The sequence below is a fragment of the Camelus dromedarius genome, chromosome 30 (genome assembly GCF_036321535.1).
Source record: "Camelus dromedarius isolate mCamDro1 chromosome 30, mCamDro1.pat, whole genome shotgun sequence".
Lineage (NCBI taxonomy): Eukaryota > Metazoa > Chordata > Mammalia > Artiodactyla > Camelidae > Camelus > Camelus dromedarius.
Window position 1 is genome coordinate 22,565,109 of NC_087465.1, and position 576,716 is coordinate 23,141,824.

Here is a 576,716-nt window from a genome sequence, read left to right on the forward strand (position 1 = left end):
TTAATTAAAATGTACGGGTACTATTGAGGTTTTAGAATGTGCCAGCAGAGCTATAGAAAGAAGGGTAAAAACACATGCAGAAGGGTAAAAGCTTCTTTAAGGAAAGGCTATTTAAAAAAAAAAAATAGTGTAGTTGATTTACAATGTTACTTTCAGGTGTACAGCAAAGTGATTTTGTTATATATATACATACATATATTTTTTCAGATTATTTTGCATTATGTGTTATTATAAGAAATTGAATATAGTTCCCTGCGCTATACAGTAGGCCCTTGTTGCTTATTTATTTTATATATAGTAATGTGTGCCTGTTAATCCCTAACCCCTAATTTATCCCTCCTTGCCCTTTCTCCTTTGGTAACCATAGTTGGTTTTCTGTGTCTGAGTCTGTTTTTAGTTTGTAAATAGAATTTATATATATTTTTTTTAGATTCTAAATTTAAGTCTGTTTTTAGTTTGTAAATAGAATTTATATATATTTTTTTTAGATTCTAAATTTAAGTTTGTAAATAGAATTTATATATATTTTTTTTAGATTCTAAATTTAAGATGATATTTGTCTTTCTCTAGCTGATCTTTACTTCAGTAAATATGATAATCTCTAGATCCATTCATGTTACAGCAAATGGCATTATTTCGTTCTTTTTTATGGATGAGTAATATTACATTGTATATATACCACATCTTCTTTATCCAGTCATTTGTTGATGGACATTTAGGTTGTTTTCATGTCTTGATTATTGTAAATAGTGCTGCTATGAGCATTGGGGTGCATGTGTCTTTTTGAATTAGTTTTCCTTGGATATATGCTCAGGAGTGGAATTGCTGGATCATATGATGAGATTATTTTTAGTTTTTTACAGAACCTCCATAACTGTCCTCCAAAGTGGCTGCACTGACTTTAGACTACACTTCAAAACTGCAGTAATCAAAACAGTATGGTACTGGCATAAAAAGACACATTGATCAATGGAATAGGCTACAAAGTCCAGAAATAAACCCATGCACTTACAGTCAATTAATCTACAACAAAGGAGGAAAGAATATACAATGGAGGAAAGACACTTTCTTCAATATGTGGTGCTGGGAAAACTGGACAGCTACATGTAAAAGAATGAAATTAGAACATTCTCTAACACCATACACCAAATAAACTCAAAACGATTAAAGACCTAAATGTAAGATCAGATACTCTAAAATTTCTAGAAGAAAACATAGGCAGAACTCTGACATAAATTTCAGCAATTTTTTTGAAACAGCTCCTAGAGTAATGAAAATAAAAGCAAAAATAAACAAATAGGATCTAATTAAACTTACAAGCTTTTGCACAGCAAAGGAAATTCAAAACAAAAAGAAAAGACAACCTTCAGAATGGGAGAAAATATTTGCAAATGACATAACCCACAAGGGACTAATTTCCAAAATATACAAACAGCTCACACAACTTACTATCAAAAAAACAATCAAAAAATGAGTAGAAGACCTAAATAGACATTTCTCCAAAAAAGACATACAGATGGCCAACAGTCACATAAAAAGATGCTCAATATTGCTAATTATTAGAGGAATGCAAAATAAAACTACAATGAGGTGTCACCTCATACCAGTCAGAATGGCCATCATTAAAAAGTCTACAAATAATAAACACTGGAGAGGGTATTGAGAAAAAAGAACCCCCTACACTGTCAGTGGGAATGGAAAGGCTTTATGATCTAGCTGAGAATGTTAACATAACAGGTACAATTTAGGAATCTGGAGAAATTGTAATATTATGCCTTCTTGAGATAGAAAATAATGAAGTTGGATTTGATACATTGTATTTCAAATAATCAAGAATGTCAAGTAATAGCAGGACACGCATGGAAATACCAAGCAAAATTTAAAATATAAGAATATACAAAAAGAGAAATTATTAGTCTATTGGTAGGGATTTTTTTTTTTTTCTATAAGGTTTGGCCAAGAATACTTGAAATTGGAACAAAAAGGCTTATGAAAATTTGTGTTCTGTGTGAGTAGTTTTCTATTTCTTCTTGGATTAAATAATAGACAACTGTAATCACACATTGTGATGTATCAATAAAAGATATTTTCTCACACATTGCTTCTTAAGTTTCACATTAATTAAATAAAATAATAATAAAAATATTTGTTTAAAAATCATAATAGTATTGCTATACACCAGAAATTGACACAACATTATAAACTGTTAATAGTACTAACACATTATCACAGAAAAATCTATTCTAAGACAGTAAATGCTTGATACAGGTTTCAAGCAACATTCATTCAGCCATTTACTTTTTCTATTGTATTTAAGACATTTTGTTAGGCTTTGTTTTTGTGACATGAGACTTAATAAAACATAAATTCTCCTTACGTGGATTTTCAATGAATTAGCACAAAACTGAATCAGGAAAGGGAAATAAAACAAGAGGAGACAATAAAAAAATAATAATAATCTAAAGATGAAATTCACTTTTAGAATTGAAAAAAATTAATATTAAGTTAAAATATCTGAAAGTATCTAAGTTTAAATTAATGAAAGTGAAATGTCATTATCTCATGGAAGAGTTGTCTTTTCTATACAGGAAATAAGTTAGCAAACAAAATTCATTTAGTTGGTAAACTTATGAATATCTTTTCAGTTATGTGTCGTAAAACAGGGGTTTTGGACTTTTTTTATGACATAAACCCATATTTTCCTTTGGAGGATATAAATTTAGAACATTTACTTTAACATTTTCAATGTTTATAATAGAAACATGTATTTTTCTTTAGTCTGCCCACCTTACTAATTAAATACTTTTGTGCTGCTAATATCTATTGGGTGCAATGAAGTTGTACTTTAACAGTGATGTGAACTATTGTAGACTACAACCTCAGTACACTGAGCAGAAGCAGTCTGGCTGAAGAACCATGCTTTCATCAACCCAAGATAAGAACCGATGCTTAGGAAACTAAAAAAATTTTTCAAAAATTATGAATCAGTAACCTCATTGATTCATCTACCTGATGACCCATGAGAAACAGACACACAAAATACATAATTTGGTTCACTGAAAAGTGTCTTAACTAAAATTTGCCAGATGTTAGCAATCACTCATTCCCAGCCCACATCTTCTGTCACTGATGAAAGGAGAGAATCCCACAGCCCCTCAACTATTCATTAACTAGGCAAGCAGCTCTCCGTAGAGGCAAGCCCTTCCTGCTCTCCATTGCTTTTGCATTTTTGTAACATTTGCGCATTTTTTCCCAGTGGTTATGAGGATAAAAATTGGTCACAACCCTTCTTAACATTTTAGGTATTTATGACTTATCCAATGGGAACACATGGCTTTTATTTCTATGTCCTCTTTCCTTATTTCCATTGAGATGTTCACAACCCCTTTGCTACCCAGTGACAAAGTCACAGTTACATTTGATAAATTTCACTCCTTAGCTCCCTCCCTCCACCCACCCTACACAGATGCTCAGAGATTCTCCCTCTTTGCAATTTCTTATTACCTTTTACCTCAGCTACTAAGAGAACCATCCATAAATGTTCTACATAGACTAATCTCTTCTGCTGTCCTTTGATTTTCATTATTTAATAGCATTTTATGTGCCATCTGGAATTAATTTTTAAATAAAGGGTAAACTAGAAGTTGAAGATTACTATTTTCTGTGGGCCTATCAGTTGGTCAGCACAAATTATTGAAAAAACTTTCCTTTCCCAGCTGGATTGCTGTGTTATCATTGTGATGAAATGGAATAACATATATATATATATGCATGAATCTATTTCCAGGCACACTCTCTCCTATCCCATCAATTATTTAGTCTTTATTTTAATACCACAATATGGTGACAACTGAATTTTAAGTACTAAATTCTTATAGTCAGTCTTAAAGATAGAAATTCCACCAACTGTTATTTTTCAAAATTGTTTTAGCTATTTTAGGTCCTTGCCATGTCCATATAAAATCAGGATCAATTTGTCAATGTAACAGGTGTATATGTCAATAAAAACGTAGTAAGCTGTGTGCTTTAAATATGTGCAGCTAGTTGTACACAATGATGCGTTGAAAATATCACAGGCTTTGACTTCCAGGAAGAGGGAATAGATATACTTTCCAAATTCAACAGTAAAAGACAAAAAATCCAATTAGAAAGCCTGTAAAAGATGAAGCGATATTTCACCATAGAAAGGGATACGCAGATGGAAAATCTGCATATGAAAAATGTGCAGCATTGCTAGCTACTAGGGAAATACACAAAAACCCCACTATGAGCTGTGCACACCGATCAGACTGGCTGGAATCGAGACGAGTGACAAGCCCAAATGATGGCAAGGATGTGGGGAAATGGATCACTCATGTGTCGCTGGTGGGAAGGTTAAACTGCACATCCGGTCTGGAAATCAGTTTGGCAGTTCCTTTAAAAGCTGAACCTGTACATAGTATATAACTTCAAAACTGTACTCCTGGGTATATTTTTCTCTGAGAAATGGAGATTTACAATCACTCCAAACCAGTACCTGAGTGATCAGTCTAGCTTTATTTGTGATAGCCAACAACTGGAAACAAGCCAGATGTCCTGCAGCAAGTGAATGATTAAGTAAAACATGGTACATCCAGGCCATTGAATATTGTTCACCAATAAAAATGATCAAACTGGAGATGCACAAACACTTTGGATGAAACGCCGAAGAATACCGAGTGAAAAAAGCCAGTCCCAAAAGATTACGCACCACGTGATTTCATTTGTAACCATTCTTGACATGACACAATTCTAGAAATGGATAACAGATTAATGGTTGTCAGGAGTTAAAGTGGGGACAGAAGTGGGGAAATCAGTGTGGCTATAAAAGGACAACTAAGGAATCAACCTGCTCATGATAATCCATTGCATAAGTCAATAAAGTGTGCACCAGATCTCTCTGAATTATTTCTTACAACTGCCTATGAATCTACAAGTATCTCAAAATAAAAAGTTTAGTTATAAAAAGTTAGGAACATCACACACAAAATATTGTCTTTATACATAAGAAATTTAGAAATCCTGCTGCCATTTAAATCCTTTACTCTCTGTATTTGTCATACAAATCAGATCTATAGAGTTTACAAACCGCCCAATATGATATTACAGTTTTTGCTTTAAATCATCATATGTATTTTTAAAGAACTTAATAGGAAAACATTGACTTCCATATTTCCCCATATAGTCACCTTTCCCTGTGCTCTTCCCTTATTTCCTAAAGATCTGAACCTAACAGCAGAGAGTTACCCAATCTCTTACCTTTTTCTAAGTGTCAACATCTGTCCTTGCTTTGATTAATGCTGTATATTTGTCAGTTTGCTTTTCACAGGTTATTCTGGATTCATAATTGTTATCTGTGGAGCACTTGGTCTGATAGAAGGTCACCTGACCATTACCAGAAATAGAACCTAGCACTTACCATGTTTTCACCTACAGTAACTTAACCCTCAGTTTCCTCACCTGCAAAATGAAGAGCTGAGGTAATATACAAAACCTGGAAAATCAGGTGCTTGATAAATACTAGTTTTCATTTTTATTAGCATCCATAAAATCCCAGAAAAACTGGATGGACCACTGTTTCCCCAAATTCTTTGTTTATTCCCTGTTGCCTGTTTTATGCTGTTCCTTGTACCTACAGTCACCCCCTAATCGCTCCCGCCATTTTGGCCTGATGTTCTTTTACTTGAAAAAATTATGTTTTGAGCTCTTCCCTGTTCCAGGGACCTGTTCTCATTTGGGTTACAGCAGCAAGCAGGATGGATTCAGGTTCCACCCTCCACACCCTTTTCCTAAACATCACTTACCAAATGCAAATCTTACCCTTCCAGAAAGGCTTTCTTCAATCAGCTATCACTGGTTTCCTCCAAATTTCCTTAAAATGTGATTCCATCTTGCACTACAGTTATTTTTATACCCAAGTCACTCCCTTTATGTGCATGTCTGCATGCACACATGGGGAAAAAGACTAATCTTCTCGAAAAAAAGTGCAATGAGTTTATGATTGGACCTAGCCAAGGAGAGCAGTGTCTTACCTACAGTAGACACTATAAAATTAAGAAATTAAAAGAAAACTGATTGCCTCTTTTCATCTTTCTCCTTTCCAAATTAGACTTTCTATTTTTTTTTATTTTCCCAATACAATACTTTTAAAAAATTATCTCAGATACTCTCACTTCTTTTTCAAGATCAGAAACATATGAAGTCCATAATACAAATGAATACTCTGTTATAAAGTCCTGATCTGACCTGAAAAGGACAGTAGGAAGATGACTAAATTGCCATGCATTCTTGCTGCCGTGCAATACTTTTATTTTCAAGTGCTTAAATGTAAAAACAGCATCACAGTGTTATGTTTAGCTTCTGGTTTATTCTGATCCTCAGATATGTGAATCTTTGCATGGTTCGTTGGGTTGCCATGCATATAAGTAGCTAAAATATTGGAGTTGTTTAAGTGTATTTCTGTTCTATTCTTTGGACCTCCAAGGCAATGTCTGCTATCCAAATTTTAAACAGATTTTGGTAATGATTTTGCACTTCCAATTTATGTATAATTTGCTGCTACTATTTGAAAATGGCAGTGGATTTATAACTTTAGAATTAACACATGGCCGTATTCAGATAGTACCATCCTGAGGAACTGAGTTATAACTAAAGAAGATAGAAAGATAAGCCTTTTGCTGAGTGCACATATTTATACAAATAAAGTATGCAAAGGGATTCCTTTTCTGAATAGAAGGGCATGTATAATCATCATTAATGAAACATGGCCTTATTCTATGATTAAAATGATGTACACATCTGTGGTAGCAATATTAGGTAGCATTTTCCAGTCACCAGTGGACATGCACTCTATTTTAGTGGTGTGGAAAGGAAATTTATTTTCATGAAGAAAAGTGACATAAACACCTGTCTATATGTATATATATATAGCTCCATACTTTCTATCTTTTAAGATATCCTGAAATATTTAACTATGGATTTCTGTGGCCTCAGAGGTTAAAACTGAGTGAAAGAAAAAAAAATTTAATCCTTAGCCAATTACATTTTGCTTAATGGTGCCATCAGTAGCAATTATTCTCATTCTACAAAATATCTACCAAATAGAAGGATTAAAATGAAACAAAGAATTCAGTCATACATTTCTAACAGAAACAAGTTACTCAAGGGAGACTGTCTATATCTGTCCATTTGTCCCCACTCAATTCCATGACCAAAGATTTGGGCCTCAGGAAGAAATGTCCCAAAGAGGAAAACCAAATTATTATATTTAATAGGAACCAGCTGTAATAGTATGCAGTGGTGCACAGGCAACCTCAAAATATTTTTCTGCTAATAAAATGCAACCAAGTGAGTGGTGCGTAAGGACTCTGTTGTACTTGTCATCGTAATATTCCACTTCGCCACAAATCACCAGTGGATGATGCCCAAGTGTGTCTCCCTTCAATGCTTACTAGAACCAAGCAAGTCAGGTAAACTACTTCTCCAGTTGGATGACAAAGAAAATTAAATTTTTGGAGACTGTTGTGAAATTTTGCTGGCAAAGGGATGTCCCTGAAATGTCTGTGGAAACGTCTGCAAATTACATTTTAGAAAATAACTTCCAACTTTAAAGACTGGAGCAATCCAATATTTTAAATTGTTCTGAGCAAGTCAAATTTACAGTTTAAAAAATATGTCGGAAAGTGAATAAGCCCACAGTAATCTGTTTTCCAATGTCTGTTTTAATTACTGGATATGGTTTAAAACAGGGCACACCTCTGATGGAAATTCCAAAAGTGGGAACTAGAAACCTTGGCTCGTCATCTTCCTTTGTGATGTAGAAACTTACAATTAACTCTATAAGGTGCAAATAAAACTGCACACGATATAATATGCTGGGAAAAATTGCCTAAATCTTCAAGTTAAACAGTTATTTATACAAACACAAGCTTTTTTTTTATTGAGGTAAAATTCATGTGATGTAAAATTAACTATTAAAGGGCACAATTCAGTGACACTTAGTACATTCACAATGCTGGGCAACCGTAACCACTCTCTAGTCCCGAAGCGTTTCCATCATACCAGAATAAGTCTCCGTAGTTATTAAGTAGTTACTCTTCAGTTCTCTCTCTCCCATCAGCTCCTGCCAACCGCCTATCTGCTTTCTTACTCCTGGATCTACCTATCTGGATATTTCGCACAAATTGAATTATATGATATGGGACCTTTCATGTCTGTCTTCTTTCACCTAGAATAATGTTTTTGAAGTTCATCCATGCTACAGCGTGTCAGTATTCAGCCCTTTTACTACCGAGTAATATGCCATTGTACGGGTACATCAAAATTTGTTTATCCGTTCATCTGCCCATGGACACCTGGGCTTGCTTCTGCTTTCTGACTATCGTGAACAGTGCTGCTGTGAACGTGTGTGTACAAGTTTTTGTTACAATTAACAGTTCTTTTCAGTAGACACCTAAGGGTGAGATTGCTGGGTCCCTGAGTTTAACCTTTTGAGGAACTGCCAAACTACCTTCCATAATGGCTAAACAATCTTACCTTCTCACCAGCAGGGTACAAAGGGTCCAATTTCTCCCCATGGTCACCAACATTTGTTATCTGGTTTTTTTGTGGTTTTTTTTTTTTTTTTTTTAGTTATAAACACAAACTTTTGTCATTTGAATTCAACAATACGTACCGAAGAAATAAACTTATAAACAGTTGATTGTTGGTGGTTATGTCAAACAGCAGTCTAAAATACTCTAGGCTTAGGGATATTTGTTCTTCCTTAAAATATACATTAGAATTTAAACTTTATTTTATAAAAGAAATGATGTCATTTGAGAATCAACATGACAAAATTACACAGAGCTGATTTCCAACCTTCATGATTAACTACAGCATTTGTGAGAATTTCTCATATCCAGGCATAATGATGATACTAAAATGGTATTAATTAAAGAGAATGCTTCCATCTTAACAGTAGAGTGTAAAAATAAAATTAGTTTCCAGTGCTGGCTCTGCCTTTCAGAAGTACTCCTTGGAAAGGTTTTTAAATGAATCAGTATTATTGATCCTCAAGGTCTACAGCCATCTTTTCCTATATTCTCATTTCAAGGGCTTTTAAAACAAGTTGAGCACCATTATCCTCCATGCTTCTGCCATCACAGGAAAATACAAAAAATGAAATTATTCCAGCACAGATGATCATATCAACGAGGTAAAAGAATAAGAAATTCAGATTCAGAAATGCAAAGGGTGAGAAAGACAGAAGTGGAATGATTATCTTGCTTGAAACTGCCAAAGCGGATTTTTAGCAAGACACTTAGCATCCTGACCTGGGACAGATCCCCTTATTAGTATCCCACTTGCTGGACTCTTGAGCCACAAAAACAACGTTATAAATCTTACCAAAGAAAAAGAAGGAGGAGGAAGAGAAAAAGAAGTCAACTTCTGATCCTAAAGAACCACAGCTATACAGACACTCAGAGCTCACACATGGGCAAAACAACACCAAGGCACCCACATACCAACTCGATGTGTCATCGAGTTATTCTTTTAACAAATGAATAAATTATCTCCTGAGAGTGAATTCCCAAAAAGTCCTTGGAAGTTAAAGTACAGAGGTTTTAAACTTAACCAGCTCCCGAGATATTTCACTCTGAGATGTTGAACTATGAGATCTCAAAAGTTTCTAGGAACTTCAAGAGTCAGTGACTGTAGGAGTGCATTAAGATGAATGATTCAGGATGCTAGAAATACAATTTTTACTGTTTAATTTTTCATGACCTTTTTAATCATATGAAAGCTGGCTTTAATCCTCATAGGTGTACTGGAACTGCTCTCTTGGCTGACACCATTTATCTTGTTTAAAATTCAGTAGTGATTTCTCTACTTCATCCTCCTCGACCTTTCTGCTGCCTTGGTTACTACTGATAATCCATTCTTTTGAAATCCACTTCCTTAGACATTCCTATGAATACACACTCCTTGCTCTCCTTCAGTCTTGAACAGCTCCTTCCAAGTTTTTTTCATTGGTTCATTTTCTCGTGTTTTCCTCAGGTACGTTCAGCCTACCAACATGCTCACCTAATATTGCTCCTTTTCCTCACTCATTCACACAGCTCCCCCTCTGCTGATGCGCGATTGAGTTCTGGAACTTTACACCCTACCCTGAAGTGTCCTATGAATTCTAACAATGTATTTTGAGCTTCTTACTAAAAAAACTCCAGCAGGTTGCTCCTCCATGATCCCAAATTCTACCTCTCTCAATGAATTGATAGTCATGCCACTTCCTTTTTTTCAACTTCTTGTTCTAATAGTGGTACACCACTTATCCAGTGACCCTTGGAATGGTTTGTGTCTCAAGTTCCTCCATGCCTTTCTGTCATGATATTTTGTATTTAATCTCTCAAATATTTTTTCTCCCTTTCCATTTCACACTCCCACAATCTTAATCAGGCCATTGCTTTCCAGCAAAGCCTCTCTGTTTTCTGCCTACCCCATGGCTGAGAAAATTTGCTCCTTTTCTATAGGCCCAATTCTCTTCACTTTTTCTAGAACTAATCCTGGCCTGAGACAAGAGATATATGTTTCTGCAGAGATACTATATATTGCATCATCTTAGGATGTAACTGAGAACGGTTGATGACTGACCGCCATATTGGGGAAGATAATTCTAATTGAGAAGTTTCAATCTGGCAGTTGAGACAGAATTTAAAAGTATGTAACACTCTCCAGGATCCAACCAGGCAGTGGATAAGAAGCTGGGTATGAACAGTAGAAAAGGAAAATGTCAGGGATCAGATAAAATCTGTGGAGCTCAAAGACTTCAAATTAGTTACCATCAAGGTGGCTGAGCACCAGGTAACAACCACATCTTCATGACTGTGATTCAGAGCAGGGTTCCAAGGCGTTGGTGGAAGAATGATGAGCAAAAGTCCAACTCAGAGTCCTGGGAAAGGGTACCAGTGGACGTCTGGCTACCAAGAAATAAAAAAAAAAAAAGAAGAAAAACAACTCAAGACAAATGAGGGGCCCAGAAAAAGGACAAACTGAGACTGGAAAAGAAGCAGCAACCCGATTTTTAGGACTAAGGGTAAAGAGGCTGCTGCAGAGACTTGATGCTAAGCCTGTGGCAACTGGCTTGGAGATGACAATGATGCAGGAAAAGCAGATGTAGGAGATGAGGAGGGCTGTGTCCCAGGTCTTGGTGCGACCCTGGGACGTGCCCCACCAAGTGTGGGTCCTTGGCTTCATGCAGGAAAGAATTCAAGCACAAGCCACAGTTGAGTAAAGGTAGATTTATTTAGAGAGATACATACTGCATAGAGCGTAGGCTGTTTCAAAAAGCAAGAGAAAGGTAAGGAAAGAGGTGTGGAAGTTGGGTGTTCAGGTTAAAGTAAAGTAGGTACACACTCCATAGACAGAGTGCGGGCCGTCTCCGAAGAGAAAGGAGAAAAAAAGGGGTGGCCAGGCATGGTGTTGCCAGTTTTTGTGGGCTCGGTAGCTTCACACATCTACAAGTTGGGCCATTCCAGCTCCCCTGGGGAAGGGGCTGGGACTCCCAGGAATTGGGCCACAGCCCACTCTTTGGCCTTTTTCCTTGGGGCTGTCATGGCGCCTGCGGGCATGTTACTTATCACGCTAATATGTTACAATGAGCATATAATGAAGCTCAAGGTCTACTAGAAGTCAAACCTTCCACCATCTTAACCCTCAAGGCCAACTGGGGGTTGAATCTTCCACCACTTTGGTATTAATTGCTGTCATTCCTGAATGACTGTGCCCTGCTCCCTTCCACACTGTCTCAATAATAGCTAATATTTATTAATGCACCAAATATCTTATGTGCATTATCTCATTTTATGTGTAACCACAACCCCATGGGCTACACTTCTTACTATCCTCATTAACAGGTAAGGAAATGAGGCTTAGATTGTTTCACATAGTTAGTTCAGAGAGGCAGATGGTGAATGGGGACCATGGTCTTTCTGACTCCAAAGCCCAACCTCAGAAACACCATGTTGTGAATGTTAAGGAATCTTCTCCCGCAGAATGTATTTGTGGGGGTTCTGATGAATGGATGCGGGGAGGACACCATATCACCTCTCCTACTGGACAAAGGCAGAAGCCTGCATTCCAGAAGCAGCATGGCCTCACTGCTCATCTCTCATAAATTCGGAATTCTTAGCCTATGTTAGAGAAGAAATAAGCCACCGATCAGGGGAGAATGTGGTAAATTGTTAAGTCTTGTTAAGACAGTAGTTTAAGACAGTAGTGCTCAGAGCAGAACTGTGTTCAGTTTAATACTTAGATACATTTGCCTGACTCAAAGATTTTCTATTTAATTACTGTTGAAGTGAGAACTCAAAGCAGAATAATGCCATGCATGAGCTCATTAACTCAAAGGGTCTATGAGTCACAAATTTAAATCTTTCTGAAGTCATAACAGAAATGTACAGTTCATACATGAACTGAGTCTTTGAAGTTGTTAAGTGGAGTGACCAGTATTTAGGGTTGAAACTATTTGTAGTTATGTTGAATTTTTCATCAAACAGTAGCAGTATTTGAGCAACTACTTTCCACTAATAGACATCAGCATATATATTATATACATGCGACAGGTGTAAGCCTATAAATTGCAACACAGTAAAGTAAGCATAAAGAATGGGTTGCAAAATTAAATGTGAAGACTGAGAAGGGCATTATCTAACCAAGCCTGAGTTGGTATAAAAAAGTAAGTATTCGAGCTAATATTTTTGTGTAGCAAGCCACAAGTGGCTCAGTGGCATTACATTAGGTAACTACCATTGACTCATACTGACGGATTCTGCAGGCTAGGAATTTGGACAGAGCTTAGTGGGACGGCTTGCTGTCATTCCATGATCTCCTGAGTCTGGTCTAAGAAGACTTGAAATTCTGAGGATGAGAACCACCACAGATGGGATTAAAGGCTGAGGTCAGTTGTGCCTGTTGACTGGAGCACCTATTCTGGGCCTGGAGTTCCTACAGAATTGTTTCTGGGTTCTCAGGAGGTCTCAGCAGCTATCATTTTGAGAGAGAACATCCCAAGAGAACCAGGAGGAAGCTGTTTGGACCTTTCTGATCACACCTTAGAAGTCACGTGCTGTATCTTGCACCATTCTCCATTAGTTAACGCAGTCATAAACTCATATGAATTCAGTGAGGACACACACCCCATCTCTGAATATAAGAACTGTCAGAATCTGCTAAGACTGCCACAGCCTGCCCTTCTGCAATATATAAAGTCTGTCCCTTCCTTAAGGACCCCCCCTCAAAATCCTCATCCCATTAACAACATGCAGCTCAGGCTCAAGGTCTAGGACCTTGTCATCAGGTCCAGAAATGGATAAAGCTCTTTAGATGTGTTTCCATAAGTTCATTTCAGTATGAAGACTAGTGATATAAAAGGCAAGTTTTCTCCTCCACCCCACCTCTCCTACAAAATATACAACAGTGGGGGAGTCCTAGGGTACCTGTGTTGACTGAAATAAATGTGTGGCCTAAAAGTTGAGAGTTATGTTTTATTTGGTGGGAGGACTTGAGCTGGGATGACAGCCTCTCAGATCTCCCGGAGGGACTGCTCCCAAGAGGTAGGGGAGGAGCTAGGATATATAGGGGCTTTACAACAAAGACCAGGTAGTTGGAACATTAAAAGATTACTTGTTATCTAAAGAAAACCAGACTTGATGGCTTCAGCATTCTTTGTTTACTGGTGTGGTTTGCGGTATTTTTCCTTCACATGCCCTTAGCCGTGTGCAGTTCCCACACCACTGAGACATCCATTAGCCTTCATCTCATTCAAAAAGTGGGAAAAGGAAGAGGAAAAAACAGTAACTGGTCTATAGCAATTCTGACCTCTAACAGGGAGGGTCCACGTTGTTACTTCTTTATTCTGGGCTCAGAACAACAACTGTGGGCATTGTATTCCGTACTCTTAACTCTGCCCTTCAGTCTTCTAGTTCTGCTCTGAATCAGTCTTCCTTCTCCTTAAATGTAGCTCTTCTTCGAGCAGCTTTCAAAGTCTGATTACATTCTGAGATAGTTTCCTCAGTTTAACTCTTATCTGCAAAACAATGGGGTTTTCAAATCTCATTTCATTTTATACTGCTTCTGTACATTTTAGTCCAAGATAATAGAATTCTTTTAACATTCTGTTTTGCTTTGTCTATTGACATATGAAGTTATATTACATTTCATTGGGCAAAGGTCACACTTCTGAATGATTTTTAAAGTCAGCCTTTCTCTCCTTTGGGTTCTCCTGAGGCTGCTGTGAGACAACACCCTTAAGATTCTTAGAAGCTCATTACTTAGTAGAGAGGATTTGCAAGGCACATCCTTAACCTTTAGAATTCTGTTTTTTGTCTTTTTTTCTATCTCAAAGGGTCTATGAATCACCGATTTAAATCTTTCTGAAGTCATCACAGAAGATTTACAATCACACCCTTGACCTCAGGCGTGACCTGCCCAGAGGCCACATTTTCCAGACTGCAGTCTGGACTTGATCTTGGCCCTTAGGCCTTTTTTTAAGTGGAGTATATTTTGCTTGGGAGAAGGAGGATATGAAATAATTTTATTATCAAATTCAGCAAGTCTTAGATCCTTATATATTTTCTAATTTCTGCTTTAAAAACCTCCTTAGTTCATCTTTCTGTTAACTGTAGTTTATGAGATGCAGCTAAAAGAAACCAGTTGATACTGTGAAGGAAAAATACTGCAAACCATATCAGTAAACAAAGAATGCTGAAGCCATCAAGTTATCAGCGGCTGCCACCACCCCCCAGTGAGGACAGGCCTGCAGCCTGGCCTCTGCAGCCACTCACAATGGTGCACCCTGAGGGGCTCAGAATAAGAAAGGACAGGACACTGGCCCTGGATAGCTAGGGGCTTGTCAAAGGAATGAATTCAATGAGCCCAAATGTTTGCTTCCTCCCATACACAGAAAAGCACTAAATTCTTTAACTTGAGATGCCTGGTTTTCTTTAGATAACAAATAATCTTTTATTGTTCCAACTACCTGGTCTTTGCTGTAAAGCTCCTCTATATCCTAGCTCCTCCCCTACCTCTTGGGAGCAGTCCATCAGAGAGATCTGGGAGGCTACCATCCTGGTTTGAGCCCTCCCACCCGATAAAACATAACTCTTAATTTTTAGGCTGCTCATTTATTTCAGTTGACAACACTTCAAACATTCTGCAAAAAAATTCCCTTCATCAGCTCCATCAGCTTTTTAGGTATAGTTTCTATTTTCTATGTTATAACAGATAACAGTTCCACTAAATGCCACCCCCCCCAATATATAACAAAGTTCTCCTTTCCTCCAAGTCCCAGTAACACTTTTCTTCTTGCCTTTGAGCCTCACCAACAGTCTCCTGGATGCCCATCAGGCTTCCACTAACCATAGCCTCAGCGCCCTTCCAGGTATTTTTCTGTTGCCTAGTCTGAAAGCATATGTCATACATTTTATAGTTATGTTACAGTGACACCCCATTTCTGATAACAACTTCTGTATCACTCTGGTTTTAATCAGAATCACTGTGAGTGGCACTGAATGAGAGATCCAGGACAGGAATTAAAGTTTACACAAGTCTGGTTGCTGGTTGAAGTCTATGCAAGACTTTTACATCTGACTTTAGTGTCAAGTCTGAAATGGTGACAGTAGGTCAATTCAAGACAGAAAGATGGACGTAAGGTGGGGAGAGCAATGCCTAACTGGAATCCAGAGAGCAAAATAGAATTTATGAGAACAGACCAGACCCCATAGGAGAAACTGGAACTGTTTCCAACCTCAGTGATGCAAGAGATATGCAGAAGAAGCTAGCATCTCTTGCTACAGAAATACACATGCCCAGGACTCAGGGAAGCTGAAGGAGAGGCTGGTGGGAGCTGGTCCAGCTGCAGGCCCAGGTGCCACCCACCCTGACAGGCAAGCCAGAGGGTCATTGGCAGGTGTGGGGCTGCCACACTGCCCACTCTGACTTCAGAGCCTAAAAATGGCTCCTGCCTCATTTCCACCTTCCAAATCTCATACAAATTTCCCTGCTCTCAACCCTAACTTGGAACAGGACAGGGAAGGGGATTTTAGGATCTGTAGTCCAGCTCCGTTACATTGATAGAGCATAGGAGCAAGACCTCTTGGAAGATGTGTTGTGTGAGAAGGACTTGGCCAAGTGATGGTAGGAAAGACAAAGAAGTTACCAGGGATACCGATTCAGGGAATAAGAGGAGCTCAGAGAACAAAGGACCCTGAGATATGAGCTGGACAGGAACAGAGGGTGGGTCTGGTTAGCCAGGCACTCTAGAAATGTATGGTACACTAACTAGGTGCTCTGTATAAGTATTTGTTGATGGAACAAAATGCGTGATACAGTGAGTAGCAGAACTTAAAGTGATAACTTTGACATTGATTCAACCAGGTGGGATTTTGCATGTGACTCAAAAGAAAACCTTAGGCAAAGGCATGGTCTGCTCAGATCTGCACTGAGGGCCTCCTCTGGCAGGAGTGTGAATCATGGGCTGACCTCAGAGTGAGTTAAAGCACGAGATGCCTTTTTCAACGACCAGATAGGAAAAAAAAAAAAGCATTAAACTGAGACAACAGAGTGAGACTTTGATACTGGCTGGGAAAAGGGTGAGAAAGTTGTGGCTGAACTTTCCAAAGTGCATTTAATAAAGCGTTTTTCCTAGCAACTGTTCAAACACTTCTTGTTACATTTAATGGGAAAAAACAAATCATTTGGATCATTTATTTCTGAAAAAAATGGTTACATCCAATGCTGACCACCACCAGTTAATATTAAACTTTTTCATTGTACTTCCTATGGCTTATTTTTTTCTCCCAGTTCTCTTATTTGTAAAACAAAACAGATTCCTTTGTCAGCGAAGCATGGTGTATTATATAGGTAGAATTTTGTTCTTACACTTGAAATTTGTAATTCCTAATGGACAATCCAGCTGAATTATATTTCCATATGGTTAAAGGAAAAAAAAAAAAAGAAGACCAGTCATTGAGAAAGATAAAGCCATTTTCCAGTCAACCATTAACATCTGAACACATCTAGTTTGTTTTATTTGGCAATTGGTCTTTTGCTTTCCAAACTCCGAAGCGATCCTAATTTAATCATACAAAAGACAGTCCAATGACAAGAAAAGTATTCTGCCCTACCAGAGCCTCTGCATAATTTAAAATCTTTTCAATTCTCAGCCAAGAAAGCCAGAAATCCCTTTGGTCACAGGAGGAAATGGTTCCTGGATCCTCCCTGGCAAAATACAGGAATTAATCTTCCCATCATGTATTCATGGGAGCCCTGCTAAGCCCATTTAGCAGAGTGTGCCAAATTTTTCTGAGTACATCTGAGCAGTTTTCTCTGAGAACATCTACAGAGAAAGACTCTCTCTGCATACTCTCACGGTTTGGGGCAGAAAAAATAATTGTGATATGCAGTGAAGAGTGGGATCCTTCCTGGTTATCCTCAGTGTCTTTCCTCCTTCTATCTGACAAAAATCAAGGTTCACATTTTAGGGCTTCCTGCTTCTCCAAGCTAGAGCAAGCCAGCAGGTTTGGGCACGGGCTGATCGCAACCACAGCCTTTTAGAAAGTCCATGGCATTGAACGTGATATCAGATCACAGACATTTAATGAATCAATGAAGGCATCTTTATCAATGGATTGCTCTCTGGCACATTTACCTTATTTAATTCTTTCTTCAAAACTGTGCTCAAGACTTTCTTTCTCCATGAAGTTTGAATTCACGACTCATATCCAATTATCCAATAATTTCAGCTCTCTACCATTTCCATTCTTCCCCATTATAAAGTTTGTAGCTCTAAGAGTGATCTGTAACTCCTTTAAAAACATGTGTGTGTTCCTGCCATCCTTATTTGCAAATGTACACAACCACTGCTCAGCGATATTAACATATGTTTACGGATAATTTTTTAAAGCACAGATGAAAGCTCATGTTTACACAAACACATACATTTACCATCACTGGAAGCTGCCAAAGAAGGATTAGGAAGATTTGAGAGCAGACAGAACTCGTCGGTGACTTTTGCAGGTCAAAATAAAGTAGAACAGCCAGAAGGAAGAACAGCTCTGGATTACAGCTGTTGGGAAAATCCAAAATGTTTTTGCAATTGCCTTGTATCCTCACAGCTTCGTGCTCTGGGCAATGATTCATTCCCCAGCTGCTGTCCAGATTTGGGCAGGGTATCAGAATGACAGGATGCTGGGTACAGGTGCTTTTTCTCTAGTTCAAGAAAGCCCAGAGATGGGCTATACACTCATATCTGTGTGCCCCAGGAAAGCACGTGTGTCCAGGAGGTATTCTTGGAGAAAGTGAGAGAGCTTGGCTTCTTCAGGAAAACCTCTCAACAGTGAGAAAAGATTAAAAATCTCTATTATATTTTTTATTAGTTTTTATTCCATTTTCATGAGCTAGGCAAGAAGCAAAATTAGAAATTAATTCTAAGGATTTTTTTTTTCCCCAGCATTAGTCACCAAGGCTTTCAAGCATTTAGAACGTTCAGCAAGGCTACACAATATGTGTTTCCTGTCCTCAGGGAACTCCTAATGTGTAATCGGTTATACAGAGTAGAACGAAGAGTTCAATTAGAGGTGTGCGCTGCACTGTAGGAAGGGAGAAGAGGGAGAAATGGATTCTTGCTGAATTCTTCACTGAAAGAACAGTGAAGCCATCACGATGTGGTGGCATTTGAATTGAACAGTGAAGCGTGGGTAATTGCCTGACTCACAGAGAATGGGAGAAAGGGCACTGGAGACGAATCTGAGCAAAAGTAAATGGCACATAACCCTTTGTCTCCTCCATTAAATGCAATTATCCTCAAAGGTAAATGTCAGGTCTTCTAATTATTTTTAACTCTCCTAAATATCCTGTGTGGACACTCAGTATCTTAGATGAAGAAGCAGTTGGCAGAAACTCACAACAGCATCCCAGTGTGTCTCCGGAGCCTGGACTTTGTGATGGATCAGAGAAGGATCACACAAGACACGTAATTTCCTTGCAGGAACACCACCACACAAACTTAACACAATTGTATCTACAGAGAAAACATTGGTACTTTTAATGCTAGAACATTTGGCCTGGCAGACTTCCTATCAGGTCTGATGAATGTTGCTCAGAAAAGTCAAATCTTGCTAATGTAGAAAGAGGCCCCAGCAAGTTTTCATACAATATCCCAGGGTTTCTGAAAGGTAGATCCTTTTAAACATTGCAATCGAGATATGTGAGTTTTCCCTGGATTCCGAGTCGGACCCTGTTGGCATTCACCATCCCTCAGGCTGAACAGTTGGAGATGGATCTGTTCTTTCACTCCGTTCCTCAGTCATTATCATCATCACAGCATCTGGCTCATCAGATACACATCAGACACACATTCAGCTTAGGGAGCTGGACTCAATCAAAATAAGAAAACAGTAGGACAACAGCCAGATACTTATGTCCAAAGGTGCAAAATTTGAAGAGACCATGTTGTTTACTTTCTTGTAAAGGAAACTTAACGTTGTATTCCTTTATAAAACCTGGAAAGAATGACGTGGGGAAAACAAAACAAAGCAAAAAATTTTCTGTTCTGTTAATGTACAAAACTTTCCTTATAATTGTTATTTCTGAAAAGATGAAAAAGGGAAATTCAAGTATATTTGCAGAATTTTGCTGGTGTTCTTTGCCTCTTGAGGTTTTAGACAGACTTTTACCTTTGCTTGACTACAACAATGACCATAACTATTTTTTAAACTGCATATAAACTCACAGAAACCTGTTCTGTATTAAAATAGGGAACCGATCTAGGAAAGATGTTGAAAATCATTTCCACATTCCACTTAACTGTCCATTACCGTTGCTAGACAATTAATGAACTCTCCAAATAGAGATCTGAACTGCACTGGAAACAAAGAAGGAACTTGAAGCATTTGTTTTCATGCTTTAAAAAAACATATATTTTTTCAAGTTTGGTTTGGAGTATAAAACAGTCATGGAATACTGTTCATGTAGACAGATATCTTGAATCTCACAAAAAATGGGGCACCTCCCTAAGAATAATTTGAACTCCTTTCTTTGTTTTAAATACTGACACCAAGAAGCAAAATGATGACAAGAGATAATAATTATTACAATATCTATTTTTAAATAACTTTATACAAAGCAGTCATTTAAACCATGATCAGTTGCTATACTTCTGTTTATTCCTATAATATATATTATAAATTTATGGTAACTTGGGAAAAGCTTTTCTATCCAATGTGAGTAAACTAAGGCGTCCTCAGTGAGAATGTGCTGTCCTGTCACTTTGTACACCAGCAACCAGCTCCGTGTTTCTGATGAAATGTTCTGTTTGACTTTGTCTGTCTTTATCCAGGAAAAGAGTAATTTCTGTGAACCAAATTCACAAGACAGTCACCTGTTCTCTGCAGGGTCACTGCACAAAATTGTCATGTTGTGCCCTGGACAGTAGGCTCTGGTGACAGGACAATGTGGGAATGAAAATTTAATCTCCTCGGTGCTCACACACCTTGCATTCTGGCTCAGGGCTGATCCCCCAGTAGCAAAGGAAGTCATTCCTTAATGTACCACCTGCACTAGAAGCAGCTCTGAGAGCATAAACACTAATTCATGGGGATTTTGTTTGTGTGTGTTTTTCCTATTTACTTAAAAAAAAAAATCTCAAATCTAACCAGGCATAGAGACACAAACAGAAACAACCAAATGGGTCAATAAAGATTAGTACTGTTTTCTATAATTCCTTGAGCCATTTGGGCTTTCCCATCAGTCCAGTAAGTGGGATAATGCACATTTATATACAATAAGATATTCTACAGCATGTCACGGATACCCTAGAAACAATTCTCAGCTTTCTAATGTAGCCATTCTATTATTAGGGAAGCTAGAAATAACTGTACAGAGACGTGACAACAAACCAAACACATATCCTCCATTAAATCAAAACTAAATGTATCTCCAATGCAGTTGCCTTTAACAGATTCTGTCTCACTCTGCTGTTGAGACAGACAATAATCATCAATGATCCAGAGAATGCAGTAGAAAGGAAAAATACAACCAGTCTTATTCCAAGCCTGCCCTTCAACTCATCCTCTGACCATCGCATCCAGCCTTCCACCAATGAAGCTATTATTTCTGTCCTCCCCAGATCAGGAGGCCCTCTGGCTCCTCCCAAGAACTTCAGCCTTAAATTCTTCAGGACCCCATATTCCTCTTACTTCTAAGGCATCTCAGGGTTTGGATCAGTTCATGGTAATCTACCATCTTGTCACTAACTCTTTTTTTTTTTTTTTTATCCTTTAAGACCAAATGCAAATGTCACTGTTTCTGCATTTATTGCAAAATAATTTATTGTTTATTTTTATGATTGATTTTGTTCACATCATTTTTATTTCCATCACATCTTGAACTCCCCAGACCATTCTTGCTTTCCCTGTTCATGGGGAGACTGGGTTGCTGAGTCCCAAGCAGCAGCTGACTGAAGATACTCTCTTTTTGAATCTTAATAGTATTAAGTGTTGATCACAAACTCAGATGTCAATGTTAGCTTGACAAGTAACAAAATGAGTGAAGCAGAATCACTGTAGATGTCTAACTGACAGGCACTACACCTTTACTAAAGGAGACAACACTAAACCATGGTTTTCACATGGAAACACCATACTTGCCAGATTTTCCAATTTTTCAGAAGAATGTATAAATATGCATTTTAATGGGAAATATCCAGAAGCTTAAATAAAAATTTAAATATATACTGATAAAAACCAAACCTACAGGCTAATTGCAGCCCACAATCCACCTATGTCTATCATTTTCTGTAAAGGCCCAGTAGAAAATTTTGCTGGAAGGAATTGACCACTGTTAGTAGCAGTCATGGAGGAAAGAATTTTTCTAATCTCAGAAAGAAACATCGGTTGGTTACCCAAAAGCTGAGATCACCACTCTACTTTCTGGAGCAGGATGTGCCAGTGTCCCAAGCTTTCATATTCCCCACCTTAGCAAAACGTCCCAGAACCCAAGCTTGGATGAAAACATCTATTAGTTTCCTTTTGCTGCTGTAAAAATTTACCACAAACATGGTGGCTTGAAATAACACAACTTCTCATACAGTTCTGGAGGCTAAAAGTCTGAAATTAATTTCACTGAGTTAGAGCTAATGTGTTAGCAGGACTGGTTCTTTTTGGAGACTTTAGGAAAAATCCATTTCCTTGTGCATTTTCTAGCTTCTGGAAGCTACCTGCATATTCTTTGACTCATGACCTCTTCCTGAAATCATATCAAATTCTTGCTTTCATTGTCTCATCTGCTACTTCCTCCTCTGACCATCTTGCCACCCTCTCATTAGGATCCTTGTGATTACATTAGGACCCACCTGGATAAAAGAGGCCAATCTCTCCATCATAACTTAATCACATCTGCAAGTCCCCTTGGAAATATCAGGCAGTACTCACTGGTACCAGGGATTAGGATGTGGGTGTCTTTGGGGGACCATTATTCAGCCTACCACAAGGCATCCAATTGCCAAATATAGTATTATATGGGTTTGAACAATGATGGATAATATCTGTTCCATCTTCACACACAGCAAAAGAATTTATTGAAGTCTTCTGTAAAGACTAATGAAGCCACAGGCCACCTAATAATGACTAAAATAGGATTTTCCTTCAGTGCAGTGAGAAGGAGGCTTGAGAACATTTAACTTAATTTCAAGTGTGACATTCCCTTGCCTCTGTGAAGTAAGATTCATACCTACCACCTCAGTCCTGACTCACCTCACGTGGAGTTTTTCTTTCCTCTGTGTTCTTTTTAAACTCTCTCCATAAACTACATCCTCTAGAGTGGAGCTTACCATGTTTACAAAAATTTTGTGTTTATTTGTGTGTTCATGTTCTGGACTAACAGAGTTATTTATTTTTGTATTAACAACCCTTCCCCGGAGCCAAATGCATTAAATAAATATTGAACAGAGTGAATAAGTAATTAAATCAGATGCAAGATAATATTCCAGAAATGCTCTAGACATGTTTTTATTCTTTATTTTATTTTTTTGTAGTTCACTAAAGAAATAAGTGGGGAGAAAGATTGAAGGGAAGAAACCAGTCATTGAGGATTCACTTTCAAAACAATCTTCCAGAAGGGTTATTTGAATTTTTAATGATAAGAAAATTAAGGTTTAGAAATTATGTAATTTTTTATTTGGTGACCAATCAGTAAAGTTGCTTTCAGAGTAATATTGTCTGATTCTTGAGACTGTATTCCTTTGACGTTGCCTCCTTTCTTGGTTATTAAGAATATCATATTTATGTAGAATTTGTTCCTGAGATTTCTTTTTTTTCTAGATCACTATCACTTGGTCAAATCATGGCTGTTTGCTGAAAACAGTGCATGCTCCTTTTTCCCGTGTGTGTGTGTGTGTGTGTGTGTGTGTGTGTGTGTGTGTTTCTCTTTTTCCTTTCCCTCAACTCCCACCACCCTGAAAGCATAAAGCGCAGTTACTTCCTGGGGCTAAGCAGAATCCTGTGGTGCTTGAACACAGGAAAGAAGTTATGCTGCTTCCTCTCCCCACTCCCTCCCCTGCATAAATCCTGGCAGCGCCCAAGAGAGTGTTTATTCAGGCAAGCCTCTCCACCCCACAGGGAAGAAAACCAAGCTCATTAAATCCTGAATAGTACTTATTATTGCTTGGGTAAAATTTTTTAAAAGAGGATTTATTCTTGAATATTAGAGGAAAAAAAGAAAGATGTATGTACTGGCACATAAAATGATCTCCTAGGGAACTGTTGAAATCCCTATAATTTGAGTTACAAATTTTAGGAAATACACCAAACAAGTAGATACTGGCTGAAGACCGAAGTATACCTGTAAGTAAGGTCCATCCCCGTTTCTCATGGTTTTATAATCTAGCCCTAAAGTGTATATTCAACAGACTTCTCAACCAGACACTCTTGTTACAATTGTAAGTACATTCTTGAATTTCCAGCCTATTTGCCCATGTGAAGAGAGCAAGCTTCCTTTGTCATCACACAGAGATGAAACTGAACTCTCAGTGAGACGTTCAATGGGTACTGTTATAATTACTCCATTTCAAAATAATATGCTTTTTATTATCTTGTAAATAACCACCATGTCAAATGCAGCCTACTGGTTCTTATGGAGTTACAATGACAGAATAAATGGACAAGATCAGCCTGACAAATCTGGAAAATTCTTCACCTTTAAATACTGAAAAGAGTTGGCAGTCAGTAGCAACTATTTCAACAAGATTTTGTTTGGGTTGATAACATTTATAGTTTCAGATCTCTAAGAAAATTTCCTCTTGAAGCTTCCTTTAAAGTCCATAATTTCACAAGAGCAAATACATTTTGGGAGGAACATCTTTTTTCTTTAATATTTTCTTAATACTTCTATATATATCATCATATGTGAATTAAAGATGATTTATTGTAGGTGTAGTCACACATGTTTTTGGAGCTTTTCTCTTCACAAGAAGTGAAGAATTATCAAGCAGGACTTTTTACTGGAAAGCCTTAGAGCCTAAATGAAATTAAATAACTAAAAATCAAAAACTGTGCTTAAATTTTGTTTAATATCATGAATAACAGTTATTGGTTAAGGTTTAGTAGACATAGAGCTTATAAACAATACCATAAACATTAAAATTATAATCTTTTTTCTACCTTATTTTACCTCATTATTTTTAATATTTATAAACATGTGCTAACATTTTAGTTCAAAAATGTTCTTTATATAGTTATTGAGCTAATAGACCCTCTTATGGTAATTATATTAACTGAGAATGTTTTTCTGTCTTCCTTTTGAAATTTCTTCACCACTCTTTCTATACACACTGTTAAAAATTTTCACAATTTTACAATTTTAAATATAATTGATGGTCTATATGACTGATTGAATTTCACCATAAAAAGTACACTCAAAAAAAGATTTCACTCCATATTACATCTAAAATGCTAAGCAATATTTGAAAATGAGTATTCAGACATTAAAACTGAATGTAGGGAGAGGGGTGGGGAGGGATGAACTGGGAGTTCGAGAAGTGCAGATACCGACAGGTATATACAAAATAGGTAAACATGTTTATACCATAGAGCACAGGGAAATATATTCAATATCTTGTAGTAGCTCATGGTGAAAAAAATATGGAAATGAATATATGTATATTCATGTAATATATGTGTATGACTGAAGAATTGTGCTGTACACCAGAAATTGACACAATATTGTAAACTGACTGTAACTCAACAAAAAAGAAAAAAAATCAATGTAAATGACATATATTATTCTTAATGTTAATGGTGTTACGCTTCTAGATATGTTGTTATCCTATGCAATCACTTTATTAATGATAATGCACAAGTTCAAGGTTATAAGGAACATATCATCAAAGTAGGCATTTGGTTATTTGACCTTTCACATCTGAAATCGCCCTGGAAAAGTAGATTTTAGCCAGAGAGTAGACAGCAGAATATTGAGGTCCAATCAAAACTTTGGTAGATCCTAAGTAACTCTCTTTAGCCAATAAGATGGGGCAGTTAACAAAAGTGAAGTCCTTAAGTGTAAAACTATTGAAAAACTTTAAATATCTTTAGTGCTAAACCCAGATGTCCCCTCAGCATTCAGACAATATTGTTTTTTTTTTTTTTTCTTTCTTTCTACCTGCTGTGTTATTGAAGCTGGTTACCTCACCTTGATTCATCTCAGGTTCTCCCGGTATAAAGTGAAAAAAGTGATGACCCATGTTGCAGGCTTGCCATGAAGAGTTAAGGTAGGAAATTGCCTGACATCTTCCTCCTCCAAAAACAACAGAAGTGTGTCAGAGTCCAACGCTAGCAAATTTTGGCAATGAGCCAAAATTCATAGAGTGTTAATTATAGGCAGGCACTCTTTTAAACACTGGACGTGTGTCAAATAGTTCAATCCTAAAAATCATCTTGTAAATGACTTTCCATTATCATGATTTTTCAGATGAGGAAACTGAGGCAGAGACCTATTTAGTTGTCCGAGACCACTCAGCTAGTGAGTGGAAGGACTGGGTTTTGAATAAAGACAGTTTGGCTTCAGGGTTTGTGTTGTGTTAACTTCTAAGTTATATTATTTCACAAATGAAACAGGACCCCCTAATTCTAACCTCTGAGTTGATCATTTACCATCTTCCTGAATTTATTAAAGAATTAACATCAAGGCAAACAAAAGTACTTCATAATAATTTTTATATTTCATATAGTATAGATAAATTAGTGCCACTTAGGACCCAATGAAATATTTTAGTGTATCATTCTATTGGCTCAGCAGAGTGAAAATCCAGATTGCCAGGATGCTTTTTTTTAAAACAAGATAAAACCTCAATGTGGTAGTTAGCCTCTAAGATGACCCCAGTAATTCCCAACTTCCCATCCTCCCAGAGTACCATGTTCTCCTCTTACTGACATGTGTAACCGACCAGGATGTTGTGGAAATTGCAATGTTTGGATTCTGAATATAGGTCATCAAAACCACTGCTACTTCCCCTTGCTTTTTCTAGGACCACTTGCTCTAAAGGAAAGCTCCCATGGTGTGAGGACAGTGAAGCAGCCTTTCGAAGAGCTCCATGTGCAAGGGACTATTGTTTCTGCCAACCGCCAGCACCAAGTAGCCAGCCATGGTAGAGTCACAATGGAATCAGACCTTCAAAGACTGCAGCCTTGGAAGACACCTTGATTATAACTTCATGAAAGACCCCAAGCCAGAACCACCCTGCTAAGCCTCTCCCAAATTTGTGATCCATGGATCTGTGGGCAAATAAATGTTAATTACTATAGTAAGCTGCTAAATGTTGGTGTAATACGTTCTGTAACTAATATACTCCATTTGATAAAAATAAATAAATAACAAGGACCAAATAAATTCTTGGGCCACCAAGAGCTAGCTCCTCAAAAAATAAAATAAATGATCAGGTCGTCACAAAGTCCGTGTAAACTATACTGATAGCTAACCATTCACAATAACATTGTCTTGTTTTATAGAATATTTTTTGGACCTCTATAATAATATGGCCTTGCTGTAATAACAAAGTGTCTGGTTTAAATTGCAGAATAGTAAAATATTTTACTGGCCTTATTAAGAATATGTCAAAGGGTCAGAGATGTCACAAGTTCAAAAAAGCTAAGCTGAAATATAAATTGTGTATGTCAAGTGGTCCCTCTATGTTGCAGCTTTTTTTTAACAATATTCAAACTCCCTCCAAGCATTCCAGCATCCACATCCTAAAACAAACAAGAAAGGTTTATTAGAAGGATGCCAAGAGGAAGAACAATTGTGTAACCATATTACCTAAATGTGCATGCTGCCTATACAGCAAAGTTGCTAGCAATTAAAAATGGCTATTGGGGATGAAAGGTAAATTGAGACACCTATGTTTGTGTAGTAGAACAAACTGGACTTCATGGCAGCTATTATAAGAAAGAATTTTTGCTATTTCTATCATGGATACAGTGAGTGGTGTTCTGGAGTTGGCTCTTACTGACTCACAAGAACTAACTGATAAATTTCAGGAATTTTGTGAGAGGCTGTTGATCATCGCTAACTTCAAATTAGTCATGGTGGGAATAATTTATACCATGGAAACTGGCAAATACTACTACAAATTAGAGCTTGTTTTTTGTTGTGGTGGTGTTTTGTTTTGTTTTCTTCTTTTCCTTTCCAGAAAGCCATTTTACCGTCACATCATCTGAACATTGAATTCAAACATTTAAAAAACTAGACCGAAGTTTGATCTTGGATTCATATTTTCATAATTTTATAGAACTTACAGATGACAATTTAGATTCTATTTGTTCTTTATTTTTACGTTCATAATTTGTTTGGGTTTTTTTTTGACCATCATCTGAAAAAGTCAGTAGCTTCCCTGCTTTCAAGTATAATTTCATCCTGGTATAAGAAAAGTAAAAAGCAATTTTTGATTGGAAATCATTTTAATGCTCAATACAACAGATATTTTCAAAGACATCTTTTGAGCCAACATCAGTACCATCTGGATAACCTGTCACCATATGCAGACAGGAAATTGCCATTTAGTAGTTTCTCTGAGAGGGGCGGTATAAAATATTATTAGTATTTAAAATTAAGTGGCATTTGCATATTCAAACTAGATGTTATTTTCATATGTTCCTCAATTCACTGACTATCTATCTTTTCCAGGAATTGTCTGAAAGAAAATGAAAATAAACTATTTTCTACAAATTCCTAAGTTTGTTACTTAGTCACTGAGATTTGCTGAATAGTAACATACAAATTTATCTTTAAAAGAAAAATCTAAAATATGAATATATACTTCTAGAATAAGTAAAACAAAAAAGATCCCATCAGCACCTCTAAAAATATTCTGTTTATTTAAACTATCACATAGCTTTTATGAAAATTTTCTCCTGATCCAAGTTCTGAAATTGTGAAGAAAAGGATATTATTATTATTATTATTCACAGTGAAAAGAAGATTTCTGTTTCAATATTCAGTAGTCCATCTTGCCACTTTCTATTCCATATTTATTTTCCCTTTTACTGAGAATAAATTCCAAATGATGAGAGGGAAATTTTAAAAACTGGAACAGCAAAGTTTAACAGGGCATGCAGTGACAGATATAAATGGAGCTGTCATCTAGATAGATCTGTTTATGGTAACTAAATGTATCATTTCTTATGCAATGCCCATCATAAGATGAAGAACAATGAAAGAGTTTCAATCTTCATTGTTTTTACATGTGATTTATTATCATAAATAAAAGTTATTTACAGAAAGTAGTCAATTACTTTGTTAGGCACTTCCAAGTGATTCTGAGCTTTTAAAAACATCTAATCTCTGAATGTTTGTTTCTCTGTTCTATTAGCACACGAAATGAGGTATAAGGCAGTTTATAAGTGAATTTGGATACACTTTCCAATGTGTAATATGCAGTCAATATGTATGTGTAATATATGTGATATGCTGTCAGTATGCGTGCACATACATACGAAACAGCAAAACCACCGTGCTTAAAACTATAAGCATTTGAATGAAGATTCCATATTGAGTGTGCTCAAATTCCCTTCCCCACCCAGCCTCCCCAAACTTTGCACATAGGAGTCTTTCAATAATCATTTTATGAAAGAAGGAAGCAATGAATAAGCAGTGAATGAAAAGCTATTCAAGGTTTGATTTTTTTTTCCCGTTAAAACACACCCCCACACACAAACTATGTCTTACAAACTCTCCATAGTATTTTATGTTCTAAAATGCTTCTCTAACTCGAGGCTAGCATCAATGGCAGCATTCATAAAACTGAATAATCAAAAAGTAGTCTGTAGAAAAAAAAAATGATTCATCATGTTGTGCTTCCGTACTCTTATTTTGGACAGTATCTTACCAGAATCGGTTCTACTTACAAGCAAAGCATCTACGCTCCAGTCTCAGTGCCCTGGCTTCTAACTCTTGTGATAAGAGATGGGTAAACTTCTCTTTTGCTGTAAAGTTTTATCTTGTAGGGGATGAAAGAAACCTTAGTGCTGCAACTTGAACAGAGCTTTCTTGTAAAGCCTGTGAAAACACTTTGTGTCCTGTAGAAATGGAGGAAAAATATCCTTTGAGGCCACAGGATGTCATTTTAGTGAACTACAGTATCTCTTTCAGAGGATTATACACTATTTAACCATAGTCTTCAGATACACAAAGGAAGCTGTATGAACCAGAGAGTCCTTGTTTTCTTCGTGAACAGATCTAAAGGAGCTCTCCTCAGCTGAGGCCGGAAGCATTTAGCCTAATCAGGTAGTAGGCCAGTCTGTCAAAATATTTTTACCTTCTGTTTATAACTGGTGACTCTATTCAGATAAGAAACATTAATCAAAAGATACTGACTGAGTTAAGAAGATTAAATTTAACTTAGAATGACTGAATAATTGCGCTGTGCATGGGAAACTGACACAACATCATAAACAGACTATAACCCAATAAAAAAATTTTTTTAAAAATTTAATTTAGAGACTTACAAATTATATGAATACAAATACCAGGGGTACTAGTTTAGTTAAATTCTATTTCAGCAATACTGATCTGCCTATGCTATTGTTCTTCTAAGTTCATAATGCTTTTTCAAGTCTCTGAACACTGAGGTGGGCTGTCCCCTCTACCTGACATGTTTTCTTCTCTTTTGTCTCCCTAGCATTCCGTTTATTAAGGCTTTAAACCTCAGTTCAGATGTCATTTGCTCTGGTAAACCTCCCCTGATTAACTCATCCCTCTTAAGGCATGATGTTTATTTATTTATTTGCGATCAACTTTATTTTCTAGAGCAGTTTTAGGTTCACAACAAAGTTGAGTGGAAAGTACAGGGAGTTCCCATTAGCAACCTGTCCCCTCCAACACACCCCTTCTTCCTCTAACAGCATACTGCACCAGGGTGGCACATTGCTATGGCCAATAAACCTACATCTGTTACCCCAAAAGGGGAAGGGAAAGACCCCAGTTCTTGTCATACCTGAAAGATAAGAATTCAGGCGGGAGATGAAGTGTTGTGTAGGTAAAGATTTTAAAGGGTTTTTTAGCAAAGGGAAAGCACACCTCTAAGAAACAGAGGCGGGCTGATCTGCGGGCAGGTCACAGTACCAGCTTGTGTTTGGTCCCCTTTCTTATGCCTTCACTTAGAGGTGGTCTCTTGATTGATGGATGACTCTTGACTCTGGAGCGCTTAGTCATGTTTGTCTCCTTTGTGCATGTCCTTACCCACGATGCACACAGAAAAACCCAAGGTGGGAGGAAGGGCTAAATTGCAATGCTAATTATATTACAGTTAGCATTGATTGGGGCAAGTCCCGTTAGGTCCTTGTCGCTACTGCACAGTCACGGCTGTCGGGTCCTAACCGATTTCTTGCTGGAATTCATTTAGAGGAAGTAAAGCCCCTTTATGCTGAAGGTAGGCATAACATCATCTTCTGGACCATCCCCTCTCCTCCACTTACCTGCCTGGTACCCCCACTTATCTAACTACATTGCCTTACACATCTGTTAGAGCAGGCAGAGAGCTAGCTATGAGCAGAGAAAGGGGAATGCAGGCCAAATGGTAGGAATTGGGCAGAAAGGAGGTCAAATGCAGGAAACCATACATCATGTGAGGACCAGGAGTCCCTGGGCAGAGAAAGAAAAGCAGGAACCTCTGGGCTGATAAGTGGTCACAACTTTGGGGGTGATAAGTGGCCCAGAGGCCAACAAAGGAAGGTGGGAAAAGGCTGGAATTTCTTGTCCAAATGTAACCTTTTGCTCATTATGCCCACATTTCAAAAAAAATTAGCCTTGCAGATCAGAAGTACCCATCATGCACTGACATCATGACACTTCAGATACAGACTGAATAAGGACAAAAATCCCTCCTCCCTTTGGGAAAGTGGAGTTGATATGAGAATCAGGGAATATGACCCCAAACCCTTCCCTCCCCAATGAATATTCTGTCCCTTCATTTTTACACCCTATGTGACCAACTTGCCAAAGAAACTCAGGGCAGCTGCTCACCTGAGCCTGCCCGCTCTCCCCTGGATAGTGTACTATCCATCCTTTAATAAATCCTCACTTTACTTTTTTAACCACTACATCTTGTCTCTGAATTCTTTCTGGGACAGGACAAGAACCTGGAACACCAGTTACACCCACCAGCAACACATTGACACATTACAATCACCCGAAGTCCATAAGTTACATTAGTATTCACTCTTGATGTACATTCTACAGATTTTAACAAATGTAGCGTGGCATGTAACCACTACTGCAGTTATATGGAATAGTTTTGCTGCCCTAAAAATACTTTGTGTTTCTCCTATTCATCTGTCCCTCCTCCCTAGCCCCCAGCAACCACTGATTTTTATTTTTTTCACTGTCTCCACAGTTTTACCTCTTTTGGAAGGTCTTATAATTTGAATCACATGGTATGTCACCTTTTCAGATTGGTTTCTTTCACTTAGTAAGATGCATTTCAGGGTCCTTCCTGTCTTTTCACAGCTTGGTAGCACCTTTACTTTCAGCAGCAAATAATAGTCCACTGTCTGTATGAACCCGTTTATTAAACATTTAACCTATGGAAGTACATCTTGGTGGCTTTGAAATGTGGGCAGTTATGAATGAAACTGCTATAAACATAAGTGTGTAGGTGTTTGTTGAATATTTATGGAAACAGCACAAACAAATTGAGTGCCTACTCTCTGGCAAGCTCTGTGATAGGTAATAGTATACACCTGCTATGACAGAAGCAAGACTTATGGGAAAATTATAATGTCACCAAATGCAAGTTCATGTGCCTGATGCACTGTGAGACCAAACAAACCAAATTGCCACCGTTTGGAGCAGAGAAAGCTTTATTGCAGGGCCAAGCAAGGAGGGTGGGTCATGCCCAAAAAACTCCAAACTCCCCAAAGTGTTTCAGCAAAGCATATTTAAAGGCCAGGTAAGGGAGAGGATCACATGGTTCATGAGCATTCCATGCACAATTCTCTAATTGGTTGATGTTGAGGTAACCTGGTGATCAACACTATCAACCCCTCTTTGCCAGAAGGTCTGGGGGCCATGATCATCAAGTAGTTAATTTTTTCCCTTTGGTGGTGGCTTTTAGTATCTGAAAAACTCAGGAAATATACATGGGATACTATTATCTGGGTACTTCAGAGAGAAGCTGCTGCAGAGGATATGGGGAGGGCATCTGTCCTGGGAAGGGTCTTGCTGGGTTACAATGAGAAATATTATTGAGAATATAATGAGAAATATAGAACCTCTCTGTAAAAATAGATACCATAGTCATCATCACCAAAGTATAATTATAGCAACAGCATACAGCACGTCTGTAGACAGACACATTGCCAAGGGCTTCACATGTATTGTGGCATTCTTAAAACTCATCATATAGTCAATGATTTCTAAAGGAAAGAAAGTCACAAACAGAAGAAATAGATCAATGTCATAAATATTCCTGAGACACCAGCAAAAAAAAAAAAAAAGTTTCATCGGATTTTGTAATTGGAAGTTTATTGGTAAACTTTGGAAGAAAGTTTAAGTGGAGGGCTGGTAAGTAAAAGCTGGCTGCAGCAGGTTTAGGAGTGAAATGGAGATGAGAATATGGGAAGGTAACTGTCTTAAGAATCTTAAATAATGGCAATAAAAATAGTAAAAGCAGCAAACATTTTTCAAATGTTTACTATTTTCCAGGAACCATTTCTGTATTTCAGATATTATTTCAACCATTTACATTTAATAGGTGACTTAATCCACACAGTAAAACTGTAGGGAAGTAGTGTCAATGTCCACAATTTACAGATGAGAAAACAACACTGAAGCATATAGAGGTTGAGTAATCCACCCTACGAAACACGATCAGTCCTGGGTGAGCCCAGGCTACAGCCCCCGGCAGTCAGCCGGCTTCCACTTCGCTCTGCTGCCTCCTGGTCTATGGTCACATTCCTGGTTGAAAATTGCTTCTGTCACTTTCAGGGCATCCAAGACATCTGAGAGAGCCTTGATTTGAGCATAATCTTCCAGCCTGATTTGATGGTCATTCTTTTTCCCACCTTCTCAAGCAATCTCCGTCCCCACGCAACAATTTTCCAAAGCAATTCCATCCTAATTTATCTTAGGCCATTTCTCAGCACCATCTACAGATGATATAATCTGACCATACTCTTTCTACTAGGAAACGCCACTTCTAAAATAGTAACAGACCTACAGCATGGTCCATTTGGTGTTTTAAAAGCAAATATTTTATTGGTAGAATCTAAGCAGGTCTAATTCACAGTGAATGTCTCTCCATAAGAGCTTACTTTTATTTAAAACGTGCTTCACAAATATAAAATTGCATGATGTGGTGGCCAGCACAGCACAGATCAGCTCAGCTCCACCACTTCCTGGCCGTGAGATTTCAGGTAGATCTCACCCAGTTTGACAAGTCGTGTTTCAATTTTACAAAATAACCCATACGTACTTCCTGATGAGGGCTGTAAATATTATAAAATATAAGTCAAGGGCAGGATTTGCAGCTTTTGTACAGCATCCCATGGGTATTAAATTGAATTATATTACATGGAGTTCTGAGAGCATCCAGGCACATGGTCTCAGTTGATCAATACAACAGCCTGATAAGTTGAGTCCCATTGTACAGATGAAAATGTTGAAGCTCAGAGAAGTCAAGTGACTTAACTACAACTTCAAGAGCTAGTGAGTTGAAGGAGTTAGAATCTAGCCCTGAACGAGTCTCATAGTCAACAATGGCAGAGTGAGGTTCAAATGTATTGGAAGTTTCTGAAAAACAAAAGCAAAAACAAGCCATATATATATAATATTCAATTATATATATTATATATAATATTCAATTATATATAATATAATCATTATATAATATTATATATTTATTGTAATTATATAATATATTATAATTATATGTTATATATATTCAATTGTATTACTTTTGAGTTCATTATATTTATACAGATTTAATTTTTCTCTACAACTGCACTTTGTGTCAACTCTAAAAATCCATTTAAAAATATCTGAATTATTTAACATTTTTCTGTAAATTACACTTCTCTGAATTGTACTTATAAAATGTTTTGCAGAAGAAATAGCCCAATTAGTTTTTTATTTTCTTGAATATTTGCATCTTGTAGTGTTTCTTACAATGTGCTGGTCCTTCTATGTATTTTAAAATTAATATTAATAAGGCAGCCTCAAATGTAGTTGCAACTCCACACCCTTAATTGTCAATTTGTCTTCCCTTGAATAGTTGCAAAGGGTTTTTGTTTAGCTTTAATATTCACTACTGGCCACTGAAACAAAATAGATTTTCTTTATTTAAATGAAGAAGAATTCTGTATTTTGAGATTTTATATATTCATTTTATGATGCTCAAATGCTTTCTCTTAGTGGGTAGTCTGGTTTTTGTTGTTTCTCATTCCTTAAGGAAAGGACTTTCATTGCTAAGATAGTGAAAATGTTTATATATATAATAAAAATCATAATCATAAAGCTGCTTTAAAACAAAACAAATTCCACCCAAACATCTATAAATACTTCATTAATATTATAATTACATGCAGTTTTTATACCTAAAAACCATCTAGATAAAAATGCAGTCATCTTAATTAGCAACAGTATCAATTTGCATTAACCACATTAAATTTGCATAAAGGGGACAAAAAAATTGCCTCGTTTCTCATGTAAAAGGTTTAGCAATTACACTATGTTTGTAGGAAAATAATAAGCCCTGAAGAATTATCCCTAGATATTTTTTCACTCCATACCAACCTTATTTTTAAAGAGCTCTCATTTTTTAATTTATATGTCTGAGTATCTTGAATTATCCAAATCACAACTTTTCTGCATTCCTGTTTTTCTTCTGCACATTTGAAAACTGTTTCATGGTCACTTTTACCAAAAATGATAATTCAGCCACGCTCGTTTTCAGCAGAGTTCTCTTCAGGACGGTTGTGGGTGTTTATACACGCTTCTCAGCAGGACTTTGGGAGAGTACGTATCAGTTTCTCTTTAAAGGAGGGAACTGATTTAATTGGCAGAGTCATGATTAAACTTTAAAAACTCTGTTTAATTATTAAGATCAGTTTGACAATGTTTAGCTGACTTTCACATTGAGCCCTCTTCTATCACAGTAACATAGAGTTCTGCTTTCAAGAGAGAATTCTGCACCATGGAAAGAAGCACTGCTAGCCTTTGTAAAAGTAGAAAAAGGAACTCCCTCTGGGAGAAAAAGAGAGAGAGAGAGAAATGTGTCTCCCTTAGAGGAGAGAGAACAATTAAAAAATGGTACCCTCTAAAGCCAAGTCCTGGTGGATGAGTACAAGCTGGACCTCAGCTCTACCCTCCCCTCAGTGAGGTGCTTTCAGACAGCAATCAACCTGAACATGAACTTTCCAAATCATATTACTTTGGTGCAAATGCTTTTCTCAAAATCCAGAAAGTAATACACTTTGTTGTTCTAAAATCCATAATGTTGATTCAAAGTACTCTTTCTCCTTTCTAAAACAGCATCATTTCTGGTCATCCTCAATATGTGATTAGACTGTATTTTATTTATTTATTTATTTTTTTAGACTGTACTTTAAATTACATTTCTTTTCTTTCTGGGGGTGGGGGCAATTTATTTATTTTATTTATTTACTTTTAGAGGAGGTATCAGGGATTGAACCCAGGACCTTGTGTGTGCTAAGCATGCACTCTACATCTTAAGCTATACCCTCCCCACTGATCAGACCGTACTTTTGAATGTTATTTGTAAGGTCATATTTTCCTACATAAACAATGTTGTGCATCACCTAGATTAGGCTTAATTCCAGGGACAGTATTACTCATGTGTCACCCTGGACAATTTTCTGTACATCTGTGATCTTCTGTCTCCAGCAAGAATGAAATAATGTGAACTCCACAGGGTTATTTTGAAGGTTAAATCAACAAGGTTGGTAAATGACCTATCACAGTGTCTGATGTGTAGGGCAGAGACACAGTCAGGTTCTCATACCACATGGGTAGATGGAGTCTTGAACACACCTTTCCCCTCATACTCTGATGCTAATATATATATATTTTTTCTCACTGGTACCATAACCCTCACAGCAACTTAGCACAATTCATTTTAATACCCTGTTTTAGTACATATCTTCTGAAGCCAGACCCTCAACAAGTGGTCTTTCTTATTAACAAGGAGGGGGGCTTAGAAGGAAAATAGAAAAAAGAGAAGGCAAGAAAAAAGTGAGAAATATTCTTCTTCATTTCAGGTAATACTGCCAGTTGTAGACATTTTCAAACTATGTATCTCTGGAACCCCGATTTTTACATGCAAAAAAAAATTTTTTTTTAATAGCCTTTTTTCTCTGTTTATCTTTAAGACCCTTTCTAATCTGCTTTATGCTTTTTCCCCTAACTCTCAGATATTCAGAGTCCTGGTGTGACTTTAAGCCTCCCACTAAATCTTCCCAAAGAAGCCTCTCCTCAAAGTCTTACCTGTTCACCAATACTTCAGAATGATTTTGTCCTCATTCTTTCAAAGAGTTGGTTTCAACTCGGTATTACATAGAAATGAGTTTATTGAACTGATTTATGTGAATATATGGATGGCCCTTAGCTCCATCACCCTACTTGTGTTTACTCTAGATAGACAGGGAAGAGGTACACAAAAATGTTTTTAATTAATAGTCTTTCAGAGACTTATAACACAGCAAGGGGGAAGACACACACAATGTCAGAGAGAAATCTTGCCCAAGGGCCAGAAGAAGTGTCATCTTTAATCAAACCAAGAAATCCACCCCACGGCTCCAAGATCAGATCCTCCAATTCTTTCTCCTCTTCAAATGAAATCATCATCATCATCATCTACTTCCAAATCTTCAGCTTTTTTTTTAAAGCATCTTTGAATATTTGGTTGTTTTTTATACATTGACTCCCACTGAGAAGTCCCAGGAGGTTCCCAAGATGAAAGAAGCAAGTCTGAGCCATTTGTGTGACCATGTTGTCTGTAGAGTAGATGTTTATTAGCCAAGGAACTTTGCCCTGTTCCAAAGCTATGTTCAATAAGAGCACATTAAACCTCAGAATTGATTCTGCTGTTATGACACAAAGGCCTCATCTGATATCTCTTGGTCCACAGACCGTATGTAGTATTTCTTTAAGCTGCTCACTTACAAATTTCTGATTTCTGGAAAACTTCATGATGCACCTGTCATTATTCCTGGGCCCATGTAAATTGGCCCAGGGTTTTTGCTAGGAAAAAGATACAAAGCATCTTGCGTATGATGCTCCATGAGTAGAGATGATTCATGAATTTGGTAAAGATACAAAAAAGAATAATTGACACTATAAAAATATGGTCAGTGGATGTTTTTAGTAACACACACTCAGTTGGGTTAGTAAATTGGCTTTCAACAGGGATCTCAAACAAAAGGGAAGCTGACATGATTGAGTATCTACTCAGCAATTACTTTCTTAATTCCTTTTCCCTGAAGGACAACTATACCCAGTGAATTGTTGAAGCCCCATTAATTTGCTAGGCTACATTTGCATTCTCAACTGTCTAATACAAATACCGTCAGTTGAAAAAAATGAAATGACTTTTAACAGACTGGCATTTTGAGTCAGTGTACAAAGGTGGATAGATTACTGCCATTCATTTAAATTTCTTGGTTGTGTGTACTTGTTAATGTTGACTTGGAAGGACTCTCTGATACTCACAGTGTGTCAATCACACTAAGATTTATTCACTGAACTCCATGAGCAGGGCAGCTTTTCACTGCCAAGCCACTGAACAGGGGATGCTTTGTGAGTGCCTGGACTCCTCTGTTGCCACCTGCTCTTCCTCTCCTTTGGCTTCCACATAAGTTGCTTTGTTCCAGGGATGCTGGCACATGCTCAATACCATTTAGGGCAAGATTAATACTGTGAACTGACATGGCTTTCCTGGAAGTCTTTGTCTTGTTTCCTTAACACACTCCACTTACTCCCTTTAACATCTAATATCACCACTCATACAGCAGGGAAAATGTCTCATTTTCTGTCTTTATGCAACACTTCAGCTGAAAACTGCACAATTACTGAAAGGTTCCTCACTTTTGAGATACATATCATAATAAATAAACTACGAGAAGATAGACCTGAAAGGGAATTTAACAATAAGATGGAAAGAAAAAATCTGGATGCTCATAAGTCTATTTTTCCTGGCCCTGAATACTCACTCTATTTTATTGCTCTGTAAAATCCTAGGTTCTTAAATTTGGCAGACTGGCCTTTTAATAAGCTAAATATTTCATTGATGTTAACTTGTGGAAACTCAAGGTGAAATGTTATGCATAATGCAAGTGATTTGAGGGGCTTTGACTAGAAATTACTCCTAGTTAGAAGGAGCCTCTGTGGACTGCCCCATTCTCCGATGGCTTTCTACAAGTTCTCACTATCAGATGGCACAGTTAGATGTACAAATTTGAAAAACATCTTTTTAATGATTCTCTACTAAAAGGATATTTACAAATCAAAGAAACACAAATCTGGTACAAAGTTGACTGAAAAGAAGAAAGAAGGGCAAATTCTCTTAGTAATTGTGGCTTCAAATAGAGAAAGTGGCAGGCACTTATGCTGGGCTCATTCTGGATGCCGTGAACCCTAGTTCAGTTCAGAAGGCTGGGAAGGAAGGAAGGGCTGCTTCATTCACAAATAACAGTAATTCTCCCAGCAACCTTAGTTACTCATGGGGAGCCTTTAGAAAATCCCTATTTTGACCCCTCTCCTCCAAACTCAAATTTAATTGGAATAACCCCTCCTTTGGTGGGATCTGTGTATAAATAATTTTGAAACTGCCCCAAAGGATGCTAATCTGCACCTAAGGATGAGAATAAAGATCTAGCCCATTCTTTGGACCCAAGTAGGCACTATTGATGTAATTATTTCAATTTGTTAGATGCTCATTTGTACAAAATTTCCCAATCAAACATTGGTGACAAATATGTGTTGAAAAGTGAATGAATGAATGAATGAATGAAAAGGTGTTTGAAGGGAGTACTCGAGAAACTATTCTTTTGAGAAACACTTCACATGTGGCATCTTCCTTAAATTTGCTGCCTAGATAGGACAGTGTCCTCAGTGCAGATATAAGGTAGCCAAAAGTTTAGGTCATTTGAATTCTCAGAGATAGTCCTCTCAGTGTGTAAGTCAAAAACAGAAATGAATACAAGTCGTACCAACCAGAAAATTGTCTCCTCAATCCTGTAATCTTCTTTTTTGGTTAAAAAAAAAAAAAGGACAAAAAAAAAAAATACAAAAAACCTTGATTACATTATCCTTTCCAAAATACCAGTTTTCCACTGCAATACTTCTAGCAGAATTGCTATTTAGGACAGTAGATGTTCCATTCTTTTTCTCCCTCATGGTTGAAATCCACACATTTCACTTATACTACAAGTTTCCATACATCATTTTAACAGATTTGTCCATGGCACAAAAGTTTCTCCAGGAGCCAAGAACTAATCCCAAGAGGAAATATGTTCAGATTTGTGTGGTGAGTTCCTAACTGTCATTTGTATTTCTCTGCACATACATCATTCTCTGCTACTCTCCAAATTTTAAATCCATATATTCTTTATATGTTCTTTAAAACCATTCTTTTTCATAGGTGCTAGAGTGATATCTATGAAGAACATAGACAGAGGCCTTGCCATCAGGAAGCTTGCATACAACTGGGAGAGACAGATGATTTACAAGCTAACTACCAATAAATGTGTACAAATAATCTAAAAATCTTCTAATTTAAGACAGTGGTGTCCCTTTTTCCTTTGGAATGACAAATTATTGTACTTTCAATATATACAGTCTTTCCTTTTTCAAGGCTGTTAAATAGATTTACTTCACTGTGGTAACATATTACTTTAGTTAGAGTTTGATTTTCTGTCTGTTTAATTTCAAGGAGCATGTGTCATCTCTTATTACTCAAAGAGGCTTTTGTTTGTTTTTGCTGTCTTTCTTCTGAAAAGATACAAGATGAACAAAACTGAAACTTTTATAAATCACTGCAACTCTATAAACCAACTGCTTCATCCTTCTTAGGACTGATCAGTGTCTACCCAGCTATCTTTCTACCTTTCTGTCTCTCTTTCCTCCACATGTCTGCCTCCATTCAAGAAACCAGGTTCTCCACCTGTACTCTAAGTAACCCAGCACAGACACATTGGGTATATGACGTGCAAAGGGCTACACTAGGTGCTAAACTAAACAGATATGGCCCCTGTCCACAGGGACCTGACAGTTCACGGGGAGAGACAAGTAAACATCAAAATAAACACATGTGATCAATATTTGAAAAGTGCTATACAAGTTGCTAAAGAGAGTGTAACAGGGAAAGCTGCTTTAGATTGAGCAGTAAGGGAAGGACCATTTAAGGAAATGTCCTTCAGAAACAGAGGGTGGCTGAGTGGAAGGATGCTCTGGAAATGGCCTTGACATAGCATAAAGCTTAGGAAATCTGAAGAACTGAAAAGTAGGCAGCGAAAGGAAACCCACATGAGAGGGGGTGGTGGCACGAGGTGAGGTTCCAGGGGATAGGCAGGCAAGAGAGCAGGCATGCTTTATAGTCTGTGTCAAAGAGTTAAGATTTTTTTTTTCCAGGCAGAGTGGAAAACCCCTGAATCATTTAAAGCAAGCAAATGATTTAGGACAATTTACATTTATAAAGATCATTCAGTTAACTTTGTGGAAAATGGATAAAAAGGAGGTAAAAGTAGAATCAGAAACTGCTTAGACTGTGAGAGGATTTTGTTGTCCAGTCGAGAAAAGATGAGAACTTGGTTAACCTGCTGGGTTACTTAGAGTACAGGCAGATATGGAACAAAAATCATCAGATTTGAAACTTATTTTGGAATTAGGATTTATAGAGCTTGCTCATAGTTTAGACTCAGGAGTGAAGGAGACGGAGGACTTGTGAATGGCACCCAGGTTTGTCACCCAAGCACACACATATCTACAGCATGGAGAAAAAGACCTCAAACATGTCCTACTGATGACTGTAACAAGGGCAAGTTCATTATGCCCTAGGCAAGGAGACTTAATACAGTCTAAAGGTAAAGGGAGGCGTTCTGAGAAAGCCAAGCTTATGCTGAGATCTGCATGACAAGAAAGAGGTCATTGGCAAAGAAGTGGTCTCTTTATGCCAAGACTTTGATTCTTCATTTCTTGTTGTTAAATAGTTCATTTACTTCATATTTCTCCCTTCAGATTTTTAATTGACCCATCTTATCTTTTACAATCTAAACCATACACACGTATAGGTCAATGCCCGGCCTATGTTTGGTTTCTCTTACATAATATGCCTAGAGAGAGAGGCACAGTCAAGATGTCATTTAGAAGGGGACATATGTGTTGCTTAGGGTCAGATGGTCAATTCCAGAAAAGGAGCTTTCTGGTTCAATGTCCTATGACATTACTTAATGTCACAAGATGACATGTCTATAGTCTACTTCTCTGTTGTCCAGTTGGAAGAAACACCGATTATTTTTTCTCATAGTTAACAAGAGCCTGGAGGGAAGGTGTGGTCCTCTTCAAGTTGTTTCCCATCTCAGCTCCAGACAGAAAAGAAACCATTAGTCATAGATGCATAGTGACCTCTGAGACTCAGCAAGTCCAGGGTGGTCAGAAAGCATCACTTTGAGTTATCATTCCCTCCAGGAGATGACTGAATGGGTGGAGGCTTTTGGGCCTCATTATCCCATTTGCCAACCCATTTTTAGTATATTTCTTAACATCTGTGAATGGTTTAGTATTCCAAACAAGGGGTCATTAAATCAGCTTTGTTTATGACTGATTCCAAGAATCTCTGATCCTGCATAAATTCAAAAGGCAACCAAAAATCTTCTGATGCTCTTGGTCCAAGGAAATATATTAAATTGTTTTACAATAGATTCCTTATCTACAGTTCTCATTAATGTTAATGGCATGATCTACTTTGTCCTCTGTGCTTATTTTTACATTAAGCCATGTTATTCTGAAGAATAATTAAGATTTTAGGCCAGACCACCAGGCCAGTGTCCATGTTTAAGGACTGGCAGGAATTTGCTGGTATTACTTTCACATGAAGGATTTTTTGCTTGGGCTAGGAAGTTGGGATGACAACACTGGCAATGAAGCACATGTCATGGAGCCATCCAGACCCCCTGGTGCTTTGTTTCCTACTTAGGCACACTTCTGCTGGATCCTTTCCATAACCCAAAAGAAGCAAGGGGGACACCAGGTGAATGGTGGCTAGAGCTGCAAGCTGCCTATAAAGGCAACCTTCTCAGGCTGAGGACTTAGGGATGAGAGGCCACATCAGATTGAGACAGGAGGGAAGCAGGCAGGGCACAGTCCCTGAAGGAACGACATAGCAACTGTGGACAGGATGAACTGGTTAGAATCAAGATGGCGGACCCCACTCTGTCTATGGAGTGTGGATCTCTCTAAATAAACTTGCTTTCACCTTACTGTGCCTTGCTCTTGACTTCTTTCCTGTGTGAGGCAAGAATCTATCCTCCAGCAACAAGATTACTATGAAAGGATATTCTAAACTGCCACTGGGTGCATAGCCTCGTCACTTCTATGTTGTATTTTTTGAGGTTATATAGAGCATTCTTGAGGTTTCAGTGAAGCAAGCCACCCATGACCTAAAACAATAGGACTCTGTATTATTTAGGGCAGTACTTCCCAGTATTACTAATGTCATGACATACTTAGAAAAGGGTTAAACAAAATAAAACTCTTTGGAAAGAGGATGACTGGCCTAAGAGTTTGAGCAGCTTCAAGTCAGGTTCTACCCAGCCACCCCAAGGGCCAAGGAGATCAATATCTTGGCACACTTGAAACCTATTTGTGGGATGCCAGTATTTTGTGGTGCACTGCCAAATTAAGATCATTTAACAAGATAGCAATTTATTTTCCTTAGGAGATAAAATGATGGCCTGAGTCTTATATGGCAGCCAGGAGGTCAGACCAGCTCCAGCTTGTAGCTTCAGTATCCCCAAAGTAATTTCTTTGTCTACATGAATCAAGATAGTTCATCATCAACTTCTTGTTTCAGGAAGCTGGATAAAGGAATGGGGGAAGGAGGGCATGCCCCTGCCTTTTAAAGGTATAACCTAAAAGGGACACACATCTCTTCTTCACACACCATTACTAAACTTAGTGAAACAGATGGGCATAATTGTGAGAGAACTTGGAGAATGCAGTCTTTGAGAAAATAAATTGATTTTTTTTTAAGTGATGTTATGGAGGAGTAATTGGGTATTGGGAAACTAGTAGTTTTTCTACTGTTTGCCTTTTTGGTAACTAAATATCTCTATGTGCCTTTCTTTGTACAGATAGACGATATTCATCTCTTCTCTAGAAGATAGAATTCTGTATGTCCAGTAAATGAATGCACTCACAAACTAGGGGATCTTGAACACACATACACACACAAATGATTTCCATAAAACTGGGACATCAGAACAAGATAACATCCCTAAAAATATATATATTCAGAGAAAAGGGAAAATGGGAAAAATACAGCAGCCCCGTGTCAAGTATCAAATCCCACTGGATGGAAACTGCAAATATGTCTCTGCTTTGGCAGTGAAGTAAGTTCCTTGTTTATCCCATCCCACAGCTCCTGGTTCTGATCTGTTGGAGGAACAGCCTTTCACATCATCCTCCGTTCACCCCAGAATCTTCCCCTGGAAGGTTCTTCCCATCCATCACCTTCAATGACTGTATCCAAAGTGGACATTATAGAACTGGCCTTTCTTGGCAGCTGCATAGCTTTAACTGCACTGTTCCTGCCACACTTTTGAAAGCATAGGCATTACTTAGGTCACATGCCCCTTGGCAGGTAGGTTAGACATTTCTTTATCAGTACAGCCCTCTAGAAACTTAATGGATTTCTAGTATATTTGCTTCCAATAAATTCCAAGTGCATGTAACCACTGCCAAAGATCCCATTTATTTGTATTTTTTTGTAAGCCAGAAGACTTTATTGTCTTTATTCACTAGTCTCTCTGCTCATCCCTCCTTCTTAACCTAATAGACATGCCCTTAAAGCAATCTAGGTAATAGGTTTAGGTCAGGAAGACAAGCCCCTTAATAGGATTTCTGACCCCAGGATGGCTTCCTTTCTCCAGCCTACACATCTCACATGAGAAGTGTTTGAGAAATACCTGGGGGCCTATCCCTATCTTCAGAGCCACCTCATATAAGTGTTTTAGTTTAAGCTACAAAAGCAGATTTTGTATTTTGTTTTAACACCCAAGGCTCCTGGTTACCAACCACTCAGCCAACCTGGATTGTTGAATGCAGGCAGAGTGCCCCTAATCCTCAATGCATAGATTTAAATTTCTCCTTGTAAAGTGATTAGCAATAGCCTGAGTTCTCTTTTTTTTCTTTGCAGAATTTGTTAAAGGCATACAAATGTATCTTGTCATGCAGGAATATTTTGTAAACTATCTTTTTTAGCGTTATAGTACTGGCCAGCATATGGTCTGATTTTCAAGATAGTATATGCAACAATTTTACCAAATGCTTTTAAACAACATCCCAGCTTTTCATCCAGAAATATTTGTGTCTTTGCTACCTACCTCCCAACAATGTAGCCAATAAATATTACATATTTCAAGATGTGCTATGTCAAGACATCACTTTCAGATGCCAAATTTTATGGTATTTAGGACATGTTTTAGCTGTTTAGCAGAGACTCAAAAGTACTTATATGAGGCAGAATTTTATTTCTTTCTTAAGAGCAATCTGGATATGGGCTGTCAGGGCTACTAAAGCAGATCTACTTTACAAGAGTACCCAGAGACCCAGGATCTTTCTAGATTGTTCCACCTTTCCTAGAGGATTGTCCTTGCCCATGTGATATAAGCTGTTCAACACTGCATCCACACTTCAGAAAACAGCATGGAGAAAGATGAAAAAAGGAAGATATGATCCTTTAAGATCATGACTGAGAGGATATTATTTCCTCTTTTTACAGGCATCATTAGCCAAAACTTAGCAACAGTGCCAGGACTACCTGCAAAGGATGCTGGGAAATGTAGTTTTTGGCTAGGAGGTTTTTTATTTACAGTGGAACTCTATCACTATGGAAGAAGAGGAGAATCTAATTTGGATGGAAAGTGTGAGTCTCTTGCACAAGTTCCTTTGTTTTTCAAGAATCCCTTGCCACTGAACAGTTTTGTTTCCTCTAGTTAAACAGTACACATACTTAGAGAATCCATGACCTTTAAAAATGAAATTTCTGAAAATAGAAAAAAAGATTTGAGAGAAGTTTCAGATTATGTCTTCACTGTTTTGCCAATGACTGTTAGCTGGTACTTGCTAGAAGCTTGAGTTATATGAACCATCCTCTAAAAGGTTGTCTTTTATATCTCTTTTTAATAGGGATTTATTTTTAATTCTTGCTACCAAATATTTATTTGATCTCTTAGCTTAATGGAAGTTGAAGGTTTGCTATGTTTCTAAGACACAAAAACATTTATGTTGAGATTTTCCAAAAATTTCCTAAAATTGCTCAGAACATGAATTATATCAACTATGTTGGAAGCAGCAATGAATGGGTTTTCCCCAAATATATGACATAATTACTGATTTGAGCTCTGAAAAATTTTGTTATTACTCAGCACATAGTAACGAACAGACTATTCAACAAGAAAAAAAAAGTAGTTCATTGTACTGCTTTCTAAAACATCATGCCATACTATTAATTACTCCAGTTAATATCATGTTGCCAACAATGTTTATCAGCAAGCTAGGATTTAAGCAAATGACCTTTTCCCCAAACCAGGTATGTCTCTTACACATCATCCAAGGTCTTGCTGAAACAACATTTTTAACATGGAAGGTATAACATTTCTACAATGGAAGGTATGTTGAGTTTAGACTCTCAGTTAAACCACTTACAATGGCACAACCTGGGAAAATAATTTGCAACTCTAAGGCTTGGTGTTCATATCAGTAAAGTTCAGGTAATAAAACTACCTACTTTTTGGATTAATGTTATGGTTAAATGAGATTATGCATAAAGTGCATTTATACAGCACCTAGCATATGGTAAATATGCAATGCTTAGCTGTAACCCCAGTGGGAAGTCCCATATATATTTGTGTGGAAAATAATTCAAACAAAATACTTCATGAAATGAGCTAGATGCAAAAGAATACATACTGAATGACTATTTGTAGTTTAAAAAAAAATAAAATAAAATTAATCAATCAGCAGTGTTAGAAGTTAAGATAGAGATTATGTTTGTGGTGAGTAGTGACCGGCAGAGAGCATAGGGTAGGTTTCTTAACTTTCTGGTAATATGCTGATTTTGGATATGTATGCTGATTAAAATAGTGTGATAAATTTGTAACCATTTGTGACTTTTGTACTTTGTCTTCTGATCTGTTTACTTTTGTATGTCTATGCTTATGTCAATCAAAAAAAAAAGTTTAAAACCTTTTCATACAAGAGGGTGACCTCTGAATAGAAACCCTTTCAGTCTGTTATGAAAACAAGCAACCCAACTTTCTAGAAGAAACAACAGTAAAGCAAAAAGATTTTTAAGTAAAGCAGGTATTTTTGAAGCCTTTGCATTATTCAAAACTCACCTAATCCAGGATGAATTATTTCATAACAATAAATGCAAATAGGCATTTGCATTATTTTTGAAAATTTGGTTCATGAAATGAAGTCTCATTAATAATTTATATGGCACTATTTTAAACCAGCAAAATCTGAATTAACATAAAATGCACAGCATTTATAATTATTCACATTTCTCAGTATTAGCTAGAAAAGATTTCATCTTACCCTTGCTTCAGGACTCTAGACAACCCTGGTGTCTAGCAGAATATTTGGTAAGTGCTTGATAGATATATACAGAAAGGCTGCTTTTTGAAAGTTGGTTGCTTTCTAATATTAATAAGGAGGTTGTTCCTCATCATATTGTGTCATGAAGATAGAAAAGGGAACTCAAGAGGATGCTAAACACAATTGGTGTTAATCTCTTAATAAGAACCAATACAAATAATAGCTAAATATTACTGAGTATTGATCATGTGCTCTATCTCTGGTCTAAGGAGTTTACACATGTTTAGTTCTCACATTGAATGGACACGAGGTATTAATTTTCTCAGTTTTGAGATAATGAAATTGAGGTGTGTGGATGCTAAGGGAATCATCCAAGAACACCAGCAAGAGGAGAAGCAGGCTTTGAACCTAAGCACCCTACATCCAGAGAGAGTGAGCATGATTAATACTGCTTTACACTGGCTAGGAAATTCTACATTCCCTCACCCCAGTCCCCCTCCCCGCCCCCTAGCAAACTGTTTCTTTCAGACAAACATGAGTTCCAACAGAGCAGAATGCAAAGTTTGCATGATTTTGTAAGGTAAAACACATAACCACTCAGAATTTTTTAAGTCTTCCAAGTGGTTTCTTTTTGATGTCTCCAGATTTCCACTGCTATTTCCAAGGAAAATTTTAAGGAGTTCTACATGAAGGTATTCTTTCCAATGAAGCAGCTGAGTGGGGGCAGCAACACATGAAAAGTCACTAGATTTGTTTTTGATTTGCAGAGAAATGCAAATCAAAACTACAATGAGGTTTCACCTCATACCAGTCAGAATGGCCATCATTCAAAAGTCCACAAATGACAAATGCTGGAGAGGCTGTGGAGAAAAGCAAACCCTCCTACACTGCTGGTGGGAATGCAGTTTGGTGCAGCCACTATGGAAAACAGTATGGAGATTCCTCAAAAGACTAGGATAGACTTACCATATGACCCAGGAATCCCACTCCTGGGCATATATCCAGAAGGAACCCTACTTCAGGATGACACCTGCACCCCAATGTTCATAGCAGCACTATTTTCAATAGCCAAGACATGGAAACAGCCTAAATGTCTATCAACAGATGACTGGATAAAGAAGAGGTGGTATATTTATACAATGGAATACTACTCAGCCATAAAAATTGACAACATAACGCCATTTGCAGCAACATGGATGCTCCTGGAGAATGTCATTCTAAGTGAAGTAAGCCAGAAAGAGAAAGAAAAATACCATATGAGATCACTCATATGTGGAATCTAAAAAACCAAACCAAAACAAAACAAAAACAAAGCATAAATACAAAACAGAAATAGACTCACAGACATAGAATACAAACTTGTGGTTGCCAAGGGGGCGGGGGGTGGGAAGAGATAGACTGGGATTTCAAAATTATAGAATAGATAAACAAGATTATACTGTATAGCACAGGGAAATATATACAAGATCTTATGGTAGCTCACGGAGAAATAAATGTGACAATGAATATATATGTTCATGTATAACTGAAAAATCGTGCTCTACACTGGAATCTGACACAACATTGTGAAATGATCCTAAATCAATTAGAAAAAAGAAACAAAAAGAAAAGTCACTGGAGTTGAAAAGGAGGTAGTAAATAAATGAAGAGGTTATCTACCAAGTATAGAATATTTCCCTTCCCTTTTATGGAATCATTGAAAAGAAACTTTGTTTTACTTATGAATTCAGTTTACATCTTCTAATTTAACTTTGGTATTTTAAATTCTATGGAATGTAGAAAGCAGTAAGAAGTGCTTGCTTTAAAAATTGATAAACTCAAGTTAAGAATACCTTTCAAAGAAGTCTTTCTTATTTGGTTGTAAAAATATTTCTCCTGAGACTGCCTATTGTTAAGTCAGTTAAACCATCAGCAACAATCTTAGTGAACTTTCATGCAGTTGCCCATTTGAAATTGCTGTAGAGAGTTTCTAGTTCCGTGATCCATGGAACAAAATATCTAATGAATGTAATATTTAATCAACGGGCACTGCAAAAAAAAAAAAAAAAATTCAACCCATCTTTTTTTTTTCCTATAATGTAGACAAAAAGACTGGTTGGCGGACCCACAATGGTCTTTCACTTTCCCGCTGTTTGCTGCAGCCATGCATAGACAGTGTCTATAACGAATTACGTTACTGCTTGATATCCCCTTGGCTTCTTAGACCTAGAGCTGCACCTTCCCCTGAAAGGCTTGTTTGTCTACTCCAAATGAATGTGGTCATTTTCAGTTTAAATGTTCTTCCCTCTGCCACTGTTAATTACCATTCTCTCTTCTTAAATCTACCAGATGCTGCCACTACAAGGAACAAAAAAAGTCTACCTTGTAAGATACTTTCGAGAGTCTTTTTGTTGTTGTTTTGTTTTGGGTTTGGTTTTTTTTTTTTTTAGCAAGATAGCCCCAGGATGCAGAGGCAGCAAACTGAACAAAGATATCTTCTTGCCTAATACAAATATCTGGCTCAAATTTTTAGAGACAAAATTAGAAGTGTTAAAATAATTACACAAGCAGGCCATCAGACTGTGGTGGCTCTCATGCCTTGGTATCCTATGTAAACAAATCAAAACCTAAGCCAGACTCAATGCACTGGAACCTGAGACAATCAAACTTAAGAATGACCGATCAAAAACAGCCCACCAGGCTTTCCCAAGTAAGGCAAACACTTAACAGCAGAGTCAATCAAAGAATCCCCTGTTTTGCATCCCATCATCCCTGTGGAACTTTCTCCCCTTGCTCCAGGCAGTGGCGCTCTCCTGAGCACTTTGCATTTGGCACTGCCTGATTCCAGCTGCCGTTTGCTCAGATAGGTTCTTGTAAATGTCAGTGTGCCTCAGTTTCTCTTTCAACAGGGGAAAATGAGTAATATTCACTGAGGCATATCAGCTAATGAATTAATTGGGTCATTTTAAAATCTGAAGAGAAGAACTGATTTTTTTTAGTTCTGAACACTGCTGAAACCATATTTATAATAATGAAAACAGTACTTAAAATGAGAGGAATCATAAATTACTACTCATCATGTTGTGAAATAATTTGTCTGAAAATATTCACTGTTACTTCACTTTATAACCTATGCACATGTTTAGCAGTGCACTTAGGGTATTACATACAGTAACAAATATTAGTAAAAAGGATGCATTTACATTTAATTATGTGATCTTAAGTGTTTTCCGTACTTCATAAATCTAATGGCACCTAAATTAAGTTCCTGGTTGAGTTGAAATATTAGGGACATTATAATGAAATATATGTTAATTTGCCCAGTTTTAGGCAGATTCTGTGTGCTTAAGATATTTTAAAGTGATAATAATTTGATTTATGTGTGTGCCTAATTATTAGGAAGAACTTTGTTCTGTACCAAGAGTGATAGACAAAAAAGTTATACTTGGCCTCTGTTTTAAAAGCCTTCTCAAAATAAAACTCAAATAATCGATAAACTCTTCTTCAAAATAAGTCAGGGATCTTTACGCCCTTGCCCTCCTCTACTTTTCAGAGTAAAACTGAGCTGCTTTAAGCCTTCCCCTTTGTCACTGATGAGAAAACTGTGAAAATGGAGTCAGGAGTCCCTGAAGGGGGTGCTGTCATGCCTGCAGTCTACTTCACCAGCAGGAAAAAAGAAGAGAACTACTCTGATGAGGGAGGCCACTTTCCACCTGGGAATTGAATCTCCTGCTTTTAAGAAAAAGGAGATCTCCCCCTACCACAGCGACAATGCTCTAACCACCCCGTGCAGCCAATGAGGAACCGCCACATCCTGGAACTCTTATCTCTTCCCCAAAAACTTCTGTTCATAATGATGCTCCCCAATTTCCTCCTAAGACCTAATCAAAGCTGACCTTTCCTGTGTTTCTTCGGACTTGCCTATGGTTCTGCATAGCCTGCTTGTCCTGGGTTGCCATTCTTCTGCCATTCTTAAATAAACTCAATTTTGCTTTCATAATTTGTCAAAAAAATTTATTTTTAAGGTTGAGAAAACTAACACTGAAAGGCTAAGTAAGCAGCCCAGGAGCTAGAAGTGTAAAAGGAGAGCACCGTGGTTGGAATCCAGGGGCTTTTTATCTGCACAGCCCAGGCGGCAGCTGCTGGTCTGTGCCTTTTCCTGAGCACACAGCAAATCAATTTCAATACTCCTGTGCGCCTCGCTTCCATGTTGTCCCAGAACCCCTTTCCACCCAGCACATCAAGAAGGCATTACCAATCAATTGGCCTTGGGTACAACTTAAAGCCTGTTTTCTTTCTCTGGTCCTTGCGTTGTCCACTAGAGCAGGCTGCCTCTTGAGAAATGATTACATAGTGGCTACTTCCCAGATGCTCTGAGGTTTAAAATACCAAAACTCAGATCATCATGTGGCTGATTAATGTTTTCAAAGGCTTCAGTGAGTGAATATTAAATAGATTCTGTTCAGGGCATCGGCCACTCAATAGAAGTATATTTTCCTCTTTGGAAAGCGGCTTTGGGACAGCTCATTAACATGACACGATAAATTAGTAATTTTGCAAACTAAAGAGTACTTTAGTATATTGAAGGGCTCTGAAATAATGCAGTCTCTTGAAGGGCTATCAGGGAGCTGCTTAGGCAAAAAGGATATATGCAAAAAAGGAATTGAAAAAAGATGGAGGAGCAGGATTGTTAATTTATGTTAAGGCTTCAAAGCAGGATGAAATGAGAACACAAACAGAGCCTCTCAGTTTGAGTGGGTTGGTGGGGGTGGGTAAAGTGCTGATCATTTTCTGGCATCCGCAATTGTGCTGCAATTCTCTGGTCCTTAAATGGTGCTGGCAACAGTGGAATTGATTGGGGAGGAGAGATCAGATACAAGTGGTACCTAGTGAAACACTCCATGATAAGGGGGAGGATGTGATTGAAGTATCTGAATGCTTTCTTGCTTTCACTGAAACATAGTTTACTTTATAGGGAACAACTGTGTTTCCATTAGAGCTGATTTGTGAATTGTTTTCATATTTTTTTTCTAGGCTCCAAAAGTACACTCTTCCTGCTTTAATCATGTTAATAGTAAGAGAGAGGCTAAAAGATGTTCTCAAATAAATGACTGTGCATACCACAAGATCCAGGTACATTTTTAGACATATCTATAGGGAGAAATTGGCCTAAAGAAGTGTGAAGAATGCCAAGATCTCTGTTTAGATTGAGGCAGAAGTAAGCATCCTTTTCTTATTCTTATCCAGTGAGGGTGACCAGAGATTCTAGGAAGTTCAAGTACAAAATTTAAAAATTTAAAAAAGAAATCTGGGTAATAGAAAAACTTAAAATTTTGATTTCCATCCATCTAACTTTTGTTTCTTTGCATTCTTCCAGTTTTCTCTTTATGCCCTGAGAAATTTTGCAGGAGCCTCCCCCAACCCCTGCCCAGTTGTCCAAATGAACAGTCAGGTGTGCTAATCTTTGACAAAATATGACTTGAAGTTTATGGGATTTGTCTCTCCTTTTAAAAATTCATAATACAATGATATAGCAAAAAATGCAAAAGCAGTGCGGAGAAAGGAGATGAGCACAATTGGAGAGCAATGGTAATGAGGCATGGAATGTTTAGAATTTCTCACCATTGTCTTTGTGACTATCAGCAAAATGCAGCCAGACAGTTTCGTAAGTACATAGGGCCCGCTATTGCTTTAATAAAAATTTAAATCATTTTCAAATGATGATTTTCATGCAAGACGAGCATAAATGATCTCTTTTAACTGCTCATGATGTTGTAACCTTAGACTTCCCTTCCAACCTTTGGGAAATGAACTGGGGATAAGATGACAGCATTCCATCAAGGAGAGACTAGTTCTTAACGAGTTATTTTGAGCTTAGGAAAAACTGTATATGACTAAGTACAAACGTTTGCCTTTTTTTGATGTCTTATATTATATCCTTTCCTTTATTAGTTTTCTCTTTCTTATGGGCTTGTCTCTCTATCTACAGATGTGTTCTCTTCTTAGGCAAATCATACAAGTTCTTTATAACTGTGGCCTTACCTCAGTGTCAGTCTTTGCTTTTCTACATTCAAATAACCACCAGCTAGCACCCTCCAGCCTAAAAGCAGAATACTATTCAAACTGGAAAATATTTCTGGCTTCTTTTGTCAAACATGGGACTGCAAATATTTGGAGCTCTCCTTTTCTTTAATTTGATCAGTAAAATGGCTTTGTTCTTTTGTCCAGGCAATGAGCATAGTTTGAAAGGCATACACATGTTTACAAAAACCTGGATAAGGATGCTATAAAGAAGCAGTATGATCAAACTCGCACCCACCCCCATTCGTTTGTAAGTGCACACATTTTCTCATCTCTGCTACAAAAGTCTAGGAGTTGATAATGGGACTTGAGACAATCACAGAAATGCTATTCTTCTCATTTGAATACACTTGTTATCTATGAAGTAAGGGACAGCTAAGCACTTTCTAGTCCCAGAAATCAACTAATACTGAATTTGATAGGCCCCAGGTGACTTTCCATCATCTCTAGAAAGAGCAAAAAGAGTCTTTGGCTTATTAAGCCCCTGCACTGCATCAGGCAATGGCCTCAGTAGTTTTTTGTTGGTTTTTTTTTTTTTCCCTCATTTCATTTGATTCTATCAGCAACCAGAGGAAACATGTATTACTATCCTTCCTCAAAAATACTTAGGCACATCTGGATTTGAAGCCTTCTTTGTTTAATTCCAAAGCATACACTTGACCATGGCACGGGGTATGGAGGGTGAGGGGTGTTGCTCTAATTTACCTAATCTTTCAAATTTCAGAAATATAGATCCTGGGAACCTAGGCAGTTCCTTAAATTCTTATAACAGCTTCCAGAAACTATTTTGGGTATTTTTTTTTTTTCCCTACTGTGGGCTATCGACACCTCCTATGAATTTGATATTTGGGGAGAAGTCTTCAATCTATATTTTTTCAGGGATGTTCTAAAATCAAAGAGCCTAATATTTGAGAGAAACTCTCTGGAGAGAATATGTATTTCCACAGCCTGCTTAAAATGGACCACTGAACCTTAGAGCCAAAGCTTCACAGCCTAACAACTCAGACACTGGCCTGGGATCCCCCAGTGGTAGCCTTCTTCTTAATTCCCCATGTTTCCTCATCCATTCACCCTGCCTCAGCATACTTAAGAAGTTACCTCCTGCATCGCCAGGGCTACTCCTTTGCATCTTCCATGGTTCCGCTAAATAAAACCACATATTCCCATTCAGTAAAGTTTGGTGACAGGGATTCAGAAATATCTCTGATTACCACCCCAACTCTCATGCATTAGACAGTGTGTGAGTTCAAGAACCCAAGGAAACATCAATATATGGTTTCCTATCTAAAATATACTAACTAATATGTATTACTCCTGTTTATAACTACCTGAGTTTATGGCCTTACAATGTATGGAAAACCATGATCACATTTTAAATGAGTCCCTATTTGAGCCATTGAGTTCTCCCCAGCGGACCACTCAGAGCCGGGTTTTGCAAATATTGTTAATTAAAATTTATTGATGAAAGAGTATAAGTAAAGCAGTGAAACCCCAATTTAATACTGATATTGAGAAAAAATTAAAAACTATCATTATTCATTAATGTGGACTTTTTCTTTCTATGGTTACATGTTCCCTAAAAATAGAAAACATGCATTCTTGTTTAGTCTCTTGGATCATAGTATAGTATCACTCTTTTCTAAAAAGTGGAGCAAATATGGACATGAATTGACTAGAAAATGTAAATATATGTGCATGGCATGGACCATGCGTTTACTTGTGCTTTCTTATGTATCCTTAAGACACCATCAAGATTGTAATATACAGAAATATTGGTAATATGTACACAAAGAAAATAGGAAATAGCTCTTGTGCAATTAAAAAATGAAAAAAGAAATACCCAGTGTATGTATATCCAGTATATATAGTTGATCCTCATGATTCACATATTCTGGATTTGTGAATTTACCTCTGCACTAAAATTTTCTTGTAGCCCAGCCCTAAAGTCAATAATTGTGATACTTTTTCAGTCTTTCATGGACATGCACAGAGCGGTGCAAAATTGGATTTGCCCAGAGCACATGTTCCCAGCTGAGATCAAACGTGGCGACACTTTGCCCCCTTGTTTCAGCTCTTATACTATAAACAAGTGTTTTTTTGCAGCCACGTTTTTAATATTTATGCTTTTTGTTGAAGATTTTGCTATTTAAGGTGGCCCCCAAGTGTGGTGGTAAAGTGCTGTCTAGTGTTCCTAAGTGCAGAGGGCTGTGATGTGCCTTACGGAGGAAGTAAGTGTGTTAAGGAAATTATGTTGAGGCATGAGTTACAGTGCCGATGACCATGAGTTCAGTGTTAAGGAATCAACATATTCAGTAAGGAATTTTTAAACAGAAATATACGTAAAATAAGGTTGTGTATCGATCAGTTGACAAAAATGTGACCAGTGGCTCCCAGGAACCTAACGCTACATTTTCTCTTATGTGCAATGATTCGATATCTACTAATTTAATCTTTTGGTAACTTTATAGAACATAATTACCAATAGTAATGAAAATTGACTGTATATGCATTTAAATGTATATAAACACAGATTTCCATGTTGATATGAATGTAAACTACATTTGTTTATATCTTTATCTCATATGTATTAATCTATTCACTCTTCAAATCCACTTTTTTTCCCTCAAATTACAGAATTTCAGGTGTCTCTATACACTGTTTCTTGCTATATTATTATACTACACTAAAATCTTATTGGTTTGACACTAAAGACTGCTACTATGTGCTACCTTATCTTGTTTTTCTTAAATATTCTGAGCCTTGATTTTCCCAACTCTAATATTGTGCAAGAATAGCTTGTTTGTGATAATTAAATAAATAAGTACGTGAAAATACCTGGAAATAGTAAACCCAAACACTCAGTGATTAAACCTCCTGCTTCTCAATATCCAACCCAGTGATTTGTTCTTGTTGTTGTTAAACAGAGTGTATCATTTGGGCTTCAGGTTTCTTTCAAGTTAATTAGCATATAATGACAGCAGGTTTTATCTGTTGACAATGTATTGCTTCACGACTCTTCTACCTTATCCCATTTCTTAGGGCACACAAAACTAGTTTAAAACAGCTTCTTTTTTTTTTTTTAAAGAAAATGAGATCATTTGAACTACTTAGAAAGCAAGGAAACAGTCTGCTTCTGTAAAGTGGGCAAATTGGAGTTCAAGGGAATAACAGTTTCTTGAACAAAACGTGAACAGTAACTAATGGGACCTGATTTGTCCACCTTATTTTGTGTCCTGAAATTGTAATTTGGAATTTTTAGTCGGAATTCTCTAACTGATAAAAGCTGGGAAATTAGAGCATATGAATCTTGTGACAAGAAATCCCTAAATGACTAGACTCCGTAATCACACTCCTCAGTGGTACCCAACTCGGACTTGCTCTTCTCCAGGTGCTTCTCTGGATGATGAAGCAGGGGCTGATGGAGAGGCAGTAAGGCTCAATGGCTTCATGCGCAATGGGCTGGTGGTGAGGGGAGGGGAGGAGCGATGGGCTGGTGGTGGGTGTGAGGGGAGGAGCACTGCCCTGGGCATGACTACAGTGGTGCAGTGCAAGGCATGTAACATCTCCCGACAAAATAATATGTGGAAAAGTTGTAAAGTGCCATTCAGCTGAGAGTCATCATGGTTAACGCTAGTCTAATTCTATTCCTTCTGCTCTAACGTGAAGAGTAGGATTGGGAAGGACTTTGTAAATAAAGTGACTTATGAATATATAATTATGAAGTAATGAATCCTGCATTTTAAAATTTCATTTCATAAATGCATTCAGCAAACATTTATTGACTGCCTGAATGTTTTATGGCATGAATATATTTCATTTGCATGTCAAATTAAACATTTCAGAGAGAACAGAAATCACTGAGTATTTATCCAATGTTTCCCAATGCTGGAATTATTGTCTTAATCTCTGCCATGGCCTCATGCCCCAATTTCTCAATTCTCCCTTCAGATTCTCGGAAAGCAAAGAGTTATTGCTGCACATATAGCCTCATACTGTGTTCTGTTCTGCCAATTGTTTCTCACAAACCTGTATTTGATTCATATTTAGAAATGGGTGACTAGATAGAGTTGGGGAAAGTATTTTTTAAATTACTCTCGATGAGATTAAAATATCACAACCATCCAAATAGAACAGATTTTTAAATAAGTTTTCTGAGCTAGTTAGGACCTTCCATGATAAGGATCTGAGAATGTAAAGACAAGAGAGGGAAGTCTTCTGGCCTGCCCTGAATCTCATCCTGTTGCTCTCATGAGTCAAAACAAAAAATTTCAGGAGAGTCCTTTGACCATTCATTTTTTTTTTTTTTAAGTAGACTATCAAATTTTCCTGAACTTTTTTTTTTAAGTTTAGCACTAATCTCAGATACTCACAGTCCTTCCTTTTAGAATTTTCTTCTCATTGCCAGCCTTGAAAAGAAGTAAAGCTTTGTTTCACTGCTTTGTGAAGTTATTATTAGCACAGCCCATTACAGCCTGGTGTTTACCTTCTTGGAGAGACAAGCAAAGGGGTTGAAGTGTTCATTTGATTTCACTTGAAAGATTGCACGGCAATTACGACATAGTGTATTGAGTTGGAGTCTGAAGCATCTGTCTGAGAGTTCATTCTATAGCATGTCAGTCATAATTGAAATTAGAACCATTTAGCTGTAATGCTTTTTTAAGGTCCCATTACTGAAATGGTAACACTAATGTCAATTCGTGAATAAGGTTTTGAAATACAGGAGAATCCGCTTCCTAACTGGCAAAGTTTCTTAGAGGAAGGACACTGACACATTCATATCAAGAGACAAAAATGCAACTGATTTGTAATTTAGCATTTTGCCATCCAAGAGACTCATGTTAGCTGACAATGGACTCATTAGAACCTTGCTCCTACTGCCAACAGGCACAGGGGAAAAAAACAGAAAATGTCCTGGCAGTTTCCAGTGTTGATGGAAGAATCAAAGTGGCCTTCAATGGGCCTATGGTAAAGGAGAGCTTTGTTTTGTGTTCCAATAGGCCTAAAAATGGTCATTTTGTAACTCAATAAAAGTGTGTGTTCTAGAAAGTCAGAGGGGTTGTTTGTTAATGCACTAAGACTCCAACAGAGGAAGCTGGGTTAAATATGTCACTAGAAAATTTATGAAGCATGGAGGAGGCTTCCTGGCTTTAGGTCCCTGAAAGAATTAGTATTAATAGAGAAAAATCAGAGGGAAAAGCTTTTAGTGGGAGCCACAAAATAGGATAACTCCATGAGCTTTAGAATTAATTTGGGGTGAAATTTCTCCAAATGAAATTTACCGTTTCTTTTTGAGAATGCTGCAATCATTGTTAGTAACTTACTGTTACCAGTAGATCCCAGAAACTAGGCGTGTGTGTATTTGTAACCAATCTCCATCATTAATCCTTTTTGTTAATTGAACTTGACTGGGACCCTCTGCATTGGAGGAAGCTATACATACATCTTCAGTACTGCAGTATATGTTTCTTCCATGGTGTCACAAAATATTACCCTGCAGGGTTTTCCCACACCCATCACTCTATGTTTCAGTTCTGATGGTTCAAGAAACCTGGAGAAAAATGTCTAACATCATAACATAGATGCCTATGATTGCTGAGACATAAGAACGTTCCCTCTGGGTAATCATCCCCACATCTAAATTAATACAAGAAAGCACTGAAGGTTGTTTTGAATATTTTGAGGAATAGTTAGAAATTTAGTTCTTAAGGATTAAATTTATTAGTAGAATGCAAAGTGCAATGACTGTAAAGTCTGAAGATATTCATACACTCAATTTCAACTGTCTGCACTAATTTATAAGAATTAAAATTATTCATGTATAAATTTCCAGCACTGAAAAACTGTATGATTGGTATTTTCAAGCACTTACCAGTATGTGAATAAGAGATAAAATCAGATTAACAGTAATAACCCAGACATTGTCTTACCTAGGCTCACAAAGGACACTCTTGGCAGGTGTTGTCAATGTTCAACTGGGTATCTTCAAGGTACCAACATGTTTATCAGGCATCTTTGCCATATTTTTAGCCCTAGGGCCATCAGGGCGCCAAAGCCTCCATGTTCTACTGCAAAGGAGAGATTGACCCCTCTCCTTTATATGTTGCTAAATTCAAAGGCACCAAATGCATGGCTGCTTCTGACTCTGAATTTTAGTGCAACATCTTTTTGTAAAGATACATGTCTACAAAACTCAAAATAAACTTATTTTCTTTTTCACTCTAATCCACCTTCATTTCTAAAGTGGAGGAGTTCAGGTGGTTTGTTTAAAACATTGTCAATAAATTGAATATTGCTTTTCTCTTCACAGAGTTGTTAAAACCCATTGAAATAGCTAAAATATGAAATATCTAAAATCAGGATCCTAGTTTTCCATTTAAAAAATGATTCTTTTCAAAACTTTTCCCCAGTAAAAGATAACTATATCTTTCTAGTTGCTTGGGCCAGAATCCTTGGAGTTACCTTGACTTAAGGTTTTTCTCTCACACCCCATCCTAAACACCACCAATTACTGTTGACTCTATCCTTAAACGATACTCAGAACTTAACATTTTTCTGTCTCCACTGTGAATGCTCTGTTCTAAGCCATCTTCATCACAGTGTGGATGGTTGCATCAGTGTCCTTTATGTGTTACTCTGGCTTCCAGTCTCTGCCCTAGAGTCGGGAGGAAGGAGTGATCCTTTTCATATGTGAGTTGGACCTTGTCACTCCTCTGTGTAAAACACTTCAAGATTGGTTCTCACTCAGACTCAATGCTAGAGAAGTTATGTACACAGTCCCACCCCTCACTTCCTCCCCAACAACGCACCTTCTACTCCCTATTTCCACAGCACCCCCACTGGGACTGTAACTAAGTCCAAACCCTTTCAGCCAATAAATTGGGAGATGAGGTGTTGGGGTAACAAACAGCGACTTTATTTGGAAAGCTGGCAGACTGAGAGGATGGCAGACTAATGTCTTAGAGAACAATCCTGCTCTAGTCAGAATACAGGCTCATTTTATACTAAAAGGGGAGGGGTGTGGTTGGTTGTTGCAAACTTTTTGGTGTGGGAATCCTTTGTTCTTACAGCTGTCCACATGGGTCAGATCATGGTGTCCCTGTAAACCTCCAACAAAACAAATGTTATTTTCCATTCTGCAACTTGTTATCTTTATATAAGTGCAAAAGTGTTAATATCCTTAAAGGTCAAAGCCTTGAGAATATGCTCTCCTGTATATTTCAGGCTCAAGGCACCATTCTTTTGCAAAAGGTGAAGAGCTAGCAGGTGTAAGCCTAGAAAACAGGGCACAGGGTTAAAGCCAAAGAAACAGATCTAATATGGAGTCAGATTTGTTCTTTTCTGTTACAGGACCTCCGTCTAGTTCTTGCAGGAGCCGCAGTGTCTGCTCAGATCATATTGGCACTGAGCCGCTCCGTAACCACGCTATGTTAAGCAGCACACACGCCCCCATCAAACATCCTCTACCCCATTAACCTGTTTCATTTATTTATTTGTTGATTATGTCATCCACCAAACACTCATCGTGTACCTATCTTGTTCCAGGCATGACTGTAGTTTCTAAGGACACAGCAGTCAACAAAAATAGTCAAAAAGGCTGTTCTCATGGGGTCTATGTGCTGGAGGCACACACATTTTCCCTAACAGTTACCAAAATGTGATACACTACATATTTACTTATTGGGAATTCAGGGTTTTTTTGCATGTGTGTCTGTTTCTCCTCCATTAGAATAAAGTTCTATGAGAGCAAGGTGCTTGCTTTGTTCAGTGCTAAGTCCTTTGAGCTTAGATACTGCTTGTCACATGATAAGGGCTAAATAAATATTTTATGACTGCATAATAAATGAATGAGTGGGTGGATTTAGGCCAAAAAACTAATTCTGCCCTCACTTTTTCTACAGATCATGGTTGGAAAGTGACCCCTCCACCAAACTGCTTTCCAGATAACAGACAAGCTAGCATTCTCAATAATCACTTTATGTTTAGCATTCTGAATTTAGAAGGTGTTCTTTAATAAAAGATCAATATCCAAAATATTAATTATAACAATGCTATTTTTCATTTATAAAGTCAGCTGATATACATATTAAATGACAATCTTAATTAGAAAGCATTGCCATAAATTGGCACTCATGAAAGGTTGTTGGAAGATTGATTTGATATGAACTTTCCGGAAAGCAAATTTGGCTTGCATTTGTTTCCCCAGAAATCCAGCACCTAAGAATTTGTCCTAAGTATATAATAAGAGAAGCCTGCAAGTTATGCACAAAAGTCATTATCCAGGTGTTATTTGTAGTAGTGGGAACTTTGAAGTAATATGCACATCCAACAGAAAGGATAAATACAACAAGAAGGTTAAATAAACTGTGGTTCATTCATGTTGAATACCATGCTTGTGTTAAACTCCTATGTTCCAAGAATATTTAGTGATATTGAAAAATATTCATCATCTAAAATAAGAGAAAAAGCACTATATAGAATTGTATGAACAACACAATCTCAATGTTCTAATCATTTCATAGGACAAACACCGAAGAATCCTAGGATAGAAGTTACATACAGATGATGGAATGATGGATACTTTTGATTTGGGATTTTTTTGATGGATTACTTTTTATTTATTTTTGTATTTCTAAATATTCCTCAGTGAGTACACATTATTTTTGTAAGAAAAAATGTTATAAAATTGCTGAATGTTTGAACTAACTGAAAAGAGAGTTTAAATACCACCTCTTCAGATAGGGCATCGCTATGAAAAAGCATGACACCCTATAAAAAAAGGGCTGACTATCCATCGACCATTATACCTCTCACCTTATCCTATTTCAATCTTTTTTGCAACATTTTTTTGCCTCCTGGCATATTATAACACTGTGAACTTGTGTTTTGTTTGCCTCTCAACCCATTTCTATTAAAATGTAAGCTTCATCCGTAGAGTAAGGATTCTGAATAGTACGCCCACTGCTCTCCTTCACTTGCACCCAGAACAGTATTTGACACATAACAAATACATAGTAAATATTTGTTGATTGGATAAATAAATGAATGAATGAATTGCATAATGAATGAATCACTTCCGGTCATGTAATGTTGGACAAATTCCTTAAATCTGGGTCTCAGTTTCCTTATACATAAAACAAGGGTAATAATATTTTCTATCCCTGAAATAATAAATACATACGTTGGTCTCTGCCACTAGTTCCTGGCACAGAGCTCTTAATAAATTCCTAAGTGATGGCAGCACCTTTCTTTCTACTGAGGTGACTCCAGGTGGGCTCTTGGATGGCTCCTGGATACGCTGGTCACCAGAAAGACCAAGCAATGATTGGAAGCTTAGAATTTTCAACCCCATCCCTCTTCCTCCAGAGAAAGAAGAGATGCTGGAAATGGAGTTAATAATTATTCACACCTACATGAGGAAGCCTCCATAAAACCCCACCAGCACAGGTGTCAGAGAACTTCCAGGTGGGTGAGTACATCCACACCTGGTGGGTGACACACCCCAACTTCACAGGGACAGAAACTCCTGCGCTAGTGAACAGTAAGTAAGTGTTTCCCTGAGTTCTGGAAGCTGCTCTAGCAAATGAATCAAACCCGAGGAGGGGGTCGTTGGAACCTCTGCTCAGAAGCACAGGTGAAAACCAGGCTTTGAGACAGGCACCCTAAGGCAGGGGGAGGGGAGGGCAGCTGCGGGTCTGAGCCCTTAACCGGTGGGACAGTGTCAGGATTGCGCTGAATTGCAGGACACTCAGCTGTTGTCACAGAGAATTGCTTGGGATGGAGAAAAGGTCTCCACACCTTTGGTGACCAGAGTGTCCTGTGTGAGTGTGGTAGTTGCATGAAAGTAAAGGAGACGCACAGGAAAGAAAGACCCAGGAAGTAAAAAACTGGGTAGTTTTTCTTTTTCTTTTTTTTTTAATTCTCTCTTCTTTATATTATATTTTAAATTCATAAAAGTAGCATATGAATACATATCAGTCAAAAAGAAATTCAAACAATAAAATAACATATAAAACAGCGATGAAAGTCTCTACTAAAAACTGGGTCATTTTCCTGCACTATCTCATAAAACTATGAAAAAAATGAGAAAATGAACGTAAAGTATATAATATCATGCCCAGCACACAGTAACTGCTGTTTATCATCTATAGCTCATTCATTATTATTTGCATGACCGTCTCCTGCTCCCCCTCCAAACCTTTGCTGGATTATGAGTATCTTCATGGTTGGATGCCCCCGTTAGCTTCATGTTTCCCATTGCCTTTTACAGAGCTCTGTGCATGGTAGCTGTTGTGGGTCTATTTATTACTATAAATATAAAATACATCAATTGTCTAAATACTTAATTTCCTAAAATGCTTTAGAATCTTTCTGGACAATTTCCTCAATTACCAAATACCCTTCAGTGCTGATAGCCTTTACAACACACACACACACACACACACACACACACACACACACACACTATGCAGACTATATTAAATGGCCAACTACTACTGTGGAGAAACAGCGAAAGTCTTCTTTTGCAGGTTATCTGAGGGTGTCTAACCATGATTCACTGCCTAGTAACCTTCCTACCCCAGGACATTTATATCTGGAACAGATATTTTGGCAACTTTCAGCAGGCGGAATGAAGAGGTGAGAAATACACAAGATGTGAAATTAAACATGCCAGGAAAAATAATGAAATTTTTAGAACTTAAAAGCACAGCCTGATAAATTTATTTCAAGCCTATGAACTAACTGAACGCATGCCTACCTTGGAAAGCTGGTTGCCTGACTTCTGGAAAGTCAATGGCCTTGCCTGGCTGAGCTAACAAGAATCCCCAATTCCACACTTTTCAATTCTGGGGATCTGATTGTACACCATTTCCCTTCCTTAATGGCAGGGCGCTTGGTTGTATGACCTTTGTGAAGGATGGTTCAACCTGCTGTTACAATAAAAAGTAAAGGGCTTTAATGCCTCTTCTTGCATATAGCATGTAAGCCATGGTCTAGTTTACAAAGGAAGTGTCAAGAATTAGATGTTTGTTTTACCATCAGCAACAATTTGCTGATTCCGTGGTTAGTCGGTTGCCTCCTCCTTTGGAATTCAGTGAACCTGTGCAAAACCTCTCAGTTTCTGTCTCTTGAAGTCAGGAATGCTGATCAGCATGGCTGGGTTTTTTTTTTTTGGTTTTTGTTTTTCCTTTGTTTTCATTCTGAGAGACAGCCACAGTGAAGGAGACAAGGAGAGAGCACAAATATTACATTTCACATTGTTGTGATTTTTCTTTCAAACAGCTGTTTTATTTTGGATAATAAATAGCTCTGCTGACAAAACCAATTTTTGCTATGTTCCTTTACACTTTTGGCAAAACTCACAAAAACACCAGGCTATATTCTCTAGATTTCATTCAAATAATGTGCTTTTGACAGTTCTGTTTTATTTCTTCCACTTTTTCAACTTTGTCGACCAAGTCCATCCCATCAAAACAGAAATACGCCCTTCAGCACCTGGGTCTCTTATCTGTTCCTAGCATTATGAGAGAAATTTTAAACTAAATAACACGAAATAGAATTTTACTATGAGGCCAGCTGTCAAACGAAACTTCGTACCTTCTACTGATGAAGAGTGATTTTTTTTTTTTAAAATCCAAAGCAAGAGCAGCTGGAGCTGGTGCTATGTTCTTCCTAATAAAAATAAATCCTATTGTAAACAACCCTGGAGGACACCTGAGTTGTTCTGTTACAGCGGAGTTTTACTAAAAGTCACACGAGTCTGTAAAACACATCTGCCTTGATAGAGCGTGAAAGCCACACACACAACTATGCTTCCAACCCATTAAGGAAGAAACGGGTCCGCGCATGCCCACTCCACTCTTTTCCCCCTCTGCTTTCAAGATATGTTTGTGTGTGTGTTGGTGGGGTGGTGGTTTGGGAACTCTTTACATGTTAGATTGCTGGGATAACTGAATGAGGACAAGGTGGGTGGAGACATTTGATAGTTGATAACAGAGGAAACGAAAAACAAAAGGCTTGACCACGAGAGACAGGCTCCCTGTCCTGCCCACTGCTGAATGGAGCAATTTGGTTAAAACAGGGATTATCATTTAGAGAGGAAATCAGATAAAGTTCAGACAATTCTTTGCAAGGAAACAATGTAATTAGTTTAACAAAATACTGCTGTTTTCGTGGGCAGGCAGCCAGGACATGGGTCTATTTCGGCTTTGAATAAAAGGATTTTGTGCTGGGACTGCGGGACTGCTAATTTATCTGTAGTTTCTTTGGTCTTGCCTGAAAAGAAACACTTTCTTATCTCTCGTGGGCTGTAAAAACAAAGAATGCAAGTCCTCTGTCAAGTACTCTTACTTACTCAGGAATTGGTATTACGTGTGCTGATGCTCAATGTGTTTTTACCACCTTATTCCACAGATGTCAAGGAAAGAGGAAAGTAAATGCCTGCTGCCCTATGTTCTTGAAACCAATTTTTTCATCTCTTTATCACTGCACTCTTCAAGTTGTGTGTAACGATTTGTCTTCTCTGAAAGCGTACACCTGCAGAGCTGTGTTTAGCATATTGCCAGTGGAATCTCACTATGTATTTATTTATTAAGGGAGAAGCTTTTGTATCTGCTTATCTGTTGTCCTGTTGTCGTATGTTCCTCACATTGTTAGGCTGAATAGTCCAAATGTGTTCACTTAAAATGATATTTGAGGAGTGAGTTTCTTGAGAGGAACATATCCCAAGGTTTGGGGACTTATTTTATTCTATTTTATTTTACCTACCATTTAATACGTACTAGATGGTCTTCATGCATGATCTCACTTAAAGCCCTCAAAACTCTATTGACGTAAGAAGTATTGTGCCCATTTCAGAAATAGGAATATCGAGGCTCAGAGAATTACATGGCTTGCCTAAAGTCTCTTTGGTTAAGTGGCCAAGTCAGGCCAATAGTAGAAGCCTCGGTTGAAAGGAGGGGGTAAGGAGAGATAAGGGTGTGTTTTCTTTTCGTGGGTGACTTTTGAGTATGTTTCAGGTAGTATGTCAACAAGAAGTTTCTTGGGCCTGAGGAAAAGGTATATTAGAAAGGAGTATGAGGTAAACTCTTCAAGAATTAGGTGCAGGAGATTTGGAGAATTGATATAAGATGGAGCCTTTTTGTTATCTTGTTTTAATTTGCCTGCTCATTCACCAACTAGAAACTCGACTTGCTTGCTCATCTAGTAACATATTGGATTAGGATCCAACTATTTCAGTTCCAAAGCCCCTCTGCTCTGATTGACTGCACTATATATTTTCCTAGGTCTCCATTTCAAAAGAGATGTGTCTTTGGGGGTTACTTTTTGTGGCGGTAGCTACTTGTGACCGTAGGGAGTCTAAGCTGAAGAATGTAAAGGGAAGACAGGGTGGTTATCAGTCATTTTCCTCATAAGTACTTCTGGGGAGGTTCAGTAGGCTGAAAATGGCCACCAACGGGGGCCCACCACCTGGTCCTTGGGGCTGAGAACGTCTCACTTGATTTATCAAAAAGATATTTACAAACATGATCAAGTTAAGGATCTTCAGATGAGGGAGAAGACCGTCACTTATCTCAGGGGACCAGTCACAAGAGTTCTTATAAGAGGGAGGCAGTAGATTTAGAGTCAGTGAAAGAGATCTGACCATGTTAAGATGCTGGCTTTGAAGATGAAGGAAAGAGGCATGAGCCAAAAAATGCAAGTGGCTTCCAGAAGCAAATAAATCAGTTCTGACTTTGAACCTCTGAAAGGAACCAGCCCTGTCTGACACCTGGATTTTAGGACTTTGGACTTCCAGACCTGGAAAAAAAAAAATCTGTGGTTTAGGCTTAATCTCTTCACAAGTGTGATCTGAAGTTCCTTGTGATCGATGGATGGAACATACTAGAAATGGTTCAAGGACCTGGGTAGAAGTTAAGATGTATGACATTCTGGTTTTCCCTGCTATTGTGATACTTGAGAACTTGGGTTGTCTGTTTCTCTCTCTGTAAGGAAGGGTGAAGCAGTGGACTTGCCCATCTCATAGACTGGCTGTTTAGCTTCATTTGTCAAAGCTTGTAAAATGCTGTGAAGATAATAATGCTAATCTTTAATCAACTAGGCAAGAAGACAACTAAATGAAAGACTCAGAGAGTGCCTTGCAACACAGTATCTGATAGCGTTCTTGTTGCTCAAACCAACGGAGAACTGTATTTAAAATACAATTTCCATAATCTGCCCTACCAAAGTGATGAATTAAGGTTTAGTGTTTCCATTTCCCTGTTTATCTTGACTGCTTAAATTCAATTGCTTTAATTAAAATTGTACTGAGAAAGCATTTTCCAATTCAGACTTTCAAAGGCCATTGGGAGTTATGTTCTATCATGTCCTTTTCACATTATAATATTTTAAGACTCATCACTTACCTTCCTCAAAAGCAAAAATAAATGTTCCTCCTTAAATTAATAGTTACTGTTTCAACTAGCAAGTCACAGAGCAGGTCACAAAATGCAGTTTCTAGGTTAGTGGTGGGGAGAGAGATTTTCTAACCATTTTCGCTCTGAAATCTGTTTACCTTGTTGTTGAAACACACAGAGACATATTGCAACAAAACGAGACACTCCAATTCAATGAATAGAGTAGCAAATAGTAAGTACACACCAACCAGGTCAATTTAGCATTTCTTTGGTGAGTCAACAGTCAACCATACTTTATTGTACTTTGAGGGTCATGCGTTAGGAATTGAACAGTAGCAGAGTACCACCAGATCTGGTAACTACCCCCACAGGGATAAATTTGGATGGTTGGTCATATAAAAGTCCCACCCATTCATTGCTTACCCCGTCATTCTACATATTATAAACCACCAAGCCAGAGGAAACCCATTCTACCTCAAGGTCATGGCCAACCTCCCTCCTTCCTGCCTTCCTTCTTTCATTTCCCTTCCCCCCTCCCTCCTTTCCTTCCCTCCTTCCTTCCCTTTATATTTTAATGTAATTCTAGAATTACAGAAACATTTCAAGAATAATGTAAGGAATTCTTATATACCGTTTATCAAGATTCACAAATGTTTACATTTTGCTCCATTTGCTTTACCATCCATTCTTTCCCTGTTTTGCTTCCCTCCCTCCCTCTCTCTCTCTCTGACCCTTTGAAAGTTAGGTGAGAGCATCACACCCTTTTACATCTAAGTGCTTCACTATGTATTTCCTGAGTACAACTATATTCTCCTGGACAAATTATTAAAACCAAGAAATTATATATATAGCAAAGTGTTTTTCTAATCCATGTCTCATACTCAGATTTTGTCAAGCACCCCAGTGAAATACTTTATGGCTGTTATTTTTGTAGTCCAGGATCAAACAATGCAATCAGTGGTCATGTCTATTTACTCTCCTTTAATTCGAAGGGGTTCCTCAGATTTTCTTTGTTTTTCTTGACCTTGACATTGTTGAAGATTAGTTGCCAATTACTTTTTATAGAATTTTTTTTTTTTTTTTTGGTGTTTCCTCATCATTGGTTTCAGGTTATGTATTTTGGAGAGGAATAGCATGATATTCTTCTTCCTTTGCGCTTCCTATAAGAAGACATGCTGTATTTTGCTGGTGTTGTTAATGTTAACTCTATCACTTTGTTATTGTTGTATCTACTGAGTTTCTTCACTAAAAAATTACTTTTTCCATTTGTAATTAATAAGCAATTTGTGGGGTGATAATTTGAGAGTATATAAATATTCTATACATCATTAAAATTTAATTCACCAATTTGTGTTCCATTGATGATTTTCTAACTTCATCATTCTTTCTATATTTATTGGCTAGCTTCCCACTATAATGAAGAATTTTCCCTTCTCTTCCATTTATATTCATTTATATATTTGTATAAGTAGTGACCCATGGAGTTTTCTTTTAGTCACTGTGTTATAACCTGTCACTATTTTTTTTTTATACTAAAATTGTTCCAGATTTGGCTACTTTGATGACTTGATGCCCCTTCAGGAGGATTCCTGTGTTTTTTGAATGACCTTATCCATCTTGGAACACTTTCTTACTTTCTGGCACAGAAGATATTCCAGGTACTTCTTATAGTTTCCCTGTTTCAGCCCTGGAATCAGCCTTCTGCCTAAGGAATCATTTTAAGGTTCATTTTAATGGATCATGGAATTTAGAAACCAAGGTTTGAGTGCTTTTTTTTTTTCATTGCTGCTAGAAGGTCATTTGTTATAGGTCCTCTTAGTTAACAGAGTCAGGATATATGTATCTGTATATACATACACAAACCCATATCTAAATGTATTTTCATATCTGCCTATCACAAGATATATTTTCAATGGATTTTAATCTATGAATTTATAATGATAACTTTATCTAACTAACTGCACTACATTCTTCTCTTTCCAAAGTTGCCCAGCTATTAAGTAAAAGAACTTAAACTTGATCTTAGATTTCTCTGATTCTAAAAGTCCATATTCAAAATCACTGATGTTAAAACTTATTGTTCAAGTCCAGTCCACCCTACAGGTACACCCTCTATTCACCAGTCTGCAATCAATTATGCTAATTCAATGCCCCCTATTACTATTCATTCTCTCTGAAGTTAAACAAATTATCAAGACAAAAGTTACTTTATGTGCTCAGATCTGACAAAATATTGCAGCTCACATTTTTTTCTTCTAGGTCTAAAAACATGACAGGCAGTACTTTTTTTTTTTTTTTTTAATTTGTTTCTTGGCCTTGATGAGAGGCACAGTGAATAGGTTCAGAACTGACATGTAGTCTATTTCTAGTAACTCTGAAGTGATCATGTTCCAGAGCATCCCTTTCACGTATTAATTTGAAAACTCCCCCCACTTTCTATAGAGCAAATACAGTCTGTTCTAAAAAGTGAACTATATAACTCAAATAATACACATCATAGTTTCTCTCGCTTTCATTTCATGTACAACACACCACAATTTTTTTCATACTTGTTTCAGTAAACTTGCACTGAGCCAGCTGAGTGAAGCAGCATCTGCAGATTTCTGTTTCTTTACATCCTGGAAAGCCTGAAAATCAGGAATCAGCATAGAACAATATTCATCATATTTTTTCTCCAACACATGCAAATTATTTTTAGCCACCAGTGATTTTTCTAAGTTTCCTGGAATCCTCCCCTTGACATTGCCCTAACCATTCAAATTAGCAATACAATTCAGCATGAACATTTTAGATTTCATAAGCTCTCTGTGACTATTAGCCTTTTTGCTTAGGAGCCAGTTACAAGAGCGTATTTGATTCCAACACTAGAAAAACCTTCCACTGGAGTTCTGGAGAGATAAGGACTATGAGAAAATTCAAGTGGAAATTGTTTAATCAATTTGTTAAAGGAAGGAACCCACAGGTTTGTTCTCTTCCAGCCCAGAAACTAGAGCACTGTATGATAAACCCTTCCCACCACCACAGTGAGCAACAGAGACACCAATTGTTCTGCTATTTCTGATATCAGATATCAAAAGTATGGATTCTCCTTATTTTTAGCAAAGTCCATGGGACTGAAATATTAATAGCTCTTATTATTAACATTAACTATGATACTGTATCATAATGACATTGTGGAAATGTAAGCCAAAATAGTTTCTCCTTTCTGTAATTAAAAGTCTACAAAATAAGCCCCCCTTTAAAATAAAATATGCTTCTTTTTTTCACCTTTAATGGATATTTTAAAATAATTTTAAAGAAATTTAATTTAAAAAATAAAAACTGTTTCTGGCCATGAGTGAGAATTAGAGATCAGTATATTTTTTTTCTTTAATTAGATGCTAGAAATACTCTGTTTTATAGAAAGTATTAATTATTTTTCTTTAAAAAGAGTATTTCTGCCCCAGGTAGATGATGTGATCAGAGTTGATAGAGCCTTGAAAATTTTTATTAACATGGAATTAACAGTAGCATTTAATTTATAAATGTAATTCACGTAAGTAGCCTTGGAAGGGTTAAATTGCAAAACTCTGAAAGAAAAACAGGGAAAAAGCATCTGATTGTTAGACACAAGATGTAGCAAACAATGATTTTGGCGTGGAGAAGAATTTTAGTTGACAGACAACATAGGCATTGCTTTTTTCCAGTCTTAAAGCACTCTTGCATAAACCGTTCCTATCCCCACAGTGAGCGGAACAGAGGAAAATTACTCTGACAGCTGACTTGCAGCAGGCATTTTGGAGAGGTTCTGAGCCTGTATCTCAAGCCTTCCAGGCAACTGTAGCATAGAAAACCGGAAAAGCTATAAACACGTAGGGGAGTTATGATTAAACTATGAACATGTACAAAGAGAAAGAGAGAGAGATGAAAAGTTCTAAGACAAGAAAAAGACCATTCAGTTGCATCCATCTTGGCTATGGAAAGAACCAGAAAATGGATCAGCTGGCAACATAGAAACATAATAACAAAAGCGGAAGAGCATTGGAGTAGGGATGGAGCAAACAGTCCTTTAGCCACACCCAGTCTGACTCCCAGACCTGAGACATGAAGTCTCTCTCTTAGGCTCCTGCTTTAGAGCTCTTCTGATGGTGCCCCTCCTCACAAGGTGTGGAATGGACAAGACTGGGTGGTTGTGCCCACCTGGAGGTGACACACACACGCACACACACTCTGGCACCTGGGGCCCTGGAATTCTCTACCCAAATAACTCTGATCCTGCTCCCAGAGCCTGTGTGGGTTTGTCCGTGTGAGAGTAGACTGTACCATCGAGGCTCGCAGGGAGTAGCCATCAGTTGGTGAGCTGGTGGAAGGAGTTTGGATGTGTGGCTGCTTGAGATGCAGGATCAAGTTAGGGATGGAAAGAGAAATGCGGCGGTCATGGGCCTGGCCTGCATTCATGCACTGTGTCTCCTCTACCCCAACCTGGGGCAGAAGTCTGAGAATTCTAAAGGTCTGTTTATCAAGGGAAAAGAGTCAAATGCATTTAATCTTGGCTTGACTTATCATGATTAATATTTAGCTGTTTGGTATGTGGGCCTGCCTTTGTATTTTTGGCCCACGCCCTGTAAATGTTATGGGTGGGGCATGACTAGCAAAACCTGATTTTTAGTTTTATTCATTCACTACAGAGAAGAGATTTTAGTTAATACAAGAAACAAACTAAAAATCATATAAATCTGGTGTGTATACATATATGGCTATCTTTTTGTTTTGGTTTCAAGTGTATATTTGATTTGTATATTGTTTAAGTTAACTTTCCATGAACACTACTTGCTTTCTAGCAGAAAGGGCTTCATTCGCTCTTACCTAATTGTTTTTGTTGTCATTATAAAGTCCTTTACATATAATTGAATATGGATGCTAGAACCAAAGAAATTTAAATGTCAAATGTTATCAAGATTCTGGTGCCCAGATTGTCTTAACCAGTCCCCTCTTATAAACTAGAGATGACTAAGACCTAATCTTGCATACCATGTCCCGCATGAGCCCCGAGAAATCAACTTACCTTCTTAAGACCTTGAAATCTGGGGGCTGGAAGTAGCTTTGAATAATCTAGTTCAAGAATTTCATTTTACAAGTTAGGGAACTGAGGCCCAGAAAGACATCATTTCACACTAACTGCTAACCTGTCATACACCAAAAGTAATTTACTTGGTCTAAAAGGTAGAAATCTCTCAGTGATTTTTAAACATTTTTAACTCCATGAATGTGACCCAGTCTTGAGGTTGAATGTGTATTGATTTTCAAGATTGCTATCAAAATGCAGATACCTCTAGGGGACGTACAGGTATCTGCATTTTAAGCTAAACTAATCAATAGCTCAGATCTTCGAAACTGAACACAGTCTAGAAGCCAACAGTTTGAAGGGCAGGAAACAGGCAGGATAAGGAGGTGTGCTGACAAGTGAGCTGGAAGGGAGCAGCAAAAGCACAGTTGTGCTTGGGGCCAATACTATGTGTAGGAAGATGCTGACTTAAGAAAAAGTGGCCCAGTTATGGAAGCCGCAACACAGAACATGCTTTATGGCAAACAGGAAGTGACAAAAATAACTACCTTTTCAACACAAGCAGCAGATTTAAATGGTGTGCAATGAATTTTTTTATCTATCAATTAGATTGCAAACGAGAAACTCATGGATAATAAGGCTGCCTCAGTATGTCACTTCAGGGGACTGTTTAAAAATAGAATGCTGCTGGAAAACAGGAGAAGCGTAATCAATACTGTGATTAATGACAGTAATTTCACACAAACATCTGGGCAATTAAATATGCTCTTTATAAGGTGTTTCACCTCGTGACTAAGGGAAGAATGAATGAGTTTCAACTCCAACATCACTGTCAGTATATTGAATAATTCACAGCCACAAACAAATTCAAACTGGAACATTTCCAGCTGTCAAATATATAGAAAGTCTTTTATTTAGAAGGAAATATACTCTGGATTGCCTCTTCATTCTGCAATCTTTGCTCATTAGATTAATCATATGCATACACACACTGTCTATTGTATCGTCAAACTTAGGCTAGGCATTATGGGAAATGATAGGAATGTCTCATGTGGCCCCTATTCCCAGGAAAGGAAAGATTTCTGTTGGCTAAGCAAAGAATATTCTCAGTAAAGAATTAGCTAGAAATGGCAAATGGCTGTGCTTCCAAACCATGGCCAAGCATCAAAAATATTTGAAGTGTTTGTTAAATTTAATTCAGCAAGTCTGAAGTGGAACTCAGGGATCTGTATGGCCATGCAGTGACTTAAATGTCCATGACAATCAGCCATCTTTGAGAAACACTGCAATATTATAGTAAAGGACGTATGATATAAAATCCATTTCTAAAATACACAATCAAGAGATGAAACTCTTTTACCTCCAAAATAGCTCCAAATGAACTGCTAACTTTTTTTAACGAAACCTTGTCATCTTTAGAGTCCTGGAATAGAAAAAGACTAGTAAAAACAATGATTTTTATAGCCAGAGGACAGAAGGGTCAGGGAGATGATCTGCTTGGTTCCCAAAATTTAGCCAGTGATTCACTGGGCTGCTGTCCAGCTCTACTCACCACGTCGTACCACCCTTCTTAGTGTAAGTGATACTATTCACTAAAATATTTTAGTAGCTTTGCTTCTAGTTTAAATACTTGGATACCTAATAGTAAGACAGCTGACAATGTTACATCTCTTATACCTTTCAGGGAAAAAAAAGTTCTTATGGCTAAATTGTCATAATATTTTACAGCCAGAAAATTCAGGCCATGCGCAATGCCTTCAGTTAAGTTGATAATGATGTTAGTCACGAGAAAGCATTGCTGTAAAAAAAGACTACTCTGTTTGTAAAAAGTGAGACAGGGAAGAATATCCACTGGCAAATTGGTTACTGTGATTCCAAGCTTGTCCCCTTCAACTCCCAGGTCATTCAGTGAAACTATTAGTCACCATCTCTGCATCAGGGTAGACACTTCAGTGTTTCTCCTTCCAGGCAAAGTGAAGCTTCATCACTTCAAGAATTTCTTTTCCCTGCTTTCCTACAAGGCCACTCCTGAGTTGGACCTTGCAGCAGGTCTAGGTAAATCGAGGATTTGCATTACTTTTTCATGCAACTTGTGTATCAGGACTTGCGTCGACCTCATCCGGAATATACCATTTACACCTGATAATGGAGACCTACTGGCATGCTTAACTTTGATTCAGTTCATAGAAATGTGTGGTTGGTGATTCAGTATCTAATAGGGTACAGGAGCAAGTCAAGAGTCAGGTTTCAAAATAAGAATAGTTACTTGATGTTAAGTGCATGATTCTGTTCCAGAGCTCTAAAGATTTCTCTTAGGATGGACTGTTTTGTGTTGAATCCACCACACTTAAAACATAAGTAGATACACTGGCTAATGACAGCCAGACAAATTGTTCACACTATGGACAAATACCTCTTTCTGTGAGCCCCACTCAAATCTAGCCGCCTTAGACCACTGAGTAACGTGGAGGGCATTTCCAAAACAGTTCATGGGATGCTTTCTTGATGGCAGTGTCTGCAGGGTACAACAACTCACTAATAATTTGTTACTGTTAATTTATGTTACTAATTTGCAGGAAATATTCTGGCTTGTCCCAAATAATTAGACACCCAGATATTTCTTTGGATTGACTAAACCTCTTTGTGACATTCCTTTCCCGTATGCTGGCATGCGTGCCTGTGCGTCTCCCAGCTCGTCCTATCCAGATTCTATCAGCGCGCTGTCATCAGCGTAGGTGGCAGACAAGAATTCTATGTAAGGGTAAGAATGATTTATTTCCCTTCAAACTAATTATAACACAGATTTGACATAGCATGGTGCAATATGGCAAAGGTGTACTGCTATCTTTGCCAAGTAAAAAAACTGAAGAAGACACTCTGTGCTAATTGGGATAATTTTTTTTTTTAAATCATCTGTCAGATGAGTAGCTGCAAGTCAAGTGACAGAGCCTGTACAATGTATTCCAGTAAAGAGATCGCATCTGAAATACCCATGACAATTTAAATCACCATCTGACTATCATTACGATAATCCATCATCATTCTCTGGAACCCATTCATATTCTTTACTGGATGAATTGAGGAATTAAATGGTTATGTAGTAGCAATAACAATCTTTGAATTTTTCAAATCTTTGATGATGGCCCTAACTTTTTTTTGCATTATCCAAGGGAAGTAGTTTTAATTTTCTTACGAGGAAGGAGTCCTGGGGGCTTCCATTTGTCCTAGTTACTATAATCACTCTTTATTTAAATGAATACTGAAGATAAAGACTCTAACAGAGGCTAAATGTAATATTCCCAATTGATTAGGGAAATGACCATAGCATATATTAGGATTCTACTGGGGCTACATTGAATCAAAAACTCCTTCCATAAGACACCTGCCTAGAAGACCAGAGTTGCTATTCAGGTCTTTAGGAATTAGAGTTAGTGCAAAGTCAGTGTTAAAATATCTCTAAAAAGTCTAGCTAATTATCTCACTGTGGAACATAATTACCCTGGCAATGGCCACAGATCCTTTTAGGAAAGATTAGGGGAAAAATTTGCTGTCACAACTGTGATAATATTAAAAGGTTCCTCCTCTAAAATGACTAAGTGTTTCTTTTTTATTTCAATAGATGCTGAGTCCATGAACTGATTCAAGTCTGAGAACTGACTTAGGTCCACTGAGAAGGCTCTAACTGTTTTCAGGTGGTTGGAGTCAGGCCTCTGTTCATTAAATTTATTATTTTTATCAGTTCTGCAATTCAGATGAAACTTTGTGGGATGCTCTTCTGTGTTGGTTAGATCCACTAACCATGTGTAATGGTAAACACACATCCCTTGCCTCTAGTGGTCAATTATTGTTACTTGGGCTTTTCCATTCTTGGAATCTAACACTGAAATATTAATGTAATTCTCACTGAAATAGTAAGCCCTCTTGTCTGCAATTTCTCCCAGTAGCATCCCTGCCTAGCAGAGAACAACCAGTAAAGGATTTTTTCAAAGTGAATAATGTTCCTCTCCCCATCACAGGGACTGCCTTCTGGGGCCTCATCTGGGAATATGACTGGATGTAGCCGAGTGAGTTACATGTGGTATATTCACCCCATTTCATCTCACTAAGTCTTTGGAGCCTTCTTCTTTATTTTATCAAGGAACTTTTAGTATCTCATCTGCAATTTATGGGAACCAATGCTGATTCTAGCTTTACAATATTCCCTGCTTCTTCACCTAGCTCATTTGCTATGGAATTAAACCCATACTGATAAATTTAGCCAATTAAGAAATATATTATTTTTTTGTTGTTGAGCACCTTCAGAATCCTTCCCTATACAAATTCCCAGAACATAGATGACACAAACTAGCTAAATTTTGGTATTTAAGTTGTTTCCTCCAATATTTGACATTATAATTAATTAATTCCTCCTCAGGGCATGTTGGAATATGACTCTTAACTTTTAGATCTGGAGATAATTAAATGAGTTAAGAATGAGGCAATTATTTTATTAACTTCTCTTTTGCAAGATAACTCCATTGAGGAAGTTACCACAGGGTCTTTAAACAAGGCAGAAACAGCCTCATTTTTTGGGGACAATACTTAAGCTCACGGTGAACTGGAAATTTTAAAGTACTTTGAATCCCATAAATTCTCTCACTTCAATAACTGTTGTTCTATTCTTTCCCAACACAAACCCTAGATTTTATGTAAAAGACCTAATGAGGCTGTGCATTGAAATTTGGCAACACATTGGTTAAATGAGGGTTTTGTTTCAAGCTTGCTCAAACCTGTGGCTGCAAAAGTTAAGACATTCTTAGAAAGTCTTTAATTTTCAGTAAATGCCTAAGCAAATAAAATATTAATTTGCCTTATAAATTTACTTCTTTAAACTTTCATGTGTTATTAAAATTAATGACTTCAGCCCATGGTCTTTGATATTCCAATGTCTTTCTTAAAGATATGTAGTAGCAGCTACTGGTCCTTTAAAGCCTTCCTTCAATTCTACTTTATTCCAAGCAATGTAGGTGATAATTTAATTGTATTTTTTTGCCCCTGTGTGCCATTAGCTATCAAATATGTAGCTCCTTTAAGACAGACATTTTCACCATTCACTGTCTAATTAGGACAGATATGTCATTTCCTGTTCCTAATCCTCCTATTCAAAACTATTGCCAACAACCACTTCAGTCTGTAGTCTTAATTGCACGTCCAAGGAAACAATTCTAAAGAAATAGACAGCAATACGATAATAGTAACGGATTTTAATACCCCACTTACATCAATACATAACTCATCCAGACAAGAAAATCGAACAGGAAACATCACCCTTAAACAACATGTTAGACCAGATGAACTTAACAAATATATAACATTCCACCCAAAGGCAACAGAATACACATTCTTCTCAAGTGCACATGGAACATTTTCCAAGATAGATCATATGTTAGGCTATGAAACAAATCTTAATAAATCTAAGAGAATTGAAATCATATCAGGCATCTTTTGTGACCTCAATGGTATGAAATTAGAAGTTAATTACACTAAGAAAATTGAAAAGTTCATAAATATGTGGATATTAAACAACATGATAAGGAATAATCAATGCATCAAAGAAGAATTTAAACAGGTCAAAAATACCTTGAGACAAATGAAAATGTAAATGTAACATACCAAAATTTGTAGAATGCAGCAAAAGCAGTTCTAGGAGGGAAGTTCATACTGATAAATGTCTACCTCAAGAAACAAGAAGTCTCAAATAAACAAAGAGAGCACAAAGTTAAAGAAGAAAGGGGATAACAAATACTAGGGCAGAAAGTGAATAAAATAGAGATTAAAAAGACAATGGAAAAGATCAGTGAGAATAAGAGCTGTTTCTTTGAAAAAATAAATGAAATTGGCAAACCTTTAGTTAGATTCACCAAGAAAAAAAGAGGACAAAATTAATAAAATCAGAAATGAAAGAGGAGATATTCTAACTGATTACAAACAAGAATATTGAATCAGTAATTTAAAATATCCCAACAAAGAAAAGTCCAGGACCAGACAGCTTCACTGGTAAATTCTGCTAAACATTCAAAGAAGAATTAATTCCAATTTTCAAACTCTTCCAAAAGAAAACCCCCCAAAACAGGAGAGGGTAGTAACCCTTCCAAACACATTTTATGAGGCCAGTATTACCCTGATACCACAACCAGAAAAGGATGCCACTAAAAAGAAAGCTGTAGGCATTTATCTCAGATGAATGTAGATGTACAAATCTTCAACAAAATATTAGCAAATTGAACTCAGCAATATATTAAACAGATCACACACCATGATGAAGTGGGATTTATTCCAGGGATGCAAAGATGGTTCAACATCTACAATTCATTCACTGTGATTTACCACATTAAGAAAATGAAGGGAAAAAATCATAAGATGACCTCAACAGGTGCAGAAAAAAGGATCTGACGGAAGTTCAACAGCTGTCTATAACAAAAAATCTCAACAAAGCAGGTATAGAGGGAATATACCTCAACATAATAAAATGGAAGGATGGAAGGGCAGAAGGAAGGGAGAAAGGAAGGAAGGAAAAAAAAAGAAAGAAAAGACATCCAAATCAGAAAAGAAGCAAATTGTCACTATTTGCAGATGGCATGATATTATGTATAGAAAATCCTAGAGAAACCATCAAAAAACTTAGAACTAATAAACAAATTCAGTAAAGTTGCATGAGACAAAATTAATATGTAGAAATATGTTGTGTTTCTTTACACTAATAATGAACTATCAAAAAGAATTTGAGAAAACAATCCTAGTTACAAATGCATCAAAAAGAATTCAATACTTTGGTATAAATTTAACCAAGGAGATGAAAAATTTGCACACTAAAAACTATAAGACATTGTTGAAAGAAATTGAAGATGGCACAAATAAATAGATATGCTGTGCTCATGGATTAGAAAACTTAATGTTGTTAAACAGACTATACTACCTAAAGCAATATCCAAATTCAATGCAATCTTACCAAAACCTTTTTCTATCCTCATATCTGCTACTCTCAGAACCACAGACACTTCCCAGAGCTTAGGGTGGTTGTTTGTTTTTAGAGATTTTTATGTTGGAAAGTGAAAGACATGAGTGAAGTCAAATGTGTGGTATATTTTGTGGTGTGCCTGAGATGGAATTCTAAAGTTTGGGGGTAGAACATTAGGAAAAAGCCAAATCCATGTTCCCTGCTTTCAGAAAAGAGGTATTTGGTTTAATTCATTTGTCAGATATTCTTCGAGCATCTGCTACCTGCCACATGTGATGAATGCTAAACTCTTAGGGTTAAATAAGACACTGATCATGCTTTTGCAAATTTATGCAGATGTGAATGAATTGACAGGTGCAGAGACAATCATAATACAAGGAAGAACATGGAAATTCCATGAGAGAGAAGGGAGTCCTGGGGACATTCACAGCAGGGAGCTCAGCTGAATGAAGGTATGAGGCGGTCCCTTCACAAAGGGACATTCAGAGATGGACAAGGGGCACCAAGTGGAATTTTGATAGACTTTGCAGAGAGATGTTACATAGAGGGAGAGAAAGTTCTAAAGCCACTTCCTGGGAAAGACAATGGGGGCATGTTCAGGAGATGGTGAATGATCTGATTTTATTTCAAGTGAAGGTCTGTCCTAGGATATCCTGAGGGGGAACCTAGGAGGATCAGCTGACAACTTGGGGACCACATCAGAAATAGAATGAACAATCCTACAATTAGTATGAAACTACAAAGGACCTAAATAGCCAAAGCAATTTTGGGCAAAAAGAACAAAGTTGGCATCATTATGCTTCCTGATTTCAAACTATGCATTCAAAGCTATAATAATCAAAACAGTATGGTATTACTTTTTTTAAAAAGACACGAAAGTCAATGGAACAGAATAGAGAACCCAGAAATAAACCCATGGGTATATTGTGAATTAATATGACAAAGAATATACGATGGGGAAAAGACAGTCTTTTCAATAAATGGTGCTGGGAAAACTGGATAGCTATATGCAAAAGAATGAAACTTTAGCAATATCTTACACTGTGTGCAAAAATTAACAAAATGAGCTAAAGACTTGAATGTAAGATCTGAAGCCATAAAATTTCTAGTAGAAAACATAAGTGGTCAACTTCTTGACATAGGTCTTGGTGATACATTTTGGAATCTGACACCAAAAGGACAAGCAACAAAAGCAAAAATAAACAAGTAGGATTACATTAAACTAAAAAGCTTCTGCACAAAAAAAGGAAACCATCAAAAAGATGAAAAGGCAACCTACTGAATGAGAGAAAATGATTGAAAATCATGTATTTGATAACAGGCTAATATCCAAAATATAGAAAGAACTCAAATGATTCAACAGCAGAAAAACAATTTAATTTAAAAATGGGCAAAAGATGCACGTAAATCAATGAAACTAGAACCCTCTCTCACACCCTACACAAAAATAAACTTGAAACAGCTTAAAGAGTTAAACATAAGATAAGACACCGTAACACCATAGAAGAGAACATAGGCAAAGCATTCTTTGATATAGCAATGTCCTCCTAGGGCAGTCTACCCTGGCAATGGGAATAAGAGCAAAAATAAACAAATAGGACCTAATTAAACTTACAGACTTTTGCAGCAAAGGAAACCATGAATAAAATAAAGAGACAACCTGTGGAAAGGAAGAAAATATTTGCAACCTATGTGACTGACAAAGGTTTAATTTCCAGAATATATAAACTGCTCCTACAACTCAATAACCAAAACCAAACCAACCAATCCAAAAATGGGAAGAAGACCTAAGCAAATATTTCTCCAATGAAGATATACAAGTGTCCAACAGGCACATGAAAAAATGTTCAATATCACTAATTATCAGAGAAATGGAAATCAAAATGGCAATGGCATCACCTCACACCAGTCAGAATGGCCATCATTAAAAATCCACAAATGATAAATGCTGGAGAGGGTGTGGAGAAAAGAAACGTTCCTACACTGCTGGTGGGAATGTAGTTTGGTGCAGCTATTTTGGGAAACAGTATGGAGATTCCTTAAAAAACTGAAAATAGACTTATACTGTGATCCTGCAATCTCACTCTTGGGCATAAATCTGGAGGAAACTCTAATTTGAAAAGACACATGTACCCCAATGTTCATAGCAGCACTATTTACAATAGCCAAGACATGGAAGCAACATAAATGTCCATCAGCAAATGACTGGATAAAGGAATTGTGGCATATTTATACAATGGAATACTACTCAGCCATAAAAAAGGAATAAATAATGCCATTTGCAGCAACATGGATGGACCTGGAGTTTGTCATACTAAGTGAAATAAGCTGGAAAGAGAAAGAAAAATACCATATGATATCACTTATATGTGGAATCTAAAAAGAAGGAGGAAAAAAAGGACACCAATGAACTTATTTACAAAACAAATACAGACTCAAAGACATAGAAAACAAACTTATCGTTACCAGAGGGAAAAGGGGGTGGGGAGGATTAGATTGAAAGCTTGAGATTCGTAGATACTAATTATTATATATAAAATAGGTAAACAACAAGGTCTTACTGTATAGCACTGGGAACTATATTCAATATCTTGTAATGGCCTATAAAGAAAAAGAATATGAAAAGGAATATATGTATATATTTATATATATAATATATGAATCACTATGCTGCACACCAGAAATGAACACATTGTAAACTGACTATACTTCAATTAAGAAAAAATGGGCAAAAGATCTGAATAGACATTTTTCTAAAGAAGACATAAAAGATGGCCAATAGACACATGAAAAGATCATTAATATTAGGGAAATACAAATCAAAACCACAGTGAGAGATCACCTCACAACTGTTAGAATGGCTACTATCAAAAAGACAAGAAATAAGAAGTGTTGGTGAGGATGTAGAGAAGAGACGACTTTTCTCACGCATTGTTGGTTGCAATGCAAGTTGGTACAGCTACTATGGAAAGCAGGATGAAAGTTCCTCAACGAATTAAAAATAGAACAACTGTATGACCCAGGAATTCCACTTCTGGGCATTTATTTGAAGAAAATGAAAAGACTAATTCTACACGACATATGCATTTTCATGTTCATTGCAGCGGTATTTACAAGATATGGATACAACCTAGGTGTCGATCGATGGGAAAATGGATGAAGAAATATTATTTGACTGTAAAACAAGAAAGAAATCTTGCCATTTGCGACAACATGGACAGAGCTTGAGGGCTTTATGCTAAAGGAAATTAGTCAAACAGAGAAAGATTAGTATTGTGTGATCTTTCTTATATTATGTGGAACCTATAAAAAAACAAATGAAAACAAAAAACTAAACACAGAAAACAAATTCATAGATATAAGAGAGAAGAGATTGATGGTTGCAAGAGACTGGGAGTCAGGGTGTGGAAGAAATGGGAGAACTTTTTTGTTTTGTTCTAGTTTAAATAAATGAAATAAAAAAAATAAAAAAAAAACTCCAATTGACTTTAGCCAAAAACAAATGCCTGAAAGTGGTGGCGAGTAGCTTACGGAATGACCAGGTAGGCGGGCAAAACAGATTCAGAGGCATCAAATCCCTTCGTGATTCTAGCCCTTGTCTATATCTTTGAACTGGTCTCAAATAGCTCTTCTTCCTGTACATTGGGCTCTGGTTCTAGAAAACTTCATCTCCATATCCTTTCTCACACTTACGTATTTTTCTATAAGCTGTATGTACCTTTGCCTCAAATGTGACTTTCCTTCTGTTTACCAGCTAACCTTCCACGTTTTTTTTTTTAATGCATTACCTTCTTTATAAAGTTTTCCTTGAAAATCCCAAGTAGAGTTAGCATCTGGATTCTCTCAAGGTCTGGTTGCACCTATAATATTACAATATACTATTTCTCATATTTATATCTTTACTTCATGGTATGTTGCACTGTGCTATCCATCTTATGTTATATAATGTAACTTACTAATTACAATAAGATAAAAAACGTAAACAAATTTGACTCCCCTACTTTAGTTCACACATCCTATCCCCCATTAATATTAATATTAAGTATTATTAAATTTAATGTTGAAATATTAAAATTTTAAACATTATAATGTAGCAAAGATTCAATTAATATCAAATGAACCAATTAACCAATAATATATTTCTGAAAAGAATAATTTGTAATTTCACTGTAACACCATTAAATTGGCAATATAACAAGTTAAAGTTACAAGTATTTCTTTAAACTGTATAAAAAGTTCTCTATCAGTTCTTAAATCTAAGCAATTTCTTAAGGATTCTCACCTTCTGGTAGGGCAGATGCCCTAGAGCTGGTTAACATCCTGTTCCAATTTAATTTTACTGTCTGTTGCTGATCGCAGTGACCCTTCCTCTGAAGAATATTTTTCACACTAAATAAAACTGAGAGACCTATCTTTCCTAGGCTGTCATCATCCAAAAACATTTGACCAAATGTCTCTCTAAGGGAAGTGTCAAATGCCCTTGAAAAGCAAGTTTTCAAGCTTTTCATGACTCCCCTTTCTCTCTGCCCAGTGAGGGATCACAGATGCTGTAAATAAGGGTGGAGAGTGTAAGGAGGATCAAAGATAAAGGAGGGATATGCTGGGAACTGGGTGAAAAGAAAATCCCTGACCAAAGGAACATGATTACTGCCCAGTGGCAGAGACAAAGCACCTGGAGTTACGGTCAGAGCATCCTTATGTCCAAGAAAATTGTGGACATGTTGACCATAGATTGTTTTTTGTGCTTCAATTTAAATTTTCTATTATCAAATTAATACAGTTACATCATTTAAAACAGAAAATGCTAGAATGACACTATAACACAAAGTAACTATCCCAAGACGTGTCCCCCATTCCCATAGTCCTCCTCCCCGAAATGTCTTGGTATTTGGGGCTGCTGCCTTTTATTCCTGGAATTGAATACCTCAGTGTTCCTCAGTAATGTAAGTACACTTTTATCTTCAAATCAATCCATTTTATACATCATCTTTTGAGTTCCTGCAATGTTAGATAAAGATTAAGCTGTATTCCTGTGTCATTTCCTCTGCTGCCCATCCCCCACCCTCTAAATATATTTTATTACAAATTTTGGTTAAAGAAAAAAAATCAATTTTTACATTATTAGGCTCAGAGCTCTTCAGAACTGAGCACTGAATTGGACCTTTTTAATTATTAAAAAAAGGTTGTTTCTTAAATTAATTGCCTTGTTTTTACACTTGCTCAATGTTTATTCGATCTATTGCTAATTCTCCCTACACCTTCCAAAAACCTTTAGCTACAATTATCTACAAGGTCAGTCCCATCATGTAATCTATTGGTTTCACTTTGTGTTTATGTGTGAATTTAACTATATATACATATATACATGTGTGTGTTTCGTGTATACGTATAGTTCTACCCCTGCCAAATACATATACCTACGAGAGTCATCCATTCCCTTTCAGTTTGGATCATCTGCTTTCTAGGCCCATTATATTAGGATTTATCATTGCTGTTATTGTAGGAAATTTCTTTGAATTTCTCAAGAGTTAGAGAAATCCAAATTCTGTTCCTCAGATCCTATGGCCTCGTATTTTCTTCATTTATGTTCTTGTTTTGATGGAGCACATCCTGCAGTAGCATCATAGGTTTAAAAAGTTGGCACAACAACAAAAATCATGAGCATGAAAGTCTTCAACGTGTTGGTCTCCTGGTCTCGCTGCTCCAGTCTGAACTGCTCGTCTTTTACTCCCGGTGCACCTTTGTAATCTTGAAAGTGCCAGTCACCACTCTTTTGGATAAACTCTTCACTTCTTTCTTCCTCTAGTTAGAACTCCTGTTTTTTCTGAATTCAGCATCTCTTTCTTGGATTTCTCACCATGTAGTGAAGCATATCCTCCAGCTGAGAAGTGGAACGTGCAAAGACGTTTTTTTGAGACATTTCCTAACTTTAGTCTATCCAGCATTTAACGACTATCTGTTTGTATATAAAATGCTATATTGAAACATTTTATTCAGAGTTTTGAAGACGTTACTCTATGATCTTCAAGTTTTCTGTGTTCCTTGAGAAAAATCTGAGGCCATCCTAATTCTTTGCGCTTTGTAGGTGAATTTCCCACCCAGTCTCTGAAAGCTTGTACAGTCTTCTTTGTCTCTCAGGCTCTGAATTTTCACAGTGATACACCCTTTTCTATGTCTGTTTTCATCCACGACACTGGACATCTTTAGGCTCTTTAAGTCTGGAAACTCTTGTGTTTTAAATTCGTAATTTACCGAATTTTATGATGATCATTTCTCTCCTGTTTCTCTCTTTTTTTTCCCTGGAACTCCAGTTTTATGAATATTGGAGTTTCTGGACTTGGGGTTCTGTTCTTTAATTTTGTGATCTTTTGCGTCAGTGATTTTTTTTGTATCTTTTTCATTTTGTTTTATTCTTTAAGAGATTTAACTTTGTCTTCTAGCCTATTGAGTTTTTAATTCCTGTCACATTTTTAATTCCCCAGCAAAAGATTAAAATTTTTTTTTCTTTTGAGGGCTAGAAAAGATCATTTTTAAAGGTTTCATTTTCCTCCCTGCATAATCTGTTTCCTTCCTGATTTTTAATTTTGTTTGTTTGTTTGTTTATTTTGGTCACTAGCTTTCTGCTTCAACTTTTTGTTCGATGCCTAGACATCTTTGGTTTTCTGATCCTGTTTAACAGGGGAAAACAAAAGCTGATAGGAAACACTGACTGCACCAGTGGGACCTGTCAGCATGAGATTTATTAGAAGAAACCTTGATTACAGATTTTATTGGCTTTCCTCTTGGGCTGGTCAGATTCACCAGAGAAGAGTGTTCCATGTTCTTACCTAAAGAAAACAAGAACAGTATCGTCTCCCTAAACCAGCTGCTGACATTCCGGTGGTGAAACCGATCAAGCCTGGGAGATCTCCACGTTAATATTCAAAATGGAGACAGTCACTTAACCCCCTGATTTTGGTACCAAAAAATGCCATTCCCCAGTTCAAACACCGTCTTCCGTTACCCTCTCCGCAGAATAAACCTTGAGTTTTGGGCTAGGGAAAGAAAGAGCAGTTGTCCAAAGTTGGGGGGGCCTGGACAGCACTTAAAGTATGTATCTGATTCCTGTGAACGATTTTTAGTCCTTCTTAATTTTGTCAACTCCACGCACGCCGTTTTCACAGGTACTTGTTGCTTTCACTCCCCGAGACTTCGGCACACTATGTGATGTATTTGGGCTTGTTCTCTGATTGCCCCTGCCAGTTTATAATTTGACTTCCTTGGGTCTGCTAGGTCAGCGACCAGATGTCCACTTGCTTCCAGCTTCCCAAGTGCTGCTAATGTCTTCTCTTTTGTATTCCCTTTTCCTAAATCTTTGAAAAGAAATTAAAAGAAAAAATCAGTTTTCTATAGTCTTGGTAGGACTTTGGAGGGAATGAAATTTTATGCCATCACTGGACCTGAAAGTGCCGAGGTGGCTTTGAGACACACGTCACACGCCAGGTAAAACCTTTAAAGAGTTCTATTGCAAATGTAGAGGCCCAATAGTAACTGTTCTAAGCAACAAATACGTTTGAAAAAGAACTGTGTCTTTCCCTGTCTTTGAACTATTTATGTCTGTCCTCTTTTCTGTCCTTGACTGATCTCTTTCCTTTCTGAATCTGTGTCACCAATCTCTTACCTCTCAGATTGAACACTCTGTTGACATCCTTCCTGCAAACCTAGCAATAGCCCAGCGAGAATCTGGACTGCATTTCCCTCTGAAGAGGCAAAATGGCTCTTCTTTACAAGTCCTTTTCTGATTTCTCATCACGAAGGGAGTGTGCCCTACCACTTCATAGTAAGAAAGCAAATAATTGTATCTTTCAAGTCTATGCCCACATTTGAGAAAGTAGGATTTTATTTTTTGAATATTTTAAATCCTGGTAACGGCTGCACACTGGTGCCTCTGAAAAACAGGCATTCTGACTTAGCTCAGCTACTTTTGCTGAAGAATTCTTTCTGGCTTAAAAGATGATTGTTAAAAGTAAAAGATGGACATGCTAGAAAAAAAAAAGATGAGCCTAAACTTGAGGCATTTGTATGATTTAATGAGAAATATTTAAAAAGCTTTGAAACAAAGTAAGTCTTGGAGAGCATCAGGGTTTACTGCTAAAATTATTATATCTTAGAAACAAAGGCTTTTAAATATCTTTATTCATAAGACTCCTAGAATATGGGTTTGAGAACACATAACAAAGTGAAATAAAACTTCTGTAATGTCAATTACAGTGAAAAAATACAATTTGATTTAGTGCAACAAACATTTCTGGAGCTCCTTAACTCAAAGAGCTCCATCCAATGCTGCAGGAGGGGAAAAAAAACACACCACCACCACCAAGAAAACAGTCTTCAGGAGCTTAGACAATGACAAGAAATAATAAAAACAAGTTCACAAAAAATTATAGGTATGTCTAGAAAGTTTTACAGGAGTATGACCTTATAACATTATTAAAACTGGGAGACCTTTGAAAAGAAAGTGGGTGGGGAAGGGACAGTCACGATCTCAATGGGATCATCCTAAACCAAACCAGATGCAAAGAGATAATACGAGGTTTTAGGGCTGGGGAGTTTTATCTCTTCTGTGAGGTCAGGAAAGATAAAGAAGGGAAAGGTGGAATTCGAAGTGGAGAGAACAGCATGAGTCAAACGATGGCTGAGGGATGGCAAGTCTTTGGGTGGTTTCAGGTCTAAAAATACACACTGGTGAAACAACTTGAAAGTCAAGTTAAATATAGATGTTAGAGGGTCTGCATCTAAAATCTTTGTTTCTAATAGAGGAATGACACAATTTTATTTTTGTTTTTGTTTTTGTTTTTGTGTTTTGTTTGATAAGATAAAACCTCTAATTTGAGAAGATGGTTCTGCCGAGAATGTGTAGATAAGCTGGAAAAGAGAAAGTGAATTAGGCCAGGAGTTTGAGAAAGGAAGAACTAATGGACCCCGAATAGGACAAGAATGTCAAGGAGAAATCAGATGCCGAATAATACTGCAGAAGTCGGTGTGATAGACACAACCAGTGTCTAACGTTGGGGGTGGGGCTTGGGAATCAAGGGGATAAGGAGAAGGCCAGAATACCTGATGAGTTCATGGACAGGTAATCAAGAAAGTTTAGTACCATTGAGAAATTAGATAATTCAGGATGAAGCAGGTGTATTTTGATGGGAGAAAAAGAATGGTGATGAGTTTTACAAGTTAGTAGTTTGACTGGGAAACTAAAGAAAAAGCCAGATTAATTTGTCCAGCAAGTGAGTGGAAATTATGAATCTGGATTTCATGAGATATCACACTTACAAATCTAAAGCCACACTTGTGAATAAGGGACCAGGATAGAATGTAGAATAAAGGAGATTAGGAATATATAGGAGAACTTATGTAAACTCACAAGAATTAGTTTAAAAAATTAGATATGGTCAGGGAAGAAACCCTCTAAACTCTAATGTCTGGAAGCCAACATTTTACTGAGGGCTGACTATGACCTGGGTGCTGTATCAGGCTCTGGGTATGGAAGACGAATGAGAAATAAATAGGTCCTTCCCTCAAGGAGGAGGAATTAGCAAAGGAATTAATGGCAGAGGAAGTATTGGTATTAAACACTGTTAAGAAGCCAAGTAAGACAGAAAATTTAAAAGACCAGATAAAGTATAAATATATCATCTACACAGAAGAAATAAGTTGTGGCGTGGTGAGCAGTGCAACCACAGTATCAGGAATAAGGAGCTGTGAGTTAGGAAGATGTGGAAAAAGTGAATTATAAATTTTTCTTTCAAGGAATAGAGCAATTAAGGGGGAGAGAGAGGGAGAGAGTGAGAGAGAGAGAGAGAAGGCAGAGGAGAGGAGGAGGTGGAGGAGAAAGGGAGACCTAGTGACACACTCATGGGGTAACTAACTTGAAAGCGTGACAGTGTGTCAAACTCGGTTGAAGTTATGCCCATTCAATACATTTTAGAAAAGAATTAAAATATGCAAACATTATCGCTCACCTCAATAAATGATATTCATGTTTCTAGAGTGTGCTAAGTGTGTTAATAGGTCCTCAGTGCCCCATCTGGATTTTCCTTTTTCCACGATGTGTTATTTTGGTCCTTGATTGGAAGATAAGTGATGTAATAGTATATTTTAATGTTAAATAAACAAATAATTCATACATATATTTTAAAAAACAATTCTACTGGGTTAATGTTTCTAGCTTTTTTTTTTTCCCTCTGATAGTAAAAACAAGGGAGATTAATTCCTAGATTTAGCCTGATATTTATGTTACACATCCATAACAGCCTTAGAAAAATAAAGGTTATCCTTTGCTTAAAAGCCTTCTACAAGTAAAAATAAACTATAGTGTTAGTTGGCTCAATCTTGTAGGTTTTTATATGCTGACATGTTCCAAAAGTACAACTCTTTTATCTGTGAATATTCCTTTAAACTTTTTGAGAAAGATTTCCAAATTTCCAGGGATTTCAAAGACTTAACACAAACAGTTCTCTGTCCCTCTAGTCTACTGTTTATTGCTTCAGACAATTAAACCCCTGTAATTGTCTGTTACTCTGTTTCAGAGATCCTCTGTTGTCTGTGGATTAAAATTTATACCTTTAATTTCTTGGTGCACAGATGCATCTTGATTTTTGCACAAGAGAACACATTTTACTTTATTCTCAATGTGCTTTCTTAATACTTCTGAAAATTCAGATGACTTTTTGGGTCTATTGATACGTATTAGATGTGCTTTTTCAGGAAATACTTGTTCAGAACTTGATTACATGCAGCTACTTGATATTCTAAGAAAAAATAATTTATTAAAATATTAAATATGATAATGCTCATCTTTACTCTTGTTTTCACTCTGTGAGTCAGTTCTCTATTCGTGGCCTCACTTTACTATAGTCCAATCATTAAAAGAAAAAGAAGGAGGAAAAAAATCCTTAAATGGGGTTCTGCCAAAAAACTTTTGATATCAAAATTAACTCCTTTGATTACATTTACCTAGACAGTCATGATGAATGACTTTAATCAATAAAATTAATTTCCAAAAAATTTTCCAAAAAATAATTTTGATTTTTGTCAAGTGGTGATGAAATCAAGTGGTAACGTATCTTATGTTCATGGGTACTTGCCTGAAACCCATTTGAGGTGGTAACACTTCCTGTTTCTGTCCTTGGTCACAGCCATATGCATCTAGTCATTAGTTAAACAGTTCTCCAGTTGACATGGCCAGTTAAATATATTTACTATTTCAGGCAAATAGACAGGAGATTTGGCCTAAATTCCTTTAGGGTTTTCACTTTCTGTTTTATATTGATTAGGAAGACAGAGACAGTAAAAGCTATCTACTCCTGTAGATCACAGCCTAACTACCCATCATATATGTATGTATATCATTCATTGAGTAAAAGCACAATGTCTATGAACAATTTTTCTGTTCTCTTATTTATTGACAGTTTTTTTTTAATTACAACACAATGGATTGATGGTAAATACAGAAGATGGCAATAGTATAAAAAGCCATTTAACCCTTCCCTAGGTTAAGACACTTACAGCAGACAAAAACTGCCCCACCCAAAAATCCCCTCCTTGAATGGAAACAAAATAAATATAAATTAATAAATACAAAACAAATCACTGCACAGCCCTTAACGCTATGATTGCCATGGCAAGAACCATGCTGATGATTCTAGCTTGTGACATTTTTGTGGTTAAAGGTTGCCGCAGCAGTCAAAGGGTTATAGCATTGTAAACATAAGTACTTGGTGGAAAAATCTAGTCATGTTAATGGTCTACAGCAATGAGATTAATATCATGACCCCTCGACCTTTAATTACGCAACATTATAAGGAATTAAAGAGCTAGTAGCTTGGTGAGCTGTTACATAGACTAGTCAACCATTGTATTTAACATGTGCTATGAGGCCTTGATTCACTGATAAAAGACAACTGGTGAATAATAAACACTATTCAATGCATTGATCAATAAATCAATGAAAAAATTAATTTAAGCACCACAAAATTTTGCCTGATTATATCTGACAGTCATAATACACTTTAGCACCATTTATGTAGCCTTATATTTGCACACAAACAAGCTTTGTGTTTGTCAGTAGAAGCTATCTGAAAAAAGAAATATATATAGATATGCCGGATTTAAGATGGTATAAATGTATAGAACCCCATGTGGGCAAAAAAAACAAAAAACAAAAAAAAAACCCACTAACAACTTGCAAACCTTAAAACTCATTCAGCAAATAAATGTGTTATTTGTTTCTTTCCTTGCACACAGAAGACTCCATATTATCAAACACTTAATGAAACAGCGTTGAGTGTAATGTGAGCAACCCAGACATTTCAAGTTAGATTTTAATACTCTCTCCATACCAAAAACATCATGGGGAATTAATAAAAGTATTGTCAAAAACCAAAAGATAACAGCCTAAGTATTTAATTTCCTAGTGTTTCTCTCTGCTTCACAGTTTAATGTTATTTAAATAAAGTCTGCATTAAATTCCTTCAATTTCCCATAACCGCAATATAGAAAAAGATGATTTTCATAAGAAGCTATAAAATGTGTATTCTTCACCCAGGAGTTAACTTTCCTTTGCAATTGCTTGCATCTAATTCTGTGCAACTTTTTAAAATATATATGGCATTTATTTGACCAACTAAATTTATGGGAGCTTGCCCCCCTTAATCTATCTAGTAAATATATGTATATATTTACTAAATATACTATATATTTCCAAATCTATATTACCAGATAGCTCATATGGATGGCATAAATTGCATTCATTATCGTATCGATCCACTATTAGAATCAAGATAATGTTAATATAGGTTACAAGTTTTAAAACATCTTGAAGATATGTTTCTATACTGACAAAGCAGACAATTCTCTCTATGTCAATAATTGATTCTTTTAAAAAACCATCAATAGACTATGGACTAATTAGATTTTATGTTTTATTAAAAAATTAAGTTTATTAAAAGTTATATAAGCACAAAATTGAACTAGTAAACGCCATTTACTTCCCTCCTATAATATAAAAACAAACTATATTGGTTTAAAATTATGTACCTAAACAAAAAAAATCTTTCAAGACTTCTAAGCCTGAAGCAAATTTTTATGGGTGAATCTCTAAAACCCCTGAAAATAGAGGTTCACAATGGAAACGCTGATGCAGTCAAAACCAATGCAGCAAAAAGCTGCCACTATAATACCCCCAATTCTCTTATTCTCACTCTTTTGAACATATACGTAATTTACACATAAAGGGAAATAGGCCAAAGAACTGAGGTTTTAGGCTTTTATGTACCCGTGATGCGCCTTAAATGGAACACTGTATTCTGGTATCTTCTTTCCTATGTAGTTACTCAAGATACATTCACCAAAAGCAAACTCCCTTAGCTGTCCTATCAACAGACAACTGCCTTCACCCTCAGCATTTCACTTTTCTCAGGGGAATAGCTCCAGCAAAGTTAGAATCCAACGCAAGAGATTGGGAGGTCTGTGAAATTTATAGGGCCAAAGTCTTTGCATGAAACTTGTGAAGGAAAAATAAACAGACAAACAAAAAAAACCAGCTGAGGAGCAAACACATAATTTCAGGGCACCACATCTGATGCTGTTCAATTCTGGTTCACACAAAAGGAAAGGAAAATCAATTCTGTTTAAAAAAAGAGAGAGAGAGGGCAAGGTATAAATATACAGAAATCTACAGGAAAGCAAATATAAGCACGGACTGCATAAAGAACACAAAATAATACACCCCTCCCAACCACCTGTAGTTTGGGGTGACAAACAGAAAGCAAACAAGTAATTTCAGAACTTGAGGGATAGAAAAAACACAAAAAAAAAACAGAAAAACAGGCACACACATGCTCGTTTGGAAATCATGTTTGTTTGGAAGTAACTAAATTGTGAAATAGTGTATTTTTTAATATATAAAGGAATAATGGACTCCATGTCAGAGACAAAAGGAGTAAGTGACAAAAAGAACTAAAAACCTAATTTTATCCAGGCAATGTTACATACTGAAGAGCTGTGAGAAGAAGACAGCTAATAACGTGGCCTCTGTGGCGTTATTTCAGTGGTAGCAAAAACTATGACATTAATTTAAGGACTGAATCCGTCATTCAAGGAAAGTATGTTTTGCCTTCGCAACGGGGTTGTCGAGGAAGAGAGAGGGGACAAGTTCAAACTGGCATTACATACGAGCAAATGAACCATGCATTCTGGTGACCTTTCAGATGGACAGCTCATACCAAGCTTTATTCATCTACGTCTTGGCAAGAGAGGCCAATGTAGAAACATACATTCGTATGAAAGGTGGCAAGTTACAAGCAGGACCAGATCCTGTCCTAGGAAGTAGCATCCTGCTGTGCAGTCACTTCTCACAGAAGCATCACCGTCTATGAGGCATGTATAGAAAAGGCCTGTGTCAAAGAGTATTTAATCTGGGAGCCAACCTAGCTACAGACCAAGTGCGACAGAAATGTCTGGGTTGTGAGTGACATCTGTTCACGGATAAAAAACAAGTGGATAAGATACTCAAGAAACATCTCTAAGTCAAAAAGTTAGTCATTTTTTGCATGTTTACTAGTCTCTCCTGGTTTTTCTATACGAAATAAGGGTTAATGACCTCTTGCTCTGAAGCTCAGTGGCCTAACATGATATGATTATCATATTTTCATATTTATATTTAATTGATTTTCTTCTCCCTTCTTAAAGGGCATTATAAATAGCTCTGTAGCAGAGCATGTGGCAAAGTGATGGGAATCAGCACAACATTCTAGTTTATGACGTCTTTGTCCTGCTCTGTCCAGTGGGCTATTGAAAGTAAGGACTTGAGTGCAAACTTGAACGTTATTCCCAGTCCAATGTTAAGAAGATACCTTTTAAGACACGCTGCTCCTTGAAGAGAAAAGGCATAGAATTTTCAGAAATCTTCAGAACTAGCTTCCACACATAACTTTTTATACTTATTATGCGCTGGCCATGAATTACTGGTTATGTCCTCATTTTCCATAAAGAGCTTTAGTTACGAGTACCTGTGACGTGCTGAATTACAGCACTCAGGATCTTACACCCTTACTTAGCATAAAGAATTAGCATTGGTGTAAAACATGATACATGTTATCCAGTTATAAGCTCACAACTGTGTTTAAAAATTGAAGGCTGATGCTTCAGTATTCTACCAGAAAATTGACAGAAATTTTACAATTCACAGCTGCTTTTCACTCAATTTCTGTGAATTTGTCAGATCAGTGTTCATTCTTAGGCTTTATATACTATTGGTTTAAATGTCAAAGTAGATACATATATGAAATGTTGAAAGAGATATTTGCAATTGGATGTTACTAATCTTACTTGAACTGTATCATAATCATTTCAAAAATTACACCAAAGGAAACAAATGAAAAATGATTTGAGTACTAATCGAAGACAAAGGTTACGACCACATGAGACCAGAACGCTAAGGCAACTTCTTTGCTATTCTGTCAAGTGTTTTGTGTTATATGATTATTGAGGTAAATTTCTATCCTAGGGAAATGGCTTTTCTCAGGAGATTCTAACATTATATCTATATATATATCATATATATATATAAAATGTTATATATGATATATATATCTTTCCAGTTGAGGTTACTGAGCATCTAACTTTGACACTTTCGGCCTAGAAGGCAGTGCATGAATATCAGATGTGTTTGCGCAGGGTAACAGCTAATGACCACTAATTATATACAATGATGCATCACATACTCATCACTAGCATGAAGAGTTTGAAGTTGAATTTTTTCTACAATTTTCATACTTGCTAAAGGAAAATTTCCAGTTGTATTAAGGAATGCTATAGTATGTTTTTCTATTTTACAAAAGACTCATTTTTCCTTTTCCTTCATTTCCATAACAAGAAATAGAACATTTAGTTTTCCTCCTTATGGTGTGGTGCTACGCCTGCTGCTGCATTCTTTATTATATGAAGTGTTAATTTTTAAATATGACTTTTATGGTGTCATTATGGTACCCTACTAGGCAACACAGAATCTATAACATAGATACCTATGCCCTGGCAGTCATAACCTGCAGTCACAGTAAATCAGCCAGGAAGGTACCTGAGATGCAACAGAATGGTTAGATTCTCTACTATTATGGACATGAAATCTTTTGTGATAGCGTAAGACTGTACGCACAGCTATTTGTAATAGCTCATCTGAATTTAACATTTTTGGTTTAGATGGCACCTTCTGGTTGACATCTGTGATATTTTGGAATGTGTTCTTGAGAGCATCAAAAATTAAATGAACTCTCTGCTCTACTTGCTGAAAAAGATGTTACCACCATCCACAAGGCTGTTTCGGTTTATGCTACAATCTCACAGACTCAATGCTATCAGTCAATCACTGCCTTTATTAGTTCCTGGAAATAATTCCAAAACTTAAAAAAACAAAAATTTTTTTCATGACTCTTGGGTTAATTCAGTCTGTTTGATCATAACATCTATTCCTTTTCAGGTAGCACATTGAATTTAGTCAATCTGGACACATTGGTTATTCTGCTGTAAGAGCCACAAAGGGTGGGTGTGCATTTGTAGCATCCTAGAGATACCAGCCTAAGACATAACACTTGGAAGTATTATATTACAATCCCTAGGATCCAGTATATATGCTTCATCCGTGTAGTGGAATTACCAGTGAAACTGGGCAGTGTTCTTGTCTACCACATTGTGTTTCTTTAATTACCCACAGAAAGTGAATAAAAACAAGTATATAGTATATGAAACAGACAAATTATGTGTCAATAGAAAAAGATTACAAGCAACCTGAATAGTAAAAGTAACATTTGCTTGTTTCAGTAAATCAGTCTCTATCCTTTATTACTTAGTAATTATTTTTGTAAATTATTACTTAGTAATTTATTACATCTGACTCAGAAAAGCCTTGTCCTCTGATTTATAACAGAAGTTTTCTTTGCTAGTATCATATAATGTTTCTCTAATTTATCCATGTTACCTTTGCAGTTGTAAAGAGCGTCTGCATTTAACCTGTTTCAAATGTCATGTTGCAGACACTTTGTTCTGAAACAGGTCAATGGTTAAGTTCACAACCTCCTCTACCGGCCTAATGTGGATTTATAGAGAATACAGACTGATGGGCTATTTTAATACTTCATTCAGTCTAGTTAATAATATATATAGAACAGTAATATTTGGGTAATATTATAAACTATATAGTTAATTTATGTTAAAAACATTACCTTGTTTACATTTGGTTGTATATTAAAGTAATGAGAAATAATGAAACACAAGGAGAATTATTTTTTGTGATTGTGAATGTGTTTTCATTTCAATTTCTGAAACTCTAGGTCTGAATTTTCCATGCTGTCAGTGATGGGATGATGAAAAATATTTGATAGGTTGTGTGATATTGATACTGAACTGGTGCATTATATTATTTTATTTATTATTCACATTGTTTTTGAATCGTTATTCTTACGCGCCAGGCCAATTAGTCACTCTCCCTTTCACTATTCCATTAGGATTGACATATTTTCCCCCAATTCCAAGTGGAAGAAAAGTCAGCAACCATACTTACAAAGTGCCTGGTGTACAATACGCAAATAGAATCCCAATATTTGTACTTAATGTCTCCTTACCTTGCGTCTCACAACCTGAAATTTTAAATGTTCTAGTAAAGAGAGAAGCCATACACATGCCTTTTCTTATCACATAAATCTCATCTCATATTCAAGTAAATATAGCCCAACACTCATCCATGACACTTTCAGAGTTCAAGCATAATGACAGAGTCTTTCCTTTCTTAATGCATATGGTTATTTCCTAGCCCTTATGTACCCATAGTCTTATGATGAATCAGGATATTGTGACAAATGAGTTAAGAGGCAAAAGATTGCTTCTTTAGTTTCTTTCTCACTTTAGAGGGAAAAAAATCAATTTTCAATGCAGGTGGATAGAATTCTGCCATGATTTGCACGTGTCCCAAAAAAGGCATATTTCCTCATTTCAATATTTAGCAGAATACGATTCCCATTTTCCACCCCCCTTGGCATCAAGGTCCTAAAAAGATTAAAACTTCCCACAAGCAAACATTGTTTAAATGATCTTAATTATGTGGTCCTCCATGCTCAGTAGAAGTGACTAAGTCTTTATAACACTAGCATCGTCTCGAATGGAAGCACTGAAGTAAAGCTACAGGGCTGATCCTCGTCCTCACCCCTTGCTTTCTTGGCCCTCTCTTACATCGTCTCCATCATCCTGTCAAAATACAGTCTGCATTGCGTAACAGTTTGTTGTAAAGTCATTCCTGTTTTTTAACTGTTCTTTCTTAGCCTTACATTATATATGTTCTGGTTATAAGAAATAACAATCTGAAAGGCTTTGCAACATGCCATCCATGATTACAAAATATTTTCCCCAACCAAATCACAAACATGTAGTTTTACCGAAAGGCATTCTAATTTTCATGCTTTGTTGAGTATAAATACAAATTCAAGGCAGCCAGACTATCCATTTCCAAATAAGAATGTACACCTACACTCATTAAAAATCATCTGGAAATGTGTATTATTAGCAAATGAGTAAGAAATTTTCACTAGTATAAAATTCCATCTTTATATAAAAGCCACACTGGCCATTCAAGTATTTTGAGGTTTTCTTTTTTTTTCCCCTATAGTTTTATATTTGTACTAAAATGATGAATTTAGACTTGAAATTATATTAAAGGGGAATTAAAAGTCAGTTCTAACAAGAGGGCATTTTTAAAGTGTGCATGAGAAGAGCAAAGTGTTCATCTGCGGATCCACCAGCAACACCCTTTCCTCCTCCACTCTAAGGAAACAGCTCATGCTTACTAGGTTTTCAGAGAACAATTAACATTCCAATGGAGAAGTAACACAAGATTTCCTTCAGTTTGTGCCAGTTTGCAAGTTAAAGGTCAAAGGGCAAAGACATAGAACAGGACTCTTCAAGGAAAATTTTCACAGAAGACAATGTTTAAGTTGTTGTTAATGACAGCCAACAGATCAATAATCAAGTTCAAGGCAAGCTGTTCATTGTTTCAAAAGCTAATACCCTCAAAAGCTGGCTTTCACACAAAGCCAATGTCTGACTCCTGGGGTGCATTCGTCCTGACCATCTCTAATAAGTTCACAGCCCAGTGGCTGCAAAGCCTTTCACTGCAAGAAGCAGCTCCTAAAAACCAATAAAGAGGTCTGTCAGTTGCTGACTTTTCTCTAGGAAAAAAATATTGATCCAAACCTGCTTTGCAGGTCACATGAAAATGACAATACTGCTGTTAGGACAAATCACACTCAACAATGAAATGCTTTGGTGGTCTCTCGGCTCTGTAAGCGATCAAATGGATGGCTAAATGCCAGAAGCCACACTAACCCTTTGAGAACTATGGTATGACAGTAATAGCTCATACACTGGAAGACACCCACTCAGAGCCATCGTCGGAATTCATTTTCTTAAGATGGCAGTGCTAAATGCATGTACCACGGCGGACTGAATTTTCATGCAATGGATTTTAAAACAGAAATTCAATGTCTCCAACAACAACAACAACAACAACAACAACAACAACAAAAAGGACAGGCTGTTATCATCAGTTGTTCAAAGAAAATTTCACTCTTACAAGATATTTAATAAAATACCTTTTTATTTGCCAGAAAATTTTTGGCAAGTAACATCATTTCTGTTTGTTATAAATGCATTTATGTCGTCCTGTAAATCACTTAAAAAGTACATGGGGTTATGGGATATCTGTTTTAAAAACCTGGACTTCTTGGACCTGTGTCTGATTTCACCAGTGCCCAGTTCTGTAATTTCCCAGATTAGCAAGACTGAGGATCCTAAGACTCTGAAAGCTGGTTTGATAGTTCTCAAAGGGTTACACCAATGTATTGCTAGTGCCACATATCCTGATAAAGTAACTGCACTTTAAACCACTTTCAAGACACACTGCTTCCTGCTCCGCTTACGACGGGTATCCCTGACCGACCCAGGGAAGACCTGGGGCAATGGTCTCATGCGATCTGGGGAGGTCATCACAATGACGCAGGGGAAAGTGGCCAGAAGGGGTTTAGAAACACTTCAAAACAATTCAAAGGTCCTGCCTGAATACGGCTGTGAATATAAATGTGATGAAACATTCAGGACATAGCTGAGAACCAGCTGTATAAAACGAAAATTTGATGTGTTATTAAGGCTGTTACTATATTGCAGATATTTTGGCCCCTTGTTGGTTGGAAATGGCTGTGCCGACAGTCTGAAGTCCTACATGTGTATTCCAGGTCTCCCACCTGACAGAAGCGAAGCGTAGGAGGCCATCCATAGCCGTCAGAGAGCTATCTTCTTTGGAGACAAAGCTGTTTTGGGTCTTCACACTTTCCTGAAAGTTCAATTGTGGGTGTTTTGTTTAACCTCTTTTTTTTTTTTTTTTTTTAATTTTCTTTGCTTTAAAGCAAAAATTCGTGGGTTTTTCCATTTTGTTTTTTTCCCCTCAGAAATGGGCTCAGATTTCAGAAAAAAATAAAAAAAAAACATAGTGTTAGAAACCTTTAAGAAGAACCTTTTCTTCATTTTTCCTCTTCTTTAGTTAATCCTGACATTTACTGGGCATTGAGCGTGCAGAGGAAAGGCCTAGAACTGAATGACAAAGAAAGACAAAGGACTGAGGGACAGCAGACTGTGCATCATGGAAGCTTCCCACGAGTGCATTTCCACTCATGTGCAGGACCAGCGACCCTCTGGGTTTGAAAGGGCAGCCCCAAAACAGGCTGCCCCAAGCCTGCTCCTAGCAAGGAAACAGCATAACAGCTCTTGTCTTGAATCTCAAGTTACCACAAACTCCTGGAAAAGAAAGAAAGGGAAAGAAACCCCTACATCACACCCACTCTTGCATAGAGCGTTTACAGTACAGTATGTGGCGGGGCGTTCCTTTCCTCTTGAACTGGAACACAGTGTAAACCAAGACCAGGAGGCATAAGGCCAGGATGCAGGGGATGACGATGGCTATGGCTTTCACAGTGCTGGCTGTGTTGTCCAGTTTGATGACAATGTCTACATCGTCTGGTGGGCTGTGTCCTTCTTTGTCTCTGTCTGTTGGTCCATCACAGCCCATAAAATCCTTGAGGATGGATCTGGGATATCCAGGCTCTACCTTGAGTATCTGGTTGTTGAATTTCCAATACTCCTTTCCTTTGTAGAAATACGTAAAGCCTGGGAGGGGAGGAAACACACACACACATACATAGGAACCACTTATTTGTGAAAGTGTATATGTATCAAAATTTAAGGAAAGAGGCTACTTAAAAGATGTAATTTCAGGTCACTCAATTTTTGGAGGAAGAAAAACACTCTTTCCAGCTCAGCTGTCTGTTGTCATGGATCTGACTGTTGGGCTCCAGGAACTGTGCCCTCAAATGCCTAGGAAAAGCTCAGCCCAGAGAGGGAAATGTGATTTGCACACGGTTGTTGAAAGACTATGCTGGACACCTCTGCTCCTCTAGACTGTAAACAGAACTTTATCTTATCGCTTGCTTATAGGATTGCTGGCACAGAATTTATACATTAGTGTGAGAATATCAACTTATATTGAGAGATGCTGCAACGGAAGCCCTGTTTGCCCTCAGATGGCCACCGAGGAAACCCCACAATATGTAATAAGGTGGCTTCTCTGTGGAACCCCTCAAGGGAAACTTCTAATCATCTTAGTATCAGGAATTGTATCCTTCCCAAAAAACACGTTTGCTTTTCCCATTTGGAACAGAAATCATCACACGTCATAAATCATGACACTAGAGATGATTTCCTTTGTCTTCTAGGAATTTTAATAGGTAAACAGGAATTTTGCTGATTTTGTGCAGTTTTCATACTCAGCCCTGGCTCATGTCCTCACTCTTCAACTTTCTGGTTTACTCAGCTTATGGTAAATTTTTATCACCTAGTCATATTTTATAGAACTTCTAAAGCCACTATCAATTCTTTCACAGTAAAGGATTAATAACATAAATAAGTCTATAATTCTGTCTTAATATTTCCAACCAACATATATTCCTTGGGGGAGGAGTTGGTATATGGAAGGCTCAAATAGCCAGCAACACATACAGTTTATGTCCCACAACATTATGGATGCAGATAATAACTTTGCAACGTTATGACAATTAAACTACAAATAAGTGTGTTTTTCATAGGACTATTCTCTAACTTTATATCACTTTGGTTGGGTACAAATTCAGTTTTTTTCTTTCTGTCTATAGCTCCTTCATTCATGTCAAGTTTCTTTGTGATTTCATTTTAATTCTTGCTTTCAGATAAAATTCAAGAAACTAAGGAGAAAGGTGGTACTGTTATAATCACTTAAAAACTATATTTTGGGAGCTATCAAATTTTGAATAGTATGCCTACTTTTGAGATAATAATTATTAATTAGGTTTTCCCCCCTATATTAGTGACCCCTTATTATGAAAGAATCATGGTGTTAAAATCTTAGTAAATTGCATCTTTTAATCCTCATAAACACGCTGTCAGGTAGAATGAACTACCTGTACTTTTCAGGCAGGGATACTGAGGCTCAGAGATAAAACGACAAGCCCCAGTCCTGGTGAAGGCAGGATTTAAATTTTGGTCTAGCTTTAGAGCTTAGTGATTTTTCTAAGACTGGATCCTCTAAAGAGTTTCGTCTTTTAACAAATACTCCTTGGTTAAACATCACACCTTGTGAGTATCACTCCTGAAATCAACAACAACAAAAAACTCTGACATCTCTCTAAAGATTCCAGCCAGGATAGACCATCACTTCAGGTCACTTCATTCTGTTCAATCACATAAAAATCTGCTGTTGCTTTTAGTTCTGAAGGGCAGTTCTGCAATCAGAGCAACCTGCCAAGTGAAAACAGGTGTATGTAGATTCAAATTTTTCTGCAGGGAGCTGGTACTTGATCAGGCTAATGAAATCCAATGCAATTACTCAACAAGTTGGATGAAGAAATGTTGAGGACCTGCCAAATAACAGTGCATTAGATGATCATAGCTGAATAATGGCATTGATCTAGAATTAAACAGACCTTCAAAACAGGGGAACACACTTCTTATATTTATAAACCGGGAACCAACACCTGGAAGTGTCCTCATCTTTAATTTTTAGTCAAAGCTAATGACTATGAAGCTACTGGGTATCATATAAAAGTTCAGAAGCTTCCGTTTTCATATTTATCAGGTCTGCAGGCCAAATTTTATAGTAATACACTCCACATACAGAAGTACAATTGAAGTTTACTGAATACATTTGTCAGAGGTAAGACGTCTCACCAGCAGAAGTTAAGAGAATGAGAGTATTTGAAAAGAAGTAGCCTGGAATCTTGGTGATAAATCTGTCAAACTTTGATCCTGCAAATTCATCTTACTCAATAATTTAAGGTTTTTTTTTTGCCATTTATGAAATGTCAGTTGGTTGGAGAAACATTTGTGTACTTTTATTTTCTTTTATGAGTAGTTTTGATGTTACAACCTTGTAGTTGCTATGCTTACTGAGAGTTCTCATCTAAATTACCATTTTTTTTGAGACATTCTGATAAAGGAATCAGGGAGCTGGAATGTATTACTTGATTGTTTTTTTCTCTTGTAGTAGATTGGGAGTTTAATAAATGTGAATGAATACACTGACTCTAGTAGAAGTATTTGTTTGAATGGCAGTTGTAGATTTCAACAGCCAGCAAGAGTGGGTGTAGAGAATTAATACACCAACAGAATTGAGTCAAAACCATTTTAACGGGCTAGAAGTGGAGCTGTATGCAATCAGTAAAATAAAACGCAACAGTGTTAAAAGTAGAATCTTACATCAACCTTAAAACTGCATTTTCTAAGAAGAGAATAAAGAGTACCTAGGAGGTGGGACTTGACAACAACTAACGTAGAATCAGTTTGAAGGAAGGTGAATGCAGTGATTCTTTACTGTAATTTTACTATATGTTAAAAACGCGTGCCATTGCTTAAAATGCTACCAAAAGCAAGAAGAAATCATTTCACTAAATTTTGCATGGACCAAATATCAGTCAGATTATTATCATTATTTTCAGGGGCTAAAAAAAAAGAGAGGAAAATAAGAAAATTATTGAATTAAGAGGGTTACAAGTGAAAATTGGGAGGATGATGGCTTAGGAAGCTACATTCTGAGGAAGTCTAAGGTTTACCTAGAAGGACAAAATGAAAAATTTAGCCTTGCATGACAGATTGTCAGTTACCCTAATGATACAATGTAGGAAAAACTGTATCAATTCTTCCTCTTTGGAGGAGAGTGGAGAAGTGTGTATCAGAGCACATTCAGTGATGCAAGAATGTCCTAGTTTTAAACTTTAGATATGATATATAATATTACCACTTTTATGACATGAGTAAGTTTACCTAAATTAGCTGATGTTGGTTTCCTCACATATAAATAATAATAAATGAGGCAAAGAGGTATTTGTTTTGGACAATTAAATTAATGAATTTACAGAGCACAACTGACATATGGTAGGCACCAAGTATCCATATTTCCCTGGTCACAGCGGCAGAATTAGTGTCAACAGGTATTACAGGAAGGCATAGTCAACCTTAAAAATGGGGGAAAAAAATCCTTTAGGGAATTACTTTGAGTCTAAATACAAATAAAAATGTATTTACTTAATAATTTGAGCTTGGTCTCTTTTATAACAACCATAAGGGAAGAAGTTGTGCAAAATTTGAGTTCAAGGTAAGAAGCCATGAGCATGAGATCTGAATAGAGAATGAAAAGTGGAGAATGTGCTAGTTAGACTGAGACCTTCTGGACTGATTAATATTGCTATCCTATTGAGTAATATTGAAACCCTATTAAACAAAGGTTTCAAATACATAGATCTCCACCCCTTTAGCTCTTCAGGGAGTGAATGTTTAGAGTAGTGGAAAGGATAAAATTAATTTCAACAACTAATATTTATTGAATGTTTATTACTATGTACTTGTATCTTAAGAGTTTGCACTAGAGGGGATAATAGGCATACATGTTGATAGTAGTAATATGAGATTTTGAGTGTAAGGGACAGGGTACCAAAAAAAGAATGTTCAAGGATTCCTGAAAGATCAAAAGTGAGCTCAGTGTTGAAAGATATCAAAGAGGGGGGGTCAGACCAAGTTAAGGTGCAGAAGACATAGATATACTGAGGTTTCACCTGCAGTTTTTGTCATTAGTAAGCAATAATTCTTCCAATGTGCTTCATTTCTCTGCCAGGATTTTACAGGTATCCTTTGCTATATAAAAAGGAAATATTACATTCTGAATATAAGAAAACAATTTACACTAAACTAATATGATTTTCAGGTGGACAAGAATATGAAAAATCATGGGGCAAGATGCAGCAAGATGTTTTTATTATTTTCATATAATTATGAATTATTTCCAGAGAAACTGAATCAACTGTAGGTATTAGTGGCTTTGTGAATAGAAAAAGGGGAAATGAAACCAGTTAATATGCTAAAGAATTAAGATTATGTATATTTTTTCAGTCTTTTGAAATAATTGTTAGTTATTTTAAAAGTTATTTTTATTATAAAAGTTTATACTTCTTTTAGAATATTAATGGCAATAAAATAAAAACAACTATTATCAAATTTGCTAGACTTAATCACTAGTAAGATCTTGGCTTAATTTTCTTTGCACATAATTTTGTCTAGTGTGTGATAACTCTGAGTGAAGGCAATCTAAAACAGTGGTAGAAATTCTGTAAATGCTAGCTAGAGCTGGATTTATCTGGGCTGAAACAATCCCTTTTAGATTCACCTCAAGAAATCTCTCCCCACTGGTTGCTTCCTTAGAGACAGCTACAATTTTTAGGGTATGATTTCGGTTTTCTGCCTTCCATGTAATTTATCTTTCATATTTTTTTTCACTTCTTTGTCCCTTGCACCTGCATCTGCATAGTTGCTCAAGATTTTTTTCGTTATATTTTACTGCCTTCAGTGTGACTGCATTGTGATTTCCTTCGCTTTCTTATTGATTTCCTTTTTATTTCAAACAGATAGGTTTCATCTTAACTATCCTTTTCTGTGTATTTCTGCTTTTTGTCACATAGAGGCCATATCTTGGTCCTTTAATTCTCTGAACCAACAGAATAAACACAAAAATCTATAATTCTCAGCCAGTGCTATAATCAGGGCTTGAAGGTTCATTTTGATTTAATCTCTGCCTACAGTGTTTTACCTTGGGACACTATACAGAGAATGTCGTGTAACACGGCCTGTAACAGTGGTCAAATCACAGTTTGTGTTTGACTTTTCTGATTGGTATCATTCATATTGGGTCTCAGTTCCTTCAAGTTTGCACTCAGTGGAAAGTTTTCTTAAACTCCGGCATAATGCCGTTGGTTGGTCATTGTTTTCAGTGGTAGTGTTTATTTTTCATTTCCCCCTGTTTCTTCATTGAATCTTTTTGTTCTTTCCTCTCTCTAGATGCATTTAATTTTGCTCTTGTATGCGATGTATTTGTTCTTGTTGTATATATACAGACTTTTCATGCTATGGAGAACTGACATAATGTATTATTTTCTTGTGGCTCCTGTTAGAACTAATTTGAGAGGGTAAGTTTTGTCTCTGTATTTCAGTTTGATGCCACTTCCCTTTCCTCTGTTCTAGAATATTGTGTATACATTTTATTTTGAATTATGATTATTATGGTTTATTCCTACTTACTCATCCCTGAGTGAGGAGAGAGATGTTCAGACTTTACATCTGCCAGCAGATACAGGAGTATTGGTTATCCATTGTTGGGCTAACTTTCCACTCAGGATCTGGCTGAATTCTGAACCCTGAGGTGGAGAGCAAGGGAAGTGGGCAGGTCTTTGATCTGTTTCTTGTTACTAAGCAATCATACATCCGCTCCAGCCTGACTGTATTGAGCTGGGATCTTCCTTGTTTGCTGAAACTCAAGGCCAAAGGCATACATGAAAAATTGTAATTCTCAACATGCAGTATTACCAATGTCTTTGTGCCTCAGCCCACACTTACAACGTATCTTCTTAGTCACTAGCTCCTATCCCATGCATGTTTGTTATTATTATCTTTATAATAATTATCCTTATAGGAATTTTAATGGAAAACAGGTGAGGTTACTTCAAAGGTATTTACACCCTTGATTAAAAAAAAAAATTTCCTTTACCTTTACTTTTTTCTTATAAACTAAAATAGATTGAGGTTAAAAAGTATCTGGAGCAAATCTAGGAAGGAAAATTAAAATAAACATGACAGCCCTAGTATGGCAGCTTCTAATCACTTGGCATAGGGAGAAAGTAGAATAGATTGTTGAGATACTTAGTAGACTCATGACATACATCATGCATATGTTGCATACCATTTTCTTTGTGCACAAAGGCTCCCTGGGGAGATTCAGGGATACCTTTCCAGACTGTGATTGGTTTGGGATAGCCAGGGTCCATGGTTTTCATTTCTTCACTGTATCTCCAATACCTACAAAGGATAAATAAACAAAAACAACAACACACGCATAGGAAAGACAATTATGTAGATAAACTCTAACCGCTAACATTCATTAAATCCTTGCTGTAACGCTATCTGTTAATGATTTACAGAACTGATACAAATCATGCAAAGATGGTGGACACAAATAATGTATTCTGTTTCCTTTTCTGTATATGCTAAAAAAAAATGATGGGTAGGTTATTGTGTATTTAGCAAGTCTGCTAAAGTTAATTAAAAAATAATGCTAGCTAAGCATAGCTACAATTCAAAAGGGTGTTACCAATCTGTGTAGAAATCAGAGGTTGTCAGGATTTTTAAAAAATCTTACTTAGGCAGCCGGATCTTCTTTTGAAATAAGCATAATCTTGATTCATTTTTTCATTCATTTATTTAACAAATCTTTATTGAGTACCTCCTATGTTCCAAGCATTAATGTAGGGGCTGGAGATACAACCTTGAACAAAACAGACATGCCCTAGCTCTCACCAGTCTTACCTTTTAGGATATACAGGGGTTATGGGCAAAAAACAATTTATCAGTACATACACTTAGAGGTGCTAAGATCTATAAAGAAAACAAAGCAGAAAAAGGTATCCAGGACCATGGGTCAGCCATACAAAATCAGTGGTTAGAGAGGTCACCTGTGATAAAGTGACATTTGAGCAGAGGGAGGAAAGAAGTGAGGAGTGACATACGTAGTTTCAGAGAGAATAACATTCCAGGTAGAGAAACTCGTTACCGAAAGTTTCCGTGGCAGGTGCAAACTTAAGCATCCACAGTGAGGCCAGTGTGACTAGAGCTGCACTAGCAAAGGGCAGACAAGGGCAACGTGGGAGCTGAGACCCATGACTGGATAGACCCTCACACCATGGCAAAGCCTTCAGTTTTCCTCTAAGAGAGAAGTGAAGCCAATGCTGACTTTGCGCAGAGGACCTTCAAGACATGGCTTAGTTTTGAGAGGAACCCACTGCTGCTGTGAGTGAAATAGACAGAAGGGGGTAAAGCAGAAGCAGGGATGATAGCAGTTAGGATGGCATTTCAGTCATCCTCGGGCTGGAGTGTTCGCCATAGAGCTGATGATAATTCAAGGCACTGGGGTATTATTTTGAAGGAAAAGCCCGAAGAGCTTACTAATGGATTGAATGCAGGAAATGAGAGAATGAGGCTGAGCATAACTCAAGAATTTGGAGGCTGAACATCGGAAGAATAATGCTGCCATTCAGTGAGATAAGGAAGCAAGGAATGGTTAAGTTGGGGTGGTTTGAGGAATCATGAGTTTGGTTTTAGGTATGTTAAATTCAGATGCCTGCTAGACATCAAAGTGGAGTTGTTGACGAGGCTACTGGGGACCTCGTCGAGTGTGGACCTTAGGGCAGGTCTTGACTACAGTCCTTGGTGTATAGACAGATAAACAGATGAAAGCAAAACTTACTAAGAGTCAGAACTCTCAGAGCTTCATCCCTTCACAGGGCGGCCACTGGGCCACTTTCACAGAACCGCTAGCCAGCTGAGGAACGAACTGTGAACGTCCTTACTTTGGATCACTCACTATGGTTTGTATGTTCTAACAGTCAAACAAATGTAGGCCTGAATTCTCAAAAGGATGGACAAAACCGGAGTGACACCACTGGGAGTCCACAGTGATACTGCTTATTTTAAGGCAGGCATAATGCACTACGTATTGTATTATTTAATCACAACAAACCCATGAGAGGGTCATCACTGTCCCCCTTTGAGGGAGGAGAATTCTTGGAGGACAATGAATGATAGGTAGATTTATAACCAGTTCTGTCTGATTTCAAAAGTTGCTATTCTTTTCTCTACACATACCAAAAATGTTTGACAACCTTCCCCCTCCCCCACCCCACTAGACATCTCTTAACATCTGCCAAAAGTCGTGTTTCAGCAACACAGGTTTGTGAAGTAACACACAATGCATTATCTTGGGGTTAGGCGTTTGGCTCAAATCAGAAAAAGGAAAAAAAATTCTGGTCTTTTCTGACTATTTTCCTATTTCGGGTCTATGGAGAATGCTTTATCTACAGAGTTATGGGATCTTGTAAAGAAGGTTTTGCTATAGATTCCTAGAAACCTCACGAAAGTAACATCCAGAGTATTAGCACTTGCTCCATTCTCAGTGTTCATGTGGAAAGAAGAAAAAGATTGTTTCAGGATGCATCCCAATAAATAAGCCACAAGGCAGGTTTTATGCAGAAGGCAAACACCCGGCAGAGGTGCCCATCATAGGTTGTTGATACACAGAAGATGAGGGTAGATCTGATAAAGACACCAGGAGAAGCTGCATGCAGAAGCACTGAGCTGAAATAATGGAGCTCAGTATTTTTTGAAGAAGACAGGTAGGGAATGAACTGCTCTGCCAACACAAAAGTGCATTTTCTTTCACAGTTTTTCATGGAAACATCTGCTTTTAAGTTATTTTTGAATATTCCTTTATCACAGAACATTCTGTGACACACATATCCTGGTTAACAGGGTTGAGATTACACTCAAAATCTCCAGATCTCTTCTCCCAAGTAAATATTTCAGTGGGATTTATGATTGTCATATATGTTAACTGGTTCCTGCACTTGACCATGAAGAAAACCTCTCTCAGAGAAATCATCAGATACCTGATTTCATGGATGCTAAGATACATATTTTCTCACACTTTACATCTCTAACATTGGGGTGCAGTTTACAATCAATACTATGTCAAAGTTTACTGGGCAGGGTTTTTCTCTCAATGATAGATTAAATAATGATGCATTTTATGAAAAATGGCATTTTTAGATGGTATAAACCGTAACTTAAAGCTAGTTTTAAAATTCTATTAACTTAGGAATAATTTAAAATTCTGGGGACAATGGGATCCTACTCTGCATGTGATTCAAGGACAATAAGTTCATACTCAGAGCCAGGTTCGTTCTCTAAGGGGAGGTTATAACAAAATTCATGTAACAATACCTATTCTTTATGGAGTGTTTTGTAGCTGTAAAGTAAATTTATATACATACGTTATATTTAATCTTATTTCACTAAAATCCTTCAACAGTCCTTCATACTGCATATTATAATGTACTCTGTGATGATGTCCTAACAATGGATTCAGTACATTATGGTCACTCAGTTCAGTCAGTGACAAAGCATTGGGCATCATATTATTCAAAAGTAATGTCTTAGTCACATTTGCCCTTTTGAATGTTAGAGTTGAAACTCAAACTAAGGCTCTTTGTTCCCTAGTTGAGTAGTTTTCTACCACGTTACTGCCAGTACTTCCCTTGATAGAACATTCCAACATTAATCCCCCTGTCATTTGTACCCTCTCGGAACCCTCACTCAAATTCTTCATGTTCATTGTGTGAGTATAATTTTCCTTCATCCCTTGTTCTATTCATTCATAGATCCATTCACCTGCCAAACTTTTTGTGCACATATATGCCAGACACGTAAGATTCATTGAGATCACATTTCAAGAAAATATTAATGGAATGTGCATTTTATTATACTCTCTTACAGGAACATAATTTTGGTATGAATCTGTCAGAATAAAAGCAAATTTCCCCTCTCTATGCTAGCAGATAATGCAAACCTATAATTTGGGGTCATTTCACAATCTTCAAAAAGTTCAAAACAGGCTTGGACTCTCAGGATATCTGCTGTGTCAGCTTTGATACAAATCCAGTAACTTAAATGTGATTAGAATCATCTAACGATATTCAGCCATAATATTATTCAGTCCATTATATTATTAGATATAAACATTATATTCAGCTGCCTTATAAAAGATACTGAGGCTTTTCTTTATATAAATATAGGTTTGCACTTTAATTTCTAACATATTTGAACGTATTTCAACATGAACAAAAAAAGCTCACCCCACTGAGTTTTTGCCTCCGTGGTATTTCACGGGTTCATTGAGAAGTATATTAACATATTCAGATGGAACATTGTGCAAATAAACCATTGGGGAGTTCAAATTTAGATATTATAAAGAAAAAAATTGGAATTTTGTGTACAAGGGTCAGCAAATGATAAAGGTTATTATAACTCAATCTTACAGTTTTTTCTTCTGGTATATCAGTAATCTCTGCAGTAGAATTGACTTTAAATTGCTGATTCTTTGAGAAAACCATTGTAAATCAATGTTTTAAAATAAATTACGAATTGAAATGGGATTTACTCATCATTTTTTTAGACCTGGTCATGAGTCACATTCATAAGAGACAGAAGTTGCCCATGTGGTAGAATACAATGTTATCTTACATTCCTTCTGTGTGAACAAACAAGAGGTAAAGACAATTCTGGAATGACATATTCTACTGTTACTGGATACTGAACTCAAACTGAACAAAAAATGGCTCCAAGACGGAGTCCATGGGACCCAAGCATTTCTTCATCCTACTTTGTCTGTTTTACTCCCGAGTCAACACTACTTGCCTCTCTCTGTTAAGTTACCACAGAACAGAGTCACTTTTTCTCACATCTAGATAATCATACGAAATCTCCATTTTTGTACTCTGATAATTTTAAAAACATGTAAAAACTTCATAAACACACAACTTGAGCTACAGGAAATCAATGTATTTTTCGGATTGACTATTAGTGGAAATAATAATAAGACAAACCAAAATGGGGGACCTAAATTTTTGTCCTTTTTCTTTGAAAAGGTCTTAAAATTCTCAAAGGTTCAGCTTAGAATGAAGTATGACAAAAGAGTCTTGAATATACTTGTGAGAAGATGCTGAGAGATGATTTAGAAACATAGCATTTTAGAACTAAATGTTATGAAAATCAAAATGTATCCAAGCATCAAATTATAGCATATTAGGAAAAGGGCAAGTGGGAGGCTGGGGGACTGAGCTCCAGGCCGTATGTGGAAAAAGTCAAACTGGAAATTCTCATCTGAATTTACAGATCTGTTTAAAGAACCATCATTGCATCTACTCTTCTTCAGCTGTCTCTGCACTTGGGAGATTTCATGCAGGTCCCTGCTTTCAGTACAATTTATATGTTCAGTTACTTCTCAGATCTGTGCCTCCAACCAACCTTTCCACTAAGATGTGAACTCAATTGTCCAACTACCTATTTGATTTCTCCAGTTGGTGTGAAAACAGGTAACTCAATCTGGATATAAATATTTCAAACTTTTAATTCCCTTTCCTTAATATCTCTTCCCCTATTTGCCCTGTCTGCAGAAATGGCACCATCTAACTCAGTCATTTTTGGTGAAAACCTAGAAGTGTCTGATTTGCTTTTTCTCACCCCTAAAATTCAAGCCACTAAGAAAACTCGTTATGATCATATTTGAAATGTACACCATGCCGACCCCCTTTGCTCTGTCTCCACTGCTACCATCGTGTCCCCTTGTACTGGAGGACACCCCCCAATTTATCTCCTTGCTTCCAGTTTTGAAGCCCATTCTTCACGCAGATGCCCAAATGATGTTCGTGAGCACACAGCAGAACATGCATTCCCCACTGAAAAACCTCCAACGCCTTTCCATGGTACTCAGAATCCAGTCTTTGCCATGGTGTGCAGGGCCCCATAATCTGGTCCCTGCTTACCTGTGTGACTTCCTCGGCCACTCACTATGCTCAAGCCACCATGTTTTTTTCTGATTTGAGCATTCCAACATTACTGCTTTTCTGCTGCTGTTGCACGTGCCTATGAGGCACCGTTTTGAATAGTTTCATGTGGCTGAAACCTCTCCCCACTCAAGTCCCTGCATAAGTGTCCCTTTCACAACTTAGGCCTTTCTTGACTTCCACACTGCTTTCCCAACCGCTCCTTACCACCCATGAACCTCTGTCACAATGTCACCTATTTTATGTCTTTGGAGCATTCCTCAATGTCAAAATGTCAGGGTCATTTATCTCTTCTCTGTTTACTACTATCTCCCCTGACAGAACCTAAGAACCACGGGAGCTGAAGCCTTGTGGCTGTTTCTACTGCTATATCTATCACCTGGCACCTGTCACACAATGTGTGTCCAAACTATTTTTTAAATAAATGAGTGAGGGCTAGGGCAAGACCAGTAGAGGAATCTTAAGGAAGCAGGAGTTAGAGCTGTTGAGAAGGGAATGGGCTGTCTCATATTTACACTGTCGCCACAGGGAGTCAGATACAGAAGGATGAACACCTCTGGGGTGTAACTGAGGCTGCCTAGAATTTGGTAGGAAGTGAATAAGATGCAGGGCTGACATATGGCAGCACTTAAACTGAATCTAATTTAAAGATGTGCTTTGTTTGTCTAGCAAATTATATATATATGTTTTTGATATTTACTGTTTTTCTAGAGTATTCGCACTTTCCAGCTCCTCACAGTACCCATCACTCCTATGGCCATAAATACTACTGCTGTACACAGCACTATCCACATTATTTGACCTGACACCTTAAGGCAATTTGGTGTTTTTATACCTAGAATAGATTATCTCTAAGATCCTTTTCTGACCAGAGCCTTTGAGACATAGAAACCTGTTAATACATTTTTTAGGCAGAAAAATGACAGTGGAATAAGAGGAAGAAATAAGTAAGGATTAATAATTTTCAATATGTTTTCTTTCAAAAATATACATGGAAGATATATGCAATGTTAAAACTGATAAGTATTGTAAATATATAATGCCTCTAATGAAGAAAGACTCACTGAATTCTTACACAAAAGTGACAATCAAATTGTTGTTTATCTGTTTGGGTTAGACAGTTTAATGTCTTTTCCACCTACTTTTAATCTAGAATGAATGTATTGATAAATGTTGTGACTTTGGAATTATGTAAGTATGCAAATATGAAGTAATCTGTTTACAAACATCTATGACTCACGAATTCTTACATAAGATCACAAACGTGGAAATTAATTGGGACCCTGCTTTATATATTTTTAAAACCTGTAAGACTAATTATTTAAGGAGAACTTAGAAGCAGAATATTTCTATATATGTGTTATATTTTGCATGCAGCTTCTCAAGTAGGAAATAAATGAACTAAAACTCCTTTTCTCATTTACTATAGTCTTTATTCTGTTATAAATTTGGTATCTATCCTTCATTGATTTCACTGATTTGAGGCAGCCCACGTTTAATTTCTAAACTTCAGTTCTTTCAAGAAGTGCTAAGTTTTTAGAATGGAAACATTTTTAAAAAGTATGACTATCTGATAATAAAATGGCAGTTTTTCTGATCGTCTATGAAACCCTCATTAAAACGGTCACATGAAAAGCTTTCATGTTCTGTCCTGTAGAAGTTAACATATTCAGTGTGTCTTCTCAGCCTTTTGATTCTACCCCTTTCTGGGAAAAAACAAACAAACAAACAGAAAAACCAAAACAAACAAAAGAAAATAAAACTAAAAACAAACAGCCTACACAACGTTGTATCGAACCTAGTCCCGAAAGAGTACTTTCAAGCAATTAAAACCAGCTGAGGAATTAACTCTAACAACCTCGAGGGTTGTTATTTTAAAGAATATAAGTCCACAGATTTATTTTTATTAGTGGTCACCATGCTGTGGCAGTCACCACCTTCCTTCTTTCCTTTCCATACTCTACTATGCTTTCATCTTGCTGAGAGTCGTATACTTTTTTGTGGTAAGTAGTGTCTTCTTCTCTAATAAAACTTTTGTTGGATGAATCTTTTTTATTTTGTGATTTAGTAAGAAATGTTTAGCAAAACTTTAGTTTCATGGTAGTGAATTAAAATCTATGCACATTTTGCCATAGAAATATATACAAATCTGATGTGTAGAAAGTTAATAACAGAATAAATGCAAAAGTATACATTTGTATCCATGGAGGCAAATTATAGGATCTTTTTGTTCATAGGTAAAGTTCAACATTTGAAATCATCTGCTAAGTGCAAAATACACAAGGATTATATTCTTACTTTTCTCCTGAAGCTTGAGACATTTTATAGGATTATGTTATGCTAAGATTTTATGGCAAACTCAATACTAGTTTGCTGGTCATTAAAGCCTGTTGTTTATATGTGTGTGCGTGTGGGTGTGTGCTGTAAATTTACTTGTAAAATGGCATAAAGTTCTTTGACATACCAGTGACAGTTACTTATAGGTGTCACATTTTGACCCGGCTAGTAATAGTATAATTAAAATTTAATTTTTCTTTTTTATTACTTTTTTAACCTAATATTAATTTAAATGAATAAAAATGTAGCCTTCAACATTATATTTTATATGTAATATCTGTCAAAAAGTGGGCAAGGGTAGAACTATGTACACCTAGTGATCACTGTAAAGTCGTAAGACTAACAATTCACTTAAGCTTTACAAACTCTGGTAGGAATGCCATAAAAGGAAAAGAAATGAGAGAAAATAGCGAAGGATATTATACTTTCAGCCAAAAGTATTTAGCCCAGCGATGGCCAGTTAGTTCACAGCACCTATCTGCCAGTACCTAAGTAAATAGTGTCCTGAAAAATAGAACTCATGACTAAACTGAAGATATTTGAAAATATTCAAAATTAACTGTGTGCAGACTGCAAAATTTTAACTTAAAATATAAAAGCAAGAAAAAAAAAATCCTGTGTTAAAAAGTAAGTTAAATTACAAGGAAATGTATTGTAATGATAAATATACACTGCTACATAGTTTTATAGGCATGTTAAGATTACGAAGAAGAGAAAGAATATATACTACATATATACATTCATAAGAAAGTCATATTATTTGGGTATATTAGAGAGAGATTTATCTTGAATATTATTCTAAAATATGTTTAGAAATAGTTTCAATTCTATTAATTCTTGTGTTTATATACACACAGTCAGATTCTTCCATCAAATGTACATGCCTATGATAGACTAGAAATATTGACTTCTCTAAACATTAGTTAACTGTTTTCCTCATGTGAAGTGTGTACTGACCTGTCCCCCTTGAAGAAATAGGTTTTCCCAACGTCCTCCCACCAAATGGCTGAATCAATACCATGCGGGGGAATTCCGCTTCCAAGAGAAATCAAGTCATGAGGGTAACCAGGCTGAAGAGTCGTGTCCTTGAACACCCAATATTTGTTACCTGTATGAAATAAGTGCAAATGCAGAATACACTAATTTAATGTCAGAAATAAGAATATATCTTCTCACATAATGCAGTTAAAATTCTTTAACATGAAATCCATGAAATAACTCAGTTAGTGGTCACATCTGGAATACTGACGTTACTTCTGAAACACCGATGCTACTTTCAAAAGTGGTTATAACGAAAACCTATTTAATAATCTAGTCAAAGTTTGTGAATTAATTTAAGAAATTAAAAAAAAAAAAAGATCTACAACTTGCCATATGGAAACAGTTCTGAATCAGGGATCAAGGATTCTTCCTCTAGGAATTAGACACCTGACTTTGTTCAAGGCTACATCATTCCTGTGTTTTGTGCATTCCGTATACCCTCAGATTCTGTACTGGATACAATTGCTGCTCTGGTAAAACACTGCCTCTAGACAGACCCTTTCTTTCTATTATATAAACATTAACAAGTCCCCTCTAGTCTTATAAAGTCATCTTCCTTTGACCTGATGACCGCTTTCAGCTGTATCCTTCTCTTTAAGAGTGGCAAGTAAAGGGAGCAAAAATTTAACCCTAACCTTGTTGGGAACTGCCAGAGTATGGCCATATTAAAAAGAAGATAAACTTCAGTCAGATTTTTGTTGCTCTGAAATTATCTACAGACAACACACTTCCTCATGCCCTACACCCTTGGTGGACCACGTGGACCACTCCCCTCTCTGGTACGCCTCTCAAGTCATCTGCAACCATTCCTCATTCCACTGAAAGTTGATTTAATACCTATTGTCTACTGAAAACTTTTGTCCTGGAGTCACCAATGCCTACAATTTTTCCACCCTTATCTACTGACACAGTTGACCACTTAAAGTACGTTTCTCCCTGAGCTGCTAGAAAACCATCTACTTGCGGTTCTTTTTCTTTCTTCCTTCCTTCCTTCCTTCCTTCCTTCCTTCCTTCCTTCCTTCCTTCCTTCCTTTCTTTCTCTCTCTCTTTCTCTCTCTCTCTCTTTCCTTTCTTTCTTTCACTGCTCCTCTCTGGGCTTCATTTATTTCACTCAGTTGACATTCCCAGGGCTCTGTTCTCTGCCTTCTTCTCTTCTTATTCTAAACAGGGGAGGGGCAGAGTGGAACCACAAACTCAAATACTTAAAAGGGCCAGGCTAGAGAAGGCAGGACTGGAATGGCAGGGGTATTATTCAAACATTGAGAGACATCCACAAAAGTCAGTAAATATGCCTTCAAGGCCTATTTGTGTCCCCACCCCTCTGCCCTGGCCAAGTCTTCTTCCCCTGGTTCCTCTGGATCTTTCTATGATCAGGCAACTTCTTAAATCACTCCCTCCTCTTGGGGTTAATATCTGACAGAGTAGAACAGTTAGTATCTTATTAATATCTGACAAAAATATCCTATGTCCTTTCTAATAGATGTAAGTTCCTTGTTGTTACAATTTTTCAATACCACCCCTAGGTGAGGACTATGGTAAAGTGTAGCATTCACATTACATCAAAAGGAATTTTAAAAAATAAAATAAAATAAAACCACATATTGGCCTGAGAGAACCTAACACAAACAAACCAAAAAAAAAAAAAAAAAAAAAAAACAAACAAAAAACCAAAAAACCAAACTTCAAGCTAGATTTGGTTAGGAGTTTCCAGTTTGTAACTAGGAGTTATCGAATCATTCTAAGGGCTTCTTACTACCAGTTGCTATCATTTTAATATAAAACAATGTTTACTGAGTACCTTCAGTGTCCCAAGTGTCATGTTGGGTACAAAGAACACTAAAGACAGACCTGATCACTACCCTGATCACCCTACATTCAAGTGAATCAGCAGATGAAAACCAAGAACACAAAAACATCATTGTAGTAATTGGAAAACTAATGAATTCTATGAAGGAAACACATCAGGGGTTGAGAACAAGAAAACATAAGGGGAACTTACTTCAGGTAGGGAGATCAGGAAAGCCTCTCTGAAGAAATACCACTTCAGCCAACATTTAAAGAAAGAGAAGATGATATCTATGCAAAAAAAAAAAAATGTTGGGAGGAACAGCCCAAGAAAAGAAGAGTTTTGTATGAACAAAAAATTGAAGGGAGATCCAGGGAGTGTGAGAAGCAAGAAGGGAGTAGCACTGGAAACCTACACGCTGGGCCTGGATCGCAGTTTGAGGCGCTGGGAAGCCACCAAAGAGGTTCAATTAGTGGAATTTATGAGTGGGATGTGCGGAGGGATATGATCTCTTTCATATTTTCAAAAGATGGTATTTGGCCTTTCGTGGAAAACGGATCATACAGAGAATAATGAAAATGAGATCTACCAAGGGTCTTTTGCTAAAATTAATTAGTTATTGGAGTCATTCATCAACAACATACTTTGTACACATTACACACTGCTTTATGCACTGGAGATATGAGAGTGAACAGAAGGCAAAATCTGCACTCATGGAGCTTAGATCACAGTGAATGGGTGTGGGGAAACTGCCCTTAAACAAGCAAATGAATAAAGATATTTTCAGAGAGAAAAGTGTACAAAAATACAAAAGAATATATTAATATAACAGTGATGGGGTGGCTGGATCCCTTTATTCAGATAGCAGTGCAAATTGTGTATTCAATGTGAATTGTGACTCATGTAACACCAAAGAGTCAAACCAGTGAAGATGGTTTTAGGCGGAGGAAATGCCGAGACCAAATGCTCCAATGGAAAGAACCTCATTAGCTAGAACATCATGTTGCAGGAGAGTGTAGTAAGGATAGAGGTGACATGGCCTTTGTCACAATTTGAATTTTATTCTAAGTGAAATAGGAAACCACTGAATAATTCAATGAAAAAGTTTTTATTAGTTGTCTGAATAAGATGGCAGCAATAGAGATGGAAAGGAATCGTGACATATGTTGGAGATGGAATATAATAAGGAAAAGATTGTATCAAGAAAAATCCTGAAGTTCTGACTTTTGTTAAGTGAGAGACTTTATAGTGTTATACAAACAGACAAAGACGACATGGGTGGGTGGGCTGTTGGGGGTTCAAATCAAAATCTGAGAGGTCATTTAGATATCTAAGAAGTCAAGTAGGTAACAGGATGTGTATTTGAAGATATTAAGTCTTTTAAGTCACAAGCATAAATATGTCATTTACTAATTCAAGATTTCATGAGACAATCCAGAGAGAATGAAGAGTAACCAGGACTGGGTTTCTAGAAACATGTGACCCACTCCCCACCCCCTCATCTCAAAGAGATCACATAAGGGAAGAGGAAAGAAAAGGCAAATGGGAAGGAGGTAGAGAAGGCAAGGGAGAAACACAAAGTAAAAGAAAACCCAAGAAGCCAAAAAGGGAGTGGTCCTAAATGACTACCTCTAGTCCAAATATCTCTTGAAAACCAAAAATGATGTATGGTTACCTGCTGGGATTTTCTACAAAGTTGACCCACAGGTTCAAATTTGAACTCATCAAAGGACCTTCTTGTTTTCTCTATTTGGATGGATGGCATGCTAGCTACTCAGTGGCTCACATCGGAAACCTCCCTCTTTGTTTTTCCTATTTAATGAGTCCTTACATTCAGCTGGTTTGATTTCGTTAACTCTTCCTTGAACCTGTCTCCTGCAGATCATTCTTTTTGCCGCTGGTTCTAGGTATTCTTTCCCATCGTCCTTTCCAAAGTTAGCTGCCTGTTGTCCACAAGTTCTAACGTAGGTCCCACTGCTCTCCTTAGCCTCCTTCAGTATTACCACTCCACACCCAGAGCCAGTCAAAATTCTGCAGGGTGAAAGAGACGAGCAGAGCCATCCATGTCTCTTTCTTGCCAATGCGACTCAAGGAATATTAAGAGACTTTTCTCAGCAGGGGAAATTGACTACTCATTAGGGGGCCTGCGAAGTCGTGACGTCCATTGGTAAGGAGACATTACGAGGAAGCAGAAGTTGAGTCATCAGAGAGGTGGATTGAAAGAGAAAACAGAGTAGGGCAGATGCAAAGAGGAAACAGACAGGAGAGACACAAGGAGACCTGTTGGAGAGATGGCAGGTGTAGCCAGTTCCTGAGCTGAGTTCCTGTCACATTCATTCCTAAGCTCGATTAACCTGGTTGGGTTTCTTTTTCTTTTTTTTACTGAGTAATACTGTTCAATATAATTTTTGACCATCTAAATATCACACAGATATTAGATCTATAAGCCCAAGTCTACTGGCCAAAGCCCTGGCTTTTAGCCACTGTACTGTGCAGCCTTCCAGCCACGTGCCTCCACAGCAACCCTTTTATTTTATAGCTTCCTTGCCTCCAGTCTGTCTCTCTTATCTATCTTCCACAGGGTAATTAAAGAGATCTCCCTGAAATGTACACCTGATTTTTATCTCTTTTGTTTACAGTTTTCAGTGGTTTCCCATTGCATTTGGGATAATACCCAAACCTACCTAAGGTAAGTCATTTTCAGGTTCTTTTCAATATGAGGCTCTTATTTTATCCATATTCTGTTTCATTCTTTTTTCTTTTTCTTAAAACCTGGTATGATTCTTTCAAAACTTAGCATGGCATCACTTCTCTGGAAAGCAGTTTCTATCTCAGTAAGAGGGGCCTCTTATTTTGCCAGAATTCTCAGTCTTCAAAGTTATCATCTCACTCAGCACCCTGAACTTCATGAATCACAAGCCTGCCACCCACTCAAGGCTGTGAACAGCCAGAGGGCAAACATATCTGATACCATTTACCTGTGGCACCTTGCATATGATGCCTGGAAAGTAGCAGGTGCTTAATAAATGGTTACTGATTCAAAGAACCATGTTTACTATTAGACAGATAATCAAATAAAAAATCCGAAATCTAACATAAAGGGACAATAAAGACTACATTTATAATATTGTGTCTTGAATCTTGCTGAAAGAAAAGTTAATGTTATAATTATCAGCAAGTCTGAGAATATTTAAAGGCATGCCCCAGTATTGTGTTGGAGGGCCATTAAAATGATTATATTTAACTGTGTGTTGGAAAATGCTATTGTGAAAATACACACCTATCCTGAGCCATTATTAAATGTGAATACTTTTTGAAGAAGAAAAACCCCACAATTCGAAGTCCCAGGTCACTTCCTTGCCAGGGTTAGTGAGATGGAAAGTCCAGAGAGCTGTTTTCCAGCTTGCTCTATATTTCAGTCATATCTCTGTGGCATTTAAAATAGAAAGCCTTACAACAATAGGAGAAAGAGTGAGAAAGTCTTGTCCTGTTAGCTGATACCGCAATCCTTACTGCGTTCATTCCTTTCATCACAGCTTTAATTAGGAAAGGGTGTACAGTTTCAATGCCTCTGACGCTAGCTGTGTAGACTAAACTTCACCAGCTCAGCGCGGTTGGCTGTCTTTCCTTTCCAGCAGAAGCATTCTACTCTGCCTTAGAAGGCTTCCATTTGTAGTTCCTATACCCTATTCTTTCCATGAAAATTTCTTCGCTCTCTTTCCAGGCCTTTTAGTGATACTGCCAGGTTCGTGGACACCCTGGACGTCCTGGTGCATGTAACATGAGACAGTGTTCATAGAAACTTAGGTTATGTGCTGTCCAGGGTGTCTCAGGAGAGGATAATGTGTGAAAAAAAAATTTACATTTCTTCCAAGAAATTAGTGTTATTATATAAAAGCTGTTTTGGCAGAGGAAAGGGGGTTGTCAAGCGTTATGGAAATATTTCCCAATATTGCTGGTCAAATGTTTTCCATCAGTAAAAGGAAGGAACAATAAGCCCTTCACTGTTAATGATCAAGGCCTTTGTATACAGGATCTCAATTAGGTTTTTTTTTTTTATTCTATTAGGAGCAAATATCAGGGAATTTTTTTAATGCATTTATATTCCCCTTAAAAAACAAAGCAAAAGAGACTTATCAGTAAACATTTGCTGTAAGTTGGCATGATGAGATCCTAGCAGTTACGTATAGAAAAAGTTAAAAAAACAAACCACCTTGCTTGCTGAGTATTTGTGGCACAGAATTCAAGAAAATAACGCAACAATGATTATGAGTTACACGTTTAATTCTCCAAGTGCCTATTAAGGGAATACAATTGCACAATCCCTTTTGTATCTTAATGAGGCAAGATTTTCACATGACAAAGTTGAAACAATTTCGTTTCTATTTTTTTAGAATTTGAGTAAGTATGTGAGATTCATATTTAACTATTTTTTATAGGAGAAGGAGATTTTTAACTACCTTACCATCAGACAGTCTGGTTCTCTAGGAAAATATTGCCTCTTTGGCAGAAGGAGAGCACTTACTGGATTTCATATGGGGTTGATTTCTGGAGCAAGTGGAAAAAACTGGTCCTTACTGACATTGTACTTGGCAGAATGCGGGGGAAAATAATCAACAAGTCTGAGTTAAAGACAGAAAAGCTTTATAAATAAAATGAATAACCTCGAAGAATGTTTGGAGTTGGAGGCGGCTTTATAGATCATCTATTCCAATCATTTTTCAAGGATTGATTCAGCCAGCCAGCCAGCCATTCAATGTCTGTTTGCTAAGGGTCTGTTATAGCCAGTCACTGAACTAGGAGCAGCAGATACAAAAATCAGGGAAACACTGGGTTTTTGCTCTTGTGGAGCTGAGGGACCAGCACAGGAAATACGCTAAGTAAATAAACCCATGAAGAGTTTTTAAATTACAAGCTTATTCCTACAAGAAAAAGTATAGTGTCTAATGACTTAATTTTTTTTTTTTTAATCTAGAGGACAGTGCCTTAAAACTACCACATACTTCCCTAACACCCTTGAACCCAGCCACTGTTACAGATAGGAGCACATTTGATTTTACTGTACCCTGGATCAAAAAAATGGTTGAGAATCCAGCCTAACACATTTATTTTCCAGGTCAAAAAAGTGATGCGTTTAAAATGACACAACCAATTGCTAATAGATTTGTATTACAGCCCAGGGCTTTTTAATGCAGCGCTAAACTTACTATTCCAAACTGACTTTCAAAACAGAGCATGTTTACACTCTGTCTGGCTTTCAGAATTGCTGATAATTCCTGCTTCCTTCCCCCTTATCAACTGATCACTCCACATTTATTGTTGGAAGTATTTATTAATTAATCCACTATATTAGGTTCGTGCCTTGCTCATTGTATCCTCAGTAATTAGATACCCTTTATAACTTTTATTTTTTTTTAAAGATCAGCTGCATTTTCATCTCCTCAGAGTCCACAGAACTCTACTTGTACATTTATATTTTGCATCTTCTATTACAAAAGCAGTCAGTAAACTAGGGCCACCAGCTGCTGCCTTTTTTTGCAAATGAAGTTTTACCCAAACACAGCCATACCAATTCATTGCCATATTGTCTAACGTGCTTTCTAACTTTACAACGACAGAGTTTTGTAATTATGATAGAGACCATATGATCCGCAAAGCCGAAAGCATTTACTATGCGCCCTTCTACAGAAAAAATTAGGACACAAATTCCATAATGGCTGACTTTTCTTCATACAAAATAAGCCTGCACTTGGATTACTCAATAATGATGTTTATTTGGTCGATTACTGTTCCAACACTGATACATTCTTTCAAAACACTACAAAGATTTAAAAAAATTATCATAAAGAATTGATACTGGCAGCCCTAGCAAACAGACTGGCTATGATCCTAGTTAAAATTCTTCAACCATGAGAGTCTGAATAAAATAGAGATGCCACTTCTAAAAAGAAAAAAAAAATTCTTTATTGGATTAGTGGCTTAGTGGGATAGTCAATAGCTTTGAAATCAGATAGAACTAGGGGGTTATTGCTCTACTGAGATCTTGGACAAGTCACTAAATCCAAGGCTTTCTTTTCTAATTTATATGTAGAATACTAACACCTCTCATTCAGAGCTCTGGAAATAATGCCCAAATGTATAATATACCCACACTGTACTTGACTCATGGCACCCAATAAATGGTACTCATTATTACAGAAGATGACATTTTATGGATCGAATTTGTCTAGTGTCTACTCAAATAAATAATGCCAGCAATAAATGATTAAGAACACTGATTGATGGCAGCACCCGTCACTTGGATTAAGTTTTAATTTTTATATTGTTTATAGGTAGGCAACACAAGAAATTTGAATAAATGCCCAGTTCTGGAGGTCACATGACTTTCTGTTACCAGAATTTATTTTTCCTGGTCCTGCAATATTATCAAGTAAGTAGAGAATTTTGAACACATGTGCAAATGTTGCAGACACTGAGGTGGGTAGCTTAGATCTCCCTTGAAGAAAGAACTGGCCATTCAGTTGAATGCCTTTGGATCTGATAGTTGGCCAAGGAGTCAACTGAGTGCCTTTGGTCAGGTCATGCGCTTTTGGGGCAGCTTCCAGGCAGTGACTGAGCACAGCACATACTAGATTCTGGCCACTTCTGCACTATTCGGGACTCCTCTGACAGGCAACCTTTGCTCAGGAGTTCCTCACTGGGTTTGCCAAGACTCTGCACCAGTCCTGCCTCCTCCCCTTTTATCTTTCAAAGATTTACCTTCCTACCCATAACTTTATCTTACTGTTTGCTTCCCAGAGTACTCAAATACAATAAATAAAAGGATGTGATACAAGTTGTTGATAATGAGGAAAAATCAGATGCACAATATTACTGATAGGAAAATATTGCAGTAGAAATTAAAAACAGCCATCATAAAAACATACCATAGGCTTTTTGAATAATCATAAATAAGTAGAGCTAAAATACAAGGGAGATTTTCAAATATTAAATGTTTGACCATTTGGTTTAGACGGTCATTTCATGTCAATATAAAATACAGACAGTAATATTAAAATTCTCTGAATGTATTTAATTCAAGCAAGTAACCTGTGTACATGTTATATAACTATTAATGTGTGTACTGAGGCCACTGAATGTAAATTTCTTAATCTAGTGTAACATTTTAGGCATCAATTTTCCATTACCTTCTACAGAGATGTAAGTAATCATTCCATTATCTATTTAAAATAAAAGATCTCGTTTAGGTTATCCATTTTACTATGTAAGAAACAATGTATTTCTACTTCAAATGAACTTCATTAGCACTTCCTTAACCTTTCAAGAGTGGTGATTTGTAAACATCATAAAGAAATTGCTGATTTATGAGCATTTGAAATGAAGAAATAATGCAAGTCACATAAACCATTTCTCAAGCAAACAGTTCTTTTCTTTGCCATCTTCCAGTGCCACGTATTTAAGACAGTTCTCTTTTGATACACGTCTTTTATATGCCTTTCTTACTCCCACACCTTACTAGCCTCCTCATTTCTGCCTCAGGTACTTTAGTTTCTTTTCTATATGACTTTTGCCTCTTGGAACAAAGCTGTCAAATAGAATGATAAGTACTGCTTGAAGTTATTAAACGATAGCAACAATATGAATTTGGAGACAACCTGTCAACTACTTGATCTTGACTGTTACTGATTTGGACAACACTGGGAGATGGCTTTTAAATTGTTGTCCCGTACTTGAAGGAGATTGCACCAGCTCAATTTCTAACATAGAATTTTTTATGTTATTGGCTCATAATCATTCAATCCGGACATGACTAGTAACTGAGAATATAAACATCTGGCTTGATCGGGCTTACAAAACATTGCTCTGTTAAACGGGATTTCTCTGAATGACGTGAGGACAGCTGACTAGCACAAAGGGTGTAGTACATTCAGTTGCTGGAGAAAAGCATATTACTTCCCTGGGGTGTGATATGTTTCCTATTTCTGGGGCTTTCCCAGTAAAATAAACCAACTTTTGGGCATCAATAAAAGAGTGACTCAGTTCACTGCCAAATGTTGAGTAGAAGGATAAGGGAGTCTGTTTAGACACCACAGGTCTAACCAGCAGCAGGTGTACCAGGTGACAGTCACGTATACCAAACCATGATGCCAGCTAGCATTGAGTGACAAAGGCCTGAGGTCTGTGCATCCAGCTTTATGCTCAGACATAAGCACCTACACTGAGTAACGTCTTGACCAGGGAAAGGATATACTAAGAACTGGCTTCGTAAGGGAAAACAAAACCAAACAAACAGAAATCCTACATATGTGAGGTTGAAAAAAATTCCTTAAAATATTTATCTACTTACTTATACTTTGCTTCTTTATGCCAAAATATGTGATAAAAATAGTAAAGCATAAATAGAAAGTAAACAAAAATATGACCAGGGAACTTAGAATGGAGAGCAAAAATAGAACACAATAAGCAATATAAAATAATAAAGATCTAATTATTCAAAATGTGGACATCAAAATATTGTACATAGTCATTTTCAATATAAACATTTATTAGAAAATACAATATAATCATTGTAAGCAGTAACATTATATAATGTTTTAAGTATGATAGCTACAGTACATGGGTTCATTCTACATTAAGACTTAGTTAATTTCTCATGTTACTGTTCTCAATAGCAGTGGAATCTCAATCAAGAAGAGAGGATGCTGGGGAATGAGGCATTTTTGGTATTAGGGGACACCCTGCTTCATTATCCCTGGGTTTAAGTAAGGGATTGAAACCAGAATAGTATTAATTTGGATGCTCATAATTAACACACTGTGGAAAAATGAAGGAATAAAATTTTACTACCCATGGTCACCAATATACTTAAATTTGTAAAATATTTATTTAAACTATTCCAACATAAACTGATGTGCTTAGCAAAGCTTTTTTTTTTTTAAGCCTTATTATGGTATAATTAACACACAATAAATAGCACATATCTAAAATATATAATTTAAGTTTCCACACATGTATAGATCTGTCAACATATCTGTATAATCAAGATAATGAACATGTTTATCATCCTGAACTGTTTTTTCATGCCCCTCTGTATTCCCTCCTGCCCAATCTCACTGGTCCTCAGGCAAACACTGAGACACCTCTTGGCACTGTAGATTAATTTGCACATTTTAGAAATTTTATATGGATATAACAATACAGCAATACTCTTTTTTGTCTGAATTCTTTTACTCATCATAATTATTTTAAGCCTCATCCATTTGTAGGATGAATCAGTAGTTCATCCTTTTTTTTTACTGCTGAGTAGTATTCCATTATGTGGACATACCATAGCTCATTTATCCTATTCACCTATTGAGGATATATGAATTGTTTTTAGTTTTTCATTGTCACAAATATGTCTGCTTTGAGTACTTGTGTAGATGTCTTTGTATAAATGTTTTCATTTGTCTTGGGAAAATACCTGAGTGCAATGGTATTACACTGAATAAAACCTTCAGTAAAATGTTGATTAGAATTGATAAGTGTGGACACCCTTGTCTTGTTTCTGGTCTTATGGGGAAAGTCAGATATTGTGAATTTTACCTGGTTGGGTGAATAATTTTGTATTCCTATAAATATTCCTGAGCTTTGTTCCAGGACTGTTACATAGAAACAATCTGAGTACTTCGAGTGTTGTAAGATTGGTTAGGAAGGATGGAATGAGTACTCATTCTAGGATCATTATTCCCAACTGCTGAGGCAAAACTCTTCTCAGTAGCCTGTCCAGGGACCGTGGACAGCCCGTGGCTGCTGGGAACAAGTACTGCCAGCCCTATGTCAGTGTCAGGCATTGCCCCTTTTGTGTCTATTGCATGAGTCTTTCTCCAGACTTCGTTTCCTTACACACATCAGCTGACCAGCTCTGTCTCCCATATTGTTGGGGGTTCCTCTGCTAACCTCTGGGTGCTCACGCAGTGCAGCTCCTTCCTCTGCACTCCTTTGTCTCATGAACTGTGGCCACCTTCTTCTCCCATGGCTCTCAGCTCTGTCTTCTTGACTGAGAGAATCTTCCAAACTCCACCTGCATTCCCATACCACGGGCCACAGCCTGGAAATTCTTATAAGAGCAGAAACTGAGGCACTTTCTGGGCTTACTTCTCTTTGTTTCTTAACTCTCAGGATTCACTGCCTTTGTTTCTTGATGTCCAGTATCATGAAAATCATTGTTTCATATGCTTTGTCCAATTTTTGGTGCTTTTAGGTGGGAGGATAAATCTGACTCCTATTACTACATCTTGGCTAGAAACAGAAGCCACCCTTGGTGTATTTTTGATATACTTCACTTTTATATATAAAAAGCAATAAAATTCTATTAAGAATATAAAACTGATCACATCTACGGAGGACAATCTATATCCATTTTTATGATTATGTGCTGACAATTTCACGCATATGACATACACATGCATAATTTTGCTCAAAGTTTAAAAATTATGTAAATTATACAAAAATATGAAGTTTTTATTGTCTCCAGCAGTTTCTAATTCTTCTTAAGGTATTTATTAAAGCTCACCTGAATATGACATGTTACGTTGATTTTTACATTACTAAGATGGTATTTATACTTAATAGCTAAACATTCATTTGTACTTATATTTATATCCACATCTTCAAATTCTCATGCAAGAAGAAAGCAAGGCTAACACTAAAGTACTTTTGGGAAATACATGATTAAGTAAGTTTGTGTACCAACATGGACTTTAGTTTGGTAGAAGGAATAAAAGACAAAGCTAGTTTAGTACAAGTACCCTTGTATAGACTGGATTAGAAGAAGAGAAAAACATAAAGGAAAAACAAGGAGAGAGAAAACAAAAGGAAAGAGAGCCAAAAAAAGTACAACTTGAAGAGGAATAACACTTAAATCCATTGGTAACAGCTGTCCAATACGGCTGGTATGGGCTAGACCAAGTTGAATAGAGCTGTGAACACAGACACAGATGAGGACTTGAACGGAATTCTTCATTCATTCAACAATTACTAGTTTAGTGTTTACTGCAGTCCTGTCATTGTTTAATACAGAGGTCAGCAAACTAGGACAAACTGCCTGCTTTCGTAGGGCCCATGATCTAAGAAGAGGTTTTACATTTTCGAAGGTTGAAAAAAATTAAAGGAAATGTAATACAGACGGTATGGGCTTCAAAGGCAAACATATTTGCTATTTGGTCATTACAGAAAAAGTTTCTCAACTCTTGGTTTAAGAGATTGGGGATACAATGTTATGTTTTAAAAAAACAAGGGGGAGATGATCTTGCCCTCAGGAGCTGACATTCTAGTGAGAAGGATACAGATGAGCAACAAGTAAGTGAAACATACAGTTTGCCAGATGGTATGCAGAAAATTAAACAGAGTAAGGGAAACAGAGTGCTAGAAATGAGGTGTTGACTGTCTCCTCATCCACAGAGCAAGATGGGGATGATGGTCTTGGGATGAGAGATGATCTGATCATCTAGACTTTGAGGTGATAAAGGCCATAAGGAGATCAAGGCAAAGCTGAGACAGTCATCCTGATTGTGATTGTTGTGATAAAGGTAGGAACATGGTGGTGTCATCCAAAGCCCAGGGTTCTGGAATTCTTAATTCTCCTGCCAATAGTGAGATTAAAGATCAGAGAAGGGGGTAGTCTTGTTGGAAATAGCCAGCGCTTCTGGCTCCCTCTGAATAAGCAATGATGTTTGGAATAAGGGAGCTACCTGTTTATAACGTGTTCGGGGAGGTTTATCTGAAGGTAATGCGGGGAGTAAACTGGAGGAAGGAAGCACCACAGCTGGGCCCTTGGAGTGGCAAAGTTCTAAGATTAGACATTTCCTGATACTGACAGTAGGTCAGAAGAGACCGCTGACAAGTTAAATTCTAAAAGTTTAGTAACTATGTGACAAGAGACAAAGTTGTTCCTGTTGTTACCATCGTAAGAAATACCCTTTTGAGTCCAATCAGAATGCAACTATCTTACTTTTATTAAAACGTTTGTTTAGCACCTACTATGCACTGAACACTGTCTCTGGGAACTGGAAATACAGTGGTGTGTGAGAGAATATAAACAAGATCCAGATTGCATGAAATTTACATCAGAATGCAGTCAATTTCAAATGTTACAAGTGCTGCGTGCGAGGTGGAGGGTGTCAGTGGTGTGGACAGGGAGGACACCCTGGGGAGGTCCCTTTCATGCTGGCAGTTGGAAGATGAAAAGCAGCGAGCCCTTCCAGAGTGAGGGAGGGAGGGGAGGCACACTGAATAAAAGTGCGAAGGCCCCGAGGCAATAAAGAATCGTGGGAACACTGATTTGTGACTGCGCCAGTTTCTCCTCGGGCAGTTTCATCAGAGGGCACGATTGATGCTGTGATGAGACGGGGTCCCCTGGGACAGCCCTCTAGCTGTAGGCTACCTAGGGCTTATTCTTTCATTTGCTGTTGTCGTTGTTGTTGTTGTTGCTACTGCACATGGGACCAAAGAAGAGTATAGGGGAGGGTAATTTCCCTCCAAATATCATGCCGCTAGGATTTAGAACCTTTAGGCATCCTTCCTTTGTCCACGGTGGGACAGGACATGTCACTCATTATAAAGAGCAGGGGGGCAGTAATATTGATAATAATAATAATGACAGTGATCACACCAGCAGGAGCAATGGCTGATGTTTACTGAGGGCTTGTAGGTGCCAACCCCTTCACACTTGGTCATTAATTTACTCCTCAAACTGATCCTGAGGTGGGGACTAATAGTAACCTCATTCTCCAGATGGAGAGACTGAGGCAAAGAGAATTGAGCAACTGTCCAGTTCGAGCAGCTAGTAAGTGCTCAAAATTGGCAGTGTGACCGCAGGACTATTGTGTTCCTTTAACCTCTCTTTTCCCAAGTTACGATCTGTTAAGATAAATTCTAAGTATATACTTCCATTTCACATGGGTAGTTCGGACCTCACTTAAAGTATCCCAAGTGTCCTTAAGCCTTATGTTTGCATTACCTTCATCGCTACTGCAGACACCTGTAGCCTGATCCTGAGAATAACTGCTTTTTTTTGTTTGTTTGTTTGTTTCATCCTCTTTCTTCTCCCTCAGCTTCAGTCCTTGTCTAAGCTTATTCTCAGTCCTGGAGGTGCTTGGGTAATCCATTCAATCATGTTCATTCTACAGCCCAGTTCTCCTCAGATCAGCTCATTCTCCCCCTCACCATGATATCAATCCTCCAGCTCAACCAGTGTCTTTTCCCTGTGCCCCCAACACAGACTTCAGATTCATTGTTTTGAATGATAGTGAGTTCTGAAGACGGAGTACCAGTCACTTGACTTAAGTTCACTTTACCAGGTAGTCTCACCTTTGCATGCCAGGCATTAATCCTTGTGCAATTAAAATCTGTCACTCAGATGATAAGACTTAGTCAAAACATAAACTGACTGACTCAAGTTTAAGAAATTACATATGAAAATAAGATGTGAAATAGATTTCATTGCATAAAAACCACAAGCAATTCCACATACTCTTTAAAAAGCCCCCAAACCCTTAATTAATAGAAAAATGACTTTTAATTAATTAATTAATTAACTAATTAGTTTATTTATTTTCTGGTGCTTTTAGGCCAAATCTAAAAATACTAAGAGATCACAATGCTCCTAAATTTGACTTATAAATCAGAATACCATAAGAGGAAACATAAATTTGAGAATTAAAAAATTATCTTTGATTTTATTTCATTTATATTGGTAGTGAACATATGTAGTTCATTTTACAAAATGAATTAGCTACCTAACCTCACTCACCAGGTTTTACTTATTCATTTTTATGTGTTCAACAAGGTCTTGGGAAAAAAATGACCAAAATACAATGGAGCAAGACATGGGGAACATTCCTTACCTTTAAAGAAGACAAAATTCCCATCACTGTTTTCATAAACTGCATCAATACTAGGAGGCAAGCCCCGCCAGAAGTAAGTGATCTGCATGGGGTACCCATCCATCACCCTGTTGTTTCTCACTCGCCAAAACCACTGGTCCTGCAAAGCAAACAGAAGCATCTCTCAGCAAACGTGAGGCCTCCCACGAATCTCCCTGTGTGAAGGTTTAAGGCTTTCAAAGCTAAGCCAGCACCTTTACTGCTGTCCTACATCAAAACAGTCCAGTCTGTATTCTACATCTGTGAGTCTGTTTCTGTTTTATATATAAGTTCATTTGTCTTTTTTTTTTTAAAGATTCCATATATGAGTGATGTCATATGGTATTTTTCTTTCTCTTTCTGGCTTATTTCACTTAGAATGATAATCCCCAGGTCCACCCATGTTGCTGCAAATGGCATTATTTTGCCATTTTTTATGGCTGAGTAGTATTACAGAAACAGAATCACAGACATAGAATACAGATCTGTGGTTGCTGGGGGAGGGGGTGGGAAGGGGTAAACTGGGAGTTCAAGATTTGCAGATACTGACTGGTGTATATAAAATAGATAAACAAGTTTATGCTGTATAGTACAGGGAAATATACTCAATATCTTGTAGTAGCTCACAGTGAAAAAATATGAAAATGAATATATGTATATTCATGTATGACTGAAGAATTGTGCTGTACACCAGAAATTGACACAACATAGTAAATTGACTATAACTCCATAAAAAAAAAGTCAAAGAAACTTACCCACAATGATCATGAAGGCTCTTGTAGTAAACTACCCGAAGTCTAATCCATACATTGTGGTTAAAAAGGTAACGTAACAATGCTTAATCTTAGCACTTTACGTTATCTCCAGGGCTTTGTAGATGGAAGAACAGAGATCGCACAGATAATTCCATGCCAGATTTGTGAATTAAGTGAGCTTTCCATTTGCCAGGAGCAGCATACGGACACATAAGCACCTTTGTATTTATAGACATATGCAAGCTCTCCTTATGTAAAATGTTGGAATGAATTAGTGACGCCATGCCTCCTGGTATGCCCATGTTACACCCACGATCTTGTGTAATTATCACCAGAATCCTCTTTCACCTTCAAATGTGTCCTGGTTTAGACCATAAATTATACGGTCACTTTATGTGAACAAAGTCATCCTGAAGGAAAATCAACTCAGTGGATTCCAATCTGGGTCAATTGCTCTCCTTCCTATTCGCTCCCACAATAGCCTCTACTTCACTCGATTATAGCACAGGCTATTTTATATTTGATATGTTTTCTCTTATCTCTAGTGAATAATGTATATGATTTGCATCATAACAGGTGTTTATAAACATTGTTGAGTTAATAATTAGCCTAACACAATAGTTTTCACCATCAGTTCTCACTAAGGGGCAACGCATCTTCCCCCAAAGGTGTATCTGTTGATGTCAAATCATTTTCTATTAAAAATTTTACAATAATTTAGAGACTATCCAAAGTGCTTTAATATTAGAGAAACTAGGTATGTTTAAAAGTTAGTTTCCAATAAATGTACTATTTTACTTCATTTCAAATTTCAGTATTTACAAGCATTGCTTCACTTGTAAGTTATATATCTGTACTATTTAGATAAGTGTATATCACAAAAATACTTCCATTTCAACTCTTCTCTGCTCTCCTCCCTGAGCTGAGATATTAATAAGTCATTTATTATACAGCTTTCCCAGGGTTTTGACTAAGAACAGGTTAGCCCGAACTGATTCCCTAGGGTTTGTCAGTTATCCACATTTTAATTCACACACACATACATAATCTACTAAGGACTCTTGGACTGCAGGCAATATGATAAAAATGAGCCTTTTCCCCAACTAAACTAATTTAAAATATTAAAATTTTTTGAGTAACCTCTGAATAATTGTACTTTATTCTCCTTATAATCAACTGTCTTCTCTATCAACTTTGCTGTTTATAAATAAAGGGAATAGCTTAATTAATGACTTGGAGTTCACATTCTATTCTTATTCTGTCCCTTAAAAACTGTGTCACCTTGGTTGAGATACTACTCGCTGAGTTATTACCAATACCTGACATATAGTATGATTACTGATTACTGATTAATTCAAAGAACTTTCTGAGGACCTGGCATTTAGTAGCATTAAAATTGTTGGTTGTTACTGCTAAAATTATATTGAAAGTTGTTATCATATTTTTCTGGTTTATAATCCTGTTTACAGTTTGCCTTGTTCCTTATCTCATTCAAATTTTAGTCATATTTTGGTTCTCTTTCCCTCTAACATCTCATATTATTAACTTGATGTTGATAATCTTCATTGTAGCAGGTAGCCTGAATTAATAAATGTTTTGAGCCACATGCATGAGATACAATAAGCTGATTTTAAAATATAAAGTTATTTCATGAAAAGATTGAGCTAAGAAAATATGTATGAAAATCCAGGATTTGCTGGGAATAGTATGTGATCAGGTGATATTCTGTTGATTTCAAAGAAAAACAGCATTTTGGTCTATCTGTAACAAGGGTTTTTGCCTGGGTATTAAAATCAGGCCAATCACCACATAAAATATTCTTAAATTATCATAATATATATCCTAAACTAATAAATATAAATGGCGAAAAAAACTACTGGATTCCGACAAAGAAAGCTGACCGTGATTATTTATGGAACAATGAAACAGAACGTTCTCTAAGCCAAAGAACAGGAAGGAATTGAATGGAAAACCCTGGATTATATTCCATTTTTTCTCAGAGAAGCACTCCACATTGCTAGCATCTCACTGAGACAGGGCCAATGGGTTTTTGGGCCAAACAGGCTGCATTCTGGAGATAGGAACCCAACCTCAACATGCCACTAAGGAAGGAAGAAATGAAGTTCTTCCTCAAGATAAGCAGTCAATTGGCAAAATTTCTCAAGGCAATGGGGAAGCACAGGCGAATCCATGACTGTTTCTCGTGGACAGGAGCCCTGGCAGAGAGTCATATAAATTGTGGATGTTCAGATTTTGACTCCATTCAATTTATCCACAACTTCTCTGTTGAGCAGGATGCAATGGTACAAATAATTCAGCAAGTGTTGTTACAGAGGATGTAAATGCAGACTACAGTCATCATAGATTGCCAATTCAGAAAAAGTGCCTGTGACTCATTTGCAGAGAGAAGATATTTTAAATGATATTGAAGTCTTGGTACCAATTTTCCTTCCAAAAGAAACCTTCTCTGACCAAGCTATCTAAGATTGAAGCCCCTCACTCCATCCATACCTGCTTTCACTATCCCCCCAACCCCTGCTTTTTCTTCACTGATGCATTTATCACTGTCTTACATGTTTTCCTTATTTATTGTTCATTCTCTCTGCTGGAATATAATCCCAATGACGGCAAACAGGTCTGTCTCTTGTTTACTTATGGCTCCCTATTTCCAGAAAAATGCCTTGCACATAGTACAAGCTCAATAAACATTTCTTGAAAGAAAATAAAAGTTAAGAAGGAAAGGGCAAAGTAAAGGTAAGTGATTCTTTTTAGAAGCCAAAAGGTATGTGGGAGTCACAAGAACACAAAAGCCTACTTGAAAAGACAAATGATTAGTACACATTTCGTCTTCTAGAGGGATGTAATGTATAAAGGACTTTGAACCATGGATTGGAAAAAAAAAACATTTTCACCTTTCCAAACAATGTCGGTTTTGTTTTGGCCTTTGATGTAAAGGGGAAGAATGAGGAGGCACCTCTACAGAGCCCTAAATTTATTGTTTGTATCTTGTCTCTGGCTTCTGGCTACAGTCCTTATAGAAAGGGTGGGAGGGGAGAGGATACACTAAAAATAATCACAGCTAGCACACTGGCCAAGTCACCTTAGGAAAACACACCATGCTTAAAAATTAAAAATAGATTCCTACCCAAACACCAATATTTCACTTCAGATACAAATATTTTGGGGTTTAAAAAACAGATAATTTCTTTCCATGCAGTACGGGACCCAGACAGACCATTTTTTTCATGAAAACAACAAGTTCACAAAGCATCACACGGTACGCAGCATGGCGCAGTCACATACAAGAGAAATTCAGTTTGCTTTTCTTCTAGTGTCTTTAAAATTCTGGCTTATAATCTGCGTGTTGTTTGCTGAAAACTGTACAGAAAAACTATACTATCTCCTGCCATCTGTGAAGATGATGATGTTTTTGATCTATTTTCAGGCCTTCAAAAAAAAATTAGTAGAACTGACCTCCTTGTACTTCTCTTCTAACATATAAGATTTGTTTATCGAACCAACAACTTGATGTAAATCTGTGAACGTCTCACGTGTCTCAGCGTGAACACCTCCAGAAGGCATCCTCTGTGGTCCCAGCCCTCTCCGGCTTCCTCTAGTCCTCCCCACTTCTCAAATGGCATCACACATCTCTTGATTTCTTGCCATCACCACTGTCACCATCCTACTCCAGCTGCCGCTGAATTTCACTGAGATGGCTGTGATGCCAACTCAAAGCCATGGTTTGCCTCCTATTGCATCTGAAGAAATTCACACTCAGCCCAGCCTCCAGCCCCTGCCCAGCTCCCGGGCAGGCTCCCCTGTGCTCACGGTGCTCCAGTTACATGGGCTTCCTTCCAGTTTCTTGATAGAGACAAGCTCTCTCCTTCCTCAAGACTTCTCTGACGCAGTTTGCTCCATTTGGAATGTTCTTTCTCTTCCTCTTATTTTTCCCTGTTGACTATAATACTAATTTTTAAAACTGGCAAATTAATAATTATTCATACACAATAGAATAACAGAAATATTTGCATTTTATTTTGTTTATATACGAGGTGCTGCTCTACTAATTGTGGTTAAGCCCTACTAGACAGAGAGATCTGAGCAAGTAAAAGTTGCATATGTGTCAGCACTGTTTTCTTTCTGGGTCTTTATATCCTTTTTTTCCCGTTTCCTTTTTCATCTACTCTTGTTCAGGGACCATTTCGCAATGGTTACAAAGAAGAAAAGAGCAGTTAGTCAAAAATGATTCATCAATACACTGCCTTCAGGGAAGGTAGCCTCAAACTGGATGATTGTAACACACAGGACTGTGACATTTCGGTTTTTTCCCCCTCCTTTGGGATCTGAAGATCATGACTATTGGCAGAGTGACCTAAATTTCAATACCCATATTGAGTGTTGAAAAAATTTAGAAGATTTCACTCCTCGCATTGAACTGGATTCCAAAAACATGAACTCTTTAAGAATGTGCATTCATTCCAGAGAGAAGCAGAGGCAAACAGCTAATTTCAAAAGGCAGTGCCTCCATAAACTGGTAACAACCGTCTAGTTACTATAATGGGCTGGGAAACAGCTGTGCCATTAGCACACTTATTAAGAATTACCATCCCTTTATTTCTGACCTGAAGAAAGACGTCTCATCTACAATAAAAAAACAAAAAAAAACCTATGTTCCTGGTGAATAAAATAGGCTATTTTTTTACTCACGGTACAGAGATAGGGCAGTGTATTCAATTGAGTTTTTTAACCACCTGATCTAAATTTGTCTCAGTGTTTTTCTATCAACTCATCATGTTTCATTTTCTTCACAGCACCTATTGTTCTCTGAAATGGTCTTGTTTCTCTGCTCACCTGTCTCTCATCATAGCCTGCACCTCATCTAATTCAAACTCTGTACTCCTCAGTGCTGGAATAATGCCCGGCACTATGTGTTAAATAAGTGTACAAAGATAGAGAAAACTGGAGTGAGAGAGAGACACATGAGCAAATCTCTTCCTTGGCCTGGATGTAGGGGGCCTGGCTGGCTTGTGTCCCCACAGAAAGTCTTGCCTAGCTCCTTTTTACGGCCCTTACAGCATCCAATATCCACCAAAGTACTTAGACCACTATATGGAAATCCCCCACTTGCCAGCCTGTTTCTACATGATCCACATGAGCATCCTTATCATTTGCTTTCTCTCTCCCTTCCTTCCTTCCCTCCCTCCACACCTCCCTCCCTCCCTCCCTTCTTTCTACCCTTCCTTCCTTCTTTTTTTAAGACTCAGTTCAGGCTTCAACACCTCCTGAGACATTCACTTAAAAGATGCCTCTATCCCCCAAGGGTTCTTCCTGCTCTGTAGGTGACCCTTCTCTTTTTCCCGCTGCATCCTGTACTGTGGTACTGACTGATGTGCCACAACGCGGTCATGATGTAAAGAAGGGGAAAGAGATGCTTCACGACATGACACAAGAAGAACCAAGGGCTGAGCTAGAGCTGTGGAGTATTAATTCCTTGACTTCCTCTTCAGTTAGTCATGTTCTTTCCCCCAGACCTCACCATGCTACATGGAGGAAACTTGTTGAGCTGAAAGAATGTGGAAAGTAGAGCAATCAGCCCTAGGAATAATACACTAGTAAGTCAGAAAGAGAAAGAAAAATACTATATGATATCACTTATATGTGGAATCTTAAAAAAAAGGGGGGGGAGGGGAACACTAATGAACTTATGAACTCAACTCCAAAACAGAAACAGACTCACAGACATAGAAAACAATCTTATGATTACCAGGGAAAGGGGGTGGGAAGGGATAAATTTGGGGTTTGAGATTTGCAAATGTTAACCACTATTTATAAGAATAGATTAAAAAAACAAGTTTCTTCTGTATAGCACAGGGAACTATATTCAATATCTTGCATAACTTTTAATGAAAAAGAATATGAAAATGAATACATGTACGTATATATGTGACTGGGACATTGTGCTGCACACCAGAAGTTGACACATTGTAACTGACTATACTTCAAAAAAATATATATATATACTGAACAAATATAAAATCATCAACAGACTCCATGCAAAAGTTCTGAGCAGGTGCAAAAGCCTAACGGGGGAGGGAGGAAGGAAGGCAGGCAGGATGCCCAGGAGGCAAAGTGCTAAAGGGAAACTTTTTTTTTCTTTCAAAGGGACACAAAGTTACTTGTCAACAAATTAGGTGTAAAAGCCCTTTGCTGAATCAGAGGTTTGCTCCTACTAGATAAGGTTAGATTGAGTGGAGAATTCTCAAGAAACTGCAAAGCAAAAAACCCTGAAAGATTCCTAAGTGACTTTGTTTCAGAGTTCAGAGCAGTTGTTGCCATAACAGGAGAGACTAGTCCCCATTAGCATCACCTAATTGCTTTATGCTAATATGCTCTTGAAAACATCCCTGCTGCCTCCACTGCTTTGCTGTGGTTTATTTACTTAAACAGGGAGTTCAAAAGGTAACTGTCTTTCCTTAAACTCAAAGAAAGTCCTCAACAAACAGCTTGATATGCAAGAAAATAGTGATCGAGTTCTAAAGCAGTCCTAGGGAAGTCAGAATATCACACTCACTAGCAAATGGAAAGCATTTGGGCTACTGGTTCATTTCTGTCAATATTTGCTTACTGTTGAAGAAAAAAAAATAAAAAAGAGAAGCTTTTCCAAAATAAATACAAGTAAATAAGTTTCCTAATCACTCAACCAAATAATGGAGCTAGACAACTATTGATGTGGTTTAGTAAGTTTTGAAAATTATTCTAAGCAATAAGGAATCTAGTGACAGAAGATTAAATAAAAACTGATGTATGTAAGTGTTGGTTTGTGAAAGTATAGGAGCTTAACATAGTAATATTTTTGTGTAAAAGAGATGGTGTATCTTCACTTGGCTGGAAGATTCATGAATTAAGAGGAATTTCAGCAGCCTCTGAAGGTAAGGAAGGCCTGTGTTGAACAGGCTTTCATAGGTAAACCTTAAGGGCACTATAGAAAAGGAAATTAACACATCATACCAAAGGAAGGTACAAAATAATTTACACTCCATTGGGATGAGGGTAATGGTGGGCAAGAGAAGACATCTTTTTTGGAGAAAGGGGAAGTAAGATTTGGTGACTAGGAGGAGCTTCAGTGGTATGTGGCAGGGATGGGTGCTCTAGGAGGGCGAGGTGCTAACACAAGGAAAGTGACAATCCTCGAAGCAACTGCACACAAATGCCATACAAAATAGAAAGATAGCATTTTGATGAGACATCCAACGCCAGGTCAATAAAATAGGATATATAAGGAAACAAGTATAGAGATGAAGGACTAAAATCAGGAGGAAATTAAATAAAAATAAATGTAGAATTGGAAGGGTCTGGCGTTAAGCTGTACAGCGTTGTGACCCAGCTGTTGGGCAGATGTTAGAAAAGAAAGCACCGGGGATTTTGGGAGACGAGCACGTTAGCTCAGTGACTGGAGAGAAGAAAGCATTTGTCTCAGGTAAAGCAGTAAATTCTAAGTAATGAAACACACACATCCCAGAGTGAGGATGCCAAGTGAGCAAAACAGTATCGCAAATAATATAAAGAGTAACCGAAATTTGTCTCCTAGTAGTAAAAAAGAAAAGTGAGTTCATGTAAAGCACTTAAATAAGAGGGAAAATTACTCCTTGCTCAACCACACGTATTTCAAACATGTGATTTATGCTGTCTGTATTTACAACTTACATGTTTGTGGGTATAGTTGAAAACTCAGGAATAGTTGAGAATATGTTACCCTGCCTGCGTTTCTTTTTTTCTTTTAATTTTATTTTATTGAGTTATAGTCAGTTTACAATGTTGTGTCAAATTCCAGTGTAGAACACAATTTTTCAGTTTTACATAAACAAACTTATATTCATTGTCGCATACTTTTTCACTGTGAGCTACTACAAGATCTTGCATGTATTTCCCTGTGCTATACAGTATAATCTTGTTTATCTATTCTACATATGCCTGTCAGTATCTACAGATTTCGAACTCCCAGTCTGTCCTTTCCCACCCCCCTCCCCCCGGCAACCACAAGTTTGTATTCTATGTCTATGAGTCTGTTTCTGTTTTGTGTTTTCTTCATTTGTCTTTTTCTTTTCTTTCTTTCTTTTTTCTTTTTTTTTTAGATTCCACATATGAGAGATCTCACATGGTATTTTTCTTTCTCTCTCTGGCTTACTTCACTTAGAATGACATTCTCCAGGGACATTCATGTTGCTGCAAATGGCGTTATGTTGTCTTTTTTATGGCTGACTAGTATTCCATTGTATAAATACACCACATCTTCTTTATCCAGTCATCTGTCGATGGACATTTAGGCTGTTTCCATGTCTTGGCTCTTGTAAATAGTGCTGCTATGAACATTGGGGTGCAGGTGTCATCCTGAAGTAGGGTTCCTTCTGGATATAAGCCCAGGAGTGGGATTCCTGGGTCATATGGTAAGTCTATTCCTAGCCTTTTGAGGAATCTCCAGACTGTTTTCCGCAGTGGCTGCACCAAACTGCATTCCCACCAGCAGTGAAGGAGGACTCCCTTTTCTCCACAGTCTCTCCAGCATTTGTCATTTGTACCCTGCCTGCATTTCTTCATGAGGATTCAAATTCACATAGAAGTGAAGAAAGAAAACCAGTTCACTTAGTTGAACAATTTAATTTTTTCTCTGTCTTCTGCTACTATCTGAAGATAGAAATAAATCTTCATTTATTTATTTATTTTTTTTTTTTTGCAAGATTTCAGTTCTTTTCAATCTTCTTTGATTTCTATGGTGTGGTTAAAAAAAGAGTTTGCAAATGTAATTCATTTAATAGACATTATGAATACAGATGAATCTCACTTGATACCATAATCCATTCCTAAAAAGCTGGCTATTGATTATTGTGTGATGCAAATACTACTTTAACTGAATGAAAATGAATTAACATTTAAAGGGATAATGTTAAAGAAAATAATCATTTTACTTACTGGTGCCTGTAAGCTTTTGTGTGAGAGTTAACAACAATCCTCCTGAAACTATTCCAAAAAATTGCAGAGGAGAAAACACTTCCAAACTCATTCTATGAGGCCACCATCACTCTGGTACCAAAACCAGACAGATATCACAACCAAAGAAAATTACAGGCCAGTATCTCTGATGCAAAAATCCTCAACAAAATACTAGCACACCAGGTCTGACAAAACATTGAGAAGATCATATACCATGATCAAGTGGGATTTATCCCAGGGATGCAAAATATTTCAAGATCTGCAAATCAGTCAATGTGATATCACATTAAAAATCTGAAGAACAAAATCACGATCACCTCAATAGATACAGGAGAAGCTTTTGATAAAATTCAACATGCATTTATGACAAAAACTCTCCAGAAAGCCGGCATAGAGGGGTCATACTTCAAAATAATGAAGGCCATATGGGACAAAACCACAGCTAACATCATACTCAATGGTGAAAAGCTGAAGAAAGCATGTCCTCTAAGATCAGGAACAAAACAAAGATGGTCACTCTTGCCACTTTTATTCAACACAGTTTTGGAAGTCTTAGCCATAGCAATCAGAGAAGAAAAACAAATAAAAGGAGTGCAAATCAGAAAGGAAGAAGTACAACTGTCAATGTTTGCAGATGATATGATACTAAACATAGAAAACCTTAGAGATGCCACCACAAAAAAACAGAGCTCATCAATGAATTTGGTAAAGTTGCAGGATACAAAATTAATGTACAGAAATCTGCTGCATTTCTATACATTAACAATGAAGTAGCAGAAAGAGAAATTAAGGAAATTTCCTTAGTTTCCTGGACAGTTACATGTAAAAGAATGAAATTAGAGCATTCCCCAACACCATATACAAGAATACAGTCAAAATGGATTCATGATCCAAATGTAGAACTGGATACTATAAAACCCCTAAGGAAAACTTTAGCAGAACACTCTTTGACATAAATAGCAGCAAATTTCCCTGGATCCATCTCCTAAAACAAAGGAAACAAAAGCAAAAAAATGAACAAATGGGATCTAATTGAACTTAATAGCCTTTGCACAGCAAAGTAAACCATGAACAAAAGGAAAGGACAATCTAATGAACAGGAGAAAATATTTTCGAATGATATGACCAATATGGGATTAATATCCAACATATACAAACAGCTCATACAGCACAACATCAAAAATAAATAAATAAATAAATAAAACCTGATTAAAGAATGAGCAGAAGACCTGAACAGACTTTGTTTTTTTTCCCAAAGGAGAAATATAGATGGCCAAGAGCCACATGAAACGATGCTCAAAATCACTAATCACCAGGGAAACATAAATCAAACCCACAATGAGATATCACCTCACGCTGGTCAGAATGGCCATAATCAAAAACAACAAAATTAAAAATGTTGGTGAGGATGCGGATAAAAGGGAACCCTTGTACACTGTTGGTGGGAATGTAAACTGGTGCAGCCACTATGTTAAACAGCATGGAGGTTTCTCAAAAAACTAAAAATAGAACTACAATATGACTCAGCATTTCCACTCCTGGCCATATATCTGAAAAAAAAAAAAAAACAAAACAGTAACACTAATTTGAAAAGATATATGCACCCCAATGTTCATAGCAGCATTATTTATAATTACCAAGATATGAAAGCAACCTAAAGGTCCACCAGCAGACAAATGGATAAAGAAAATATCACAGTGGAATACTACTCAGCCATAAAAAGAATGCAATTTTGCCATTTGCAGCAACATAGATGCTTGGATGGCATTATGCAAAGTGAAATAAGTTGGACAGGGAAAGGCAAATATGGTATCATATCAGTTATATGTGGAATAAAAATAACACAACAAACTAGTGAATATAACAAAAAAGAAGCAGACTCACAGATATAGAGAACACAGATACAGAGATATGGTGATTACCAATAGGGGAGGAGGGGTAGTGTAGGGGTGAGGGAATGGGATACAAAAGCTATTGGGTGTAAGATGAGCACAAGGATGTAATACACAACATGGAGACTATGGTCAATATTTTGTAATTACTGTAAATGTAAAGTAACCTTTAAAATTGTGTTAAAAAAAGATGACCTTGGATACTATTGAAATAATTTTTGTGGTTTGACTATGTCTCATGTGATCCAGTTTATATAAAACATTGCTGCCAAATATTTTTTTCAAGTGTATATATTTTATTTCATCTTCCAAGTTAGACTTATGAAAGATATCAATATTTTCTGGAAAATCTTATTAATTGGAAAGGTTTTTCTTCCTCTTTCCTGTTAACCTTTCAAACTTCACTTTTTAGAAAAATCTACAGTAACTTCATTTGGGGGCTCAGTGAACATAATATACGTTCATAGCTGATTTCAACAGGGCATTTTTTTAAGGTTAACAGCAAGCAGTTATCATAATTAAACAAAATAGCCATTTGTATGATAAAAAAAATCAGATTTTTTTCTACTATTAATGACCAATAAAAATATAGATAAACTTTACTTTGCAATATTTCTATGCTATGATTCACTCTTGTTAAACTATTTATTTTCTTTTCTTTTTTAGGAGGAGAGAGACACCACCAATAGTACCTATGTTTTCCCCAGAAGATCATTATAGATGTTTTCTTCCTTACTCAGATTCTGTCACTACTGTTTCTCACTGGTTAGAAATAGTGAAATTTATGAGTGTGAACACAAAACACATCAAGGGAATAGAGGCTAATTCTCTTTGATGTAATAGCTTTGTGCATAGCGTTCAGGTTCAGGTCTTCCTTGTGTTGGGTGTGGCACCATTACCTTCAAAACCACTGAGAGGAGAGAACTATATTTCAGCCTGTGCCCACAGAAAAACAACCGAGAAGGTGGAGGAGCAGCAACATGACTAATTTGTTATACATACACTGTGTTTAAGATACTCTTTTAACCTGTGTATTCCAAATGAAGATATAAAAATTCCATTTTGCTTCTCATTCATGCTCCAAAGATGTGGGTTCAGAATTTAAAAAAAAATGAATTTATATGGTCCGAGACACAGATAAATTATTTACAATTAATTCTCTAGATCTGCTCTGTCCAAATGATAGCCATCAGCCCTATGAGACTATTGATATTAAGTTAATTAAACATAACTTTAGAAACCAGCTCCTCAGTTGCACTGGCCACATTTCAAGTGGCTGCCATGCTGGACCGCTCATGTACATAGAGCATTTGCATCAACATCAACTGCATTGCAAGTACTGCTTTAGTCCTTGATGGCTGTTGTGATTTTTTCCCCACATCCTGATTTGTTTCAAGACTGCCATATTGCCAATAAAATAAAGTCCTAAATGCAGTAGTGGCTCAAGACGATGGGAGGATGTTGACTGAGATAGTCCTGCAGCGCTAGTGTATCTCGAGCCAGACTTCAGCAGAAACACATAACTACTGATCAGAACGTGGAGTGTTTCCCCAATTACGCTGGTGATGTCAGTGGAAATGCTACTTGTGGTGGTACAGGCAGACGCACCATGGCTGTAACTTTCAGAATTTTGTTGTTGTTGTTGTTGTTGTTTAGAATCTTAGCAAAAACTTAACATTATTTAGCTGTAGCCCTAACTGGAAAGTTCTTCCCTTGTATCTTTGCCTTGTTGGTTCCTTTTGCCCTTTCAACCTCATCTAAAATGTCACTTCTTCAGAAAGACCCTTCTTGACCGTGCAAATCACAGTAGCCCTCTTCCCACCTGTCTCAACCCCTCAACTTCTATCTATTACGATTTCATTTTAAGCATTGTGTGTATTCATGCCTTATACACTTAGGTGTATTCATTTGATTTTTGACTCTTTCTTCCTCTACTCAAAATAAAGCTCGTTGTAAGAGAAGAATTTGGGGGACGTTCACTGCAATATCCCCAGCTCCTAGACAGCTGTCAGGCAAAGGCAGGCTCCTTATAAATATTTATCATATGAATAAATCAATAAATGCATTGGGTAAGAAATGGTGATTAGTATTTCATGGTGGAATTATTCCTTTTTGAAATATAAAAGCATTTCTTCAAAGAAAAATATATTTACTTTTTTTCTCCCAATTTGATCTTTGCCATTAATATTTTCCAAACTTTATGTTGGAAATGTAGTAACTTCTAAGTTAATTGTACACATTATATACTTTTGTGAAAGTTAAATAAGAAGTTAGCCTATAATAGATCAATTGTATGTAGCAGTAACTCACTCAAAAGATGGCGAAGTACCTCTTGGGGAGGCTGAGGATGTATCTAAATCTATTGAAGAATGTCAAAGGTACGTTAAGTCTCAGGTCCTAAATATTCTAACGAAATTCTGTATAAGTGGAAGTTTTGAAAATGGACAATTTAGACTGCACATTGTCTAGAAAAGGGGGTACAAATAGGCAGATTTTGGTCTGGAGGACGTCAGTACTACACAAAGGAGTGTATGTCTTGAAAGCTTAACACATAACCACGCACAATTTCAACCACGTGCTAGCAATAACAGTGACAGTATCAAGCTATCAAAAAATGATGGCCCCAGGAACACCATTGAGATTGTCCAACTGCTTCCCAAGCAGCTTTCTGATTAGAATATGGCTTACAATGCAGATTTTTTTTTTTTTTGAGAATACGTAATTCACACTCTCATTGTGATAATGGGTAAGTTGTCTTTTAGCTCATGCATCAGCTAGTCTTTCGTGACTTTAGTTTGTTAATTGAGTCGCTTAGAGCTTGAGACACGGAGGCAGCCTGCCCCATAAACCCAAGGACTAGACACGGAAACAGTGCACCTTTCACCACTGATGACAGCTGGCCTCCTTCCGGGACATTTTCAACATCTCAGAGTCAAGCAATTCTGATTTACACAAACTTCAGTTTCCTCTGCATCCAGATTTTGGTTGCTCTTTGCATTTCTCACAAATGAAGTTTAAAACAAAGAGTTTAAAAAAGTTAAGATAATCATAAAAATAATTGATGATATTTTAAATAATGTCCAAATGGCATTTTGAATAGCAGAGGAGACATCATTTTCGGCTTTACCCGAATAAGCAGATTACAAATAATGAAGTGTTATAAATTCTTTCATGAGTGTCTCAGTTATAGCTGAACACAAAACACAAACTTAAATGGTGATTTTCCCTTTTATTCTCATGTATATACTAGCAATTTCAACGATGCTATAAATGTTTCATGTTGGAAATACAGAATTACGACCTTTAAGGAAACAGTCTCTACATGCTATGTCAGAGTTTGCTCAAAACCCACATTGAATTCTCACTTTAATATGAACTACCATAACATTTTTTTTTTCATATAAGGTGTGTCTGTCTTGGGCTTAGGTCAAGGTGGAGTGTATTACTGGAAATAACAGAAAGAACTCTTTATTTCACACATAACATACCCGTACATTGTGGGTTTGGGGGGCATCAGGGTAGTATATTTTTAATGTAGCATAATTATGTTTATTTCTTTGCCACCAGCATGCTTTAGCTGTAAAATAACTATTCTATGGTGGTTTCTTTTATTTGATGCAACAGAATCCTTGCAAGGAACAGATACACGCTAGATACCCACTGATTCGATTGACAAATATAATTACTACCACAATCGTTTATTATTTTAAAACTATTATTAATTTGTAGACTAATGTATTAAAAAAATCCAAAATGATTGATAGTAATTAGAAGGGTGAAAAAACACTATTAACTAATGATATTGTTAACTTCTCTCCTAATTAATATTATTTTTTAATGCCAAATAAGATGGGCTATGGCATTATTTTCAGAGTTGTTCATCGACAAAAATTGTAAAACATGAGGTTCACTGAAAGAAAAAAAAATACATTTTTCCCTCTTCCTATGTTCTAGCTGTTCTTTAGTTTATGTAGCACAGATCCAGGGTTTAAAAAAGTTACTTTACTTTTGTAATTTATAAAATATCTTACAAAATATTTATGACACTGCAATATACAGCTCCCAAGGAAACAACACAGGTAGACACTGACCAGCAATACATCCCCGACGAGGTTATGTCTTTGTTTCCCTTAACCAACACTTGAAAAACATTATTTCAAACTGAAATGTCAGCAGTAGGAAAGTTTGTCCATTTTCTTTCCAGGTCTCATGAAAAACTGTTGGTGCCTTGTACTGCAGCGGCAGTAAGAGGTTTTATTTGGTGTGTTATGCAAAGCCTCTCTGTGAGCCAACATGAAAAAGGCCCTTAAAGCTTCAGAAACTGCTTGTCAAAAGCTTCAGAAACTGCTTGTCAAAAGGATTTCAGTTTTCCTCCTTTGGCCTTCCTAACCACTTTCAAAAGGCTTATTTCATTCGTGGTATTTTCCATATTATGAATGCATATAACTTGCAACTGTAATTCAGGGTGGGCCGCATGGTTACAAAATTATAACACAGAGTTGATTAGGTACAAAAATAAAAGGCAGAGCTCTGCAGATTTCACAGTACATTAATATTTCACTACCAGCGATGGTTAGTGGTATGGTGGAAAAGAAGGCAACAGTTTGCTGAAAGGCATTGAAAGGAAAAAGCTCTATTAATTTTGCCTTGAAAATTGCCTTAAATTTTTTGTAAGTTTATTGTAATTATTATAATTATAGGTAGACTGAAATGTCCAGAGGATTTTTTTTGTTTTTAATTTCTTTCCGCCACTAGCAACATAGGACAAAATTGCATGCTAGGGAGTAATGACTAACTAAGAGCCTTGGGTTCTGGCTTTGACTGTTGCCTCTGGCTTTGGTTTCCGGTGTGTCAGGGCAAGTCATTTATGTCTACGGCCTTAGTTCCCCATCCATACCATGGGGAAAGATCACTTGGCACCTCTTTCAGTTTAAGCATCAAGTTGTAGTTAAAATGGGGGGAGATGACAAGTTTCCAATTCTGCTAAAATTTACAAGATAATTCATGGGAACAGCTAACCTATTTACAAACATTTGAAAGATGAACAAACAACAACAAAAATTCTCTTGATGAATTAGTATTGTTTGTAAGGGGATTTTCTGCTGTCTTAAAGTACACTTCAAAACTGAGTATATCTCTTAAACATGCATCTATTGTTGATTATCTTATGATTCTATGAAAAGTGTGTCCCTGACAGTATCGTCTTGAATAATATTGTCAAGTTAGTAGTTGAGCATTCAGTAGACGTCCTGAATCACTGATTATCAAGAATTCATTTAATAGTAATGAATTTTTTTCATTTCCAAAAGCTGAGTGCTGTGCTAGGCACTGGAAACAGAGCTGTAAATAAGAGAGAGGTATAAAAGAGCCAACTGCAGCTTGTTAAACTTCAAGTGCACAACTTTTTACTATTTCCAGCTCACAGGAATTTGAAACAATAAATAATGCTGCTCTTGAAATATTGCTGACGTTAAAAAAGAAAAAGCCAAAATTTGTTTATTTACATTGTTGGACAATATTTATTGTAACAGGTCTCTAATCTCTTATCCAAAATTTGAAAATTCAGTTTAAAAAAAGTTGTCTCTGAGTTTGATACAAACTCATTTAGCATTGAGTCTGATCTGAACTGACATGAGGACTTTTAGAGACATTTTACCATGGCTATTGGGATAATTTATAAGTTTCAATAAACAAATGTTAATGGGTTTGACTGTAGGTTGCTTCTTAGGAATGACAAAAGGATCTTAGGATCCTTTTGGGGTATTATGGAAGAAATGTACCATTCATGGAATTAGTAATAAAAATAACTTAAAAAAAAAAGCCATACTTGGCTGCATTGTATTAAAATGAACTAAACACTCTGGGATCCTTATTTCCAATTCAAACGCCATTGGCAATTTGGAACAAAATTGAGAATTTAATTTTCTGCTTTCTTCTTTCTTCAAAGGATCACTGCCCATTTTTGTGTTTTGGTGTTTTAAAAATAAGCAAAACTAGTATGAAAAAACAAGCAATTTAAATTCTTGGTCTTTTGTCTCAGGCCTTAGATATATAATTTACTGTCAGATCACTGTTATACCCAGAGACAGCCCTGGTCCAAAAGATGATTAGAAGCCTTCCCAGCAGGCAACATGGAGGCTGATAGGATCCCCCAAATTTGCAACCCTCATATGAAAGGCACATCATCTTCTAACAAGCACCATCCAAAATGGAGCTTTGTGGGAGGATGGCCAATGTGGCGGAACAGGAAGACCCAGAACTCACCTCTTCCCACAGGCACAGCCAAATTACAACTATTTACAGAGCAACCACTAATGAGAGCAACCTGAAGATTACCACAAGACTTTCCACACCTAAAGTGATAAAGAAGGAACCACAGCAAGGTGGGTAGGAGGCGGAGAGATGTGGTATAGTCAAGAACCAGATACCCAGGTAGGTGACACACAAAAAGATTAATCACAATTGCAGAGGTCTCCCCAAGGAGCGAGGAATCCAAGCCCCACACCAGGCTCCCCAGTTCAGGGGTTCGGCAGAAGGAAGATGATCCCCTAGAACGTCTGCCTTTGAAGGCCAGTGAGGCTTTGGAGACAGAGACCACTGGAAGCAGCCATTTTGGGGAGTTCCACCATAAGGATGCTAGTGCTAGCAAGTGCAGTTCTGGAGTCCTTCCATAAGGCTATTAGACCCAGGGGCTTACCTCACCACCAGCTGGTCAGCATCAGTTCTAAACCTTCCAGGGTGTGTAGCCAGCTGCACAAGGACCCAGGCCTACCTATCAGCCAGGTGGAACCAGCTTTAGGAAACCACACGTCCCACAGCCAGCTGCCCCAGAATCCGGCCTCCCCATCAGCAGGCCAACAGTCTTTACATGAAGCAAGGCCTGGCAGACAACTGAGACATGGGGCAATCTTTTATTTTACTTTATTTTTCATTTTTTTTTAAACTTTATTTCTGCAAAGCCAATCAAGAAATGCTGGAGGGAAAAAGTGTAAAACTTCTTTTTGCGTATTTGGGAACCCGTGAGCCCACAGTAGTCATCCCTGCACAACACAAGGGCTCATGCAGCCCACACAGAAGCCACTCGCAGAGCACGTAGCTGTGGTGAACTGAAAGGTGTGTGCTGCTGGTCCCCACAGGACGTCTCCTACATATGGCCAATTCTTCAAGATGAAGAAACATAACCAAATTACTTAACACATAGAAATAAACACAGAAATTCAGACAAAATGAGGCAACAGAGTAACATATTCCAAATGAAGGAACCAAATGAAATTCAGATAAGCAATCAACAAAATAAAGACTTCAAGGTAGTAATCATTAAGATGCTCAAGAAACTGGGGAGAAGAGTGGATGAACACAGAGAAATTTAGCTGAGTTAGAAAATACAAAGAAGAACAAAATAGAGCTGAAGAATATAATAATTGAAATAAAAAAATAGACTTGAAGGAAACAACAGTAGACAGATGATACAAAAGAATGAATCGGCAAGCTAGAAGACAGAGTAGTGGAAGTCACTGCAGCTAAACAGAGAAAAATAAAAATGATTTTAAAAAGTGAAGCTAGGTTGAGAGACCTCTGAGACAACATCAAGCATACTGACATTTGTATTAAACAGGTCCCAGGACAAGAGAGATAAAGGATCAGAGAAATTCACTGTAGAAATAATAGCTGAAAACATCCCTAATCTGGGAAAGGAAACAGACATCCAGGTCCAGGATAGAAAATCAAAAAAAAAAAAAAAAAAGATTAATGCAAGAGACAAGACACACTGTAATTAAAATGCCAAAAAAAAAAAAAAAAGATAAGTAAAGAATAATAGAAACAGCAAGGAAAAGCAACTAGAGTTGAACCTTGAACAACATGGGATTGAACTGCAAGGGTCAAGACAAACATGGATTTTTTTTCAATAGTAAATACTACAGTACTACACAAACCCCAGACAGTAGAATTGGCCGATGCAGACGCATAGATATTGAAGAACTGTGGTTTCAGAAGAACTGTGGATGTGAACAGCCAACTATAAGGTTCACACAGAGTTTTGACTGCACAAAAGGTTGGTAACCATAGCTATGTACAAGAAAACTACCATAAAACTATCAGAAACTGCAGCCAAAAGAAAGAGTGGTATAAAAGTTTCAAAATATTGAAAGGCAGAGACCAACAAACAAGAATACTCTACCAGGTAGGGCTGCAGTTCAGGTTTGAAGGTGAGATCAAGAGTTTTACACACAGGCATAAACCACAGCAATGTGTTTTTTTGAACCAGCTCCTGGAGTAATGGAAATAAAAGCAAAAGTAAACAAATGGGATCTAATTAAACTTAAAAGCTTTTGCACAGCTAAGGATACCATCAACAAAATGAAAAGACAACCTACAGAATGGAAGAAAATATTTGCAAATGAGGTGACTGAGAAGGGACTAATATCCAAAATATACAAACAGCTCGTACATCTTAATATCAAAATAAACAAGCAACCCAATTAAAAAATGTGCAGAAGACCTAAATAGACATCTCTCCAAGGAAGACAGACAGACGGCGAACAAGTACATGAAAAAGTGCTCAATATTGCTAATTACCAGAGAAATGCAAATCAGAACTACCATGAGATATCACCTCACACCAGTCAGAATGGCTATCATTAAAAAGTCTACAAATGATAAATGCTGGAGAGGGTGTGGGAAAAAGAGAACCCTCCTTCACTGTTGGTGGGAATGTAAATTAATGCAGCCACTATGGAGGACAGTATGGAGGTTCCTTAAAAAATTAAAAATAGACTTACCATATGATCCAGCAATCCCACTCTTGGGCATATATCCAGAGAAAAAACATAATTCAAAAGATACATGTACCCCAATGTTCATAGCATCACTATTTACAATAGCCAAGACATGGAAACAACCCAAATGGCCATCAACAGTTGAGTGGATAAAGAAGATGTGGTATTTATATACAATGGAATACTACTCAGCCATTAAAAAGAATGAAACCTTGTTCTTTGTGACATGGGTGGACCTCGAGGGTATTATAATAAGTGAAATATGTCTTACAAAGAAAGAAAATACCATATGATTTTGCTTATATATGGAATCTAAGAAGCAAAACAAATGAACATTACATAACAAAATAGAAACAGAGTCATAGATACAGAGAACAAACAGGTGGTTGCCAGAAGGAGGGGTGTGGGAGGGCAAATGAAGTAGGTAAGGAAGATCAAGTGGTGCAGACTTCCAGTTGCAAAGTAAATGAATCACGGGAATGAAATGTACAGCATGGGAATATAGTCAATAATTCTGCAATATCTTTGTATAGTGACAGCTTGTAACAAACTTATAGAAGGGATTGTATTGTACTGCACAGAAATATCAAATCACTATGTTATGCATCTGACAGAGTGTTGCACATCAATTATACTTCATTTAAAAAAGGAAAAGGAAGACTGTATGTTTTACTTTTGAGGACTTTGAAAACACTAGCGAGCACAGATCCAACACACACATGTACATACACATAAACACAGACACACACAAACTTAAGTACAAGCAGAGATAAGAGGCTTCAAGGACATAGTTGGTCACTGAGGATTTGGTGCAGTTATAATACAAATGCCAGAGAATCAGTAAGGCAGAGATGAAAGAGTTTGGCTCAATTAATTAAAAACAGATGCATAAGGGACATTGGGCATCAGGTATTACAAAGTGTCAATGTAGGGTTATCAGCTGCCAACAAACGTACCACCCTGTTGGTGGTTGTTGATAACGAGAAAGGTCATGCATGTGTGGGAGCAGGATACAGCGGAATAATGCTCTGTGCCTTACCCTCAATTTTGCTGTAAGCATAAAACTTCTCTAAAGAAATAAAGTTTTAATCATTTTGTTTTAATAAAAAGGTAAAAAAATAAGTAATACATACATAAATTGCTGTGTGGGTGTATATAGTTAGTGTTTTAATTTCCTAGCAGGTTCATTTATCACCAGACATATGAGATAAGATCGAAGACACTGAAAATGATCATATTTATTGAATTCAGTAGAGCAATCGTACCTCGACCTCTGAATTTTGAGCACATGTCTCTGCATGAAAATTTCAGTGTGAGGGGAGAAATCACGGAGGCAAAATCTGCCTTCCTAGTGTTGGATCTAGTTTTTTACCCCTGCACATTTCACATCGTGGTGTTTTAAATATTTGAGGTCACCTGCCATAACCCTTTTAGAGCTCTCTATTGGAAAGTCAGCTTTTCTAACTTTTCCTAAGATGATTTTTGATGTACTGAATCAGGGAAAATGTCTTATGATTTTAGTTTAAATTTTTACTATTTGAAAGGAAAAAATAACTTTTTAAAGTTAAATCACAATGTGATCTATATTGATCCTCAGTGAGTAAGCTGCCAAGTATTGTTTCTATATATGATAAGTGCTACTCAAACTTTATATTTAAACTATAGGAACAGAAAGACTAGGACTTGGGACACGGGAAGGCCCCACCCCCTCCGTCCTGAAAGGGAGAATTATAAGGAAATCTACAAATTAGTTTGTTACATCATTACAAACTGTGTGCTGATTCAAGGAGACATTACTAAAAGGTGATACGCTACAAGCTATTTACTTTCTTAAAATTAGTTTTGACTGAAGAATGTGGAGATCTCACTGAGCTTAAGGAATTTGGGAAATTTGTCAAACTCCTGGAGTTAGCCAAACTGCGAAATTAAGAGCATAAATCATCCAGATTGCCAAGTCTGCCCAAGGCTTCTCACCCAAACTGCAAGGATAGAGGGTCCAACGACAAAGTTAGAGGGAAGAGTCCACACAAGGCCACGCTCCCTTCCAACACCAACCATAAGTTCAGGGGGCCCCCTAAACCACTCTCATATTCAAAGGACTCAAAGTATTCCACTGAAGACCATCATACTTAATGGTTATGTTTTACTACTGGAAACGAATACAGATCAAAAATGAGCCAAAGGAATACATTCAGAGGAGAAGGTTCCACTGTCCTCAGAATATATTCCCACCCTGGTAGCAAAGTATGACAATCCCCATGGGGTACCTGCCAAGCAGGGAGGCACACCTGAGCTTCAGTGTTCAGAGTTTTTATTACAGCTTCATTCGGAAGGTATGCTTGTTTGCTTGTTTGCTTGCTTGCTTTCTTGATTGCCCACAGGATTGGACTCCGTATCTTGGTCAGTTGATACTACATAACCCAAAGCCCCTACCCTAAATTATATGCTTTGATTTTCTCTTGTATCCAGTCCCCATCCTAATCATGACATGGATTACTTCCACAAAGCCAAGGGCAAAGTTCAGACCTCCTTTTGACCTAGGCAAACACAGTCACTATTTAAGGACCAAGTATGTGATTGCATATTAAAAAAAATAATAATAACAAACTGAACACCTAGCTGGAAACACTGAACACTCATTGACTTTTAAGAATAGGAATGCAAAGTAAAGGACAACTTTAGTGCTGCTCAGTATTAACATGACCGAGTTCTAGTCTGACACATTTCAAAGCAAATCCAAGGACAGTGCTACGAAAATTAATTAATCAATATACACAGGTACACCAAAATACATAAGCGAGTATATAAATTGCTAAAGAAAATTATAGCTAAACTTTTGAAGAATTTTAGATGTTGATGTAATTATATGACCATTATTTTGCTCTTATTCTATGAGACCTAACGTGGATTAAATCAATATTAAATATGTAGATTCTTTATAATAAATTATTAACTTAATCTCTACAGCAAAATAATTTTTCTTATAATCTGTTTTCATAGAAATGTTAAAATAAGGGATTTATCCATAATAAACTATTTTCACAAAATTTATCTTGTGGAATGGTTCACAGTGTCCAATCTCTATATACATATCCTACAGAGAATACAAGAAACTATTTATTTACTATGCGAAAACAGAATTCTTTAAAGGAAAGCCAAAGAGGGTAAGGAAAATGGGCAGTATTTAACTAAAACTTTATTTCCCAATCTTGATTCAAATTTGTCATATTTTTCAGGTTTCATGTTTCTTCTGATGTCTATTATTTGGCAACTGTACTCTGTAGAGAATTCTAGTTTTTAAGACACCTGAAGCTTCCAGTATAACATACACTGACAATAAAATTTAATACTGTGGAGCTGACATATTGGTATCATACATTAAGGAGAAAAATCCACCCTCAATTTTGTGCCAACAATGGCAATGTCTCACAATAGCGCAGCTCTTTTAAACATTCAGAAGCATTTCTTACATCTAATCTCACTGTGAGACACGTTTTTCAGCCACTGTTACTTTCTTTATTCACATGTATGAAATGTGTTGTCCAAAAATGGAAATTCTCATCATGTCTATAATAGCCTGACACTAAAACCCATGTCTTATGACATTTAGTCCAAATTTCTTTCCAGCAGAATATGTTGTTTTTCTTACCAAAAGCAGGGCATAGTTCTTTTTCAGTTGAAGTATCTCTTCCTTAGAAAAGACTTCCCTGATATCAGTGATCAGGCTTTAAAAACTAAAACAAAACAACTATGTCTATGTTTTTGTTGCACCATATGCCTTCTTTTCTTTGCACTTACTACAGGTATAATTTTACTTGTCTTCTGCTGATTTGGTGATTAATGTTTATTTCCCACCGAGAATTGTGGGTTCTTTAAAGGCAGTGGCACTGAGATATTTACAAAGATTCTTACAGAAGAAGAAACTTATGCTCAGTGCTAGAATCCTGGTCATACAGGTGTCCAAAGCCTGGCTTTTCCATTTTTTACCATAACCAAGTATATTTTCTTAAATATAACAGGGATTCAACACAGATCCATCAATTAAGTTATTTAATTAAAATATTACTATATATCAGTAACCATCTCCCCTAATTTTCCTACATAAACTATTTCCCATATTTATTTATGTAAGGAAAAAGAACTCCCATATACATTTAAAAGGGGTATAGGGGAATTTTCCTTACATATATATTTAGTGAACTGTGTGATTTTGTTCAACAGTCTTCAGAATTCTAATCATGTAAGTTATTTTTTATTGAACTGTGGTTGATTTACTATGTTGCATTAATTTCAAGTGCATTGCAAAGTGATTCAGTCATGTAACATTTTTGATCCCCTCCTGACCTTTTGTTTATGTGAACAATAGGGAAAAACTAGGCTGATATACATGACAAAGATATTTTAACAAACATGAAGAATTTCAGCAATCACCAAGCTTCAGCATTTCTCCTTCTGACGATGGTAACTGCAAATGCAGTGGACAACCTGGAACGTGCTGCCTGTGTTCCAAGGGACTTAAGGATTATGAACATGGAGGTTTCTGTGTCAGTGGCACACAGACAGCAGGCTCTCACATCAGCTCCTTGGAGCTTCAGTTCAAGGATATAAACAGTCTTTGCTTCACGTTCTGACCAGTAGCTGCTACAAATAACTGTGCTTTACAAGAGAAGAAGCGGTGCAGACCAGTGAATGTAGAGACACGGCGACCGCTCTAGGTGAGATGCAAAAACAGTGGTTTAACCATAGACACACTCAGTGCTCGATGAAAATGCTTCTTGTCCTTCGATAGGACGTATTAAGAACATGATGCATTTTTCTTTTGAACAAAATTTCAGTAAATAATATTTATAACAGAGAGAGAGAAGTATCGTAAATTCTTTATCCAGAAGTCTCAATGTTCTGGTACTTGAAAGACTTGGGACTTCTCATCCATTTCCAAGTAGGAATCTTCCCGTTGTCTGGCCCTTTCTGATTCTCTTCAGAGTGCCAGCTCCCTATGACAGTCAAAGGCAAGCCCTATTTTTATTTTTTATTTATTTATTTATTTTGAGTGACCAGCCACCTATTTCTAGTGTTGCAGTTCTTAGAGCTGCTCTTTTGTCCTGGTCATCAAACCCTTGTTTTGTTAGTTCTCTTCAATTTACCCCCCCTTATAGGCATGGGGCTCTGTCTTTCTCCCACTGGATCTTCTAGGAACCAACACAGGGTCAACATTTCTCATCAGCTCTGCTCCCTGCATTCTTTTCCTGCCTCGCCTCTCTTAGTCAATTCTGTTGGGCAGTTAACCTGGCCTGCGGAACAAAGCCTCAAGTTCCCGACATGGCATATGAGATCCTTGCGGAAGGAGTCTCACCTGTATCTCTTCTGTCTCATTTCTCGATGTCCCTGCCTTGCCCTACGTGCTCCCGCAGTACTTTGTGCGTTAGCCGATTACAGCACATCGCAACGCACTGTGATCATCCAGTGACTGACGTTTCCTTGCTAGACTATTATCTTCCTGAGGGGAAGAACAGAGAGTGACTCGGACATCACTTCATTTCCAATGCCCAGCCATTATTTGGTAGCCATTCAAAACCTCATTAAATTAAATGATAAAAAATGAATGAATAAAAGACAACAGTAGTTAGATTCTTAAGGGCAAAGAATGCAGTCACAGACTCCCATGCAATCTCTTTAAGGTCAACCACAGCGCTCTGAACAACAGTAAAAGTATTAGTGGTAATAATAACAACAACTACACGTTCAACAACTATTGCAACATTAAAACCAGTTGCTGAAATTACTCGAGCATTTGCAATGCACCTGTCTCTGTGCTAAGTGCCTTAAACACAGCTTATAATTCAATTTGTCAGTGTTTGTTGAACTGACAAACTTTGCTATATGACAGCTCTCACATTGCATAAATTAACGACACTCTTTGGACTAATTGCCAAATACCTTGTCACTTTGCATGATTTTAAAGCATTTCTGTAGTAAACTGAATAAATTCTCACCACAGTGCACACAAAGTGGCAAAACTGTAAACAAAATATTTAGTAAGCTTGATTCACTAGAGACTATTCTTACTCCAGATTAATGCATAGCGGGCAAGATTTTCGTCTAATTGTACACCTTTGCTAGCCAGGTTAAATCACATTATTAAAACGTGTCACTGTAATTTTGAACACGGTCATTTTCAGTCCCAGTCTAAGGAAAATTCCAATGAATATTTAATTTTTATTTTTTTAAAATTTAAATAAAACATACAAGGTTTCTAGATATTCTTTCCTAAGTACCCACTTAAATCAATTTTTAAAAACTCCCTGATAACACTGTTAGCTCCAAGTACAGCACAGTGATTCAATGTTTCTATGCATTACACAGTGATCTCCATAATAAGTCTAGTTACCATCGTCACCATATAAATACATTACTATGTTATTGACTATATTCCCCACGCATTTCATCACTGTGACTCATTTATTTTGTAACTAGAGGTTGGTACCTTTTAATCTCCCTCACCTATTTCACTCATCCTCCCAACCTCAGCCCATCTGGCAACAGCCTGTCTGCTCTCTGTACCAATGACTCTGTTTACGTTTTGTTATTTGTTTTGTTTTTTAGGTTTCATATAAAAGTGAAGCATATGGTATTTGTCTTTCTCTGTCTGACTTATTTCACTTAGCAAATTAACCACTAGGTCCACCCATGATCCCAAATGGCAAGATTTCATTCTTTTTAATGGCTGAGTAACATTATGTCATCTATTATATATATGTGTACACACACACATAAATATATATCACATCTTCCTTATCCATTCATACATTGATAAGAACTTAGGTTGCTTCCATATCTTGGCTATTGTTAATGATGTTGCAATGAACATAGAGGTGCATATATCATTTTAAATTAGTGTTTTTGTTTTCTTCAGATAAATACGAAAGAGTGGAATTGTTGGATCATACAGTAGTTCTATTTTTCATTTTTTAAAGAACCTCAAACTATTTCCCATAGTAGTTGCACCAATTTACATTCCTACCAACACTGTGTGAGGAGTCTCTTTTCCTCTCATCCTTATCAACACTTATTTGTTGTTTTTTTGATAACTGACCATTCTCATAGGTGTGAGTTGATGCCTCACTGAAATTTTGATTTGCATTCCTCTGATGAGTAACGATATTGAGCATCTTTTCATGTGTCTGTTAGTCACCTGTCTTTCTTCTTTGGAAAAATGTGTATTCAGTTCCTCTGCCCATTTTTAATCAGGTTGTTTGTTTTTTGATGTTGAGTTGTATGAGTTCACTGATTTTTGGATAATAACCATTTATCAGATATAACATTTGCAAGTATCTTCTCCCATTCAGTAGGCTGCCTTTTCTTTTTGTTTATAATTTCCCTTGCTGTGCAAAAGCTTTTCATTTTGATGTAGTCCTAATCATTCATTTGTGCTTTTGTTGCCCGTGTGTGAGGACATATACCAAAAAATAAAATAAAATAAAATATCACTAAGACCAATGTCAAAGAACACACTGCTTATGTTTCCCTCTAGGAGTGTTATAGTTTCAGGTCTTACCTTTAAGTCTTTAATCCATTTTGAGTTTATTTTTGTATACAATGAGAAAGCAGTCCAGTTTGATTCTTTTGCATACAGTTGTCCAGTTTTCCCAACACCATTTATTGAAGAGCTGTTTTTCTCATTGTGTATTCTTATATTTTTGATCATAGATTAATTGATCATGTAAGTGTGGGCTCGTTTCTGGATTTCTATTCTTTTCCATTGAGCTATGTGTCTGTTTTTGTGCCAGTACCATGCTGTTTTGATTACTGTAGCTTTGTAGTACAGTTTGAAATCAGGGAACATACTTCCAGCTTTGTTTTGTTTTGTTTTGTTTTAAAAGGCTGTTTTGGCTATTCAAGATCTGTAGTGATTCTGTACAAATTTTAGAATTATTATTCTAGTTCTGTGAAAAATGTCATTGGTATTTTGATAGAGGTTTTGTTAAATCTGTAGATTGCCTTGGATAATAAGGTCATTTTAACAGCATTAATTCTTACAATACATGAGCGGAGTATATCTTTCCATTTGTTTCTGCTCAAATCAATTTCTTTCAACAATGTCTTATACTTTTCTGAGGTAGCCCTTGGTTAGATTTATTCTGTGGTATGTTATTCTTTTTGATGCAATTGTAAAGGTAAATTGTTTTCTTAAATTCTCTTCCTAGTAGTTTGTTGTTAGTGTATAGAAATGCAGTGGATTTGCATATATTAATTTTCTTCCTGCAACTTTGCTGAATTCATTTATGAGTTCTAATAGTTTTTGGTGGCTTCTTTAGAAATATATATATATATATTCCTCTGTCATCTCATTTTGCTTAATTCTCTGCTTTTATTTCTATCTACTAGGTAGTTTGCTAACATTTTCTGATCTTGGCAAAGTGGCCGGATGTGGGAGATGTCCTCTGTGGCTCAACAGCACACTCCTCCCTGGTCACCAGAGCTGTGTGTTCCAGGGATGCCCCTTGTGTGGGCTGCATGGGCCTCCCTGTTGTGGTGGGACAACTGCTGTGGCACATTAGTAGGTGGAGCTACCTCTCAGCTCAGTTGGCTGCTGGGCTCTGCTTCATATAGAAGCTGTCAGCCACCGGGGGGTAGGGCTGGGCTTCAATTCAGCTGGTTTCCTAGTCTGGGGACCCTTGAGGCTGGTGCCTGCCCACTGGTACGTCACTTTGGGTCCTGGCATGACTGTCAGTGGGGCCCCGGAGCTAGCAAGCTGGTTGGTGGGGCTGTCCTGGGCGCAGTAGTGTAGGCAGTTGCTCAGCCCAGGGGGTCCTAGGACTGGTGCCAACTGACGTGGGCATGGGTGAGCCCCTCAATGCTTATAGGTCAGAGGGAGGACTCCTAAATTGCTCCTGTCAGCACTAGAGGTAGAAAGGGCTCTCCAAATGCATGTAGCCTGCGTCTGTGTCCCCAGAGGACGTCTTGGTTTTCTCCTGCCCCTATGGGACACTCTCCAAGACCTGCACGTGCATCCAACCCAGGCCCTTGTCAACATACTGCCTCTGCCCTGGGTACCAGTGCGTGTGAGGTTTTGTGCGTGCCTTTTAAGAGCAGGGTCTCTGTTTCCTCCAGCTGTCTACCTCTCTCCTACACAAGCCACACTAACTTTTAAAATCAGATATTCTGGGTGCTTGTCTTTTAAGGACCCACAGGCTGGGAAGCCCAGTGTGGGGCTCAGACACTTTGTTCCATCATGTGATCATCCTGCCATTTGGAGGTTGCCTAACTGGAGGTGTAGGTCTTAGTCTTGACTCTAGCGTGTCTCCAACCGTTCTACTCATCTTGTGGTTTCTTTCCTATTTCTTCAGTTGTTGAAAATCTTTTCTTCATGTTGTTCTCATTGATAGCTGCTCTGCAAACAGTTGTAATTTTGGTGTGCTCATGGGGGAAGGCGAGCTCAGAGCCTTCACACTCCACCATCCGAGCCACATCTCACCAGTGAATAATTGAATAGATTTTGCCTAACTATATTTAAAAAAATAGTATGGCTTCACCATTGCTAAATTTACTACAATCTTCACAGCTATCCAGCTTCTGTTAGGCAACCATATTTTGAACTATTAAATGTGTATACAACATTATCAGAATAGTACACATTTAAAAACCCACTCACAATCCCATCATTCTAAAATTTGTCTAACGTCATTTTTCTATAATTTCTATGCCTTATCAACACACATATTTCAAATATTGTAGTTAATGATACATAAAATTTTATGTTTTACTATTTTATTGTATACATTATAATCATATCTTATTGTTTTATATATTCTTAATTGACCTTTGAAATGATTGCATTATATTCCATTCAGGTAATGCACTGTTATTTGCTACACCACTACCGTATTACTGAATAATCTGGGTTGCCAGCAACATTTTATTCATACTGGCAAGAAAGCTGTAATAGATATTATTGTTCATTTTATATTTACTTCATCATTTCAGGATGAATTGCCATGCATGGGATTACTAATTTGGAAACTATGCACATTTTCCTGTTTGTTGTAAGAAATACTAATGTTGTGGTTTAAACCTGGAATCTTTACTTCAACCTTATTCATAATTATGTAAATAAACACAATATAGTGTTCTGAAGCTTTAAAGTATCATAAGAAGCACAAATAGAAGAATGAACAAACTTGTCAAGAACCTCCCTCATGAAAGTAAAATGCAGAGAAGACAGAGTTAGAAGTAAAAGCATTCATTTAAAAATATGTATTGAATGCTGCCTATGGGCCAGGTACTACTAATTAAATGTAATCCTATGAATTACTTTTTTATGTCAAGAAAATTATTTTTCAATTATATTCTAAGTGCTTATTAGAAAGGTTATATTTTTACTATGATTCAGAACATCTTTCTTAATATTTTTAATAGTTGTCATTTTTTCCTGTTGATTTTCATGGAATTTTTCAAGTAGATTGTCACATAATTTGCAAATAATGATAGCTTTGGTCTCTACCATGTTTTAAATATTTACACATGTTAAGGCTCTCTTGCAAAAGACAAAATGAACAGGTGTTTCTAAGAAATTCTGAAGTGCTGGCTCAACGTGTAAATACCGTCACATAATCCGCAAAGGGGAAGGGCAATCACAACGCTTCTAACTGAAAGTTTACAAAGGGAACATAAAGAACGAAGTTGCATTTTTGCTTTACAGAAATATAAGAGGCCAAAAGTGCTACAGTCACAAATGCCAAATATGAAGGAAGAAATTAGAAAAAAAATGCTATTTTCGTAAAATTAAGAATAAACTAATTTTATGTGCAGTATAAATCTTGAACTAAGCTTATATTGAGGTTAAAGTGATGTGGACCATCTATGGTGAATATGAGCACTTTCTATGTAAAAATCTATATAAAGGTATATATTATGACACACATGGAGCAAGAAAACATATCTTTGACACTGAAAAATTTAGATTATTAATAATTATAACAGGAAGATTCATATTGCTATAGAATGAAAATGTTTTTCAAATTAGCTCAAAATTAATATGCTTTCAGAAAATATTTTGCATGGCTATATAGAATTTCCCTATTTGTACTACAAATTAATACCAAAAGAAAATGTACATGATAAAACATGTTGTAGCCTCCAAAATATGCACTGTAGACAAATATTAAATGTTCTGTTTTACATTAACTAAATAGTTTTACTAAATCTAAAATAAGTGTCTAACTATATGCTTAAAATATTCAAGGTCACCCAAAAATAAAATGACTAGGAAGGAAATTGGAAAGTCAGGTGATTGTGAATCCATTTTACTGAATTATTTTATACTCACCCCAAAAGTTTACAGAGTCAGGAAATGTCAAAAGAATTTCAACGTGTTTGGGAGTAAATCTTAAATCATAATTGAATACAAATATTTTGCAAATCAATTCATATTGACAATAAAGTGCAGTATTACACATAATTCCCCCTGCTGCCTAAAATGTTTACCTAAAATATTTGAAAGACTATGTTTTTCTGCTACAAGGAAATTTTAATTAATTCTCTGCTTACATTGTCTTGGCGATTGCTTCCTTTGTTCTTAAGTGAATCTAGCCCAATTACAGGGTACTATTAATATTATCAGGTAATACTTCTTGGCAGCACAGAATTAAGCTGCGACTCAGAGTAGTTTTAGATTACCCTGTTCTGCGCAATTTCTCCAAGTATTTTTTGTCTGTAAAATACTTTTTGGGTTCTCTGCCAACAGAATATTTTTTAATCATTTTATGGGGTAATATGATAGAAGCAGTAACAATAAATGCTTTTATTTCTTTCCCTTATATATTAAAATTTAGAGCAGTTTTCTGTGATCTTTACTCTGCCAAAAGTTTGTTTTTAAAATAATTTCAAGTACTGACTATAATAAGTAATTCAAAACGTCAAGTCTGTTTTAATGCATAACGGCCACCATTTCCTGAACTTACTATATATACCTATCATGGAATTTATCAGCCACCAAGGAAGATAAGTTCAGAGATATTTAATAACTATTTACTGTCTACTGTGTCCAGGGCACTGCATGATTCGGCAGCAAATGGAGGAGTGGACACAGTCCTTGCCTGAAGCCGATGACAAGAGATCTGACTCTGAGTTCATCTCCAGGTCTAAGAGTTTGTTTTCCCATGCCGATGTAAACAATGACACACAGCCGTGCAATATGAATGAGTGACATCATTAGTGGAGAGCTGAGAGAATTCCTCCAACTGTAAAAGACAAATCTAGTCTTTGAGGGTCACAAAAATGGCACAGAACTTACAAAATTCATCATAAACTGTTCTGAATTTCTATAAATGCTGTTCCCTTTCATGTATCTAGCCCCGTGTGGACCTGTGTAACAGCAGACAGTTTGGACAAGACTAGAGATTGGAGACATTCTGCTTCTTTACCAATATCAGCAGAAATCAGAAAGATAATGTGAATATTTGGTATTTGATAGGGAGAGACCTACAAAGTCAGGAAGGCCTGGCAAGTTCGAGGAACAGCAGGGAGATATGTGTGGCTGGAATTGAGGGAGTAAAAGTTAGAAAGGGCAGGTGAGATCAGAGTGAAATGGGCTGATCCTGCAGCCTTCTGGGCAACAGAATTAACTTTGGCTTTTCTTCCCAACTTTATTGAGGTACTATTGACACAAATTGTATATTTTTAAGGTGTACAGCTTGATGATTGGATGTAAGTATACATTGTGAAATGATTACCTACAGTCAAACTAATAAACATATCCATCACCTCACATAGTTACCAGTTCATGTGTGTGTGTGTGCGCGTGGTCAGAACACTTCAGGTCTACTCTATTAGCTAATTTCTAGTAAATGATACAATATTAACTATAGTCACCAGGCTTTAAATTAGGTTTCCAAGACTAATACATCATATAACTGAAAGTTTAACCCTTTGACAAACAGCTCCCCATTTCTCTACCACCCCCGCCCTCCCAGTTCCTGGTAACCAGCATTCTGCTCTCTGTTACTATGAGTTTAAGGTTTTTGGATTCTATGTATAAGTGAGCTCAGGCAATATTTGTCTTTCTGTGTCTGGGTTCTTTCATTCAACATAATGTTCCCCAGATTTACCTATGGTGTCATAAAGGCAGGCTTTCCTTATTTTAAGGGCTGAATAGTATTCCATTGTGTATGTGTATATATATATATATACACACACACACATACATATATATATATATATATTCTTTATCCATTCATCTGTCTATGGACACTTTGCTTGTTTCACATCTTAGCTACTGTGAATAATGCTGCAGTGAACTTGGGAATGCAAAGATCCTTTTGAGATAGTGGTTCCCCCCATCTTTGGATGTACACCCAGAAGTGGGACTGTCTGATAAGAACCTTGACAAACATTGAAGGGTTTGACACCAAGTAGTGGTCTGATCTGATGCATATTTTTACAGCATCATTCTGCAGGTGGAACTGGCAACAGGCTGGAGGGTTGGGGCAAGGGAGGAAGCAGGGAGAGGAGTGCGGAGGTTATTGCTGTATGAAGGTGAGATGTGGTAGTACCTCTGACTAGGACTGTAGCAGTGGATGGGGACAGAAGTGGGTGGATTCTTAATGTATTCTGAAGGTAAAGCTGACAGAGCTCGGCTCTCAACCTTTTAGGTTTTATTTATTAAATCAATGGGAAGATGGGGTTGCCTTTATTTTGGACGGTAAGAGAGCAGCAGAGGAGTCGGCTCACGAAGGAAGGTCAGTGGCTCAGTTTTAAGCACGCTGACTTTGGCATCTGAGTGGAGAGGTCAAGTGGGAACTTGAATAGGCAAGTCTCAAATGCTTCCCACTTCACTTCTCTGAGCCTACAGGGCTGTATCTTGGCGCTTTCAATGATGACCAAACATACTCACTCTGGTGATTTTAACATCTGGGTTTTCTTCTTATTCTGGACCACACTGCTTGTTGGGAAGTGGCCACCTGGACTCCACTGTTGTTTTTACTATTTTATTATTCCCACGCTTAACCCAATAGTCTCTCACATGTAAAGAGCCATCATTCTCTATTTTATGGGCTTCATCTTAAAGGAGCCATTTCTGATTGACAAATACATGATGCCCTTTCCCTGATAAGAGCTAAGCATTTTAAGGGAAAAACATATTTTCAACTTCTTTTAATTCCAAAAGTTCAGCATCATACATACAGAAAAGACAATAGATACACTTGAAAAGCTGTGAGTAAATATTCTATGTGCGTAATGGGATATAGTTGTACAAGTGATGTGAGAAAGGCACGGTTCCAGATTTCCAGGACAATAAAGTTGAAACAGACCAATATGAAACAAAAAAGGAAACATTTAAAAACAAAATAAAATGAATAAGAGGAGTAAATCCTGGCCCATGGGGAAAAGTTAAGCATAGAATGAAAAACAGATTGACATTAAGTACTGAGAGTTAATGAGCTACTGACTGAAGACTCAAAGAGTTGAACTTTGATCCATTGTAAAGAGTTTAGCCACAAATCAATATTATAGAGATATAATTTAGAACAAAATCTTATACCTCTAAACTCTCTCTTTCAATAAGCATCTCTGTTCTCTCTCTCTTATATAAAATGTCTTCTTTTATTAAACAAAACTGTCTTGCAAATAAAATTGGATCATATCCTGTACTTGCTGGCTTGGCTAAATAGGACATTGTACTTTCAATGAAAGTGAAGCTAGTGTTAACAAATCTGGTTTTTACAAAAGTAACAGGAACTTTGATTCTTCAGTAAAATTCAATAGGTGGTCATAAGAGAAGAGAAGGTCATATTTAAGAACAAATTATCTTGTAATACATGAACAGAAGAACTTGACAAAGTCAAAGAAACCGAGTTTTAATTTTTTTTTTTTGTAAACGATGAAATGCTTTGCTTATTCAGAGCCATGAGCTTTGCTCTTCTATATTAATTGGGAAGACATTTTACTGTACCTCCTTGAATGCTCGTCCATGACAGCTTTCAGCTTTGCCTCAGCACTAATCTTTCTAGCTCTACTGTAAAGCACTGACCATTGCTTGTTCCCTTGATATAAAGAACTGGTCAGAAGTCCAATAGAACCATTCTTTTTTCTTTCTTTTTTTTTTTTAAATTTTGCGCTAAAAGAATTTGAGGTGCTGGATACAGTATTCCTCAAACTGTCCTCAGCTTTAGGAATAATATAGTTACCCTGCATTATTCCATATGTAAAATTGGAAAATATTGTGTCCTGCAACATATCCTGGACAAGCTTGGCTGATTCTGCTTTCCCTTTCCTTTCACACCACTGCATCACTAAATAGTCAATGTCTCTATCTTGTCCAAAGGAACTCTGAGAGTATTCGTTTGAACAATCAGATCTCGCTGCTGTTGTCAGTTCAGTCACAGGGGTGGCGCCAGGTAAGACACACAGCTTACATTCCTCAGGGAACATTCTTAAAAATCGCCTTCTATATAATAAGGACAAAACTTCTCTTCTTATTGCTATTTTGTTTCTCTGTTCCTTGACATTTTGTTTTGATTTTCATTTCCTTGCTTTAGGTGGTTTACATTCCCCAAAGATTATGAAGCTGCGTGGAAGGCTCAATTTTCTCATGCATACGAACAGAATATATAAATGTGCCCTTATATAAATAAATAATAATCAACAAAATAATGTTTATAATAATATATTATATTTAAAATATTTATTTTATAAATATAAATATGTTTTATATATAATTTTATATTTATAATATATATTAATATATATATATTATTTATTTATATTCCCATATAGAAAGCATATCCAGGTGAATTCACGTTAAATAAATGAATGCCTAGGAAGCTAAATGTATATCAAATATCTCCTAAGAGGAAGTTTGCTACCAAAAGAATTATGCTGAAACTCCTATTATAGAGAAAGGCTCCTTTCTAATAAGAAAATAAAATTACCTGATGCTATTATCTTTTACTTATATCTAGATTTTCCTATTTTTGACTTAAAAATCATACATACAAAATTTAAGCAAATATTACTCATGGAGATCTTGGGCAAGGGATAACAAGGTACCAGAATGAAATACTTTCAGTAATGTCATATTGGTTGATTACTATTGTATAAATATGACACTGGCTGTAGTTTAATTACATAATTATTATACTGAGATCTCTATCCATTAGCCTCAGCACAATGAAGCCCACATGAACCATCCCCTGCTTGGAAGAAGTTTATAATCTAGTTAAGAAGCACAGTACAATGAGAAATAATTAGAGAATATAGAGACCAAAAAAATGTCAACTGGATGTAGAGAATAAATCTAAGTATCACTGGGAAGAGATTTGGGATCGATGAATAGAGAGGCTGGGACATGTGGAGGATGCTGAGGATGGAAGTTTTGGAAAAGCAGAAGCTTGCAGAGAAGCCCCAGATATTAAAAATAAAATGAAATGAGTGTTAGTGGGTAAGGGTTGAGGAGATAAAGAGGTTTCCAATTTGCATACATTAGTAATGAAGAAAAGTAGAAAATTAAGTTACGTTAGTACGAGTGAGATCAAATAGTGGGTGATCCTAACACGTCCTTGAAGGAATAGCCCCTAAGGAGCAAACTGTGAAAACCAATGATGAGCAAGTTAAAGGCAAATGTAAAAAGGTGTGCACAAGAGAGAATGGCAGAGAGTAACTTCAGACAGGAGATCAAGTGTGGGGAAATGACATTAATTCAGACGTGAAAGTCATCTAGACCTCATGGGTACAGAGGAAGAAGTTAGAAGACCAAGAGTCACTAACAATGACAGACAGAACCTGCGGGCTCAGTCAGTGTGGATCCCTTCCCCCAGCCTTCCGTGACAGGAGCAGGACCTGTGTGTGAAGCACTCTCCCCCACACGTCCACTTTGAAAACTAGAACGCAGGCTCCACGAAACCAAGGTCCGGCTTGTTTTGTCTCCTGCTCCATTGCCAGTGCCTAAAACAGAGTCTCACTTCAGGAGCTTAAGGAACATTACTTGAATATTTACTATTTTAAAATATAGCTTAAAATCCACCTGTCTTTGAACCTTTCCCTAACTCTTTCAGTGAGCATAGTTTAGGGTAAAAAACATAGATTTTGGGAATCAAGAAGACATGTGTTCAACTAGTGACTACTGCTCGAAAACCTCATAACTAGGACTCACTACTTACGCTGATTCTCAGTTTTCTCATTTGTAAAACAGAAAATACCATCCACCTTGCAGTATTATTATAAGATCTAGAGATTATCGACGTAAAGTGCCTCGCTTACATTCAGGCACATTATTAGTTACCCGATTCACGTAGCTGCTACCTAAGAGCGGGTATCAATCAGATCACCCACTATTTGATCTCCTTTGATCAAATCTTGTGTATTTCTGATTTATATCATTTATCACTTTGCACTAGAGTTAATATGTCTACCTTCTCTCCCTCAATACATCAACTTTTTAGTATGCCAAATGCCAATCTCTTTTATGCACCTAGGAAAAGTCTCTTTCAAAATTCAGCCTTTTCTCGGTCCAATTTTTTTTTTTTTTGATCTATTCAACTAGATTTCAGTACATTATTTTTATGTCTCCTTTTCCTTCTGTATCTTAAAAGTACATAGGTTCCTGTCTGTCTTCACTCCTGGAGTATGAGCTCCATAAAGACAGGGTGGTACCTTCTATTAATATATCCTGGGTACCTCATAAACTACCCTGGGCATAACACTCATCAGATGCAAAAGGAGATGAATATAAAAAATTGTAAAGAAGATATCTTCAATAGAATTTATTCTTAGGGGAAAAAAAAGCAGGCAGTGAAACAAAGAAATCAAATTCAGAGTAGTAACTCTGTCCTGAAGAGAGTTTTGATTAAGTAATCGAAGGTAACAGGAAAGCTCAGAGAAAGAGGGCTTCCTGTTTTTTTTTTTTAACACACCTGTTAAGACATTGAAAATAGCGGCTACTGAATTTCATTTGAGAGTCGGTCTATGTGCTTTTTATTCATTTCTGATTCCAGGAACCAGTGATCACAGGATCTCATTTTGTCAGTCAAGAGCACTCACTAAGCTCCCTCAATGCGCAGAGCAAAAAGGTTGATGAAAATGATCACTAGGCATAAAGATACTGGTCTCTTCTGAGGCTGGTAACTTAATTAGACAGGCAGGAAGAATGAAATGAGTGTAACCACAGCCAATTTCCTATCATAGTCTGAGATAGGGTTGACACTTTGGTGACAGCACCATAGTATCAAGGTATAAAGCTTGGATGTTGAAATTCATCCAGAACAGTGAAAACAAAATCTTTCAGTTGTCATTTGCTATCTTGCAGGATAAACAAATTCTTGCATTTTGTTTTCATTTCAACTAGTTGCTGTGGGCTTAGCTGCAATGAGTAATATATATATATATATATATGTATACATAGAGAGTAAGTGTTTTTTCACTCCTTGAATCTAAATTAATTAATCTACTTAAGCAAGATATAGCTAATTAAGTATTGAAGAACATTTATAAAATTAAAAAACCTATTCATGTGTTTGAACAAAAGCATTGATTTTTCCTGGAAAGTATGATGCTTTTGTGCATATTATATTAAATCCAAATTTTAGCTTCCAATACAGGAAACAGAATACTTTATCTATTAAAAATTGCATGAAAGCTGTATTTTCAAAGTATAGCTTCTAGTAGATAGAAAATTCTGTATACGTGGGACAATATTTCATTATTTATTGATTCACATCCACTAAAAAGAGAGCACACTCTTTTATTTTTAAATGGATGGTATGGGTAAAAATGTGGCTATTTTAATGCACAAATGCCAACATAAAACATTTTTCATTAACCTTTAAGACTGGTTTACAAATACTGAGAGAATTATATTTTTTAGTATTACACTTATATTCACTTTTTAATATTAGGTACCTTACTTTTATACACTGACTTTTTAGTGTTATTGTCGGAGAACGTAATGTCATTGAAAAGAACGTTTAGCAAAATGTAAAATTAGTTTTAGCTTGTAACCTTTTAAAAAATAATGTGAATTACATATAAATGCTTGACTAAAGAAAATAGCACATATATATAAAATCAAAATGATGGTCTTGTAGAGGAAATTTAACTCAAATGGCTACTGGTAGACCTCAAAAAAAAATGATCAATGCTCCTCTTCAACAGCAACGCTTTAATTGTCAAAGGAAATTATAAGGATCTCAAAAAGACGTGCAAACCAAAGATAGAGGAGCTGCAGTGCGCCTGGAAGTGGCTAAGCTCCCAAGCAAATCATCTCTATTAGTTCCTATTCATGATTTAAATTATGCTTTTTTATCTGTTCATAACATGCAGCGTTTTTTTCACCCTCACATTTCTAGGCATTTCAGTTTCTGCTGACATCAATGCATTCCCCAAATAGAACGTTAGTTACCACAATCTTCTGCTAGACATTTAAGTCCATTTGTGTGTTTATTTTTTAAGATGCTTTTTTTTTTTTTTTTGAACCTCCTAACTGCAAGAGGTTTGGGAAGGTAGTGTTAGAATGAATGAGAACTTGTTTTCATGTAGACACTTGATCAACCGTTCCAAAAAAAAAAAAAAAAAAAATCACAGCTTCCTACCTTGAAAACAAACATCTCACGGCGAAGAATGGCTAGGGTGTTAAAGTTCCCATCGCAGATGTTGGGTTTGGCTCCAGGATAGGACGGTCTGCCAGTGGGAGGCCGGGGAGGTTTGGGCCTGTCGTTCTTCCTGGGGTCAGCCGGCGGGATGGAGCGGTGCGGGGGCACCGTTGGCAGAGGTCTTGTTGGTGGAGGAATCTTGTCAGGTGGACCTTTTGAAAACAGAGGACAACATTTGGCTCACTTAAAACTGCCCTAGTGCTGGAAAATATGCTACAGAGGACAATCACACATCAGTGGAGGGTGCAGACTAAGTGAGCTAAGAGGTCTTTAAGATTGTATATTTTCTGAGAAAACAAACCATCTTACCCAACAAACCACTGCCAAGTCTATCAGAAGCTGTCCTCATCATGCTCAATTCTGGATCCGTTACTAGGCTTTCTCTGTTAATTTTTAATGACTTTTTAAATCGCTTCCCCACAATCCTTATTGGAAAAGCTGCTTTCAGAACTTTTTTGGAAGAAGGTGGTATATAAATAATAAATACATTACAACGAATACTGGAACCATGAATGCATGCTTTACCAAAGTTAATCTTAGATTTTGATAGACGATTCTACGCAAATATTTCTAACAGATAAACATTAACAAATCAAAGTTTATTCTATCCTATGTCTCTGACTGTATTTGGTAAACTCTTCCTGACTTTCATTATTTTCTTCTAATGAAATGTTTTGACAACTTGCTGGAAGAATGTTTCATTTGAATACTGAATCTAAAAGACCTATTGATTAAAAGACCACTAGTAAAATATCGATGTGAAGAAGTATTTCTAAAACGAGGTTTCTAAATCACGCCAAAGTTTACATATGTAATTTGGTACAGATGTAAAAGCATCATTTCTCAAAGGATTTATGTTTTTAAAAAGAAATACAGAGCTGTTCACACTTAATATTTAGATATGGCAAGAACACTCTTGCAGACCCTCAGTCTAGACGACTAATTCATGAGGTCATGAGAAAGAGCTTCTTTTCAGTTAACTACTCAGGCAGAATTTCTGATGACACACACACAGCATACGCTGCTCATTCAACATAGGAGCTATTTGGGTTTGAGACCCAGACATGTCTCTTTTCTCAGCAGTAGCACAAAAGTTGACCTTTCTTTCAAAACTTATTTTAACCCTGAGAGAATGTTCACCGCTGAGACACTGAAATTGAAAAACTAATGAATGCAAAACAAATTAGTGAACTTCAACTACATTATTTAAAAATGCAAATGACATCTTCTGGATATTGGATATTAACATACAGCCAGCACACATTTGTCTTCGTGTTGTAACATGAGCGTCACTTCATTACTTTTGTAAAGCATATACTCTAAATGTAAATTATAAATGTCAAGTTCTTAACAACTTTGTGTTAAATAAATGTCTTTATAAAGGTCAGTGGTTCTATTGAGGGAGTTAGGATTACAGTAAACATGGGTAATATTCTTTCTCCTTTTCCTCTTAATTTGCATTCATTGACTGGCGCCCATAAATTGAAATGGTTTGACCCTACTAGAAATTTAGTTCGAATTATGTATTAGTAAACTTAGCCATTTGTTACCTTTTGCTCTTAGACAATAACTACATGCTTTTGAGGTCATTTTATTACATCCGTCTCACATGAGTATTTTCACACCTCTAAATTGATTTGTCTAGGAACCATCTAACATCAACTATCATAAACTGAGAGTTAATTTGTCAGCTTTCACCAAAGTCTTAGTATCTTCTATGAAAGTCTCCTATATCTCATTGATTTTATTGTTTATATTCACTTATTACATTTTTACCTGAATTTTAAATACTAAAGTTTATCAGATCTTTATTATAACTTCAGGTTTCATTTAAACTCAATAAGAAAACTTTATCAGTGCATGGACTTTCCCATAATTTGCATACTCTGACATCTGGGCTGTTGCCAACCAAACCTGATTGACAGAAGACTTTTGCCAATAAACCAGATTCTTTTTTTTCAATATTTGTCTCTCTAATATATGTGGAGCATCTATCTCAAAAAAAAAAAAAAAAAAAAAAACCCACAGCAGAAATTCTGGACTTCACTGCAAGGTTAACCAAACGAATTAGTGATATCCTACCATATATCTTCTGGATGCCCTGCAAATCATCATTAGGTAGTTTGAAGTTGTCAGTTTCCATGTACTGGTAAAACGGAGCCATGATGGCAGTCGGGTCATTGGAATGCTCCAATCCCAAAGCATGTCCCAGTTCATGAACTGCTACGAGAAATAAGTCATTTCCTGTGAAAATGAGAAGAAAAGACACTATGGTAACTAACATCCAAGGACAGAGTTGAAAAGGGCAGTTTGATATTATCAACGTTTTACCCAAGAAAAATAAGAGGAGCACTTTACTCCAACTATCAATGTGGTTTTATCGGCTTACCTACTGGCAAAATCCAATATGCTATTTTAAAAAGGGAGAGGGGTTGGTGTGGAGGTGATGATAATGAAGTTACAGAAATTAGAAACTGAAAGAGAAGAACAAAGAATAAAAGTTGAAGAAGGAGCAGGAGCATCAGAAATTGTTGAAATGTCCTTCCAATGAGAAAGCAAGCACGTAGCACACAGCTCACGCACATAACTTTCATGTTGAACATTATTATAACACGAACTCAGCAACAAACACAGGGCATGTACCATCCCTCCTTTTACACAGATAAGTAAATTAAGGCATAGAAGTGGCAAGTCTCGTCAAGAACAGTACATCTTTGTATTTACAGAGCTGCGGCTAGAACTCAGATTATTAAAACTCCCAAACTAAGGCTTCTCTTTCTTACCAGCCTAGAATATAGGAATATAGTGGGGTAAAATATAAGCCGTAGCCTAGCAGTCATGAAGCCTAAGATTCTAGACTTGACTCTGTAAATACAAAATCTGATCAATTTATAATCTGAACAAAAACATAATTATCTTAGAGGGTCTGTTTCTCATTAAAAAAAAAAAAAATCTCCCCTACTAGTGGTGAATGTGCACAATGAAGTCTCTTTGGTGCAAACTCTCAGAGACACTTGGTCTGACTTTCTGCAGTCAAACCCCTGCTGATGGCCCCTCCGTGTTGTTCACTCCTGGATCATCACAATAACTCCTGAGACAAAGAGCCAGTCCTACGTATATATTTGTTAACTCCAAAAATTTAGTTGAACTCCATGAGCATCAAAGAGTTCGGGCTGTTATACTTCCAAGGGTTATGTTCCTAAGTGAAAAACTTAACAGGACTGAATGTGAAATGTAAAGTTTTATGTGGATGACTTGTTACAGATGCAAATAATTTCACTAAACTTCCTGAGTGTCATTTTTAGGAAAACTCTTTCCCAACAACTTCTACGATCCCTATAACCAACACTTTTTCCATTCTGGAGTTTCTGTCCGAGGGAAATGGATGAAACCCTAGGGCCGATCACCTGTCTGATATTAACACACTGAAATGAGCCATTCAGACGTCCAGGGTCCACCTGACTCTCAAAGAATAACTGACTACCAGTGTGAAACAAATTAGAGGGTTTGAAAATAAACAGAAGTTAAAAGAAAAATAATATAATATGTGTCAGCTTTAATACAAGTATTAGCTCTCTTTATTAAAAGTTTACTAACGGTGCTTTGGATATTTTGAACATTTTACCTGTATTTTCTCATTTAATTCTTACAATTCTCCAATGAGTCAGTCACTATTATTATGTCCATTTAAAAATGACAAAACAAGGCTTGGAGACGTCACACACAACTTGCAAGATCACATAGTAAGATACTGATAGATTTCAAATTTCTCTCAGTGTGATTTCAGAGATCATCCTTTTAATTACTGCAGTAAATCACACAGCTATAAAAAATTAGCATGCATAACTGATTCTATGATGTAGCCATGTGAAAACACTTTCATTCATCAAATCATCCATTCATTTTATTGTACGCCTACCATGAGTTAGGTACTAATCTAGGCTCTGATGATACAGTAGTAAACAAAACATACCACCCCAAACCTCTGCCCTCCTAGCATTTACATTATAATGGGGGAGACTAGAGAAAAATGCAACAGAAAAGTAAGATGCTTAGGATGGTTACATAGTGAAAAAAGATAAGGAGAAATGATAAGGCAGAGAAAGGATGAGGTCAGAGAGGAAATGGCGTCTAGAGCGCATATGGGATTTGAGATAACAGTAATGGTTTTGGTTTCTAGTCTGACAGCAGCGGGGATTACTGAAAGTTTCTGAGTAGAGGAGAGACATTATCTGATTTAACATTTTGACAGGATCACTCTGGTGATTACTCTCGATAATCAAGTGCAGTGGGCAAGGGAAGCAGTACGATTGAATCTCTGAAGTTAGTGCAATAATTCGGGCAAAGATGCTCACGACCTGGACCAAAGTGGGAGTAATGGAGGGAGGCAGAAACAGTAAAATTCTTGATGCTTTTTGCAAGGAGAACCATATGGTTTCTTAAAGATGGAAGATGTGAGAAAAAAAAAAGTTCAAAGAAAAAACACAATGGTTTTTAATACCAGCCACTAGAAGAATGAAAATGCCAGTTACTTGAGATGGAGCCAACCCTAGGAAAATCTGTTTTTCTTGCCTTTATTTTTTTCCCCCGGTTGAGGTGAGAGATGGGTAGCACTACCAGGAGCTCATTCTTTGAGTGTTAAGTTAGAGATGCCTCTTAAATATTAACTGGAGATTCAAATACATATATGAATTCCCACATAGGCATACGGAACTCAGAGGCAGGTTCAAGCTAAAAGCATAGACTTGGGATAGGTGAGTGCACGAAGGAGGAGCATGGACTGTCAAATTACAGTAACAGAAATGAGGGTGAAATATAAGAGCACAGAGTCTGGTAGGTGGGCAGAAGTGGTGGTGGAAGATTAAAAAAGATCTCTTCTTAATGCTTAGTGAAACCAGAAGATTTATCAACTGAGATAAAAATATGGAGGAAAATAGAGAGAGAAGAAAGTCTGAAATATTTGAACAGGGTAGCTATAAAAAATGAACTTGGAAAATACGAAATTGCCAGACAGCGTTCATGATCATGAATTTCAGGTGGGATTGGTTTCACTGTGCATGTCTTTGTCCCCCAGTCTTACTCAGCTTGTGTGTATGCAGATAATCGGGTGGCAGTACTAATTTCACCAAAGTTTTGGCATCACTAAGTGAATACAAAAAGCAGAGGATAAAACCAAGGATCTGTGGGTATATGTAAGGGAGTGACTTTTTCCTCACCATGGTATTTATGTCATGTAAGGAAAGAAGCAATTACATTATGGAATAAAGAAGGACTGTGGCAAGATAAGGTGATATGATCAATTTAAGATCAACTCTTGAAGTTTAGAGTTGTCAAAGGATACTTGGAGTCATGATGTAGCAGGAGTGAGCTGGAAAATGGTAGCTTTTACTGAGTAATGGAGCTACTCAGGGGTAGTCAGAGCAGGCATCTGACATTGAGGTTTGTGAGAGTTAGGCCAAGGGGATATCTGTGGCAGTGACTCTCTGAGTTAGGGTGGATACAAACTCGCTGGAGAGGGGAGGCCAGTAACTCAGAGGGCTGAACACTGGAAAAAGTATCTGTATGACTGTTGAGCCAAGGATGAAAATAAGGGAAGTGTTGAAGGGGGAGGGATCAAACCAGGAGATGAAATGACCAACGGGTAGGGAGAATGACATGAGGGTTAGAAACTAGGACGACAGCAAGGAGAAACAGTGGATGGAATAGTCAACACTTGAAGTTTCTGTGGAGAAGGGGGAGGAATATGATTATGAAGAAGCATTGAAAATGAAAAAAGGAAAAATGGAGGACATGTACCATGACCCCAGTCCTGCCGCAGAAGGAATACTGGGGAGAAAACAGGCGCCATTTTGAAGGAATGTAAGAAAAGGAGTATAATCAATGGAGAGACCAATTTTATTACAAAAAAGAACCTATAGGGAACATTCTAAAAAAATAATTTGATTATTATTAATGAGATTTTGTTAATGATTGACTTGTAATTTCTTTGGATTGAACAGTTTCAGAAGATAGAGAAGGAAGGAAACTGGAGGCAGGAATGGCCATGTACAAGTCATGTGGGAATCAGAGACCAAGGGGTGAGGGGTGCCCTGAGCGTCCTGCGCTGCCTCAGATGAACAGAGGAAAGGACCTAAAAGTGAGCCTCGTGAGCCCAAGATATTAAATGTAAGAGATTATCAATACCTTAAGAATACATTTAAAGGAGTTAAAGAATATGACTTAAGGAGAAAACAAGGAGTGAAATTACAGAAGGGACACAGGGGAAAAATATATAGTGGTGGAAAGGACAACTTCTGGTAACTGCCTTTGCTTAAATGTTTGTTATTTCTCTACTGCCTTCAAGATACTTTCACATTCTTTAGCAAGGTAACTAAGACCCATCATCCATAAGCCCTTGCCTCTCCTGTCCAACACTATCTCCCATTTCTTTTCCTCGTGTGACCCACCTTCTAATCATGGAAATATATGCTTGTTCAGTCTTTAAGGTGCCTCCATTAACTGCCTTCTTTCTGGAATTGAAACACAGCCTCCCTTTCCTAATGTGTTGGATTCATTATCCAGCTGACTTGACGTAACTCAACGGTTACCTTCTCTATGACATCCTTCCCCCAAGGGGTGCTGTCACCATGTGCTCTCATTAGGTTCCCACAGTCCTTTGTGCATCACCTTATCATAAAAATTAGTAGTATTTTCTTGGCATCATCTTAGGGCAAATCTTCCCCATATATTTAGAATACTTTTAAAGTCTGAAATTGTGCATCCTTTATCTTGGAGTCCTCAATTCAAAGGCATTGCCTGACGTATAGTGGGTGATTAACCTTTAAATGAGCTGAATGAATGAATTGGTTTTCAGGGAGTAAAGGACTAATTAGAATTTGTGCAGTAAAGAATACAATGAAGTTTCCACCTAAATATGGTTCAGATTTTTTCTTTCTCCCCCGTTTTACTGACATATAATTGACAAATAAAATTGTAAGATATTTAAAGCATACATCGTGATGATTCGATATACGTATACATGTTGAAAGAATTTCTCTCACTGAGTTAGTTAACCCATCCATTATCTATCTTTCTTTCTTTGCTTTCTTTGCTTTCTTTCCTTTGCTTTCTTTTCTTTCTTTCTTTCTTTCTTTCTTTCTTTCTTTCTTTCTTTCTTTCTTTCTTTCTTTCTTTCTTTCTTTCTTTCTTTCTCTTTTTCTCTCTTTCTCTCTTTTCTTCTTTCCTTCCTTCTTTCCTTTTTTCTTCCTTCCTTCCTTTCTTCCTCTCTATCCCTTTTTCCCTCTTTCTTTTTCTTTCTTTCCTGAGAATTCTCTTATCAAATTTCAGTTATACAATGCAGTTTATCAACTATAGTCACCATATTACACATTAGATTGTTAGACCTTATTCATCTTATAAATGAAACTTTGTACTCCTTTACCAACTATACCCCTCCACCCCTAAAATTATTTTCTGACTATCATGGAGTGGTAAGAAAATGAGATGAGATGAGATGAGAGAAGACTGAGGAGGTCACCACCCTCATATGGCTTCAGACAATGGAACTAAACAATCAAAACTCATTAAATGTCAATAAATGGCTCAATAAATGTCAACAGATACTTGGCATTTGATGGTAATGAAAGAGGCAAGAAGACATCTGGATTGTGTCTCAGAGGAAACTCACAGGCCAGAGGAAGACAGGGAAGAAAAGGAGTCATAGGCATTTTTACATGTTAAACATGTATCACCAACTGTACAAAGAACATCTTTGTGATATCAAATCAGAAGCACCAATGTTAAGATATAAATCTGATTTCGACAAGACTTAGTGCAAATGCATATAACATGCAAAGTAGTAGGACAGGTGTACATTTAGCTTCTGGGCATGCCCACCTCCCAGTCCACGTGGAAAGATGCCCAGAATGTGCCATCAGTGAGCTAAAAGTGAAAGAGATGTTTTGTCAAGAACAGACCTCATGAAAAAACAAAGATCTATCAAGCAGCCAAAGGACCAACAAAAACACAAGGCAGTGGAACCCAGAGCAGAAGACTCAAGAGTTGGCATTCAGGGTTCCCAGGAAGCTATGGTGACAACTGAGGTCAGGAAGATGATAGCACTGGTTCAGAAAATCCCTCCAGACTCTCCTGGCGTTCTTTCATCAAAACAGATACAACTTCTTTGTCAGACAGTCCCAAGGTAGCCTTAGAGGAATTATATCTTATTTTTATTCTTCAAAAGAAGAAAAAAATACCCAACCTTCATAACCTTCCTTCTTGTATATTACGTCCTCTTCTCTAGGGAAAAAGTATCCTGAACTTTGTTCTTGGATAAACACATAGGAGCTCATTCTGTCACTCTGGGTCAGATAAATACTGCTTTTAGTCATCCATCAACACTTTGAACCTTGTTGAATTAACAAGCACCTCAAATCTCTCCCAGGAAAATAGCCTCTTAATCACAAATAATTTTTTTGATTAGTAAGAAAAATGCAAAACCAAAAAGTAAAGTGATAATAGCAAATATCATTACATTTCATGTATCTGTTCTCTTCAGGTCAATCAAGTTTTTCCAAGCACCATTTTTAAGGGTGGAGTTATTCCTTATCTGAAGAATAAGTAAGGCTTTAGAAGAAAATTAATAGGCTCACAATATGAACCTATGACCTCTTGAGTTTGCCACAGTGCTTTTTAATCAGAAATACTGGCCAATACCTCCAAGTAATTACCATTCTTCAGATGATTGGCAATTACATAATTAAACCTTACTTTCAGCTTCACAATGGTTTTAAAGGGTAAGCTGTTAAATGAAGTACCACCCTGTGATTTGAATTCCACTTGGAATGAAAGTTGTTGGCACGTAAAGAGGTTTTAGACAATTAAAATGCACCAGACCTCTTTCCTAATGATGAAAATAATAATTGTTCCTGTAACTTATCATGAATTCACACGATTCAAGATTCTCAATTGCAATATGCCTTGATCTTATCACTATGCAGGCAACAAAGGAGAAATTAGCTTCCTGGTTCTTAATACAGAAATAGTACTTGCCTCTTTTGTAAGATTTCGAGTTTTGAGCTTGTTGCTTTCAATTGAATCTCTAATCTTCCTTCCTTTGTATTCTCCAATATAATTTCAGAACCCTGAACTGTATGCTATGACATATAATGCATTATTAATCATTTCCTTGTCATAATTATGTCTTTGTATTTTACTCTAAGGTCTTTCACCCCCTCCATGCATTTTCATATGCTGTTCCCTCTGCCGACAACATAGCCTGAATGTCAAAAATGACTATACAATATTTCATACATAAAATTGTTATAAATAATTCTAACATTTATAATCCTATAAACCTATTCAAACACTAGCACCATTGAATCCACCTCTGGTTTCTCTCTTATCTCACACCTTTGGCTGTTCCAGTCTCTCCAGGGGCAATCACTGGCCTGAGCTTTCAATTTCTCAATCCCTTGCTTATATTTAATCAAATATCTATATTTGATTTAGATAAATTATAGCTTTATAAAGATGGTATCATTCTATACGTCATCTTCTGAAACTTGCAAAATCTCAGCATTTTTTTCTAATACATATCTTCTGCTTACCTCTTTGTCAGTCTTACAAAATCTTATTAATCTTTTAAAACAAAACTCAGAATCACCCCTTCTGTGAAGCCTTCTCCAATTCTCCAAGTAAATTTAGTTCCTCTGTCTCTGTGTATCCTTGGTCTTTTGTACATAACTTGATTGTAACACATATCACACTTGCATAGATCACAATAACAGCTTCTGATGCATAGAAACTCTTACTATTTACTTGGAGGTTAAATGAGAACAAACTTGAGCAAATTCATAATTTTAAATATTTAAATATGTGAATTAAAAATACTGAAATCCAGGTCTAGAAATACAACTCAGAAATCATCATCAAATTTTTGATTAGTGGAAATTACGCCAGTGTGTGATAGATAGGGAGGCAGGGTCTTCTTAAACCTCGGTCCACTCAGACTATTCGCACATTGGTTTTGCCAGTTGAGAAGCTAAAGAAATACATGGGCATTCTGACTGGTGTGAGGTGATACCTTATTGTAGTTTTGATTTGCATTTCTCTGATAATTAGTGATATTGAGCATTTTTTCATGTGCCTGTTGATCATTTGTATTTCTTTCTTAGAGAATTGCTTGTTAGGTCTTCTGCCCATTTTTGGATTGGGTTGTTTGATTTTTTTCTTATTAAGTCGTATGAGCTGCTTATATATTCTGGAGATCAAGCCTTTGTCAGTTTCATTTCCAAAATTTTCTCCCATTCCATAGGTTGTCTTTTTGTTTTACTTATGGTTTCCTTTGCTGTGCAGAAGCTTGTAAGTTTAATTAGGTCCCATTTGTTTATTCTTGCTTTTATTTCTATTGCTTGGGTAGATTGCCCTAGGAGAACATTTTTGAGATGTATGTCAGATAATGTTTTGCCGCTCCTGGGGCATATATCCAGAAGGAATCCTACTTCAAAATGACACCTGCACCCCAGTATTCATAGAAGCACTATTTACAATAGCCAAGACATGGAAACAGCCTAAATGTCCATCAACAGATGGCTGGATAAAGAAGATGTGGTGTATTTATATAATACTATTCAGCCATAAAAATGACAACATAACGCCATTTGCAGCAACATGGATGCTCCTGGAGAATGTCATTCTAAGTGAAGTAAGCCAGAAAGAGAAAGAAAAATACCATATGAGATCGCTCATTTGTGGAATCTAAAAAAAAAAAAAAATATGAAACAGAAAGATTCATAAGACATAGAATACAAACTTGTGGTTGCCAAGGTGGAGAGGGGGTGGGAAGGGATAGACTGGGATTTCAAAATGTAGAATAGATAAACAAGCTTATACTCTACAGCACAGGGGAATATATACAAGATCTTACAGCAGCTCACAGTGAAAAAAATGTGACAAAGAATATATGTATGTTCAGGTATAACTGAAAAATTGTGCTCTACACTGGAATTTGACACAACATTGTAAAATGACTATGACCCAATTAAAAAAATGTTAAAAAAAAAAAAAAGAAATACATGGGAGTCAAACTCTAAGACGGCTCAAGTAATTGCCGCCTCCTGGTATTGCATTGTCTCTGATTGCTCTGGTGGAAGTGATAGCATCTGATTTCCACAGTTAGGTCCCAATACATAACACAACTTCCTCCTTGGTTCTTTCTCTCTCTCCCTCACTACTCACTCTGGAGAATCCAGCTCCCATGTTGTGTGAACAGCTCTACACAGAAGGGAGAGGACCACATGGAGGACCGAGGCCTCCTGCCAACAGCCACATGACTGAGCTTAGAAGTAGATTCTCCAGTCCCTTCAAATAACTGTAACCCCAGCCAATAATTTCACTGTATGTTCATGATGAATCTTGAATCAGAACCACCCAGCCAAGCTGCTTCTGGATTCCTGACCCTCAGAACTACATGAGATAAAAATGTTTATTGTTTTAAGTTGCTAAGTTTGGGGGAATATATTACGCAGCAGTAGATAAGAAATGTGGGACATTTGAGCACCCTACCTTCTTACCATTTGGTTAGGATTAGGAGATAGGCAAGAAAAACTGAAAAACAAAAACAAACAAACAAACAAAAACAACTGAGCAGAAAAGGAAGCTACTGTGAAGAATCTTAGTATTTGTACAGTACTCCTGAGATGAAAAAGGGCCTTAAACATTGTCTAGTCCAATTACCTCTACATAAACTGAAAACTTTGGCAGAGACCCAAAGTCTGAGGGAAAGTGGGTGGCTGAACATTTCTAAAGATGAAAATCTAAAGATCAGCTATTTTCCTGTCTCTTTTTTATTATTATTATTGAGTTATAGTCAGTTTACAATGCTGTGTCAATTTCCAGTGTAGAGCACAATTTTTCAGTTATATATGAACATGCATACATTCATTGTTGCATTCTTTTTCACTGTGAGCTACCACAAGATCTTGTATATATTTCTGTGTGCTATACAGTATACTCTTGTTTATCTATTCTACATATGCCTGTGAGTATCTAAAAGTTTCAAACTCCCAGTCTGTCCCTTCCCACTCCCCTTCCCGGCAACCACAAGTTTGTATTCTATGTCTATGAATCTGTTTCTGTTTTGTATTTATGTTCCTTTTTTTTTTTTTTTTTTTTTAGATTCCTCATATGAGTGATCTCATATGGTATTTTTCTTTATCTTTCTGGCTTACTTCATTTAGAATGACATTCTCCAGGGAAATCCACATTGCTGCAAATGGCATTATGTTGTCATTTTTATGGCTGAATAGTATTCCATTGTATAAATATAGCACATTTTGTTTTCTTTCCAATGTGGAAAACCTGAAACCTTGGTTTCACCTTTAGTACTCTCTTTGCAATTCACTGAAGACAGGGCTACTCTCTTGGTGACTAACAAAATCTGTGGTCCCTGAAGAAGAGCCAGAAAAGTCTGATTGGCATGTGAAAAAAAGACCAAGAAGGAAATACTATCTACTAAGCATTTATTATGAACCAGAAGGATATCATTGGATTTGTCATTGAAACTTCATGACCTGCATTTTCTCACTTCCTCCTACCAATAACATGTTCAGGGGCTACAGAGCTTGCTCAGTCAGGCTGGCCTTACAAGGTAGAGTTGGGCTCTACCCTGTATTCCAGCCGTCTAGTTCCAGACAAGAGTTGGGTCACAGCTGGGCTCTGCCAGGTAGGAGGGGTGGAAACCAATCTTGTGTAAGATTTTCTCACATTTCTTTCATCTACTTCCAGTCTTCCATCAAGCTTCTAGTTCCTCAAGAGCCTGGTGCCCTTCTCTTGCCTTCATTCTGTTCACTGTCCCTCAGCACCTTACCTGGGCTGGGCTGTACCCCCAGGGGTCACAAGCTCCAGAATAATTCTTTGGCTCCTCCTCTGCATGCTTTCTCCCAGTTAAGTCAGACATAGTTTGAAAATAAAAAGCCTTATTATTGCAATTATTTATTAGTTGCTTAACATAAGCAAATATAATGCACTGAAGTTACAATTATGAACAGCACTGATATGTGTGTCAGATAAATTAGACTGAGTTTTATTTAATGACAAATCTAATTTTCATTCATATACTCTCAAACCTTTAAAGGGTTTGGTTGTATATAGTACCATTAATAATGTCCCAAGGCTATAAGAATTTTGAAAAGTCTTTATAAAGTGTTATAAAAGCAACAGGAAGAATATCAGTTAATATTCACATGTACTAAGTCTCATCATATTAGTTTTGTTATTATCATATATTAAGAAATGAAGACTTTCATAGAGTGTGTGATTTTGCCAAAATCACCCAGTAAGTAGTAGGAACTGATTTAAGCCCCTTCTAGTCTAGGCTGATAACCCAGAACTTAGTCTGCTGAAGAAATGGATTTCTCTACTTTTTTTCTCAGCCTTAAACATCTCCTCAAGTCTTCTGTGTGTGCACATAAGAGATGAGGGCCACCCCGCCAAGCCACCTGCATCAGAGCTCTTTCTAAACATCTGTAATAATAATCTCTATTTCTTGTCTCCACTAAATTAATGCTAAACTTAATATTTTAAAATGTACTTCCTCAGTATACTTCTGGCTGCTCAAAATGTTTTAATCATTTCCATTGCCTCTAATTTTTAATTAAATCTAAAAGCCTCATAGCAAAGAAAATATTTTCAAAAGAAAAGGAAATAGAACTGCTACAACTAGGAGAAAGGTCAGAGTACACGGACTTTCATTTTCAAATTCTATTTCAAAGCAATTCTGCGTCAGTTGAAGAGGGTTTGCTGGGGATATTACAGAGTTTGCCTGTTTGGATGCAGGTAGGTTTGAAGCATGCCTCTTGTCTACTTTAATAAGGCATTAATTAAACATCAGGCACTTAAAATATAAGGAAAGCAAACAGCTTTTTAATAGGTCTTCCAAAAACCAGTAAGGGTGTTTTCAAAGATACGCGACTACCAAACATTCATCGTTCATAATTTAATACACACTTTAGAATAAATCAATATATTTAAAACAACTCAGGTCCACGTTAGCCAGGTAAGGCGGACACCTAGGAAAATATTTGGGTAATCAAGGCCGAGGTAAATGTTTTCCTCCTTTAGGCTGTAGTTTGGATGGAAAGCCTGCTTTTAGTGGATTAGACGTGTCTTCACTAAATTCAAAAAAAATCCTAAAAAACTCAAGGTTGGCTGTGGCTAGTGGCACCACGATATTGACAAGAATTGTTTCCCGTCTCCTGCTGAGCCTAGCTAGGAGTCTAAGGACGTTCTCATTACGTCCCACGTCATTTAGTCACGTGTGGTTTATCTGTGCTGCGCTCTCCCCGCTGGCTGCTCAGTGTAATGGTCAGGATGATTCTGGAAGCTCACTTTCCTCTCTGTGGCTAGAGCAAAAGAGATCAATTTTACTGTCTGCTTAAACAAAAAGTCATCATAAAATAAATTGCAAAGTCACTTGTCAGGAGCTGATTTTAATTACATGCCCTTTTACTGTATATGAACCATAAGTACCGTTTATCCAGTCATAATTCTAAGTATGACTAGTGTAATAATCTGGGTATTATGTGCTGCAATTTCCAGATCACCCCAACTATGTGACATATGTTATTTTAGTAATTACTAATTGTCTTCTATGTGTAAGGAACTATTTATAGAATCATTGATAAACAATTTATCTTAACAGGTAATTGATTTTCCCACTGTGTGCCAGACAATATGAAGTGCCAGGGTCTCAAAAGATAAATTTCCCCAAGTCCTTTGTTCTTAATTACGAAACTGAGTGTTTAGCTCAGTGATTCTGAGCCCTTCTGGGCTCACAAGCTCCTCAGAGAATCTGAGAAACGATGGAACTTCTCCCCCCCAAAAGTGAATGCATTAGTAATGTGGTGCATGGAATTTTGAAGTTAATTTTAACTCTTCCTTAAGTCTTTTTGGACAGACCAGATTAAAAATCCTAACTCAGCTATTGCCTGTAGAAAAATCAGTAAATTACTAACCTCTGTGTGGTTCAGTTTATTTGTAAAGTGGGTCTAACATAACCTACTTACAAAGCTGTTGGTGGATCAACCAACATGTATATAAAATATTTTGCACAATACCTAAAAATATATTAGTGTTTAAAGACTGGGAGTTAACTGGTACTATTACACTACACCAACACGAATACTAACATTACTTACTAGCACTACCACTGCTGCTCCTATTAACATTACCCTATTTCTATAATGAACAGACTTACAAACTTAAGAGTCAAACGCTAAATTCCTATTTTACATGACAATCTCCAGTACATTGGATTATCCAAGGTCAGCAATCTGTTAAGTATCAGAACAGGAATTTAGACATCAGTTTTTGACTTTAGCAAACCTAGTGCCCCAAATGGTCAACTATGGCCTTGATGCAAACATATGTTAACAGCAATGTTGGGAAGTCTGTTAAGATCAAGTGTTGAACGCTAGGTTTAAGGGACTGGTCATTATGTAGAAGGCTAAAGAATATCATGAAAGTTTAGTATAGAAATGATATTGCCGAGGGCTGACTTGGCATCAGTGTGAAGGTATGATTGGGGTGGGGAAATGGCTGAAGGCAAAGAAAACAGACGAATGCTTTAATAGTAAAAATAATTAGATGATGAGGACCTAAACTAAGGCAGTGATGAAGGGAACAGAAAACTAGAAAGGAAAACACTTGAGTGACAGAATGATTGTAATAATTTCTTGAGTTATACTGTTTCCCATTAGTAAGTTACAGTTGATCGTAATCCCTTAAACATAAAAATCCACATAAAGTGGCCTCATATTTCACTATCATTTTTGCTAAAGATAGAAAAGTTGAACCTAGAATTGGATTTTAACTTTCAAAGTATACCATTTAGTCTACTAAATGGCTATCATCTTAAAAGCTGTTCATTTAAGACCTTTATATAAATATTTCACATTATTTTCACATAGCATCTAACGCTGACTTTTTGCTGCAATCTTTGAGCTTAACTGGATAATGAATAATCAGCAAGAAATAGTAAAACAAAACTGTAAAAGGTTTCATTCACTTGCTTGTACCAGTATATCTAGACTGTTAATTCCTGTATGCATTTGACTAAATAGATAGTCATATATACATATGCATATATATAAAAATATGTATCTGTCAAGTATTTCTTTACTGCCTTGATCTCATCCCATAACAGAAGCGCTTGAAAGGTTTATTGTAACACCATTAATATGATTCTGCTAATACACAGGGCTTGCTCACAACAAGGAGACAGGTTGGCTGTTTTTGAGTAAAGGCATCGGGCTTGCTGGGATGCGGAGGGGCAGAAGTGGAAGAAGCATGCCCTCTGTAAGCAAGCTCAAGGTCAGTCTTCACGGGCCTGCAGCACGCCTCTGTCTCCTACTAGCCTCTCTACCAAAACCTTCATGAAGCTGGGATCCAAGTCATGCTTGAGTAAGAGGATAATATTGTAGAAAATAGTCAATAACTTTCATGCATAAAAGTCCTGTTCTTTCAGCCTAAATATTTGGGCATCAGAAACTTTTTTTTTTTTAATTTTACACTGGAGAACATCCTTCAACACTTATTAAAGCCAATCATGAGTATGTATCCCCAAGAAAATGCTGGGGAAGTCTTTTTAGGGTGCGGACAGAAGAAGCCTAAGGAGTTAGGCTGGGGGTGGGGCTCAGCTGGGCACCTGGATAGACTTGGTGGTTACCTGGTTCTTTCCCACCTCCTAAAGGAAAAAAACAAAACCAAAAAAAAAAAAAAAAAAAAAAACCCAGAATGGTAAGGCTAAAATTACCAGCTCTAGAGGCCTTTAATATAGTTGTTTTCTGAATTTTGCTTTTTTAGTTCATTGCCACCTGATAATTAATTTCTAGTGATGTTATAGACATGACTGTTTAGGTATAAATAATTTTTGTTTTCAGGGAGAAGAAAGCAAAAGCAAGCAAATTGCAATCTTCTACACTGAAGTACTTGTGCAGAGATTATTAACAATTTATAAACCAGTTTGTTTTTGTAACACGGTAATATATAAATCAAACAACAGTGAAGATAGTAAACAAGCCATAATAACTTATTGACTCACTCAGAACTACTGATATGTGCCCTTTTTTCCTTAACTGCTGTATTTTCCCAGGAGAATCTATTTTGACTCAGAGGGTGGTATTTTTTTAATATTGATTTTTTTAAAGGATTTTTTTTTGCTTTTCTCTAAAACAATTCCCTTTTTTATTCTCCCCAGCCTGCCTTTTTTAACACAACCAAATGTGCAAAATGTAAAAGCAATTATAAGCTTAACACTTTGATCATGTATTTTTTACAAAAGATTTCATACACACACACACAAACACACACACACATATACATACATATAGATGAAAATAATCAATAAACAATTAATAATAAGCATAGGAAAGAGTTTTATTTGAGCTAAACTGAGGACTATAGCATGAAAGCCAGCTTCCCAGATCACTGAGTAACTACCCCAAAGACACGTGGTTTTCAGCAGTTTTATATCTTGTCGGGACAAAGAACATGAAACAAGCCAAGGGTACATTTCTTCAAGATTTAAAAAAAACAAAACAGATGCACACATGCACAGAAGATGGTATGGCTTTGGCACCTGGGAAGGGAGTCATTATCAAAGGAGCACCAGCATTGGCGTCCCAAGGAAGAGAAGTAATTAATCTTTATTTTTAACATGGGCATTCTTTACTTCTGGTCAGTGTGCTCTTTTCTTTGATAATTAAAGCAGATGTACAGGGTATGTTTGATAGGCCACAAATAGGCTATTTTACTTAGCATAAAACTCAGCTCATGTAAAAAGCCAGAATGACTTCCCTATAACTCAATATGTGAAAAATTTTTTTCTCATGTATAATTTATTTATAGCCATTTACAGCTATTGATGCTAATGATGAAAGATAAACGTATTTGATTTTCTTCAATTCTCATTTTAGAACAGTGATCTGAGTTCATATTTGTGTTCCAAGAGTGATAAGTGTATACTTTTATTTGAGCAATAAATCATCCTTCATATGCGAAGAAAAAAGTTAAAATGCATGATCACAAATTTAATAATTATTTGTGTAGACAACATAGTAAGGTTTAGGTGAACTGGTCCTTCAAAAACATTTCAGTCAAGTAGTGAACTTAAAGATATACGTTTATATGGCACATATGAACAAAATCATGGGGTCCATGCTTGGCCCGGTGCTTACAGGAAATTTTGAAAAATATTTCTGAATCTTGCAAAAGATTGTGATGTCACCTAAGTGTCCCCCTTACCTACTTTCTTTTAGTTTGCTTTTAGAAAACAGAGGATACAAATAAAAGCAAAAATAAAAAGACATGTCTTTTTTTTTTAATAACAGACATTCTTTTTATATGGCTGTGATTTATTCAACATATTGTATAATTAAAACTCACATTTTAATTATTTCAGCAGAGGTGTAGCAGAATAGCTTGTCTCCTTTTTTATTTAGCAAACAAATATTTGAAAGCCTGGGGTTTTAGCTTAGGAATTGGCAGAATATTCTGCTGGCCATGTGCTTATGAATTTCAAATGTTCTGAAGAATGTTTTCTTTCTGGGATACATGGGTTGGAAGGAAACTATAACCTAAATGTCTTGACAAATTTGTGAATGTGTGTGTGTATTTTTTTGTAAGTAAAGCAATGAATAAAGCACCTATATTTTATGACTTTACAGACCCTATGAAAATAAATTCATATAATAACTTCAATGTAGTCTTGGAATTTTATTCAGCAGACAGGAAGACTTAAACACGTATTACAAATATTGACTTTAAAAAAAGGCAAGGCATGCAAATTCCTGATTTTGAGATTTCTTTTGCTACTAATTATCTTTCAATTGCAAGAGGCTTAATTAACTGGGAAGTTATTGCCTTATTTACCAAAGGGGAATGAAAATTAACATCCACGGCGTACTCACAGTGGTCCAGAAAGCTAATCTTCACAACAACCCCTTGAGGTGGGCATCATTACCCCAAAATAACAGTTGAAGAAACAAAGATTTGGAGTAAATAACTTAAAAGCTGGTAGGTGGCACAGGCAAGTCTGTCCTTGGGTCTGTTTGAACATCTTTTCCCTGTGCTGAATATGACTCTCAGTTGCACACTCACACACACTTGCCTTGAATAAACTCCATCACCTAATCCAACATGAAAGACACTTACGTAACTTTGTGACACAAACGAAAAAGAAGAGAAACAATGCTGACACCAAAAGGAGTATCATTTCCTTTAATGCTTGCTCATGAACTGTTACGTTTCCACGAGTTTTAATAACATACAGTAAGAATTTACTGCCCACTGCATGTATAACCAGTAACAGATGCTAACTACGAGAGAGAGGAAAGTCTGAGGAATCTACCTATACTGTACAAGAGAACACCTGCCATCTTGTTCCATGGGAGAGGGTGCCAGTAAAACATCACTATCCTCACATGACTCCATTGCTCAAAATCCTAAACTGGTTTCTTAGTAACTACAGTTCAAGTAACCCATTAAATCCTACCCTCCATAATTCCGTCCAACCTTTCTTATCTAACCCATCTGCCGCTGTTCACCAACCCACCTGTTAATTCTTAACGGTCCCCTTTTTTCACTTTCTTCATGCTGAGATCCTCTGTATAAATTCTATAAAGCATTTACTCCTCTCGTTTAAAGTTTTAGCACCTGCTTTATTGTGACCAGACAACCTTAGACAATGTTAAGAAATGAGAATTTAACTATATATGAATGGTTCTGTGTATTCCATCACATCACTAATGGCTGCAAGGGACACATCTTCAGAGGTAGAATTTCCCTTTGAAGCTACCTTGAATATTTTCATATACTCCCTCTGGCCTTGTTCTGCTGTTCCATTAGTTATCCTAACAACAAAGTAATATTTACCAAAAGCTTTTTTTTTTAGCTATGGAGAAACAGATTTTGTGTGTCCCACTAAATTAATATATCCTTAGTTAAAAAGTACAAAAACTAAAGATTTTATATGTAAGTAGGAGTAAGTTTTAACACGTGAAAAGTCTTGGGGAAAAAAATCCTTAAAATATGATTTTGCAGTCGTTCTTTGTAAATGACTTCAATAATAATATTGTTTTGGTTATCCATGGCTACATAACAAATGAGAAGTTTAAAACAGAAGTCATTTATTATCTCATAATCCCCGTGGATCAGGAAACTGAGAGTGGTTTAACTGGGTTGTTCTGGCTCGAGATCTCTCATGAGGGTTTTAGGAAAGCTGTTGCCTGGGCTGTCGAAGTTATGACTAGGGGTGGATGTGCTTCAAAGCTTCACAGCAGTGCTTGTGCTTGTGGGTATGCCATGGCTCCTACTAGCTCTTGGATAGAGATGTGGCTCTCAGCACATGGGCTTTTCATATGTTGCTTAAGTGTCCCCATGATATGTTACCTGGCTCACTTCTCATTGACTGATACGAGAGAGACAGAAGGAACTGTCTGACTTGGAACCTGCAAGTCATTTACAACCTAATCTTGGAAGTGATTTACCATAATATCTTCCATTTCTGTTCATTAAATGTGAGTCACATTGTCCAGCTCACATCGCTGGATGAGGGGGAGGGGATTACACAGAGTATAATTACCAAAAAGGGAATTATTGGCTGCCATCTTGGAGGCTGGCTGCTCCAACATCAATAATAATAGTGAATGTTACCATTTTGGAGCAATTTCTAGGTTTCAGATATTGTACTAGGTGTCTGCACTCATTACAATAACTATGCAGTGGAGATTCTTCCATCTCTCTTTTCCTTATGAGAAAACTAGATAGCTAGGATTATTAATAAATAACAAAGAATATTACTAGCAACTGGCAGAATCGGGATTCAAATTCAGGTCTATTTGTCTTCAAAGTCAGCAATTTTTCTCCCCTTCAATACTTTGCCTTCTTTATTTTCTGCAATATCAGTGAAAATGTTTGAAATGTTCCACATGCCGTTTTGGGAATTCACATTGCTTAAGCATAGAGGAAATAAGAGCCTTATCAAATTATCTCCTGCTGTTAACTTTAATAAATTGGTTCTAGGAGGAAATTACAACCTTCAAAATCTGTCACTTTTCAATATGACTTTTAAATAGATATCGAAAAATGATAAAACAGATCCAGCTTGCTAAATTCTGATATGAAATGTCTGTGCTCAGAACTATTCTCCCAGGAACTATGCAGAAATATGGGGGCTTCTACATCTTTAGCTGCACACTGGAAGTATGCATGAGCCCCCCTCAGTCACTGTTCAACACAGGCTGGAGAGTCAGGGAGTAAGTGATAACAAGGAGCTGGTGGTGGCTAAACTGAACTTTACTGAATGAGTTATGATATTTGTTGATTTATGAAAAATATACTTTCCATTTAATTTTGCCAAGGTGTCCCATCTCCACATGTTATAATAATGAGTGATCTAGGACTTCCTTCTGTGTCTTTGCCAAAGAGATTATGTAAATATATTTTCAGATTAGTAACTCTTAAGGTTCAGTAGCCAAATTTTTGGACCAACAACATTAGAGCTGAATTTTTTGCTGCAGAATTAAATGCTACACTTGGAACTGGAGTTAACGACGTGACAAATAACATCACAAAATTTAATATGAAAATCTTGGTACGTTTTTCTCTCATCATCATAGTTCCTATCATGACAACCATCTACCATGTTAATTATATTCACTTTTTGTCATTTGTATCATTCTGACCTCCATCTTATGATACATTCAAGTCAATTTTGTAAAAATAAAGAGAGAAGTCGATTGTAATGCATCACCAGCATGCAGACCATTAAGCACAGTTGTCTGCTACACAGAAAATGGAAACAAAGAAAAGACAATCAGAGCCTTCTGAGGATCAAAAACTTGAAAAGGCAAGACACAACTGAATAGAGATGTAAAACACCTGCGGCAAAATGTCCATATAAATATGTAAATTTAAATCATTTTATAACATATGCTTCTTGCTCAGCTAATTAGGAAATTCCAACAATATGCTACCAATTCTAACAAAAGTACTAGCCATACACAGTTGCTTTCAAACTCAAGTAATCGTGGGGCCACCAAATTATTAAAGACACAGAGCTCCTACGTTAGTAAAAACATCCTTCATCACACTAACACAAATGAAGAGATTTGGTTTTATTCTTTTATACTTGAATATTCGATATCCAAACTTCTTACTTAGGGATCTTCCCAAGAAACGTGAAGTGTGTTTTACGTACGTCTCATTTCCTGTTTCTAAGACAATTTCCTTTTCAGGATAAAGTGGGTCTATCTACTGTCTTAATCTGATAGCAGTTACTTGTTTTATAGTCTTTGGTGTTGGTCACTGTCAAAGATTTTTGAAAATCTAGATAATTTTAATCCACATTTCTCTTCTATCTAGTTTCTTAAGTAACTTCTCAACACATTGCAATTAATTAGTAGCTACTGTCCTTTTTAGAGAGAATATTGCTGTTCCTCTAATAACTTATGTAACACAAATGTTCTTTGTACTCATCCTTTATTATTTTCACCTTTATTATTTTCTATGAAATTTCCTGGCTATACATGTGACCTGCGAATCTATTTTGCTGACCACCCAGTTAAGCTCCTAGATGTGATGTCACTGATACATGTAGGCTTACTTGGTGAATTGCCCTAAAATATCGATCTGTTCATTTCTGGAAAATTATACGAATAGAATTTTCCCCAATAAGCTTTTCTATCATAAAAAAGATAACAGTAACTTTTTTCCTTTTTCCGTAATAAATTCACTATTTATCTCACAATTATTCCACTGATTTTTTATGCATTCTCTTCCTTTCAATTATTGTAAAGCTTTGTTATTGGTCTTTTAGTCCCTTACAAGTCTCTAATCAAAGTTCATTTCAGCCAAACTTAATTCCACTACATGCATTTATTCATTAAGCAAACACTTACTGAGTGTCAGATCAAACACACAGACCTGACTCTCAATCAGCTTAGTCTGATAGGGGAAACTGATAAATAAACAGAAAAATACAAACGGCGAAAACCGCAGAGATATCAATTTATTCAATAAACATATGCTTAGCGTCTGAAATGTTGCCAGCATAGTGGCAGCAGAGACCGATAAGATGAAGTCCCAGTCTCAGTCTAAGACTGTCAGATGGATGTGTAAACAAGGACAAGGAAGTTTTACAAGAGTCGCAGGAGCCAAAATGAAAGTATGTACGGACCACTGACGTCTCAGCTGAGGAAACGAACAGATCTACTCTGATTTCGTTTGGGGACTGAACCTTGAGGTTGGAAACTGGAGATAGGGCGACCAGCAACATGCTAATCAGAATGCACGTATGAGAAACAGCGAGAATCTGCAGCAAGGAAACAGTGCCAAGGATGGCCAGCGTAATGTGGCCTACCAGAGTTTAAGTAATAGAATCAACGTGACCAGGTCAGTGTGGAGAATACCCAAGATAACGTGCAAACAAGCACAAACAAAACAATCCAGGATGACACCACATCCCTGCTTTAGACAATTAGATGGGTGTTGATACATCAACAAAGGTATAGAATATAAAAAGTCAACATATCTGAGGACATAATAAGGTAACTTTTGAATATATTCATCTGAGATTCCTACGGGGCAGTGAAATTTGACTTTAGACCTCAGAAGAAAAAGTGGCTTGATATTATGCTTTTCCAAGTCCTTATTATGTGTAGTTTAATCCATCGTAGTGAATGAGAGGAACAGAAAGGGCATAGAAAGAAAACAAAGTAGACCCATAGAATAAAATCCCTAGTTAATATTTAGAGGATAGGAGGGAAGGAAACCATGAAGAATAGGTTGTGGTGGTTCAAATGCTACAACATAGCATTCATAGCAACTTCATAAGATCTGGAAGTTTTAGGAGAGCAGAGATTAAATAAAGGTAGATGTCAAGAGAGAGATGGCCTAAAGACTCATGGGTTTGGCAGCTAAGAAGCAATAATGATTTCTGAAAGGTGGAAGGTGGATTTGAATTGAAAAAGTGAAGAAGTAAAGTAGGAGAGATATTATGCAGTCTAGAAGGTTGGCTGTAATGTGCAGAGCATCACCATATTTTGTGGGTTCCCATGTCTTCCTCAGTTAGGTTACATTGATTTTTTTAAAGTAAATGTTTTCATAAATGTAAAATACACATATTATAAAAGTGCACAAGTGCTAGATGTACAGCTCAATTGATCTTCACAAACTGAAAACCCATGTGATCAATGTTTAGATCAAGCACTAGAACGGTACTAGCCACCATCTCTTTGTGAGCCCCTGCCTGGTCACTGCATCTCCAAAGTAACCTTTATCAGATCCCTAAAACCAAAGATTACTCTGCGTGTTTTGGAATCCTACATTAAAGGATTCAAATTGTATATTCTATTCTGTAAAAGCCTATGTTTTTTTTAGGAAGCACATACTGAGATTCACCCATGGTTTTGCATATTGTTCTTTCTCAATACTATATCTCATTCTGTTGAATAAATAACACCATGCGTTATCTGTTATGTTATTGACATATATTGGAGTCGTTCAAGTTTGGGTCTATTGCTGCTTTGAACATTCTACTTCAAGTCTTTTTGAAAACACTGCCCTACACCACGCATACACACACACACACACACACACACACACGATGAAATGCCCATTCACTAGGCATGCATGTATTCAGCTTAAATAGTGACAAATTGTTTTACAGAATTACATATCAATTTTTCATCTCCTTCAGCACTGATTGAGGCTCCAATAGTTTCACATTCTCATGGACAATTGTTATAGTCAACCTTTCAATTAGCTATTCTGCAGGATCAGTGGTATCTCATTGTGGTTTTAATTTATATTTCCCAGAACCCTAACGATGTTGAGCAATTTTCACATGCTTATTCACAGATCCCTTTTTGTAAACTGCTTCTTCAAATCTTTTGCCCATCTTTATATTAGGTTATCTATTTTTGATTTGTTGGTCTTCTTTATATGCATCAAGGGCTGTGAACAATTTGAGGATTTGTCCCATTTGAGAGGTAAGAAGTTACCTTGTCACCATTTTGGGCTGGAAGAAGACACAAGAAACTTGGATCAGAGACAGAGGATCTTATTATTCACGGCACATCAAGCATCATGTTGTTAGTTTCCTTTTACCCCAAGTCCTATGAGGGTGAGGTGCATGGGTCTACGTAGATTTCTGCCCATTCTTTGTGATGTATTAAAGAGGAAGAACTCTGAGCTAGGGTACCAAAGTCTTCTATAATGGGCACTAAGCATGACTGCTCTTTGCTCTAGAGAGATCCTCTACCTGTATCTTTAAAGGTCGTTTGCTATACAGACACAGTGGACAGAAAGGCCAGAAAAAAATGTGTAGTTAGTACATTACTTGTAAGATGGATAGAGAAATGCAAGAAACCTATGAAGAATTATATTCCAACAACAGATTCTGCATACAATTCCTTTACATATATGTGTCACAAATATTTATTCCAAACAAACAACCGTCTTTTCACACTCTTAGTGATGCTTTTCTCTTAAATGAGCACATATTCTCAATTATAATGAAGTCCACTTTATGGCCAGTGCTTTTTAAATGTGTCTTGTATAACATTTTTTCCAGATATAGGCATGGAAATTTCCTATGTTGTTTTAGAAACAAGGTAGTTTTGCCTTTCACATTAAAGTGTGTGGTGTGAGGTTAGCTGGCCATGTTCCTCTTATTCTGTCCATGTGGATATCCAGTCAAACTAGAACCATATGAAGGCCACCCTTTCCCTACTATATTGCTGTATAATGACTGTCATTAAACAGTGGACTATGGATGTGTGGATTTATTTCTTTATTCTATTCTGTTTCATTAACAAAGTTCTCTTTTCTAGCCTTACACCAGTATATCATGTGGTTAATATGACAGCTTTACTCAAAGTCTTGCTGTCTGGTAGTGTAAGTCCTCCACTGGGGCTCTTCCTTCTGTAGGGCTGTTCTGAAACGTTTGTAGGGGAGGACAGCGCTCAAATGGTAGAGCGTGTGCTTAGCATTCATGAGGTCCTGGGTTCAATCCTCTAAAAATAAATAAATAAACCTAATTACCCCCCTCAAAAATAACAACAATAACAAAAAAAAAAAAAACTAAAAAAATTAGTCGGAGAAAAATTAAAAGAAAAAACCTTTTGCATATCCATTTGCCTCAAACCATTTAAGGACTTACTCTAGTGTGGTTCTGTCTTATCTTGGATTTTCATCTGAAAATTTAGTTTGCATTTATTTTTGAAAGATATTTTTGCAGGAACAGAGTTTTAGGTCAGTTATTATTTTCTTTGCCTGTGTTAAAGATCCCATTGTCATCCTATTGTCTTTGACTCTCACGTTAATATTGAGAAGTCCAATGTCAGTGCTACTGTCTTCCTCTTAAGTAAATTGGACTGTCCCCTCTTTGGCCCATTCTTGCTGCTTTAAGATGTCCTCCTTAGATTCTAGTAGTTTCACTATGATGTGCCTTTGAGTAATTTTTTCTTTTTGTTTAATCTTATTGGTGGTGTGATTTTTAAAATTTGTTTTGGACACTTTTCTGCCATTTTCTCTCCAAATATTGGCTTTATTCTTTTTCTTTATTTTCTCCCTTTCTGGTGTTTGAATTTCCATATGGTATATGTTTTTCACTGTGTCCACTTTGCATATGTCTGCTATTTTCTCTCTTTTTTAAATTCTTGGTTTATCTATGCTTCAGCCTGGATATTTTCATTGATCCATCTTTACATTAACACATTATCTTTTCTGCAGTGCCCACTCTTCTACTAAATGTACCTGCTCAGTTATTAATTTTTTTTCCAGTTCAAGTGTTTCCCTTTGATCTTTTGTAGTAGATTCAATTTAACTACTGAAATCTCCTCATCTTCTCATCTATTTATTGGACACATTCGTCAGTTATTTTAAAGTCTATGAATGATGATTCCAATATCTGGATCATATGCATTTGGGGGGTGTGGGTGTGGGTGTGTTCAAGGTTTTCTCTGGTTCTAGCCTAGTAATTTTTTACTGAATGCCAGACATTGTTAATTAAAAAAACAAATAAAAGATTCTAGATGATATATTTTTTTTAATCCAGACAATATACATCCTATCTTCTGGTAGGTAGCTCAAACTGGGACAGGTCACCCAAATCTCGTCAGAGACTGAGTGGTGTCTGGTTTACATTCCTGTTAAGATCCTGCTCCTAAGGGGTCACTCTCTAGATGTCCCAGTTGGAAGATGTGGTGTTTACCAGAGTCCCCCATCATCCCCCAGGCCTTATAATTTTTGCATTGTCTCTGCCATAATTCAACTAAAAGTTATTCTCTATACTTCAGTGGCTTTTGTTTTGGCTCCTAAGTGTTCATCTTGTTCGGTTTATAAATTTGGCAAGAGCCTGAAGGGCACAACAAAAGACTGTGGTTTTCTTCTTGATGTTTCCCTGATCTCAGGCATCTTAATCTTGGCCCTACAGTCTTGGCTTCCTTCATAGACGTGGCTTTTTTTTTTTTTTTTTTTTTTGTCTAGTTATCTCTGTAAGATTTATAAAATTTCTTATGCTTCTCTTGAATCCTAAAAACAACTCTCTACCTGTAGTTTCAGAATTTTCAAAATGCCTCAGTATTACCTAATATCTAGGCTCTTCTTTTTTGGTTTTGGTTCTTTTGTTTGTTTGATCTTCATATCTTAAGTCCTGGATCTCCTGACAGCAATGTGGTATCTTTAAACATGTTATTTCATCTTTTTTTTTTTTTTTTTAATCTCAATGAGAATATTAGTCTGCCATAAGATTTACCATTTACCAAGGCATTTATGTTTATGACCAGTCTTTGGACTCTGTCAGTGAGAACAAAGACACTTTAAAATACATCCGATAATTTAAATTTTAGGCATCCTTTTTTGACTTAATTTTTTTCCTTAAATTATCCGTATGCTATTTTTGACACCAAATGATAAGTTCTTCACTTATAGCTGATTGTGCAGATTCTGACACTTTGTACATATCATTTGAATTATCTTTTTCTAGATAAATTCTTATAAATTCTCATAATAAGCAAGTCTTCCAATTTTATGCCCAGTCATACCTCTGAGTCCTTTCATAGCCCTTCAGACTTACCTCAGCATTGCTCTTCTTGATGGGGGTTAAGGGTCCTTAAAAAGTCAAGTGCTTCTCAATGCATTTTCTTCTTCAAATAACTTATGAAATCAGGGGTGATAGGACTTATTCTAGGGCATCACATTATTAAAATTTCCTTTGTCAGATGTGTAGCTATTTCTATATACTCTCCATATCTTCTGCAGGTCATTCTAATTAAACACAGAGTAGTTCACACACATGTATTACACAAGCTTTGGTTTAAGACTCTAAATAAAAACTTTTTTGGGGAAAAAGATGCATCTTTGTATATTTAGGCATTTTTTTTTCTATTTTTTTGTCCACATACTTATTTACTTTCCTTCCCCTACATATGAGAATAGCAGGGAATATGGCCAATTTTCTACCCTCTTCCTTATTTTTTGATTTATGCAGAAGAATCAAAGTCATCAGCATTGCATTGTTTTATATACTCATCAATTAATGACTGAAGTTAGGTTAAGATGATTAGGAAACTAGCCATATTTCAGTTAGTAATTTGTATTTATTTCCATATAAGTGAATCATATAACATGTAGTCTTTTGTGACTGACTGTGATTTTCACTTAACATAGTGTTTTCAGGCTTCATCTGTGTTATAGCATGTATCAATACTTCATTCCTTTTTATTTCTGAATATTCAGCTGTATGAATACACTATATTTTGTTTTTATCCATTCATCAATTGGTGGACATATGAGTCATTTCCACCTTTTGGCTACTATGAATACGGTTCATATAAACATTCCTCTACAAGGTTTTGTGTGGATGTAAGTTTTCATTTCTCTTGATATATACATAGAAGCAAAACTGTTGGGTCAACTGGTAACTCTTATGTTTTAACTTCTGAGGAATTACCAAACTATGAGTTTTTAAGAAGCTTGGCTGGGGAGTTGTGACTTGGTGTCTCCTATGAGGTTGCAATTTGATATAGGCTGGGTCCACGTTCTTTTGGAAACAACTGGGACTGGAGTGCCCACTTCGGCAGTGGCACACCCACATAACTTCATCTGGGTGTTGGTTACTGGTGGGAGTCCATCTGCTCCTGAGTCTCTCCATGTGACCTGGGTTTCTGTAAAACATGGTGACTGGGACCTAACAGCAAATATCTTGAGAAAGAATGAGAGAAGAAAGAGAAAGAATAAGATACCTCAGTAGCTCCAAGCAAAAGCTATATATCCTTTCCATGACCTAGTCTCAGAAGTCACATAAGCAACACTTTCACCACATTCTGTGCATCAGAACTGATTCACTAAAGGGCCCATCTCCACTGGGAGAGAAATTAGATGTGATGTTTCAAAAGGACAAGTGGCACATGAGCTACAGTCAAAATGTAATTTCTTCAATTACGGAAACTTGAAAGATAAAAATTAATCTGGTTTCTATTGTCGCTATGAATTCAATTCTATGGAATTAATTTTTGTAAGATCCTGAGTATATAACTAAGTTCTTTATAATATTTTTATATATTTTTCAAAAGTCTTAATAACCTCATTGTGTAAATCTCATAACATTTTGATTAGAAAGCACTGCTGCCTACAAGAACTCAGAAAACCAATTATTTAACATCAAATTTAAAAAAATAGATAAAATACTGCCTGCTCAACCACATTCCATGTTTGAAGAAATCAGGAGATATATTTTGTATATTATAATACAGGAAATTTTTAAATAATAAAATCACAAAAGAATGTACCATTTGAAAAATCATTAAAGTTAAAATATCATTGAGATCAAATAGTAACACTAGCCTTTCCCAACATATCAATATAATATTTGGATGAAACAGAAAAACTGTAATACAACATTGGGGAAATAACTTATGACTGTCAATCTGGTACCCAATAAAGGAAAAATACTCCCCATAGGCAAGCCAAATGCAGGGAGCCTCCAAATTCTTACGCATGAAAGAAGGTAGCATTGCTCTCTCCCACTTTCTGAAAATGAAGAAGTGGGAGAAAATCAGATAAACAGCCAATATCCTTCCTATTTAACGGCCTTTTACAAATTAATGAAAACAACTCAGTAGCATGGTCCAGATGGAACCAAGGTAAGACACAGCTAATGAACATTCACAAAACACATACAGATAAATAAATATAAAAAATATGCACTATTCAGTATCAATAAAATTTCTAAATGGGTGAAATTAAACTTTTATCTATTCAAATTGGTCAAGGTGAGAAATTAGGTATTACTAGAGTTAAACTCAGGTGGATAGCTTTGGGTGGTTGAAATTGCGTGCTGTGCAACCATCCCATATGGGTAAGATATACACACACACACACACACACACACACACACACACACACACACAATACAGCTGCAGTCAGAATTAAATGAAAATTCATCTATGGCACCTAAAAGTGCTTAACAGAAAGTACACACTATTGTTATTGTTTTATTATTATTATCATTAATCTTTACCATTATATCATATTTATTGTTATGCTAATGGCCAGTGGATGGTACACTTTTATATACTGCTGGTAGGAATGTAAAGTCATTCTTCATTTTTGAAAAAAATAACTTAATAACATATCAAGCTCTCTTAAAAAGTTTATGTTCCTTAGCTAAATAATTATGTGACTCTACTCTTCAGAAATAACTTGAATGTCAACCAAAATATATATACAAATTTGCTCAATACAATATAACTAATAGCTAAAACTGGAAATAAACTAAATTTTGGCCATAGTATAGTAATAAATTATATTCAATCATATGGCAAAATATGAATCACTGAACTGTATTTCAGCTATTTTAGTGAATTAGAAAAATTATGGATAAATAATGTGCAGTGAAATGGTAAATATTTTTAAATTATATACAACATAATAACAATTATAGATATATAAAACTGTCTATATCTGAGTATAAACTCCTGGTGTCCTGAATAGAGATGGACAGACATTCAAGTTGAGGGAAGGGTGTGATGACAACAATCTCTTTCCTCCTGTCATTGCAAACCCTCCATCTTGAACTGAAGAGATAATGTTCAGAAAAGAATACACTCAGGGTCATATGGTGAGTGGGCTAGTCTGACTGAAATCATATGAGCTGGTAATAAACCCAGGTAAAGGGAACTAGTACCCAGTGCTTCCTCAATGATTCTCTTATTTCCTCCTGGCGACTTGGGCCAGCTGACCTTGGGCTAAAGCATGAAGGGTTCTCCTTGAAGTCCTTATGTGACTAAAATGATTGTTCTAAATATACTGAGATTTTAAAAAAGTTATGGTCTATTCTGTCTGCAAATCTATTTTGCAAGATACTTCACCTCTGGTTTGGTTTCATTTGTTACATAAGAATTCATTATGGTTTTAAGATAGTACAGGAAATGTGTGTATTTGTGGACCAGAAAGTTACAAATGAAAGAGGTAACGGTTAGGATAAAGAAGGCTGCTTAGACAGATGCACGGTCCTGAGGGCTGATAGAACCTTATGACGGAAGGAGTAGCGGGCATAAAATGCATCCATTTTTGCCAAAGGCAGTAATTCACAAGGAAACAATGAACTGAAGTCAAAGAAGCGGGAGAAAGGAGAGCTGTGAATATAATTTCATAAACTGATTTCAATTTAAGATTCACAGTTGTCTGCTAAGGCCAGGGAATTACATTGAAAGTCTGAGGTAAATTTAAAGGTTTAAATTACAGCTAATTTAATTTTCTGGATCACATTGCTGAGAAGTAAACTGCAAAACAGAAATGAACACTTCCCCAGCATGTTTCTATTAAGTAAAAAAACCTAAATACCACTCATCTAGCTAAATTTTTTTTGATAAAGTCACTCCCTCAAAAAGAGCTCTAAAAGAAAAGCTTAATTAGGTTAAAAACTTTTAATTAAACTAGTTTTTTTTTTTTTTTGCCACTGGTTTAGTATGGAATCAGAAAAATGTGTTAGATATACCATAACAATATGTATTTTCTTGCTAGTATGTCCTCCTTTGGCACTGTTCTAGAATGAGTAAATCTGCTAGAACTAAATGAATGTCAGTTTTCTTGATCTTATTTTCTATCCGATATGCATAATTTAATAATAAAATTAAAAGATCACGTGGCTATAAAAAAAGCATATCTTGGCAAATGAAAAGAAAGTTCTAACAAAGTGCCAATTTTGCTCTAAGGAAACCTGATTTACTCTACACACAGTCACAAAGGTACACACATACGCACATTTGGAAAACTTACACTATGAAACAGAAAAAAAATGGGAAAGTTTGGTTTAAAAAATTAAGATAAAAAATCAAAGAAATGAGAATTAAGATTGGATAATCTGTATATATTACAGGTTAATATAATATAGAATAATCTTAGAGTGAAATTCCATTTCATATATGTAAAGTAAATTTAAGTAAATAGGACATAAGTTGTTATTCTGAGAAGCCTTGTATACTACTTGAGACAATTTTTCCAATTCTAAAATTGAAACCTTGGTGTGTAATCAGAAACAAGTATTTAATGCATGAGCAAATGTAGAATTAAATATATCCAAGACACAGTTCGAGACTGTGATCAGAATTTAAAAAAACACACTGTAAGTAATGAGTTTAATAAATTTAAACTAGAATTGCCAAGACAAATATTCAAAGGTTTCTACTTTTTGGGTAGGTAGGATGGAGTCACCAGAATTTTCACATCTGAAAAATTGAAGTCTAACAGTTAAAATTAAATTCTTACATACTCTTATATGTCTTATTTTGTGCAGTAATCTCTTTTTAATGAAATCCACTATTGCTTGTAGGTTGTTTTCAGACTCTATTCCATTTTCAGTACTCTGTAATTCTCTAGTACATATTTTAAGTAACATGGTGGTATAGGAGATAATATTGACCAGGGGCCACAGAACAATTTCAACAGAGAAATCAACTCTTCCTAGTTTCCTCCTTCTGAGATAAGTTTATATGCTGCATACCGAGTAAAAATCCTAAATTACAGGTGTGTTCATTTTATTTCCTTATTAAACTAGTTTGGTGGATTTCAATGGGCCACCAGAGAAACAGACGTCATCAACCTGTCACTAAATGATTTCAACAAATTGGATAAAACCAAGCTTCACAGTTTTAGCTGTTGCTACTGGTCACGTTTAATTATGCCATCCTCTAGATCAGCGGTGGTCTCACCTGAGTTTGTGATCCACACCTCCCCACCTCACCCAGTGGACTGTTGGCAAAGACTGGAGAGAGTTTTGGTTGGAAGACACTTTTGATTATTTCTAATTGAGGTTACTGCTGGCATCTATGGATAGAGGCCAGGGATGGTGTCATTAATGGAAATTCCTCAACACCCAACAAAATGATCTGTCCCAAAATGTCAACAGTGCTGAAGTTGAGAAATCCTGTTCTAGACAAAGATGTTCTAATTATTTTACACTCTATGATTTTTTTCCATATAGTTCCTTTGCTTGATATTTCTTTCTTCCCATCTCTCTCTGTCAAAATTATACTTTTTCTTTAATTCTCAATTCAAATGCTTTCTTTCGCGTGAAAAGTTTGTTTCAATGTGATTGGGAAATTCAATTAAGATAAAACAACATTTTGGGTTCTGTACTCTTAGCAAGACCCTTTTAAATAATGTAATATTTCGTATAGGTCAAACAACCTACTTAACATATATGTAAATTATGAAGCATAGCATAAGCATAATGTGAACCTGGACACCTATCCTCCCAACTTGAAAATGAAGTGTTGCCAACTCCTTTACATGGACTTACATGCTTTGTCCATATTTCATTCCTCTGCTTCCCTCAGAGCTAATTCTATTCTTAAAATTGTAATACCTTTCCCTTGTTTGAAAAGCTCATTTATATGCCTGTACTTTATTATTTTGGGATTTTTTTTTAATCTTAGAACAAATGATATCATATTGTATCTAGACTTTTGCAATTTGCCCTGTTCACTTATTATTGTGTTAAGAATCAATATTGTTGCGAATAGTGGTGGTAACAATTCCCTACCACTTCATAGCCCATTTTGTAAGCAAATAAATAATATCATATATTCATTCTGATACACAGACTTTTAGTTCTTCTTTTTTGCTGTTATAAACGATGCTGGTATGAAGCCATTCTTGTGCATGTTAACTAGTAAACAAGGGCAAGTCTTTGTTTAGACTGTCACTAAATCTAGATATAAAATTGTTGTATCAGAGTACATGTAAATGTTCACTTTAACTAGATTTTGGCCAAACCCTTTGCCAGTAGCTTGAACAGTTTATACTCATGTCCAACATGTATAAGTGTTCTTTCTGATGTATATCCTTACTGACACTTGCTGCAACACTTTGGGTATATAAATTGTACCTAGCAGAATTTTGTTTTTATTTACTTTAAAAACTTTGATTTTTAACTGGAAGTTTAGTCTATTTACACTCATTGCAGTTACTGATACGTTTAGAATTTTAAAGTAATTATATTAATATTTTAAAATTTATTCTTTTTATGCCATTAGTGTTCCTTCCTTATTTTTTAAAAAATGTAGGTTCTTCTTTTGCAACTTTAAAATTTATTTTTGTTTTCTTCTACTGTTTTTCCTTCTACTATTTTAGAAATTATACTCTGCTTAGTTTTTTGTATTAATTACCCTTGAAAATTTACCTTGTCTGTTTACCAGGATATAAGATTAATTCCTTAAACTTATTCTTAAAATATATAAGAATCTTAGAGTATTTTAATATTGACTCTCTCCCTGGTTTTCATGCAATTATCATTTAATAAGGTTCTTTTGTCTCTTTTAAGTTGTATAGAGTATATAATAGTGTAATTTCATACTTGGCATTATTCATTTCTTTGATCAAAATTATTTCTTTTATCTAAGATTCTTTTACAATTAATTTCTTTTAAGTCTTAGGAAGTCTTTTAGAATTATTAAATAAATGGACAACTTTCTCATTTTTTATCCTTTTTAAATTTGCTATGTTATCCTAACTTTTGAAACACAGTGTTATTGGATAATTCTAGCCTGATGGTTATTTTTTTCTTAGCATTTCAAAATATTCCATTGTCTGCTGGATTTCCTTATTGACTGGGGAGTTTCCTGTCTAGTTGCAGGGTTGTAGATGAAGTGTCTTTTCCATCCATCTCTATGTCTGCTTTGAAAGTCTATTCTTTGTCTTTGGTGCCCTGCAGTTACTCTAAAGTGTGTCTGTGTGTGTGCAATTATGCTGCTTTGAATAAATCGTGATTCTTCTACGGGTGGAGTTATTCTTTTATTTCTAGGTAATTATCAGTTAGTATGCCTTCAGGCATTGCTTCTTTTCCTTTCTTTTTTTTTCCACTTCTCTCTTTCTGGTACTCTGACTGTATTTATATTAGATCTTTAGTTCTATTTTCCTTATCTCAATCTTTCTTTCATATGTTTCATCCATTTTGCTCTCCACACTGTAATTTGTGGATTTATTTAGATCTTTTTATTCACTAGTTCTTTAGCTAATTTCAGCCTGCTGTTTAATCTACCCATTATTATTATATTTTATTCTTACTATTACCCTTTTAGGTTTTATTTTTCAGCTCTTCTTGGTCTTTTGTAATAGTATCTTGTTGCTTGTTTCTTTCCATAATTCCATCTTCCCTTTTCAGAGATACCATCATCTTGAAATTATATATTTCTTAAATTTATAATTTCAATAACTTAAATTCCTGGAGAACAGTCTCTTTTTTTTAGAGCTGATTCTTATTCATGATGCTTGGTTTTCTTTTCTGTTTAGTGATCTTTAATTGTAAACTTACATTTACATTATACCCATCTGTGAAAAAAATCTGACAGCCTAAATCCAGTATGCTTGTCTCTAGAGAGAATATGAATTTGCTTATACTGGGAGCCAAGTGTGTGAGTAGGCTGGGTGGTACAATGAATCTGAGATCATGTCGTCTAAATCCAAGTGCTGGCATTTTAATACAGGATTTCCAGATTCAACTTCCTCACTGTGCCTCTGAACTAAGGTAAGGCTTCATCTCTGCTTTTCACATGTGTGGATTATGCAAAACTCTAGTTTCAGTTCACTGTTTTCTTGATATTTTGGAGATATTACTCCCTAAATGTGATGCCATATAGTCAAAAAAGGCATGCTTCATTGATTATCTAGTTATTCAGTAGTAAGAAGAATCTTTAAAACATTTAGTCCTCCAGAAGTAGGAATTTCAAGAGTGTCCTTTTAAAATCTCTATTATGGTACTTCTCATAATCAATATTACAAATAATTGTATTGTATCTCTATCCTAGATTGCAAGAAAAAAATCTTTTAAAACAGTATGCAATATTAATATTTTTATTGGAATTTTATATAATGTTTAGTCTTTCCCTTCAGTTCCTACCATATAATGCAGATTTCCACCATATTACTAACACCAGAATTGTCAATGAAATGTTTATTGAAGGGAAAGTGTATGAAAAGTCAGTAATATCAGACCTCTATGTTAACATCATATTTTATATCAAAGCTGTATATTTACATCACAATTTGCTTCTGTCTTTATATTATTGCCAAATCACGAGGAACTATCCCTCAGGTCAGATAGGATTTCTAAAACAAGTATCATTTATAGACACATATTTTAAAATCACAGATATAGTTTAATACTAAAAAGTAAGTCATTAGTATACAAAATAGTATTATGAATCATTTCTTCCATTTTTTTAGCACTTTGCATACCAGAGGCTAAAACAAACAAACAAACAAGCAAAACAATGATTCGCTTTGTTTTTCAGTCCTCTGAGAAGAATTTTTTTTTTTTCTGCTTATTGGTGAAAGGGATTTTTTTCTTTACTTGTAGGATGTATTTACATATGGATCCAATTGAGTTAATTTTGCGATGAACACAATGACTCCTTCTGAATTGCACACTGCTGTCGTAATTTAGCATAAGACATTTTTGCTACTATGTATTTGCTTATTTCTTTTGCTTTAATTTTTCCACTCTTCTTTCCTTTGGGAGAATCTATACTTCTTACACTGAAGCTATCTACTAGGTATTCTAATATCTAGCCTCGAATTTCACATCATTTCCTCCTACCATGTTTTTCTGAAAATGCTTACCAAGATTTTCTTGCACATGACAGACTCAGTTGTTACAGCAGTAACGGGTTTCCTGTTTCCTTTACGGGTATTTTGAGTTGTTTCCAATATTGCTTTTCTGGTTCACTTGATAAAATATTTTCAGCAATAGGCTTTTCTCCTGAATCTTCAAGTAGATTCTTTAGCATCCTTTTCGTTGTATCATGTTGCTGTTCCTAACTAGCTAACCTGGAGCAAGTTACCAGACTTTCTGTGCCTCAATTTCCTTGCAAAATTACACTGTCTACTTTATAAGTTTGTTGTGAGGAACAAATGAGTTAAAAATGTAAGATGAATTTAAGAGAGTGTCAAATAAATTTTGTTCCTATTATTTAATGAGACTGATGCTAAGCCACAGAATGAGTTTTTAAACTAATTCTTTATTTCCCTACTTTTCTTTTCAGATACTAGTCAAATAACCACTTTAATTGAAACCTGGAGAGCAGGCTGATATTCCAGGATCTTAGGTCAATTTCCACTGCTCAGCACACATGTATCTAGTAGAGCCTTGCCTAACAGACGTGAAACGTCATCTCAGCCCACTGACTTGTTCTCTGATGCATCCAATCAGCGACAGAGTACAACTTCCACCGTGGATTGTAACAAGGGCTGTTTCTGCTGCTGCCCTCATATGTTATCAACAGACTGAGGAAGAAGCGAGTTGTGGCAACATCTGATTTCAAATGAAGAAATTAGTTATAAATTAAAAGTGAGAATAATTAGTGGATAATTCTGTTGTGTTTAAACTGTCAGGCAATTACTAAATGGTAGTATTGTAATGGGATGGTTGTAATTTTGCAGGAAAATAATTGCACAAAACTCAGGTAGAGATTCCTTAATAGTCTTGAAAATGTAGGCAATAAAAATATAAAATTATTAATTCCAAACAACTGGATTTTTTAAAAAAACACAAACACAGTAATTTTCTATATTGATAAACTAGTGGCTAAATTTGAAACTCCCATTTAATTTTGCTTTGTTATCTATCTAGATTTAAGGATAAGTAACCTATATGAAGATAAATTGAGGAGAGGAGTAACAGATACTAAATAATGGTCAACAGGTCATAATCTGTATTAAGACAAATTATGCTTAAGCCACTTACCCACAGATACAGAACAGGATATCTAATATCAAATGATCATTCTTCGATATTAGACAGTGGCAGACACTGACTCATCAAACCCAACAACTTTCTCCAGGCTTCCCTGTGATTAGGTGTGGCCGTAGGATTGAATTCTAGTTAGTGGAGCTTGGTCAGGAATGCTATTTACCACTTGCAGTCTGGCACATAACACCCTTCCATGAGCAAACCTACCTCGGTTCACTCAGCTGCTCTTTAGATGTTGATGCCTGAAGCAACACTGGAAATCCCGTATTTATGGTGGCCGAGCCTCCAGGATTCTGGGTCTCTGACTGAGTGACTGGACAGTCCCACTGTCCCAACACATGAGTAAGAAATAGTTTTCTATTCTGTTAAGCCATTGAAATTTCTGGCTTTATCTTTCAATTTAGTAAGAGCTCTATATTATATGCATTTTAATATTCATGATCCATCTATATAATTCAGTAAAACTGAGATAACAAAAGACCATCTTGCGTGTGACGACACCAATTCACCTGCTACTCTCTAGATGCACACAAAGATCTAAAAATAAATAACCAAGTAGAAGCTGCACATTAATCACAAGAAGCAATGTAATTGAGAGGGTTTGAAAACCTCAAGCATATCAAGCTTTAGGTCACCAGTCTAGTGAAATGAAATAAGCTTAATAAAATAAAGTTTACTCCAGGAAGTAAATCAGATTTTGAAAAACAATAAAAAAAAAAAAACACCTCTATCATAGTTTTGAAAGCCAAGTTCCTTTGAGAGAGAGCTCCCAAGTTTTAGTAAAACATGGTAAGGTAAGAACTATGGGTTAGAGTGCTAATATTTTTAGAATTTACAAGTTCAATAAGCACTCTGGTCATAAAGGGTGGGTTAAGGTACTTGGCTGTCCAATCATATCAGCTCCTTCCCATATCTTCAAAAAGCACAGGGCTGGTACATCTAGACAATATTCCCCCAGACTGTGGCACTTCTAGGCGTCTTGGTAATATCTGTTTGGCATCTAACCCTTCCTGTTCTCAAAGATCAAAAGTCCAAATCCTGTAGGCATCTGAGAAACATTATACAGCAGTTGTAGCTGCAGAATGAGCAGAAAAGGTTGGCAAGTGGCAGACAGCTGGCCTTAGCCTAGGTTCACCTCTTGGTAACCTGTATTCACACACCAATAACAAACTCTCTCCTAGAGAAGGTTAACTCTCCCTGGCCTACACAAATTGTGACCATTGACTCAAGCATCGTATCATGAAGATATTTAACTTATACTTGGTCTAGTCAAAGAATGAGTGGGCTTGGATGTAAAATTTCATATTTAATAATAATATTCATCAAGGATTCCAGAGAAACAGAACCAATAGGATATATATGGCTAAATAAGACTAGATTTATTATAGGAATTAACTCATGAGATTATGGCAGCCGAGAAGCCCCATGATCTACTGTCCACAAATTAGAAAACCAGGAAAATTGATGGTATCATTCAGTCTGAATTCACATGCTTAAGAACCAGGAGTTGTGATGTACAAAGGCAGGAAAAAATGTCCTTCTCAGCTCCAGAAGGGAGAGAATTCACCCTTCCTCTTTTGTCCTATTCTGGCCCCCAAGGGATTGGCTCATACCCGCTCACGTCGGTGAAGAAGGATCTTCTTTACTCAGCCTGTTGAATCAGATAATCTCTTCCAGAAGCACCCTCAGACACGTCCAGAACTAATATTTTACCAGCTATCTGGGCATCTCTTAACGCAATCAACTTGACACATAAAATTAACCTTTGCAATGATGCAACAGATTTAAGGATTTTGATGTCTCAGATGAAATTTTCATCATCCTTCATCTCTCCTTAGTTTTTAGATAGACTGCTACAACAGCACCTCCTGATCACCTTCTGACTTTAGGCAGTGACCTTTTTGACAATAAACAGAGCCAATGCAATGCATTCTTTTTGTTAGTAGAATTGCAGCTGCACGGTAAAATAAGATATACATCTAGTTTCTCTGTCATAGTTTTATATATCATTTTAATAGATAAGCATTTTGTTTGGAGATTATCAATTTGAAATCCTGACTGTGGTAGATTACTTGTCTGATTAGAAATAATCTTTGTGGTAGGTTTGTGTTTGCAATTGACAGTACCATTTAAACGTTATACGATAGCCAAGGAAACAATATGATAATGACGCTCAAAATGAATCTCAACATTTTGCTAGATTTAAATTTTCCAACTCACATTCAGGCAATGTACTCTTTTCAAAAACCATATCACAGTAGCATTTTCTATTTAGAATTAGTATGCACATGTTCTGCTTATCCACTCCATGAACAAAAACAAAATGTCTTGGAAAAGAAAGGCATTATTTTATTAGGGCTGTGTGTATGGGGTGTGTGTGTGTGTGTGTGTGTGTGTTTATTTATTTTAATGTAACTAGTGGGTAACCTGCTTAATGGACATTACCTTAAGTTTCAAAAGCTATCATGACTATAAGCAAATTGATAGGAAAGTGGATAACGATGAATTAAGGTTTACTGGCAGCCAAAGATACTGTTTATCTCATTTGAGGTAGACAGAATTCAAATTGCCTTCATTAGCTGAGCAATGTGCTGTGGAAAATGAGCTGGGTACTTATCAAGAGGTTCTTTCATTTGCATTTTTGCTAAATTGTCAAGCTTCTCTATTTTCTAGGTGCTTAAGAGCTATGAATAGGAGAGAAAGAAAAATTTTCAGGTAAGTAAGCTGGGGGCATTGGAGGACTGGAGTAAAGAAAAGAAAGTTTATTAATGAAAATGTCAGAATTGTGCATGTATATTTGTGATACAAAAAGACAATCTTACAGATAGCATCTGGGATGTACACATGGATTAATTCTCCACACATTCACCAGTACCACAACAAAGCTAGAGGCTTTTCTTTTGATAAATGATCAGTACTTCACATGACATTACCCGAGCTGCCCTGCTGTTGCTAGTTAAAAGTTTGAATTTCAATTAAGCAGTCAATCCTTATGGTGTTACATCTTGAACAGTCAGTCAACTTTTCCCTTTTCTCCTATAATTCTGAAACATTATTATTTTGCAGAATCATTTCCTTTCAGCTCACTCAAAAGAAAAAAAATATTCCCATTGGACCAGTAAAGAAATATCTTCCTCCAAATGGAACACTAAATATTATATAACTGTTTTGTTTAGGATTTTAATAGTATGTGTGTGTACAAAAATATTTTTATGTTTCTACAGTATAAGTTAAAAGGCAATCAAAGGCAATAAAATCAAATATATAATATAATATAATCTGAGTCAAAAGTCCTTTGACTGGATTGTACACATTTACCTCCTATGTTTTATTTCACAATTCTTTCCAACATATATATCCCTTGAAAAAAGTCTTAAATTACACAAAACACACAAGCATTTGTAATATCAATCATACTCAAATCAGTGGAAAAATTCTTATTTCCTATGTCACTTCAAATGCCCCTATAGATTTTTTTAAAATTTCTTATTTTTAAAAGCATTGGTTGATGCCTAAAATAATCCAGCTATTGTATCCAGAGGATACATTCTAAAGGATTTGTGCAGCTTTCTTGATGATTTCAATATTTTGAGAGAAAATACAGGTCATTTAATAGGCACCGTCTCCTTCACATATAATTTTAAAACAATTTTAAATTCATGAGGTCACATGCCAAATTAACACAATTTCAAAGCTACAGATTTAAAGTATCTTAACAATTAGATTCATTATCAAAATAAAATATAATTTTCTCTGTTTAGAAGTTTAGAAGAAAATCTTTCCCCTGGAATCAAATACAGATTTCCCTGTGTCAGCAAAATTCTACCATTATAAGTGCTATTTTTTCTCAATTATTTACAATGAAAATTTTCTTCAATTATTCAAAACAATGTTAACAAGTGACTTAAAGAATTCTGGACTACTTCATTAGAATGCCTGTGTGATTTTGATAAAATAAACACATTTAATTTTAAATAAATTATGCATCAACCAGTATGGGTCAACTGTTATGTTGCAGGCATTTTATAATAAGATACTCAGGTATAGAGTAAGTTAAATATGTCTGAATAGAAACCAATTTACTTACAATGTTTCCAGCCCTGCAATATAAGATAAAGAATGAAATCAACTACGCAGTATGTTAGAGGTGTCTTGAGCTAATGAGCAATTAGCCAGGAACGCAGATCTGTTTGATTCCAAAGTATTTGGCTTTTAATTCCATGATAATGAAATCTCCCAACATATTTTGCCATAAGTCTCCAAACTAGTTCTTAAAATAAAATAATAATTTTATATTATAATAAATACACTTATTAATGACAATTCAAAAGATCATTTTATTTAATACCAGAAATTTTATCTTATTTTGGAAAACATGAACAGTTATTTATTATATTTCCTTTCTTTGAAAATTAATGTTATTTTAAGTTTAACTCAACCTAATTCATTCTGTTCTTAATGTGATTGAACTCTGCATACTCTAAAATTGCAAGGCTATTACACTAATCCAGCTAATTAACTCTTCTAATGAACTAACAAAACTTAATTTGATGGCTGGGCTTAACTTATAAAGGACTCATTAAGAGTTTTATTAGCTGATTAGTTGTCATTAAACAATGCACGCTTACATATTCAACATTCTACTGTGGTGTGAAAGAAAAATATTTAAGTCTTGATTACAAGAACTATGAAGATGGCTACTTATACTTCTCAAATCCTATAATTTTGTGAATATTTTTAAACATAAAAGTAAAGTATGGATTTTTGCCTAGGAAGAAACACACGTTTCTTATATCAAGTAACTATTCTTTTAGTTGTTGAGATTTCGTCTTTACATTATTTTTGGATATCAGAATAATCATAAAGTTTAGAACATTGATATGTTAGATATGCAAGAAACTAAAGTTGATAAAAAATAAAGAATAATAAAAAATAACTTATGTAGTTGTATCAGATTGGGAGACCAAGAAAATTATAAAGACAAAAGACAGGGGGCAAAATGTTACAGATTAGAAACAACATGGTACTAAAAAAAACAATGGATCAATGATGAAATCAAAGAAGACATTTAAAAACACCTAGAGACAAACAACAATGAAAACACAACCACATAATATCTATGTGATGCAGCAAAAGCAGTCCTAGGAGGGAATTTCATAGTGATACAGGCCTTCCTCAAAAAAGAACAATCTCAAATAAACGAACTAACTTACCACCTAAAATAATTAGAAAAAAAAGAGCAAACAAAACCAAAAGTCAACAGAAGGAAGAAAATAATAAAGATCAGGGAGGAAAAAAATAAAATAGAGATTTAAAAAAATAGAAACAATCAATCAAACCAAGAGCTAGTTTTTTGAAGGAGTAAACAAAATTGACAAACCTCTGGCCAGGCTCACCAAGAAGAAAAGACAGAGAAAACAAATAAATAAAATAAGAAAAGAAAATGGAGAAATTACAACCAATACCACAGAAATACAAAATATCATAAGAGAATACTATGAATAACTCTATGGAAACAAACTGGACAACCTAGAAGAAACAGATAACTTTCTAGAAACATACAGTCCACCAAGACTGAATCAAGAAGAAATACACCACTTGAACAGACCAATCACTAGAAATGAAATATAATTAGCAATAGAAAATGCCCCCACAAACAAAAGTCCAGGACCAGATGGCTTCACTGGGGAATTCTACCAAACATACAAAGAAGAACTCACACTAGTCCTTCTCAAACTCTTCCAAAAGACTGAAAAGGAGGGAGTACTCCCAAACTCCTTCTATGAAGCCACCATCACCCTGATACCAAAACCAGACAAAGACACAACCAAAAAAGAAAATTACAGGTCAAAATCGCTGATGAACATAGATACAAAAATCCTCAACAAAATATTAGCAAACAGAATCCAAAAGCACATAGAAAAGATCATACACCATGATCAAGTTGGATTCATCCCAGGAACACAAGGCTGGTTCAACATATGCAAAGCAATCAATGTGATACACCACATCAACAAAAGAAAGGACAAAAATCACATGATGATCTCAATAGATACAGAAAAAGCATTTGATAAAATTCAACACTCATTTATGATAAAAAAAAATCTCACCAAAGTGGGTATAGAGGGAATATATCTCAACAAAATAAAAGCTATTTATGACAGATCTACAGTCAGCATAGTACTCAGTGGTGAAAAATTGAACAGCTTCCACTAAAATCTGGAACAAGACAAGGATGCCCACTCTCACCACTTCAATTCAACATAGTCTTGGAAGTCCTAGCCACAGCAATCAGGCAAGAAAAAGAAATAAAATGATCCAAATTGGAAGAGAAGAGGTAAAATTGTTACTATATGTGGATGACATGATACTATACATAGAAAACCCTAAAAGCTCCACACACACACACAAACTACTAGTGCTAATAAAAGAATTCTGCAAGGGAGCAGGATACAAGATTAACATACAAAAATCAGTTGCATTTCTTTATGATAACAATGAATTAGCAGGAAAAGAAAGTAAAGAAATTTTAAAACTGCATCCAAAACAATAAAATACTTAGGAATAAATCTGACCAAGGAGGTGAAAAACTTAAACACAGAGACCTACAAAACACTGATTAAGGAAATTAAAGAAGACTTAAAGAAATGGAAAGATATCCCATGCTCTTGGATTGGAAGAAGCAATATCATTAAAATGGTCATACTCACCAAGGTGATCTACAGATTTAACATGATCTCTATCAAACTACCCAGGACATTTTTCACTAGAACAAACAATCCTAAAATTTATATGGAATCACAAAAGACCCAGAATTGCCAGAACAATATTGAAGAGAAAGAATGAAGCTGGAGGAATAACCCTCCCAGTCTTTATAAAATACTATGAAGGTCCTGTAATCAAAACAGCATGGTATTGGCATAAAAACAGATATATATGGATCAATGGAACAGAATAGAGAACCCAAAAATAAATCCATAGACCTATGGTCAATTAATCTTGACAAAGGAGGCAAAAATATACAATGGAGAACAGACAGTCTCTTCAGCAAATTGTGCTGGGAAGACTGGATAGCAGCATGTAAATCAATAAAGTTAGAACACTCCTTCACTCCATACATGAAAATAAACTGAAAATGGCTTAAAGACTTAATTATAAGACAAGACACAATAAATCTCTTAGAAGAAAACATAGGAGAAACATTATCTGACATAAATCTTAGCAATGTTCTCCTAGTGCAAACTGCTCAGGCAATACAAATAAGAGCAAAAATAAACAAATGGGACCTAATTAAATTTATAAGCTTTTGCACAGCAAAGGAAACCAAAAGGAAAACAGAATGGTAACCTACGGAATGGGAGAAAATATTTGCAAATGATGTGACTGACAAAGGCTTAATTTCAAGAATATATTAACGGGTCATACAACTTAATAAAAAAAACAAACCACCCAATCCAAAAATGGGCAGAGGACTTAAACTAGGAATTATCCAGTGAAGGCATACAAATGGCCAATAGGCACATGAAAAAATGCTCAATATCACTAATTATCAGAGAAATGCAAATCAAACCTACAGTGAGTTATCACCTCACACCATTCAGAAAGGCCATCATTCAAAATTCGATGAATGATAAATGCTGGAGACAGTGTGGAGTAAAGGGAGCCCTCCTACACTGTTGGTGCAGCCATTATGGAAAACAGTATAGAGATTCCCCAAAAAACTAAAAACAGACCTACTATATGACCCAGCAATTCCACTTCTGGGTATATATCTGAAGAGAACCCTAATTCAAAAAGATACATGCACCTCAATGTTCCCAGCAGCACTATATACAATATCCAAGACATGGAGGTAACCTAAATGTCCATCAACAGAGGACTGGATAAAGAATTTGTAGTATATTTATACAATGGAATACTACTCAGCCATAAAAAAGAATAAAACAATGCCAATTGCAGCAACATGGATGGAACTAGAAATCATCGTTCTAAGTGAAGTAAGTCAGAAAGAGAAAGAAAAATACCATATGATATCACTCATATGGGGATCTAAAAAAAAAAAGGACACCATGAACTCATCTACAAAACAGAAACAGACTGGCAGACTTAGTAAACAGTCTTACGGTTACTGGGGAAAGGGGGTGGGAAGGGATAAATATGGGAGTTTGAGATTTACAAATGTTACCCACTATATATTAAAAATAGATTTAAAAAAATTTCCTCTATATTAGCTCAGAGAATTATTTCAATGTCTTGTAATAATCTTTAATGAAAAAAATATGAAAATGAATATATGTATATATATACATGACTAGGACATTGTGCTGTACACTAGAAATTGACACATTATGATTCACTGTACTTCAATCTAAAAAAAAAAAAAAAGAAAGGTGGTAATGGGGGGGAAAAAAAAAAGATACAGAAGCCACACCACAAATGTTAATCAGGGTTAAATTTCAAGTGGGAACTCTGGAATAAAGAGTAAAAAAAAAAAAATCACAGAATTTGTTTAATGCATGTCCTATGATTTGAAAACTATGGAATCTTTTAAATGACATTTTATAGAAAACAAAATTCACTTTAGAGTATTTAGAACAGTGTAAAGTTCTATTCTTTAATCAAAAGCCACATGAAAAATTATTAGTCTAGTGACCCATAGAAACTCTTGTTCTAAAATGTTACAAAAAGCCTCAGTATTTGTTTGATAATTTTAAAGACAAATTTAGTTTGTTTAGATTCAGTTTGCATATTAGTAAATCACTTGGAAATTCCAAAAATATAAATAAAAGGAGAAAAAATTACAATGAATAAAACTATGCACTTACCATCATGATTAGGATTTCCTAGAGTCCATGGTTCATCTGAGTCAAAATGAGTATCTCCCCCAATTCCTGGTCCAGGGAAATAGGCATGTGCCAAAAACCCTCCCTCTCCATCAAAGGGAGAACTGTCTCCATGAAAGCCGGATGCAAAAATGATGGTGATATCCACATCACGTTTGCCATTTTCTAATTCACTGTAGGGAACTTCTTCAAACGTCAGAGGAGTTACATTCTGCCATACGTCAAAGGCACGGCGAATAGCTTTACGGGTTTCAGGGTCTCCTACTTTGGGAGTTACGTTCTTTATACTGAAATTTAGAAAAAAAAGAATAATCAGCATGGATTTAGCATATATAATCTGACTTATTACAGATTGACTTATTACAGGTCTTCATCTATTCAGTTGAGTAAAATATTAGAAAAACAGTCATATTCAAGAGGAAAGAAATTAATTAATTCCTCATGTCTCTATCACTAGATTTCACTACCCTGGGTCATTTAATTCTCAGCAGTACAGAATTCAGCTACCAAGGCTATAAATGAGAACTTCTCTGCAGAATTGTTACCAGTGGGGCAATTAGACCAACCACTTTGTTTTCTAAACAACAATAGAAGGGCAGCTTTGCCAAATGATCAAACAGGTGCATCAGCTTCAAGATGGAACTTTTAAAAAAATGTCATTCTATCCGGTTATTATTACTTTTAGGGGCACACTGTTGCGTGCACACCTTACTTTCAAACAATGTCTTTACGTTCTTAACCATGACCACCAACTCAGTGGACTCAAAGTTATTTCTAAGTTTTTAAAGGTCAATTAATGACAATTTCTGATGATCTATTTTTTCTTATATACTTATTTCTAGTTAAAATAAAGCAATATGAGTGAATAGCTTTTTAATGCAAATATTTAACAATTATACACATTTAAAGAACTTGGACATTCTTTAATTAGCTTATTTGTCTTGAGGCTAATAATAAAATAAAAATGATTTTAAATTTATTTAGCACTAATCAGATATTTCTCTTTCCTCACTTCTTTTTCTATTTTTTCTAAATAGAACAAAATGAAATAAATGTATATATGTGTAAGTATTTTATATTGTGGTAGTATACATTCATACCATCTTGTGAAAAGTAATGAGCAAATTTCACAGGACTCATAAATAAGTTTCAGACGACTTCAACCAACAGACGTAGACCCATGAATCCATGAATTTCACTAAGGGGCTATCTCAATATGTAAAAGGGTATAATAGCCAGGTGAATATTTATTGCAGTGCAATAATAAAAGCAAATTGTTAGCTAAAAGGTATAAACATTATGATGTCTCCATTACATGCCATAATACACATAGGGCTCAAAATTATTTTACCATTTTAAAGCTATTTAGCAGTATGGAAAAATATTTAAGATATACTTTCTGGTAAAAAAAATAATATGCAGATTATATTTTTAACCCAATTGTAACTATATCAATTTAGTTACCAATGTTAGGCAGGAATCATACCGACATAATAATGACATTAATTAAGCATATACTATGAGCCACGCAAGCATTTCACAATATCTTATTTAGCCCCCTGAGAAGCCCAATGAGACTGACATATATACCTATCATACAAAGAAACAGTTTGAGATTTAGAGGAATGTAGAAAACAATTAGAATGGCAGAACTAGTTTCTCAACCCAAACATTTTGACTCAAGAATCAACCATCTTATATTCTAAGCTAGACCGTACATCTACAACAAGGTTTTCACTATTTTCTAATACACGCTGCAGACCATGTTTACAATGATTATTTGATGATAAATATCAGTCATTATATACAAAGAAAATAAGAAAGCAAACCAAGTGAAAATGGAGGTGGGGCAGGAAGTATTCCAGGAAGAAGAAATGGCAGGTGAAAGGGCCAGATGGGGAGACACGCTTGGCAAGTCCAAGGAACAGCAAGGTGGCTGGTATAGTCTGAGCAGAGACAGAGGGCAAGCATCAAGAGGTGTGGTCAGAAAGGCAGCAGAGTATCACATTAGACAGGGCCTTGTTGGCCACTGCAAGGAGTGTGGCTTTTACTCCAGGTGAGAGAGGGAAAAACTGGAGCTTCATGAACATCCTTACTTCTGCTTTAAGTGGTGTCTGACTTATGCTTTAAAGAAATGATTGAGCTTTGATGTGGAAAATATTGAAGTAGAGCAAGAATTGAAGCAAGGAGATCTATTGGGAACTCTTGCAAATATTCAGGTGAGAAATGACAGTGCTTCAGACAAGAGGAGTACCAGTGGAGATATTGAGAAATACTCAGATTTGGTTTATATTTTGAGTATACACCTGCCAATATGTACCGATGGTTGGACATGAGCCATTTATTACATAAATTATGACTTAGGAACTTACATTTTGTAGAGAAAAGGAATTTAGGCTAAATCTATTTTATTTAATATTTGGTAAATCTGGGAAATAAAGATCTATTTGATAAAAAAAAATCATATTACCCATTAAGTAGTAAACTCTAATTCAAAGAGATACATGCACCCCAGTGTTCACAGAGCACTGCTTACAATAGCCAAGACATGGAAACAACCTAAATGTCCATCGACAAATGACTGGATAAAGAAGAAATACAGTGTCTCTGCACACATACGCTCATACATGTGAACAATGCAGTACTACTCAGCCATAAAAATGCATGAAATAATGCCATTTGCAGCAACATGGATGGACCTGAAGGTTATCATACTCAGTGAAGTAAGTCAGACAGAGCAAGACAAATATCATGTCTTTCATATCACTTATATATGGAATCTCAAAAAAAAATGGCACAAGTGAACATATTTACAAAACAGAGACAGACTCACAGACATAGAAAACAAACTTATGGTTACAAAGGGGAAAGGGGGAAGGGACAAATTAGGAGTCTGGGATTTGCAGATACTAACTAGTATATATAAAATAGATAAATAACATGGTCCTAATGTTCAGCACAGGGAACTATATTCAATATCTTGCAATAATGTACAATGAAAAAGAATATGAAAAGGAATATATATATATAGGTATACTTCCCTAAGTGTGTGTGTATATATATATATATATATATATATATATATATATATATATATATATATATGTAACTGAATCACTACGCTATACACCAGAAACTAACACAGCATTGTTAAATCAATTACAGTTCAAAAAAAATTATGCTACTCATTAAGGTCCAGTTATTGTTTTGAATAAAGCTTAAACAGAGCATACTAAGAATTCATCAGTTTATTCAACAACTATTTATTGAAGGCCTAATACACAGCAGGAACTCTACTAGGTTCTAGAGAGTATAAAATGGATATGCTCTCTGATGTAATGAAGCTCCTGTATGGTCTCGAAGTAATACACAATGTACTATCTTATAATTGTTCACCTATACACTTGACCCCCATGCTAGACTACCTTCTCCATCAGAGCACAAGCCTTGCCTAACTCATCAGTTGCCGGTTATGCCATATAATATTTTCAGCAATCATTTATTGAATGAACAACACCTAATTATCCAAGAAGCAAAATTTGCCAAAAGAAAATTGATCATAAAGATTCAAGTTAAATAAGAGATGAATGGCCACCAGTATTTGTATTATAATTATAACCAGTATGTAAATTATACATCAGTCAAGTTACACATACCCCCCTAAGAATACATACACGGTATAAACTCAGAAGTTCCCATTTCCAGACATCAAGCACTGGGGTCATTAAAGGGGAAGGTGTAGGAGACTGGACATTACCTTTAAATGGACTGATTTTAGAAAAGTTCCTTCCAATTCCACATATTAAAGATAGGAAAGATCATAAATTTATGTAATCTAACTTTTCAACCATTTCCACAAATATTCTCTAATTTCCCTGACAAGTGAATATATTTCTTGGTTTCTATGCATCCAATGATGAAGAAGACTTGTAAGGTGGATAATTTAATTTTTTCAATAGCTCAAAATATTGTATTTTTTTCTGAAAGCCTTTAAGTATTTGAGAATAACTCAAAATTTCTTCCTTAAATATTCCTTCCATCATGTTGAGACTCTTCGGCTGTAATCCTGAGCCCTTCCCCATGCAGGCTGCTTTCAAGATCTCTTAGCATCTTGATTTCTTCTTAGAGGCATACGTTAAGTTGCCAAGAAGCAGCTGAATGTGTGGTGGCCCAAAGAGAAAAGGATACATCAGCTAAGGTGTGGCCAGGGAAGCAAAGAGGAAAATTAGCATCTCCACTGCTCTGAACACTTTACTTTGTATCAATCTAATTCTATTCATCCTAGCTTTGTTTGAGCCACATTATACTGTTGGCTTATAATGAGTTTGCAATAAAATGAAACCTATATTCAACCACCTCCACACCAACTCTTATCTGTATCCTGTAACGTCACAGTCAGCTATCCTTTCCACGAATAATTATCTTGTAAGCTTCAGTGTCATATTTTGTATTTACTTCCCTAAGTATAGTAAATCGAAAGTAGTAGCAAATACTTGTACAGTACTTACTATACACAAAGAAACTTCTTAGCATCCTACGTATATTATCCTTAAAATGTACTCACAACAATTTCTGGGATTTTTCTGATATATTAGAAGAAGTTAAGGTGATAGTCAACAAGGGTTAAGTATTAATTATGTATCAAACACTGTGCTGTTTGCTTGTTTGTTTTATGCTATCTGACTTAATTTTATCCCAAGCCTTACAAGGTAGGAATTGTTACAATACTCACATTGTACACAGAGGAAATGAGACTTAGAATATTAAGTCAATTGAGCCTGGCTTTACAGGTAGCAGGAATCAGAGTCAGGATTCAAATCCAGATCCTTCCCACTCCAAAATTCTTAACCACATGTTGTGCTTATCAATAACCTGGAATTTTACAGGGATAAACAACTAATTCTTTGAAAATTCAAAACTGGCTGAGACAATTGTCCGTAGAGGGACACTGCATAAGTGGAATTATGATCTGAACATAATGGCTCTTAACAGTTTCTTTCTTTCTTTTTGAAATGAACGAGGTGGTTGAATACCTAAGGATACAAAGACACCAATCACTGTCAGCAGCCAGCACTGTCAAGAGTTTAGAAATCAGGTCAGAAAAAGAATACTATTTGAAATGAAAACAATACATGTCAATATGCAGATTTGTGTAAGTTTTATACTTCTGAAGTTGATTTTTGTACTTTAATCCAATTAGTATTTATTGATTTTTTTATGTGGTATAGGGTAAAAAATCTAATTTTATTGTTTTCCATATAGATAATCAATTATTACAGAATAACTTCAATAAAATAGCCCATCCTTTCCCCAGTGATCTACAAGGCCTGGTCTGGCATAAATCTTTTTTTCTTACGTATACGTATAGGCCTATTTCTGTGATCTCTTTTTGACAATGCTGGATTATTTTTCTATCTCTGTGCTAACACTACATATTGCCTTAATAAGTGCTGATTTAAAGTAAATCTTCATATCTGGTAGGTGGAAATATTTTGATTAATATTGGGACTTCAGTAATCCTCAGAGATTTTTGAGTCAGTTTGTTAAATTATACAAGAAATATTATCGGGATTTTTATTAGAATTACATTGAATTTGTAGAAGATTTGAACTTCATTATATTAACTCTGTCTTATATTAAGAAAAAATATATCTCTACATTTATTTTTGGTCTTTTTTCTTGTCTTTCAGTAAAGGTTCCTAATTTTCACTTTATAGAGCTTATACATCTTTTGCAGATCTGTTCTTCACTCATATTTTTGTATCTATTCTAAATAGGATTTTTGTAAAGATTACTGTGTTTGTATCTGTGTGTCCTTGTGTGTGTACTTTGTCTATGAATCCTGGAAAAAGCTTCCAGTTTCTGTTCTGACATGTAAAAAGCTTGGAAGTTGTCACTCCAAACCTCACAACAAGAAAAAATGCCGAGCAAACCAAAAAAATGAACAATTCTTCTTGGTTCCACTAGAGATTGCAGTCACAGGGCAAACGGCCACCCCCAAAACTGGGGAGAAAGTTGAATACAAAGAATCACAGCTTGCCAGAAGCAAAAGCCCCTGAATCATTGCCGTCTCATGAAAGAGAAGACAAAACGTAAAAGGCTTACATTAGACTGCCAACTCACTAGGGTGTCAGTTTGGACAAATAATATTGGCATGCTTATCATCTTCCAGTTTGTAAACTAATATTTTTTATAAACATGTCACACTTTTGAGAAATAGAAAAATCATATGGTAAAAAGTTACTTTTATTAGTGGTTATTGCAAAGTGGATGAAGGGAGATAGAAGCCAGGAAACAGGTTAGTCATGGGTATTTGCTTGTAGGTTTGTAGGTTTGCCACTGGGCCAGATCCTTCTGAGATCATTGGCTCTAGAACTACTTTTATCATGAGTGTAGGTTTCAAAAAATGAACTTACTTAAAGTCTATTTGGTGTTTTCTGTTTACTGGGAATGAACCAAGAAGTAGCAATGAAAATAATGACTTACATGCCCAGAACCTCGTATCATAAAGGGGAAAATGGGGAGAAATGCTCAGTGAGCGAACGCTCGAGCTCTCTGCCAACCCTTCAACAGCGGTACTTAGACCATTATGAAAACCTGTGCATTGGACTATGAATAACTTGTATCATTATCTTTATAAATTTTATTGAAAGTAACTCAGAAATAAAGTCCATCATAATTAAGAAGCAAAAAAAAAAAAAAAAAAGGTAAAAGGCTAAGTTACTATTCGGAGGGTAACAGCCCCAAAAGTTAAGTCCACTTGAAAAATTGATATTTCAATTACAAGACTATAGACTGCCTCCTCTCCACAATACCTTATACCACAGCAACAGGGCTTAATAAAATAACACTGGATTACAAATGAGAGAGCTGCAAGACACAGAACCTATTTGAGAAAGAGTTTCTACGGATATTCAGTGATAACAGGGAGACAAAAACTAGGACACTAGGAGAAACTGAAGCTTCCAACACCTTCAGCTACAAGAAACATTAGACAGCCAAACTCCTAACCAGATAAATGTAAAACCTCACTCTAAAGTTGTATTACCTCAGTTTGTGTGAACCAACACATTATGCCTGGCTTTCAACAAAAATTGATAGCATGTTAAAAAACAAGAAAAAACATAGGCTGAAGAGACACAGGAAACATTAGAACCAGACTATATGGCAGAGACTTTGGAATTAAAAGACCAGAAAGTTAAATTAAACATGATCAATACTTTAAAGATTCTAACGGAAAAAGTGGACAATATGAAAAAAAAAGGGGTAATATAAGCAGAGATACTGAGACTACAAGAAGGAATCAAAAGGAAATGCTAGAAACAAAAAAATATTAACAGAAATGAAGAATGTCTCTGATGGGCTCATCATGAGACTGAACATAACCAAGGGAAGAATCAGTGACCTTGAAGATAACGCAACAGAAATTTCCCAAATTGAAAAAAGCAAAGGGAAAAAAGGATGGAAAGCAGAACAGAGCATCCAAGAACTGTGGGGCACTTAAAAGCTGTGATATAACATAATGGGAATGCTAGAAGGCAAAGAGATAGGAATGGAAGAGATATTTAAAATAGTATCCAAGAATGTTCCAAAATAATGACAGACAGCAAACCACAAATCCAGGACTTTCAGAGGACAAAATCTGCATGTGGGAATATTCTATACAAACTACAGAAAACCAAAGGCAAAGAGAAAACCTTGAAAGAAGCCAGGAGGGGGAAAAAGCATCTTTATCTACAGAGGAACAAAGATACTCTGAAAGCACAACATAACACTGAGAAGAAGAATAAACGCAGAAAACTGACACTATCAGATATCAAGATTTACTGTAAAACTATAGTAATCAAGAAAGTGTGACACTGGTTTATGAACAGACACATAGAGCAATGAAGTAAAATAAAGAGCCCAGACGTTTACCCCCACACACAGTCAACTGATCTTTAAGTAAAGATCAAAGGCAATGGAGAAAGGGCGGGCTTTCCAACAAATAGTGCTGGAACAACTGACCATCCACATGCAAAAACATTGAATCTAGACACTGACTTTACACCTTTCACAAAAAGGGACTTAGAATGTAACACAGACCTAAAGGTAAAAGCAAGACTATTAACATTTTTGTAAGATAACATAGGAGAAATTCTAAGCAACCTTAGGTTTGGCAATGATTTTTTTTGATACAACACCAAAAGCACAATACAGAAGAGAAAACAGAGAAGCTGGACTTCATTAAAATTAAAACTTCTGTTCTGCAAAAGACACTGAAAAGAGAATGAAATGTCAAGACACACACTGGGAGAACATATTTGAAAACATATATGATAAGAGACTTGTAATCCAAGACAGAACAAATAACACCTAATATAGCAACTCAATTAAAAGTAGGTCAAAAGATCTAAACAGACATTTCACAAAAGAAGATATACAGATGGCAAATTAAGCACATGAAAGTATGCTCAGCTTCATCTGTCATTAGGGAATTGCGAATTATAACAACAATGAGACACCACCTATTAGAATGGTACATCCAGAACACTGACAACACCAAATCCTGACAAGGTTGTAGAGCAACAGGAACTTTCATTCACCATTGGTGGTAATGCAAAATGGTATAGTGACTTGGAAGATATGTTGGTAGTTTCTTAAAAAGCTAACCATAGTCTTACCATGTGATCAGCAAAATTGTACTCCTAGGTATTTGTTCAAATAAGTCGAAAATTAAAAACCCACACAAAAACCCACACACACATATTTATAATAGTCTTATTCACAGTTGCCAAAAACTGGAAGCAACCAGGAAGTCTTTAGTAGGTAAATGGGTAAACAGACTGTGGCACATCCATTCAATGAATAATATTCAGTAATAAAAAGAAATGAGCTATCAAGTCATGAAAAGATGTGAAGGAAATTTAGGCACATATTATTAAGTGAAGGAAGGCAGTCTGAAATGACTACAAACTGTATGTTTCCAACTATATGACATTCTGAAAAAGGCAAAACTATAAAGACATTAAAACAGTCAGTAGTTTCCAGGAGTCTAGGGGGAGAAGAGGGATAAATATATGCAACAAATCATTTTCAGGGCAGTGAAGCTATTCTATATGACCCTGTAATGCTATATGATACTAAGCATTTGTCAAAATCCTACAACACAAAGAGTAAACTCTAGGGTAAACCATAGAATTTAGTCAGTAATATAGCAATGCTGGCTCAACAATGGTAACAGATATTTACACTAATTAAGATCCTGACTATGGGAGAAACTATGTGAGTGTGTATATGGTGGGGGGAGTGAGAACTACTGGTATTATCTGTTCAACATTTTTGTAAATTTAAAATTGCCCAGAAAATAAAATCCGTTAATTTTTTAAAGCTGGCTATATTCTTTTATTATTTCTAAAAACAAATACCTAGAGTTTATTCTGGGTGTTCTGTATAGAAAGTGATACAAACTGTGATTAAAGATAGTTTCATTTCTTTTTTTTTTTCTTTCTTTATATATTTTCATTGAAGTATAGTCAGTTTACAAATGCTGTGTCAATTTCTGGTGTACAGCATATAGCTTCAGTCATACATATACATACATATATTTGTTTTCATATTATTTTTCACCATAAGTTACTATAAGATATTGAATATAGTTCCCTGCGCTATACAGTATAAACTTGTTTATCTATTTTATATATAATAGCTAGTATCTGCAAATCTCAAACTCCCAGTCTATCCCTTCCCACCTTCTTCCACCCTGGTAACCATAAGTTTGTTCTCTGTGTCTGTGAACCTGTTTCTGTTTCATAAATAAGTTAGTTTTCCTTTTTTTTTTTTTTTAGATTCCGCATATAAGTGATATCATATGGTATTTTCCTTTTTCTTTCTGGCTTACTTCACTTAGAATGACAATCTCTAAGTCCATCTCTGTTGCTGCAAATGGCATTATTTTATCATTTTTGTGGCTGAGTAGTATTCCACTGTATAAATACACCACATCTTCTTTATCCAGTCATCTGTTGATGGACATTTAGTTTGTTTCCATGTCTTGGCTATTGTAAATAGTGCTGCTGTGAACAGTGGGGACATGTATCTTTTTGAATTAAGGTTCTCTCTGGATTTATGCCCAGGAATGGGATTGCTGGATCATATGATAAGTCTATTTTTAATCTTTTGAGAAACCTCCATACTATTTTCCACAATAGCTGCACCAAACTACATTCCCATCACCTACACAAAGACATATTATAATTAAGATGGCCAAAGTTAAAGACAAAGAAGTGATTATAAAGGCAACAAGAGAAAAATAAAGAGTTAGTTATGAGGGAACCCCCATAAGGCTTTCAGCTGATTTCTCTACACAAATATTGCTGGCCAGAACACAGTGTCAAGATATATTCAAAGTCCTGAATGAGAAAAAGCTGCAACCTAGGATAGTATTATTTCTTTATAAATCCTTATATATTTTATTTTCTTTTATTCTCTTATAAGTAGTTACACAATGTTGTTGAATGGAAGTAGAGGTGGCAAGTATTTTTTGTTGTTGTTTTCCTCAATATTTTTCCCCAACATTTTACATTATATTGTTCACATTATATGTGAAATATATAATGAAGCTGTAGTTTTGATTTTTGTAGATGCCATTTTTTGATTAAGTAAGTAATCAAAAGTAATCAAAATCTTTGCTTTGATTCCTAGTTATCATAAATGGAGGCTAAATGTTCTTGAACACATATATGAATTTCCTTTAATACAACTTTTTGCTTTCAAGACAGAAGGGAGACCATTCCTGGTTTTCTAAAGTGGGTTGAATGACCACTGTCTACATTTCTGTTGCATCCTGTTCCTTTATAACATGCATCACATTTATATCATTGTTCAATTTTTCCACATGACTGTAGATTCCATGGGGACAGATGGAATTCCTATGTTTTATTTAGTGCTATATCCCCAATACCTAGCTTTTTCCTTCATTGAAACTGGGACTCAATATAAACAGTTGTTCAATTAATGAATAAATAAATATGAACATCTCCATTAGCAGCAACTGCCACTCCAGACTGGAAGGCACTCACATCCCTTAGGCATCCTTCATTGAAGACAAGAAAGGATGATCCATTTGCATTGTTGCTAAAAAGATAGAAAGTAAAATGGTTGAACTGATACTAAAGGCTAATAATTTAAAGACATTTTGTTTAAATTGCAGTTATTTGTATAATTTGATTTTTTTTTCTAGAGTGTAAGTACTTGCTAAAGAATGTTATGTGTTAAGTACTCATCTGAAAGTCACTCTGAATCTTAGCATTCATTCAAGAAGCTGGAAGATCTAGTTTACAAAAGAGACCAAGAGTTTCAAGGAAATCTACAAGGCAGATGGACAATTTACTCTCTTCTGAATTGCAATTTTTTGCTTCCTTATGTTAACATTTCATCATTGTATGTTACCATGCAGTCAATGTGCATAAGATCTCAAACAAAATGTCAAAATAAATAGTGAAAAAATGGAAAAAAACCCCAATAATCCATCATTCATTTTTATACCTGTAAGTGATGTGTTTGTGCTGCCACTTCTGTCCCGTTAATGCGTATCGCTTTCGACGAATATTAAATTTGGAGCTACCTCTTGTCTGGTCAGGTACGCCACACCGAGGCTTCTTCATCCAGCTGAAAAAGCAGTTATTTTCCAGTTATTTACCGACAACCTTAAACACTGATTTGAAATAGAAGTCAATTGAGAAGTCATGACAGTGATAATGAAAACAGGAAAATATAAAGGAAAAATTTGTCAGTTTTCTTGCAACTTCAATCTAAGTAGAAAGTATATTTTTCACTAAATGATCATGAATCACTAGTTTATAACTCAGATCCTTTAGATAATTTTTTCTCTCTTTAATTCATTTTGAGCTAACTGTAGACTGAGGTGTTCTGAAGCTTCTAACTAGAATCTGCTGTTGACAAGATATGTGACCTTGGGCAGGTCATTCACCCCTTGTCTCATTCCTAAAATGAGACTTTTAAAAATAAATTATCACTAAAGTCTCTTCCAGCTTTAACGTTCAAAAAATTTTTTAAATCTATTACATGACCTGAAAGTCCAGGAGTCAAGAAAATAAATGCTACTTTCTTCTGGTTTACACAAAAGAAAATTGTTTGTTCAAATAACATTTGCATTCCTCCGATTTTGTCTTCTTTTCACTTTAAGAATTACCTCAGTTTCCAAGGAACAGTCATTCACTTTGAATCTTTGATAATAAACAAATTTGATGCTTAAGAAAAATTTTTCTTAATATGAGGTTTAACATCACACAAATAAAATTTAAATATTAGCATTAGGAAAATAAAATACTGTACTGATTTATTAATTTTTAATACAATTATCTAACTTCTTTTCTAGAGTCTGATTTGACCATTGCCCTGTTTTCTTTGTAGTCTTTTTTCTTGTTCAGCGAGAAACATTTTCATGCTTTTGAGCAGTTTTCCTTTAGTGATTCAGAAAATGGCTTTACTGTTCATTAGCCCATTTAACTGAACAATTACACAACTAAAGCAGAATCTTCATGGTGTCACATGCTTCAGAAAGTAGAAATGAGAAAAGAATCAATTTTTGCTGTATTTCATCAAATACTTAATTTCTATACTCTTTACATGGAAAATAATTGGCTGCAGAAATGACTGTCTAGAGATGTCCATTTCGTGAAAATGACTGAAATAGTTTACATGTTACATGGATAAATCAGCTAATCAGCTTTTATGAACATAAGAATAACGTTATGCCACAATGAAAGCATGACTTTTGCTTTTTAAGAAAGACAACACTTTTCTGATAAGGATTATAAATTTCTCCTTTTTTATTCTGCTGCCAGTAATAACATAGACATTGCCGTTACCAGACTTAACAAACTCCATCCTAGTTTATAATGCATTGTAGGGTTACTTCAGAAAATCATTCTTTCCCTTTATTAAAGTCTCAAAACCAAATGAGATGTCTTGTCAATGTGAACACCTCGGAAGCTATCCAGCCCTACAGAACCAAAGTTCTGAAAAGGGAAACCTCTTACTTTCGACTAGCACTCGCAGGGCACACAAAATCACAGACTTTGAGACATTTCACTAGACTGTAAAACACTCAAGGGCGGTGGATCTAACATACCCCTGTTACCTGTACAACACCAAACATGTAAAAGATGTTTAATAAATAGGTAGATAGGGACTTCAAATGAAAAAAATATTTATTATACTCTGTAAGATCTAGATATATATTTAACTAACAAATATTAAGCATTAATGGTGGGCTTATGACAATTTAAATGACTTTTATATATGGGTATTTCATTAATCATATTCTCAATAAAAAGTATAACATTTCTTAGCAAGTACTTATTCTGATTTATCTCACTGAAAGTACTGGGAGAATAAACTATATATAATTTAAATGTGAATAAATTTACTTAATGTGGGTTGTGATTACACTTACATCCAGTGAAAGAAAATATTTAAATAAACACTCCTGGAAGAGAAATAATTTTGAAAAAGATAGTGGGATAAAACCTGATAAAATATAATTAGTTGTTATCCAAATAAAATGTATTTTCAATGAGGATATGTTCCCTAAAAGTACTGTCATGATACATAAAGTTAAAAGATGAAGACAGTGATTGAAAAAAATTAAATTTATTAAAATAAATTTCCATCTTAAGTCATGCATTATGTTGGATCCAGCAAAATTTTCTCAGTGAAGCACTGTGTCTTTTGAAGGACAGGGGTTTCAGGGATGAGTATGAGATTCCTGTGCTGAAAGATATTTCTGCTAAATTCCTTACATGTTTCTTCGGTTTTTGCTCCTTTCATAGTTTTTTGTTATGTTCCAACTATTTGTTCATTTATTTACTCATTCCATCCCGATCCTTTCATCCTACAATATTTTTAAGCCTTTATAATACTCTAAGAGATAAAAAACTGAATAAAAAGATAAGAGCTCTTGTTTAGCACAGTCTATAGGAAGACATGCGAGATAAAAAAAATACAATATATGGGTTAAGTGTTCTCCCATCTCCATTTAGCTACCCTGTCGTCATTTCTAATTTTACATGTAATTTACAAATTGTGAGTTTCCTCTCAAACTTACACCATTTCCTCAGCCAGAGGTCTTTCCAATGCCTAAGACAGATAGCTAGGTTACATCCTCCAATCAGTCATGGTGTAGTGTCTTCTGCCTTCAGAATTCCTCTGTATCTCTCACTCCCACCAATGCCTTCTTCTCACTCCTAATGACAAATCATTTCAAAGCACAGATGTGTTCCTACATGTTCTGGGCACGAAATGCATTTATAGCAAGACTCTTATTCAGGCCTACCTACCAAGTATGCTCCCTGTCTCCCTACTTCCCAAAATCCACTCAAGTTCCTACAGAACCAGCCTCTTTCTGCCTTTGTATAGAGTGACCTCCTTCTGACATACGTTTCCCTCCTTGTTTACAGTGACAGTCCTAGTCCCCCTTGATTACTCAACTCGCACAGTTAACCGTCTCAACACAGCATGCGCTATAATTGTGTGTTCCAACTTGTACGTGCCTCGTTCTATCTTCCAACAGCCTGTGAGTCAGGACAGGGAGCCTAGTGCGGGGCCAGCGTCCAGTGAAGTTTCCAGTAAGGAACAGGAGGTGGGTGAACTAAATCATGTGGGTTTTTTTGATATTCTTGTTGCACATACTGATCTCCCTGACTACCTATATGTTTCTTAAGGACTTTGTAACTCTTAGCAACTCTGTGCCTAGAACAAATGCTTATTGAGTAGCTGGACATTGTGTGGAAACTTTTATATAAAACTAAATCATAAAGTAGGTAACTTTAGTGTAAAAAACAAGAACAGGCATGATATAATATAAACTAGTAATTTAACTCAAAGAATCCTGAATGAGGGTTGGTCAAGTAGAGAGCACTCTATGTTAACTTCATCTGTATATGTATCCAAATATATATATCTATATCTAACACATAGATATTAGCAGGTATTAATTATCAAAATATGTAAAATTCTGAAATATGTTCAAAGCACATCATGACACTGAATACACAGTATCTGCGCTAAATCACTCTTCAGTATTTTTATGTGATTCCAAATGCTTAAATTATTATTTAATTTCATAAGCATTCAGTCTCTTTCTCTTATAATTTTTAAAGTTCTCAGTAGATATAAAGAATGGTCAGTGTCTACTAGAACTCATCAATGAATTAAATGCCGTCTAATAGTAAATGTAAAACTGGCATGTTATTGCTGTTTTTCAGGTAGAGTCTGGGGATTCACTTCTAGTTAGCATGCACCAAAATGGTAGTTGCATTCACGTATCAATTTGACAAATCCCATATTTACCTATACACAGGTGTGCAAAATTGCATACACATGTACAAATGATTATCTGACCTAAGTAATAACTATAGAAAAGAAAAGGTGTTGAAATACACATGTATATTATTTTCAAGTAGTGCTTTTTTTGTGCAAGTATCTTTGCTAAAACACTAATTTTTTTCAGCATGTCAACACACAGCCCATACACCTATGTTAGTTTACTGACTCATTTGCTAAGAATTTTAAGTTGACATTCCAATGCAAGCAAGCACTTGGGGAATGAGCACTGGGGGAGGAGTGAGCTACAAGAGAGACATTTTGTAATTTCAAAGTGCAAATAATGGCACCACCTCAATTTTCATAAATATAATGTGGATGGTCAGTATTGATTTAACGTTTTAGAACCCAGAGCATTTTAAAACTAGTTGGGCAGATGATGAATTTCATTTAAATTAACTCAACTTAAAAATGAAAAACTATCTAAAACCAGTCCTCTTGTGAGGAGGTATATTATAAAAGTTGGAAGCAGGAATCCCAGGGCCAAACTGCCAGGGTTCCCATCCAGCTCCCCTGACTCACAAGCCCTGTGCTATTAGTCATGCCACTGTTCCTATTTCTTGATTTCCTCTTCTGCAAAAATAAGTGATTATACGATTATTGAGTTTTGGTCAGGATTACACTTGCTAAATCACGTGAAACACTTAGAATGGTTCCTGGCAAATAGTAGCTGTTATTATTACTAACTTATAATTACAACAGTATTATTTTATGAATGTCAGGAAGCAGTGGTACTCATAATAGCAGAAGCAGCAGCAGTAACAGCGCAACAGTGTAGACACATTTACCTACCAACATGCTTCAGTTCACTCTGTGTGTTGACCTAAAGCACTCTATAATTCAAAACAGGGCTATTCCTAGTATTTTGATACCAAGGATACCAACAGATATACCATCCTGCGTTCTATGTAAATAAAGTAGCCACAAGCTTCTAAACAAATTTGCAATGATGCTAAGAGCCACAATATACGAAATAGTATTCATTCTAAAGAGAAAATGAATGATTTAGGCATTCATGTCAAACATTTAGGGCGACCCACGGCACGACACGAGAGGTGCCCTCAAGCAGTAGTCCATGCCCTGGTGCCCTGTGGTGGGGCTGCAGAAAGGCAGCTCTTCAAAAGAAGAGGGGAATGAGACCCTTTGGGGTTGGGGTTGTGCCACATGGTGGCCCCGTGTACATACATCTTCCTTTACCAGGAGAAAAAATACTCAAAAATGTATATTTTGTGCCTTATGAATTAGTAATCTTAGAAAAATATTCATCAGCATAATATATTAAACAAGATTCCAGACTTTTCCAAGCTCTAATGGTTAAGAGTACTACTATTATATTTGTCACAAGGAATCTTTGTAGATATTTTAAAATATGCTTATTTTTATTACCTTAAAAATCCTTAGGTTTTGTTTGTATTCATAATGCCAAGTTCAACAATCATGAAGAAGATTTTTTTTTTAAGTAAATTAACATAGGGCTCCAAATGTAGATAGGCTGATAGCTCACTCTGGTCCAGAATTTCCTTTTTCTGTCAACTCATTAGCTACCCACATAGGCACACATGTTATTCACAAAGCTGAAAATGCAGTGTTAAAGTACTTAAAAACCCAAGCACAGAGAATAAATATATTATGCCTCCATGACCTGCAATGCCAAGAAGAGCTCAGTGTCAGCTCTTATTTAAGCTTTCACCTTTCACCTTTCAGAATGGGGACCTAAGACCCCGCTCATTTAGCTATCAACCATCCCTCTGTAGCCACCGTAGCATGGACTGACCCATCCTACAATGTTACAGTTATGAATACTCAAAGAAAAAATATTACCAATGAATCATTTATATATAAATAAAAAAGGGAGAGAGTCTTAACTTGATAATTTGGACAAAAGAATAAAAATTATGAAACATATTGATCAGTAAGTCAGAAAAGCTTGTGGTTCTTGATATATTTAAATCAGTATTTCAATTCTAAAATCAGGAGTTCAAATATCACTAGTTTCATAATAATTCTTTGAATAAAGCTACTTATTCAGTCTTAAATTAGTTTTTAATTAAGACACATTTCTGGGCATGGCGTAAATAAATTAAACAGAATTACCGGGATCATCCAGTACTTCTGTACAAATGGGTGTGTTTATAGAGAGAGAGAGAGATCAAAAAGAAAACAGAACTATCACCTTACAAATCTCATCAAATACGCTTCCGTGCGTAACTTGTACACACATGAAAAGATAAACTGAAATTTTAAAATACTTACTAGCAACATTATAAAACGTTAGACTCATTTCAATTATTGCCTTGCTATCTGTTTCTGTCCTGGCTAACTTTATCATTTTTATGCAAAACATAGATTACGCCTCACTTATTAAGGAATTAAGCGAGGCTGATTATTAAAATTAGCTAAGCAACTCATAATCTAAAAGACCCACAGCAATGTATGGTAATGAGCTCCTTTGGGGTGGGGGCAGGATGAGTATTTATTTCTCACTCTCCATTACTAATGCTAATTAATGCAAAAACTATGTAATATGCCATTTAAGGTAATACCTAAATTTGCTGCTTGAAAATGGTTAATTTTTTCAACATGATATAGGGATTACCACAAATGGTATCATTACTTTTAATTACCCAATAATTATAGATTGAATCCACCAAATGTCTGTCTGCCACAAGATAATACAATTACTTAATTTAAAAACAAATGATTTTGACAAGAGTCTAAAATTAGATAAAAGTTTATGGCATCTGAAAATGAATCCTAAGACATTATTTTAATACTGATGAATAATTTTCAGTCTACAATTATGCTACATATTTTATGTCATAAGACCTAGATGAAAAAAATCCTACCTTATAATTTGAGTACGTAAAATAATAGCATGCAATTTTAGCATGGATTGTTACCACGCATTCATTTGATATCACAGAAGCACAGAGAATTGCTTAAGTAGCATGATTATAGGGATGATACTTACAAAAATGGTACACAATTTGTGCCAAGTACGCTGAGTAACAGTACCTCAAGACTGGGGATACGTCAGCGGAGGAAACAGACAGAAGGCAATGAAGCCACAGGGTTTCTGGTATGAGTGACAATGAAAATGACATAGAGGACAGAGGAGGCATCGCAGCCTTGGAAGGGAAGATGATGAGAGTTTAACGAGACTTTAATGGGTTCACCTAGAAATAACTACCAGATATAACACTCTATGTAAAGGGAAAGATGTATTTTCAATTCCAAAAAACAAACAAACAAACAAACAAAAAAACTGAGCTAGAACAAAGTACAGTTAAAGAAAAACAAAACAAAACAACAAACAAACACCAAAATTTTTTTAAAAAGCAGAAAAATTGCTTGTTTTTAAATTAAAAGCTGCCCACTTCATTGATCTTTTTCTTTATAAAGCTATAACTCACAGAAATGTTCCTGTAACTCCTACACACTGACATCATAATTTCTGCTGGTCTGAAATCTGAGCCACTGTCCAGCAGAAAAAGACCCGTGTCCTTTCCCACACCTCTGCATTTTTCACATCACCCTGCCAGAGAACAGCTACAAACTGCTCTGACCCCTTTCCACATGAAGGGTGCAGATAAATCCTGCCCACATTCCTCTTCCATTATCTCCTGACAAAGACCTTTTTCCAGCTATTTTAGGAAATCAAACCTGTCCATCTTGAGTTCTTTCAGTGACCAGCAGGAGCTCTCAAAGTAGAGGGAAACACAGACATCTTTTATAGGACTCCACTCTCTTAATATCTAGTAATAAGCAGATTTAAAATAATTTGTTTTCCCAGTCACAATGTATTCTATTTTTAAAAGCTGTGCCATATTTTCCAATAAAGTGAATTAGAAGATACCAGCTGTGCACTAGGAACAAGAAAGCTGTCCGGAGCACTTTTTAAATTGTTGGGATGAAGACTGTAATTTAAATGGAGTTCTGTATTATACACAGCAATAAGACACAGGACTTGCTGAAGGTTTTGCTTATTAATTTAAAGCTATATTTATTTTGGACAAGAGCTATGTTGTGACCTAAAATGAAAGTTTGATAGTACACTATTAAGAGAGAATTGCAATGATTATGGGGCAGCAGTTCCAAAATATCAAAATTCTGCTTCAAATATTGATAACAAGTTTCTCATTCTCACAGTGTTCATTATATACTTGCTTCCACTTTCACAGATGAAAATCAAAGTTAATTTTTATGAATCTCCTAAAAGTGCCAGAAGAGGCAATATATTTAATTTTTCAAACTGCTTTTGAATGGTTTAATCTTCAAGCATTTATTATACATTTTCCTGTCTTGGTGAAACAGAAATATAGTATGACTAACATCATGTTTTAATTATTAGAGGGCAAAATAGAATTATAAAGTTATATATTAAATTAGTTTAATATGTAAGAATTAATTATATATGTCTGAGCCCAGATATTTCAGATATTTAAGAAAAATGGGTCATTTCTCAAAGTCTACAGCATGGTATAGTGCAGGGTTCCCCAAGTAAATGTCAAAATTCTAGATTCTGGAATTAACCTGGGCTTCACTTAGCCTTTGACTTTCAGTTTCTTTATTTGAAAGAGTGGAGAGAAAAATGTATTCCCGTCTTCCCTATCATGTAGGGTTGATGTATGATGATCATATTAAATGCAGAAGCAGGTTTACTATGCGAGTATTAATCATTTTTTTCAAGCTTACAGTGCATAAAGCACTATAGTAAATACTGGATAAAACTACAAATAAGATTATCGCTGCCCTCTAAGAACTCAGTGTACACAAATGATTCCTCCCTGCATGGAAAGAATTAAACATTACCTCCTTTGCTCTCCAGAAACAATTATTCTGTTTCATAATGTTACAGAGCTTACCTGTGGTAAAATAATCTTGACTATATCTAGCTGTACTGTTAACTTGAGGTTCCTTTGAAGAAGAGACTGTCTTTTGAATCTGCATGTGCCTCTTCCACAGATAAAATGCCCAGCTAAAATATACTGGTGAAATAAGTAAATGAACAAATGATTGATAAAACAATAAAGAGTAGAAATAAACCCTTTGTTATTAAAAACTAAAAGCACAGACTTTTCAGTGAAAACTTCCCTTGATTTAACTAGTGTGAGAATTGTTACCAGTGGAAAGCTAGTCAACTATTAACTAGCTCTCTGATTCCCTTCCTCCTCTTCCCTCCAAAGTGAGTCTTGATTTGCATTGTTTCCCATTTTCCGTGGTGTCGATATTTCTACTTTGGTCAGTTCAAGCTAATGATGTGACGTCATGTAGGGAAACAAATGTGCATACCGTGCCCTCCCTGGCCACACAAGCCGACTCCAGCACACCACTCACTCATCACCACTCAACTCTGCCTCTACTTTGACTCCCATTGTTCAAATTGTCTTTCCTATTTTTAAAATGTGTTGCTGAAGTTCAGGTGAGTAAACTTGATTTTGTGTTTTAACTTTTTTATGAAACTCAGGGGAGTGAAGCTAAAAACAGGTTAAGTTCCAAGGAAATGTTCATGAGACAAATTATGCCATTTATGGTTGTTGGAGTTCACTTAAAGGTTTTCAGACCACTTGGTTTGGCTCAAGGACCAGGGAAGAAAGAGAGCGTGGGTACCAGTACTTACTCAATTGTGTTTCGGTCCACTTTCCCTGTCATGTTAATGCCATAAAACTGCTGCATGGCAGCTAAGGCTGACTGCATGGTTTCCGCAGAGCGCAGCACGGACATCCTGGGGTCAGTCGGTGGAAGGTAGCCGTACTTCTGCAACCAGACCTACAATCACAAGCACAGTTTCTTTTAGATCAACTGCACAATTGAACAACTTGATGGTCATTAGTTTATGTCTATCACTGACTCTTAAACTTTATTTCCTCTACAAGGAAAAATATTTCTTAACTGTTTTATTTCTTTTTAACATATATTATGTAATTTGGGTTATCTCAGCATAATTTCAGTGGTTGTTATAGATCTTTCCTACATACTAACGAACTCTAATTGTAAAGAAAAAGATTAATCATTTTTTTGCAAGCTGACAGTGCATAAGGCACTATAGTAAATCCTGGATAAAATTACAAATAAGATCATCGTTGCCCTCTAAAAACTCAACTTCCCAAACTGAAGAATGGTATTTTTTTCAACAATATGACCCTATTGAGATATCTATGCTAGAAGGGAAAATTAATGTGCATATGCCATGTCTAAAGTGTCATTTTCCTGAACAATTAACCACTAGCTACAGCTGTGACTAGTAGCATCGTCACATGTCTACCAATTATTCTGTAATGACATTTGGGGTCTGAACTTCATGCAAATTGTCTTATCCAATTGTAGCTAGATATTGTCAAGGGTGAGGAAATGTTTCTCCTATAAAAAATATTCTTTCATTTACTTAAGGTTATTCACTTCAAACCACATCATGTAAGTAAGTTAACTTTTCACGTATAGATAAAATCAGACTATTTTGTTAAGAATATTTGGCCCTCTCCTTAGGGATTTGATGATTTTAATTCTTTTCTTCTCAGAGAGGGGAGAGAGATTTGGGAGGATAGTCAGAGGAAGATGTTGACACTGAGCTCACATCCCAATCACAATTACAGCAGAAGTTTAGAGTCATTTAAGGTTACATTTTAAAAATAACCCAAAACTTGGGGTGTTGGGGGGGTACTTCCACCAGAGGCAGGTGCTTTTTAGTTTTACAATTCTATTCATTCATTTTAAATGCACAATCATATGTTCAGCTCCTGTCCCATCCTGCTGTCCCTTAACTCTGCCTTTGGCACAAAAATAAAAGCTGTGGTACTTAATGCAAGGTGAGCACTAGTATACATTTCCCCTCCCACCTGGGTCTATTCATCATATAACCAATGATCCCATGAAGTCGCAGCTTTCCCCCAATACCTGATACACTTCCATTATGACCTTACAACTGAAACACAGGAGAGTTATTTTCTCCTTGAAAATAAACAGCAATTATAGAAGTTATATTTCACAAAAGAAGCAGACATTAAATATATCAAAGCCTTAATATGTGCAACAAAAGATGGAATCCTTTGTGGTATTTCCACCAAATGGATCCCCCAAAACTGCAGTGAGTACAACCCTTTGAAAATAAAACATTTATTCTAAAACTAGGTAAGAGGTTAGCAAATGCATTGTTGTCAGGAAGGTTTATTTGTTGAAACTCCATCTAGTAAACTCATCTACCACTTAGTGAAAACATGCCAAGATAATCTTCTCATCTAATCTGCAATGAATAGGCTGCCAGGGAAGACATATATTCAGTTACGCAGTCAACAGTGGTGCAGTCTGAAATAGACTCTACTTTTTTTTTTCTGAATGAAGGAGACAATATTTCACCGGCAATGTATTATTTACTAGGAAACTCAATACTTACTGTCCTGCAATTTCACCCAAATTAGAAGAATTCATCTTGATTTTTAATAGCATACATACACTAATATTCTGAAATTGAACTCTTTTTTCCCATAACACTTTGTTTGCATTCATTTCTTACTTGCTATAGAGCTGACTTGTTGCTACGTTAGTCATGAGTGCTAAGCTACTGGCAATCATGTTTATGAGGACAGCAAAGAGAAAACTGTTAATAATAAACCCTCTGATTTATATATAAATGGGAAAACTATAAAATTTTAAACTTTAAGTGCACAATGAAAAAATAGCAAGTTCTAAAAAATACAGATTTGATTTATGCCATAGTCTTTCGAACAAATGAGTTTAGAATTATATGAAAAATGAATTGCGATTTTTCTCTAAGTTCTTTTACATTATGTCATTCATCACGAAAGGCTGTTTTTCCAAATGAATGAGAAGTGAGTAATTATTTTTAATCATAAAGAATCAGGAAGGCTAGGGGATCTGCCATTTTATGGTCAAAGTTTGTTTCTTGGCTGCCAAATCAATGTCATTAAGATTATGGGTCACCCTGAGCTGATCATTCTTAATATCACTATTTGTTAATCAAGAACTCTTCTGTGACATCATCAATAATTGACCAGGAATAATTTTCAGTTGAAACTTGTAATACATCTTTCAACAAAACAGTGGAAAATCAAGCATAAATATACTGGTGTCAAAGTACAAAACCAGCAAGCTCTCAATAACATTCCTTATTGAAGCACAAATTGCTGTGGACGACCTTACTCTGGGTCAGGGTGAGAAGCCAGAGAGTATACCTACAATGGCTCTAAGTATTAATTTGATCCTTGGTGCTTCTTTACATACATAACTATTCCATATGGAAGCTACAGAAGAAAACAAATACATGCTCAAATACTTTTCATCACCAAGGGAGTACCCTCTCTTGAGTTTGCTTTTGTTTTCATTATTTCATTCAAGCTGTTTGAGACCACAGAATTCTGAGAGTCTAGTCATTTTTAGTATGATAGGGAAAAGATGTACCAATAGTAAGAAGCTAAGGCTCCTCGGATGAGACTAAATTGGTCTACATGGTGATGGAAAACCGGCTAAATATGCGCTAAACTGAACACACAGCATCAATGGCAGGAAACAACTCTGGCCACAATGTACAGTGCTGTGTAATACTGACTCTTGAATTACCAGTGAATGAAGATCAGGTTCAAACAGCGAAGATCAGGAATAAACACTGGTCCGTAATCATCAACGTATGGGAGTCTCTGATATAATTACCCTTGTTCTATCCCTATAGAATAAAACAGATTTGTTGTACAAATAGACCAAGACAGGTGGCTTATTCTACAGAAATGGACAATAAGAAGTTTGGGAAATTGGGTGTGACATACAGACAACTGCTATTTATAACTCTCTTTTTTTTTTTTTTTTTTGGTTTTCTACTAAATTATAATATTTTTTGTGATAAAAATTAAATTAAATCTACAAAATAATATTTGAAGGTATTACTTAAAGACTATTCCATTGATATCCATCCTCAAACATTGTTATTTGAAACATATTTTTCTTTTCAATAGTGTTTAAAAATATTGCTTCTCCTGATGATTGGAAATAAATTTGATCTGAGATTGTTTGTCCCTTTATATTTTTACAATGCTCTCAATTGCACGTAATGGATAATTAAGGAATAATTTCCTCATGTGTGCATTTAGGGGAAATTATATTGAATTTGTCGGGTCAATGTGAGGATTGAGAATATATAAAACCGCCAGCATAATTCTTGCTCAGTAAGTCACATTATTATTTTATGCTTATTAATTGTTCTGAGTTCTTGACATTGTTCCCACCAAAGTTAAGATTTGTCCTTGGAATGGGCAAGACTGAAAGTGTAGGTGAGACTTAAGCAGACAGATTTGTGAGCAGAGACCAGCTACACAGGGTACAGAATCACGCATTGCTTGAAAAGTCCCCGAATCCCAAGACAAAGAGGGGAAGTATAAAAAGTCTCACACTTTAGTTTTTATTTTGCTTTGTTTTATTTTGCTCACTGGATTGGCATGTATATTTGAGAGTACTGGAAAAATATCGAGACAAACAGATTTCTTCAAGAGAAAACTTTATTCTTTTCACTGTCTGGACTCAGCCCATCTCGTTATCACTAGAACAACCAACTACAGAACCTCAAGTGGTGCAGCAAAATCTAACCTTGAATTACATTCCGTATTACTAATATATTCAAAAATCTTCCTATCTTTTGAGACAAAAACAATTTCCTGCACTTAGCGATTATCCAAATGGAGGGACAACCAGAAGAGTTCTGTTCTCTGTGGCACAAGAAGATATATCAAGCAATAAAAGGCAAACACTTAAATATTAAATTCTCTGCCAATAGATTCTGTCTTTACTAGATTCTAGTATAAATAGGGAGTAGCAGGCACACAAGTTTGAGTAAACTCATTAAGAATGTCTGTCAGCTATATTTCATGCAACTGTACAGTGAAAATCTATATTAATTGACTCAGCTGTCCACACCCGTATATCAGGGCAATATCCTGAAAGAAGACTTTCAACAAACACAACAACAAAAAGAAGCCATCAGTACTTCTTATAACTAACGGCAAACATAAGCAGAGAACTTTTAGAATATATATTCTTATTTAATCCCTCTGGCCAGTACAAAATCTAGAGAAGTGAATTCTCCTCCAGCTGGTAGAAGCTAAAAAGTTTATTAATGCCTTAATATAAAATCAAGATACCACTATTTGTTTACTCAAGTGAATCGCAAAGCCCAGAATCATATTAAAGCTCCGTCATAGACAGGACCCAACATTAAAGAGACAGCATATTGAAATGATGCTCAGACATCTTTCCCCCTCAAAAATTAAATGATTAAGCTTATGAATTTATTAGATGTATTTAGAAATTATAGACATCATTGAAGAGCAAGAAAGGGGAGAGGTAGGGTATGGTATTTTATTTAATCTGAAAATTCACTTTGCCAGACCGTATTCCTATTTGTGACTCAGCCAGTTATTTCAGGCAGAGTTCACAGATGCAAGTCTCATATACCCATGATCCTATGATCCAAATTATAGTACTCAGTATGAAAGAACGAAGACAAAGGTGATAAATATATTTTTAAGGTAAAAATCACTTCTATTTACATACAGTGTAAATGCTTTTTTATTATTTGGGGTCATTTTTTAAAAAAATTATTGACTTCATGTTAAATTTAACATATTTACTAACAAAATATATAAATCTCTAATAGTATTATACTCTGATATAATTAACTGACTTTCCTAATAAAATGCAAGTGAAAGAATGCATTTTAATGGCTCTCGATGGTATAAAGTTATTTTCCATTTTCAGTCGGAGAATTCCAAATGTATTTGTTAAATTCTGTTATCAAATTTAACAAACAACTGAAAAATGATCACTCTTTATTTTGTGCTATCATCAGCAAAGTTAGCAAAGATCTAAGGGCATTTTTCTCTGATATATCATATATTCACTGGTTATAAAGAGTGGCAGAATTTAGAACCTAAATTTTCTAGTTTGAAAAGCGGCTATAAGTATGAATTATAACTACCTATTAACCAAAAAAGTTAAACTACCGTGGGAGTAGTTATTCAGAAATGGTCAAACTAAAAATTCATAGGATAAGTTATCAAGGCTGAGATTAGCCTTTCTGTTCATTCAAAAATCCAAAGGAGCTCTAAATCACCGTCTCATCTCCACCATGAACGAATCATGAAATTCCATATTTAGTAAGAAATTCCTTTAGAATTTTACTGTCACTTAAATGGCTTCTTAAATGAAAATGAAGTAGCAGAAGGATCAAAAGTTACTCCACTGAACATCTTAGCAATCAAGAGACACTGCATGTGGACAAAGAGATGCGAAACATCTGGGGCCATTAGTAAAAGTCGTAATGATCACCATGATCAAAGTTTTCACCTTAACACGAAATTCTCCAATTTATGACAGAAACTAAAAACTTAGGAGGTAAAGGGTAGGGAGAGTTTTTCCATTCTGCATAAAAGTGAACTGTATTTTGCATTTAACAATTGTGGGAGCAAAACCCCTCAAACAGTAATGGCTGAACTCTGGTGATAAAAACAAACTAACAGAAAGACAGCAGCCCTTAATGGGATTCCATTATATGCCAGTCATTGTGCTGGAATGTTGGGGTGCTATGATATACTGTCTCTTTATCTGTCTTTACTGTGAATTTTTTAAAAGACGATGAACTTCAGCCTAAGACATGTGGATGATGGACTTAACTAGCTTTCATTTTGGGGGGCAGATTCAGTCTCACCAGCACCAAAAAATGATGAAGAAATTAATCTCATTTAGGCTCTTCAAGGTAGACGTGCAAAATGTCTTTGAGGTATAGACACAAAACACCAGAGAACTGTGTATCATGCACATATCCACACTTTCATGCATGAACTTTCCTATGTATAAAATAAGAAAAAATAAACTACACTTTTACTTAATGCACAGATTGATCTGGGTGCCCTCACTTGGACAGACTCCATCCATTCATCAAGCTTGATTCCAGCCCACTGCAACATACAGCTACTTTTCTGTGACAGATAAAATGGATTTATGGATGTCATTTTAAAAACCAGAAATTTTATAACACTTTGCAATGTGATAGGGAATGACAAAGAAAATATTTTGCACCATAACGATGTTTCCTGGTTATAAAGTACTTAAACAGTTGTCAAACAAATAAATTATGAATTTCTTCTACAAAAAGACCAAAGTGTTCTCCTTTTCTGTAAAGACAAGTAGCTACACATACAGCTGACTCTTAAACAACATGGGATTAGGGGTGCTGATCCCCTCACACAGCCAAAAATCTGAGTACAACTTTTAACTCCCCCCAAACTTAACTCTTAATAGCCTGATGTTGACCAGAAGCCTTACCGACAACATAAACATTCGATTAACACATATTTTGTATGTTATATGCTATTTTACATATATTTTATACTTTCATGACATACCATTTTCTTAATTTGGGGAGTGGTTCTGTTTGTCTGCAAAAGTGTTTTCAAATTGCTGCAAATCTCAAAAAATTTTCCAACATATTTATTGAAAAAATTTGCATGCAAGCAGACCTGTACTGCTTGCATGTTCAAAACATGTGTCAAACATGTGTCACAGTTCAAACACAGTTCAAACATGTGTCACTCAAGAATCAACTGCAGCATGTTACTCAAAACCTATTTTTGGAGTGTGAAAAAAAGAACATTTAATCTGTTTCATCAAGATAAAAGTGATGTTTTGGCAAGGCAGGAGGGAAAAACTGCTTTTGAAAAGTGTCCCATGTACAGAGTAACTGAAAGATGCATGTTTGGAAGTGTTTCCACTATCACATGACTTAGTACTCAAAAGATATAAATACATCAACTATTAAAACTGTCTCAGAATTTGCTTCTTTAAAATTCCAGGAATAGAATTTCCCACCTGTAAAATAATCTGCAAAAAGAATAATTTCAGTAGGTTTTAAGTCCATTTGTTTAAAATATGAAAATGCTACGCCTTCTGATTTGTTTTTAGGAACAACTGAAAGACATCAGGGAAGATAAGAATTTACATCTGAATTTTACCAAAAAACCTTTTTAATTGATGGATAAGAAGACAGAATATGGCTAATGATTTGTAATCAGCTAATGACAGCTTTTCCTGTTGTATTTATATATATCCTTATGTGGTATCTTCGTTTTTTTTTTGGCCATGACAGTTTTTAAGAAGATTAGAAATAAAGAGATCTTATGCTTGGTGAAATAAGTCAAAGACAAATACTGTTCATTTTCACTTATAGGCGGGATCTAAAAAAATAAAACAAATGAATATAATAAAACAGAAACAGACTCATAGATATTGAGAACAGACTAGTGGTTACCAGAGGGGAGAGGATTATGAGGAGAAGCAAGATAGGTGAAGGGGATGAAGAGGTACCGAGTACACGTGTAAAATAAATGAGTTGCAGGGATGTAATGTGTAGTGCAGGGAATATAGTCAATGTTTTATACTAACCTTCTATAGAGTTGTAACCTATAAAAACATTGAATCATGTACAGCTGAAACTAATGTATTGTAAGCCAACTACATTTCAATAAAAAAGAGAAATGGGTCTTGAAGTTGCTGTATTTCAAAGTGTTAAAATCAATATTTTCAAAATAATGAAGCAGAACTCTCAAAGATAATGATTAATGATAGTTCTAATAAGAACACAACAATATAAATGCAAATAAGTAAAATACAAAAATTATTGCTTAACATTATGTCATCCTGAACTGATTTTAATATTTCTATTTTGAGTCTGTTTTGTAACATACAGAATGCTTAGTCCATCAGTTCAAAAACATAATTGTAAATAAAATAGTTATGAATGTTAGAAAAATTGATTGAGGGAGGCAAGCAATAAAAGCGCAGAGAACACTGATCATCAGAAAGAAATCAGTCTGGTTTTAAAAATGAAGCTACTCCTTAAATGCTCTCAGATGTGACACGCCTGTTCTCCTGAAGGGGTGAGACCAGAGTTTATCAGTATCTCTGTGTTATATTCTGACTGTGATAATTCCCAAGCTTTTCCTTTCTGTCAGGCACCACTGAAGTTACTGAAGTCCTGCTTAATAAAGTCCTTAGAATAACTTCCATGACATCGTTCGTAATGTGGTCTCAAACCTTGCCCTTGTTACTGTGTTGCATGAAATTTCAGTCCCACCCGGAACAGACATTGCGAATAACAGCAACAGCTACCGATCCGTAACTGCCCACTGTGTGCGTACTAGGCAGTTCACGTACATCATCTTTAATCCTTGTAACAATTCTGCACGCATGGAAGGGACCCAGCTGCCCATCGATCACCTGGGAAATCCTAGAAGACCCAATGCGCATTTCAAAACGAGAAGGCAGATCGTTTGAAAACATATCTATAATAACTGTGAGTTTTTGTAGTTTTCAGGCAAGCAAAATGTCCCATTTAACATCATGAAAGGAGTGGTGATCGTCTATGTTCTGGGTATAACACTACTACTTCTGAGGGCTTCTCTAATGGCCAATGCAAAGCAGCCCTGCTCGGCCCAATGTGCCCTGCCCAATTAATATTCTTGTTTCCATGCTAGAATATTTCACTGTGGTCGTTCCTGTTTTGTAGCTTTAAAAAATGCAGTGACCATCTTTGCCAGAGAATTATCCTTTCTTCTCATGTCATGAATTCTTTTGTAGCACTGTCTACAATAGTAAGACTAAATACGTCTCAGTGCTGCCAGTCCACTGTATCTACTCCTTTCCTTTATCTTTTCTAAAATTAACCCCTCGATTACCATCTATGTGTTGATGGCACACCAATTTAACCCTTTAACCTTGAACTCACCCTAATGCCCAGACTCTGCTAGCAAAGTGCTGTTTAAAACCAAAAATACAGAAATCATCCTTAATTTTCCTTTTTCCTCATCATTCAGCCTCAATCCATCAGCATGCCTGAGCTCCAATTTTATATTGAATGGAAACTCTTGTGTCTGTGGCCACCTCTTTGTCCAGGGCACCATCTTCCCCCACCAGAAATTACAAGATTCTCCAACTGGGCCCTCTGCTTTTATATTGCTCCCATTCCCTCTCCTTGCCCAACTAATGTGAAATGTCTTTTTTTTTTACTATAAAAAATATGTAATTTAAAAGTTACCATTTTAACCAATTTTAACTGTAAAATTTGGGGACGTTACGTTTTTTCACATTGTTATGCATCCATCACCACCATCCATCTCCAGAACTTTGTAATAATTAAAAATTGTAATTCGACACCCAGTAAATAGTAACTCCACATTTCCTTCTTCTCCTAGCCCTTGGTAACCAGTATTCTACTTTCTGTCTATGAATTTGACCACTCTAGGTGCCTTGTATAAATGGAATCATATAGTATTTATCCTTCTGTGTCTGGCTTATTTCATTTAGGATGTTTTCAGGTTCATCCATGTGACAGCATGCAGTACGTAATATTTTTAAAGCTGAATACTACCCCCTTGTATGGATACACTACATTTTGTTTATCCATTGATACACTGATGAACACTCGGGTTGTGTCCATTTTTTGGATATTGTAAATAATACTGTTATAAACATTGGTGTACAAATATCTGTTTGAATCCGAGCTTTCAGTCCTTTGGGGTTGTATTTAGGTGTCAAATTGCTGGATTATATGGCAATTCTATGTTTAACTTTTTGAGGAACTGTCATACTGCTTTCCTAAGGCCTCACCATTTTACATTCCCACCGGTAACACACAAGGGGTCTAATATCCTCCACATCCTCTCCAACACTTGTTATTTTCTGTTTATTTTTGTTTTTATAAATAGCGATCCTAAGGGGTGTGAGGTGGCATGAGCTGTCATTTTAAAACGTAAATCAAACTGCATCATTCATCTGTTATAACCCTTTAGCAGTTTCCCACCGACTTAATATAAAATCCAAACTCCTTACTGTGGCCTACAAGTCCATGCAAAGTCATGGTTAACCCCTTAAAGTCTTTTCATAGTACCATCTCTTGACATTCTGGGCATTTGGTCTTTTTGGGTTTTTTTTTCTGTTCATGGAACAAGTTAAATTCTTTCCTGCCTTGAGGCACTGCATTTACTTTTCCTATGTATTTACTACAAAAAGACATTTCTTTGAACCTTTTTAAATTTAGTTCAAATTAGACTTGTTCACAGAACACTTCCCTGACTCCACTTTGCCACTGCCACCAACACCACGTAGCGTCCTAAGTCCCTCGCTGCATTTATTGTAACCACTACATGGGAGCTTTGTTGATTTATGCATTTATTTTTTATATTTATATTCCCATTTAACAGGATAGGTGCAACACCTGAAACAGTTTCTGGCACATCTTCTGAGTGTGAGCAATAAAATTATAAAGATAGCAAAGTGAGGAACCCTTATATTAATGCCCATTTGATATCACAATGGAAACCATACAAATGGTCTTTTGCTGTTTTCTGCCCACTGGGTTTACTACCCAATGATTCACACCCCTCCCTGTCCCCCAACACACACAACCGGTTCCCAAATGAGGAGTCCAGTGCCTCAAATGTGAATAACAAAGCTTAGTTTATCACATATGTAGCAAAAATTAGTAACTTCCAGTCACCTCTGGGTGAGATCTAGGAAATATAGAACAAGGTAAAATTGAGTGACAACTCGGGTCACTGTTGGGGAAGAATTGAGCAGTTTTTAGGTTTTTGTCTTTGCCTAGTCAGATTCTACCTTCCATCCCCACACCTGGAGATAAACATCAATGTAGACTTGTTTTTACCACTTGAAAACTGCGTTTAGGAAAACACTGACATTCAGGGCAAACAACAAACTGAGCGCACTAACATTTACTGAGCCAGGCACTGAGCTAATCTCTTTAATACATTAGATCCTGCAATGATCACAAGCTGCGAGGCTGGTATCATTAACTTCATTTTACAGGTGAGCAAATAGAATGAGAAGGGTTTTTCAACTTGCTCAGGGGGCCACAGAGCAAGTAGGTGATTTCCAGGGATACAAGTCTCAGTGTGAATCTAAAATGGCTCTAAATAAATAAATAAATAAAATAAAATGGATCTTGATCTTAACAATGGCCAAAAAGACAAGAGGAGTGACTCCTGACCAAACCCAGCCTTTATTGTGTAAGATTAAGGATGATCTACACAGGCTATTCGAGGTCAGAAATGGGCGGTCTTGTTTCACGCAGCTGAATCCCATCAGTGGGAAGGCGGGCTATTTCACTGTGGAAAAAACAAGGCAGACAAAAAAAAAAATGATAAGCACATAATAATAAGGATTACCTGTCTGCCCAGCAGAACCCATATGCTACCAGTTACCAAAGGCAAAGTGCAAGCTGTTCTCAAAAGGCTAAAAATCATTATACTTCACTAAAAGTTTGAAAGTAAAAGTAAATTCTCTAAAAGAAACAGTTTGAAGTTTTCCTTCGAAACAGCATAGTCCTCTGAAGGCAAAGGAGAGGTATCTCCCATCTCTTTCTAATCTCTGCCAAATGGTAAGAAAAGAGGTTTGTTTTGCCAATCCATTGCTATAATGTGATTTTTGGAAGCACTAAACTTTAAAGTGCTTTAATTTGGATGTAGGAGAGGCGAGTTACTGGGGATAGATTCTCCTGCTATAACTCCAGAAGATAGAGCGAATAGTGGAATAATACTTAAAAACAACAAAAACACACGCATTCCACTTTCAGTACTGGGTGCTCTCTCAAAATAGCTTTCTCTCTCAAGGGAAAATCTTGTGCTTCAAAATCTTGAAAACATCCTTTGCCCCTGAGGGTTTATAGTTTTGGAAATGTGAAACTAGTTTTTGTTTGTTTGTTTGTCTGTTTTAAAGGGAAAAAATCATAGAATGATGGCTGAGTTTATTTATTTAATTATTATAATTAAGACAATTAAGAGGTTAACTGCTTTGTGACATTAAAGGCTTCTTTTTCAAAATAAGGTCATGTGTGTTTTAAAAATACATGTGCTTTAGGGCTAATGAGTATGAATTCGTTAAAGTTTCTCAAGGGTAAGAAGCAATATTCCAGGTTCCTCTAAAGAAGGGTCTTAAAAAACAAATAAAACCTCTTCCATGGTGCATTAATTCAACAAGCATTTGTTGAAAATCTATTATGTACAGCTTCTTGACTAGGCTTTGGGGTTATTAACAGTGAGTGATACAGAAGTAGTCTTTGGTCTTATGGAGCTGACAGATTGATGGCTGGGAAGACAAGCATTAAACAAATATGTCATTTCAAATTTTAACAAGTGCTTTAAAAGAACATGGAGTGTTGTGAAGATCTAAGCAAAGGACCTAATTTAGATGCAGAGGATAAGAAGGTATGTGTAATGAACTGATAGCTCAAATGAAACTTGAAGTGTGAGTAAAAGTTAGCAAAGAAAAGGAAGGGAAGCTTACAGGAAAGAGAGCTAGCCAGGTACAAATGCCCAGAGGCAAGGGTGTTGATTTTAAAACATATCAAATTTTTGGAAATTGGTCTCCTCAAAAGGAGGAGTCTGATTTCCCCTTCATTTGGCTAAGAGCTAGTCTTGGTACTTGGTTTTGATTAACAGAATATGGTGGAAGTGATGCTGCCCGACTTTTGAGGCTACGTTAGAAAAGGTAACACAGCTTCTGCCTGGTTCCGTCTCTCCCGGGAGACTCACCCTGGGAAACCAGCCACCATATTGTGAGGAAGCACAGGCTACCTGTGGAAGCCACATACAGGTGTTCTTACAGACAGCCTCATCCATAGCCTCAGCCAATGAGCCAGCATCAGCTGCCAGACAGGTGAGTAACATGCTTTCAGGTGATGCTCGCTGTTAGCCTATGGGTAATACATTCAGAGACAAGCCCCCCTTGCTGAGCTTTATGCAAATAACAGCTTTGTGAGCAAAATAATGGTGGTGTTTTAACACACTAAGTTTTGGGGCAGACTGTTTCACTGCAATACATAACTGGTGCAGCATTAAAGAGCTCTGACTTTTCTTGGAAAGAAAGCTACTCTGGCTGAGAGGGAGTAAATCTAGAAGAGAGAGTGACATGATCAGATTATGCAACAACTGGTAGGGCTTTATAGGTGCAAGTATAATTTAAAGCCTTTAAGTGATATAATCAAATGTGTCCTAGAAGAGTATCATTCTGGCTGCTGTATGGGCAATGAATTGAAGGAAATATGAGAGCAAGTGGAGCAGTTAGAAAGTAAATGCAATTCTGGCCGTAGCTAGGGTGATGGATAAGTAGATTGAATTCATGATACACTTGAGGAGTAGACACAACTCTGCAAGCTGTAAAGTACCCTACAGGTATTGTATTATTAGTATTATTCTCATCATCATCATCATCCTATTTAAGCTTGGCACATACTGGGCTTTTTTTTTTTTTTTTTTTTTTGGACAGCATGCTAGGCACTAGGATACAAAGGGTGCTAGGCACATACAAAGAAACAGCAAAATATTTGCCATCAAGGAGTCCGTAGTTGAATCATCAGAGAAACAACAGATATTCTGATAAAAACTTGTATGGACATTATAGGTGCACCTGGATAGGGCACCCAAACCTCACAGTGTAATGGCAATAGAATTTAAATACACCTTTAAAAACATTTCAAACTTTTAAATCCTCTGAGTTTATAAAAAGGCTCCTCTGTTCCCCTTCCATCTTCAAGGTCACCTCCCTAGGCCAGGCTCTCTTTACTTGTACTTGAATATTGCAACACTTTCCTAATTGCCTATTTCATTTCCCAGCTCCGTATTCTCTCCATTTTGATCTATCCTACTTAGTTCTGAAAGATTAATCATCTTAAAATATCATTTCCTTTTTTAAACTTTCCTGCTCAAGACACTATGATTGCTATCATTGACTTCCTGGACTGGTGTAAAATCCGTTATCCTTGCATTTATTAACTCTGAAAGTTCATACATATCTACTTCTGCAAACTCAACTCTGCCTAAAAACTTATATACTCCCTGGATATTATCCAAACTGGTCTATTTGTGGGCCATAGAACATGTTTCCCAGGCATCGCCTAAGTTCAACTACCCCCTACCACTACTGTCCTGAATATACCAGTGTCTTGGCTCATTAAGTCCCAGTCTTCCTTGAAGTCCTTATCATTTCATAGCTCCCTCTGTGGCCTCTCATAGCATTCAGTGTGTAGGCAGGTAGTCACTGAGCACTGAAGCCATCACTGACAGCTGATGCTACATAGTAAGCATGGGTATCGCCTTTGAGTCTTGAGGACACGGGTTCAAGGTGGGATCAGAAACCTACAAGTTATGATCTAGAGGACAGTAAATGGCCTTTGTAAGCCTTAGTTTGTACATCTGTGAAATGAATATAACACTATCAATAAATCATAGGATTGTGGTGAGAGTTCCATTAAAAAAATCCCTGCTAGAGTGTTTATCACAGGATATAGCACAAAATAATTCAACAGCAGATAAAAGAAATGCATTTGTATATGTTACAATTATTTATACTACAATTATATTTCCAAAATATCTGAAGAATATGTGACAATTTTAGGTAACAGATGTGTTATCTTTCCTGACAAATATATCTGTGGTCTCTACACTAAGAAGACACTTCAAAATAAATAAAAACTATTTCTCTGCTACCACATGCCATTACTGATGGACATCTCATGAGCCTCTCTGGGATCTCCTCCTCTTAAGCATATGTCCTTTGCGCTGTATCCATTTTCTATCAAGAAAATTCTAGAATTTCTGTAAATTCTGTTTTCTACTTGCTGGATTCCTCTCAGCCTCCTGTCACGTCTTGTCATTTATGTTAACAAGATAATACTTTTATTTATTTTTTATTGAGGTATATTCAGTTTACATTGTTGTGTCAATTTCTAGTGTAGAGCACAATTCTTCAGTCATACATGGATACACATATATTCATTTTCATATTCTTTTTCACTGTAAGCTACTACAAGATATTGAATATATCTCCCTGTGCTATGCAGTATAAACTTGTTTATCTATTTTGTATACACCAGTCAGTATCTGCAAATTTCAAGCTCCCAGTTTATGCCTTCCCACCCCTCCTCCTCACTGGCAACCACAAGTCTCTATTCTATGTCTGTGAGTCTATTTCTGTTTTATATATAATTCATTTGTCTTTTTTTTTTTTTAGATTCCACATATGAGTGATATCATCTGGTATTTTTCTTTCTTCTTCTGGCTTACTTCTCTTAGAATGTCATTCTCCAGGGCCATCCATGTTGCTGCAAATGGCATTATTTTATCATTTTTTATGGCTGAGTAGTATTCCATTGTATAAATATACCACAACTTCTTTACCCAATCAACAAGATAATACTTTTAAAACACTGGCTCAAAATCTGACACAGGCATCAGTGTTAGTTTTTCATTTTTCCTTCTGAGAACATGTCCCTAATTGCATTTGTTTTTTCTATACACATTGCTAACTTTCCTTCATTTTACAGATCCATGCATTAGTTCTCCTAATGGATCAAGTGTTACTTATACACATCAACTGAGTCCACATTCCTTCACCCTTCAATGATTTCTCTATGGTAACATGGCAGGTAAGCTACATCTTTGTCATCTTATACTTCCTGGCAATATGAACATAGACATAACAAGATTAACAAAATTAAAGGGCTGTGCTTTTTGAGGGCAATAATGAGACAGAGAGAGGGAAATGAGAAGTAGGACAGACAGAGTGAGAGAGAGCACAAACACAGAAGAGAAGGATGAAAAACCAACACTTAAGGGACATCAAAGGAAAGATGCCAACAAAAGAGGCAATGGAGATCCTGGAAAGCAGCAGAAAAATCAGAGGTGTCCTGGAAGTTGAGGGAGAATTATTCCAGGTCATATCCTTCGAGATTGATAAAACTTAGGGGGGAAATAGCATTATAAATTATTGGCAGAGCCACAGTAGAACAACAGGCTTTCTTCCACCCCGCTCATGGGAATGCAAATATACACAATATGTTGGGAAACAATTTGGAATATATTAAAGTAGACATAGATATCCTATGACTCTGTAGATTTATTTGTGGGTATAGCCCTTCAAGAAATTATTGTGCAGGTGTTCCAGGAAAATTTTGCACACATGTTTATAACACTATTTTTCTAGTAGGAAAAAAAATAAAAAAATTCTACCTAGAGAATGGAATTGGCAAGTAAATTGTGGTATAATACATCAGTGGAATACTGTGTAACAGTGTGGAAAAGAGACTGACCTTTTCTTGGTGTCTGGTTGCTTCTGGTCAATATTCCAGGTCTCCACTCAAATGGCACCTCCTCACAGAGAAGCCTTTCCAAACCATCCTAAATAAATATATCTTTCCTATTATTTTATATTTGCATAGCCTATTTGATTCCTCTAAAGTGACTTCCAAAATAGGTATTTAATTGACTTAAGGTGCTTGTCTTTCACCTTCTGGACTGTAGGCTTCATGAGGGCAGGGACTATGAGAGTCCTATTAAACTGCTAATAGAACAGTTCCTGGCATGGAGTAGGTACTCAATATATATTGAATGAGTGACTATAATGGAATATTATATACTCATAAAGAAGGATCAAATGGACCTATATGAACAGATAGGAAGAGGTGAATGCAAACTATTAGTAAGTGAAAATAAACACATACATATACCTGTATGTTATGCTTGCAAGTCCATATAAAATTTCTACATTTGCACAAAAAAATCATCAAACATTTTTACCTCTTATGAATGGAATTGGTGTGTAAAGAGTAGAAGCAGAAAACACCACTTCTGTACTGTTTAATTTTTCTATGACTATGATTTTAAAATACCTAGTAAATATGTGAAAATTCAGAGGTAAGCCCTGGTTAAAAGCAGTTCTTTTGTGTATAGCACATGATATCCCACATAATTTTCAAAGATTGCTTAAAACAATATACTTCAAATGAGTTTTAGGGGTGGTACTTGTGCTGATTAAACATAATGAGTTCTGTATTTCTGTGGCAATATCATTAGAGCACTAATCCAGTTAACATTATGTTAAGATCTTCAGCACCGACTCATCACTCATTTGTGTTAAATTTAAAACCTTACTTTGACTTGATAAATACTGCAAATTAAAATCTGAAGTGGGTCAACTCAGCAATCCAAAATTGTTTGAGAATGAAGAAAACTGCACTGTGAAACAGAATTACATTTTTACATTTGTATTCATTTAAAAAATCTTCCACGGCATTCAATATTCAATGTCGCTCACAGAAATATATTGAATAGGAATAAAATAGAAAACATTAACATTTAGCAGTAAAAGTGTGGATAATAAGATAATGCTGGTGGCAGAATTCACACAGATTATATATACTCTAATATCTTGCATAGGTGCCATATACCCGGCTCATCTGAATTTCCTAAAATTCAGAGCAAAGACAGAAAAATGTTCAATTATAAGATCAATTTTGACAGTTGCAGGATTGCTTTAGAAGGAACATACTTTTTTTTTCCTAGTCCTAATCCCAAGTGCAGTTTCTCTCCTGAGCTTTGTGACCCGATGACCCAGAGGATTTGTACTTAGCCTCGCAATTCTGGACCAAAGACAAGCAGTTCAGAAAAAAAGAAGTCATCACTTCAAAAAGTTAATATCAACAATATTTATCAAATTGGAAAATAAATCAGATTGTTCTTTCTCTTTCTATTTGCTGATGCTTCCTTGCCACTAACCACCCCTACCCTTGAAAACCTGCCCATTTCAATTTCACTGCACTTAGAGAATTCATCTTCTCCAGGGGAAACAAGTTGCTGAAGCTCTCTGATTCTACAGGTGCCTGGCACATTGTGGCTTTCCCATATATGAAGGATGCTCACCAATAACAACAACGACATGAACAATCCTGATGTCTTAAGCCAACACCTAGATGCTGCTGCCTCCTCTGTCTAACTTCAGATGAGGTCTCCCTCCAGAGCTCCAGCAACGTGTATCACATTTCCTCCCAAACATCTGCATTTAGATGTTTCCATAGCACATCAGTCACCGTGTCTAAAACTGAATCTTTCATCACTGCTCATCCGGCTCCCAGTGCAGGGAAAACATTGTCCAGCTTTATGTTGTTTATATAGGTAAATGATCCATCTGATCAACCAAGCTCCAAAACTGGAAGTTACCTCAATACATTCTTTTTTCCGTATCTCTTTCAAGCAATCAATCAGTCTACACATCTGACTGACTGCATCAGACCCATTTTCATCACTCCATCCTTAGCCTTAGATTAGGACCTCAAACTTTTAAAATTGAATAATGGTCATTATCTCTTAACGTGACTCCCTGACTTGTAATTGATTCAATCCCCTTATCTACTGCTAGTGTGATAGTCTTTAGTCAGAATCTCCCAAACACTTGAAGAAGAGAGCATAGAATAAGTGGGCAGAATTCATCTGGACTCATTCAATGAATGAACTATCATTCTAATCCTGCAATCTGAAGAGAAACACACAGATAATAAATTATAGACAATCTCATGACTGAACAGATAGAAAACTTTAAAAGTAAGTAACAGCAACTGATTCTAAAATCGTTTCTTAAAAATGCTACGTGGTTTAGTTTCCATTTGCCTTTCCATGGTTGTTTTTCTATCCCGCTCTGCCACATGCCCTGGGAGGCTGACCTCTGTGGACCACACCATGGAGTCTCCCTTGCCAGGTGATTTCCAGTTGGATTGTGCTAATAGGGAACTCTGACAGTGGAGCACAGAAGACTGATGAAAGGGGAAGCTGAGATATCCATGCCCCCTCCCCTACCCTCGCTGTGTTTCTTTATGGCCACACATCTGTTGGACAGTTATTCTTTCATGACTCCAGATCTCACCAGGTCCTGAAAACTGAAATGCTTCCCTTTACCCAACTTCCTGCTGTTGCTAATCTCAGGGTCCCTCACTATCCCCTGTAGATTCCCTTAACCCTCCCTACATCTTGGAAAATAGTCCGCTTATGAAATTCTTCGGGGTTAAACACTTTGGAGTGTGCCACTTTTTTCCTGTCAGGATCCTGACTGACATGTATGACTAATGCATATACCAAGTTGAGTGTATTCCGTGAATAGAAAAAAGCAGCAGTGTAAAATCATCAATACATCCCTTCTTGACTGCTTTTAAAGAAATGGTACTTAATGCCTACGCATGTTCAGAAGCATTTGTTATATCACACACATCTGTCCTTCCTGAAAGCCAGTTTCATAAAACAATGAGCACTTATTTAATCACAAAAGACCATACATAACCTAGAGCAATGCTCTTCAAGTGTGGTCCACAGACTGGTACACATCGAAGCCATGACAGTTTCTGACTGATCTGTGACAAGGTGAAGTACAGAAGAAAAGAGTAAACTTCTATAAACTACTTTTGCACTTTGACATTACATAATATTTTTTATACATTTCATAAAAAATATTAACCCATTATGGATTAAAAATTGAAAAACTGATTCACCACCACAGGTAGTTTTTTTTTTAATTTTTAAATAATCATAGATTGTAAAACATTTCAGATAATACAGAACTTTAAACTTTTATGAAACATTGAGAATAAGTTGCCAATGACATGATGCTCCATTAGCCTGAATACTGTATTTATTATAAACACGAACATTTTCCTATGTAGCTAAATATAACCATCAATGTCAAGAGACTAACACTGATATTTAATATGATAAATAACGTATTACCATTTAATCATCAGACTCCATTCAAAGTTATTCCAGTTGCCTCAATGTTTTTGTTTTTATTGAAGTACAGTTGATTTACAATATTACGTTACATTCAAGTGTAGAGCATAGTGATTCATTGTTTTTATAGTTCATACTCCATAGTTTATACTCCATTAAAGGTTATTACAAGATAATGGCTAAAATCTCTTGCAGTTTATTTTATACATAGTACTTTGTATCTCTTATTCCCATACCCCTAATGGGCCCCACTCACCATCTCTCTCCCCACTGGAAACCACTAGTTTGTTTCTACTTTGCTGTACGTATTTGTTTATATTATTTTTTAGATTCCACATATAAGTGGTATCATACAGTATTTGTCTTTGTCTGACTTATTTCACTAAACACAATACCCTGTAGGCCTTGGTTATTGTAAACAGTGCTGCTATTAACTCTGGGGTGCATGTATATTTTCAAGTTAGTGTTTTTGTTTTTCTGGATGTACGCTGAAGATCGGAATTGCTGGATCATATGATAATTCTGTTTTTAGTGTGTTTCCAACAATGTTTTTAATAGCAAAAGGATTCAGTTCAAAAGCATGGGCTGCCTGTTGATGTCACCCTGGTCTCCTTTCTTCACTTTCATGATCTTGATATTTTGGGAGATTACCAGCCAATTTTGGAAAATATCCATTAACTTTGGTTTGCCTAATACTGTCTCATAACTAGATTTGTCTATACATCTTTGGCAGGAATATGTCAAAGTGATGCTGTGTGCATCCTTCAGGTGGTACATTATTTAAATTTGTCCCATTCACGATGATGTTTACTCGGATAATTTGTTTAGGACATGTCTGTGAGGTTTCTGCAATATAATGTTAGGGGATATTCTGAAACTATATAAATATCCAGTTCCTCATGAAATTTCAAATTGTTTACTTATGAATTTATATCTGTAGGGCTTTGTGATTTACATAATTCAATGGATAATAATCTGTTATATCATTACTCACTTTGATGTTGGACTAGTAGGAGGGCCTTCAAGCTCTTATTTGTGTCCTTTTGACATGTTCCCACAATTCGTTAAGTACTTTCCCTCACTCTAGCAAAATAAGATGCTCAGTGGTCACCTTATCCCTTCCCAGCATCAGCCCTGGAATCAGTCATTTATCTAAGGAACTGCAGTTGCTTTTAGTAGGGAATGGTATTTAGAAGGCAGTATCTGAGATTTGTCAGTGATCTCAGTTCTGCCAATGTATAAAGCCAGGAATATGCATGTTTGTACACACGTGTATGTGTGCATGCCCATTCACATACACACATATATTTACATTCATATTTATGTCTATGTTTCTGTCACATACATATATTTAAATCAGTGTGCCTCTCCCTATACAGCTACATATATATTTAAAAACATTCCTTAACTCAATTATCAGTAACATTAATCCACCACAGCATTTGTTTTTCTTTCTGCCTTTGTAGTAGCATCCTTCATTGCCAACATGAAAACTAGATTCCATTATCTTTAACATATTCAGTTGTCTGATCAATCCCTCTCCATATAACCAATCTCTTATCTGTAACAGCACCATGATCACACCTAAAACATTCACCATAATAGGCTGATATTTTCAAATATCCAGTCAGTTTCCATATTTCTTCAATTATTTTGCAATTTATTTTTATAGTTTGCTTTTACCAGAATCTAGATAGGTTCTGTATACTGTGATTACTAATTCTTTTAGGTTATTTTAATTTATCAGTTCCCTAAGTTCATCTTTCTTTTTATTTTCTTCCAATTTTGGGGGGCAAAAAAACACATTATTCTGTAGAAATTTTCTCAAACTGTGTGCCTAGATTTCCACGGATTGCATGTTAATGATGTCATTTATCACAGTCATTAGTCATTCCCTGTGTATCCTGTAAGTTGCTGGTTAGAGCTGCACATTCAGACTGTATATATGTATATTTTTTCAGCCAGAATCAGCTTAGGCATATTTATTTGTTAGGAGGTGCAAGATCTTTACTTCCTAGAGGCATAATTATCTAGATTGTGAGAATCAAAGAAAAGTGGTATCAGCAAAGGGAAGAAAATCATTTCAGTGAGATCAATACGAGGTGGATGCTATGCACCAATTTGCTTTGAGTGCTCTGTCATATCGAAATTACATATAATAACAAAACATTAACATTTTACATATGAACAAAGGGCATATTTAAGGTTTCTGGAAGATTGAGTTACAATGCATTTACATTGCACCTTCCTGAAACTCTGCTAAATCAGAAAACAAATAACCCCACAAAGGATTGTCTAAACATTGTGTAAGGGTCAGTCAGATTCTCAAGAACCCAGCCTGGGTCATCTGTGCACTCAGGTGACTATCTTGCAACCAGATGAGAACTAGTTTTGGGGGACTTTTAACCAAAAAGCCTCAGAACTGAGGGAGGGGAGCCACGGCAGAAGCTGGAGGTGAAGCACAGGGATTAGGGACTGGAAGGACACCTGGGGGGCAGGTTGCCTGGTTGACAGGCTGCTCACTAAATGGTGAGACTTCCTGTCCTTTCCCCACCTGGGTCCTAGCTTAGCAGGCAGGTTTATTTTTCTCAAGCAGAAACAATTCTTTAGAGAAATAAAATGCCAAAAGAAAACTCTCTGCTATACATAGATTTGGGGGGGTAATTTTTCCCCATCAATAATTACCTTCCTCTAATATACATGTTTTTTGCAAGCGAGAAGGTTTTTACTAGGCAGTTTATAAAAATGATCAAGTCTGGCATTTGTACAAATGCTTAGAAATAACTTTTTATAACTTTATCTCAAACTACTATTTTCTGCCTTATTTTGTCTTTGTTTTGTGGATGAGATGAATGAATTAGCCATGCAAAACTATTGGAAAAAACTATTTTCACCTGAAAATAAATCTGCTACTGTGCTTGAACTGAAGAATTTAGCGTGCAATTTCTCAAATTACAGAACACTATTTTCATGACATGTTAATGGCAATCCATGAAAAAAATAATACCATAGACAAATTTATATAGTAATAGTTGAATTAAACCAAGCTAAATAGGTTTCTTTCTGATGGGTATCAGAGAGCTAATATGAGCTGAAAATGAATAGGAGAAGATTAGAGCAGACTGCATTCCCCAACCTTATTTGACCACATAGCCTTTAATTTATGTATTTTTTTTTCCAGAATACCCATTAACATCTCCGAACACAATCTGAGAGAGTCTCTGGCCTAAAAGATTAGATTAACCTCTGATCTCTGCTACGTTTCCTGAATGAGGTGTTAAATAAATCCTAACACTTCAAGTCATTTATGAACAAGCACCACCTGTTTAAATATTTCAAATACTAACTTTCATATTACATTGATTTGAGTCATAAAGGATCTCTTTCAAATCAAAAATACATTCTGAAACCATACAATTTACAATTTAACTAGCTTTAATGTGAAACATCCATAAGATATTTTTATGTTTTAAAATGGATAAAAATGCACTGAGAGAAAACAGAATAGCTCACACTAAAATTATTTAGTTCAAATTAAAACTTCACACTTCATATGAAGTGTTTCCACAGCACAGTAAAAATGTGTACAAATTGTTGCGTGTCCACTTTTTTGCTCTTAAAATTCATCCCACTTATCATTTTATCCAAATTAAGTAGAAGTTATTACCATGTTTATTAGACTTTGGCAGTTATTTATAATCCTTAGAGATACTTCTTTATAATTACTAAAAATATTTTTATTTTATTTGTAATAAGCTTTCTCTAAGTAGAAAGGGATACATGAATTCACACAAATACATGGAAACAAATTTACTGGAGAAAAAATATAATTAAGAAAATTAATCCTGCCTATCCAATTATAGCCATGATGATCACTTCAGTGTATTGGCTTTGAATGTTTTCATCTTTGAGTATGTGTTCACACATGCACACAACCATAAATACAGACACATAATCCATAAATCCATACACACACCCCAAACACACAAATACATCTCCATATACCCACAATCACCAAACTCACAAAAATACCACTAACATATATACTAAACCTAATACCCTCTATCACATACTCCCACACTTCTAATACACAAACAAAAAACCCCACCCCTCCAAACACATACAAACGTGCACACATACTTAAACATTGGGCTCTGCTGAATACAGATTTGTTTTTAGCCTTCCAATCTATCTCATGAACATTTTTCTATGTCATTAATACTTTAAAACATGAAGTGTAACGGATGCATTGGATTATGTATACATTTGCTATCAATTAAATCACCCCTACTTCCATACTGCTGGAAGTTGAGGTTGTTTCAAGTTAGTCATTATTATGAATAATACTTTTTAAAAAGCTTCTTCGGTAATTCTGATTTTCCTCATTTGAAAATTACTGGAAGTGTCAAAGTATAGTCAACATGAATAAACATTTTAAAGCTTCATACTGTCAATATTGCCGTTTCTTCATAACCCATGTCTGATACCACCCACCCACTCTGGTGATAACACTCTGAATTATAATTGTTTTTGTCAGTTTCATAGGAAAAAATGGTATCTTATTCTTTCCATTTATATTTATTAGATTATTAGAAAGATTGGACTCGTGTGTGTGTGCGCACGTGTGTGCGTGTGCGCGTATGTGTGTGCGTGTGTGTGTGCGTGTGTGTGTGTGTGAATTGTAGATCCATACTCTGTCCATTTTTCTATGTGTGTGTCTCCCACTTTCTTGTATAATTTTATGTTGAAGTTTGAAAACTTTTTATGAAAATTAAAACTATTTCTCTAGTTAGATATCTGCCTTTCAATTGTGTTCATGGCAACTCACAAATAGAAGCTTTAAAAAACCCAGTCCCTGTATATAAAATATGCAGGGGCAATTTGTTTCCTGAAACAGATTAAAGCAAGAGACATTCAAGGGACGACTATTTTTCCTTCTCAGAAATAAGTAGACAAAAACACTTAAGAATGGTAAAACAGAGATTCAATACCCAGTTTGCCTTGCTCTGTTCCCACTTCTTCCTACTTACATACAAATATAATCTAGAGATAATAAACAAATTAGTCAACTATATTTTATAAGGAAAACTTCCTATAAAATCGATGGACAAGAAGACTAAAATGAATAATTTGGAGCAGTCAGATCACAATTTATCTTACAAAGGCAGTTAAGGCATCTCTGCTTTCAGACAACTGATAACTGTTGAGGGAAAAATAAAACCATTTAAATTCTTACAATACACATATCGCATAATTACTCCCAAGAGATTTTAAAGCAGAAAATTACACTTTTGCAAAGCAGTGGTAAATGCTTATTTAGGAACTCATCAGGGAGGGAATTTCCATGATTAAAAGGTATGGAAATTTACCACAGAAATGATATTTTTCTAACATCAAATTTATAACTACCAAACCTAAAAAAGGTACAGAAAATTACAAATATAAAAAAGTTTATAAAGCAAAAACAATCCTGTCATAAAAACTTGACAAAAATGTGTCAGTCTTAGCTGGGAATATTTCTTGATTCTACTCATTTCCCCCTTTCCTAAGGTCAGATGATGGAAATCTCACCATCATTATATTTCAGCTTCCTAAGTGACCAACTCCTTTTTCAGTCTTGCTCCAACTCTAGTCTACTTTTCCCAGGCTCTGTGTTTGTTGTTTCTGATATATAAATATGATTGTGTTTCCTACTCTTGCTCAAAGGAATTAAAAGACTCCAATATCTATAGAATAAATATCTATAGAATATCTATAGAATAAGTATCTATAGAATAAAAAATGATTTCTGCTACACAGTCCTCAATTGCCTTATAAGCAGACTTCATTTCTGAAATAATCATGCTAAGTTAACTTTGAAAATTCCCTAAAATATGTAGGAATTTAAAAGGTAATAAGGTAATTGCCATACTACTTAATGAAATCATATCAATTGACAAATGTTTAATACTTTTAACAGCATGTGGAAAACCATACAACTATATTTAGAAATTGCTAATCACTATGTATAGAAAAGTCCTAGCAGAAATACAAATGACTAATGAACATGAAAATATTCAAACATCATTAATCAAAGAAATGCAAATTGAAATAAAATACAGTTTTCCCTTATAAACTTCACAATGATTAAGACAGTATTATCTTCAGTGCTAAAAAGGGAGCACTGAATTAAGAAATCTCATACTTTGCTAATAGTATTAACTGGCAAACCATTCTGGAAACAATTTTTAGAAGATGTTATAAGAGCTTTAATTTATGATGATACACTTTAGGAAATTATTATAAGAAAATGAGAGAACTAGAAAGATACATTTGTACAAAAATTTTCCTGAAGAATTATTTTAATAGACATGTCAAAATAAGCATAAGTGATTAAAATGACTAAATACTGATACTTTTAAAGTGGAATATTACACAGCCATTAAAATATTTTTTATAAACTCTAATCACATGATAAAATGCTCATGTTAAATGTTAATTTAAAAATATCAAGTAAAATATGTATGGCACCAAATAAACATAAAAAATTAATGCCAAAGAAAGGACTGGAAGTATACTTATTAAAATATAATGTGTACTTCCTCCTAAGTGACACATTATAAGTGATTTTCATTTACATATTTATAACATTAAACAGAAAACTTCATTTCTGATAATCTATCTTAATATCAAAGATATAGGTAAATTGGAGGTATACAAAGATGTTCTTTAGACCAATATGTATAAACATATATATATAATCTCCCCATGGCATATATATATCTCCATGGATGTGGCCTGAAGTAGTCTACGTGTTCAATCAGAAGGTAACTATTATATAACTATGGAACATTTTTGCTAAGCTATTATGGAGTTAATGAAATTATTTTTAAAAGCAACATTTTAATAGCCTAAAAATTTTTATGAAAAGTACTACACAGAACTGAACACTTCAGGACAGTGAGAAGACAAGCCACAGACTGGGAGAAAATATTTGAAAAGAACATATTTGAAACAGGACTTTGATCCAAAATATACAAAGAACTCTTAAAACAACAACAAAAAAAGAAAAACAGCTCTATAAAAATATGGGCCAAAGAACTCAACAGATACTTCACCAGAGAAGATCCACAGATAGCAAATAAGCATATGAAAAAATGTTTCACTTTATATGTCTTTAGGAAAATGCAAATGAAAACAGTGAGATATCACTACATGCCTATTAGTATGGTTACAATCCAGAACACTGACAACATCAAATGTTAATAAGGATGTAGAGCAACAGGAATTCTCATTCACTGCTAGTGGGAATGCAAAATGTACAGCCACTTTGGAAAACATTTTAGCAGCTTCTTATAAAATCAAACACAGTCTTATCATATCATCCAGCAATCACACTCTTTGGTATTTGCCCAAAGGAGCTGAAAACTTAGGTCCACACAAAAAACTATAGATGTGTGTTTCTAGCACCTTTATTCATAACTGCTAAAATTTGGAAGCTACCGATATGCCCTTCAGTAAGTGAACTGATAAATATACTGTGGTACATCCAGACAATGAAATGTTACTCAGCACTAAAAAGAAATGATCTAGTCAGCCAAAAAAAGACATAGAGGAAATTTAAATGCATATTACTAAGTAAAAGAAGCAATTTGTAAAGGCTAAATACTGTATGATTCCAACTATATGACATTCTAGAAAATACAGATCTGTGGAGAAAGTAAAAAGAACAGTTGTTGCAAGGTCTGGGGGTGAGGAGGGAGAAGTTAGTGGATCATGGAGGATTTTTAAGGTGGTAAAAATATTCTGTATAATATTATAATGAGGGATACATGTCACTCTATATTTATCTAAACACACAGCATGTATAATACCAAGAGTGAACCCTAATGTAAGATATGGACTTTGGGTAATTATGATGTAGATTCATCGAGTGCAATGAAGGTGCCACTCTGGTGGGGGATGTTGATAACAAGGAAACTAGGCATGTGCAGGGACAGGGAATATACAGAAAATCTCTGTAACTTCCCATCAAATTTGCTGTGAACCTAAAAATGCTCTTAAAGAATTGTTTACAAAAATGAATACACAATAATATTACAACAGTGAAAAAACACAAAAGAAGAGGATAAATAATAGACTCATTAAAATAGAAGTGATAAGAATGAAATAATATGAGACAGTATTTTTTTTCCTGTACATTTTGTGTATGTTCTGAGTTTTCCACAATACACATGTATAACTCTTCATATTTAAAAAAGGGGGGAGATGATGGTCAAAGGATGCAAACTTTCAGTTGTAAGATGAATAAATTCTGGGAATCTAATATACAGTATGGTTTCAAATATAGTACAACATAGTACACAAATCAAAAATCCATAATAATAATAATAGATAAACACAAAAAAGGAATCTAAACATAACTCTAAAGACAATCATTACATCACAAGAGAAGAGAGCAAAATGAGAAAGGAACAAAAGAAAACTACAAAAACAACCAGAAAACAAGTAACAAAATAGCTATAAGTACATGCCTACCAATAATTACATTAAATATAAATGGAATAATATTCTGATCAAAAGATATAGAGTAGATGAATGGATACACAAACAAGCCCAATGTATGTTTCCTACAACAGACTCACTGCAGATATAAAGACACACACCAATTAAAAGTGAGGGGATGGAGAAAGGTATTCTAGGCAAATGGAAACAACAAGAAAGCCAGGATAGCAATGCTTGTATCAGACAAAATAGACTTTAAAACTAATACTGTAAGAAGAAACAAAGAAGGACATTATAAGATGATAAAAGATCAAAGAATAAGATATAACAACTGTAAATATATATGAACCCAACATAGGATAATCTATACACATAAAGCATATATTAATAGACATAAAAGGCAACATTTATAGTAAAACAATAATAGTACAGGACTTTAATACCTCACTTACATCAATAAGGAAAAATTGGCCTTAAATGACACATTAGAGCAGATGGACTTCAAAGATATCTAAAGCACATTCCATCCGAAAACAGCAGAATATACAAGCTTTCCAAGTGCAGATGGAACATTCTTCAGGATGGATCACATGCTAGGTCACAAATCTTGGTAAATTTAAGAAGACTGAAATCATTTCAAGCATCTTTTCTGACCATAAAGCTATGAGCCTGGAAATCAATCAAAAGAAAACAAAAAACTGCAAAAATCACAAACACATGCAGGCTAAACAATATACTAATAAACAATGAATGGGACACTGAAGAAATCAAAGAAGAAATTAAAAAATGCCTGGAGACACATGAAAACCAAACATTACAATCCAAAATCTATGGTATACAGCAAAAGTAGTTTTAAGAGAGACGTTTATAGCAATACAAGCCTACGTCAGGAAACAAGAAAAATCTCAAATAAACAACCTAACCTTATACCTAAAGGAGCTAGAAAAAGAACAAACAAAACCCAAAGTTACTATAAGGAAAGAAATCATACAGATCAGATCAGAAATAAATAAAATAGAGACTAAAAACAGAAAAATGGATCAATGAAAATAAAAACTGTTTTTTGGGGAAAGATAAAATTGATTAACCTTTAGCCACACTCATCAGGAAAGAAAGGGAGAGGGTTCTAACAAACAAAGTCGGAAGTGAAAAAGCAGAAGTTACAACTGACACCACAGAAATACAAAGATCGTAAGAGATTAATACAATTATACACCCAATAAAACGGACAATGTAGAAGAAATGGGCAAATACCTAGAAATACACAATCTTCCAAGACTAAATCAGGAAAAACTGAAAATATAAACAGAGCAAATACCAGGAATTAAATTGAATCACTAATTAAAAAAAAAAAAAAATCCCAACCAAAAAAGTCCAGGACCAGAGGGCTTCATAGGTAAATTCCACCAAACATTTAGAGATGAGTCAACACTTATCCTTCTCAAATTATTCCAGAAAACTCAAAGAAAGGAACACTTCCCAATTCATTCTGTGAGGCCAGCATTACCCTGGGACTAAACCCACAGGAAGATATCACAAGAAAAGAAAATTACAGGCCCATATCATTGATGAACATAGGTGCAGACATTCTCAACAAAAATTCACAAATTGAATTTAACAATACATTAAAAGAATCATACACCATGTTCAAGTGGGATCTATCTCAGGGAGGCAAGGATTGTTCAATACTCACAAATCAATCAATGTGATACACAACACTAACAAACTGAAGAATAAAAATCATATGATCATCTCAATAGATGTAGTAAAAGCTTCTGACAAAATTCAACATCCATTTATCATAAAAAACTCTCAACAAAGTGGGTACTGAGGAAACATACCCCAACAGAATAACAACCATATATGACAACCCTACAGCTGGTATCATATACAGTGGTAAAAAGCGGAAAGCAATAAATCTCTCACCACCTTCATCCTACCTAGTATTGAAAGTTCTAGCCACAGATGTCAGACAAGATAAATAAATAAAAGGCATCCACATTGGAAAGGAAAAAGTAAAAATATCACTGTTTGCAGATGACATGATACTATACACAGAAAATCCTAAAGATGCCACTGGAAAGCCTACTAGGAGTCATCAATGATTTTGGTAAATTTGCAGGTTACAAAAATTAATATACAGAAACCCATTGCACTTCTATACACTAATGATAAATTATCAGAAAGAGACATGGAGGAAACAATCCTATTTGCAATCACATGCCAAAGAATAATATACCTGGGAATGAATCTAACGAAGGAGGTGAAAAAACATGTTCTTGGAAAACTATAAAGCACTGATGAAAGCAGCTGAAAAGGACCCAAACCAGTGGAAAGAGATGCTGTGCTCATGGACTGGAAGAATTAATATTGTTAAAACCACCATACTGCCCAAGGCAACCTACAGATTCAATGTGATCCCTATCAAAATACCAATGGCCTTTTTCACAGAACTAGAACAGATAATTATAAAATTTATAGACAAACATAAAAGACCCTTAGAAGCCACAACAAGCCTAAGAAATAAGAACAAAACTGGAGGTTTTATGGTCCAATATTTCAAACTATACCACAAAGCTTCTGTAATCAAAGGAGTATGGTACTGGCATAAAAACATACACATAGACCAACAGAAGAGAGAGATTCTAATGAGCCCACACTGATGTCAGTGATTAATATACATATGGTCAATTAATTTGTGACAAAGGAGGCAAGAATGTACAATGGAGAGAAGACAGCCTCTTCAATAAATGGTGTTGGGAAAACTGGACAGCTGCATGCAAAAGAACCAACTTGACCACTTTCTTATTCCATATACAAAAAATAAAGGCAAAATGGATTAAAGATTTAAATGGAAGATCTGAAACCTTACAATTCCTAGAAGAAATTATAGGCCACATACACTCTTTGACCCCAGTCATAGGAATATTTTTTGGATGTGTCTCCTCAGGCAAAGGAAGAAAAAATTAAAATAAACAAATGGCAAAAATAAAAACCAAACATCAAACTAAAAGCTTTTGCACAATGAAGAAAACTATCCACAAAATGAAAAGTTTGCATTCGAAATGGGGGAAGATATTTGTAAATGATGTGTGTGACAAAGGTTATCATCCAAAATATACAAAGAGTTTATACAGCTCAATGCTATAAAGCAAACAACCCAGTTAAAAAAATGGGCACTGAACCTGAAAAGATATTTTTCCAAAAAAGACATACAGATGGCCACCAGGTACCTGAAAAAATGCTCAACATCACTAATTATCGGGGAAATGAGAATCAAAACCACAAGGCAATAACACCTCACACCTGTCAGAATGGTTATTAACAAAAAGACAACAAGGAGCAAGAGTTGGATGTGGAGAACTTAGCAGTATTAAGCTAAATGCAATAGACGAACAGAGAAAGACCAATACTGCATGATTTCACTTAAATCTGGAATCTAAAAATCAAAACAAATGAACAAACAAAGCTAAACAGAAACAGAGCCATAGTTACAAAGAACAAACAGGTAGTGGCCAGAGGGGAGTGGGATGCAGGGAGGAGAGAAACAGATGAGGAAGATTAAGAGGTACACACTTCCAGTTATAAAATATTTGATTCACAGGCATGAAATGTACAGTGTGGGGGATCCAGTCCATAACTATGTAATATCTTTGAGTGATGACAACTAGACTTAACATGGTGATCATTTTGAAATGTATAGAAACTTCACATTACTTTGTTGTATACCAGGAAGTAAAATCTTGTAGGTCAACTGTAGTTCAAAAACTAACAAACTCATAGGAAAATACATTAGCTTCGTGGCTGTCAGAGATAAGGGGTGGGTGCAGGGGGAACTGGATGAAGGTAGTCAAAAGGTACAAACAGCCGTTATAAGATAAATTAAGTTCTAGGGATGTAATGTGCAACACGGTAAATATAATTAGCACTGCTGTACACTATATGGAAATTGTTAAAAGAGAAACTCTAAGAGTCCTCATCACAAAGAAAAAATATTTTTGTTTCTGTTTTTTATTGTTGTATCTATATGAGATAATGGATGTTCACTGAACTTACTGTGGTAATCATTTCATGATATATGTAAATCAAATCTTTATGCTGTAAACCTTCAACTTATTCAGTGCTCTATGTGAATTATATCTCAATAAAACTGGAGAAAATAACAAAGAAAAAACCCAAAACTAAAGCAAACAAACAAAAAAGAATTTAGGAACATGGGGTAGAAAAACGGTAAATTGAAGAGTTGGTTAGAATATTCAAAATATTTTAACTTTTTGTCTTATATATCCCCCTTTGACAAAGCAGTCATGTCTTTTCATCCTTGTATAAAATTATCCTGGCAAAATATACATCCCTCTCTCAATAGAAGTAAATAAATACACATATCTCCCACTGTTCTCAAGTTCACTTAAGCCACTTTGCTTTTATGAAAGACCTACATGAGTATGTGATTTTGCTAACTAAAAAATCCAAAGGGGATTTTTCACTTTTATGGGAAAAGGCAAGAAGCAAAAACAGCATTCAGCATTTGTTTTGAAATGAGGCAGCAGTGTGAGAGCAGCCAGCCGAGCTCCTGCCGAGGGACAGGGCATCGAGCCGCCAGGGCTGTCTGTGTGCTGGGTCTTGTGAGCGCACATGCTTTATTGCCATTTATTTTGTGCATCGTCAGCAAGGTGAGTCCTAAGGTAACTGCTTCTTTGCTTTATACCATTTCAGCTTATGAGAGATTTCAGAGGAACGCTCTCCTTTCCAATAGCAGGGAAAACCTATATTCAGAAACAAAATGTAATCAACAACCTGACAATTTACATGGAAACTAAGGGTCACAAGCCACAGGAATACCTACTTGTCATATTTATCACCGTTCTGTCATATCCCTAATGTAACCGAGCAGGACCCTTCCAGGGCCTTCCAGGTCAGACCTCTTCTCCATATCCTCTGCTGTAGCTTTTTCAGATGCTGAAAACCACCACCAAAGGGAAGAAAACAACTTCTCAATGATCAAGATCACATGGCCCCAGACCCTCTGGTGCCTAGGGGTTGGTAGTGCTGACCGCCCTGTCACTTCAACATCAACCACTCAGAGATGTGCACGAGCTGATCACATGCCCTCCGACCCCCTCCCTTACCTGGCCTTTAATATGCTGTGCTGAAACCCTTCGGGGAGCTCAGAGTTTTCTTGGGCATGAGCCACTCCATCCTCCTTGCTCAGCCCTGCAATAAACCTTTCTCTGCTCCGTACTCATGGTTCAGTTTGTTTGGTCTCACAGTGCATTGGGCACAAAAACTTGCCTTCAGTAACACTAAGACAAGGCTTCTCAAACTTCAGAGTGCCTTAGAATGATACAGAGGGCTATTTGAAAACACAGATCACTGGGCTCTCCTCTCAAGTTCTGGTTTAGGAAGTTGGGGTGGGGCCAGGAATGTGCACTTCTAACAAGGTTCCAGATGACGCTGATGGTGTTGGTCTAGGGACCGCAGCTGGAGAACCACTGCCCTGGAACCACACGACCTCAGGACCAGTAAAGATAAACTATTTTAAGTAACTGAGGGTAAATGAAATAGAGTCAAGGGCTAACATCTCAAAACATAACTGGAGCTGGCTGCACACACACATTTAACAGGAAGAAAAAGAAATGGCAATTTGAATTTGTGATGTTTCATTGTTTACTGATCAAAAATGGAGGTCCAGAGAACCTAGAGTTTTATTTCACACTGAACCTAAATACTTAACACTAGATAGGCACTAGATAAAAAAAAAAAAAAATTAGTGAGAGACAGAAATGAAGGCAATAGAAAATTACTAATAATTAAAATTTCCCTTTGCTATATTCTTGATACATAATAAGTTAGTTTATGGGATGAAGGCTAGAAAGTTAGAACATATATGAGGTACTTAAAGTCTGTATTTTTCAGTAATAATGTCAATAATAAAAAGCAACATTAATATCTCTTAAGAAATATGATCATGCTTTATAAGATTACTATGCAGTTTTTATAAACACTAGATAAACAAGCTACACAGATTTTCTTACTCTCAAATTTACCACCTGCATATCAATTATTCGTGATTACTCTGGGAGTGTAAAGTTGCATAAATTACATAAACTGCATAAGTTACAAAATCCTAGAACTCAGAAATCAAGTTGTTAGGTCGTTAGTTAAGAGGGGTACAGGGCAGATGAGGTGGGGGAGAGGGAGGGCAGTCTGGAAGACGGTGGGATGTTCACTTTCCATATAAAAGAACTGTACTTCCTCTAAGTGAGTGCCAGTGAGAAACTAGTTAGAGCTAGATGGCCGTGACTGCGTGGTAGTGACAAGGACCTCACTGGGCATGACCCAGTGCTCACTGTAATATAATTAGCATGTGGTTTAGCACCCCCCACACACCACCATGGGTTTTTCTGTGTGCATCATGGGCAAGGACATGCACAAAGGGGATGAGCATGACTAAGCACTGCAGGGGCAAGAGCTGTCAATTAATCAAGGACCTCCTCTAAGCAAGGGTGTAAGAGAAGGGGACAAACAGGGCCCATTGCCATCTGCCCTTGGATCAGCCTACCTCCTACCCTTGCAGGTGTACTTTTCCTTTGTTAATAAAAATTTTAAATCTTTCCCTACACAATGCTTTCCTCTCCCATGTGAATTCTTTTCTTTTGGGCAAAGACAAGAACTGAGGCTTTTTCCCTTCCCTTTTTGGGATGACAAAGTCACTCCACATCATCCAGGGAGACCTCTGGTACTTACTACCTGTACAGATAGAGGAGGCCAGGTAGCCTTTCCAGTCTACTTGTTGCTAAAATGAGAATTAAAATTAAAACCCCCATCTTCCAAATTTTGCTGAATTGAATTAGGTGATACATGTCAGTACCTAACATCATGAAGCACCTCAAAGAACATCACTCAGATATTTCACTTGAAATATCTATGACACCATCTCAAAAAAAGGTATAAAATTTCCTTTTTTGATCCCTTTTTGTATCCATGATAGATTTGAGACAAGAAAGTGGAATCAATAAACCAGGAGGAGTGAATAGACTCTATAATGATTTACTGAAATGAGAGGGGTAATCAACTCAAAACTGAGCCATTACTTAACCCAGTAGAGGCATAAAATCATCAATTTCCTAGTCAACATGAGACTTCCAGTGTGTGCTGCAGGTCATTTGGTAAAGTGGAATCTAAAATCATCCAGCTTCTCTTTACCTAAAAGCCTTCAGCATCTGCTAGCTCAGGAAAGGGCTTAAAGAGCACACATTCCCCCAACTCTAGAAATAAAAGTCCAGCAGCAGCAGAAAGTAAAACAATCATTACACATGTCACATTTAAACCATGCAGCTCTTTTCTCCCTCTAAAACTTATGAAAGCCACAGAAGGTCACCCAGGTGACTAATTTGTAAATATTAAAGGTTCCCAAGTCTTATACAGCTTAAATAATGCATGTAAAAATAACTGGCAGTTCTCTTTTCTGTATCTAAAAATATCAGCTGTCAACTTCACAAAGATGATTCTAACCTCCATATTTTACAATATGTTAAAGTTGAAACAAGTTATGTATTAGGACGTGGACACTTAAAAAAAAACTTTTTTTTCCCCAAACTATTTTAATGTGATAAACATATGTGTGTATTTTTAGATTATAACCTTGAAAATGTCATATTCTGATTCAACTTATCTAAGACTATTAAAACATTCAAGATTCTAACATGAAACAATGCTAAGGATACTTTCTGGGACAAGATATTTTAAAATCTTGGGTTTATTTTGCCACACAGATATCAAACCATAATATGAGGGATTGGGGCAGGGAGAAAACCTGGAGGTTATCATTCACTTACTCCTCCAGACTTTCTTCTATGAGGATCAGATTTCACACAAGGGCAAGTAACGAAGTGGTGCCCATCCTCAACTTAATCCTTGATGGCTATTTAGTGCCAGTGTGAACTTCTGAAATAGCTTTCATCTCATATTTCAAAGTGCTTGTGTAAGAAACTGTGCTGTATTTCTTTAATTGCATTGACAACCATACACTGCATAGAAAACCGTTCTCAGATGAGAACACTGAAGCAACCTTCCAATGAATCAGGGACCTAGAAAAGAGACACTTCTTAGTGTGTAAAACTAGACAAATATTTCCCAAATCCCACAGAACTGCATATACTACATACTAAACGGACTGTATGTTTGTGAGTTCTATCATATATATCAGATCATTTCTCATAATCATTCTCAACAGAAATGCCATAGTGCCACTTAAAAAACAGGGTTACCTACTGAGTGATCCCCACATTGTCCTGTATTGTGAGCCTCTTCACAGACATCCAAAGCCACTGTATATTCTGAAGTTTTCTAACTATTTTTGGCCCTACGAGGAAGCACTCAAGTCCTCTACACACCTAATACTGATGTTGGGGAAAGTCATCAAGAAAAGATCTCTAGCTGAAACTCTGAGCTGGACCTGGGCAATTGGAGCCTCCCTCATCCTCTCAATCTGTCCTTTGTATGTGGCTTGAGCTTGCCTTCCCCATTCCCAGAAATTGCCCCAAGGACACAGCCTTGAGATAGAATTGTGGTGTTGGGATGATCTGGACTGCATACATGATTAAATCCAGTTAAGGGCTCCATACAAACTTTTAAGATTCTGATGGACAGGTGATGAGATGTACAGTCTTGTGGCCACCAATGTCAAGCCTCTTAAGTAAGTTCCCTTGCTTATTAAACCTGCCACCTACCAGTCTGGAGTGATCTGCCTCTTTCTTTGGTTTCTCCCTGCCTTCTGCATGTGGGGGCTGATTTAATAAACTAACAGTTAAATATATGATTACTGTGCAAGCATACTTACCCTGGCAACTGAGCCAGTGCAAGTCAGCGATACCTAACTCACACAGTGAAATTAATCAAATGCTGTCAAATATACAGCAGAAAGACTTTCTGGATAAACAGACAATTTCTTTTTGTGCAGCAACTATATTTAGCATCCAGTTAAGGCTGTGGAATAGGCTGTCTCACTGGAGAGGGAATTCTTGCTTTCAGGGAATTTAGGATCTACCTAAAGGAAGCATTCATACATGCAAGACAACTTGAGAAAAAACAGTGACAGGCCAGTAATATATAGCATGTAAATACTGAAGATCATCTAAGTGTACTCTACTTAAATAGGAGGATCTTCTTCAAGAAGCAGGAACACCTGGGCCAGGTTCCCTGATTTGACCTGGGTACTGCTGCTAATCCCCATTCCATGCACTCCTACTAGTAGTATATTTTTTTTCATGTCTTATCACTTTTTCACAATTCCTATTTTCTTTTCTCAATGACCTAAGCTTTACAGTATTTCTAGAATTATCCCCCAAAGGTCTAAGTCAGACCATGTTATATTCAATAAGAGAGTGAGACCCTGGAGTCAAGGGGATCCAGCCTGAACCCTGGCTCTGCCAATTATTATATTACCTAAGTGACTTTGTGGGTAATCTACTCAATGTCTCTAAGCCACAGATTATTCATCTGTTAAACAGGGATACTAATATACCTACTTTTAAACTTTCCATGAAGACTGAATAAATATAAGAATTCCTAGCAGAATACTCAGCACAGAGTAAATGTTAAATAACTGTGAGACATTGTTTTAATTGTTTTAATTATACCCCTCCCCCTTAGCTCTAAAGTAGCCTATCAAGATGAATTAAGAGCTTCTAAGCCAGAAGTTCAAGCCCTTTCACTTTATGGCACAGCATGCTATCCTATATTTCTATCATAACACTTCCTTCTGGGCTATCCATGTTGCAGCCAAACCAGATGGTGTGCCCTTCTCTGTGCTGTCCCCATAAAACCCTATCTCTCTGCCTTTGTGTAGTTCCTTTGATCTGCCCCAAATGCCCTTCCCATCCCACATTCCCCTTATCAAGTTCAGTTCCTTGATGGTCAAATCCGAGTACTGACTCTTACATGATATAAGTCTGAGTCTTTTCAACTCCAGGAGCACATTCCCCCTGGGCAGATGAGTACCTTCCACTGCCAAGGCTGAGCTCTTCAGAGTCAGAGACCGGACTTTTCTCTCCTTTTAATGACCAAAGAAGCCAGCTTATTGTCTGCACAAGGCAATATTGAAATAAATGCTGAATAATGATGAATGCACAGACTTAACAAAAGAAATGTGAGGACACAACTTGGCCCCTACCGTGGGAACTTCTCATGCGGGAAAGTTTATTCACATTGAACAAATATTTAATATACAGTATTCAAGAGCACTGGGCTTTCCAAAATTATTCAATTATTTTATTTAAAAGGTCCCCAAAGTGGGTGTCAAATCCAGTTCTTTCACAGTAATGATTCTATTTTATGGTCAAACATGCAAAGTGACATATATTATGCACAATTTCAAGGAGTTCAGTCTAGCCTCTTGAGAATGGTATTATTCAATTAAAGTTTTTTTTTAAGAAAAAAAATGGCAATGAATGATTAAATCAGTGTTTCTCTGAGTGCATGCTTTAATAAATAAAATAGACTTATGCTCATTTTTTGAGAAATGGAAAAAAAAATCCTTTAAATCATTTATCCCTAATAAAACAAGATAAACAGGAGTTGTGCTCATATTACCAAATAGCAGATGGATAACTTAAAAACTCATTTAATTAAGCAAATATGTTTATTCACGGCAGTCTGTCATCTTGAAGCCCTAATTTCATCTGACATACAAACCAGAATTTTAGATATGCCACAGATCTAAAATGTGGTATTCATGTTTTCCTGAGTTTAATAAGAGTTAAAGTATTCTGGCAAGGGTATGCTATAATCCAAATGAAGTGAACACAATTACTTTTCTTACCCACCCATTCCAAGAACAGTTTTGGCCTTGGACCGATATATGGGAGCTCTTTCCAATTTAATGGCTCAAGGTTCCATGGGTCTCACCAGCAATTGTTTTTAAATTAATGACTGCCTTCTGATTTAATCATTTAACTTTTTCTTCCTTGACCCTTCTTTAACTGCAGCTGATCTCTTGTTTCTTTCAAGAACTATTAGGACAAATATAGAAAATTCAGGGTTAGGCTCTGACCTTTACTAACAGACACAATTAGAGTTGGGCCTTTTAACTCTGGTGACTCAGTAAAGCAGACCTGCTGTAAAGAAGGGCAGGAAAGAAAGGTCAGAGACTAATGGAGGAAAGGTGCTAGGTGGCCTTTCAAAACGCCAAAGTAACCCTTTTATTCCATTTACTTATTCATTGTTCAAATGTCTTTCAGAAGGTAATAAGTTTACAGCATTACTTAAGTTACTGTGTGTGGATAAATAAAGCTTCAACCATGGGTCAGGTGTTCTTAACCCTCAGTCCTAAGAAAGGCCTCAGGCAGTCGCAACTTCCTTGAAGTGTATGAAAATTTTGTGTTAATATACATTTCTTTCTTCCTTTCTTTCTGCATAGAGATTTTGTTAAGTCTCAAGTTCTTGAAGGATTCCGTATCCCAAGTTTAAGAATCATTGACAAAGAATAATAGCATATATGTTGAAATATAGATTGGGTTACATCCAAATGACTATTTATAAAAGTTGTATGTATGTTATTTTCGAACCCATAACATCCAAGCAAGCAAGTCAGGCCAGGTTATAAGTATCTACATTTTTAGAGATGAAAAATTTATTTCAAGGACTGCTCAAAGTCTTATATGAATTAATTTTAAATGAGGATATAAGCATCAGATTGGTAATGAATATCTTCCTAAATTTTGGCATCTCCATTTTATTGACAAAACCACCTTCCACAACATTTTCCATAGAACTTATGAGTTTTAGAGATGGTGATCATGCAGCCCCCTCTGTTCACCAACCCTTTCCCATAAAAGACCTCAGCAACTGACCCTCAGTGCTCACACAGGCTCCTCCCATTTGTGTGGCCCGCTGTTGCCTATAGCAAAGTGTCTATTAAACTTTTTCCTAGTCTCTTAAACTTTTCTTTGTCTCTGGTAAATTCTTTTCCCACTCACAACACTGGCCCACCATGTCCCCCAACAGTGAGACCTTCAACTCTTTTAGCCCAAAATCTTATTTTATGGATGAAGAAACAAAAGCATGAGCACCATGCACTTCTGGTCAAAGACACACATCTAGCTAGTGACCAGGCCGATTCAGATTCACATTCCTGGATTCAGCTTTCCTTAACTGCGTCTCGGCTACTGCATGTACATGGAACAAAGTGTTCGCTAAAAATGATAAAACTGTTATTGATAATCTCTGTTTGCATGTGCATTTGTTTATTCTCAAAGGCAAAGTAAATTCCTTGGTACTGTAGGCATATTAATCTATTATTATGATCAATCTTATGTCTTGGAAATATTTAATATACTTTGCGTACATATCAGTTACTATAAGTAACATACACATAAAACACTCTCTCTTCATGCTCTCACAGAAAATTGAGGCAGAAGTTAACCTGAAGTTGGCAGGAAGAACTTCTAAGTAACATGCACTCCCCCCAGCCTTGTGAACAAAAATAAATTACAATGTGATGAATTGTTTCAGAGTTGGGAAATGGTGAGCCCATCAAAGAGTGGCCACTCTTCCTGTCTCCTCACCATACTCTGGATTAGACAGACAATGATCTGGATTATCAGTGAAACTTGCAAAGGGAAAACCCATATATCAAAGGAGGTCATGTACAAGGTTTTCATTTTTTGTCTTCTATTCATCAGTATTTTTCATACCATATACATCTATTACTTCTATTATAGTTTTGAACTATGTTTAAAATGTTATATTTCTTTAACCAGTGAGAAAATATTGTAATAGAAGAAATACATATTTCAAAAAATGATTAAAATGCTTATTTTTTAAATTGGTTTATTTACTTTTTTAAGAAAGGCCAGCATCAAATTCTTATTTTTAACATTGTTGTATTTCTACTAAAATAAATATTAATTATGTTTAGCCCACTTCATTGTAAAAACTATTTGAGGTACACCGATAAAAAGGCAAACCATTATCTCAGTATCTAGCAAATACAGTTCTTTGAAAGCAGTAGAGTGTTTAAAAAAAAGAAAGAAAGAGAAAGGAAGAAAGAAATGGAGGAGAGAAGGAAGAAATGAAAGGGAGGGAGGGATGGAAGAAAGAAGGAAGGAAGGAAAGATAAAGTAGGTAGATCACCAAAGAGAAAAATATCATTATTTCCACAGGTGTAAACAACACCTTCATACAATTGCTAAAATACTAAGAATTCCCTCTAAATGTCTGTTGTATTTCAAATACAGTCTTTTTCAAGAAGAGGACAAATCAGATCAAGATATATCATGACTCATTAATTAAAGGTATTATTATTAACTGTAAAAACTGATACCACTGTTGAATACATTTTTGGGTTTTTGTTGCATTTTCTTTTAAAGCATGCATAAAAAGTTATTGGGGATTTATTTTTAAAATTCCTTATTTTGCAAAGTTTACTTAGGTGATCTCCATCTTTCCATACTGCATGCCTAGAAACTGCATTCACAGAATTGCACAAGGCCTCCTTCACACAGTGCCAAAAGCAGCTATTGAAAGCTGTCCATTATGCCACCCTGCATGAGGAGTATGGGAAATGGCAGACGTGACCCTAAACCTCTATCTTGAGGACCTAAAGGTCAACTTGTCACTAAACAACAGTGAGGGTTAAATTTATGTGTCAATTTGACAAGGCCACAGCATCCAGGTATTTGGTCAAACACTAATCTAGATGAGTCAGTGAAGACATTTTTTAAATGAAGTTAACATTTAAATCAGTAGACTAACTTAAAGCAGATTACATTATTTGTAATGTAGGTGGGTCTTGTCCAATCAGTTGAAGGTCTTAACAGAAAAAGGGTAGTCCTGCCTTAAGGAAAAGTCTGCTTCTCAGACTGTCTCAGACTCTAGCTGCCACATCATCTCTTCCCTGGTCAGTGTCTCCTGCAGGTTCTGAACCTGCCAGCCTCTCTTTAAACTGACTCCTGCTCTGTCTCTTTCCCCCATCCCTCTCTTTGTGGAGGCTCAGTTTGCTACTCTGTAAAGTGGATTAATAATATGTAATTCCACAGTTTTTAAATAATCAAAAGATATAATGCATTTATACTGCTTTGTAAACTATATAAATATTAGTTATTGATAAAGCTTAACTGAGAAGATAAAGAAAGCTTTTCTTTATCTTCACATTAGTAACTTCAATACAGGGCTGGTGTCTAAGAAAGAGTGAATAACAGGGGAAAAGCCATTGAAGAGACTATCAAAGCTTATAAATATGGGTGCCACCACTTACCTTCACTAACTGAGCACATACTTTGCTCTGGGCATTATAATTGTGTATTAATACGTGTTTCTCATTCAATATCTCAACAATCATAGAAATTTTGATAAAATTACAGTTTCTCATTTTTAGATGAGTTCACTGGGTCTTGAAGAAAAGGCATTAAATAATTCAACCAGGATCCTAAAAATAAGAGTATGAGAAAGAAGAATTTCAAACCCACACTTTTCTGACTATATTTTTAATCACTGCACCATGCTACAGTCCAGGAATAAAATAGTTTAAATCTAAATGATGGGAGATAATAAACACATCAAAACAATCCAGTTAAATCAGTGAGAATTACAGCTCAAGTGGCTTCCATGATGGGAAGACGAAGGAATCAACTTGTCAGTTACTAAGACTTGTCAGTTACCCACAGTCATGGCAATATTGTTACATTTCCCTCTTTTCCTGGATTGCTTTTAAATTTCTCCTACATGCTTGTTATATTTTTAACATTTTGGATTCTTCCTGTTTAAAGCTGTAACACAGAGGCCTGAACCTGCCCTCCTCGCAGGGAAAATAAGCTGACATCTTAGAGACAAGGTGCCCTCTCCAGAGTCTCTCCCCCAAGTCCCCATGCCTGAAATTGAAATATTTTTTTCTTTGCAATTTAAGTAAGTTTTTACAAGTCTGAATGTCTATTGTAAAAAAGATTACATCTATATAAAAATTCTAACACCTTTGTGAACGTTTTTTTTTTTTAATTTATGAGACTTTCTCTCCTTCCTCAGTCCAGTAAAAAACACGGACAGAGGGGCATTTCCTACAAGAAGGCATCGGCAGGGAAAGAACAGTGCAGAACTTCTCCTTCTCTTCCCACTTATTCCTTGGACTAACACTGCTCTAAAAAATAGATGTTGATAGCTAGAGAGAAAAATGTATCCTACATAGATAAACACATTTTAAGCCAATTAAACCCAAAACTAAGAAAAACAAGATGCAGTATGTCCTTGTTTAAGGTCACTTAATTTATGGTTAAGACCTGACATCAGGAAAGAGCGGAGACAGAAAAATAATACATAAACAAAAGAATAATAGGGTTACTTTTTTTCATATCCCCTTAATCTAAGAGTCATCATAAGGAAAGGACAAATCCATCTAAAAGGAATCTGTTTTTATGCAAAGAAAAAGTGATTATATTCAATTTTCTTCCTCAAGTCACTATATTTTTTAGGTTTTTCACTATAGTTTTAGAAGATTTCCAATGTAAAAGTTAAACATACAGTTTAATATTAACTATAATTTAAAAAATAGACATAGCAAATAGTGATTCTACTAATATTCAAGCATCTCTTCAGTCTTCCTTGTAGCCAAAAATCATGCCAAGGATTACAGACAATTTTCAGATCTCTATGTGATAATACACAAATATTTATTAATTTGAAAATATCAGGAATAAATAGTCTTACACTTGTTTCTCTATTTTCAATCTTACAATTTGGTATTCCCTTACCCCCAATCGGAGCAGACTTTATTACCATTAATATTTCTATGAAGGGATATGTGACAGTCGAATGGTTAAGATCCTGTGTAAATCCAACAAAAAGGAAAACATAAATTCCATTACATTTACATCCATGTGATAGAATACTGCTCAGCAATAAAAGATAGTGAACAACTGATAAACATAACATGGATAAATCTCAAAATAGTGTGGTGAATGAAAGAAGCCAGACACAAAAGAGTTTATACAAGATGACTTTTTTATATAAAACTCAATCAAATGAGAACTAATCTATAGTGACAGAAAGCATGCCAATGGTTGCTTTGGAAATAGGGGGCAGGCAGGAAGAAGAGCTTACAAAATGGGTGTAAACATAACAACAAAACTTGTCAAATTGCACTTTATATATATATATATATATATATATATATAGTTCATTGTATGTATTTATACCTCAATAAAGACATTTTTAAAAGCTCTGTGTAAAACAAATATATTGCAATCTACCTTTAAACATCTTCATTTGTTCAAGTATTCTTTAATTTGTCCTGAAGTCCTAACCAGACTAGACAGGCATGATGTGAATTAAAAGGTAAAAGCTACTGTCACCTTAAGGCTCCCACAATCAAAGCTGGGTAAGAGACATGAAATAAAGCAACACATTTTAATGAAGTTGTTTTGTTTGGTATCCACCCATCCCCCATACACATACCTAAAATTAAACTCCACCAGGGCAACAATTTTTTCTGTTGTGTTCGTTACTGAGTTGCCATAACTTCTAGGAGAACCAAGTCCATAAAAATGGTGCAATAAACACTTTTCTCCTGAATGAATGAGTAGGCTGAACAGTGACCAGGGGGCAGATCCTGGGCTGGCTGGGGATTAAAGCACTCCATTCAACAGACATGATTCCTGCTGTTATGAAATGTGTATGTGCATGTACTGGACAGTAAAAAGCAAATAAAATATAATCACACCTAAATGGGATTGAACTTGTCAAAGAAAAGCACAGAATAATGGGAAAGGTTGTACCAGGGCAAACTAATCTGGGAGTCAGGAATCTGGGAAACTCTCATGGAGGAAGTAACGTTTAGCTGAGTGCTGAAAGTTAAGTAAGAATTATCCAAGAGAATGTGGCAAAGAAATGTGCCACTGTGGAGGAAACAGCATGGGTGCAGGGCTTGAGGCAGAAAGGAACTCAGCACATTTTAGGAACAGAAGGAAAGGAAAACACAATCATAGGGGAGCGGCAAGCGAGGACAGAGTAGAGACAGTTGAAAATGGAGAGGTGGGAACAGGGTAATGTCTTTTGCAGGGAACACCGAGGATTTTATACTTGCTCCTTAGACTAGCAGGAGGTCATTTATGGCTCATATTTAAAGCAGAAGAGCAACATGATTAGATTTGCTTTGCAAACTGATCTTTTTACTGCGTGGATAATGAACTGAGGGGATGTAATCACCAAATCTAGGAGACCGGTCATGAGACCACTGCACTGATCTAGAAATTGTTCCAGTCCACTTAAGTTTTCAGAGTTTATTGGCATAAATTTGTTCGTAATATTCTTGCTAGTGGCCCAATCTCTGTAGTATCAAAAGTTACATCTCCATTTCCAGGGTATTTGTGCCTTCTCTTTTTAAGTTATGAATCTTAACAGAGATTTGTCTATTTTTATTAGCATTTCAAAACAATGAATGAGGCTTTGTGGACGCTTTTTATTATACAGTATTTATATCATAGGCTTATTTTTCTACTTCAATAGTTTATGAAATATCTTCATTATTTTCTTCTTCCTACAATCTTTGGATATATTTGGCTGTTCTTCTCTAACTTCTAAGTTGAATGTTTAGCTAATAATGAATTTTGAACTTTTATTCCTTCTAATGTAGCATTTGGGCAATAAATTGGTTTTGCCAAAGCATTGATTCAAGCTATAAACCACACGGACAGACATATAGTAATTGTTTTCAATCAGTTTATATTTCATCATTTTCATCATGATTTCTCTTCTAATTTCTAAGTTGTTTAGAAGCATGCATTTAAATTTTCAAACATGTTTTTTCTTACTTTATATATTTTTTTACTTCTAATTTACTGCATGGTCAGGAAGTGGGTTCTGCATGAAACATCATTTAATATGTTGAAGCTAATTTATGGTCCACCAATAGTCATTTTTAAATAGTGTTTCATAAGGCAACCCTCCTACATTGTTGGTGGCAATGCAGCTTGTTGCGGCCACTGTGGAAGACAGTATGGAGATTCCTCAAAAGACTAAAAATAGACTTACCATATGACCCAGCAATCCTACTCCTGGGCATATATCCAGAGGGAACCCTAATTCAAAAAGACACCTGCACCCCAATGTCCACAGCAGCACTATATACAATAGCCAAGACATGGAAACAACCTAAATGTCTATCAACAGGTGACTGGATAAAGAAGTTGTGGTATATTTATACAATGGAATAATATTCAACCATAAAAATGATAAAAAAATAATGCCATTTGCAGCAACATGGGTGGCCCTGGAGAATGTCATTCTAAGTGAAGTAAGCCAGAAAGAGAAAGAAAAATACCATATGCAGTCACTCATATGTGGAATCTAAAAAAAAAAAAAGACAAATGAACTTATATATAAAACAGAAACAGACTCAAAGGCACAGAATGCAGACTTGTGGTTGCCGGGGGGAGGGGGGTGGGAAGGGATAAACTGGGAATCTGAGATTTGCAGATACTGACTGGTATATACAAAATAGATAAACAAGTTTATACTGTATAGCACAGGGAAATATATTCACTATCTTATAGTAGCTCACAGTGAAAAAGAATATGAAAATGAATATATGTATATTCACGTACAACTGAAGAATTGTGCTGTACACCAGAAATTGACACAAAATTGTAAACTGATTAATTACAATAAAAAATACATAGTGTTTAATATATTCTTGATAAATATATGCGTTTCCCTTGCAAGTGAATGAAATTACCCAGGTGGAGAATTTAATGTGATAAAAGGAAGAAAAGCCATTTTGCCCTCTCTCCCACACAAATGTCTGCTGTAAGTTAGGGAGCTCCTCACTTACATGCACTGCTATCAGCCATGTACAACTATTGGCTATGCCTTTTTTACTTCTCCATTCTTTCATAGATCCTCTTTTCTGTTTTCACACGCCTGCCACCACTGTTTCAGAGCAACTACGTTTTCATATACTGAGCATGGAGTTGCCTCTTAGGAGAATCAGCTAACTCATCAACTCCTACAGAAAAGCTCTAGGATTTCCTGGTTTGGCTTTGACGCTTCACCTGTGTGTTCCCACAGTGCTATGTGCCTGAGCTCTTAAGTCACTAACCACAGTTATCCCTCCCCGACTAGACTTTGTATGTCTGCGGACAGAAACATCTGAGACATTACATTTCTTGGTCTCAGTATAATGACTCAACCATGGTGGGTGTTCAACAAATGTCTCAATTCATAAATGGAATAAATGAGTCAATGAGTTTTGTTTAAACCCCAAATGAAAACACATTGAGGAAAGACTGATTCTACAACTTGATTCTATTATGAGAAACATGGTAGGATGACTTAAAATTAATTTTGTCATAAGAAGAAAAATGTTTATATCATCAAGTGGATTATAAGATTAATAATTTTTAATGCACTGAGAATCCCTGTACAAACAAGTTCAATTAAACAGTGATTGTATCAAATAAAGACATTTTCCAGTGCCACAAAAGAATGCTTTTTTAAAACCACGAAGGGACAGTTTACAGACTTTTCTATGTTCTCCATTATAGGTGGAAGCAGTGAGATACCCCTTAACTTGAAATAAGGAAGAACATGACTGCCTTCAGCATAGAAAAATTATCCACATCTCTACTGTGGAGAGACAATGCTTAGCTTGGATTAATTATATGCATTCATTCAGTCAGGCTGGCATCCATTCATATATACTTACTGGGGATCTACTATGTGTCAGTCACCATTGACCATTCACTATTCTGAGTCTCATAAGTGAAGAAATTACACAAAAATCCTTGCTGGTGTGGAGGGTATATTTAATTACTAGCATATTAACAAACCTGAAGTAAAAACTTATTAACATTAGGATTTGCCCAGCAAGGAAATTGTCAATGTGTCTAAATGACAGTTACAAGAGGAGAAGATACAAGATTGTGGGTTACAATCTTATCGTCAGAGAAGTATACTGTGCTATGTTGAAAGATGTTTCATCAGGAGTCATTTTAACCTAGAAGAAATATGCCTAAGGAAAAGTTACCTTTCTTTATGACATTTCTATGCTCATGAAACAATGTATGAGAACTAATGCTGTTTCTCAATTCCCAACCAGGCAATTTTTTTCTTCTTCATAGAGAGAACTGATGATAAAGAAATATGTTAAAAATTATATTGCTCTTCAGAAAATGGAAATGTAATCAAGTCCAGTGAATTAGAAGACCCTCTATCAAGCTAATGACCAACCAAGAGGCATGGTAAGGTTCCTGTTTGGTATACAGACAACACCCTTTTTCAATGCCACTGTAAAGTACCAGATACCTCCTTCAAAACATCAACATACTAAAAAATAAAACTTGAGAAAAATACTTTGTATTTCATATATGTATGATATCAGAAAACTTAAACTGTAAACAAAATGTAGTTGAATATCACCCCACAGGTTTAATACTCAACTTATTTTCAGGAAAAAAATGCTTACTGAAAGTTAACAACAGGCATGGTTATCCTTAATTTTAAGTTATTTTGCAATTCAAGGAGATAATTTTAAATGTACAGAGAAAAGTTTGTTACTAAGTACACTTTCTAGCTAAGATGGATATGCAAAGATACCAAGGGCAATATGATTTATATATTATAGGTGATTATCTCAAAAATGATATTTTAGAATGCCTAAAATGTGGTAAAACGTAAGAAATGAAGAATAAACCTAAATTTTACTTGAGCAACTAGAAGTATATAAACTTTTCAGTTTAAATGAGGTCTTAGCAGGCAGGACCAAGAAAAGGACATAGGAGGCTCCTGAATTTCCCTCCTCTCACATATGCACAAAAGGTACACAGCTTTTAGTGGAGTAATTCCCTCTGAGAAATCCAGAAACCAGCTGACTGACTCCTTCACATTGAGTGAATAAGGACTACACACTGAAATGTGTAAGGAAAGCTGAGACACACTCTCACTATAGACCCACCCCTAGCACAGTGCCATAAGACCAGGAGGGAACCCCCAGATCCCAGCTTCTCTCTGAGAGTGAAAGGTTTGGACCAAACACCTGGTGCTCTAACTTTTCAAGCTTCCAACTGAGGGATGGACCCCCAAAACACTCAGCTCTGCAAGTCAACAGGGCTTGTATTCATGAGTATTATAGAAAACAAAAAAGCAGTTCTTCAAAGGAACACAAGCACTTGCCTCAGCTCTCCCCGCAAGGCCCAGCACAGAGGACTTGGCAAAAACTACCATCGCCCAGTCTTTCCCTGGAAGGAGCTTGATTGCAACTTTACAAACTGCTGCCTGAGGGTCTAATTTTTAATAAACATGCATCTCTGTACTGTACTGTCTGTGATCCTCCTCAGAGACCAGAGGAGTTGGTGGGGGCTTTTTCCAGCAATAAAACCAAGTTGACAGCATCTCAGAAAAATATCTCAGTTTATCAGGAAAGAAACTGGATACATCCAATGCCTCAACTTCTAGAGCCACCATTCAAGGATCATTTAGCTCTGATGGCCAGTGGGGCTTGCATTCACAGTCACATAAAACTGTGACAAGGAAGCAGCTGTTAATTAGCACCCAAGCACTTGCCACAGCTATACCACAAAGACTCAGTGCAGAGGGAGCATGCAAAAATGTCCATGTCCCAGGCTCTTCCTGGAAGGGGTGTGTGGTCACCTGCTGCCTGAGGGTCTGGTTTCTAATCAGCCTGCATCTAGGTGCTGATTGCAATCCTCCCCTTCGGGACACTGAATGGTCTTGGCACACCCTCAACTACTGGCATCCACTAAGAACAAAGACACTGCCTTGGACAATTATAAAGGTCTGAGCACCAGCTAGGAGCCTGGGCCAGCCACACTGACAAGTTTCATCTCCTATATGAGATTAGTCTGTAAAGACTGGCAGAAATGGCTGTTTTAGTCATTGTACAGAAACTAACATAGAGAGTTAAGGAAAATCAGGGAACAGAGGAATATATTTCAAACAAAAGAGCAAGATAAATATCCAGAAACCAATCTTAATAAAAAGAGATAAGTAGTTTACCAAATAGAGAGTTCAATACAACAGTCATAAAGATGCTTACCAAGTTCAGGGGTGCAATGCATGAATGCGAGAATTTCAATAGAAAGAAAACTTTAAGAAATAATAAACAGAAATCATAGAGCTGAAGAATACAATAACTGAACTGAAAAGTTCAATAAAGGCACAGCTAGAGCAAGCAGAAGAAAGGATTAGAAAACTCAAAGACAGTGTGATGGAATTCATCCAGTCTAAGGAGGAAAAAAAAAAAAAAGAAATGAAAAACAGTGAAGATAGCTTAAGAAGCTTATGGGATACTATCAAGCAGAACATATATGTATTACAGGAGTCTCAGAAGGAGAAGAGAGAAAGGGGCAGAAAGCTTACACAAAGAAATAACGGCTGAAAAATTTTCTAACCTGGGGAAAGAAACAGACACTCAGGCCCAGGAAAATTAAATAATGGCAAATAGGATAAACCCGAAGAGACCCACAACAAGATACATTATAATTAAACTGGCAAAAGTTAAAGTCAAAGAGGAAGTCTTAAAAGCAGGGAAAAAAAAAGAGAAAAAAATTGTTATATAGAAGGAAACAGCTGTAAGACTATGAGCAGATTTTTCAGCAGAACCCTTGTAGGCCCAAGGGCAGTGGGGTGATATATTCAAAGTGCTGGGGGGAAAAAAAAATTAGTCAACCAAGAATATTAAAGGAAAGCTGTCCTTCAGAATTGAAGGAGAGAGAAAGAATTTTCCAGACAAACAAACGCTGAAGCTTAGTAAACTGACCTTACAAGAAATGTTAAAGGGAGTTCTTCAAGTCAAAATAAAAGAATGCTAATTAATAATAAGAAAACAAAAAAGTATGAAATTCACTGGTAAAGTAATATATAGTTTAATTCAGAATACTCTAATATCACAATGGTGGTGAGTAAATAACTCATAATGCTGATGTGAAGGTTGAAAGACAAAAGTACTCAAAATAACCATAACAAAATAATTTGTTAATGGATATACAGTATAACATGTGTAAATCATGACATCACAAAACATAAAATTTGAGGTGGTGTGCAAAAATGTAGCACATTTTTATGCATTTGGAAGATATTAGCTTAAAGTAGACTGTTACAACTGTAAGCTGTTTTATGTAGGTATCATGGAAACCACAGAGCAACAACTTTCAGTAGATACACAAAAAATACAGAGAAAAGAATCAAAGCATGCCACCACAATAAAGTCATCAAATCATAAAGGAAGCGAGCAAGAGAAGAAGAGAATAAAGGAACTGCAAAAGAGCCAGAAGACAATTAACAAGATGAATGTAGTAAGTCCAAACCTACTTTAAATGTAAATAGATTAAATTCTCTAATCAAAAGACATAGAATGGTTGAATGGGTTATAAAACAATACCCAACTACATGCTGCATACAAGAGACTCACTTCTGCTTTACAGGCACATATAAGCTCAAAGTGAAGGAATGGGAAATGATATTGCAGGCAAAAGGAAACCAAAAAAGGCAGAGATAGCTATATTTGTATCAGACAAAATAGAATTTAAGATAATAACTATAACGAGAAAAAAGAAATGATATAATTATAAAGGAGTCAATTAATCAAGAGCATATAACCAAATATAAATATATATGCACCCAACATCAGAGCACCTGAATATGTAAAGTAAATACTAACAGACATGGAGGGAGAAATAGACAGCAATACAATCATTCTATGAGCCTTTATTAACCAAGTTCAACAATAGATAAATCATCCAAAGAGCAAATCAATTGGCCTTAAAATACATGTTAGACTAAACAAATCTAACAAATGCATACAAAACATTCCATCCGACAGGGGCAAAATTCGTATTCTTCTAAAGAATACATGGAACATTCTCCAGGATAAATCATATGTTAGGTCCCAAAACAAGTCTTAACAAAGTTAAGAAGACTGAAATAATATCAAGGGTCTCTTCAAGCATAATGCTATGAAACTAAGGGTCAATTACTAGAAGAAAACTGCAAAGTTACAAATATGTGAAGATTAAACCATATACTATTTAACAACCAATGGTGAAGGAGAAATCAAAAAATATCTTGAGACAAAAATGGAAATACAACATACTAAAAATTATGGAAAACAGAAAAAGCAGTTCTAAGAGCAAAGTCATAGTAATAAATGCCTAATGAAGGAAAAAGAGAGATCTCAAATAAATAACTAAACTTTGAACCTCAAGGAATTAAAAAAGAAAAAAATTAACCCCAAAGTTCATAGAAGAAAGGAGATAACAAAGATCATAGTGGAAATAAATGAAATAGAGACTAAAAAGACAATAGAAAAGATTAATAAGACTAAAAGTTATTTTTGAGGGCTAAGCAAAACTGAGAAATCTTTACCAAGACTAACTCATGAAAAAGCAGAGAGCAGACTTAAATAAAGTGAGAAAGGAAAGAGGAGACATTAAAACTAATAACATAAAATACTAACAATGACTAGAAATTGCTATGAACAATGATATACCAACAAATTAGATAACTTAGAAGAAATGGATAAATTCCTAGAAATCCTACCAATACTGTGGAATCACGTGGAAACAGAAAATCTGAACAAATCAATTACTAGCAAGAAGACTGAATCAGTAATCAAAACTCCCAACAAAGAAGAGTCCAAGGCCAGTGCCGGGCTTTACTGGTGAATCATACCAACCATTTAAAGAACTAATACCATTCTTTCTCAGACTCTTTCAAAAAATTAGAAGAGGAGGAAACACTTCCAAAGTCATTTTATGCTGCTGCATTACCTTGATATCAAAGCCAGACAAAGACATTGTAAGAAAAATAAATTACAGATTGATTGCTCTGAAAAATACAGATGCAAAATCCTCAACAAAATAAAGTGAACCAAATTCAAAAGCACAATAAAAAGATCATACACCATGATAAACTGGAATTTGTTCCAGGAATGCAAAGATAGTTCAACATATGCAAATCAATAAATGTGACACACCACATCATCTTACGTGGTGATCATTATATGATCATTTCAAGAGATGCAGAAAAGTCATTTGACAAAGTCTAACATTCTTTCAAGATAAAAACACTCAACAAATTGAGTATAGAAGAAATGAGCCTCAATATAATACAGGCCATATATGAAAAGTTCACTGTTGACATCAAACTTATCAGTGGAAAGCTGCAAGCTTTTCTTCTAAGATCAAGAATATGACATGGATATGCAGTATGAAAACTTTTATGCACTATTGTATGGAAAGTTTTAGCCTGAGCAATTAGGCAAGGAAAAGAAATACAAGACATCCAAATCAGACAGAAAGAAGTAAAACTGCCTGTATTTGCAGATGTCACGATATTATATGTAGAAAATCCTAAAGATGCCACCAAAATACTGTTGTAACTAATAAATGACTTCAGAAAGTTTACAGGATAAAAAATCAACTTACAAAACTCAGTTACGTTTCTATATATCAGGAACAAACTGTCCAAAAGAGAAATTAAGGAAACAATCCCATTTACAGTAGCATCAAAAAGATTAAAGTACTTAGGAATAAACCCCCTAACCAAGGAGGTAAAATATCTGTCCACTAAAATGTATCAAATGTTAATGAAGGAAATTTAAGAAGATACAAATAGGTAGGAAGATAATCTGTGTTCCAGGGTTGGAAGAATTAACATTGCTAAAATGCCCAAACTCCTCCAAGCCAGCTACAGATTCAGTGCAACACTTATCAAAATTCCAAAGGCACTGTTCACAGAAAAAATTTTTAAATCCTAAAATTTATGTGAAATCACAGAAGAGCCCAGATGGTCAAAACAATCTGGAGAAAGAAGAACTAGCTGGAGGCATCATGTTCCCTCATTTCAAACTATATGATAAGGAAGACATATAAATGGTCGACATGTACATGAAAAGGTGCTTAATATTACTAATAATTAGGGAAATGCAAATCAAAACCACAATGAGATATCAATCAAGCTTGTGTGTGTGTGTGTGTGTGTATATATATATATATGATTATATATATAAGATTATATATATATAATCAAAAAGACTAGAGATAAAAAATGCTGAAGAGGTTTTAGAGAAAACCCGGTATATTGTGGTGAGAATGCAAGCTCGTAGAGCCATTGAGGAAAACATTAGGGAGATTCCTCATGAAACTAAAAATAGAACCACCATATGATCCAGCAACCCCACTTCTGGGTATATACACAAAGGAAATGAAATCATAATCTCAAAAAGATATCTGTACTTCCATATTTATTGCAGCATTATTTACAATAGCCAAGGTATGGAATCAATCTAAGTGCGTGAGAATGAAAAAATAAAGTGTGATATATGATGGTTTATTATTCAGCCTTAAAAAAGAATGCAATCCTGCCACTTTGAATCTGAATGGAACTGGAGGGCACTATGCTATATGAAACAAGTCAATCAGAGAAAGACAAATATTACATGGCATCACCTGTATGTAGAATACTGAAAAAAAAGGTCAGACTCATAGAAACAGTTCGAATGCTGGTTGCCAGTAGTGAAGGGGTAGGAGAAATTCAGAAAGGTCGGTAAAAGAGTACAAATTTCCAGTCATAAGATGAATTTTGTTATTTTGTTCTCATGAATAACATGGTGACTATAGTCGATAATTCTGTGTTGTATAACTGAAATTTACTAGGAGTCGAACTTAAGTTTTCTCATCAAAAAAAGGAAATATCTGATGTGGTAGATATGTTAATTACTTCAACTGTGGGAATATTTTCACAGTGTGCACATACATCGAATCATCACATTGTACATTTAAGTATTTATATATACAGTCATTTATATATATATAAAGGTGAAACAAATGAGGTATTAAAAATACACGATATTTATTTAAGCTGCAGAGTAACATATATAATAAAACTTTAGACATGGATAGAAAATAAAAAAGAAAGATTTGGAAACAAGTCATATTAAGATTTTGAGATAAGATAATAAAACGGCTATATTTTTCTTTCCTAACGGTGACAGGAATAGAGCACACAGTTATAGCAGTGGTATTTAAACGTGAGAAAACTATATTTATCATTTGTTTCTATTTTGCTTTTGTTCCTAACATTTGTGTCTTGCCTTTTGTAGTAAAAATGCTAGGCAAGATTTCTAGGTGAGCTGTCACATGGCTAGACATTTACCCTGCCTTATCAACCATGTCCTTTCTGGATTGGTCCAGACAAAGATTAGAGAGAAGAGGAGATATTTTAAGCCAAATGATACCATAACAATAAAGTTAAGTATATTTCTCTTGTGTGGACAGAGCAATACAAAGAACTGTGCCCCCAGAGAAGACTCAAAATCAGACTCTCTGAAATTGTGGAGGGGATGGAACCACAGACGGGCACTGTTATTCAGTTGTCCACGTCACTTCCACTCTGGCATGGCGAAGTCCCGATCTGAATGCCACGTGCACTCTGAAACTGCTGGTTTGAGTCCATTCGAAAGTAAAAACAATACTCTGAAATTGTAAATACAGACTGACTCTATGAGGGGCAGTACAAGTCACAAGAACAAAAGCCTTGAAAAGTCACAGTTTAAATACTGGACAGTTCTGACCTCTAGCCTTCCTAGGGTTAGCAAGCAGACAGAAGTTAATCCTCATATCCCTACATCACTGGAAAAACATGAGCTAGAGAAGTGTGCTATTTGTTGACATATATTACCCATGTATCCTTTTTTAATGACCTCAGGTTGACTAGATAGTCGTTTGCTTGGATCGTGATGGCAAACCCATACGTCTTGGACATATCTGAAAGCAAATGCCTTGTGATCTCATAAACCAAAGTTAAATGCATCTGCAAGTGTATTTTCCTGGATCCTACATTCTCAAGAATGTGAGTTCTCAGTCCTTTCAGTGAGCTATCATCCTCCTCCCAACCTTAAATTCAGGCTTAAAGAATGGTGCCCCGGAATGAAAGTTACAATTGTCAATAAGTTTTAGAATAGAAAGATACAAATAGTCCCAGAGTCATATACATTTGTTGAGGGTTAGTTTTTGTACTAAATGCCATTAAAACTCATTCTCTGTGGCATGATTTAGGAGGACATAAGTATTTTGCTTTTGGTTCCACCTACACCAGCTATAGGAAAGCTGGATGAAAAGACTCATCAGAGTGCCGACAGGCTAGGCAAAGGCCAACACCTGTGTCTCACTTCCCAGCATCCAGGACGCCACTTGTAATTATGGGTGACAGCAGCCCTGGTCTTTCTTGAGACGAAGACATTTAATTCCTGTCTTCCTAGTTTTATTTCTAGTCAGCATGATTTCACTCGAGAAATGCAGCAGTAGAATCTGGAGGAAGATAGAATAAGATCGTAGAAGCTTCAAAAGCTGTATTTAGGGCAAGGATCCTCAAATTTATTACAGAGTTGCATTAAATATTTGCTTTCTGCTGAGGTAGGGGAGTTTATTTATTTATTTATTTATTTTGCATTAATAGTTGGAAGAAAGCCTAACCCTTTTCTGTGCTCAGAACTGTTTAGCAAGCAGGGATTTTTCTGTGCTGCATGTTAATATAATGTATGACACCATTGTTTCATTTGGGCAACTGCTCAAAAGAGATGAATAATGAGCTGCTTTCTAGGTAATAGTCCTTGGGTTGCCTGTTGAAGATAATGTAAAGCTCAGGTTGCCAGAATTTACTCTTAAAGGCATTCATCTGAGCCAAAGTATTAACAAACAGGGATGTACAAAAGCAAAAGACAGCTGTAATTTAGTATTTTATGAAAGCAAATTAGTTACCAGAATTTTTTTAAGGTCAAAATACTTAGTTTTTGTTTTTATAATTTATCCAGTGAGAAATCCTAATAAAGAAACTTTAAAATTAAGTTTATGACATTCCTTACTCAAGGCAACAGCTGATTGCCACTCTAAATATAAGTGTTTCTTTGGCCTTGTGCCTGCACTGTATTCTATCAAATCACAGGTTCATAAATGCAAATTTTTAGGCAGATTCACTTTTCTCATGTGTAGGGTACACTTGCCTTACCTACTTCAAAAAAAAAAAAAAACTGTTTTAAATTGGGAGACACCAAAGTGTAAGATATCACTCTTATTTTCTGAATTTACAAAAATATACTGTGATATTTGTAGAATCTTAAATGCGACTGAAAAACATTTATGGACCTGACAATAAAAAGTCTCATCAAATTCTCCAAGTGAGGTTCTGAAAACCTCTTGGGGATGAGCTACCCAAGGCCAAATGGCAAAAACAGGTCAAATTCCCCTTGGGGCATATCATTCCTCTCCTTTATAGCATCACAGTTTTATAATATCATAGCTACTCTAATAATATATGTATTTTTCAGCTAGTATGTATTATCTATTTTTATGAACCAGACACTCTTGTAAGTACTTGATATTTGTTAATTTAACTGATCCTAACCATAGCCCTGCGCTGTACATTCTGAGAAAAGCAAGATGCAGAGAAGTTAAATCACCTGCCCAAAGTCACACAGATCCAGAGTTTGAACACAAGCAGTGCTAATCAGAGTCTTGACTCTTAACTACTCTCTTATAACATCTCGTTTCCCTTCATGACTTTCACAGACATGAACAAAATTATGTGTCATAAAGGTTTTGAGGATTCTTGCGCTATTACTCAATTGTTAGCTTTTCCAGTCTCAGTAGATATTACTAAGATGTTTCCCTGAGAACACAGGCATTTATGTTCCGGTAAACCTCAGGCCAAACACCTGTCCTCAGCTCTAGTAAAGGATCCCTTAGCTCCTTTCTATCCACACCAATACACCGGAATATGGAGCTCAAGGCCCAGGCTGATTTAATTTCCCTTGGCCTTTAATGCAAAATCTTTATTCTTTTCTTTGCCATTTGTTTTACATGACCTTTCTTCCCCTCAATGCTGAAGTTTCCTCTTTTGCCAATTACACCTAACAGGTGTGGCTCTCAATACACAGGTATTAGAATGGGAATTCTTCTGGTCAAATACATCCATAGACCTATGTCCCCATCTCAGTTTTTATCATACAAGGTCCTCCCCATTTGGGAACCAATAACTACACAAGCTATTCTTCACAATAAGAATCTAAGGATCTTATAACTGGATGACTTAGGAGTTCCTAAGACATCAGACACCCTGAGTTTGGGAGTATTAGGAATGTGACCTCTGGCAAGGATGGAAATCAACAGGTATAGCATTTTGACAGGTGAGCGCGTCTCTCCCAGGCAGACCCCATGTCGGGGCAGAGAGAAATGCTTTGCTACTGAACGGCCTCAGAGGAGGAAAGGACAACTGAAATATAATGAGTTTACCCTGAACAGATTACAAGAGGAACGCAGGAGAAAGAGCTACGATGGTCTCAGCAGAGTCCGCTGAAACAAGGGCAAGGACACAGCAAGACTGGGAATAGGTTTTTCCTCGGAAAGCGACCACAGAGTTCGGATTTGTTTGGCGTACTCTGAAGGTGGCCTCTTTATCACTTTCATTTAACGGGACACCTCTTTTTGGATGAGAAAAATTCAGTCAATTTTGGTCAAAAATAGAGTGACCACATCCAGGTTTTAAAACATTCCAGAGCTAATAGGAAAGACAAAAACACAATCTAACTTTTCTAAGTAGAAAAAGTCCACAGTGACAATATAGCCACCTAAAACTACATCTTTTGTAGCAAGTTAATTATCAAAAAAAAAAAAAAAACCAAAAATAAAAACAGTGATTTGATAAAATAATATTGGTTAGACTTTGTTTAAAAGATGGCCTATCCTGAGTACTAAACCTGTTTGACAATAAGTAACCCGGTATTTCAAGTCAGTGTGATAAGCAATGTCTGCATGGTCTATGAAACATACGTGCCGAGATGCTATGGTGTGGATTACTTTATGCGGCTACCCTCAGCCTACTATGTCTCTGCCTCTAACAAAACAGAGGAAGCAAGGACTTCAAAGTCACTTTACATTTTAAAAATCTTTTTTGATAAGCACTGCATAAAGCAATCGATTCTCTGAGTAAAACAGTGCTTATATTTGCTCTGCTAAAATTTTGAGTAATCAGAGGGTAAGCTGGCTATTTTCAGAGAGAATACATTTTACATTTAATGATACATTTTATTTTCTTCATGATCATTATCCTGTTGGAAGGTATGACTGTAAAAATTACATTTTATAATGTGGATAAATTTTCCTGTGCAAGCCATGCATTACAGAAAACATTACAGGGTGTTTGAACGACCTATTTTAAGTATATAGGTGAAGTGGTCCTGCTTTATTTCAGTATATTAACAGTGCACTGATTTTTAAAAAGTGAGGAATTATAAAGATACTTAGATTATGATCTGGAGGTCATATTTATAAGAATGTATTTTGATATTCTAATATATTTTCCATTCAGATGGCTTGTTAAATTGTGCACCAAACGTTTTTATGAACCAGTTGTTATATCTAGAAAGGGGAATCCATCCAACAATTCGGTCATTTCCAATTCAGTAACATGCACCTATGTATTTTTTCTTTTCTATAGCACCCCTGAGAAATAGACTAAGAGAGTGTAGGAGTGACACTGGGTGACAGACAAAATGATGAGCAGAGTGGCCAGTCAGGACTGATCATCTAGCACCCTCACGTCAACTCTCAGGATGGCTGAAAAGAAAATTTCAGTTCAGTGACATATCATCTGTTATAAATATGATTCCTATAAAGATCTACTGAATGGTGAGCTCTCTCCAGCCCAGCTTTCACCTTAAAAGATAATAGATGCTCATGAAAATGTTTGATGGAACCATAATAGTATCTTTAAGGAACTGGACATGTGCTCCAGATTTAAAAGTAAAAAGTATGCTTATATGCTAATGAGTGGGGGGAGGATCTCAAGTCTGTTATTAAGGAAAATATCATATCAGGACACAAGTGATATTATTTAATTAGAATAACCACCTGTTTCATCCAGTGGTTATTTAAATCCAACAAATTCAACTATCTGGACATAGCTTCAAAACAAGAAATATGTCAAACGTTGTTTCCCAGAATTAAAGTTTTTTTTCTTTTTTGCGTGTGTTGACTTGTTAATAAAATTATCTCACTCTGAATGTATTACTTTTTTCATATGACTCTAATAGAGTGACTATCCCTTTATTTAAACAGAACTACAGGACAAAATAGAGAATCAGAGAAAACAGTTCTTTGAAGGCCATAGGGAATAGTAATAATAATAATAAATGAAGAATACAATTATTAAACAGTTCTAAGAGCTGCAAAGGCATAATGGGGCACAGCCAATAACAGTCATTATGATTATCTTAAGTCTCCACAAAATGTTTAAAATACACCCAGAAGACAATGTTTAAACAGTAGGAAATTTTTAAATAATGTTTTAGGAGTCTCAGCAAAATTATACGGGAATATTTCAAGTATTAATATTCCACAGGTATATTTCCTATTATGAAGCATGTTTAATCTTGTCATTTTCAGAATGGTATGGCTTTTTCAATAACATAAATTGTCATCATTACATTCATTTTCTGAAACAGATGATGAGGTACCCAGGGGGTATAAAGAAGTGACAGCCCTCAGGGAACCCATGACACACAGTCTGTCCTTGTGCAGCACCACCGCTCCTGTGCATTCTCTGCCACTGTTCACAGGCTAGAGAACTCAGCCTCGTGGTTCCTCCCGTCAATGTGGGAGGGGGAGATGGGTAAGAAAAGGTGAGAAATCCCCAGGGTAACTCTGGGTGGAGCAGCCCAGAGAAGAGGTGAGTCCTGGGTCATGGATGTGGGCTGGGTGTGGGTACTGTGGTTCTTCCTTCTCCCCACATTGCTCACTAATCACCTCTTTGCCATTCCCAGCTGCAGTAATAATGTCCGGAGAACTCAGGAAGAGTAGGTGTGCTCAGCTGCCCCCAGGCACTTCCTCTCACTATCCTTTCCCACCACAATGGTCAGGCCTCTGAGCTTCTTAAACATGGCTGCACATCGACTTCAGCAAGGCAGCTCTGAAGACATTGAAGCTTGGACCCCATGCCAGACCAAATGAGCTAAATTTCAATGGGGAGGGGCAGAGGAACATTAAGGCATGGATATTATGAACTCCCCCCAGATTGTAACACTCACTACCCTAAGACAGCACCTCCCACCAGACAGACAGACAGACAGACAGACAGACACACACACACACACACACACACACTTCCTGAAGACTGGGAGGCATAAACTGAGGCTGGGGTTTTATTAGCTAATAATTGCTAGGGATCCCGCCCACCTATAGCACAATCTCTGTAAAAGAAAGACAACGTACAAAACCCTCTACACTGCATGAATCAGAATTAATGGATCCAGGCAGAAAAAATATTTTAAATGAGTATATTTAAACTCATTTTAAATATACTCATCATCAAACTCACGAGAGAATTTTTAATATTTGAGCAGGCATAAAACAATATAACAAGAAAACAACATGGAGATATTGGGTACACAAAATATAACTGTGGAAATCTCGAACTCCCAATTCGAGATTTGCAGATACTAAATACTATATGAAAAATAGATAAACAAGTTTATACTGTATAGCACAGGGAAATATATTCAATATCTTACAGCAACTTGTAATAAAGAAGAATATGAAAGGAAATATATGTATGTTCACGTGTGCCTGAAGCATTATGCTGTACACCAGAAATTTGACACAACATTGTAAACTGACTACACTTAAATAAAATTTAGTTAAAAAATATAATTGTGGATATAATAAACTCAACATTTTGGTTGAAGAGTGGAATGGTTCTGGGTGAAGAATGAATCAGTGAGCTGGCAATATGGATTAAGGAGTGTCCCCAGAAAACATCCGGAAAGAATAAATGGATACAAAATGCAAAGAAAAATTTCAGAGATGGAGAAGACAGGCAGACATGAAAAAAGCTAAGGACATGAACAAAGGCACAGGTTCCCACGAGTGCCTCCTTTTCCTTCTTTCCTGGAGAACCATCATTCCCAGAAACTCGTGGATTAAGGCCCATGTCTTCCAACGCTCCCAGTGTTTCTATTCTGGGTCTCTGAGGATAATACTTTCTCACACATATGCACATCACACTATATGCAGAAGGACTTGACTATTGTGGGAACAGGAGAAAGGAATTATGCTCTAGGCAGAAGTAGGTGAGAAGAATTCTATTGCTGGGGCTGTGTTGGGTGTGGCTAAAATGAACTTTTAGTGTGTTTTCCAATCACAATATAGTTAAAATTACTATGGTCAATATCCAGGATTTAAAAGAGAATTTTTATAAAATTTACTTTGAAATTCTGCTTGTTAGGATTTTTAGGAAGTCCCATTTTTTTGATCTCCTGTTTGAAAAAAAAAAAAATCTCTCAACAACACCTCTTTAAATTAGCTGGCTGGGATGGGATGGGTCAAAGCAGAGTTCCTCAATGATCCCTGGAACAGCAACCCACATCCCAGAGGCAACAGTGGACCACAGGCTGTAAAAGCAGATAAAACCGCATGATATGTAGACGAGTCAAGTTCAAAATGTCATTTGACATTTGTGGGGTGGGGGGAGGGTAGACAGAAAAGAATCATATCTGATGGGGAAAGAGGCTGATTTAGGGGAAAAGTCAAATTTGAAAGCCAGAAAGGCCAGAATGAACAGCCTACATCCTCACCCCCCAGGTGCGGAGTGACTGCCTAGAGCACGAACTCATCTTTGGAACTTCCCTTTAGGTCCACCAGAGGCCTGATGAATGGTGACCAGAAACAGAGCAAAGATGCAGTGAAGTAGTGAGTAGTGAAGACCATTCAGGTACTACAGTTACACTCGCGTCATAGCCCCATCCTTAAGAAGACGTGCATCTCCTAATCTTTAACAAGAACACCTACCCTTCCTGACTCCTGGGTATTCTCCCCACTTCATCATCCTTACGTCATAAGGAACTTTGGACTTGACTGATTCAGGAATAGAAGCCACATTATATTGACTGGCACCTGAGACCGTCCTTCCCCCCCAAGCCAGACAAATAATCCTCTGGAGTATCACACCCTCTTCTCAGCCAAGACCTCCTCCAGACCATGGCTTTGAGAAAGAGCAACAGAACTCCTGCTTGTAGGTGTGCAATCCCACAAGTCTGAGTCGGGGCCATGAGGGTAGGGGAAAGAAAAATCTATGAGAAAAAGGAGTAAGAGGGTTGGCATAAAGAGGGAAGAGTGTTTCTGTCCAAAAAGGGGATGTTTCTAATATTCCAAAGCAAGTGAGCTCAGCTAGGAAGTAGATTGTAAGGTTTTTGTCTGCTTTTCAACAGTCAGTTAAGTGCTTAAATAAATTAGATATAATGTTCCTAAAATTCATTTCTTTCATTTTGGCTGTTTGCACACATTAATCATCCAGTTATATAAGGAAACATTCTTGTCTGTAACCATCTTACCTTCCCTTCTATCAGCCGCTTCAACTTCCCCACCTTTCAAAAAATGCTCTCGCCATAGAGAACACCTGTTCCATGCCCCAATTATTCATCTCTCAATATCTTGGCTAAACACACATTTTCAGTGCCCAAAAGCTCCATTCCCACCTTATAAATTTTTATTGTATTTTAATGATCCAGCATCAGAAATCATTAATACTTAGTAGTTCCATAATGGGAAAGTTTGTAAAACTTTGTATAAAGCTCTGCTTTATGGAACACATTGCACGAGATTATAATATTTTTGTTTTAATACACTAAGCACAGGTATCATGTCTTTCTTAGTTTTCAATTCCAAGCACCAAATACGATGCCAGCATACTAAATAGACACTAAGTAATTTTTCTACTGAAGTGCTAATGTGAAAAAGGTAAAAAGTTCTAAACTTTTCACATCTTTAAATAAAAACCCATGAAAGTTTAAATGTGATACTACTATTAATTTCATTTTTAAACCACTTCATCAAATATGAACAATTTCATTTGTTTCCTTAGTATCCACTTACTTTTCCTTGGGAAAGCCTAAAGGGAGCTCAACTATTAATCAGATCATTTCTGTAAAACTAATAATCAGATTATCAATCAATTTAATATAAAATATGCAAAAGGCCAGTTGGTAAATAATGGAGATATTTCTTCTCTTAAAATTCGTATTTAACATGTACAAGACTATCATTCAGAAGCCCCTGAAATTTACTAAAGCAACCCTCAGTGTCTGGAGTTCTTTGCTGTCATTTTATACGCCTCTAGTTTTTATGACCCTCTGAGAGTTGCAGTTTTTCCTGTGGTGCTTGGTACCAGACCCTCTGTCACACATGCTGTTTCCAGGCCATGATGCTCATTATCTTAATGGACAATTACAGCTCTCCGACTGATTTCTCAATCACTGCAGTTAAGAGGAAGATTTTCATCACTGCCTACACTTTCAGCTTTTGAATAGCAAATGCCATTTACTTATTTTTTCCCTTTGAACCATTTTCTCAGTTTTGTAAAAACAAACCATTACCCTGTCAAACATTAAGAAAGAATAAAGTTCTAAAATCTGATATTAAGATCTAGCTAAAAATGAAGTTAAATGTCCTTTTTAATGAGAAAATTTTAGGGGGAAAAGTGTTTTTCTGCTTCATAACAGAGGAAAGGTGTTCATACTACCTCTTGCTTCCTCTCAATTGGAAGGATTGCACAGGGATTGCACAATACCCTTATTTTGGATTTTAAGGAATTCTCCATTACTTTCAGTACAACTGGCCTTGAAATTCCAAATCAATCATGACTCTACTGCAAAATTCTAATTCCTAGGCTCTAAGTTAGTTGCTGGGAGTCTCTGAACTAAAATATTTGAAAAACAGTATGCACCATTGATTTTTATTGGCAATTCAATACATACATTTCCATGGAAAATAATAAACAACTGAAAATACAGGCTTTCTTTTTCACATTTCATGTAACTATCTTTAAGTGTATTAAGTGTCTAGTTTAGCCAATTTCCATTTCTAAGTATTGACAACTAAATTTTTGACTTGTGTTTTTCATTCATCACATTCTTTTCCCCTTTAAAGATATTGCCAGTACTTTTCTGGCAAAATGAATTACAAATGTGACTTTTCTTATAATATTTTTTGTAGCTTTTGTTGAGTCAACATTGAGTATGCTTGTATACTGAAAAGCAATTTTCTACGAATATTTACCTAAGAGTGAAGTTTCAGTATATATATATATATGTGCAGTCACTCAGTTTTGCTGTATATGAGTAGTTTTCAATTCCTGTTCTGTCTTCCAGCTCCAATGGGCATATCTAAAAAGATACATCATATTTGGGTTGCATTTTTCCATATTTCTTTATCACTGTAGCTCACACTGAAAAACTGACTGATTGTAAATGGAGAGTCTATAAAAAATTTGGTATGTAAAAAGATAATGCAAATTAGGTAACTTAATTTATCTCACTCAACCCAAACAGATTTGAAAAAAACATATGCTAACTAAGTAGTAGATTTGGAAACTAAATGAGCGAGTACATCTCTGTGAACTAGTTCAGAACACTTGATAAACAGTAGAAATGAAAATTCTGATAGGATAATTCTTTAGGATGACTGCTGCTTCCTTAATTAAAAATTTGTTTTCTTTCTCTCCATACATTCCCTCAATTTTAATATAACTGTCAGTTATCTGCAGAGATGCTGGTTAAAAGCAGACTGGAATGTATTTGATGCTCTTACTATTATGATTATCATTAATAGCATGTATTTAAACAATACTGTACATTTTCCAAGCCTTTATACACATGTAGTTTTATATACATTTATTTCTCACAATGTCTCTCAGAAAACTGGTATTCTCCTGGAAGTAGAACATAACTCCCCTCTCCTTAAATGTGGGTTATACATAGTGACTTCCTCCCAAAGAGAACAATATGGGGGGGGAGTAATACAGAACCCAGAAAAGCACTACCTCAGTCAAATGATCAAAATTAACAGTAGTGAAAAGTCATGTCTATCAACTTTTCATATGTTGACATGATGTGATGAACATGGTAATTTTCCACTGCAGTCTTCCCCCTAAATCGCATAATCCTAACCTAACCATGAGGAAGTCATTAGACAAATATCAATTAAGAGACATTCCACAAACACACCTGACTGCTACTCCTCAAAGCTGTCAAGGTCATCAGAAACAAGGAAAATCTAAGAACCTGTCATTATAGCAGAGAGGAGCCTCAGGAGATATGGCAACTAAATGTAATGTGGTGTCGTGAATGGGATCTTGGAACAAAAAACAGATAAGATATAAACTAAGTAAATCTGAATAAAGTGTGGACTTTAGTTTATAATCGTGTATAGATCTTGGACCATTAATTGTGACAAATGTACCATACTAACATAAGATGTTAATAATAGGGTAAGCTTGTTCTGGAGGATGAGGGAACTGTCTGTATTACTGCCACAACCTTTCAGTAAATCTAATTCTATCCTAAAATAAATGAACTAAAATAAAAACAGGGAAATAATTCACACACACAAGTGCACACACAAACACACACACACAACAAACACACACACACATCCTAAGTTAAAGTTAGAAAAACAGAGTTTCTCTGAGATCCAATGATCTATCTGGATCACTAGTAGAGGCTGAATTTGAACGAATAAAGTATTTTTAAACCTAAAAGCAAAGCTTTCCTCTAATATAACAGAGTCGTTTCTTGAACAGCAATCTTTGTAGACTTGACACATTCACTTAAGTTAAAAATAGCAGGTTATTTGCCAGAAGATGAGCAGAAAGAGAAGGGTTAATTAAAAAAAATATATATATATGCATCAAGTATGGAAAACTACCACACTTATACACACTGACGAATAGTTGAGCAAGAGTTTAATTTTTCCACCAGTAAAGCATACAGGATGGGCAGTTCTTTTTTGGAAACAGTGCAATCCAATCATTTAGATCCCCATTTCCGTAGTCACAGCTTTAAGGAAGTTTTCTGCAGATGCTAGTTTTATTTGCTCTGCTCTATCTTTTCATTTATCCAGAGGTCATTCTTATCTCTCCACTTGGCTGAACTTCAAGGTTGCCCCAGCTTATCTTCGTGATGTCTCTGCACCTGACGTCCCCGATCTTATTAAAACAGCTCACCTCTGTTTTCAGCTTGTGATTTTTCTAGGCAGTATTTTTAACCCATTCGTTCTTCCTTCACCAATTTTATCGTATACAGTTGAATATTTTCTAAGCCAAGCTTATAATCAATCATGTCCTAAATACTTTTTTAAGAAGAAAATAAATGCTTCAATCATTTTCTTCCTCAAAGATAGGACCTAACAAAACAACTAAGTTTCTATTTGTAAACACAATTTTTATCAATTTACCATTAGCTTGTGTCTAGTAAAAAGCAATCTTTTTGGCTAAATAAATGGGCTAATGTTCTTTCTTTCCCAAATCAAAAATTGGTCAAAAGATTTTCCATAACAATCTCCAATGTTACATACTCTATGTATGTGGTCGTGTACCTAGTACTTTTTTTTTTTTTTTTTTTTTTTTTTTTTGCTTTTAAGTAAAGCTTTACCTGGGGTAGGATTCTGACCTCTTTCCCACCCTAGGAAGAGAAGTCCCAAGACATGTGGAATACAATAAACTTGCTCCTGAATCTAACGCACACTCATGATGCTAACTGTTGGCCACTAAACCACACAACAATAGGAGAAGCCGAAATCTGTAGCTGCTGGTACTAGAAGGTGGGAAGGAGAGAGATCGCTTTCAGATGCATCAACCCAGGAATCTGGCTCCTTGATTTCTGAGTTTTGTATCCCAGCCCTACATTTACTGTCTCACTTCCCTCAAAGAAGAACCAGATTAGGACAGTGTTTAAAGCAGTTAAAACAAAATTTTTTTTTCAGGATTGTTACATCAGAGAAAAAGAGACCTCAGTAGAGAACTGGACTCAATTCCAAGAGCAGCAGAGGTTAAGTGGGAGAAGGGTGGGGGCCTGGAAGTAAAAAAATCACTAAGAGGAAAGATCGGGGTAGGGGGGTTTCTGGCTAAACCAACCTAATAGGATCCTTGCTGAAGACAGGCCAGGGTTCTCAGACATCACCTGGGGGATGAGGATGAAAAGTCTGATCAGATATTGAGGGTGATCATACTTTGTTAGTTCTACTACTTGTCAAAGCTTTGTTGAGAGGGAGGAGGGTTCCAGTTAAACTGAACTAGCAGGGTTCTTACTAAAACTTGATTTTATAAGAAAGTGCACTGATGGGTCTAGGAAAAGGTTCAAGAGACTGGCTAGAGTCTGATCAAGCAAAGACTCTGTCAGTCCCACTTCTTGTTCAAGTGAGAGGAATCAAGGAAAGAAGAGGCATTCTTTTCTCCTTTGAACAACATAAGTCCATTTCTCATCAGGTTGTCTCTAATTCACTGAGGACCAGTGGAATCATCTGTTGGAAGCAGAATATTTGTTATATAGTGCCAGCAGTCAGGCATTTAATAAGGGGAGTTTCTATGAAAATAAAAGAAAAGCAAAGATTCATAGTTAAAAATCCGGTTACTGAATTCAGTGGGCAGCCAGTCAAGAAGATTTCTAGATGATGGACTCAAAACATCGTTACGTGGTAGAGTGAGGGCACCACTGGCAAGAGACTTTCTGGTTTGCAATCTGAATATCTCTGATGTTGGTATAGGGTGTTCCCATGAACCTTCTGAGTGGCTCACATACTAGGAATGAAGGTTGCCCACCCATGACCTGTCATGGTGATTTCTTTGAAAATTATATTAAGTCATCCAACTTCAGTGTGCAGGGCTTTGGGAAAAGATAATTTTAATTCTTAATGGTTTCATGTCAAAAGGGAGAAAAATTAGAAACATTAATTTGGAGAGTTGTAGCCAGATAAAGGAGGAAAAGCAGAAGAATTTGAGATCCAGCCCAGTTTGTAGGTAGATCACAAACCTTTAAAGACAATGAACAGGACGAGAATTTAATATCCACAAGAGTGTGCTACAGTTTTCCATGGAAATAATTTTTCTATCTGCAATCACCCCCATTTCTATTAAAGATAGTCAAAGTAAGATAAATTTGTTTGCAAAATGAATCTATTCTCATTAAACTTAATCTGATTATTTACATAAGTGCAGCAAAAACAGTGATTGGCCACATAGGTGTTTTGAATTTGTTCTGCTGGAAATTTTCATAACAATCTCCGATTGGACTGACTTTTAAAAGCCTCTTGAGGCTAGAAAGCCAAGTCAAGGACTCGCCATCAGGCATTGCAGACACCTGCAATTCCTATAGGTTTGAGTGAATTCCCTCCTTCTCACGGTCCCCAAAGTATCTTGAGGTTCCTGGGCCTGCAAGAAATTGACCTTCCTTACTAAGCTATAAAGCCAGGAACCCTACCAGCAAAAGACCAAATCATTTTTTGAAGGGGGGGCACTGTTGACTACATAAAGTCAAACATAGTTCCTTAAAGCTGTCTGGTCACCCTTGATTATAAGCACATCTTTCTCATATGTAACATTCCAGTCAAAGCCTTGGCAACACAGTCAATGTTTCAAATTCTGTCCTTTTACAAAGAGAATAGATTCTTACTGAACTTACGCAAATAACTGTATTTCCATGGAAATAAGAATAGTCATTAAAATTTCTAAATTCTGGAGGGATCAGATAAGGAGAAAAAGATAAATGTTTAAATCCTGTTTACAAAGATATGATTTACCAAATTGCTATAAGTTATATATAGCTTAAGAGGTGAGAGTTAAAGATTTTCTTAAATCTGGAAAAAAATTAAAGAACCAGCAATGTTTCAAACAAAGAATCATAAAAATTATAATCATCCTCATCAGTTTATTTAGTTCCATGTTGATTTAATTTAATTCCTGGTTTGCTTGATCTTGGGATGGCAGTTTTATGAATCCAGTTTTCCCTTTAGAGCTCTGGAAATTTTTACTCAGTTTAACAGAATTATTAGAAATCTACACTTCTCAGAGTCCTTTGCATGTATCTCTTTTTAGGTGAAGCACTTTACAAAAGCATCAGAGTAAAACAGAAACTCTTACACAACTCCTGAGAAACCTAGAATCTAACCCAGTCTCTGTCTTTCTGGGATTCTAACCCAGATTTTAGAGTATGTTCAGAATCTTAAAAATCAAAATCTGTCCCTACCAGCTCGAACAGACATTTGTCTGGAGCAATGGTTTAGGAGTCAGACTCACCAAAGGATCCCCAATCAATTGGTCAGCAGTGAAAACAAAGGTTTCAAAGGTACACATTTAGGCTCCTGGGTGAGTGCTCTAGGGGTCCAGTGATGAATCTGAACCTATCCAAGTCACAGCACCATAACTGTCAAAGAAAAATTAGAGCTGGACAGTAGTTAAAGCAGGAAAAGTCAATTTTATTCAGGACGATTGCAACAGGAGATAAAAGACCTTAGTATGGAACTCAGATCAATTCCAAGTACACCATGGGCAAGTGGCAAGTGCCAAAAACCAGAGTGGGGGGCAGTGGCTGGAAAATTAATAAGAGGAACCACTAAGGGTTAAGACATGTTCTCGCTAAACCAATCTAAGAGGATTCTTCCTAAAGACAAGCCAGAGCGATCAGACATCATTTGCAAGATGGTGAAGGAAAAGGGACCTGATCAGATTTTGGGGGTGGGGGGGATATTCTAGTTAAATGACTTAGCAAAGTTCATGGATTTTGTAAAGAAGTAACAGATGGGTCTAGGAGAATATTCAGGAGTCTGACTCACTTGGTCAAACAAAGAATGTCATTTATTTCATCATTTTAAAATAACTCCTTTTGTGAAAAACCCCCCAGGTACTCAAATATTCCCCTAGGGTGGGGAATATTTATGCTTATCCACAGGGCCTAACAGAGCTCTGGCAAGAAGTAAAACTTCCATAAATGTTTATTGAATTCCTGACCTCGTTTAGGACAGGAACTAAAACTGACATGTGAAGACCATCCCAGAAAGTGAGTATAGAAAAGAACTGCATTTTAGTTTAGTTTCCATTTGTGTCATTGCTTTTAACAACAGGAAAATGACCTGTGGGATTCAAGAACAGAATAAAACTTAAAGAAGATAGCCATAAGAAGCTGGTTCTAAAGATTTTTTTTTCTCTTGAATAATGTTAGGTTGTTAAAAAATTACAGAAGGCTAGAGTTATTGAGTATGGCTAAGTCTAAAGGTAAAAGCTGAAGAACATTCAATTCAACCATAAAAAGGGCCTTTGAAATAAAGCTGATGATCCTTGGGGACAGCCGGATTTAACTATCATCGCTGTGGTTCCAGTGGGATTGTTTAAATCAGCTACATAAACAGAGCTTTTCCATTCTTTTTAACAAATCTTGAATCAGTATCCTTTCTGATGTCAAGCCTGCCTCTAAAGTGACTGAGATGCTAGTGCCCATTTCCCTTCAAATAGTACCATTTTCATGAATGAAGGCAAGAAGTGAGATGGAATAACTTGCCTAATGAAACCACATCTTCCGATTTTTTTTCTAATTTCAGGCCCCCCTCTGCTCCCACACTGCTGCTTCCCTGAGGTTCCTATATAGCAAGGAAACAAAGGTTTATTGTCGGGGAACAGCAGTCCTGACTCATGCTGTGTCCTTAAATGTCTGCCAAAACTATTGGAGTCAATTCTATCGTTCAGTGATTCAGAGTAACTCTGAGACAGCAAAAAGACCCTAGAAGAGTCCACCCATTCACTGAACAAGTTCGGGAGTTCTAGGCTGTAGAAATTGGATCCGTTTCTTCTGTTTGGCCAAATCTTAGTTCTATTTTCAGAAAAAAAAATCCCTTGCAAAAATTCCTGCCAACACTATTAATATTTATTTAATATTCTCAAAAGACTTGTTTATAGTTACTCTAATAAAACTACTGTTTCAGAGCTGAAAGGACCTAGATGTCAACTATTCCAGCTCAAAAAAAAAAAAAAAATCTCATTTTATAGACAAGGAAACTCGGGTGTGTCCAGTATTACACAGCTAAAGAATATAAGTTAGGAACACAGGTCTCCTGATTGTACTATTTGTAGACATGTACTATTTTTACCATATTCTTCTTCTGTTCAATAAACATTTCTGTGTAGAATAACACACACACACACACAAATGTTTAAAGGAAGGAAAAGCCTTGAAACATAATTTGGTTTCCTCCTTAACTTGAAGGGGTCAAAGTATTTGTGATTAATGAGGATCAACCTTACTTTTAAAATACACCCAAAGAACTTGGCAAGTCTTTTTCCAAAATTAACAGTGATTGATCTATGGAAAACCTTCCTCCAAGGATATGAATTCCTTTTCTGTGGAAACACATTTAATCCATCAATTGCGAAAGCCTTCTATTTGTAGGAAAATGCCCCAGATGCCAATCATAACATGACAGACTTGGGAAGCAACCACATTTTGAACATGCACTTTCTGGTATATGTGTATTAAAACAACCACACATTGTCAACTAAAGAAAATACTACTTTTTTAACTTTAGTATAATGTGACATATGAGATAAGATCTAGGTAAATACTAATAGTTTGAATAGCCAGTACTCTCAAACCTGCCCTGGGCTGCTTTCTTTTACATTCTTGAGGCCGCTGGACCCTTTCCTGGCTTCTCCCAGACCATTGGGAAACCGCAGCTACTGAAACCAGAGCTGGGTCCTTCCTGCACAAGGTCATGCCACGCGGTTCTGCTCAGTCCCCCTTCTCATCTTCCCTGTACTTATATCTCAGGGCTTGGTTTCCTGTCTGGGACGAAGCACCAACTTACAATCGGAAAAGGAACAGGCAAAGTTTCTTTTATAACCAACTCTTAAGGCTTTTTTTTTTTTTCTGAGAAGAAAGACCAACTATTAAAGTAAGCATGTGTATATCACACTGTCATCATCTTGCTTCCTTCCCTTCTCCTTTCTCACTCCGTCCTTCGACAATCACCCCAACACACACACACACACACACGTGAACACACAATCTCTTCCCCGACAGAAAAGCAGCAACACACACACTGAGATGGGTTCACAGGCATATAACCTCCTTAGTAGAAATTTTAAATGTCCAAGTTTTATGACCTGCTTTTCTTGCAAAAGTTTTCGTTAAGTGACCATAGCCAAGTGTGTTTCCCTTCCTTTGTTTCAGAACCTATTTAAGCAATTCTAAATGTAATAATATGAAAGTGGTAAAAATAATAACCATAGGTTTATTACAATTCTGTTGAATTTCTCTTGTTTTACTCCCAGTAAAAATGATCACTGCTTTCTGTACAGTATCTTTTCTCTTTTACTTCAAATTAAATAAGTTAATTTTTTTTAACTTTATAACTAGTTAACACTTTGCATACTTTTTAAAGGCTCTTTTTGAAACACTTAATAAGGCTGAATTTGATTTTATTTCACTTGATCCAATTAATCTACTTTTAGAAAAATTGGTTTCATTTAAACTTAAGGACCTACATTCATTCAACAAACACACAGATAGTCCATGCTTTTAAATAGTCCACAAAGACACCCATGTATACATGATACTAAATACGTGTGGACAATCCTCTCTAGAAACCTGTAATAAGAAGAGAATGAAGAAAGGAGCCAGCTCCTAGCAGTCAAGAAGATTTACTAGAGGGCACGAATATGTAGAATTTAGAAATATGTGCAAAAGTGTAGCTAATATAGGGAAACAGAAATACAAGCAAATAAAAAAATATATTTTATAATTGCTTTTGACTGGCACTGGCATATTACATGCATCTAGTAAATATTAAGCCTTTCTAGATGGATTAAAGTCCTCAATGGAATCTACCATTTATGGAGCTTAATATCTCTTACAGTAAAGCTTGTTCTAATTTTATTTGTAATTTATGCCACGAATTCCACTAGAATATAAACTTCATGTACACAGGAGTTGTTTGTTTCTTTCCATTGCATGATAAGCATTAAGAACAATGTTTGACTCATGATATGCATTGAATAAATATTTGTTAAACTGACTAAATGAATAAATATCCTGACATTTCATTTTTATAAATGTTTACAGAGTTCCCTATGGGAACACGGGATCTCTCTCTCTTATTAAAGATGATACCAAAAGAAATAACACTTGTAATCTATCCTAACAAAGTTTACAAAGAATATGACATTAGGGTCAGTGAAGGTACTTCTCAACTCTCTGAAAAAAAGATATTTGGCAGGAATGGAAGGGTGGGCTGATGGTGGGGAAGAGTCAAGCACATTGGAAGGACACCCAACTTTGCTGCCTGAATGTAGGTGAGTTTCAGTTCAACGATGTTTCTCTTGCTCAGGACTTCCTTCACATCTTCTTCCCCACTGCTTTGCCCAAGCTGCCTGTGTAAACATCTCTGCTAGGCTAATATATAATTTTTTTTTTTTTTTGCCTGCCTGTAAGAATGATTAAAATGAACCCAGCTCATAGTCAAAAGCCTATACTTAAGATCAGTAGCTAAAACAGGTTTTCAATTTCAAAATACGATGACTAGCTTACCAAAGTGAGTTTCCAGTGAGTCCACAGTAAGGCATACTAATTCCTGTCTGACACCACATCTGGTCTCTCTCCAGCTTGAAAGATCATTCTGTGCCTAAGCCCTCATTCTCTTCCTAAATCTCCCCTTCCTTAGTAGCCTTTTGGTCTAAAATAAAGGAAATTGCTGGGGGAAAAAAAAGCAAGACTAAATAAAACCTTATTTGTAAAAAGTATGCCTTCTGAGCAAAATTTTATCTTGTGAGTTCCACACCGCCTAATGCACAGTAAGTGTTAAATGTTTACAACAAGAGAAAAAGACTTCTAACTCAAAAAATATTTTCATTTCTGACCTGAGCAAAAATGAATCAGGTTACCAATGTTCTCCTCTCTCAACAAGTTAGAAATCTGTCATTCCTTTTTATAGAGAAGTATAGTATAAAAGTTGTGATACTGCAGAAAAAAGAAAAAAATATATAAAACTATCACCCATAGAAAGTAACTTAAGCTTAAAATACCTGATTGAGTTCTAACATATAAATTGCATAGCCATGATTCAGAGATTTTATCTCCCATTTAGAACACCATGAGAATTTTAGAACCAGCTCAAAAGTCCAAAGTGCTTCATCTGGTGGCTGCATGAGAAAGCATGCTTTCTGCCTTCCACCCTTCCTTTCCTCCTTTCACCAGTCATATGAGATGATTATAGATAAAGAAACCGGAGGCTGTGACACAGAGACATGCCTTGTCTTGTAGCTGAGTTGGCATTTCATCCCGCAGCTATCTGGCTACAGAGCCAGGATCTTTAGGGAGTCAGAGATGGGTGCTACCTACTCTACAGCATCTCTATAACTATCTGGGTACATGATGCCAAACCCAAGTTATAGCTTTAGGAAAAAATAAGTTAGGAAAGTGGATGACTCTCAACAGAAATATCTTAAAGAGAATATAGTATATTAGATCAAAAATTAATGGGAATATTATATTAGAAGAGCAAAAATGAAAATGATAACATTCATATACTGATATGGATGCAGTCTGTATAAACTTAAGGCATTTTATATTGCCACATGCCTCTCCCTAAATTGCTACACCCCTACTGACAGCAAAAGCTACCACAATCTAAAATAATAGTACTTTGCAGAATTAATCCTCCAAAGCCTAAATAAATAATTTTAGGTTGCAGAAAAAATAAAATATACAGAGATCCACTTTATCATTATTTATAATAGAAAAAAAAGAAATTCCCAGCAATTAGAATGATAGCTGTGTTAACCACGTAACGTTGACCCCATTAAGTACTACTCAAGTAAGAAAAACACTGACTATTCTGAAGATTATTTTAGGAAGAGATATAAAAGCTCACGGTCCATGTTGGTTCTGTCCATTTGCTCCAGCTGCTAACGGACATCCTATCTTCTCCATCCATAATTCTCAGTGAGACCAGAAACAGTCTAATTTGAAGATGTCCTCAAGAATTCAGTCACTTTGGGAAACTGATGTGAACAAGTTATAATCTAACAAGTAGCTGAATTGTTGGCTGCTTGCTCTGTATCCAAAAACTCTTACTTATTGCTACTACTAAAGGTAGAAAGCATGAGTTTAACCTAGTTGACCAAGTGAAGTGAAAAGCTACGTATGGAAAAAAATGTATATTATGAGGGAGTAGGAAAAACAGGCCCACAATGATGTCATTGAAAAAAAAAAGACCATTAAGACTACTTGAGATGAGAAAAATATTTCATTTTTTAACCTGCTTTCTACTTTTCTATGTTTCTAAAATGTTGTTCTATTGCTTTGCAAAAAAAAGTACAATTTCTCATCTATATAGTCATTCATATGAGACATTGCTCTCAGAAAATAATGGGTGTATGTTTGTTTTTGCAAAATAAAGTCACAAATTGAAACATAATTAAGTTAAAGACCTATTTTCCTTGGCTCTTAAGACATCATCAATTCATCTTACTTTTTCACCAAAAGGTTTATATATTTTTTCTGATTCCTAGAGTCGTTTATTGAAAGTTTCTGAATAGGCTGCTAAAATATATATTTATATATTTTTCTACTGTTTATAGCTCTGGGTATTCATGTTACCATAAAAATGAGATATCATCTCTCCATAGTCCAACACCTTAAATGACTTAATTCATTTACAATAATATCCAAAAGACAGATCTCTTCTACTTCTGCCAAGAAGGAAAGCCAATTAAACAAGATCAAACTATTAAGAGAAAAATCAACATTTCAACTACTGATGGTCAGATGAAATTGAGCAACTATAGTAGAGATTAAAAATTGGGGAAAAGCATATATAAAATATTAATACAACTATAAGACTGAAGAATCCTCATGTTTTGTTAATGAATTCTATCATGTTCCTCAGTTAACAGGTACTTTAACAATTGGCTATCACTATTTCAGTGCCTTAAGAGTAAATTATTCCCATTTGAAGGGCATTATTTATTGTTTTGAGTCACATATAGCTTCCAATATACTAAATGGCTAATTTTTACATTAGTGATCTCAGATAATTAATGCATTTCAAGAAGTACCTTGTATTCAAGCACCCTGACAGCTCATTTCAGTCCAGCCTATCATCGGAAAATGCTGACAGTATTTCATACATTTTGTTGAACTATGACTCAAGCACAGGATAAACTTCCCTGCTTTAATAAGCAGAACATACTGACCCTAATTTAAACATTCCCCTAGATCTCAAGGGCATCACACATTACAAACAACTGTGTTACCATGATAATCACTCACTACAAACAATTGTGTTCCCATGATATAGTGTTAGGTACACACACCCCACGATGGGCTGGACCTTTTCTAATTTTGGTTACTTAGTTTATTCAGATTACAAAACATTTAGGAGACAAATATGTCATCTCCGATTCAAATATTGTGTCACATGGACAGTCATAATACCCATCCCAGAAAAAAAAAAGTTATTAATATCCAACACTCCAGTTTTATGAAGAGAAAACCCCACTACAATTTAAAACTGTACTTTATCTTTAAACTACAGTCCCCTGAACTCGTGTCCTGCCATTCATTTTTCACTACCATACTTGATCACATAATCAATACTTCTTGCTCTGCATCACTACTCAGAGGTTATGTTTCCCACCCAGCCACTCAATTAAAACTCCTCTGATGCAGACTCTCTAGCAACCACTGGGCAAAAGAGATATCAGGCAAAGGAGCTCATGACTCACCATCCATCTCTAATATTAGAGAAGTACCTCAAAGCACTTCCCACTAGATACAGACAGACAGATCCCATAGACGCCATACATAGCTACATACACATATATGTGTATATATGCTGTACAACCATCCACAGGTAGAAAAAGAAGATAACAATATTTCCTGAGTCTATCCTAGGCACTGAGCATTACACCTAGCATGAAACACACTTTATATTATTTAATCCCCAGAGCAAACCTGTCAGCTTATAAATTGAAGGGGCAAAACCCACAAAGGGACCAGCCAGACCTCCCAGGCAGGGCCATTGCTTTTCCTGCTTTTGCGTTTCTGTAAAATGGCTTGCTTCTAGGAAAACGAAGCTTACTCCTAAAATTCCATTGGTTCCTGAAATCTCACTCCTGATTGGTCCATTTCTAGCACCTCATTTGCATATAGTGCAAACTTAATCGAAAACTAAAACCCTATAAAAGCCTGTGTAAACCTACAGATGAAGTCCAGAGCTTGGAGTGTTAACTCCCCTGGGCCGGCTGGGGTAATAAACCTGAGTTCTCCAACCCTCTGAGTGTCGCTTGGTCTCTAGACGGGATTCAGGTTGCTGTAACAAAATAACTTAAGATTCAGAGAGTAATGTGATTAAGATTCCTTAGGTAGTAACTCTAAAGACTGAGTTCCTTAAGACACTAGGTCTCCTGTCTGTGTATCCCAGTGCCTAGCACAGGGACAAAACAAGGCTGTTTCAATGTTGGGGAATAAAGTAACATTTGAACTCTGATCAGTTCAAGCCAAACCTCCATTCTCACCAAAAAGAAGAAACAATTGAAATTATAAAACATAAAACATTCATATGATGTGCAGCAGTGAGATAAATTGTCAAGAGAAAAAGGTAGACCTAGGAAACACAAAAGCTGTAAACTTCTTAATAAATAATAAAATGTACTTGAATTTAGCTCTACAGAAGATGGCCAGACAGTTTTTACATGACAGGCTTGACTAAAGAAACAAAACTAAGTCCACATATATTAAAGCCAAAAAAGATAAGTATTTTTTTAATCTCCTTTTTGCAGTTTGTGTTTGAATTTTATTTAATTCTCAAGGCTTTCCATGAGCTTAGCATGGTAACATGGTCTGTCAACCAATATTACACTTTATAAAATTCTAAAGCATCTTTCTGGAACTTCTGCAGAAAACAGAGGTTGATCCACCTACTTTTGTTTTACTGCCTCTGCATCCATTAGGCAGAAAGTACACATCTTAAGACTCCCTGCTGTTAGAAGAATTGCTCAGTACTCAGCACAATTTGAATGTTCAGGTTTGCTGGCTTCTATCAACACAGCAGAAGTAACACAGGCTGTTGGCTGCTTCCTTTGTAGATTTCTGAGTTTCTTTGGGTTTTGCAAGCATTTTAAACTCCTTGTTTTTAAAACCTTCTTTTCAGATAATTGGCAATTTTGGAGTAAGTTAAAGTGTTTGAATTCTGGAGGAGTGCTTATCCACCGCTGTCTTTGCTACCACAGTTCTTATGTAAATTACAAATATAGGAAATCAATTGTGAGACTCAACACCCTCTGCTCTATGCATTATAACAATGTCATTTTCCACTGTCCTGAGAAATAGGCTCAAAAGCAAACAGAGCATCAAGAAAGATGCAATTGCCTAAATAAAAAAAAGAAAAAAAGCAATTCAACTGTTCTTTCCTTTTTAGATATCTCACTGTGCTGACTTCAGTGTTCCAAAGGCATTTACCCTTTCAGATGCATCACAGTATATACAAACTGTTCTGGCGTATTACTTAAAGCAAGCCCTAAATTACAGGGTGGCCGTGGCAGAGAGGGGCTCTGGAAGGACACAAGGACACATTCCCATCTCCTCTGCTTACTAGTGTGCTAGGGCTGAAGTCAATGAGGTACCACAAATTGGTGGCTTAAACAGCAAAGATGCATCATCTTATAGTTCTGGAGGCTAGACATCCGAAACCCAGGCGTTGGTGCGGCTGTTTCCTTCTGGGGGTGGAGGACAGAGTCGGTTGCTGACCTCTCTCCTTGGACTGTATGCAGCCAGCTTCTCTGTATGCCTCTTTCTGTCACTTTTCCCTGGATGCACAACCCCATGTCCATATTTCCCCTATTTATAAGGACACCAGTCATATTGTAAATCTAATGATTTCACTTCATCTTAATTTCCTCTGGAAAAACTATCGCCATTTGAGGTCACATTCTGAAGAATCGGGCGTTAGGACTTCAAAATATAAATTTTGCAGGAACACAATCCAACCCACAACATCACCTAATCAGGGATTGGCATTTACAAATCCTCTACAAAAATGTGTAACGTGCAAAAGTATTGGTATACTTTTCCGCTACAAACTCCCTACAAAAGTATACAGTTCTACATACTTGTATATTTGTGTATATGTACATATACATGGATATATCAGTTTAGGTCAGGGCTAGACACAGGAAAGCAGCCAAGAAATACTTAGCAGAAATAAGTCCATATTTTTGATTATGCACAAATGCTTTGCATGTTTTAAATATTAGCAAGCTAGAGCAGACATTGGAAGAGTATCGTGAACTGAGCAGCTCAGTGTCAGGCACACGTAGGTGATTACCTCAGTTCTCAGAACAACCCTTTGGGACATGATTCAGGCCATGGCCAGGCCCGCCATGCTCAGCGTCTCCTGGGCCCTGGACACAGCAGGCACATAACTGCCATTCCACCGATCAATCACTGTTACACAGCGATGGTTATGTGGCTTTTGTGTGATGGCTAAGCATATTCTATAACATGGGGCTGTTCCAGCATGGTGTATTGCAAAAAATATTGCCTTAAACCAAATCTTAGATAGTTTACACAAACATATAAAGAAAATCATGCTACAATTTCAGATAGCAGGGAGAGAAATCCCTGAGAGCTCTCAATAACTTGGCAGGATGTCACCTCATGTCACCCCTCCCCAAGTATGTCCACCACGATGGAGTTGGAGACCTGCAAGAATCATCATATGTCCCATTTGATGCTATCTAGGTCACTGTCTTCAAGTTCACTGCAGAAAAGTTTAATTTGAATATAATCAATGTTCCTGAGCATTAACTCAGTTCTCAGGTAGACAAAGTCATGGTAGAAATTATCATTTTCATTTTTCAGAAAAAGACACTAAGCAGTGGAGGTCAAGCAGCTATGCAAGCTCATAGACAAGTAACTTAGCTAGGACATGGTGTGCACTATGGTCCCAGCCCCAGGTCCATTCTGCATTGTAACTCAGTAACAAAAACAAGCAAACAAAAAAAACAATCCAATCAAAAAAATGGTCAGAAGACCTAATTCTCCAATGAAGACATAAAAATGGCTGATAGAGGCACAGGAAACAATGCTCAATATGGCTAATTATCAGAGAAATGCAAATCAAAGCTACAGTGAAGTATCACCTCACACCAGTCAGCATGGCCATCATTCAAAAGTCCACAAATGACAAATGCTAGAGAGGCTGTGGAGAAAGGGAGCCCTCCTACACCGTTGATGGGACTATAGTTTGGCACAGCCATTATGGAAAACAGTATGAGATTCCTTAAGGAATTGAAAACAGACTTACCCTATGATCTAGCAGTTCCACTCCTGGGCATATATCCAGAGGAAACTCTAATTCAAAAAGATACATGCAGCACTATTTACAATAGCCAAGTCATGGAAATAACCTAAATGTCCATAGACAGATGATTGGATAAAGAAGCTGTGATATATTTATACAATGGAATACTAATCAGTCACAAAAAAGTACTAAAATAATTACCATTTGTAGCAACATGGATGGACCTGAAGATGGTTATACTAAGTAAAGTAAGCCAGAAAAAGAAAGAAAAATACCATATCACCTATATGTGGAATCTTTTTAAAAAACAAGAAAACAAATGAACTTATTTACAAAACAGGGACAGACTCACAGACATAGAAAACAAACTTTTGGTTACCAGTAGGGAAAGAGGGTAGGGAGCATTAAATTGGGAGTTCAAGATTTGCAGATACTAACTACTATATATAAAACAGATAAACAAGGTCCTAATGTACAGCACAGGGAACTAGCTACATGCAATACCTTGTAATGGCCTATAATGAAAAAGAATATGCAAAGGAATATATGTATATATAACGGAATCACTATGCTGTACTCCAGAAATTGACAACATTGTAAACTGACTATACTTCAACGAAAAAGAGACACTCTGAAAGCCAGAGACTGCCTGAGTCACTGATAATTCAATTGTGAATAAGGCATCTCATCTCATCTTTGTTCTGAGAATGTAATTTTTAGCTAATCCAACACTGCAGGGAGATTTATGCTTTGGAAGAAAGTCATATTATCAGAACAAAAAGCTGAAAAGTAACATTACATTTTAGACAATCTTTGTGCAATCCAAAAAAGTTTGGCAGTAGAATTTTCCAAAGCATGTGAAAGCAAATACATGCTGACAACTGGGGCTTTACGAAAACAAACAAACAAACAAAAAACAGAGTTGGATAACCTGGTTATCAGAGTAATCTTGAATCTGTCACAAATGTGCTCAGTGTTCAGGACCATTATCTTTAACTTCCAGAATTGCTTTCTCACTTATACAATCAGAGTTTGCTTTATTAGTATTTCTCCATAGGGCATAATTGGTAGTCTGTAAAAGGTAATTCTTCATGCAGAACAATTCCAAACACTGTAAGACCTTTAAAATCTCTGTCCTCCCAAAATGCTAAAAGTGTCCCCATTACTATGACAAACAAAAATGCCCCTACCTTCTTCCAAATTCCCTCTCCAACCCTCTGGCTAGGAACCAGTAGACTAGATTAAAGTCTTAATTTCCCTCCAGCCTCTGATTCTGTCATATATAGATGTGTTTATGTCTATTGGACTAACAATATCTAGTTATTACTGTATATGCTATTCTTTGACAAAACATTCTTCAGTTGAAAAAAGGCGACAAGCAAGTTGGGATTGAATAACTTTTTAAAAATCACAGTGTTTTTAGCAGTTTGGGAGATCAGGTAGCATAAATTTAACATTTTATAGATCAGACAACATGGTGAAATTGTCACATAAGAAATAGGTTTCCTACCACCTCATCCAGGGTTCTTTTTGTGGCATCATATTTCCACCCATCTGACACCCAATTTTCCCAAGTTCCCTCCTACTATGGAAAAAATGGGCATTTTCACAACTTGGGAAATTTTTCATAGCAGTATAGTTGCACTTAAAATGCTCTCTAAAAGAACATCTACTTAGTAGTTTGTAGAAACATAAAAAGAAATGTACCAAAATGTGCCTACCCGAAGTGAGCAACTGTTTGGTTGTTTAATGGGAAGCCCCAGAGCATGAAAAAGGGAACATACTGCCATCTTTTTCTAACCAATTTTATCATTTGGATGTCAATCATGCTGAATCAGTGGCAATTACCTTCAAACAGCTATTTCATGACTCCTGAAAACCTTTGCTTTCTACACCTCCTCACAGAAACTGGCCACACTAGTGGAGAATCTAACTATTCTAAAAATAGGCCCAGAAGCAAGAACACAGGAAATGAATATGCACACAGAAAGGAGATGCTTCCATGGTGGGTGCTAATTTATATGGCACCCTGTGGGAAACTGAGATTTCATTCTTAGTCATTCTGCATTTTGCTGCCTCTCACCTGCCCACAAATATTATGAATTTCCATTTGATTTTAGATAGGAAGATATACATATATAAATATATGTGAGAGAGTGCCCTAATATTTTTATAGAATTTTATAAACCACAAAACACTAGAAAGCATGACCATTTAAGTCTTAGAAAATTCTGGGGGGTGATCTATTGACAGTGTACAGCTGAGAAAATGAGGAAGAGTCCAAAACCTTAAGTAATTTGCCCCAAACATTACTGATAGTAGTGGCCAAGTCTTAAATCTAAATCTTTTCACTTCAGATTTCAAGCACTTCCCTTTAACCAAGACTCTACCATTCACGTGATTTCTCTGCTGACATAAAACCTTTGCGCTTACGAAGTTGCCACCTCCCTACAGCAGATTGTGAGCTGCTGTAGACTAAGAACCACACCTGCCCTGCTTTTATAAAGCCAACACAACATCTGTGCAAAGTGGCACTGAACAAATACTCATTCAATGCATCAAAAAGAAAGCCATCTCAGGGTTAGTTGTGAATATTCCTCTCTACGTTAAAAATCAAGGGTTGCAGAATTATCAGATACAGCACGTGGTGGAATGACGTAATACCTAAATACTGAAAGAAAATTTCATGAGGAAATTTAGACTGTATTATATTCAGCACTGTCAAATTTGTGTAAACTCATCATCGTTTATTAACAAATAAATAAAAGGCTGAAAATATAGAAATTAATGGGAAAATATTTTTTTAAAGTTTATAACGGTTTCTAAAATTCTCACCACACTGGGATTCAATGACATTGAAAACTACATTATCATTGTATACTAGTGTGAATGAAGAAGTCAAAGGAAAGACATTGTGGCCCTTAAAATGGTGTACGTAGAAAAAATGTAGATTTAAATAAGCCATTTTCTTATGAGACAGAAAGATTTTGCCAAATATACTAGCATCTCCAACAGACAACAGATTTTCCAGCAAAAATTCACTCATTCATCTATTCAACAAATAGGCCTGCAAACATAAGGGAGAACTTTAAAGAGTGTGTAGTGTAATTCCATTATTTGCATACATTTTTTCAGACAATTCTTTTTCCCCTTCAAAATCTTACTAGGCAGTCTTAAACATAAAAGAGAGAAAACAGAAGCTGCTCTGGTTTAAAGGCATAGGGCAGGGGCCAGAATCATAAAAACTCAACTTCCCTTTTTCTTTGGAAGCCAATTTCTTTCCAGAAGTCAGTTAGAAAATCATTGGTCTAGTCTCTCAAACACCTGGATTTTAAGCAAAGTTTCTGATTTTCCTTCTTGTGCATGTGATGGACATTGATGCAAATGCATTGTTTGTGTTCATTCTTACGCTATTTTTCTCTCAATTTCTTCCCAAATTCCTTACTTTTTTATTTTATTGTTCTTTGTGTCTTAATATTGACACCTCCCATGCTGATAACGTTGAGCACTCTGCCATGGTTCTCAGCTTCACCCCTGTGCAATGTCAGGCTGAGTTTCTCACGGGACCTTGGGATGGAGAACCTGTGCAGAGCTCCTCATGCCTGGGAAGCTAAAGCACTGGGTCGTAAATAACAGAGAGCCAGAAACCACTGTGCTTGCCAGTAAAGGAGAGATGCTTACAGAGGTTTCAAAACAGACCACAGAAGAGTATTGGTAATGTCCCGAGGGGTTCCTACATTAGCATTCCACTGTCTTAATACTTTTGAAACTTTCTTTTTCATGGAAAATAATAATAATCTGTTGTTAGTACATTGTGATAAAGTTTAAAGTCACTCAGGTGTTCCTGTCAGGGCCCTGAGAAGATGTGACCAATACTTGATGTGAAGTGTAACTTGCTGACAGAGAGACATTCAGGCTTCATCTGAAGCTGCCAAAGGGGCTTGATCCAGGCATTTAAACCCAAGCAGCAATGACCCTGTTACGAACATCACTGCCTGTCTTTCACTGTGACTGCCCCGCCCCCATAAGGAAACACTATCACAGGGCAACCAGGATGAGCCATGGCAACAGTAGACAAGGACCCTGCACTGATCTTGGGGATGAAAGAGGGAAACACAGAGAGAAGAGAGGACGTATCTACTCAGAAACACACAAAAAGCCTAACGTTATTTTGTGCCTTCAAAATCTGCTGGCATCTCTTCTAAAGCTCATCAAACCTTACTGGTCTTACATAATTAGCTGTTTTCCCAGTGGAGCTCCTAGGGGGACTTGGCTTACTTGAATCAGAACCCAAACAAATTCCAGACATTCAGGCAATCATTTAAAAGATGGACAAGTAAGCACACCACCCTTGTCTACCGTTCTGTATTCACAGGATCTGGTAGAGTACCTGGCACTTGCTAGATGTATAGACACAAAATAAATGAGACTAAATTAAAGTAGGCACACTTGCTTTGGACCTAGAATATCACTTAAGTCCCAAGAGAGCTTAGTATAAGATGAAGGAGGAAAAACATAGTACTCTTTGGGGGAATGCGCCAAAACTATCAAAGCAGATGAAAGAAGTGACAATTTATGGATTACAAAACTGACATAAAAGTGACTGTACTTATGAGAAACTTCAACTATTTATGATCTACTAGAATTCTAGTTCACTGTGGGAGAACGCTGAGGGAAACTTGGCCCTTGACATACGTTGCACCATTCTTCCATCACTTGGATTACAGAAGCAAATAAAGGAACTTCTTCTCTAGATGTGACTCTGACCAAAAAGTAAATAAGTAAATAAAACGTTTCAATGAACTGCATACAGGAGGAATCTTGATACAAAGTCATTTATATATGAGCTAATGGATGGCCCTTTGGCATTGAACTTACAGACAACATGTAAGCTCACTTGAAAACAGATTTGGGCAGATAAACTGCCCAAATGTAAAAGATTCAACCTCTAGTCATGGATTCAGATTTAGGAATAGTGGATTCCAAATTTCCAGATAAAATTTTTAGGAAGACCCTGTGTGTGTGTATATATATATATATATATATGGCTAAAATGGAAAATGTCTCAAAATTGAGTCCCAAATAAACAAAAAAAATGTTGAAAGGTAAAGAGATGATAACAGCAGCCACAAAACAAATAAAGGACCTTGCTAGATAATAGAAAGCTTAAGTATGCACAATTTGTATCTCTATATATATTGCATTATATATTGCATATATATTATATATATATGGCTTTGGGTCCTCAGAAGGCTGGTTCTGAACACTAGGTCAGCAACTTAAGAGGTATTTAAGTTCTCAACTTGTCCATCTAAAAATGGAGACAATACCTACCTCATAAAGCTTTTATGGAAGCTAAATGAGAGAATGTATACAAGGTGGTTAGCACAGTTCATGGCGTATGTAACACACACAGTTACACACACGTGCGTGCTTGTGTGTGTACATATGTGAGTGTGTATGAGTGTCGTGGTCAGTGTCAGATTAACAGTAGTGTTGTCATTGTCATCAGGCCATCACAATAGGAACACCATTATCATTATTATTTATAGCACCACAGCAGCATCATCAAGATCTTCACCATTATCCCCAATAATCTTCATTTAAAAAAAAATTTATCTTTTTATTTATTTATTTTGTTGGGGAGGAGGTAATCAGACTCATGTACTTATTTATTTTTTAATGGAGGTAGTGGGGAATGAACCTAGGACCTCTTTCTTGCATGCTAGGCATGCACGCTACCACTGCCCTGTGCCCCAATAATCTTCTGAACCTTACACAAGGGGAACACATAGTGCTCGTTGGGGGAATGTGCCAAAGTCGTGCTGGAATAACAGCACAGAAAATATGAAGGTTAGTGCTTGAAACATATGTGTAAGAGCAAAATGAATTAAATCCTATTTTTTTCTACTTCTCTATGAAGAAAAACCACTGTAAACAGTGAAAGGACAAACAAGACTAAGGGACAAAGGAAGCCCTAAAATAGAAAAGGTGAGACTGAAAACTCACTATAGTTATCTTTGCACCCATTCAAATGATATTCTGGGGAACAGAACTGTGATTAGTATCATATAATATATATCTACAATTCTAAGTCTATGTCCATATCCAATAAATGGAGTAACTTGCAGGTAAATGAGATCACATAACCAAGGCGGGTATCTGTGTTGCAACAAAAAACAGGAAAGCAGCCAGAACGTACAGGCATACAATTGTGAGACCTATGTAAACAGGGTTGGCAGGAGAGGAATTTTCAAAATTGTAAATCAGTGAGCATTGATTGCTAGGGAAATTCTAGCAGAGATTGTAAGTATGCAGGGAGGGGAGCAGTGATTACCAAAAGTGAACAAGTCAGGGACATTAAATGGAAGCCTGGACCATTTGACCTCAAGATTTCTGCCCTGGAGACTAAGGATCAAAGACCTATGAGTCCATGATTTCAGACAAATTGAATGAAATAGGACTGTAACGCAACGCCAGAGCTCAGTCTGGGTTGGCTTCAAATAAAGCACTACAGAAGAAAGGTGTCTCTCCTGCTTTGAATAGCTAAATAGTTAAGAACCTGGCTTTGATGAGAGACTGGTCCAGAATCCTCTGAGCCCCCCAAGAACCCAGAGCTCAGCACTACGCTAACCAAACTATAAGTATGAATCTGCACCTGCTTTTACAAGAAGGGGATAACTCCTTGCAGAAGGGTCTGTCTTATTTAGATTTATATCTCGAGTATCCAGTACTGTTCTTGGCACAAAGTCAGTGTTAAAAGAAATGCAATGAATAAACGTGTAAGAATGAAACAATGGACAACATGTAAATTCACCTGGAAACAGATGCCAGCAGATGAACTGCCCACATGTAAAAGATTCAATCTGTCATCATTTAATTCTAACTCTATGAAAGGTATATGAGTCTGACCAGACAGCTGCCTCTGTGCTCCTTAAGAAATGAAGGGAATTAATATTTGCTGTATCCCTGGGTGCTACACGCAAAGAATCACACCAGAGAAAGAGATGAGATAGGCATGCTCACAAAGGCATTATCTCTTCATCATTTCCCAGTTCTCTGATCTATCTTTAAAAAAAAAAATTATCATCTTCTAGAGAGAGAATCACGCTAAGAAGTAAACAATAAAAGTCACTATAATTAAAGCGGTGGTTATCCAGGCAAGATACTGGAGGGGAATTTCAACATCTAAAAATAGACAGCAGTATATATAATTTTGCTTTACAGTACCAGTTCTGAAAAGGAACTATGAGAATCAAAATTGTGGGTCACTCGTCCCATTATTTTGTGACTCTAAATAAAGGCCAAAAGGAACAATAGCTAATAATTAAAAATAGTAAAAAGTAGTCATGATGGATGTGCTAAATAAATGTGAGGTTATTTGAAATAAAATATTATGTATTAATTAAGAAATGTAGAATATGGCTAAGCCTTTATGCAATGCCCAACCTTAATATCTGTAAGACAAAGACGGATTACCCCTGGTTATTGAAAAAGGTTTTGAATAATGATTTTAGTTCCAATATAGATTGGCCATTTTTTTTTCCAGAACTCCTCTCATCCTATTCGGCCCTTGCCATATATTACTTAATATCAAAATATCAGAATTGAGTCTGTTATCGTGAGGACTTTTTTATTAATACTCATAGTTACAAGAACACAACCAGAGAACAATGCTTGCTAACATCATAAATAATGCCATTGTGAACATTTAAAAAATACATAGCAGTGTTTATTTTCTTCCTGGGCAAGATAGGAATCTATCCCCATATCCCTATGGGCTATGAATCTAATGTCCTCATGCCTGACCTTCATACAATCAACTAACAGCATTATCCATCCTTTTGCAAACAGTAGGACTGTAATGTCCCACAGATAATCCCATTTTCTGGTTGTTGCTTTCAAATCATGTTTTTGAAATCCATGCACACAACGTTCTAAAGGCTAGTATTAACTCAGATCTTGTCACATTTCAAGTAAACAGTTTAAAAAATTAAAACTTTAAGCAAATAAATTTCAAAATTTTCAGGAGTACAGAGAATCAAACCACGAAGATTATTTTAAGAAATTATGGCAACAATGAGGTACCCGCATCTGACACACACACAACAAAAACATAGCTTATACCGCAAGAGGTTTTGTAGTTTCTTGTATCTCTAAAAGGGTAACTGAGTGCGTCTGTATGTGTCCAAGCATGTGATAAATGTGTGTGTGTGTGTGTGTGTGTGTTTTAATATTCAGCCAATATTCTGTGGTCTCCAGTGTTACTCAATTCCCTTGAGGATAATTCAGCTGTCTCTACAGAAGCTTAAGTAAGATATGAAAGTAATTCTCTGCTTCCTGCGTTCAAATGCATTGCTTTGTATTTATGCAAATGTTCAGTTCAGCCTCTTGAAAAATTCCAGAGAAGAGCTACCCTAAATAACAGTGGGGAAAAAAATTTAGTTACTCGTGATTTCAAAGAAAATATTTTTAAAATTTCCTTTAAAGATGCAAGGGTTTACAATACTAAAATCCCTTGCTACATCAGCCCATTTCCTGTGCCATGAAGGGAAGTGTGTGAGATAGTCATTTTGATTCATGATTTACCCGGTACCACTTAGGGGTTGGTAATTACCAGTCACTGAAGAGAGGTTACCACTCCCCATCTCTAAATTATAAATATGACAACCCTTGTAAGATTCTTAATCACTCTGCATTGGTTCAATGAATTAAATGTTAATCAGGTCAAGTTTCATTCTTTCTGCTTCCATGTTTAAGAAAAAGAATATTAAATAATGATTCAGTTGAATGTACAAATCACAGATATTCAATAGCAATACACTAAAACAGTGATCTTTATTGTTGGCTAGACGTTTTCTTCATTTTATAAGATGTTAACTGTAATAATTTTATTTTTTCTGTTTATTGAATATTAGTAAAGTTAGAACATCTTAATTATGCAGTTTAAAAATGGAGGGAAATAAATCTGTTTTAGACAAAAAGAAACATGCACTACATATTAAACTAACTGTTCTTAAGCCACCAAAATAAAACTAAAGATGTTCAACTTTTACATTTTAATTTCTTATTCCCATTTCAAAACATTTGGAGTTTTGAATATGAGCAAAAGCGGTACAAAGCTGAGCAGCTCAACACATATTACTTTTGCTGTATCTCTGCTACATATTTAATTTGTCATTATGATTAAGAGTACTTTCTTCAAATCCCTTTCATTATGCATATTCCATTCAGGGTATTCAGACAAAGTCCTAAAGCCTTCAGATCTCCGTCTACACCCAGATGTGCTATTGGGGTGAAGTTCATCTAACAGAGTCACAGATGTCTTGCAGAGAGAAGACTGGAAACAAACGTATATCATCCTTCTCTCTTTCCTGACCCACCACGGCTGACACTGTGCTTCGGGCAGATGGATCGGTTACTTGAAAACTAATATTTATCCAGGCTTGAAAGCACCTTTGTGAACCATAAGGGTGATTATGTTTACTTAACTATTACTAAGGAATATGCTATTAAATTGGCTACTCTTTGGACAGTAGATTTGACATGGAATGAATGTACGATCTACCGTAAAGCCTGAACTATGTGTGTGACTAGCAACGCACAGAGTAATCTTCATCACATTTACTTTTCAGCTATAAAGATAGATCTATATCATCAATCAGGTCCAGTGCAGTCTCAGAATGATACTTCCGTTTTCATTTTGAGGAACTACATTAGACAGTTCTGTCCTTCCTCTCTGGTAGGCGGTCACTCAGGCAGTGATATTTGATGTGGTGGTACCTGAAGGGTATTTATAACATGTTCACCAGCACTACTGATTGCACTGAATTCCACTCCCCCCCTCCAAATTTTTGAGCACCTTCACTACGATGCTAACGCTGGTTACATGTACCTGGTATCATGTACATGGCAGCTAAAATCATTAAAAATATAAGAAAGAAAAGCCCAGAAAGGACAAATACAAATAGTTATCACTGATCTCTTAAATCTGCTCCTCCTCCTGGTCTCATATTTTCTTAAGCCATCACCACTCAAAATAAAATCTTGAAGCCTATATTTTTGGCTGTTCTGATATCCAGTTTATCCTGGTCCCCCAGGTAACACTAAGTCCCACAACGTGGGTCTGAAATATTAGATTTGTAATGGATTCTGAGAACACATCCATTGTGTAGAAAATGCCACTGTACACTGCACAGTGATGGAGTCTTAAACTGCTGCAGCAAACATGTTTGGTCCTGAGTCCTGAGGATGCTGCAGTATTGGTGCTGCAATGTCTTCGTGTAGGTTGCTAATTGCCCAGGACTCTGATGTGATGGGAGGTATAAGGCACAGAAGGTTGAGGGTATCCCATCTTAGAAGCACTGCAGAAATTCTATTACTGTGGAACGTATGCCAAGGTTATAGCTGAAGAAATGACTCAAGCCCCAAAAGGTACCTAAGGAAGCTCTTCTAGATGGCTCAGAATCTTTTTTTTAATGAGAGCATGAAGAGACTTAGTATATAATTTTGAAATTCCAATGTTCTGACCTGAAATGGAAGAATGACGGGAGAATCATGTTTTAATTTGGTACAAACAGAGGACTGCCTTGGAATGGGGAGGTTTTCACGTTGCAGAAAGCAATTTGAGAAGCTTTTGCAAGTTTCTGCTTGGAATACCATGACTTTATTATCTGGGAGACATATATTCTGAACTGGTGTATTTGCATGGATAACACAGCTACATACAATAGAAGAAGGCAGATATATACAGGATAAGTTACTGGTCCAATGCTGCACTGTTCCTTACATGTGACACATGTAATAAGACATGTGGCTGTTGAAAATTTGCAGTGTGGTTAGTGCCACATTTTAAAATTGAAAAACAGAAGCAATGTACAAAAAAAAAACTACCTTATCAATAATATTTTATTGGTTATATGTTGAAGTGATACTATTTTGGATATATTTCATTAAAGAAAACATTTATTTTTACTTTTTTTAACATGGCTACTAGAATCTTTAAAATTACCTATGTAGCTTGCATTATATTTCTGTTGGGGAGAACTGGTCCAGTATTGAGTAAGGACAGTATTGCATGGCATGGTAATATCCTTCTGAAAATATTTCATAGGCTTTTAGGACAATATCAAAGGACAAAGGTTCTGAGAGACTGAATTACCCACCTCATTGTTCTCATGTAGGAGTAGGTTTGTAAAAACAACCTCACTAAGTTGTAGGCAGGAGTTCTCTGGGACTTCATTAATTACCACCCCCAAAGGGGCAAGCCCTATGGCACCACAAAGGAGCCCACTGCATTTGGGGATCAAGAGATAAAAAACAGAAAATGGAGGACTGTTTGCTACGCATGCTTACTATTAGAAGGGAGCATCTAAAAAGAACTCTAATATGCAACAGTCTTCCGTGAAACACAGTGAGACCTCAGGGAGCTGTGGTACCTGTAGGTAAGAATCATAAAGCTATGCCTGGACTGAAGTGTTAAATAGAGACATGCCCAGAACAGAGAAAGTCAGTGGCAGCAGAAATTAACAGGAGGTCCCTAACAGGCAGATGAACCCCAGTGATTCAGAAGTTAGAGGTCTCCCCAACATTCTCCACACCTCTCCTACATCTCTCATGACCAAGCAGAGCCTCCATCCATGGATAACCTGGAAGAATCTGCCTGTGATTTCACAAAACCATCATCATTAACAAGAAAGCCAAACTGCATCTGTTTTAAGCTACACGACTTGTACACATGTCTATATTTTCTTTTTACTTGTCTCATAATTTAACAAAGGTATCCTGAAATTAGTCTATAATATGGCAGAGTTCATGCAATTCATGCATTTTTTTGCTCCACATAGAGAATAGATATGTTTCTGAAAAGTATTCTAAAGCTGAAATTATATCAGCAAAACTTATTTTTCTGTGTATTGATGTGAAAAAAGGAAAAGTATACATCTGTAGAATATATACATTTATATATATTCCTACCCATGCATGCTGCTATAATCAAGTAAAAAAGTGGCAAAAGATTAAAAATACCACTTCTATATGTTTTTTGTTTTTTAATGATTCAGGTGTATGTCTTTAAGATGTGAGTTCAGTGGACAAGGGAATGTTCCATTAAGTTAGACACACAGAGAGAAGACAGATAGAGTAATATAAAATACTTTTGTTTTTATGTTGTTAGGAGAAAAAAGAATCTACTGAAATTTAGACTTAAAATGGAAATTGGGGATTTGATGCAATAGGATATTGGTCTACAATATGAACTTTATTCATCACAGGAAATGTGGAAGATAATCTACAGGGGAGATGAAATAAAATATTAGAACTTCTTTCTGTATTGACTTATTAAATCTCATTCTTTTTTATTTCTGTTTTCAGTATGCTTTAGTCAATGTATATAATTTATCAATAACCAAATATAATATATTGAGGGATGCTCAAAAAATTAATCCTGAAGTACCAGGTCAAAATTTTGGGGGATCACTGTTAATAATTAACTGGAAAGTAAATATGAATACACTATTTAATAATAAACAGACATTTCAATCTGCACTAAACCACTTTTGTTTATTTATTGAATGAGAGATTCTTTAAATTGTATAGTGCTTTACACTCTTCAAAAGTTTCACACACATGATTTCATATAATCCCATAATGATCCTTTTGTCATTCTTTCCTTCTCTCCACTGGTAAACACTACTTTGTTCTCTATATCTGTAAGTTTGCTTCTTACTTGTTTTATTCACTTGTTTGTTGCATTTTTTAGATTCAACATATGATATCACACAATATTTGTATTTCTGCCTGACTAATTTCACTTAGCATAATGGTCTTCAAGTCTGTCCATGTTGCTGCAGATGGCAAAATTGTATTATTGTTTATGGATGAGTACTATTCCATTTTGTGTGTGTGTGTGTGTGTGTGTGTGTGTGTGTGTGTGTGTATACATCTTCTTTATCCATACATCTGTTGATGGACACTTAGGTTGCTTCCATACCTTAGAATTATAAATAAGGCTACTATGAACATTGAGGTATATATGTCTTTTTGAATTAGTGTTTTTGTTTTTTATGGATATTTATCCAGGATTAGAATTGCTGGGTCATATGGTAAATTAATTAAAATTTATATACAGAACTCTGTTTTATTTCTATACACTAACAAAGACCTATCAGAAAGAGAAATTAAGGAAATAATTCTATTTACCATTGCATCAAGGAATAAAATACCTAGGGCTAAACTTACCTAAGTAGATAAAAGACCTATAATCAGAAAACTATAAGATACTGATGAAAGAAATTGAAGATGACACAAACAGATGGAAAGATATACCATGTTCTTGGATTGGGAGAATTAATGTTAAAATGACCATCCCACTCAAGGCAGTCTACAGATTCAATGCAATCCCTATCAAAATACCAATGACATTTTTCATAGAACTATAACAAATAATTTCAAAATTTGTATGGAAGCACAAAAGACCCTGAATAATCAAAAAAATCTTGAGAAAGAAAAACAAAGCTGGAAATCTCAAGTGCCACGACTTTAGGTTATACTACAAAGCTCCAGTAATCAAAACAGTATGGTACTGGTGCAAAACAAACACATAGATCAATGGAACAGAATAGAAAGCCCAGAAATAAACTCACACACTTATGGTCAATTAATCTATGACAAAGGAGACAAGAATATACAATAGAGAAAAGATAGTCTCTTCAATAAGTGGGGCTGGGAAAACTGGACAGCTGCATGTAAAAGAATGAAATTAGAAACATTCTCTAACACCATATACAAAAAAATGAACTCAAAATGGATTAAAGACCTAAATGTAAGACCTGATACTATAAAACTCCTAGAGGAAAACATAGGCAGAACATTCTTTGACATAAATCATAACAATGCTTTTTTGCATGTCTCCTAAAGCAAAGGAAACAAAAGCAAAAATAAACAAATGGAACTAAATAAAACTTAAAAGCTTTTGCACAGCAAAGAAAACCATGGACAAAACAAAAAGAATCTATTGAATGGGAGAAGATATTTGTAAAAGATATGACCAGTAAGGGGTTAATATCCAATATATATGAACAACTCATAAAACTCATCAAAAAAAAAAAAAACTGATTGAAAAATGGACAGAAGAACTGAATAGACATTTTTTTCCAAAGAGGAAATTCAGGTGGTCAACAGGCACATGGAAAGATGCTCAACATCACTAGTCATCAGGTAAATGCAAATCAGAACCACAATGAGACATCACCTCATACTGATCAGAACAGTTATCATCAAAAATAACACAAATAACAAACGTTGGCCAGGATGTGGAGAAAAGGGAAGCTTCACCTCATACACTGTTGGTAGGAATGTAAATTGGTGCAGCCACTATGGAAAACAGTGGAGATTTCTCAAAAATCTAAAAATAAAACTATCAGTTTTTTAAAAAAAATTACTCAAATCTGTACATTTATAATTAAAAAATGAACATTTAAATTAAATTATGGAGATCATTACATTTTCTTAAAATGCACTCTCTCCTTTTCTGAATCCTGATAGCCTTATGGTATCTTGCTGAGCATTCTAACATATCAGCACATCACTGTTCTCTTTAACCAACTTTTACATACTACACATGAAATCAGAAAAACACAAAGTAATAAAGACAAAAAAATTTCACTCCAAAGCAAGAGTCGAAAGACATAAACACAGCACAGACAAAAAGAGTGCAAACCTTGGATCAAAGGACACATTTTATAATTCAAAAATTTAGCTTAATTCCTCTGGTTATCTATTCAGACAGAATTATATTCTTTCAATATCCTTTAAGAACGTTTGAAGGGAAAAGCAAGACAAATTATACAGATAAGGCTGTTTGAACTTATGTTCGGACCCATCTTAAACTCATCTGAAGAGTCAAAAAGGAATATAAAAATAACTTAGTGGCCCACAGAGAAGAGGAGATGATCAGCAGAAAACCTAAGAGAGAGCATCCCAATGTACTTCTTTGACAAAACATCTGTGGGAGGATCAGGAGGAGGTAGAGATCATTTACAAAATTATCCTAAAGCAAAATTGATGCAACAAAGGAATAACAATGGCTTTGGCTGCCTTGAGAAGGATACTGAGGCCTCTGAAATTGTTAATATCAGAATCAAATTAGAATCTAGCCTACTGACCCCCAGGCTGGGGACCCTTCCAGCGAATAGCTCTTCACCAGGAAGCCTGGAACAGCCACCTACGGGCCTTTAATCAACACATTTACCCAGGCCCAGACCCCAGAGATCAGTCCTGCATCTTATAAGCACTAAGGATGCTCATCATAGGATAGACAACCAGCACTTTTCCAGACTTGTTTCCACAAATCGATCCACACTACACTCTCAGCCTAGGAAATCTCTGTCTCAAAAATTCTACTCATTCATCTGGAAATTTCTAATAGCATCTCCTGACCATTCCCCTGTCCTGACCACCCCACATCCACAAGCTGGCTGATGTCCCACAGAAGAGTTTCTGCACGAAACATTCTTGCCTGTTCTTTGCCAACTAAAATTCTACACATTTTGTTTTAAAGAAATATTAACAGACATCAGTAAGGAATTAATATTAAAACATTGAGAATTCTTCCATATGCAAACAGTGATTTAAAAAATACAACAAAGAGAAAATGATATATATTAATTCAATGGACTCTTTTGGGTTTCCCAGAGATATAGTCACATGGACAATGTTGAATATGTCATATTTCTTCTAATATGCATGTGCTTTTTTCTTCCTCTTTCCTAATTACACAGACTGGGGCTTCTAAAACAGTATTAACCATAGTGAACATGATCACTTTTTGGTTATTTTCCCCCAAATTAACTAAAAATGTTTCTATTGAAACATTCTTCTTCTTGAGGCTGATAAATTGGTAAATAAGTGGGTTATTAAGGAAGTAGTCATGTAATTAAATTCTACAAGGGTGTTTTGTTTTGATTATTTGTTTAAATAAATAGTTGTGGAAGTTAATTTGCCAAAACCTTTTTGGCATTCTTTGAAAAGAACATATGTTTTTTACTCTGTAATCTATTAATACAGTGTATGATATTAATAAATGTCTTAATTTTAAAACATCCTTTACATTTCTGGATTGAATTTCATGTGGTTCCTTAAATTATTCTTTTAATGTACTGTTTAATTCAAGATCCTTATAGTGAAATTTGTGTTGGTAATAGTCAATGAATTTATTTTTACATATATAAAACATTTAAAGTTATGTGGCATCCATATAGAATTCTGATATAAAGGCATTTATTCCTCATGTTTAATTACTAAGCATCTCTTATGCATGGTACTCGGGCCCTGGCTCAGCTGGGATAGATTTGGGGTTTATGGAGGTACATCAATTAATAAATAGTATGAATCCTCCCCTTCAATGGAGTTCCATTGGTTCCATTTAACGGTGGGATTTGAAAGATAACAGGGGTTAAGATAAGCTTGGATTTGATAATATTTTGATTATAATTGTGGCTAAATTATTATATACAAACCCACCATACTCATATTCCTCCTTTGCTTGTGTCTCCTTCTTTATTATTTCTTTTTCTTACATTAACACTACCAAAGCAGAGCGTTATAAATATTTTTCAAAGCACGAAATGGTAGCTAACAATTTTGTTCTTGAGCACTGAATAAATATTGGAATAATCAGTGATCATTATTAACAGTGAATGCATGGATTTTAATAAATCATCTGCCCCAAAGCATCTTACCCTCTTGATCACAATCATTACTTTGTCAGAAAATTTACTTGATGGCACCATTAAGATAATACTTTCTTCAACTGTTTTAGAGAAAGCAACTTGAAATGACAACCAGGCCCTGTCCCTGCGTTATCCAGGGCAGCCCAGTGTTGCTAACCCTCAAAAGACACAAAGCAACGCTTTATCAGACCAATCTAACAGCTTTTCGAAATGACGCTGCTCATGTATCACAGACATACAGTCATAGGTAAACAGCTCTTGGATAATTTCTGTCAAAATTTGGGGGTTTTTTTGCACTATCAATATGGTGCATACTGCATGTGTGTATATCCAGCATGTAATAACAATAACAATAATAATAATAAACCATTTAGTTAGAAGTATCTGAAGGATCATCTTACTCAATCCCTTCCATTTGCAATGATGATATTGGCTTTAAGACAGAAGTTAAATAACTTGCCCAAGGCCTCATAAACAACAAGTGATGGAGATGATACTAGATGTGGGTCTAAATCAGGAGTCCTGATTCAGCGCTCTCTTCAACACAATCTGTTGTCTCCTCAGAGTCAAGTGAACCCAAGCTCAGTGGTCTAGAAACACTGGGAAGTACTTCTGAGAAGCAGGTGACAGACAGTGGATGGACATGGCCAGAAGAATGCTCCTAGGTGCCATTCCTCACCATGTGCACACTTAGCCTCTCTCTACAGCCCAAGGCTGTATCAAGGCTTCCTAAAGTAATTCCATGGCAGCCAAGTACGAACTGCTTTAATTCTTTTCTCAAATGCTTCAAACCCCCACTTCTTAAGGATACTTCGTTTTTTTCTACTTTTTAAAAAACTTTTCTGTGCCAGAAACACGTATCCCCCTCCTTATCTGCCCCTAATTTCTACCTGGCCATGAGGCGGAAACTGAAGCGGCATTTGCTGCAGGTAAGCTCTGCGCGTTCCTGCTAGTCTCCGCTTCACTCTTGTTAATAGGCTCCATAACTGCTTTGTTTCCCCTACAACAGCATTTAGCATATGTTATTCTGATTTCTTTTTTAATTGTCTGTCTCCCTGACAAACTGTAACTTCCAGGAAGGACACGAAACGTTTTTCATCTTTCTCACCATTTTACTTTATCCCCAAGGCCTCTTAGACAAAAATATCCAAAGAAGCTACCCCACAAAAAGCCCCCCATTTTCTCACTTTCTTATGAAAGATGAACTATTTCTTCTTCCTAAGGCAAATCCCTCTGACCGTGTTAATCCCATCTCCTGCTGCCTTATGTGGAGATAAAAACTTTTGATTATCTCTTCTTTTTATTGTATATTTCACCTCTGCTTCGCAATGGGATCTCTCCAATGTTTTTTTTCTTTTCAAAAAATTTTATTATTGTAGTAAAATATCCATAATATACAATTTACTATTTTAACTATTTTTAGTGTTCAATTCAGCGGCTTTTACATTGTCATGCAACCATCACTGCTATCCATGTCCAGAACTTTTTTCCAATGGCTTTTAAACATACTCAAGCATCTGCCACTTAAAAACCAAATGTAGAACTATCGGTCATCCATCTCACCCTCCTCCAGTGATACCCTTTCCCTTTCTCTTCAAAGCCAATGTCCTATCTCCATGGTATCTATCTTCTCAGCAACTGCTTACTCCTAACTCATCCATTTAGGACTAGAGCACCGTCATTCTTCCAAGAGTCCAATTAGATTTCAATTAGTGAACCACAGTGGTCCATACTGATGAATTCAAGGAGCTCCTTTCACTTCTCAACAGCAAGCCAAAACATGACCCCCTTCCTCCTCGGTACACTCCTTCCCTTACTTCCCCAGCCTAGTACACTCCTTGTTTCCTTCTTAGCCCTCCATCTGCTTCTTTTCTATATCCTTTGTGGACTCTTGTTTACACAAAGCCATTCACTATAAGGGCCCCCAAAGGCTCCCCTGTAGGTCCTCCCCTGTCTTCAGAATATCTGTTTCCCCTTCCCTTGTAGGTAACCTTCTCCACACCCTTGACTTTGGTAACTACCTGTGCATTTCAAATTAACCTATTATATGTGACAGTCTAGCCAAAATTTTTCAAGTTTAAATAGGAATTCAAAGTTGCTTTCTTAGCATTCTCTACAAATGGCCCAAACTCCACATTCCAAATGAAACTCTTAATTTTCCTCTCTAGTTTTCTGGAAGAATTGTTCTCTTCCAGGGTCCTCCACCTCGGTGAATTTCACTCTCATTCAGCCTGTTCCATGAGGGCAAGACCTACGACTCCACTTGGATCCATCCCATGCCTCACGCTTTTGATCACCAGTGTTGTTTGTTGAACAAAATAATAGACATATGAATGGATAAATGAATTGTAGGCCCTAAAATATTCGTTGAAAAAGCACATTCTTTTAACAAAATACTTACTGATTCTATTTCCTAAATTTCCCTCTTAAGTCCTCTTCTTTTTCCCAGCTTCAGTGCCACCACCTTAAATCCAACATCACCTCTCCCACCTAGAATCCTGCAATGGCCACCTACCCGGTTTATCTATATCTACTCTGACTCCAATTGCAATCCTTTCTCCATATTGCAGTACAAACCCCAGTCCTCTGCCCACTTAGCCCACAAGGGCTTCCATCACCCCAAGAACGAAGTTCTGCCGCTTCACAAGCTCTGCATGGTCTGATCCTCCACCTCCATCTCAGCCCAAAGTTACGCCCAGGTACCGTCTCTCTCTGAGCTCCAGCCACACTGCCTTTCTCCCGGCTCTTTGTTCTCAGCACCGCTCCCAACGTCGTCTGGTGTGTGGCCTCGAGAAGGGCCAGCTGGGAAGCTCCCTCACCCTCTTCCAATTTTAAATAGATGATTCCCGCCCATTCTCTAGAAAACATGTCAGATGCCGCTGGCTCAGAGAAGCCTGACACAGCTAGCTCAAACCCCGTTATCAGTTTCCATGTCATCAAGTGTGTCTTCCTCATGGCACGTCCCATGTTATTAAATTTCTTCTTGTTCAATTTACTTAAAGCCCTTTGACTTCACGCAGAGACCACATCTCTTTTGATCACCATCACAGTTCCGTCAACCTAACAGAACCTGCAACGCAGTAGGCACTCAAGGGATAGTTGTTGCACAAAGCAAGGGATACATGGATGGATGAGTGAGATGTAGGGCCCTAAAGTAATTGTTGAAAAAGCATATATTTCAACAAATAATTTACTGAGCACCTATTATGTCTAGAGACTATCGAAGGCACCGTCAATAGCTTATGTTTATTGATCTCTTCCTATGTGTCAAATAAGGTGCCTGCCCGAAGCTTTGACTGAACAGGTGTGTTTTGTGTTGCCATCACACAAAGGCTGTGAGACAGGTGCCAGGATTAGTCTCACTTCACAGATAAACTCTGGCTCAAAGAAATTCCATCATTTCCTTAAGGTCACTTGAACAATAAGACACAGAGTCAGAATAACGTCCAAGTTGGTTAAATTCCAGAGTCTGACTGAGCTCCTTGAATGAGCGGTGACATATTTGTCATTTCAAACATAACAAGTTAAATAAACAAATGCAGCTTTGATTTCATGAACAAATTATAGTTCTAAAGTTGCCTAAAAGAGAAAGTTAGGAACAGCACTTTGCCAGCACTAACTCAAAGCCTCATCTGCTTCTGAGTAACAAAAATGCTGAGTATGGCACAGGGTGATCTTGTACCAGTTATCAACAGACATGATGTATTTCAGTGGTTAAAACAACCAGTGCAACCATTTCAGTAGTCCCGACAGTTCCCTTTAAGCTCGGGCAACTGTACGATGAATATCTCTCTGAAATTCCATGAAACACAGCCCTTCCAAATGCATTTAAGGTGACTGCAGCCAGTAACACACACCTTGCAGGATACCACATTTTTTTTTATCCAAAGGCCATACACCAGGTGCTATACCAGATGACAGCAGGTTGCTGGCACAAAGTATTTCACATAATGTTGGGAACATCCTGAGATCTGCTTAACCTCATACAGAAGGCTGGGTAAGCATGCCACTGAGGCATACAGTCCATCATCCCATAATTGCTGAATACCCACCAACCTATGGTCCACATCCTTAGAGGGTGATGATGCTGCAAGTTAAAGCAAGAAAGAGTCCATTTTTCCTGCACCAAAAATAGGCAGAAATTATTAATATAAAATTGATGATGAGGATGCAAAAGATAGGAATTCCCATACACTCTAGTTGGGAGTATAAATTGATACAACCTTTCAGGAAAGCGATGTTTGTTTTTTAATTAAAGCATCATTGATTTATAATATTGTATCAGTTTCAGGTATACACCATAATGATTCAATAGTTTTGAGATTATACTCCATTTAAAGTTATTACAAAATAATGACAATATTTCCCCTTGCTGTCCAATATATATATATATATATATATATATATATATATATATATCTCCTTGTGGTTTATTTATTTGATACACAGTAGTTTGTGTCTTTTAATCCCATACCTGTATCTCACCCTTCCCCCTCTTCCTTCTCCCCACTGGTAACCACTTGTTTGTTCTCTATATCTGTGAGTCTGTTTTTCTGTTTTTCTATATACATTTGTTTGTTTTCTTTTTTAGAATCCACATACAAGTAATAACAGAGTATTTGTCTTTCTCTGTCTGATTTATTTCATTAAACATAATACTCTCTAGGTTTATCCATGCTTTTGCAAAAGGTAACATTCTTTTTTGCAGCTGAGCATTATTCTGTATTCTATATATACATATATAGATATCTTATCATGTATCCAGTCATCTGTTGATGGGCACTTAGGTTGCTTGCATATCTCAGCAACAAAAAATGTTGCTATGAACATTGGGGTGCATGTATCTTTTCCAATTACTGTTTTCATTTTCTTCAGATATATACCCAGCAGCAGCATTGTTCGATCACATGGTAGTTCTATTTTTAGCTTTATGAGGAACCTCCATACTGTTTTCCTAGTGACTGTACCAATATACATTCCCACCAAGAGTGTACTAGGGTTCCCTTTTCTCCACATCCTCACCAATACTTCTTATTTGTAGACTTTCTGATAATAGTCATTTTAACAGGAAATCAAGGTTCTTTATGTGGTAAAAACTTTGAAATTCTCACAGACTTTGACTTAGTCTTTCCCTATTTCAGTGTTTTAGCTCAAGGAAATAATCAGAGATGTGAAAGAAGGTGCATTTATTCATTCACTCTTCTCTAATTCATTTATTCACACTCATTTATCCTTTCATTCAACAAATAGTTACTGGACATCTTCTAGGGGGGGAAAAATAGGACATTAAAAATTTTTTCCTCACAGGTCTAAGAGAGAGTAGCACAAGAAACCAGATAATTTTAACTCATAGGTAAAAAAAGCATAGGGCCCTTCTTGCAGACAGTGGGGACAGAGAGGTTCAAGCTGATACCTGACAAGTAAGGGTGAGTCACACAACTGGGAGACAGGCACAGAGGAGAACACTCCAATCAGATGGTACAGCTTGGAAGGAGAAGCACGTGGAGATACGAAAAAGAGAGATAAGGGACCACAGAGAAAAAAGAATATGAGGAAAGTATCATAGATGGTAGGAACGTGGGTCATGTCTATTTTCTTTACACGTCTCCACAAATCTAAAGTGTATACACTGTCCATCCAGGAAAGTATGTTTAAAAGCTGTTATAAAAGCTAACAAAACAGAAAATTATTGTAACAGCACACACAGCTGACCCACAAAGCACATCAAAGAGCTCTCCCATCAGAGGAGCACTGTCAGGAAGAGAATAAAAGACCAGCAGATTTCAAAAGCTTGAAGAAATAAAATACATATACATCACACACACAAACATACATGTACACATACACACACACACAGGAAGCATTTCACACTAAACATTTTCTTTTAGATCGTACATAAAAATAGTCATTTCTCATTATTTACAATAGTTTATGTGCTGTAAAGCCACCGTCGATACCAGCAAATGCTAAATTATGGCTCCAAGAGGAAATAAACACACACATATATGGTTCACATAGATCATAATCTTAAATTCTAATAACAACACAGATTAATTCTATCTTCTTTATTTTACAAAAGAGAAAATAAGGTTCGGAAGTGTGAAGTGACTTGCCTGAGGCCACTGCACGAACAGGTGTCAGTGTTGGGATTCGAACCCTGTCCAGCTCAGCCAGAGCTTCCTGCCCTGTGCTAGGGTACCCCCTACCACCTCCATCCTTGCTTGGCCTCTGCTGGGGATGTGCCTGTCTGTGAATGACCAGGGAAATGCCACTGATTGATTTTGAGGTTAACAATGAATCATAACAAGTCGGTAAATTCACAGTTATGGAATCCACAAATCAGGAGGACCAAGCACACAGCGGAAACAGCCGCATTGCACAGCATATCATCCTAAGATACACATCGAGAAACGCTGCTGTGTGCCGGCGTCTTGTGTGTATGGTGGAGAGAGAGCCCTGTCAGCTCGGGGCCTTCCATTTTACAGACATGCTACGGGGAAGATCTATAATCTTTCTGAAGTAAAACTTCCTCTTCTGTACATTAATTTTTAAAAAATGGGCTCTGTTATTTCAGAATTTTCTTCTGACTGCAAATCTATGGGTCTCTAGAGTTCTTCCATCTCTAACTGTTTTCTACTTCAAGGGTTTTGTGACCTTATAGACATGCATTTAATTTAGTTATTTAACAATAGTTCACTAAGTCCCACCTCACTTGTGACGAACAATTTGAGTCTACAACATTCTAAGGCAGGAAACAGGGAGAGAGGAATGAGAATTTTTATTCACGCCACACGGAATCTAAACACCAACCCCAAACTGAGACAGTAAGAATAGCGTTCACCAAATGACATCTTACATGCCCACAACCTTCTGGACACAGAAGAAGTAATCATAAGCTAAGCTGAATATACTTTTGTTTATGTTTTGCCTGCACAATGCCCTGCAGTAGGGCAAACTCCCCCAAATATTCAAGAACTAAAGAGATTATCCAATGCCAACATGTAAAACCTTGTTTAACTTGACATTTGAAGTCAATTCAAAAGTAAGGTCAATTTTTAAGGAAAACAGGGATATAAGAATGTATTCTATTATGGGTCTGGCTAAAGCATTCTAGCAGTACTCTTGTACACCAAAACCAGTGATTACTGGAAGCTTCAAGGAGCCACAACGAGAGAAGTAAACCAGAAAGACCCCGCTTTCTGTAGGAAGACTTTATACCTCGGACAGCCACTTCAGGGCTTTAGGGTAAGGGTCTCTGTTCACTCCCTGCTTTCCCACTAGAAGCCAGAAATTAAACTCAGGGTCTTAGAGGGAGGAGACAGAACAGGACATACTTTTCCAGACTGGGGTAGAGGCAAAAGAAAGATCTCTCTCTCAGGTAGAAAAATATACTTGGAGTGAACAAATTAATAAAAGCTGCAGGCAAGAAGAAAAAGTCCAGTGGAAGGCAAAGCCTAGGTTTTTTTTTTAAAGAGAATAATCATTAGTAACATCTTTTTTTTTATTTCAAGTTAATATTTAGAATAAGTTTAGCAATAGAAACATGAGAGAATATTAGAAACATATAAAATCATATTTTCAATAGATAACAATTTTTAAATGTGAATAACAATTATCATTTTTTGAGAACTGTATGTTTACCATATGCGTTATGAATATTATCTTGAATCATCCTAATAACAGTACTCGGTAAACATTATTGTTTTATTTTTTGCACGGGGATGCTGAGACTCACAAATTCCAAACAATTTCCCAAAGCTACACACAGTTAGTATTTTGAGGAGGTGTTATTTTTAACTTAGATCTGCCTTGATAGGAAGTCCATTCTCATTCCATGACACAAGGATCCTTTCTCCTGAAAACAGTACCTTGAAAGCCAAAATCAATAGATTTTGAGTAAAAATTATTCTAAAATAATTACCTGCTTTGTTGAAAAGATTAACATTTAATAAGAAATTACATTTGTAAATTAGAAATTAGAAAATCTTTGAACCTCTTTTAGTTTGTCACTAATTTTTTTTTTCATATTAGTTCACAGTGTCAGTAGTTTTAACTCTTAGTTGTTGGGGGGATTATGGAGTCCTTTGGGAATCTGAAGAAAAGATCCTAAGAAAATACTCATTTACAAATACTGCATTTGACTTCAGAGAGTTCACAGTGCCCCGATATCTACCTCTCTAGGATGCTGTGAACACCAGGGAGGAACCACCAGTATTGGGAGCAGTACTATCCTGGCTCAAGCAGTCCTGAAATCATACTGGTTATTATGTACTTAAACTGCCAGTAAGTAAAGGGTTTTAAACAATCAATAAATATTAGAAAGTTAAATGTGTAACAGAAATCATATGATTGAAAAAAATAAATCTAGAAGTCATACAGAGGGCTTAATGAAATAGGCTGCATTTGTCACCCACATAACTAAGCAGTTTTTCCTTCACTGTGTAGTCATAAAAGCCCGAATATGAAAATCCATCAACATCATTTGATTAAATCACTGCCATCAAATATGCATAGCAACACTTTCTGGAAAAGATTAACATTTAATCAGAAGTTATGTTTATATATTAAAAATTAACAAAAACCTATAAACCTCTTTTAGTTTAATCTAAATGTTAATACACAGGGACAATAGTTTTAACTCTTAGTTCATGGTGCTTTTGTATTTCTTCGAGACCCTGAAGAAAGAACCACTGACATATACACATTTATAAACACCACGCATGACCTCAGAGAGCTCACCGTACCCTGATGTCTCTCTGCTTAACTCTCTCAAGTTCCATGAACACCAGGGAATGAACACCAAGCTATGGAAACTACAAGTGTAAGACTTTAAAAGTAATCTAAATACCGCAGTTGTGACTTTGAATATATCATTATCAATTCTGAATACAACATAGATGATTTTAAGAAAATAAAAAAAGAGAATGAGTTAAAACAACTAACACTAAACAAAGTATTCTAGGTTCTGAGAACTTGTTTTTAGGTCTTTTTTTCTCTTCACAGTGTCACTGCATGACTTACTTAGCTGATGTTGAGCTAAGCTTTTCTCCCAAAATGACCTACTTTTTTTAAATGACAACTCTAGAAGTTGATGCTCGATGAAATTTTCAAGCAGCTTTGAACTGGGTGTGAGTTTCTATCCAATTAAACACATGAGTAACAAAATTCAATTTAATTAGCTATTCTTTCTTTCAAATGTCATTATAATTTAAATGACAATAAGAATAAACACTTTTTAAAAAGTTAAGCCATTCCTTTTAAAAGTGAGCATTACCTACTTTCTTTTAACTCAAAGAACATATAGCAAAGGTGTGTTGGACATATTTTTAAGTGTACACTATACATTTTTAAACCTCACTTAATCCTCAGAACTTTATGAGAGGCAGTATTATCATATTATCTAGAGAAAAGGTAACTTTTTTACTTTACAGAAAAGCAAAATAAATTTCATGGTGTGTAAGCAATTTATCCAAAACCACATAGTATAAGTTAGGATTTAAATTCAGGCCAGTGAACGCCCCCTCTTCATCTCGGCTCTTTATATAAAGCGTTCCTAGTTATTTCATGACCTATTAGCCAGTATTTGACGAGCAACAACTGTGTCAGACACTTTTCTAGGCATTCTCTAGTTTGATAAGGGAAAGGAAAGGAAACATAAATAGAATTGTGAAGACCATGCTGACACACTTCAAATCTAGAGCAAGCGTCAAGAGCTGTAACGAATCATTCAAGCCAGCATCCATGGGAAGTTACTGAAACTTGATATACCAAGACATTTGTGTTTTTTAATTGGCTTTTCGTAAAGAAGTTTTATAAATCCTAACATTCCATTAACTAAGGAAACCTTACAGTCATATCTACATACACATGTGCATGCATACACACACAATAAGCTTTCTTGACAACCCATCTGGGCTTGAGTTACAGTTCCCTAAGGCAACATCTGGAATTTAAATCCATCCGAACTCAGAGGCTGCATGAATTGATTATTAAGCTGTATGTGTGTGCGTGTGTTGATTTGTGTTTCTTTTTGTTGGACCTAACATTTCACTCTTAACAATGAAATGCAGGTGTGAAACATCAACTTAGGCTTCAATTCCCACTTTCAAGGGATTAGCGTTGTAAGTATCTCTCTCATCTTACAAAATAGTGTGAATCCTTTGGGATGTGGCACAAAAGATACAGGAATTAAATCTCATCCTCATTCACAGATGTGACTGGTAATTAGCAAGGGCTCACACTGCTTCCACCTTGCCTCCTGGATTTAAAATTAGTCTCCTCTTATTAGGAAGTTATGCACCACAGTGAGTTCCAGTTTCCCATCAATAACCGAGTACTTGATTGCTTAACCCTGGAATCTAAAATGGAGAAGAAATGTTGAAGAAAACAAGATGGAACAGGAGAGAAGGATGATATATACTTTTAGACTGCACAGTGCCCAGTCAACTCTATCCGTAGACTCTCTCAGAGGAAACGTAACACAATAGAGAACAATTTACATTAAATGTTTTCAGTGATGGTCTCAGTTTTCCAAAGTGGCTGAGTCTGTCAAAGAAAGCTATTTTCAAATGCCTTTTGTTTTTATTACTGCTCAAATCTAATAAACATGGTGGTTTCTGGAAAGAATTCAGAAATGTTTTCCAGCCCTTAGTCTGTTTTCATAAAACACATGTTGGTTAAAGAAGTAAGGTAATTCTGGAAATTGTGTAGTAATTTCTTTGGAAATTATAAGTGAAGCACAGATGGTAATACATTGCTTTTACAAGATATATTTTCATATACAGATGATATTATCCTGAACCCTGTACTGTCCCATTTTTCTCTAACAAGACATAAAACAGCACCATAAAAGGTGCATGAGTGAAAAAAAAAAAAAAAACCAGAAAAATCAAAACCTCAGATATGACATTTTGCTTGACTGCATTAAAAAGTTTCATAATGGAAATACATATATAAATATATAATATATATAAACATGTATATTAATTGTACATTATTCTTAATCACTAAGTGACATTAGTCTGAATAAAATACCAAGACTATGTTTATAACCCAATATTTTATCCCACCTCAAAGTTTCTCACTCTCTATTGTTCAGCAATCACTGATTTACCTTTTATTGATTGCCAGGCATGATGCTGGGAAAAAACGGTGAATATAACTCTACATTTAAGAATTCTAAAAGACACATGAAGTGAAGGAAATACTGATTTAAAGTAGTGGCTTCAACCACATTTACTCCCAACAAGACAGCTGGTATCATTTTTCTTTTAAAATAGAGGAAGTTCAGAATAAGTCACTGTGACTAGGGACCCTAAAACAATTATTTTGAAATTAAAAATAAATTCTCAGTATGGTTATTATAAGTAATTGGTCCATTTATGTTATTCAAACTTGGAATTTCAATAGCTATAATCTTTAATAGTTATATTTTAACAGATTGGCTAAGATGTCCTTTGTTCAAAGGATTAGGATTTGTGGAAACAAAGCTAGACACATGTGCCAGACACTTGGCATGCACACTCAGGCCTGAACCAGCAACCTCCCAAGAGCAATCGGGCAGGGAAGCCTGTGCAAGGCAACAGCGCAGGTCCGGACGGGCATCGTGGCCACCAGCGCTATTCCCAGGAGCAGGACTGCAGGCGGCTCTTGAGGAGGAAGGTCCCACATCTGGAAAAGAAGCTTTGTGGAAGTGTGTCTCCCTAACTTGCACATCTTCTCTGTAATAACCAAGAAGGTCTCTGAGACCTGAGACCAGTCCCTTGTGGGTGCTGCAGAGAATAAAGCTGTAATGAGTCATCCTGATTCACTGCAGAGATGACCTCTCTGAATATGGCCCACTCCAAAGCTCAGGGCGAGTCACGGAAGGTTTAGGGAATTACCTGTTAGAGAAAAGAAATGATGGCATGACTTCCTTAAGGACTTCCTCACGCTCAGCTGACAAGGGACCTGGAGCAGTCAGGACGGAGCTGTCTGCCCCAGGGCATGTGCTGTAAGTGCCCTGAAGTGGCTGCCTGAGTGTGCTCTAGACTTACTGTCAGAGCCGGCTCCCAGGTCTCACGCTTATTAGTTGGAAGGCTTTTAGTTAGGCCAGTTTCTCAACTTCTCTGTGACCTCAGGTTTTTTGTTTGTAAAATGAATATGGTAATAATATTTTCACACATAACATTTAGCACATCTGGTACATTTGCAAAATGCTCAGTAAATACTGCCTCAATCCAAAAATGGGCAGGAGACCTAAACAAGCAATTCTCCAATGAAGACATACAAATAGCCAATAGGCATATGAAAAAAATGCTCAATATCACTTGTTATCAGAGAAATGCAAATCAAAACTACAATGAGGTATCACCTCACACCAATCATAATGGTCATTATTCAGAAGTCCACAAATGATAAAGGCTGGAGAGGGTGTGGAGAAAAGGGAACCCTCCTACACTGTTGATGGGAATGCAGTTTGGTGCAGCCATTGTGGGCAACAATGTGGAGATTCCACAAAAGACTAAAAACAGACTTACCATTGACCCAGCAATCCCACTCCTAGGCATATATCCAGAGGGAACCTTAATTCAAAAAGACACCTGCACCCCAATGTTCAAAGCAGCACTACTTACAATAGCCAAGACATGGAAACAGCCTAAATGTCCATCAATAGATGATTGGGTAAAGAAGTTGTGATATATTTATACAATGGAATACTACTCAGCCATAAAAAAATGATAAAACAATGCCTTTTGCAGCAACATGGATGGCCCTGGAGAATGTCATTCTAAGTGAAAGTAAGCCAGAAAGAGAAAGAAAAATACCATATGAGGTCGCTTATATGTGGAATCTAAAAAAAATTATAAATGACAGATAAACATAAATATAAAACAGAAACAGACTCACAGACTTATAATACAGACTTGCAGTTGCCAGGGGGGAGCAGGGTGGGAAGGGATAAACTGGGAGTTCGAAATCTGCAGATACTGATTGGTATATATATAAAATAGATAAACAAGATTATACTGTATAGCACAGGGAAATATATTCAATATCTTGTAGTAGCTTACAGTGAAAAAGAATGTGAAAATAAATATATGTATGTTCATGTATGACTGGGGCATTGTGCTGTACACCAGAAACTGACACAACATTGTAAACTGTGCCTCAATAAAAGAGAATAATAATAAAAATTTGAATGAAGCAATGTGAGCTGGAATCCCTTGTATTAAGGTGATTAAATGAATCATGTTTCATGTATTTGATCAAACAATATCATTAGTAGAGTAAAGGGCATTATTTTGAAAAATATAAAAAAAAAATACTGGCTATTTTTCAAGACAAAGAAGCCAAGTCTATGAAGATGACAATTGGAGGAGAGACACTCAACACAACCAAACTTACAATTCTACGATGTGCAAGGGAATTCAGTAAGTTCAGTTGTTCAAAAAACAAAGATCTACACTTCTCAAAATGTGTACAGGAAAGAAAAAAAGTAAATAAAGTAAACTACCTAGCTAAATTATACCTGTGCCTGTTTAAAGTAATTAGAAGGTTAAGAGGGAAGGGGAGGAAGAGGTCACCATTAGGAAAATGGAAGAGAAAATGCAGCGATAACTTTTTGAGTACAATCAGTTAAAACTCATAATAGCCTTAAGACATTTCAACCTCCCTTCCCTGCACACCCCACATTAGGAAGAGTGGAAGAGAGCAGATGCATCTAAGCATCAAAGGGCAGACAGGGAGGCAGAAAAAGCACTGCTTGTAATTGCCAAATTTACGTGTGGAACAAGAGATGAACCAGGGAATTACAGGCCAATAAACCTGAATTCAATTTAGAGAAAGAAATGGAAAACACGTGGAACTGCTTAGGTACCAAGCCCTTGAGGAATTTCTATAACTATGCTTCCCAAAAGCCAGATCAATAGTTTGGCAACATTAAAATCCCCTCAGGGGTGGGGAGACATTTTTCAAAATGTAAAAATATAAAGTTCTCTGTCAGACATCTTGAAATAGACCTTCTGGAGGAACCAAGAAAGCATCACTTGAGACCAGCTCCTCCAGAGGACTCATTTGCACATTCACGTGTGAGCCCCACAGCTCCAGGGCACGAGACAAAGTGACAACAAGAGATGATGGATCAAAAAATTTTAAATACTGATGGCATCTTTTCAAATTAGTGCTACTCACTCAATACATGTGTTACACGTTAAAAGTACGCAGTTTATAAAAGCAAATTGAATTTCAACCATGATTATAATTAATTTTAAATAGATGCCCCAATTTTTTAATCCTGGACAAGCTATAAGTAAAGTTGTCTTAGCTCAAATATTCTAGCATTATATTTGTAGGATTTAACTTGCTTAGTAAAAATCCTTTTTTTTTAAATTTTTTTAAGATTGACTTTTAAAAATCACACCATATGGGGGAAATGGGGTGGAAGATAACCTTCCATGAGAGAAAAGGTACAGTGGACAGAGGAATAAAGTGGAGCTTATTGGTGAAAAGCTCAGTCCCGTTTACCTGCAGTCCGTGGCTACACGTGCACCTATTGCCAATTTCAAAAGAATATATTACAAACAGATCAGTTCATTTTTTTCATGGCTGATCTCTTCTGTTCAGAAGGTAAATGTATAAACTCCTGCTTCATGCTTTTGTTTATCCATCTGAATCAATATGATGTTTAAATAAAAAGGCAAAAAAAAAAAAAAAAAAGTCCTCCAAACTCCGAATTCTTCAATTAATGCTAACACCATGTCTCTTGATTCTCTCTCTGGATCCCACCTGACAGTCGTTAAGCCAAAAAGGGAAGGATCCTGGAGTTGAAGTCCCACTTTCCATCATCTGCTTCTTCCCCATCCTCAGAGAATACTTTGACAAAAGCACCATCATAGACATTTGTGTAACATAAACATAAGGGTGAGTGAGTCTTCTCCTCAATCTTGAGACTATCCAGATATTTACCAAAGCTTCTTGCCACCTAAGAACTGAACTGTCATCATTTCATCAACTGAGTCACTTTGAGGTGATTTACAAAGATACTGTTATACCGTTTGGAATGTATCCTGCCATAATAAGAAAGACTTGGAAAGAAAAATTTGTCAGTTGTATCTCCAAAAACAGATCAAAGCCCTTCTTAGTCACAAAGTCATTCCCCTCTAAGCTTGTATAAAGGAGTCTATAAAGAAGTCAGTCACTGACAGCTCACATTACACACACTGAAAGTTGGAAACACATGGTCTGCACTAGTTTCCTGCCTGCATCCTGGACTCTCCAGAATGTATGCACAGCAAAGGCTTTGACATCTACTTTTTTGTGTGTGTGAGATACTAGACACAAACTGTAATGCATATTGTCACTTAAGTTTATAATTACTTCCTAGTGAAATGAACATGAATGTCTGCCATGCTGGGAAATGCCAAAAACGTTCACACGAGGTGTGACCACAGGCGAGTGGTCTCTCTGGAAAAGGGTGGCCAGTATCTTCATTGTATCAACCACTGTGCTTTGAGATGGAAAATGAAAAGCGAATCCTATCAGGGAAGACTGTGATGGAAATTCTGCTGTACTCTGCTCTTCCAGCTCTTAAACTGTGTGTCCTCAAGTGTTCCATCTCTTGAATTTTGAAATTCAAGCTTTCTATGTTAAAATATTATCCAGTAATTATTAGACCTAAATAGAGCCCTCACTGGAGTAAGAGCATGGGAAAATGCGTAAGTCTTAGAATCCTCTAAGACTGAAAAAAAGGTTGTACATTGAAGGATTTGTTCTTTAAGAGCCTGGAACTGGAGGCACTCTTCTACCATCTAATGAAATACCATCAGTCATGGGCACAAAAATGACTGAAACAATGGTAGATGGAAAAAACAAGAATCACAAAGTTCACCATTTTCTCTGCATGTGTTTAAAGGTGGAGAGAGAGAGGAAGTAAAGGATCAGCATGAGAGGAGGCGTCACAAACCCTTCTCACATTAACACACTAAAGTTTTCTCGGTCACTTAGCTTCCCATAAAATGTCATCCTTTTTGTTAAATCCACCAATAAAAGACTAGGATTACGTCTCATAGGGCTCCATTCAATCATTCTAGAACAAAGGACAAATATTCTTCTTTTTTTCTGTAAAGCTGATTTTTCGTAGGATACTGTGCAGTGGGGGAAAGTCCTTTTCCAAACTTCTCTTACCCTCCCCAGCCCCCCACCCCCCCAATATGTTCTCCTTCTCGGCTTCTCTCCATTTTATATCTGCAATGTCTTACATGTGAGACCTAAAAAAAGAACTCCTAGAGCTGAAGTGACTGAGCCTCTTCTTTGCATTTTCCTGGAAGCAGGAAAACAGTTATCCCCTTTTAATATCACTCTGACTCATTTGCTACAAGTTTTAAAAAAAGATGAAAATCCCTAGATGTATGTAAAACAGCTCTTTTCCCAAATCACTCAGACAGCGCTTTCAATATATGCATGCGTACATATGCTGTATTCTATACATTTCCTTTAAGAATACACATAGATCTGCAGGAATATGACATTGTGTATCTATAGTTAGAAATGTGTTTAACTGTAACATTACAGATAAGTTTAAACAAAGGTGAAACAAAGACACTCTTAGTTAATGGTGCCTAGAACAGTGATGATGGATTCATAGCTACAGTATGAATACCTTTGCTACTGAGGAAGAAAGCGTATCTCAGATGAAATTGAGACAAAGTCAGTTTGTCAAAGTCTGAATTTGGAAGATGTTTGGTAATGCCTTAATATTTTCTCTCCATCCTTTGGCCCCCATGAAATCAACATTCAAATGGCTAAAACATTTTATTGTTTCTCTAGGTATTTTTGTCAACAGAGGGTCGGAATCTAAATAATAATAAAATAACATTTATGGAATCCATATTACAATAGTAATTTCTGTAATTTGGTCATTGACACCAGAGCAGAATGCCCGTTTTTTCAACAACAGCACAATCCCTCATAAGCCCTCGCAGTGACACTGGAGTCCAAAGCCCTGGTTTTCTACTCTGGTTTCTACCAAGAGCTTCCTGTGAAGGCTGAGGGGACGTCATGCCCACAACCAGGTCTACAGACTCCTCATCTAATAAAGCTTTGATTTAGATTATGGTGAGAGCCCCAGCATGAAAAACAGAATTAGGGGGGCAAAGAGCCACAATCTCAGCACTTTGTTGTTACGTCTCAAATAAAATTAGTCAAAGAAATTTCTGGAGGAAAAATAAAAAGTTATTTGTCAACTCTTGAGAACAAATATTGAATGTAAGTCCAAAACTTATTGCTTAAACCCAACCTTAAGCTTTTTAGCTTTGTTTTTTTTTCTCAGTCACACTAGCTCAAAACTCTGCCTCATTTATTCGAATTCATGTTTTTCTTATAGAGTAATCTGTGTGTGATGCATTCTTACTCCTTCTCCACTGAAGCTCCACTCATGGTAATATTCTCCAAACAGGTAACAAGCCCAGAGCAGGGAGCACCTCTTAATCCTAACTTGTCCAGGAGAATGGAGGGGAAATGACTGAGAAAAGGAAAGAAAACAGGAAGGCAACCGTGCATGTGTGGGGGGGTGGGAGGGAGAGGGGCACGGCGGGGAATGTGGAAGGGGAGGGGGAAATAGATAAAATGGGACAGGAGAAAGAAACTAAAAAAAAAAAAAAAGGAGAAACCAATTCACCTGCTTTAGATGTCTGTTGTTGAAGCTTTGTCCACCATGTCTTCCCAGTTTCCTGAGGAAAGTCCTGTTCCTCCACCATCCAGCTGCACTACAAGCTGCCATGCGTGGACCCCACGAACTGCCTCCAGCTACAGGAAGAGGCACAGGACTCAAGCTGGGCTAATCAGAAACTTTAAGGTTTTCATAGCAGAGCTGGGAGTGTATGCATATGGACAGAGGGGAGTTATTTTCTCCCAGAAAGGTGATGAGAAATGGTTGCTAGCTCATAGAAAATCCCACACCACATGGAAAAAATTAATCTGCAGCAGGAGAGACTGAGGCCAACCAGGAAAGAGAAGCAGAGATGTGTGTGAGAGAGAAAACTCTACAGAGATCTCAGCTTGAAGATATTCGCAACTGCCCCAGGCTTGTTTGCTCAGCCCTTCCCCACAATCTGAGCGACAGGAGTGCCTTCCAGTAAACCTCCCATATCACTCAGGGTAGTTCACACTGGTTTTCTTTGGAATGAAATCTGAAGTCTAGAATGAAAGTCTAGAATAAAATGCCTAAATTCCATCACAAAAATTAATCAATCAATCCATTTGTTGTTTCATTCAGAAAACAATTTTTTTCTACCCATATACCTGGAAATACCACAATAAGTAAGTCAGAGATTCAGACTTTCAAGGAAACTACTTGGAAATGTTAAAAGACAAAGCATATTAAAATCAAGGAAAAAGTGGAGAATGTTGACAATATAAGACTGAATTTCAGTTTCTTGTCATGTTGAACATGTTGTGCATTCACCATCAATCCTAATTTGAAGGCAATATAGAGATTCCAGAAGTAATTATCCTGGATAAAGTGACTAGGAGTATAATTATTTTTAAGGTTAACGAAGACAATTGAAAACAAATGGGCCTTCATTTTCCCTAAAGTCAGAATAAAGACAATGTGTCTAGTATCACAATAATTACTTACTACTACTTTGGAAGAACTAATCAGTACAATTATCCAGAAGAATGAATCACAGAAAAACACTCAGGAGGTGAGATTATCTTTATACGTAACTGATATGACCATGTACCCAGACTACTCCAGAGAATTTACAGAAGGATGGTATAATACAATATGATGATTTAACAAGACAGTTATTTGAAATTAATATATATATATATATATAAATAAATAGCTTTTCTTTAAATAAAAGTTGCTTGGTAAATATAGTTGAAATTCCTAAATAGCAATGAAAAAGGAAAAAAACATTAAAGTGGGCTGCAAGACACTACTGAAGGGAATAAGCAAACCAGCTTGGTGTCTTCCCAGGAAAATTGAATTAAATCAGTGGACAAAACTGAACTCAGAAACAGACTGAAATATATGGAAAAACTAATATACAGCAAAGACAGCATTTAAATCAGTGAGAATGCCATAGATTAAATTACTGGTCCCAATGCTTCACTCCTCCTACATCCACACCCTTGCCCTGGCCCCATCAGAAGCCGAGTGTACATCTGAGCTCCATGACGTTGGGCCTTGTCAGGTAACCAGGTGGCTTTCGGCAGAAGAATGTGGCCAGGAGACCACGTCCTAGTTACGAGGCTAAGAACTGATGCGTTACGTGGGGCTGCTCGTCCTCCGACGCTTTTGTCCTCCGCCATGGAGCATCTTCCAGTTTGCCTCTGCTTCCAGGAGCACGGGAAATCCACACAGCAGGGCCGCCCCCGCAAAGTACATGCACTGAGGTGTCCTGGACCTGTAGACCCGTCAGACCAAGTGGAATTTGTCTTAAATCACTGTCTTTTATAGTTCTCAACAGAATCTAAGGGATACAGAGGAAAAGATGTGCCACTCCATAGAGTGCTGAATTACCTGCTCATCAACTTGGGGGAAATCCTGAATTATAGTCCAATTTTAGCAGCTGTACCAGAAGTGTTTTATGTAAACCAAAGATTTAAACAGGAAAAAAAAAAAAAAAGAGAAGAAACAACTATTTTTAAAAAGTTTTGAAATGCTGGAAACTTTTCAAGGCATGTCAAAAAGCTAAAAGCTATCATATAAATATGTTTGGCTTTTAAAAATATATATAAATGTAATATAATTAATCTGAAAAAAAAATTAACAAAACCAAAAATGTATCAACAAATTCACTTTATTATGCATGACAGAGAATGGGTCGGTTTTCTTAATAAATATGTATAAAGCTGTTGTAAATCAATAAGAAAAGAAGACAAAATAAGGAATGGCAGGAAAAGGAAGATCTTGCAATAAAAAATAGTTTAAAATATTTTAAGATGCCAAATATCTATGTTAATTTAAATTTGCATAAAAATTGATTTCTCACTCATCAGATTTGGAAACAAATGAAAAGTACTGGCAGGTATGTATAGAATCAACCATGTTCAAGCACTGTTGATAAATATTAAATTAATGTACGTCATGGACAGCCAGTTGGCAGAATACACCAAAATTCTAAGTGAATGTAGCCATTAATGCAGCAATTCCACCTCTAGAAATTTTATGTTTGATAAACACACATGCTTAAGATTAAGTATACTGCATTGTTGTTTATAATAGACACAACCTGAACGTGAACTATTTGTCCAGCAATAAGGCCATAGTTAAATCAAGTACCACATAGGGATGTTATAAGTTACCATAAAAATATAAGATCGTTCTATATGTTCTGATAAGAAAAATCCTCCAAAGTGTATCTTTATGTTAAAAATGGGTCGCGTATTTTAAATAATGTTATTCACTTGAGGGGAAAGGAAAAAAGGGACACAGGAAGGAAGGAATTGTGTATGTGTCTAGAAGTTTCTGGAAGTTATGCAAGTAACATGGAGAAAAGAAAATCAGGTTTTTGAAAAAAATAAACAGAACCGAAAACCCTCAGGCAGATGGCTGCCCTCAATACAGACTCAGGAGGTCTGCCATTTTTAATATGACTCTATGATAGAAGACTCATTTTTCTTGTTAAATGCAAAAGTGAATAATGGACTAATTCATATTCAGAAGACTACATTTCTCTCCTACTGAAGGAAGAGGTACTCGAGACAGACAGTACACGTGTCAATGAAAGACTGAAAGTCTTGTGTTTTCACGTTCTTATCCTGCCAATCAACAATATGCAGGTGTTCGGCAAAAGAAAATTCATCAAATTTTAATATCTCTCGATTCAGTTCTTCGTGGGTCTTCAGTATTGTGCTTGTTAGAACACTAAAGATGATCTAAACTTAAAGTAAGTTTTTTAAAAGAAATTCAAATTATTATGTGATTATCCACTCATAGGGTTTTACACGTTAATGGATGCACAAGTTGACAGCAAACCGACTTATTTCTCAGCCACGCAGCTAAAAGAGGGATCGGAATGACTTAAGATGTCCAGTGAGGTAAGAGTAAAATTGTTTTGCTCTTTCCTAAAAATTGTTTCGAGGAAGTTGCTATTTATTAATGGTAACAACTACAATTGAAGTCACTGAACTAGAGCAAGGTTATTATATGCTCCTTTTATATTTTCCCTAGGTGTTCCGATACACACCTCTGAAAATAGTGACTAATTTTACGTTTTTTAAATGCAAAAGCCAATAGGTATTTATATGAATGTTCAGTGGGGAAGACAGAAAAATATTTATTTATACCAGAAATGCTGATGTAACATAATGGAGATGACTGGGGAAAAAATCCAGGAGTCTACACTACTCACTAGTTAATCAATCACTAAGATAAACATGGCCTTTTATTATTAAAAGTTAAATATTTTTAAGAAAGTAACTAAAGTAAATGTAAGGTAATAGACACCATACTTTCACCCAGTATGCGCTAAAGGAGTTAAGGAATGATGTAACTATTGAAATGGATCAGAAAGTATCAAACTACAGACTAACACCTACGAATAGGGATGACGTATCCGTTCATTCCTCCAGCACACATCTCCTAAGCTCTGGACCTTTTGCACGGCAGCATCAGGCTCGTGGAATACAGTGGTGGTGACCAAGGCAGTTAGAATCTGTCTCTTAAAGTTATAATTGACCATAAGAGACAGACAGTAATTTATTACACAAAAACCTTTTACAACAGATGATTTGCACATGCATTTAATTTACTCTAATATATAAAATTTAACCATATGTTCCAGGCAAAGAGAGAGAAAAACTATTTCATTCAAGTCTCCTTAAATTTCTCCCCCAGCAAACATGAGTTGGCCTATATGGCTCCAAAGACAGGAAAAGCAAAACTCAAAGTCACAGAGAAACAAAACAAATTGATACCTGGCTTCTGAGTGTCCACATGCCAAGTCTTAGCAATTAATAAGTGTATTAACAGATTTCTAGCAGTAATTTTAAGAGTGAGCTTTTGGGCTTACGTACATATGTCAGTATCTAGCTTTGAGGTAAAATAAAACACTCTGCGATCCTAATTATGAAAAGAACTTTGAATCATCAGTAGAGAAGGTTATTATAAATGTATCATGGGTTCATTTTCTGGTGATGGAGGTGGGGGGCAGACTGGGGATTAGCAAGGCTAGATAATGTTTGCTGGGCACTAAAGAGTATGTAGAAGGGTGGGGAAGAAGTGAAGGAGTTAAGCATTTTGATGACGACCCCAAGGTAGGTGGATCTCGGTACATCCAGGGGGGAAAAGAGGAAACAGTATAGCTGCTAATACACTGGTTCTCAAAGTGTGGTCCAGGGACCTCTGTGGGTCCTAAAACTCTGCTCGGTCAAAACTATTTTAATATGATGTTATTTACCTTTTTTATTCTCATTTGCTTGCAATTGACAGTGGAGTTTACCAGAGGCTACATGATTTATAATATTGCAAGTGTGAATGCAGAAGCAAATATAACAATTCGGCCAACTTTTGTTAAACCAGCTTTTGGAAAAAAGTAACACAATGTCTTTGTTTTAACACTAATTTTTGTAAATTTTTTTCACAGAAATATGTTAACATAGTAACTTTATTATTGTTAATTTTAAATGAATTTTTAAATAAATATTTTAAAACTTTCTCAGGTCTAACTGTCTAGTACTATAAACCTAGGTAGATATAAATCACACTAAAAACTTTGGGGGGCTTCCAATAATTTTAGACCTGTAAAGGGGTTTTTAGTTTGAGAGTCAGAGGCTCAAAGTAGGGCTGTAGGCAAGTATATATGAGAAATGGGCAGGCAGACAGGCGAGACTACAGACTGGAGCTGAGAAAACCTCTAAACCAGAGATGAAAACTAGCAGTTGTCACCATGAAGGTATTTTAAGTCACCGGAATCCACAGCACTGCCCACATAAACATAGAGTAAGACATGGTCCAACATCAAGTCCTGAGCAACCTAAGATTTAACAGTGAGGCAGCTCTAATCTGCAGGGTAGCGTCATGAAGAGGATTACAACTTCTTTTCGATCTCAAACTACTGTCTACATGTAATTAGCAGCAGTTTTTACTCAGCAGGCTGGTTACTGTGTATTAACTGGATTACACCCTCAGTATACTATTTTTATAGCTCTGTTGAGGTATGATTGATACACAGTGAGCTGCACATATTTGCAATGCACAGTTCGAGAAGTTCTGACTTCCAGTGTGAAATTATCATCACAATCAGGGAAATGAATGTACTCAATCACCATAGAGTCTTCTCTGGCTCCTTTACAATCCTCCCCCAACTGTCCCACCCTCCTCTCCAGTTTCCAGACTTGCTCTAGACTTGTGTACATTTTCTCCAGTTTTACATGAATGGGATCCCACAATACGTGTCCTTTTTGTCTGGCTTCATTCACTCATGATTATTTTGAGATTCATTCATGTGGTTTCATGTATCAACAATTCACTCCCTTTTTACTAGGAAGTGGCATTCCACTGCAGGGATGTACCAGCGTTTGCTCACGGACACACTGATGGACTCTCGGACTGCCTCCCATTCGGGACTCCCTGCAACATTTCATGCAGCGTTGGTGTACTGGTGATGAGGACTTTCAGCTTCTGTATGCCTGAAAAACATCTTTGCTTCATTTTTAAAAGGTATTTTCACTGAGAATAACATTCCAAGTTGACAGTTATTTTCCTTTCTTTTAGCATTTTCAAGATTTTTCTTCCCCAATATCTTCTTGCTTGCATTATTTCTGACAAGAAATATGTTAGCCTTTCTTGTTCCTTCCTCTGTGTGTAACGTGTCTTTTCTTCTTCTGTCTGCTTTTAAGATTTTCCCCTAATCACTCATTTGAACAATTTGATGACCATGTGCCTTGGCGTGGTTTTTTTCATGTTTCTTGTGCTTGGGATTTATTTAGCTCCTTGGATCATGAGTTTATATACTTTCCACCAAATTAGGAAACCCTTTAGTCATATCTTCAGCTATTCTTTTTGCTCTCTCCCCTTTCAGGGACTCAAAATATACACATATATTCGGCCACTTTTTTCGATTCGTTCTCTTGCTGACTGCAAGTTTACTATTTTTTCCTCCATTAATATCAAATTTGCTATAAATTCCAGATATACCTTTAATTTTATATATTATACTTTCTACCTCTCAAAGTTCAATTTGAGTACTTTTCGGTATATTCCACATCTCAATTTTTGAACAAAGAATACAGTTATACTGTTTTGATATTCTTGTCTGCTAATTCTAACATCTGTGTCATCTCTGGATTAGTTCAGATAGACTGACATGTCTTCTCATTATGTGTTGTGTCTTCTTGCTTCTTTGCAGGTTTGGTAACTTCTATTATTGCATGTCAGACATTGTGAGTTTTAACTTGTTGGGTGCTGGATATTTTTGTATTCCTGTATACCTTGTAAAGCTGTGTGGTGGAAAGCAGTTTAGTCACTTACAAAAGTCTTGCTTTTAAGACTTTTTAAGCAGAACTAGAGCAATTTTCAGTCCAAGGTGTTTTTTGTTTTTTGTTTGTTTCTTTTTTCCCACTACTAGGGCAAGATGCATCTGAGTATTCTACCAAACACCCTGTAAGGGATGAAATCGTCCAGTCTGGCTGGTGGGAACAGGCCCTGTTCCCATCTCTGTGATCGCCAGGCATTGCCCCCTCTGATCACTTTGGCTGATTCTTTCCCCTGCACAGTTATGTGCAGATCAGTTCTCAGCTGCACACCCAAGGGGGACTCTCCGCACTCTCCAGTGCTTTCCTTCTGTGCAGAATTCTCCCCTGTGGTATTCTGACTTGTGAATTCTAGCTGCCCTAGTTTCTCTGTACTCCCAGCTTCATCTCATTAACTCAGGGAGTCTGTCTACCTCAAACTGGCCCTGTCTTCCCTGCACTGTTAACCTGGAAACTCTCTCAAGGAAGTAAACAGAGATCACCACAGGGCTAACCTCATTTGTTTCCCATCTTTCAGAGAAGACTACCCTTCATGACCTGATGTGCAGTGACTTATAAACATTGTTTCATATGTTTTGTCCATATTTTACTTGTGGAGAGGGGTGATAATTCAGGAGCCTGTTACTTATCTTGATCAATTACCCTTTACCTCTTTAATCTTAGAACAACCCTTGAGTTGAGTATTACTATCTCTAGTTTAGGAAGGAAACTGGGGACATAGTCAATAGCTTGGCTCACTCAAGTTCAGCTAAGATGGTACAGCATTCCTTCCAAAGCTCTCGCACGTAGCCATCATGACATACCACCTACAGAGGAACTGAGAGAGCGCTGAATGCATCGTTAACACTGGGATTATTATTATTTTTTTATAATAACAGCTAGATTCTCACCTTTGTAAACTGGGTTAGAAACAGTCTTTCCTTAAAAGGCTTAATAAATGAACTAAATGAGCCTTGAATGCTACAGACAGCAACAAGGACTGAAGGTCCTTTAAGGACTAATGATGTTTTTCACATCCTCTGCTCAGCCACCAAGGTGAAGCTTCCACTCCCTCCACAACAGCAATTATCAGACATCAGGCATCTCAAACAGCAAGGAGGCAGGCACCAACTCCTGAGGCACCGGATCCTTCTCTGGATTGATCTATCTCTGAGTTCTCTTTTACATTACGATAAAGAAATATATTAGAAATGATAAAACAAATCTGTTGCCTTGCAGCTTCTACCCAATCATGGCAGTTTATAGAAACAACCAACTCCAGAGCTCACGCTAGTGAGCACTCATATACACAAACATTCTTTCCTGGCAGGGCACCACAACACAGATCTGACATAGGTTTTCCTTCACATTTTCTACAATGTTCTATTCTTTTCATCTTGGGATATAATCAAATCTTCCTAAAATCTGTGACAATCACATTGAATGGTAAACCGCAACCTGACAAAGAGATGAGGAATGAGCCAGTATGATTAATTTAATATTACATACAATTTAAGATTACGCCACATTTAGTATTATACGCAATTGAACAAAGGCTGCCAATTTTCTAACGAGGAAGAAATCATAAAGGGTACTCAACAGTAAAATTACACTGAGCACTCGATAGTCAATCTTGAATCAGCAAATCAAATCAACAGCAGTATTCAGTTTTTACTCCAGGTAAGATGCTATACTGGGATAGAGTTAGCATTTTCTTTACATGTGTTAATGATTTCTTCTCAGTTTGGAATATAAAAGACGTGAGCGATGGAACTGGATGACCCTGTCCTTACTGAGAACCTCAGAGTTAATTCTCGCCTGTATTCACTTGCTTAGGACCCTGGGATCCATGGCCAACTTTGATTCTGGGCTACTCCACACCAGGAGAATTCAGAGCTTTGTGGCCTTGGCAAGTCCCTCAACCTCTCTGTGCCTCCAATTCCTCATCTGTGAAAGAGAAACAGTACTGCTAACTCACAGGATTGTAATAAACTTCAAATGAGTTAAAATATGTGAAACATTTAGAACACTGGCACACACCAAATGCTCAGCCAGGGTTAACGCTTTATTATCATTAAAATAAGGTGTTCAATGAAATCAATTCCATTTTACTGGTCGTTTGGATTTTGTCTAATTAGAATGTAAAGCCAGCACATAATCGTTTCTACATTCCCGGATACCAGCAAGAATGAAGAAACTGAGAGACACCCTATTGGTACTTAAGAAGGTGATTGCTTGGGACTGTCTGAATGCTGTCATTATAAAACTTGTGCTACAGACAAGCAATAAGGATCACAAATCCGTCTTATGAATGGTCAAAATAAGGCAAAGATTACTTTTGTAATTTGCTTGAGTCACCCATGGAACAAACAATTGCATTTAATCTACATATAGAAGCAAGTCAGTAAGTTACATGAATAGAGCTGCTGTGATATTAAAACACCCAGATGTCCAAAAAAGCGTTGTCTGTAACTGTGAGTGAGCTTTTGTTAAGCCGGTTCTCAATTTCATACAAATCGCTGAGTACACATTTGATTCTGGAAGTTATTTCACTCTATTCTGCCTTATTCACAAAGAAAGAGGAGACGGGAGGGAATGTAGCTTCTTGTAAAATGGTGGCCAATTTCCAAGCCTGGTGCCCCATAATATCTCTAAAATAAGACATCCCTCAAGACTCCCAACTAGAAGAAACAAGCAGGACCATGAGAAGGAACTGCCTCACGAGTGTTTAAAGAGGGAATGAATGCACAGACGTCTGAAACCTAAAACAAATTCAAATTTCAAATTGCTATAAACAGTGAGAAACTATGAGCACACGGTATGAGTTTGACAGTGAAAAATTCCCATGGAAAAAATGTCTTCGCTGACATCACTCAGGGTCTGACTCCATCAGCCACCTGCAGAGGCACGTGCCTGCGCGCCACTGACATCACCTCAGGTGCATGCAATTTGGGGACATGAAATAAAGTTCATAAAAGTATCCAGCTTCCTCGAAAAGCAGCGGTCGATTCCCTCTTAGCTTGAACGTGACTAAAACAAATACTGTAAAATTCCATTCCAGTGAGCAGCTTCTTTGGGTTTACTTGGTCATTTGAATGCATTTCTCTAAGGACCATCTCTCCTGAGACTGTACGTCTGTGAAGCCATGACTTACTTCGTTTATCCATATTTCACTTAAATTGACTAGATTAAAAACTTTCAAAATCCTGAATAATGCTTGTGAGCAGATTATATCTTAATTAAATGCTGGCATTCCCCAAGGCATTAGTGATTGCCCCTTTTTAACCTCTCTCCCCCTTATACAATAATCTTTTCAATTGAGAGACTATATCCAGGGTTCCTATTTAAAGGAAAAACACTGTTTCACAGTCTTGTGGCTCATTTCTTACATATTTTTGAAAAAGATGGACAGGGTAAAAGCTATATTTTAAAATATGCTTTCATAGAAAAAAACAGCTATTCAATACACTCCCATGGTAAACATGAAAAAATAAAATAGTCTTAGTCTGACAAGCTCATAAAAGTGGATTTTTGCTACATGTAATCTAAAAGGCATAATCAAATTGGATTTATCTCACCTCTTATCTGGAAGACTATTTCATTCTAGTTAAAATGAAAATACCAAAAACACCCACAGTCATTTATAGTTTCTGACCTGTTCCACACCTCAAAACAAGGGACTTTAAAAGCAGTCCTGCATTATAACAATCTTTGTCATACTGTCATGTCCAGAACTCCCCCAAGCCCCTCCAAACTGTTAATTTCCTTCTTAGTTCATCAAATATTTAATCCCCAGTACCAAGTGGCTATCAGTAAACCCAACTCGCATATTAAATTGTGAACCACGTGTGTTCATTGATTTCCCTGAGCTCCTTGTGACTGGTTAGGATTCACTTTAAGACATCTAATTTCACCTACTGTCCTTGACTTTAAACCAATTTCTACTCTATTGGAATCTTTAAACAGCTCAATAGCTCCCTCTAGCCTCCGTTTATATACTACACCCACAGGTCACAGTCAAAGGTTAGGGGACTCCAGTCGGATTATCCTCACTCTCTTGGCCAAGCTTCTTATGTGGCTCATAGAGACACTCCTCTGATCCAAAAACCCAAGGCTACCCAGTGCCAAATGGTCGTGGTGAGACACTGAGACAAAGCACAGCCATTCAGGATGCCAAACGACAGGAAGCAACAATCAAACATGATTTCATGAATAACCTCAAAATCTATAAATAGCTTTCCCAAGGAAAGAAAGCAAAGGGAAAGTTGTCACACGTATTATTACTTAGTAGCTTATCCTTTTAACATGAACTGCTTTTTCTGTTTGCATAAGCTGCGTATTTTATAAAACAAATGCAACCTGATGTTTCACATTGAAAATCAAATGTGTTGTGAAGAATAAAAATAACCCTCAAAGAGACAAGTGCCAAAATTATTTTCCACAGTGGGCAAAAGGGACGTACAGTAAGTATAAGCATTTCACTTCACTATAAAACGTGTATTTTTTATATATAGGCAGATAAATGGATTTGAATTTTAAGACCGCCCCACAGCAAAAAAAAGAAAAAAACAACACAATTTTGAGATTTTGATCTTAATCCAACATGCCTTTTTATGATTGAGGGACCACTCATAGATGACATATATTTTTCAAAATAACATCAAGCCATGTTTTTAATGTTAAATTTTTAAAGTTTGCTACCTTGGCCAAAAATTGATTTTAAAATTACATGTAATTTTCTACCAGTGTTTCTACTGCTCAGCAGAAGGCCAGGATCATTTCCAAAATGGAACGCCCTGTGTCACTACAGATGATAACAAATGTTGGATTTACGTTGCACATTCTGTATTTCTTTATGATACGGAGTTCAGAAAAAAAATCTGAAAACTCTACCTTTGTAATCTAGTTGTCCAAAAACATTACAGGGGTAAATACATGCATTTCCTCCCTTTTGGCTACATAAGTTAAAGCTGGGAGGCTAAATACAATGCAACTTCAAATTTGGAAATGGCCTTAGTGACAGTTAGTTCCATTCCCATGTTTGCAGATGAAGACATTAAAGAAAGGACTTGTCTAAGATCAAAGCCATGTCAGTACAAGAACCAAAGTTAAAGCCCGTGTCCCTTGACCTCGGTCCCAGGGCTCATTACACTATATTACTATCTTCCATTGCCTATGTTATATGAACAAGATTTTTTTTTTTAACTTCTTTGTCATGGAATAATACACTTTAATATTTTTTTCTGCTAATCCTCCTCCTTCTCTGATTAATTAAAGAAAAAAAAACTTTCACATTCTGGATTTGCAGTACAACACAGAGCTGGCCTACGTAATATATCAAATCTTTCTCCTACTGTGACGAAGGAGCACTTGGGCCTGGAGCCAATTAAAATAAACAGGCCCATTGAATCATAAAGGCCTATTTCTTTTCCATGGTATTTGAAAAGAAGAACAGACTTCAGCAAACTGAGTCTCACAAGAGAAGGTGTGAGCTGAACTTGACATTCTATGATAGTAACAGATGACAAGACAAAATGTAAAAATTGTATTCCTGAGTTAAACTGTCTAAGAAAAAAACCCACGGGAAGAAAATGTACTGATGTCAGTTGGGTTGATTTTCAGTAATATTACAATACTTTTTAAAAATTAAAAAAGTATTAAAATGAAATCTTTCTAGACCAGCTGGTATCTCCTAACCTGACAGACTTTTATGTAATTAGATGCGATCATGCCAATTGCCTCTGAATCAGTGTTTATTTTTCACGAGTAATAATGACATCTAAAAAGTATGGAGTGGGAAGGCATGTTCCTATGTAGCTACCTGTCTACCATCCATCTCTCTAATATCTAACATACGATATCCATATATTCACTTAATCATCGGAACAACCAACGTGACAGGTCTGATTAGTACCTCCATTTGTAAGGTATGTACATTGAGGCTCACAGAGATTAATTATCTTGTCTGTTATTGACTTAATGATTAACTTGCAAGTAATAAAGGTTGGGATTAGAACCCAGGCAATCTGATGCTGGAGTATGTGCCCTTAATCACTATACGACACCACAATAAAAAAAAAAAAAAAGACTATTTGATGAATATAAGCACATTCACAGATATTTAAAGTGAATTGTGATAGAAAGTAACATAAAAAATGACTTTCTCAACTTGAAATATATGTGCTGAAGGGTCAGAAAATTCCTGAAGGAATATAAAGAGATAAATCTCAGGTTCTGACACTGCACAAATTTAACTTAATTAATTTGAATGTTCAATGGCTCCTTTTGGGAGGAATCCAGAAATAATTCCAATTGGCCATTTACCAAATATTCTGAACAGTTACATTTTGGGTAGTTGGGGTAGGTCAGGTAGTGAAATGAATTTACATAAAATCATTCATGAATCCAACTGAAGACAAAAGAATTATACCACTGAACAAGCTCATTAAAATTTTCTTATGTTAATAACCTGACATAGCATGGACAAGAAAAAATAGAAACTTCAGCTCTGTTGCTTTTAACCTGACTTTAGAAATAAAAAAGCTGTTATTGAACTCAAACTCTATTCTTACTTGATAGGGAAGAAAAGCCTGAAAGAGAATGTCCAGATGTACAGGGGGACAGACGGGGACAGACGTGGACAGCTGGTCTCTGAGGATTTCTTGGCTGCAGTAGGAGGCAAACAACCTCACAGGCATCTGCTCACCTGTGAGCAATCATGTCACCCTAGATCCAGACAATCTGACCAAGCAACTCTGAACAGAGAAAGGCACAGTGAAGGTGGGGCACACAGGAGAAGCTAGAGAACCTGAGGGCTGTTGAGTCTTCTGGTCTCTTGGTCATAGTTCTTGGCCCTCATGGCCTTCTCAATGGCCAGCATACTTGGGATTCCAAAGCCTGGAATCCTGCTGCAGGTAAAAAAAACCCATGAATCAGCTACACAGCACCTGCTGTTCACCAGTAAAAACTGCTATGGTGGAGCATTATGGGGTGTAATCAGAGTCCCCTACTCAAGGAAGCTGACTACATCATGGTGTCACCATCCTTCTATGAGCAAATGACATAATGCATGTTGACTATTCAAGCAAGTAAAAGACAAGAGATATGAGAAAAGGCCCCACCATATGACATTTTAAAATCTGGAAAATATAAATTTGTTTAGCTCTAAAACGTCTCACCACTAATTGCCACTGAGATTATATGTGATACAAAACTACTCCCAGCAAACTCTAACCTTTCAGGTAGATTCAGATTAAATCTGACAAAGCTGAATAAAGACTAAGTTAAAGAAACATTTTGCAAGAAAAATGTAGGAAATGGTCACATTCATAGTACTTGTCATAAAGTAGCCTTTTGAAATCTACAATCTCTCTTCTTTCTTTAATTAGGAAAAGCAAAATCTTTTAATTTTTGCTTTATCAAGATTTTTTGTCACCAAAAAGTCATCATCTTCTTAAGCTTTGATATGTGTATCAGAGTGTCACATCTTTTTATTTTACCATTAAATTGGCTTAAAATAATTTTTCCTCATTATGTGTGCTGTTGTTTAAAAAGTAAAGAATATGCCATTCACATATTTAACATTCGAAAAACTATCAAAGTTGATGAAAATTATTACTACTATCTTAAACTTCATGACAAAAATGCTTATAGTGTTAAGAAAAAAAAAGAAAAAAAAAAGAGCCCCAGGATCATGAGAATCTCCACTACAACAATAACAGTATTTTAGAGACAAAATGACTTTTTAAAGAGTGTAGAGATTAAACCATGGGTCTCTGCGAACAACTCAGCTGCTTCTGACCAGTGAACGCCTGTGATTCAGACTGCTGTCCAATGACAGCAGCTTTTGACTTTCAGTTACTACTCGCAATGTTCCTCCTTTGCATCACATTAATGGTTATCACTGAAAGGCCCACTCCCCCAAAATGGATCTGATGATATACAAAAATCTTTAAACAAATGGATACTGAAAATTTAGCATTAGAAAGTGTTCTACCTGCAATCTATTAGGAGGGGAATTTATTGACTCTTCCATAGTACTACTTCTGGTAGTGTCTCACCCTTCTTCTCAGCTGTAAGAGATTCTCCTTTTTGCTTCTTAAAAACAAAAACAAACAAACAAACAAAATGTACTCTTTCTCTGTAACAGGCTTTTTCAGCATGTTAACAAATATCTCCTGCTCTAACAGTTAAAATTCCAAATGTTTAGACCCTTAAAAATCAGATAGGAAAAAGTTAACATGAATATCTCCACCCAACCCCCTCCCACCTCCAGGGGAAAACAATATAGGTTTTTAAACCTTAAATTATTGATATGAAAAGTATGGGGGGGGGTCCCATCGATTGTAAGTTCAGTGAGGGATAAAGCATTGTACTCTCAGTTGTCAGCATAAAAGAAGCATCTTTTAAAAGCTTCGTTCCAACTATAACTCGGTGTGCTTGCTAGAAAAAAAATTGATGATCATATGAGCTTCATGCATGATTGATACCATTACTGTTTATTTTAAGACTGTCCTTGAGAATCAATCAAATAAAGCATTCCCACTGTATGTTGTGCAAAGCAAGAATGGGGAACACAATATAAATGCCTTTTCTGAAGAAGATGTGATGGACTACTCTTCCCATTAGTGCTTCCTATCAAAGAGAAGCAGCCAATAAAAGTGAATCAGGCAGAAATTCATGTCAGAAAACATCCCCTGTTCTTTATAGTATGTTGAATTAACTAGCAGCTACTCTTAAGATTAAAAAAAAAAAAATTGGAGGTATTATTACACATAAAGAAGTAACTAAATCCAACTAAGGATATGTTCGAATGCTTAAAAAACTATTTGGAAATAGTACAAACTCTGAAAGACAATCTATTCTAAATCACTAGAAAATCTCCTTTGTATAAAATATTCTTTTTTAAGGTCTCAGATGGCACATGCCTCTTATCTTTCATAATTAAATCTTTGTAATAAATATGGATGGAATAACTCAAATACTCTAAAACTGAGAACATAACTCTTTTTCCATGAACCATTTTTAACATATACCTTGAAGAAAGAGAAAACAGCAATGCAAAGTAAAATCTTTTTTTAAGCAAAATCATAACTTTTTCTTGGATAATACCTTATTAAACTGATTGAGGGACTCAAATTATGAAGGAATACAATCACATTGATCTTCAGGCTGAAAAGGGAAACCTGATAATCATCAAAACACTGATGCTATCCCCAAAATCTCTGAAAGCAAATCTGACTTTCCCAAAGCAGGTAGCCATGAGTCCAGGCTCTCCCTCCCTCTTCATGGTGAGCAAGATAAAACCTAGCACCTACTTTTAACCACCTACCCCATGCCCCACCCCACCACCATCACCACCATCACCACCAAACTGAAGCAATAGGCCCTTCTGTTTACAACATGATAAATAACAGCTTGCCACTTTCATTCCTCTAGTCTATGAACTAATTACTTCTCTATTTCCACCTTAGATTATCTCTTGATTTAAATGCTAAAAACAAAAATCCATGGGTGGCAAGTAGTTTCCAAAGTTCACATTTGCCATCCAGAAAAGTCTAGACTTTCAGCCCCTTTCCATCTCTCTTTTATTCAGAAAAACAAAGTTGTATTTTTCAAAAGGTTAAGCAGTTTTGGTTTGAATTGGGCTTTTGTGTAAAATAATCACACTTAACATCTGTAAACTCAACTCTCCATAATGGTTCTCACTTTTTCAAACACTTTGTTTCTCTACCAACCATCACTTATTACATGGAGTCCTAAGAACAGTTTATATAAACAGAGAGTTTATTCAGAATATACCCTCCCATATAGCATTTCTTATGGACACTTTGTATATAAATCTGTTACATGAACCATGTTCAGATACTGTGCAACAGGTCCCGCTGTTGTGTAAACACACACTCCCAACAAAATGACAGAAAGCTTTCAACAATCAACAACATAGGGAAAAATCACATTATTCTTCAGAGACTTAATCGTAATTCTTTTCAGGCAGCAGCAGATCTTGTCAAAAGGAGTACATTTTACTAAGACCCTCTTCTGTCTTTGTATTCCACGGTGTATGTGATAAACTGGTTAGAGCCCAGATGTATACAATCTTCCACTGATTTACCGCATGTTACTGGCTTTAGTGCTGAGTTGATGACAGGTTGAGTTCTTTGGCAGAGGTCTGACAAGTCGTTATCCTTAAGTTCCCTTTTGCTTTGTGTCTGTCTGCTCCCAAAGCTATCAAAGTAAAGCAAATGACAGTCTAAATCCTCTCCCATTTGCCATGAGAGTGTGAAATCAAATTAAAAACACACCTCAGAACTATTACATTGGGCCACGTTTATTTTCAATTGGCGGGGGAGGGGGAGAGAAGACACTTAAGAAGAGATGGATTTCCTGTCCTCTGTGCAGCCAGATCTAGTTACTGTGTATTAAGTTATGTCTAAATGAGAAAAAGACTCTGTCTAGTCAAGTGTTTTATCACAAAGTAATGTTATTAAACATATCAAGTATTCCCACACTCTCCTCTAGAGTCTTTGATTTTCAACCTCCTTTGTTAGGCACGAAACACAGGGAGAAAGATTTCAGGAACAATACTATGGGAGCATATCTTGCCAAGCAATGAATTCTGTATTTCCCGAGTTTATTTATCATCAACTCAAACTGCTTTTATTAAGCCACACGTTTGCTGTATGTCGGACTTCGCCTCCTTCCCTGGTGAAAAGCATGGCTTGTGTCTTTGAGCGCGCAGCACCCGTGCTTTGTGCTGCTGGGGATAACGGATTCCTAGTCTCACGCGCATCCATCACCTAAGACACTAGGAAACTCAACAAGGGTCTCGGCAGCCGGAGGGGAAACAATGTGGTGAGACCCGGGCTGCTCTGAGCTACGGGGATCCGAGGGGTGAACGAAATGTTTCAGAGAGCAGCCCAGGCAAGGGGAAAGGAAGAAAGCCCTCGTACTCTTACCTCCACATTGAAATACTGCTCCGTTCCGCAGACGGTAGCACATAAAATCCAAAGCAAGGTTTGCAAGAAAAATGCCCCCGAATGATGCACGAAATCCAACCGTCTTCCAGTGCCGAAGGTAAGTAAGATCATAGTGACCTGTGCTTCAGTGGACGGACGAGCGAGCTCCCCTTCGTTTCCTCCCTCTCTGTCTCTCCCTCCCTCCCTGCTTTCCTTTCAAAAAAAGTCCTCCGGGTGGGTCGGAAGCCTGCAGGTTCACCCACAGCGGGTCAAGGGGAGGAGACGGAGGTGCCCCGCGCTCTGCAGCCCCCAGAGAAGCAGCGGCGGAGGGAGGGGCAGCAGCGGCTCGCGATCACCGTCCCCGGGGGCCCATCACCGGGAACGTGGCGCCCAAGTTCACCGGCGGTTCCGGCTCAAAGCACCGAGTCGCAGCCGCAGCCGCAGCCGCCGCCGCCGCCGCCTCCAGCCCGCGCGTCCTCCTCCTCCTCCTGGTCCTCCGCCTCCTTCTGGTCCTCCTCCTCCTCCACCGCCCACTCCGCCGCCGCCGCCGCCGCCTCCTGCTCCTGCCGGATGGGCCGCGGCCGCTCCCCGCTCTCTCGCCGGGGCTTCTCCTTCCCTCCTCGCCCCGGTCCCCTCCAGAACGTTCATCCGTAATCTACATAACTCCTCCTTCCCGGGGTCTGCCTGCCTCTCGGGCCCTCTCGGTGCGCGCGCACACGCGCACACGCACACACGCGCACACACAGACACACATCTGCACAGGAGCGCACACACAACCCGCCACGCACGCGCACGCTTCTTAAAGGAGACTGCCTGTAAAGGGTAAACCGCTCCTGGGCCGCGCACTGCCGAGGAAGCAGCCCTCGAGAGGGGCCCTGGGCTGCATGGGGCCGTTCACACACCGCCCACTCCTCAGCCGCGACATCGGGCGCCCGGGCATCTGGGCGGCTCCACCCTTCCATCTCGCCCACCTTCCACCGATGCACCTAGAAACGAATGTGCCCCTCCCGTGCCGGGGACTGGGTGGGGCTCAGGCTGCGGACCCTGGTGTGGGCTGGGGAGCGGGCCCAGGCCCGGTCCTGGAGGGCGACCGTGGTCCTCAGATCAGCGGGTCTGGAGAGTCAAGGGGGTGCTGGGACTCAGGGGGAGCTCCTGGGTCACTGTGCGCTACGTGGGGGCTCGGGGCTGTCGCTGGGCTGGCCAAGTTTAAGGAGCCTGAGATGGCAAGTCCAAAACTTTGCTGGGGTTCACCGACCAAGCCTGCGGCCTGCCGTCGCCCTGAATCCCCTCTACCATCGGTACACCCCGCCTTCCAGGCTCCAGGACAAGCGCGGGGGCGGGGGGACGTGGGGGCATCATGTCAAATACAAACGAGGAAGAAGATGCTCACTTTCCAAAGAAGCTCTGTCCGGTGGACACACGTACGCACAGACCCAGAAGCGGTGGTCCGGGTGTTAACGGAACCCCGGGCCCGGGGAGGGTGGGGGCGCTGGAAAGAAACGCCATCGCGCTGTGGGAATGAAGGGAAGGGCTGGGGAAGGAAGGAGAGGGAGCAGCCTGAGGAAAGGCGAGTGAGGCAGCCGGCGAGGGCGGGAGGAAGGGGCCGAGCGCAGATCGAGCGGGGGAGAGGCTGGCGGGAGCCCGGAGAGCTGCAGGCGAGAGGGGGAGGCTGCTGGCAGGGGAAGTTCGGAAGAGTCTGCCAAAAAGGACTGGAGCCCAAGCCGTGTGAGGCCGTGGACAGGGGTGGCAGCAACCACCAGCCCTGGGCAGGTGATGGTTTGGCTGAAAGAGAAAGGAGGAAGGGAGATGGGCAGGCATCTTTTTGGGGGCCATGCCAATAAATGTGCTTCACCTTGGCAGCCAGCAGAGGGGAAAAAGAGCCCATGGGAAAGGAGAGGTTGCAGAAAAAGGCGGCTCCAGGTGTGACAGCGACCTCGGTGAGGTGGAACCGAGCATCGACAAGACAAATTTCATCAGAGTTGGTAAAGCAAGAAGTCGGACTACAAAAAGGTCATGTAGATGGAAACATGTTGAAAAACACTGCAAAAAATGGCACTGGACTGGGGTAATTTGTATCCTGTAGAGAAACACAAAGAAGCTGAGGAATGGGACTTTGCAAGTGATACTTTTTAAAAATGTACGAAATAAGACCCACTCAATTTGACTCGAGTCTCTCAGAGAGCCCTTCCTGACAGTCTGCTCTGTGCACAGCACCTCCTGTCCACAAAAGAATTTTGAAGACATGATAAGAAATACCTTATATTGTATAGTGTATTAAATTTTGCAGTTTCCACATATAGTATCTCATTTAATTCCCACAAACATCCCTGAGGATATTTTGTTTTCATCTCATAGATGGAGAAAATAATGGTGATAAAAGATAACTTTCCAGGAAATCATTCAAGTGACAGAATTCAGACCTGAGTTTTCTGACTCCCAGTTCAGTGCATTTCCCACTACGTTCCACTGACTTTTGATACAGAAATCCCCTTCTGCCTTAAACAGTTTGATAACCCATAGGCTGAGATGAGTTACATAAATGAACCAATTAAAAGGCAACATGAAAGCAAGAGCATTATATAGAAATGACAAGGTGTTACGTGTCGATATAAAATAACAAAGCATGGTGGGAAATATTTGTCAATAAGTTAAAAATTATTTAAATGTATTCTTTATGTCTAGCAAAGTACAAAATTAAAGAGGGAGAAGATACAGGGGGAAAAAAGAGTTTATGCTCTTTTCCTAATCCTTAAGTAGTATTTATTGAAGGGAGGGAGGTAAAACAAATTTATACAAGACATACATGAGAACGCAGTTCTAAATAGTGAAGTCCTTGTTTAAATGAGCCAGGATAATGGAAGACTTTTTCAAAGTAGAATGCAAGTTAAAAGCTGTTGGGTTCTCAGCAAGAAGGGATTTCTCACTGCAAGCAACCTTTTCATCAAAGAAAATACTAGAGCTCAGAACAGAGAGATACATTAAAAGAGTGCATATGGAAGGCAAGATATGGGGAAGGACTTGCAATAAAATATTCAGGTAACGTCCAATCAAATAGGCAAACAAGAATTGCTAAACCATTTTATATAGGAATAGGCATCTGGAGAAGATTATCTTCAAAATTTTGCATAGAATTGGCCATGGGGTGAGACTGGGTGCAAAGAGATGACAACACAGGGTTTGAGTCCAGCTGTAAAACTGTAAGGGCTTGTACTCGTGAGGTGGCCTGGAGACCTGTGCTTTTAAGGAGCCACCCTAAGGAAATGAAAGTAGGAAATCCTAAATTCAAAAGATAATCTCAAATTAGTGATTAGTAGTAATTACATTTTTTACAAGCTCTTTAAAATTCATCAGTGTGAATTTGGTGAGCAATGAATAAATAAATGAATGTTTAAGGTTCTAGAAATACAGAAATAAAATGCTAAGACAGACATATAATAATTATAGCAATGTTGCAAGGACCCAGGTAATCACACATGCAGGATGTTTTTATATTTAACAATGTGGAAGAAGTAGTTGATTTTCCCTGAGGTCCTTGGAGAAGACATCATGAAAGTAGTGGTTCTCAGAGGACATCCTGAAGAAAGAGTAGAAACAATAGACAGATAAGAAAAGGAAGGGTATTTCAGACCTGTGTGCAGTGGAGATATAAATGTAAAGATCCGGAGGTCAACGTGATACAAAGCAAGGTCAAGGTCAGAGACTGAATGGATGTTCAGAGATCGATCAAGAAGTCTTGTGTGCCATTTCAGGCTTCAGACTATATGTGAAATTAATTCTTGGAAGGAGGTAATTGAAATTTCACTACCTTTGTTGTACATTTGCTAATTCTGTGGAAATAGCCACCTTCTAGAAGGTCTCATATTTTTTTACTTCATATGTTCCATTAAGCATTTAATATCTGCTGTCATTGTAGACTTTATATTTAGTTCAATAAGCCTGATACAACAGTTCTCCATAGGGACTCAGTTGGGTACTTGTGGAGAAGTAATCACTTTCCTTGTCGGGTGAATTTGTGATTCCATTTCTCATCTGTTAAGGGGCAGAATTATAAAGACGTTTCTATTCTCAGATCTTAGTAGTGTTAGCTTCTTAGCTGGTGGTCTTCTTGGAGAAGGACTTGATTTCCTGTCAACAGGAGGTTAAAATATAGACTATCACTCTTCCCTCTGGAGTGTTAATGACATCTTTCCTCACAACTCTTGACTCTCACTGTGTGTGCTTTTTGTCAGATGCTTTTTCTTCTCACAATTCACAAAACTAATGAGCAGAAACTAATAACCTCAGAATTACATGTGGATGAAGAACAGATAATCCAAAAGAGACTAAGAAATTGAATAAGGAAGCCAAAAGAAAGGTTAATAGCAATTCAACAAAATATTACATGGGAGTGAAAAGGTCTAATGAAATAAATGGTATAACTCTCCAGAGGCAAATGACAGACACTTAAAAGTGAGCAGTTGAATGGCATGCTGGGATATTTGAATATTCATAACTACCAAAAATAGCATTGGAGGTAAATAATATATTAGAACCATCGAGACAGATTTCTTTTTAAACGGGAGCTCTGTAGCTTAGGGATGAGTTCTATAGCTTGGAAAGTTAAATAACCTTGTTCATCTGCCTGTCATATCAGTTTATGTGCTTTCTTCCCTACTTGCATCAGTTGAGCCAGCATTTTTTTTTTTTAATTCAGAGGATATTGAATTAGTGCTAAGCCATGGGCGTTCTCTCATGCATCTGTTATTAGCAGGGGCATGCATATGAAGAACCGTCATCTAAAGCCTTGTTATTTAAGGCGTGCTCTCTGGTGGAACCTTAAGGTCTCAGAGCTTGTCAGAAATGCTGAATCTCTGGCTGCACCAAAATCCCTGGATGATTCATACACAGGATAAAACTGACAAGCTGCTAGGCATTATCATGGCCTGGGAAGTTAGGGTGATTTTTTTTTCAGTTTCTTTCATTGATTTATGCTCTCTTTTCACCTCCATAACTATGAGTGTTTCTCAGGTATTTGCTTTTCTGCTCAATTCTTTGTTCATTCATTCATTCCTTCCTGGAACATTTATTAACTACTGTAAAATATCCAGCAATTGAGTAGGTAGAAAGGTAAATGGGAAGTGAGTTATGACAGGCCACCTCAGCTGGTTAGGGTATAAGACAGATGAGACTGAAGACCTGGACTTCTTTAAAGTTGTTTTCACTTGGATTAACTATCAATATAAACAAACAGCTAGCAGTGCAAAACTTAGGGACAAGATTTTGACATGAGCCACAGAGTGGAAGCAGCCTCTGGTGTCTCCCCATTTCTTCTTCATGAGGCACCTGAAGTTTGGAGGTACAGGATGACTGGGAAGCATGAGGAACCCACCAGCTGAGAGGAGAAAAGTGACAGTGGGTGTACATCCTTCTATACCATTAGGCTGTTGGGGGAGCCTTGTCTGTGCCCATAGGTGTGTCTGTCACCCTATGAGGCCATTCCTCCAGCACAATTACATTCCTCCCAGTGACCTTGGTTTGCCTTAACACATACTAGGATTTGCAGAAGCTCAGAGTCTACCTCTGCCTTTCCCTCACTCCACCATCTCCCTCAGAATGTCTCTTCACTTTCAAGTTTTATCTGTTACCTCCACTCTGGTGACTCTCAGATCTTCAGCCTTAAACTCAGTCCCGTGGTCTAGAATTCATATCATCCCTTTCACCTAAAACTCGGTATGTTCCCCAAACAAGCTCATCTCACCTTTTCCTTTAGATGGTATATCCCTTAGTTCCCCCAGTTTCATCTGGACCAACCTTTCCCCTCAACCTTGAGCACACCTTTGACTTTAATACTAGTCTGCGCTCCTTGCTGAGTCACCAGTATCTGTCACGTCTCCGTCCAGTGCCACTGTGATTCATTCCTTCACCTGCACCTGCCGTTTATCACTGTCCCTTATAAATTCATATTCTTGCATCCCATGACTAACCACTGCAGTCGCCTCCAATCTGTTGTGAACGCATACGTTCTTTTTTTTTTTAACATTCTTTATTGAGTTATAGTCATTTTACAATGTTGTGTGCATACGTTCTTTTTTGTCTCCAATTATTCTTTATGCCAGTCCATTGACAGCTCCCTCTTTTACTGTTCTTCTATATCACTTTCCACATAGACATGGCATTTACAAGTTCGAAGGAAATTTAAAGTTCTTTGCTTCGAATTCTTCTTTATTCTGAAGAGGAGCTTTAGTGGGGTTAAATAAGTCATGTGACTGGTTGACAGAGGTAAAAGACACATGTATTCTGATTTATAGCTTATTGCATTTTTGTTGAGATATAGTTGATTTACAAGGTTGTGTTCATTTTAGATGTTATAGCTGATTGCATTTTTTTAAAGAAAAATATTCATTATAAACTACTTAGACATGCAAGAAAACACCATGAACAAACAAGTCAGCTTAAGAGATAGTTTAATTGCCATTTTGCCCATGTCATATCAATAATTATGGTAGACTAAAATTGAATAATACTCTGCAGATTATCAGACCTGTCATGGCTTAGTGAGTGGTAACAGATGTAATGAGAAAGGACATATTCTGTAGGTGGCTGGTAAAATGGAGAAAAGGAATTGAGAATTCCTTTAGAAACTGCATAGCTTTTGGAAAATCATTGTATTTCTAAATTTCATTTTCTTCAGCTATAAAATGGGATTTCGTACTCTGGGTAGTTGCAAAGATTAAATGAGATATTATGTGTGGAAGCTTTCTGTAAATTTTTAAATACTAAACAGCATAAGGTATTATTATACCATGGCACTATCATATGCTAGGCATACAGCAAGCAAGCAGCAAAGACTCATTTGAGACTCTGGTGGATGAAAGAAGTTTAAAACAAAAAGAAAAGAAAATAGAGTAAGAAATGTTCATGCTATGAGAACAGTCCTAATAGGTCATACTGCAGAGTAACAAATGCTGTGTGTTTAACTGGTATTAATAGAAGCGATAAAGGTTTTCATTTCTTAGCAAAAAGAAGGGAGCTATAGAATGGCAGTCTTTAACATTGTTACCAAAATATAATTAGTCCCTTTTGAACTATTACGTAGCATATTAAATGCACTTTTTATTAGTTCATGGGCAAGAAAAGGAAGTGGAAAATAGAATGGAAATGAGATTCACATCTGTAAAAGCTGTAAGATCACAATAAAAATGTATGATTTAGAAGTGAATATTTTAGATTAAATTAGAGGCATTGAATTGGAATCTAAACTTATGGAGTTCAGAAAACCTTTTATGAGCTAATTTCCAACAGTAATGAGAAACTAAACATCTAACTTGAAATGTCCTTTTTCTACACATAAGATCAAAAATAAATGTGAATTAACCCATAACAGTATAGTTATAATTACAAGAAGGCGAGTAATAGAAAGATGAGAAAAGATGTTGGATAATCTTAGTTCTAGCAACATCTAGTGTTTTCATTGTATATGTCATCATTTTGAAATGATTTAACCTCACTTATCTTTTGATTCCCTTAATGCTGGAATAGGCAGATTCATTCATATATTGATTGCTTCTTAGTATTAAGAAATTGGATATGATGGTGAACTTGGCTGTCTACTACATCTTTCACTATCTGACTCGTCTTTCCCCATTTGTTGGAGAGCATTCTAATGGTCTAATAGTCTCATAGGAAGTAACTATTCAAAAGCATTTATAAAATTTCCCCCAAAAGATTCACTTTCCCTATCCTATGTTACATGTTGTCATTGTTTTATTAATATCATTAAGATATCTGATTTTGTTTATATTGGAATAGTTCGGTTTTTATGTCATTCACAAGGTCAAAAATAAGTGATTCATTGTAAATTATAAAGTAATTGGTGTCTGGGAATCTGAAGACTTATAAGAAATTATTTCTTCCTTGAAAAAATAGCTAGTCATTTCAAATGAGCTAAGACTTACAGAAGTTTTGTTTATGTCATCAAAATGTAAACAGTGTGATTTCAGTATGAGTGTATGTCACTGTCAGTAAATTGTAACTTGACATTAATATTTATTTAATATTTATTTCTTGGTAAAATATGTTACTGTTTTCTACAAGATTAAAACTTACTCATCTAAAGAAATCTTAAAAATGAATTTTAAAAAAAATCTAAATCTTTTTCACTCAATATTTTCTTCAATATCAACTATCATCATATATTTCTAAGTAAATCATCATCTTGTTAACCCAAGGAGTCAAAAAACAATTTTTATGCCTTGGCTTAAATTCTTACAGTTTTCATAGGACCAAATACACTACCTATAGATAGAATTTAAGTGTTACTATAAAAACATTCTAGAGCAGAAATATATATGAACAATAATGCTTTTGAAACTTTATCTGTATCAAAGTTACATCTGCATTTGCACCTTTTTAATTTCTTTTACTTTTTAAAAATTCTTTGTCCAGTTATGTTAAAGATAACTTTTATTTTCTACCTTAAAAGACTCTTACTCAGATGCTTGTTTCACTTTGGAAAATAAGACAATGTAGTTAGCTGGATATTGTTTACATGAAATTTTGACTAAAATTTAAAATTTCATTTAAATTGAGTTGGGACTAAACTTCATAGGATTGTGAGGACTGAACTGTTAAGTCTAAAATTTATAGAAACACTTCATTGGGTGGAAAGGGAGTGGGTGGCTAATTCCATGCTTACACACAATAAAAAAAATTCAATAAATATAGTCATTTAGCAACTTCTTCACAATATCTAGGAATGGGAATTTGTCTACAAAGTAAAATAGTCAGTGAAGCTCCCAAGAGCATTCATACAACCTTTGGGATTTTGATCAACTTATTCATAACAAAATTACATAGTTTTTCATGGCTAAAATCATTTAAAATATACATATAACACCCAATCAGGAATGTCATTCAAGTATCTCCATTTAAAAATGAAATTAAAAATATGAAAACTCATGATATGGGAGGCTTACCAAGAGCAGAAAAATGTATTTGAAATCTGCTTATGAACCTACAATTGGTTTAAACAAAATAACCCATAAATTCAGTTCCCATAAAAATGTTAAATTTCAAGTTTTCTGGAGACTTTGAAGACATTAGACAATTTATTTTCCTGTCCAGGATTTGAATCTTCTCTACAACATCCTCATTTTTTTTCATTGAAAAGAACTCCATTATTACATCATAATCACTTAAATATTTATGAGTGCTCCCTAAAATTTCATGCTGAAATTAAATGTAAATTGTTCTCTATGCAAACGAAATCTGTATTTTCAAAGTATTGTATTTCTTGATCCTCTGTTATTGTAACACAATGGCTTAAGGTTATTAAATTCAATTTTAATAATTTTCCAAGTTTTATTAGTCATTGATATATGTACTTAGCTATATACCTTAACCTTAATCAGAATATAAGACCTTATTTCTTGTCTCTTAGGATATGAATATAATCTGTAGAGAATAAGATTAATACCTTCCTTCAGGAAAGATATTATAGGCTTTCTTTAATGAGTTTTAGGTCCCTATATAGAACCACACATTTTTGTTCTTTTTTCATCTTAGAGTAAATGTGACCTTTCAGTCAGGAGGCCCTGGTGGATATTGGAAACTGCACCGAGATGGTGGTCTAGAGAGTACGTCTTAGTTCTAGCTTTGTCAATAAGTAGCTGATGGAATTTAAGCAAGCCTGTCAAACATTCTTTGCTTAATATATTCTAATTGCCAAATGTAGAATTTGAATCAGATAATTTCTGAAGTAGCCTAAATTTCTCAACTTCTGAGAATGTATAAATTGATGTTAACTCAAGGTCATAATCAATACCCATCTTGCTAAGAGTTCAGAAATAATAATATTGTACTAGATACAATCTAACCTAAAATGTTGTTAATTTAGTAAGTTTCATACCCTGCCTGTAATAAGTAGATGAAAGTATATTTTGGATTACCCTGAATTAAATTCAGAGGAACACTAAGGGAGCTGTCTCTACATGAGGCTTCTTTTCTTTTTTCCCCTCCATTTTCTGTTTTATTAGGTAGAATTTTAAGTTTGCACATACACATTATATTGCATACATATATACAGTACACTGCACATTTTTTTAGTTTACACATATGTACGAATTATTGTTTATAAGAACAGATTAGATCTTTAGCTTTTTAAACTTACATAGTTATCAAAGGAATACATTTTGATTAAAAGCTGTGCTGTGCCTGTGTGTCTGGGTGTGTCTGTGTACGTGTGGCACCTTTGCCTGGCTCGACCACTAGGGGTCATCATAATGTGCATGTCTGAGGGGAGGAAGGCTTTTCAGCCTGTTGGTGCTTGCTTTCTTTCCTTTCTTTTTTCTTTTTCTTTTTTTTTTTTCTTTTTTGCCTAGGTGCAGCAATGCATGATAATCACTTTTCTAATAGATTGTATAACTTAAAAGAGAACCTCTATTTAAAAATAGCTTTTTATGTTGACGTATATGTGAAGTTATTCTACCATAAGAACTTTCTTGGATAGAGAAAAAAAACTGTTTTTCTTCCCATCCCCCTTTCAGTTGCTTCCAGTTTAGCATCTTCTTCTCATTGCAAACTTCCTGTATTTAGTTTCCCTTCTGTATTATCAGGCGCTCAGGGATATCAATAAAATTTCCGGGTATTTTAGAATACGTCAGTATATTGGATTTAATATAAAGTGTCTACCTATTTGTAAACAAATGCCTGTTTTTAATTCAATAAAATGAATTAGAGATAGGTTATAATAAATAATTGTATATCATACTTTATTATAAAAGTGAAAAAAGGTAGGTTTATGATGACAAGTATGATACTCATCCGTAAAGAATTTAGCAATTTCTAAATTTCCTGATGTAAATGTTTTTTCACATCTCCCTGATGGACAACTGACATAGTTGTAACATGCAAAATTATAAAATGATTTTTAACACTGATTGATTAAAAAACACAGGTTTATTAGCCCTGTATGAAATACTTAGTTTAAGGTTGCCACATTTAGCAAATAAAAATACAGGGCTCACAGATAAATGTGAATTTCAGATAAACAACAAATCATTTTTAGTCTAAGTATATCCTATATAATATTTGGGACATGCACTAAAGAATTATCTATTGTTTATCTGAAATTCAACCCTGACTGGGTGTCTTATATTTACATAGAAACTCTTCTTAGGGTATAAATATGTCCAACTGACTAAAATTATTTCTAAACTATATATATGAGATAGAGTTTCATCTCAGTTATTTAGAAGGCAAACTTTAGGCTTCCTTATGGTGAAAGAAAGAAGTACAATCAGAATTACAAGCGAATAGGCAGGAGGAAGGAAAGAAGATTGGGAAGGAAGGAGGAATGGAGAGAAAGTAAAAGGGAAGGAAGAAGAAACTAATGAATGTCTCTGGCTCTGCAAAAGTGACCTGTGAACATCCAGCAACTGAGAGAAACCTAGCAGAACATAAGAGAAAAGGATTATGCTTCATGATTCAGAAATTGGTATACTTCCTACCAGGTGAAAAGCAACACTTATATTGGCAAACAATTGCACAAAAGCTGGGAATTATATGGGAGAGAGATTAGAAAAGCAAAAAAGAATAAAAGATAGATGATGGAAAAAAGATAAAAGGGAGTTACAAAGAGCCTAAGTAATGTCAGTAAGGGTGGAAGTCTTAACACAAATGGAGATCCAGTGACTTGAATCAACACTGGTCTGGGTGAAGTTGTGATGGAGTAGGTCAGTCTTTCATTCTCAGGAACTTCCATGAGCATCAGTTACCACATTAAATCCGTATTATCATTTGGCCAATCTTACAGCATATTAAGAGTAGAAATTAGGAAGGTGATGGCAAAACCATTTTTAGTTCAGTTTAGCCACCAAGAATATGAATCTGTCTTGCCACAAATCTGCAAATTTCAGTGATATGAGAGAAGTTATGTAACTTGCCTAAAGTCACAGAGCAAGTAAAAGAGTAGAGTCAGGATTCAACCCCATGTTTTACAACAAAAGTCTCATATTTATTTCACTTAGCAAAATTATCATACCAACCAATGTATTTATTTGGCCAGGAGGGAGAGTCACTATGGTAGAAATGAGTTAAAACATAATGCAATTGAAGTGTTGCCTCTCATGGTAGTTTATTCATGGAGAGCAAACCCAAGTGAACTATGTTTTAGAATCCAACTAATGAAAAGATGAAAGAATTCCCTTATTATCATCTCATCCTAATGGAAAAGACAAAAATGTTTTATATGAAAATACTTAGGACTGAGTCACATGCAAAGAGATATACAAGAAAACTCTGTTACCTTGATAGTGGTGATATTATTAAGGGTGTTTGTATATGTCTAAACTCATCAAACTACACATTAAATATGTGCAGTTCTTTGTATATCAATTACATTTCAATAAAGCTGTTAAAAAATGAATGCAAAATTGAAATATTTCCATTTAAGAAATACAACAAAATCAGTTATCAAATTTTAAGCAAAAGGAAAAAAGAGGGAAGATTAGCTTTAAATGGTGAATAACAACCACAAACTTATGAAATTGTAGAATTCTGAGCAATTTATCACTGGAAGAGTTTGGGAACAACTGAATGTAGAATGTACACAATGTTGATGAATTATTGACCATTTGCACATGGACAAATATTGCAATTAGTAAATATCTTCAGCATACTGGTCACCTACTTAGAGAATCTTTCTAAATACTTATCTCAAAGGCCTCTCAATCCCATTCCCTTTGCCAGTCACTATGATAAATTATTAGTTTATCTCTACCTACCTCCTCCAATTTCCAGCCAAAAAAAATGTAAGCTCTAAATTGTTTGCTACTGTATCACCAGGATCTAGTGTAATGGTTACCTCAGAAAGGAGAATGCTAAATCTTTATTGAAAGAATGAATGAATGATACTTACATAAACCAATCCAATGCCTATCAAATACGATATTTGTATTACGGTCTGAATTTTACTGTGTTTTAAGATGGACCCTTGGGTCCCATATTACCTTATTTCTATTGTTTAGAACAATCTACCTCCTGCTTTTGAACTTCAATAGTATGTTGAGTATAAAAATAATAGATCATTCTATCAGGTAATGAAACTCCAATATTGGAGATTTCTGAGGCTTGTCATATAATTACGTATTTTATTTCATTTGCTTTTGATTTTGGAAGCCTGTTAACTGTTTTGGGTTTTTTTTTTAATTATTTTTAATCAATTTCCCTAGAAAGTGTTACACTTGCTTAATCTTGTAAGATTCAGAGGTGTCATTATTTCAATGAATTTCTTTCTTTCATATTTTTGAATTTTTTCTTTCATTTGTTTTGTTCTCTATTCAGAAATATGTGCATCCTGGAGTTCCTTTTTTCCCATATATAATGCTTTCCTTTAATCATTCTAAACCATTTGTTTTTTGAATTTTATTTCCCATTATTTTTTTCAATTTTCAAGCCTCTTACACATGCCATTCTTTCTTTTTTTTAATGCTTCTAATATAGCATTTATTCATAATAGAGTAATTTTTTATTTTTAATCAAACAGGCAAATAAGAATAATTTAGACTATTAATCCCTAAATAATCCATGAGACACAGTTGTGTGGGTCTCCAGAAATTCATCTAAGTTTTCTATGTTTTAAAACTATTTTCACACTTACTACCAGTTAAAATGTCTCAATGTTCTGGATTGTTGCATCAAGCAGAAAACTGATGAGAGGCACAAGTTTTCATTAAATAAAAATCTTTTACATGGAAGAGAAAAAAATACTATTATGTTCCATAAACTTTCTGAGCATCAGCAACTGCCTCCTTCTTTCAGTGTTAACAAGATACCTCAAGCAGGAACTTGCCAGCTTCCCTTGACCCTGTTCAGTCATATACAATCCCCCATGAATTGTTTCCATCCTTTCTTATTCAACAAACATTTTAGCACTGTTTCTGAGAATACATAGTTGCTGTGGAACCACAATAGTACTAGCTAATCTGGTGAATAGAAGCAAGTATTCAAATTTCAATAAAATATATACACAAAAATATTTAATGAGCACTTAGTGTGTGTAGATTATTCATGAAGCTCCACGGATCATAATGAATAAGCCATGATCTTTTTCTCAAGGAGCTATGAAGACTACTCAGAGAGATAAGAGACATCCAGGAAGAGCAATGTTATTTCACTTAATTTTTAGTTTAGTAGTGATGTGACTTAAAAAACAAGATTTGATATCAGATAAATGGCAAAGACATCTGGCTTCTCCATTTACTTACTGGTATATGTCAAGATCTGTGTCTGCAGAACCAGGCCAATAAGAGCTAGCTCGTAGGGAATTTTTATTAGTATAATCCCTGGTAAAAACTAAACAGTCAGTCAAAGTCTCTTCCCCCTTTCCTTCCATAGGAAGTTGTGATGATCAGTTGGACTATTAATTGTCACCATGTCATGTGGTTCATGTCTCAAAAGCACTCACATTAGAAGGTGGTGTCTTCTTTCCCAGTGTTTCTCCAGGTCGAAGTTCAAGATATCTCGGGTGATGAAAAAGATGTCTTGGGCAATGTCTTTCATCATGACTCTGGACTCACTGTTATCACACCTCCTAATAACTGCAGTGTTGTTTATAGACAGAAAATATAATGGGTTGGTAAGAAAGTAGATGTGATCGTCAATCTAACTTGCCCATACATTTCTTAATCCAAAGAGAGAGGCTCATTTCATAGCCCAGAAAATTAATTCCAGATTGTTTAAGTAAATTGCTCAAAGTTAAACCAACTGACCTCTTGACTCTTACTTCATTACTTTTTCCATTAAATCATTTGTGTGTTGCATTTAGAAACTAGATCCAAAGATTTGGGGATATAAAACACATGAATATATGTAAAGATATTACTCTTGCTAATTCTTAAACCATCATGGATTTTCTTCTCTCTTGCTTTTTCTAGATTGAAATAGTTCTTCAGGTTGGAGAAGATAGAATGAAAGTTTATTTTGAGTAACAATCTTTTTGTCTGTGGATAGATGGCTTAAACAAAAATCACCCCAGAACAGTTTCTATCCAGCCTTGAATTACTCTTATTCTGAATATAGCTTTAAAAATGTTAAATCTTTTTTTTTTATTACTCAGAGTTTGTTAAATGTAACCTGTGAGCATTGCTATCCAGACACCATTATTCCTTTTATGTTGCATATTTTAAAATATTTTCCTGATTATGGTCTTATATAATAAGAGCACAATTGTAAAAATAATTAGGAATTTACAAAATGTTTGTGCTACTAGTTAAATCACTACAGTAAGTCAGAATTCACTATCCAAATTGTATAAAAATTGTAGTTCCTAGCTAACAAGAAGTAAATTTCTGTAAAGTGCCACCTTTGAGGAAAAAAGCACTGCTCCATTCCCTCCAAAATAGTGTTTCAATGTGTCATTTTTGTTAAGCAGCTCTTCATATGGAACCCATTAAGTCACTACTACAATTAAATATAAGCAGATGTTACCAAATACAATACTTGCTAGCTTTCTTAACTAAAGCATGTTATTACATGGTAAACAGGCATTAATCTTTCTCAGACTCGAATTTAAGGCCCTCTGAGCATCAGCAACTGCCTCCTTCTTTCAGTGTTAACAAGATACCTCAAGCAGGAACTTGCCAGCTTCCCTTGACCCTGTCCAGCTCACACGCAATCCCACATGAATTGTTTCCATCCTTTCTTGTTTAACAAGCATTTTAGCACTGTTTCTGAGAACACATAGTTGCTGTGAAACCATAACAGTACTAGCTAATCTGGGGAATAGAAACAAGTATTTGAACTTCAATAAAATATGTACACCTTGGAGGTTGATTGTATATTACTATGTAAGTTACAAGAGAAGTCACCCATTCACTTTACAGATCTTCCTAGACTGATGATGATCATCCTAAATCAACTCACTGTAAATTAGAAATACCATAATCAAAATGCGTTTAATACCCCTAATCTACCAAACATCATAGCCTAGCCTCCCTTAAACACACTCAGAACATGCACATTAGGTCGGGCAAGATCACCTAACACAAAGCCTGTTTTATAATAAAATGTTGACTGGCTCATGTAACTTATTGAATTAGTATTAAAATTGACAAACAGAATGGTTGTAGTTTAGTTTGTGTTCTGTTTTTACATATATATATTAAATTATAATTTAATATATATTCATATATATTAAATATATTATATATTATAATATATAATTATATATATACACACACACACACACACCCATAGAGGAATACTACTCAGCTGGTTTATTAGTTCTTTACCCCTCTGATCACGTGGCCGACTGGGTCTGTGGCTCCACAGCCCGGTGTCACGGGAGAGTATTGTAATGTTGTAATGTGTATGGTTAGCCCAGGAAAAGATCAAAACTCAAAGTGCTCTTTCTCCTGAATGCTTATGACTTTCTCACCATCATAAAGCTGAAAAATTGTAAGCTGAATCATCTTAAATCGGAGACAGTGTGTAATTCTATAGATAACAGCACCAAACGTATATGGGAAGTATTTGCGTGAAGAAAGGTAGTCTTGATTCCAATGCCCTCCCTAAAAGAGTCAATGAAATCGGGAATTCGAGATTTGCAACTATTAACTACTATATATAAAATAGATTGAAAATTTTTCTTCCATATAGCACAGGGAACTATATTCAGTATTAGTAACCTATAATGAAAAAGAATATGAAAACAATCATGTATACGTACATGTATGACTGAAACATTATGCTGTACACGAGAAATTCACGCATTGTAACTGACTATGCTTCAATTTTAAAAAGTCATTGAATTTTTAATCAAAATATGAATTATGTTTAGTGATAATTTCATATTACTGTTACTGTTAGGAGATAATCTTTTGTGGATCTTGTGTATGTCTGCATGTCTCATGAGTGAGTCACTAATTGCCCTTTGTTCTGGGCTGTCTTTTCAAAAATGTTTGCATAACAATTAGACTTAGAAGGTATAGTGTATTTGAAACAAAGAGTAGGCTTCCTTGCTTCTCAACATAATAAGACTGATTCCTACAGGAACAAAGGTCAGATATGCTTACTTCCTATTTTAGAATATTCAAGTTCTTGAAACCCCCTAGGTTTTCAGGGGTCATCTGGCCCCCTTCATGTCTCCCTGGGAGAATTAGGATTCATCTGATACATGCAAAATTTTGGATACTCTTGATACTACTACTGTCATGAGAAATAAAGTCTTTTGTCTTCAACTCAGGAGATTCCTTATCTTCTCTCAGGATCCACAAAACTCTGTCTCTGTTTTGAGGCAGTCTAACTTAGTACCTCTCAAGTTAGGTAAAAATCTCAGACTCTCCACAGTTCTTGAAAGATGTTTTGACAATGAAGAGTGAATGCTGATAGAGAAAAGGATTTCTGGAAGAGGGAGAATGAGAGCCATGCTGGCTAATAGGATTTATGGGAAATCCATGGAAATTGGTAATGAATCTGTTGATCAAATTGTATGGTCAACTGGGAAAATTAATGGTCCTCAACTTTATTGCCTGTTAATGAAAAAAAATTGGGAAATGGTTGCCGCTATCTGAACAGGGTGCAAGAATTGTTAATTCTCCCCTGGGTAGGGGCAGGGGTGAAGGGAGGGGAAGGATGGACGGAAGGAAGAGTTTCTTGTCACTACAGTGAGCAGCCTCAGGTCCACCCATTGTGGTAACTTGTGCTAAGATTCATCCTAGAAGTTCAGAAGGGCTTCTGCTTCCTCTCAGACAACAGTTACTGAAATGGGCACCTACATTAGCCTGGAAGGAGGGGAATCCACAAGAGGCATAGGCAGAAACCAGGTGAATCTTACAAAATTTGGCAACTTCATTTCAGAAAGGAAGGGAAGGGCATGCAATGCTCTTTGAGGAACAATGGAAATGACTGGACTGTCTTATAGCTCAGCCCCTCTTGCAGGCTATGATGACTGTCTTAGATCCATTTGAAGATGAGAGTATGAGATCTGAGGGGGTTTACTTTGTTTTGTATTTTGTAATGGGTCCTGAATGCTATAAGAGATTTAATTCTCTGGGGAAGAATTCCCTGAGGTAGGGGGAAACTCTTATGGGAAATCATAGATTAAGCATTGACTTACGTTGAGACTCTTGTTGATCCAGACCATTTGCATGCTGACAAAGGTGACCACTGAAAAATGAGAAGTGAGAAGGCAGGCTCGGGGAAGACCATGGAACGGCCCCACCCCTGCTCTGTGCCAAATCTCAGCTCCTTGTTTGTCTTGGCGGTGTGAGTTCTCTGAGAGAAGAGGGCAGAAAGATCCTATCTGCCTCAGGCTGTAAACAAGTCTCAGTCCTGCACAGGAGGTTGTGAGCCACTGGGTGCGGATTCAGGGCACGGCCCTGCCCCTGCCCCTGCCCGGGCGCTGCACACAGGAGATGGTGGCTGTGGCTGTGCCCCGCCTCTCTTCTCGTGAGAAGTACCAGTAATGGCGCCGGGTCTGAAGAGACAAAGGCTACGGGGCCCCTCCCCCCCAGGGCACACCAGCCTTGTTGCTTTGCTTTTTTCTCAGTTCATGGGGAACTGAGTTTGTTCTGCTCCGTATCACCTCCCAGCCACTGCATGCAGCACCCTGCAGTCCGCCGGAGCTGCCTCAGTGCAGCCGCCCCTGTCCTCCGCCCGGCTCGGGTGGCCTGTCCCAGCCCCAGCTGCTGGCTCGCATTTCGGGCTGGGTGTTGCGGGGACCTTGTGTGCCCATTTAACTTAGTTCTGTCAGTCAAGGGGTGCTCGGGGCAGATCTGAGCCTCGGAGCCTCCCCCTCCATCCCGTCGGCCTCTCCATTGAAGGGGGGAGACCCAGCGGACGAGCGCTATTCCTCCTTTGCTGCTCCCTCCCCGTGGGACCAGTCTGCACTGTTTGGTTTTTCCTTCTTTCCTTTTTCCTTTTCTCCTACCAGATTTTTGTCATCTTTGTCTTTCAAAGAGGGCGATGTTCTGTGGGAGTTCGGCAGGTGCTCTGGTTGGCTGAGTCAGTCCGTAGATGTGAGTTTTGGTGTATTTGTGGGAGAAGGTAAGCTACAAGCTTCCTTCTACTCTGCCATCTTGCTTCTCTCTCCCCTTTTTTTCTTTCTTCTGAAACCATAGCAAAGACATATTTAATTTGTAATCCGTAATGTCTTCAAGTTTTTCTTAGGTCTCTTGTACAAAGCTAAGCATGGCTTATTTGTATTTATACAAAATGTTCTATCTTCTTAACCCAATTACTTTATCTTTTTGGGATTTCATCTCAGTTTTATGCTCTTTTCATCAGTTTATGTCAGAAAGTATATTTGACCTTCTATTGTTTATATCTAGAATTTTAGTCCATTAAGTTAAAAAAATAATGACTCTGGACTTTGATTCACAACATCTAACCTTTAATATTTCAATACATCCTCAGAATCTGTAAGTTAAAACACCACCCATTTCCCAGTAGACACAATGTAAATCTATTTAATGAATGGCATTGTGCTACAATATGCCAGGCAAAGTATTCTTTTGTAAGGAATCACAAGTTAATATAAAATATGTAAAGCTTAATCCCCAAAACTATACAAGTATACAAAAGAATTAAAGTATACTATCAAAAGTATACAAAAGTGCACAAGTATATAGAAGTATATAAAAGTATAAAAGAAGAGAGCCAAGACATGTCACAAAAATGGCACAACGGACCATATGGATTTAGGTAAAGAAAATGAAAGCATTAAAGTGTTACCCAGTTTAACATGACAATATAATAATCATCATTATAATAGGTATAATAGAAGAAGAAAAAGAAGAATCAGACAAAGGAAAGAAGGGAGGAAGGGAAAGGCAGAAGAACTAATATTTACAGCACATTTACTGTAATTTAAGCATGTGATTACCACATCCTATATATATATAAGATTCTCTGAGTTAAGTATTACATTTTACAAGTGAGGAAAATGAATTTTACTATAGAAAAATGGTAAAGGATGACTTAGAAAATATATGTTGGGATCCATACATGGGGGGACTTTGAAATAGGCAAAAGCAAAAATCTGCAATCTTCTTGAAAAATATGTGGATTTTATGGTTATAAAAATAACGACTAAAGACAGATTTCCTGAATTTGAATTTCAGTACCCCTATTTTCTAAGACCATGGTCAAGTTACTTAATCTTTCATTGCCTCAATCTCCTAACCCATTAAAGGAGAGCAACAGTAGTACCTACCTCATAATGTTGGGAGGATTAAATGCAAGTATACATACAACATGCTTAGAGCAAACATGGTACAGCTTCCTGTGACATGTCTTCAGAAAGAAAATATTCTATAATTTCATTATTGTTACAGTATTTTTTTCAATGACACTATTTTAGTTTAAAAGAATGACATGGTGAGAACTGCCTTTTACAAAAATTAATCTAAAAAAATCCAAATGAAAAATAAGAAAATATGACTAGTGTGGATTCAATTAGGAACATAAAAATAATTCAAGTGCTACCTGTTGTCCAATATCTGAAAGCTGTTTCACATATTTTGTTTAGTATTTTTTCATCTAGCAGAGCACTTCTTGTTGCAGTTCAACTGTCATGGAAGGCAGTGGAAGACCAATATACTGTTGCTAAGTCAATCTCCTACAAAACTCTACACGCACCTTACATCCCCACTGTCATGTTCCTTTTTTAAGGTCTCTATTATTATTCACCTAAACACCTCAAGCACATCTAAGAGACAGTTCTGATGATACTTCCAGCCTCATCCTTATGTTAATCACCCCAACATTGGCATCAGAATTATCTTTTCAGTAAGAAAATCCAGAAGTTTACTAGTCTTTTCCAGCTATTTGTCAGTGAGCTCTTTGAGGGCAAGGATGATATTGCTAGAGCAGGCAGGCAGATAGATATGAGCAGAGAAAGGGGAATATGGGCAAATGGCAGAAAACCATACATCTTGTGAACAGCAGGGGTCTTGACACAGACCAAGAAAAACAGGATCCTCTGGACTAATAAAAAAACATACCTTCTGGGTTGATAAGTATCCTGGAGGCAGAAGGGTGGGACAGGACAGGAATCCCCACCATCTGAATGTAACCTTTTGATCTATGACCTCTGTCCAAATGTAATATTTTGTTTTGATTCCCCCATTTGAATGTAAACTTTTGTTCATTATGACCTCATCCAACTTCCTGATCAATACTAAATAAGGATGAAAAAATCCCTCCTCCCTACTTGGGGAGGTGGAGTTGAGATGAAGATCAGGAAAGACAACCCCAAACCCTTCCCCACCAATGAGTATTCTGCCCATTCAGTTTTTCACCTTGCCAAGGAAACTTGGGGCAGCTATTCACCTGGGTCTGCCCGCTCTTTCCTTGAGAGCATGCTGTCTATCCCTTAATAAATCCTTGCTTTGCTCTCTTGACCTCCACGTCTTGTCTTTGAATTCTTTCTGCGATAAGACAAGAACCTCTCGACCCCAACAGTATCTTGAAAGTTAGTAAGTGCATGCTGGAAAAAACAAAAGCAAACAATAAAACCCTAAATCTACCTAACATTTGCCCATTACCAGGTTGTAAATACTCCCACTGTGGCCACTTTGAAGCTGCCAGTGTAATGTCATATGTGATTTAAACATGGGAGTGGGTGCACACAGTCAGCTTTCATGAGGCAACATAAATCAGCCTCAGCACATTTTCATGCAGCAGTGCAATTCTGCTTCAGGTCCCTAGTAGATGTTTTGTTAACATTTCTTAAATGAAGTATTGCTTAATTATTTGTGCTAAAGTATGGGAACAAAAGGAAACTAGGGGCAACTAACTAAATAGTTAATGGAACCTCCAGAAACTGTCATCAACAAGATGTATACATCTAGTTAATTAGGGGAAAAAGGATCATGATAGGAATAGATATGCATTAATAATTTGATATTTAAATACTGATCTTAGCATAGAATTGGGTAGAACCTTGCGGAGAAGTCTGAAAAACAAAAGTGAATTGAATCACTTTATGATAAGTTGTTTGCACTGTCAGTGAGTGCTGTGGGGCAGTAGGGAAGATTTGTAAAATAAATTGAATGAGATCAAATATGTAAAAACTGTACTTTCCTAGATACCATAATTTTAATAACAAGAAGGTATTCAAATCACACAATATTAGGTCTGAGGACAATAAATTCTTACCAGTAAACATATCATACAACACATAATAAAGAAGAAATGTTAGGAAATCATCTGCATTAAGAATTTAAGATAAGCAAGGCTAGAATGTTGTGTTTGAAAGCTTGAATCTCAGGATAATGAGTAGACATATGCATTGGAAATTATCCCCATCCACAAACCTTTAGAAGTCTGATTCCCCACCTATATGAATCCATTTCACCTCACTCACTCACTGTCAAAGTGTGCTAATTAGAAGACTCTCCCTTTAGGTGTGCTGAGACATAGAATCTCTGAGAAGTATGCATATTTTATGACACGCCATACTGTGTTGTTGTCTCTTTTATCTCCACATATAGAAGTTGTTCATGAGTAGGCAAGTATCCTACTCAAGCTTCCAATAAAAGCTAGACAGGAAGTAGTTCTGAGATGGAGCCAGGGGAACTGGGATTGGGGGAGGTCATCTGCAGGGTGGGGTGGGGTGGGGTGGGAGACAATAGTTAGGGACCTAATCCAATATCCAGTAGGCTGATCTTGTCCACATGACCTAAAAGAGCGAATATAACCACTATAAATTCAAATAAAGTCCTAAAAACATTCTTTGCCTCTTCTTAGTACTTCCTCTTAGTTTTCTTTTGATGAAAACTGTGTTTAGGAAAGTAGGTATATATTTATGCTTACTTTTTATAATAGTACAGAACTGAGGAAATGTTAGGGGAAAATAAATAATATCTGCCCCATAATATTAATCATTGCTAATATAATTTTAAAATATGAATGTTCTGTCTTTCAAACTAGTTCCCAGAAGGCAGCCATTAACAGTTCCATTGGGTATAAAGCCAGCACTGGTTACAAACACTTGCTTACCATGGCACTGAACCCTTTGTAAAGGTGAGTTGGTATTCTGCGCTAAATCTTTACAATTTAAGGTGAAATAATTTGTTGTCATACAATTCCTTTTGAAAACCAAATCTCATGGCATCTCTTTTATCATTACAATGTCTTAGAAAATGCTATTTCAAATGATGTTTCCTATTCCCCATAGGAGGGAACAGCCTAGATCTGGTCCCTGAATCCGAAGATTGTGAGCAATCTCCATAAGAATGATTAAATTTGGAGTTGCCTCACCACAAAGACCTGTTCAGACAACATTTCCTATTTCTATTCACGATTATTTTCTTTTAGTCTTTTGGAGAGTGACCAGTTAGTAAATAATCCATATTATTGGACACTACGTGATTAACACATTTATCACTTAGCTCTCCTGATTGCTTTCTCACCTAAGAGAAATAAAAGAAATACATTGAATATATTATTTTATTTGAAGCACTATAGAAAAAATTACCTAGCATTCTAGAAAGGACACTAAGGAAGAATTTGGTGAACAGATTTCTTATGGTCAAACAAAATAAAAATCCTAGAATATCAGTAACACACGATCAGATGGGAGGATAAATGTATGCTGGCAAAGAGGAAAGGGGGATATTTTTATTTATAGGTAATTAACTTACTAAATTACTTCAGCATTAATATATTTTGTTTTAAAAGAATAGGGTTGGCCGAAGTACAGCTCCTCTCTGATACATGATAGACAGAGTCAGCAAAGTCTGAAAATGAAGTCTCATGGGAGGCCGATAGGCCCAGGACTGGGGCCAGATATGTGCCTCTTTCTCCTTTATTCGTTGTCTTTTTTTAATAAACAGACACGTATCCTCAATCCCATTTTCCTACTTTCCCACAATTAATATTTTTCACTCTTCTAGTTTTGTCAGATTCGTATGTTTAACTCTGTCTTCACATTTCTCAAAATTTGGTCCTCCCATCTCCTACCTAAGTCAAATGCTTATTCAAAACACAAATTCCAGACCCCATCAGAAACACTGAAATTGCTGGGAAAGGGTCCAAATATTTGCTTTTCTAACAAGTACCTACTGTGATTCTTATGTACATCTGAGATTTAGAATCACTGCTACTGGTCTTTGGATAAGGCAGCCCGACCATTAACACGAGTAGCCATATTCTCCACAATATGAGTTAGCATTGATCTTGGCAAAAACCATAATAACAACAAGGAAGGAGGAAAAAATAAAAAGAGAGAGAGAGAGGATGAATTAGAATTAGCTCAAGTGAATTGCTGTACAGTCTGGCAGACTTCTGGGTCCCCAAATGTTAAAGATCACCCCTCATCTTCTTTGACTCTCAGTAAAGTATGAAGCAAGAAAAACAGGTTATGACACACGTTTTTTTCCTTAAATGTGATCAAGACATTTTATAAATTTAACAGAAATTGTGTTTAGTGTAAATGCTATGATTTGTGTGAAATTTTCCAAAGTTCACTGAATTTTTTTGTATTTATGAATGATAATTGAAACAGATTGGAAAGCAGATTGTGTCCTTTGAGGCACAGAAATTACCTGAAAGGAGAGACCTATAAAATGGGAAGAAGAAAAGAAGGAAGGACAGAAGAAGGAAGAGAAGAAAAAATAAAATGGGAAAATTTCATACTCATCAAACAAAATGTCTTTCTTTCAAATGTTATCTCATTAGTTTTTTCCTTATAGTCCATGGGCCCTCCTTTCACTGAATTCTATTGTTTCAGTCCTGAAAGAAAAGTTTCTCAAACTACCTAGTATTTTGGAACATTAAATGAAATGATGCATTTCAGTAACTGCTCAATTATAAACTGAGAAACAAATAAGCCCACATTTACCAAAAAACACAATCTGCATAATTTGGACAAAAAGACAAATATAAAAACATATTTATTTTTGCCAAAGAAAAATTTTGTCAGACAAAGTTAAACGGCAAGCAATACTTTATTCAAGACTATTGCAACAGGAGACAGAGAGAGAGAGATTAAATTCAACTCTGTTGAAATAAAAGGAGAGTATTTAGTGCTGAGATGAGCTAGTGAAAAATCACTGGAGGACATTAGGGGAGAAAAGTCCTCAGTGTGGTTAGGCCATCAGTGATTGCTGGGTGATAATTCAGAGAGACTAGGAGAGATGGAGGCACTCTTCTCTTAGTGATTACATTTCAAAGGGATGGCTCATGGGACTTTGAGAAAGACATTCTTTGGTTGTGCAACTGACTGGAGGCTGAAAAAGACTAACTCTCAAAGGATCGGGGGACAAAATTTATAATTCCAAGTTTTCTAACATAAATGTTCTAAGACAAGAGAAGTCAGGTGTCTATATTCAGTAAGATACCTGCTAAAATTCTGTCACTCTGAGGAGAGTGTTAAGGCCAGCTTAGTCAACTCCCTTTCAGCTTTCAGATGATGGGGAGCTTTCATACGTATCAATTCATGTGCTGTAATTCTATATTAGAACTTAAGTTACATTAACCCAAACTTTATTTCACCTAAATCTTATGGACATTGTCTAATTGCTTAATTCTAAGGCTGATCTAATTGCCATATTTAATTATAGATTGTTTTGAACTATATCTGTTCTGTTGAGAATGCATATTCCCTTCTTGTTTGTTGATTTAATCAGAAATGGACTCTTTAAAGAAGATTTTAGTTTATGACTTTGAATTAAAAATAGCATTTGGCAAGCAATCCCCCTAATATAGTCTCTCCTGATATCTCATGGAAATTCTAAGACGCTGGGGAGAAAACAAAATCTCACAACTCCAGTTAAGGAGAGGGAAAGGTAATCTACTTACTGACAGAATCTGGCAGGAATTGGAGAAACCAGTGTTCTTAGCTTGTGTCACTTCACTGACACACAGCAGCTGAGAGAGGATTAAAACTTACTTGACCCTACCCCCACTAGCTGTCCCCCAGCCCAAAAGTGCAGGATCTGCAAAAAAAAAAAAAAAAAAAAAATCAATATTACTTTCTCCTGGGGTAGTACTGCTTTTTGAGATAGTGAGAAAATTGTTTCCTTATTCAACTCCATCACCTCACACACAGTCATTTGGATCTTCAAAGTTCAAAATGTCACTGGGTAATATCTAAGGAGAATGGGCTGACAGCACTTTGTATTTTGGGACCTGTGGCTCCACAAGTAAAGTATTATCAAAAACCCTGCAGAGTGAAGATAACTTGGTAGCAGTGCACGAGCCCCTAAATCGATCGGATGACAACAATACAGCTTGGGATGGAAACTGTGCATGAGTAAGCTTTTAACAAATCCTTCACTTCTCAGCATCAGCTGTATATTGAAGTTTGGCCCTGATAATCTCAAGCAGAGTCATCTCTTACCCACAAGGACTGGTCGCTGGCATTTTGTACAAATGAAGTTAATGGTAAAGCTACAACTCCTGAGAAGATGCAGTGCATTAAAGGGACAACGTGGAGCTTTACCTTAGTGAATACCATGATTCTGGAAAACAGAGATGGTTAAATAAATCTTCCCCCACTCCCAACCCTTTGTGTTTCAGAACACCTTGTAACATGGAACCACCTGAAATAAGGCTCAAGAATGCCCCTCTTCTTTACCTATGACAAGTCAGACACAGACTCCCCATATTTCATTCTTTATTTATAAAAGGTGAACAGAACTTCCTGTCCCTGATCAGTGGGGACAAAATGCTTGTTACCAAATATTGACTAAGCTTCTTCACTCCTTCCAGGACCCTGGACTCTGACTAATCCTTGACGTGAGCCAGCATTGCAGTGCTTCCCTGAGGCCTCTCTGAGCATAGGCTGGTATCAGGAGGAAGCAGCCTCTGATCTGCTCCAGTGTTGCCACCCTTTCATCCCACCTCCCCCTACCTGGCCCTCTCCAGTCTTGTTTACTCCTCCCTATAAAATAAAAACTCTTTTGCTTAAGCCTTGAGAACCTTGAAGAGCCCATGGTAGCAGTGTTCTCTCCCTATTGCAATAGTAATCTCCTACTTGCCACCGTCCAATTCCTGTTCTCTTGAAATGAGCATTAAAATTAAAGTCTCTCCTATTTAAAAAAATAAAGTCTGGACTTGTAGTTTGTTTGACAGAGGATTCTTCTAAATTTCACTCATCTTTTTATCTCAGTGTTTTCTATTGAAAACTATATTTCTTTCAGAAGCATATGCTTTTCTTTCTAATGCACATCACCGTAGTTGGTCTAGCATTAATAACCCTTCATACATCTTTTCGATGTTGGTTCCTTTAGGAAAATTTCCCCGATCTCCTAAGCCCTAGACTCTCATGGGTCATCATGTTCTCAATTCTTTCTAATTGTTTTATTTTCATATCAAATTGTAGGCTCTTTGAGGGACTTTTGTCTTATGTTCCCAACACCTACCCTAGAGAAAGGAGAAAGGCATATAGTAGATGATGTTCAACAGATGTTTGTCGGATTCATAATTTTGTTAAACATCAGAAGGCAATTTGCCTGGGTTATGCCTTCTTTATAACCTAATTATTAATTTTATAAGATGGGGAGTAGTCTCAAAAACAACATTGATGTTTTCCAGGTATGACTGTTAATGAGTTCCTGTTGCAAGAGGCAGATGGGGAGAGAAGCAAAGGGTCTTTTTGTCATCAATTGGACTGGCAGTTTTGCTCTGTCTCTGGTACATTATACTCATGGGAAACTCAACTTTGTTTTTTTCAGTTCAATTCCATCTGCCTTCTAAGTGGCAAAAATTTCTCCAACTCTGGCCATAGTATCAAAATCATTTCTAAATGTTTTCGTGTTGTTGAGAGTTTCCATATTTATTCTGTGTTTTTTAGGGGCTATTCCAGTGGAAAGTTAGCAAAGGTTGTGTAAAGACGACTAGCTAGAGGATATTTTCAACCAGAAACATAATTAGAGAAAACTGAGAGACAATTTACTCACCAGAATTTGGAGATAACCCTCTGAGCAACAATTCTTCTTCTCTCTCACTCAACCTTGACTCTAATTCTCTTGCCAGCCTCCTCTATCCTTAACACAAATAGTTGCAGTAAGAAGGTATACCAGGAAAGGGAGGAGACACAATCCCAGTTACACTTAGAGAGTGCTTAATATTTTTGAAATGATGTAAGGTCATCATATATTAACTCTGGGAAATTAGTATTCATATCTGGACCAGTTAGGGTCCCAGCAGAAAATATATCACAAAATTAGGATAATTTGGTTAACCATTTATCAAATCACAGTGTAGGAAACTGTAAGGACAGTGCATAAGGCCGGGGTTGGTAATTCTAGACTCTCCTTAATACACTAAGCTTGAAGAAACAAATGAAAGAAGCGGCTAATGAAACCTAAAAACAGAGAGAGCTGTGTGAAGAAAGATGCCTGGCAAGAATTAAAAACTTCAGGTGAAGTGATACAGCCTTAAAACCTTCAGTTGATACATGCAACCAACTTGCAATAATTCCACAGAGAGGGTCAACAACAAAGGAATAAATACCCCAAACTCACTCTCCTCCCTCCCACCAATCCTCCAGCAGTACTGCCATTGGCAAACTCAACCAGCAAGGAAGTTTGTTGATGTTGTCCGAATTGATCAGATCAGCAAACAATGCCCTGTGGACCAAATTCAGCTTGCTACCTGTTTTTGTATGGCCTGCAAGCTAAGAATGGCTTTCACATAATTAAAGATTTGGGGGCAGAAAAATCAAAGTAAAAATATTTATGACACATTAAAAACTATATGAAACAAATTTCAGTGTCAGTAAAGTTTTATTAGAACACAGTCATGCTTATCTGTTTGCATATTGTATATGACTGCTTCTGCGCTAAAATGACAGAAATGAGTAACTGCAGCAAGGCTGTGTGTGGCCTCGTAACTTTGCATTACTGCTCAGATTATTGCTGTCACAGTGACACAGTCACAACTAGACAGTGTTGTGAATGCCACTTGTATCATTGTACTGTGCTATTTTGTTATTTATTTACTTCATGGCATACTCATCACATCAAAACCATAAAAGTGGACTTTGTCATGATTTTAAGGTGGAATGAGGTATAGTTTATTTTATTATAGAATCAGTTGGCAAACATTATGTTTATTATCCAATTATAACTGTATGAAAAGAATACAGTACACATTGATGTCAACGTAAGTGCTTATGACAATATCCCTAACTTACTGGAAAGTGACAGGGAAAAAAATAGAAAATTTGAAATGGGATATTTAATAATGGCAGAATTTCTTCACACAAATAAAAAACTAAAAATTAGACTGGAAGACTGGAACCAAAATAAATTTCTGCATAGCTCATTTGCAAACCAAACAAGGAACATCATTTAATTAAATTGTGTTTGATTGTAGTGACTAAAGTACCCAGAAAAAATAAGCTTGGTCAGGACTAATAGCTTTTTGGTGAAAATAATTGTTCAAAGATTTGAGAACTTGAGTAAAACAGTGATAGCTGATTAAGAAAAAACAGAGCAATTGATTTCAAGTGGTTTCTTGATAAGTCAGTAAATGATATTGATACTGCTTAGATGTTGTTATCTGAGGAGCCAATGACAACTTGGAGGTGGTTAAAAAATCTACTTATGTGAATATTTTCTATGGATAAGAAAGAATACTTTCAAAGAAGTTGAGGAAATATGAATTCAGTACAACTTGAAAAAGAATCTGTTAAGATATATTACAACAGATGGTGATAAAAATGCATGTGTCGTAGAAATAAGAAAAGTTGGACAAAGTTATAAAGCTTGTGAGAATGTAATGTGGTTAAAGCTATTCACTGTAATGGTCCTGCAGGTACTTTGTGGAAAACATTTATCATTTGTTATTGTAAATATGAGCTTCATTTGTTCTTATGACTTTTTATTATTGTCAGTTGTGTTTGTTTTTTGTTAGAAATAAAAGCTAAATGATCGGACCTGACCTACTTCACAGAAGTTGGATGACTTAAAGTAATAAAATGTCATGGGAATGTTTTTTGAACATGAGACCAAAACTTTTTTTCCGAATGAAAAAAAAATTGCTTCAACCACTATTAATTATAGACATAATAATATTTCTTAATAAATCAACTTAAAATTAACAGGCAGAGTAGTACTTACATGTGCAGCTACAGTCATTTCAACAACTCATGTTTGAACCACTTCTCATGGTGTAAAAAGTTAAACCAAGAAATGGGATTCTCCATTCCCACGAAAATTTGTGATAGATATATTTCCTGAACTCAGACTACAGATCCAGTTTTGTTTTTTGGACCTTGATACAAGTGAAAAAGAAATTTTCACATTTCAAAATCCAGTTAACTGCACAATTGAAGAACTTCCACCTAACCTACAAATAGAAGTGACTCTCAGCATAATGATATACTAAAAGGTGCATGTCAAGAGAAGAATCCAATAGAATTCTGTAAATGATTATCAAGAGATGAATGTGTTCAACTGAAATTATAAGCTTGTGAATTGAGATCAGTATTTAACGGTCCTAATTTGTGTGAAGAGACATTGCCTAAGAAAAACTATGTAAAATCTAATTATGTAGTAGCACCACCCACTAAATGTCAACCTCCATTAAGCACAATTTTATCCAGAATTGCTGAGATCAGTTTATTTCTCATTTGGACTGTGACATCTAACTTTTCCAGGGACTTTCTGATTGCTTTCTTTCACATTTTTTGAAGTCTGTACCTTTATTCTTTCTTCTGAATTTTCCAAGTTTTTATTTTGATATCAGTTCTATCATGTCTCCTCTTTTTTTTCTTAAAGTCCTCTCTCATGGCTGCCAGCCATTTTTCCTCCTTCTCCAATTTAAAAACTTTCCCCTAGCCCTGCAGCACTGTTGTTAGAGAGAACTCTAAGAGAAATTGAATATTTCTGCATTTTCCCCACCCATGTTCTGTGACTATTAGTTGTTTTTCTACGACTCTAATTCAGCAAATTACTAAAATAAGGTTCATGGGAGATAACATTTATGGGCCTGAAAATGTCTTCATTTTGTCCACATTCAGTGAAATTTTTGGCTGGGTATAAAAATCAAGACTATAAATTTTTTTTTTTAATTACTCTGATGGTTTTTCTTCACAACTTTTTAGTATAACTAACAAGTTTACTGTCATTCAATTCTCATTTATTAATGGATATCTTATTATGATTACTGTCAATCTAGAGTATTTCATAACTTTTAAATATTATGAAGACTGACATATGATCAACATAGATTAGGTATGAGTCTCTTCTGTCATTCTGTTCAGAATTCTCTAGGTGCTCTTATTGACCAAAACTCTGGCTTCTTCATCTCCCCTAATTTTTCCTTCTCTGTTAAATAATAAAATATAGGACACCCTGCCTTGATCTTGAATGCCTTTTATTTCTGTTTTCAAAAATTACATTTGCCAGTTATTTGTCTTTCTGTTCTATTTTTTGGAGAGTCCCTCAAAATTATTTTCCTTTTCTTGCATTTTATTTTAAAATTTGCAATTATGTGTTTACTTTCTTGGAATGCTTTCTTGTCCCCAGTCATTTCAATGATATTTCTAAGAAGAGTGCTACTGCAAATGTTGGTTAATTGTGAATATTCTCTAATATATTTTTAGATTCTTCTAGGACATTCTTTTCTACATGCCTTGGATTTTTTTAATGTTAATTGATAAGTGATATTGTATTATCTATTTATATTTTAAATTAAGGTATTAAAGAAGTCCTTTATGTACTTAGGTAAATATAGTCAGTTAGCTTTTGCATAAGGTAATAGGTTGAGGTTCTGCCCATTACCCTGGAAATCTCCTAGATGCCAAAAAGAATGAAATTTTAATCTGGTGTGATCAAATGTACAAGTGTCAGCTCTAACTTTCCAGATAACTTTTATAATTTCCATAGAGAATAGTGTTCTAATATTTTTACCTGGGCTAAAAGACTAGCTGAATACTCTGTATTCACATAGCTTATAGAGGAGAGGAATGAGCAAGCCAAGAGTTCTATCTATAAACCTTCAGTTAGTGCCTCTTCTTTCAACTGTGTGCATATCTCTGCCTCTCCCTTTGCTGAACTTGTGGCTTAACTTGGCTTCCTTAACTTGCCTGCCTTAGTGTATATTCTAGACTGTGGCTTCTCTTCTCTCTCTAATCAATCTGTAATAGTGATTTCCTTCTCGTTTTTCAGACATTATTGAAAAATGTGTTCAATAACAGAGTATCCTCATGCTCTCTCTGTTTTAATTTCTTTGATGTATTTTAATTGGCTATTGAGAAAGAAGAGAGAAATTGAGGCCCCATCTGCCATATTGAAATGGAAGTACACATTCAGCAAAAATGTACTGAGCACCTACTGTGTGGCAGCATTTTGCCATATTTTAATGAACAGAAAAAAAATGTTTTCTTGATCTTTTAAGTTTTACTTTCTAGTGGTAATGGCAATTGATAAGTAAATTTTTATAGTATAATTAAAAATTGTAATAAATAACATGAAGAAAAAGGACAGTGTCCTGTGAGAGGGAATGACAAAAGAGACCAACTCTAGATTTGATGGTCAGGGGGAAAAAAAAAGAGTAGAAAGCAATTATGTCCTGCCTTAAAAGAGAAGCAAGAGGCAATCATGAAAAGAGAAAGTGGGTAGAATATTACAGGCAAAAAAGTCTTTATTTGAAAAAGCCTTTATGTAGTAGAAATGAGTGACTGAAAGCAAGCCAAGGAGGCTGTGAGTGAGGGGCAGTAGACAAAGAAGGGTTTAGAGACAGAAGTAGGGGCTACATTATTCAGGGTATTACAAACCATGGAAGAGTGTAGATTTTATGCACTTTTTGACATGCTTTATTCAGGGGTATGAAATAATTTATTTTATATTTTAAGAAGATTGTTTTGCTTTTCTGAGGAGAAGAGATTGGAGAGAAGAGGTGGGGAGGTAAGACTAAATGTTAAGAGTTTGTCTCAGTAATTCCAGTGAGTGAGACAAGTGTGACCTGAGCTAACATGAGCGGTAGAGGAGAAAAGAAAGAAAACAGATCCTATATGTGGGTGAAAGATTAAATTACTGAGACTTACTGATGAACTGGTCATGAGGGGTGAAAAAAAGAGAAGAATCCAGAACCCTCTTGAGCTATTTACTATAAAACTGATTGCTTTGTGAAATTTTTATCAGGATGGGGAAGGCTGAGGAAGAAAGTAAGGAAAAATTTAATTTTAGACTTGTTAAGATTAAGATGACAGTGAAACATTTAAATGGAAATGCCAACTCAAGAAGGCTAGACTGAGGAGTTAAATTTCTGTTTTATTAGTGCATACGTGGTAATGAAAACCATGTGGCTGGTTGAGAAGATCTCAGGAGAAATAAGAAAGAAGGAAGGGAACCTAATTCTCAGGTCAGAAAGAGGCAGAAGAGCCAGCAATGGAGACTGAGAAATCATGTAATCAGGAAGGCATAGGAAAAAATCCAGGAAATTCTGAGATCAATCATGAAATTGAGGAAACAATTGAGCTCAAAGAAGGAAGCTTTCAAATGAAAGGCAGAGAAATATGCATTAAATTTGTTGATTTTGACAATGGTAGTTTCAGAGAAGGCAAGTTGATTAGAGTTTTTTTGAAGAGTAAATGAGAGATAAGGAAGTGGTTGGGAAAAGCATGTGCAGAAAATTATTGTCAGAATTTTAGACACAAAGGAGACCAGAAAGGAACTGAATAGGCATATGGGGTAAAGGAGGGTTTTGTTTATTTGCTTATTTGTTTGATTATAAGATGAAAGACATTGCATCCTTTTTATGTAGAGTGCCTACGTAAGTGCTCAGGCCCACAGCTGTGCCCGCAACGCTCCAGATGGCCAGAGAAGAGGGCCAGCAGTCTCCCCAGTTTTCTCCAGTGTGACTTAAAATTATTATAACTTTATACGTGTGTCATGATGTGAAACATGTTGTGAAAGAGTGATTTCTGACATATGGAAATCATCTAGGAAAGAGAGAGGAGAGACAGAGTTCCATGATGCAAAAAGAGAGAAAATAACCAACGAGGCAAAGTCATAAAGGAGAGACAAAGCAACCACTGCCAAGAGAAAGAAAAAGCCTCCCCCTTTATTTTAGTAAAAAAGGAAATAAGATACTGGCAGATGAAGGTGGATTGTAGATTTGGTCATGAGATGATTTGTGAATGATTTCCATTCTCTATGTGAAATACAAAGCAAGATGAATATAAGAAAGTGTAGAGGAAAAATATAGGGCATTGGAAAAGCAGAGATGTGGCGTATTTACTGCAAAGACGAAAAACTATGTTACTTTGGTAAGATGCTGTATGCTACTTTTGCTAGACTTTTCTGATCAAAGAAGATGCAATGTCCATAAATTTAGTTATAAAGCTATTTGTATACATTGCTTAAATCTAGAATGTAAACTCCTAGAGGCCAGGAAATTTGTCTCCTTTAGGGCTTCATCACTGACACTTTCTGCACAATACATATTTTTTGAATGAATGAATGAGCAATGAATGAATGAACAACAAAAGGGTTTTATAGGACCAGGAGATTGTTCAATAGATTGCAGGTTTGCTTAGGGAGGGAAAAATCAGCTTTTGTCCAATTATTTACCTTCCTCCATCTTTTCCTTCTCTATTTTTTCCTTCTCATCCAAATACAATAAAACATGGGAGCCATCATTTCCAGCCAAACCCTTTTTAAAATATTGCTCCCTAATGTAAAGGCTGACTTTCAGCCAAAATGCCTATAAGCAATTTAATTGGACAAATATTAGAACAAATTAAAATTTTAATCATAAATCCTCCAAGTAAGAATTGTCTTTCTAGCATAATATTTCGATCCTGGATGGTCTTTTCACACAGAATGCCAAAGTCAGCACTTTTCCATGAATCCTTTGCTAACAGATTTAAGCTACAGCCTTAGCTTGATTGACTCCACTTTCTTTTCTGCTTCAAGGAAACCTGTTGTCTCTGCTGGCATATTTACTGCTGCCCTTGCAAATATATGAACTATCCCAAACATAACATGACCACAGATGGTAGAAAGCTCACTTTAATCAATCCCTTGCTGTGTTTCTGGAACTGCCACTGGCAGCCCCAGCTTCACGGCTGACTGTCAGTGCGCAGCCTGTACACATGGGTTGTATGAAGCACTGATCGATTTAATTTCAATGGAGCGCAGTGTAGCATCTTTATCTCACAGTTTTTAAGAAAGTAAATATTTATATTCCAGTACTCCCCAGCTATTTCAAGGATGACTACTCGGTTTGAGAGAAGACACTTCAGACTAGCAGAAACTTTTGTTTGAAAACAAGTAGGCAGATAATGTGAGATGCTGTGATCATCCCCAAGTGACTATAAAGTCATTTCAAGTAGTCTTTTGCTTTGTCAGACTAATGGAAAAGGGGCATAGCTTGTTATATTAACCAAATGGATATCATCATTATCTGCTTCTGGGGAAGCCAGACTTGAGGTTTGTTTGCCAATCTCAATTACAAAGTGCAGTATGATCGCCTGACTCAGATTTTAGTGGAGAATGCCGTCTTTCATCTCTGCAGCTTTAACACCTGTTTGTGAAATAAAACTGCAGTCTTGGAAGAGATTGTATCCTCTGCCAGCTGCAGGGTAAATGCAGCATTTCTATCTGCTCTTAAGGCCTTGGGGAGAATATCAGGAGAGTAGAGGAAATGTAGGATAAAACACACCAAAAGAAGCAATCTGATTAGGCTGACTCAGATTCTCATACCTCGGTAAATCACAGAGACAAAAATCGTGCTGGGTTGCTGCACAGCTCTAGAACAAGGAAAATTATAAACCTTATTTACAAATAGGAAAAGTTAGACCTAATCTTATTCATAAGCGTACACATTCTTCTCTTTGGTCAAATTAATTAAAAATATTCTGAAATATGACGTACAAATATTACAGTAACTGAAAAAATTCTCTATAAGAGATTCTTCCTACTTATCAAAATTCTGCCCATATTATAAAAGTTTCAGAAATAAACTTAATGATTCTCAAATGCTGCCTTAATTTATCCTTTGTTCTAATTTTAATTTCACAACTTTTACTATTTTTTTTTTTTTTTACAATTTTTGCTGATTCATAGAATCAAAGCAATATACCCCCTAAATCAAGACAAGTTAAGAAGCAACATTTGGGTGTCCAGATACCACCTAACATTAAGAGAATAAATATTGAAAATTGGGTCAAAATCTCAACAGGCAAAAGGATTCTTTCTATCATCAAGGTGTTAGACTTCATAGTCACATTGGAGGTTATAGCTTCATCATGTGTCAAATGGTACAGTTAAAAAACCTGGAAATACTCCAGCCATATTCACTCCAAGAGTGGACCATTAGAATTCCTATGCATTTGTAACTAGATTTTTGCAGAAAGTTGGGTTATACTTGATATTAATTAATGTAGCAATATTCCTATTGGGAAAGAAAGGAAAATCATCCAAATAACTTGTAGAAACAATGCGATATAATGCTGATTATATAATTTATATGTAGTACATGTTCAGTTTATATATAAGTATATATATAATTTTTTGGCTATGTACTTTTTAATTCTAACTTTAGCATTTTTCAGATGGCAGTAATCAATGTGTATTTCATAGAATTTTCAGATATCAGTGTCAAGCTTTTTTTTTTTTTTAACAGTATAAACCTATGGGTCCATTCATGACTTGTATGAAAAGAATTACCACATATTCTCTTATTATAGTTTGAAACAGGCATGTAGTTAAACAACTCACTGTATTTAAATTTCATGATTCTGAGACCTCATTTTTTTAATCATGTTATCCATCACTAGGCTGAGAAATAGCATTTGTATTCAGCTTTGTTACACAATTAGAAAATTTATTTTAAAATACTAATTCTGATTAATTACATATGAGGAAAATCACAAAAATTCTCATTATGAAAATAGAACCAAATGGACATTATTTGTTGCCTTTCCTGCATCTATCCTTGACTTTCCCCCACCCTCAAAGTTCCCTGATTTTAGTTTCAGATTGCTCTCTCTGACCTATTGGTTACACATGACCCAGGCTGATCAGTCCATGACATTTTTCTGGCCACCAGGAGTGATTCATATGTAAGCAAGTTACCCAATTCTGGCCAAAATTTTGCATACCATATTTGTTGATGTTTTTCTATGGAGAAAAGACATATTCCCTCTTTCTGTGGACATTGTGGTATGAGAGTTTAGAGTGCGGATTACAAGAGCCTTTTCCACAATAATCTCCCTCCTGATAAAACCAAATAAGACCGGCCAGTTGGGAAAATCCTGTAGACATCGCACTAAGGACATTTGATTTACCCATTCCTGAAGACTACCTTTTCCTTGGTCCTCTAGTTACATCAGAAAATACATTTCCTTAGAGTTTGATCTAGTTTGAGCTGTATGTTATTTGTAGATGAAAGTGTTATAACTGATACATATGACTATTTTTACTATTGATTATTTTCAGTATTCTAAAAGAGTGCCAAATATGTTCTATGTGTTATCTGACGTGACACAATACGAAGTAACTATTACAATAATTTAAATATTAAAGATAAAGCTCAGAATCACATAGCTGCTAAGTGGTAGAGCCAGAATTTGTACCAGAACCTGTTTGCCCTCAAAATCTGCCAAGTTGTTTTATCTCAGCACTATTCAGTGATCAATATATTAGCACATTTGGAGGAAATACAGAGGGAGAGTCTGTGTGAATACTTTTTGATTGTGGAAAATATGAGGCATAATCTCAGTCACTCCTGTCTTGAAGGCAAAAGAGCACTTTACTTATTCTATTGGCTATTAAAATCCAGTTCTGTGCCTCAGAACCAGAATGCTTGCTATCACATGATGCCAAGAAGGCCACGTTTGTTTAGAGACTTTTGAGCTAAAGTATTTATGTAAATCATATTACTGAGACAGTTGGAGTGCCTCAGGCATAGGAAAAATGCTCAGAAGAGAAGCAAGAGTTCCCCTTTTTTGATAAATCTGAACTCTTGCAGTTAGTGTGATAAAAAGAGAATAGAAGCATACAATCTGTATAAAGCAATATTATGCATACATGTACCCTGATGTTCACAACAGCACTATTTACATTGGCCAAGACATGGAAGCAGTCTAAGTGTCCACCAAAAGAAGAATAGATAAATAAGTAGTGTACATATATATAATGGAATATTGCTCAAAAATTTAAAAAAAGAATGAAATAATTCCATTTGTAGCAACATGGATGGACCTAGAGATTATCATACTAAGTGAAGTAAGTCAAACAAAGCCAAATATTATATGATATCACTTATATGTGGAATCTAAAAAATAAATGAACTTATTTGCAAAACAGAAACAGAGTCACAGACATAGAAAACAAAGTAATGGTTACCAAAGGGAAAGAGGGGAGGGATTAATTCAGAGTATGGGACTAACAGATGCACACCACCATGTATAAAACAGATAAGCAGCAAGGATATACTGAATAGCACAGGGAATTATATTCAATATCTTGTAATAAACTATAATGGAAAAGAATCAAAAAAGAATACAGATATATACATATATATGTAGAACTGAATCACTTTGCAGTACACCTGAAACTAACACAATATTGTAAATCAACTACACTTCATTTAAAAAATAAAATAATATGCAGAAAGCATGTGGTGTTGCCTTTTCATTGTACATTTATTCTTCATTGTGTAAGGAATAAATGAGGTACCAATGAAATGAGATTCCTGTAGGGAGTTGAGTTTGCATTCCTTTACATGGGAAGATTGAGAAATTATCCCTGGAAGATAAAATCTATCATTTGTATTTTATCCTTCATAGAATTAAATAACCTTTTGAACAGTTTCTGGCAGAATTTGTACCATTACTTCCACCATCGCTTCCTATGAAATGCTGAGTGGACCCAGAATGCAGAAACATTCTTTCTCCCCAGAAATGGGGAAAAAATCCATTCAGAACAAAACAGTAGCTAAGATATTTGTTGCTACAATTTTCTTTAGTGAGAGTTCTATAAGGAACTAAGGCTACTGAAAATATCCCAATTTAACAGATAAAGGACACGGAATATCTTTTACTCATTAACAGTAGTTGTGAGAGTCAGAGTGAAGGGGATAAGAACTTGGGCTTTGGTACCAGACCGCAGGGTCTGAATTCTGCCCATGCTCTGCCACTTAGTAGCTGGGTGGCCCTAAATAAAATCACTTTATTTCTTTGTATATAATTTCTTTTTCATAAAATATTTATATGCCTTTTGGTAGGAGTTGAAGGAACTTATATATTAAAAAGTTTAAACTATGACATGATAGGTAACATAAACACTCAAATATTTCCTAGTACTAATAGCTATGTTGATAATCACAGGAATAAATTTGAAATGGTTGTCATACAATGATCCAGGAACTGAATGTATTTGGTGGTTTACAATAGTGTCTTATTTAACCACTGAAATCACTTTCATGAAAGAGACAGTATATATATGTATGTGTATATATGCACACACACATATATACACACACACATACATATACATATACAAATATATATACATATTCACATATACATACACACATATATATACATATATACATACGCACATATATATACATATGTATATATATATAAAAACATAGTTTTCAGATGAAAAAGTTAAGAAACAGTGGTTAAGAAACGTTCCCAAGTTCAGATAGCCTGGGAATTCCGAGCTGTCAACTCAGATCTGCCTGGTGTTAAGAGTAGGCTGTTAACCTCTACTCCAGGGTATTTTTTTTAATACGGTCTCAGTTGAGCTAGAATAGATCATTGAGTCTTATATAAGGGGTCATAATTCTCATTTATTCATATGCAAATATTCTAATCATTTGAACACAATATATTCCTTAAAATAGACCTTGCTCATTGAGGAAGTGAATTAATCATAGCACCATTTTTAGGAAACTATTAAACCATTGCTGTGATTTAAATGGTGTCAGAAGAAATGACAGGCAGTATCAGTCTATGCCAACAGCTTGCAAACATATGACTACAAGGACAGGTAAATGTAATGAGGCAAACTTATGCCTGTGCTTCTGTACCATTTAAGGGCAAGGACCAAAAAAATCTTGCTGGATAACAAAAGCAGGAAAAACTGTCAAAATTTGTATTTAAAATATTATTGATAATGATGGTGTGCAATAAAAAATATAAATATTTATTGAGTGTTTGGTTGTAAACTCTTTAAGGGCAGGATCCTTTTTTTTTTTTTCCTTTTTAATCCACATTTCCCCACATTACATTACTAACTTACTCTCCCATTGCATCTGCAGACAAGAAGTGTACCAGTTGCAACAAGCTACCTGCATCTATCCCGTATAATTTTTGTTACAATAGAAGAGAAATTTCTGGCCCCATTTAAAGTCAGTCCCTCATTCTGTGTCCTGAATTTCATTCCCATTAATTTTTCTCAAGGATATTGCTTCTGCAATTATGTTTTTTCTCTCGTGCACCAGTAACTTCTTTTTCTTTCTCTGCTGGGTCATTCTAATTGGCATGCAAGATGACTTAAGATGATCCTTTTTTTTTTAGAAAAATTCATTGCATATCTTCACATTTCTTCCAGTCACTGCCCCATTTTTCTCGTGTGCTTTCATGCAAAACTCCCATAAGAGAGTTGTTTATTTTTATTGTTAGTTCCCTCTTCTAACTTCCCATTCTCTCTTCTACCTAATCCAGTGAGGCTTTTCTCGTAGAATCTCCAATAAAGACACTTTTCAAGATTACAAATGATCACTGCTCTATTTAACTTGCCTTTTAACAGCATTTGACATAAGTGATTACAGTTCTTTCTTGAAACACACACTGCCCTTTCCTACGAGGATGCCCAAGATGCCTGAGTTTCTTCCTACTTCATGAATGTCTTTTCAAGGTCTTTCTTGTGGCTTCTCTTCTACCAGACCTGTACTTAGTGCTCCAAATGCTTTCCTCTTCTAGGCAGACTGTACCAAGACTCATGACTTATATTACAACTAATACATAGATGACATTCAAATTAATATTTTTTTCCATGGAACTCACTACTGAGTTCCAGACTTTTCAGATTTAAAGTGGTCAGAACTATTTTTCCAAGCCTTCCTCATATCAGTAAATATAGTGTTCTATTTTGAACCATTTGTTTATTTCCAAAACCTAGATCATCTTTGATTTCTCACTTTCCCACACATGACACACTAAATCTGTTACCCCAAAAGAGGAAGGAAAAAAGCTTCAGTTCTTGTCCAAAAGAGAAGAATTCAGATGAGAGATGAAAGCATTGTGTAGTGAAAGATTTTAAAGATTTTATTAGCAAAGCAAAAGTACACCTCCAAGAATGGGAGGCAGGCTGATCCAAGGCAGGATGACAGTGGTCTTTGTCCTTTTCTCTTATACCCTCATTTAAAGGTGGTCTCTTGACTGATTGATGGTTCTTGCCCCTGGACTGCTAGTCATGCCTGTCCCTTTTTGTGCATGTCCTTACCCATGATGTGCACAGAAAAGCCCATGGGGGAGGTGAGTGGCTAAACTGCAGTGCTAATTATATTACAGTGAGCACTGAGTCATGTCCAGTTAAGTCCTTGTCACTACCATGTAGTCGAGGCCATGGAGTTCTAACCAGTTTCTTGCTGGTGCTCATTTAAAGGAAGTAAAGCCCCTGATGCTGAAACTGGGTGTATCACCATCTTCTAGACCATCCTTCATCTTCTCCACCTTAGCTGCCTGGTGCCCCCACTTATCTAACTGCCTAAAAAATCCATCAGTAAAACTCCTTGTCTCCACCTTCAAAATATTTCTACAGTCCAACCACTTCTCTGTTAAACCCAAACCCACACCAGCATCACCTTTCACCTGGACTATTGCATAGTATCCTAATAGTAACTTCACCTTCATCCTTGCTTCATTGTATTTCACCATTTACACAGCAGCCAGACTCTTCTTTCATTTATTTATTTATTTTTTATTTTTGATTGCACATGCACATTATATTGCATGTAAATACATATATACAGTATATTGCACTTTTTAAATTTACATGTATATACTAATCATTGTTTCTAAGAACAGATTAGAGCTTTAGCTTTTTAAACTTACATAGTTATCAAAGGAATAAAGCCAACTACAAAATAAGAATCAACAGAATTCAGTAATCCAGTCATAAAGGACAGTCAGATGTGCTTACACATATTCAAGAAATCAAAATAATAATTAGTACATTTGTGTCCTTATTATTATTGTTGTTATTTTTTAGATTCCTCATATAAATGATATCGTATGGCATTTTTCTTTCTCTTTCCAGTTTACTTCACTTAGAATGACAATATTCAGGTCCATCCATATTGCTGCAAATGGCATTATTTTATTCTTTTTTATGGCTGAGTAGTGTTCTATTGTGTATATATGTACCACATCTTCTTTATCTAGTCATCTGTTGATGGACATTTGGGTTGACATAAATCAGATTATGTCACTCCGCTGCTCAAACTCTTGAATGGCTATGACTTATCCTTGGAAAATAATTGAGAACTTTCTATTGTGTGGTCTTCAAGACCACACGTGATCGAGTCCCTGACTACCTCTTCAACTGATCTTGGAACCATTTGCTCACTCTGCTCTAGGTTCTCTGGCTTATTTCCACTTAAGTGTTTATTTCATTCCTGAAATTCCATTTTCCATTCTTTTAAATGACTAACTTCTTTAAGTAAGTCATTCCTCTGAGTATAGTACTTATTTTGAATCTTTCCTGGATGCTTTAATCTAAAGTCATTTACTCTGTCACTTTCAATGATATCATCTTATCTCATTTTGTTCTTAGCATTTATAACTAACTGAAATTAGTCTCTTTGCTTACATATTCATTTACTTATGTGTGTATTTAGTTACCATCTGTATCATCCTGATCCCCAGCCACTGGAGTATAAGCCTCATGACAGTAAATGTCTTGTTTCATTTATTAATTACTATTGAGAGGATGACTCCTGATTCTTTGCAAACCTTGGGGTAGAAAGGTAGGAAAGGGGAAATTATACAGGTCAAAACAAATAAAGGTAGAGCATCATCTCTACTGAGAAAAATAATAGCCATGTAGTTATGTTAAGCTTAAAACTCTGAGGATGTGTGGATACTGTGTACTTTTATTATTTTTTTCAGGAGGATATTATTCATAATCCAGATCCATCATTGCTGGGTCACTATGATGAGATTTAGTCACCTTTAAATATAAACAGCAAGCTTCTGGGGAGAAAAGAGATCACCAGAAGCACACAAAGTATAAAGCATAGAAAATAAACATAGCTTAGAAATAGTCTTCTCTTTGCCCCTATCTGTCTTTCTCCTTTAGAAAATAGTTTTCTTACAGCATGTAATTTTATTTTAGTTTTTATTTTTCATCTAGCTTTTTAGGCCTCAGTCATCGTTGTCTTCATCATCATCCATAAAATATAACACTCATTGAAGTCTTACTAAATTTTAAAATTCCACTAGATTTTCAAATCCAGATGAAAGGATACTGGCATGTTTAGCTTACCATTATATTCTTGCTAATAAACACAGGTCTTAGGACCAATATCTATCAAAACATTTTAGGAACTCTGATTAGTAGTACATTGTGCTGTCTCCCTAATCCTCATAAAAACAACATAACTTAAAATTTATTGCTTTCTCTTTTACTAAAATTGAGTATAACAAAGAAACTTAAACTTAAGTTAACTTGCCCAACAAAGATGACATGCTTATAAATAAAATGCTGGGACTCCAATCAAGTTAGTGTAATTCTAGTGACTCATGCTTTTAATCACTTAGCCAAATAATTCTCAAACTTTAGGGTACAAAGAATCATCTGAATTACTTCTTATAAAGATGAATTTCCAGTTCTCAACTCGGATATTCCATTCAGAAGTTCTTGGGTGATGTCCATGGATCTGTACTTTGGACAATATGAGAGTGATTCCATTCTTGAAGGGAAGAGAATCATTTTTGAGGGACAGTTAAATCACTCACACTATTCCATTGGACTTAGATGTATTGTAGGCATTTAATAATACTCACTAAATAGTAAATAATTAATTTGGAAGAATGGAGTCTTTAGACATAAAGTTATGTTTAAATTTTAAAATATATCAAATACTATTTCAAATATTCTCATGTTACCTGTGACATAGCAAAAATATTATACGTACCACAGCAGAAACACTACAATCAATCCTTCAAGAGCATTGTTTCTTTCATAACATCACTTAATTCTTTTTTAAATAATTACAATAAAGTCTTAAGAACTGAGTAACCTCAAAGATTGACTGTTAGCCTCAATAATAACACACTGCTTGAGTTTTCCCACATAATCATCCAAGTGAGTTTACATTAGTGTTTTGGTGCCTGAAAATCAAATAATAGAGATGATCCAGATCTTGTAAGCAGCCAACATGGTTTTTATTTATTAAAATATTCAAATACTTTGGTCACATTCATATTTTCTGTCATTGCCTTTGTTTGACCTAATAGAAGACCCCCCTCCCCACTCTATAAAAAATTTTCACTCTGGAAAATGTGTAACCCAAATAAGAAATAAGGATATGGCACATGTGAATATGATTTATATTGAGATTGTTAATTTAGGTATTTACCTATAAAAAAGCCTAGCTTTCAATGTTTAATATTTACCACAAAATCAGAAAAAGATCATAACCAAAATTTAAAATCTTTTATGGTTACGTTAGAAGGTGAAGGAAAATCTAAATATTATCTATTTAGAATCTCTGTAAGAGAGAAGCAGACTCATTCACTTAAATGATGGTCAAAGTAGGAAAAAAGAAAGTTTTGCTAACTCAAGAGCAAAGATATAAAATACACTTCCAAAAATACAGAGATAAAAGCAATCCATATAAAAACACAAGAATGCAATAATAGTTTATTGATATGTTTACATTAACAAGTATACAGAGATCAAATAAAAACCAAGGCCTTTGCATTGTGACAAGGAGAAAATGCAAATGTATTTATAACACATTAATTAAAAAGATACCTTATTAGAGGATGTAAGCACACTTGCTTTTCCCTCACTGTTTTTGTGTGTGTTATAAGGATAATACACACAGCAGGGGAACAAATGTGTCCCAGTTTTTCATTCCTGAGGAGAAGCCATCTGTAATTTTTTAAGTACTGATCAACTAATAAACAAATATTAGCCAAGAATCATATGTGCTATGAACTAACAGAAAATATAAAACGTATTTCCTATTGTCCAATAGCTTAAAGATTAGTGGAAGCACTTTTTACACTTTATGTTCTAATAAATTAAGGGCAAAATGAGAAATAAAGATAATCAGACACACACACACATATCTATCTATTATCTATCTATCTATCTGTCTATCTATCTGTCTATCTGTCTATCTATCTGTCTGTCTGTCTGTCTGTCTGTCTATCTATCTGTCTGTCTGTCTATCTATCTGTCTGTCTGTCTATCTATCTATCTATCTATCTATCTATCTATCTATCTATCTATCTATCTATCTATCTATCTATCTATCTATCTATCTATCTATGTATCTGTCTGTCTGTATGTCTATCCACTCATCTATCTGTCTATATCAGCTAGATTAGGGTTGTCTGCATGGATAAGGTGGCACTTAAGTTGAATCTTAAGAAATTTAGATTAATTTTGGAAATGGGGCAAGGAATGCTTGTTTTGAAGCAAAAACAGGGGTAAAGTCATAGAAGAAAGATATACAATGAATATGTAAGAAAAGAAAATTGGCTACATTAGTAAAAGTTAAGAGTTTAGAAAAATACAAATAGGATTTCAAGAAGGAGGGAGTCACAAAGTAGAGGATTCCAATTGTCAGGAATGTAGGAAGACTGAAGGTACTAAAGGATTTTGAGGCTAGAAGAGGCATTTTGAAAGTGCGATTTGAAACCATTAGTGTAGTAAATCTGTGGTAGAGGGGAGCAGCAAGAACATTTGGATACTACAGAATTCCAGATTTCAGCAGCAGAGTGGAAAGAAAGGAGAAACACCATCAGGCTATGTTACTGAAGATAATTGGAAAAGTACCCGAAGGTGACCTGTAACCTCAGACACTGGCCACCTAAAGATTTTTTTTTTTATTTCATAGGAAAAGAAGATTCTCATAGATGATAACTGTTGTCCTTAATTAACCAAACTCCTCTGAAGCCTTTGCCTGAGAGACACACAGCGAGTCTTTAGCTGGGATTAATGAGAAACAGCCATTAATTCCTTTGCTGAGGTATCTTGCCTTCTTTATCTCTGGATATGTAAGTCCCCCAAAATAGATTAGGGGAAAAATTATTTCTTTTATTCCCTACGATGCAAAAAAAAAAAAAAAGTTATCAACTTCAAAATAATGCAAAATCTTCTCCAGGCAGAATGGTAACAAGAATTAAATATTCTCATCTTTTCTGAAGCCCGTGTATAAGTCTTAGGTCACCTCTCTTTGGTCTACTCTAATTACAGGGGGAGCAATTCTGGATCTGTGGTTGGAGACTGTCCTTGAACAATCAAGTGTCCTCCTCAGGCAGAGGGATAAGAAGAGTGGGCGTAACATCTAGACATTGATGGACATTGACCTTGATGGGGATTAATGGGCATCTGAAACCCTAGAAGCCCTGTCACTTGGGGTAATGAACTTTTTATCTCATTAAGAAAATATAATTATAATCTAGTCCAGACTGGGGAGGCATGCACAAGTTTGGCAAATGAATTTTTTAAAAAAGAGTTAGTTATGAAATTGGAATGCAAAAAATATATAATATTTCATCTCTAAGTGGCTGGGGCAAGAGCAGAAACATCAGGAGAAACAGCAGATTTTGAACTGACATTAATAAATTCATCCCAGACATTTTGAATGTGGGGTAATGGGGGAACGTCCATATACACACTAAGATGTAGAAAAATTTAAGAGGTATGGGCTGGATGCCAGCAGAGAGATATTGCAATGAAAATGTTGAAGTCATCTGCATAGAGGTTAAAATCATATAGCTGGATTAGAAGAAAATTTGTAGGAAAAAAAATGAAAGTGCAAAGTCTAAGCTTTGAGGATTTTCTACATTTAGAAGTTTGATAAAAGCTGTTATTAACAGAAAAAAGTAGGCAAACCTAGAAGCCAAGAGGAGAATGAGGAACATTTTTACTGAAGTCTGATAGGTAAATGTTGATCATTTATTGATCAAATTAAAGCCAACATTATCTTTGCCACCTTCCAAAGTTTTTAGTAAGCAATAATATTTAATAACAATACATAGAAGTTATATATAATTATATTCCGAAGTAACTGGTTTATGTATGTACATGTGAAAATCAGTTTGAAAAGCAAGTATCCCATTACTTTTATAATCCTCAAATTCTCAAAATGTGCTCCTAAGGTCACATGACTCATCACATTTATAATCTGCCTCAGTCTATTTGTTGTACATCAGTCAATAGTGGAAAAGACAGAGATGATTCTTTCTTTCTTTCTTTCTTTCTTTCTTTCTTTCTTTCTTTCTTTCTTTCTTTCTTTCTTTCTTTCTTTCTTTCTTTCTTTCTTCCTTCCTTCCTTCCTTCCTTCCTTCCTCCCTCCCTCCCTCCCTTTCTTTCTTTCTTTCTTTTTCTCTTCCTTTCTTTCTTTCTTTCTTTCTTTCTTTCTTTCTTTCTTTCTTTCTTTCTTTCTTTCTTTCTTTCTTTTTCTTTCCTTCTTTCTTTCTTTCTTTTTCTTTCTCTCTTTCACTTTTTCTTTCTTTCTTTCTTTCTTTTTCTTTCTTTCTCTTTCTCTCTCTCTCTTTCCTTCCTTCTTTCTTTCTTTCCTTCTCTCTTTCTTTCTTTCATTCTTTCTTGTTTTTTCCAGTTTTATTATGTAGAATTATTACAGGTTGACTGCACATACGCATTACATTGCATGTAAATACATATATACAGTATACTGCACATTTATTTAGTTTTCATATATGTACTAATTATAGTTTCTAAGAACAGATTAGACCTTTAGCTTTTTAAACTTATGTAGTTATCAAAGGAATAAAGCCAACTACAAAATAAGAATCAACAGAATGTGGTAATCCAATCATAAAGGGCAGTCACATGTGCTTATACATATTCAAGAAGTCAATATATGATTCACTTTTTCATTGTCTCAAGCCAAGAGGAAGCTGTGGTACAAAATTCTTCTCATATCTCATAAAATTAAGTTCCGTGATATGGTATCTGGACATACAGTTGGACTCTGCTCCAGAGAAAGCAAAATTTAAATTTATAGTTTTTCTATCTAGATACATGATTCTGGTCATAATGGTATGCTAAGAAAGGTATTGTCCTAAGACTCCAGTGTTGAAACATGGCACAGAAAGAAGATATTAAGTTGGAGAATCCATAATTTGTTCAAACACACTTCAGTTTTTTGTTCTCCATAAAATGACATGATGATGATTGACTTTTACATGAAGGAAATGTAACCCTGTAACTGAACAGGATTTCACCTTAAAAGTAATCTTTCTATTGAGATATGGTTGACATACAATATTATATGTTACAGGTGTACAACAGAGTGATTAACACATTTTAAAGGTTATGTTACCTTTATAGCTATTATACAATATTGGCTATTTTCTGTGTTGTACAATCTATCCTTGTAGCTTATTTATTTCATGCATAATAGTTTATACTTCTTAATCAGATACCCCTATTTTGTCTGTTCTACCTTCTCTCTCCCCACTGGTAACCACTTGTTTGTTCTCTATGTCTGTGACTCTGTTTCCTTTTCATTATATTCACTAGTTTTTTTTTTTTTTAGATTCCACATACAAGTAATATCAGTGTTTATCTTTCCTCTGTCTGACTTATTTCACTTGGCATAATATCCTCCAAGTTCTTGCATGTTGTTGCAAATAGCAAAATTTCATTCTTTTGTATGGCTGAGTAGTATTCCATTGTATATACAGATATATGAAAAAAATTAATTGATCTTAAAGGTATTTCACAAAAATATTCATGTTATGTTTAGCTGTAGAAATAAATATCATAATGTATGTTATTAGAGGCAGCAAGCTTTTTTTATACTCTAAATTTCTTGTTCCAATAATTCTCAGCAAACTAGGAGTTATTTACTGTCATACAAAGAGAAATTTCATAATTTGCTAGCTCACAGATGGGAACTGTATAACAACAGTGTACCATACAGTGATGACTTCCTCATCTCAGCCTCTTTTGTGACTACCAAGCTCAATTGCTTTCACAAAAGAAAGGAAAAAAAAACATTCCTGCTTGATTAATATACACATGTCTGCTACTTACTTTTTATAGGCTAATAAGATAGTCAAGAAAAAGGGATTATTTTATTATTTTATTTTCCATAACTACAGAAGTAATTCTGGTAAAGTCAAATTTAGCCTGCTAGTCTAAATGTTTGCGCACCGGCCCCCCCCACCAAATTCCTATGTTGAAATCAAAACTCTTAAAGGTGATGGTATTAGTAGGTGGGACCCTTGGGAGATGTTTAGCTTACAAGAGGGTGGAGCCCTCTTAAATGGGATTAAAAGTGACATTTTAATAAAAGACATGACAGAGCCCCCTGGCCCCTTCCTGCGTGGGAGGGAGCAGTGGGACTCTCTGACCTGGAAAAGGGCTCCCACCCAAACACATTGACACCTGATCTTGGACTTCCAGAATCTACAACTGTGAGAAATAGATTTCTGTTGTTTATAAGCAACCAGTCTGTGGTATTTTATTATAGCAGCCCAAACAGGCTAAGACAGGATCACAAAACAAATTTTTAAAAAGTGAATGGAGATATGAATGCAGGACTTCTTCACACTCTAAGATTTGGCTGCTATGGGAGGCCACTTTCTGTAAAAGCCTGGGTCAGTGTAACTTGAGGCCACATACAAAGAACTAGAAAATACTCATTTTCAAATTTCGCACTTGTATGTCCAGTATTACATTTTAAAAATATATTTTTAAAGAACGTTAAGGTGCAATTATAAATGCCTTGTACATAAAACAGAGTAGCAAAATAAGAGGAAAGGAAGCCCTTAAAATTGTTCAGTCTTTTCATTTTCCAAAGTGCTCACAGTTGTAAGTCTGAGAGGAGTAAGGAGCCACCAATCACTATGTCTCAGTTTTTGTTGTCTTGAAGGGCAAAAAAAAAGTAATTGCTAGAATCATTATGACAGATATTGACATTCCCTGAATTAATTATTTTATTCTCACACAACTAGAGTTTAAAATGGTCTTTTATTGCCATAAGATAGAGTCATCCAAAGATGATTCATCACCCATAAAATAGATATTTTCTTTGCAAAAATATTTCAATGCATCATTCTCCTAATACAAACAATAATGCTATAATGAAATATATGCATTCTTGAAAAAAACTTACTTTTTGAAAAATCAGACATAAAAATATCAGGGCTTACGGGTAAAACAGACTTGTATAGATCATTCAATATTTATACAATTTTGTAATCAGAACTGAAATAAAAATAACATAAATACTAATTTAAAATGGTAATACTATTCAAAAGACATGATTGGTTCCCAGAAAATAAAAGCAGTTGTCCAGCTGTATCAGTATCTCCTGGAAAGTTTTTAGAAATGTACATTCTCAGGCCCATTGAATCCCTAGCCCACGGAATCAAAAGCTCTGGGGCAGGGCTGAGAAAATGTGTTTTACCAAGCCCTCCAGGTGACTGCAGCACAATTTAAGGCTAGTGGATCACTGTACACTGTATAAAGGATTTCACTTTTTAAAGTTTAAAAAAAAAGAAGTGAAATTATTAGACGGTAATAAAATAATCAAGTGATTCAGATTGTTAAATTATGGAGTTAAAGGCCAAATACACAAATGTAAGGTATGTAGGCAGGTTCTAAATGACTCCCCAACTTCCTGATAGCAATCCCTGTAAATGTGGGTCAGACTGAGTGACTAGATTCTGATGAAGAGAATAGGACAAAAGTAATGGGGTGTCACTTCTGAAATTAGCTTCTGTCTTGCTTTGCTCTTGTTCCCTCATTTGCTCACAGCTGCATTCTGAGCTGGCCACCTGGCAAGAGATGTTGGGTCAGCAACCAGGGAGGATTGGGGGCTCCCCAGGCTGAAAGCTCACATAGAAATGACAACCTGCCAACAGCTTAGGGTTGAATTATCCCCACACCTGAGCCTTGAGATGATTGCATACTTGTGAGGAATCCATTTGCTGGAGGAGTTCCATATACCTGACCCAAAGACACTGTTAAAAACAAAAAGAGAAATTTGTTGTTTTAAAAGACTAAGTTTTGGGGGGTAATTTCTAATATAATCTGAGTGGAAGAACTTCTGCTTTACAATATCATGTTTCTCTGCCCTTTGTATTAGTGTGGTTTGTATTCAAGGCTGTTACTTGGTGAATAAAGCATTTAAAGCATTCGGTGGGGGCAGGTATCACAAGTTATCACATGCAACACACATGCTATTGACATCATCCCTCACATGCCAACTGTGTGTGAGCTAACTGACTTCACATAAACACATTTTAGGTTGACTCCGCTTTTTCAGAAGTAGCTACATTCTTCTTGAGAATAACCATGAAGCTCGTTAGAGGACTTTTCAAATTTTTAATTGACTCCTTAACATTCCTTTAAGGGTCACATAGTAGGGCACATAGTAGGGGTGATAGGATACGGACAATTTTCTTTTGCCCTCATTTCCTGTTCCTTCTTTTTTCACCTTCCTGGAAAGGAATTCTTTGGTAGAATATTAGGGAAAAGATTTTAGCAGAGTAATGCAACAAAGAAGAATGACTGTGAACAGCTGCCTTGCTCCAGTAAGAGGACTTTGACATTCTGAGCGTCTTCTCATCTTGCTCTGCCAAAACTGTTTATTTCTTTCCAGAAATGAGAAAAGATCATGCTTAGGATTGAGCAAAGGTGGGAGAAATAAGGAGTGAAGGAAAAGACTTGGGTGAATGTGGCAGTTGTGAAATAGGAATTGAGATAATAAAATAGATTCCTAGTTTCTATGGACAAAAAAGGGATTTGCTAGAAAGAACAGGAAATATTTTGCATCGCATTTTGGATGCACATATGCTCATAATTAGTGGTTAAATAGCATTGTTTTATTTCTCATAATGACCTACGGATCTGCAAGTCTTTCCAGGCACTGTGAACTCACTGAAGAGTGAAATCAGTATAATTATTTTCATTATTTATCACTCACTTCTTTTATATGTCAAATTATAATGCATTGATGTGGCTCAGTTAAATGAGATAATGCATGTAGAATATTCCAAGAGTGACTAAATAGTAAGAGTAGTCATCAAGTATGAATGATTAATTGTTGCTTAATTTTAGGGTGTTATGTTCATGTTCAAAGATAAGGCTACAGCAATTCAATAAGCTTCAATAAATCAGAATCCAACTAAATAAACTGTATTTTGTTTTAATCTACAATTCACCATTACTGAAATGAGCTAATAATAGGAAAATATTTTCTACTTTCTGCTAGAGAAATCTGCAACTGAGGGAATCCCTGTCCAAGATATAATTCTTTAGGAATTCAGAAATACGTACTAATAGCTCCAACAGCAGGGAAGTCCCCTGGAGTCAGGCATTCTTTCTTTATATCAGTAACATTTAAAAGCTGAGCGTTATGCTAGAAACTAAGAAAGGAAGACAAAACCAACGAAGATAGCTCCTAACACCTCAGAGCTAAGTCTGAAAAAGACAGACGGACCTTAACAAATGAATCCAGGTCAATAATGAAGTGAGTGTAAACATGAAAATACTTCAAAAGTAAAAGTTGTGGATGACTGAAGTCACTCAACAGAGGGCTACAAGTCACTGTATCTCAGAAAAATACCCATGACTAAGTCAGCAGTTATCATCCCAAAACATTGAATAAGCATTTCCTGTCCCATGATAGAATCTCTGATAACAAGGAAGAATTTTCACCCTTTTTTTCTTTTTTTTTTTTCCTGAAGGGATCAAATGGAGGTGTCCAAAGGTTCAAATTAGCAGGCTTACTTCTTGGGAGCAAACAGAGCAGAGCTAACTATGTTTTTCTACTATTCTGGGAAGTCTCAGTTTTGTTCCAGGCTTTTGCTTAACAGCTTCTGGTTTCCTTTGGCCTCCTCCTTATCTTGCTGTAGCACCCTTGGACAACCAAACACCTCACAGATCATCACTTTTCTGAATCTGTAAGTGAGTTTCCCAAGGTTCATCACCTGCCACCAGCCCAGTGCCACTCAGCCAGCCAGGTCTCGGTGTGATGGATGAGACCATGGCTAAGGGCTCAGTTTCTAATAGAACAATTTGTCTCTAGCAGAAGTAAAGTATTTTTAGAACAGATTCTTGGTGTCAATATGCATTCAGTTTAATTATCCTATCTTCTACAATTTTAGTATTATTTCACAGTATGATCAATGATATCCAGAGGGGGAAAAAATCCAAGGCACTAAGAAATGAAGAAATATATTATTTTCAGTTCATTTAAAGAATTGCCTAAAGCCAGAAACTAGACTATATTTAAGAATATTTTTAATAAGAGATTAAAATCGAAGGGTTTTTCTGGCTTCCTATTATACTTTCTGTCCCCTTTGCTGTTCAGCTAATCAGAATTAATGTAGTAATATGAAATTAATGTAGGGATTTTGTTTCAAGTCATGAATCGGTTCCAATAGATTGTAATGTAATAACTTAATAATTTTTATTAGACCAATTTTAAAAAAAGGTTCGAAAATTCACGAGATATCTTGCAGCACAAGGAGAGTCAGCATTAATTTAGATGTGCACTAAGAAGCTTATGTTAAGGACAGATAATATATATTAATAAATTTTTAAAAATGACTAAAGATATGCACTCTAAAAGGGGTAATTTTTACATTATTGACTACAAAAAATATTCAAAGTATGAGGATCATTTTTCTTTTAAGAAATAAATAAAAAAAACCTAAAATCCAAAAACATAATGTTTGTCTTTTTAAACAAAAACCTTAAATGAAAACTAGAAAACTTAATTTAAAAATAAATCATTTATTTTTTTTTTCTGAAAATCAAACCTAAACAATGGCCACACATAATAGTTCTTATTTAGAAGAATTAATATCTTTAGGCTTATAAACTAAATTAAAGGCAAAGTATTTTCCACCATTTTTAACAGAAATATATTGTAAGATCAATAATGAGTTTAACAAACACTAAACAATAAACATTAAAATGCATCTGTCACCTTCAAACATTGGGATAGATTTAATATGTCCACTGGGTTCATGAAAACTGTTCTTGTTTTAGACCATAAATCCTGCATTCAAAGAAGCAAAGTAAAATCTTGGGTTTAGAAAGTGACTTAGGCTAACAACAAAATATCAGAAAAAGAAATTAAGGAAACAATCCCATTTACCATTGTATCAAACATAATAAAATGCCTAGTAATAAACCCATCTAATGAGGCAAAAGACCTGTACTCTGAAAACTATAAGACACTGATGAAAGAAACTGAAGATGACACAAACAGATTGAAAGAAATATCATGTTCTTGGATTGGAAGAAACAATACCCTTAAAATGGCCATATTACACAAGGTAATATACCAAGTCAATGCAACCCCTATCAAATTACCAATAGCATTTTTCACAGAACTGGAACAAAACACTTTTAAATTTGTATGGAAACACAAAAGACCCCCAAACAGCCAAAACAATCTTGAGAGAGAAGAGCAGAGCTGGAGGAATCATGGTCCCTGACTTCAGACTATACTACCAAGCTACAGTGAACAAAACAGCATGGCATGCATGCACACACACACATGAGTGGAATGGAATAGATAACCCAGAAATAAACTCATACACTTATAGTCAATTAATCTACAATGAATGAGGTAAGAATATACAATGGAGAAAAGACTGTCTCTTCAATAAGTCGTCCTGGGAAAACTGGACAGCTACATGTAAAAGAATGAAATGAGAACATTCTCTAACACCATATACAAAAAAAAAAAAAAAATCAAAATTGATTAAAGCCCTAAATTTAAGACTGGATACTCTAAAACTCCTAGAGGAAAACATATGCAGAACACTCTTTGACATAAATTGCAACAGTATATTTTTGGATCCATCTTCTAGAGTAATAGACATAAAAGCAAAAATAAACCAATGAGACTTAATAAAACTTAAAATCTTTTTCACAGCAAAGGAAACTATAAGCAAAATGAAAGGACAACTTTGGACTGAGAGAAAATATTTGCAAATGATGCTACCAACAAAGGACTAATTTCCAAAATATACAAATAGCTCATAGAGCTTTAAAAAATCCAATCAAAAAATGGGCAGAAGACTTAAATAGACATTTCTCCAAGAAGACATACAGACCAGACTGCCGACAGGCACATGAAAAGATGCTCAATATTGCTCATTATAAAAGAAATGCAAATCAAGTCTGCAATGGATCACCACACCAGTCAAAATGGCCATCATTGAAAAGTCTACAAATAATAAATGCTGGAGAGAGTGTGGAGAAAAAGGAACCCTCCTACTCTATTGGTGGGAATGTAAATTGGTGCAGCCACTATGGTAAATAGTATGGAGGTTCCTTAAAAAACTAAAAGTAAAGTTAAAATATGATCCAGCAATCCCACTGCTGGGCATACATCTGGAGAAAACTAACTGGAAAGGATATATTCACCCCAAAGTTCATAACAGCACTATTTACAAGATCCAACACATGTAAGCAACCTAAATGTCCATCAACAGATGAATGATAAAGATGTGGCATGTATGTATGTGTGTGTGTGTGTGTGTGTGTGTGTGTGTATACACACACAAAATGGAATATTACTCAGCCATAAAAAGAATGAAATAATGCCATTTGCAGCAACATGGACGGAACTAGAGTTTATCAAACTAAGTGAAGTAAGAGAAAGATAAATATCATATGATATCACTTATGTGTGAAATGTAAAAAATGAAAGGTACAAATGAACATTTACAAAACAGAAATAGACTCACAGACATAGGGAAAAACTACAGTTACCAAAGGGGAAAGGGGTGCAGGGGTGGGACAAGTTAGAATTTTGGGATAAACATATACACACTACTATATATAAAATAGATATACAGTAAGAACCTAGTGTATAGTAATATTTCAATATCTTGTAATAACCTACAATGGGAAAGAATTTGAAAAAGAATACATATATACGTATATGTATAACCAAATCACTTTGCTGTACACTTGAAACTAACACCACATTGTAAATCAACTATACTTCAATAAATAAAGAAAAAAATAGAAATTGACTTAGGGGATTAATTAAAATTGTGTATTTTAATGCATATCAATTTACCTGATCTAAATGTTAACATCAATTATCAACAGAGCTCTCAATTTGCCAGCCAAGGTTATGAGAAAATGGTATAAATATTATAGTAATTTCTTATTATAAAGATTGTTATTTCCAGCCCTTAAAAATACAAGTTAAAATCCTGTAGTAGCAAAATAAACCTAAGGAAAATAATTCAGATAGGCTTGACTGTCAAAACCCACCATCGTGCTTGTGAACTATACTTGTAAAATTTGGCCATGACCACAAAATAGACACTTTCATTGACATCTTCACTCTCAATAACTTGTTTCATTCCTCAATGAATTATTACTCCTTTTACTCTTTCCAATCCTCCACGGTTGTCCGCCTAATGATTTTTCACTTCTCAATTACATCTCTTAAAGCTTTAAATAAATAGCATGTATTATCCCTGTGAAGATTACTCCAAGGGCCTTCTGATTCATAGTCGTGTTAGTATCTAATCCTGGCTGTGTTTGCTCCATATTCCTCATATTTTTAGTATCAGAGAGAGTATCCCTTGTCATTTTTAAGCCAAGAATGTCATTTTAAAAGGAAAAACATTAAGGGAAAAGAACCTATGACACGTTCACCGCCATAGTCAAACTTGCACAGACAGACACAAAAGTTAAAGAAGAAATGGGACTTTCACAGCCAAACTGCCTGTTTCCTATTAAGTTTCTGCCTCTTCATCTCCCTTTTGTTTATGCCTCTGAAGTTTCCTCTTGGAAGCTATTGATGTGATGGTAAAAGTAAAAACTCGCTTTAAGCACTCATCATACAAATTAAATTTTAAGTAAAAGCAATTGGTATTGCTGCTGAGTAAGTTCTTCCTGTGGATTGCTCAGACACTCTGCAAAATTGCCTGCTGACCTGCTCCATAGGCCAGAGATGCCAGCTGCCTGATAGCCAGTGGTATCTATCAGAGGTGACATTTACAGTGGAGAGCTCTGTGCAACTGTGCCAAAAGTACACAGCAACTGCAAACAGGCTATTTGAGATGAGATGATATATTAAATTATATGCTGCCCTCTCAGTTGAAAAATGAGCATCCTGCAGAAATAAAATACTCCTGAAAACCGAACTGGAAAAAAAAAAACCCAGAAAATTTGAAAGTAGGAAAGTACTTTTATTTTGACAACTGATTATGTAAAAATGCATACAGGTGGCATACGCACACTTACGAAATGTAAAGTGCATCCGTCTTTTTAATTCTTTAGGTTTGATGCTGTGATAGACAGAATCATCTCCATTTTATAGGTGAGGAATTTGAAGATCAGATAGGTCAAGTGATTTATCCGAGTTAAAACAGCTATCAAGAAGGATTCACATGCACATAACATACAAATATTCTGTCTGAAATATTTCTTTACTTTTTATAATATTTTGCATGATAAAGAGAATTGTTTAGTTCTGAAGAATGCTGTTTATGAATTATTCCCTGGGAGAGGAAGTGACTAAACATATGTTGTGATTTTGAGGGTGCCAGGAAAGTTTCTAATTTCCCAAAGTAGTTATCCTCTCTATAGCTAGGAATAGACACTGAAGAACATAGACCTTGGACTTGATTGTGAAACTTTGAAACGGAGCCTGACCTGATGGTTAATGTAGTTCTATCCTATCTTTTTGCCCATTAGGGGTCTAGGGCCAAGAAAGAGGTTATCTTGGATCAGGTCACTTATAAGTTTAGTTTCAGCCTTAGGGATAGAAGTATAGCTTTTTAAATTTCAAGTGCTTATCTTTGTTGTATACCATTTGCCTTCCTTATCAGTAATTTATAAAAACCTGATATCAAGTGCTAATGTTTTGATACCCTGGCGAATTCATTAATGCTGAGATCTTTTTAGTCCTGACCTGGGAGTCCAGAAACAGTCATTATAAGAGACATAAAGAAGTAAAGTTTGTTGATATATTAATGAGTAAAAGCAGGTTGGCTAGAAGAACTCTTTAAATTTTATTCAGTCTCAGGAATATTTTACAGGAAAAAAGTTATCACCTGTAGTTTAGAGCTGTGCTTGTCCCTGTATTTAAGCTTTTAGTAATGGAAGATGAAAATGACCAGACATTTGGGCATCATTGTATATAATCCATTTCCTTTGAATCTTCATCCAAAATATTTTTAGGTTTGAGCTTTGTTTATTCTTATCCTCCAAAGAGGATTCAGATTAAATTACCTGATATTTAAAATCCTCTCAGCTAGGTTTCTGACCGTTATAGATGTCACAATGGAAAATATAATCATCTGGAATCAGCTCTTTGGAAATCAAATGTATGGCTTAGAAGAGGTGTCTGAGTTGCTGAACCTCGCTCCCAGCTTTCTTTCTACCCAAAGGGCACCTGATCGAGCTTATATCTGAGACCCACATATTCATCTGAGAGCTCTAAGATTTGGGGGAGAAAATATCATTCCCTGTATTTCTGGGCATGAGCTAAGGAAAGTGCAGAGGGAAAGGATGCACACGTCTGCTCATTGAGTGTAGTTTCTTCCTACAACACCACCCAGAGATTTCTGGTGCTCCTATGGGGACATTACTCTCAAAGGGGATTGCTTCTGATTCATGTAGCCAAAAAGAACTACCCATAGGTCATTACCAGGCAGATCTCTCCTCCTCACACCTCAATAATAAGATAATAGTTTACTAGCTCATTTGCTAGTGAATTATTTTTAATGACTTAAAAATGATTAAAATCTTCCAGGTCATCCAGACTGTTACAATTTCGTTCTGTTAAGAAATCCCGACTTTTAATGATGCTACAGCAATACAAAATCATAGATTACTAATGATGAATTATAGCATACTTCAGGAGACTCAGTAAATGGAAGGGAAAAAAAAATCAAGATGAATCATTAGAATTATTGGCTCCCAGCATGGTAAAACCAATGAAAGAATCAAAAGATAATTTAAGTAATGAAAATCTCAAAGAATCAAGGGAAAGAACTTCTCTGACTTGAAAAGTATGATTTCCAAATTTGGAAATTTAGAAGAACTCTATTCCAGCAATTTAGCAGGATAGGTATGAAGGGCTTGAAAATATACCACCATTGCTGAAGACAATGTTTAATGTACAACTAAACTTGAAAAAAAAAAAAGCTAACAAATTAAAATTATAATGGAGTAATCACAGTCCAGGTACACAAAAATGGAGTCAGTTGACCATTGAGAATCTGGTCTCAGACATGTCTTAGCACCACTGAGAATCTGAACTTCCTTTGAACTGTCCCAGACCCCAAGGGCACCAACAGCCATATTCAGAACAACGCTTGTCAGCTGCAAACTTATGGTCTCAAGTTCTCCCCTTGTAACTGTGAGACCATTTCAGACCCCAGCCAATCCTTATTTAACAAGGACCCCTTCTTGACAGCACCAATTATAATTCTTGATAAACAACTCATGTAACTAACTGTAACTTTACATTTTTTTGTGTCTTCAAAAGCCTCCTCTATTTTGCAGTCAGGGGGAATGCAATTCAAGTGCATCCTGATTCTGCAGTCATAACAGACTGCAAATAAACGCCTTTTTATTTCAATCAGGTCTCTGTTTCTGAAATTTTGGTTAACAATTCTAAGGCTGTGCATTTTCATGGTCTATGATGTAGCAAATTCTATTTTAGGCATATATTAATTCAGGCAAGAATTGCTAATTGGTGTTAAAGAATTTGTGACTTTTAAAAATCATTTGATATCAATATAGCTGCCAATCCCTGCTTCATTCTCTAGTTTGTATAGTGGCTGACTAATTGGCTAACATGGGCTCTGAACTTTCTTTTTCTGTATTGCCTTTTTAAACACTACAAAATACATTCATGTAAAATGCTTTTGAAAACACAACTCACTTGCATTCCAAATCTGAATAAGAAATCTCTGAAAACCTTCCCATAAAAAAATAGAATGATTTGAAGCCAATAAAATATAACAATGCACAAAATAATTTTAGTTTCCATATTATTCTGGTAATTTTAGCTGATAAAATTTAATATTTTTAGTATCAGAATATTTATTTAAATTGTGTTGTACAGATACCAGTGGTGTTTGAATATTTCCAGTGTGTAAGATTAACTATATATGAACCCAAGAAAAGAATTTCCTCAGTATTTTTAACATCGAGATTCAAAATTAGAAGGTCAGCTTTATAAAACTCATGCCTTAACTGGCTCCCTGGCCAGAGTCCCATCTTAAAATGATTGGAAACCAAGACGGAAAATTCAGAAAATCTTGGATGGCAGGTCTTTGAGCCTGTTTGTGAATACTGGCTTTCGCCTGAGGGAGGAGAAAACAGCATGGATGCATGAGGATAATGTAGGAAAAAAAAAAAATTCAAACTTCTTGTTCCTTTCCTCCATCCATTGCCTCGAGACAACAACATCTACTCAAAGCTCTTGCTCAAATGTCCTCAGGAACAAAATTAGGACAATGCAGAAACTGTGCTTAACAAAACTTGAGGAAAACAGATTGTGACCTTCTTAGGTGGATGGTTTCTTACCTTCTTTTGCCCTCTAAGTACTCAGGACTGGAGAATTAACAGGGAGGATTGTTTTCTTCTAATTCTGAGGTTAAGGGGTATTATAATGGGGATATTAGAAAGCAAGAAGCCCTGACCTGTGGACTTGTTTGGTAAGGTTAAAAAAGCAACTGACTGTGGCTGTCTGAGCCAAGGACACTTGAACATACCACCCACCCATTGCCCATCCCCTGAACTATTTGGACCAACCTTCACTATTCCACAGTCCTATCAGGGGAGCTGATACACTCAGGGAAAAAACAAGCTCAAAGACTCAATAAACAAGATCTTTGAAGAGCACAATTCTATGAAAATAACACACACTAAGTATTTATAGATTCTATCAGAGGTATAAATGCTAAAGCATAAATTTTAAACTTAAGAATTTTAAATTAGCTTTAAAGACATAGTCAAAGAGACAATGGAAGAAATTACCAACATAAAATATGGGTAAGAAACCACAACTAAAATGGAAATACTAGATATAGAAAGTACAGTAGTTGAAATACTGTTGGTTGAGAGTCTCCTGGGAAAAAATCTGAAGCTATCTAGTATATGAATAGAAGACAAGGAGAGACTCAAGAAAGAGGTAGGACATTGTAGATTGTAGGTGGCAAGTTTAATAAGCAAGGGAACTTACTTATGAGGCTTGCCTTTGGTGACTAGAAGACAGTAGAGCTCATCACTTGCCCACCAGTCTTAAAAGTTTACACAGAGGCCTTAGCTGGGTTCAGTTAGGTATACTGTCTAAACAGCCTCAGCAACATATTGCTCTCTCAAGCCTGCATCCTTGAAAACAACTCTAGCTGTGGGAACAGTGGGTGAAACATAAATTCCAAGGACAGGGGAGGGGATGAGAAACCTCTGATTGCCTAGGTCTCACTCACAGGTCAACTGGTAGTCACATCCTCTCGATGACCTCCTCCAACAAATACACCATTTACACCAACAAGAAATTTAAAAATATATATATATTAGGAGACCTTTCCCTATTTAAAAATTGAATTTGTAATTAAAATTTTTCCATAAGGAAATATCCAGGCCGAGCTGACTTTACTATTAACTCTATCAAATATTTAAGAAATTATACTAATCTTAAACTTTCAGGAAACAGAAAAAAAACAGGGAAAAAAAAAAGAATTCCTGATTAATTTTATGAGTCCAGCATAGCTGTGATACCAGAAGATGACTTTGATATTATACTTAATGATAAAATATTGAATACTTTCCCCCTTAGATCGCAAACAAGGCAAAAAAAAGTCTCCATATGTCACTTTTATTCTATATTTTTGGAGGTGCTAGCTAATGTAAGAAGGCCAGACAGACACAATAGACAAAAAGTTTGGGGAAAAAAGTAAAACTGTTTATTTATAAATGATATGATTATGTAAACAGAAAATCCCCTGGAATCTACCCTCCCAAATCAGTAGAACCAATAAGTGAATGTAACATGGTCTCAGTATATAAGATCAATATACAAAAATCAGCATATTTCTCTATATTCGCAACAAACAATTAGAAAAGAAGTTTCAAAAACTCCCATTTACAATCATTCAAAATATAGAGGATTTAGGGAAAATGAGCAACATTTGTGCAAGACTTTACCCTGAAAAATATAAAACATTATTTGAGATATTAAAGAAGATTTTAATAAATAAATATACCATGTTCATGGATTAGGTGACAACATTATTAAGATGTCAGTTCTCTCAATTCTGATTGTTTCAATATATTTTAATTAAAGTCTTTGTTGGCTTATTTGTAGAAATTTACAAGGTGATTCTAAATGTTACCACAATTTTGGCAATGTATCTTAAAGTTGAACATATATCTACTCTATGATCCAGGAGACATGGAAACATCTCCACGAGTTACTTTAAAATACATTCATTGTAGCTCTATCCCCAAATACCCAAAGTTTCAAATGTTGGTTAAGTATTTATTGTCTCTAGGCTCCGAATTCACCCTTTTAGACTAATCTGTGAAAAAGGACCTGGGCCCTTTAAATATTTTCTCTTGTTCCAGCTAGCACTGAAGTTTGCCCAGCAGAATTCACTGAAGACACATTGAAGGAGAGAAAATAGCTTTAATTCCTAATTCCAGTGGATTTGCTCAGTTGGCTATTGCAGTGTGTGGGGTTTCTCCAGTGCACAGCCCTGGGAGCAGTCATTAGCCAGAAGCACCCAGCTTCCCCCAGCACCCACCTTGGGTGGCTTTGTAGGAGAGTGCCTCTGGTGATATACCTCCCTGGGAACAGCTCTCCCCAGCACCCTAGAGGTCAAATTTCCAGTAAGCTTTGAAGGGTGTATTTCTAGCAAGTTCAGGTAGTGTGGCACCACAGACTCTCCTGTCATTTGGTAATCCACAGCCATGCCTTCCCCAACAAGGTCTGGATATTAACACAAGGAGGACAATCTATTGCAGTCCCAAGTGTAGTGGCTGTTCCTTTTAACCACTGTTTTTATATTTTTTTCAATTTTTTTTACTTCTTACTAGCCAATCATTGCTAGGCTAATTTCTTTTTAATCACTTTTTAAATTTAATGCTTTTTAGTTTTATTGAAATATAATTAACATACAACACTGTATAAGTTTAAAGTGCACAGCATAAGAAATTGACTTTATATATTATATATGCATATATATATAGTAAAATGATTACCACAATTAAGTTTAATTAACATCCATCAAGTAGAGTTAATCATTCTTAATATTAAATATTCTTTGTTCAATTTACTATTTGGTTTCTGTCTCTTTATTGGACCCAGACTACTTCAGTCCATCATTAAGAGGACAGATAAGTAAATTATAGTATATTGATACAATGGACTGCTATTCAATAATTAAAGAGACATACAACTCAAAAACTAAAAGGGATAGATACAACAGCAAATATAAATGCAAATAATTATGTTGAAAAGAATAAGCCAGATACTGTGCAAGATTCCACTTATGTAATATTCTATACAGGCAAAACTTATGTATTACTATATAAATAAAAATTCTAATTGTACTTGAATGTGCTGGATTGGCTGGACAGAGACATGAAAGAACTCTTTGAGGTGATAAAATTTTTTTATCTTTATTGTGATTATGGTTTATGTGGAAATATATTTTTTACCAAAATTTGCCAAACTGTACTCAAATATGTGAATTTTGCTCAATAAAAAAAAGTACTGGGAAGAAAATCTATAGACAGTTTTTAACAATAATGTGACAATTTGCAATTGTGACTGGATAAAAAGCTAGTATCCAAAAGTCATTTACAACTAAGCATTAAGAATTAAATAAATAACTTGAAGGAACAATTCAATTTACCATAGCATCTCAGAATAGTAAAAATGTTTAACAAAGACATACAGCATCTCTACAGTGAAATGTATAAACTTCATTAACAGCTATTTTATAAAAATAAAATAAATGTAATAAACTGTTCATGCATAAGAACGCCATATTTTAGTGTTACCAATTTTCTCCAAGTTTTTACTTGGCTCCAAGGAAAACCTAACCAAAATCTAAATGGTTTTACATGAAATTTTATGTGGAAGGCTATATTTTCCAAAAATGGCATTGCAATATTTCTATTCCCGTATGCATTTCAGAGGTTTCCACTCCCTCATCAAGCTATGAAGTTTATTTCCTCTTCCCTTAAAACTGGTAGGCCTTTATGGTTGTTTTGATAAATAGAATCCACAGAAGTGACAGTGCGTATTTTCTGAGTTTAAGTGATAAAGGACAATACAGCTTCACTCTGAAAGCTTCTCCTTCCTCTCTCTTCCCCTCTCTTTCTTTCTCTCTCTCTCCATCAAGAAACTTTTCCTTGGAACCCGGGCACCATGTTAGGAGGAAGCTCAGGCCACATGGAGAGGCTATGTGTTGTATTCTGGTTGACAGCTTGGCCAAAGTCCCAGCCAACAGCTAAAACCAATGTGCAAGACATATAAATGAACAAGCCTTCAGGTGATTCCAGATTCAGTTTTCATGATATGTTAGGTGACAACAATGAGCTTAGAATAGCTGTTACTCCACTACCCTGCCAATTAATAAACTCTTTCTCAATTATTTCCCTGGGTAATTCCATCTACTTCCTCAGTGGCTATTACCAATTCGTCTGCAAATAATATTCCAATTAAGTTTACGTTTACATCATATTCTCATTTTAATTTCAGATCCAAATATCCATCTACTTACATAATCACTTTAAATTAAGTGTTTATGTTCTTTGATACCAACTAGATAATAAACCAAAGAAAAGGACAGTATCTGTCTTTTTAAACTTTGAATTATCAGCACCAAACACAACTTCTAAAACAATGTCAGATACATGGTAGGCAAAAAATGATTGACTTAATGTTTTAAAAATGGTAAATGCTAATAAAGAATTAACAACTTTTCCAAAAATGAAAGCATTGTTATTTTTAACTCTTTTAGTTAAAAAATATACTTACTTGACTTTCACTTATTTAACTAAAACTTCACTTATCAGAGGACTATTCTCTCAAGTGCTAAATCTGTAAATCGTGTAGGGAATATAACTGTTTCATGACATCTTCAGTATCTGTGTGTTTTTTTTTAAGAGACTAGGCCTGGGATTGGTTGGTATTTATAATGCATATATGTCCAGAAAGAAATAATGCTTTTACTAAAGCATTCTAATGACGATATTAGCCAACATCTACATACCACCAACATTCTAACCACATTATAAAATCACCACATTTAACTGTCACAACAATTTGATGAAGAAGATATTATTATGATGATGATAATGCCATTTTCAGCCATTACTCTAATCTCAATGTGGGAGATCCTCCAGGGGAAATTTTTGTGGACAAATTTGGCTGCTTGTCGGAGTTCACTTAAATTTAGAATGTTCCTAGTTGAAAAGATTTACTCTTCATCACAAAGTTCCATTAGAAATGTACAAAAAATTTTAGTGCTTGTAGTCTTTGAATCTGAAGAATGAATAAAAAGCAGAATTCACTTTGAAATTAAAAAAAAAAAATTAAGGCCTGGCAACTCAGGAATAAAATTAAGGTGAAATGGAAATGAAAAACAAGAACTGGGGTTCTGCCAGATACCTTGTTTGCTCTTTGCTTTTGAAAAGGATGAACAGAAAGGGATTTGCTTCCACACATTGCCCAGTAACCTGCACATGTTGCTTTACACATACACAAGAAAGACAATGACACAGGGTAGTGTTAAAAGCATAGGAATAAAAAATCAGATCTAAGAGAAAAGAAATAAAGTTATAAATTCTCAACTATACTAAGTGACCTTTAAAAATGCCCTAGGTATAATTTTTCTACAGTGAAATAACATTAAAACTGGGGCAATATTCCTTGAATTACATAGTCAATGTCTTTAAAAGAATTCAAAGTATTTGCATAGGTTTTGATTTTATAAATAAACATAGAGAAAAATACATCTAATCAGTTGATAATAAAGAACACAAGCAATAATGGAATTTGCTAGAATAGTTCAGGATAGCTTTAGATTGACAGAAAAGTTGTGAAAATGGTAGAGTTCCAATTTACCCCATCCCCAATTTTACTACTAGTAACATCGTACATAGCATGATACATTTGTGACAACTAATAAACCAATACTGATAAATTATTATTAACTAAAAGCTTTACTCAGATTACCTTAGTTCTTTTTTCCCTAATGTGTCTTTTATTTCTGTTCTGGGATCCCATGCAGCTTATCACATTATACATAACCATCATGTCTCCTAAGACTTCTGTAGACTGTGAACATTTCTCAGATAATAAAAAATGCAAGGCTAATAACAAGACACAAAAATCCTTAAAAATCAAATCAAATCAAATGCATCAATACATAAGAAAGGAGGTAATAAAAAGGAGATATGTATTACCCTTCGGAAATAGTCATTAAGCTATAGCCGCTCTCAACCCGAACCACCCCCTTCCTTTAACTCTCTAGCTGAGAGCTTTTGCTATATTTGTAAGTCTTTAACTATTGAACTCAAAGATATTTAGTCTTAATATCCTCCTGATATAATAGTTGGCACATATTTTATCCATAAAAATGGATTGGAAAAATGCATATTTGAATAGATATATATGTATCTGCAATGTACAATGAGATAATTAAGAATGCATATTTATTTCAGTTGAAAAGATTTTCCTCTTTACTTAGAAGATTTGGAGTAAAATCAGATTTTCTCAGTTACATGTCTTTGAATTTAAATTGATAGCCAAATCTTTTATTTTCAAATTTATATCAATGTAAGATTAAGAATGAGTTCCATTTTGTCCCACTTATCTTGAAGTGACTCTCCTGCTTTATGAGTTGGGCACTGGGTTTCTGATTTTTTCACTTTCCTTTCTGAGAGTTGAAACTCTGTCCAATGAGCAAGCTGAGTGGAGGATGATTAGAGTCTTAGTATCTGACCTGCCGTGCCTGGGATGGAGTCTTCACCCTCCGGGTGGAACTGAGTGGCAGAAGGGACTCCCCACCCACTCAGCTGCATCAGCCTAGAATGCAACTTTTGCAACATGGAGCTTGGCTGATGAGAAATCGGGGCTGGGCAGAAAGTGAATCTTTGCTCAGTTGCCTGCAACTCTTATTGTTCTTAGTGAGATTTAGTACATTTTCTTGAATAGGAATTTATTCACTAACTGTTTGCCCTAAGGAAATTTTTCAGAGACTTAATTTTTTTAAAATAATTTTACCAGTTATGGTTTTGCTGGAGATTGGGTCTACGGAGCTCCTCATTGTGTCATTCCTATCCTATAATCTCTTATGCTCTTGAATAATTCCTTGATTTAAGCTTTCTTTCTCCCAGAATTTAACATTGCTGCACTTTTTTCTAACCCTGAAAGTTGCATTAAGTTAAGAGAACAACTTGGAACTGTTCCTTTCTCTTTTTTATATAACGTTTTCCTTTACCTGGTTGCTCATACATCCTTTCTTTTCCTTGAAAGTTCCTAACTTTGCCAACATGTTAAGGGTGACTATTCTGTAGTATTGATATTTAACAAGGTGGGCCACTTCCTTTCAAAAATTCCACATTCCCATTGTTTTGTCTGTGAGTGTGGAAGTTCTTATTTTGTTTTAGTCATCCTTTTATTGAGTAACTACTACATGCTTGGAACTGGGCAGGTAATTTCTTGGAGAAATAAACAATAAAATGGTATTAGGATGGGGTAAAAATGCCACTTGAGAGAAGAAAAGTAAGAAACAATGCTAGCAAGAGGTTGTATTCTTGTGGAAGGATAAAGGATAAGTAACAAGCCATTCATACCACAAGGAAAGTCATATTCTAAGTCAAGCTAAGAATGAATGTGCAAGGTGTGGGTCAAGGGAACACTGGAGTATGCTAAAACAGAAGAGAGGCTGATAAGGCTGGGCACACCGAGGTAGGGGAACAGACGTGTAAGGAGATGTCAGAAAGGTAGTCTGGGATAGTAATTTAGATGGGTTGACATGCTATATCCCACAGGCCAAATCTAGCCTCCGACCTGATTTTGGATAAGTTAAGAAATGTTTTGCTTTTTTTTTTTTAATTTTTAAATTTCTGGGGGAAAAATCAAAAGAAGAAAAATATGATATAAAAATGATATGACATTCAAATTTCAGTGTCATAATTAAAATTTTATCAGAACACAGTCCTGCTTATTGTTTCCATATTGTCTGCGACGCTTTTGTGCTGCAACGGCACAACCCCAGAGGCTGCAATGCCTAGATGTTGTACTGTTTGGCTCTTTACAGAAAATGGTTTGGTGACCCTTGATTTAGGGCATTTTCTAGTCAGTACAGTGAATGGGTTTAACTTGAAGTTCAGCGGGAAGTTCTGAGAGGCCTTTAAGCAGGGGAGCAGCAATCTGATTTGTTCATGCAAAAAATGGATTGCATTTGGGTAAACTGGAGAAAGTACACAGGTGCAGAAAGACTAATTATGGGGTTAATGCAGCAGCAGAGCAATCCAAATGGGAGACGACAGCGATTTATACCTGTTGGGCTATGGAAGGGGAGCTGTATCAAAACAGACAGAGATTTCAGATGTGCTGGAGATAGAACCCATGAAACTGAAGACAGATGCAGTGTAAGTGGATGAAAGAACAGGAGGAATCAGAGATGAACCTCAACTTGGGTTGAAGTAACCAGACGAATAGTGGTTCACCTGGTTAATTGTTAACAGGAGACATCCAGGAGAGGGCATTGCTTTGGTTTGAGTAGTCAGTAAGGATAAAACAAGAGTTTTGACCTGAACAAATACGTATTAAGGCCCTGAGGTGGAAATATTAAGTAGGCAGTTGGGTTACATGAGTTTAGTTTAAAGGGGAATGATTCAGGCTTAAGACATGGATACGTGAGTCCGTAGCACAGAAACAGTGTTTGAAATTATGAGAATAAATGAGCTCATCTGGGAGGAGAAAGGATCACAGAAAAGAAGGCTCAGGATCAGCCCCTAAAGTGAGTCCGGGTGGGAAGCAGGCCGGTTCCCAAGGCGTCACCTTGAATCACCCATTTACCAAATTCATTCATTCCTCTGAAGTATTTAAGTTTACTGATTTTGATTTACCTTGCATTCATCACTGCATTTTAAGAAATGTTTACTTTTTTCCTGCCCCATCTTCCTGCTGCTCTAGTTGGAGAGTAAGGGGCAGAGAGAGGGGAGACAAAAGGACAAAGGAGGCTTGGGAAGTGAGAGATAAGTAGTCTCCCCTTGAGAAGGGGATGTGGTGTCCTTGGGGGAAAGCCATGTCAGCCTAGATGAGAAAAACTGAAACAAGTTCAAATACAAGATTGTTGATATAGAGGATTTGCTAGCTCAGACCTTATAGAACCTGAGGGCAAAGAACAAGGAAGGAAGTGTTAGAGGAATAGGTGAGAGAGAGCATAAAGACCCCTGATTGATAATGAAAGTTCCAGTGAAAGTGGATGCCCGGAAAACCTGAGGCTTCTAACCTTGCCAGAAATAAACACGGATGCCGGTGTTCATCCTGAGAAGTCAGGCAGATGAGGGTGATTCATTCAAGCCATATTCTTAATAATGAGCTTGGTTGAAAGGGTCCCTTTACAATTGGCTGCTTGGGAAGGACCACTTCATCCTTTGGGTCTCAATAGTGTGGTCTTTTGGGAGTAGAAGCACTAAAAAGCACAAAGTATGTAGTGTCCTGTCTGTTCCTCAGAAGGACCTGGTAGGGTTGATTATGGTGGTGGGGGTCATTTTTTATGTTTGTTATATTCTTTTCCTGATTAAAAAAAAAAAAAAAGACAAAACAAACCTCTCAGCATCAGCCCCATGCTACTTCCTTTTTGCTTATTACTCATTCTTAAAATGAGATGTGGAAGTAAGAAAGGACAAGCAGCGACTTCAGTGTGCGAGTCTGGAGGGAAACAATTTCTAAAGAGGCCTTCCATAATTATCAGCACTTCCTCCTTCAGAAAAAAAAAAAAATTAGTCGGTGAATCCCCACGTGTCAGATTCTTTTTGTGACACTGCTCACCTGATTCTAAATAGCGATTGCCTGGGTGACGGCTCGTTCCCTTGTCCCCTCACCTGATTTTGTAGTTTTTCTCTGACTAGGAGGATGGGTCGTGGGAAGTAGAGCTAGCTTGCATGGCATTTCTCCTTTAGCTCTGCGCCTCTGCTGGAATTTGGCTTTTTCAAGGATGTCTCTTCCCTTAGAATCATTATTCCAAGTGCAAAATGTTCCTGTATTTTTCACTTACTTTTGATAAAATCTATCCCTTAAATGAGGTCTGGGGATGTGTTTGTCAGAAGGAAGACTCACATTGCCTCTCTTATTCCACATCTATTGTATCTTATATTTTCCCCAATATTCATCTAATTGGGTCCAAACTTTACAAATGTGTGGGACATTTTTCATTATTTTTGATTTGGTGACAAAGGTCTTTCCTCATTCTTATCTTTTTGATTACTTTTATTGTATTTGGTGAGTTGCCTTAGTGTGTAGACTAAAAATATCCTAGTTTGCCATCTGATGCCAGGAATTCTAAGAGGAGAGGGGCAGTACAGGTTAACTGACAAGAAAGGAAGTCTAGAGACAAACTGGCTGGGTTTGAATCCTGCCTGCAACTCTTATTAGCTTTGCAGCTTCAGAAACCAATTTATGTAATCTATCTTTGCCTCAGTTTCTTTTTACCTGTACAACAAGGATAATAAAAATATTTCTAAGACTGAATAAATATATATAAGGCATTTAAAACAGCACCTGGCATATGAGAAGTGCCGTATCATTGTCAAGTATCATATTATTATAAGTATTGTTGTAATTTTTATACTTTAAAATTAGTTCTTTAGTGAAATCATTCATCTTTAGTTTTCTATTTTGGTTGATTGTTTCAGCTTATCTAAAGGAACTATAGTCTTTAAGGTCAAGCAGCCATAACTTACTCCCCTTTTCACTTTCCATAATATTTGCTATAATATGTTTCATATTGTCAGCAATCCACAAATGCTTGTTTATTAAAATGAATTGTGAGTCTATGACAGCTTAAGTTTACTGGATATCTGGTCATATATATATTTAAAGGTCTGGTCCTTCTTCTTTGCAGATCTGGTAATTTTGCTCTTTAAGCCTTTTGAAACTTAAGACATAGGAAGAAATATACAGATACAATAAAATTGAAAATCATTAGCCTTTTATTTTCGTTTTGACGTAGTCTAGGTATGAAAATACGCATCACAAGTATAAACTTCAAAGCCTAGCCAGACTTGTTTACTAACATTTTTATAAAAGAAAAACATTTGAATTTCACCCCTCCTAATAGAAGTGGTTTCACAGAGATTTGTCAGTTAGAAAATCATCAGATAAAGTGAAAATGAGTCAATTATATCACTTTTGTTCTAAAAGAATTAGCTTTCAGCCATTTCAGGTTGTCTCTCTTTGTGCCTTCAAAAAAAATCAACTCTTCTAAGTATATATGCCATCAATATTCAGCAACAGTACATTTCAAGGTCAGATTTTTCTTGATAGATAAGGCACTGGACTTGAAATCTTGGAAATCTTATAAAAGTAGCTTTTGAGATTATTCTTGCTGCTTATCTACAGATAGTGACTGGTTCCCCCCAAAATAGAACTTCATTAGAGACAAACAAATGGGCTTCACTTTGCTTACCACTACAGAGTTTAATACAATGTGATTTATGCATGAATAAAATGAGAATTATAGATACTATTCCAAAGTCTGAGTGTAAGAATATGTTAATTTTTTGCCTACAGGAAGACATTTATCTATATGCTGTTGTGGGTTGAATTGTGTTCCCTAAAAGTTTATATATTGAAAACCTAGCCCCTGGCACCTCAAAATATGACTTTGTTTGGAAGCAGGGTCATTGCAGATACAATTGGTTAAGATAAAGTTCTACTAGAAAAAGGAAGGCCTGACATGTCTGGGGTTCTTATAAAAAGAGGACTTCTGAACACAGACACACACACAGGAAGAACACTCTGTGAAGACTGGAGTTAAAACCAAGGAAGTACCAAAAGTGAGGGGACAGCCTGGGGACAGAGCCTCCCCTAAAGCCTGCAGAGGAAGGGTGGCCTGCACACATCTTCGTCTGGAACTTCAAGTCTCCAGAATTGTCAGACAACACATGTCTATGGTTTTAAGCCACTTAATTCATGGTACTTTGTTCTATCATCTGTAGCAAACTAATACCCATGTGACACGCAGCTACACAGTAAACTCCAGGATCCTTAATACGCTTTACATGTTATTGTGGAGGCAAAAATGTTACTTCTGTTTGGCTCCTGCAAGACTAATGGCCTTAAGTGCTGCTATCAGGTGCACTCAACTCCAAGTGGTGAGTCAGCAGCCAGAGTCTTGTTAACCAACATCTCAAGCAAAACCCCAGATTGGCCACATCCCTGGAGGAAATGCGCTTTTGTTACCTACATCATTGTTTGAGAACAGAAGCTTTTCTCCAGCAGCTTCCCCTTAAAGCATTTTGCCATTTTTTCTGCTTCTTTTACTTCTTGCTCGGTTGTATTTGTTCTCTGGGAGATATTTATACCCCAAAAAAATCAAACACCGTTATTTTAAAGAATTAAAAGCAACAACTTTCATGTTATATTTTATATTTAAAAGGCCCTTAAAATAATCCATTCTGACAATTTGAGGCAATGCTAGGAAAAAGAAGAATACACCTCAAATCTATGTAAGTGAATTATTTTCCTTTTGTTTTCCCATCAGAAAATGAACATATACATAGGTATGTTCATCAGTGAACATATATATTCATTAATAATCATGTGTATGATATTATTTTTTGTACAATTATAATACAGCCTTGTGAAGTGTTAGTGTAATAAAAAGTCTTACAATGTCTTTGTGTCAAAAGAATAGCTGTTCAATATAAAAGCCTATTTTAAGTGGAGTTTCCACATTTGAAAGATGTTGCAATCTGGGTTTCTAACCATCGCGGTTCCCAGTATCATTCATTTTGAGCTACAGTTACTTGCATCTGGGGTCTTGCCGCTCCACATTTCGAATGCTCTTGAGATAAAGTACTCACTGAGAAATAAAGCAAAAAAGAAAAAATCCTTTCTTGTAGTGGGACCAACTGTGACTGAGATCCACTTCAAAGTCACTAGCAAATATTTCACAGGAGAAATGGAAAGCCAGGAAGTAAACTTGAAATAACTGGTTCATACCTAAGTCAAGTTCAATGAAGGAAAATTGCCTTTCTTGTGAAAAAACTGCTACACAGCTCTAAAAAGAAGAGCGAAAATATAAGCATTCGCTTAAAAGTTTCTTCTTAATTCTGTGTGGTTTTCTTTCATTCAGTTATGGATCTTTCTTTAAGTACTAGGACAGTCAGTTTTACAAAGCAAATGGGTTTGCAATGAACTGTTTGCTAACTAGTAGCTACAAGAGACACGCTCTGGAATTTATTAAGGGAAGACAGTACACTGAGGTTCCTCATTGGGCAGTGTGAAACAGAGGTCATGAAGTTAGGAAAGTTGAGTTATCCAAAAGTGCATCAGGGCAGGTGTGTGGGGTAATGTGTGGAATGATTGTAAAGAGCATCAGGATCTCTTAACGATCATGAAAGTATAGATCAACGTTTTTCCCTTTTGGTTCTCATCTAGACTAATGGATATTCTAAAACCTCATCAAATGGTTTTTGATATCATAAATTTCAATCTGTTACACACATATTATGGTAGAATTGTACTATATAACTTTATTCTGGTCCAGTATATAAGTCAAATAACATGTATACATTGAAAACTGCTTTTAGGACCACAACTGCAAATTATCTATAGTTATGGAGGAAAAAAGGCAGTATTGATGCTAAAAATCCAGAAAAATTTAAGAAATTATAATTTAATCCATAATCTCCCTCCATCTTCTAAACCTCTTTGGCTGGAGTTGCTAAATAAAAAAATTGACTAATTTGAGTTTCTATTCTAGCCTTCTCCAACTTTTGGTAAACCGTCTGAAAAACTAAAATCACTAAAATTGTTGACAGCAGAATGGCAACAATTTAAGCTTAGGCATTTATAGGTTAATTGACTAATTGAGCCAATTCTTGCAAAAGGTTGTTCTAATAAGATTTGATAAAGTTTATATGAATTATTTCATTAATGTGTTCTCATCATTTTGTTAATTGATATGAAAACCTTAGGCACTGGTTTATCTATGAAATGCCTAATTATCTGTGGTATAACTGAGAGTTGGAGATTGTAAAATAAAACACTCATTATTGAATCATTTGCATTTCAAAAATATTTGGCTGAAGCGAGAGATAATAATTCTTCACAAGCCTGAGTTCTTCTTTTTCTTGTTACACTGTTTTGTTTTCCCTTTCTGGGCTGTGTCTTCCTTATCTTCCACTTCCTTACCCTTCTCGTGGCTTACCATGTTTATTTTCCTATTATGTAGTAAGTGCTATGTAAATAGCCAGAGAATGAAGCTGGTTTCTTCTGTTGCCAGTTCACAGTCTAGAAAGTCTTTGAATGTGCTCTCTTTCAAAGGAAATCATTTTGTTTTAAAAGTAATGAGAATTCAGAGGCAAAAATTTCCCTAAGGAGCATGGAACGTTTAAATATTTCCTTTGGCTTATAATTGTCCATCCATGCACAAGAATGTCTGTGCTCTTCTTCATCGACCCCCTTTCAGACTGATTTTTGGAAGTAGTTGAACAGTCTAGCATTTAATTCTTACAAATTTGCCAGGGTGCCTGCTGTGCACAGCCTGCATGCAATGATTACTTTTTAGCTGCTTAATGCAGTCCCATTTTGAAGAATAGCATTTTTTTTAAATAAGAGTAAAAAATAATCTCTTAAATTAAACTTAGATATTTCAAAATGATTCTACAAAAAAACTGTTATAGACATCATTCTAATAGTGTTTCCATAAGCTGAGAGAGAAGCTTTAGTGATCTTTCTATCATATTGATCCCCATTTCCTTCACATATGCCTTTACAACACTGTTCTTTTTTCACAGTATAATTCCTAGTGGAGGAAACAAAGACACTTATATTAAGTTTTCCCATGTATTCTTTTCAGTGTACAAAATTCATATTTCATTTCATAATAGTATTCTGAAAATTATTAATATGAATAGTGATCAGCTTCAAGATACCATAATGCATCTTTTATGTTTAATAATAGTTATTACAAGTTTGAAATAGATTATTTTCCTTTCACATATGTGAATACAGATTTAATATAACGAAGTTGAGTTGATAAATTAGGAGTATTATGCTCAATGAATGATTCTCAATTCACAATTTAGACCAGTTGAAATTTGTCATTCTTTTATAATGTACGTTTTATGTTTTGTAGGCTATTTTAAATTATTATTCATTATAATGAGCCAATAAATTGTTTTCTTCAACATGGTGTACATGAAGGGTTATGCAATTTAATTGTTTGGACATACATAGTTTATGTTAGAGGGCTCACAGAATTATTTTTGAACTCCTGGCCTTTAAAGATTCTATTCAAGTGTCACAAATCATAGTCTTAGAGTAAAAAAACCAAAAAACAAAGAACCTCTAAGAGCATTGTTTTAATCTCATAATGGGGATAAAATTAATGAGCTGAATGATGAACAATTAATTTGTCACCTTCAGGCTAGGAATTCTGTTTCCTTCTTTCCCATGTATCATCCCGTCTTTTCCTCCAAGATTATGCATGTTCAAATGCCAAATCAAAAGGCACAATTTCTCAAATAATAAAGTGCATTTTTAGGTCTTTTATCTCCACTCAAATCCCAATTTTAATAACTGCTTTTCCTTCTTTTTCCCCCTCTTTGTACCCTCATTTATTCCTTGTGAAATGATGGCAATTGTTATGCTATTGTCTTATGAAATTATATCATAAAATAGTGATAATTAATGTAACTTTCATAAGAAGAAACTTTCTGTTAAAAAAAAAATCTGTGAACCAGGACTGTGTAAAGAACAAGGTAAACTATCTGAAGCATTCCATTTTGATTTTTTAAATCACATTTAGACAGGTATAATTTGCATGCAATAGACTTTAAATATTTACAGTGTGTACAATTTAATAACTTGTGAGATATGATTTCATCCAGGATGCCATCACCACGGTCAAGACAACGAACACCTTCATCTCCTCCATAAGATTCCCATGCCTCTCAATAGTCCAGCTCCTGCCTGTCTCCTCATTTTTCTTGAAACAACTGATCTGCTTTCTCTCACAATAGATTCGTTTCCATTTTCAGAATTTCCTATTACCAAAATCATATAATATGTACTCTTTTGTCTTTTTTAAAATTATTCCACAATATTATTTTTAGGTTCATCCATGTTACTACATTTATCAGTAACTCATTCTCTGTATTGTTGAGCAGTGTCTGTTTTGTGAATAGACCATACTTACCTACTCACCAGTTGCTTGGCATCCTCCCCAACCCCCAGCTACTGTTGTCCCATTTTTTTTTTCCTCAACTTGTGCAACATTTTATAACCTTTGAATGGTATTGAGGTCCTATTTCTCAAAATGGGTTTTCATTTGTTTTTTTGGTGTCTCTTTTTATTTACAGTCAGAAGATAGGTGTTAAAAAGTTATTTGAAAGACATACTTGATATTTAAGTATTTTCATTTATATGTATTTTATATAATGTTAATTTAAGGGATCAGTTACTCAATAATTGTTTATTACTACAACAAAGCACACACAAAAATTGAGAAGAAACAATCTGAAATAATTAAGCTGGCAATGTAAATGTGGAGAAAAGGAAGACAGGATATTCTTTCAAAGTGTTTTTCTCTTAAGGAGCAGTGAAACTCAGTCATACCTAGAAGAAGCCTGAGGTGAGGAGAGCTTACTTTTCTCAACATTGCTGATATTTGATCCATAAAAAGAGAAAAAATGGATAATATTGGTGATAAAAGAGAAAATTCAGGAGCAACATCTTTGAGAAAGTAAGAGCTTTTTAGATGGTTCACAGCTCATGACATATAAATAACTTGGGGCAACTCTCATTTTTCCAATTAGTAATATATGTTAGTATGTTTTTTTACTTAAAGTATTTATATATAATGTCTTTTTAATGGAGACATAATTTTCTAGCACAGTGATTTACCAAAAGTTACTTAACCAGTTCTCTATAAATAGACATTTTTCTTTGCTTTGTTTTTGTTTAGTTTTTACAAACAAATGCTCTAATTGAAATCTTCATGTTCTATAGGGTACATTTCTACAAATGAGTTGAGAGATAGGATATTATTCAAACATAAAATCATAGGTATATAGTGTCAAATTCCATCAAATTATTGCACTCCAAACTTTTACCAATAGTATAGGAGATTTTATATTTTTCCACACCCTTTTCAATATCAAATATTATCAATTGTAGCTTTCAAAACTAAATAGTGAAAACAAATATTATTTTTTATTATATTTGGAATTTTTCCAAATAAAATTATAATAACTTTTAATACATGTTAGAATGCATTCTTAGTGAAAAAGCAAAGGAAAAAGTTAAAAGAAAGCATTTTGACTTTTCAAACCAAAGTAACTTAGATTAGTGAAAAAAAAGTATGATTGGAGAGAAAGAAACTTTTCTCTACTCTTCTAGGTTCTTCTGGCTGGTTTAAGAATTAAATTGACATGAGAGATTAATTGAGGAAAATCAAATTTTAATTTGTAAGTGTGGACACCTCACATATATGAGAGGTTCGAAACCAGAAAAGTAAAATGAGGTACATATGCCATCCTGATATATATGAATGAATGGGATACATGAATGGGTTGGGGGTCTGGGGCTTCCAAGGGCAGAAGTCTCATTTGCAGAACAATAAGAAAAGCAGATATTTGGTAATCAGATGTTTGCTCTGCCATACAGATGAGACGATTTAGATAACATTTATCTTTGGTAATAGCCTCTTTTTCTGAGGAAGATTCCTAATTTAAATTCTTCTAGGTAGTTAAGGGAGGAACAGTGGTTTCTCTTGAGTCCACAGGGCCCCATTGCCTTTAGCTCAAAATAAACCATGTGCCTAAAGGCACATCTTGGGGAGGCATTTTCTGACCCCTGGCAGTTGGGGTGTAGAAGCTGTTTGGTAGATTGCTCTGTCTCCCTGAACCAGTCCCATACTCCTCCTTGAGAGTAGGGCAGTCTAGTTTAACAGCTGTGTCTCATTTAAGGAGGTGGTGATGCCAGTGGGCTCCCCAGCTTAGGCCCATAATGCAAGAAATCAGGCATTTAATAAGAAGCATTTCTATGGAAATGAAAGAAAGACAGTGCTTAGTGACAGGAATGGACTATAACCTCAGTCTCTGAGCTCTGAGGGTAGCCAGTTGGATAAAGTCCTAGATGTCAGGCTTGAAGCATCCTCAGCGGGAGTGAGGCAGACAGTGGCCACCTGACAGATTTTCCCAAGTTGCAGGTTAAATGCCTTTGATGATCTTTCAAAGTGGTCCATGTAGAAAAAGACAGGAAGATTGTCCACACATGAGCTGTTGCAGTGATTTATCTGAAACTTTTATTAAGTTGTCTTCCTTTGGCTTACATGGCTTCAAAAAAAGACAGTTTTAGTTCTCAGTGTTTCCAAGTCAAAGGGCTGGAGAAAACTGGGAGCACCCTTTTGGGCAGTCATAGCCAGATATTGGGGGAAACTAGAAGAATTCAGGGTCTAGTCTGGTTTACAGATAAACAGCAAAAGTGCAAAGAAAATTAACAGCACGAGAATGTAATATTCACAAATGTTTATTAGTGAAAAAATTTTTTTTCTCTAAAATTCCCTACATTTCTATTAAAGATAGCCAAGTTAAGACTAATATGTTTACAAAATAAGTCTAGTTTTCAGTAAAATAGATATGATTACTTACATAAGTGTAACAAGAATGGTGTTGATCAAAGAGGCTGTTTTAAATTTGCTTTGCTGGAGCTTTTCATGAGAAATCTCAGATTGGACATTTAAAGGACTCTCAAGGCCAGGATAACCAGGCTAAGTAGTTCAGACTTTTTCTTAACCACTTACATATTTGGTGAATTTCTCTCTTTTTGAAGTCCCCAAAATATCTTGAAGTTCCTGCACCTGCTGGAAAGTGACCATCTTTACATACACATGCTAGAAGTCATGTAAGAAAGGTACATGGCTATTTTTCCAAGGGACTATACTGACTCCATAAAGTCAACCCTAATTCCTTAAAGCCGTCTGGTCCTATCTGAACTACATGTACTCTTAAATATGACATTCCAGTAAAAAGCCCTGGTAATCTTACCAATGTTTTGAATTGTATCCTGTTACAAGAAGAACAGATTCTTACTGAACTTGTAGAAATAAGTACATTGCCATGAAATAAGAACACTCACTAAGAGGGTCTTAATTCTGGAGGGATCAAGTAGGGAGAAAAAGATTAATGTTCTAATTCTGCTTATAAAGGTAAAATTTACCAAATTGCTGTAAGTCATAGGTAACTTAGGGGAAAAAATTCTCATATTTGGAAAATAAAAGATTAAAAAATGTTATTTTAGGCAAAAAAAAGTCAGAAAAATTGTAATCATATTTATCAGGTCATTCAGTCCATGTAGTTCTTGTTCTGCTGAGTCTCGTTTTTCCATTAGTTCCACGGACCTTGATAATTGAGGGTGACAGGGACTGTGAAAAGTTTGCAAGGGTTTTGTTAAGGCTCATATAATTTGGTGCCTTGACCACTGGAACTGTAGAAGATACAGCCAAAGTAGAAAGCACATTTTCTAATAGTTTGTCACTGTGTGGGCGTGAGTGTTGCAACAAGGGAAGACTTCGACCCACCTGGAAAGCACACAAACATTAACAAGAACATATTATGATAACATGCACTGGGCGGTAGTTGAATGAAGTGCAGGTACAAGTGTTCAGAGGGTTCAGAGGGAGGAGGTCTGAGGCCTTTGAGACAAAAAAATAGTTTTTTTCAGGGTTATGAACATCACAGGTCAGACACTGCCGGTAGACTGTTTTCACAATTTTATAGAAGTCCCCCCACCAATGTTATTTATAATTTGAGTCATCTTAAGTGCACTATGATGGGTGAAGGAATGCGAAAAATGAAAATGCCGTTTGCCAGGGAGCCAGGAAGTATGAAGCATCCATCTTGGGTTTCCTACAGTTCTAATTGCTCATTTAGTTTATAGCTGTTTTTTATCCCTCTTAATGTCTCTGATGCAGACTTTTGCCATGTTATAAGGACATGCAGGTGACAAAATTCTGTTGTGGCTGCCTTTGCATGAGAGTCAGTGAAGGTATTTCTCTGAGACATATCAGATCTTCAGGAATTTCACACAATATCTGGAATATTTATAACAAACACTATACGGATACAACACAGAGAGGTTTATTGTTACATCTTATTGGACAGTGATTAACATGTAATCTAACTTATCAAATGTGCCAAGTCAGTATAATCTCTCTATTTTTTAAGAGCTTGAGATATTTCAGGGGCCCTCTGAAATATCGCATATCTCAAAGTTAGTTTTAAGTCAAAAAGACTTTATTTGGTATTCAATTTTGGAAAGGTTGTCAAAAATACCGAAAAGTTTTTAAAACACTCAGTCAAATAGGATCATGGGTCACTGTGAGGCAATGCTTAGTTATCTGTGTAACCAAAATGACAAAGACTTCGTAGGCAAATTAGAAGGTTATATAGTCCTGAGAAAAATGTAGCTCTGTCCATATCAAGAGAATCAGGTTTATATAAGTAAAGACCTGAAACAGACAATATAAAACTTCAGTGTGATTACTTTGACAAGATAATAGATTTATTTTTGATAGGTGAAGGGGAGGAGGTTAATAGATACAGACCTTCAGTTATATAATAAATAAGGCATGGGGATATAATATACAATATAAGAAATATGGTCAATAACATTGTAAAAGCTGTTTATGGAGACAGATGGTTACTAGACTTACGGTGATCATTTCATAACATACGCAAATATCAAATCACTATGTTGCATACTGGAAACTAATATAATATTGTTTGTCAACTATATTTCAACAAATAATTTACTTAATTGAATTTATTCCAATCTTACCCAGTTCTGAACACACATTAAATTCTTTCCCAAAGTTTCCTTTTTCATAAATCTTCTTTTACTAAAAGCACACATCCTATTCTCCTTGCGTATGAAGCTGTCTCCCTTCTGTTTTAATAGTTTTAATCACATATATTAGAATTTTTTAACTCTTATAGAAACTTTTAATTTCTGGTGAAAACTAAAAACTAAACAATTATAAATTATCTTTTACATTAGCATTCTATAGATTGGCAAAGTTATGATACTTTTTATAATTCCTAGAAACATGTGCTTTGTATAAAAAAATTTTCCCCAGCATGCCACCAAACATATTTACTAATAGTCCCAAATATCTTTAGTTTTTCTGTAAAATAAACTTATGTGTAATATTAATATTTCGGTATCTTATTCTATTTAGGAATGATCAAGATATTCAATAAGTTTAACTTAACTCATCATTTGACTTAATTTAGCAAAATTCTAAGTATGTATGTTACCAAAGAAATTAGGGAAACTGTTTTAGTAGACACATTACAAAGCAATCATTTGTAAAAAGTGCACCTAAAAACTTTTATATTATTTACAGTTATTTAATTTGTTTGTTCTTAACAACCATGTTTAAATTATGTACAGAGAAACTTCATTAGACATTAGACAACATTGTTAGAGCAGGCAGACAGCTAGATATGAGCAGAGAAAGGGGATGCAGGACAAATGGCAGGAATTGGGCAAAAAGCAGGGGCATGGGCCAAATGCAGGAAACCATACATCATGTAAACAACAGGGGTCCCTGGGCAGAGGGAGAAAAGCAGGAACCTGTGGGTTGATAAACAGTCACACATTTTTGGATGACAAGTGGCCTGGAGGCCACAAAGAAAGTTGGGAACCAAGGCAGGAATCTTCAGTGTCTGAATGTAACCTGTTACTCATTTTGCCCTCATTTCAATAAAATTAGCCTTGTAGATTAGAAGTACCCATCATGTACCTATGCCATGATACTTCTGATTCAAATTAAACAAGGACAAAAATCTCTCCTCCCTCAGGAATGTGGAGTTGGGATCAAAATCAGGGAATATGAACCCAAACCCTCTCCTCCCCAATGATATTATGCTCTTTTCTTTTTGGCATGAGGTATTCTTTTTTTATTTTTAATTGAAGTGTAGTCAGTTTACAGTGTTGTGTGAATTTCTGGTGTACAGCATAATAGTTCAATCCTACATATACATACATATATTCATTTTCATATTCTTTTTCATTATAGGTTACTACAAGATACTCAATATGGTTTCCTGTGCTCTACAGTAGAAACTTGCTTTTTATTTTATATGTAGTAGTTAGGAACTGCAAATCTCAAACTCCCAACTTATCCTTTCTCACCCCCTTCTCCCCTGGTAACTGTAAGTTTGTTTTCTATGTCTGTGAGTCTGTTTCTGTTTTGTAAATAAGTTCACTCATCTTTTTTTTTTTTTTTTTTTTTTTTTAGATTATACATGTAAGTGATAGCATATGGTATTTTTATTTGTCTTTTTGGCTTACTTCACTTAGAATGACGATCCCCAGGTCCATCCATATTGCTGCCAATGGCAATATTTTATTCTTTTTTATGGCTGAGTAGTATCCCATTGTATAAATATACCACAGCTTCTTTATCCAGTCATCTGTCAATGGGCATTCAGGTTGCTTCCATGTCTTGGCTGTTGTAAATGGTGCTGCTATGAACACTGGGGTACATGTATCTTTTCTATTAGTGTTTCTTCCAGATATACACCCAGAAGTTTAGTCATATTTAAAATCATCCTCTATACCATGTTTTTCTTTTCTGCCAATATGCTTATTAAGTTATATAGAAAAAACTCACACTCCATCCCACATCATCAATAGACTTTTCTTGCCTTCTTAGTCAAACATCTTGAAATTGTAGACTACTTACTCTTTCCATTACTTTATCTTCCAAAAGCTTTTTATTATGTAGAAAATTTGGCTTCTGAATTCACTGCTTTATGGGAACTGCTTTTATTATGATTGATTTTATCTTTTAATTGCTAAAACTACTAATTCCTTTTTAGTTATTATCTATTAAATATCTCTGCTGTATTTGACCATTGAGAAATCTGTTCTTAAAATTCTTATCTTTTATTTTCTTGGTCAATATTAGTATAATATTCATATTTTGGTGAGATTTTATTAGATTATATCACTAGCTTCTCTTCCTTGGTGTATTCTTAAGACACAGTATTTCCTTGGTTCCATCTTTTGCTCTTTCTTCTAACTCAGTGTCCTTTAAGTTAGTTTGCATCCATGATATTAACTAAATACATATTATGATTATTCCCAAATATCATCTGTGGTAAAAATTTATCCATCCAACACACTTTATGTATCCTAACTTGAATTACCAATGCACTTCAAATGTTTATAATATTTTTATATATTACTTTCTTAAATATTATACTATTTTATCTTCCACATAAGGAAAAAAAAAACTACCTAAAATTATGTTTAATGCACTGCAAAAAAACTTATCTGAATTTTATTTACTTATTATACCTACAGCAGTATCCATCTCCCATGTTTCTGATTGGAACACTTATAGTTCTACATGGAAAACGATGCCAATTTGAGTGTCTTTATTTTGCCCTTTTATGGTAGATTTTTACTCATTTCCTTTAAGATTATGCTTGAATTTCACTTACTTCATGACACCTGTATTCACGGGGTTTTTTTGTTTTTGTTTTTGTTTTTGTTTTTCTGTTTTTGCTGCCATAAAAATTACCACAAAGTTAATGGTTTAAGTAACACAAATTTATCACCTAACAGTTCTGCAGGTCAGAAATCTGACACTTGTCTCACTGGGCTAATATCAAGATGTTGGCTGCATTTCTCTCTGGAAGCACCAGGGAAGATCTGTTTTCTTGCTCCTTTGAGTTGCTGGTAGCATTCATTTTCAAGCAGTTATGAGAGTAAGCTGTCCATTTCCTTGTTGGCTGTCTACTGAGGGCTGCTAGTAGCTCCCAGAGATGTCTCTTCAGTTCACTCACATTGTCCCTAAATCTCAGAAATAGAATGGGGCATCTAATCCTTCTCATACAATCATCTTTTAGATTCAGCCCAGAAAGTTTCTTCACTTTTAAGAACTCATGTGATTAGATTTGGCCCACCCTAATAATCAAGGTAAACCTTTTGATCCTATCCTTAATTACATTTGCAAGATCTCTTTTCCCATGTGAGATAACACACTCATAGATGCCAGGGATTATGGCGAGGACATCTTTGAGAGACCACTATCCTGCCTACATAGTCTGTCCTCTGGCCCCCAAAGCTCTGCACCCACCTCAGATATATTTACCTCAGCCCAGAGTCACTTAAATTCTCAACCCATTACATCATCAACTCAAGCTCCAAAAATCTCAACTGAATCTCATCAGTTCAACAGTCCCAAATCTCATGATCTACCTTAGGTATCCATGAGGCTCTGGTTTTAATCCAGTTATAATTGGGTACAATTAATCTCTATTTGTGGACCTGTGAAATTAAAGAAACAAGCTATCTGGTCCCAAATGATGAGATGTGTATAGAATAACACTTACAGATATCCCAGATTTAAAAGGGAGAAAGGAAAGATAAAAGGATAGTACTAAGCAATTTCAAAGTACATTCAAGCAAACTCTGTCGGGTGTCAAGGCCTGAGAATAGTTTTCTGTCCCTTTTGGGCCTACAGCTCCACCCTCTGAGCCATTCATTCTTTATCATAAAAGGTATCATGTGTTTTAAGCAAATTACTTATAAGCCTGTTTTTCTGACACCCTTCTTTCTTTAAAACTCTCTCTCTGTCTCAGTCCAGTCTAGCAGTGCTTCTGCTGATGTAACATTTTCAAGAAATTTGTGGTTTCCTATGTATATCACATATATTCACACCATTAACCAAGAGGCTGGTCCACAAGTTTTTCCTAGATAATTCCCTTCCTATATTCATGTTCATTGTTTTCTGAGATTGCTGAGAGGCAATGCCTTTAAGCTTCCTAGATATTCTTTTGTTTAATTGAAGAGATCCCAGTCACAATTTCAACCTCATCAAAGGGTCTTTTGTGTCAGTGAATATGCCGATGTTTTGATCCTCTGGGATTAAAATGTTGTATAGCCATACTCTCAATTCTTCCTCTAAGACAAGCTTTCCCCAGTGTGAATCTCTCAATTTTAGAGTCTTTTGCCTTGTAAACAGACTGAGAAATTCCCAAATAATTGAGTCTTGTTTTCTTTTTGTTTGATAGTTATTCCTTCAATTTATCTTTTTTCTTTCATGTGTTATTTTGAGCAGTAAGAATAAACCAGGCCACAGCTTCAATACTTTGCTTGGAAATTTCCTCATCTCTGGCGTTTATTATATTTTATTATCATTTTTATTTATACATCTGCATCTTCCATTGGACTGTGAGCACCTTTTGAACAGATAATTGGCCCTAGAAATCTTTGCATTCCTGGCATGTATCAGAGCTTAATAAAGACTTGTTAAATGAATACAAATCATTTATTCAATAATCCTTTCTCCACTTCCATTCTCCTATTGACTATCATAAAAGGTAAATATTTCAACTGAGAATAGTTTTAAGGGTATGTTCTCAATTAAAGAGGTAATTATAAATATTCCAAATTTGGTTATACTCCAAGCAGTCTCTATAATTTTTATTCAACTAATATAAATTTATGTGAAAAATAAAATTTCTTTCTTTGAAAATGCTCCATACTCACTATAAAGAAATCTTCAATCAATACAACCATACTGTGCTACCCCCATAAAAAATGCTAAATTTCTAACTAGATTTATTCTCCTTTTTTCTTAACAATATTTTAGAATTATTTCAACATTCAGAAAAAAAGGAAAAGTATGCAACTGAGCAGACTTTGTCAGCTAAATTATCCTTTTACTCACTATGAATACAACTTTATTTGTGATAATTCCCTGATGCTCTATCCTTTACATAACAATTTCACTATCAAATGTAGAATGAGGTCATTTTGTTAAAGGAAATTGTGCCATTTAAAATGATATAACTGCTAAAAAACTGGCATTAAACCTGTCTGTGTGATATATATGAGACTTTCATCTGTAAAAGTCATAGTTGTTCAGAAACTGATCAATGTTGATATTTACTTATTTGACTGCTAAGAAGTAAAATCATATAAACACAAGCTTCTTCCAAAATTCTTTATGCCACTGAAATCCTGAATATCTGGATAGAGGAGCCATGTTACTGCACAAAATAAATAGCCTGTGAGATGTAAAAAATAGATTAACACATAACCCACTGAAGAGTAAATAATGCAGTCAGATTTTTTGCTCACATTTAAAAGTTTTTCTTCATATTAACTCTTGGTTTATACAGTTTTTAGAAATGGAGTTATGGAATACAGTCTTATTTAAAATAAATCTCTTGCATCTCAAAGCAGAACTGAGAAAATTGTTATAATGAACTATCTCAGAGGTTATATTTACAGTAACATAATATCTTTGAAATATACTAACACTAATTTCATGCACAATCCAGTATTATAATGTTATATTTACTGTTATGAACATATTCATTTGAAAATCTTATATATATGTTCACATAAAAGAATGGCGTTTTAGATATTTCTGATTCAGATATATGAAATATATTTTAAATAAAAAGTTTTCAGATTATTTATGAAAGTATCAGAATATAGCTTTATCCACTTGGTCTGTCCAATATAAAATATATTGTATATTACAATCTTTCTGTTAATCAGCTAAGCTAATTATTTTTGATGATTGTATAGCATTAAGGCATGAAGAATAGTGATTATTAATTTAATTAGATGTCATATGATCTGAATCCAGCAGAATGAAATAAAGAAATAAAATGAAACAAACCAAAAAAAAAAAATGGAGGACAAATGATTTAACCTTTCCTTAGAAACAGTTGTGGAGAATTTAAAAAGAATATCTACATTAAAAAGCATGGCTTTCCTGCTCCTGAATATGTTTCTCAGTCAGAGCGGGTGGCATTGCATCCTACATTCCAGCTCAACTGCAATCTGTCCCTGGCAGGACCATCCATCTGTTTAGCCTGAACAACCCCGCCGTTGCTTATGGGCTCATTCGCAGATGTAAGTAGGAGGTTGACTACAGGTTTTCTGACTTATACTTGAATCCAAGCTAATGTGACACATTTGCAAGCGTAGCTGCACATGTTCTGGTTTAATTGGGAAATCTCTCCTTTGACTTTCAAAATAGCACAGAAGCAGAGATTCTGAGTCGAAATAGACCTAGATTCTGAACAGGCCTGATGCAGCTTGAAGAAGACTGTTGGTGTGGAGAGGATACAAGGACTGTCGGGAAGCAAGGATGGCTCAAGAAGGGGTGAACAGCTGGGCTTCCTTTACGTTCTCTGTGTGGCGCTGATGGGAGGTGGGAGCCTTGGGAAGAGTCTGCTCTTTTAACATGGACTCCACGATCCAAAATGTCATAAAGGTACAAAGTAACTAGGGTGGCTTCCCGAGCTGCAGTAGAGCCCCTTCTAAAATCTTTGTGACACTCTTGCTGCTTTCATTTGATATTTTTGGATCCCAGAATTATTTACACAGTTGGAATGGTGTTTTTCAGTTGGAAAATTTAAGTATCTGAGGTATAAATCAGACATTGGACTTCATTCACATTTCTCTACATCTTCATCAAGACACCCTATAAGGCTATGTTGAACATTGCACAATGTTTACAAGTACAAAATGTACTGAACATGTGTCAAGCATTTACAAACCCTGCAACTGTGGAGCAGTCCTCCAGCATCGTATATAACAGAGCATCTGCCTCCTAAAATGTTTTGACTACTGGTGGTAATTTCTTTACAAGTGAAAACTAGTCCCCTCAGTTCTCAGAATACTTGTAATCCAAGCACATCACATCGTTTGTGCTCTTAGACTGTTTAACTAGTTTCAGGTTTCAGCTCAGATGTCATCTGTTCCATGAATCCTTCCTTGACCGTCTCAGTCAGTATTAATCACTTACTACCTCTGTACTTTCATGGTGCTTTGTTTTCATCTGTTATATCAGGCATCACCGTCTGAATTGTGTTATTGATGTAAACGTGTTTGTATTTTCTAGTAGACTCTGATATCTTACTTCTGTTTGTGTGGTTCTGTTTTTAGTAAAGGATCTTAAATAAAGTATGCTTCCTATTAATGTTAATTGGGTTGAATTTTAGGCATTCATGACATGCGACTTCCAGTAAAGCTTTTGTATAATTTCATCCAGATAGTTCAATTTAAAAAAAAAAAACAAGTAGAACTCTTACAATTCGTATACTTCATATTTGCTTATTCCTTTATAGTTTAGAAGTACTTCTATAATAAATATACATGTGCAAATGTAAGAGTCCAGCAAAAAATTTCCAGCTGCTAAAGGCAGAGCAGATGACATGCAATTTGACCTGGGAAGGAAACCCAAAACTCTTCTAAAAAATGGAGAATGCTGTTTTTCACTGAGTACTCAGAATATAAGCTGTTCTCTTCCTATCTAAGGAGAGAGAGAGGGAGAGAGATCTCTACATGAGAAAAGAGAAGTCAGTATTTGCATTTCTATCAACCTTAGGAAGCCTTCTTGCTAAGTTTACAATGGAAGAGAATCGCACTTCAGAAGTCTCTGCATTTTTACAGCGGTGTGAAGTAACAAAGAAAAACAGAAATAGAGCATCATTCTCAATTTATGCTCTGAGAGGTAAGCTCTAAGAGCTCATAGATGTGCTTCAGAACTTCCCAAAGGAAAGGGAGAGGAAAGGGGTAGGAGTCCAGATGTCTCTCTTTCTCTCTCTCTCTCTCTCTCTCTCACACACACACACACACACACACACACACACACACACACACACACCTCTACTTCCGATTTTGCAATTTTCTTCTAAGTATGTTGATCTCCTTCTTAAAATACATTTGAAGAAATGGTTCCTTGACTAAAATGAACAATTTTGAAAGCCATTGACCCAAGGGCAATGAAAATAAAATTAACAAATTCTTAAGTAAATTTTAAGTTATCACTGCAGTTCCCTAGAAAGCAAAGTTTAAGCAAAGATTAACATGCTGAAGCTTTATTAGAGAGAATGTTAGAGGGAATAAGAGGAAAGTAAAGCTGGGAAAGATACAAAACAGTGGGAAGCATGACTCACTTCACAAGGAGCCACAAAAAGATACAGCAGGTCCCTCAGGAAGGGTGATCATTTGTTTACTGATTTCCTGAACAACAAAAGGCTGGAGAATTTACCTGCTGGCTCTCTCCCTTCACACATAGTCCACTGATTAAGTCTGATCCTGCAGAAACCTCACTCACTGCATCTCCAACTTGCATCATCAGGTCCCTTTGAGGCCACTCGGAAAGGCAGTTCCCACTCATTTCTTTCAAGCTTAGATGTGAAGAGGCAACATAGCAAAAGTTAAACTTCAACCAAAAAGAAATAAAGAAGATATTTGTGGAACTTCAGGGAAGAGCACAAGATCTGTGTCGAAAGTTTTTTAAGAAATTTTCTATTGTAGAAGTGAATAGCCTTACTTGAATAAGCATCAAGAACCACAAAACTTAGATTGGCTTTTGTCAGCTGAAATAAATGTGCAGCCTAAACGTTGAGAGTTATGTTTTATTTGACGGGATGACAGCCTCCCAGATCTCCCTGAGGGACTGCTCCCAAGAATTAGGGGAGGAGCTAGGAGTTACAACAGAGACCAGGTAGTTGGAACAATGAAAGATTACTTGTTATCTAAAGAAAACCAGGCATCTCAAGTTGAAGAATTTAGCACTTTTCTATGTATGGGAGGAAGCAAACATTTGGGCTCATTGAATTCATTCCTTTGACAAGCACCTAGCTATCTAGGGCAGGTGTCCTGTCCTTTCTTGCTCTGAGTCCCCTCAGAGGGCACCAGTGTGAGTGGCTGCAGAGGCCTGGCTGCAGGCTTGTCTTCACTGGGGGAGGGTGGCAGCCGCTGATAACTTGATGGCTTCAGCATTCTTTGTTTACTGATGTGGTTTGCAGTATTTTTTGTTCACACATTGTATAGATAGATGTCATGGAAGAAATACAGATCAGTGAAAGCCACAATGAGAGGCATGGAGATACAAGAATACTACATTAAATGGGAGTGGAGAAAGTTTGGCTTGTCTGGAGTACGGGAAGTATCATTTGTGGTTGTAGCTTGTTTTTATTAGGCTGTATCTAGGAAAGATAAAACATTCTTCCATGTTATAAGTTACTAAAGTTCATATAAGGCTAATGCAAAGCCATTCTGCCTGGGGTTTACTTAAAGCTCTAACTGAAAAAAGAATGGTCTTTGGTAGTGAAACAAGATTCAGTAATGTACTAAATGATGTGCTAAGTATGAAGGATTCAAGTATGAAAAATTTTTAATCCTTACCCATTAGTTTTAAAGCCCCATGTGACAGTTCACACAGAAATATGCCTGTCCACCCATCTCACTCCCATATACTGGCTCACACATAGTCGCTATTAATGGTTTAAAGACAGGCCAGCATGAATCCAATTCTGGTTTTTTTCTTTTTGAGGGTTCTACCCAACTCTGCACTACTGGTTTTTATTTTTCAAATTAATAAAATGGTGATTGCAGTACACCAAGCATGGTGCTATAAAAATAAATTTATAAAGAGTTTATAGTAGAATCTATCACAGCATGTAATGGATGATAAGTATTATTACTTAATGTTACTTAATACCATTATCACCCTCATTTCTATAATCATTTTTATGCTTATGTTAAATATTTAAAGCTCTGTATATGGTTAATTCCTTGTGGGAGTTTTATTCTACTCAACTAATAACTGGAAATGGAAAAATAAAAAGAAAATTTCCAGGTATTCCTCCCAGGTAAGAGAAATTTCTGAACTGGATGGATCCAAGCAATATTTACAGTCACAATTCTTCACTCTTGGTGTTAGCTGCTCATTTACTAACATTCAACATAGGCTGGAGACCAAACAACGTCTCTCCATTCTTCATGGTTCATTTTCACATATACCATATATTGTAATTCTTACGAGGTTATGTGAAGTGGGTAGACCAGTTATCGCTACCTTCTTTTAATAAAGAACTGAGACTCAGAAAGACTGACTTGAATTATGTCTAACAGTTACACTTGTTGGCAAACTCAGATTTTGAAATCAGTGTCTGGAGCTTGCAGTATAGTGCACTTTTTCAAATGCAGAATATAAAAGGTTTAAATGAAAAGTATAATTAGTCAGCATTTCTGAAATTATGGGGTAGTTGTTATTCAAAAAACTAAAGCACTGCTCTGTTAGAGCACTGCTGTTGGAGACCCAGAATTCTATACTTTTAAGTATTATATAATAGGTCTATTTTGACAGTCATTTGCTAGATGCTATAGGGAGGTAATCAAAAGCAAAAAGTAAAATTTTTCTGTAAATATACTTGTCAGCAATTCAGGGAAACAATTTAAAACTAGCTCTTCAAGTTCAGTAAATTAAATTCTGATGTAATGACCTCTCTGCTTCCTTGTTCCTAAATCCATCAAATTAAGTCCTAACTACAGGAGCAGATAGACCTGGCTCAGGCCATGGGTTCAATATAATTTCCTATACAAAGAAGTGAAAAAGAACAGCAAATTCAGCAATACTATGATTTAGCACAGTTACATTTTCATTCTTAGTTTGTCTCTGACCTTATACTTCAGTTAAATTACTCTGTTCCTATTTTTACTAATTCATTTCAATAAACATTTATAGTAAATCTATCCTCTGACAAATTTTCTGCTGGATTCTAATATCCATCCCTAAATTCCAAAACTTTCTTCTTGCCAGATCTCCATAGGTTTAGGGCCCCTTCCCCTGAATTCTGGTTCCTACCACTTTCTTCTGGGATTTGATATGTATATTTGCAAGTTGTTCCATTTAAGATATAAATTCTATTTTAGACATATTGCTAATTTTGATGTAAATGCTAAGATGACTCTTCTCATTCCACTGATGTCTGAATCTACAATGTGCTCATATGACTGCCCTTGTCATCGAATTTTGAACTTCCTGTATTTTAGTGATTTATGTGCCTGAACTAGTAAATTACCTTCCACCATAGCTATTTGATACTACATATCTCTGAAAATCATTGTTTTCTCTTTTTATATATTTCACTTGGTAATTTGTAAGAGCTGAATTATCTGGGCAAATGAAGGCTAAGTAAAAATGAATTTAGGAGTATATGTAGCTGATTTTACAACCATACCAGAGTGGTTTGCTACGTAGACCCCATGGAGGGAGCTTATAAGGCATGTTTATCAAATGTGTACTTAAAGTTAAAAGAAACAGTAGTTGTGTTAAATAGTGACATTAAACTTTTAAAAAATCTTAGTATGTTATAATGATAGGTATCACTAATGCTTTTTTAAAAGTAATCATATAGCTTAAAAAGAAAAAATAAAAATAATAGTAATTTCTTTAATAGAAATGTTTAAATAGATGGCTATGTGGTAAGAATCTAGTAGAAAGCCATCATTTATTGGAAAGGAGACCAGCCAGGATGGCTTTCACCAGCCAAGTGCTTTCGGTCTCTAACTGATGGGAGTCTTGTACCAGTCAGATGTGAACAGTATTGTAGTCATGAGCCCAGTGGGACTAGAACATGTGTTCCTCTTATCACCCTGTTTTCCAATTACAGTTGCTTTGATTTCTCTGCATATAAAGTTGAATGATCTACCTGAAGAGCTGTCAACTCACTGCTCTGCTGTTCACAATTCACCAATAGAATTCACTTGAAATAGACACACAGAACCACAACAATAAAAAAGGCCCATATTATGCTATTAGATATTTTTCCAAAATATCATATTCTGACTCAAATGTACTTTCTTAGCCATCTTATTTCTAACAAGATAAATACACTGTTGAGTTTGGAAGTCCTGAATACAGAAAACATTTATATAAGTAAATATGCTGTACCAGATATTGAAAAAAGCAATCCAAAGGTAGCAATGAAGAAACAGAAGATGAGTGAATTAGTGATATACAGTATGGTGAGAAAATGAAGTAAACTGCCACATAAAGGTTAAATGCCACCTGCTGTGATTCTCTTGGCAGGAGACCTACTGGATAACCATCCACTCCTTTCTACTTGGCCTGGGAAGAATTCCAGCTGATGGCAATTTCCCCAGTGGCCATATGGTTTTTCCAGTAATGATTAATCTTTACAGTCACTTTACAGTCATTGGGAAGTAAAGGTATGACTATAGGACTCACCTGGGAAACCCTGATCAAAGGAGTTTTCTCTCAAACTAAGGCTGTCTTCATTTTTACCACCTTACGAAGTGTGGATTCTCCCAGGAATTTTGACTAACTTTTTCCATCAGAAAGTGGATGTATTGGAATCTTAATAATCTTTCCCAACTAAATTTTTGGAAGAGATGCCTCCATAGATATAGGAAAATATTCTTAGAAATAAATACTTTGAGCAAAAACCTTTCTTTCTATCATACTATCAGTATTTTCCACCTCTACCATCTTTGGTCCAGGGTGAAAAAGCAAGTTAACCTAATCAATTATCTTGTCAACCACACTCACCATTTTACTATCAGTATTTCTTCCCTCTGATTGGATCCCCTATCCCTGTTTTACTCCCAAACTCTTCTATTTTGAGCTAACTAATCTGCCTTCAGGATCAAAATAATTGCCTTCATCTTTTGACCCAATCAAGATCTAGTTCTCTGCAATAAATGCCTTTAGTTCTGTTACCTTTTAGAGTGGAAACAACTCAGTCTCAAGTGAATATACCTCAGGGCCAGGGGTAATGGCTGGTTCTTCTGGTGTTAAATCAACAGTATTTCTTCTTCATTTAAAGAGCACCCCTTAATTGAGATTCACAAACTACCTCTTTGGTGAATTCTAAAACTTCCTTTAACCATTGGATATAATCTTTGGATTATTTTTTTCCCACGTACTGAAGAGTGAAGTGAGTCTCCACTTTTAAACTCCTTGATGCCAGTTCTGACTATGATTAGGGAAACAGTTCAACATCCATGCAGAAAACATGCCCACCACCACCGCTATAAAGATCTACTCAGTCTCAAGACTGTACCCCAGACTCTCCATTTCAATAGCCCACTGCATAGACACACCAGGGGAGTTAGAGACACTGGGGGCTTTTCCAGTTTTCTCTCTTAATCTGTGAAATCAAGAATAGATGCATTTCTCTAGCTGATTCTCAAATCATTACTGCAGCTGACTCCTGCTTGAGGAAACCATAATAGCCTACAGACTGATGACCGTATAAATTCTTCATCTCTAACCTAGCTTAGCTATCACTATACCTAACCCTGGTGAATTGAACATTTTAAGAGATTTTTGGCTAGCTCTCTCTTAGAGAGCATTTGTTCCAAGCCTTCTCAAATCCCCCATTTCCCTATTCAGCTGTCCTATTTCTCTTAGCATTTCCTGATATAAAATTATGAAAAACATTGATATATTCAGGAGTAAAAATTACTCAGGTTTTAAAAGCAAGAAGCCTTAGAAAAGGGATCCCACCAGAATTCAAGGACTGCTTTCCTGAGGAAATGCTGGCCTGTGTATCATGCTTGGACAGTACATTGGACAGGGGAATGGCAAGCAGTCATACCTGAGTGGAATATAATTCATATGGTACCATCTGGCAGGAGAAAAGGATGGAAAGGTGGGCTGGAAACAAACAGAATAAATCTCAGCTTGATGTTTTCACCATATACGCCTTTCACAAAGGTACATATTCTCTTGTCGAACTTCCAGCTATCCATATAAGCAAAGTAAATTTATTTAAATCTAAAGAATATTGGATTAACAGCATGGCTATTTTAGTAACAGGGAACACTAGGAACTGTCAAAAGAAAAATTATCAGTTTACAAAGGGAAAGAGAAAAAAAAAGAGGTATTTAACAGTTATATTATTTGAAGCCCTTTCAAAGTGGTTATTCGTTTAGAAGGTCAGTTTGCAGATTTACCGGGAAATGGAACCAATTAAGAAAATGGCAGGCCGAGAGGCGATTACACACTGAACGTTAGCACAGGGTTCCCGCCAGCAGGGTTCCCGCCAGCAGGGCACTGATGAGACTTTGAATAGAAAGGGATTAGGAAGTGACTTCCCCCTGCTAAGTGGTAGCAGAGGTAAACCAGATCTTATGATTTGGAACTGAGCTTCATGAATAGCACGTTTTTTTAAGGCTTAATGATTTCTTCTTTTGTTAATGCTGTTTTACTAAGGCCCACACTGCTATTTAGTGATTTCTTTAAATAAAGCCTCTAAAAGAATCTTTTAGATTATATTCCATTTGAAATGAAATTAATTGAGTAGATAAACAAATTAGGAAACACATTATTAGAACCACATGTTGAAGTACAATTGTGTTTCTCTTCTGCTTTCAAAATGTATTACTTCCTGTGAAGAAATAAAAGAAAGTAAAATGGACAGAAAAACAATAAGTTAACTAGGTTATTTTAATATAGGGTACCTAACAAAATTATTTTGCAACAGTAAGATAAAAAAAAAAGTTTGATCAATAGATGAAGACCTAATGCTGGGCAATGCGATGTGTGTCAGGAAAGAAAGATTATAGCCAAGACATTCTGTTACAGAGTTAGCTGATACAAAGAGGCTTATTCACATAGAAACATTTTAAACTAAAATGGTACTAGTGAGATTTGCCATGGCATGTCTTGTCTTACTCTCTCTACCAATGACAAAAAACAAAGTATAATATTTAAGAAAGCTTGGAATAAATTAATGCTCTTATTTTTCAAATAGTTTAGTAGACACCTGTTGTTTTGCCTACTCACAATTCATTCATCTTCCTCTTGCTAAGTGCACCCCAATTTTCTTTGAGGCTCCAGACCTTATCAACTGTTAGTCCATGAGGTCTAGGTGACATTGGGTCCAGGAATGATCACAGAATTTAAGGCTGACTGATTAGAGGAATTCATTCTTGTAGTTGTGGTGATTAGATCAAAGATCTGTGGGAGAAACCATCACATGATTCAGAACCAATGATGTTCAATTTATGGACCGATTTAGCAGAGCAGCAAGATTCAGACATGCCTGAAGTAAGAAAATATAAGATGATACTTCTTTGTTTAAGCCAATTTGAGCTGAGTGGCTGTCCTTTCTGAAAGAGAGATACTCTACCAATACATACGACTTCATGGAGAAATCCCTTGATGCACTGTAGTGTTTCAAATTTTTATGCTCTCAAAGGGGGAATAGGCCCATCCCCCTCACCTATTTCTCTCATGGCACTCTTTCTTGTTTCTCACTATATAGAAGAATATTTAGGGTAATGGCTATGCCCTTTTATAATGCATCATTTATGAAGTTGAATAATATATAAGTAAAAAGATAATATCTCAACCAGTGTTGATTTTAAAACTGACCATTTGGTGCAATTCATCTGTGTTTGTCCTAATGTTAGTGTCTGTCCCCTTCTCCTGCTTCAAACTTCATTTACTTCATTTACTTAACACCATGATTCAAACTATAATCAAAGCTTTCAAGAGCAATTATACCAGATGCATGTCATATCATAGTGCAAAATTTATCAAATCATTCCTAAGATTATAGTAAATGAATGTAGAAAGGCTCATGATTCAACTGTGAAAAAAAAAAGTGAATGGATAATATGCAACATTGAACTAACTACAGAATAAAACCACAGGTGGTTTTCTTAGTACAGGCACAGAAATTAAACACAGAACAAACAAACAAGCAAAACTGTAACATTTGGAAAATACTTGAGAATAGAATCCACCACCATTGACCTAAGCAAAGTCATTACGTGGTTCCATCCTAATACCTCGTATGGATCTTAAATATCCAAGTATCACATTGAGTAACGACAAGGAGAAACAAGAGAAGACAGGGGCCAGAATGAAACTAACTTAAAACACTTGAACAATTTTTTTGTAATCTACTTTTAAATCTCTTGGCTAACTTAGAAGAAAAGGAAATTGATCTCTTTTTCAAATAGTTTGGTCTTCAGACAAGGCTTAAGTGATTTTCCACAAGATACAAAGAGCTGAAAGAAACCCTTTTAAAAAAGGACTACTCAGCCTTGACTTGATCTTTCTTCAAATCGTTGGAGAAATAATCCATGCTACATTCCCACTAAAACATACTTGAGAGACAGTAAGCTTCCTGCTAAGTCTTTAAATTAGCAATTGAACTTTCAGAATCGGACCTAGAGTCCTCCTCCCGCAATGGTGTGCATGTTTTTCAGTTTTATTACCACCATCATCATGCCATCATTAGTGATAGAATTTAGTTGCATAATTCTCACTAATATTAATGTAAGCCCTAGTAAATATGATTTTCTCCTTATTTGATTTAATTAAATGATACTATAGAGTTATTAGCTATACAGAGTTAAACTAAATATTAGCTACTATTTCTGTTTTATTTTTGGTCTTTTTTGACTAGTGTAGTAAAGTAAATATAATATAGCTTATATATTTTAGTAGAAAATAAAATAGACGGTGATTAAAAGCCTAAGATTCTGACTCCCTGGGATCTGAATCTTGGCTGTAACTTTGGACAAGTTACTTAATGCCTTTTAATCTTATTTTCTCAACTACAAAATGGTAACAACAAGCACTAGTATTTACCTGGTTTAAGGTCAAATCCAACCAAAGAATCTAGCAAAATGTCTGATCTTAGTAAGCATGAATATTAATGAAATAATAATTTTTCTATAAGCTATTATATTTTAATGAATATGAAATGTTTAAAAATGTGTCAACTGAAATAAAACACACAATTTAAAAGCTGTGAGTTGAGTTTATTCAGCGTCTTACTGAGGACTTTGGCCCGGAGATAGCATCTCCGAAAGCTCTGAGAACCTGTTATGAGGAGGTAAGTGGGAGGTCGGTATATATGTGATTTTGGTGAAGGGTGTACATTGCAATCAAGGACACATCTCAGTAGAAGGTTGCTGCTGGTCACGAACAAAAGATGTTAATGGCTTTAGTGCTTCTCTAGGTATGAGAGGATGAAAGAATTTACGTTCATAAAATTTTCTCCCGAAGATACCTTACTGTCTGAAGGTCTGTCCTCTCAGCTTTCCTAGAGCATAGTGTTTCATTTCTGATCTCCACTTGAATTCCTTCTAGGGTGTGTTGAAGGCCAGCAACCAAGTGGCTAATGACTCAATCCTTGTAGACCGGATGGCATATGATGTTCTTTAGTTGGCAAGTGTTTTGACAGTTTAACTTTGGATTTAGCACTTCTTAAAGGTTTTATTTGGTTTTGTTAAAAAAAAAAAAAAAAGACAAACAAGATTTGAAAACTTCAGTCTTTAATTTCTTTTCTTCTTTTTATTTTCTTCAGGAATTTAACCTTAGCAACAGGAGAAAGTCTACTCTCCATACAAAAATAGAAGTAGAAGGTGGACTCTATCACCTTTTTGTATGTAAAAGGTTCTTTCCTAAAGAGTGGTAAATGAATGTTCTCCATAGTCTCAGAAAGCTGTAGAAACCTAGGTTGAAATAAATACTGGATGAACAATTTACTAAGTGAAAGAAACTATTTGCGATAAGGAGATTTGCCATGTATTAAAATGAAGCCTAGAACACTCTGCCTGAGGTTAGAATGACAGGAAAGGACCGAAACCCGCACATCCCATTTGACTATGTAATTAATGGGAGGGTTTTCGGTTAGTGTGCTCTGAGACATATGAACTGTTGACAACTAAATGTGTCATTGATGTTATTTTCATATGATGCTTTAAAATATTTGCCTGTGGTAATATGATTCCTTAATACTTGTAATAATAGTTTTAGAGCATGAAACATATAATTATTTACTTACCTACCAAGTCCACATATAATTCCTGAGAACAGGAAATGATGATTTGTCTTATAGCCCTTATTTGCCCCTAAGCATTTTTTATCATTTTATACCAGTTTTAGTGAGATATAATTTTATATAGGATAAAATGCAACCATTTAAATTGTCCAATTTAATATATTCCCAATGCTGTGCAACTATCCCCTCTCTCTAATTCCAGTACATTTTTATCACATTTTCAAAGAAACCCCTTTCTGCCTAGCAGTCACCTCCTGCCTCACCTTCCCGACAGCTCTGGCAATCACAAATCTACTTTCTGTATCAATAGATTTGCCTTTTCTGGGCCATTTCATATAATTGGAATAATACAATATCTATGCTTTGCAATGGGCTTCTACCACTTAGCATAATGTTTTCCAGATTTATCCATGTTGCAGCACACTCAGGTCCACTTGTACGTGGCTAGTTTTCAATAGACACACAGTTGGCCCTCCATAGTCACAGGTTTTATATCTTTGGGTTCAAGCAATTTTGGATTGAAATTTCTGAGGATGCAAAACCTGTGAATATTGAGGGCTGATGATACCATGACTTCATACGTGAGGGACTTGATCATTCAGGGATTTTGGTGAAGATGGTGGCTCCTGGAACCAATCCCCTACAGGTACAGAGGGATGACTGTGTTAGTATTTCATTCCTTTTTATGGCCAAATAATAATCCATCATATACAAACACCATATTTGGCTTATTCATTCACAGTTAATGGACATTTGGGGTTTTTCAACCTCTTGGCTCCTGTGAATAATGTTAGTATGAATATTCATGTACATATTTTTGTGTGAATATATGTTTTGATTTCTCTTGGGTATATACCTGGGAGTGGAAATGCTGAGTCATATGATAACTCTACGTTTAACATTTTGAGGAACTGCCTGACTAGTTTGCAAGGTGTCTGCAACCACTTTACAATCTCACCAGCAATGTATAAAAGTTCCCATTTCCCTACATTTTCACCAACATTTGTGTTGTCTGTCTCAATGATAGCCATCCTGATGTATATGAAGTAGGGTCACATTGTGGTTTCGATTTCCATTTTCCTGATGATAAATACCGTTAATTATATTTGCATGTGTTTATTGGCCATTTGCATATCTTTTTTGGATAAATGTCTACTTATATCCTTTGCCCATTTTTAAATTGGGTTATTTGTATTTTTGTTGTTGAATTATAGCCATTATTTATATATTTTCAATACATGTCCCTTATCCAATATTTAATTTGCAAATATTTTCTCCACATTTGTAAGCACCCCTAATCATCTGACAATAAGCACATAGCAGATCCACAATAATTATTTTTGAACTGATATTCAGTACATTCCTTATTCAGTAAGGAAATTGCAGGTTGGGATAAACTCCATGTCCATCACCTAAAGAAGGGACATTTATTTGCCTCCCAGGAACCATTCTGTTTTCCAGTCTGAAATTCAGAAAACTACAACTTTCAATGGGTACATTTCCTTCTTGAAAAGAAACATTTCCTGCTTCCCTTGCAGTAATTAGTCAATTAAGTTATTGTCATTAAGACATGAATGAAAGTACTGTGTAGGACTTCTGAGGGACTCTTAAAATGATGTGGTACACCATCTTCCACACTGCTACCTGGAATGCAACTGAGAGAGCTAGGAGTCTATCAATCTTCTTATGCCAAAGGAATCAAAGCTGCACCCTAGGGTTTGTCAAAAGATGATCTAGAAGGAAGCCTAGTCCCCATTGTCTTCTTGGAAACGCCATACTAGTCTGAACAGTTTACTTATATACTTCCTTCCCCTGAGGAAGAAATTCCAGTCTTCTTTAAGCCACTGTTCTGGGGGGTCTGTATTACTTTTATAACTGAATCAGACTCTGAGAAAGTGTATCCAATACTCTTTTATTTCTAATAAAATGAGCTTTTGACTAGCTAAAAGGTTAAGTAACAAAAGGGCAGGCTTTACTGATTTTCCTCAAAGTACAAGACTTTTTATATACTTCTTCATTTAGTCCTTGATGGGTAGCAGTGTACTGTATTTAGTTTTGTATTGATTCTTCTGTGCCTGAAGTGAAAACTTGTCTATTAAAGAGTAAAAAGGTGGAGGGGAGGGAGTGGAATGAGAGAGAGAAGGAGAAAGCTTTCACCAGGTGAATTAAGATAAAATGAAGCCAATTTTCTTATTTTAAAAGGTCTCCCAAAATAAAAAATGGTCTCTGACAGCAAGCTTTCGTTTAACAAGGTGAAAAAATCAATATCACATCTAAGTTTGAAAATTGGGGCAACATGAGGGATTCGAGTCTCTTCCTCACTGTTAATGTAATCAAGATTTTCTGCTGCTACGGCACTTGTTTTATAAAAATGAAATTCACTTTTATATCCTTACCATATGTTGTACTTTGGTTTCTCTAAGAATTGAGAATTTAATGTGTCAGTCTTATTAATGGCTTGAAACCCATTTGCAAAATTGTAAGATGCATTAAGTGCACATCCATTACAAGTCAGAAATGGACAATAAAAATGAACACCATCATGAACATGTTAGATATGTGCTAATTGTTAGAATGAATTTTAAAATATAGTGTCTGCTTTTAATATTTATAGATCTTTTTCATAATCCATTCAAGAACTATTTCTTGAGTGTCTATATATATACTAGGCATTGTTCTAACACTTGGCAACAGACAATATTTCTATCTTATAAAGGATGCATGGCTTATTTTTGTCTTGAGTAAATTTGCTTTAATTTTTATTTGGAAATAATTATATATTCAAAGAAAATTGCAAGGAAAAGTAAGGGGGAGATACCATGCATTCTTCAGCAAACTTTTGCAATGTTAACATCTTGCATATAGTAGAATTTCTTTGGGTAAAATGGACATTTTAGCAATATTATTTCTCTCACTCCTTGAACAAGGAATACCTTGCCATTTGTTTGTGTCTTCTTCAATTTCTTTCATCAGTGTCTTATAATTTTTAGCATACAGGTCTTTCCCCTCCTTGGTTAAATTTATTTCTAGGTATTTTATTATTTTTTGATTAATTATAAATGGGATTTTTTTTCTTAACTCCTTTGATATTAATTCTTACTGTATAAAATGTAACTGATTTTTGCGTGTTAATTTTGTACCCTGAAACTTTCCTGAATTTGTTTTTTATTAGTTTTAACAGTTTTTTGTGAAGTCTTTAGGGTTTTCTATATATAGTATCATGTTATCTGAAAATCATGACAGATTTATTCTTTCTTTCCAGTTTGGATGCCTTTAAATTTTTTTTTTTCCTGCCTAATTGTTCTGGTGAGTACTTCCAATACTGTGTTAAATAAAAGTGGTGGGAGCTGACATTCTTGTCTTGTTTGTGGTCTTAAAGATAAAGCTCTCAGCTTTTCACAGTTGAGTGTGATGTTAACTGTGGGCTTGTCGTATAAGACTATTATGTTCGGTACATTTCATTTGTATCCACTTTGTTGAGAGGTTTTTTTTTTTTTTAATCATAAGTAAATATTGAATCTTGTCAGATTTTTTATATGCATCTTTGAGACGCTTGTGTAATTTTATCTTTCATTTCATTAATGTGGCATATCATTAAATTGATTTAATTGTGGATATTGACCCATTCTTGAATCCCTGATATAAATACCACTTGATCATGGTATATGAACCTTTTAATGTTTTGTTGAAACTGGTTTGCTCATATTTTGTTGAGGATTTTTACATTTATGCTCATCAGGGATGTTGGCCTTTTTTTTTTTTTTTTTTTTTTTGGTGATGTCCTTGTCTAGTTTTGTTATCAGAGCAATGCTGGCCTTTAAAATGTATTGGGGAGCGTGCCCTCTGCTTCACATTTTTGGAAGAGTTTGAGGAGGATAATATTAAATCTTATTTGAATGTTTAGTAGAATTCACCATTGGAGCTTTCCTGTACTTCTGTTTACTGGTACTTTTTTTATTACTGATTTAATTTCCTTATAGTAATTGGTCCATGTACAATTTCTGTTTCTTCATTATATTGTCTTGGAATATTATATATTTCTAGGAATAATCCATTTCTTCTAGACTGCCTCATTTGTTGGTGTCCAGTAGTCTCTTACGGTCCTGTGTACTTCTCTACTATCAGTTGTAACTGCTCCTTTTTTGTTTTTGTTTCTATTTATTTGAGCTCTGTCTCTTTTTTTACTTAGGAAGTATAACCAAGTTTTGTCCATTTTGATTATTTTTCTAAAACTTAAGTTTCATTCCATTTTTCTTTTTTCTTCCAGTTTTATTGAGATATAACTGCACACAGCACTGTATAAGTTTAAGGTGTGCAGCATAATGATCTCACTTACATGTGTTATGAAATGATTACAGCAACAAGTTTAGTGAACATTCATCATTTCAAATAGATACAAAATTTTAAAAAATACACAAAGTATTTCCTTGTGATCAAAACTCAGGATTTACTCTGTTAACAAGTTTCATATACAACATACAACAGTGGTAATTATATTACTCATGTTGTACTTTATATCTTTAGTACTTATTTATCTTATAACTGGAAGTTTGTACCTTTTGACTGTCTTCATCTAATTTTTGCACCCCTGCCCCAACTCTGGTAACTACAAATTTGATTTTTTTTTTTTTTTAGTTTCTTTGTTTTTGAAGTATAATTGACCTACAATAGTATGTTAGTTTATGTTTTACAACTTAGTGATTTGATATTTCCGTACATTTCAAAATTATCACCATGATAAGTCTAGTTACGCTATGTCACCATACAAAGATATTCCATACTTATTGACCACATTCTTCACAGTGTACATTTCAAAATGATGACTCAATTATTTTGCAACTGGAAGTTTGTATCCCTTAATCTTAGTCACCTATTTCTTTCCTCCCTCCACCTTCATACTCTATGACAGCCACCTGTTCTCTGTATTCATGGCTCTGTTTCTGTTCATTTATGGTTCATTTATTTTGTTTTTTAGATTCCACATATAATTGAAATCATACAGTAATTGCCTTTCTCTATATGACTTATCACTTAGCACAATACCCTCTAGGTCCATCTATGTTGTCACAAATGGCAAGATTTCATTTTTTTATAGTTAATATCTCATTGTATATATATATAATCACATTATAGTTATCCATTCATCCCTTGATAAACACTTATGTTGCTTCCATATCTTGGTTGTTGTAAATAATGCTGCAATGAACATGAGGGTGCATAGATCTTTTCTTAATAGTGTTTTTGTTTTCTTCAAATAAATGCCCAAGAGTGAATTACTGAATCTAATTGTGGTTCTATTTTTAATTTTTTGAGAAGTGTCCATATTATTTTCCATTGTGGCTGCATGAATTTATTTACCACCAACAGTGCAGGAGGATCCCTTTTTCACCACATCCTTGCCAACACTTGTTATTTGTTTTTTTTGTTGTTGTTGTTTGTTTGTTTTTTTTTTTATAATAGGCATTCTGACATGTATGAAGTGATATCTCATTGTTGTTTTGATTTGCACTTCCCTGATGATTAGTAATGTTGAGCATTTCTTTATGAGTCTGTTTACTATCTATATATTTTCTTCAGAAAAAAATGTCTTTTCATATCCTCTGTCCATTTTTTAATTGGGTTGTTTATTTTTTTGATGCTTAGTTGTATGAATTCTCTTTATATTTTGGATATTAACTCCCTATCTGATATATTATTTGTAAACATGTTCTCCCATTCAGGAAGTGGCCTTTTCAATTTGTTGATAGTTTCCTTCATGTGCAAAGCTCTTTAGCTTGATGTAGTCTAATTGATCTATTTTTATTTAGTTTTTATTTCATTTATTTCCACTCTGTTATTATTTTCTTCCTTCTACTAACTTAGGGCTTCACTTGTTCTTCCTTTTCTAGTTCCTTTAGTTGTAAAGTTAAATTGTTTGAAACTTTCCTTGTTTCTTGAAGTAAGCTTTTATCAATATGCACTTCTTTCTTAGAACTGTTTTCACTGCATCCGTAGATTTTAGCATGTTGTATTTCTATTCTCATTTGTCTTCATGTATTTTTAAAAAGTTTTTAAATTCTTTTGTTGATCCTTATGTTGTTTAGTATTGTGTTGTTTAATCTCCAGTATTTGTGCTATTTTTAGTTTCCTTTTTGTGATTTTCATGATCCTTCATACCATTGTGGTTGGAAAAGATGCTTGATATGATTTCAAGCTTCTTAAATTATTGGAAGTTTTTTTGTGACATAACATATGATTTATTCTGGAGAATGCTCCATATTTACTTGAGAAAACTGTGAATGCTACTGCTTTGGATAGAATATTCTTTACATATCTGTTCAATCCACCTGGTTTAACTTGTCATTTAAGGCTGATGTTTCCTTATTGATTTCTGTCGAGATGATCTGGATGTAAGTAGGTATTAACATCCCCTACTATCTCTGTATTGTTTTCAATTTCTCTCTTTAGGTCTGTTAATATTTGCTTTATATATTTAGGTGCTCCTATGTTGGGTGCATAAACATTTATAGATGTTATATCTCCTTGAATTGACCCTTTTATTATTATGCAGTGTGCATCTTTGTCTTATTACAATCATTTTGTCAAGTATTTTTTTTCTCTGATATAGGTATTGTTACCTCATTTTTCTTTTGGTTTCAATTTGTAGGAGACAACTTTTTCTATCCCTATATTTTCAGTCTCTGTGTGTCTTTACATTTTAAGTGGTCTCTTATTGGCAGCATATAGATAGATCTTGTTTTTGTTCTTGCTTTTTTTTTTAATCCATGCAGCCACTCTGTGTCTTTTGATTGAAGTTTTTAGTCTATTTACTTTTAAAGTAATTATGGAAAGTTATGTACTTATTTCTATTCTGTTAATTGTTTTCTGGATGCTTTGTAGTTCCTCTGTTTCTTTTTTCTTCTCTTGCTTTCTTCCCTTCTGCTTTGATGACTTTCTTTAGTGTTATGTTTAGATTCCATTCTCATCATTCTTGTGTATATAATCTAGGTTATTGTTTTGCAGTTACTAAGTGTATATTATACACACATATAATATATATATGTATGCAAGTCTATTTTGAGTTTTTAGTAAGTTACATTTGAGCACATTATAAAACTCTATATTTTACTTCTCCCTCCTACATTTTATGTTTTTGATTTCATGTATTGCATCTTTGTGTGTGTGTGTATCCCTTAACTAATTATTATAGCTATTTTTTTTCTGTTTTTGTCTTTTAACTTTGTTACTAGCTTTATAATGATTATTCTGCTAAATTTACTATATATTTACCTTTACCAGTGAGAATTTTTCTTTCACGTTTTCTTATTACCTACAATTTCTTATTACTAACCAGTACCCTTACTTCTAAGATTATAAGAGGTCCCTGTAACATTTCTTGTAAGGCAGTTTAGTGGTAGTGAACTCATTTAGTTTTTGCTTATCTGGGAAACTCTTTATATCTCCTTCAATTCTGAGTGATAATCTCATCCTGTAGAGTATTCTTGGTTGGTAGCTTTTTGCCTTCAGTACTTTGAATAAATCATGTCACTCCCTTCTGGTCTGCAAAGTTTCTGCTGAAAAATCTGCTCATAATCTTATGAGGGTTCCTTCGCACATTGTTTTTCTCTTGCTGCTTTTAAGAGCCTTTCTTTATCTCTAACTTTTTGACATTTTATTTATAATATGTCCTTGGTGAGGCTCCCTTCGGGTTTATATCATCTGGATCTGGTTGTGTGTTTCCTTCCCTGGGTTAGAAAATTCTCAGTCATTATTTCTCAAATAAGTTTTCTGTCCCATTTTCTGTCTCTTCTTTTCCCAAAACTCCTATAATGTAAATATTGTTCTATTTGGTGTTATCTCACGTTCCCTTAAGCAATCTTTAACATTTTATTTTCTTATTGCTGCACTATTTGGGTGAGTTCCATTGCTTGCCTTTCAGCTCATTGATCCTTTCCTCTGGTTTATCTGGTTTGCTGTTGAACCCCTGCTGTGTATTTTGCAGTTGTGTTCTTCAGCTCTGTGACTTCTGTTTGGTACTTTTTAATGCTTTCTATCCCTTTGTTGAATTTCTCTCTGTGTTCATCAATTCTTCTTTTGAAATTGGTGAACATCTTTATTACTTTGAATTCTTTATCATGTAAGTTTTTTCTATTTTTTTAATCTTTGTTTCATTTAGTTCCCCCTTCCCCCCAGCTTTGTCTTTGTTTGTTTGTTTGTTTTGAGTACATTCCTTTGTTTCCTCATTTTTCTTGAGTCTTTGTTTTATCTTTATGTATTAGATGAAACAACTACCCCTCTTCGTCTTGAAGGGGTGGTCACAGGAAGACTGGACATGTGTTTCAATCTGCTATCTGAGCTGTGCCCTGGAGATGGTAGCCTGCCAGGGCCTATCTCTGACTGTTTTAGTCCCATGGGGCCCAGAGACTCAAGACTACTGATCATGAGAGCCAGATGTTTAAGGGATGTCCCCTGTATGAACTGTGTGTTTCCACCAGCTTTGGTGAGGCTGGGCCATTGGGGAATGTCAGGCTGTGTTGAGCCAACCCATCAGGTTTGGGGGAGCAGGGTTGTGGGAGAGTGCAGGGGCAGGGAAAGCAGGCCTTATTAGGTTGAGAGAGCATGCAAAAATGGCACCCACAAGTGTGGTGCTAGTAATGTAGAAAGTAAATGCAAAAATGGCACCACCAGTGCCTCCATCCCCTGAGAGAGTTCCAATAGACCCCTGCCCCTCTGGCAGATGCTTTAGGACTACGGAGTGAATTTCCTTCACAAAAGGTCTAGGCATGTTTTACATTGCTGCTTTTGTGCTGGGTCTCAGCATGAGTGAGGCTGTGCATGTGCCCCTTAAGAGCAGTATCTCCATTTTCTACAGCCCTTTGTGCATCCTGAACATTGACCTCATTAGTTCTAAAAGCCAGTTGTTTTGAGAGCTTGTCTCTCTGGTGCACATCTTAAGGGTTGGGTACCTGACATAGGCCTCAAACACTTTGCTCCTCAGGAAGAAGTTCCATTTTTATGATCTCCATCTCAACTCAGGGTCGTTGTGCTAGGGGTGGAGTCTGGGGGCTCTCTCCTACCATCTTGATGTGGCCTCTTTATTGTGTCTTATGTTCTGTTAGTTCTCAGGTTTTTCTCAAATGGAGTCGTTCCCCATGTAACTATAGATCTGGTGTGTCCATGAGAGGAAGTGAGTTTAAGGACTTCCTACATGGCCGTCTTGAACCATCTCCCCTGGGGTTTTGCTTTTATTGATGTTGAAGATGGGGTCCTAGGGTTTCACGAGTTCACTTATTACTTGTGAATTTAAAACATGAGAGGATGAATTTAAAGCATGAAAAGAAATATAATAAATGCAAGCTGCCCAAATGGTCAGTTATCTAAATCAACCAAGATCTCTAAAACAAAAGAACCTGGAGAGGGTGAGGGGCACCTGGCTCTTTATCTGGTCCTGAGGCTGGACATGTATTTTTTTCAAGATAGCTGTCTTTGAAGTGGATGCTTCTTTCAAGCGAATGCCTCAGCATTCAAAGCTGAAGTCAAGCACTTGCATTACAAAAAAAAAAAAAAAAAAATACAAAACTCAGAGCTTAAGCTATGTGACCTTTTTTTTAAATTGCTGAGTAGTATTTCATGGTTTAGATAAACTTCAGTTTATATAACCATTCACCCATAGATGGACATCTGGATCAGTTCCAGTTTTGGGCTATTACGTACAGGAACATTTGTGTACAAGTTCTGTGTAAACATAAGTTTCCTTTTTCTGGGATAAATGCCCAAACAGTGCAATTACTGGGGTTTATATTAAGATCATTTTTGTTTTAAAAGAAACTCACAAGCTATTTTCCAGAGGGGCTGCACTACTTTACATTCTCACCAGCAATCTATGAGTGATGAGCTTTCTCTGCTTTGCCAGCAATTGGAGTTATCACAACCTTTTCATTTTAGTCATTCTGGGAAGTATATATTGATGGCTCATTTCGGTTTTTATTTACATTTCCCTGATGGCTAATGACATGTGACACTTCTTCCCCTCAGCTTTCGTGAGATATTATTGATATACAATATATGCAGTTTTAAGGTGTACAACACGATGATTTGATACATGTATATACCATGAAATGATTATCGCAGTAAGGTTAGCTAACACCTCCATCCCTCACATAATTAACTTTTTTTGGTGGGTGTGGTCATAACATTTAAGAACGACTCTCTTAACAACTTTTAAGTATATAATACAGCATCGTTCCCTATAGTCACCAAGCTGTCCATCGAATCTCCAGAATTTATTCATCTTAGACTGAAAGTTTGTGCCCTTTGACCAATATCTCTCCATTTCTCCCACCCTTCAGCCCCTGTTCATCATCATTCTACTCTCTGTTTCTTTACCTCCATCATCTATTGAGATGGCAGACAAGCATATGAAAAATTCTCCATGTCATATGCCATCAGGGAAATGCAAATTAAAATAACGAGATACCACTACACACCTATTAGAATGGCCAAAATTTGGAACACTGACAACACCAAATGATGGAAAAGATAGGGAACAAAAGGAACTCTCATTCATTTATGATGGGAACACAAAATGATACAGACACTTTGGAAGACAATTTGGTGGTTTCTAATAAAACTAAACATATTTTTGTCATGTAATCCAACTATCACACTCCTTGGTATTTACTTCAAGGAGTTGAAAATTTTTTCCACACAAAAACCTCCATACAATGTTTATAGCAGCTTTGTTCCTAATTGCCAAAACTTAGCAATTAGGAAGCAATGAAGATGTCCTATAATAGATGAGTTGATGAATAAATGGTGGTACATTCAGACAACAGAATATTATTTAATGATAAAAACAAATGAGCTGTTAAGCCATGAAAAGACAGGGAGGAAACTTCCATAAATATTACTAAGTAAAAAAAAAAAAAAAGCCAACTTCAAAAGGCTACATACTGTATAATTCTAGCAATATGACATTCTGGAAAAGACAAAAGTATGGAGAAAGTAAAAAGGCCAGTAATTGCCAGGGGTTGAGGGTGGGAGAATGATGAATAAGAGGAACACAGAACTTCTTCTAGGGGAGTGAAAAATACTCTATGAGACACCATCATGTTGGATACATGTCATTATATCTGTCCAAACTTGTAGAATGTACAACACCGAGAATGACCTGTCATGCAAACTATGGATTTGAGTGTCTCTGGTGTGACCATGTATATTAATTAATTGTAACAAATATACCACTCCAGTTAGGGATATTAATAATGGGAGAGGCTGTGCATGTGCATATGGAGCAGGGGTTACATAGGAAATCTCTGTACCTTCTTTAATTTTGCTGTGAACCAAAGACTGCTCTGGAAAAAAAAAAAACCTTAACAAAAAAATTAAGTGAGCTGTATAAAACTAAAATATTTACTAAAAATGAAAAATAAGAGAATTCAAAAATGGAAGATTCAAAAAGACCAAAAACAAAAGTGGTCTCAAAGGAAAGATGTACTATTCGTGGGAGCATCACCCCTTTGCACGACTAACTCCTCTGGGCATCATTCCATCTGAAACTGTAACGTGGTGGTCCTCCTCGAAGGCTCTCAGAACCTGAAAGAATACTGTAGCTGAGGCTACTGGATTTACTGCAAGAATATAATTAAATCATTCTAGGGGAAAATTGATTGCTAGTTATGTATAAAGTAATGAGAGAAAACATACAATGTGTAGAAAAGTCAGTTGTCTTTGCTGTCAGGCAAAAACACATATGTAGTTTGGGACTCTCAAAAAAAAAAAATTCTAGAAACTACATGTAGTGAAATGTTGAAGAAAGATCCAAAGTGATTGGGAGGTTTGAATAGGAGATCATAATAATAACAATAGGAAAATTTATGTGGATAGAAACATTGTTAAATGCACTCAGATAAATCGTTCAATAAATGTTTCTTAGAAGCTTGAATTGAATCCAGCATGAGATGATACAAGTGGAAAATGGTGTGTTTAAATACAAGGATGAATGAGGAATATTAACTAATTTTGCTCACATTCCCTTGTAGAAAATTAATGACATTTCAAACAGAAAGTGACTGGAGGCTTAAGAAAAATAATGGACCACGAAAGTTTTAGATAGAGAAGCTGAAGGCACCAACTACTGAGCAAAGTGATTAAGTAGAAAGATTATTCTTTATTCCAGGAAACTAGATGATTGTATGATGGTGTCCTTGTGACCCACAGCAGAAAATCAGAGCAAATCAATATGACATATTCTATGCTTTATGTGACTTTCCGTATCTGGCCTATGGTCCTTCATTTTTAAAATTTCCATTATGTTTTTATTTGAAGGGTTAGGCTCAATAAAAAATTTGAACTGCAACTGGTTGGAACCATCATCTGTAGTTTTGCTAATCTCTTCTGACTTATTTAAAGACTCTCTCTATGTGGGAATAATATTTGTAACATATCTGGGCACGGTTCTAGTGTTGGCCAGGAAACAAGAAGTGTGGCAAGGCAACTACACAGAGGTTAAAACAAAACATCATTAAAGGTTGCTAAGAGCAGACCTGCTACGATGGGTGACAAAGCTTCCTGAGTTCCCCTCTGTTACCTTTAAGATTTGATACCCTACGTATTTTCCATTGTTAGACTTTTTAAAAATCATATCTGTTCCCCCAACTTGCCCAAAGTCCTCCAAGAAAGTTATTATTCCTTATTCATCTCTGTGTATCCAAAGCCTATGAAATGGCGTTGACAAAGTATCTGAGTTAAGCCGACTTAACTGGACGATTCTGAGGGATACTGGAATGCACATGTCCTCAGTGGAGGCTTTACTCTGAAGATGACAAGAGTCAAGCTGGGTCAGGCAATGAGACAGACAATTCTGTTCTGTTTCAGAAATAGTGTTAACCAGAGAGTCTTGTGTGATTTGGGGCAAGAAATTGTTCTACTAAAGTTGTTGTTCATCTGAGAACTTTAATTCTTAAAGCCGTAGGCTTATTCTGTAAGCTCAGGCCTTTCTCCTAAATACTTTGGTTTTATGAAAGTGATTTTCCACCTTTTATCATAGCAAAAATCTGTAAGCAGGAAGGGAGTTTTCATCCCATATGAGATTTCCCTCACTGTTTTTGAAGAGAAGACCATATATCTTGCAATATTTTTTGTTTTGTTTTGTTTTGTTTTTTGATTCTTGTTTTTTCATAAGGGTGCTGTGAATTTCAAGGTTATGGGAGTTGGCCAGAGGGGTCCTCTGGAAACTCCGATTTTCTGGAAAGAGAGATGAGTTTGACACTAGTTTAGACCTTGATAATAAAATGCAATCTTTGGTTATTTTCATGTTAATAGGCTTGTAGGAAACTGCATAAACTTTGTATTTAAGTGTGTAATGCTTTTCACTACACTTGCATTCATTAAAATCCACTTCCCTTCCCTTATTTCTGTTTGAGAAGTCACATTTTTCTTTACATACTTGCATCTAAAAAAAATCTTAAAGTATTTAAGTGTGTAACTAGAGAATAAATATGTACAAGTGAGTTAAAATATATCATATAATTGTTTTATTCACTCCTTTGTAGAGTAAATATTGCTACTTTCTTGTATATACGGTTCTTTAGTATCTAACATTTACATAGTACAATAAAATTAATTCTTAAAAAAATTTACTGAAACAGATAAACCACCTTGCATTGCTTAGACATTTTTTGTCACCAAATCTTGCTAAAGTTTAAGCATATTTTATGAACATAAACATATTTATAAACTTGCTCTTTTAGTAAATTCATGTACAGATTTTTAAATATTTCTCAAAATTTCATAAGCCTTACAAGTGTATTTTAATACATTTTCCACAACATCCCACACTCAACTGACTGATGCCAAACCATGGACAACCTGCTTATTCCTTTTCACTGTCTTCTCTTTAACTCCGATGCACAAGCATGCTCTACGTAAGATCTTTGCTCTCTCTGTGAATTTCTTACAAACCACCATGTTTTAATAGGTGTAAATGTACCTGCCAAATTTATCACATATATGCCAAAATCTCTGGTTAAGAAGGCAAAGGGAAATACTAATGTTGGATCAATTAACATAATACTTGTATGTTCTTTTATAACGTAAATCTGGACAGATGAGAATGTCTTTAAAAGAAGAGTTTCGTGTAAAGGCAATGACTGTTCAATGTATCTATTTTGTGAATCTGCTTAAATTTTTTCTAAATACTTCTGCTTCTTATAATGAAAAGAATTCTGGCTTGGTTCTGAACTCTACCACTGAAATTTGACAAACTATTCAGTTTCTTTGTGACGCATGTTTTATGTCTATATAGATTAGGGATGTGGGAGAGACAATATTCAAAATACCATTTCAAATTCTATCAGTCTGAGGCTATTGTATACTAGATGTTGTCTTACGCAGAATAGAGAGTTCCACTATGCAGTCTTGGCATGGAGCCGTGGACTCATTCCCACAGGGTACTCGGAAAGGAAACAAACAGATTATGCATCTGAACTTGTCACTGAAGGAAAAGAGGGTGTGGTGTATCCATCAACCATGTCCCTTGGTGGCTGAGAGTTCCCCAAGGCAGAGAGATGCTAACAACTCTTCCAATTACAAGCAGCACCTGTACATCGGCTTAGTGGACTTCTATCTATTTGGAAGAAAAAAAATATATGTTTTAAGGCAGAGAACAGGGAGACCTAGCAGTGCATGCTTGAGGAGGAATACAAGAAATAAGATGAAAAGGTATGCTGAGGGACATAAAAATGCCATCTGTGTTAAAATCAGTTAGTGTATGCTGGACCATCCTTGTGTTCCTAGGATGAATCTAACTTGATCATGGTATATGATCTTTTTTATGGTTGTTGGATTCTGTTTCCTGGTATTTTGTTGAGGATTTTTGCATCTATGTTCATCAATGATATTACACATGCAAATCAATCAGTGTGATACACCACATCAACAAAAGAAAGGACAGATATCATATGATCACCTGAATAGATGCAGAAAAAGCATTTGATAAAATTCAACAATGACTTATGATTAAAAAAAACTCTTACCCAAATGGGTATAGAGGAAATATATCTCAACATAGTAAAAGCTATTTATGACAAGCCCAAAGCCAGTATAATACTCAATGGTGAAAAGTTGAAAGCCTTCCCACTAAAATCTGGAACAAGACAAGGATGCCTACTCTAATCACTTCTATTCAACATAGTCTTGGAAGTCCTAGTGATAGCAATCAGGCAAGAAAAAGAAATAAAAGGGATCCAAATCAGAAGAGAAGAGGTAAAATTGTCACTATATGTGGATGACATGATACTATATATAGAAAACCCTAAAAACTCCACACAAAAAATACTAGAGCTGATAAAAGAATTTTGTAAGGTAGCAGCATATAAGATTAACATACAGAAATCAGTTGCATTTATTTATGCTAACAATGAAATATCAGAAAAAGAAAATTTAAAAAATCCCTTTTAAAATCATATCCCCAAAAATAAAATACTTAGGGATAAATCTGACCAAGGAGGGGAAAGACTTATACACAGAGAACTATAAAACATTGATTCAGGAAATTAAACATGACTTAAAGAAATTGGAAAGATATCCCATGCTTTTGAATTGAAAGAATTAATATTGTTAAAATGTCCATACTACCAAAAACAATCTACTTTGATTTTAGATTTAATGCAATTTCTATCAAATTATCAAGGATATTTTTCACAGAACTAGAACATAATAATCTTAAAATTTATATGGAATCACAAAAGACCCAGAATTGTCAAAGCAATACTGAAGAAAAAGAACAAAGCTGAAGGCATAAACCTCCCAGACTTCAGATAATATTATAGAACTACAGTAATCAAAACAGCATGGTATTAGCACAAAAACAGACATATGGATCAATGAAACAAAATTGAGAGCCCAGAAGTGAACCCACAAACCTATGTTTAATTAATCTTTGACAAAGGAGGCAAAAATATACAATGAAGAAAAGACAGTCTTTTCACAAAGTGGTGTTGGGGAAACTGGACAAAAGGATGTAAATCAATGAAGTTAGAATACTCACTCATATCATTCACAAAAATAAACTCAAAATGGCTTAAGGATTTAAATATAAGACATTATAAACCTCCTAGAAGAAAACATAGGCAAAACATTACCTGACATAAATCTTAGCAATGTTCTAGGGCAGTCTACCCAGGCACTAGAAATAAAATAAAAAATAAGCAAATGGGAATTAATTAAACTTATAAGCCTTTGTACAGTGAAAGAAACCATAAGTAAAACAAAATAACTTATGGAATGGGAGAAAATATTTGCAAAAGATGAAACTGACAAAGGCTTACTTCCAGAATATATAAGAAGCTCATACAACTTAATAACAAAAAAACAAACAACCCAATCCAAAAATGGGCAGAAGACCTAAACAAGCAATTCTCCAATGAAAACATACAAATAGGCACATTGAAAAATGCTCAGTATCTTTAATTACCAGATAAATACAACTCAAAACTACAATGAGGTATCCATCATTCAAAAGTCCACAAATGACAAATGCTGGAGAGGCTGTGGAGAAAGGGAACCCTTCTACACAGTTGGTAGGAATGCAGATTGATGCAGCCATTATGGAAAACAGTACAGAGATTCCTCAAAAAACTAGAAATAGACTTACCATATGACCCAGTAACTCCACTCTGATCATATAACCAGAGGGAACTCTAATTTGAAAAGATACATGCACCCCAATGTTTATAGCAGCACTATACACAATACCCAAGACATGGAAACATACTAAATGTCCATTGACAGATGACTGGATAAAGAATTTGTAGTATATTAATACAACAGAATACTACTCATCCATAATAAAATACTCATCCAGAATAAAATAATGCTATTTGCAGCAACATGGGTAGATCTGAAGATTGCCATTTTAAGTGAAGTAAAGCAGAAAGAGAAAGAAAAAAACTATATAATATCAGTCATATGTGAAATCTTAAAATAAAAAAAAAGAAAAGAAAAAAAGAGAAAAAAAGAAACTAATGAACTTATCTACAAAACAGAAACAGACTCACAGACATAGTAAACAGACCTATGGTTACCTGGGGGAAAGAGGATGGGAAGGGATAAATTTAAGAGTTCGAGAATTGCTAATATTAACTACTATATATTAAATAGATGAAAATACAAATTTCTTCTGTATACCACAGGGAATTATACCCAATATCTCCTGGTAACCTATAATGAAAATGAATATATGTATGTATATGTATGACTGAAACATGATGCTGTACACCAGAAATTGACACATTGTAACTGACTATACTTCAATAAAAAAATCAATTAAAAATATTGGTAGTAAAAAACAGTAGTAAATGTCAATGCTCAAAGAGTTTCAGGGTTGTGTTTTGATAGCCTCATGTCCCCTCGAATAATAGTTAGGAACAGCTTTATTGTAGTTCCTTATTATATGCTGTATCCTTTGTTTAGCATCTTTTCATGTGAAGAAATTGAAGCTTAAAAAATGTAAATAGTTTACCACTGATCACACATCTGTTTGTTAGTGTCAGTGACAGCTCCAGGTCTTTGTAGCTCTGGACTAAATCTAGGCTCTCAAATGCCAAAAAAGTCTATATACTTTCTATATTTTTAAGAACAATGGATGTTTTGTTTTTGCCTTAGTGTCCATCTCCCCCACACACCTGAATTGTAATTGAGTTGCAGACAGAACTAGACCAATAGCTTCTGGAAACTCTAACCTCCAACCACCCATGTTAACAAGTTATTTCCCTCTCATCCATAGCCGCAGGCAGTGATAAATGTGTAGTTCAGTTGATTCTCTTTATATCCTGCACTTAAATTCATCAATAAGACAGTATTTGGTGGTCATATTCTAACTGAAAAAAATTATTTCCTGACTGCTTGTCAGTACGCCACCAAAAGATAAAGTTTTAAACTACTGAATGTTGGTATATGCTTTTAATTGCATACAATTAATAACGTAAGTCATGGATTTCCACAGTGATGTTTACTTGTATAACAGTCATTAAAATACATTTTTCATGACATAGATACTAGTTGTGCAGGAAATCACCTCCAACAGTTAGTCAGGATGGCCCCATTAAAATGCTTACAATTTTTCAGAAAGCATAAATGGTAGGTTTCTTGAATGCAAAGAAGAGGTTTTAAAGACTGAGCCCAGGTAAAGTGGCATTTCTGAAAATCATTTACAATTGTGGGAATAACTAAAATTGAACTGAAGAGTATATTAACTTATTTTCCTAGGTGCTCAAGTGTAATGAGAAGAGACGCAACAGCATCCAAAGACACAAGAAAGAATTGAATTTTGGCTTGCTTTGCCCACTGGTACACTGCACATTTTATATTCCAATTAAAAATTTTATTTGAGAAGTTTTAACTGTTGTAAGCATGCTCAACAACTAACGTATGCATATGACTTCTAAATAAAGTCAGTCTTTAGTAAGAGGTAATGAACAGGAATATTAACAAGATTCTGATCAAAAGATATGGAAATATATTTAAATTGAAATTATGTTGACATTATGTTAATGTAAAATGATAACTCATCTAGTTTAAGGCTGTTTTAATTAGTATATTAAAATGCATTTTAACATTTCACTACTCTAAATCCATTTAAATAGGAGGGATTCTGAGCTTTGATAATACTCTAAATAATATTTTAACACATAAAAATTTAAAAATAACTTGTGATCTTCTTTAACACTTATAGAATCTCAAGCAAAGATTCACTGGGTGTCAAATATGTATTTTAATGTTATATATTAATGGATTTTTTACATTTCATTTATAATGTGTCAGTACCTAACTTTGACCAAGGTGTATCTTATCTTTCCAGTAGGCTGCATTTTCCATCCAGTAACTTTATTTCATCTCTTGCCTCATTCATTCATTCATTCATCAATTATTAATTGCCATCAATTAAAAATTCACAGTCTGGTTCAGGACGTGAAAGTTGGACAAATAAATTACTGTGTTTTCCGTCTGAAGAGCTGCCCATTTCTATGGCTTCCTTCTCCATTAGCGGGCCACGTGCAGTGGTGAGCCTCATTTTTATTAGATGAGCCAGCCCTTACTGTGTACTGCTGAGGATAAGGGCTTCCCGATGTTCCAAAAGACATCATTAAGCATATTATTGGTACTACATAATAGAATCTTGATCTAATTTTCAGGTTATTAATTTGTCATAATTTTTACTGCAAAAAACAAAAACAGTGAATTACCTCATAGTATTAACATATTCATCAGCAACATGAAGCTCACTGAAATAGAGTTTCAGAAACAATATTTGCATTTTGAATCATTTTTTGAAACATGTCTCCCCCTCTGACCTGGCATTTACCTTAAATACTGTTCCTCTTGTCCACCAGTTTAAGTCAAAATATTAATGAATACTAGTTTCCTTAACTAGAGATACTTTTTTTCTAAAACGGATTTGCAATATTCTTTCTCTGAGAAATAGCCATTTTTCCTGTTAAAAGTTTTGTAACTTCTGTAAGATAACATCAAATTGCTGTGTATTTACTGACAAAGCATGCTGTTTGAATTCAGACAGACGTGAGTTTAGATTTCAGACATGTCTTTTAGGTACTAGTCAATTCTGAACCCTAGCTTCCTCTTGGGTAGAAATAAAATGCTTCCCTTACTGGCTTCTTGTGAGGGATAAGCCAGGTTATATGTCTGTCTCTGCCTACCCAGTGCCCAGCGTGTGATATGATCTCAATAAATGAAAATATCTTTCCTCCTTCCATTTGTGAGCCTTCCTTATTCCTAGTGTCTAAGATCCTGGTGCAATTTATTGAATAAATTATTCTTTATGTCCTCTTAGATACAGTAGCTGACCTCTTTGCCCTCTGTTCCCTCACCTACTGGATAAGAAATTGAATCAGATACATCCTAAGTTTTCTTCTATCTTAAAAACTACTTTAAAAATAGGGATATAAAGAAGATAGACATTGAAAAAATGAATGTAACTAATGTCTTAGAAAAAGGCAGCTCTGGATTTAAATATAACTGTGAAACTTTGGATCAATGAGTAATTTTACTGAGCATCAGGCCTTCTTCTTAATAAAATAGGGAAACTATTGTCTGTCTTATAAGTTTCACTTGAAGATTAAATAGTGCAATGCCAGAAATCAAGGGCTTTATAATAAATAATAATTATATAATATTATGCTAATATTACAATTATCTATCTAATATTATGCTAATGTTATAATAATTACAATTAACCATTGCAACATTATCATTATTGCTATTTCATTATATTAATTTTAGAATAGAGAGGCTTGAAAAATAATTTCACTGTAGGTTTAGCAAAACAACTGTCTAAACAATATGTGTATTCAAGTATCTCAGATCTGTGAGCAATAAATGAAACAAGCATCTCCTCCTTATATTTAATTCAGGGCAACATATACCTAAAAACATACTTGACATTTCTATGTAGTCAAGAAGAGTATTGAAAATCTAATATTTTCCAGGTATTGGAGCAATAGCAGTTGGGGACAAAATAAACTCACATAGAGTTTATGATCTAGCATCTGACTAACTTATAATCCTTATTAGTTAGATTTTACCATATAACAAACCACTGCATAATTAGTATTTTTAAGACAGAAAAAAAGGGTTATCATTTTTCCTGTATTCTGTGGATTTACTTGGAGACTTTTCTGGTCAATATTCACTTGGCTGTAATTAGGTGACTTAAGATGAGTTTAATCATATGTCTAGAAGTTGGATGGAGGCACGTGGACAATGGGGATGACTTCACTAAGGGTCTTTTGTTATACAGCATGATTGCCTTAGACTCTTACACATACTGGTGGTTGCAGGATTCCCATAAATACCAAGATGGAACGAGACTCACATGCAAGAAATCTGCAAGTTTCTGCTTGTATTATATTGGCAATTATCCTATTGGCTACAGCAAATCACCTGGGGAAATCCAGAGCTAGTGTGGGGGTAGACTACTCAGTCTACTACCAATATGTTGTTACATGAGACTCAAAGGTGGGAGTCCTTGGGGAGGACAAGGAGAATGGGCTAAAACAATATAAGGACAGAGAAAATCTAAAAGCCCAATGACCTGAAGTTGTATGAGAGAAAAAGCAAGCAAACAAACAAAACAGCTACCTCCTAACAAGGCCACAGAAGTACAGAGTCATCAGAGGAGAGTCGAATTTCAGTCTGAGCAAGAATAAAAAGGAAGTTTCCAAAACTGGTGGACAAGAGGAAGTTGAGGCAATAGGAAGTTTTGATAAGGTCTGAAGATTTACTGAAGGCTTTGGAAGTTGAGAATGAGATCAGATTAGATTAAAGGCCAAGTGATGAAGAGTAATCTGAGAGTTTAGGGTTTACTCTGGAGACCAATATGGGCTGGATAAATACGCAATTTGAAAATTTTTTGCTTAAAATGACCTTGCTGAGGAAATAGCAGATGAATATTGTGTTTGTCATAACTGGTTCTACCCAGATATAGTTATTAAAGGACCCGACAAATTGAGTCATTTGGAGTTTGCCACATTCTTAGTGTTGCTATGTAGATCTTTAACATGCTTTTCTGTCCAGAGTGCTAGTTTATACTTCTTTATAAGCACAGCCACTGTGAACTCCCCACCATTCTTGTAGTTAAAAGCTCACATTTCCCCCCAGGGAACTACTCAGTGTGTTTCTTTTTCTAACATGTGTTTACTTTACGAACAAGTAAGTAAACTCAGCTTTGTCTTTTTTTTTTTTTAATAGCTCTAAGAGTTGTGTAAAAAAAAGAAAAGAAAAAGACAAACGAACATAAATACAAAGCAGAAACAGACTCATAACATAGAATACAAAATTGTGGTTGCCAGGGAGGAGGGGGGTGGGAATGGACAGACTGGAAGTTTGAAATCTGTAAATACTGACAGGTATATATAGAATAGATAAACAAGTTTATACTGTATAGCACAGGGAAATATATATGAGATCTTGTGGTAGCTCATGGTGAAAAAGAATGTGACAATGAGTATGTGTATATTCATTTATAACTGAAAAATTGTGCTCTACATTGGAAGTTCACACAGCATTGTAAACTGACTATAACTCAATAAAATAAAATTAAAAAAAAAACAAAAAAACAGAAAAACCCGAAAGAGAGTCTAGTAAGGTTAATTCTGGTAGTCACAGGAGCCAGTGCTGGTGGTGAATGGGTGAGCTTTGCAAATGAGGCTAGAGAAGGGATCATGGGAGTGGGGGTGGGAAGGGGGTCTCTTGCCAGAAGCCCTGAGGTTGTGTGAAGGTCAGATGGGAATGTCTAGAGCATTAAGACCTCTAGGTCTCATTCTTAACACCCAGAGCACGAAGATAATTTTTAAAAGCATCTTTTATAAAACATACACTGTTAGGATTAATAAAATGTCCCATAGAATCAGATATCTGATGTATAGACTAATTTATTAATTTCTACATTTAGACATCTGTTTCTACATTCTCTTATTTTACTTTGATGATTAATATAGATTAATCATTTGCAAATATACCTAAAACACTTTTAATTTATTTACATGTATGAGCTACTATCTACACTCCATATGAATAGATTATTTTCACCTTAGTAATTCTAACGTCATTTTTAAGTAATTCTCAAGAATTGCTCCTGATTTTAGCACACTACTGTTTGGGGAATGAATTCATGTCTATCCTATCCCTAAGCTCCATGATTTTAGAAGTCTTTATCTTACTTCTCAGCCTTTATCTTTCCAGTGAAAAGAGTCTTCATTTGTAATCTGTTATTTTCCAGAAGGCTCCCCATACCCTTGATCAACAGTAGAAAGGTTAACCTTCAGTTTCTAAATCAGGACCTGAAGAAACTTGATAAGAGACAGCCAAAGTCAGGGATCATTAATCACTATCATGCACGAAAAATTGAGAACAGTATCGAGAAATGCAGCATTGTAATTTGTAACTTTTCTTTTCCTTCCTTTTTCTTCCTTCTTTTCTTCTTTTTCAAAATTTGAACAACATAGGTTAAGAGAATTAAGTTTTAAAATTTTTGAGTTACTAAATAAGGTTTATTATGAAAAGTTGTACTTCAAATGATACAGTCTTTCAAAATAGTACAGGTCTTTAAAAATAATGCATTATTTATAAGATTGGGATTAAAATATTTCTCTTCAGGAATGTTAGACTCAAACAAAGATTTACAAATCTGCAATTTTCTTATTTTCCTCCTTATCTCTTCACATCCCTTCATACTGATAGCTATCTCCATGTCCCAACTGCCAGAAAAACCATATTCTTAACCATCAAACTATATCTAGTATCTGTGTGATATTTTTCATACTTGTTTTTGATCTGAGGGAGAAAACTCTTACAAATTCACTTTATAAATATTTTGCTTGAAGCAAATGGTGAGTTATAAGGGGTTCTGCAACCCAACTGGGGTGAGATTGTATTTGGGGAAAAAGAGTAAATGAAAGTGTGTGTGTGTGTGTGTGTGTGTGTGTGTGTGTGTGTGTGTGTGTGTGTTACAGAAAGAGCAAGAGTAAGAGCAAAGAAAATTTAAAAATATTTTTCAGAGGAAATACCACCTATGTTGCTTATATGATTCTAGAGAATTTTGATACCTAGGAGACCATGCCTGGGAGACTGCTGATGTTAAGGGTGTGTTTTAGTTCATCCAAGGACAGTGAATAGAGCAAGACTGGAAAAATTCAGGAACAATTTTTGTTCACAAATCTCAAAATAAAAGGCTCTAAGTAGTGAGAACTTAATCTGGACCTTTAGTCAGAAAAAATATTGTCTCGTAACGAGCAATGTGATGAACACTACACTTTGGTAGTAGTTTTTGGTACATTGGTTTCAAGTACACACTTTCTTAGAGAGAGAACATTTTGACAATCAGTAAGGTCTCAAGGAGAATCATCTCTTTGAAATGAATGTCTCTTACTCTTCCTTAAACTTACATATGAAAAGGCTCCGTAGTACTCCTCATAATATTTGCTTGTATTCTAATGGTTCATTTTAGGTTTTATGTTACTTTTCAACCCATAGAATGTGACTTGAAGCTTTAAAGCAGGTAGAGAATGCTCAGTAAATACCGCTGGACATTTGTCTCTTCCAATCCTTCTTGTAACTACCACTGAAGCCTAAATAAAATCTTCATGCTCCTTAATTCATATATCTTAGAAGCTATTCTCATTGTTATTTTGTATTACCTACTTAACTGCATTATTTTATACATACAGTAAAAATATATTTATAAATACCATTATGAACTAACATAATGTAAATAAATGGAAACTAAAAACAGACTTAAACTGCCACGTGATTACCTCAAAGTCTTTGCAGAATACCTTCTCTTATATGTAGGAAAATAATCTTAAGGCCTAAAGGTCAACAGAGACTTCTAAAACAAGATTTTAAAAGTATAACCTTATAAGGCTAAAAATGGGTGGATTTGACAACATCAAATTATAATGATATCTATTCAACAAAGAATTCCATAGACAGATTTGACAGATTATGATAGAAAGAGAAGGGACATTTGCAATGTCTAAAATTGACACATTATTAATATAGATACAGTAAAAAGATCTCTTACACATCATCAAAACAAGTGGAGATCTAAGAGAAAACATGGGCAAGGATGGTGTGTAGGAGTCCAGAGAAAGGGGAGTCTAAATGGCTAACAGTTTTATCAAGGATTGCTTTCTCTCATTAGAGAAATGCAATGTAAAATTAAAGAAAGGAAAAGTAAACAAATTAAACAATATAAAAATTACTTCATAATATGATAAATGTTGGAAATATTAATAATATTAAGTACTCTTCAGATTGTGGTTAGTTGGGAATTCTTAAATGGGAAATGTAAACTGTTGAGGCTCTACTAGGTCAATCTGGCTGAATTTAATGAAATTTTATATTTGTGTCCCCTAAGTTCCAGTATTCTGCTCCTGGGTATTTAGGTCAGTAATGTTCTCATTTGGTCTTTAAAATGAGAAGTACAGAGATATTTACTGTACCATTATCTGTGACAGCTAGGAGTTGGGAGCAACACCAGGTGTTAATCATTACAGTAATGGATCAGTCAAGTGCTGAGAATTTGTAATATGGACTACTTAGCAGCAGTAAGAAGCAAAAATCTAATTATTCATAGAGCAACACAAATCTCAAAAATGTTGTTGAGTGATAAAAGCAGGTGAAAGAAACGTTTATAAAACAATAACATTTATGTAAATTTAGACCATATTTCTTCTTCCCTCAAACACTAATATATATAGTAGGAGACAATCATATATAAGGATATATATTAAATATATTATTGTGAGTACTGATGAAAAAGTAGGATGGGAGTGGGGTTCACAGACAAAAGATACAAAAAATTACGAATAAAATAAAACAAAATAAAATAGGTAGCTCTAATCAGCCTATGACCGATAATAATACGCTGAAATAGATGGATACAATGAACTCAACAGTACTCAACATCAAACAAATGAATTATCTTTACAAAGTATTTTCTTAATAGTTGACCAAATTTTAACACACAAATAAATCATAAAACACAAATTACCAAATTTAGTTTTTAAAGTGTATCATAATTTCTAAGGCAATTAATAGAAGATGTAATATTATATTTTCTAATTGCTTTTTATTGTGACTGATTTTTCTCTTTAACATACAATTTATGCAGATAATAATGTTTTAGTTTATAGTCCATTTTAACAAATGGATATATTACCAAATGTAATTCATAAAAAGTATGAATAAAAAATGATTGACCCTTACATACATATTAAAATTCGAGTAAGAACTAGATAAGCAATAATGAAAAGAATAATGTAGTACCATTCCAATCAAAAGCTAAATGAAATACTTTAACACCTGTGTAATTCTGTGTAATTTCTATCTGACTTAATGGAATATATGATCTCTCTTTCTCTCTTCTTCTTTTTTTGGTAAGGCAGTGGAGTTCACGCACATTCACTTAGGGCTACAATCAATATTTAGTGTTAAAGTTCTAAGTTTGTTTCTGAAACTTCCAAACATTCACTATAATGAGATTTTAAGTAACTGCCTAAGGCAATAAAGATTTTGTCATAAATAAGAAATAAGCTATGGCAAAAAGAACAGCATATTAATACGCGTTGGGCAATGGTTCAGTTTTTCTTAACCTGAACAAAATGTTAGTCTCCATCATCACACATTTTGTAGGAAACTTGTGAAATTTTGTTGTGATTGTCTTTTTTTCTCTCTGGTATACAAGTCTTTGTATTTTCAATTTAGTTATTTTTTTCCCCTCCAAGCCATCTTAATGAAGTGTCTCCAGTAGGTTACACTTTACTAAAGCCCTAAATAACTATTTTCCAGTATGAGTACGTGAGCTAACGTGTCAATTTTTTTTGGCAAACACAGTTTCAAGATGGTAAAGATAAACTTGAGATCTTTGACTGCCTCTTTATTTCATTTGTTCTTTTCACTCAAGTAAAGTGAAAGATGTAAGAAAGTCATTTATTGATACAACCTCTAAATCCAGAGTTTTTCATCCTGTTGAACTCTCATTTGCCAGTTTTTTTCCTACTTTTGGTTAATTGAGATACTTTCTTGAGCTTTCTTATAATTATACTCTACTTGAAGTTTTCAAAATGTATTATTTCCCAAAGCACACTGTTCAGATCCTTCAGATACAAGAGGCCTTAAATAATCTATTTCCTACTGCTGTGACAGAAGTTAAATGGGACTTTTTCTGAGATTTCAGAGATCATGGAGTAATCCTCGAGGCCAAAGAGGACTGTACTGACAGATCAGCTAAGCAGGACATGCACAGAAGTTGGAGCTCTGGTTTTGCAGTCCCCTTGCCGTCCATACCTAGGCCACGTGAAGAGAGGCTAGTGAGATGGAAACAACAGAACTAAATACCCTGCACATTTCCCTCTTTTTCCTATGAGTGCTCCATCAACCCTAAGCAACATGAGAATTGAAAAGAGAGCACAAATGGAGAACTCAATGTGTTCCCACTGGATTTAAAAAACGGTGGTTCCAGGAAGGTACCTGAGAGGATTTTAAGGCCAGAGACTTTGAAAGACTCAGTGAATAAACCTCTTTCCTTAAATAAGTGTAGTGTGTATAAATACGTATGGAATTGAGTGAAACGTGGCAGTCAAAGCGGGGTGAGGGAGAAAATGCACCCTTAGTTGGTCACTCATGGAGGGAGATAGAGGAGAAAGGGCAAACTGATAGAATTTCATGTGTCACCTAGTTTCTCCTTAGGGCTAGAGGAGATGGCAGACAGAGTCATTAGCTGTTCCAATCAGTCTCTATCATAGCACCAAAGTATTTACAGTTCTGAAAAATCTAATCACATCTCATATCAAATTTTCAACTTCACATTGTGGAAAAAAAAGCCTGCCTCCTTTACCCCCGATTTCATCTAATTTAACTTTGGAACCTACAGTTGGGGAAGCCAGGTGTGTCTGGTTTCTTTCCTTTCCCCTTTCTCTTTGATTCTCCTGGGTTAACTCCACTGTCTCTGGTTACTACAAGGCCAGAGCCAGGAAGAGAGGAGAGGAAAGAGCAGAAAAGGTTCCACTAGACTAGAATAGTTGTTCCTGGTATCAATACTCACACATTGTAATGTGTTCAAATGTTGACTGAGGTTCTTGTTTGTATGATCCTCCAGGTTCTTCCTTTACCCCACAGCATCAGCTCAGCCCTGGATTCTAGTGGTATCGTCTCTACAAAAGCTCTCTTCATTAGACCTGGTGGTTTTCTTTCAAGATAATCTCTATCCAGCCCCCTTTCTGGGGCTCCAGCTCTGGAATATGAGAAAAACTCCAGATGGTGGAAGTAAAGCTTACACCTTCAGTGGCTCTCTCTCCTCACTCCTACCAGTCTTTTATTGAAGTAAAGTTGACTTAACATTATATAAGATACAAAGATGTATGTTTTGAAATTTAAAAATTATACTCATGAATTTTTCCTACATTGGACAGTGTCATCTTTTCTCTGAGACCATGACTGACACAGACTAAAGTCGGGGTGAAGTTTATGGAGAGCAAATGGTACCAGAATATGTGAAAGAAAATCAGTGTTGACTAGTATCTCAAAATACTGTCAGACTGTGGTAGAGGGCTGCCTTTCTTGAGTCCCAGTGCCTGTTCTCCTCTACTTACATATTGTAATAAATTTTTAAGCTGGGATTATGGCTGCTTAGCTAAATAATACATTCCCCAGCCCCTTCTCAGCAAAACTGGCCATGGAATTAAGGTCTGCCAGCTGGAGGTGTGTAAAATAATGAAGTCTCCTGGCAGGTCAAGTGCTTAAGGCGAAATGGTGTGCTTCTCCTGTCCTTTCTTCTCCCATTTTGTGGCCTGGAAAATGGGCATAGTGGCAAGCCATCTTGGGCCCTCTGGGTGAGGGCAATGTGCTATCCCTGGTCAGTCCTGCATTGCTGAAGCTCAGACCCCCACATCAGAGAGCTGCAGATTTATATCTTACTTAGATGAACTGATGTTTTGGACATCCTAGCTAACACAGTTACCAAAAAAAAAAAAAAAAAAATGATGACACTTATGTTAATTTTGCAAGTTGGAAGACACTATTAAATATTCTGATTCAAAACTTCAGTCAATTCCATTTTAAGATTATTTATATTGAATTCATCTTATACATGACTGTTATTTTGATATAGATCCTTAATAGATTCAAATTCGAAAGATGATATATTTTTACTCTGTTATAATTTAAAGTTAAGAAAGTGACAAAGTGAAGAGAAGAGATTAAGATGGCAGAGTAAGAAGATGTGGAACTCACCTCTCTCCATGAACGTATCTATTTACCTTTGTGCTCTCTCTTTTCTTCTTGGTGAGCCTGGCCAGCGGTGTGTCAATTTTGCTTACTCTTTCAAAACACCATGTCTTGGTTTGATTGATTTTTCTAATTTTTTTTCTAAATCTCTATTTTACTCATTTCCTCCTTGACCTTTATTATTTCCTTCTTTTTGCTGACTTTAGGTTTTGTTTGTTCTTCTTTTTCTAATTCTTTTAGGTGGTAGATTGCTCTTTTTCGAGGAAGGCCTATATTTCTACGAACTTCCCACTTAGGGCTGCTTTAGCTGCATCACATAGATTTCGTGTGATCGTGTTTTCATAGTCGTTTTTCTCAAGGTATTTTTCAGCTTCTTTAATTTCATTATTGATCCGTTGGTTTTTCAGTAGCATGTTGTTTTGTCTCCATACTGTCATTTTTTTCTACTTTGTTTCTCTGATTGATTTCTAGTTTCACGCTATTGTGGTCAGAGAAAGTACTTGAAATAATTTCTATCCTCTTAAGTTTATTGAGGCTTTTTGTGCCTGGATACCTGGTCTATCAGAGAGTGTTCCATGTGCACTTGAAAATAATGTATATTCTGTTTTTTGGGGATATGATGTCCTAAAGATATCCACCAAGTCCAACTGTTCTATTGTGTCATTTAGTACCTCCATTTCCTTATTAATATTCTGTCTGGAAAACATGTCCAATGATGTTAGTGGGGTGTTAAAGTCTCCTACTATTATTGTATTCCCATCAATTTCTCCCTTTCTGTCTGTTAGTATTTTTTTTATATATATCTTTAGGTGCTCCTATATTGGGTGCATGTATGTTAATGAGTGTAATATCCTCATTTTTTATTACTCCTTTTATCATTATATGGTGTCCTTCTTTATCTCTCTCTATGGCTTTTGTTTTAAAGTCTATTTTTGTCTGATGTGTGTATTACTACTCCTGCTTTCTTGTCATTTCCATCTACATGAAATATATTTTTCTATCCCTTCACTTTCAATCTATATGTGTCTTTCACCCTAAAATGGGTCTTTATAGGCAGCATATTATAAGCTCTTGTCTTATTATCCAATCTGCCACTCTGTCTTTTATTGGAGCATTTTGTCCATTGACATTTATAAGTAATTATTTTAAAAAACATTTTTTTTGTGGGGGGAAGGTAATTAGGTTTACTTATTTATTTTTAGAGGAGATGTTGGGGATTGAACCCAGGACACTGTGCATGCTAAGCATGCACTATAGCACTTGAGCTATACCCTCCCCTCTACAGTAATTATTGAAAGATATGTGTTTATTACCATTTTGAACTTTGTTTTCCAGTTGCTTTTGTATTTATTCCTTGTTCCTTTCTTTTCATTTTTGTTTTTCTTTTTCTGTCTGAAAGTTCTGTCATCATTGTAAGTGGGATATTGAAATCCCCTCCTATTACATTACTTTTAATATCTGCCATCAGCTCTATAAATATTTGCTTTATATATTTAATCTCTAATGTCAGTATATATATATTTAATAGTTTTATATTCCTGTTGAATTGACTCATTACATAATAACGTTCTTTGCATCTAGAGACAGTTTTGGACTGAAAGTGTATTTTGCCTGATGTAAGTATAGTCACCTTTGCTTTTTTCTTATAGGTTATAATTTGTCTGAAATAACTTTTTTCTTCCCTTCACTTTCAGCCTATGTGTGCCTTTAAATCTAAAATGAGTCTCTTACAGACAGCACATCACTTGAACTTGTTTGTTTGTGTCCTTAATGGTGAAAGCTATGGGTGCACACACTGGGGGCAAAAGCTGCTGAAGTCTTCCTGCTCTTTTTCCTCTATGGGGTGATCACAGCTTAGGGAATCCCTCTTTACACAGAATTCTGCCAGACTGGCAGATGGGTTAGCATATGTAAAATGCTTTCTATGTATTTTTATGCAGTCATCCCTGGTTTCTGTGTTCCAATGAGTTTTTGCAGTTTCTTTATTGTATTTCAGAGCTTTCCTAGTGCTATTTTCATTGCCAGGTAGCGAATTAATCTTTATATATTTATTTATTTTTTTGGTGGGGGGATGAGCATCAGGAGCTCATAGTCTGCCATTTTGCTGACGCTACTCTTGGCGTTTTCTCACTGTTGAGTCTTAAGTTTCCCATCAGCCTTGTAATTTACAAATATTTGATTATAGTCTGAGGCCTGTCTTTTCATTGTCTAAAGAGCATATTTTACTGAGTGAAATATTATAATTTTGAAGAAGTTCAATTTTTCTTTTTTTTATGGTTGTGTATTTCATATTGTATCTAAAAAACAATCTCTTTAACAAGTGGTGTTGGAAAAGCAGGACAGATGCATGCAAAAAATGAAATCAGAACAGTCTCACACCATATGCAAAAATAAACTCAAAATGGTTTAAAGAACTAAATGTAAGGTATGACACCATAAAACTCCTAGAAGAGAACAAAGGCATATCATTCTTTGACATAAATTGTATTAATATTTTCTTAGATCAGTCTCCCAAGGAAAAAAATAAAAGCCAAAATAAACAAATGAGACCTAATTAAGCTTAAAAGCTGTTTTACAGCAAAGGAAACCATTGACAAAAACAAACAAACAAAAAACTTTTGGAATGGGAGAAAATATTTGCAAATGATGGGACCAAAAAGGGATTAATATCCAAAATATACATACAGCTCATGCAACTCAATCTCAAAAAAAAAAAAATAACTCTATAAAAAAATTGGCAGAAGAACTAAATAGACATTTTGCCAAATAATTAGTGATGTTGAACATCTTTTCATGTGCCTGTTGGGAATCTGTATATCTTCTTTGGAAAAAAGTCTATTGAGGTCTTCTGCCTATCTCTCCAAAAAAAAAAAAAAAAAAAGGAATACAGATAGCCAACAGGCACATGAAAAGATGCTCAGCATCACTAATTATTAGAGAAATGCAAATAAAAACCACAATGTAGTATCACCTAATATCAGTCAGAATGGCTACCATCAAAAAAACCTACAAATAATCAATGTTGGAGAGGATGTGGAGAAAAGGCAATCCTCCTACACTGCCAATGGGAAAATAAATTGACATAGCCACTATGGAAGATGTATGAAGTTTCCTTAAAAAACTAAAAATGGAACTACCAGATGCTCCAGTAATTCCACTTCTGGGTATATACCTGGAAAAAAATGAGACCTTTATTTGAAAAAACACATGCACCCAAATTTTCATAGCAGCACTATTTACAATAGCCAAGGCATGGATGCAACCCAAGTGTCCATCAACAGATGATTGGCTTAAGAAATGCAGAAGTATATATATATATATATATATGTATATACATATACACACACACACATATATATCTAAAAAATAGTGCAAATGAGTCTTATCTATGCAGGAGGTAGCCACATGAGAACCACTATAACCAAGAGTAAGACTAACAGCACGCCCCAAACAAGACACTGAGGCATGACTTCCAGGTTTCTGCCATGACCATGAGCTTTAACCATTCCACTACTTCCTAAAGGTCAAATGGCTGAGTCTTATAACTCATATACAAAACAGAAAAAGACTCACAGACACAGAAAATAAACTTATGGTTACCAAAGATGGAGGGCAGCAAATTAGGAGTGTGGGATTAACAGATACCTGCTACTATACATAAAATAGATAAACAACAAGTATTTACTGTACAGCACAAGGAAATTTACCGAATATCTTATAATAACCTGTAATGCATTATAGTCTGCAAAAAACCTGAATCATTATGCTGTGCACCTGAACCTAACATAATATTGTAAATCAACTGTGCTTCAATACAAATGTAAAAAAAATATATATATATATAAATCTCATCACAAAATCCAAAGTCTCATAGATTATCTCCTAAAATGTTTTTTCTAAAAATTGCTTGATATTACATTTAGATCTTTGATTCATTTCCACTTAATTATTTAAAGTTGTGATATGTCTCAAGGTTTCTGTTTTTCCTTATGGATACTCAACTGATAAATTTTTATTAAAAAAAGCTATTCTTTCCCCATTGAATTTCCTTTACATCTTTGTTAAAAATTCATTTATTTTATATGTGAAATATATTTCTCTTTCTTTTTATTTTTAACTTATTTAAGCCTTAGACTTATAATGAGTTTCTTGTAGATAGAATATACTTAGTCTGTTTTTGTTTGTTTGTTTTGGAGTTTTTTTAGATTCCATATATGAGTGATCTCATATGGTATTTTTCTTTTTTTTTTTTTCTGGCTTACTTTACTTAGAATGACAATTTTCAGGTCCATCCATGTTGCTGCAAATGGCATTATTTTTTTCTTTTTTATGGCTAAGTAGTAATCCATTATATAAATATACCACACCTTCTTTATCCAGTCATCTGTTGATGGACATTTAGGCTGTTTCCACGTCTTGGCTATTGTAAATAGTGCTGCTATGAACATTGGGGTGCATGTATCTTTTCAGATTAGAGTTCCCTCTGGGTATTTGCCTAGGAGTGGGATTGCCGGATCACATCCTAAGTCTCATAAATCTTAACAATGTTCTCCTACAGCAGTCTACCCAGATAATAGATATAAAAGCAAAAATTAACAAATGGGAGCTAATTAAACTTCTAACCTTTTGTATAGTTCTCAATTCTATCAGCAACCCAAAGACAATGTTAGTCCACAGCTTCCCTTTCTCCTGGATCACACTAATGTTAGGAAAACAGTACTAGTTAGTTATGAGGTTTCTGTAGATAAAGAAAAATGATACATGAGTCTTCAGCTCTTAAAATGCTACATCCCCTTCTAAACCCGAATGCTAAAAAACTGTTTTATCTGATGAAGAATGTTTTTTACTGTTCCTATAAAAAAAACAGTGTCATAGACTTTTGACATTGATTTATTTTCTGAGTTTTAGACATATTTTTAAGATGGAGATCCTCAAAGTTCATGTTTCCTGTGTGCTGTTGTCTATAAAATTAAGAAAGGGTGAATAGAGAGAAGAATTACACAGAGTAGGGAAAGCAGTCACTAGTTGCAGTCTTTTTTTTTTTTAAATACCTTTTCTTGTGTGTATATTTGGAATTATTTTTATAATTTATCTTCAGTTCTTACCCTTTTGTACTGGTAGATTTATTGGTTTTTTATGATAGTTTGAATGAAGTATCAGTTTGAAATTTCATTTTTAAAGTCAGCTCTCCCTGAGAGAAAACATGGGACACAATTGCTTGAAATTTATTTTGGAGAGGATGCCATATCTAATACTAAAGTATTATTTTCCTTAGGAGGAATAAGGCTGTTACTAGTAATAGATAGATAGTTGATAGAGAAATAAAGACAGATGATAGACAGATAGGTAATAGGTAGATAGATGATAGATAGATAATAGATAGATAGATGATAGATGACAGATAGATAGACAGACAGACAGCAGTTTATAGTCCCCCCTATCTTTTACTTGCATTGACTACTTGATCTAGGCTTGCTATCTTAATGTTCACTGGAGAATTGCTCAGGAATGGGATACAGTGCAGCCCTTAGTGTGATCAGAATGTGGCAGAGATGCTGTATTCATATTTTCCACAATTCATGGACTTTGTGGGCTTTTCCCCACTCCTTCCTTTTGCATCTGCTTTTTTGGACATATTTATTTACAGTGACTTTAAGGGTCAATAGAATGTATTTGAATCTTGGCTCTTTCCCTTACTAACGTTGCACCCACAGATATACTAAACGATCTTTATGAACCAGTTTCTAATTTGTAAGTGTTAACAACACCTGTAAGAATTCTGGTAAATAGTAAATGTGATCACTCATAGAAATCACCTAACTTAAAGTAGACACTCAAAAAATAAGGTTACTTTCCATATTCATTATTGAAGTGCTTTCTCTAGGAATGAAATCTGATGGATTTCCTTTCTTAAAATATTGTGGAAAAGTATACATAACAAAATTTAACATCTTAAACCTTTTGAAGTGTACAGTTCAGTGTAAACTTAAGACTATCCGTTTTAAAAGAACTTTGTAAACCTTGAAAATGCACAAGCAGCATTATCTATTCTTGAATGTATGCCCTTTGGACAGGTGCTTAGAGGAATATTTTGTGGTGAGGGCTTCTGCTGAGTACCCTTCAGATATTTTAACATAGAAGGCCCTAGGTTCTATATCCCACACTGCTGGGTATTATACAAATATGCTGTGACAGTTATCTTTAGATCTAGTGAGATGAGACAATGGAGTATCTCATAACCCATCCCGGAGACTTTTTCTGTTTACTTGTTTTCACCTGGCTACACTTGCCTGGGATTTCCTCCACTGGCTTAAAATCATTCGCTCGGCCTTAAAAAGAAAATTCAATATTATTTTGAGATTTCCTAATTCAATTGTGTAAATCATCAGTTTAATCCCATACAGTAGAAATTAAATGCATATGCTCTTTTACAACTAAGAAATTAAAAGGTTTGCATTGTCACAGCTAAGACAGTAGCCAGCCTAGGACTAGAACCCAGGCTGTTTACACCCACAAGCTCCTATCAGTCTTTTTTTTTTTTTTTTTAAAGAAACTTAGCTGAAGCATTTTTTGAGACAAATGAATGACTAATAGACTAGATAGCGAAAGTCTTCTTGCTATAAATCACTCTGTCTACCTGTAAGTGTGCCCATCACTTAGCAATATTAAAGCTGTTGGAGCAAGTTCAATCAAATCTGACAGAAATGCCAGAGGGCACGACGTAGCTTGTCTCTTCAAATTTTATAAATAGACTTAACTGCCACTTACACATCAAACTACAGAAAAATATCTTAGATTCTTTTCATCTATTGTCCTACAATTTTGTTTTCCTAACTCCTCCCATTTCCTTAGTGCACAGTTGACCAGAAATATTAGAGGAAGACAGTGGAAAATATTTTGAATAAAGCAATTGTTAAATAAAAATTAGACAGTCCCCAGCACTCCTTGCCTATGGCTTGCAATATAAATTGCTAGTTTTTAGAAATACATTTATTTCTGAGCCCAAAACAGAAGCGATTTTGACAAGTATCTTTGAAGAGGCAGCCTTATCCAACTCTAGTATTATGTATTTTCCAGTAAGTATTTTCCACTAAGAGTTTAAGTTCGGAAAACTTGGAATCAGCCCAGTGGCAATGAATTAAGAATCTTGTCTTCCCACTCAAAACCTTTATTTCAGATGACTTTAAGTAATGCAAAAACCTATGGTTGTTCAACTTCTAAGGTAACCTGTGAATCTGCACCAGAATACCCAGGAAGAATATTCTCCAGTGCTCACTTCAGATGTGGCCCTAGGGAAGAATTTTTCAGAGATCTAAAAACAAAAGGGATGAGAGGTTCCCAGACAGCAGAACTAAAACTGCTGATGGCTAAGCAAAACTGAATCCAGCTTGAGTATTTAACACTTCGTGCCCAGGAGAATTGGGTAATTATTTTGGGCGAATGTTGTGCGCTTTGCTTCCTTCCTTGCTTATAGGGGTGCTTTATATGTAGTTTTCCTGACCCTGCTCTACCACTGTGTATGGGGCAGTTAGAGACAGGTCAATTATCTTTAATTATGGATATCTTTAGAATAAGTAGACAGCTGAGGGGACTGCACCCAAAGTCCTGGGACTGGGACTTATGTCTTAAGGTGAGAGTGTATTTTGAGTATGGAAGTAGGATTCATGTAAATATTTGAGTGGCTAAAGGTGAAGCTGATGACACAGAATGCTAAATTTCTTCCAATCAATAGTCTACCTTTCTTCTAGAGAATCCATTGTGCATTGATTTGTGAAAATGTTCTTAAACTGTGCTTCTCAACACCAACCACATATGGTTATTGAACACTTGGGAGTATGGCTGGTGGGAATGAGAACTGATTTTTAAATTTTACTTAATCCTGATTAAATGTGACTAGTAGTGATTTTACTGGACAGAATAATTTATATTATTGAGGTTCTCTTTTTTTCTGAGCACATGGCTGCCCAGTGAAAGACAGTACTATTTCCAGATTCCCTGTGCCTAGTTTGGTCGTGGCCAGGAAGACTAAACTTTGTTAACGGGATGCAAAAAACCACAATGTGTGCAACTTATATTCTTCTTTTCTTACCCTTTTTATAATATCTGAGATGTACACAGCAGTCGCCTAAAGCAAGTGAATGAGGGCATCACGTTGGGGTGTCAAACAACATAGAAAGACAACTTTTTAGAATAAGATTTTGGGCTTGTTTAAGCCATCGATATTTTGGTATTTTTGATATCAACAATAGTCTTACATTTGGTTTCCTCTTCTTTTTAATATATATTTCTTGGGATTTGCTGTGATTACTGAATCTCAGTGTTCACGTATTTCCATAAGGCTAGGAAGTTCTCAGCCATTAAAAAATAGTCTATCTTCTTGATTTTCTCTATTCTAGTATTCTGAAAATCCAATGAAATGTATGTTAAGCCTTTTATTCCCATCCCATCCTTCTTAACTTCTCTGACATATTTTTTATCTAAGAAAATATCTCTGTAATGCACCAGAGTAACATCTTGAGATGGTCTGTTTTCTGATTATTTATCTATATATGTATCAGGGTGAGTCTATTTTCAGTTTTTTAAGGAACCTTCATACTATTTTCCACAGTGGCTGCACCAATTTACGTTCCCACCAACAGTATAGGAGCGTTCCCTTTCTCCACACCCTCTCCAGCATTTGTCATTTGTAGACTTTTGATAACGGCCATTCTGACAAGTGTGAGGTGATACTTCAAAGTTTTGATTTGCATTTCTCTGACGATTAGCAATATTGAGCATTTTTTTTCATACATCTATTGATCATTTGTATGTCTTCACTGGAGAAATGTTTGTTTAGTTCTTTTACCCATTTTTTTGATTAGGTTGTTTGTTTTTTTTGTTGTTGAGTTGTAGGAGCTGTTTGTATATTGTGGAAATTAAGCCCTTATCAGTCATAGCATTTGCAAATATTTTCTCCCATTCCGTAGGTTGTTGTTTTGTTTTGCTTATGGTTTCCTTTGCTGTGCAAAAGCTTGTAAGTTTAATTAGGTCCCATTTGTTTATTTTTGTTTTATTTCTATTGCCTCAGTAGACCTCACTAAGAGAACATTGTTGCAATTTATACCAGAGAATGTTTTGCCTATGTTATCTTCTAGGAGGTGTATGATGGCTTATGTTTAAATCTTTAAGTCATTTTGAGATTATTTTTGTGTGTGGTGTGAGGGAGTGTTCTAGCTTCATTGATTTATATGCAGCTGTCCAGTTTTCCCAGCACCACTTGTTGAAGTGACTGTCTTTTCTCCATTATATATTCTTGCCTCCTTTGTCAAAGATTAATAGACCAAAGGTTTGTGGGTTTATTTCTGGGCTCTCTATCCTGTTCCATTGATTCATGTGTCTGTATGTGTGTGTGTGTGTGTGTGTGTGTGTGTGTGTGTGTACGCACACACGCGTGTGTGCACATGCCAAACCATGTTGTTCTGATTACTTTAACTTTGTAGTATTATTTGAAGTCTGGGAGGGTTATGCCTCCAGCTTTATTCTTTTTCCTCAGGATTGCTTTGGGAATTCTGGATCTTTTATAGTTTCATATAAATTTGAGGATTATTTGCTCTAGCTCTGTAAACAATTTCCTGGGTAATTTGATAGAGATCACTTTAAATCTATAGATTGCTTTGGGTAACTTGGCCATTTTAACAATATTAATTCTTCTAATCCAAAAGCATGGGATATCTGTCAACTTCTTTGAATCATCTTCAATTTTCTTTATCAATTTTTATAGTTCTCAGCATGTAAGTTTTTCACTGCATTGGGCAGGTTTATTCCTAAGTATTTTATTTATGTTTTGATATGATTTTAAAAGGGGTTTTTTTCTTTCCCTTTCTGATATTGTATTGTTAGTATAAAGAAATGTAAGAATTTTATGTGTTAATTTTGTATCTTGCTAACTTTGTTTATCATTTTTAGCAGTTTTTTTGTGGAGTCTTTAGGGTTTTTATATCTAGTATCATATCATCTGCATCTAATGACAGTTTTACCTCTTTCCTTCCTATGTGATCCCTTTTATTTCTCTCTCTTGCTGATTGCTGTGGCTAGGATTTCCAGCACTATGCTGAATAGAAGCGGTGACAGTAGGTGTCTTTGTCTTATTCCGGATTTTAGGAGGAAGGCTTTTAGCTTCTCACTGTGGGGTATGATATTGGCTGTGGGTTTGTCTTAAATTATTTTTAATATGTTGAGATATGTTTCCTCTATACCCACTCTGCTAAGAGTATTTTTTTCTTAATCATAAATGGGTGTTGAATTATATCAAATGCTTTTCTGCATCTATTGAGATGATCATGTGGTTTTTGTCCTTTTTTTCTTGATGTGGTCGATTGCATTCATTGATTTGCAAATGTTCAACCATCCTTGTGACCCTGGGATGAATCCACCCTGACCGTCACATATAACCTTTTTTATGTGCTGTTGGATTCAGTGTGGTAATGTTTTGTTGAGAATTCTTGTATCTATGTTCATCAAAGATATTGGCCTGTAATTTTTTGTTGTTATTGTTGTTTGTTGTTGGTGTCTTTGTCTGGTTCTGGTATCAGGGCAATGGTGGTTTCATAGAGTGACTTTAGTAATGGTCCCACTCATCAAACTTTGGAAGAGTTTGAGAAGGATTGGGATAAGCTCTTCTTTGTATATTTGGTAAAATTCCCCAGTGAAACCATCTGGTCCTGGACTTTTTTTGCAGGGAGGTTTTTGATTTTTTTTCTTATTACCGATTCTATTTCACTTCTAGTGGTTGGTCTGTTCACATGATCTACTTCTTCTTGATTCAGTTGTGGTGGACTCTATGTTTCTAGGAACTTGTCCATTTCTTCCAGGTTGTCCAATTTGTTGGCACATATTTGGTCATAGTATTTTCCTATGGTTTTTTGTATTTCTGTGGTACCGGTTGTTATTTCTCCCCTTTCATTTCTTGTTTATTTGAGTCCTCTCTCTTTTCTTCATGGTAAGCCTGGTCAGAGGTTTGTTGATTTTGTTTATTCTTTCAAAAAAACAGCTCTTGGTTTTATTGATATTTTCTATTGTTTTTAAATCTCTTTAATTTATTCCCTTTCTGATCTTTATTATTTCTTTCCTTCTGCTGACTTCAGGTTTTGTTTGTTCTTTTTCTAATTGTTCAGGTGGTAGTTTATGTTATTTGACATTTTTCTTCTTTGTTTGTTTGATTGTTTGTCTGTTTGTTTGTATGTTTGTTTTGAGAAAGGCCAGTCTTTCTAAGGACTGCTTTTGCTGTGTTTTCACTATCATTTGTTTCAAGGGGCTTTTTAATTTTCTCTTTGATTTCATCATTGTCCCATGGTTTTTCTTTTGTTGTTGTTGGTTTGTTTTTTTTGTTTTTTTTTTTTTTTAGTAGCATGTTGTTTAGTCTCCATGTAACCTTTTTTCTTTGATTTCTCTTTCTGTAGTCGATTTCTAGTTTCATATCATTGTGGTCAGAAAAGATGCCTGAAATAATATCTATCATCTTAAATTTCTTGGAGCTTGTTTTGTGTCCAAGTACATCATAAATCCTAGAGAATATTCCATGTGCACTTGGAATATATTCTGTGGGGGTTTTTTTTGACATAATAACATTGAGATCTTAATTTCAGTTTTTACACTTAACATTTTTTTAGTTGTCTTTTAAATTTGCTTGTTCTCTTGTTTTTATAGTATATTTTCCCCACAAATTCTAAATAGCCTCTTTAAGCATTATAAACATAATTATTTTATGTTTCATGACTGAAGTCCTATATGACTACAGTTAATTGTAAATTTAGTTCTCTACTTGTTTTCCACATTATATTGTTTTATGAGCCTTATTCTGTGTATTTTGTAATTTTGAATTGTGATCTTATAATTGATAGAAATTTTTCCCAAAGTTACTTTGGGATACTTGACTTGAGGATGAGCACACTTCTGTGTTCTTATACTTTTACTCTATCAGGGTATATGGACAAGTGTCAAACCAGGTCCATTTCCCAGCTTAGGGTTTCCCTTTACCATATTGTTATTACAAATTCAAGTGAGACTCAAAGGTATATTCTCTCTACTTAAATATGTTTTAATGTGCATGATTCTTAGTTACTGAGATCTGTAAAGACTCAGGTTTATCTGTAGATTAAGCTTTACTGTGTGACTGTGGTAGCTAGCTTCTCTTCCTTTTTGGATGCCAAATGGTTCTCTTTTGTATGAGCTTACTTATTTGTATGAACTGATGTTTACTCTATGAATTCATCACTTTCAGATCATTTATATTGGCAGATTTTTTGTGAACATAGAGTGGAAACAAATTTTTTTCTGATGAAATATAAGATGAAATTTAGCTTTGGCTATTATATTCAATTTAGTCATAATTTTCTCATTTCAATGATTTCTGTGTATATGTGTGTGTGTGCATATATGTAAGCTTTAATTAGTAGAAATCTAAATATTCACATGAAATATGTTCTAAGTACCTTGGAAGTTTTCTACTTTTTCACTGCTTGCCAAAACACTCCTAACATTATACAGACTAAATTAGGCAATTCAAGGTTTGTTTCTTTAATTAAGCTCTAAGATTCATAACATAAATTAAATTTCAAGGATTACAAAAAGCCATGTAAGTTTATATTCATTAAGTAAAATGTAGCAGCATTTCAAAGTGTGCTTTAATATTTGTGGATATTTTTATTACAACTCCTTGCTCTAATTTTAGTGAGCACTCATCAGCATTAAAAAATGATTATAACTTCATATTTCACTGACTCTATAAAAATCTCACATATGGATATATGTAAATAGATTATAAAATGTGCTTGGTGGCTTATAGTAAATAGAGTTTAGGTCCTGATAATGCTGAATGTCAGTTGAATATGTGATATAAAAATGATTCATGAAATGTTAATTCAGTCAGGTACTCTATTTCTGTGTATAAGCAGCAAAAAATTAAAATGTACTTTTCTTTACTGTCATAGAATCAGACAAGGATTTTGCAACATGGGTCATTATTTGAACATGATATAACCCAGACAAATGTTACAGAGTAAATGCACAAGTTGGCATGCTACTAAAGCCACAGTGATTACCAGTGCTTACCACATGCTCCCATATTTGATAAACAGCTTTTGACATGAAGTTATTTTTGGCTTGGTGCATGGATTTATGTGACTTGCTGTACCTGAAATACAGTTTCCTACATAGTTTCACATCACAAGACCAACTTTTTCTTTGCCCTTTTCTGTTCTGTATTTATTTAAATCCCATCTTAATTGCCTTAAATCTCAACCTGTATTCTCTTAATGTGAATCTGGAGTAACAATTGAAGCACCATTCCTGGCATGGGCTACATGCCCGTGTTGATCTCTGCCATGTATCCTGTCCTTTCCTTTGTTATTAGACATTTTGACTTACAAATGAAAGTTGTATGATGGTTTTACTTCAGTTGTTGAATATTTTTAGCATGCATTTCATATTGTTATGACTTTCTTCCTTCCTTCATATTTTAAAAAAAATTAAATTTGCATTTATCTACACTTGTACACTGAACAAGGTACAAATCAAAAATGAAAAAAAAAAAACACTTGGTGTGGTGTGTAGGCTGCAATTGGGTAATATAAACATTGCATTGCATCATAAAGGGAAAAAAAGAAAAAGCTTGGTCCGCAGATGGTGAACTACAGGAAATAATTTTGCTTTCCATTTCTCCACAGGCTTTACTGCTGAACAACAGGAAAACAAAGATATTAGAATACTGTGTAAAATGAGATCATAGTCTACACTCAGACCTGCAGGGACACCTAATAGACATCTGGTACTAGATTCTCATTGCTAATCTTTGGCAGAGAAGGCTACAAAATGACTCTTTTGAATGTAGCCCGTGATGCCAAATCCCACTGAGATAAAATACATAGTCATATACAACATAATTCTTTGATATCCCAAACAAGGACCAACATTTTTTTTTCCCAAAGAAATATCAAGATATTTTGTATCAATACATTAATATTACTATGTTATAGAGTAATCTTCAAAAACCAGAAATAAGCAAGCTTTACACTTTCAAACTGATTCTATAAAGAGATCTGATGAGATTTGATATGTAATATATATATTTTAAAAACCTAGGATATTTAATTGAAATTGTTAAAAATTGAGTTCGTTCAATAACATTTCAGATAAATTCATGAAATTATTACCTATAAAGCCCAACTTTGAACTTCAGGAACTCTGGTGTCACGATATTTTAAATATGATATTATAGAAAATGTCATTTGACACCAAAGCCAGATGAACTCATACGATCAATCTTTATTTATTAATTGACTTTTTACTTGGTAGGGCACTCCTTACAAAGGAAGGAATGAATGTGAATTGGGAATAAGAAGTTTCAGAGACGGACACACCTGTATTAAATTCTGGCTCCATGTCTTGCTAATGATGGCTATGTCATGACTATTCTATTATTTACGGGTAATTTCCTCATCAGTAAAATAGTACTATTGATAACTACCTTATAAACTTGCTGTGAAGATACAACAGGATATCTCAATGAATATTATATTGGTAGGGAGGATTACATAAAACTTCCATATTCTAGCATTTGTTAGCTGTTTTGTGAAAGCTGTTTTGAGAAATAAATAGCAATTATCTCCTATGTATCTATTTCTCAGATTTTTTTTTATTTTGCTGTGTCCTGTAACAAGTCTGGCTACAAGAAAATGTATGAATTCTTTGATATATTTTTCAAAGTGCTTTGTTTCTTGTTATCTTTATTGTTGTTTGTAGTGTATAAAATATGACAGCATTATCTGGAGTAGCAGAAGGACAATTTCTAAAAAATTATTTATCCTTTATTTTAAATATTGGTGATAGCTATCAACTTTCTCTAGGGAAATCACATTATTTTCTTTCCTTTTGGTGACATATACCACATATTGGCTTTTGAGATAGATGAAATAAATATGAAATCCATCCATAAGAAACTATCTTACCCTGAATGAGCTATTTGAAGGGGCTTTATGCTTCTGTATAGACAGCTTTATTTTGACTTTTAAGTAACTTAAAAGCTTTTTCAGAATAGAGCCATTGCCTCTTGAGTCACCCATGGGGGTAAATCCTGAGGAATATACAATTATAATCTTGTGAATGTTATGAAATTCTTTCCTGAGATTTATAAATCATTTAATTATTGACTAAATACAGTTAACCCTTGAACAACCTGGGTTTGAACTGTGTGAGTCCACGTATAGGTTGATTTTTTTCATTAAATACTTACTTCCATACCACAGGATCAGTGGTTGGTGAATCTGCAGGTACAGAACAATGAATACATAACAATGTAAAGTTATGCACGTAGTTTTGACCGCATGACCACCCCTAACTCCACATTGTTCTAGAGCCAACTGTATCATTAAAAAAATTGTTTTGAAGAATGTTATTTATCTGTGATTGTTAATTTTGTGTGTCACTTTGACTGGGCTGCATGTTACCCAGATATCTGGTCACATATTCATTCTATGAAGATGTTTTTGGATACAATTGCCATTTAAATCGGTATAGTGAATAAAGCAGATCAGCCTCCATTGTGTGGGTCGACCTCATCTAGGCAAGTTAAAGGCCTGAATAGAGTAAAAGACTGATCCTCCCCCGAATATAGGAGAATTCTCCTTTCTGGTAGCCTTTGAATTTCCTAGTTCCACAGCAGCGCGCTGATCTTTGGACTCAGACTGGGACATTTGCTCAGAAAATGTTGTGCTTGCTAGTCATGTATAAGCCAAGTCCTAATAACAAATCAGTCTCTCTATATAGCAGATAGATAGACAGATCACAGGATTTCTGACGAGAAATCCACTATAATTCTTACTCTTATTCCTCTATACATATGTGTAATATACATTAATTTACATATATACAAATTGCTAGGCTTTCTTTATTTACATACCTCAAAAACTTAGGGAATATGCTGATTCAGTAATAAGTGACTCTTAGGTGATAACAGTTGAAAGGTTTCAGGCATGTACGAGTGAAAATACGTGATACTTTATGCAAAGGAACAAATGTTTGCTTTTGTTCTGAGAAGACATGAATGATGAAAAATTGAAGACATTTGCAAGGTAATCTGAATGCTGTGGTCCTTTCCATTTGTTTCCTTATTTATCCCTAGAATATCACTTTTTATTCTTAATTACTTGAAATTAAGTCACCCTTCTTAGATTGAAAAAAGTGAACAAGAAATACTAAAATCATACTACAATCACCATCACTTAATTTGAAACTATGAACATATAGCTGAACTGGTTTTCATTTTCCAAATTATTAACAGTTTAGTATGAAAAAGAAAGTAGATTCATATTATATGGAAGACAAACTCTAAAACCTGACAATTTTATGTCATTCTATTACTATTTCTTTCTTTCTTCTTCATTCTCTTTCTTTCTTCTTTCTTTCTTTCTGCTCTTGTTTTGCCTTCTTTGGTTTTAATGAAGCATTTCATAGTATTCAATTATCTCCCCTATCATAGCATATCTATTATACTTCTTTTAAAAAATTTAGTCATTGCCTTAGATTTTGCAATACACATTTACAACTAACCTAAGTCCACTTTCAAATAACAGTACACTGCTTCATGAATAGTACATGTAGCTTATAATAGAGCAGTCCCAATTTCTCCCTCCCATTTCTTATAATATTGCTTTCCATTTATTCATATACTTTAATTACCCTATACAGTGTTATTATTACTATTTGAACCATTATCTATTAGATATATTAAGAAAAATTATCTCCACTTATTTCTTCTTTAACATGATTCTTTCTTTCTGTAAATATAAGTATCTGACCTGTATTATTTTCTTCTCCCTGAAGAACTTCTTTTTAACATTTCTTTCAAGTCAGGCTTATTGTCAATGAATTCCCTCAGGTTTTGTATGTTTACGAAAGTCCTTATTTTTTATTTACTCTTGAAGGGTAACTTGACTGCATATAGATTCTGAGTTTCACCACCATTTTAACTATTGTACTCCATTGTCTTGTATCTTGCATTATTTATGATTAAAAATCCACCATAATTTTATTATTTTTCTTCTATGCATAAAGCGATTATTTTTCTCTAACTTCTTTCCAGATTTTCTCTTTGTATTTGGTTTTCTACAGTTTGAGTATTATATGCATAGGTGTAGTGTATATGTGTGTGTGTGTATACATATACATATATATATATAACTATTTTGTGTTCTCTGAGCTTTATGGATGTGTGGTTTATGACTGTCATTAATTTTGGAAAATTCCCAGCCATTACTACAAATATTTATTTTACTCCCTTTTTTATCTTCTTATTATGGTGTTCCAATTATACATGTTATACCTTTTAAAATTATACCACAGTTCTTTGATTTTCTGTTCTGTTTTTTGCTTTTTTTCCTCTTCACATTTCAAATGTGAGAAATTTCTTTTTGCCATCTTCAAGCTCACTGATTATTTCATCAGTTGTGTCCACACCATTTTCATTTCTCTTATACTGTCTTAGAGTCTAGCATTTCATTTTGATTCTTAGAATGTTCATATATCTGCTTACATTATCCATTTCTTCTTTCACATTGTCTATTTTTTGCATTAAAGTTCTTACAATTTAATCATAGTTTTGATTTGCATTTCTCTGGTAATTTACAATATTGAGCTATTTTTTTTTCATGTGCCTATTGGCCATTTGTAGGTCTTCTTTGAAGAATTGCTTGTTTAGATCTTCTGTTCATTTTTGGATTGGGTTATTTGTTTTATTCTTCTTCTTTTTTTTTTTTTTTCTCCAAAAATAAACACCTTTAATTTGACCTAGCCCCGACAACCCCACAGTCTGGCTGGGGCTGCCCCTTACTTGCTGCCCGCAGTGATGGCCTTAAGGTTGCTGGTCCGTGCCAGGATATTTGGCACAAAGAGCAGCCCCGAGGCCCACTCAATGCTCTCGATGGGCACCAGGAAGCGCTCCAGCAGGATTGCCTCATCCACAGGCGCGTTGGGCATCACATAGGAGCGAAGTTCGATCTGCCCGCCTGCTGCCTCCAGGATCAGCACCTTGAAGAAGTGGGTGGGCACCGCCACGTGGTTCTTGCCAATCACCTGGTACTTCACATAGGACTTCCCGTCAGCCTCCGTCCTGGGCAGGAAAAACGGCCCCGTGCATAGACATTTTGGTAGGTGCGGGTCAGGCTGCGGCTGTACTTTTCCAGGTTGTTCCAGGCATTCTGGTTGAGATGGGGCACCTGGAGGGCGACGTTGCTCAGGCAGAAGGTGTCGTCCATGGCCTTCTGGCTCCAGCGGTGGTTGGCGGCGGCAGCCAGGTGGCCGCGGTCGAAGCCGCTGTCGCGGTAGTCGGCGTTGGTGGCGCGGTGGTATGCATGCACCGAGTCGTCTTCACGGAAGTCGCAGGAGCAGCGGTCACCGTCGCCGCGGAGCCGCTCGGGCCGCAGCTGCTCGACAACCCAGAGCGCGCCGCGGGGGCGCGGGTCATAACACAGCAGGTACTATGACTCGTGGCTCTTGATCTGCGCCAGGCCGGGCAGCCCGTACTTGGCCAGCTCGCCCGGGCTGCCACCCGCCAGGGCCCCGGACACGGCTGGAAGCTCAGCCGCCGCTGCCACGGGCAGCACGGGCAGCCGGCTCAGCAGCCCCGGCGCCTCCGGTGCGTGCCGCCGCCGCCGCCGCCGCCGCCGCCGCCGCCGCCAGCCCTCAGCGGCTGCGCCCAGCCCCGCGCTCAGCGCCAGGGTCAAGCTGGCCCGCAGCGCCTGCATGCTCGGGGATTGTGGCCGAAGCGTGGACAGAGGGCAACTCGCTGTGCCTATTTGTTTTATTCTTATTAAATTGTATGAGATGCTTACATATTCTGGAAATAAAACCTTTGTCATTCCATCATTTGCAAATATTTTCCCCATTCTGTGGGGAATGGGTTGTCATTTTGTTACACTTTTGGTTTCTTTGCTGTGCAAAAGCTTATAAATTTAATTAGGTCCCTTTTTAAAATTTTTGCTTTCATTTCTATTGACTGGGTAGACTGCCTGAAGAGACTATTGCTAAGGTTTATGGCAGAGAATGTTTTGCCTATGTCTCCTTCTAGGAGGTTTATAGTGTCTTTTCCTATATTTAAATCTTTAAGCCATTTTGCATTTATTTTTGTGTATGATGTGAGGGAGTGTTCTAACTTGATTGTACATGCAGCTGTCCAATTTTCCTAGCACCTTTTGCTGAAAAGACTGTCTTTTCTCTATTACATCTTCTTGTCTGCTTTGTTGAAGATTAATTGACCAGAGATCTGTGTGTTTATTTCTGGGCTCTCTGTTCCATTTATCTATATGTCTGTTTTTGTGCCAGTACCACATTGTTTTGATTACTGTAGCTCTGCAGTGTTGTTTGAAGTCTGGGAGGGTTATTCCTCCAGCTTTGTTCTTTTTCTTCAGTATTGCTTTGGAAATTCTGAGTCTTTTGAAAGTCCATATAAATTTTAAAACCACAATGAGGTATCACTTCATACCACTCAGAATGGCTATCATTAAAAAGTCCACAAAGCAATAATTGCTGGAAAGCATGTGGAGAAAAGGGAACCCTCCTACACTGTTGGTGGGAATGTAGTTCGGTGCAGCCATTATGCAAAACAGTACCGAGATTCCTCATAAAACAAAAAAAAAAAACTTACCATATGATCCTGCAACTTCATTCCTGGGAGTATATCTGAAGGGAACTCAAATTCAAAAAGATACATGCACCTCAGTGTTCATAGCAGCACTATTTATAGTAGCCAAGACACAGATACCATCTAAATGTCCATCAACAGATGACTGGATAAAAAAGCTGTGGTATTTTTATACAGTGGAATACTAGTCAGCCATAAAAGAGAATAAAACAGTACCATTTGAAGCAACATGGATGGATCTGAAGATCATCATTCTAAGTAAGCCAGAAAGAGAACTAAATATACCGTAAGATATCATTCATATGCAGACCCTTAAAAAAAGAAAAGAAAAAAGAAGACACTAATGAACTTATCTGCAAAACAGAAACAGACTCACAGACATAGTAAACAAACCTATGACTACTAGGGGGCAGAGGGGTGGGAAGAGATAATTAGGGAGGTCAAGAATTGCTCATGTTAACTACTGTATATAAAATAAATAAAAAATAAATTTCTTCTGTATAGCTCAGGGAACTATATTCAGTATCTTGTAGTAGCCTATAATGAAAAAGAATATGAAAATACATATGTGTGTATTTATATGACTCAAACATTATGCTGTACACTAGAAATTGACATTGTAACTGACTATACTAAATAAACTTTAAAAATCACAAATGCTAATCAAAAAATTTAATCATAGTTATTTTAAATTGTGATAATTCTAAAGTCTGTGCCATATCTGTCTAGTTATGATACTTTCTCTCTTCAGACTATTTTTCTTCATGCCTTGTAATTTTTTGTTGAAATCTGGATATGATATATTGGGTAATATAAAATGTGGTAAATAGATCTTTAGTGTGAGGTATTATCTTAATCTGATTAGGAGTTGGGCTATATTTAATGTTTGCTATAGATATAGGTGTCCTTATTTTTCCTCCCTTATTTTAAGTTTCCCTAAGACGTTCCTTCTTTCATGGAATTTGTACCTTGTAGCTCTCTCGACTACACTTCACTGTAATTATGCTGTACCTCTGTTGATACTGCAGTAGGTAAAATAAATTTATAATCTTATAATGAAATTTTAGTCTTTTAATGGATTTGTGTCTCTGGACTGTGACCTTCACAGGGTTTCTCAGCTTTCATTCCTTTTTCGGATGAGACAAGAAGTTTAGAAGAAGATGAACTTGGGCAGTTTCCCTTCCCTATTTTGGATAAGGCTATGTTAAATTCTTTTCTTCTGAGTAAGCCTTTATTTTAGAGAATATTCTGGGATTAACTTCTAAATAATTACTTTTCCCTTCCCTCTTCCAAAACAGGGTAATTTTTCTTGACATTCCATGTTGAGAACGTGGTGGGCACTCCTGGAGTTGAAACCCATGAAAGTATGCGGGCCCCACTAAAAGAGCAGCCTCCAGGAGTTTCTCACTCTCATGCTAATCCATACTATATCTCCTACAAGTTGTCAGTTACTGTTTAAATGTGACTACCATTTTAATGCCCCACAAGTTCTACCCCAGTTAAGCTAATGACTGTAATTCACTATGTTCACATGTCTCCATAGATTGCAGGGTGATGATTTGCCTTATAACCACAATTCTTTGAAAGGTTCAAGAAAAGTCAATGGTTTTCAGTTTGTTTAGCTTTTTTCTTCTCATGATGCAAGTACAAACATCCAAAATCTTTACATGTCAGAGTTGAAGCTGGAAGTTCTATGTTGCCATTTCTGCATACTTTATTTGTGTATCTCTTTTAGATCATTGAATTTTGTCATGAAGTGTTTTTTTTAGAGTAGGGTTTATTATTAGTGTGACTGTAAATGTTATTGTCCAAATCAAAATGTTTAATTATGAAAATGGAAACTCTTAATACAAATATAGAACTACAGGCATAAATCGTTCTTGTCCAGCTGTGACATAGGGTCCCCATACTTTATCTGAGTTTTACATATTTGAGATTATTTGTTTGTTTTTAAAAAATATATAAATGCCAATTTTCTTGATCCCGTATCATGACATTCAGGAATTTCTGGACAAAGGTTGACTTTATTTTGCCATTGAATTTTGGATATTAAAAATTCTGAGTCTGGATTGATTTTTTTCCTCCGAAGTGATGTATTTCTCCATAAGACTTTTTATCAATATATGTTTACTAGTGAATCATTTTTACTGGTGTGTCAGTTTTCCTAGGACACAGTTTCTTTTAATCTGTAGTTTCAGCTATCTCTTTACACTTGTACAGTTGACCCTTGAACGATATAGGTTCACTGTGTAGATCCACTGATAGGTGGATTTTTTTCAATAAATATGCAGTTGGCTCTCTGGACTCACCTGTTTCACATCTGTGGATACAAAGGGCCAATGTATTCATTGTGCAATGCCATTTTATATGAGACACTTGAGCATCTGCAGATTTTCGTATATAGCAGGGGAACCCTGAAAGCAATCCCCTGTGGATATTGAGGGATAACCATATATGTACATGCATGATTATATGTGTGTGTTTAAGTAAATTACATCTTTCATTTATCTATTTGCTTCTGGTTCTATTTGATTTTATTTCTCTGGAATATAAACTATGCTTACTTGGATCTCCTTTTCCTTCTATATCTACTATCATTTTTCTGATTCTGTTTTTTTTTTTTTTCTTAAATCCTATTCTGTTTTGTAGAACTTTTTAAAGATGATCTGCATGCCTTTGATGATAATACTTTTATGTTGGCTTTATTGATAATTTGATTTTTCTTTTTAGATATTTTATCTAAGTCTATCGGACCACATCTACTCTTCTTATTTTATTAATCATTTACTCTTTAATATCCTGCACTTTGTCTTTGATAATTTTTTTCATGAAGTTGATGTGTCATCATTAATTTTTTAAGAGTATGGAGAACTATATGTCTAAACATTGAGGGGGGGATTAATCAATCTACTGATGTTTATAATTTAATCAAAATATATTATTGGATTGGTTTAAAGGATCATCCTTTTAGGTTATTATTTCTCTTTAAAGACAGCAGATCCACTTAAGCCAACACTTTAGAGAAGAATTGAGAAGGGGATGCAGGCAGAGGTTTGAGTTAGAAACTTTATTTCTTTCTTCTCTGATAACACTCCCACAGATTTATGATAATTTTATCTTGGTTGCATATCTTCCTTCATTTTACTGAATCACCTCCATTGGGGTAATAGATTAATGTGATTGATGGAGAAACCCTTACACATTCTGCATATATGTAATGATTTGTTATCTGTACTTACTAGGCTGTCTCTGGTCAGCACTGATAAAGCATATTATGTTTTCTTTTCCTCCTTCAGCTCTTTTTTAATTTTTGCCATTTTGAATTGAGGCACAGAAAGATGTTCCTGCTTGTCTTCTTCCAAACTGAACTATTGGATTTAAATCAAAGCTACCTTTGATGAGACTTTCAAGACTAGGTTTAGAAAAATCGGCATCTTGCCTGAGGACAAGATGGCATGTATAGTTCTATTTCACCTTCTTGACTTGGGCACAAATTCTATTTTGTGTGGCAGGTATTGTTTATTGTGATTTGTAGTTGCTGCCATTTTGTTCCCTTTTTATTTTACTGGGTTATCATCAGTCGGTTTTAAGGGAGGAGAGTAAAACAAAAATACTCTGCCACATTTGTAGCATCAAGAGAAAGCTTAGGGAAAGACTTTTAACATCTCGTAATACCTCTCAGTCCACACCCTTAATTAATAATTAAGTAACAGTTGTGCACTATGCAAGTTCTTTGGCCTTCCAGCTGGACTGCCCTGATCTTTGTGCAAAATCACTCAGTTCTTCTTCAAAGAGGCTTACTCATTATAAAGCCCTATGTATCCTATGAGACAGTCATTCCATTTATAAGCATATAGTATTATAACAATATTAAAAATTAATAGGTAAAATAATATAAGTATATAAATAATATTAAGTACTAAAATATAGTACAAAAATGTGTCTAAATGTTCTAGTATATGGGTAAAAGGAATAAGAGAAATATATTTCTTTTATAAATAAAACAAAAATATATGTGGATATATATAATGGATAAGATATATATATAATATATCTTCCTATATATACACTTAATATCCCTATACTTGTGTATCTAAATGTTCTCTTGTATTACTATATTTTTGTAATTAATATTCTGAGAGCATTTCATAGCAATATATTACAGTATATCTTTACAATATATCTCTCTTGTATAATATTCAATTAGATAGATACACAATACTTTACTGACTCCATGCTATACTGGTATAAATTTACCTTGTTTTTAATATTCTGCTATTGTCAATGTGCTTTTTTGAATACTCTTGTTTATAAGTAATTTTGCATGCAAGTATTTCTGTAGGATACACTTCATAAGCTCACCACAGAGTTGTCAAAATTTACTTTTAAAACATAAGTAAATACTATAAAAACTATTTTTAGAACTTTGCAATTTGTGAATTGTGGGGCAAAATCTTTAGGGATTAGGAGAAAAAAGAAAGAACAGTGAGAAAAAATAATCCACTGAAATAGCCTGCTTCAGACTTAAAGTATGAAAATAAAAATTGCATCTAATTCCATGGTCATTAAAAGAAATTATTCAAGGCTGCTTTCAAGACACTTTTGAGCCATAGTTGGTTTTCATTTGTAACAAACTAAGAAATGCCAAGTGTAATTAGTACACAACTAGGGAGTAACTTAAATTCATTTAGTAAATGCAAAAGTAGCTCCAGGTTTTCTGCATGATTATCTCAGATGAACTGGGGTAGTTAACAAGTTTCCATGAATGGCAGAGAGGTAATAGACAGCTCCCATCAGAAGACTCAACTATTCATTTTTTAAAACATTTCTTATTTATGACAATCACAAAAAATTCTGAGCTAGAGTTGTATGGAAATTGTATTGACTGAAATTATTCCCCTGCAAAAAAAGAGAACTGTAACATTGTTCAATAAAAACAGAAGCTGTAACAGTCTTTTGAACATATCTCAAATGTAGGTAGCAATGTACTAGAAGGCACACCCTAAAAATATCTTTTCATAGTTGTTGGGATTTGAAGTAAAATTTAAACTGGAAATCCTTACCTGCAGCTACCAACAAGTAGGTAGTGTAAAGCTGCACTGAGAGGCAATGTAAGCAGTTTGCTATAAGAAGACGTTGACACCAAGGCAAGGAGGGGTGACACTGGTGGTGGTGGTGGTTGTGATGCTTGTGTTTGGAAAGCTTGTTCTAGCTGCATTCAGAGCACTGGTATAGGAGTCTACAAATTATCCCAATGCACTAGTACAATTTTTAAATTTAACACATAGATAAAATAAACTTTGATAAGTACAAAAGAACTATCGATACCTTTAGAGAGAGAAAATATATGTACAAGACAAAGACTTAGAAAATTTTCTTTTGGCTATCCAGATAACCCTTTACAAAAAAAAATTTGTGAGATAATCATTATTTCCCCCACTATATAGATGATGAAACTGAAGTTTCCTTCTCCAAGTATAAATTGCAACAAATCCAAGGTCAGACCCAGAAGATGTACTCTAGCTGTTGTAAATTGAATTTATTGAATGAGGACTAAATGCATCTCACTTGTAGATGATGAGAAAGGCACATTCTCTTTCCTCAAAGAGCAGTGGACAAACCCACAGTTCATTTTTATTGAGTTATAATTGACATATAACACTATTTTAGTTTCAGACAACATAATGACCCAATATTTGTGTATATTGTCAATGATCATTGTAATAAGTCTAGTCAACATCCATCACAATATATAGTTACAAAAATTTTTTCTTGTGATGGGAATTTTTAAGATGTACTCCCTTGTAACTTACAAATATACAGTACAATATTAACTGTAGTCACCTTGTAGTATATTACACTTTCATGACAATTATTTTATAGCTGGAAGATTGTACTTTTTAATTCTCTTTACTCATTTTGTCTACCTCACACTCCCAAACTCTAGCAACCCCCAATCTGTTATCTGTAATCATGAGATTATTTTTTATTGTTGTTGTTGTTACTCTTATTTGTTTTCTTTTTTTTACATTCCACATATAAGTGAAATCATATGGTATTTTTCATTCTCTGAATTATTTCATTTAAGCATAAGTCGCATCTATGTTGCAATTGGCAAGATTTTCTTTTTATGGCTGAATTTACTATTCCCTTATTATTTATATTTAGTATAAAGAATACAAATACATATAATATAAAATTTATTTGTATTTTATATAAAGAAAATGTCCACCATTGGTGGGCAATTAGGTTACTTCCATGTCTTGGCTAATGTAAATAATGCTGCAACAAACGTGGGAGTGCATAGGTCTTTTTGAGTTGGTGTTTTAATCAGATAAATACCCAGAAGAGGAATTGCTGATCATATGGTAGTTCCATTATTAATATTTTGAGGAACTTCCGTACTGTTTCTATAGTGATTTCAACAATTTGCATTCCCACCACTACAGCACCAGGGTCCCCTGTTCTTGACATTCTTGCCAACACTCAGTGTTTCTTGTCTTTTCAACAATAGCTATTCTGACAAGTCTGAGATGATACCTCATTGTGGTTTTGATTTGTATTTCCCTGGTGATTAAGATATTGGGCATCTTTTTAAGTGTCTGTTGACTTTCTGTATGTCTTCTTTGAAAAAAATATCTATTCAGGTCCTCTGCCCATTTTTCAATTGGGGTGTTTATTGATGAGTTGTATGAGTTTTTTAATATATATATTGGCTATCAGTGTCTTATTGGATATGTTATTTGCAAATATCTTCTCCCATTCACTGTGTTGCCTTTTCATTTTGTTAGTGGTTTCCTTCACTGTGTAAGAGCTTTTTCATTTGATGAGGTCTTGTTTGTTTATTTTTACTTTTGTGGCACTTGCTTGAAGAGAAATATCCAAAAGATGCTGCTAAAACCAATGTCAAAGAGCATAGTGCTATGCTATGGTTTCTACTAGGGATTCTGTGGTTTCAAGTCTTACCTTTAAGTCTTTAGTTCATTTGGAGTTTATTGTTGTATATAATGTAAAAAAAAAAAAAAAAAGTGGTCCAGTTTTTATTTTTTTGCATGTAGTTGTCCAGTTTTCCCAACACTATTTATTGAATAAACTATTTTCCCCATTATATATTCTTGCCTAATTTTTCCTAGATTGATTGACTATATGAGGAGTGGATTCATTTCTGGGGTCTCTATTTTTTCCCATTGATCTATGTGTCCATTATTGTGCCAGTCAGATACCATATTGATTACTCTAGCTTTGTAGTATAGTTTCAAGCCTGGGACTGTGATATCGCCTCCATTTTTGTTCTTTATTAAGGTGGTTTTGACTATTTGGGGTCTTTTGTGATTCCACACAAAATATAGGTTTCATTGTTCTAATTTTGTGAAAATTTTCATTTATATTTTGATAAGAATTGCATTGAATCGGTAGATTGCTTTAAGTAGTATAGACATTTTAATAATATTGTTTGTTCCAAACAAATGAAAATGGAATGTCTTTCCACTTATTTGTGCGTTCTTCAGTTTCTTTCCTCAGTGTTTTAGAGTTTTCAGAGTCAGAGTGTAAAAGTTTTTTTACCTCCTTGATTAAGTTAATTTCTATGTATTTTATTCCTTTTTGATCCAGTAGCAAATGGGATTATTTTCTTAATTTCTCTTTTTGATAGTTTGTTACTAGTGTATAAAAATGTGACAGATTTTTGTTTATAGATTTTGTATCCTGCAACTTTACTGAATTAGTTGTTTAGACTAATGAGTTTTTATGGTGTTTTCAGGGTTTTCTATATATAGTAGCATGTCACCTTCAAATAGTGACAGTTTGGCTTCTTCCTTTCCAGTTTGGATGACTTCTATTTATTTTTCTTGCCTAATTGCTCTGGCAAGGACATCCAGTACTATGATGAATAAAAGGAGAAAGTGAGTATCCTTGTCTTGCTCCTGATCTTGGAGGAAAACAGTCAGCTTCTTGATACTGAGTATGACGTTATCTGTGGGCTTGTCATTTTTGGTCTTTATTATGTTGCAGCAATTTCCCATTATATCCACTTTGTTGAGAGGTTTTTTTTTTTTAATCATTAGTGCATGTTGAATTTTGTCAAATGCTTTTACTGTGTGCATCAAAGTGATCATATGTATTTTTTTTTATTCTTCATTCTGCTAACATGCTGTTGGTTTGGTTGACTTGCAGATATTGAATTCTCTAAGCATTCCTGTTATAAATTCTACTGATCATGACATATTCTTTTAATGTTATCGAATTTAATTTTTTAATTTAATTTTTTTTGTATTTATTTTTTAAATTAAAGTGTAGTCAGCTATAATGTGTCAGTTTCTGGTACACAACACAATGCTTCAGCCGTACATACATATAATTGTCTTCATATCTTTTTCATTATAGGTTACTATGAGACACTGAACAAAGCTCCCTGTGATACACAGAAGAAACTCACTTTCTATCTACTTCACACATAGTAGTTAGTATTTACACACCTCAAACTCCCAGTTTATCCCTTCTCACTCCCTTACCCCAACCCCAGTAACCATAAGTTTGCTTACTACGTCTTTCAGTCTTTTTCTGTTTTGTAGATAAGTTCATTAGTGTCTTCTTTCTTTTCTCTTTTTTTTTTTTAGGTTCCACATATGAGTGACATAATACATTTTTTTTTCTCTCTTTCTGGCTTACTTCACTTAGAATGACTAACCCTCCTACACTACTGGTGGGAATTTAGCTTGGTGCAGCCATTATTGAAAATAGTATGAAGAGTCCTCAAAAAACTAAAAATAGACTTACTATATGACCCAGAAATCCCACTCTTGGACATATATCTGGAGGAAACTCAAATTCAAAAAGACACACTCACCCCAATGTTTATAGTAGCACTATATAAAATTGCCCAGACATGGAAACAAAGTGTTATTGAATTTAATTTGCTAACATTTTGTTGAGGACATTTGCAACTATGATCATCTGGGATATTGGCCTGTAATTGTCTTTTCTTGTGGTGTCTTTATCCAATTTTGATATCAAGGTAATGCTGGCCTTATAAAATGTGTTTGGAGTATTTCTACCTCTTCTATTTTTTGAGGAGGATTGGTATTAATTCCTCTTTAAATATTTTGTTCAACTTACCAGTGAGACCTGGACTTTGGTTTGTGGAGATATGCTTGATTACTGATTCAGTCTTCTCATAACAAGTCTGTTCAGATATTCTATTCTTTATGATATAGTTTTAGTAAGTTATATATTTCTAGGAATTTATTCATTTTTTTCTAGGTTTTTAGTGTATAATTTTTTGTAGTAGTCTCTTATGACCTGTTATATTTCTGTGATAACAGTTGTAAAGTCTTCTGTTTTATTTCTAATTTTCTTTATTTGAATCGCCTCGCATTTTTTTCCCTTTGGAGAGTCTGGTCTAGCTAGTTTTGTCAGTATTGTTTATCTTTTCAACAAAATAGCTCTTAAGTTTTGTTGATATTTTATATTTTTAGTCTCTTATTTATTTCCAGTCTGATCTTTGTAATTTCCTTTCTTTTAACTTTGAGCTTAATTTGTTTTTGTTTTGTTTTTAACAGATCCTTAAGGTGCAAATTTAGGTGTCTTTTTCTTTTTCTTTTTCTTTTTTTTTTTTTTTTTTTTTTTGAGATTTTCCTTGTTTCTTGAAGTAGGCATCTATTGCTATGTTTGGATTTCATTTGCAGAGAATACCTTTTCCATCCATTCACTTTCAGTCTGTCTCCATCCTTACAGCTGAAGCAGGTCTCTTGCAGGCACTACATAGGTGGATCTTGTTTTATCCTGCCACTCTGTGTCTTTTGGTTGGAGAATTTAGTCCATTTGCATTTAAAATAATTCTTAATAGGTTATGTGCTTGTTGCCATTTTGTTAATTGTATTGGGGTTGTTTTGTAGTCCTCTGTTCCTTTCTTCTTTTTCTCTCTTCCTCTGTGATTTGATGATTTTCTGTAGTGGTATGCTTATATTCCTTTCCATTTATCTTTTTTTTTTTAATTTTCTAAAGGTTTTTGCTTCGTGGTTGACATGAGGTTTACACACAACAACTCATATTTATAACAGTCTATTTTAAGTTGATAATTGTTAAAATTTGAACACATTTTAAAGCTTTATATTTTATTCTCCCCACTCTCATGTTTTATGTTTTTGATGTCATGATTTAAATTTTGTGCATTCTTTAACAAATTATTATAGTTACACTTACTTTTACTACTTCTGCCATTTAATTGTCCTAATGGTTTTATAAGTGCTGAATTCACCACCTTATAATATTAGATTACTTTGAATTTTACTATATATTTACCTTTACCAGTGAGATTTATATTTTCATATGTTTTCTTATACTTATTAGCACCTTTTCATTTCATTTTAAACAAGATCCTTTAATATTTCTTGTAAATCTGACTTAGTGTTCTTTAGCTTTTGGTTGCCTGGAAAACTCTGTCTATTCCGAACAAAAATGTGCCAGGTAGGGTATTGGTTGGAATTTTTTTCCCCTTTCAATGCCTTAAATATACTGTGCCATTCTTTTTTGGCTTACAAAAGTTTTGCTAAAAAGAAATCTGTTGATAGTTTTATGGAGTTTCCCTTGTATGTAACAAGTTGGTTTTCTCATTCTGTTTTTAAGATTCTTTCCATGTCTTTAACTTTTGACATTTTAATTATAACATGTCTTGATGGAAATCTCTTTGAGTTCATTTTATTCAGAACTCTCTAGGCTTCTGTATCTGTTTCCTCCCTCAGATTATGGAAGTTTTTAGCCATTATTTCTTTAAATAAGCTTCCTTCCCTTTTCTCTCTATCTTTCTGGGGCCCCTATAATCCAAATGTTGTTTCTGCTTAATGGCCCAGAAGCCCCTTAAACTAAATTCACTTTTTTCATTCTTTTTCCTTTTTGCTGATCTGATTAGGTGAGTTCCCCTGCCCTGTCTTGGAGTTCATTGATTCTTTCTGTTATTTGTATGGTCTGCTGTTGAAATCCTCTAGTGCATTTTTCAGCTCGGTTGTGTTTTCCAGCTTTGTGACTTCTATTTCATACTTTCTTATATTTTCTATCCCTTCTTTGAAGTTCTCATTGTGTTCATCTCTTCTTCTCCTGAGCTAAGTGAGTTCCTATACAATCATTTTTATTCTTTAGCTTTTTAAACTTACATAGTTATCAAAGGAATAAAGCCAACTACAAAATAAGAATCAACACAATGCAATAATCCAATCACAAAGGACAGTCAAATGTGCTTACACATATTCAAGAAATCAATCATCTAAGTTATAAATAATAACTAGTTCATTTGTGTCCTTATTATTATTATTATTATTTAGATTCCTCATATAAATGATGTATTATGGCATTTTTCTTTCTCTTTCTGGCCCACTTCACTTAGAATAACAATCTTCAGGTCCATCCATATTGCTGCAAATGGCATTATTTTATTCTTTTTTATAGCTGAGTAGTGTCCCATTGTATATATGTACCACATCTTCTTTATCCAGTCATCTGTTGATGTCCATGTCTTGGCTATCATAAATAGTGCTGCAGTGAACACTGGGGTGTATGTTATAGTCATTATTTTGAACTCTTTATCAGGTAAAACACTTGTCTCCATTTCATTAAGGACATTTGCTAAGGTTTTATCTTGTTCTTTCCTTTAAAATGTATATCTCTGTTTCTTAATTTTTCATGACTCTGTGTTGGTTTCTATACATAAGATAAAACAGCTGCTTCAAGTCTTGAGAAAGTGGCCTTGTGCAGAAGATGAACCTTATCATTCAACCCTGCCCAAGCTCTTGGTCGTCTCTCAAACCTTTGTGATTGTCCAAGCACCCTAGTTTATTTTTAGGGCTCTCGGTAGTTGACTATGTGTCAAGACCTATCAGTGTCCCAAAGAGGAGAATTTCAGCCAGTATCTAGATTCAGGTTGATTGGAAGCCAGGTCATCAGACAGCAGCTTTGAAGGTGTGCAAATACATGCATTCCCGTGGGACCACAAGCATACGTCCTGCTGATCACCAGAGCTAAGCAACCTAAAGAAGAATCCCCTAGGAAGCAGTCCCAGAAACCAGGGTGCCAGACGGCTGTCTAAGCTCCTAGAGACACCAGCGACCTGTAGTGAGCAGAAGGAACCTACAAACACAGCATCCAACAGCTTCCATCTCCTGAGGGCACCTCAGTAGGCCCTAGATATGTGTCAAATCAGAAGCTTGCCCCTAAGGCCAAATCTCCAGGACAAGCAAATAGGCCTCTTTCACAAAAGCTTGGGGTTGTGTTTCCATCTGCTGTCTGTGCTGCGCCCTGGGGTGGTACCAGCCAAGAACTGTCTCTCCATCTTTTACAGTGTGATGGGACCCAGGAATGCAGCTCTTGCAGGACACCAGAGCTGAGCAATCAAGGGACATCTCCTACATGACAGCCCTAAAAAACTGGGCACCAGTCATAAAAAACAAGGCATCAGATGTGAGTAAAAGCTCCCTTCTGGGAGCTGCTGCTACTCTGGAGCATACAGAGAGGATACAACAAAAGTACCCACTGTCTTAAGTCTCTGGAAAGGATTGCAGTCAGTCTTTTGGGGTGAGTTTCATTAGAAGCCTACACTTCAGGTCCCAGCTATGAAGGAAAACGAATAGGCCTCCTTAACAGAAAAGCTGGTCTCTTTGCATTGCTGCCACTTACTGAACCCTGGGGGTGGTTGCCAGTTAAGAACTCTTTCTTCTTGGTTACTGTCTTATGGGACCTATAAGCATATACCCAACTGGCCACAAGAGTCAGACAATTTACAGGTGTTTTATGGAGGCAGCCACAAAAGTTGAGGGGCCATGGGAGGGCCTAAGCTGCTTTCTGGGAGATAGCAGTGAGCTGGAGCAAAATAGAAGGAAATCACAAAGATTGTATTCAACAGCCCCTGCTCCCTGACAATACCTCAATAAGCAACTAAATGTGACAAACCAGAAGCCTCCCCCTTAGGTCAAAGCTCCAGCATAAACATACAAGGCCATTATCACAGAAAGACTGAGGTGCATTTCAATCTATCTGTGCAGTGCTCTGGTGGTGGTAGATGGCTAATAACTGTCTCTCTAACTGGTGCAGTATTAAGGGACACAGGAACACAAGCCCTGCTGGCCACCAGAGCCAGGCAAATCAAGGTGTGTCCCTTGGGTGGCACCAGACATAAAAATAGGGGACCAGATGCATATAAAACCTCCCTCCTGGAAGATCCTGGCATTTGTGGCATGACAGGTAGAAGGCACAGAGATAGTGCCCAGCAGGTGGGGGAGGATGGACGAGAGAACACTGGCTGGCTGGAGTAAGGCAGAGGGAGGGTGCAACTATGCCACCTGCAAGCCTCTGTCCCTGGGGGGTACCCAGCAGGCCCCTAGGTGGGTGTTGAATTGAATGCCTGCCCCTCAAGCTGACAGTTTTAGATAAGCAAATAGGCCTTTTTCATAGAAAATGTGGCCACTTTTCAGATGGCTGTCTCTGTGCTGGTCCCTGGGCTGGGCAAGTCTGAGCACATGAGCCAGTTAGGACCTGTTTCTCAGTTTGCTGTAGCCTTGTGTGTCCAGTGAATGCAAGCCCCATTGGTTTTCAAAGCTGGATGCTTTTGAAGACTTGTTTCTCAGTGACAAGTTGTCCTCAATGTGGAGATCAAGCCCTTCCTTCTTCAGGGAGGAACTCTGTTTTGGCTTCTTTCCTGATTATGGGACACTCTGCCAGGGGGGATGTTTATGGTGAAATTTTTCCAGACTCTCCTACCCGCTTTGATGTAGTTCTTTGCCCCATGTGTAGGAATCGCTCAGCTAGTTTTGTTTTTGTTTTTTGTTGTCATCGTTTTGTTTTGTTTTTTCCAGAAGAAAATGTTCCATATGTAGCTGTAGATTCAGTGTGTCCATGGGAAGAGGTGAGCTCAGGATCTCTCTACATAACCAGCTTGAACCAGCCCCCCCAGTTCAGTTTTATATCCATACTTTTATAGTTTTAATTGTCTCAAGCAAAGATAAGAATTTATAGTACTTGTAGGTCCTTCAGAAAGAGTACGTTTACTAAGTAGGATTTATTAACATTCAGTATTATGGTTTCTTTTGTGCAATACTTTCTCTTTGGAGGTTGTGAAATTATATACAGTATAGCAATAAATGCAACTGTCAATTCAAAGAATAATTTAATGCAGAATAGGCTAACTTATCTGGAGTTGCCACCATTCAGAGTTTGAAGGAGAGCCCTGCTGAACACAGGTTTTGAGCTGTTCTCCATTCAGTTATAGTGGTATCTGGGCACACTGTATCGGAGTTTGCTATTGGCCAATTGGACACTTAGCTATATTAGTTACTACATCAGTGTCATGCAGTGATATCCATATTTGTTGAATCCATGCATCATTTCCATCCCTACTCGCATGACCACTTGGTTAATCAGCTTATTGAGCAAACACTTGTGAGCGGGACATATTGTCCACCTGACTGTGAAGGAACACCCCACAATGGGGGCCCTTTGGTGATAAATAACATGGCTCACAAGTATTCTTACATTTTGAATTTTAGAGGCTCATCCATAACTTCTTCTGACTTTCTTGGCAACAGTTTTCTGATCCATGCCTTCGAAGACACTGAGTACTGACTAAACTATTAGCCATTGCTCATGGATCACGATTGAGTCATACCTTAGTGTCCTCTTTCTTTTTGGTAAAGCAGACAACTAGATACAAAATTTGAATTGTGGAGTTTCCCTATTCCCCAGTGACCTCAGGGCCTCATATGACTGAGTCTAAAATGATGCAACAGAACTACTTATGATGAATGTTAACAAATCATACAGTAGTATGTATAAACCTGGCTTCCCTGGTCCATAAAGATTTTCTGTGAAAAGGAGCAGGTAGATGGCAGAGCCAGGTGAACTGTGAGTGTGAGACAGCAGCTTTAGCGACCTAATTGAGCCCTGAGTGCCTACTCTAATCCAGATCATAAGTATTTTTCCACTAGATGTTGAAAGGCTGCCAAATACACCCAAATATGATACATGGACCTACTGGTATTCATTTTTTAGTAGGAGATCAGGTGTTTTGGTCCCACAGAGTACTAAGTCAGGTTTTTGGATCTATCACTACTCAGTAACAAACCTAGAATGATTTCTCAGCATGGGAAATTAATCTTCCAAAAAGGACTTTTTTTTTTTTTTGCTTCAAAAAAGTAGGAGTGAGAGTCTTCTACAGGCTTTTAGACAAATTCCATGAAGCATCCTGATCTGCCACAAACTTGACAAGTATCGTTGGATCACCTGGGTCATCACAAAGAGACAGAATTCCTTGCAGCGAGGGCGGAATCAGGTAGAAAATGTCCTTAGGCTCTGGGTCAAACTCAAAGATGTTAGCTATATGAGTTCCTTAATAAATAAATATACCTCAGCAACACACTAAGTATACAACCAGGACTGGCGAGTACTGACTGTGCTTTAATTGAAGGGGATGTGAGTGACAATTTGCCTTTCAGCTTGAGAATATCACAGCATTCTCCACACAACTGGGAACCCTGAAAACTTCAGTGAAGCAGCACCCCTGGTTTTGTGAGGCTGTGTCCAACCTTCTGGTATGCGTGTTTTGTAATATGTAAGGTAGCTACTGTTTCCCGCTGTGCAAGAACTTTCTGCATACTGTCATCAGTATAATGGATCCATGTGATACTGGGGGGAATGGCAGTGTGAATATTTTGACACAGAGCTGAAGAGTTTATGTGATCTAATTCAAGGTGGTCGAGTGAAAAAATATAAGCAGTAAATTTTTATTGTATTTGTAAAAACCAAACAAACAAATTAACAAACATCGTAGTTGTCAGTTTCTTCGTCATGTGCCAGGTACCAGACGCAGCATGGCTGTATTCCAGTTGAAGGGTCTGTATGAAGAACTGTAGTTACAATTGTGAAAGCTGATTGAGCTTATGTTTGAAGCATTTTGTAATTAACTTCAAATCAAGTATTTATTAAAAGTAATTAAAATTTATCTAGTGCAAAGCAGCAACTTTTCTCACTGAAGGAGAGACCATTTAGATCCACAAGGTAAAGCAGCCTATGAATACATTTCTATGGATCCACTGGGTAGTCTCACTTAACAATTAAAATTAAAATCTGCATCATTCGCTGACCAGTTTGCACTTGGTGACACATGGAGTTATAAAACTGGGGTTGTGCAATTGACCAAGCAGGATTTTTATATGAATATTCTGGCAAATAGTTCAGGTTGGCTCAATCAATGCAGCTCCAGCTCATTTATTTCAGGGCTTACTACATTTTAGAGGCTGCAAGTCTAAAATTCCTAAACCTTTTTACAGTTTATGGTCTGTCCTAGCTCCTGCCACGCTGTTACTTCCTCTTCAGGTGTAAAATGTAGATTCAGAGATCTCATTGTTTTTATTCACAAGCATTGTCACAGACACATGAGGTATTTCAGTAGCAGTGGTAACACGGAACCAGATTCAACCCCCAGATTAGTGGGCATCAGACACAAATTTTGCTTGCAATGTCGAAACTGAGAAATTGTGATCTCACAGATTAAACTGGATTTCCTGATCCCTGAATCCTGGTAAAGTTGGAGTGAGTAGTTGTGGTCACAGCTTCTGTATTCCTGGCTTTTGGATCTTCCTTGGAAGGGCAGTTCTATGCTGTTACTCTGGGAATCAGTCCAGAAAGCCCAGCCTAAAACCTTCATTCTGAGCTATTCTGAAGTATTTTCAAGTGTTACCCCACAAGGGGAAGGGAAAAGACCCCAGTTCTTGGCTTACCTGAAAGGTAAAAATACAGACAGAAGATGGCGCATTGTGCAGCAAAAGATTTTAAAAGATTTAAAAAGATTTATTTAGGAAAAGAAAAGTTCACCTCCAAGAATGGGAGGTGGGATGATCCAAGGGAGGGTAGCAGTGCTCTTTGTTTGTCCCGCCTCTTACATCTTACATCTTAGAGGTGGTCTTTTGATTAACAGATGGCTCTTGCCCCTGGAATGCTTAGTGATGTTTGTCCCCTTTGTGCATGTCCTTACCCATGATGCACACAGAAAAACCTATGGGGGTGGCTAAAACACAATGCTAATTATATTATAATGTCTGGTTAGGTCCTTCTTGCTACCGTGGAGTTGCAGCTGTCAGATTCTTACTGGTTTCTTGGTGGCACTCATTTAGAAGAAGTAGAACCCCTTATGCTGTAGCCAGGCATTATGCCATCTACCAGACCACCTCGCTGTCCACCTATCTGCCCAGTGCCCCATAGTATCTAACTACCTAACATAACTATCTAATTCCTATATTAAATCTCTTTACTTTTATATTAAGTTTCATGATTTATATGTTAACAAATTCTGACATAGCTACTTAGATTATCAACTTCTACAGGGTAAGATGTGTCATGATTTTAAGTGCTAGTCTTCTTACTGCTCTTTATCATGTAAATAATCTGATTTAGTTTTTATTTTTGTTCCTTTTTAAAAGGAATTGATAAACATATTTGCTTCCTTGCATTTTATTTTTAAATAATTTCATTCACTAGTCAACAGGAATCATACACAGGAAAATGTTTTTATGCACAGAAATAAAAAAATGAAGAATATTATGCATGTGAAAATGTATATAAGAGTCTACCTGATAAATAGTTTACAAATCTTTTCAAATAGGCAAGCCAAGCAGTAAGAAGCAAGAGTCCTTGTAAAGAAAGTTTACAAAGGAGTATTAGTAGCAGCTGGCTTAGGGGACATTTGCAAGAACATTTGTGTGTTTAAATGGACCCCAAACAAGCATTTGTTTTGTCATATTGATTGAAATAAACATTTTAATTTAAGTAGTGTTTGACACCAAAATAAGTGTCTCCAAATAAAATAATATTTAGGAAAGAAAGACTCCTGCAAATATGTTTCTTTGCAAAGCAAATTTTTTTTTTTCAGTATTTTGCCAATGCAGGTGTTAATGGGCATGTTAAGTAAGGTGTGGGTGGCATTCTCCATGGTATAATAAGGGATATAATGTTTTCCTTTTCTTCGGCTGTTTTCATTACATAGTAGGAAAAGATTTTTCAATAAAAATATGTAATAAAATTACAAATAAGATAGGTAATATTTATTATTAACCTTCATTAAAATGTATTTGTTAAATATGATATAGGAATCTAAACTTGCTCCAGGTCATAATATTGTTCTGTAAATGTTGAGTCATAAAGGATCTTCAATTATATGAAATATAACATTTGCATGCTCGTTTATGCTTCAAAATACATACATATAATTTTATAAAATATATCTACCCATTATAACTATGTTTCTTCAATTTAGCTGAGGATGTTTCAGATATTAGAGATAATGGAGCTACCTTCTTGGAAGATGGCTCCTGGGCCTGAATGCATAATTGATTTCTTTGATATGGGACCTGTGGGCAAAAGTCTTACCAATTAACTACAGTCTGTCTTAGGAGAGCCCATTAATATATGTTGCTCCTTTCTATTTTTAGTAACATTCCCCACTCTGCCATACTAGGTACAAAGGCATAATTAAGGCAGGAAAATTAGGAAAAGAATTTATTTTCTACTGGTCCAGAGCAGCTTCATTAAGGAATGAAGTAACCAAAATGTCAGGAAATTCCTGGGACAGAGGAGCCTGAAAATCTTTGGAGAAAAGCTGATTCATTAAATTTCCACATGGTGATCCTGTATGCCTTGGTTGAAACAGACTTGCAAAGATCATTTTGAGTCAAGAAGGAACTATGTAGTCATGCCTCAACTCCCTTATCAGTTTTAAGATAATAATAAAAAAGCATAAAAGTCGAGAGCTCTCCTGAAGATAAAATAAACATCTCCATAAAACAGATGCTCTGAACATGGAACTTACAGTACTAAGCAGGCTGAAAATGTGGTGTGAATTCTGAGCTAGGTATTCAACTGCTTCTACTTAAGAATGTATATAAAAAGAACTTGTCATCACTGAAGAGCTTATGGAAAATAATATTCATTCTAGACTTCTATATAGATCAACTATCATCAAGACTGAGTGTGAGGAAAAGAAACAAACAAGCATAATTAAGGATATTTACTGCCTCAGTGAGATAATTCCTGAGACATCAACTTCTACTGGGAGAAAATGAACACAGGTGAAAAGTAGAAAATATAACAAAAAAGTAGGCAATATTTTGATAAATCTCAAAGCCATGTAATATTAAATGATAACAAAAATCTATTTTAAACCATGAAATAGAAATTTTAGGGACATCAATATTCAAAACTATGTGATTGTGTAATTCAGTGACTGATGAAACCATGCAAAGATTCTTGCCATATTCAAGAGCAGAATATAATTACTAAGTAACTGTATATTGCTCTATATATATGTGATAAATTATCACTAACAAATAGAAATATACAATTTATCTGTAGTTTTTAATTAAGAGAATAAAGGAGAAATAAGAAGGGGGAATAGAATATAATGAAGAGCTTAAAAAAAATTATGATAAAACAGAACATAAGATCAAATAAGAGGATGAGCACATTTACTCATGAGTGTGATGGACTCAGACCTTAAAAGTAACCACTAGATCTGCAGAAAAAAACTATAAAACAGGAATATAATATAAATCAATTGTCAGAAGTTCCTAGAGTAAATAGAAACAGACATATTCTGGTGGGGAGTGCAGACTTTCTTGGAAGAAGGACAAATAAATTCTCATCCTGGCAGTTTTTAGCCTGAGCTAAACATAATTGCCATTACATGACAGTGACAGCAGTGGCTTTGGTTAAAACACGTCAGGGATGGTGGGAGGTAAATGGTAATCGTTCAGTCTTGAGAAACCACAGAACTGAAGCCAGGGAGACCATGATTGCTGAAGAGAGCAGTGGAATTCCAGGAGGGAATGATGCATTGATGACATACCCAAATTATTTCTCTATACATCTCTGATTCAACTTTGCATGAGCTAAACAGATCCAGAGAAACTCAGCTAAAGACAAAGAATCAGATCAGAAGGAGGGTAAAATGACTGAAAATTTCTATTTCAATATTAGTTTAAATGAATATTGTAATTAAGAGTTAGTCTTTTTTACTTAAAATCTTTCATGTTCTAAATATTAGTGACATGACATTTTTTTTTATTACACATAAAATGGTTTAGGAAAAAGACCTTAGGATTAAATTGTTAGTAAAGATGATGTAAGTAGTAAATACATGCTTTGATAAAATTCTAATGAAAACATATAGCAAAGATACATTAAATATTAAAAAGAGAAAGTTAAAAGATAGCTGACATAGCCACATTCAACAGATAGATAAGCAAGTACCTCCATCAAACACTGGACACCGTGGAGTTTAATGTAGCTGTGGAACTCAACTTCTGCAGGGGTAATGGAAATTAAAATTGACCTGTGCTGCACACACACACACACACACACCTCCTAAAGCAGTGGGCTGCAACCAAACTTCATGCTATCATCTGGGAGCTTGGATGGGCCTAAAAGCAATTCCCAATTACTTAGGGTCACAGGGATGGAGGGAGCAAACATATTTTTGAAGACAGTTCTGAGCTAAGTCAGCTAAAAGCTTGGTAATCTGTGATACCCTTAATATAAGGGAGGGAAAGGTGTTACGGCATTGTGAATTGCTGTTTGCATTTCTGGTACTGAATGATCAGGTCATCCAAGAGGGGTGTTCTTTTGCTCTCTGTACATTCCCTATTCAGCCCAGGCCTACTTCACCTACACCCTACTCACCTGGCTGACCTTCCTCCATACTTGCCCCAGCTACTGACTGTTCTCACCTTTAGATCAGGACACCTCCACCATGAGAGCTTATCAAAGGGGTGGTTAGGGGTGAGCCCCTCTGCTAGTTCCCCTGGTAACCCATGAGCCAACTAGAAATCAATAGCTCAACTGATAACTGGTAATCTGCCCTTGCCTCCCGCTTCCTCCTCAGTGAAGAAGGCCACCGTGTCCTGCCCACCGTCCAGCACACATGGCGGGGTGTCACTCCAGGACCTTGCTTCAGAGGTCTAAGACCCCCCATCCATTAAACCATTAAGTTCTCTGCTGCTGATTCTGAGCTGTCTCTTGGTCTCAAGGATGGGCAAGTGCTTGTGGGGGGCAGCCCAACAAGTAGAGTCAATTTCTTTCAATCATTTATTTATAGTTTGTGCTTTTTGAGTTTTGTTTCAGAAATCTTTCTCTGCTTTATTTATAATATGTCTTACAGACAGAAACAAACCAACATAGTGAGCTATGTAAATTCTCTAAAGGAAATAATGGGTAAAAAGTCAAACTACTGGTGGGGGAAGGGCAACTTCTGCCATTTTCAGTGGTCCATCGATTAGGTGATCACTGCTGGAATAATGGAGAGTTGGCTGAACACTTGAAAAAGATTTTTATAGCACATTCCCTCTTTATGAAACAGTTGGCTGAATGAAAGAACACAAAATGCAAGGTTTTATCAACCTTTTGTAGAATTTACCTTTTGTGATAATTTCAACCTCTATTCTATTTTATAATACAAAAACTTCCATGAAAACTAAAGTTACTACCCATTTATTCTTTATAAAATCAGCAATTGGCCCAGTGGTGTGCAGAATTATTTTAAAAGGAAAAAAAAATGAATGTTGTTTGTTGGAATTGCAGTTTTTGATAGTGATCCCAATCTAGCTATAGACATAATAATAGCTTTTAGAAACTATACTTGCTTCACTTTCTTTAATTTTGATTACTGGTATTGAACAAACAGAGAATAAACTTTAAAATCCTGCAAATATTTTATATCAAAAAGAAGGAAGGAAGTTTTGAAGAAATGCAATTTGAGGAACTTAAGAAAATTAAAAGATTGTTAAAACTTTGCCTGTTGAGACAAACTGATTGCAAACTTTAAGAAATATTTGTCACTGAAATCCATGTCTTATTATAGGAATATCCAAGAGAGCTTTCAAAGTATTTTAAGGAAGTCAGATTATCTAACATCTGTATACTAAATCATACTTCTTAATCAGACTGCTATTTCCTTGCTCCTAATAAGAAAATGCTCCATGCTTTTACTCACATTCTTTTTTTTCTTTGCATCCTTTTTAAAAATCAGATGCATTTTATATGCATGGTGCTCTGTGAGTACTGGTAAGATACCATCAGCAGAATAAGCTAAAATGCATGTGCATATGTCTGCTGATTACCCAAGTCTAAATGCTGACCGTGATTTCCTTCTCATTTGGTGTGTTGCCAATGTGACTTGAAACAAAAAAAAAAGTATATAGATGTCCATTTTTCTAAATGTTACAAATACAACACAACATTAACAAATCCAAAACCTTTTTTCAAGAATTACTCACATTGGAATATATTTCACTCAGATGCAAACATCAGTTAGGATTATAATAATATGTACACAAAGGAGTGTTGACTGAAATAAATACACAGCCTAAAAATTAAGAGTTATGTTTTATTTGTTGGGATGACAGCCTCTCAGATCTCCCTGAGGGACTGCTCCCAAAAGGTAGGGGAGGAGCTAGGATATATAGAAGCTTTACAACAGAGACCAGGTAGTTGGAACAATAAAAGATTACTTGTTAACTGAAGAAAACCAGGCATCTCAAGTTGAAGAATTTAGTGTTTTTCTACGTATGGGAGGAAGCAAACATTTGGGCTCACTGAATTCATTCCTTTGACAAGCACCTAGCTATCTAGGGCCAGCATCCTGTCCTTTCTTGCTCTGAGTCCCCTCAGAGGGCACCACTGTGAATGGCTGCAGAGGCCTGGCTGCAGGCTTGTCCTCACTGGGGGGTGGCGGCAGCCGCTGATGACTTGATGGCTTCTGCATTCTTTGTTTACTGACATGGTTTGCAGTATTTTTCATTCACAGGAGGTAAAAATTAAATTCCAGTGTAACATTACTTCTAATACAGGAATCTTCAAACAATGGGGAAAGTTAGCAGAAACATGGAAAACTTGCCTGAAAGCAAGAAGTGCCCTAAGAAAACCCAAATGAAGCAGAATGCATGAGGTCACACCCATAGGAGACCCTGGACCAAAACCTCCCATGTCTGGAATCTAGTATTATCACTCGCAGTCTTAATGGACTCTAGAACTCCACAAAGGGAAATTCAGATACTTTCCCAAACATTAAGCAAAGTTTGTGCGGTTTTTTTGTTGTATTTTTTTCTTCCAAAATAACAACTAAATTGGTGTTCCCCTGGAGCCTCACAGAGAGTTAGTAAGATTGAATATGTTATATAATTTCTCTATTATTTTATTACTCAACTTCACAAGTGGTACTTAAAGTTAAAACAACTTTAAATCTTCTTTATGTTAATAAAAACAAAACACATTTTGTAGATTAGTTATTAATTTCCCTTGGTATGCAATTATATTAGGCATGCTATTGCAATAAACCTTGTTTTATGACATTATTACTAGTATGACGGTACATTTATTTTAGAAAATTATTCTTCTCTGTATAGTCTTAAAATTTTGCAACACCATATTTGACTAACAGATTTGGATCATACAGAGAAACATTCTCTACAACTCATCTCAGCTATTCATTCAAAATGAAGATTTAATAATAAAACTCCAAGGGTGAGAGGACTTTACCATAATTTCAGTTTCCTACTTTCTCTGAAAATAAAATTTGAGAGACAAAGGGATTATGTTTGAATATTTGGGGTGAGAAATATTATGCTATACCTTTATCAGTCAATAGGATAAGTTGATGAATTTTTAGAATCTGATTTAAAAAGTTTGAGTTTCATACATGCCACTTGTATGGATAGGCAGTAATAAAGAAAAAAGGCTCATATTCTCAAGTGAGCTGCTGGTAAATTGAGTATAACCACGTGCCATGAGATTTATCAAATTATTTGTCTTTTCCTCAAGCAGTCAGATATTCTTTAAGCACAAAATTCAAAAGGAGTTACAAAGGTGAATGGGGTAAGTGCATGGACATATTAAAAATGGGAATATTGTTTAAAAATATTACTACCACTCTTCGAAGTGTGAAAAAGAATGCGTCTAACTTTTTTCATCTTACTCAGTTACGCAGAGATTTTTCTCGTAGCCCCAGTTGTATGAGATCTGCCAGGGTTCAGTAGGTATTCTGTGAAAATTATTCCACATGTAGATATATTTTTGATGTATTCGTGGGAGATGGTGAGCTCTGAGTCCTTTTATTTCACTTTTTGAATCTGAAGCCCCTCCACTTCTAAGTGAAAAGGCCTGATTTGATTTCTACCTTTCTGTTTACCAAGTCATCATCAACTGCTATTCATTGCTAATACTGGGTCAATGCCACTTTTCTAAAGCCACCACTTTGCCAATAATATATTCTTCCTTGGTTAATTATTTGTTTAATTCATTCATTCATTCATTCATTCATACGACTAATGAATACAGAGGAAGTAGTCATTTATGGTCCATTTTCTTAAGAGAATCACAAGTTGGAAGAGAATGCAGATCTTTAAGTAGCTAATTGTCAAATATTGATGGATGCCAAAGCAGATATATGACTGCTTTTTCCATCATTCCTCTTAATCCAATTGAAGAAATAAAACAAATGTTTTGAGATCATTCAAGAGTGAAACTGAGACAGGAGGGAAGGGGGCAGGGCACAGCCATTCAAGGAATGTCACAGCAGTTAACACCAAAATGGCAGAAGATTCAACTCCCAGTAGGCCTTGAGGTTCAAGAAGGTGGGAGATTTGACTTCTAGAAGAACTTGAGCTTCATTATATGTTCATTGAAATATATTAACATGGTAAATGACACTCCCACAGGCACCATGACTGCTCCAAGGCTAACCATAAAAAAATCAAAGAGTAGGCAGTGGCCATATTCCTGGGAATCCCAGCCTCTTCCCCAGGGTAATTAAAAAGTTTCTCTCACTTGTTAGCATATAAAGCTACTGAGCCCATAAAAAATTATCATTATCGCACATGGTGGCCACATCTCACTCCCTCTCTTTGGAGATGGCCTGCACTCTATCTATGGAGCATGTACCTACATTTACTTTAACCTGAGCACCCAACACCCACACCTCGTGGCCTTTCTCTTTCCTTCTGAAGCAGCCTACACTCTATGCAGTATGTATCTCTCTAAATACATCTACCTTTACTCAATTGTGGTTCACTCTTGAATTGTTTCCTGTGCAAAGCCAAGGACCCACACTTGGTGAGGTATGTCCCAAGGACTCAACCGGGACCTGGGACATGGCCCTCCTCATACCCCACATCCATTTTTCCTGCATCAAAACCAGATTTTATTCAGAGAAGAATATGCTGAGATGAGACTTTCATGTGTACATGTGTGTCTGTGCATGTGTGTGTAAAAAGAAAAGTTTTAGAATCAGACAGACTACAATTTGAGTCCTGGCTCTACTATTTAATTGCTATACAATCTTGCAGTTTGTTCATATAGAAAATAATCATATCAATTAAGACTGTTTTTAAGTCTAAATAGGATAACATGTGAGTTCTAGCCCTGCAATTCATAAAAATTGGTTGCTCTCTATACTTCTCCTTGACTATAATGCAATTATATTTAAACGAACAGGAGGTGAGGGGTGCAGACAAGGATAACAAACTATCAAAAAATCTTTATAAATAAGTAAGACTTGGATTTATTTTGTCAAATAAATAGTCTTTTGATTAATAAAAGAGAAAACATGGCTACTACAGTTCTGGGAACAAAGTATTAAAAAAGGTCCTAGACCAGAATATAGAAATAAGTAAGTTGTCTTCAGATACAGTGGTAAGAGTCACATGAATGGAGTGGAATTACATGTTGAGGAAAAGTAGAAAATTAGTTTAAAATCTAGGGAAGAACTTTGTGCCAGTTACTGTGGCAATCAGAGTTTGTATTAGGCTCTTGAGAAGGGGATATAAAGAGAAAAATCGAGTATAAAATGTATTTGAATTAGGACCTTCTAGAAGACTTTGAGGGTGGTCTATGATTGAGATAAAGCAGAACTGATCTTATGTGAAGACAATGGGAAAAGAAAAGCAGGGAAAAACACTCCTAAGAATAATATTAAATGTATTATTAAATATGTATTCATATTCCCTATATCTATATTTGGGGTACAGAAGATGAGAAAAAGTGGAGACAGTATAGAATAATCATTCTGTAATATAAGAGATTGGAAAATTGACAATATTAGTACTACAAATAAATACTGGATCATGGGTACCATGTTAAGAAGTCAGATGATGAGTTCAGACTTGGCATTCTGAGTTTGAATTTAGAGTGGGGCATGCAGGTAAGCATCTTATATATAAATTCCTTGGGTTTTTGTCTATGTTACTTGGCATATGCTAAGGGAATTATTGAGGTTAATTCTAATGGGATGTTCAATACAAAATTCCTTTTTTCTTTCTCCATTACTCAACATCATGTACTTCTTTGGGGCCCAAATCTGGCCAATAAAACAAATAGGAGGCCTTCTATACATTTCTGAGAAAGTGTGTGTTGCTGATTAATAATGGCAACATTCTGTAGCAATACAGTGATCAAGCCAGCCCTTGAATGAAAGCAAAAATGTGGATGGCAAAGAGGAGAGGCCTAAAGATTCCATGTACTTAATAACCTCATTGAATTAATGTATAAACCAGCATTGAGATATGCTTAGAAGCTAATCATTTCACATTGTTTATTTGTTCCTCTTTAAAGCCCATAGTTGAACAAAATACTTAGCATGGTTTGTCTTCTTCCATTTTATTATTTTCCATCTTCATGCTGTGCCATCCAAATGTTTTTTTCACCTCAACAGTATTCACTCTAGTGTAGTTAATGTGTATTGTTCCAGTCATTCTTCCAAATATTATTTTAGACATATGTGTAAACTATTTGGAGGTGACTTCTGGTTTCAGCTTGGACGTGTAAAGAGCTTAGAAGTCATCAATTTCATCCTTACAGAAAGAAAGGTCTGATCAAACAACAAATCAATGTCTTTTCTTGAATGCATGAGAGAACTGAATTTTCAGGGCAAACAATCACCCCATAATCTGAAGAGACAAGTGAATGTAGAGTCACAGCTCAGGTCTGCTTTCCTGGAGCAGAAGTTGCTATCGCCATAAACCAGTAGGAATGCATATACGATAATTTTAATAGATTGCTGGTAAACTGGACTACTGAGAAGTTCCTAGAGGTATCTTTAGTCTTGTATTTGTGCTCTTTGCCTCCATGGCCTCATACAGGGTTCCAGACAGTAAGACTGGATTACAGCCGAAAGAGCTGAAAGACACAAACAATCTCTGAAGAGATGCACTTAGTAGGAAAAGTCCAAATTCAAGAGAGGTTAAACAAAAATCACACTAGAGAAATTTCAAGATCCTGAAAAGAAACAGTGAACTTGGAGATAGATGAATGAAAACTTCCTAGGCTGAGACACAGTGAGTTCTAAAATAGTATATTTTATATTCTGGTAGAAGGTACCAGAAAAAGTCAATAGGCGTTGACATATAATATAGTGATGGCTGACTAAAGATGGTTACAACTATATTCTTCTCATAATGAAGTGGGAGTCTGTGTCCCCTTCTCCTGAATCTTGGTGACTACTTGATCAACTGAATAAGTTATAAGAGATGCTTTGCCAGTGTCTGGTCCCAAATTGTTATGACACTAAATTTTAAGGCAGTTTGTTATACAGAAATAGCCAACCAGAAGAATAGTGTATGTTACACTGTGTGAAGTGCAGAATGCCATAGAGGCACACAAGAGTCATCCTGGAAGCCATTCTCAAGCTGAGACAAGACAGATGACAAAGATTTAGCCAGAAACACTAGTGGAAGAATGTTTCAGGCAAAAAAGTCAGAATCACATAAAAAGACATGAAATATCTCAGTTTGTTTAGAGAATATAATATGATGAGAAAAGAGATAAGTCTAAAGAGAGACCAGAGCATAACACATCTTTTTGTTGAATAAGAAGCTACAAATTTTGTGATAAAAGCATCAAACATGTGGTAATAGTTTAAAGTTTTATACAATATGTATGCTTCAAAAAAAGTATTAAGACTCAAGGCCAATTTATGTTCTATTTCATGAAACAAAGTTCTAAAGACATAGTTTGGGAAGAGAATGAGAATTAAGGAATAATAATTTACAATTCCCTTCACTGATATACGAATAGCCAAGACTAAGATTATAGATTTTATATTAAGAACATCCTATCCAGGAATGACGAGGAGCCAGAAAGCTGTATCCCCCTGGTCTCACAATAGAAGAAAATCGACATACTAATTCAACGAGTTTTCTTCCTTCACTCTTTCCTCCCAACTGCAATCAAATTAATACAGCAGAGCAGAAGAGGCATGATAACATGATAGAAGCATGCAGATAGATACAGTGGGAGTGAGAGATCAAATGTGAGAATCATGGTGTTCTCCATAAGATTTAAAAGAGAAAGACGACAATCTCTTAAAAATCTTTTTGGAAGAAACATTGAAAACAGACACTTCTAATATGTTAAAAAGCAGCAGCAACCTCAGACATGTCAGGATCCTGTTAGGTGAGTCTGAGAAATGACTTTTGTATACTTTCTGATTTCCTGTACCCTGCGCATGGTGTAGAAAGAATCCAGAGATTCAGCTGTGATCCAATGATGGAGGCAAAAATCCTTGCAGGGCTTGAGCACTGTTAAGAGAAATGATCTAAAACTTGAAAATAAGTCAAAAGGATAACTGCATGCCTTTTTCATGTCATGCGGAAGTACTGTCTAACATGCCCACTGGAAGATTATTTAATTCTCTGAAGGTGTATCACTCTTGTTACATTATTTACTCTTGACCAGGACTCAGACTCTGTGAGAAGTCATATGTTTCATTGTAGATTTAAGTAGAAAATATAATCTCAGAGGTTTTGATTTCATTGCTTGGAAGGATGATGTACAATTTTTTATCTATTAGAGAACTTATTTCAGCATTTTTAAGTGAATGTTTATATAAAACTCCATACCTTTAATTCTCCTTTCAATAAGATTTACCATCTTGCTGTTTCCCTCATTTCATAAGTTAAAGACATTTTAAACACATGTTTACCATACATTTGTGGTGGGTGTATAAGAATCCTATTTTTAACTTATTGACAATTATAATTTTATGGCACCAACAAAGGGCTTGGGTCACAACGATGAAGTTGAAGTGAATGAGGAGTTAACAGGTGGCACTGATGATTGGACAGAGAGCATGGTTGCAGATTCTAGTTCATTTTCTCCCCAGAAAACTGATTAGACCAGCTTAGACTTGTCACTAATTCAAGAAGACCAGAATACTGTCTCCCTATAGCAGAGATGGTCATAGTGTGGTCATATTAACCTGAAGTCTTGAAAGCTCAAGACACACCAGACAGCCCCACCAAACGTTATCTTGAAAATAAACCCATAGTAAAAATCTCAGACTTACCATTCAGTGGAGCCATGCAACTGATTCTGGGTTATCACAATAAACTGATTAAATGACCAAATTGGACTAAGTTAACTGAATTGAATTAGATTTAATTTTCTTGAGTTATCTAACTGAGGGAGAACTTATGATAAATATTAGATCATTTATATGAAAATTTAAAAGTCACATTTGCCCATTTGAACAGTGAATGATTGTGTCATCCAATTCACTGTAATAGAAAAACCATATGGAAAAATAAAGATAAGTCTAAATTAAAGGGAATGAAAAAACAAGCTGTAATGGAACTATTAGTTAATTCAAATAAAAATTATTATTGAGCACTTACAGTGGACAAGACATGGTGCTTTGTGCTGTAATACAGAAGTGAGTGGAACTCCCTGCTTCTGATAAAGGAAATTTATTATTATAGGAGAGTTCACGTACACAAATAAATGACTATGCAGTGCACTAAGAGAATTACATCTAAAGCAGAGAATAAGGAGTGATTAACTCCATCACAGTAGAGTAGTAAGAGAAGACTTCCTCAACAGAGTGATGTATGAGCTGAATTTTGTAAAATGAGTAAGAATATTTTAGGAGAATAAGGGAAGGAAGGAAGACAGAGGGTGTCACCAATACTAGGGTTTATTCCCTCAATGCCCATCACTCCTACAGGTCTTGGGTAACTCAAAGGGGAACAAAGAAAGGACTTCTGGTTCACAGCATCTTAGATCTTTCATAGGTTGTATGACATCCATGGGGCCAAACGATGCCACAGTTCAAGCCTGGCCCAGAGAGGAAAGTGTTCACAGAAAGCTTACATTACCTTTGACAGAATCCACCCAGTTTTTTCCCCCTCCCTCTCACCCTAGGAATAGCCCCTCAAAAAGGACAAGAGGAAAAGTTTTCCATGAATAGTACATTCAGTTACGGTAGGAGTCCATGATTTCTTTCATCACAATGTTCAAGACAATATTTTGAATATTAACGTATCTACATTATATGAATCAGTGTCGTTACAGTACTATAAACAGCAATGTTTTCATAATGGCTGCACCAAGCTACATTCCCACCTGGATGGGAATTTTTTTTTTTTTTTTAACAATTTCTTGTGGATTTTACTGTTTTGCCTTCAAATAAAGACTTTTTTAAAAGGATCTTTTTCTCTGTGCGTTTAAGTCAGAAGCGCTCAGACTGGGTAGGGAGGAGGCGCATCGTCAGCACAGACCTTGTCCGAGTTGCAGAGTCCGATCAGAAGCTCTGCCCTGGTGTCTCACACGGGAGTCCCCAGCGTGGACGCCTGGCCCTGGGTCCTCATTAGTAACGGGGCTGCGCACCCCTGCCATCCGCCCCTGCTCGTGGGAAGGCCAGCATCCGGCCAGGTGGCGCCGCTCCGTGAGGTCTGGCATCCTCTGTCCCACCATGAGTGGTGGCTACTCCACCCGGGGTTCCATTGACAGAGGCCTGGGGTGCATCCCCTCGGGTGCCAGGCACACTCCTGCAGTTTCCAGCTCCTTCTTCGCTTCCTCCAGGGCCTCCTGCATGGTCAGAGGGGCGGGCCTGTGCTGTGTGATGTACACTTTGAGTCTCCTCCAGGGTGTGGAAGTGGAACGAGCCCTGGTCCAGGCAGCGCAGGAGGCGTGCAGCTGCCGGCTGGCCTCGATGAACGGCTCCGTCGGGCTCAGCCGCTGCTCCAGCACGGGGTCGAGCATGCACGTGGCCGGGCTGTGCGCCGTGGGCGCCTGGATGGTGTCCGCGCCGACCACAAGGCTGGCGATGGGCGTGGGGTCCACGTGGGCGCCTCCCAGGGCCGGCCCGATGGCCGCCCCGCCGGCCGCCTCAGTCCGCTGGCAGGTGAAGGCGGGATCGAGGGTCTGCACGGCCGTCTCCCTCGCCAAGACTCTCGTCACAGCCCTGGCCTGCTTCTTCCAAGACTTGGGGTGGGTGGAGGAAGGTCTGTCTTCAGGCTCGCAGAGAATTCAGACAAAGTGGCCAGAGTTCTGTCGGGAGACTGCTTGGATCAGGCTAGAGACTCAGATGCTGTCAGGGTTGAGGGTGGGGGTGGGGGTTCAAAATCTGAGTAAGCCCACCTCACTGTGCTGGCCGTGGGTTCCTGAGATGCGGGACCCCAGGCCCTTGGTGTCCCCAGGCCCAGCGGACAAGGCTGATAGTTCACTCATGCACTCCAGATCTCGCTTCCAGATGGGGGTCCCCTGGGAAGGTAGTTTGGTGCAGCCATTATGAAAAACAGTATAGAGATTCCTTAAAAAACTAAAAATAAATATATTATATGTTCCAGCAATCCCGCTCCTGGTCATATGTCTGGAGGGAACTCTAATTGGAAAAGATACATACACCTCAATGTTCATAGCAGCACTGTTTACAATAGCCAGGACATGGAAACAACCTAAGTGTCCTTCAACAGATGACTAGATAAAGAAGTGAGATATATATATATATATATAATGGAATACTACTCAGCTATAAAAAAAGAATGAAATAATGCCATTTTCAGCAACATGGATGGACCTGGAGATTGTCGTCTAAGGGAAGTAAACCAGAAAGAGAAAGAAAAATACCAATTGATATCACTTATTTGTCGTACCTTAAAAAAAAGACATAAATGAACTTATTCAAAAAACAGAAACAGAGTCACAGACACAGAAAATAAACACGGTTATGACAGGGGTCAAAAGGGATAAATTAGGAGTTCAAGATTTGCAGATACCAACTACTATATATAAAATAGATAAAGAATAAGTTTCTCCTGTATAGCACAGGGAACTCTATGCAGTATCTTGTAATGTATAATGAAAATTTAAAAAGAATGTGAAAATAAATATATGTATGTATATGTATGACTGAAACATGCTGTACACCAGACATTGACACACATTGTATACTGACTGTACTTCAACCAAAAACAAATAACTCTTAAAAAAAAAAGTAATATTTAACATTTGTCAAAACCCAAAGAGTGCACAACACCAAGAGTAAACCTAATATAAACTATGGACTTTGCATGATAATAACTTGCCAATATAAGTTCCCTGATTGTTAAAAACGCACCACTCTGATGTTGGATATTGATAGCAGGGGAGGCTGTGCTTCCAGAGGTAGAAGACATACAGAAACTCTTTATTTTCCATTCAATTTTGCTGTGAACTTAAAACTCTAAATAAATAAAATCTATCAAAAAAGTTCAAATGAGAACGTGAGAAGAAATAATAGAAGAAAAAAGCAAGATCACTCAAAGCAATTATTTTAAGCAACCAAAAGAACAATACTATAGAAAAGTAATTTGAATACTGAGCAATTCAATGCAAATAATAAAGCTGTATCACCTGACTCCACTTGTCAGACTCAGATAAGATGGAAATTACCAGTGTGGACCAGTTCCCAAAGATCTCATGAAATATTTCTACACTGGGCAACATATTGAGTGAAAATGAAGCAAAGGAGAGAAATCCAAAAATAGAATTCTCCTGTCATGATCAGTCTTCAACTTTTTAAAACTCTACACTTAAAGCTCTACTCCTCTCTGCAGCCCTGTAGCATCCTTGGACTTATCGACCTGATCACTCTTTATCCTTGGAGTAAAAGAGATATGAAGTTAGTAGAATAGCATTTTGAAGAGTATTTGCTTCTAGAGGAACTGCAAGGCTTTCTTCCCTCTCCAAACACAAGCTCTGTCTAGCCTCCTACTCTGGTGAATCTGTTTAAACAATGTGCAGCTGAAGAATTTCTGTTTCCTTCTTCAACTCCTTTCCATTGCCCCTTAGCATCTTACAGTTTCAGTGGCCAGAAGGAAGAAACACACCTACTGAAAATACATTTTCTTCCCAAATTTTACAGCAGTATACTAAAGATGCCTCTCAAAGCCTCCTTTTCTCTCAACTCTGTGGTTTTCCCAGGGCAAAGTGTCTAACCAAGTAAAAGCCTATCACAATATCGCTGCACCCCTAATCACATGACATCTTCAAGATAAAGATACAGTCTACTGAGGCAAGCCTTGGGAAAGGACCACCTCATAAACATAACATATTCTGCTCTCTTGGCTCCTCATGCATATGACTCATTCCCAGCCCTCTGATTAAAAACTGGCTTTAACACTGAATAATACCTTTGAGCCAATGAAGGGTGGAGGAAATTAAGCCCTAAGATCTCATTAGACCCACATTTTGAAGTTGATAAACTAAAATCATACTGCTGGCTTCTCAAGAAGCATCCTTGTCATTTAAGTATGTGGTTTTCATAAATAAACTAATGTATTTAATCTACTTAATTAGAAATGTAAAATGTTTCATTTAGCTATGAATATGTCTAAATTTTATTTTGGCTCTTAAGAAAAAGCCAGTATATAAAATAAACTGCAGAATTATTTGCAGTTTTATTAAACAGTTAACCAAGTTTATTGGGTCTTGGGATAATTTTGCATAATCTTAATTTTCAGCTTTGTTTCTTCACATTTTTTCCAATAATTTTTCTGTATAAGACAATAAGCAAAATAAATTCAAAGGATGAGAATTTTTAAAATCATAATAGCTGTAGCATCATTCCTCATTTTGTATCTTCTACTAGAATAGAACACAACATACAGTATTGCATAGGTATAAATAGACTCATTTAATTTTTAATGAGCATATGTCTCCTAATTATCAACATATAATTAACTTAGTAAACATGAGGTGTCACAGTATTCATTAATATTTTTGATAAGAATGAAAAATTTAAATTATAAAGTATATATTCATATAGTGACAGATAATGATTTAATTGTTTTCATTAAATTTTCTGAGCACACTTTCATTTTTGAAGTTCGAACATATTTCTCTCCAAATATTCTTTAAGGAAAATAATGTGATGCTGTAATGTTTGATGTCTCTAATGAAGGAACACGTTGCTTCAGAAAAATCAGATTTGATCTGGGTTTCAACAACCCTTAGAACGCATTGATTTGTATGTGAGCTACACTTCAAAATCAACCCATGGGCTTCATTCTTGTGTGGTTGAGATCACCAGTGACACACTCAGCCTCTATGTTATTGCTCTTTTTGTACATAAAGATGAAAAGGGTTGAAATAAAGTGCTGGGAGTAAACTGTTTTTAGGAGGAAATGTGTAACTTTTTTTTAGCACTCTCTTTACTAACTTCAAAACAATAAATCACACAACTTAGTTTTTCATCTTCTGGGGTAAACGTGTGGCTTTCAACATTTTTTTCAGAGAAATTTAATTCACAACTTAGAAGGAAAACTTTTTCTTTCAATATTTTCATATTTTATTATTTTTATCTTAGAACATGGGACTAATCAGTTTTTACAGAAGGTTAGTGCTCATCCAATTTCATGGAGTTATTGGTTCATATCGCAGATATAAAAATGCAAGTGTTGGTTATTTCATCTTTTCTAAAAATACAAACCACTATAGGTCAAAGTAATGGCATTTGGCTTATCTCTCAAACACAAATATAACTTCAGGACTACTGATGCATTTAAGGAAAGAGGTGCCAATTCCTTATGTAAAATCCTAAAGTTATTACTGTTTTTTTTTATTGCATTCCATTTAAATTCAGTATTATCAACAGTCACCAGAATGCCATTCTTTAAATTAAGAAGTACAGATATTACTTCTATGATCCACAACTTTGAAGATAAATTCATTTACAAATTACTTAACATTGATAATAGGTACTTAAGATTCATTAATAAAATTACTCTAAATCATGTTTTATTAAATGCCCAATTACTTTTACTAATAATTTATATATAATACACAGTAGATTACTGTGTAATTGTTAAAAATTTAGTATGCATGCCACATTTGTACCAATAAACAAAACTTAATGTAATAATGATAATATAATAATAGCTATCTTTATTAGACACGTACTTTCTGCCCTTAATAATATGGTTTACATTGCCCATTGTGGTACATTGTTTTGGTTGCTTACATTTATTATTTTTTTGCCTCTGTTACTATGCTTTCCTGTAGGTGGAATATACCTTCTAATGCATCAATTCGGATTTGAACATGTGACTTTCTCTGGCTAATTGAACAGAGCATTTGTGTTTTTTTCCCCCAAATTTCTTGCCCTTGCTCTTCACTATAAGACTATCATCAACTAGGTAGTGACTACTGAATAAGCCCAGTTACTAAAGTAAGAAGATGAATGGAGCCCAGCTGAGTGGTAGCCATCATCTAAACTGAACAAGTAGTAAATATTTGGGTTTTTTTTTAAGTCCCTGATATTTGGACTGATTGTAGTTCCAGCAAAATCTAAATAACACACAAACAAAAAGTTTTGTTATATATAACAAAAATATCTAAAATATGTGTCAGTAAATTTGGAGTAAGCATTGAGGTAAATGTTGTACGATGCTGATAAAACTGTAATAACTTGAAATATAAAAAATATACCTAATGAACTTGCAGCCTTGGACATAGAGTTTCTTTTTTTTTTAAAGATGTGAGAATGAGTTGGTTCTCATTAGCTGCACTTGATATGCTTCTACAAGAAAGAGATTAGTAAGAAAATAATTGACTTGTTTATGAGCAGGAATAGAAGCTCCAGTGGAAAAATCTAGGATTTATGAGCCTTTTCAGACTTGAAAGCTGCATCCATTTTTCCTTCCCAGTTAGAAAAATATTCAGTGACATAGTCTCAGGACAAAATTCAAACCATGGCGTGGCCGGAGGACAAATATTCAGTCAAGAGTGTAACCTCCAAATCCTCTAATAAGGTCTGTAAACATGGCTTCAAAAATATTTTGGATGGACAAAATGGCTCAGTGTAAAAAGAACAATGGTGCTGTCTCACAGAAGCTAGGTAAGTTTCTAAGACATATACCTTAGTCTAGAAAGATAAAGATGTCTCAAAGCTATTGGTATCGCTATTGGCACATGGAGGTAATTTAAATCAAATAGAGAAAAATCACAAAAGTATCTTAAGTGCTACCAGGTTGGATTTAAAAGAGATTGTGACTAAGATTTAAAACAACCCTTGAACATCCAACTTCCTAACAGCAGGAAGCAGACTGGAAAAGCCATTCAGGGACTAAGGAGGGCATATTCTCCTAAACTCTCTTCAGGTGGGCAAAGATACTAGCAGGAAAAAAACCAACCCAACAAACAAAAAACCTCCCAGAGGGAGGGAAGAATCCATGGAGAACAATGAACTGGGAGCTACTGTCAAAGGTATAATCAAGGATCATTCCTCATCCCAAAGTAGGAAGTCATTTTAACCAGTGCTCTAGAATTTCAGAATTCCTAAGGACCAATTTATTACTTCCCTTTCCAAATGGGAGTATTTGTTGATGTTTACGTCACTGTTCAAAATCACATGTTTGATGTACAAGACACATAAACTAAAAGAATCCAAATCTTATGAATACAATGTAGATCAAGATCCCAGACTTTGAGGCTGAAGCAGTGATTAGACAACAGTTTTGAGGTGTCTTGTGAAGAGGGTGAATACACTCTTTTTGTGTGTCAAAAAATAGTAGATATCTGTAAACAAGAGTGTAGCCTGTGGTAGAAACTACTAATTGCTACCAAACCCTTTTCTACTTTTTCCATGTTTCTGTGTAGGTGATGTCTCCTCTCTGCCCCTTTGGACTTGTCCATACAACTTGCTTTGGCCAACAAATGTGGGCAGTTAAGAATGATGCCAACTTCCAGCAAAAGTATATGTGGTTGACTGCATCTCCCTTGCATCTGCCCTCACCATGAGAAAAACACAACCTAGGCAGTGGCTACTCATGGAGTCTGGGGCCAGGATTGAGGGTTGAGGAGATATATGAAACCTAGCAATGCCCAAAGGAGTCACAGATGATCTGTATCCCTCAGTAACACAAACAAGATATGTTAACTTTTTTGAATCTGTTGTGATCTTTGAGTTGTATGGGATTTTTGCACCAAAGACTCATTGATAAACATGTATTGTTTGCTTTAAATTGTGTAACATTATGAGCTACATATTGTTATATATTTTTACAAATGAGTTATCTGAAGCTTAGAGAGAATAAGTAAAAACAAAATTATTGAAATGTGTATAGTTGTTAAGAAGTAGAGTTTCATATTCAATTCTAATTCCAAATCCTCACTCATTCTAATAGTCCATACTTCTATTCCCTGTCAGTGCCATAGTTAAATGTTGGCTTTCTAATTAAAAGTAGCATTTTTATGTCTTCTGAAGTTAGGGTATAAATAATAATCTATAGAATTTTCTTTTTAAATAACCATATAACACTTATTTTGGTACCAGGAGAACATTATGATCTGTAAATCTGATGCCTTGGATCATACTAAATTTAAGCATACATTGTTTTCAACCAACATTGGAAAGGCAGAAGTCTCAACTATACTAAATATACCCAGAGAAACTAGTCTACTCAATTAATGTGAACAACAAGCAAAATCCATCTAGAGCTTTAATGAGTTTCCTTTAGTTGACAAAGTCAACAATCAAACTTCAGTGAAACTGGGAAAGAGAAGAACCATCAATGTACAAGGTCTACAGGAGTTTAACATGTTATTTAGTCTAAACCCTTCATTTTATAGAAAAAGAAATTGAGGAACTGTGCCCCATGTGATTGCCTGAAGGTCACAAAGTAGCAAAAGCATATGAAGTTGCTCCTTAAAATGCAGAGTTTTCAAGGATTGGAGAATTTAGAAATGTTTACATGTCAAGTGGCTTTCTGAATTGGCTCTGAGTCAGCATGACACTTTGTCATATTGAATAAGAAAATCACAAACAGATGACTAGCTTGCAAAATACATTTCTTTTGCAGACAGGTACTTGGCAACTGGAAAAGATGAGTAGTGATTTGAAACACTGACTCTTTAATATCAGAGGTCACTAAGTGATCATGAATGAGGAAGGTGACAGAATAATATTGATAGCTTTTCTGACTTAGTATACCTGCCAAATATCAGAATTCTTGATGGTGACACAGTCTGTCTCTCTTAGGTAAACTTAATTAACAATCACACCATTAATCTTGAAAACATAGATGAAAGTTCTTTGAACATTGATTATAGCTAAAAACAACTGACTTTTTCACTGTAAATCTTCTATGACTTTGACTCATTGAATGATTTGGAAAAAAGTATCATCACTGACAAAGGAAAAGGAAACACAGGTTAAGATGAATGACTGAAGTCATAAAGGAGAACAACTAGGCCTTAATTAATTTTAGGATTTACTTTTTATGGGGTCAGATGGCTAATCTCAGACAGCACCCAAAAGCCCTTTTCTCAATATGGCATCATACTTGTTTTTTCAGAAAAGTGCATTAGCACCTCTGTAGATCATGAGCAGAGGCAAATAGTTTATAAAATGAATTACAATTCCAAATATAAATATATTCAAGTTTATCTTGAGATTACATACTAGAATATGATTCACCCTATGAGCCATTTAGTTCCTAACTTGTCGTTCTTCAACAATCAACTCTCATTCTTTGATAAGTGTTTTTTCTCACAATTATGCAATAATGACTCAATCCATTCAAACTCTAACTTCTGTGATTTGCACGTCCAAGCTTGGAATTTCATTTACTCACTTTGATCAATTGCTACAGCATGCCTAGTCCAAAGGGGGTACATCTTTTGACATGTTGATTAAATGGCTAATAATAATGACAAAGATGATGATAATGAGGAGAAGGAGGATAATATATTCCTCAGTTGCTTTTAGAACAACCTCCATTTTTATTTTCAAAATAATTTCATGAGTCATAAAAGTGAATCAAAATTATATATTTATAGAAAATTCAAGCAGAAAAATCAACTTTTCAAAATCTCTTAAACCAAATAGGTTGATTTTGCACAGTGTTCTTGAGGAATTTCCCCAAAAGATTTTTCTTTAAAATTCTTGAAATATTTTATTTTATTTTATTTCTATTACTGCAGCTTCCTCAAAGAAGACTGAAATGGCTGTGTATGCCTACACTAAAAAAGAAAGATCTTGAATTCACCTAAGCTCACACCTTAAGAAACTAGAAAAAGATGAGTAGAAAAGACCCAAAGGAAAAAAAAAACAAAAAACAAAAAACAAAATAAAACAAAAAAACAGAAAAAAAAAGACCCAAAGCTAGCAAAGGAAAGAAACAATACAAATTAGTGTGAAGATAAATAAAATAGAAAATAGAAGAGCAATAGAGAAAATCAATGAAATTAAAAGTTAGTTCTTTGAAAAACATCAACAAATTTCGCACAGTTTTAGCTAGACTGATGAAGATTAAAAGAAAGAAGATACAAATAACTAAAATCAGAATTAAAACTGGGGACATTACTACTAACATTGCAGAAATGAAAATAATTATGAGAACAATTATATGTTAACTACATTATTAAACTACCATGCACCAACAAGTTAGGTAATATAGGAGAAATGGACAAATTCCTTGAAACACAGAAATTATCTAAACCAATACCTATGACAAGAACCTCTCCAGAAAGAAATATTCTGGGTCAGATGTGCTCACAAATAAATTCTACAACAACTTAAGGAAGAATTAAAACATATTTTTCTCAAACTGTTGCAAAAAATAGAAGAAAATGAATCACTTTCTAACTCATTCTATGATTCCAAGTCAGATAATAACATTATGAGGAAAAAAATTACAATAGGAAGACTTAAACATTGTTGAGATGTTAATTCATTTGTCCCTCTGTATCCATGAATCTGTGGATATGGAGAGCCACCTTCTATTCAGAGTGATCTACAAGAGTAATGTGATTCTTATGAAAATTCCAACAGCTTTATTCACAGAGATACAAAACAGATTTTAAAATTCATATGGAGCTTCAAGGAGCCTCAAATTGCCAACAATTTTGAAAAAGGAGAATAAACTTGGAGGACTCACATTTCCGGACTTTGTGACTTACTACAAAGCTATGATACTTAAAACAGTATGGACAGATATAGACCAATGGAATATAAGAGAAAGCCCAGAAATAAACTCTTATATATATGACAATTGACTTTCTACAAGAGTGCTGAGACCATTCATTCATTCAGAGGAAAGGGCACTTTTAAACAAATAAATTGGGGGAAACGGGATATCCATATGCAAAAGAATGAAGCTGGACCCTTACTTTATACTAAATAGAAAAATTAACTCAAAATTGATCAGAAACTTAAACTTAAGGGCTAAAACTATAAAAGTTTGAGAAGAAAATATTGGAGAAAATGTCCATGACATTGGATTTGACAATTATTTCATGAATATGACACCAAAAGTATAGGCAAGAAAAGAAAAAAGAATAGACAAATTGGACTTCAAAAAAGTCCACATCAAAGGACACGCTCTAGAAAGTGGAAAAACAACCTTCAGAATGGAAAATGATTTTAAAAGCATGTAACTGATAAGAAATTAATATCTAGAATAATATCTTGACTATATAAGGAATATCTACAATCCAACAACAAAAATGTGCAAAGGATTTGAATAAATATTTCTCCAAAGAAGATATACAAATGGCCAATAAGTACATGAAAATATGCTCAAAATCATTAACTATTAAGGAAATGCAAGTCAAAATCACAGTACAATGACATTTCACACCTACTGCAATGGTTATTACTAAAAAAAGGGAAAAGAACAAATATCAGTGAGGATGTGAAGAAACTGAAACCTTCTGCATTGCTAGTGGAAATGTAAATGGTACAGCTACTGGGGAAAACAGTTTGATAGTTTTTCAAAAAGTTAAGCATAGAATTATCATACGACCCAGAAATTCCACTGCTAAGTATATATCCCAAAGAATTCAAAGCAGAGAATAGATGTCAGTATACCAATGTTCATAGCAGCATGATTCACAATAGTAGAAAGACTGAAACAATGGACAATTGTTTCTGTCGATAAATGGATAAATGAAATGGAGTGTATATACGCAATGGATTACTAATGAGCTGTAAAAATAATATAATTTTGATATATGCTGTAATGTGGATTAACTTTGAAAACATATATGAAAAAGCCAGACACAGAGAACAAATATTGTATGATTCTATATATATGAGGTATCTAGAACATGCAAATTCATAGAGACAGAAAGCAGAATAGAGGTTACCAGGAACTAAATTGTGGGGGGTCCTGAGGATGAGTAGTTACTGTTTAGTGGGTAGAATTTGTGTTGGAGATGTTGAAAAGGCTTTGAGGATAAAGAAGCTCATCTCTACTTAGACTGATTTTCTCCACCAAGTCTTTAATTGGAGTTAACAACTGATCTTGAGTATAAAGGATCCTTATCTTTGTCTTGCGAGATCGAAACTCGTGACACTGAAAGAAAACATATTTAACTACCTATTGTACCCAAATATAAATTTTATTATTATAGCTGAAAAATAGTTCAAGAAATCTTGTAGTCATAGTTGAGTTAGTAATTTTTCTGTGACCCAGCATCACCCTCATGTATTACTAACATTAGTGGGAAGACGCAGAAAATAGTCTGATAGTAACACAATCTGTAATTTCATAGTAACACTCTCATTTGACTCACATTCAATATGCACAGTCCTTCCAGGCCTTGGAAGTTCAACATAAGACTAACTTTATGTTTTGCTAACATGAATGGCATTGAAAGTCATGTTAAGGAGATAACATGAATATATAAGTTGAGCATATATACTGTGCCATCACTATATGGGTATGTGATTCTAATTTTTTTTTCATTTAAAATGCCATATTATATTTTAGAGATCATCACAGAAAATGTAAGAAGACATTATATAGGCATTATGAACGTTAAAAATAAAAGAACTGTAATTTTATTATTTTAACAAAAAATAATATTTTGCTAAGTAATATATAGTATCTTATAGGCATGTGTTAAAAGTAAGAAAATACAAGACATATTTGGATAAGTAAGTGAGAAGATATAAATGTTACTGTTAAAATGTGTTTTATTTAAAATTTAATTCATTATATACTTAAAACATCTTTATTTATGCTTCTATGCATTATGTCATTTAATATACAGCTTTACACATTTTTGAACTTTTGTAGGAGCTCTTATTCTTGTATTACATTTGTGTTTTCATCACTTACAGTCTTGTTATAGTAACTGTGTTGTCTATATATTTATTGTATGATTGTTAATGCGTCTAAAATTATGGTTTTGTAGACACAATACTGACTACATAACAGTTAATAAGCAAATAATTATTGATTTGAATTCATCACCTCTAACTCTACATTTCTAAATATTTACAAGGAATTCCCATTCTCCAAGGATGTAAGAAAATGTCAAGGTTACATAAATTTGAAAAAGGCTAATCTGGAATTGATTTTTAGATAATGAGGAAATATTGTACTTGTCAACGTTTTTAAAGGATTGAATTTTAAGGCATTGCTTTAATTTTGTTTAATCTGGATGTATGGAAATTTCTAGACATATAAATTTAGGTTACAGAATTTCTCCATTAGAAGTTACATCATGGTCATAATTTCTGTCATTTTCACTGTTATAGTCTCAGCACGCAAAAAATATTTAACCTGCTAGATGTTCAATATTTGTTTAACAAAAGATTTAAATATGTATTTAAGAGTAAAATGTCATGCTTCTTGTTTAAAAATAAATCAGAATTTTTTTCACAATAATAACCTCATAACTCTTCTGAGGAACACAGACCATAAAAAATTGGATACTCATACAGATATGCACATGTGCACACAAAAACACCCATCCTGAATGAAAATTCTGAGACAGTATCATATATCCTAAGTAAATATATAATTAATGATAGTTAAATCAAAATCCAATGCAATTTTGGGGGTACTTTATATTGTTGTAAATCTCAGGTAAAATTTTCTGATTGAAAATAACTGTTTAAACTCATTTACCCCTCCTTTTATTCCAAATCTCATTAAAATAAGAAAATGAATATTAAAAAAATAAGCTTAAAATTTGAAATGCTGAAAAAGTAAAAGGAAACCACAAGTGGTATCCAATACTGAAGATTTCAGGTAAATATGAATCATATGAATTGACAGAGAAACTCACCAGAACTGAAAAATTAATTTTAAAGGCAATAGAATAGATATCTAAAACAATTTAAGTTTTCCAGAAGAAACATTGAATTTCAAGATCAAGTCAACCCAGTGCTAGACAAGGACTGGACCACTTGTGGTAGACTGGAACGAAGCCAGCTATTGCTTGACAATGTGAGAGGATGACTTGGCTACTGGTCAACAAGTAAATAGCAATAGTGTGGGTAGTTGTGGTTAAGAACACTGTCGCCACAGCCAAAATGTGGGATTGAGTATAAAATCTTCCACTTGTAACTATGTAAACTTGGGCAAGTTTTAAAAACTTTATAAATTTCAACTTCCCTTTGGTACATGAGGGATGATAGTTGCTCTTATAGAGAGTTATTGTGAGGATTGAAAGTGATAATATATGCAAAGTGATTAGAATGCTGCTGTGGATATAGTAAGTACAGTGTTAGTGTTTGCTCATGTTATTCTAATGTGATCTTAAATTAAACCACAAGGATGGCTCTCTGAAGTCAGAATTCTGACATGGAACACATTCTGACTGATCTCTTGAAAGAGAGACTCGTGATAGAATACCGAGTAACACAGGACTGTGAGACAGAAAGAAATCCCCATCACCCAGAACAGCCGTCTACACACCTTGCCCCAGTTGTGCAAGGCCCTCCCCCAGTGTTAGAAACAAGCCTCTGTCCTGAACACCTAAACTTCACTGAATGGTGAGTAGGAATCCCCACTTATTCTGATTTTCATTCATACATTCCAACTACAAACACTGTTCTGCCAGTACAATAATTTACATATAGAACAGGTAATTAAGAATAAAGATTTTAGTATAGTCTTCACAAAGAAAGTGAAACTCCAAACACAATGAACAGAAAATCAACCACCCAAAGACACAAAAGTGGAGAAAATAGAGCTATTTGTATTATGCTACTGTAAAAAAAACATTTTTAAAGGAACGAATAGTAGATTTGACCCAGTTAAATATAAGATTAATGAGATAAAAGAAAGGAATCTGTTATTTTTCTTGATTCTCAAAGGAAAAATAAATATAAAATAGGAAAATTATACAATATAATGAATATCTTCAAGAATTCCAACTGTTCTTTAATAGAAAACAAAAGAATAGAATTGAAAGAATGGATGGAGAAATTCATCAATCTAATGAAAGAAAAGATTCTAGAATGAAAGCTTAAGTCTTTGCATGGAAAACCATCATTGAGTGACATTCTGAATTAATGAAAGAAATATTAGAAATATAGAATTGTAGATCCATCCTGCTGTAACTGTGAAACCAAGGATTAAAATGAAAGAAAACAAACAAAAATTTTAAATTCTTTCAGGAAGAATGAGGGAATTTAGTTTCTAAAGCCAAGTCTCAGCCAACTACAACTATGACCCATAGGCACCCTGTTTTTGTAAATAAAATTCCCTCAGACACAGACACACTCATTCATTTACCTATTGTCTTTGGCTCCTTTCATATGACAAAGACAGACGTGAGTAGTTGCAATAGATGTCATTCCACCACACAGCCTCACAAGTTTACTATTTGACTCTTTGTAGGAAAAGTTTACTTACCCTGCTCTAAGGGAAGAGAAGTTATCAGCTGTGAGGAGAGACATTAGAAGGCAACAAAGGAAGGCCCCCAAGCTCTGTAGGAAGTTTTGAGACTGATGTAAGAGAAATGCAATGTAACTCTGAAATACATAAGGGAAAACTGACAAATCCATAATCAACTTAGAGAACGTTAATATATAACTTCCAGGTATCAAAAGAGATCACAGGGAAAACAGGTAAAGATAGAGTAGATGTAAACATTACATATTTTTATCAAAGCAAAAATCAGAACTCTAGACAAATTAATAAACCCAAAAGCTATCTCTTTGAAAAGAGTATTTAAGTAGACAATCCTCTAGAAAGATCTAAGAATGAGGAAGAAATATCAAATACTAAGTACTAATTATCAAACCCTGATAAAAATTTTTATGCAGTATTGTAGTAAATATTGTCATATTTTGGCAGAATTGCATGCAATCCCTTTGTAAGAGTGCCTACATTTCCCTTCTTGGAATCACTTTTTCTTTACTCAGTGAAGATTTGTTAGTTTCCTTTTTTTCCTGTTTTTTATTTGTTTGTTTGTTTGTTTTTAGTTTGTATACTAATTGGGGTGAAAAATAACACCAGCAGACATCTGACTCTTAATACAATGACTATTCATAAATTCTTTCTGCTCTTCAAATCAGAGGTGCATCCAAAAAAATCTAAGTAAACTCACTGAGATAGGTCACTATCAGAATTCTCTGGTCAGACTTCAGAGTTTCTCTTAGATTCAGTTCTGACATGGGCTCTTGGCACACTAGGATTGATATTGATCTCCTAACTCCTTCCAAAGTACTGATATCATGAGAACACAGTATTATCAAGGACTTCAGCCATCTGGCCCAAACCAGCTTTATTCTATTTTCCTCTCAACCCCCATTTCTAGGGAAAGTGACCTTTTCTTCTCTCACTGTATTCCTTGGAAAAGTTCACAAAATGACTAGATTTGTATGACTTTCTAGTGATGCTTGGACCTCTACAAATATGTAGTCGATTCTGCTTATACCAGAACTGTGTTGGCAGACAGAGCCCCTAAATTAATAGAACCACCAATGTGTGAGTCCTCACTGCAGGCTGTGAGAGAATTTGCAGCAGAGGTAAAAATGATGCAGGAAAAATGGATGTGGAATTTGAGGAGGGCCATGTCCCAGGCTTTGGCTGAGCCCCTGGGACGTGCCCTGCCAAGTGTGGGTCCTTGGCTTCGTGCAGGGAAGAATTCAAGAGCGAGCCACAGTTGAGTAAAGGTAGATTTATTTAGAGATACATCAAAAGATCAGAGAAAGGCCATGAGGTATGGTGGTTGGGTGCTCAGATTAGAGTAAAAGGTGTACACTGCATAGCCAGAGTGCGGGCCATCTCTGAAGAAGGGGAGAGAGAGGGCAGCCATAGTCTAATTAGCCTGGGGAAGGGGCTGGGATTCCCAGGCAGTTGGCCATTTCCCACCCTTTGACCTGTTGTGGCCAGCCTTGGGACTGCCACGGTGCCTGTGGGCATGTTAGTCACCACGTTAATATATAACAATGGGCGTATAATGAAGCTCAAGATCTACTAGAGTCAAATCTCCCACCACCTTGAGCCTCAAGGCCAAATGGGGGTTGAATCTTTCTAGTGTTAATTGCTGTGTTGAATTCCTTGAATGGTTGTGCCTTGCCCCCTTCCTGTCTCAAAAGGACAAGAGAAAAAGCTGTTTTATTTCTTAAAAGAAGAGGAAAGAAAGTGCTTGAGCATGGAGAAGGCAAGAAAAGCAGTCAAACAGGGAGCTGTCAGCCAAGATGACACAGTGCTAGAGACAGGTGCCGCTGTGGCTAGGGCCACGTGGACTCTTATGGGAGACTTCCACTACATTGTCCTCATTCTGGGTGTGCTAGAGCTAATCAGCTTTCTTTTCCATCCTTATATGGGCTTCTCTGGTTGTTGTTATGGCAATTGTCAACTGTCATGGTGCTGGTGGGTGTGTCATTTAGCATGCTAATGTTATAATGAGGCTCAGAGTCCACTGGGAGTCAAATCCTCCACCACCTTGGGCTTCACAGGTTCTAACCAACTCTCATTTCATCTCATTGCAGCTGCTTCCTGAAACATAGATAAATGTCATCAGTTTCTATTTGAATAAGGGCAGGTGTATGATCCTGGGGGCAATAGCCTTGGTAACAAAAAAGAAAGCTGCTTTTAATCAGAATGAGAGCAAGCTGGTGGACCCAGTGTATCCCAGGAAAAAGAAAAAAAAAATCTTATGTCTGAGAGACTTCAACTTTTCTATAAACAAGAGGCAGGGATTGGGAGAATCTTGGTTCTGGAAGAACTTAAAGATATTGTTATGTATGTTCCTTGAGAAGTGCCCTAAGTCTGCACTATTGTTTCTTGACTGTTCCTGTCTGTTTCTTCATTCCTTCACTTCCCTGATTAGCAACTGTTTGAATCTGCCCTTTGGAGCTTAGAGGAGGTAAAGGAGGCTGAATGAAGCCTCGTTCCTTAAAACAAGAAACAGGGGACAAAGAAAGGATTTGTACCAGAGAGGACCCCATAGGGGCCTGCTCTATATCAGAACCAATGTCCTTAACATTACCTGGTTCACATAGATTGGCTCTATCTATGCCCCCATTTGGACCCATTATCAGTGCCCTTGTTACTGAACAAAAGTTTATGTGCCCAACACACAGTGAGGCCAAAAAACCCAAAATGTTAGAGATTGGAGTAGAGACAGGTTTACTGCAGGGGCAAGCAAAGAACAGGTGGCTCATGCTCCAAAAACCTGAACTCCCTGATTTTTGGGAAGAAGGTTTTTTTGTTTGTTTGTTTTTATATATATATTTTATTGAAGTATAGTCAGTTTACAATGTTGTGTCAATTTCTGGTGCACAGCATAATGCTTCAGTCATGCATGAACATACATATATTCATTTTCATATTGTTTTTCACCATAGATTGCTACAAGATATTGAATATAGTTCCCTGTGCTATACAGTATGAACTTCTTGTTTATCTATTTTATATATATTAGTTAGCATCTGCAAATCTCAAACTCCCAATTTATCCATTTCCACCTCTTCCTACCCTGGTAACCATAAGTTTGTTTTCTATGTCTGTGAGTCTGTTTCCATTTTGTAAATAAGTTCATTTGCTTTTTTATTTATTTATTTTTCAGATTCCATACATAAGTGATATTATGTGGTATTCTTCTTTCTCTTTCTGGCATACTTCACTTAGAATGACAATCTCTCTGTATTTTGCTGCAAATCAACATGATGCACCTCAACCACAAAAGAAAGGACAAAAATCATACGATTATCTCAATAGATACAGAATAAGCATTTGATAAAATTCAACACTCATTTATGATAAAAACTCTAATCAAAGTAGGTATGGAGGGGACATATCTTAACATAATAAAAGCTATTTGACAAACCTACAGCCAGCATAACACTCAATGGTGAAAAGTTGAAAGCCTTCCCCTTAAAATCTGGAACAAGACAAGGATGCCCACTCTCACCACTTCTATTCAATATAGTATTGGAATTTCTAGCCTTAGAAATTAGAAAGAAAAAGAAATAAAAGGGATTCAAATTGGAAGAGAAGAGATAAAATTGTCATTGTATGGGAAGAAGTTTTTAAATGCAAAATTTGGGGTGAGGGCTGCAGGGTGTGTGGCTTTCTCCTAATTGGCTGGTGGTGAGGTAACAGGGCAGTGTTCCAGAAATCTTGTGTTCAGCCTGAAGTTACCATTCTCCAAGGGGTGTGGGGGGTTGGGGGCTTAGTTCCTGCAAAAGAACTCAAAGGTATTGTTACGTATATTCCTTGAGGAAGAAACGGAACCCTGCCCCAAGGCAGCATTATTGTTTCTTGACTGTCTCTACCTTGCTTCTGCATTCCCTCCATCCCCTGATTAACAATTGTTTGAATCTGCCCTTTGGAACTCAAGGAAGGTCAAGAAAGCTTAATGAAGGCTGTTTCCTACAAACAAGATATGGGGGTACCAAAAGCATCTGTACCAGGGAAGACCCTACAGCGTCCTTCTCCATTTCACCCTCCTGAGGCTATTACTCTGCTCCAATTTCCTGAGTCTCTGCTTTTTCTTCCCCCAACTCTGCTCTCTGCCACACTTGGCCTTGGCCCTCAGTGACTCCTGACATCCCAAAAGACTGATGTTACTACATATTGTGATCTCAAGTCAATCCTTTGCTGCATGCCAATCTTGACAGAAGTATATGGTGGAAAGGCAGGGGGTGGGGCTATATCTTTACTGATTGCCTCTGTTATTTGAATTAAAACTTTTCCCTTAGGCTAACTTACACAATTAAAAATGAGTTGGATGAAATATTGAATTGTGAAATTTAATTCTATTTTTTTTTTTAGAGTTTTCTAATTTTTAAGAAAATAGATCCTTCCTAAAAGTTGATTTCTGTAGATTGAAAGCTGGTATCAAGACTATAAACAAATGATGCATATGGAGCCTCAACTTACAGATCTAACAAATCTAAGTTTTTTTTTCTTAGCATTTTTATTAATATTTTAGTAGATGAGATTTATAGTACATTATCATGTACCATAGGCAATATTGAAGTAGAAGGTGTTTCAAGCAATGTAAAGGAAAAGCATTAGGCAGTTAGATGAGTGGGGGCACTGGGCAGATAAGGTGAAGGAGAGGGAGAGGGGTCCAGAAGATGGTGATACACCCACCTGCAGTATAAGGGGCTTTACTTTCTCTAAATTAGTGCCAGCAAGATACTGATTAGAACCTGACAGCCGCAACTGCATGTTAGTGATAAAGACCTAACCAGACATGACCCATAGCTCATTGTAACATAATTAGCATTGCAGTTTAAGTCCCCTCATAGGTTTTTCTGTGTGCATCATAGGTAAGGGAATGTGCAAAAGGGGACAAACATGACTCCACTCCTGGGGCAAGAGCCATCAATCAAGAGACCACCTCTAAGTGAGGATATAAGAGAAGGGACAAACAAAGACCACTGCTGTCCTCCCTCTGATCAGCCTGCCTTCCACTCCTGGAGGTGTACTTTCATTTTGCCAATAAAATCTTTAAATTCTTTCACTACACAACATCTTCATCTCCTGCCTGGATTCTTCTCTTTTGGACAATGCAAGAACTGAGGCTATTTCCCTTCCCCTGTTGGGGTAACAAAAGGAAAAAATAGGGGACATGGTGTGTAAATCAAAGCGGGTAAAAACAAGAAACTGATAAAATTAGGTAAAAGGCTATAAACTTTTGTTTTAAGAAGAATATAGAAGTAAGCACTACTGAAAAGCATGGGATTGGATATGGCTTATAGAAAAATGTGGTGTGATTTATAATTTTTATTATAATTAAACTAACAAGCTTGCATCTATTATACTTGGACTGGCACAGTGCTACATTTTTTATCTGCATTATCTTGTCTATTCCTTATAGTAGCCATAAATAATATCTACTTTAAACTCTACTATGAAGTCACATGACTATAAAAAGATGAAACCTGATTTTGAATTCTGATGGTCTGAAAACAGAGTCCATGTATTCAACAACCATTTAAATATCTTCAGTGATCTACTAGACCCTTTATAGGAATCATGATTAATTCTTCTATGAAAGTAAATCAGAGTTTCATATCTGTTGTGCTCCAAATGGTTTTAAGTATGCAGCAATTTGTTGTAACCTCTCTATCCTTGGGTGAACTTGAAGGGAGCTAGATTTACCAGAACCCCTGGACCTGCTTTCTGTCAATGAGAAGTAGTCCATGGAAAGCAGAGCATGGTGCAGGCAGACAGATACTCTGTAACCTTCACCGGCAGTGAGCAGGATAAGTACTTGCTGGTCATCCTTAATGCCAATGCTGATCACGGCCAAGAAGATGCTGTATTATGTGGACATTATTCTTTAACAGTCAGATGCAGAATTCACTGCTGTCCATTGTCCACAAAGAACTGGTGATGTTGCTAAAGGGGTTTGGGTTTCAGAGTCTGTAGAACAGAGAGGATGGCCCAAGGGAGAGCCACAGTGGGGTGAAGGAATAAGAAGGAGAGCTGTCACATCACAGGCACAACTTGGGGGTGGGGCACCTTCGAATCTCTCTTTAATTATTATGGTAGATTGAAGACAGCTACAAATTCTTTGACTCTTCTCCCATTGAGAGGTGGGCTCTCTGCTCCCTCTCCTTAGTTCTGGATGACTTTGTGACTGCTTCATCAATAGTTTGGAACAGAAATGATCCTCAGCTTTTGAGCCTAGGAAATAAAAGACTAAACTTCCTTTTCCTGTCTCTCGGAATGTTAGCTCTTGGAATCCACTCACCTTGCTATGGGAAACCTAAGGAACCTTGTGAAGAAGTCCACATGGGACTAAACCAAGGCTCTTGGCTGAGGGGACATGGATAATCTCCCAGCTAGAAGCTAGCACCAAACTGTCAGCCGTGTGAATGATCCTTCCTGAAAATGGATTCTCTAATCCCCACAAAGCTATCCCAGCTGACACTACTTAGAGACAAAATGAGCCATCCTGCTGAGCCCTGCCAAAATTTCAGATCTGTGAGAAAACCTAACAGATATTGTTGCTTTAGGTCATAAAATTTAAGAATGGCTTTTTATGTAGCAATAGATAACTTGAAGGAATAGTGCCATCTTAACTTGCTCCAGAATAATTAATTGCTCAGAAAGTGAAAAAAAAATTCTGCGAATAAAAACTTTATCTTACTTTGAAATTATTTACATCAAAAGTTTAGTTATATTCAAAATATATCCACATTATAACAATAAATTTAATAGTATAGTCATTAATATAAGAAGACAAATCTTTAAATATAATTCAATTGTACATTTTTAAATGGTTCTAAAGGAATTTACATTTCTTCACCATTTGTGAAAAATTCTGTGTTGATGACAACTAACAATATTTTGAAAAGGTTATTATAGAAATTTAATCAAGCTTAAGACTTGGAAAAAATGCTCATGTTTATATGTCAAGTTCAAGTTCTTCATGAAACTATTTGGAAGTACTAGTATTGAATCTGATACTTCTGTATTATTCTAATTAATATAAAGATTTTTTTTTTACCAAGCCCCATATAAACACCTACAAATTACCTCCAGTTTAATCCTTTATATCTTTATATCATATATAGAAAAATTTGCAAAGTACTAATGGAAAAAAAGAATACTGTCTTCTTTTAAGGCTTAGGAAATAAATACAAAAAATTTAAGTGCTTTGCCTCAGATCACACAAACGGTAAGCTATAGAAAGAACGTGAGGTCAAGTCTGTTTTTAAATTCTAAGCCAGTGCCTTTTCTAATATATTTCTCCCTCTTGAATAATTTAGCTTTGAGGAATTCTTTAGAGCCTTACAGTAGTATTTAATAATATGGGCATACTACTAGATTTGAACAGCTCATGCATTGAAATTGAAAATGATTATAATATGGGCATTTTATCTTGTTAAGCCTAGATTTAGACAGGACTTTGCAGATTTAGCAACACCCTGCTACAGATAGACTTGATACTCAGCAGGCTGGGGAGGATTTGCCTCAAGTTCAGTTTTGATCAAAGTCAGTTGCAAACATATTCAATTCAGAAATGTAAGGTAAATCCACAAGGTAATGCCTCTGAGTTTACACTGTTAAGTCCTGGATTGAAACAGCTTTTGTGTGAGCTTTGTTAACCTTAACAAATAGTATTTATTCTGAGTATGCCAAAGAAACAAACAAAAACTTGGTGCATGTTTCTATGACTTTACAAAGGGATTATAAAATATGAAAAAATTACATCTTCTATTTTCCTTTTCTTAAAAGCTTCAGTTAATTATGAGAGTCAGTGCTGCTAGTGGTAGCTACATTAAGAAAGAGAAACTGAATTCTCATACATAATCATTTTTAAACAGTTTTGGAAATGCTGTGTTTTTATAGCTTTATTGCCTTCCTATTAGGCCAATTTGAAGTTGCTGCTAATAGTGGTAGCGATGCAGGAAAAAGGATGTGGGGCATGAGGAGGGACATGTCCCAGGTCTCGGTTGAGTCCCTGGGATGTGCCCTACCAAGCATGGGTCCTTGGCTTCATGCAGGAAGGAATTCAAGAGCAAGCCACAGTTGAGTAAAGGTAGATTTATTTAGAGAGATACATTGAAAGGCAAGAAAAAGGCCACAAGTTATGGGGGTTGGGTGCTCAGATTAGAGTAAAAGTAGGTACACACTCCATAGACAGAGTGTGGGCTGTCTCTGAAGAGGGAGAGAGAGAAAGAAGGTGGCCACAAGGCGCTCTGTTGCCAGTTTTTATGGGCTCAGTGGCTTCATATGCTAATAAGTGGAAGGACCAGTCTAACTAGCCAGGGGAAGGGGCTAGGATTCCCAGAAATTTGGCCATTTCCCACTCTTTGACCTTTTGTGGCTAGCCTTGGGACTGTCATGGGTCCTGGGGACATGTTATTCACCATGCTAATGTATTACAATGGATGTATAATGAAGCTCATGATCTACTAAAAGTCAAACCTCCCATCATCTTGAGCCTCAAGGCCAACTAGGGGTTGAATCTTTCACCATTCTGGTGTTAATTGCTGTGTTGTTCCTTGAATGGCTGATCCCAGCCCCCTTCCTCTCTGAATAGTGTTTGTGTTCAAAGTATGGTTGTGTGTGTGTATGTGTTTTTGGATTTCATTTACTTGGCCTTTCTTTTATCTATAATTTTAAGAAATCCAAATAAGATTAATGAGTAATGAATAGTTTTCTAGTTATCACTAATAAAACATACAAATTATACATTAAAGAATGATTTGTGGGAGAACAGGATGGTGGTTGAGAAGTATACTACAGATTGAACTTTTAGGTTTCAAGGGCTCAGCAGAATCTAGTTGTCAAAGTTACTACCTCTACAGGGACTTCTCTGGAGAAGAGCCATGATCAGAGCATCTTTTGCTGGGAAGTAAAATCCTGAATAGGAGAGACTCCACCTCTCTCACTCTGGCACAAGCATAGCCTCCTTACATGGCAGGAAATCGCTCAACCCACTTTATAAAAATTCCTTCCTACTGGCTCTCTCTACTAAAGTCAAGTCTAGACTTCAAATATAATTAATAGGTAGAAGAATATCTTCATTATTATCTGGAAAAATTAATAGCTTTTATTGGTCTAAAAATTTCATGTATTGAACTGTGTCAAGTTTTATGAAGAAATGCATTGAGCTTTCATTAAACTGTCCTTGGAGAAAGAACACTGGCAACTTAATTAAAATTATTAGGCTTATGGTAAGAAACTGTATCTCATTTTTGATGCAAAAAATAATCTTTTAAGGATTGGAAATATTCTCTAGGTTTAGAGAAAAATAGTTTCAACAAGATGAGTGAAAATGAAAGGAATTTCATGATTACAATTGACCTAAAAGTCAAGAAAAAGATGTTTGGTGAAGGAAAAGAAAAAGCTGGACAGTGTACAATTGGTGGTAGGTAAATATCAACAAATATGTTATTCCAGAGACATATGACATCTTGTAGGGAGAAAGAATGACTTTATGACCTGAAAAGAGCAAACCACAAATCTTTTGCCCAGACAATAACTAGCCTGCAGTAGGGCAGGCAAAGAAGCCAGTCAGGTGGCATTAATAACACTAGATAAGAGAAGAGACATCTGTGGTTAGAAAATGATACAACTAATAGACAACTCATAATATTCCTAGAGATGGTCACCATCAGAATTGTTTTGTGATTCAGAATGGGAGCCAGAAACAAATGGATTAGAAATGTGTAATAACAATTATCAGATAGAATTTCCAGAAGACTACCAAGGTGAGCACCATAACATAAATCCAAGACATCCCCAACATGGCAACTGAAGCAACAATTTTATATTTACAGAAAGAAGCACTATAAAAACAATACATGTCATTAAAAATGTTTAAAGTTAAAATAAACATTCATTAAGGTATTATTTATTTTAAAAATAATAAAACATTGCCTGTACATTAAATGGTCTCTGAATTTTACTCTAATTGGATCCCGTTCTTTCTCAAGATAACTATTATCCTATATTTTTGTCTCTTTTGCAATGCATGTAAATGGAGTCTATGTACTTTCATTACCTTCTTTGTTAAATACTATTCCAGAATTAATCCCTGATGATTTGGGTATTTTATTCATTTTCACTATGCTGTATTTGATTCAATGCATATACTACAATTTATCTACCCATTTTACTAGTAATTGACATTTTCCTAGGTTAAAAAAAATGATATTACAAAAGTTACTACTTTAGCTCTTTTGTACACATCTCCTGGTACACATTCAGAG

General features: G+C 36.0%; 1 protein-coding gene and 2 pseudogenes across 2 annotated transcripts; all 3 read right to left on the reverse strand.

Annotated features, from left to right (window-relative positions):
* Window positions 1-99,530: 99,530 nt before the first annotated feature.
* On the reverse strand, window positions 99,531-374,433 carry MMP16 (matrix metallopeptidase 16). 2 transcript variants are annotated; one of them, XM_010980548.3, is made up of 10 exons: window positions 374,018-374,433; window positions 240,235-240,383; window positions 230,754-230,876; window positions 219,210-219,514; window positions 174,174-174,335; window positions 172,032-172,243; window positions 132,019-132,157; window positions 116,263-116,413; window positions 107,256-107,371; window positions 99,531-101,110 (listed from the first exon to the last, which is right to left on the reverse strand). In XM_010980548.3, exons 1-10 carry the CDS (start codon window positions 374,147-374,149, stop codon window positions 100,776-100,778), a joined length of 1,824 nt encoding a protein of 607 aa, XP_010978850.1. In that variant the 5' UTR covers window positions 374,150-374,433; the 3' UTR covers window positions 99,531-100,775. The 2 variants fall into 2 exon arrangements, with proteins under 2 accessions (XP_010978850.1, XP_064336993.1); XM_064480923.1 differs by having other exon boundaries at window positions 373,174-374,106.
* Window positions 374,434-519,555: 145,122 nt separating this feature from the next.
* LOC116149602 (endonuclease G, mitochondrial-like) lies at window positions 519,556-520,651 on the reverse strand (annotated as a pseudogene).
* A 31,632-nt stretch (window positions 520,652-552,283) lies between these two features.
* LOC105089492 (uncharacterized protein C19orf44-like) lies at window positions 552,284-571,212 on the reverse strand (annotated as a pseudogene).
* Window positions 571,213-576,716: the final 5,504 nt, after the last annotated feature.

What these genes read in the sequence shown, in the direction of transcription:
- MMP16 (XM_010980548.3), bottom strand. Translation starts at nt 374,149, where the DNA reads ATGATCTTACTTACCTTCGGCACTGGAAGACGGTTGGATTTCGTGCAT. An exon ending in GTGAGATGTTTGTTTTCAAG is followed by an intron (nt 132,158 to 172,031) that starts GTAGGAAGCTGT and finishes TTTGCTTTGCAG; the next exon opens with GACCAGTGGTTTTGGCGAGT. An exon ending in TATTTCTTCAAGGGGGACAG is followed by an intron (nt 107,372 to 116,262) that starts GTCAGTACACAC and finishes TATCCTTTGTAG; the next exon opens with GTATTGGAGATACAGTGAAG.